We start from the raw sequence: 465363 nt of genomic DNA, 5'->3' as shown, positions 1-465363 counted from the left end.
AACACTGGAAGAGTACTGCTGTCCTTAGGAGTCAATTTTATTTTTTTTTTTAAGTAGTCATGTCAAATGAGCAAGTATTTCTTCACCGGATGCCACAGAATAAAAATGAGATGGGATTAAGTGAATGGTGAGGGGAGAGGGGTTGATGCAGACCCTGCTGGCCAGTTTGGTGACATGAAAAGCCACGAGGACCATGAGAAGGTGCAAGAGGAGGTAGAGAAGACTGAATCTTGACAGCAACATTTAAGCAGCAGCCATTAAGAATCGAAGAAGGAAGCACAAGAGATCCTTCAGTCGTCCTTAGGAAAGATTCAAGACAAGAGAAAACAAGACCTGTGTCATGATCCTGTTTTTGGAAGAAGCTTTCACCATCACACACTGGAGAGAGATAGCAAGTCATTGTAACCAATTCTTTCTAGTGTTCCTTCTTCCTGCTATGAAACAATACTTGCTCAAACAAAAGTAAATGGAGCAGTTAAATATCTATGGAAAATGGGGAAATCCCCCACCCCCCACCCCACAGTCCTCATCTCCTTCCAGATATTTCAGTGCAGACTCAAGGCTGTGGACAGGACATACGGTATCTCACATCTTTCTCCCGAAACCTCAGTAAAATTATAGCAATGGGATCAAAATGGCTTAAATCAACAATAAAGAGAATGATCAAAGAAATGAGAGATCCAAAGAAATTTCTGGAAAGTGGGAAGCAAATGAAGAAGTTGTAACTGATGAAGAAGGTTGGAGAAGCCACAGTATAGGAGAGTAAAAGCAGATGGGAAGGGGGGGAAGAAAAAGCAGATGGGGCAATAGCCAAAGTGGAAGCCAAGATGCCCTGAGAAAAATTTGAATACTAATGAGCACAGGAGAGAAGCATGGTACTGAAAATGGGGAGTAACTGAAAAACACATAGGTGGAATAACAAACCCCATCCCCTCCTTCCACCCATGAGCGCAACTCCTGGAAGTCTGGCTTAACCTCCCAGGCTTTGCAGAGTTAGTCTCCAGCATAACAGCCAGTGTCCTACAGACTCACCAGAAAGCCAACCTCTCTGGCCCACAAACTCCACCCATATAACCAGAATTCCTAAATACCTTTTTATGATGTCATTCTTAAATATGAAAAGACTGTCCAAGGACTACCATATATTTGATTAAATTCAGCAGCATGAAAGAAAAAGATAAAAAATTGCAGGAAAAATTGACCTCATGAAGAAAACACAATCTAGAAGCCACGATCTAGAAGCATCCATTCAATGGATGAATGGATAAATAGTATGTGGTATGTATACACAGTGGAATACTACTCAGCCATAAAGAATGTAATCCTGCCATTTGTGACAACACAGATAGATCTTGAGGGTATTATACTAAGTGAAGTCAGACTGAGAAAGACAAATATCATACAGATTTCATTCTTATGTGGAATCTAAAAAAACAAAATGAACCAGCAAAACAATACAAAACAAACTCAAAAAAAAAAAAGAAAACAAGAAAAAGAAAAAAGAAGCCCAAAAGACAAATGGAGTTTAAGGGAATCCATAAAGAATACCCATCATTCCCACTTGAATTTGGAACCAATTGAAAAATGGATCAGGGAGGTGGATTGATAGAATAAAAATGTCTGTTGCTCTGCTGAAAAAAAGCTGCACTAGGGGATGGAGCTTTAAAGCTTAGAAATACTTCCTAGCACTCCACCCCTGAAATGGACAGACTTACTCACCCTGTCACAGGCTGCCCGCTGGAGCCCCTGCAGGGATCCTCTTGCTGGAGGGCAGGAACTGATCATAACTCATCTTCTCCACAGGCTGGCAGATACCCAATTAGCAGCAACTCAGGCACACAATCCCTGTCCTTCCTCTAAACCCACCAAATGGACAAGTTACTACTCCCTTGGAGAGAAATCAGTAAGGGAATGGAGAGAGCCAGGAGTGTTGCTTTAATGGAATTTCTTTCTCAAGAAGCCAGAAAGTATTAAAAATATAAGAGAGAAAATATAAGGCATAACAGATTAACTCAGAAAGCTCAGCAGCTGACTAATTAGAATGTCATAAAGAAACTCAAAAGATTTGAGGGGAGGAAAATATTAAGAGAAAGTCTCAGTGCTGAAGGACATGAGTTTCCAGAGTGAAAAGGCCCACTAAGAGCTGAGCAGGATTAATTTTTTTTCAAATCCTAAACACCATGGTGATATTTCAGAACACCCAGGATAAAGGAAAGTATCTGGAGACTTCCGTGTAGAAAAAAATACAAAGTGAAATGAAAACAAAAGTCACTTGCCAAAGAATCAGCCAGACATCAGACTTCCCATCTGCACCACTAGATGCCAGAGCCCATGGAGCAATACTTTCACAGTTTTGAGGGAAAATTATTTTCAATCCAGAATTCTATACCCAGCCAAACTCTTAGTCTAGTAAGAAAGCTGAATAAAGACGTTTTAGACACACAAGAGTTCAGACAACATATTCCCCCATGCACCCTGAAGGAGTTACTCAAGAAGTTGCTGCAAAGAGAAGGAATAAACCAAAAAAGAGTGAATGTGGCATCAGCAAGGTAGTGTGTCCAGACTGGGAAGGCATGATGTTGGGTCTCAGCTGTGTAACCAGTCCAGGTTGGAAGATGATGGAAGATTGCAAAGACCCCAGGAAATGAGAGAAGTGGTAGGAAAGATGGAAGGACTGTGAGAGGGCAAAACAAATGAAATTGGTAGCAAGTAAAATGGGAAAACCACAAACTTCACCCCAGTAACATTCTTTGGCACAGAGGCTGTGATACTGGACTAGACATTATGACCTGCTGTGCTGGCATGGTCCTTGGATGCGTGGTCAACAGTATCATCTAAATGTTGACTGTTTTCAATTTTTAGAATCAACGTCTAGACACACTGTGGGAGACAAGCAGAGTCACAGAACAGGACTTTACTGCTCTCATCTTTGTCCCTATAAAAGGACGGGCAATGCTGATGGAGACTGGGAAGCAGAAGGGGAGGAGGGAAGAGGGACTGCACTATCCTCAGATAAGACAGCACCTTTTGGAACAAGAACAGGTGTAAGTTTGCTCCTTGAAGTTGCCAAGATCACCAGAACTGCGATACAACCATGTTGAGGGGTGAGGTGAGGCAAGTGAGGACTAGGCTAAGTTCCCAACCACTGTAAGAAGTCTCTTAGGACTGACCATGTTAGTCAGTAGGTTCACAGTCACACACGGGGCTGCCACATTCAGTTGTGCCAACACTGCACTGCACCCCTCCAGAGGGCTCTGTTCATCTCGTGGTTACTGTAGATTTGTTTCGTTATTATGACAATTTTCTGGCAGATGTCTATCAAATGTCTTGAAGATGGGATGCCTGTTTTGATTTCTCCCTAAGTCAGGGGTCTGCTCACAGAGAACTGTTTGTATAAGCATTTAGGTAAACACCAGAAGGCTAAGCACAGAATTCATTTCGAATGACCATCTCTGGGGTTGGGCTGGGCTGTCAGAAAAAGTGGGAGTGAGGAGAAGGGTACAACAGAAGGTTTCTGCTGCTTTACCCCCTGATCTTTCCTGGACTATCTGACATTTTTAAATCATGTGCCCATATTTCTTTAAGTAAAAATTCTGAAAGTCATAATTTAAAAGCAAACAAACACAAAAAGCCCAGACGGTCTGGCAGCCCCTGGGATGTCTCCAGGTCCCCTGCTTTGCCTACTCCCTCCTTTACCACACAGGTAAGTCTGCAGCTGCTCTTCTCCTGAGGGCCCTGTGGGGAGCCCACCAGCCCCTCCCCCCTCACCTCACCAGCATGTCCCCTCAGGCAGGCTCCTCCACTGCCACATGGTCCTCTAAAAGCACTTGGCTTTTACTCCACCCCCATCTTTGATTCCCTCCAAAATAGCATGAGCACAAATTGTTTCCTGTGGCCATTTCTTCCCGGAGACTAGAATGCTTTGGAGACAGGTTAGGACACAAATCCTAATTCAATAGTCAGCTCTGCCTGTTCCTAGAAATATAATGTGGCTCTCTGCCACGGGAGTGTCTCACCTGCTCCGGCCCTCGGTGGGCCCCGGGACGCTGGGGCAGTGCTGCTTCTTCCCTCCTCCAGGACATTCCTGGCTTGGACGTGATTTGGGATTCACAGTTCTCCACCGTGGCCTCACATTAGAAGCACCTGAGACCCTTGTAACCTCGGGGCTGGGGGCCCACCCCCCGCCTAGGTTCTGTTTTATTCTGCCCAGGGAGGGGCCGGTCTGGGCTCCGGAAGCCATCCCCAGGTGATTTTAATGCCTAGCCACAATGAGAAGCACTGCTCTGCTCTCTCCAGATGCCAGGGAGCAATCCCCAGATTCCTGTTGTTTTACTCTGCAGACTTCAGTACAGAGCTTGACCCCCCTTTTATTTAAGTTAAAGTATAATTAACACACAATGTTATATCAGTTTCAAGTGTACAACATATTGATGCAACAATTCTATACATTACTCAATGCTCACTGTTAGTGTGGTCAGCACCTGTCACCATACAACGTTATTACGATATTATTGATTATACTCCCCATGCTATACTTTTCACTTCCATGACTTATAACTGGAAGTTGTACCTCTTAACCCCCTTTACCTATCAAAGAGTTTGACTCTGTTTTTCCCTCTCTTTCCAGACCATGCAACCCCTCAGACTGCAGCCAGATTGTAAAAGAACATGTGTTCCCTTCTTTCTCTGTGTATGCATCCATATGCAGGACTTTAAAAAGTGGATCATACCACATATGCAATTATTTCTGCAATTTATTTTTGTCACTTGGCTTCCTTTCATTCTGTAATACTGATCTGCCTCATTATTCAAAGACCACATAATATTCCATTATTAAGCATATACCATAATTTGCTTAACCATTTTCCTGTTGATGTCATTTGGGCTTTTTTCCTAATATTTTGCTATTGCTGAGTATGCTGCAATGAACATCCATATGGGTATGTATCCTTTAAAGTTTGCGCAAATATTTTCAGAGTGGAATCACGGAGGTCAAAGGATACATAAATTTAAAATTTTGACAGGTGTTGCAAAAATGCTTTCCATTTATGAATTTACTCTTCCACCAACAGTTTGTTAAGGCATTTCCTCCTGGAACTCTTACGAATACCAAATATTACCAAGTTTTGTACTATTTGTTAATCTGATGGGCAAAAAAAGTATTGCCTTCTTTTAGTTTGCATTTCTCTGATGCTGGTGAAGTTGAACATCATATGTATTTTTCTTGGGACTTTCTATTTTTTCTTTGGATTGCCTGTCAAATAGATTTTTGATGACTATTAGTTTGGAAGATGCAATATAATACCTCCTACTTAATCTCTCTACCTCCTTTTTCTCCATTATGCAGATAATCTTATCTAGCCAATTCTTAACTTATTCAAAAGAATGGAGGGAAACAGTATGCATAATGCAACATTTGAGAAAAGAACAATGCAAGTTATATAGGATTTTAAATGTTTTTAGAAAGAGTGCAGATCTGGGAATGAGACATTGACTCACCCCCTAGTTCTGCCTCTGTCTATCTGGGTAACTCTGGGGATTTTACTTTCCTCAATGAGCCCTGGTTTTCATAATTATAGAATGGGAATAATAACCTATTTTGCCTAATTGTGGTAATTAGATAAGATAATGTGTGTGAACCACCTGTCACAGATCCTGGCCTATAAAACAGTAGGGGAATAAGTGGCTATTGTTACAGTGTTATTGTAACAACATTTGATTATGGGAATTCTTTTAAACTAGGAAGTACCTGAACTCACTGAGTTTCTCAGTCCCATTCCTTATTCTTACATCAGCTACTCTATAAATCAGGCCACCTAGGCTTAGCTCCCCTTCCCTCTGCCTCTCTGATTGAGCAGAGTGTTGTCCTCTTCAAAGTTAAGAGTTTGAATTTCAAGTCTGCAAACCCAGAGGTGGAGGTGGCCCTGAACTGTGACTGAGCCCTGAACAGGCTGTGTGTTAAGAGTGGGGCCTGGAGGTATGAGCAAACCCAGCATCAGAGAAGGTCTCACTTCCCCCAAGGTTAACTGGAGCCTGTGATTCATACACAGTCGAGAACTGACCATGGTTCCAGTTGAAATACTTTCAGTTGTAAGTAACAGCCCCTGGCGGCACAAACTTAATATCTTGGATCACAAGAAGGACAGAGACAGGGCAGGGCCAAGGTGGGTTCATTAAAGCAGCTCAGCGACATCTTCCACACCCAGTTCTTCCCACCATCTTTCAATACCACCACCACCAGCTTGTTGCTGGTCCTGTGTTGGCTGCATCGTGTCTCAAAGGGACTGCTGCAGAAAACTGCATCTGGAGACAGAGAAAAGCAGCTTCTCCTCCTGTGTCTCTTTTAAAGAGTAAAGAAATCTTTCTCACAAGTCTGCCTACAGATTCCTCCTAACATCATACTGGCCCAAACTGAATCAGTAACAACACAATGAAATTACTATTACTGATTTGGGCCGCTCTGGGTCAGAGAGAGGCCTGGCCGGTTCTGAAGCACGTGGCTGCCCAACACTTGAACAAAACTTATGATGGAAGAGGGGAATGTCTATTGCACATGATGATGATGATCAACACTGTGTACCACTGCCGTGTTATTTTTAAGGATTCATAAGATGTGTAAAATCCAACTTTCAATTAATATGCAAATGCTTCAGTTAATCATCTAAAATAATAACTTCAAAGTTTGTAACCTGGAAGTTTATCAGTACAAAGGAAGGGCAGTAATAGTTCCTGTCATTTTTAGAGCTAAGAGTGTTATTTATGAGTAAATAACACAGTTTTAAAAGGAATAAGCTTTGAAGAATGAACATTCAATTCCCAAGCACTTGGCACGGAGTGAGTGTTATGTGGCAATACTGAGATAGTGGGTCTCACGCTTGGACAGGTGAGACCCAAATGGGGCAGTCAGGGGCCAAGGTGACCCTCGTAGGGTTGTGTCAGTGGTGGAGGCCTGCTGTCCAGGTCACCCAGTGAACCACATACCAAACACCTGGAATATAGATACAAGGGTAGGGAGGCACATGGTGGGAGTGTAGTTCCAGAAAAGGAGTTCATTCTATGACATCCCTTAAATACCCCCGGATCCCTGTGACCCAGAGGGCCAAACTGATGACACTCCCCCTGCTCACTTCTCTGTCTTTGCCCTTCAAGGCCAGCTCATGCTGAAGAGGACAGGTTTCAAATGTAACAGGGCACTTTCCACCATCAGGGGCAAAGCGGGAAACATAGGATGCTGAGGACCCAACTGGGAAGGGTGTGAGTGAAGTCACAACCATAGAGCCACCATGATGTCTTGGCTCCTTCAGCTCTAGAATGCTTTTTGGGACTGACTTTCTTGAATGAAGAACCTTTCTGCACACGTGGTTAGAAAAGAAACAATCTGTGAAAGAGGCAAAACCAGGTTGGGCAAAGTTACCCAGGTGAGACCCTGGAGAGGCAGCCTGGAATGCTGTTGTCTGCGTGTGTGTTTGGGGTGGGGAAGGGTCAGCAAGTGTACTGCAGGGAGCTCCCCCTGGGATGTGTGCTGGAGCCACCAACCCACATCCCACACCCAGACCGATTATACCGGAATCTCGGGAAGTAGGCAGGACAGGACTGAAACTACCACATCCAAGTTCTTGGAAATATTTCTCTCAGTGTGTTACCCTTAGAATTTTGTTCATAGTACCACCTTGGATAATGTCATCAAGGGGGTTCACTGCCCCCTCTGCCTATGCCTTCCACCCCGAGATGCTGTCTTGGGGATGCAAATAAGAGAGGATGGGAGCCCTCAGTTGGCTGGTTTCTCCCTCTCTGCTCCAAGACTGAGCCAAGGACCAACCACATGGTTTTAGTGAGACCTCTAAGGCTGGCCACCCACACTGCCCTTCTGTGTATCATGTTGTTTTGGGTATCTGATGGGGGAAGCCCCTACTCATCAGTCATGATCTCCCATGAGCAACAAAATGCTCTCTCAATATAATAATAATTTGGAAAAGTGATTGATTGAACAAGAGATTAGTTCTGTAAGGGGGGGAATGACAATGGTTAAAGTAGTGAATCATAAGAAAAAGGGAACACAGGAAGGTTTTTAGTCAGAAAACATACTCTGAGAAAATATTTTGGGGAAATCCATTCATTTGTACGTCCAGAGTCTGGGTTTGCACCTGCCATTCCACACCCAGGCCTAGCAATGTGGGCCAGTCATCTTACTTCCCTGATCCCTAGTTTCCTCACTTGTGAAATGGGAACAGTGGTAGCTCAGGATGGCTCTGAGGACCATGGGTGCTCATGACCTTCTTCACTCAGCTGAGCCAAGGAGAGATGTGCCAGGGCCACCTAACACTCACAAAATTGCATTGGGGCTGGCACAGGTCTGCTGGCTAATCCCAAGACCAAAACAGAAATGTCCCTGGGTGGTTCCAGGGTCCACCAGAGCCCTTCCCTGTCCACAGGCTTACAACCTATTCATGGAGGCCATCCAGGCCATCCAAGCCAGCTTGAGACAGGCTTGTCCCATGTGCCTTTGTTTCCCTTCTAAAAAAAAAAAAAAAAAACAAAAAACCAAAAAACAAACAAACAAAACAGAGCAAGCTCAGCCCTGTCATCTAAGCTGAATACTTTGGCCAGACTTGAGTGATACTCTCCCAAATTTAATGGCATTCTCAGGGCCACTGGCTGGATTTCCAGTGTACCCTGGCTCTGTCCTATACCAGCTGTGGAACTTTGGGCAGGTGCTTTGATGTCCCTCATATTTACTCTTCCATCATCTGCAAAATAAATATGGTAGCATGGGATTGTGTGAAGGTTCAGGTCACTGAGATAGAGTGGAGAAAGCATTTAGCGCAATGCCTGGAACATGGATAGGACCCTGCAAATGGTAACAGTCACTACTATTGGCTTACTGAAAGAAGCAGGCTTAGCAATTACTGAGTAGTACTATATATTTTTAATATAATAAAGCCATATTTATTTAGAAAAGAACTCTAATTCATTCTCTCACTTGTCAAACTGGCCCTGTACCCTATAAAATTCAAACTGGTGAGGTTCTTGTTATACCGATAGCCAAATAGGGTTCACAGTCAGGCAAGCCCCCTGCCCCGATTCTCCCCAGTACCCCACCTACCATAGTCAGGGGGTGTGGCTGAAGCGACCACCATCTCCCAGTCCTGAGCCCCAGGATCCTGTGTCATCAGAGTCACTTCTGCATTGCTCCGAGGTAAGGAGTTTGTAGCTTGTGTCAGGAGCTTGAGTCTGCCTGCACTGAACTTGCCCATCTCTTCCGGCAGGCGGTAAAGCGGTTCTTGAAACAAGAATGCAAGTGTCACGGAGTGAGTGGCTCGTGTACTCTGAGGACGTGCTGGCTGGCCATGGCTGACTTCAGAAAAACGGGCGATTACCTCTGGAGGAAGTACAACGGGGCCATCCAGGTCGTCATGAACCAGGATGGCACTGGTTTCACTGTGGCTAACAAGAGGTTTAAGAAGCCAACAAAAAATGACCTCGTGTATTTTGAGAATTCTCCAGACTATTGTATCAGGGACCGAGATGCAGGTAAGTTCAACGCACATTATTCACAGTACCTAATTCTTTCACAATCAATACTCCACAATTTAAATGCAGTTCTGTATTTCAGCCTGACAGTTCTGTAAGTGCAGCTTGATGCCTTCAGATTCAAAGTTCGTATTCTTATAAGTCATATTTAAAGTGCACAGAGAGCTTTCCTAAGCAGCGGGAGAAATGGGTTGATAATGTGCAGGTTCTGGAGGAATGTGAACCCAAGAAAGTACATGGCAAAGAGTCAAAATATGTAGATTAGCAAGATTCTTCAGCCTTGACAAAACTCTAACTGGTCGACTAACGACCCTGTACAGCAACCCAGCATCCTTCCTGTGATCTGGGAGCCAAGAAGAGTAGAGCTATGTAAGGTACCTTCTCCCTCACAAATACCACCTCTGTGACTCTGAAAGAGGGGTCCAGGGCTTTAAAGCTAGCCTGCTTTGGGGGCACCTGGGTGGCTCAGTCGGTTGATCATCTAACTCTTGATTTTGGCTCAGCCCATGATCTCACGGTTGTGAGATCGAGCCTCGCTTTGAGCTCCACACTGGGTACAAGCCTGCTTAAGATTCTCTCTCCTTTCCCTCTGCCCCTCCACTGCTTGCACTCACATGCTTGAGATCTCTCTCTCTCTCTCTCTCTCTCTGAAAAAAAAAATTAAATAAATTAAATAAAGTTAGCCTGTTTTGAAATCTGCCATACTTCTCACTCTCTCACTCTTTCCAATATGCTGAGAAGTTGCCAAATACTAGAAAGCAAAAATTCATCCCACTGGCCTGGCTGTCAGTGGACAGTGGAAGAGAGCTGTGTAAGAGGCATTTTATTCATTTAAGCCACACCCTTCCCTTGCAGAGGGCACCTTCTCTGTCTTGAACTCATTCAAAGAGCAGCTCCATCAACCTCAACATAGCTGTTCCCACCATTGTGGTTTTATGCGCCTGCTGGTCTCTGCCTTTCACTTCTCCGGGGCAACACTGAGCTCCAGGCTTAGAACAGTCTTTGCAAAGACTCTGATACAAAATAAGAATGAGTACAAGTCTCAGTGGATAGGAGGAGATAGAAGCCCACAGCCAACTCTGGCTCAAGCCAAATTCTCAGACTTAGTAGAAAGCAAGGGAATTCATTATCAGGAAAAACATCCTTGAATTTAAATTCTGAGTTTGTTTTTGAATCCAAAGCAATTGCAAAGGAACCAGTAAAACAGTGTAGATGGCAGCCAGCTCCTAACAGTAGAGTGACCAAGAGGCACAATTACCAGGGAATGTCACAGGAAGTACAGAACTTCTCCTTTGTCCCTGAGTGGCTGAATTTCTTCCTGGTTTGATGAGCACGTTCTTTACAGCATTTGGGCGGGTTTGTACATGCAGCCTATGGATTAACAAGTACCTAGCGCAAGGACCAGATGCTGTGCCCTGCTGCATTCCTGACATGCTTTGGGACCTTTAACAAGTCAGCCTACCTGTCAGGCTAAAGTTTCAGCCAAATCATCACAAAATGTATACTTTGATACTGGATTGTCCCAGAGGTCTGGCTCCCCTCTGCCAGTAACTAGCTGTTTAACCTCAGGCTCCTCGGACAGGACATGGGGATGATGACATCTTGATCACTTTAGGAATTACAATGGATTGACTCCCGTGTGCCAGGTACTGGGCTAAGATCATTGCACACATGGTCTTATTTAATCCTTAGAGCCGCCCTATGACATCAGTGCATTGGAACCAGTTACTGAGAAAAAAAAAAAGAGGGTGGCTCCTGGTTGATCAACACTAACCAAGAACCAAATTCACATCTTAGCTTTTGAAACCAGATAAGCAGCCTTGAATATCATTGTCCCAATTGTACTGATGAGAAAAGTGAATGACTAGCTCAAGATCTCACTGGTCTTGGAGGGGATGGATGTCTGGCTGTCTGACCCCATGGCCTGTACACCTGACCCTGACATCACAACTCGTCACTAACTATCTCTATAAAGGTGCTACAAAGCAGAACCCTCATTTCAAATGTATGAAGACCTGCTTCCCCAAGAAATCTTTTCTGGGTTTTTGGATTGAAGTAGTTTGCACAGTGAAGCAAACGGTTATTATGCTTGATGACCACTTAACTGTCTCATGGATATTATGAAATAAAGACCTTACTTTGTCTTCCCCACAGAGGAGATTCTGAATCTATTCCCTGATGCCTCTGCAGGATACTGTTATTCTTCCACACTTTGCTTTTTCTGCTCCCAGTATTAGAACACTATTGTTTCTTGATCCTAAATAGCAAACTCATCTGTAGTACCGGCCATTCATTAGCACTTGATCTGCATTCTATCATTGATTCTCACAAAGAATCTATAAGTGGGTATGTTATTATCCCATTTTATAGGAGAAAAAACTGAAGCTGTGACAGACAGGTTATGGAATTTGCTCAAAAACTCTTGGTTGGTCAAGAAGCAGAGCAGGGGCTTGAATCAGAGTCTATCCATCCTTTTAACCATTTCACTCTGCCTCCAGATGCATCAGCCACAAGGCAGCCCATGGCAGGTGCTGACTTTCTTAAGGGAAGTTTTATAATTTACTCACTCTCAATTTATTTCTATTCTATTTTAGGCTCATTTGAGCTTATCTCATTTTTATCTTAAAAAGTTGTGAATTTGGTTCTTGTTGGTGTTGATTAACCAGGAGTCACCCTAGTTGTTGTTGTGTTGTTGTTGTTGTTGTTCTTCTTCTTCTTCTTCTTCTTAAGTAGCCAGTTTCAATGTATCAGATTGGATCAGATTTCCATTAAGATCCCTAGATTTGGGGCATCTGGGTGGCTCAGTCAGTTAAGTGTCCAACTCTTGGTTTTGGTTCAGGTCATGATCTCCCAGTTGGTGAGATCAAGCCCTGCATTGGGCTCTGTGCTGACAGCATGAAGCCTGCTTGGGATTCTGTCTCTCCCTCTCTCTCTGCCCCTCCCCCACATGCATTCTCTCTCTCTCTCTCTCAAAATATATAAAATAAACTTCAAAAAAGCTTTCAAATATTCTTTCCTTTGAAAAAAGAAAGATTCCTTGAGCTATACTTGATGCCCTTTTATAACTGAACCTAAGAAAATGCCAAAGTTATCCATATAAACTTTGCCATATTTCTTTTTAATTCTGTTGACCATCAGGTGGCTGTTTTAATAAAAAGACCATTCTGGTGTTGGCCATCACGTAGACAAAAGTTCTGACTGAAAGAGTATAGTTTTCATTGTTCATACTTGAATTCACATATGAATAGCCACCTGTATGAGATGCAGATTTTTCCTGAGAAAGTCTGCTTCAACTCACACAGCTGCTGGGAGTCTTGTCCTTGCCTGTGTAACCTATGGCTTTCTAAAAATTAAGCTTTATCCTGGCCATTTTCTCCTAGAAACTCACATAGTATACACTCTAGAAAATCAGTCAAAACAGTTGTCAAAGTGTGTGGTACAGAATCGTTCTGGAACGGCCTCTAACCTCTGCCCACAGAGGCAGGGAGATGTGATAGAGCTGAGACCTACTAGAAGGGGGAGATTCCTGCCTGTACCTCACAGTGGCATTCCTTCTCTGAGCTGTGCTCCCTTGTCTTGAAAGGAAGGTGTTGGGGGTTACAGGGCTAACATCCTGTCAGTCTATATTAAAGAAGCCCCCAGAATGTGCCACATTGCTGAGTGAGCACATCACTAAGGAACTCTCTTCCCTTCGCTAGAATCATTCCACCTAAGAAAGAACCTGTTTTCTGGTAAATGGAACTCCCACATGTTTGAAATGGGTTTCCTTTACATGTATCCAGGCTCTCAAATACATCAGAATTTGCAGTAAAATTTAAAGCAAATAATTTTTTTCATTTCTCTACTAAGATTAGCATTAACCTTTCCCTAGATTACATCTCATACCACTCAGTCTGCTTTGTTGTGGCCATATTGTTTTATTTTGCTTTTTTAAAATATCATACACATTTAATATTTAACTTATTGGGCACCTTCCACTTCTCAGCACTGGAAAACCCATGGTGGTAAGCACATTGAATATTGCCAAGTAATAGATGCCTGTAACTGACTGACTTCACTCCTGCCAACCAGCGCCTGCTTCCTGTTCAGATCAACTCATGTGACTGACATGAGCCACTTCTTCTGTCAGTTTGGTTTTGTGGAATGGATGAAGTCTATAGGCACTATTTTCCAAAGTGAGGGTCTCTTCAGAAAACTATTAAATCGGAATCTCAGGGGACTGCTGCTGAGATTCTATATGCATTTCAAACTTAAGCACATTAAAATGGGAAGTCCATGTTTTAGGCAGTCCATGATTCCTTATTTTTTCATAAGTATGAGGTAAGAAGAAATCCCGGGAGACATTATATTCTTTGGAATACCTACTCTCTTACAAAGGAAAAAAATTCCTTATTTAAGGAGCTCTAGATAAGTGTCACACAAAAATATCTCTGGCCTGGGCTTGCCCAGTACAAGAGGGTGTTTGTTCTTCCACATGGAGGCCCTGCATTTTCAGGAAACTGCTTTCACTGTGAGTAAGCACATTAAAATGATTTCAGCCATCTAAGCTTTCATAGAAATTAGCTGGACAGAAATGACCAAGTAGGCCCTTTAGTGAAGTCCTAAAAGAATGATACCAAGCCTAGTGAATTTCGATGAGAAATGCAGAAGGTGAGTCAAGACCCCGGGGTACTCCTGGGTGAGGACAGACCCAGACCCCAGGGGGAGAAGGGTGATGGGAACATGAGTTCCTATGAGAGTCAGGTCTGTGCTACACACCTTCTGGGCATTTTCTCTGAATCTTCAGGGCAGTTACCCCAATTTATGGAGAAGGGAATTAAGGCTCAGAAAAGCTACTTAACTTGCCCAAGACTGTGTGAACTGTAAGCAGTAAAGAAAACAAAATAAATAAAAATCAAAAGTCCATACTTTTCTCATTATATCTACACTTTACTTCCTGAAATTTGGGGAGGAGATGTAGCAGAGAAGGGAGACCTGTGTACTAAAGAGGCAGTGTGAGGAAACCTAATGGGACAAGGGGCCATTGTAGAGAGGTAGACAGGAGTCAGACTGAAGCTTCCCTTGTGTTTGGCTCAGGTTGCCTCGAGGTCCCTTCCAATCACAAGCCCTTCAAGTTTCCAAGAGTGTTAAATGTCCTTAATTGTTCGCCCCCCAAAATGATAAGCTCAAAAACCGATTAAGGAAGATATTCTTAGGACAACAACAACAAAAGACATTTTCCCCTAGCCTTCAGCTGAACAAAGGGAGCGCTCTGATGTTTGACTGGAAAGACTGCTCAGATTCCAGGAGTACGTACAACGGTGTGATACGGTGCATATGACATTATGCAGGCCACGTTGGAGGTGAGATCTAGGAAGCGGGGCTTTCGGGGATGGCTGTTCTAGCGGTTGTGTGGTTATCTGCTCTGGTTATTGCCCCAGGCGTCTGCAAATCAAAGGAGTCCTCAAGTTAGAGATAGTCCATCTCTGAGGAATGCCGTTGTCCTCTCCAGAGAAGCGGTTGCACCTAATCACAGGCCACTTTCACCCGTTATGACGTAAAAACCCTGACCTGGGCCAGAGGTCACCCTGAGGTCTCCTGTCCGACTGTAGGAAACAAGCAACCCTCCACCTCTCCTCAAGTTCAAAAAACAGAGTTCAACGGTTGTATAACCTGTTGTCCACGGAAAGCCCGATAGCTGGCTGACAGCTGCAGGCCTGGAGTGGTGCAAATGCTAAGGTATCACTGTTTTTTTCTGCACAAATCATATTTGGCAAACAGCTTGCAACCCATGGGAACACAATCCCAACCACGGTTTACAGAGATTCACCGATCCAGACATGCCCTGTGGTGGGGCCTGGTTTGCTGAACCTCTGAGATTGTGACCTGACTGAAAACAAGGGAACAGCGTGTCAGCCGGTAGGAATGCATGGACCTTATTTTGATATTAAATGCACAATTCCTACAGGACCTCCTAGGTCCCTCATTGCTTCATGGATCAAATATGTATTGAGCCCCTTCTGTACGCCAGACACTATGATAAGCCTTTGGAATGCGAAGACGAGGAAGCCAGACTCGGTGCTTGGCCTCACAGGCCTTCACAGGCCCCCTGGTCTCTGTAGATGAGCCAGGTGGTGGGCACACAATAGGACGCAGGCCAGGTGTGGGGGTCCTCAAGCCCGGACAGGAAGGTGGCGCTTTCTTGGTTTCTGTCCACACTCCGTTGCTCTATTACTAGGACTTACTGTACATTTGTAATTTGGAAAATTAAAGAATGGGTTATTTATCCCTTTCAGCAGTGAGATTTCATTTAGAAATTCATGAATTGATATCTGAAAAGTGCTAAGACAACTAAACCAGGAGAGAATGAAATGAACAATGTATTGGTGAGGCTTATGAGTCACCATGTTCATAGGCAATTATTGATTATGTTGTATGATTAATATTAATTACCATCCAGAGGGCCATCCTTTCAAATTCTTAGTGGCATATAACACAATTAGCCTGCCCCCCCTTCCCGAAACACAGTCTCCCGATTTTCCTCCTGCCCCAAGAGCTGGTCTCCCCAATTTCAGTTGCTAGTGTCTCTTCTACTTGTAAATTTGGAAGGATTTTGGAAGGAGATCTTCAGGACCCAGGCAGGCCCTCTTCACTTCTCCATCTGCACTTTGTCCCTGAGCGGCCTCCTCTTTTACAATGGCTTTAACTGCATCTCAGGCCTCATCTGGGTCCTACCCCCTGCTCAACAGCACCTCTCAGGTTGCCCACATTGCTAGCAACCTGATTCTATTAAGTGAACGCTTGATTTTTCCCACTCCCAAAACCTATTTTCCTCAAGCTTCCTCTTCTCAGAAAATAGCAGAGCCATCCACTCCATTGGTCAAGCCATAACCTGCAAGTCATTTGCTACCCTACTTTCTCACTTGCATAGTGGCCCATCACCAGGTCCTCCTCAAATGTATCGAGGATCTGTCTCAGAAAGCCTTGTTCCTTCTTTTAAAAAAATTTTAACGTTTATTTATTTATTTTGAGAGAGAAAGAGCGAGTGGGGGAGGGGGAGAGAGAGAGAGGGAGAGAATACCAAGCAGATTCCACACTGTCAGCATGGAGCCTGATGTGGGGCTCGAACCCACGACCTGCAAAATCATGACCTGAGCTGAAACCAAGAGTTGGACACTTAGCTGACTGAGTCACCCAGGTGCCCCAGAAAGCCTTGTTCCTTGACTCATAGCATATACCAGGAGTTTTAGTTAATTTATTTAAATATTTGTTTGCTATCTGTCTGTCCCACTGGACTCTGATTCCATGATGGCAGGAACTATGTCTGTTCACCACTGGATCCTCAGCACACAGCATATAAACATGTGTTGAACTGAATTGAATGGCAAGTTATAAACAACTTAAAATATGCTCATCATGAGCTGAAATGAAGTCTTAGTTATGTTGGTGCAGCGTCATAGCTTAAATGACAGGTAAGTCCTAAGCATTATAATTACCCATCACTGATTATAACACATGGCCTATGAAAATTCCCACTTAAACTGAACTGTTAAATGTTCTCCTCAAGTTCAAGTGCATTAGGGCACCATTTACAGAGCTCAAAATGTTGGCTGCCCATTTCCCTGGTGACATAAAAGTCTCAAATGCAGCAGTAGCCTGTATCGATTGCTTTTAGTTGCCACCAAATACTCTGTGTGGGGCCTTTTGCATTTACTACTATCAGTGGGATTACTCGTTAGTTTATCTGATTTAGTTGTTAATGTAGGCAAAAATACTTTTTACATCCAATATTTACTTTATGTTACAGGAATGATCTGTAAATCTGCACTACCGTTCAGAATATAGATGTGCTAGAATTATTAAACTTTTAGGATGCACTGAAAACGGGCCCGTATGTGAATTAACTGACAGTGGCAATCAGATTGAATTTGTGAAAACTGAAAAACAAAGCAGCAAACTTTTTTCAGAAAAAAAGAAAATTTCAGAAAAAAAACCCACAAAAAATTTCATTTTCTATTTTGAAGTCTTCGACATAATTTGCACTAACAAAACATTTGTCAAATAGACGTCCTTTTTTGTAATAGAACAAAAATCATCGCCAATTACCGTGTTAATATGCGACAAACAAAAGAGTGAAGTTAAAGTATTTTTAAATAATATATTTGCTTCCATCATGTAAACTTTCCCCATGAGACCTATTTTGTACTGGTGTGATCAATCCGTTCTTTAAATCTATGTAAATCCCATATTTCTAAGGAAAAATCCTGGCGTTACACATCAGCAGACTTTCGTGCCACCTGTTGCCATTTTTACTGATTACTGACTGGGTAGTGGTGGGCAAATTAACTTCTTCAAGTTTCCTAAGACATGCAGTTCACCCAGAAACTCCCGAGGGTCCTATGATTCCATAAATGAATGAGTGAATTATTAATTAATTTCACTCTAAGGTTGCAGTAACAGAACTTGAACTTGATGCCACAGACTCCCTTAGGTTGTCATTTCGAATCTGTGAGATCTTTTAAAACGTTGTGATATTTTTTTGCGTGTTTTCTCTATATGCCAAGTGAGAACATGAGAGTGGAAAGCAGGCTGTTAGCTAGCTTACTCTTCCCATAGTGCCGGAGGGCTTGGTGACTGCTCCCTGGAGAAGTGTGCCCTCCTTCAGCAAGGAAAAGCTGATCTTAATTTCTCAGAAATTGTTTTTAATTTAATATTTAATGAATTGGGAATCTGTATGTGGATGGCTGAGTGTTATGCCGTGTACAGAAGAAATATAAGGTCTAACCTCTGTCCTGGGGGAGACAAGATGCATGAGAAATCATGAAATATTTCAAAACAGCATATGAGCCCTATTGTGTGACATGCAGTATGAGGGCTTCAGAAGGGGGCCAGGAAGGAGGGAGCAGAAGTAGGGAGAACTCTGTGGAAGGTGCCGAAGTAGGCTTGAATCTCGAAGGATGGGAGGACCTCCCATCTAATGGAGTGAGGACAGGCCCGGACAGCAGATGAGAGTACCTCCTGTGAGGAAACAGTGTACACAGCTGTGACATCAGAAAGTCACTTCAATGGGACAGTGAGGAGGTGGCCTGATTACCAGGGGTCCAGGTAGGGGTAGGTGGGAAATAAACTTGGGTAGACTAGGTAGTGCCAGACATAGAAAGCCTTGAAGAGTCTGACCTTAACTTTAATTCCATGATAGGATTTGCTAATTTCATGGAACATGCTTTTTTTGCGCCAGTTAACCTTTTCCTGCTTACTATACAAACGTTAAATAAAATCATCTGAGATAAGTGGAGATATTGTCTTTCCTAGTTTTAGTTTTGCAATTTTTACTGTGCGAGGGGCAAGCCGTGCATGTAGATGAAATGTGCGGTCTCCAACATTTGCTCTAACATTCTTTTCTTCCCTCGATAAATCTGTGTCATTAATGACAACATGTAAGTCAACCAGAGGAGAAACAGCCGATTGGATGACGGGCTTAAGTGGATCTTGCTTTATGTCCTAATGGTCAACATATGGGCTTCTGTCAGCCTGGAGTGGCAGGAATTTCCAAAGACACAGGCCCATCCACAGAGAAAGAGCGCTCGAGAAAGCGCTCTTTCTCCGGGTCCCAGAGGTGCAGGTCTGGGAACTATTAGCAAAAGCTCTGCGTCCTCCTCTGCTGTCAGGAAGATGCATGTCGGTGGAGACAGAAATGTTTTTGCACTGGGAACCCTGACTCCATTATTAATTTTATAGCTCTAGGGATGGGATGCTCGATTCTGTAATGTTCCCCTCGCATTGCCCCACTAAAAGTGAGTTCTCTGGTCCCAAACTTATGTGATTTAGAAACTCTGATTCTTTATCATCCTTTTCCCCCAATACATATGTGAGCTCTGTGCAGGGTGAGGACAATACCAGGGAGGAGAAAGGCTGGAACTCCCACCTTCCCATGGCATAGACGTTACAGACTGCCCGGATCTTATGGACACTGAGTCTAGGCAGATGATCTAACAGTGTGGGTGAAGGTGGCGGAAGAAGGTTGGGCTCGCTGAGCCTGAGTCTGCCATACCGTCTGGGAACTAGGATCTGTACCCAGGCGGGCCATACATCTGAGCACATTTCACAAACTTAGACCTAAGGGAGCCAGGGAAAAAAGCTTCCCACCTGCAACTTATCTTAAGGAAACTGAGGAAATCAAAGTGCAATAAGAGATAACATTACAAAGCAATATGAATGATTTTTAAAATAAATGTGAAGCATCTAAAAATGTATTTATCCTCTTAACATATCAATTTGGGAAACTAATGATGGAGCCATTACTCAAAAGAGTTTTTAAAATTTCCTTTGAAGTATTTGTAGAGCCAGCCATACATACTTTTGTACATGCTGTATGATGCAAACATTTGACCTATAAAGATCAATTTGGCTTTTGGAAATGTCTCAGTGAATCTTAAAGTCAGGGGAGAGTTATGTGAGTGATCAGGCTAAGATATGCCATTTGAGGTGAGATGCAAATTGATGCTATTGGCCTACCTTAACCAGTAAAAGTTCTACTTAGCAAGAGTTGTTCTCAGTGTTTGCAGCCACGGCCCCATCAGTGACATATATTAAAGCCACCTTAAGGACACATACATGTTTTGGAGATGTGCATGTTGGCATTGCAAAGAAATCAGTCTCATCTCTCAAAAAGGTGACAGGAATTCCACAGGAATATCAGTGCAGGAAAAACGCAGTGTCAGCTGCTAACCCCGTGTTAATTAACTAGCCATTTTCATTCTCGTGTAACTGTAGGAGTCTTAATTGTCTATGGCATATCACATGCTGGAGAAGAAGTCCCTTCCCAAAAGGTTACATGTCAGGACCTTTGCAAGTCCTTCATTTGATAAAATAATGAAGGTAGAGAGCAGGAAGGGTGCTAACACTCTGCTCTTGCACTTCTGCCCGGGGGGCCTGCTTCCTGGGATCTGGCAGGGCTCGGGGATGGAGCTCTCTGCCAGATGTCACTGTCTCTGCCAGTTAAGAGCTTAAGCTCTGGAGTCACACAAGCCTGGCTTCAAATCCTGACCTGCCACCTGATAGCTGTGTGACCACGGGCCAGTTACTTACCCTTCTCCTTTTCCTCATTTCCAAAATGGTGATAACAGTACCTACTTTATAAGCTTATAAGAATTAAATGAGATAATACAGGCAAAATGCTTATCACAGGGACTAGCCCATGTCAGTGCTCCATAAGTATTGGCTCCAATTATGAACAAAAAGAAGAGAAAGAAGATGAAAAAGAAGGCAGAAGGGAAGGGCGAAAGAAGAAGAATGAGGAGAAGAGAGGAAAAAGGAAAGGATGCATGGGCTTCAGGCTTACAGGTGTAGCTGACTTTCTTAACCCAGGGGTTCCTGTTGTGGCCCAGGCAGGGATAAGTCACTCATTAGTTAATGAACTGGTATATTGTTTGCAGAAAAAAATGGTCTAAAAGTGTGTATCTCAAGTATTTAGAACTAAACAAGCAGGAAGATTATAAAACTCGGAGGGTCTCTTTCATAAAGAGCACACACATTTACAGCCTTGATTTTTGTCTTTTACGGTAAGAATAATGGTGATCTGTTTTGGAAAAGATAATGGGAGGTCCCTAAGACAGTATAGCACTATTGCTATCAATAATAACGGGGCTTTGTTATAATTCCAATAAAAGAAAGCAATGCCAGCAAATTTTGTATAGATTCTGCAGTCTAGAAATGTGCTTTTCAGGGCTCTGATGACATGGCTCTATATTCTGCTCAAATGACAGCAAGTGTCAACATTGCCCTTCTGCCCTACAGTCCGTCATTAAGTCTAATTAGATCCAAACCCCAAAGCGGGGCCAATTTGTGGTCCATCATCCTGTAGCTTCGTCCTCTCCCCAGACGACAGAGCCTGCCCTGTACCTCTCAGCTGGCACATTCCTGGGGGCCACGGGTACCTTGCAGGGGCCATCACTCCTCCAGGCTGTGACCTCACCACTGTTCTCACATCAGTGGCTCTCAACCTTCAAAAACCCCTCTCATCTTCCTTCTTCTGGGCCCTCATTACACCCTGTTTGGGCGACCAGTGGTATTAATTCAGATTAATGGTGTTTTCCAGCATTCTGTAACTGAACACTGAACTACTGAGATCTCAATGCCAGGTCTTTGTTTCCTTTACTGAAACCACTTGTGAGTCAAACTCTTGTCAGTGGCCATCACTTTGACTGCTTCTCCCAGAGTTTTCATGGTGTTGGAGTCCCTTCACTGAGCAATCCTTCTGTTCAGACAGGGTCAGGTTCAGTTTTGTGCATCTGGGGGACCATCACTGAAGCTGAGTCAGATCACAGCTCAAGACCTCCTTAGGCTTCAGCCCACTGGGAAAATGTCACCAAGTTCGATGTCAGTAAAAAGCCCTCAGTCTGATTCAGGACTGAGACACTTCACCTCCCTGTCCTAGCACCCCGCCCCCACCCCCGTACCTCAAAGCATCAAGCGGGGAGAGAAAATTCCAGTTGCATGAATTCCTATTTTGATGACAGCATGTTGGCGGAAGCAAAGAATGCTTATTGGTGTGCAGGGCTTACCGACAAAACACAAAAAGGTGAAAGAAACTTCAGAGTCGCCTCTGAGGGTGGGGCAAGTGAGAGGGCTCCGCACACCCACTGGGGGTCTCATTTACACCGTGGCTTCAGCTGCCACCTCTGAGGTAAAGACTTCCTAGTCTGAATGTCCATCCTGACCTCTCTGCCGAGTCCCGGAGGGTATTTCCCTTGAACATTTCTACCTGGATGACCCACTGTCACCCCAAACTCGATGTGTTGAAAACAAAACTCCATATCTTAGCTCAAAGCCTGCCCCTCCCCAGGTGCTCCTACCCCAGGGAAGGTCAGCAGCATAAAACCAGTCACTCAAGCCAGAAGCCTGGGAATACTGCTGACCCTCATCCTCCGTATGTCCCGTCAGTCCTGCCTCCTTGATATCCCCCCCCGAGCCCATAACCTCTTCCACCCCTCCCCACCCCTGCCACTGTCCTTGTCCAGCCACCTTGTGCCCTGACCAGGGCACTTCACTGCTCTCTAACTTGGCTCCTTGACTTCACCCCGGCCCCCCAGCACCCACAGTGAGCCTTCTGAAACATAAATCCACCATGTCCCCCTATTGTGTAAAAACTCTCAATCACATTCCGCTGCCCTTATGTTAAAAGTTTTAACACCTTGGGGCACCTAGGTGGCTCAGTCAGTTAAGCGTCCGATTTCAGCTCAGGTCATAATCTCACCGTGAGTTCAAGCCCTGCCTTGGACTCTGCTGACAGCTCAGAGCCTGGAGCCTGCTTCAGATTCTGTGTCTTGCTCTCTCTCTGCCCTTCCCCCACTCATGCTCTGTCTCTCTCTCTCTCTCTCTCTCAACAGTAAATAAACATTAAATTTTTTTTTTTTTTTAAGTTTTAACACCTTAGGGCGCCTGGGTGCCTCAGTCAGCTAAGCATCCAACTCTCGATTTCAGCTCAGGTCATGATCTCAGAGTCATGCGATCAAAGCCTGCATAGGGCTCTGCACTGAGTGTGGAGCCTGCTTGGGATTCTCTCTCTCCCTCTGCCCCTCCCCCGCTCACATGCACATGCACTCACGCTCTCTCTCTTTCTCTCTCTCTCCCCATGACACAAGGCCTTCCATGTCTCGGCTTCTACCTGCCCCTGCAGCCTCACCTCTTGCCACTCTCCCCTTGGAATGCTGAGTTCCAGCCACGTTAAACACCTTTCAGAGCTTTGCTGGGTTTCCTGGTTTTGCATATGTGGCCTCCTCCCTCTTCTTCTTGTTACTGGAACATAAAAGACATACAGAAAACACACATGTCACGTGTACAGCTCAGGGAATTGTCTCAAATGAACATAGCCATATAATCTAAGCTCAGAGTAAGACCTGAAGAAGACTGATATTCTAGAAGCCTTCTTCACGCCCCTTTTCACTATTCCCCAAGGAAAAGTACCACCCTGGCTTCTAATAGCATAGACTGGTTCTTCCCACTTTGTGCTTGATGTAAACAAAAACTACCAAATTGGGTCAGCTGTCTACTACTGCATAACAAACCCACAAACTTCACGGCCTAAAATAACCTTAAAGTCCCACCTTGGGCCTCATCGCTCCTTGCAGCCATGTTCTTCTGTCTTCTTTGTCACCAAGCTTCTTGAAAACTCCCCACCCCACACTCGGTGTCCGTCTGCCCATTCACTCCACGATCCACCGCTCCATCGTGTCATTCTGCTGAAGCACCTCTCAGCAGAGGACCCCAGTTATCTCCTTCATGCTGAGCCAAATGAACAACTGTCAGTCTTTTCCAACGTGACCTCCTCCCAACTCGGTGAGTCACCAAGTCCTAGTGATTCTCCCTCTTTAACCCATCTCGCATTTGTCCTACCTCTGTCCCCGGTCATTATCTCCTGCCCGGACTAATCCCACTGCATGAAGGATACCTCCCCGCTCCAAGAAGCTGTTTCAGACTTCTCATTCCCACATGTTTTCTGTGGATTAAAAATCTGGACAGACTCACCACTCACCATGGAATAAAACCCACACCGCTGCCAGACAGGAAGGCTCTAAACCTGTGCCCCAACTCCATTTCCACGCTCTTTGCCTAACTCACACCTGTGCCGCAGCCGTGCTGGCTCTGCACGGGCTCGTGAGTGTGCCGCAGAGGCTGCTGGGAGGCTCTCTCCTACCTGGAATGCCTTCTGTCCCATGTTCTCTCCAGAGCTTCTACTTATCCTCCTCTACATCCTATCTCTGATGCCACCTCTTAAAACTGTGCTGTTAACAGCTCCTTTTCTGATCCTGTGTGCTATTGATATTAATAACAATAATTATCATTATGACATGTTTGGCTCACTCCCTCTAGAACGTAAGCTCCTCAGGGCAGGATCTTCATTTTGTTCCCTGATAGATCTAAGCTCCCACAGCTGTGCCTACCACAAGGTAGACACTCCGCAAACACTTGCTAAGTGAATAGAAGATTAGCATTAGTTGAGCATTTATTATGCCAGGTGCTTTCATGCATGATCTCATTCCCTCCTGACCACAGCCCTATGAGGAAGGAACTGTCTTTATTCCAGTTTTTCAAGGAAAGAAACGGAAGCTTGATAAGATTGCATAACTTGCCCAAGGTCACCCAGCTGATAGATGCCAAAGCTGGAACTTAAACTCTGATATGTCCCAGCTCTAAATAACCTCATTCTACCATCCTGAGCTTTGTTTACAGTGGTGTATTGCACAAAACCCTACTGTGGGTTTTTTTTTTTACTGGAATTCTTCAGCAAATGGAATATTTGAAGTAGTGGAGAGATCTCTTTACATATTTATCTCTTCATTATATTAGGAATTCCCAGAATATAGGAATAGGAAGTGAATTCTAATTATTTTATTTCCCCACCACCACCACCCAAAACTCTACACAGCCCGCACAGTGTCTTACACGTCTGTGTTCATTAAATGTTTGCTGAATTAAATGACGGGTGTGCTGCAAAGCAGGACTTGGCAGTGAGTCCCTTCTGCACAGGCAGTGGTTTTGAGCACTGTCCTGAATCCAGCCCCAGCTGCCGCCTCTTCTAACTCTGTGCTTCTTCAGCATGATAGAGGCTCACGGCCATCCTTGGCTGACCCCGTCTTCCACCCTGACCCCGGCCCTTTGCCATCCTTCCTGTCATCATGAAATCCCCTGCCTGTCTTCCTGCTGTCAGAGGCGTGATCACGCACAGCAAGTTGTGCCCACCCCTCTCCTCTGCTCGACCCCACGCCCTGCCTGGACCTGGCTGCTTCCCGGGTCGTTCGTGACAGGCAGGGCAACATGACATTTCTGTAGATATTTGGAGCACAGCTTGGACTGTGATAAACAGAGAGAGAGTCACGAGACACTGCAAGAATTATGAAGTGGGAGGAATTCCATGTTAAATGATGGAGGAACTGAAAATGAATGAAGTCACTGTCTTTCATTCCAATGTACTTTTTTTTTTTTTAAATGAAGAGTTTAGCTTCTCTAGGTTTGTCAATTGTTTAGGATTGTTGATTGCAAGCAACAGAAATTGGAGTGGTTTAAGCTGAAAGGGGAAGTTTATTAAAAGAATGCAGAATCTCTAGGAACCCAAAGGTTAGAATGCAGCCAGGCTTCAGGGACAAATGGAAGCACCTCTGGAAAAATAGTCCAGGATCTGGGTAGCATCCGCTTTCCACGTCTTGTCTTGCTGTCTGTACATCTGCCTCTTTCTTATCTCTCTGTAGACCTCCACTGGTCCACACACTTCATCATAGTACATGGCTGCCAATGGCTACTGAGTCCATATTAGGCAAGACTGCCTGCCTATCTCCAACAAACCTGCAAATCCCTGGGGAAATCTAACAGATTTCCCCAGAACAAGTCAGGTCCCCAGCTCTGGTCTGATCACCTGCCACCAGCTGAGCCGGGTCGTGTTGTTCAACATGGCTGCCAAGTGCCCGTTTCTGTGCCCAAGAAAGAAGCAGGAAGGATCATCATAGGTGGAGCAAACTACACAAATGTCCACTGCACTTTGTTCTGCTCTATTGTCCAATAATGCTCTTGTAAAAGACTTCTGGGTGCTTCTCCAGGAATAGAACAGATTAAGAGGCTTTCTATCTTTAAGAGTCTTTTTCAGAAACAAATTCATAAAGACGAATTGCCATTTAGGAAACCTCACCCTAATTAACTAAGACAACAACATTCCGGTGGTAATTCCTAACAGGTCTTTATGCCAGTTTTATTCACTGAAGGCTTAGAATCCTGGCTTCAACAAGAAGCCTCACACACATCTAGATGGCCCCCTGGATGGCAGCGCGAACGGTAAACCAGACCAGGCGTTGCTCCCTCCTCAAGGTCTTACACAAATGATGCCCACACCTCCCCTTCGGCAACGAGCATTCTCTTCTCTTTCTAAAAAGGCAGTGTGGTCAGGCCTGGGTAGGCGGAATCCTCTCCCTTTGAGGGTTCCATGCCCTGACAAATGTGGAGAGCACTAACCTGGGTCACTGCTTCCTTGATGTGGTTTGAGGTCAGGAGAGAGGGAGATATGCTAGATCCTTCTTTCCATCTGATCTGGCCTTGCCCATGCAGTGACCCATCAATCCTAGGCTGGGTAAAGAAAAACTGAAAGGTTTATCCAGCTCAGAAGTGGGATCACGAGAGTTAAAGTTGCCCATGGTAGGTCCAAAGTTTTGTGTCCATCTTTCCTGCACTTGGTCCTCTGGGCTCCACTACACATGCCACAGCTGGCCCCTGGGGAGGACAGATGCTGCCTGGGCCACAGAACAGGTGGTACACAGCCCCAGGTTGGGGTGGGGGGGCGCAGGGCCCGCTCCCGGAGGGTGGATTCTCCTCCTCCCAAGGCATATTGTATTCTGGCCACAGCTTTGCGGTGACACCTCCCTCGCTTGTCTTCCAGGCTCTCTGGGTACAGCAGGCCGTGTATGCAACCTGACTTCCCGGGGCATGGACAGCTGCGAGGTCATGTGCTGCGGGAGAGGCTATGACACCTCCCACGTCACCCGGATGACCAAGTGCGAGTGTAAGTTCCACTGGTGCTGTGCCGTGCGCTGTCAGGACTGTCTGGAGGCCCTGGACGTGCACACATGCAAGGCCCCTAAAAGCGTTGACTGGGCGGCTCCCACATGACCCCAGAGGAGGTTGCCATCACCTTCTCTCCTGCAAGGACTCCATTGGATCTGCAAGGACACTGGGCCTTTGGGTTTTCTCGGGGAGATATTTCCTAAGGCATGTGACTTTGCCTCAACAGAAGTCCTTCCTCTCCCACCCAGGGGGCCCCAGAACTGGGGCCACATGTTGCACACAAAGCATGCCTTATTCCCTCTGCCTTCGAGCATTCTGGGCCACATCTCTTCCTGGTCAGGACAGACTGCTAGGAGGGGAGGGGCCGGCCACATCACTGTCTCCACCCACCTAGACGTTTCCTCTTTCTAGAGCGGCTGGCCAGAGGGGAAAAGAGTGTCCCAAAGGAGCTTTCTCTGTGTCTCCCAATAAATGATCATAGTTCAGAAATCCCATACTGCTCTCAGGAGGGTAAAGACAGCAGGACCAACTGCCACCGAATTAACTGTAAATCCTGAAAAGACCAAGCAAGGCTTTTGCCTGATCAAGTGATTTTCGCAGCCACCGCGTCCAGGGGTAATTGGTAACTGCCTGGAGAAAGATGGCTTTCAAAGAACTTCAGGTTTAAAACGCATATTTTTCAAAGCACTTATTGCCATATTGAAATTTGACGTAACAAGACGGGACTGTTGTCCTTTGGTACAGTTTTGGAATCTTTACAATAGCAAGAGCCTCAGAAAGTCATTGCTTTGCATTGACTTAATATAAAGCAACTTTCTATATAAAGTCCCCTTAATATAAAGCAACTTTAGGGATCTCACTTAAGATCTGAAGGGAATTTAAAAGAAAGATTGATGATCTGGCAGTATTCTGACCTATTGGGGGAGGATGGAGGAGAATAACCGCGAGTAAAATATCAGAAAATGTGTCTGTACAGATAAGGAGAAAAAGGGGAATAAAATTTCTGTCTGGTATGATGCATGTGACCCATGGAATTTTGTAGTTGAAATGGCCTTCAGAATGATAACTTTTGGGACGGCAAGACTAGGGAACCAACGTGCTGACAGAGAGGTTTCCAGAGGTAAGTCATGCCTACACGGCCTGCACCGTGAGCAGATGCCCAAAAGAGGTCCGCCATTTGTGCCAAGGAGCATCAGCATATACCCATCACCCTCCAAGCACATTTTAAAGACCTGCCATATTTAATTGTGTTCATCTGAGGCTGACAAGATGTCAAGATATCATAGCCTCAAGCAAATGACACATAGCCTTGCTTGTAAGGTTGGTAACCCTAGTATATTATATGGCAAACAGATTGTAATTTAGAGACTCTATTTAAGGGACCCAGCTGTAATTATGGGAACATCAGTGTGCAGATTGTGGCTGGCTTCTGTCATGATCCAAAAGATGACGTCCAGGGAAAATGGAGAGGCTGCCACCCCATTTTGTACATTAAGTGAAAGAAAGGCGAAATATCTGAAGTTACTTCTCATCCGCTTGGTACAATTAGGTTCTGGTTCTAAATATGGTCTCTTTGCTGAGCTACATTTATTAACAGGATGTTCCATTCTATGCATCTGGTGTCACACTGATGTTTGCTCATTCGTCCATAGCCTGGCCTTCAGTTTCTCCATCCTTGCTCTGCAGCAGGACGTTTAGACTGAGCCTCACAGACATCAACCTGCTGAGGTACTTTGTCATAATTGACACTTGCCTCCTCACCCTCATAAAAACAACAGAATTTATCTCCTTTCTCTCGCTCTCTAGAGTTAGTCATCTGATTTTTCCAAAGTGGTTCTTTCCTCTTTTTATTCTATGGATTCAGAGGCAGGAAGGGGGAGCATGACAGAATTGCTCAGAGCTCAGTGTGGGCCTTCGGCAGGGTGTGGGAAAGCCAGGCAGGTGGGCTCGGTCTTAGTTACACTGAAGCTGTGAATGCCTTCCTGGGGGGATGAGGGGACTTTCATGGTGGTCCCACAGCCATCAGCCCTTCTGCCTGCTGGATGAATTATGAAATCATAAATCCATAGGTGTGTTGAGAAATGGAAAGGATCTAAGTAGACATCTCAGCTCCCTTCAGTTTGTATCTGGGGAAACTGAGACTGCGAGAGGTGAAGATCTCTGTGCAAATTATCTGCCACTGCTCTCAAGCCCCATCACAGACAGGACCACATGTTCAGAGCAGTCAGGAAAGCCAAGCACTTTATCTAGTTTGTCTCAGAATTAATGCAAATGGAGTCTAAATAATTTTAGCATCCAAAAGGGATAGTCATTATCTCTTTTAATTCTTGGGATGCTTTCTTTTAAAAAATATTTTTAATGTTTATCTACTTTTTGAGGGAGGGGGAGGGGCAGAGAGAGAGAGAGAGAGAGAGAGATACACACACAGAATCTGAAGCAGCCTCCAGGCTTTGCACTGTCAACACAGAGTCCTGATGCAGGGCTCGAACTCACGAATAGCAAGATCATGACCTGAGCTGAAGTCAGACGCTTAACTGACTGAGCCACCCAGGCGCCCCATAACCCCTAGGATATTTTTATCTGACTTTGTTTTTTTGCTGAGATGCATCCTACTTGATAAGGAGCAAGGGAACAAGGTGTACCCATGCAGGAACTTGCATAAATTTCCCTAATCTGTAAGGGAGACTCTGGCAGCCATCTGAAATGCCAGTAGGTATGGCCACTAGGGAGGGTATAACAAGAGAGTGAAAGATTTTTATCTGTTTTCAAATAGAGGAAATCTCCACTATGGAAAAAAAATTAAAAACAGGTGAAGATAATTTCAAACTCATTTTCTTTAGGGCTTGGTTGAGGCTCCATAGTCCACGATTCTAAACTATACTAAAGTCTTGATTACCTGAGGCTTTTAAGGCAAGGTATGGCACAAATTACCCAAAACAAAATGAGAGACTCCATTCAGTTCAGATCCCCTTAAAAATTCCCTCCCAATAAAAATCTTATTACAAAACAAAGTTTTCTAGGCCCACGATGATGCCAATTAATGTTCTGCAACATCTTTAAAAGTTCTAACAGAATAGGAGATCTTGACTAATTCAGTGGAGTTTTCTATAATAAAGATGTAATCTGCACATGACTCTGAGTCTTAGCAAATTTGTTGTCCTCAATAAATTTGCTTCCCTAAATTGGTCTGTATTGGACTGATCTTTGTATTCTGTGAGCACCTTTGTCAAGGTGCATCTTCTAAGTATAAGAGACTTAATTAAAAACTAAGAACAAACTGAGGGTTGATGGGGGGTGGGAGGGAGCGGAGGGTAGGTGATGGGTATTGAAGAGGGCATCTTTTGGGATGAGCACTTAGTGTTATATGGAAACCAATGTGACAATAAATTTCATATATTAAAAAAAAAAGGTGCAATCTAGTTACAACATCTTGGATAGCCTCTCACGTTTAGCTCCAGCACAAAAGCCCCAAGTGCCAGGACCACACTCAGCAGTGGGTCTTTGCCCCTCCAGGACGGAGGCCCTGGCATATTACTGGACCACAGATGCTCAGAAGTGGGAGAATCATAGGGCACCCCAGAATACTGATCATCTGCTCTCCCTTATATGGATGTCACCAGACTGAAAGGAACATCCCAGAAGAATCTACTGAATGGCAATTTATTCTGTATGGGGCTGGATAATGGGAGAAGGATTAAGAGGGAAAGAGCCAGGTGGCTGCTATTAAGTGACAGGCTGAGTGAGCGTGGTGATGGTGAAGAGTGGCTTTTTCAGCTCTTGGGAGTAACCTCCACCCTTCCTGCTGTCGTTGCTTCCCTGTCCCCTCCCAGCACCTACTTCCCAAGGCGTCAGGAGGCCCAGAAGTGCAGGGCCTCAAGCCACTGCTCACATTCTCCATACCTGTTGTGTAGCTCTGCTCAAGCCTGTCAAGGTTAATTTCAAGAGATGTTCTCAATTGTCACAGCTGTATTCTTTTTTATTGGAGTTATTACAAAGCTTGAAAAACATCAGGTCTCACATTTCTTTTTCAAAGAAAGTAGCTTTAAAGTGAGAAAATCTAGCTTCACGTTGACATTTCTCAGCTTTATTAATTTATTAAGGAATCTTACATCAACTCTGCAAAACCTAAAGCGGGGCTCCCTTAGAAGCAGCCAACATGACTGTACACGCACTTGTCCTTGATGGCAGTTTTAAGCCAACGTATTGTGATTACTTCTCATTTATTAAAGGCTGGCCTGGAGCTGGTATTGTCTCACTCAGCTGAAGAACATTCATCTCCCCTCTTGCCTGCTCTCAAAATAAAGGCTCAGAGAGGTGTCCAATAGACCAGAACCATTCTTTTGTGTCTATTTACTGTACTTCAACCCATGTTTCCTTATCTTAAGAGCAAGAAGTGTACTCTTAACAAATAAACCTCACCAGTTCCAAAGCTGGTAAATTGCTTTTGTCAGGTCTCTGCTGACCTTCTGAAAAACAATCTGCTGGTGTAAGCTGACAAAGGCCTGCTTATTTTGACCTTCTCCTTACCTAGGCAGAGAAAATTTTCTGTCACTCATCCATGAGAATGTTCTTTACATTTTTCAGGGGATCAGCAAGGTGACAGGTGGTTTGCAAAGCCCGACATGATTATTATTTTTCTAAATCATAGTTGTTCCAACTTCAGTTTTTTTTCCCCTGATATTCACATGATTCCTGTTTAACCAAACCTCCCACATCCATGAGCTAATAAAAGTGTCACGCAGATTGTTACAAAGAACTATTGTTATTTACAAGTCTACATTTTCTGTGAAATCAAAACATAATAAAGTGAATTTTCAGTGTTGACTTTGTTATTTTAAACTTGTGATAGTCTTGCCAAACCCTCTGGTGAAAAGAAATCCCTGCAGGTTATGGGAATTATTCCCTTGCCTTTTCTCAGGACTACACGCAACACAAGTTGATCAAGAGGTGTCTTTTAAGTTTGTAAAGATTTTCAGGGAGGACAATTGGCTTACCTTACTGGTAAATACTCTTGTAAGTTCATGGTTAAGACTCCCATTCCTGATTAGAAAATTATTCCACATTTTCACCCTGTGTTCTCCCATGGCTGCCACAGGAGTGCTTACCCTCTCTAGGAGTCAGCATGCTTTGGCTGTGTTTGTAACCTCAGTGTCTCTCCACGGCAGCTAGACCTACCCTCCACTGACTTTTCTTAATTATTACTTTCCATGTAAATGCTTGCTTTTGGCCTACATGGTATTTTTTCAGCTTGATTAGAAACATACAGGATCCCTTGCCCCTTTCTTGAGATCTGTGTATCCTGATTTTGTGTGCTACTTATACACAAGTATCAAAAGCCCAGAAAATGAAAATAAACTCCCCTCCAGCAAAGAAAATCCACCTAACATTTGCTCTTCCCCAATGAACTGTTTTGGGGTGATCTAACTAAGCAAACTGTTGACTCTGCACCTCACCCCAAGGTGGCCCCATAGTCAGAGTCATTGTCCCTTTCAGAAACTCTCATGCTTAGATGATCTGCAGAGGAGGTGGTGATACAAGTGTCCATGTGTGTTTTCCAATGAACATTTTCCCCCCAATATTTTTGCCCAAACATCAATGAAGTTTCCCTATTAGCTAACCCTTTGGGTGAGAGGACTGTCCTACACATTGTAAGATCTTTAAAGCAACCCTCGTCTCTCCAGACTAGATGCCAGAGGTACTCTCCTGCTTCCCAGCTGTGACAACACAACTAACAATGTCCTCAGACACTGTTAGGTGTTCCCCGTGAGCGGATAAGGAAGCAAAGTGTAAGACAAAACCGTTCCCAGTTGAGAGCCACTGATATAACACTTTGGGTCAAGTCCTCTATTGAAATGCAAGCCATATACATTTCTGCCATTTTCATTTAGGAACACTTCACTGGGAGTGATGGCTTAATGGGATTAATTCTCGGTATTAATGCATGAGACTAACTGGGAAGGAATCTCTTGGAATGGATGTAGTCATAGAACCCCCTCAGCAGCATCGGGCAGAACAAGACAGGCTGAGACTTGAACTTCACTGTGTGTCCTGGGAGGGTGAAAAAGCATGAGGCTCCTGGGTTTCTGAGGATGGGAATCAAAGGAAGGATGGAAGCTTAGCGAGGAGAAACAATAATACGGTATTAGAAGCTGAAGGCAAAAATCTTCACAGGAATGCCTCAGTTTCATGACACTCACTGGGAAAGAAACCCCCAAAATAAGGCCTGGAAGGTGGAAGAGTGAGAATGTTATAACTCTGCATAAAATAGTTGTAATTTTGAGTTTCTCAGGACAGAGAGGAGGGTGATAGTAAAGAGGGGGCACTGAAAAATGGAGAAATACTGAGTTTCAAGCGAAAGACTAGAATCTCCAGTTGAAGACCATGGTGGGTATCATTTGCGGGTTGATCACTGAACACCTGCCCCTACACACACACACACAGATACAGACACACCACAAGTTGTCACTATTGCAGGTAATCCTAGCCTTGTCTGGCTGGTATTTTAGGAGCACGAAAAACTCAAAGTGCTCTCTCACATGTGCCAGCAAAGAGTGAGAAAGGGAGTTCATGCTGGATGCAACACAGGGCAGAGTGGAGAAAGAAACAGGCCTGGATGACAGACCAAATAAAGGATAACCCCAGCTGCACAGAGGATGTGGGGCAAATGACAACTGGCTAAAAGAAGGAACTAGAAAGCCAGTCTTCTTCTACTTGACAATTTCCCATGGGCCAAACTGAATTTATGTCTTAGGCTGCCCATGGAAATAAAAACCAGACAGAAACACTTAGATGAACAAATAACTCTTCATCTGTTCCCTCATGCTATTACCTAGTTCTAGATAATACAGCATGATTAAAATCTGATCATGATCAATTTACCATTTACACTATTTTTGGACTCTTAACTTGATTTTGTAATTTCCGAGTAGTGACTGACCCTGTGAAAGCCCCTGTAATTGAATCATAGGCTCTGGATTTCCCCAGGCAGTCCACCCAATCATATTTTAATAGCATTGCAGGCCTTCCTAAGTTCCACAGATGAGAGGAGTCATATTACTGCCCGTAAACCCAGTTCAAATAATTAAATGACGAAGATGCATCCAGTATCCAGTCAACCAGATTGGTCACATTGGTTGCTTCAGCAGAGGCTGGGGAGCTTGGCAAACCCATCTGTGAATGTTTAGGGGCTTCATGTTACAGGTGGAGGTCACACACTAGCCAAACAAATAGCAGGACATACAGAAAACGAAATCTGAATTGGAGTCTCCAAAAGTCTACCCACCCAAATAAACTTTGGCATCTGCCCCTTGATCATTATTCTCCAATAGTGATGATGACTTTGTGAAAGGCCTTGAACTCTGAGTTGTCATTGTGGATTCATGCTTAATCAAGACAAATATTCCCAGCCTAAGAGTACAACTAGAAGAAGGGAGTACTGGTTTGATTTTCTTATATATTGCTGTAACTATAAACAAGGCCTTATCTTCTCAGCAACTCTCAGGAAATAATAAGCACTAGTGTTTTGTGGGTATTTACACCAGCCCTTGGAGATTTTATTAGAATCATGATTCACAGATGAGAAATTTTCCTCTTCTACAGGGTTTAGTAACTGGAGTAAGAATTACTCAGTACACTGTACAGACAAACGGATTTGAATACTTCTGGCTATTAACCATTCATTCACTGGTGGTTTTCTTTCTTTCTGAACTGACCGAATGATTGGGTCAGGATGATCTCATTATCCCATTATTGTAGACATATACTTAAATGGTGTCTGAGAACTATGTTGTTCTGTCATACGGATATGAGACTTCAACAGAGCAATGAGGTTACAAGACACTTCCAAGATTCTGAGACTGAGGAATCATGGAATCACAGAATGTCACATTTGGAAGGAACAATGCCTGTAATTTATTCTAACCTCCACATGCTATTCCTGGGAAAACACGAGAAATTTCATGGTTCAGACTGTGATATAAGCAAGACACTCTGAATCATCTTTAGGGAAGAAGTGTTATTATTGAAGAAGTGTTATTATTCATTCAATCAGTTTGTAGTGAGCATCTCCTGTGAGTCAACGGCTGTGCTACAGTACTGGAAATGCAGCAGTGACTAAGACAACGTGCCCCTGCTCAGAGCCTTCGCTCAGAGCCTTCTGGGAGGGCTAACACAGAACACGTGTACTTCACTTCTTTTTTAATTTTTTTTTTCAACGTTTTTTATTTATTTTTGGGACAGAGAGAGACAGAGCATGAGCCGGGGAGGGTCAGAGAGAGAGGGAGACACAGAATCGGAAACAGGCTCCAGGCTCCGAGCCATCAGCCCAGAGCCTGACGCGGGGCTCGAACTCACGGACCGCGAGATCGTGACCTGGCTGAAGTCGGACGCTTAACCGACTGCGCCACCCAGGCGCCCCGAACACGTGTACTTCACTTCTTACCTTACAAGCACTTCCACGCGCATTGTTGGATTTAGTCCTTACAACCACCTTTAGATATAGATATGATTAGCCTGTTTTTAAAGACGATGCAAATTTCAGAGAGATTTGGTAATCAGCCCAAGATCACAAAGACTTATAAGAGGCAGGGCCTGGACTCAAATATTTGTCTTCTAACTTTCATTCCAGTGTCCTTTCCAGTATATCAGAGCACCCTCTGATTAAAACTCAGTCAGAAGTATTCTGTCCAATGGGCTATTGAAAATGACTTGAGGGGCGCCTGGGTGGCTCAGTCGGTTAAGTGTCTGACTTTGGCTCAGGTCATGATCTCAAGGTTCATGAGTTCGAGCCCTGTATCCAGCTCTGTGCTGACAGCTCGGAGCCTGGAGCCTGCTTTGGATTCTGTGTCTCCCTCTCTATCTACCCCCACCCCCCGCTCACGCTCTCTCTCTCAAAAATAAATAAACATTGAGAGAAAATGACTTGATTGGTTCAATGACCACATTTTCCAAACAAAAATTAGGATGTGTGGACTGCAAATTTTTTTGATGATTTCTGGTTAAATTTATATGCAATCTGGAGAACAAATCATATGGAGATACCCATTTAAAAAAGTTCTACTAGAATGTAAGTGACTTTTAGTTCTACATTTAACAAAGCACTTTTATTTCAATTAAAATGGCTTTTGAATTCCCCTAGAAAATCAGAGATTTCTAGTCATAAGAAATCTACTTTCCTTATCATATGGAGATTCAATCCACAGTTGAAGATGGTTAAAAATATCATGGACCATTTCAAACATGGTATAAATCATGATTTATTGAAGTTTTCCTCAACCCCCTACCTAATGCTTGATTACTCAGGTTGAATTAATATATAAATAATTTTTATAAATAGCTTTCACAATAGTCTTGCCCTCTTACACACTGAGGAAGAGAGACAGTTAAAATTTCCTTAACAACAATGCCCAAGAAAAAATTTTCAAAATTGTATTAAATGTAACAATGTATTCTAAAATAATTTTAAAGGTACAAAGTACATATAAATATGATATTAGCATCTATTAGGAATAATAATATTTTCACCTCATTTAACATAAAGTATAAGTGGTCTTTTTCTCCATAAAGCATATTGGGACAATTTGTATAATCCTAGATTATTAGATACTGTTTCTAGAAACAACAGGTGATCTTTCCTCTACCTTCTAATATAGAAACAATCCAGCAGGGCTGGGATATTACATGTTGCTGGCACTGACCTCCAATTGGTTTCAAATCAACTCATCACTTAATCCAACCTTATGTTTGGGATTTTTTTCTGGTAGGGGCCAAATTAGCAAAAGAAACGTCTCTTCAGAATGTAAGAGAACCAGTGACAAGTCCTTATACGAATATCTGAGGAGTGTAGGAGAGGGAGAAAGAATCTTTGTCTAAATGGAATCTCAAATGGATGGGTCAGGGGAGAGGGTGGAGCATTTGTCACAATTATTCGAAAAGTGTATGGAATAGATTTACATGCATGTTTATTCATGGTGAAAAAAAAAACTGTCCCCAGATATGAATTTTAATTTGTGAGAAGGCTGCTAAGAAATGTGAGATCATGGAGAAGATGGTCCTTAAACTAAATAAATAAATAAATAAAATCTAGGGAGTGTAATCCCGCCTAGAATGTGATTCATTCTTTTGGAGCAATAAATAGAGTGAGATGGTGTCCAAAAGCAATTTTCCTATTTCTTGGACACGGAAGCACTTTTCCTTATAACAACTATAGCAGAATCAGATCCCCATGTAGATTACATTGACAACCATGAGGGGAAACAACTCAGCCCCAAATGTTTTCCTTTCATCGACCTTGAGTTGGGCCTAAAATTCTCACCCTTACCAATGTTGCCTGGGGGTTAAGAACCTATCTTTAAAATTTTTCTTTCAAAATGTATAAATGTTATTCAGCTTTCTTCCTTAATTCAACAATTACTTATTCAACAAGTATCTGGCAAAAAATATTTTCCCCAGTGTTGGGGAAACAGTACTGAGTAAAGTAAATGAAATAAATGAGACTTCTATTTCTGATAATATGGCAGACTAAATAAGACTTCTGATGCAAAATGCTTAGAATTTGACATAAGGTAAAAGAAGCATGCTTTAAAATATATAAGTAAATTCTCCCCATTCCAACCTCCAAATACATGATAGTTCCAGAGGCCAAAAATGAAGGGGACACTGAAAACTCAAGCATTGGTGCCCCCAGTGGAGGTTTATTAATCTCCCTCTCTAGAAGATTGGGTTTTAAATTAAAGTCCAGGGCAGGGAAGGAAACAAGATTTTGCACCTTCTTGAAATAAGGAGTTAGAATTAGGATACGGCATCCCATCCCTTACCACATGAAGTCAGAACCTTTCAAAGGGCTATGCATTCAAAAAAGCAAAAATCTGACCACCAGCACAGGGAATAGACTGGGAACTAGTTTCCTGTGTAATGGCATGAGTGTAGGAAAATAATTAATTAATTAAAATAAATTTATAGCCCTGACTATTTACAGCTACCAGCCTTTCTTCATTTAGTTTGATGTTAGAATAAATATAATTTGTATACTTCAGGAATTGCCTAGCCAATAAATTAGCCTAAAACAAACAAACAAAATCATTCTAGATTGAGGTGCCTAGCAGATACAAAAACAAATCCTCTTTGAGGGTCACATTTTCAACCAGGCTGCAGAGAATTCTCACATATAAAACTTCACTGAATCTGAGCTGATAATTTAAAATTACAAAACATACCACAAAATAAGCCACCATGATTGAGAGTCACAGAAAAAACAAACCATACACTCAGATCTCCAAGAATATCAGATAATAAAATTATGATACACAGGCTATAAAACAAATCTGTTTAGGAATGATTTTTAAAAGAAAAATGAATAATAAATATGAATAATATACATAACACTTAAAGGAAAAAGATTAAGCTAAAAATATTTGAAAAAGAACTAAAAGGAACACCCAGTAATTAAAAATATACCCTGACATATAGCTATGGCTATTAAAACAGTGATTTTCTGCCACAGCTGAGGAAGCATTCTTCAACTCTTTCCTCCTGCCTCCATCATGTATAAATCAGAGTTTCTCGAGGAGCCCTAAGAACTGTAGAAGCTCTTCATTAAAGGTTTGAACTTTCAAATAACCAGTAGAAGACTGCAAAGCCATGAATAACACTCACAGATTGTGTGGTAATGAAAGACCCAAATACCAGACACTCTAGAAACTTTGGGCTTGTCACATATGCCATTGTGGTACAAGTATATGCAGTCATGAATGCAAGGCCACACAAGATGAATGTAAGAGTCATAGAACCAAAGAGAGTTGTCTTGAAAGAAGGTGTTTCAATACGAAGTGCACAGTTACCTATGAAAAAGACCTTTGTTAGTAGCATTAAAGATGGCCCTGAACAGCATGTAAGAGATTATTTTGAGCAATATAGGAAGACTGAGGTGATTGAAATCATTACTGAGTAGGATAGTAACAAGAAAAGAGGTTTTCCTTTTGTAACCTTTGGTGACCATAACTCCATGGATAAGACTATCATTCAGAAATACCATACTGTGAATAGCTATAACTGTGAAGTAATGGGAGCCCTGCTTAAGCAAGAGATGGCCAGTGTCTCATCTAAGTCAAAGCAGTTCTGAAAACGTTGGCAGTGGTTGTGGAGGTTATGTTAGAGGTAATGACAACTTTGGTCAGGGAAGAAACTTCAAAGTTGTTATGGCTTTGGTGATGGTGGATATGATGGCATTAATTGATTTGGTAATAATGGAAGTAGTTTTGGAGGTGGTAGAAGTTACAATAATTTTGGGAATTACAGCAATCAATCTTCAAGTTCTAGATCCATAAAGGAAGGAAACTTTTCTAGTTTTTTCAGTGGTGAAAGCCAGTACTTTGCCAAACCACAAAACCAAGGTGGTTATGAGTGTCTAAGAAACACCAGTAGTTATGGCAGTGGCAGAAGATTTTAATTACTGCCAAGAAAAAAAAAAAACTTAGCAGAAGAGGAGAGCCTGGGAAGTGACAGAAAAGCTATGGGTTACTATAGGTTTATAAACCCAGCCCAACCATACCGGCAGAGCCTAACTGCTACAAGAAAAAAAAAAACTTATATAACAAATATTTTGGTGTCTTTTTTTTTGATATATGAAATTTATTGTCAAACTGGTTTCCATACAACACCCAGTGCTCATCCCAAAAGATGCCCTCCTTAATACCCATCACCCACCTCCCCTCCCTCCCACCCCCCATCAACCCTCAGTTTCTTCTCAGTTTTAAAGAGTCTCTTATGCTTTGGCTCTCTTCCACTCTAACCTCTTTTTTTTTTTTTCCCCTTCCCCTCCCCCATGGGTTTCTGTTAAGTTTCTCAGGATCCACATAAGAGTGAAACCATATGGTATCTGTCTTTCTCTGTATGGCTTATTTCACTTAGCATAACACTTTCCAGTTCTGTCCACGTTGCTACAAAGGGCCATATTTCATTCTTTCTCATTGCCACGTAGTACTCCATTGTGTATATAAACCACAATTTCTTTATCCATTCATCAGTTGATGGACATTTAGGCTCTTTACATAATTTGGCTATTGTTGAGAGTGCTGTTAGTAACATTGGGGTACAAGTGCCCCTATGCATCAGTACTCCTGTATCCCTTGGGTAAATTCCTAGCAGTGCTACTGCTGGGTCATAGGGTAGGTTTATTTTTAATTTTTTGAGGAACCTCCACACTGTTTTCCAGAGCAGCTGCACCAGTTTGCATTCCCACCAACAGTGCAAGAGGGTTCCTATTTCTCCACATCCTCGCCAGCATCTATAGTCTCCTGATTTGTCCATTTTGGCCACTCTGACTGGTGTGAGGTGATATCTGAGTGTGGTTTTGATTTGTATTTCCCTGATGAGGAGTGACGTTGACCATCTTTTCATGTGCCTGTTGGCCATCCGGATGTCTTCTTTAGAGAAGTGTCTATTCATGTCTTCTGCCCATTTCTTCACTGGATTATTTGTTTTTCAGGTATGGAGTTTGGTGAGCTCTTTATAGATTTTGGATACTAGTGCTTTGTCCGATATGTCATTTGCAAATATCTTTTCCCATTCCGTTGGTTGCCTTTTAATTTTGTTGATTGTTTCCTTTGCTGTGCAGAAGCTTTTTGTCTTCATGAGGTCCCAGTAGTTCATTTTTGCTTTTAATTCCCTTGCCTTTGGGGATGTGTCAAGTAAGAAATTGGTACGGCTGAGGTCAGAGAGGTGTTTTCCTCCTTTCTCCTCTGGGGTTTTGATGCTTTCCTGTCTCACATTCAGGTCCTTTATCCATTTTGAGTTTATTTTTGTGAATGGTGTGAGAAAGTGGTCTAGTTTCAACCTTCTGCATGTTGCTGTCCAGTTCTCCCAGCACCATTTGTTAAAGAGACTGTCTTTTTTCCATTGGATGTTCTTTCCTGCTTTGTCAAAGATTAGTTGGCCATACGTTTGTGGGTCTAGTTCTGGGGTTTCTATTCTCTTCCATCGGTGCATGTGTCTGTTTTTGTGCCAATACCATGCTGTCTTGATGATTACAGCTTTGTAGTAGAGGCTAAAGTCTGGGATTGTGATGCCTCCTGCTTTGGTCTTCTTCAAAATTACTTTGGCTATTCAGGGCCTTTTGTGGTTCCATATGAATTTTAGGATTGCTTCTTCTAGCTTCAAGAAGAATGCTGGTGCAATTTTGATTGGGATCGCATTGAATGTGTAGATAGCTTTGGGTAGTATTGACATTTTGACAATATTTATTCTTCCAATCCATGAGCATGGAATGGTTTTCCATTTCTTTAAATCTTCTTCAATTTCCTTCATCAGCTTTCTATAGTTTTCAGCATACAGATCTTTTACATCTTTGGTTAGATTTATTCCTAGGTATTTTATGCTTCTTGGTGCAATTGTGAATGGGATCAGTTTCTTTATTTGTCTTTCTGTTGCTTCATTGTTAGTGTATAAGAATGCAACTGATTTCTCTACATTGATTTTGTATCCTGCAACTTTGCTAAATTCATGGATCAGTTCTAGCAGACTTTTGGTGGAGTCTATCAGATTTTTCATGTATAATATCACGTCACCTGCAAAAAGTGAAAGCTTAACTTCATATTTGCCAATGTTGATGTCTTTGATTTCCTTTTGTTGTCTGATTGCTGATGCTAGAACTTCCAACACTATGTTCAACAACAGTGGTGAGAGTGGACATCCCTGTCGTGTTCCTGATCTCAGGGAAAAGCTCTCAGTTTTTCCCCATTGAGGATGATGTTAGCTATGGGCTTTTCATAAATGGCTTTTATGATGTTTAAGTATGTTCCTTTTATCCCGACTTTCTCGAGGGTTTTAATTAAGAAAGGATGCTGAATTTTGTCAAATGCTTTTTCTGCATCGATTGACAGGATCATATGGTTCTTATCTTTTCTTTTATTTACTTATTTTTTTAATTTTTTTTAACATTTACTTATTTTTGAGACAGAGAGAGACAGAGCATGAACGGGGGAGGGGCAGAGAGAGAGGGAGACACAGAATCGGAAGCAGGCTCCAGGCTCTGAGCCATCAGCCCAGACACTGACGCAGGGCTCGAACTCACGGACTGCGAGATCATGACCTGAGCCGAAGTCGGAAGCTCAACCGACTGAGCCACCCAGGCGCCCCTTATCTTTTCTTTTATTAATGTGATGCATCATGTTGATTGATTTGTGAATGTTGAACCTGTCCTGCATCCCAGGAATGAATCCCACTTGATCATGGTGAATAATTCTTTTTATATGCTGTTGAATTCGATTTGCTAGTATCTTATTGAGAATTTTTGCATCCGTATTCATCAGGGATATTGGCCTGTAGTTCTCTTTTTTTATTGGGTCTCTGTCTGGTTTAGGAATCAAAGTCATACTGGCTCCATAGAATGAGTCTGGAAGTTTTCCTTCCCTTTCTCTTTTGGAACAGCTTGAGAAGGATAGGTATTATCTCTGCTTTAAATGTCTGGTAGAATTCCCCTGGGAAGGCATCTGGTCCTGGACTCATATTTGTTGGGAGATTTTTGATAACTGATTCAATTTATTCGCTGGTTATGGGTCTGTTCAAGCTTTCTATTTCCTCCTGATTGAGTTTTGGAAGTGTGTGGGTGTTTAGGAATTTGTCCATTGCTTCCAGGTTGTCCAGTTTGTTGGCATATAATTTTTCATAGTATTCCCTGATAATTGCTTGTATCTCTGAGGGATTGGTTGTAATCATTCCATTTTCATTCATGATTTTATCTATTTGGGTCATCTCCCTTTTCTTTTTGAGAAGCCTGGCTAGAGGTTTATCAATTTTGTTTATTTTTTCAAAAAACCAACTCTTGGTTTCGTTGATCTGCTCTACCGTTTTTTTAAATTCTATATTGTTTATTTCTGCTCTGATCTTTATGATTTCTCTTCTTCTGCTGGGTTTAGGCTGTCTTTGCTGTTCTGCTTCTATTTCCTTTGGGTGTGCTGTTAGATTTTGTATTTGGGATTTTTCTTGTTTCTTGAGATAGGCCTGGATTGCAATGTATTTTCCTCTCAGGACTGCCTTCGCTGCATCCCAAAGCGTTTGGATTGTTGTATTTTCATTTTCGTTTGTTTCCATATATTTTTTAATTTCTTCTCTAATTGCCTGGTTGGCCCACTCATTCTTTAGTAGGGTGTTCTTTAACCTCCATGCTTTTGGAGGTTTTCCAGACTTTTTCCTGTGGTTGATTTCAAGCTTCATAGCATTGTGGTCTGAAAGTATGCATGGTATGATCTCAATTCTTCTATACTTATGAAGGGCTGTTTTGTGACCCAGTATATGATCTATCTTGGAGAATGTTCCATGTGCACTCGAGAAGAAAGTATATTCTGTTGCTTTGGGATACAGAGTTCTAAATATATCTGTCAAGTCCATCTGATCCAATGTATCATTCAGGGCCCTTGTTTCTTTATTGATCCTGTGTCTAGATGATCTATCCATTGTTGTAAGTGGAGTGTTAAAGTCCCCTGCAATTACCACATTCTTATCAATAAGGTTTCTTATGTTTGTAATTGTTTTATATATTTGGGGGCTCCGGTATTTGGCGCATAGACATTTATAATTGTTAGCTCTTCCTGATGAATAGACCCTGTAATTGTTATATAATGCCGTTCTTCATCTCTTGTTACAGACTTTAATTTAAAGTCTAGTTTGTCTGATCTAAATATGGGTATTCCAGCTTTCTTTTGAGTTCCAGTAGCATGATAGATAGTTCTCCATCCCCTCACTTTCAATCTGAAGGTGTCCTCAGGTCTAAAATGAGTCTCTTGTAGACAGCAAATAGATGGGTCTTGTTTTTTTATCCATTCTGATACCCTATGTCTTTTGGTTGGCGCACTTAGTCCATTTATGTTCAGTGTTATTATAAAAAGATATGGGTTTAGAGTCATTGTGATGTCTGTAGGTTTCATGCTTGAAGTGATGTCTCTGGTGTTTTGTCTCACAGGATCCCCCTTAGGATCTCTTGTAGGGCTGGTTTAGTGGTGATGAATTCCTTCAGTTTTTGTTTGTTTGGGAAGACCTTTATTTTTCCATCTATTCTGAATGACACACTTGCTGGATAAAGGAATGTTGGCTGCATATTTTTTCTGTTCATTACATTGAAGATTTCCTGCCACTCCTTCCTGGCCTGCCAGGTTTCATTAGAGAGATCTGTCATGAGTCTTATCGGTCTCCCTTTATATGTTAGAGCATGTTTATCCCTAGCTGCTTTCAGAATTTTCTCTTTAATCCTTGTATTTTGCCAGCTTCACTATGATATGTCGTGCAGAAGATCGTTTCTAGTTACGTCTGAAGGGAGTTCTCTGTGCCTCTTGGATTTCAATGCCTTTTTCCTTCCCCAGATCAGGGAAGTTCTCAGCTATGATTTCTTCAAGTACACCTTCAGCACCTTTCCCTCTCTTCCTCCTCTGGAATACCAATCATGCATAGATTATTTCTCTTTAGTGCATCACTTAGTTCTCTAATTTTCCCCCCATACTCCTGGATTTTTTTATCTCTCTTTTTCTCAGCTTCTTCTTTTTCCATAATTTTATCTTCTAGTTCACCTATTCTCTCCTCTGCCTCTTCAATCCGAGCTGTGGTCATCTCCATTTTATTTTGCAGCTCATTAATAGCATTTTTTAGCTCCTCCTGGCTGTTCCTTAGTCCCTTGATCTCTGTAGCAGTAGATTCTCTGCTGTCCTGTATACTGTTTTCAAGCCCAGCGATTAATTTTATGACTATTATTCTAAATTCACTTTCTGTTATATTGTTTAAATCGTTTTTGATCGGTTCGTTAGCTCTTGCTATTTCCTAGAGATTCTTTTGAGGGGAATTCTTCCATTTCATCATTTTGGATAGTCCCTGGAGTGGTGCGAAACTGCAGGGCACTTCCCCTGTGCTGTCTTGAATAACTTGCATTGGTGGGCGGGGCCACAGTCAGATCTGATGTCTGCCCCCAGCCCACTGCTGGGGCCACAGTCAGACTGGTGTGTACCTTCTCTTCCCCTCTCCTAGGGGCGGGATTCACTGTGGGGTGGCTGGCCTGTCTGGGCTACTTGCACACTGCCAGGCTTGTGGTGCTGGGGATCTGGCGTATTAGCTGGGGTGGATTGGCAGTGTGCACAGGGGTGGGTGGGGCAGGCTTGGCTTGCTTTTCCTTTGGTGGTCTGCTTTGGGAGGGGCCCTGCAGCACCCGGAGGGAGTCAGACCCGCTGCCGGAGGGATGGATCCACAGAAGCACAGCATTGGGTGTTTGCGCGGTGCAAGCAAGTTCCCTGACAGGAACTGGTTCCCTTTGGGATTTTGGCTGGGGGGTGGGCAAGAGAGATGGTGCTGGCGAGCGCCTTTGTTCCCCGACAAGCTGTGCTCTGTCATCCGGGGCTCAACAACTCTCCCTCCCATTGTCCTGCAGCCCTCCCGCTCTCCGAGCAGAGCTGTCAACTTATAACCTTCTAGATGTTAAGTCCTGCTTGCTGTCAGAACACACTCTGTCCGGCCCCTCCGCTTTTGCAAGCCAGACTTGGGGGCTCTGCTTTGCCGGCAGGCTGCCCCTCCGCCCTGGCTCCCTCCCTCCAGTCCGTGTAGTGCGCACTGCCTTACCACCCTTCCTACCCTCTTCTGTGGGCCTCTCATCTACACTTGGCTCTGGAGAATCCATTCTGCTAGTCTTCTGGCAGTTTTCTGGGTTATTTAGGCAGGTGTGGGTGGAACCTAAGCGATCAGCAGGACGAGGTGAGCCCAGCATCCTCCTACGCCACCATCTTCCCAAATATTTTAATTTCTGTTCTCTGAAAAGTGAAAAGCACTCCAACAAAAGGTTTTAATGTAGTTTTTTTGTTGTCACTCACATGTTAATTGATAAATATAACAGTCTGATCATGATGCTGATTAAATGTGTCTTTAAAAAAAAACTCAGTAGATGTGGTAAACAGAAAACTAGATACACCTAAAAAGAGAGTTAGTGAAGTAGAAGACAGATCTAAGGAAATTAGCCCCAAATCTCTGCTCTACTGCCCTGTCCTTTCCAAAGAAATGTGCTCATAATGGGGTGATCTAATAACATTGCAATGGAACCCACTCTTAGCCACTCAGTGCACCAGGTTTCTTAATAGACCCAACAGCCTTGAGTTTTGGGAAGAAATATCCCAGGGCTGAGGAGGTGGCTGGGCACTTGGGGAAATAGGAAAAAACACAGCCCTGAGATTTCTGCCTGGGTCTTTGTTTCAGCACCCCAGGCCGTGGATGAAATGTTAACAACTTTTTATTTGTGTTGATGGAGAGGCTCTGAACCTAATAGTAAATATATATATTACAGTCTTAAAAGGAGTAATAATATACTAGGATGAGTGGCTTTTGGTTTTGAAGAAATGGAAAATATGAAAGGAGCTGAGAGACAGGGAAAGTAGAATTAATAGGCCCATCATATGTCTTAAAACAGGAATTCTAGAAAGAAAAAAGACAGGAAGTGAGAAAGACGAGCAATTTCCAGAATGGAAGAAAGATGTAAGTTTTCAATGTCAAGAAGCAGAGGTTCCAAGTAGTTCCAAAACTAAATAAAATAGATTGTTGCAAAAGTGCAGAGAGCAGAGGAAAAAGCGATTTCAAAAACTATTAGAGAGGGGTGCCTGGGTGGCTCAGTTCGTTAAGCATCTGACTGCAGCTCAGGTTATGATCCCACAGTTCCAGAGTTGGAGCCCCACATGAGTTTGAACCCCAGGTCAGGCTCTGTGCTGACAGCTCAGAGCCTGGAGCCTGCTTCAGATTTTGTGTCTCCCTCTCTCTCTCTGTACCCCCCCCTTTCATAAATAAACATTGAAAAAAAAAACTTTAAAAAAAACTACCAGAGAGAAAAGAGAAGTTATCTGCAAAAAAGATTAGACCAAAGGGAGACTTTTGTAGAGCAATGATGGAAGCAAGAAGGCACTGGAATCATATTTTCAAAATCCTGAGGAAAAAAAATCAATCTACAACTTTATATCCAGCTAAACTATCATTAAAGAGCAAGAGTAAAGAGATTTTCAGACAAACAAAATATACCAAGAGCAGATCCTATCTATAGGAAATTGAAAAAACATTTTCCAATGAAATGCAAGAGGAAAAGTTGAGCAAATAAATTTGTATACATGCAGTGAAATTTACAACAATGAACATATGAAAATAACTAGGAATTACTCATTTCTGGTAACAGAGCAAGGTGAAATATAGTGTTGGCAACAATATCAGGATGGAAAGGGAGGGACCAAAATTAAGCATTTTAAGTTTTTTATATTGTTGAGAAGGAGAGAAGAAATAATCTTGAGGCATTGTTAGGTAGCCACGTTAAAATTTTAAGGATAACCATTAAAACAAAAATGTGTAATTTCTTGTTTAGTAGTGAGATAAAAATAATTTTCAAAACTCTCAATCTAAAAGGAGGATAGATTTGTAGGTGTGGATGTGGCAGGACTTAGACTGTAATGAAAATTGTGTAAGGACTTTGAATTGTAGAAAGTAGGGAAACTGGTTGGGAATCTGTTGTTCATAATAGCAATATAAAATCTGTGTATAAACAATAATGACTGTGCATAATTAAAGAAAAAAACACTAAAAACTTTAGTAATGGAAATAAGGGATACTTTGAATGGAGAGATTTTGATAGAAAGACCCAATATTGTAAAATGTCAACTTTTTATGAAAATTAATCTAGAAAGCTACAAGATCTGCCAACGCTCTCTCCCTTACACCCTCTCGTTCCCTTCACCAATCCCCCTTTCACTTCTCTTGATTCAACTAGAGAGCACAATGCATGTAGCAAATATTCAATAAATCAATATTCTTTTAAACAGAAGAATAAATGACTCATTTATCTGTTCTGAAAGCAATTTCTGATTTACATTTTCAAAAAAAAATCCCATCAAGCATAGTACACAGTACTCATCCAGATAATATCTAACTTTGAATCTCTGCATAAGTAAGCAAGCCCACCCTTGCCAAGGATGTTTTGTGAATTGATTACAGCTGTTAAATTACTGTAGAGGTTTTCCTGAGAGACACAAATAGATGATAATATTGACTTCTTAGTGTTAACCTGATGAAAATAACCCACAATAATTAAAATATAAGACCATTACTCATTACTTCCTAAATACTTCTTAAAATCAACAAAACTCTGATTTTATATAGTAATTTCTATAGCTCCCTAAATATCGTGTGGCTTAGGAAGTGTGTTCATTTTATATATATACTTTATATATATATATATTTGTAAAATATATATATTTGATATTTATTTATATGTGTGTGTATGTGTATATATATATATATATATATAGAGAGAGAGAGAGAGAGAGAGAGAGAGTAACCCACTCATGAAAGCATCAGAAATTCAGATTCTGATTAATTTCCTATAAAGGATCAAAAAGATCCCAAATGCCTAATGGTTCCTGACAGCTGGTTGTCTTGAAACACATAAATATTAACATGTTACTAAGAACTGTATTTCCCCACATCTTTGTCCCTATTCCAAATGAATAACTGGAGCTTAAAAACTAGTATAACTGGTGTAATCCTCTTTATCAGCTTTACACATTTCCCCCATTTATTGCTCAGTTATTCCTAATTAGCAGAAATCCAGGAGCTCTCTTGGGATTCCTACTTCAAAGTGTCCAAGAATCCCAGGAATTCACTGAGACCAGGTGGGTCAGTACTTTCAAACAGCATAACTGGAAAGTCTCTGGTCTATAGGCACTCTTGCTTCTGTGACTTTTCCAAGTACCATGTCATCACAGAACACAAATCCTGTAGAGTTACAAGGACTCTGGCTCAAGGATCAGGTGATACCCTTGCTGGGCCAAATCCCTGCACAACCCAAAGCTTATGCTTGGAATCTGAGTTTATAGCTTTTTGCGTTTTCACTCACATATTCAGCCATTGCTCTGAAAGAGTGGCAAAACACCTTAGCGGCTAGGTCCAGACATTCTTCAGTCTCACCTGTGTGTTTTGCTGGAACTCTTTGTTTTTCTCCAGCCTGTATCACCAGCAGATCCTCTCATAAGGAATCCCCTGTTGGGGTTTCTGGAGTCCTCTCATGTCAGCAGACGTTTGTTAATGCCACACTCTTAAAAAGCAGATTTCTCTAATTTCAACTCTCAGGAAGAAGAGCATGAGGTTTTGCATTCATTCCCTACCAGAAGCCTCCGGGTCTCTTTTTGCAAACTGATAAGCCACAGAAAATTTTTAAAATTCTGTTACATCTTTTCTGTATGCAAGGAGAGTCTAGTGTCTTTACATTAACATAACTAAGACTCACCACACAAATGATTCCTCTCATAGTGAGATCTGCTCCAGACGTTCCTGCGGGTATTATTCTAGCAACGCTTCTTCCTGCAACAGCAGCTTGTCCGTTTGCAGGTTTTCCTTACACCCCAGAACAAGCTTCATTGAGGCGCTAAGAGACACCAGCACCACCTGGGCAGGACCCCTGATTCAGCTCTTCTCCAAGCTTCCAATTTCTAACCCAGCCTTTCCTCTTTGTCCTTCTACCCTTGTGGGCAGTGGCCGTTTCCTGCATTTCCTGTCTCTAAATACATCAGAGTGTCCTTTATGTCCTCCAGAACCCAGTTACTAATTCTTCATATTAAATTGCCTCTGTTAATATAACTGGTACGGTATGTATTTCCTCATGGGCCCCTTCCCAACATTTCCCCCCTCCAAGTTGAATACACACCTCATTGCCAGAGGCCTCCACTCCATCCCATGAACTCTCACAAATCCCCAGGAGAGATGGGATGACCTTGGAAATAAATTTCTGATATGACTCTCTCGTCTTGCTATCAAAGCAGCTGAGATTCAAAAGTTAAAAAGGCAGAACCTTCACCTGGTTTTCTTGCCTGCTTTCTACCACAAATGGCCCACATGGACCATTCACTTAGCAATAAATCATTTCAGGCCCTGAAGCCTCTTTTGAATTACTGACCTAGTATATCATTTAACTGAGACCAGTTAACTTAGCCTTAGGCATCTTTATAAAGGAACACTCCTGTGTGAGTCACTGGGCTCCAAATAGTACTTAGCTCTGTATTAGGCACTGTATATATGTGTGGGCACGTAGGGCAGACTCTGAATAAAGTTCAGTGAATGAATTGTTTAATTGGTCCAATCCTTTGAGCATAAGTGACGTCTAGATCTCTCACGTGTTCTAGATTACTGCTAGCAATGATCAACATCTGAATCCAAAACATCTGAGAAGAGTAGTTTCATGGCCTTTATAGATGCTGAAAGGTCTTCTGTTGTTTGCTTCTTAGATGCAGCAGAACAGAAGCTTTAATAGGATTTTATAAGAATGTATATCCTACTAATTAGATAGGAAGTACACATAAATTCACAGCACAGTTTTATTGGGTGATGTTTCCTCACTGGTGGAATTTAATACTAAAAGTTATAGATAAGTCTTAAATGGGACAAAACATTTTAAAGGATAGTTTTCAAAAATTTTTCCATCAATTTTTGTGTGATAAATTGTGCAAAGAGAATAGTAATTTCAGTGTGGGCAGTGGCTAACCCAATGAGATTTTTTTCCCAGCAATTTCTGGGGCAGTGCATGGTTGTTACAGCCTGCCACAGAACAGCACGAGGACTCAGAGAGTGTGACCTGATCGTTGCCATGGTCCACACCTTCTATACATGCTTCCCCTGCCATGTGCCAACTTCTCTTCCAAAGAAGGTAGGCTCTGCCTTGGGATCAGTCTGTGGAGACAAGTCATGGCAACATGCAGCTTCTGAGTGATGAAAAAGGGGAAGGGCGGGAGGGTGTCCAGGAGGCCACGTCTCTTTGTCAAAGAAAGGCAACTGAAGAGCAATGAGTTTAAACAACTTTGGCCTGACGTCTGGGTGGCTTAGTCAGTTAAATGTCTGACTTCAGCTCAGGTCATGATCTTGCAGTTCATGCGTTCGAGCCCCCACATCAGGCTCTGTGCTGACAGCTCAGAGCCTGGAGCCTGCTTCAGATTCTGTGTCTCCCTCTCTCTCTGTCCCTCCCCGACTTGCACTCTGTGTATCTCTCTCTCAAAAATAAATAAACATTAAAAAATAAAATTAAAACAACTTTGGTTTGTGCTTCCTAATTTCTTTATATTGATTTGGGAAATTTCATTGGAAATGAATTTGGGGCTCATGTTAGCCAGATAACTAATTTCTTTCTCTACTTGTTTTTGCTTTTGAATTTTTGCCAACCTTAGAATTTGGGGATAAAATGTCCAGCAGGACAGAAAAGCATTTGGAGCAAATATTTAGGGCAAATATATATTAAACACACTGTGTGCTGGCCTCCAGGGAAGCACTGAATAACCTAGGGAGGTGCTTCCCAGACTTTGCTGAATATTAGAATTACCCAGGCAACTAGAAAAATAAAACCACACACCCTGATCCCTGGGTTGCGCTCCACACCAATTCAATTGGAATGTCTGGGTCAATGAATAGTGCTGAAAGATTCTTCAGGTGATTTCCATGCACCATGAAGATTGGGAATAATTGGTGTAGGGGAACGAGGCTGAGCTTTGGGGTAAACCAGCCCTGGGTTCATGTTCTGGTTCTTCACTTGCCAGCTGTATGACCTCAAGAAGAAGTGTAACATCTTTGAGCCCCAGTTTCCTCTTTGGCACAGGGAGATACCAATACCACTTCAAAGAGCTGTGGTAAATATTAAATGGCATGATAAGAACAAAGAGCACAACTCTTACCCAATAGGCACTTGTTAAAGAACTCACAGACAGAATGGGTGCCGAGGTGGCTCAGTCAGTTAAGCATCCAACTTGGGCTTAGGCCAGGACCTCATGGCTCACCGGTTTGAGCCCTGTGTCAGGCTCTGTGCTGACGGCTCAGAGCCTGGAGCCTACTTCGGATTGTGTCTCACTCTCTCAGCCCCTCCCCTGCTCATGCTCTCTCTCTCTCTCTCTCTCAAAAAATAAACATTACAAAATTAAAAAAAAAAGAACTCACAGACAGAAATAACATTTGAATGTTACAAATTCAAAGCATAGTCACCTAAGTGCTAGAAGTAACACACAAGGGAAGACAATAGAAGGGGCTACTGTCCAAGGAGAATCAAAGAAATCTTTATAGAAAAGACGACCATTGACCTGAGGTTTGACTGATGGGACCATTTGGGTTGGCGGAAAAAGAAGAGAAATATCTTCCTGACAGAAGGAATAGCAAGTGGAGGCATGGGATAAAGAACAGCGGGTTCAGGGAACAGCGGGGAGGCCCATGTGGCAGGAGCGAGGGGCACCGAGAGTGTGGTGGGAAATGTGCCAGGGATACCATAGAGGGCCTCAAATGCCTTCCCAGGAGTCTGAGCCTTTCCCCGTTCACAATGAGGAATCAGTGCTATCTCTGAGGTGGAAATAGGATAATTAAACCTCTGTTTTTAAGCTTGAGAAGAGAGGAGTTTGGAGGTGGGTGAACCAGGCAGATGGTGGTGGCAGTTGAGCAGGAGGAGGGAGTTAGGGCCTGAATTACAGACTGCACACAAACTGCATGGCTGCCGGGCAGCATGAGCTACTCATTCACTATGGGAAGTCACTCTCCAAGGTTTCTATGTACATGTCTGGTTGGTGGTGTCATCTACACATGATGGGCGACTTAGGGTAAAGACATTGAATTTGGTTGGAGACATGCCAGGTTTGAAGTGAGATATACTGGTGGCAGTTGGAAATGTAGGTCAAGAGCTCAGAAGAGATGGGGTGGAGTCCAAGTGGGTGGGGAAAGTGACCAGCATGTGGGTGAAGCTATGGGAGAGAATGAGATGGCTCTGGGAGGGAAGCAAAGCAAGAGAAGGCCTTCTAGGACCAAGCAAGATGAGATCTTTGGGAGAGGCCCACATTTAAAGAGTGACAAAGGAAAACATGGATAAGAGAGTTTCAAGGAGAATCTGGAGAAAGAGTGTCATGAAGGCTAAAAGAAGAGATTTCCCAGGGCTTTGTGGTCAAATTGGAATTAGGAACTTGGGCAGTCATTGTTTTCCATTGAAAAGGCAGGTTCTGTTGGAACAGAGTTTGGAGGGTTGAAGAAGCAATGTGTGAAGAGATACCCAAGACAGAAGTTGAGTATAAGCTCTAAAGAAGGGGGTGAGAAGGTAGTGATGGTAGCTTCAGGGAGATCAAGATAGAAGTAGGGTTAACTTCTGTAGAAATATCTCACCATTCTTTTAAATCAATGGGAAGGGGATCTGACAAGAGAGACAGTAGAGAAAGAGGAAAAATGGATGTGGTCGTACCCTGAAGGAGACTGGAGCAAGGTGAGTAAGAGTTCAGATAGGAGAATTGGGACAAAGAAGAAAATAGAGATTGGCAGTTAATGGTGAATTAATAAAATCATTTTCAATGGCATTTAAATGAGAAAGAGAGAGGGAGAGGGAGAGAGGATGGAGAGAATGACATGCCTGAGTGATATGGGGCTGAGCTGCAAGAGCAGGTGTTGGGGACAAGCAAGATAGACAGGGTGAGGGAAATAGAGATCTGCTGGGCGTGAATGAATTTGGTACCAGCTTACTGCAGTGTTTTAGTGGCCAAGTATGGGATGCTGGTGGGGTGGGGAAGAAACCAAAGGGAGCTGGGAGTTTATGAGATTAGGGAAGAGTAAAGACCGAGGGTCTGATGAATCCTAAAAGATGGTTCACTGAGAGAAACTAAGGGGAAATCATATGAGCCCAAGAGGTTTTCTTCACTAAAGGAGAACAAAGACATCCAGGTCTTGGAAATGAGGCATGTGTAAGGGGATGAGTCTATGGTATGGCTTTGGGAGCCTAGTTCAAAAATCAAAACAGAATGAAGTTGTGTCTGGGAAAGTATTTCCTAAGCTATAGGATATGTGCTATTTTTTATATATTGTTTTCATTATTTTTGGAATGGATAGGGTGAGGAAATATAAGGATAACCTAGTGTATGAATCATCCATGTTGACACTGAAGTTGTCCAGGATAATGGTAAGGGAAGGAAGGAGAAGAGAACTTTCTACATTTATTAGGGAACATTGAAAAGTGTCTAGATATCAGTGGATGACAGCGAAGAGGATGGTACATCCTCATGCTGGACATGGACCTAAAAAGAAAGACAGTTGTTTTAAAAAGTGTTGCAGAAACATCTGGGAGGCAGCACTGTGGGGTGAGAGGAACAGTGACCCTTTCCCCAGGGCATGGGACAACAGTCTCCAATTGACAGAAATTGAAGACAATGCAGCCATCAAGAGTGTTCAAAAAAGGCTCTTTTTACGGCAACAAACAAATGAAATCACAGTAGCACAAACAAGGGTAGCTTAGTCTTAGAATATAGAGATCTAACAGAATCCCTGGACAGGAAGCAAAGTGCAGCTGGGCTTTGAATGAACTCACGGTTATTTCTAGAAAGCCATTGGAGAACAAGGTAGCTTACTCTCCACTTTTCATTCACGTGATGGCCTCTCTTCTCTCTGTAGTTCAGCTTCCTCTTCCTCTTTCTTAGTCTCTTTCCTCACTTGTTTAAAATTTCACATGGCCCAACATGACTGTTGGCCCCAGCTCCTCATCATGACCTTGCACTTCCCATTCTGTCTCTCCCTCTCTGTCCTACTTCAGTGAAAGAAAGAAACTAAGCCCTCTCACCAGGCATATCAAGGGCTTCTTGCTGGTCTCTGGGTTAGCTGTCCAGAGGTCAGGGGTCTCCCCTCCTAGGTAGCTACATAGGGTTCAAGTCCACTTAGGAGGTGCTGGAGTAAGGGAAAGAAATGTTGGTCATGTGGAGCTCAAAAGAGAAGTCAAGACTTCATTAAAATCTTGGAGGGAGTGTGGGAAGTCACACTTTAAAAGTCCACAGCAAAAAGGACTTAGAAGGAGGTTGACAGAGGACAGAGAGCCCAAGGAAGGTGATAAAAGTATCCAAATGGCAGGGGTTACATCTTGGTTTCCTTGGCAGATCAAGCAGGCAGGAGCTGGGATACAGACTGGAAGGCCTGGGTGCTGTGTGCATGAGCACCCTGTGGGAGTCTAGCTTGTGTTAGCCCCTGGGCTCCATTCACAAGCCTAAGGTAACCAGAGGGCCCCACCCCATGGGCTAGTCTGGCTGAAAGTCCTCACCCTGAGCAGAAGCAAGGATGGCTGGATTACTCAGGCCTTTCAGATTTTCCTTCTCAGAGGAGAAAGGATTCCAGGTAGGGAAGACCTGGTAACAGCTCTCAAAATTCAAAGAGTTTAGGAAATCAGTCCTGGGAAAAGCTGAACTAGGAGGCAGAACAAGAAGTCAGTTGTCCTCACAGTGTAAAAGGGTAAGTCAGCCATTGGTGCTTGGGGATGACTCACACATATTCAGAAGTCTAAGCTCACTGAGGTCATGTATCCAAAAGTCCTGGAGCCAGATTTCCTCAATGATGGCCAGTCAGTTGTCCAGCATGCCTGCCAATAACAGGCCAACCTTTCTCAGGACAGGGGGCTGCCACTGTGTGGCTTGCTCCCCACAGTTAGTGCTTCCAAATATTAACATAGAAGCAGTATGGGCTGTGTGGAGGCGGAGCAAGGAGAGGGAGGGAGAGGCGCGCTGGTGGTAAAGCCACGGCATGTGGAAGGAATGAGGAGAGAAGCAGCAGAGAGAAACTGTCACAACAACATTCTGGAAAATGCACAGGAGCAAATACATTCGTTCTCAAAACATGTTCCATTTTCCACTAAAAGAAACCCAGAGCTCCTTTTAGGGGCAAAGAAAGTACAAAACAAGCTTAGAATGTCTTGTTGTGCCAGAAAGCCAGGAAGTGACCAAAGAATGATGGGGACATGTGAAAAAGACACAGATGGCATGGACTCCTTCTAGCCAAATGTGGCACAATTTGAACATCAAAATAGTGATCATAATAGTTTATAACCTATTGATAAAAAAGGAATTCACCAGTCCTTTAGATACAAATAAACCCACGAATAAAATAAAAGTTGGTGAATGATAGGATCTTTACATAGTACCAAAGTCCTCCCCACAAAATACTTATTAATTAATTTATAAGGGGTGGGGGGGATGGGGAAGGGTCACCTGGCAGATACACCTTAATCAAGTGATCGACATCTTCATTGCCAGTAATTGTACAAATGGAAAACATGTTTCCTGATGCAATGAGAACACAGCATTACTCTGGAGCAGCCCTGAGAAAGCCAATCGTGGGGAAATGTCAGACAAGACTTCAGACAAACTGAAGGACATTCTACCAAATAACTGGCCCTCAATCTTCAAAAGTGTTAAGGATTTGAAACTCAAAGAAAGTCTGAGGATCTGTTGCAGACTGAAGAAAACTACAGGGACAACTAAATGCTGTGTATGAATCTGAAGTAGATCTGTTTGCTATAAAAAAAGGAAAAAAACAAGGGTGCCTGGGTGGCTCAGTCAGATGAGCGTCTGATTTCGGCTCAGGTCATAATCTCATGGCTTGTAAATTCGAGCCCTGTGTCAGGCTCTGTGCTGACAGCTTGGAGCCTGGAGCCTGCTTCAGATTCTGTATCTCCCTCTCTCCTTGCCCCTCCCCTGCTTGCGCAGTCTCTCTCTCTCTCTCTCTCTCTCTCTCTCTCTCTTAAAAATAAATAAACATTAAAAAACTTTTAAAAATCCGTATTAGGACAACTGGAGGAACTTGAATGGATCGTTGATGTGGAGAGTGATGAACTGGGTCAACGTCAGTTTTCTGTTTTGATAGTTGCATTGTGGTTAAGTACAGGAATGTCCTTGTTTGCAGGAAATGCACACTGAAGTATTTGAGGGTGATGGGGCATCATGAGAGCAACTAAATCTCCAAAAAAAAAAAAAAAAAAGCTTTTGGACCACATTCCCAACTTTGACGTAAATTTTTGTTTCAAATGCTTAAAAAACATAAACTATTAAAAAAAACCAACTGGTGTTTAAAAAAAGGAGCTTTGCTTTAGAGTATGTAATGGGTTGAACAGGGGCCCAACGGAGAGCATCCACATCCCAGAACCTGTATGTGTGACCTTATTTAGAAAAAGGGTCTTTGCAGATGCAATTAAGTTAATGATCTGGAGATGACAGCATCCTGGATTATCTGAGTGGGCCCTGAATCCAATAACAAGCGTCTCTTTAAGAGACACACAGGGAAGAGATGCACAGAGGAGAGGCTATGTGAAGATGGAGGTACAGACTCGAGTGATACAACCACAAGCCAAGGAATACCAGAGCCACTCTTCCCCGGAAGGGAAAAGGCGAGGAAGGATTCTCCCCCAGAACCTCAAGAGGCAGCGTGGCCCTGCTGACACCTTGGTTTCAGACTTCTGGCCTCCAGAACCAGAGAAAATAAATTTCTATCATTTTAAGCTGCCCAGTTGGTAGTAATTTGTTACATCAGCCCTAGGAAACTAACACAGAGTACTTTTCTCCTTTATTTGTTGGAAATAGAAAACTAGCACATCAAAGCAAGATGTGCTTTGGATGTCTCCACCAGTTTAGGCTAGAAGCCAGATGGAGGACATTCATCTTCTCAAAGGGGAACACCACATTCCTGAGAAAAAAGGACTTTCCAGGTCACAACACCACCAATACTGCATCTGGCATTCACCATTTGCACGTCGAGTGCCAAGTTCTAGCTTGGTGGGATTCTTCCTGTGGCAATGGTTCTCAAGCAGGAGTGATTTTGGCCTCCAGGGGACATATGACAATTTCTGGACACATTTTTGGTTATCATAACTGTGGGATGGGGGTTGCTACAGGCATCCAGTGGGTAGAGGCTGGGGATGTTGCTAAATATTTTATAATGCACAGGACAGTCCCTCACCACAAAGGGATTCCTTTTTTTTTCTACGAAGAATACTCACACTTCTCTGTCAGGATAAGAACAGAAGGAAGGAGGAGGCATTCCACAAATACTTCTGGACTATGTTTTTCATTGTGGTAAGAAAAGATAACATGAAATCTACTCTCGACAAATTTTTTGATGTACTGTACAGTATTGCTAACTATAAGCACTATGTTGTACAGCAGATCTCTAGAATGTATTCATCTTGCCTAACTGAAAACTTATACCCTTTTAAAAACAGCAACTCCCCATTTCCCCCTTTCCCTATCCCTTGACAACTACCATTTTACTTTCTGCTTCTATGAGTTTGACTGTTTTAGATATCTCATATAATGGAAACGTGCTATGACCAGTTTACTTCACTTAGAATAATGTCCTCAAGGTTCATCCACATTGTCACATAAGCCAAGATTTATCTCTTATGTAAGGCTGAACATAATTTCATTATATACATGTATAGACCACATTTTCTTTATCCATTCATCTGTTGATAGACATTTAGGCTGTCTCCACCTCTAGTTCTTTGTGGAAAAGGCCACTATGAACCTGAGAGTATAGATATCTCTCCAAGATCCTGATTTTAATTCTTTTGAATAAATACTCAGAAGTGGGATTCCTAGGTCATATGGTAATACCATTTTTAATTTTTTGTGGAGCCTCCATACTGTTTTCCATAGTAGCTACAGCACTTTACATTACCACTAACAGTGTACAAGGTTCTGATTTCTCTACATCCTCACCAACACTTTTTATCATTTGGGTTTTTTTGATAATAGCCATCCTAACAGGTGTGAGATAATATTTCTGTGGGGTTTTTATTTTGTTTTGTTTTTGTCTCATTGATTTTGAATTGCATTTCCCTGATGATTAGTAATACTGAACATCTTTTCATATATCTGTTGGCCATTTGTATGTCTTCTTAGAGAAATGTCTATTCAAGTTCTTTGCTCATCTTTAAATCAAGTTATTTTTTCTTTTGCTGTTGACTTATGTGAATTCTTTATATTTTTTGGATAAAGGGATAAATCGATAAAAGTATTTTCTCTCAGTTGGTAGGCTATCTGTTCACTTTGTTGATTGTTTCCTTTATAGACGGGAAGCTTTTCAGTTTGATATCATCCTACTTGTCTATTTTTGCATCTGTTGCTTATGTTTTTGGTGTCATATCCAAGAAATCATTGCTAAGACCAATGTCATGAAGCTTTCCTTTCATGTTTTCTTCTAGGAGTTTTACAGTTTCAAGTCTTTTAAGTCTTCGATTCATCTTGAGTTGGTTATTGGGTATGGTCTAAGATAAGGGTCCAATTTTTTTCATTTGTACGTATGCACATACAGTTTTCTCAACACCATTCATTGAAGAAACTGTCCTTTTTCCATTGTGTATTCTTGGCACCCAGTAGAAGATCAGTTGACTATATATGCATGCATTGATTTCTGGGCTCTTTATTCAGTTTAATTGATCTATATTTCTGTCTTTATTCTAATACCATGCTGTTTTAATTACTGTGGCTTTGTAATATATTTTGATACCAGGAAGTGTGATGCTTCCAACTTTGTTCTTCTTTCTCAAAGTCGTGTTTGGTATTTGGGTCCTTTGTTGTTCCATATGAATTTCAGGATTGTTTTTTTCTATTTCTGTAAAAAGAAAATGCCATTGGTGTTTTGATAGGGATTGCACTCTGGGTAGTATGGACATTTTAACAATATTAAGTCTTCCAATTTATAAACATGGGATGTCTTTCCATTTAGTTGTATCTTCTTTAATCTTTTTCATCAATGATTTGTATTTTGAAGTCACAGTCTTTAATCTCCTTGGTTAAGTTTAGTCTTAAATATTTTATTATTTTTGGTAAATGAGATTTTCTTAATTTCTTTTTTAATCGTTCATTGTTAGCCTTCCAGACTATTTCTGTCTTCTCATTCCAGAAGTCTGTGGTTTACAGTAGGATATGGGCTATGAATGAGGTGTGGGGAACAAGCAGAAGATCTGGGATTTCTCAGGAGTCCCAGCCTCACACCTTTCTGTAGACTGGTCTTGAACTTAAACTCTCACACATGAAAAGAAATTTCAAGTGACTACTGTAAATTGGCTCTGAACACAACCAAAGAAAAATTTCAGTTTCGACTACCAAACTGCATTGTACAAAGAGTGCCAGTGTCCAAGCCATGAACCCAAAGAGCTTAAGTTCTCATGTGATACACCTTGAGAGGAAAATACTTCTAGGACTCTATCCACTTCTCTCTCCCTCCCTTCTCCTTCTTTCTGCTCAGCATTTACTGACCACAAACAATGGAAACAATATGCTAAATATTGGGAACAAAAAGATAAAGAAATTAGTAATTTACTAGGTTAGAGAGAGAAATTAAAATATGAAGTTCTGAGTGCTGTCATAATGGTATCAACAGAAGGAGAATTTTTTTTAAAGCTTTCTATACATGATAGGGAAAATCAAATTAGGATTCAGATATGTCATAGGAGATATGAAGAAAACCTCCTGGAGACATAAAATTGAAACAAATATCTCAAAGCTTGGTGCAGTCCTTTCTGTGGAAGAAAATTTGCTGTGGGATATGTGGAGCTCCCAATTTTTGGAAGTCCAATGTGCTTTCTAAGTTCTGGTGAGACATTTCCAAACCAAAGAATCTAGAGATATTTTTAAAGGCAAATATATATTTGAATCTTGCAAGTCTACATGTATAAAAGGCTTCTTGCTGAAATTCAAATGTAACTTGTGAGTCTTGCTATAGATGCTATAGGGCCCCTTGAGTGTCAGGCTGTCAGTAGACATAATTGCAACGGAGCAAGACAGAGAAATTAGGACCTGGGGCAGCTTTCATGATTCACATTCTCTGCTCTTATTTGGATCATGTAGGAAAAGCAGGTAGATTACCTGAATGACCCCTTTAAGACATGTCTTTGGCTATGGTGACAAATGATCGTTGGGCAATCTCATTTGACACTTTGATTAAGCAGGTGATTAAAACAGTTACTTGCCTATAGTTTGGCTACTTTTAGATTCTAACATTTTCTGGAATCCAAAACCCTGAGAAAATATGGGCAAATATGCTCAAAGGAGTTGAATACAGAAAAGGGGGCTCTTTGTAGCTCTTGCATATGAAATTGCAATTGCAGTGCCATTTGAATAGCTGATACCCTTCCTGGTGACAGCTATAGGTTCATAAGAGCTGGTCCAGCGACTGCTCGGCTAATTGAAGTGCCCTGTAGGTTCTCTTTGCCCTCGAGAACCTTTCTGATAAATAGCTCTTGACCAGCTCCTTATATGGCTGTAGGCTGCCCCAAGAGATTGAGATGTATTTTGGACACAATCTGATCCTCATTTCTCAAGGGTCTCAGGCCCTCATCTTTGCAGCTGAGGGAGATGGCCGTGGGCTCCAGAGGCTCTCGTGCCCTGGCCCCATGGCAGTCACTTTTCCTCTGAAGATTCCCCCTTATCTTGAAGAAGAGAGGTGCCTGGCGCTTGTCACACTGTGTTGGGCAGTGACCAAGATAGTTGAAAGAAGGCATGTGGGGAAATCAGAACTGGCAAAGTTGTATAGGAGAAAAGTGGCTCTTGACTTGTTCACCTTTTGAGAGCCTTTGGGGCCCACTAAGACTAATTTCATAAGCCTGGGCATGATATTCTAGCTGTCCAATTTTGTTTGTTTAACACTCAGAGGAGCCACACCAGAGGGAAGAGTTGCAGGTGTTACCTGGCATCAGGTGCCATGTGAGAACCCCATCCCAAGGACTGCATATGAGGACATTTTCCCCAGCAGACTGTGGCCCTTGCCACAGGCCACAAGCATGAGCACATTGAATTTTTGCTCATTGACGGAACTCAATGCATAATATATATTTGAATAAATGAATGAAGCAAAGAAAGGAGATGGTGGCTCATTAAAATTTGGTGCTTGGATCCTGAAGCAAACTGAAACAAAAATAGGTCATCATTGTGAATTTTACTGCAGTGACTAAAAGGATTATACCCTGTGAAATCTCTAAAGCTATCTATTAATGATGCTACAACAGATGCTTAAGAGCATGCTAGCCATAGAAGAGAAAAACCCAATGGCTGAAGTGGACAAAAACTCATTTTGATATTCTTAATGCAGAAGGAAAAATGTTGTGGCTTTTTGTCAATGGTCTTGATGAATTCTGACACCCTCATCTCCTACCTCCTATAATCGCTGTGGTCCCTCACTGCCCAAACTGATTCTGACCTCCCCAGCAGGAACCAAGCACTCTGTCACAAATAGCTGCTTTTCTAAATAGGATGTTTTCTAACCTCCTTTCCAGAAAACTCTAGAGAAATATACTTTCCACCTCCTCCAGGTAGACCTTTCTTATTGGAGGGCACATCTTCCCTGAGGAGTATAATATAGAGAGGGAAGAAAACTTACAGGTAAAAGAAGGAGCCAAAAATGAACAGACAACTCTCTCAGGCTCTACTCGTGGCAGCCCATATTTAATGTGGAACTGTAACTGTGGAGTGAGAGCTATTCAGAAATGTATACCCAGGAGTGTAACGAGCTATAATATATGAACTGACTTTGGAGTAACATGTAATATGCTTAACATAACACTGCAACCAGGGGAACCATTTTTTAAGAATAAAACAACGAGGGAGAATAAATATCATTAATACAGAATGAGTGACGGGGGAGTTCCCAGTGAACAGGGGATTTTCTCACTCTGACATCAGATTCTAACTGCAGAGGGACCATCTTAGTTGTCACTAACCAGCTTTAAAATAAAAACAAAGTAAAATATAATTTGTTAGATATAAGGCCCATAGGCCTTAGGGTTGATGAAAAACCCCACTTGGTGGGGCCCCCAGGAGAGTGATAGTTACTGACTGGTCACCATGGCCAAAAAAACAGCTCTTAACAGCCTCTCTCAGGTACTGTCACTGGGTTTTTCTTGGATGACTGAAGAGAGAATAGAATACTTGAATTATGACTGCTGCCCCAAACCTTAACCTCTCTGCTTTGTTCACCTGTGTTGGCATCAACGGACAGTTAAAAGACCCCAGGGCCCTCCTGGGGGGCCATGGCCAACATTCATGGCCAGTACCAAGGGGGATTGAGGAGAGGCCGCAGAGCACACGCTGCCCAATTAGGGAGCACAGCAGCACCTCATGGCTTCACGCAGCCTGGTTCCTCTTCATATTCTGTCTGGCAGGCTCTTACCTGGTAAGGATGGATGAAATACTCAGAAGAACCTCATGCCTTGTTCATGGGATCCTCCTTTTGATTTGACTAGTCTTGTCCACCGTTTTCCAAAGTAAATGTAGGTATTCTTTATAAAAGGAGAGGAGAAGTACTGGGTTAAGCAGACTTCATCATTATGGGATGTCTCAGGACTTCTGAATTTGTGAATTTCTAAGAGAATGGTAAAGGTTGCAGGATATTCCAAAAAAGCGTTTTACTGGACTAAGATTTCTGAAAACCCGTTATGGGAAACACTAATCTGTATTTATTACAGACAATTACTTCCTATTCCAAGTCCATACACAGCATTCTTGTTTTTATGCTTATATCCTCTAATCCAGGAATATTAGTTCCCTATCTCCTATCATAACACATATGGCTGGAATGTGAAGAAAAATGTGAAGTCTGCCTTGTCCTCTGGGATCTGCTCAGGATCTTTGGGGAGTATTTGTGAGGCAGTGTTCTCTAGTGAACTTCCCAGAGGCCTGAAGGTCAGCTGATGAGTGGTCTGCGTCCAGCTCACGGAGACAGGGTAGGCAGGGAGTTAGAGGCATGTCATGTGCATGCTGCATTGGGGTCACTGCCCAGGTGCTAAGGAGTTCAAACCCAACTCCGTGACTTGGTAGTTGCTATGGTGGGGTTGAAATTGGTACCTACTTCACAGAGCGATTTGGAGAATTCAAGGAGGTCACGCAGATCAAGTACCTGGCATGGTACCTGGTACACAATAAATATAAACAATGGTCACTTGAGGAACACGGGATAAGAAGAAATCACACGTCCCAAATAAAATGATAATTTGGCAAAGTTTTCACAAAAGTTCCTCGTTAAGCTGCTGTTCCAACAATGGAATAAATATATCTTATTTCACTTTTAATAAATTTTTCCCCTGGACTTCAATAAAATGATGCTCACTTCTGGTCTCGCATCATCCTCTCCTTCACCCTGTCTTTCCTACCTTCCTGCCAACATTTATTGAGCTTTTATACTCTAGGACATAGAATACAGAACTTCTAGTTCTAGATAACGTTAAGTGTACAAATACTTCAGAGTGAAAATGCAGCAATGCAAGGTGCAATTGGGAGAACATGACAGTAACCCCAGCACACAGTAGGTTCTCAATAAATGTCAGTTGCCTCAAGGAATGAGTGAACAAAGGGATGTAATTTATACTGGATGTGAATGAGGTTATCTCTGTTTTGTTTCTATGTGTGAGAGAGAGTGTATTTGAGCATCAGAGAGGGGAAGAGAGAGAAAGAGAGAGAATCCCAAGCAGGCTCCACCCTCAGCATGGAGTTTGATGCAGGGCTTGGTCCCACGACCATGGGATCATGACCTGAGCTGAAACCAAGAGTTGGATGCTCAACTGACTTGAGCCACCCAGGTGCTCCTTTTTTCCTTTTGTTGTTGTTGTTGTTGTTGTTGTTGTTGCTGTTGAGAGAGCATAAGTGTGCATGCACCAGGAGAAGGGGCAGAGGGACTGGGAGAGAGAGAATGTTAAGCAGGCTCCATACAGGCATGGAGCCTAACTCAGATCTCCCGACTGTAAGGTCATGACCTGAGCTGAAACCAAGAGTCTGATGTTTAACTGACTGAGTCACCTATGTGCCACAAAGGAGGTTATCTTTGATTTGAGGGGCAATATAACTTTGAGATGTTAACTTCTATTTCCTCCCTGAATTCTCCCTTTTTGTTATTTCAAGTCCAGATCTTGTAGTTATTTGCCACAGAAAACTACCAGAGAAGCATTCTGAAAGAGGCTGTGTTTGGAGGGGCATGCTCCCTCCTGCAGAGACTGTCCTGGGTACCCAAGAGGGAGAGTGCAGGAGCTGAGACTCATAAAGGGGTGGTCTGTGGGCCCAGGAGCAGAAGGCGCAGCAGGGAGATGCATGTGGGGAGCCTGGTGTGGGGTGTGGTCTCAGGTCCTGCACTTCGCATGTGCCACCAGACTTAAGGGACACTGTGGGCTTGGATAATGATGCTGTCAGAGACACCAGGACACAGGTTTGGAAGGCAGATTTTGTGGTAAGGGGGCTCAGAGCCAGAAGTAGGTGGTTTAAAACAAAGTTTTTTGCTTTTTTTAAAATTATACTCATTCCATACCCTCTCACACTGTAACCCATTCCCACCCCTTCCCTGAAACAACATGCCAACTTGAGGTTTGCTTGCCTTTAGATGAAGGTCAGTTGAGGTTTTCCGTTCCAAGGTTTTCTTCCTAAGGTTAGTCACACACAAGCTTCAAGGCTGAGGACCCAAGGGAGTAGGAAATCGACTTGAGCTGGATACAACAGAAGACAAGCTGGAGAAAGCAGGCAAGAGAACCTGCTTCCTTTCTGTCCCCTTCGTGCCTGCCGGAGAATTACAGATGGCATTCTGCAGCAGATACAGATACCACCAGAAGGCCATCTGTCCTCTGAGCTCCTGCAGCTCTCCAGAGCATTCCTGATAGAGGGCCATACCTCTGCTGGACATTTTTTTTTTTTGTAGCCAATTCCTGCCTCTTCAGCCTACCATCTTTGACCCTCAAAAGCCAGAACAGCCCCCTCCCCCTTTTAAATTTCAAGTTGTCTAGTGACTCAGCGCACAGATTTGTTTTAGCTTGGTGAAATGCATAGTCGCAGAGCCAGGAGAAGAACAATATGAACCAGTGGAAGGAACATAAGCATATCTTAAACATTTTAACATAGGCCCTGAAGTTTCACATTGAAGAAAGATGTAATTAAAAAAATAATACTAATGGAAAGAAAGATCACAAGTTTACTTAATAATCCATGGGTGTAAGGTATTAGGGTTTACATGGGTAAAGGTATTGGGAACACATGGTTGAGTATCTTTGATGTTTTCATTAGATATTGCAGGATAACATTAAAAATAAATTCATTTAAGGCCATAACGGAGAACCAATTATTAGGGACTGCCCAAATATGATCACTCCTGAACAAGGAGGAACCAAAACAGAAATTTCTAGAAAAGAATGAAGAACCCTTCATAGCAAAATCTAAGGGACAAGAAAGCTCCACTTAGAGAAAAATGTATAGCCTTATAAACCTCTTCCTTAAAATAAAATAAAAATTAACCAATTATTTGTCAAAGGAAATTTAAAAAATTACAATTCTTCTGAACAAGAGAAATCAAGAAGAGCAAATAAACCTAAAAGCTTAAAATATTAAAAGACAAGGCAAGGGGTGCCTGGGTGGCTCAGTTGGTTAAATGTCAGACTTAGGCTCAGGTCATGATCTCATAGTTTGTGAGTTCAAGCTCTGCATTGGGCACTCTGCTGTCAGCACAGAGCCTGCTTTGGATTCTCTGTCTCCCTCTCTCTCTGCCCCTCCCCTGCTCTCTCTCTTTCTCTCAAAAATAAATAAACATTAAAAAATTTTTTTAATTAAAAAAAAGACAAGGCAAAAAATATGGTCGAATGTACCCACAAATCCAAAACTTGTTTCTTTGAAAGATTAGATCAACTTTGTGAAGCTGATTAAAGGGGGAAAAAAGGAAGAGAGCAAAGATATATAAAATTAGGAATGAGAAAAGAGAAATAACCACAGATACAGAAGATATTAAATGAATAATATATAATTAAATAATATATAGATCATTCCCATTTGGTCATATTGTATTATTTCCTATATACACTGCTAGATTCCAATAGGAAGGATCTTCATAGAGGAAAGCCCATCAGAATGGATTCTCATATAGAAATAAAAGAAGGCAGGAATGCAACTTGGATTCCAGTGGCCATTTCAACAAGAAGACAGGAACCATGGACCTTGAGCAAAAACTGTCAAGAACCATGTAAAAGTGATCATCTTAAAAACTGCTCTGTCATATTCGTCGCTCTGGCTCTGCCTCTCCACAGGTTTGCATGGAACCCTTGACAAGGCCTGAATGCTTGTCCTCAGGGGCAGCTAAACAAAGATAACAACCGGCCTGGCATCCAGGCCTGGGGAGATCAGAATGGCAAGAGTGAGTCATGGTTGCTCTTAAGAGTTGAGCACAGTAGTTGAAGACCGAGGCGGAGGAAATGGAGCACAGCTTCGGACTGAAGAGTGACTGGGTTATAAGGTGAAAGGTCTAATAATTTGGCTCAGATTTAGAGAAGCCTCCCTCCTCCTCAGGTGATTAGCTCCTCTCATGGACCATGCACTCATTTCCTTCAGCGATCTCTGTTAACCTTGTGTCTTCATTCTGTCCCCATCTTTTCTCCACCTTTATCTCTCCCGTTCACTCCTTTTCCCCCTCAAAGTCTAACTTTTGCCTCCCCTCTCCATGAAACTGCTTTAAAGTCCTAGTTTAAAATTCTTGTGTTACATTTCTTTGCTGTATCTTCTGCAACTGGGGTTTCTCACAATTCACACTGGGCCATTTCCACTTGCTATTGCCTACGGGCTCTGGGAAGTTTATCACTTAAAGCTTATCACTTAAAGCTAGAGTCCCAACTCAGATCAAAATCTCTTTGGACTTTGGTTTACCCATCTGTTAAGTCAAATAATTGTGTTAGATAATTACTACATTTTCTTCCAGCAAAATTTATATAAGCCTCCTTAGTCCTTCTCTGCTGGAACCAACTCCTTTCCTCTGTGAATAAAATTTTATTTGTATCATGAATTGCATCAATTTATTCAACACATCATTTGAGCATCCACTTCAGGTCAAGATTTAAGTCAGAGGAAGAAGAAGCAAAGAGGCAAACAAGGCAGGCACAGCCACTGCCCCTCAAGAGTAGCACTATTGGTGTGGATACAGGGGATCAGCCTCTTCTGAAACAATTCCCTCAGAGCAGGAGCCAGCGCCTCTCCCCATCAGGGCTTTGCACAAAGGCAGTAGAAATACAGACTTGCCCAAAGCGTGAGAAGCCCTTGTGCACTGAACCATTGCCTGCCCACTTACTTTGCTCGTGGAGGAAGGCCAGGAGCCGGCAGCAAGTCCAGCTGGGAAGGAGAGAAGGTGGTGGTGCTTTCCCTGCACGCTGCCTGTTTTAATGCGCCTGGGAAAAGTTTCAGGATTCTAAATAAAATGGAAAACAAACTATGTAAAGGACAGTCCTTTTTTTTTTAAGCACTCAATTGAGATTTCAAATAGCAGTACTTTCACTTCAGATAGAGGATTCAACGTTATTTATTTTTCTTCTTTTGTTTAAGTAAAGCCAGATGTTCAGCAGGTGTGAATCGGAGGCTTTCAAAGGTGGTGAGGACAAATGACCATTTTGGTTCAGATCGCTAAAATGATCAAAGAACACTTACATTTAAGCATCAAGAATGCAAAAATGATAAAAAAAAAATAATAAAGTGCCCTTATGAGAAAACATTGTAAAAATGGCAACATTGAAAAGTAGTCAGGTTCTACAACAGACTGTTAGGTCTGTAGCTTCTCATAGAAAGTTTTTTTCTCACAACAAATTTTCATAAAGCAAAATGATTCCTAGAGCTAGAGTGCTGAATTCTATTCAATGAGTAGAGTCTCTGACTAGAACAACTTGTCATGGCACATGTGTCTCATTTCATTCACGCTGCCCGTCAGTCATTGTGGAAGCTGGTTTTGTGCATGTGACCTACGAGGAACGACAGTTTGGGGCTGAAAAAGATGGTACATTTTTGCCGAAGACATTCCATTTTCCAAACCACCGACTGTATGTAGGAGTACTAAGGGCCTCCCGGGATGAGTTCCATTAGCAAAGAAAACCATTGTGGGACATTCAGAAGATCTGGGTCCTTAGTAAATGAAATGTAAACACATAAGTTTATTTGGGACACCAACACTTTTAAGGTTGGAAGACACCGGAAGACACAACTGGTTGCTGCAATACACAAAAGTTTATTTTTGATTTTTTTTTCTTTTCTGAAGGCAAAATATAATAGAACTGAACATCAATGAATTTTGTACAACAAAAACAGCTTTTAATATGGAACAGACAGTCCATGAATGATTTAAAATCTCGGAATGGCTTCCCTTTTTCAAAGTCATGCTTTCTTGCGGTCCACGAGGAGTTGGCACAAAGAGACAGTGGCAGCCCGCTGGGTGAGGTGAGGGGAAGGACGGGTGGGCTTCCCTAGATCCGCGTCAGCTGGTGCCACAGGCTGGATGGGAGGATGCTTTCCACTTTCTCCATGACAAAGTTTAGGGGGGCAAACAAAGTGCTGAGGAACTGCAAAGAAACCAGAAAGGCAGAGAGTCAGGAGAGATCTCGTTCAAGGCTATAAAATGAACCTCTCCAACCTACACTTGCATCTTCAGTCTCGGTATCATGTAAGTCTCAAAGGCTACAATTTTATCTTTATGTTTATGGGAAACATAGTTGATGACCACACCTGAGTTCCAGCCCCCACCCCCAGCTCTGATAGGTAAGGAGGAGAAGGGTCTGCTGCTGCCCCCTTCACTCCTGACAGCAGACCCACAGTCCCCAGTCCTTGCAATTCGTCTTCAGGATCTGCGCTGCCCCTACAGGTGCCATTAAAAGGGACTGACAGTTGGGTGACAAGTAGGCTGAGGAGTTAAAAGATGGTGACATCTTAGATCACCTGCCTGCCTAGCTGGGTACAGAACCCACTTTAAGTGGACAAGGCAATTTCAAAAAGGTAAGTTTGATACATGGCCGTAAATTGCTTTGGGATCCTATTGTCTCCGAAACACCTCTGTAGCCCATGCTCATTTCTGAACTACCTGCTTAGTGGAGTGCATCATGGGAGCCTGGGGGAGGGCAGCAAACTGGCCAGTCCATGGATGACATGTCCTTGTTGAAGAAGTGCTGTCTGAGGAGATGTTTGGGAGCTCTCTCATTTGGTTTCTAAACTCCTTTCTGCTTTTCATGTAGAGAATAATGCTCATTAACAGTGCCTTTTAAGAAAGCCAAGTGCCTTGCCTGAGACTCATTTAACATAACCTCAAATTTGTTCTGATTATGTTCTTGTGAAGAATCAGCTTCATTCTGCAAACCATTCAGCATCTGGCAGAAGAGGTCCCCTAACAGAGCCCCATATGAGACAGAGGTGTCTGGGTGGTTTCCATGCTCTCCATCTGTTTAGAACCAAGGTATTATCTCGTTAGGGTTCAATACCTGGTTCTTACACTGTGGTGTTCTTTGTCCTAATCCCTTATCCTCAGCAGAGCACAGTCTACACCACCAAGGGTAGTATGTAAATACACATGCAGAGGGGGAACATGGTTCTGAGGTCAAAGTAGTAGTATATTTAATGAAGTAAAACAGGCTCCTCCACTGGCCATATGTTCTATGATTTCAGATCTTCAATAAGGGGTATGGCAGGCAAGTTTCCAAAATTCACTTGACCTCAGAATCTTTCCTTTTTTCTAGTTGTTTTTAAGAAGCAGTAGAATACTACTTGGGAAGGTCTGTGACACATTATAGCTGGACCGTTAAGTGTGACATTAGAGTGAGGAAACTCAAGATAGTGTAAGATTTGGAATCTTTCCCCATGCTGTGTCTTTTACATCAATTAGATGTATTTACTCAGTAAGGCACCTAAGTGCTGGATGAAATATAAAGGAGTCTGGGCACAAACTCCCATTATCAGGGAGCTCAAAGCCTAGGGTCGTGGGGGAGGGATAGGTGGCCACAGAGATCTTTACACAACAAAGTAATAGTACCAGATAGACCATCATAGAATGGAAGATGGAAGATAAAAGCATCAAGAGGGTTCAGAAAAGGGAGAGAATCCATTCGGATTGAAAGAATCAGGAAAAACTTAAAATGGAGCAACTGAAATAGACCACAACGGATGGCTGGGATGTCAGAGATGCAGATGGGGCAAGGATGGCAAGGAGAGAAATACAAGCAGGTGATGCCTCCAGGTTCAATGAGCAGCTGGAACAGAAATGGGAAAGTAACTGGTATGCTCAGAAGAGGATAAATAATTCAGCTTAGCTCAATAGTGCAGAGTTTAAAAGTGACCAGAAGAACTCTGGGGAGGGCCTTGAATGCCACCTTGGGTTTGGAGTTAAGAAATAGGCAGCCATGTTAGCACTTGAGCAAATGTGGATGGCTCTTTCATCAAGTGGGTCTTAGATATATGGCAATTTCTGGTAACCTTCTGAAACTGTCCTTTGTTACATGCACAGAACCATGTGGGATGCTCTCCCTGTGGCCCAGGAATGAGTAATTACTACCCAAGCTGCTGATGACAGAGTTTGTAAAATCCTAGTAATGAGAAGATTGTTTGTTTATTAAAATCCTAGTTTTGAGATTTTGTTTGTTTGTAATCTGAGACCACTAAGGCTCCATAAAACACAGCATCTGCCTATAATCCTAGTTCCATAAAGAGGAGCCAGGTGCTGACGTAGTCTGGGTAAACCAGAGATGCTGACAGGGGTTGTTAGTTGGGGCTCACCAAACAAGTGATATTGCTGGTGAAGTTATCATCTCCTAAAGACTTGACCTAAAAAAGATTTAGAACCACCGAAGTTGTGATGGAGTGGGTAAGGAACTACTGAATACTAGCATGAGCTACTGTGGTTAGATGAAAGGCATCGCTCATGGTCTGTATTCTGGGCAATTTCACGCACTAAATGTGGGACACCAAGGAGCCTCGGCTTGGGTAGCGGAGCAAATGAAGAGGTCGTTACAAAGTTGCTTCAAAATAAGGCCTGTTTGTTTGCTTTGTTTTGGGCGCTGACCTGACTTGCATAAAAAGAACAAAAGTGGGGCCTCTGGAAATCAAGAGGGGAATCTCCCACTCTGTTTGATGTCTGTAACTGCCCCTCTTCCCACACTGCACAGTAAAGACACAGTGGGCCCTGACTCCTTGAACTTCACCTGCACTTCTCAATAAGGTTCCGCAAGAGAAATGAAGTCCTACCACCTCCAGTATATGTGATGATTTACTGCTCTCCCTCATATCTAGAGTGGTCTGTTCTTGGGAGAATTGAGAAAAGAATCCCCAGAACCTTTTCATAAAGATCCTAATTCTCTCGCAGCACCCAAGTGGGGATGTGCACCTTTTATTACTAAGCTACCTCCCTCCTCAGCACCCCTCCCTGCATCCTCTACCCCATCCCTCTCCCACAGGGAAGAAGCATACAAGGTAATGAGGCGTCTGAAGCTGATAAGCCCTCTCATTCAGTAACCAGATAAAGGTTAGTGGCTTTCATCAGGAGGTATAAAAAACAAGTTTGGGGGAACATGCCTTGCTTTGGATGTTCATTTATACTTGTTTGCATGTTTGAAAATCAGACAATACTTTTTGGCCAGAGACTCAACCAATGCATGGAGAAACGGCAGTTTCACTTACAGACTCGGGAAATTTATGGCCTGAAAAGTTTAGTCTGAATGAGCAACACCAGGCACCCCTGGAACAGCTCGTCTATCTCAACATCCAAAACTTCTGTCCAGAGGGCAGAGATACATGGTCCAAAACGCACTGTGATTCAATCAGTGTCTTATGGTGAGAAAAGGCAACTGAACTAATAAAAAAGAGAGAGTGACACTTCAATCGCCTGATCCTCCTTTTCCCAAAACACCATTATTTAGAAGAAGGTCATGGCTCCCAACATGCTTCGTTAACATTCAAAATGCCTCTGCTTATCTGAATAAGTTCCAGGTGCCCTATGCAATCAGACAATTGACATTTCACTGTAATCAATATCAGACTTCAAAGAGGTCAAGGCCTATAAGTGAAGATGAGAGTCAGAAGTCAGGGGGCTCAGTCTCAGTGAAGGAGAGAGATCAGAGGAGGAAAGACAGAGCCCTTCAAAGCAGACAGGGTCAAAATGCTGACCTTCCCACATTCTATGAGGGGCTGGGTTTGGAACGATAACTTATTTATATGAGCAACCTTATCTTAGTAACCAAACATTCTAGGAAGAGTTAGTCTTAAGTCATTGAGGTAGATTAGATTAGGGGGGAAAGCCAGTTGAAGCCGTTCGTTTTACTATTTTCCAGTGGCTCCCACTTTGCTGTGGGCTTCTTTACTGGCTGCATATCAACATATAAACACACTGGAGAGTTCCCAAGCTGCATGTAGCCTGGGGGGTGCCAGTGCAATCTCTCTGCATCTACTAAAAGTCATTATCCCAGGGATATTATCTCAGGCGAGGGCTGAGAAAGTCATTTTCACAAGCTGCAAATGGTTGTGGGAAGCCTATAGGGCGACTGCGATAACGTGCAGGGGGCTTCATGAGAGGCCTGCAGCAGTGAGGAGGGTGAAAACATGGGGGAAGACTCTGGGGACAAGGTCGGGGGAGAGGGACGGTGCCTGTCTCCTTCAGGCCATCCATCTTCCTTCCCCACAAAGTCTCTCTAAACATTTTGGAAACTGTTAAACCTTCAGGAAGGGCAAGATGAATGTGATCTTCCAGGCAGAGGTTTAAAAGCAAATTTATCTAAACTATATTTGGTTATTATGAGTAGCCGACCAAACTACTGCACCTCGGTAGAGTATAAAATAGGAGGACCATAAGGCAAAATGATATTTTATTCAATCATCTGATCTAGACTCAAAACCAGAGCTTTGGAAACATTAAATGATCCATAATGAATACATCACTGATATTCTGGAGCCGGTAGAGCCTTTTCTAGGGACACTTAGTTGTATTCTATTTACTATCCTCCACTCCCCCAGACCCTTCCCTGGTTAATGCAGTTTCAGGCCATTAGTCATTTCATTCAATATGGTGGTCTCGGCCCTGGCTGCACACCTGAATCGCCTGGGAAGCATCTGAAAACTTAAGATGCCCATGCTGCACCCCAGGCCAGTGAAGTCAGGAGGCAGGCATTAGTCACTTGTAAGCTCCCCAGGTGATTCCAAGGTACAGCCAGGGCGAAACATCTGTCACCTTCGAAAGCTTTCCCCCCAGTGGCACTGGCACAGCACCACGTACTTGTGAGTGGCTGCTCAGATGTTCAGCTTGCTAGAGACCAGTGTTCCTAGAAGCAGGTATGGTGCTCAACACCTCACTCAGAATCTGCTGGAATCCTTGTTAAAACCACAGATTTCTGGGTGCTAGCACTCAATATTCTGAGTTTCTGGTGGTGGGGCCAAGTGAATTTTTTTTCACACTAGAGGGTGAAAATCTCTATTCTGATCCAAAATCCCACCAACTGCTATTTGTTTACTGAAAAATACTGGGACAATGACATATTTTTACAAAAATGCTCTAAAAAATGTTTAAGAGAGGAACATAAAAGGAGGAAATATAACTGTCTACTATTGTAAATATATTCCTATTTTAAATTTTGCTAAGTTAAACTCTAGTCTATTCAGAATTTTGGCAACTATTTTTACTCAGAGGTTGGCTTGGGAGTATAATAATGAATAGTGGAGGTCCATAAACTAGGGAACATCCAACATGGGGCGTTCTGGGTTTAAAAATCATGTTATATACAGAAGACTTAAGGAAATTTGTGATGTTTTACCAAGAGTCAGAGGTCAGAGGTCGCCACGAATGTATTAGCTGTCATAAGAATTTGCAAGAAGGAGACTTGTTGAGTATAGTTTTGGAGGGTAGATAGGAACAACAGGTGGATATTAGAGGAAGGCATATTTTATATAAAGAAGACTTCTGAGTGATCCAACAATGAAATGGGCTTTGATGTTAAGTAGGCAAGTTCCCCATCACTGAGAGCATTCAAGAAGAGTCTAAATGACCTCCATCCCATTACTCTTGAAGGCAGTTTAAGGTCCCTTTCAACTCTAAGAGTCCATGATTATAATTACAAAAGAAGAGGAGAAATGCTAAACTGTATCTGATTTTTACAGTGATTCTTTCTGCAGAAACCACTACCATTTATTTATTTAATAATCATTTATTGAAAACCTACTACGTGCAAGGCACTGTGCAAAGCTTTGGGGATACAGAGATGAGGAAGACACAGTCCTGCTCTCAAGGAGCTCACATTCTAAAAGGGGGACGGACAAGTTTTTAACAATTATAGTACAATAAGTGTGATAATATAGGTATTCATAGAATACTGTGGGATCACGGAGGAAAGACCTCTAACTCAGCTTGGGAGAAACTTAGAAAGAAAGCTGAGTGTAAAAGAGTGAAGAGGAGTTAGTACAGTGGACAAGCCAAGGTGGTGATGGGGAAGGGCATTCCATGCAGAGCAAAAGGCACGTGCAAAGGCACTGAGGTGTACAAGAGCCTGTGCATCTGGGAGTGGTGAGTCACTATGGTCTAACAGCAATGTCTATGCAAGAGGTGGGAGAGATGAGGCCGAAGAGGCAAGCAAGGCATGACTGTAAAGGACCTTGCATGCCTTGCTAAAGATCTGGGACTTATTCTGAAGTTGGTGGGAAACCTTTGGAGAAATTCAAGCAGGGAAGTGACATGCTCAGACTTGCAATTTAGAAAGATCATTCTTGTGTCAGTACGAGAGAAGGACTGGCAGGGGATGGAACCGGAAGCAAGGAGACCAGTTAAGACTCTGGCAGAGGAGTCCAAGCAAGAAATAACAAGACCTAAACTGAGAGAGATGCTATGGGGAGAGAAGGGGCTAAGAAGGGATGAATTACATTTACTGAACGCCTAGTAGCATTGGAGGTTAGATCCGACAGACTGGGAGCTGAGACAGGTAGGGTGTGGAGAGTGAGAGAGGAGCCTGGGAGGGCTGCTGCGCTTCTGGCTTGAGTAACTGGGTGGATGGCAGAGGCAATGGCAGAGGTCAGGAATACAGGAGGAGGGGTGGTTTTGGTGGTGGGGGAAGAGGGTGATGAGTTCAGTTTTGGAAATGTTGAGATTGAGGTGCCGGTGGAATTTCCAGTTCATCTTCAACACGCATGAAAATGCTCTTGCAATTCCAGTCCCTGAACTCTGCCGAGCAGAAAATGTCAATCATCTGGAAAGGGATTAAATCACCCAGCCAAGTTAGAAATCATCCTTTCTGACTCCACTCGCCTTGAAATCAGAATGGAGTTCCAGGAAAAAGCATTGATACTCTTTTCCTTATTCCTTCTGTTTGAAACCCATCTGTGGCAAAATCCTTACACTTATCCTCACTGCATGTGAAGGTTAAAATGGTTGGTTTTCGGGGAGCCTTCGTGGCTCCGGTTAAACAGCCGGCTTCGGCTTAGGTCACGATCTCACGGTTTGTGAGTTCGAGCCCCGCTGACAGCTCAGAACCTGGAGCCTGCTTCGGATTCTGTCTCCCTCTCTCTCTGCCCCTCCCCCGCTTGCACTCTGTGTCTCTCTCTCTCTCTCAAAAATAAACGTTAAAAAAATGGTTGGTTTTCAACAAGGAAACAATGGCTCTTGATTGTCAATGCAGATGGATTTTCTTATTATTAAAGCTCCTCTCCACAGTCCTACTTAAAGACTCTTACTGGATTTCCATATTCTAAATGTCGCATCTGTATATTTCTTAATACAAGTTCTTAATATACTTTTTAATTACGAGCCCTTCACACGTTCTCAGCTCATTCCCCCAACAGGCCAACAGTTTGTACCCATTAAAATATTTATTGAAATCATCTTTGAAAATGTAAATCTCATGTTTATTGAAGGAAAGACTCACAATATCTAAAGATTAGATATAATGTCATTCAACTTATGTAAAACTGAGTAATTTCCCATACATTTTCTCATTTACTAGGATTCCCTTAATTATTTATTTAATCCTTTTAGGCTTCATGCTTTTTTTGAAATCTGGTAATTTTTTTGTGAAATGAGGCAAGGCATGCATTTACAAACAACCTACACTTTTCTCATTTGACCCTCAACCTTTTGATTCTACTGATGAAGATGAAAATTAAACAATGAGCAAAAAATCAATACAGGTAAATCCATTTCTACACAACCCTCCTTCATGTCTCTTCTCCTTCCCTTGGCTTCCCTTGGCTTCCCATGTCCCTTCCCTCAGGCCCCCCTCTTGGCAAATACTCACAGCTTTTGCAAAGACCCCCATGAGTTCCGGGAACTGATGTGTCAAGAGGGCCAGCATGGCTGTGAAGGAACACAATCCGGCAGTGAAGAGGATGAAGAAGGGAAGCTCCTTCTTTGGGTAAACTGAGACTTCATGGAAAGCTGTGGAGAAATGCAGACAGAAACATGAGTGCCATAGTGAAATGCATCCTCAGGGAATTTCTGTACGTGGGACTGACTCTTCAGAGCTGTGGCTGAAGCCTCTTGGAAATGAAAAGGGCAGGGTACTTGAATGAACCAGAGCCAACATCTGAGCCAGCCTCTGGCTTGCCTATCTGCTTCTCCCAAGTCCATGTTCAACCTTGAGCGCTCTACTTGGGAGGCATGATAGGGCTAATTTGAGGATGTTACATATTTTGGGGCAGGAACAGTAACACACTCTACACCTAATACATAGTATTACTTTCTCAAAAGGAAACACAAATAAAACAAAACCTTATTCACATTATAAAATACATGTTCATTGGACAAAACCCGGAAAACCCAAAACTAAGTCTACTGGGAAAAAAAAAAAATCTCTCTAGATTTTGACCTTCCTGTAATATTTTAGTCATTATAATGAGGCGATATTAGTTTATCTTGTATTTTTTCCTGGCACACTCTAAGTCTGTCGGTGGAGGGAGCCACCCTGATAGACATTCAGCAAAGACCTCACATGGTGGCCAATTCAATCTGCAAAGGTTGGAAATCAAGGCTGCAGGGGTCATCCGGCACAATCGTAGGAGAACCGTAATGATAAATACACTTCCAACAATCACCAAAAAAAACCCCAAACCAAAACAAAACAAAAACAAAAACAAAAAAACAACCAAACAACCAAAAAACAAAAACAAAACAAAACAAAACAAAACAAACTGGTGCTCTTTAGAGCCCCTTCCATAACTTCAAAGTTTCAAATGTTGGGTTTGGGAAAACCAAAGAACAGGTGGTGCCAATGCCAAGGGAACGGACCCCCTGCTTTCTGCTCACCATGTGGCTGTGAGCAGCCTGGGCGCTGGGGGTGCCCTCCAGGGGAGGTAAGGCTGGCCTGTGCAGAAAGAGGGGCCCCAGCTGCAGGCGCCCTGGCTGAGGGGGCTGTAAAACTGCCTGTGAGCAGTACTGCCACTGGAACCGAGACGGTCCAAGTGCTCCACGTTCTTCAGGAAATCCAAGATCTGAAGGCCTTTCTGCGACTGTTCAGCTCTCATTACTTACAGCCCTAAACTATAACCCGCTTGGCCTGAAAGTGAGGGTGGAGACAGCAGGGAGGGACAGGGCACAAAGAAGTGTGCACACCTGAATCCGGGCCATCTACCTGCTGGGATTCGAAAGAAGGTACAAGCACGTTTGGGGCCTAATGTCCAACAAGGGTACTTTTAAAGTGCAAAACGTGGGTAGCATTTAAAACAATCGGCCCTCTTTGTATCCACACCATCCTTGCTGTCAACACCCAACCCCCGAAAGATTTTGAGGGGAGATCAGATTTTGGGCAACTGCATTCAGTTCAAGAAATGAGAGTCATAACTTTCTATTTCAGGTTCATAAAGATTACTCCTATGAAGTTTCTTTTAAGAGCTATAATCTCGTTCTAATAGTGAATCTAGTCCCATGGAAACTTAATTGGATTCAAAGAAAACATTTTAAAACTGTGCTTTTCAGAAAACTGCCATTCTTACTAGAAATGGAAATTTTAACAAGGGTCTCCCTGAAGGACAGTCCAAAGGTAAAGTGTGGGCACACATAACAGAAATTTCTGAAATAGAATCTAATGTAGTGTGAGGCATTTTCACAATAAAACTCGGGCAAGGAGCAACGCATCACTGAACTTTCCCGGCTCCATAAGGAACAAACATGACATTGCCTCGGGCCAGCAAGGAAACAGGTGAGCCACCTCTCGCTGCTTCAGTCTAAGAGACCAATTCGTTTTGCACCCAGACCCCACCATGTTGGGGATTTATGATAGGCTCAATAACATTGGCATTGCACAATTTATTATTGGAGCACCTAGGGCTCCAAACTTACACTACTCCCCTGGGCTCTGAGATAGGCTATAACTGGGGTGGGTCAAAGAGAGGCAGTGGTAGGAGAGGACAAGGGAGAGAGAATAGCCAAAATTTGGAGCTTATTATCTGAGGGAGGAAAATATGTCCTAAGTCAGGGCCACACGAAGAGCCTGGACAGGATCCCCAAATACAGTATGATTTGATAATAGCTATTTAGCAGGACTTGTCAAAACAATGTCGTATTACAGTAAACCAAATCATTCTTCCCACGTGCGGTGTGGACCAAGAGACTGCCAGCTTGTAAGGTTCTTGAGGGCAGGGTTCCCCCTCTTCTTGCTGCATACAGTGCTGAGGCTGCACGTGTGCTCTGCACATGTCATGCCAACCCACTACGTGCATCCACGAGCTGCTCATGGGAAATCCCTCTGGCCAAGAGCATTGCATCACCACAGACAGCATGCCCGCCCTGCCCCACGACTCTGCCTCTGGCAATGATGCCAGCGTCCTGGCGCTGCCCACTCATCCGTGACTCATGTGCAGCACCCTCTGAAGTCAGTGCTTCCTCTTCAAACTCCACTCTGTGCAGACTGCATTTGACCAGCTGGGCCACGCAAGGGGGCACCAGGCACAGTGGACCAGCCTGTGCACATCAGCCTGGAACTAGGGGTCTCTGTGCTCAGGCCAACTGGTACATGATAGCTCTTCATTTAAATTTAAGTCCTTGGAGGTCTTTCCCTTTGATGAATCTGGAGGGACTTGGAGGAGCAGGATGCCAAACCCACACACATAACTCATTTTAATGCATATGCTATCCAGTAAGGACAGGGCTTGGGAGAAGAGTAATAAAAGACAAGGAACACTGTAAACATTTATCATTCCCACCTCTTCCCATCCCCACATTCGTGCACACCACCCTCACTGGCTGAGGAGAGGAATACAGAAGTGAGACTTACATGGAAGCAGCTCTCGATCTGCTGTTTCTGTACAGATTGGGTAAGGATAAAACAGATGTCCCTTTTCCAAGGGATAAGGGATCATCCGAAAAGCTGAAAATGAGAGACAATATGTTAGAGGTTCAATATTTGTCTCATAACTTCTCGATTTCAAAAAGGGGCTTTTCAAGCATTTTTATAATGGTAAACAGTTCTACAAGTAACTCCCAGAAAGGATGCAAGAGTTACCCAAACTCTGAGTTATATGCCAGATAAGCTGTCAGAGATGCATTATGATGTATGACTCACACATTTATCTCACACTATATATTCTGGGCAAACCTCACAAAACTGGGTGGGGATAGGGTGCAGGGGAGTAGGGAAGCCATCAGCTCAATGCCCAGGATTTCCTCATCTACAAAGTATTATTAAAATGTCACAAGCACTAATTCAATATAGCTCAACTGATGGTAATAACACAAACCTGGATTGAAATGCTTCCCCAAGAAGCAAATGTGGATTGACTAGCTGAAGCTTGTTATAGATGTACAAATATGAAAGGCATTCTACCATGTCTATTTAAAAAACATGTCTAGGTGGATGAGAATTCCAACCAAGATGGACAAAAGTGCAAACCTAAAATTGCATGACTTGGGAGGTATTTCTAAACTTTAAATGAAACTTTTCAATCTTCAATACCATGTGGGGGGAAAAATGGATCTGGAGAGATTGATTATCTGTGTTTTGATGATGTCAGGCCACCTAAATTCTGCTCTTGTGGCTTCAGATAACATGAGGTCTCACACTGAATTATGGCTTTCCAATCAATCCATCCCTTTCCATTATCACGTGTGTTACTCTCCCTGTTACGATGTCATCAGCATGTTAGTCTCACTGTTGCTATGAACTTAGTGCTCACAGAGTAATTTTTCTTCAACAGATGTCCTTTAACTACAGCATGCTGTACATGTAAAGTATAAAAACGACACCCTACATTGGCAAGGTCACATAACAATCCTTGCTTTCATGTGTATCAAAGAGGAGTAGGTAGGGGCAACACAACAATCTTTTTAGTCTTAAATGCTGCATTTCAAGGAATCGTAGCTACATCCTCAGCTGTGTAATTACCTCCACCTTCTCAAAATGCCATCAATGTACGTATTTATCTTTTGCATACTTATTTCAAATGGGAATCAGAAACAAAGAATGTTCTCCCTCACAAGAAATGACAAGGTTCCATTGTAACCAGCATCAGTGCACATATGGTATTTATTCTGGTGTCTGAATATTATTTAAAAGTAAAAACATTATGTATGTGATTCCAGCATTTGGAATGCAGTCAATCTACACCACAGTGGTATCACTCTGAGGTTACAGCACATTGCCATGGAGAATATAAATCACTAGAAACGTGGGATTAGAGCAGAGCCAGTGTGCTGGCAGTTTGCTGAGGTAAAAATGTTATCAATTTTCCTCTTGTAACAGAAACCTCTTAAACGGAGATTAAAACATTAAAAACACCCCAGACTTTAACTCTTCTTAAAATGAAAGGCTCACCCTAGTTCAATCAGACTTCTCTTTCACACAAAGATGGCTTCTGCTCATTGCAACTAACAAGAGGCACTCCCTGCACAGGTTGTTAGCACGCAGACATCACTCAGAGGAACCAGTATGTCTCATTAGGTTTGCAAGATGAGGAAAAAAAGTACAAAACAAAACCAGTGCCTTAACAGGACGCTAAAATCTCTTCTGGGAAGCAGTATGTTTAAATTTAAACTGCAGTATGGCAGGATTTTAATACCGTTTCCCATAAATGAAGGCTGCTATGAAAGCATCCCAAAAATGTGGAAAAACCTACGTGGAATTTTTTTTTACCCCAGATTCTCTATGCACGACAGGGCTGCTGTAATTATGAATCTGTTCAGGTTCACATGATGTAAATAAACCCTCACTTTTCAAAGCGGCTATAAATTTGAATGCTAAATTTTACTCAAAATTGAAGTCAGTCTGCACTTCAGGGAGCAATTTTTTAAGTGAAATATAGGAGTGCAAGATCTTGAGAGTGTTCAACCATAGAAATCAAATGGTTGGTTGGTGTCTTTTCAGTCAGATGCCAGATCTTTTTTTCTGCAGTGTTTGGCGTGCATACAGGATTCTGTGCATCAAGTTAGTCTTTTCCTTCTAATCAGTTCTGGTCTTTTTGGAGAGGGTGGAGAGAGTGGTTACATACAACTTACACACACACACACACACACACACACACACACACACACAGAGTCGTCCTGCACTGTTCTCCCCACCTCGCCCCCTCCCACGGCTCCCTCCCTCGCAACCTCCACGACTGAAAGATGTTTGGGGCGCTCTAAAAATTTCGTTCTCATGTCAGTTGTCATTTACATCGAGTTCAGAAAATAAGATTAAGCTTTTTGGCTTCACTAAACAAAAGCAAATACAATTTCTGTTTGCAATTCTATCCCTCAGCCACCCTGCTGTGCAGGGTCCAGGAGAGTGTGAGATAAGCAGTGGAGGTCTGGGGAGAGCAGCAAGAGGCACTACAGAAGCCCCACAAGCCTCACCTCCCACCTCCGGATCCCCTCACTGAGAAGACAAGAACCTCGTGGTTTTAGCTGAATGTCCAGAAATTTTGCAAGTGCAAGTAGTTACATGCTGATCTGATGGTGGAAAGAGGAATTAAAAAAAAAAAAGGGCATCTATTTTATTAATTTTATCTATTTCCTAAGTGACTACAAAGCTCCTAAAAATCTTTGTCTGGAAAAACACATGTTTCAGAGGAATTAAAAATGTACATGTATTTGGTTAAAAACAAAACAAAAAAGCTGGGCCACTCCAGGTTAATGCATAATACACGAACGGCATTTCATGTCTGCATTTTCTTCTATGTGCTGTCACCTCTCCTACCTTGACTTCTGTTGCGCCATTGAGGAAGAGACAAAATGAAATGGGGAGCCAGTTAATGAACACATAGGACCCCCACAGCAAAGTCTGAGGCATTACACTGCTGTCTTTTCTCCCTGACCAGACTCGTTTTCTAAGCCCCATGCCTTTCAGTGTTGTGCTCACCAGAGACCCTATACTAATCCTGGAGAAAAAAATTAACAGAACCAAAGAGGGGACAGAAGGATAGATGCATGAACAAACTAATTCCGAATTTTCCCATTGATTTCCAGTGACCTCTCATCTTACCCACTATATGGATAAGGATAGAAGATAACGTGGGATATTTTGTCTATGTTGGCCTTTTTCAAAGAGGATCTCAGAGAACTTTATATAGACAGATTACTTGTAGTAGTGAGAAGTGAGTTTGAATCCTAGCTCCACCCTATTAAAATGTGAGTGCTTCCTCATGCGCCAGGGATAGAAAGGTGAGCCACACACTGTCCCTGCATTGATGGAGCTCACTGCCTGCGGCGGGAAACAGATGATCCAATAATCATGAAAATCAACGTGGAAGTTTCCCTGTGATGGTGCCCCCATGCTGTGCATATCTAATAAAGGAGTCGTGGAGGTGACAGGTAAGGATGAGCTAAACTTGACCAAGCTAACAACTGTATGAGACTGGGTGGGTCATTAGTCTGTGTCCAGTCTCTCTGTCTGTAAACATGAGAATACTACAGACTCTGAGAGGCTTCAAGAAACTAAGTGTCTCGGGGCGCCTGGGTGGCTCAGTCGGTTGAGTGGCCGACTTCGGCTCAGGTCATGATCTCGCGGTCCGTGAGGGCTGTGAGTTCAAGCCCCGCGTCGGGCTCTGTGCTGACAGCTCAGAGCCTGGAGCCTGTTTCAGATTCTGTGTCTCCCTCTCTCTGACCCTCCCCTGTTCATGCTCTGTCTCTGTCTCAAAAATAAATAAATAAATTAATTAAAAAAAAAAAAAAAAGAAACTAAGTGTCTCAACATGGGGTCCGATGGCCCAATAAAGGTTAGGTTTCTCTTCACATTCTCTTTCTACTAAACCCAAAGTTCCTACTTTCTCTATCAGGTCATACTCTTGCTAATAAGTAAAAATGCTGCTTGTTTATAAACAACTAGAAGTGCAAATGACAGAGCAGAAAACTATCATCAAAATACAAATTTTACATTGTCACCTTTGAATGTAAAGTAGGTAACTGGCTATAAAGGCTAGCTGTCTTTTATGAGACATTTGGGCACAATAATAAAGAGTTCTAAAGTCAAAAAGCCTGGGTTCTGATCCACATTCTTTCACTAGTTATGTGGTCTTGGGAAAATCACCCTCCCTTGATTAAATGATGTACCGGTCCAATTCTGAAGAGAAATTCTGGAATTTTATAGGAGATTCACTAACTTGCTGGCGACCCTCAACACCTGAACACTCTGTTCCTACTTCCATGACAGTACTGCCTGTGTGCACACTGTATGTTATATGTGTGTGTGTGTGTTTCTAGATGTATATGTGACTATATAGGAGCAGACGCATATGTGTATTCACACACACACATATTAATGTTTCTCTCAAAGCATTTAAGAGTCTTATGTATCCTGGTCTCTCCAACACAACGCCTGGCACAAAGGAGGCGCTCAATAAATGTTCAATGAATAAAGGAATAAGTGAACTAATGCACAATCAGGAAGAGACACAGTTTTCCTTTTAAAATCTCAGGCGGATTGAAATTACGGCCCATCGCCAAGATAGAATAAATGAAAGGGACAAGCTGGTCTTACTGGGCAGTAGGTGACGAGGCACTGCATGACATCTGGAGACTGGCTATGAGAGTAAGTTAACTACGACCAGAAACTTTAGCAGACCATCACTTTCTCCCCAAATTATAAAATTTAGCATTGGCTCTATGGGCTGAGTGGTGGGGAAATCTCTCTTTAGCAGTCCAAAAGGTGCCAGCCTTTTGGAGGAAAGGTTTGGTTAGAGGAAATGCCCCAAGGACCACATCTTACAGCAAGCAGCATTTACTATCAGGTTCAAAGAGAATAAATTAGAATCAGAATTTCATCCTATGCTTCAACAATGGGCCATTTTCTCCTCTCAAAGGAAATATTCTGCCTTAGTCCCCCTCAAAAACACCACCTTCAAATCTTATACATTATTTAGTGAATTCTTTGGGGAGAAAAAAATCTCCAAAAAGAAAATAAAGAGTCTTACTTGGTCAAGTGGAAAAAACGGAAACAAAGAAAGGCTAAGTGATTTACCCCATGGCATACTTGTCTTCTGATATATAGAACTAAGAAAGTTAAATCTTGAAGTTCGTAGTTGCGGTCAGCAGACTACCCTGCTTTGTAAAATAAATACAGCTAAAATGAGCCTTGTAAAGATCGAGGTAGGAAGGAGATAAGGCCACATCAGTATTTAATATAGGTAAAACATAGATGTGCCATTTAAAATAGGGCCCCATAAGGCGCAATACTGTTGTAAATAAGACCCAGTTCAAATGAGATCCCTCATTTATATACGTTTTGTATATTCAACTCAGACTTGCAGAAATGTGTGTGTGTGTGTGTGTGTGCGCGCGCGCGTGTATGTGTGTGTGTGTTTGTGTGTGAGGATAACCAGAACCTACAGTGTTTAAAATAAGTGTAATTCAGATAAGGTGGCAGCTGTGTAATGACCTAAGAAACATATTTTTAAATCTTGTAAATTAAAGCTTTTCCCCTTTCTTGATTATCTTGACTTTGAGGAACATATTGTGCAATTTCAGGGGCTGGGATAGTGATGAATCAAACATTTTAGAAACCTTTGAAATGCTGATGTATTTGTGGTTGAGGACTCAGGTTTTTTTTTAACCACCATATGTTTCAAACCCAAACAATCTCTGCCATGCATCAGCTGGACTTTGGGGTTTTATCAAAAATGTGAGTTATTTCAGCCTGATTGGTGGGAAATTCACTTAATTCCACAAGATGACTAACGCTCATAATAAACTCATTAAAGCGCAAAGCAAAATATAATCTCCATCCCTACTCCTAAACCAACACTTTTGACAGAAGAATGTTTTTTAATCTCCAAAAGATCAACTGACTAAAAGAATACTCATTCTTAACATGGGAACTGGTGAAATTAGGTACTGTTACCTTCCTCCCTGAATTCCCTTTCTAATGAAAGGGGAAGTTGAAAGGGAGTTGGGGAATGGCCTTAAATTTCAGAATGAACTAGAAAAGATGTAAAGGACAAAACCTAAACTAGGAGGCTGGTGATGTCAAAAGGCGCCACCACGTGGTGCACTGGAGGAAGTGCAGCCTCCTGCACTCGGGCACAGGCGGTCTGAGGGACCTCTGAGGGAGACGGAGCGGTTCACCTACTGTAGTTGCCCCAGAGCAACTGCCTTGAAGCCCAACACCCTGGGGTGGGGAGAGGGCAATCGATATCATCTGTGATTCACAGTTTTGAGAAACTGGGTGTGTTAAGTAAATACCACTACAGGTAGCCACGTTGGAATTGTAATTCAAGTCCTCTGATTTAAAGTCCAAACTCTGATGCCTCCATTTAATTTAACTCAGAATGGACACAGGTCAGGAAGCACTGTCAAAAGACTGCACATGACTGTCCGAAGTTAAAGTGGTAATTCTTCTAAATTCCATGAGAGATTTAGAGGTTTGTTCATAAAAAAAAAAAAAAACCTAGAACTTTGCAGTGAAACATACATATATGTGCTTGTAGAAAAATACATATGCATGTTGAGAAGACTGGAAAAATACAAATATGAAGGAAAAAATCTCTTAAAGTCCACTTAAAGATGCATTTATTTCCAGTCTCTTTCCTTTGTTTATATGTAGAATTTATTTTTTATAAAATTGGGCTCGTTCTACATTTAAAATATTTAAGTCAACATTCCACAACAAAAATACAATTTTATCTAGAATGATTAACTTTCTAAACACTAGAAGAGGAGTAAGTACTCCCGAGCCTATAAGTTGTGGTGTAAATTGAAGCTTCCAAGCAAATGTCTCAGAGATAACTGATCCTCTTATGCTTAATCTATTCAGGCAAAAGCTACATAGCTGGTATTATAGAAAAGAAGCCTGAAGAGAAAGTGGACCTGGGTTTACATCCTAGCTCCACCAACAGGGGCTGCGAGACTTACAATAAGCCACTCCTCTCGGGGGCCGTGGTCCTCTCTTACACAACTGAGGTGGCCACCTCTCTCTCTCTCCGGTCTAACTCAGAACGTTGTCAGGAAGAGTACATGAAATGATGGACATGAAACTCTTGGTAAATTACCCAGCTGTACGCCCACTCTTGAAGGTGGCTGGTATTCTCCAAGACACCTGTGCCTAGGAAGCACTCACACAGTTCCCATCTAGAACTGCATGGTAGGACTCTCTTTTCAAAAACTTAATAGTAAGTAGTGTAACTTCCTTGGAGTGGTTTCTATTTATCCGTAAGGATCAAATGCAGAATTTCTCTTTCTTTGAGGTCCCTGACTGCCTTGCTATCCTGGTTTATGTCTAAATATTCATCTCCTCTCTTCATTCCAATAAAATCTGAGGTAATTACATTCCCCTAACATTCCCACTCTGCTAGATTTTGGAGCTCACCAGGTTACTGCATATTTCTTCAGATCTCATTGTCCTTCCCAGTTGATTCAGAGAATCTCCCCATTGTTATCTGATTATATGGGTAACTCATTTCCAAACAAAATTTCCAGTTATTCCTGAGGGGATTTTTTTTTATGGTTATGCCATTCCTAACACCATGTCTCTATCATTTCTTGCCTCCCTGTTTTGATCCTTTCGATACAACTGTAACTTTCTTATCAATTTTGCTATGTTTCCCAAATGCTAATCTATGACTATATCTTTATTTGGTTAGCCAATCAATCCACTTAATTTTTCCACAGCTAACCCTAGTTGAGGCCTCTAATGTTCAATCTTGCTAGGCTTTTTCTCTCTCTTTCTTGTGTTTAAACAAAAATTCCTTTTGTCCTTTTTGGGCAGAACACCTTAAATGCAGTAATAAACCAAACCCAGTGGGGACTGTACACACGCCTACACATGCCCTCAGTGGAGTGAGCTGTCTTAACATAGGACCGGGACACCTGAAGTGTGTTATTACACTTATTTGGGGGGGGGGGGGGGGGAGGAAGCATCAACCAAGTCAACATCACTCAAGTTATAAATAGCAAATTATTTAAGTAAACTCACTATCAATTCTCTAAAGAAGTATTTTCAAAACTAAGCAAAAAACTTTCAGTCAACATGAGTCCCATCTCTGTCAACTTACTTTTACCCCATTCCCTGTGGCTGCCCACCCCCCCAACCCCGCCCCCTTCCTGCATCAATTTGGATTCCTGTTGGATTCGGGTGGGGCAGGAAAAGGGAAGAGCAGAAGATTATCAAAATAAAAATGGAAGCAGCAAAGATAAACAGAGTGAAAGGGATTAAAAAGACATTCCTTTGTGAGGCTGATCAGAGTAGGAGTGAACTAAGAAAAAATTATCAAAAGATTAATACTTGTTTTGTTTCCCTATGAGAGGGGAAAAAAAAAAAAAAACACCCCATGCTACATGTTGCATTTGTTTTGCTTAAACTAATAACAGTCTGTCAATGCACATATCGTCCAATAATCTGTAGTCTTGGGCCTTTCCTCTCAATTTGCATTCTTCCAAACAGCCCTGCCACTTAGCACAGTGTCCTTGCTTATGACACTGTCCTAGTTCTTCAAGGCTTGGTTCAAATTCCATATGACCTATAAGGTTACCCATGACTCCTCCACCCCACAGACCTCTCCCTTCTGAAAAGATCACTGGGCAGCTGCTGTCTGCTGGTTACTCCTCCCAACTAGATGAGACGCTCCTCCAGGACAGGGAGCGTTGTCTCACCTACAATTAAAGCCTCTTCTCCTTCACAGAACGGTTATGCCTGCCACATACTCAGACCGATTTATCCCTACATCTAGCCGATAGGCATTATCCATTAACACACCAATGCTCCACTTGCCACCAAACACGAGGGTCCTGTGGCCACTGCTCTTGTTCTGAAGCATAACTGCAGACCCAGCTCCACTGGAGGATAACTGTGGCTCTTTAGTCAATCCTTCTAGAAAAGCCATCCAGAAGTGGTAGTCAGAGCCCAGCCCGAGGCCTAACCCCAAGCCAAAGATTCCCCTGAAGCTGAGGGGGTGTCCGGGTCTCCAAAGAGGGTTTTCCAGTTATAGAATGCTCCTCTGCCAGAACAGTCCAGATTCATCCCATCTATTGTAAAACTTGCTTTTTTAAGGTTTAAGGATGGCATCGCCTCAGTAACACCTACCACTGCTGGGGAACTGAAGAGCCTCATTAACCATCCTCTCTCAGTGATAGAACATTGCAGAGAAGAAGAGCTATAGATATGCAAATCGTCATTATTCATCACGAACATTCAGGGTAAAAACAGTTTGGCATCTTTTCATGCTCTTAAAAAAATGTTTCAAAGAAAGAAAATTACTTACTGCCTTCCCACGTACAATGCAAAAGATTCAAAGCCCCTTCCACCCTCTTCCAGTGCGCCAGATGAAAGAACGCATATGCTATTGCTTCACTGTCCCCTCGCTTCAGGATATGTTCTGGGGGTAGAATTAAGCTTTTCATTTCTAGTAGGTACTGAAATAAAAAAGGCAGGAGACAGATGCATTAATACATTAGTAGCGTGGAATTCAATACTGAGAATAGAGGTTGATTTCTCTAAAGCCACCACTCATAAGCATTTCATCAAACCTGCATCCTTGTTAGTACATTTGAAGGCAATTATGAAATCATCCAGCAACCCAAAGTTTGCTAACAGATAGTTAGCCTTGTACTAGTTTCCTACAGTGAAGATCAGAGGCTTTGAGGGTAAGATACTCTAATCAAAGAAATATATGGAGACTCAAACGGCAAAAAGGAAAATTTAGAAGACACAACAAGTTGATATAATTTTGTAACCAGAATGAAAATACGTAAAATGGACACATGAAGGTTAAGTCATATGACTGAACTGACTGTACTAGAGAGACTGACTAGCACTGCCCATTAACTTTTCTGTACAGACTTACCAAGGAGAAGGACCTAGTCCTGTGAAAAGAGCCACGCATCGTTGTTCACATGCAGAGGGAGGAGGTGTGGCAGCCCGAGCCCAGGAAGACCCCAGGGAGGGGAACGGCACAGACCCCAAATTATACTGTTCTTTTAGATCTTTCCCAAAGTCTGAAGGGCCCTCAGCTTATGCCTCCTCATTCCTCTCTTCCACAAAGGAGATGGGAGCACAGGGCCAGAATGAATTCTTTGGTGTTTACAACAGAATAGAAAGGGAAGCAAATTTAGGGTGGTGTTTTATACTTGCGAATGTTAACTTCTTTTTGCTGGCTGCCTCTTCCCTGGGCTTCACTCCTCACACACACATACACACACACCACCACCATCACAACAATCCATGCATCTCCTTCAGAATGGACATCAGCAGATGATGGAGGGATGTGTTTAATGAAAATGGGACAAACACAGTAAAAGGAAGTGCTAGGAGAAGAGATGTTCAACAACTTTAATGTCGGAAACAACTGCCTATGGATTTATCTGTCAGTGGAATTTACGACAGAGGGTGAAGAATGGAAGAATCCCGGTATACAAGATGGAGGTTATGATACACCTATCAGTGCTCTGTTATCATCTCACTGGGGATCTATGTGCTTTGGGCACTCTGAGTGTAGTTGCCTCTAAGCTTCCTCTCCTGTTGGTGCACCCAGTATTGGGATGCACTGCCTGGCAGGAGCCAGGAGGACACTTCTGCCCTCCTGGTTCAGCAAGTGAAACTTTCCTCACTCTGGGTCTGTTCTGTGAAGAGATGTCTAAGCTCAGGCCTCATATCAGGCAGGGCAAAAAAGTGAGACTGCCTGCCCAGAGTGTAGCAGAGAAGAGCGGTGCAGCCATCTCACTTGGTTGGGCGTGCATAAATGGCCCTCCTTCGACAGAAAGACCCCCCATAGGAAGACCTCTTCCCAGACTGGTCCATGAAAGGTGTTTATTGTTTTAATGGGAACTTCTCAAGTATGAGTTCCAAAAGAACTTTTTGGTCATATGGCTTTTTAAATTCTACAAGTCACTGTCTTCCTCCATCTTGTTTTCAAACAGTGCAGAACAAAAGTCCTTTGGGGAAAATTACAATTTTGAGTTACCTAGTAATCCAACCAGTACTACATTTATAATGAATAGCAACCATAATATAAATATCAGGGTGAATTTTATGTTCAGAGATACTTGGCTATCCTCTCATGATCTTGTTACCTCAAACGAAGCTATTACACTGTATGTTGTCACTGCTCATGATGTTCTTAAAAGAATCCAAGGCAATGAGTCATGAGAAAGATATAGAACGGGTAAAGTGCTATTAATTAATTGTATTAATTAATTGTTTCAGAGTAAGAGAAGAAAAATCATTTGGTTACTCTTCATAACCATCGGAACAAAGGAAAGGGTGGGGCGCCTGGGTGGCTCAGTTGGTTAAGCGTCCGACTTCAGCTCAGGTCATGATCTCACGGTTTGTGGGTTCAAGACCCGCATTGGGCTGTGTGCTGACAGCTCTGAGCCTGGAGCCTGCTTCAGATTCTGTGTCTCCTCTCAATCTGCCCCTCCCCTGCTGGCTCGCTCTCTCTCTCTCTCTCTCTCTCTCAAAAATAAACATTAAAAAAAAAAAAGAACAAAGGAAAGGGAAATTTTCTTGCCTAAGATGAGCCCTAGGATAAGATTTTATTTCTGAGTTTCTAATAATTATTTAATTATTAATTATTATTTAATTATTTAATTAATTATAGCCACGCTGCCTACCAAACAGTCAATTTTTAAAGAAAGAACATGTTGTATGAACTCCGAAACAAACTAAATATGAAAACCATTAGTGCATGTGGCCCAGTTATACAGAAACTTCTTCAAGTCTCTGAGAGTCAGATGGTGGCTGAAAGAAAAGTGTAAACTACCATTCTTTTTATGTCTATGATTAGGAAAGCCTTTTAAAGTGATTGCATTAAGCATCTACAAGAGAACTCTTCTCTTGACCTAATGAACTGTCAGGAATAGGGGCCCCTGAGAAGAAGTAGGCCTGGTAGCCACCCACATTTGTGGGTAGACATTGAAACAAAGTCAGGTATCTCACCGCTGTGTCGGTGCAGGTAGGGGATTGAGCTCGAGCTAGCTCGAATACAGGCTCTTTGCTTTTGCATCGGACTCAGCTCCCTGGTGGTCTTTGGAGATCATGAATTCTGGGCATAACATTTGGTCAGGGCGGGGTAAAGAAAACCTGTGTGTGTGTAGAGGAGTAGAAAGTTACCTATAAAAGGATATAATAGATCTGCATTACCCAATATGGTAGCATCTCCCACATGTGACTATTTAAATTTAAATTGATTAAAATCAAATAAAATTAAAAATTCATTTCCTCAGTCCCACTAGCCATATTCCAAGTCCTCAAGGGCAGCATATAGTTAAAGACTACCATATTGGACAATGCAGAGACATTTCTATTAACATAGAAGGTTCTACTGCACAGCACTGTTGTAGACAATGAGAGTTTCCAATCTTCAAGTAACTAAAACAACTTTTAACATAAAAAACTTTATAGACACCCATGATAGGAATTATAAGTAGAGTATCTATCGATTGAAAATACACAATATGGCAAAAAGCTACAATAAATGTAATAAAGCAAGAATTCATTTAAAAGCATTGCTGGCCACCAGGGCATCTAAATATACTTGGAAAATAGTACACATGTGTGTGAGACAGATGGTTTACTCAGCTTGCAGGCTGAATGTGGTACATATGGCTTCAAGGACATCATTGTCCATAGCCCAAAATCGGGTCATGAGGTAATGCTCTGTTTTTCCTCTAAGCTGCATCTGATCTTTGTGTATGTGTACTTTTCACACATTGCCTTAAATTCGTTATCTATGTGCCTTTCCCCTCAGCTGAATCATTAGATCCTCAAGAGCATGAATCTCACTTCCTAACGAGTCTCTCAAAGTGGGCATCCTTGCTCTAATCAGCCTCATGAGGCTAACCAGAGCAACTCACCAAGGACACTTAGTTATCTTCTCATCGAATCTACTTTATGGCAGAAATAGGTTATGCCTATAAAGGAGATTTATACTCCAGTATAGTTCCAAACAAAATGTTGGCTCTAACCAGATGATGAAGGCTAATAACAACAATGTGTTATGTTTTTGGCCAGGCTTAAAAATGGCTGGCAAGATCGGTTCTCAACATGTGCAACGTTTAAATTAGAAAGGCATGGAACAACATTTCACATCTTACTTGTCAAGAGAAAAATAAATGGAAGAGGGCAGATCCCTATCCACAAATATGCAGAAATCAATTAGAATAGCTGTAGCTCGCAAATCAGAGAACACTCTCTGCCTGTCTGTAATAATTATTTGGCTCCTATTAGCTAAGCCAGCATTCCGTGCTATCTTGCCACCACCCTGCCTCTAACTTCCTTCCCAGATTCTCAAATCACATTGATCTTGAAGTTCAGGCTTCTAGAGTTTTCGGAAGCAACTTTCAAAACCTATTTGTCAGAGTATGATTCCTTATGTCCATAGGAACATATAAAGTCAGAACATATAAAGAGGAGCTGATTAGTGCCTTTTTATGGAGGGATGTAAGCAGAGACAGCTCACCTGTCAGGAGATCTGGCCCATCAGAGGCCACCCCAGGTGACTGCTCAGTTCTCTTGTGTTAAGGTTCTAAAATTCTATAACAATTTGAGTGAAAATGATCCCAAGGTTACACTTCACCATAGATATTAATGTCAAGGAATTAATTTATACCCCACCCCGTTTTGTTTTGTTTTTGGGTTTTTTTGGATTTTAAATACCAACAACAGAAGTCATATGAAAATCATTAGAAAAAAAACGGAAACAAACAAAATGAGAAAGTATAGATTAATTTTAGCACATTTAGCTAAACTTAGGTAAATTCAATACATTTAGGTAAATTTTAGCACATTTAGATGATGGTTACCAGGCTGCTCCCAAAAATCAGCTCGTGGAAGAATACTAGCATGAGAAAATGTTCATGATATATTGCCAAATGAAAAAAATAAGTGTTTCATACAGATTATGATTTTGGTAATTAAAAATGTATATGTGGGTATTAAAACTTTGGAAAGTTACAGATTGAATGTTAATGGTGGTTAAATATTTGATTTTATGGGAGATTAATTTCTTTTTGTGCTTTTTTGGTGCTTTCTAAGTTTTCTGTAATAAGTCATTTTTATTTCTCTCTTTCTCTCTCTCTATATACGTACATATGTGTGTATGTACATATGTAATACAAACCTCTTTTCTAAACTTGCAGTGAAAACATAAAAAACAAGCCATACAAACAAACAAACAAACAAAAAGATAACCAGGGACAGTAATTTTTGTATTATTACAGTGCTTTGGTACAACTAAACCTGAGAGAGGCTAAAAGCCCAGAAAAGATGCTTTAAAAATACCAGTAAAGAGTTCAGAGAATAAAACTAGTGCTATTTGGAAGACATGCTATATATTTTGAGTTTCAATGTTGCCTACTCCCTGGACTCAGTAAGACCCACATTGGAACAGGACAAAAATACCACAAGTACCCATGGCTCTCTTGGGTCATGCTGTGATGGGGAATGAGACGCACAGCACCATGCCCCCTGCCCGCTGACACTTTGACCCACCGTTTGAATCCCGGCTCTATTGTCCCATTCTGAGACCGTGGACAAGTTATCTTATTTCTTTCAACCTCAGCCTGCTCATCTGTTAGAATAATGAAAATACACATCTTTCCAGTTTTAACTTTTGAAGATTATGTAGGATAATATATGTAAAGTATTGACACAGTACCTGGCACCTAAGCGTTCACTAAATAGTAGCTACTTTTGCCAACAAAAAAAATGAAATGTTCATATTACTGTGGAGGTAAGTTATGTTTCTTTGTGTGTGTGTGTGTGTGTGTCCCATAAACTACGGAGTCTGTTTTTAGGTTAAATACTTCAGCAATTTTACAGTAGTGGCAGGTCAGCTGAAAAGAACTGGTTACTGGGGTCCCTAACTAACCAATCTGGAAACAAGCACAATGCCAAGCTGAATTGCCAAATCACCACTCAGGGGCCCTCTTCACAAGGTAGCTGCTTCTTGCTGGCTCACTTACCTATTCATCAGTTACTCTGCTACATTCAAAAGATACAGGAATGTCCACAGCGCATCACAAGGAAAGATATGGGAGTTCCCACAGGGTACTCTAATGACACACCTATGGGAGCACCTACAGCACACCTCAAAGGCACCTAAAGGGCATGGGCATGAATTGGTCAGGTCCCTAGATGGATGATCCCTAATCTTTGTAGGAGTGTGTGTGTGTCTGTGTGTGTGTAAAGACAAAGAAACAATAAAATTCAACACGATGACCGCCTTAATAAGAGGTACGTACAGCTGACACTTGCACAATATGGGTATGAACTGTGTGGGTCAACTTACATGTGGATTTTTTTCAATAAATGCATTATAGTACTGTAAATATGTTTTCCTTATGATTTTCTTTTCTCTAGCTTAGTTTATTCTAAGAATATAGTATACAGTACATACAACATACAAGATATGTTATTGGTAAGGCTTCTAGTCAATAGTAGTAGGTTCCTAGTAGTTAAGTTTTTAGAGAGTCAAAAGTTATATGTGGATTTTCAACTGCATGGGGAGTTGTCACCCTTCACCCCTGCCTTGTTTAAGGGTCAACTTGACTTAGTACTGGTAGCAAATGAGAGGCGTTGTGTCTGAGAAGGTTTCACAGAAGAAGGAAAGTATGAGTCAGTCTTACTAAACAAATTAGTTTACCTCCAACAACGGCGGGGGTTGGGGAGGGGGGCAGAAGTCCCTGCAAGGCTGGGCAGAGGCACCAAAGCATGAAGGGGCATAATATGCTTGTAATCATGAGGACCTTAAGTACTGACATGGCAGTCACTGCCGACACTGACGAAGCACTAACAAGAATCAAGTGTTACCTCAGGTACGCCTTACAAAAGCTCTGCGACGCAAATAATATGATTCCCGGTTTATACATGGGAAAATGAAGGCACTGGGAAGTTAAGTAGCTCGAGCAGGGCTGCACAAATGGTCACTGGAACTCAGGTTTTATGCTACTCTCCAAGGGAAGCAGGAAAAGTAGATTGTAAACAGGTCTTCCATGATATGCTCCAGAGTGTGACCTTCACTCAGAGTTTATTCCATGGTTTTCAAACTTTGAGAAACAGAAAAAATTTGGTCAAAAGAAAAAGAGAAACATGACAGAGAGTATGTGAAACTGATGTAAAACAAAGCTGTGGGGAGCCCTGGGGGAAGGACCCAAGGGAGGTCCGAGGGATTCTTATGGCTCCTAGGAAGACAGTTTGAAAACTGCTGCAGTGGGCAATTGAGAAATGAGTTGGTACAGTTTGTGGCTTTGAAAGAAATGGGCAAGTCACGTGTAGAACCACTGGACAGGAATGAGATTGAAATTAGCAAAGTCTTGAAAGCTTCTGTCATGGTTTGGGTGAGGGGGTGACAAAACTGAGGCAGACTTCCCCAGGACTTGGTGCCAGGCTGAATCTGAAGGCAAGAAAAGGCATTCAGGGTGACTGTGAAATTTCTAGTTTAGGATACCAGAATAATGTGAGATAGTTAGCTGAGATAAAGACACAAAAGGACAGTTGGAGTTCCTGGAGTGACAGCCTAAAGGCAGTGGGGGTGTGCAGGTCTCGAGCCTGGAAGAGAAGCTGGAGACAGGGATTTGGGTGTGCAGGGAGAGGCGGGTGATGGAGCAGCAGGAGCGCCTAGATCTCCCAGGAGAGCTTCAAGAAAGAAAAGGATGGGTAGTGAATGATGCTCCCAGAGAACCAACCTGAGGGACGGGCAGGGGAGGAAGTGATGTAGGAGGAGAGGGCCCAGAAATGCAGAGAAAGCCAGAGAGAAGGCAGTATGGAGCTAACCAATACAGCTTGTGGTAGAAAAAGTGGTCAGTGGGGCAGAACGCTGAGGAGACATGATGTAGGATAAGGTTTGACAAGAGACCAAAGGATCTGGTGACCAAGGAAGAGGTAACCTTGATGGCAGTGGCCTTAGTGGGAGCAGCAACAGTGCTTTTTGTTAGAGAAAGAGACCTTTTAAAAACTGTCTATTCCTGAGAAACGTAGCTAAAAACTGGTTTCTGCTCACTTTCCTCTAGGTCATATTTCCACAATACATTCTCCTTTCTCTAATCCAAAAAAGCTTTGGAACAAAATATGACTCAATTCAAAGAAACTTATATTGAAATAATATTTCTGAAATGTACCATTGATATACAATATCACAGACAATCTGCCAGAGTATTTTGAGTTTCTGCTTCCACGCTTCAAGCATTTTTAAATGTTAAAACCCACTACACGTTTTGTTTCCTAAATTGGATTAAAAAGCAATTTTATACTCTGTCAATCAGCTTTACCAAGACATGAAGGGAGGACTGCATTAGTGTTTGCATGAAATAGAATTTCCATCACTCTAACAAGGTCCTGTGGATACTCCATTAGCATATACAATTACCAGGATGTTTTCCCCACAAGCCTCTTAAAATCCCCATGAAATAAGAATTTCTAGATTAACATTAGATGAGGTTTTTTTTAATGTAAATTTTTACCAGGAATGCATTTCTGTCATAACATTTTCATTCTTTCCTCTCTGCTTTTTCATGACTTCCCACACTCTGAGACTTATAATTTAAAAACTACATACCTAGTAGGCTGGACCCTCACATCAATATTTTGTCAAGCCGGGGCTGTCCTGCTAGTAAAATGAGCTTCAGGAGCATGACAAGCCCTCTTCCCCCAGCATGGTCAGGGACTGCCCCCTTGCACACCCAGCTGCCCCCAGGGTGGGACCAGTAGGAAGAGCCCATAGCATACTTTAGGCAAGATGAAGATAAAAGCTTTCCCTTCATTGGTGCTGGTGATTTTTCTGCATTTCTCTCCCTCAACAGCTCCACGCATAGCACCCAGGCATCTCAAGCAGCTGGGACTTCCTCAGCCCCCCGCTGCTCCTCTGAATGCGTGTGGAGCCTCCAGTTCTAGGTGTGAGACCTCACAAGCTTGGGGTTTTCCTGTGGTGGTAGTGATCGGCCACGGGCTTCTGTTATTTTCTAAACTGTATATGCAAAGGTGCCTTGGGGTTGCTGGGCTACCTGTTTTCTCATCCCAGTTTCAATCACAACAGTTCTACTTTTACTTGCTTTGTTCATTAAGGCTTCATGTAAGATTGTATTAGGAGGAAAAGTTTATTGCTTTAAAAAATCATTATTAGTTATGTGTCATTGTTGCTTTGGTGGCAAAGAGCAGGGATGGCTATTCCAGAAAAAAAGGAGACAGAGGTTGGAAATGGGCAACTCTTAATCAGCCACAAGCAAAGGACTTACCAATGGTTGCAAACAGGGAATTCCAGAAGGCATTAGCTGTAGCCAGAACATGCTAGAGCCTCCTCTCAAATCTCTAGGCCTACAGGGACCTCGTGGGTACTCAAGGTCAGGGGCATTGCAATGCCACTGTTACACTCTCTAGTTGTCCTTCACACTAGATGTTTCAAGAAGTACTTGTTACTGCATTTTTCTAGGCAGCATCTATGGTAGCCCAGCCAGCCAATGCAGAAATAGAGCTAAAAAGTACCAGGGAAAAGGTGATGAAAGCCCAACACATGTACTGGATGGGTTACACAATGTAATTCCATTTACTTTTCATCAGACCTATGAAGCCTTTATTTTTATCCCCATTTTATCAAAAAGGAAACAGGCAGGGAGCTAATCAACTCCCTCTTCCCAAGGTTCCCTTCGGACCATGGACAGGAAGTAGTGAGAGTCCTTGTTTCAAATACTTTTGGACCCTTTCAATGACACTTCATAGGTCTGCCTACCTTTATGTTGCTACTCTTCGCTCTATCATTATACTAATATGTTCTCTTGGTAACAACAGGAAGTCTGCATAATGGGCCTGACAATTCAGAAAAGAATAAAAGTAGATGGCTAACAATGTTCCATCTTACTAGTAGTGGCAAAGAAATGCAAATTAAAAGTACAGAACTCTATTTGTACCTAATAAAATCATAAATGTTTGTTTTCTTTGTTTTCTCTGTCTTAAGCAAACTGCTCACTGCTGGTAAGGGTGTGACAAAATGGTAAAGAAGGGGTTACCTGCTGATTGGGGACGGGGGCTGTAAACTACCACAATCTTTTTAGGTAAGCAATTTGGCAATAAATATTAAGAGCCCTGATGTGTTTCAATAAGTTATGTAGTATTTCTCATTTTGCATATCTATCCTAAGGAAATAACATAAAGACCCAAATATTTTTATGCCCAAAAGATTTGCTATTGGACTTGACCACCTGATGTCTGCAATAGAGAACACAAGAATTAAATCATTCTCTTCAACAAATAATGCTGGGAAAACTGGATTCCACATGCATGAGAATGAAATTGGACCTTTATCTTATACCATACACAAAAATCAACTTGAAATACATTTAAGATTTAAATGTAAGACCTGAAACTATAAAACCCCTAGTGATAAACATAGGGAGAAACTTCATAACATTGGTCTTGGCAATGATTTTTTGGATATGACACCAAAAGCACAGGCGACATAAGTAAAAATAGACAAGTGGGACTATATCAAAGTAAAGAGCCTTTGTGCAGCAAAGGAAACAATCAACAGAGTGAAAAAGCAACATATGAAACGGAAGCAAATATTTGCAACTGTACATCTGATAAGGGGTTAATATCCCCAATACACAGGAAACTCCTACAATTGGATAGCAAAAAACCAAACCAAACAAAATAACTTGATTAAAAAAATGGGTAAGAGACTTAAATAGCCATTTCTCCAAAGAAGACATACAGATGGCCAACAGGTACACAAAAAGATGCTCAAAATCACAAATTATCAGGGAAGTATAAATCAAAACCACAATGAGCTATCACCTCATACAAGTTAGGATGTATGAGGCCATTGTCAAAAAAAAAAAAAAAAAAAAAGACTGTAACAAGTGTTAGTGAGAAAGGGAAGAAATTAGAACCCTTGTGCACTGTTAGTAGGAATGCAAAATGGTACAGCCACTATGGAAAACAGTGTGGAGCTTCCTCAAAAGATTAAAAATAGAACTACCATATGATCCAGTGATCCTACTCTGGGTATTCATCTAAAAGAACTGAAAACAGGGTCTTGAAGAGATATTTGCACTCCGGTGTTCATTGCATCATTATTCGCAATAGCAAAAAAGTAGAAGCAACCTAAATTTCCATCAACAGATGGATGGATAAAGAAAATGTAATACACACACACAATGTAATACTATTCAGCCTTAAAGAAGATGGGAATCCTGTCCTGTGCTGGGACATAGAAGAGCCTAGAGGACATTATGCTAGGTGAGACAAGTCACGGGACAAACACTGCATGATTCCACTTGGATGAGGTATCTAAAGTAGTCAAACTCAGAAGCAGGAAATACAATGGTGGTTACCCGGGGCTGGGAGGAGGGAGGAATGGAGAGGTGCTGGTCCAGTGGGCATGGGGTTTTAGTCGTCCTAAAGATCCGTGTTACAACAATGTGCATGCAGTTAACAATACTACACTGTACACTTAAACATTTGTTAAGAAGGTAGATTTCATGATATGTGTTTTTTGACAAAAAGTAAGGAAGTAAATCATTCAGAAAACAGTTACTAAGAAAATTTTAAAGTGTTTGATGGCACATGGCTAACAGATTTGGACGTTAATGGTAAGTTAGAAGATAGCCTTTTTAAGGTCAAAGAACTATGAAAATCTATGCTCCTCCTCCAAAAAGAATAAATATAACCCACAATTCCCAACCATAAAGTACAAGTTTAGAGCCCCATGTTAATGTTTTTAAATATGTATATGCTATGTGATTATGATTCCTAAGTATTAAAAATGCACGGGGAAATAAAGCTAGAAGGAAATAGTCTTAGATATGACAAGATGATAGCACTATGAATAACTTCCTTATATTTTTTTTCTAAAGTAATAAGAAACTTATTTTTATAACACCACTACAGAGGTGAAAAAAAATCTAACACTGCTTGTAACAAACCAGTACGTTACTCTTGTTTTGGAAAGTTGCCAGAAAATGAAAATTTATCTTTAGCACCCTGGAGTTAACAAAATATTCTCTAAACCAAAAAGGTGTCTCTTTGCAGGGAAATACTTGCAATGTGGTTGCAGCATATTAAGGGTACGTAGCATTAGTAAAAACGCAGGTTTGTGTAGAGTGATGAATCACTGGCAGAAAAGCATCACCCTCCTGGGTAAATCTTGACATGGTTAATGATTCCTTGGATATGACACCAAAAGCATAGGCAACAAAGTCAAAATAAACAAGTGGGACTACATCAAAATAAAAAGCTTCTGTGCAGTAAAGGAAACAAAATAGAGCAGGGTGGGTGGGGAAACATATCTGCAGGGAAAGCGGAAGAAAAAGCTAAAACTAAAAATCCAATAAACTATAACAATATATAGATGAAGGTACAGAAGCAAGATGTGCATGGCCTCTCATTTGTCCAGCATCATGAGTGAAATTTTCTTTAAAAAATGAAGAATATTCCCTGTCAATTCAAAGCTCTTATTTTGAATTAAATTAAGTAAATTTAATTAAATAATTCCCATTAAATGGGAAACACCCTCTAATGGTGTAGGGATTTCTTCATCTTTTTGAACTGTGTACCCAGTTCTTAAAAAATGAGCAGCATCATTAAGATCCTAATACCACTGGTCATCCTCAAAAGGGGGTAAACATTAATTTCATAGTCAATGCACTGTCGTGAGAGACCACAGAGGGGAGAGACTGATTCTGGCATGAGGGAGGTACAGGCTTCCTGGTGGTGACTTTTAATGGTGGGGGTGAAGGATGAGTAGGATTTCCTCAGAGGAAGCAAAGGGGGAAGGAGAAGAGAATGTTTCTGGAACAATGAACAGACTGTTAGAAGGAGCTGGAAGAAATGAAAAACAAGCAGGGTCAGATTATGAAGGGTCCTGAAGAACCATTCAAGGAGTTTCTATCTTCCTCTGTAGGGCTGGGGACACAGCTGCAATTCCTAGGAAGGGGAGTAACACAATTTAGTTTGGATGGGCTGCTTCCTCCTTATACTTTGCTGCAATCCAAAGCTTCAGAAATACTTGACCACTTAAGAGGCCCCCCTTTAAAATAGAGACATAGCTTTTTACTGTTTTTATTTACTTCCTGGTCCTGGGGTGTGTTTAGGAGATACCCTCCCTACTCTGCATGTTTTCAGGTGAAGACTGTTCTGAAGAGTAACCCTCCTGAAGTAAATAACCGACATTTTTCATTGGATACTGAAATATCAAGTATGCGCCTCTGCTTATTAGAATACCAGATAGACCTAAATTGGACATTCATGGGAAGCAGTTCTCAGCTATTACATCTAGTATTTTTTCTCCTTCCAACAGACTATAATTGAATAAAACAGCATGCAGTTGCTGAAAATTTCTGTGGTAGGCCACTGAAGACTTCCTGTCATAGAGCAAATGAAACCATGGAAGTATTTAAGATATAATAATATCTTCACGAAATATGAATTGTCCACAAGTACCTTGGGAAGTGATATGCCTGCCATCATTTGAAGGCTTCAAGTCTAGGCTAGTCTGCAACTTGGTAGGATGGTGGGGGGGCAGTGGAGGGTGATGTGTGAGGGTTAGAGAACCCAGAATCAGTCCAGGCTCTGTCATTTACTAGCTATGTGACTGAGCAGGCAACCTAACCTCTCCAAACCTGCAGCACCCTCATCTGAATAGCAGGGCTAATAACATGATGCACCTCACGGTGTTGTTATGAAAAATAAATAAGATGTTCACTTAGTACTGTGTTTGGCACACAGTAAACATTCAATACAAAGCAGTATTAAAAACAATCATCATAATATCATTATGAGGAGACATTCAAACTGAGGATGGGAAGGTGTCCTAGATGATCTCTAAGGCCGCTTCTTATACCAGGAGTCTAAGAGTTTTAACAGTTTATATCATTCATTGATGTCTCATTAGAATTAAGGCTATTTTCTGCCTGAAAAGTCATCGACGTGTGTATGTGTGTGCGTGTGCGTGTGTGTGTTTACCTGAAGTATTAGCAAACAGTCCAGTAAACAATGTATCACGTAATAAAAGATGTCTGTAACAGCCTGTATATAGTACACACGCATCAAAGGTTTGTGGTTAATTCTGAACTAATTCTGAACATTGACTCACAGGTCCTTTTCCTCATGAAAATGTCAACAGACAAAGAGGCTCTGGAAACAAGTTTCCCCTTGGCACAATCACCAACAAAGCAAAGTGGTAGAGAATCAGTTTACCTACGTACCCTATCTTTTCTCCAGTTAATAATTAAAAAGTAAAGTGAATTCAAATATTTCAAATGTTCCCACTTAAAACAATTCTGTTTTGCAGGTACAGTGCTAGCTGACTAAGTTAAATTTTTCCAAGGTAGACTTAAACTATTTCTTAGGGCTTTTAATACTCTTCTAGAGGTGCAATCAACCATTTCAGACCATCACAGAATTACACTACGGCTTCAACTAAAATATCTAACCAACAAGTATTGTACCAGTTTTCTATCTCGTGTGCTAGGATCACAAAGGTCTGGCTGGTACAGCCGGAAGCGGTAAGACCCAGTTCCCAAAGCAATCCTAAAATTTGTATGGACCACAAAAGACCCCAAATAGCCAAAGTAATACTGAAGAAGACCAAAGTGGGAGGCATCACAATCCCAGACTTCAGCCTCCACTACAAAGCTGTAACCATCAAGACAGTATGGTATTGGCACAAAAACAGACACATAGACCAATGGAAGAGAACAGAGACTCCAGAATTGGACCCACAAAAGTATGGCCAACTAATCTTTGACAAAGCAGGAAAGAATATCCAATGGAAAAAAGACAGTCTCTTTAACAAATGGTGCTGGGAGAACTGGACAGCAACATGCAGAAGGTTGAAACTAGACCACTTTCTCACACCATTCACAAAAATAAACTCAAAATGGATAAAGGACCTGAATGTGAGACAGGAAACCATCAAAACCCTAGAGGAGAAAGCAGGAAAACACCTCTCAGACCTCAGCCGCAGCAAGTTCTTACTTGACACATCCCCAAAGGCAAGGGAATTAAAAGCAAAAGTGAACTATTGGGACCTCATGAAGATAAAAAGCTTCTGTACTGCAAAGGAAACAATCAACAAAACCAAAAGGCAACCAACGGAATGGGAAAAGATATTTGCAAATGACATATCAGATAAAGGGCTAGTATCCAAAATCTATAAAGAACTCACCAAACTCCACACCCAAAAAACAAATAATCCAGTGAAGAAATGGGCAGAAGACATGAATAGACACTTCTGTAAAGAAGCCATCCGGATGGCCAATAGGCACATGAAAAGATGCTCAATGTCGCTCCTCATCAGGGAAATACAAATCAAAACCACACTGAGACATCACCTCACGCAGGTCAGAGTGGCTAAAATGAACAAATCAGGAGACTATAGATGCTGGCGAGGATGTGGAGAAACGGGAACCCTCTTGCACTGTTGGTGGGAATGCAAACTGGTGCAGCTGCTCTGGAAAACAGTGTGGAGGTTCCTCAAAAAATTAAAAATAGATCTACCCTATGACCCCGCAAGAGCACTGCTAGGAATTTACCCAAGGGATAAATGGAGTGCTGATGCATAGGGGCACTTGTACCCCAATGTTTATAGCAGCCCTTTCAACAATAGCCAAATTATGGAAAGAGCCTAAATGTCCATCCACTGATGAATAGATAAAGAAATTGTGGTTTATATACACAATGGAATACTACGTGGCAATGAGAAAGAATGAAATATGGCCCTTTGTAGCAACGTGGATGGAACTGGAGAGTGTTATGCTAAGTGAAATAAGTCCTACAGAGAAAGACAGATACCGTATGTTTTCACTCTTACGTGGATCCTGAGAAACTTGACAGAAGACATGGGGGAGGGGAAGGGGGAAAAGAAAAAGTTAAAGAGGGAGGCAGGCAAACCATAAGAGACTCTTAAAAACTGAGAACAAACTGAGGGTTGATGGGGGGTGGGAGGGAGGGGAGGGTGGGTGATGGGTATTGAGGAGGGCACCTTTTGGGATGAGCACTGGGTGTTGTATGGAAACCAATTTGACAATAAATTTCATATTATAAAAAAAAGACCCAGTTCCCAGATTTCAGGGGTCTCCAACAAGTCAAATGTCAATAATTTTAAGACTTTTTGAAAATACAGTGTTCAAGTATTTTCAAAGAACTCTGAATATATTATCCCACTTGGTCTTTGTCACAAAAGACAGGTAAGGCTTATACTTTTATCTTCATTTGAAAAATGAGGGAAAACATTGAGTTCAGAGATGCTAAGCCCCAAGCTCCCCCCAAGGCTCATAAATGACAGAGCCAGAACTAAACCCAAGTTTTAGTCTCAGAAACTAGGACTCTATTGCTCAATACTACTTCTAAAAGGGCCTATACATGCTCACAGAACAACTCTGTAGTTAGAGAACAGCATTCAATAAATATTAATTGATGACCTAAGTTGACTGTAGTTCAGGACAATATTTTCATGATTAGCTTTAACTTTTAATCAAATTTGAATGAACACTTTTAACATAGCTGAAAAGATACCAAATAAAGAGAGATATTTTATGCCACTCTATATACAGTGCCTAAGTCTACAAATATTATGATGGTCATTATCCACTGGAACTAGAGTAGATAAATATATCCTTCACTGACTGTGGTACTGTGCACCATTCTTCAGTTTCCTGTTTTGTGAGAAAATGAGCATGACCTGAATAAAAGCTCAGAAAAGATGTTAGGTCCCTTATCACTGTCACTCTGAACAAAATAGATTAAAGTAGGTAACTCCATAAATCATCACATACACACATACACGGACATACGTACCACCTTTTGCACAGTATTTCAAGAAAACAAAATAGCCTTCTTTTGTCATTTTTCACCAGTGAAAGCCTTCATTAGACATTTTGCCAAGAAAAGTATGCCTTGTAGTACCTGAGGTAAATTGTATGAAGTTTCCCAGAGGTCAAAATGCACTTTATAATATCGAGAAACTGAAAATAGCCCTCAGCAATGTGCCTATCACATAGCAGGTACTCAAATATAGGTAAATAATAAATACACACCCATCTCCCAAACAAAAGATTATAGAAATATCTTCTACCATGATCTGACTCCCTTAAAACCAAATTCAGGAAAAAAAATATATGGGAAATATTGGGTATTTATAAATTGGTCAATCATGTGGTTAACAATTAAGACAAACCTCTCCTACTACTTATACATACTAAAATGGCATTCACAAGTCAAAAGAAAAACACTTTTTCATACTTTGAGGTTCTCCCTATTATCTTCTTGCCATTACTGATTAAGTATCATTTATTTGTAGAGACCTAGAACATCACATTTATCAGTATTTTTTTTCACCACTTATATTCACAACAAGGTTCATTTCCCAAGTTGGGTCTAAGTTAAGACTATAACTGGTGTGAAATTCCTATCAAATGCATCAACACTCTTGGGATCTCCATATTTTGCCAATTTCAGACTTCCTGGCCTGACCCGCCTAAGCTAAGTCTATCAATTTACCCTAATTATATGAAATCCAAAAATCGGCCCAAAGCCTCCTGAATGTAGCTTTTGCTTAAAAATGAAGCTGATAACCATAGACTATATAGGGCCTCAGCATTCATTGGCTGCAATTCATTTTTTTACACTGGGTGTATTCGAGACATGACATTGTGGTCACTGAATGCTTTCTCTGCTATCATAACGAGTTCCTGTGGGGATTCCACAGACTCACTTTTGGCACGTGAGGGTTGAATTCCACAGCTCTATGAATGGCCTCTACTGCGTTCATCTCTGCTGTGCTCAGCCCCCGCCGAGATGCAGCCTCGGGAGAGAATCTGAAAAGCAGGAAGACAAACACCATCCAGTTGGGACCACTGCTTGGGCATCAACCCGGAAAGGCATCTACGCGTCAAGGGCCCATAAAACCACAGCGAGCCAATGGCATGAGCTCTCCAAACCTCCACTATATGGAACCTCTGAGTGACCCCTCAGACCGAGGCCAACAAAAACCCCAGCAGAAGCAGAAAGCGTGCTTGCGTCTAATCTCGGCAGGAATGAAATTCGGCTGTCAAGTCTCTCTCTGTCTAAATAGCTAATCTAAATCTTCTATGAGGTACCTGCTCAGGTCAGGGGAGGGGGTAGGACTGACGAGGGCAGACAGTGTGGGAAAAAGAGAAAACCAGGTTACAGAAGAGCGCACTTGGTTAAAAACAGAACTAGGGAGAATTTTAAAGGAGGCTCCCAACCCAATGTCAGTGCTGCGATGCAGCCTCCTCCGCAGGCAAGCCTGCTTGGGGCCGTTCCGGCAGGGGGTGTGCGTGCCCGAACTGCGGGCCAGACACCTGCCCGAGTGAATGAAAAAAACCAGACCATGCAATCTCTTTCTCACCTCACACCCAGGGCTAACTCCAGAGCTGTGCTTGGCAGGCAGACACCACAGGGGAAGCTGTGACAACCCTGGCCCTGCCCTCCCAAGCTGGAGTCGCTGTGTAGGGAGAAAAGATGTTGCAGTAGGTACTGGCGATCTACAGGATAAAAAAGAATGAAAGAAAATTACTTCGGTCTTGAAGTGCACACACACTTAACAGCAAACCTGTCTGACATAGCAGAGGCTGTTTTCTTTTTCTGTTATCTGCTTTTCAGCTCTTCAGAGGGATTGTATCGGGGAAATGGAAGCGTTTATTATGAACTCAAACAGTTAAGCCAACTGTTCTCTTTCACCTGCCAGTCATCTTGGACATTTATGAAAATTCTCTATGTCATAGTCACCTGCCTGAATAAAACGGGCGAATGTCCCACCGAGATGGCAACTCAAAGCAAACGGACCCTGGGTGGGGAGTTAGTTTGGATCTGATGAGTCAAAGAATGGGAGATGATCATCCCCTCTGCCATCTTACATGTTTGTTATGACTACTACCCAGTCTTGGACTGCTGACGGAAGAGGAACACGCAAAAAAATGAGTAAAAGGAAGGCATTTTGTGTGTAAGTCCCAAGCAGGCCTTTTGGTATCTACTGTCTGGCAAAAAAAAAAAAAAAAAAAAAGTCACCTCAGAGGTATGGAATTTCACATAAATCCCTCTTTAGGGACCCATACACCCTTGAAGTACCTGGGGTTATGTACTCTCTCCTTCTAGTAGTGAAAGAAAAGATCAGCAGATTTTAGAAAACGCATGCTCATAAGCGGGGGGTTTCATAGACTAAGAGAAACTTCCAGAGAAAGCCCTCAGAGGCAACACATCTCCTTAAGTCAGGTCAGGCATTTAGTACCACACAAGTTATTATTCACTTACTTGTCAGAGACAGCTCTTGCTTTGAGCAAGGCAGCTGTATAGCAAATTGTTGCCGACTTTGGTAAGCTTATATCTGTTAGAGAAAAAGAAAGCAGAAATTCTTATAAGTTTTCAGGAATAAAGAGCAATGATTTTTAATCCACAAGCATTTTAATCATGTAAGTCTAATAAAGTGTAAATTAAGAATATTTTAATGCATACAGTACACAGCTATTTCTTATGTATAAAGGTGGTATGTAAAACTATGGGTAATTCATATTTTTGTGAATAATATATGTTTAAAATCCACCAGACTGACTCTTCGGCAATCTTTTCTTTAAGATATGGATTCTCATATATTGAATTTAATTAAGCAGAGAATAGCTATAAATATATGCATTTAAATATTACAGGAATGCCCTTGATATCATAAAAGGCAAATAGGACCTCTGTGTCACTTGTAAAAAAATTCTCAACAGGTGTATGAAATACCAATGTGAAGAAAAAATATCACCTGGATCTTTTTTTAAAAACACACCTAAATAGGGGCGCCTGGGTGGCTCAGTTGGTTAAGCATCTGATTCTTGATTTCGGCACAGGTCGTGATCTCATGGTTGTGAGATTGAGCTCTGTGTCAGGCTCTGCACTGACAGCATGGAGCTGGCTTGGGATTCTCTCTCTCCCTCTCCCACTGCTTCTCTTTCCTTCTCTCTCTCTCTCTCTCTCTCTCCCCCCTCCTCAAAATAAATAAACTTAAAAAAAACACCTAAATAAATTATTTTTTAGTGGTCAGATTTAAACCAGATTTCTTTTGCATTAAATTTCAAGAAGTTCATATTCAGTTTTTTGTTAAAAAAGCAATACATTTATTATAACATATACGAAAAATCTTTATATATAAGGATATATATGTGAAATATTTAGAAATCTATATAATTTTTGTTCATTCAAACCCAAAGGAAATCCCCTTTCATATGAAGCCTCATTTGTTTCTCCAAGAAACAGTTCGTCTCAGTTTGTATAGAAAATTTCACATGGAGAAGAGGGAGCCGGTAACAGATTCAGATGATGAGTTTAAAGGGAAACAAAAGTAAAAGATACAGCTGAGAATAGATAAACTCAAAAACGTAGTCCCTTTTGGGGAAAAATTTGTGTTTAAATTATGACTCTATTTCTTACCAGAATAGTATTTCTTTAACACTGAACCACATTTATACTATGACAGAGAAATATCATCTTAATTCAGGCCAGGTAAAAATACACCATTCCCAGTGCTGCAAAACTCACTCTATGTTAGAGAAACTCTTATCACCTGGAATTCTCTGCCAGCTTCTTCACAGAGCTGTTTTCAACTTCAAAAGAATTACATTACAGTGGATAAAATCCAAAAGGGGCAAAGGGAAGAGAGAAAGAGAGAGAGAGAAAGGGGGGGGGGGGAGAGAGAGAGAGAGAAAGAGAGAGGAACCAAGAAACAGACTCTTTAAGTATAAAGAACCAACTGATGGTTACCAGAGGGGAGGCGGGTTGGGGGGGGATGGGTTAAATAGGTGATAGGGATTAAGGAGTGCACTTGTGCTGAGCACTGAGTGATGTACAGAGTATTGAATCACTATATTATACACCTGAAGTCAATATAACACTGTATATAACACTGTATGCTAACTGAAATTTAAATAAAAACTTAAAAAAAAGAATTACATTATAGTAAGAATGAAAAGCAAGTCCCATGACCAGCCCCATAACAGACAGCCACAGAAGAAAATAAGTTCATAAAAGAATAACAATCCCTAATCCAGTAGTAAGTATTTACCACCAATCTCAGCATGAGGAATTTCTCTGAGGGAAATTTCAATGCCATTGATAAAAAATAAATAAATAGTCATAGAAAATTCCAACAAAGAACTGAAAGGAAAAGGAGTCTTTGTAATCCTGATCTCATAAATTATGTTCAAACAAAATTTCACCACTATATGCATAGTGTAAAATGATGCGCTTATGACTAAGAAGGAGAAAAAAGAAGAATGCCAAACACTTATGGATCTGTCTTGTTGCTTTTCCAACGTCTAAACATTTAACTGCTTCCTAGTGTAGGAAATCAATCCCAGAATCAAATATCTTGTTTATTAGGGTCCATTCATTGACCCTAATTGGAAGGTAATAAAACTGTAGATAATACACATTCTACTTAAAAGTTCAGACCTTTTTTTTTTTTTTAAGTTCAGACTTTTTATATAAAAAGTATCCAAATTTCGGGGCGCCTGGGTGGCTCAGTCAGTTAAGCGTCCGACTTCAGCTCAGGTCACGATCTCGCGGTCCGTGATTTCGAGCCCCGAGTCAGGCTCTGGGCTGATGGCTCAGAGCCTGGAGCCTGCTTCCGATTCTGTGTCTCCCTCTCTCTCTGTCCCTCCCCCGTTCATGCTCTGTCTCTCTCTGTCTCAAAAATAAAATAAAAACATTAAAAAAAAAAAAAGTATCCAAATCTTGTTTCCATCCTTCCTGGCATGATCTGTGTTCCTTCTGTGTTGAGCATCTTCCCATGAAGAAGGGACTAATGAAAAGTCCAAGAAACGAGTTGAGGCTGAAAACAATGGTCATAATTATCTGGAGGTGGCAGCATAACAGGGAGCCTCACTTGATAAACTAGAGAAAACCTGTTGTTAAGGATTTAGCTTCACAATGAGAAGGGTCAGATTGTTTTGATGGTTACCTAAACAAGCAAAGTGACATATTCACCCACTTAGAAAAACATGCAACTGAGGTATACCAGCAAAATACAGGTGCCCAATCAATGATGATCTTTAATCCAGAACCAGACCTCTTCATGCTCACGAACAGGACATTCACAACTAGAAAAATGTGACAAAATTCTGCAACATTACAACTACTGTAGTGCATTTTTCCCATAAATTTTTTTACCCATACTCCTTCACTGTATGTAAAGCTGGTGGTATATGTGCACAGTCATAATGCTTAAAAAGTAAATAACCAAAAACATGTTTTAATCAGTATCAAATGGGAAGAGGGGGAAATGTAAATACTCCATTCCTCACTAGTGGCATGTGATTCCATTTGTTTTCTTCTTATTTGAATAAATTACTTTTACTCTCATTGCTTAACAAAAATAAAAGAATAGCAAAAAATTCTTGCATAACTTGTTTATTCAGATAGTTTCAATGTTTTTCTTCTAAGTCAGTCAAAGCAATTATCCTATTTGGTAATGGCAGTTGTCTCTAAGAAGTGAGAAATCATTCTAAAGAAACTGATCCTAAGTTTCCCTGTAGGTACAGCAATCTTATTCAATTAAGGTTTTCTTTATAACATATTTTTTTAATATGAAATTTATTGTCAAATCAGTTTCCATACAACACCCAGTGCTCATCCCAACAGGTGCCCTCCTCAATATCCCTCACCCACCCTCCCCTCCCTCCCACCCCCCATCAACCCTCAGTTTATTCTCAGTTTTTAAGATCTCTTAAGGTTTGCCTCCCTCCCTCTCTTTTTTTTTTTTCCCTTCCCCTCCCCCATGTCTTCTGTCAAGTTTCTCAGGATCCACATAAGAGTGAAAACATACGGTATCTGTCTTTCTCTGTAGGACTTATTTCACTTAGCATAACATTCTCCAGTTCCATCCACGTTGCTACAAAAGGCCATATTTCATTCTTTCTCATTGCCACGTAGTATTCCGTTGTGTATATAAACCATAATTTCTTTATCTATTCATCAGTGGATGGACATTTAGGCTCTTTCCATAATTTGGCTATTGTTGAAAGGGCTGTTATAAACATTGGGGTACAAGTGCCCCTACGCATCAGCACTCCATTTATCCCTTGGGTAAATTCCTAGCAGTGCTCTTGCGGGGTCATAGGGTAGATCTATTTTTAATTTTTTGAGGAACCTCCACACTGTTTTCCAGAGCGGCTGCACCAGTTTACATTCCCACCAACAGTGCAAGAGGGTTCTCGTTTCTCCACATCCTCACCAGCATCTAGAGTCTCCTGATTTGTTCATTTTAGCCACTCTGACCTGCGTGAGGTGATGTCTGAGTGTGGTTTTGATTTGTGTTTCCTTGGTGAGGAGTGACATTGAGCATCTTTTCATGTGCCTGTTGGCCATCTGGATGTCTTCTTTAGAGAAGTGTCTATTCGTACAACATATTTTTTAAAATGATGCTTATCTTTCACAATAAAAAGCAAAAGCTTTGACATTTTGCCTACCCCAGCAATTCCACTTCTGAGACTCTTTCCTAAGAGAAAAAGTCATGTGTATTAAAAATGAGCCTTAAGGATGCTGATGACAATACTGTTTCTAATGGTGGAAAACTGGAAACAGCCTAAATGGCCAATAACAGAAGATTAGTTAAGGTGCTGTACATCCACAGGGTGCAATTCTATGTGGTCATTAAATCATGTGTTGGAAAAGTAATGATCTGGGAAAATGGTGCATTGTTATAAGTACGTCAATAAGTAAAATAAGTTTATAAAATTATGATTTCATATGTTTTTAAAAAGCATTTATATGCACAGGGATAATAAAACTGGAACTATACATACAAAATATCAACAGTATTTATTTTTGAGTGGTGGGATTATAGGGAATTTTTTTTTATCTGTATTTCCAAAGCTTCCTGTGAGTACATGTAAATAAGTGAATTTTTAAAAGATAACAATAATGCTATAAAAAGAATTCTGTTCTACAAATTGTTGGAAGCAAGTTCATAAGCAAATACATTGGTGGAACCAGACAGAGACAGCATAGACAGACAAAGGTAGAACTTACATGAAGTGAAGTCAGACCAGAGATCTACTGCATATACTTACATACTTCATGAAAGTTAGCGTGATCCTTTTGCAGTGTGCACTGATTAACCATATTTTAATCTAATCACTGCCTAACATCTAAATCAGAGACCAGAACTGCATGTCTTGGCTCACTTTTAAGAAACACCATATACACTACCTTAGGAGAAAGCTTGTTATTATGGGCTGCTTACTCGAGAGTGCTACCTCTTTCATTTCTTTAAAAATAATGCTGAGACTTGGTTGTTGTTGCCTGTTATAAGTTTGAAACTTATAGACTCACAGAAAGTTTGAAATAATTATAGGCTCACAGAAGGATGTGTAAATAGTACCCTGTACTGTGAATGCTTTTCTCAGCTTCCCCCAATGGTGACATCTTACATAACTGTAGTATAATATCAAAACCAAGAAACTGACATTGGTACAGTACTATTAAGGAAATTACAGTCCTTGTTCAATTTTCACCTTTTTTTTACATGCATTCATGTGTGTGTGTGTAGTTCTATGAAATTTTATCCCATGGCTAGATTCATCTAACTACCACCACCATCAAAATACACAAAGTTCCAAAGGAACTCTCTTGTGTTACCCCTTTATTTGTACCCTTCCTACCCATACCTGTCCCCTGGTGACCACTAATCTATTCTCTGCCTCTGTAATTTTGTCTGTCTGCCATGATTTCATGCTTTTACCACTAGGGAAATGGATAAAATGATAAGGGAAACAGAATAGCTAATAGTAGTGATGAAAACAAGTAGTATCACAAGTTTTGAGCAGGAATAACAAAAAAAAAAAGCTGCCTTCCAATATTGCTTATAATTTATTCGGAAATTTTATTTTGAGGAAGAAACTTCAAAACCACTCTATGCAGTGCCTGTCTTTTGTACGTGCATGTACCTACCATAATTACCAAAAGTCCTTCTAAGAATTAGAATCCAGACAGTCTCTTCAATAAATGGTGTTGGGAAAACTGAACAGCTACATGCAAAACAATGAAACTGGACCACTTATTTACACTATACACAAACATAAACTCAAAATGGATTAAGGACTTAAATGTGAAAGCTAAAATCATAGAAACCCTAATAGAGAGCATAGGCAGTAATTTCTCAGACATAGGCCATAGCAGTATTTTTCTAGATATGCCTCCTCAGGCAAGGGAAACAAAAGCAAAAATAAACTATTGGGACTACATCAAAATAAAAAACTTCTGTACAGCAAAGGAAACAATAAAAAACTAAAGTGCAACTTCCTGAATGGGAGATGATATTTGAAAATGACATATCAAATAAAGGGTTAGCATCCAAAACATGTAAAGAACTTATACAACTCAACAAACACACACGCGAATAATCCAATCAAAAATGGGCAGAAGACATGAACAGATATTTCTCCAAAGAAGACATCCAGATGGCCAACAGACACATGAAACAATGCTCAACATCATCAGGTAAATGCAAATCACTCCTATTAGAATGGCTAAAACCAAAAACATAAGAAACAAGTGTTGGCAAGGATGTGGTGAAAAAGGAACCCTCCTGCACTGTTGGTGGGAATGCAAACTGGTGCAGCCACTCTGGAAAACAGTATGGAGATTCCTCAAAAAATTAAAAATAGAATTACCATATGATCCAGTAGTTCCACTACTGGGCACTTACCCAAAGAATATGAAAACACTAATTTGAAAAGATATATGCACCTCTATGTTTATTGCAGCATTATTTACAATAGCCAAATTATGGAAGCAAGTCAGGTGTCCACTGATTGATGAATAGATAAAGAAGATGTGGTGTAGACATACAATGGAATATTACTCAGCCATAAAAAATACTGAAATATTGCCATTTGCAACAAATGGATGGATCTAGAGAATATAATGCTAAGTGAAATAAGTCACTCAGAAAAAGACAAATACCATATGATTTCACTCATACGTGGAATTTAAAAAACAGATGAACAAAGGAAAAAGAAACAAACCAAAAAACAAACTCTTAACTATAGAGAACAAACTGATGGTTACCACAGGGGAGGTGGGGGGGGATGGGTGAAAAGGTGAAAGGGATTAAGATTATACTTATCATGATGAGTACTGAGTAATGTATAAAATTATTGAATCACTATACTGTACAGTTGAAACTAATATAACACAGCCTATTAACTGTACTGGAATTAAAACATTTTTTAATAAAAGAAAGAATCCAAGAAGGAGAAAAATGTTAGCTACAAAAATTAATGCTCTTAAAAAGGAATATGTTCAGAGAAGTCATCATAATAACAGCTATGAAACTTGCCTAGAGATCGACTGGACCATACTGGAGACGGAGGTTAGAGTGCTCTAATAAGAGTGGTTTAAAAAAGAAAGTAGATGTCATGTAACACACAGTATGATTAAGATAATAAATAATCTTGGTAATGACACAGATATTTGCTGTTATAAAAGAAGGGGAAAAAAATAAAAAGAAACTTCAGGAAGAATAAAAACAAATCCAAACAAACAATTAGAATCCAAAAAGGACATGAAAAGAAACAAAATAATGAGATATCGCATAATTGCAGACACAAGGAATGCTAAATAAATGTTTCTCACTTAAGCAAAGCTGAACTCCCGGCTTTAGTTTAATTTTCCTTCTACTTCTTGGCCATCTTTTGTTTTATACAGGTCCTTTTCTGAAAGGCAAAGAACTTTCTCCAACTGTCTTAGGTTTTCAAAATCAAATTGTCATGAAAGTCTTTCATTGGAACCATAGAATATGTTCTCTTTCGCGTCTGGTTTCTTCCACTCAGCATGTTTCTGAGATTCATCCATGTGGAGCATGTATCAGTACTTTATTCTTTTCTATTGCTGAGTAGTACTTCATTGTGTGGATATACCACAACATGTTTATTTTCTAATAGCTATTTATTTAGATTGTTTCCCAGGTTTGGGCTATTATGAATAAAGCTGTTGTGACCATTCCCGTGTAAGGTTTTCGGGGGGGAAAAAAAAGTAAAACTCATTTCTCTTAGATAGGTAATTAGAAATGAAATTGCTGAGTCAGAAAACAGACACATGTTTAAACCATTAAACAGTGCTCCAAAGTGGTTGTGTGAAAGTTTGCAAAACTAGTATATGGTGACAGAGATCAGAAAAAAATGATTACTTCTGGGCTGGAGAGAAGTTATTGGCCAGAAGAGGGCATGAGGCAACCTTCTGAGATGATGGAAAGTTCTATGATCCTGGATGGTGATAACACAGGTGTATATAAAAATGAAAAGTTATCCCGCTCTACACTTCAGATTTGTGCATGTTACTATAGGTAATTTATGCCTCAATAAAAACAATTTTTAAAAAACAAACCTATAATCCTGGGCCATGTGAAGCTGTCTTCTCTTACTTCAATCTAACTTCCATAACATTTCAGTTGCCTTTTATCATTCTGCTCCCCCCGCCAATTCTCTCTACAAATCCTTATCCAAAGTTACTTAGTAGTTTTGCCTTCCATTAACATAAAAGAATCTGATCATTTCTCAAGTCAGCCTTCCAAATATTAAAATGGTTTAAATGTCTCCTCTAAACCTAATCTTTTCCAGAATAAATACTTCTAATTCCTCAACTGATATATTCTTCAGAACTTCTCATTTATTTTTGTTATGGAGTCATGAGTGATTTCAAAATATGCGAATTAGAAGTGGAAATAATCCCCTAAATCCCTGAAACCTGACCAGTACAGAGTTCTAGGGAAATGTACAGTTTGAGGAAGTACAGCCATAACACCTCTCTGAATAACAGCTAGGATGACCCTGGTGTGGGACAGCTGGAAGTCCTCATTTGTTCCTGTGATTGTGTAGTCAACAAAACCATCCAGGTTCTATCAAATTAATTTCAGCCAAAGCCAAATCTTTTCTCTTTTACTGAAACCATGAAAATTTATGAACCTATAAGGATTTCATATTTGATTCCATTACATTTTAAATCCTAAAATGAAATCTAAACCATTGACTTTTAATTAATAGTTTCAGAATGTCATTCCAGCCTATTAGTCATCATTCTGACTCAAGCTACCAACCACAGCTTTGTGCCATACAATCCATAGGCATACCTTCCTCCCCATATGATTGTTATCATCATCAAAATTGCTGCTAACATTTATCAACGGCCTATTAAATGCCAGGTGCTGGTGTTAGTCACTTATACACATTATTCTGCCTAATCCTCAGAGCAACCCTCTGAGATAGGACTTAACTGCTAGCCCTCTTTTACAGATGGGAAAAGCGAGACATATAATGGTTAAGAAATATGCCAGTATCACATAGTTAAAACAAATATGAGCTGTCCCCACAGCACATGATTTTGAACTGTGCCACGTTGTCTACGAGGTCTGATTTATAAAAATACTGACCATGGCAATACCAAGGAAAGGATCCAGGAATGACATTCTAGAGATCACCCTAAATCTGCAATGGTCTGCAATGATGAATGTACAACCATTTATTAATGGTAATAATAGGTATTATATATGCCACTTAAACCATTAAATCATACCATTTATTAATGGCTATAATAGATATTATATATACCACTTATACCATTAAATCATACCATTTCTTAAAGATACAATAGGTATTGGGGTGCCTGGGTGGCTCAGTCAGTTAAGTGTCTGACTTAGGCTCGGGTCATGATCTCACGATCCGTGAGTTCAAGTCCCGCATCGGGCTCTATGCTGACAGCTCAGAGCCTGGAGCCTGCTTCAGATTCTGTGTCTCCCTCTCTCTTTTTGCCCCTCCCCCATTCATGCTCTGTCTCTGTCTCAAAAATAAACATTAAAGATACAATAGCTATTATGACTACATTGCTCCACATTACCTAAAAAGGTAGCATTCAAAACATTATCAAATGTTTTAATTAAATAAGGATATGTCTATGGCATTCTTCTAATTCAGAAATATGTAGAAAATGGCCATTTAAATTAATAAGAAACATTTAAATGTTACTGTATAGACCACAAATATTTTCACATCCACTATCTTGTCTGTTTTTATTTAGCACAACTTCCTTCGTAATTCCATGTTAGATCTTCAATCACCTCTTTCTTTCCTAAATGTTAATAAACCACATATAGTCATCTCCTAGAATTTTACTGGTATTGACTTATTTGCTGAAATTCTAAAAAAACAAAAAGAGAATCACAATTATTGAGGACAAACAGAATATAGGAGTGAATAAAGGCATATTCTCATCAACTTATAAACACATTACTGTCTTCTCCAAATAGGAGAACTACAGGATAGATCAAAGAATTGGACAACAGCACACAACTGTGAAGGTCAATAAAATCTTTTATTTTACAGATGAAGAAATACAGGACCAGAGAAGCTAAGTGAAATGCTTATGAGCTTACTTACTAATTAGTAACAGACTGGTCTCTCAATAGCAGGTTCTTGTCACCACCCCATACTGTCCCTGTGATGCTTGCGTGTACTCCCCTTACAATCCTTATACTTTCTGCATCATTATGCTCAGAAAACAGCCTCACAAAGAAAGTCTTGAGACTTTTGCCTCCTCTGAACTTTAGCCACCTTTAATACCTGCTTACAAGCTCTACCCCACTTTAACTATTTGTCATTCTGACCTTTCATATACTTTAATCATTTGTTTTCCTTTACATTTTCTTCCAGTTGGGAATATCTCCCATCCTTCTTGAACCACTCTCCACTTAAAACTCTCTGTGTCTTCCTTTGCCAAATGGTGTCAGCACAAAGTTGTTTATTGAGTCTCAAGTTAGGGGTTTATATTTATCTTTCCTCTAACTTAAAAAAGGGCATAGCTTTTGGCTTTTGTTGCTACTTGTTTGTTTTTAGATTCAGGAAATCTGTCTAATGCTCCCTACTTTTACGACTGTGAGCTATAAGAAGACAACATGATCTCCTTCTCTTAAGGTTCTTCCATTTTGGTAAAAATTAAATTCAGCATATTAATTACTCTTAGGCTTTGACCACTTTAGTACTAACTGAAGTGTCAGCAAAGCACGGATTTATAGGATGCTCTGCTTTTGGCAAATGAGACTTGTAGATCCACACACACAGGCATTCACATCCTGTACTGCACTCTCTAAATTCACAACCTTTAAGGACTAGGTGGACACTCACACCTGTTCCCCATTCCACATTTTTTCTCCCCGTGTCATTGTTATGACTCAGCAGAAGTTACCTGATGTTAATGGGCTGCATGAGTCTTGGCAGGCTCTAACTGTGTCTTAGTTACACCCCCCTAACAGATTATCTAAGGTATATGCTAGGTCTACATAGGCCTCAATTTCCTGTAGTTAAGAGATCACCAGAAAGCAAATTAAATTATATGGTTATAGCTTAAAATAATAAGTTTTAATAACCCAGGAAATAAAAAAGTTTCTGTACTGGGATTCCCATTAGTTGTTTAAAGATTAAAAACCAAACTCTAATAAACTCTTTTACACTGATTGGTTGAAAAACTGAGCAAATATCTCCCTGATAGAATCCTGCTTCTTTGCAGCATCTGAAACCACCTCACCGGTGCTCTTCAGTGGCTTTTTACTCCCTGATGTCTTCTAACACCATGTGTTTCCACTCCCTCTAGTGCTTCTAACATCATGTGCTCATCCCTCAACCACCTCAAGTCAAAAAAATAGTATGAATCCACTGTGCCACTCTCTCCACTTTGAGGTCAGACTGGAGACCATCTCTGCTGAGATTGCCTCATGCATGGTCTCTCTCCAGGGCCTATAGAATTAGGTCCAAAGCTCTGTGAGATCTGGTCCCTACCTAACTTGCCCAAAGCGTATTCAGCCCTTTGCTGTAGCCTTCCACCATCCCTCTGCTTTATAGGATACATGGAGTACTCCATGCAGGCTGGGTCAATCTTGCTCCTGAACCTTTCCATGAGCTCTTTGTCTCTAGTATTTGCACTGTCTGGCTCAATTCAGACGCCACCTCCACCAGGAAGGCTTCCCTTGCAGTCTTTACAGCAATTGTTTTCTTACTCCCCTCTCCTACTTACATGGTGAGTTTCAGGAATAAAACTGTTTCTTCATCACTTTGTACCCACAATCCAAAACACTGCCTAAAACATAGCTGGTGGTTCTGTGTTTGCTGAATGAAATCTTAGGTTAATATACTAACATCTCAAATCACCTGATATTAGCTCCCTTTGATATGTAAACATTTAGACCTAATTTAGCTTCTGGAAGCCAAAAGTGTCAGTACTGATGGGTGTTTAAGGAGGGCGCCAGAAACTTGTTATTTCTCAACATGTGTACTGCATTTATCACTGCTTCTGCAGTTTTAGCAAAATGGGTGAAACGGTACTGGTGTTCTAAATCTAGATGTCTATTTGAAACAGCAGTGGAATTAAAAAGTGAGGCAGGAAGAAAGCAAGAGTACAAGCTGACAAAGTTGAAGGAAAGTAGAAGGGTTTTTGGCCAAAAACAGGGAAGGCAAACCACACCTCTTCTGGCTCCCTAGGACCCTGTACGGGAATGAGGCCACTGAAAGAAAAGGTCATCTCAGGGAGAATGACTCTTAAGTTTTCAAAAGTCATAAATGCTCATAATATCAAACTTGAAATTCAGTGTAATAATCTTGAGGGAAATTTATGTAATTATGAGTAAAACTGTCAATCTGACGTGTCTCAGAAAACCCATGGGGCAAAACTTTAGATAGAACAGTTTTTTCAGTGATCATCTTTTTGACCTAATTTCCTTTTGTTCATCTACAATAATAATAAGATGTAATTTTAAAAGGATCACTCCTGTTCCTATGCATGAGCTAGGTCAGTGGAGGGTCAATTTCATATCTATAATTCTAAAACAATGTTTTCAAGGGTAGCAGACAGCATAAGTAAGTCCCACAGCACCTCACAAATGAGGACACTACGTCATAGGGCATCTCCAGCTAACAAGTCATTCGTTCACTACAGCTGTTCTGAATGTCTACCCTCACACACGAGTGTCTGGGAAGAGAACACGGGGCTTACTCTCAAAGGGTTTCTTTCTCTGTACCTCTACAGCATGTTTCAAACAGATTTACTGAGCACTGATACGTCTCACCTCAATTTACTGTGGTTGGTTTTGGTTTGGGTTTCTTTACATCTTTCTCCACCAGACTGAAAGCTTCTTGGCAACACAGAATAGGTTATACTCATCTCTGAATCTGAAAGCACCTAAAAATTAATATTTTCAATATAAGGACCTGATGCAGCCTTGCTGAATTAATTTGAAAAAAAAAAAAACCCTAATTACTCTCTATAGTCATTTAAGATTATGGAATATAAAGTATCCCTGGGGTACCTGGGTGGCTTAGTCGGTTAAGCGTCCAACTTTGGCTCAGGTAATGATCTCATGGTTCATGGGGTCAAGCCCCGTGTTGGGTTCTGAGCTGACAGTGCGGAGCCTGCATGGAATTCTCTCTCCCTCACTCTCTGCCTGTCCCCCACTCACTTTTACTCTCTCTCTCTCAAAATAAATAAAATAAACAAACAACAACAACAACAACCCTTTTCTTGGTCAGGCAACATATTGATACACTGGAAGTTTACATTAATCCACACATTTGGTCCTGACAGACACTTTTGGAGCCATAAACTGAATGACCAAACAAACAAAAATTAAAAACAAATAAAAATGCAGCCCATTTCCCTTTCCTAACCTATTTTTGGATGAGATGTATTATGACTATCCCATTATGTGATGCTGTCCTTCATGTGGCTTTCTTCAGTAAAATTTCTGAGTTTACTTCTATACATGATATGATACAAAGAAAAGAACAGAAATGTGGAATTCTGTCCTTAGTTTTTTGTTTTGTTTTGGTTTGGTTTGGCTTAAGACAGTCTGAGGTCTTTTTGTCCCACCTTTAAAAAGCCAATCCAAGGTCCCCTTTCAACCAAAGGGAAAAGCTTCACTGAAAAAATAAAAAGGATTCCTATACCAGAACCTCAAAAAGAAATGCCACCTGGGAGTTCAATGATTCAATCGGGGAAATACTACATGACCTTAGTAATTTGGGGCAGGGGGAGGGGCAGGCAACACAGACTCAACTACACCCAGAAAAATTCATCTCATGCTATAAAGTCAAACACCAGATGTTATTTGCAACTTTTGGATTGGATTACCCCAGAAGGTCTGTGTCAGAGAGCCCTTCTGTGGCTAGTGCCCTGGAGTCCAGCACGGCAGTTTATGGGATGGTAACGGCCGGCTGGGGAGGGATGTTACCTTGGTAAATTACGATAACGAGGCAATAGGGTTATGAAAGCCAATATAAATTTAGAGGGTTTGTTTGAGTGCCAACTATGTGAATTACATACGTATGCATTCATAAAAAATCTTCCATCATCAGAGACAATAGAAATTTCTCATGCATACAGTCTTTATTGAAATAATACCTATCATTAGAACTCCTGCTCATTGCATATAATATGACAATCATTTGCTAACTTCAAAGGCCTAGTCCACTTGACAGATCTACCTTTTGGTTTCCAAGTCAGCAGGACACCCCGTACAAAGCTATAAAAGGCCATCATTTCTCAGTGATTCATTCTTACCAGCCTGAAACCATAGCCCATGGTATCAGTGCTGAGATAGATAGATATATATAGATATATTGTGGTTTTTTTTTCCCCTCCAATGAAGCAGCTATGTGATTCATTTGCCCATCTTTTACACAAGGATGCTCTTCAACACTTGCCTTGGTATCTTGACCTTTTCCATAAGAGCCAGCCCAGGAAAGGGAGCCAGACTGGGCTTACAGTCTGTCACTAGGGACTGAATACATTTCAAACCTTCTTTCCTGAATACAGTTTAATTTTGTAGTAGATACATCTCAGAAGCTGTTGTGCCTATGGCATCAAAACTCACAACTATACACTTGACTGAAAAGCACTGTTTTGGAGGTCTGGACTGCCTGACGTTCAAAGCCTGACACTGATGGCCTAAATACAGATTTTACTGACTGGTCTTCCTGGCATCTCAAATCCCTCTTATTCTTGCCCATTCCTTAAACATAAATGGAAGATAGCCTCATGCAAAGAGAGAGTATCCAGTGACTACTTCAAAGGAACTGTTATGATAGTTGAGTAGCTTGTGTTAGTTGTAAGGCCTTGGGCAATGAACAAAGTTTACGAAATTTTTGCTTATAACTACATGCTGACTCTGCAAAACAGTATCAGCAAAAAGCTTAATCTCTGAATAGTCTCAACATAGAGTAATTCCCCAGTGCTTTCTTTAGAACCTCTGTTTTCAATCTACTGAGATGAAAGTATTTCCCCCAGTGTTAGAAACATGTCCTGTTCTTAAAAGTATACCCTCTGCACATTACCAGATAGCAGATAATAGTGCTAATTTAGGATGGGCTCGATGGCACCAGTAAAAATGGTCTTGACACAGTTGTTGCATTTATATAACATTCATGACTATATAAAAGACCAGTTGTCCCTCACAGGGAAATTTCTGTCCCCAAATTTAGGGCAATCACTGAATGATCTAATGGAGTAAATATCCAGAAGAACTTGGATTTGTATTTCCATTGGTGCAAATTGCCCCAAGGCTGAAACAATTTGTCTTTTGATCAGAGTGAAATTCCTGGCACTTTTTTTTATCGGCTTTCCAAAAGCTTAAGGATTATCTGTAGATAAAACTAAACATTTCCATTCTTATCAAATATCTATCTACCTACCTGTCCTACTAGATCCATAATTAATTTTAATAGTAGGCCACACAATGCCTTTTTGGGGGGCACAAGACGGGGCTCTTATTCCCTCATTTTAACTAACATTTTATATATGGTTCTCCTTTTGAACAAAACTGATGGAGAACAGTGGTGAAGTTCAGGAGTGGTGATCCTGGCTCTTTACAATGGTTAAGAATTATTGAATACTTAATGTGTACCCCACACTGTTCTAAACATTTAACATGGTTTAACTATTTTAATCTTCACAACAAATTCCCAGCTGTGTGATCTTGAGCAAGTTACTCAGCCTTTCTAAGCCTTGATTCCATTTCCAGAGAAGGAAACCAAGGCTTAGAAGACTAAGTAATTTGCTGAAGTTCACTCAGCTAGTGAAAGGCAGAGCTAGGGCTTGATCTCAGCAGGCTGGCACCGGGCAAGTTCTCTTCATCATCATCTGTGACTGCCTTTTGTGTCCCCAAGGACCGCTGACTAGAGACAAACAAAACTAGACACTCCCAAAGGTATCTTATAGCACTCAAGTTCACATTCAGTTGTTCTATAAGATTCTTCTAAAATTGAAATGCACAAGTGATAATGAATAAAAAATGCATGAATTCTTTTCTACATCGCCACCCTAATCTTTGAGACTTAGGTTTTCAACATAGGTGGTCTATAAGCACCTTTGAAAGGCAACCCAAAGCTTGTAACAACTTTCTCAATTGTTCTAAAAGAAGTTCTGATGACTTAATGATCTTAAAAACATTCCTGTGTTTATAGCTAATGTATGACTAAAAAAAAAAAAAAGTTGATAAATCTCCAATTAAATGAACGCCATACATCAAATCTTTGTGACTAAAGAAATCAGGCACAAGGTGACTGAAAATAGAAAGCCAGATTTTGAAGAGAATTTCAGAAAGACAAGCAAATAGAGATATACCACGTTCTTAAAGAATCTTAAAAGACACTTTGGCATCACTGAAATTCTGCACCATGGCTCCAGCCCGCTTAATTCATGCCTTTCTAAAAGTAGTGAGAGGAGCAGAGCAAGTCATTTCAGCAAAGCTTACATTTATGAAAAACACATGGGCTTTTAGAGCCAGAGAGACCTGGATTTGAATTCCAGTTCTGCAGTTTTCAAAGAATGTGATCTTGAAAGTTACTTAAATCCACAAGCCTCAGTTTCTGCATCTGCTAACATGGAATAACTACCTCCTTGCAGGTTATTGAGGGCTATAGGTAATGTGCATGATGTTATAGGTAACATTATTATTATATTAGAGGAACGTGTATAATGTGCTTGGCACATTGTAAGTTCTCAGTAAACTATAGCTAATAATAACAATAATAAGAGTGGTGTTAATAAAAAATAAAAATAAAAAATACTGCCAACAGCAGAGACAGTGGAAGCAAGATGGCTAAGACCAAGGGCCTAGAGTCAGACCACCTCTTTTTATCCTGGATTTCCTTTCTTCATGAAATTCATATCTTACTGAACAAAGACTGACCTTAGTTTATCTCTTTTCTCTCACCATATATCATCTCCATGGCTTTACTTTAACGTCTTGGGCTCTGCATCTGAACAAGTTACTTAACTTCTCTCTGTTCCAGTTACCACAGCTATAAAATGGGGCTAATAATAGTATCTACCTCCTATGCTTGTGGTAAGAATAAATGAGTTTATCTGCATAGGGCTTAGAATCATGTCTGACCCTGACACAATGTAAGAACTCAATAAATACTAGCTGTTGCCACAGTTATTTTAGTCATTGTATGAAGGACTCTAAGAGCAGGATCAACCACCTGGATAAAAACTGCCCACCCATAATGTGAGTTAGCAAATTGAAAAGAGTACGAAAACTCCTAAGGATAGCAAGACAGCACTTCAGACTAATGGCTGGAATAACATAACATGAGAAGATATCTAAAGGGCAGAATCAAAATTAGACGGCAGATTACAGAGAGGTATGACCAAGTAACCGGTAATCCTCCGAGGGATCCATGTGCTTCACTGCAAATGGAGTTTGTGAATGTCACTTTTAAAACTCAGAGGCAAAAAAAATTGTTTTAAAGATGAAGAACAAAAAGACTGAAGCAAAGGGATACACGTTACCTTTCTCCTTTCTTCGAACGTGTTGGTTTCCCCTCGCACCTTGCCATACTTCTAAATCCTTTCGCAAAGGTCAGAACAGCAGTACAAACCCCACTATGTCATAACTTCCCAACGCACTCTTTAAAAAATTCGGCCACTGAGCAAAAGTAATAAAGAAGGACTGTACCCATAAACCATCCAAGAAACAACTACCCAACAAGAGCATTCCAACTTGCAAAGATAACATATAATCCTATTGCTCTGGGTGTGGCTCTGTGAACAGGCATGGAGAGGCTGGGATTCAAAGTGCTGTCTCCAGCATCTCATAGATTAGACTGATGACATCTGAACCAGGGCAAAGAACAGGGCGCCCCTAACTGCTGTCTGTACTCCAAGCCCTCTAAAGCACCCACACCTTGTACAGGGCCAGAAAATGAGGCAACAATTCAGTCAAGATCCTCTGGGTCTCCTGGAAAAGCAGGAGGGATGAACTTGAAACAGCCCATTTTATGGTATGGGGTGAGGAACAAGAGGCATGTTTTTTAAAAGTCTTGTGTGGTTGCGGCTCGTTCTACAAGAACAGTAACTTCAGCAGCCACTTCATTATATTTCTACTGTAAATGACTGAGGCCTGAGCCAAGTCCGCACCAAAACACCCTCCAGAATTCAGTCGGGGTTAGGTCATCTGCAGTCTATTGACAACTGCTGAACTCAAAACCCCTAACAAGGCATCTCAGCAACAGTATGTGTCCTGCCACTAATGAGGCTCTTTTTCCATGAATAATGAATAAGAACATCATGTCTGTTGCCAGGTACACAACATAAACAAAGCTCAACACAAGGGCCCTGGTATGGTGAGTTTGTCCATTTGCAACAAAGGAATTTTGCAAAGCGTGAGCCAAGTTTTAGTGGAGGGTGGGACGGGCTGTTGTAACAAATAATGTGAACATATGTTATCAGAATCTAATAAATCAGCATTTGGTTGGTGTGGAACAGAGGCTGTGCAACGGGATAGACAGAGATGACAGAAAGCTCCAAATGAGTTCATTTCTCTATTTTACAATCGGTCTTATAACACAAAGCTGATGATTTCTGTAACGAACTGAGATCGTCATGAAAGGAGCCTTATGGGATTTGAGATATCAAAGGCTTTACCAGTTACATCTTTTTTTTCTTAAGCCTTGGTGTACCAGGTTGAGCACAGGTCAGCACTAGGGATGAGAGCACTGAACCCTTGCTATGGCATTGATGGCTACAGGGTAGGATCTAAAAAAGGTGCATGGCCACATGAACCCAGTGCATGGTACTGGGTTCCTTTTATACCGAAAGACCCTCAATGTATGAGCATTTTGCCTATAAGCTAGTCTTATGGCTTAGATTCCCAAGGTCAGACAAATAGTGAGATTCCAGCAAATAAACAGAGAACAAAAGTGAGCTGACATGAAGGCCAAACAGTTTTTATTTTGTTTACTATAAAGTATGCCACAAATACTTTTCTGTCTTTCTAAAATCAGTTCCATACTAGGTAGCATGTATCTTGTTACACAGGGTGCTTATGTTCACACAGGCCAAGTAATGCCATCACTGGCTGAGGGCTTATAGTTTCCATTGATTTGAGCAAGAATTAACAACAAAACAAAACTAAAACAGTCTCCCAATGCTCAGTTTCCCCAACTGTAGGAGAGGACAACTCCAACCTACTTCAGAGATTCCTTATGAAGAACTGTATTAAAATAAAATGGCTTGTTCTATTTGTTTGAGGAGTTCCTGGGAAGTTAGATTTGAATGGTTCTTTAAATGCACTGAAGATGCTTTACTAAGGAAAAGAATATTTCATAAAGCAAAAAATTAGTTTGTGACAAAAGTAATCACTCCCTAATGTCCATTTTATAAGCAAACATGTTTATTTTGGGGAGAGAGTTAATTAAATAAGGTAGAATGGCATAAAATTCCGCAGAGATTCCAGTAGCTAGGTCATGGCAGGTAATTATGTGGGTAATTCTTTTGCAATTAATCAATTAGTGAATTCACAGACAATGGCAATATTAACACAAGAGTTTGGAAATCTTTGAGATGTGTCAGTTTATTAATAACAGGCAAAATGGAATAACCTCACGGGTAAGTAACCTAGACGGTGAAGGGATTTCAAAGCCCTTCACGTGAAGAGATGGGGGGTATTCTGCTAATGAGGAGAAGACCTGGGATGAAGGGCACATTATTTTATCTTTAAATATTTACTAAGCTATCATAAGGGCTGCAGTAAGGGCCACTAGCTGTTCTATATTGCTTCAAAGGATCAACATGACCAACAGGTAGTGGTCACAGTCACCTGATGTGGGGTCGCAGCAAGGACTCGAACAGTCAGGGCTGTCCTAACAGGATCTGTGTTGCCTGCAGAGATTCTGAGTGATTCCTGACCATGGAGGCAATAAAGCAGAGCATGCATAGCTCTTGTTGATGGGAAGAGTACAAGGGGAACCTACTGGGAGGGAAGGAGAGGAATGTAGCACAGGCCACATGACATTTCTGGCCCCCACTAAAAACCAACCATTAAACTCTAAGATTTTTAAAAATGCCATCATAAAACTGTAGGTGAAAACTCTGTAAGTGGATAGTTATCAAAGTGCTGTACTATTTGAAATGGTCTTTCCAATCCAATCATTGAAATACATCAAGAAAAGAAAAATCCTCAAGTAGATGAAAATAACCAAGGACTCACCATCATACTTTGCTAAGACTGCCTGAACATCAGCATATGCTTGTAGCTCCAGAAGTGCTTCTAGAAGGTTTTCATGGATGTTGAACATGCTCAGCAAGGGGAACTCCTTCATCAACTAGGAAAGAAGAAATCAAGGATGATTAATATAGATTTCCTATTTTCTAAAAGTACAATGAGTACCAAATTGTAATATATTTAGGATAAAAAAATATAATTTTAGAAGTATAGGTAATACTGAATTATAAGTATTCATACCAATTATTATTTTGTAAAGCATTAGATGCTCAAATCTTTTCCTGCTATTTTAGGAAAATGGCAGCTTTGAATTGGTAAGAACCCTAAGGTGGAAGAGAATCCATAAGTGAGGGGGTCTCATAAAAATGGAGGAAGACGCTTAGCAGTGGTGCTCAGTAATGTTAGAATATGATAGATGCAAATTAGGCAAAGATTGAACACTATCTCATGGGCATTAATAGGTTAACTTTGGTAAGAGAAGTTTGGATGAAAACCAGAGAACAGAAGGGTAAGCAAGCAAGCACTATTCCCTGGAGCAGCCTGGTGACAAAGTTAAGGAGAAAAAGCAGGAAAATAACTAGAAGGCGATACGGGTTGAGAAAATGTGCAGGTAGTTGTAGAGAGTAGCAGAAAGGATTGCTGTTCAGGAGTTCCTGCTGGTGGCCTCAAGAAAACAGGAGTCAAGATCATTTTCCAAAACTGAGGGAATAGTTTTGGCAGGGAGGAAATTTGAAGATGGGGGTGACAGTGTAGAACAGCCAGAAAGGGATTTGTAGGATTGCTCAGGCCATCTCAAGGGCTTAACAAATTGGGGACCATGAATTCACAACTACAACTGGCATCCTTGTCAAGTTTTAGTTAACAGTGCTCACCAGCCCAGGTACAATAGCAAAGATGTCAAATAGTGAGGTTGAGGCTGGGCAGAATGGACTAGATTCAGTAAAAAGTCACAGAGCAAGAAGAGTTGTCTAGAATTAGGAAAGAATGATTAACGCAGTGGCCTAAAGGTTCTAGACAGGATGGGGAGGAAGAGTGGTCCAAAGGGAGGCAAGGGATATAATAATGAACTTCACTAGAAAGCAAACAAAGAAGAAAGGGCCAAGAATTTCAGATAAAATCTTATCTTACAGAAAGATAACCAGGTTCTTTATACAGCAAAATCATATGCATATATGGTATGTGTATGTACATATGCACTGATGTATATGTACATGTATATATCCTTTATTTAATATTTTATATGGATAACTGTTTTCTATTATAAAACAATGCCCTCTTTTCTTGATGCCAACATCTTTAAAGCAATTGTGCTGAGAGAAATAATACTCAAAAAATGGCTAACTCACTGTTAAGAAACCAGTGGATACGTTGCCTTGACTATCCACTTCTTCCTATATTAGAAACATTTGCCATATTTTGTTTTTTAGAGCCAAGAATCATTTAGCATATCTATAAAAATAAATAATTTTCTGCAGTCCCAAAGAGCATCATATTACCAATGAAAAACACCTATCAAAATGATTATGTGTTCGGTAAGACTATCTGAACCCCCTAGAGACAGCCTGCAGTATTTTCACTGCAAGTAAAGGAAGTGAATAAGACTATACCACACATCGTCAATGTTCTGTAACCAATAAAAGTATTTCTTGTTCTGGTTCACTTTGATTCTGGTTGACATCACTCTTTGATTCCCCCCCCCCCTTTCTAATTAGGGCTCGTTAGAATTAAAGCTCTCTGTCATTCAGCGTTTGGCAACACAATAAAGACATTCTCTGAACTGCAACATTTAAACATTTGTCATTTTTGACCAATTCTTCAGGTAAGGTCAAACTTCAAGGACTTAAGTCTTATTCTGTAATTTTAAAACCGTAGCAGCAAATAGTAGCACGCTGCAGCTTAGAAACTGAGAGGGAGTCTCGCCAAGACACAGTGAGACCATGTGAGCAAACACAGGAGTCTCAGCCTGTTTCAACAGAACTTGAAGCAGGACACTAGGCGTCTGGGCAGCAGCACTTTCACGGCAAGCTTCGACATGGTACACAACATCCAAAAAAATAATCACCAATAACAGATTTTAAACATGGCAAATGGCAAACATTGGAGAAGTAATCAAAGTCATATGACAATTTGGATTCTAGCTTTCCTTGTTTAACATAAACAAGGAAAAGTGAGCCTTCCGCTGGCTCCACCTCTCTGCAGCTATCACCTTGCTGTCCCCAGCCCCTCACAAGAAGGTCTCTTAGAAAAAAGCCATGCACGCTCTGCTTCCTCGGCTCCCTTCTTTCCTCACTGCATAGCTGCACTCTGGCTTCCACCCCACAGCTCCTCGGACTCTGCTCACCCCACATCTACAGGTGACCCACACTGCTCCTGTGGATACTCCCCAGTCTCTTTCCTTGCTTGACCTTGGCAACGTTTGACAGTTTGATGACTTTTCCCTTAGAACTCTTTTCTCTCTTGGCTTCCTCAACACCATTCTCTTCTGGATTTCTCCATACTTATCCCCTCACTCTTTCTCTAGTTTCCCCCTTGCCTCCTACATAGGAGTAAGTAGTCTCCCCAGTTATATCCAGTACTCTTCTCATAAACACCCTGATCTCCAGGATTGCTCTTGTGTCCAATAGAGCAATCCTGTGTCCAATGTCTCGTGTCCAATGTCTTGTGTCCAATGTCTCTGTCTCAACACAGGCACTATTGTGAAGATGGCTCCCACATTCTCACATCCTGCTCTGACCTCCTCCTAAGCTATTAAATCCATTCATAAACTATCTCCCTAACAGTTTTGCCTGACGTATCTAACACTGTGCTCATAAATTCTTCTTCCCCAAACCAACCCTTCAAACCTATTCTCTCTTCAATAGGTATTCCTCTCTCAGAGAAAAGAACCATTAACTCCTGTTACTCTCTTTGCCCTACCAACTACAGCCATCTTAGAGGTCCCTAAACCCATGAACTACTATGTACAAAATGCTGATAGCTTTCATCAAGTTCCTAGAAAGTTGTTATACAACCAGCAAACAAGCAAACACCTTAAGAATCTTACCATGTGCTCTTTTCTCTGACCTTGTTGCCAATAACTTAGTTTATACTCTTATATTATATATGGGCTAAATTGCTCAAATAGCATCTTTTTTGTTCTTGCCTCTCTGGATCACCTCTTTCCAATCCACCCTTCACACTGCTGTCATAATGGCTTTTCAAATATACACACTTAAGTCCACCACACTCCTGTTTTGAAGAGGCAAACCACTGACATGGCCCCAAGGAACTAGGCAGATGTGAATACATATTTACAAACAAGGCTATTTATCACAACATCATTTATAATACTGAAAAATGCAAGCAACTTAATTTAACCCGTTGTGAGGCATTCAAGTATAAAAAGACACAGTCATCTTTTATGCTATTAAGTATCAACATTGGAGGTTAAATTCTCAAATAATTTTTAATGACATGGCCTAGGAAATGCTGACACACAATGTTACAATTTAAAAAGTGGATACAAACTATATTTTGCAATAAGATCATGCTTTTCTTCTCTATCTATGCATGCACAGAACCACACTTGGTTAGAAATACACCAAAATGTTTTAACAATTGTTATTTATTATTAGTGAGATTAAAGATGATTTTTATTTCTTCCTTCATATTTTCCATATGTTCTAATATATTTAAAAGGAGTATATGTATGTTCTATAAATTAGGGAGGAAAAATTATTATTTTTAAAAATATTTCCACTTATTTTTTTTTAATTTTTTTAAAACATTTATTTATTTTTGAGACAGAGAGAGACAGAGCTTGAATGGGGGAGGGTCAGAGAGAGAGGGAGACACAGGATCTGAAACAGGCTCCGGGCTCCAAGCCCTCAGCACAGAGCCCAACGTGGGGCTCGAACCCACGGACGGCGAGATCATGACCTGAGCTGAAGTCGGACGCTTAACCAACTGAGCCACCCAGGCGCCCCATTTCCACTTATTTTTTTAAAAATTTTTTTTAACGTTTATTTATTTTTGAGACAGAGAGAGACAGAGCATGAACGGGGGAGGGTCAGAGAGAGAGGGAGACAGAGAATCGGAAGCAGGCTCCAGGCTCTGAGCTGTCAGCACAGAGCCCGATGCGGGGCTTGAACTCACGGACCACGAGATCATGACCTGAGCCAGAGTCGGACGCTCAGCCGCCTGAGCCACCCAGGCGCCCCTCATTTCCACTTATTTTTGAGAGAGCACAAGAAGGGGAGAGGCAGAGAAGTGGGATGGAGGATCTGAAGTGGGCTCTGTGCTAACAGCAGTGAGCCTGATGTGGGGCTTGAACTCACAAATCGTGAGATAATGACCTAAGCTGAATTCAGACGCTCAACCAAGCCACCCAGGTGTCCCCAGGAAAAATTATTTCTAAGAGTACCTACTTCTCTGTTAAAAAAAAATGAAATCTTGCCATTTGCAACAACATGGCTGTATCTACAGAATATAACGTTAAGTGAAGTAAGTCAGAGAAAAACAAATACCATATGATTTCACTCATATCTCGAATTTAAGAAACAAAACAAATGAACAACGGAAAAAAAGAGACAAACCAAATATAGACTCTTAACTACAGAGAACAAATTGATGGTTACCAGAGGGAAGGTGATGAGGGGAATGGGTGAAATAGATGAAAGTATTTGGGATGAACCCTGGGTGTCATATGTAAGAAGTGAATCACTGGGTTCTACTCCTGAAGCCATGACAACACTGTATGTTAACTAACTTGAATTTAAATTTAAAAATAAGAGTACACTTATCATGATGAGCACTGCGTAATGTACAGAATTGTTGAATCCCTATATTGTACACCTGAAAATAATATAAAACTGTATGTTAATTATACTGGAATTAAAATTTCAAATATAAATTAGAGAAGAAAATGCAAAAAAAGAATACTGACTTCTAATATAAAAAAAATGAAAAAACAAGTAATTCACTCTGAAAATGAGCAGAGAACACGAACATAAATTGTCCAACGGAGACATACAGAGAGCCAACAGGCACAAGGAAAAGATGCTCAACATCACTAATCATCAGGGAAATATAAATCAAGACCAGCATGAGATATCACCTCATATCTATCAGATTAGCTATTATCAAAAAGACAAAAACCAACATGTTTTGGCGAAGGTGTGGAAAAAATGGAACCCTTGTGTTCTGTTGGTGGAAATATAAATTGGTGCAACCACTGTGGAAAAACACAGTATGGAAAAAACTAAAAATAGACCTACCATTCCATCCAGCAATTCTACTTCTGGGTATTTATCTGAAGAAGATGAAAATACCAACCCAAAGTTCATTGCAGCATTATTTATAATAGCTAAGATATGGAAGCAACCCAGTGTACATCATTAAATGAATGGAAAAAGAAGATGTGTTAGAGGCACCTGGGTGGCTCAGTCCATTGAGTGTCCGACTTAAGCTCAGGTCATGATCTCACCGTTCGTGGGTTTGAGCTCTGTGTCGGGCTCTGTACTGACAGTGGAGTACAATGCCCTTCCTCCACTAGCACGCTCTCTCGCTCTCTCTCTCTCTCTCTCTCTCAAAATAAATAAATGCACCTAAAAAATTGTGGTATTATATGCAATGGAATATTACTCAGCCACAAAAAGAATGAAATCCTACCATTTGCAATAACGTGGATGGACTTAGAGAATGTTATGCTAAGTGAAATAAGTGAATCAGAGAAAGACAAATATTCTATGATCTCACTTACATGTGGAATCTAAAAAACAAAACAAATGAACAAACAAAACAAAACAGAAACAGACTCACAGATACAGGAAACAATCTGTTGGTTACCAGAGCAGGGAAAGGTTGGGGGTGGGAGGAAAAGGGGCAGGGGATTAAGAGGTACAAACGTCCAGTTATAAAATAAATAAGTCATGGGGGTGTAATGTGAGGCACAGGCAGCAGAGTCAATAACATTGTGATAACTCTGATGACAGAGGGTAACTAGACTTACCATGGGGATTACTTCATTCAGTATAAAAAGACTGAATCACTATAATATACACCTGAGATTAACAGGGTATTATATGTCATTTATACTGCAATTAAAAATATATTGGTTTCTCATCAAATTCAGAATATAAAATCCCTAGCATGGCACACACAGCTCCTCATGACCAGTCTCTGTCCACTGTGCCAGCTTGCCACGAACAGCTTTTAGTTCCTTAAATAGGTCACATTTATTCTCATTTCTATCTCCATGCTCACCCTGTGTGAAGTGCTCTCCGTTCTGCCTCCTTGATCAATCTGGACAGCTCCTCAACTTCCAGGAACCCTTACCTGCCCTTTGACTCCTTACCTCTTATCTGCCTGGTGAAGCACCCCTGCCCCCAAATTCCAGAGTCCTTGTCACAATGATCTATATCTTCCCCATGAGCCAGGAAAGAGTGTGAGAGTAGAAATTTTGGCTTATCACTAGATTCCTGGTTACTGACTGGCCCATCGTAGGTGTTCCACGCATATTTCATGAATGGAATGCTTTCTAAAGGCTTTTAAAAGTTATCTCTACCTTTGGTGTATATATTATACGTGTGCTGCAACAGGCCTACTTCAGGCCCTCAGGTTATATATCCCTGAACATGTTCCTCTACCATCAAAAATCTTCCAATGATTTTATCTACACCTTAGAAAAAGTATAGTTAGAACCCATAAGCTTTGACTCAATGTAATGAAAACCTGTCTTAGAGTATGAAAATGTATGAAAATGGAACAGATGGCCTAGAGAAGTCTTCATCACTGGAGCTGTTCATACACAGAGGCCAGTCACTGGACAGAGATGCTCAAGAAAAGACACAAGACCTTTCAAATCTTGTAATTTGTAAAAGTTACAGAAGTTACAAAAGTTACTTGTTAAAGTCCCCAGCTCCTAAGCATAACTTTCAGACCCTCCCTCAGCTCAGTGCCAGATGTATCTTGCCTCTTCTGTCTTGTACAGGATTAAACTCTAGCCTTGTCAGACCAGACTATTATACACCATTCCCAGCATTCTTTCTACAGTTACTAGCCACTGTGTTTTTGCTCAAACTGTTCTCACCACCTGGAATACCTTTTCCCATCATTTACAAGGCAGCCTGTCAAAATCACCCCACCCTCCAAAGCCCAGATCAAATGCCACCTCCTAAAGTCACAGCATCATAGAAAGTGAGAGCCAGAAGAGCCCATGGAGATCATCCAAACACCCTCCTCAGTTTACAGATGAGTTCCCTCCCACCCCCGCCCCACCAAAAAACAATGAAGGCTGCAAATTTAAGTGATTCAGCCAAACTTAGTGCTGGGACTATGATTCAAACCCAGTCATCAGTACTGATTCCAAATTTCAACACATCAGAACCCTAGTCTCTGGCCTGCCAAGCCCAGGACAACTACACCATTTTGCTTAGGCTTCTCTGCTACAACACTTACCTACCTGCTTTGTTCTGTGCTTACATGCATGTATGAAGACAGCTGTATTACAGAGGAAAGAGCCCCATATGTGGAGTTGTTCCTGAATTTAAAACTCACTCTTTTCTATTACTTACTACCCAAGTGACATTGCACAAACTACTTACCCTCTCTGAGCCTTGGTTTCCTCATCGCCTGGGTCTAGGCTCATATGGCATCTTCTCAGACGTTCTCTACCACTCTATCTAATGTCCTCATCCCACTCACATCACCTTTTTCCACTGATTCTATCACAGTCTAAAATCATCTTACTTATTTGTTTATGTGGCTGAATATTAAATCACTTAAAAAGCCAAACAAAAAAGTAAATAGATTGATAATAGGTAATACTATTATTACAGGGGTCAGTAGATTTTTTTTTTTCTGTGAAAAGCCAAAGAGTAAATATCTTCGGCTTTGTGAGCCGTATTGTCTCTTGCAACTCTCAATTCTGACACTGTAGCGTGAAAGCAGCAGTAAGCAGTTACTTACAAAACCAGGCAGGAGACCAGATCTGGCCCTCAGGCTCTAATTTGCGAACTCCTGGTTAACGGGAATAAATTAGAAAAAGTAAAAGGTCTTCATAAGAAGAGTTTCATAGTGATATTACATTTGAAAAACGTAACATCTCTTACAGACAACTGATTTGGCAGACTGTAATAAAATAAAAAAATAAGAAAGGCCTACCCTATAACCCAATTCTTATGCTTCCATCTCTGTTTCCTAAAAATCATTCACATGAGTTTCTGCACAGTTACATTCTGTGATATTCACACAGGATGGGGAGCACTGTCATAAACAGCGGAATGGACAGATCAAGTGGGGTATCTACATATGACAGAATGCTTTCGGCAGGCAAAAGGAGTGAATTAAGCCTAATATATCTCAATGTAGAAAAATATCAAGCAATTTTAAGAAATACTCTGTAGAGAAATACGCTGTAGAATATAGCATCTAATTAAATATTTAAATGCATACAATTCTACATATCATTTATATGGGTATGCATTATGGAGATGTAAGGAAAGCAAACTGGAAAAGTTGCTGGTGCCTCAGGGGAGGTAAATGGTGTGAGTGGTGGTCACATGGGGGCTACAGCTTTATACTGTTTTATTTCTTTCAGAAAGGAAGGAGAACAAAGACGACAGATTTTTTTTTAATGTTTATTTATTTATTTTTGAGGGGGTGGGGAAGAGAGAGAGGAGACAGAGGATCTGAAGCAGACTCTGTACTGACAGCAGAACCGGGAGATCATGACCTGAGCCTAAGTCAGACATTTAACCTACTAAGCCACCCAAGCGCCTCAAAGATGACAGAATTTTTAATTAATGTATTACTATTTACTATTACTTAAAATTAATTCAGGGCAGTGATACTGTTTTTATTATTGTGTGTGTGTGTGTGTGTGTGTGTGTGTGTGTGTATGCACACATATATTTTAAAGTTGCTTCCTCAAACACAGGAAATTCATTAGCTGTCCTTTTCATTTGTAATTCCTCAAGTCAGGAACAGTTCAATTTTCATCAGTTAGACTTTGTTTTCTATTTTCAAACTGTCTTTGAAGCACAATTACTTCTTCCCGTTGGGGGTGACTCTGTAGTTCCTTAAGGTATTGATGTCTGAATAAACAACATTTGGAGAATCTCCTCAAAAAATAATGTGATCTAATAGATTTTAATACACTGTACTTGAGTCCTATAATGATATCAAGATAATAATCCAACTTCAGATAAACCACAGTTTAGAATCCCACTTCTGAAATCTCCTCCACCTGAATTGCAAAGTAGGTCCACTGACAGATGTGGTGTGAAGAATATTATTTCACCTTGAAGGATGCTTCAGAATTAAACCGACTGTAAGGTAAGTTACTTGCCTCTCTAACCCTTAGCATTGGAGGAGGGGGTGGGCTTAGACTTAGATGAGACTACTTTGTAAGAGAACTCTTCTGTCATAAAAGTTCCTCTTGCTTCTTCTCCAGAGCCACAAAGGCTCCCATGGCACTTGTATTCAAAATAAAAGAGAAGGCACTGGATAAGCAGTGGGGCTGCTGGAAAGGGTTCATCACGGGAGAGGTAGCACATTACATAAGTTAAGAGCACCACCGCCTTTGGAATCAGGTCTGGGTTCCCATCCAGGGACAGTGGGGCTTCTGAGCACCAAGTGAGCTGATTTTTCTCACCTGCAAGAGCAGGATAACACCTGGCTCACAGTGCACCCAGACACAATATGGGAGCTTGACAAATGAGAGCCATTATCCTTAAATAATGTTTATCCAGGTATACTGAATTTTCAAAGTGCTGTTTGTTTTGCTATGAATGACTAGTTTTGTTCTTGGTTTTAGCTGTCCAATACAGCATATCTCAATTTATTTCATTTTAAAATACCGTACAAAAAGTGTTTTGGTGGTATAATTAGCCTTTATATTAAGAAACTTGAAGAATGAAGATATATGATAAATACAAGGCCTGTTTTCTATAAGCTAAGTCATTCTAAATAAATCTTTAAACTCACTCACTATCTAGCATAGCTCTGTTTATTTACTGCCAGCTATCTTCTCCATGCTGGTAATTGCTTTCTCCTGGCAGTCAGAAATTTATATGCCCTGTTTTGCCCAAATATTGCAGTTCACGTGCAGTGAAAACACTAACTCTCCTATGAGTCTTCTAATACCTATGGGGAAGAACATGGGATGGGCCAAGGATAGAATTTCAGTTTCAATTTTACATCATCTGGCTATTGTCAGTTCAAGTTTATTTCAGTGGAAGAATCTGAGGCACTTCTGAGGTTAACATTTATGAGCTCAAATAGGAAAAAAAAGGAGAGTTAATTCACTGGATTTGAAATACTCTATGGACATAATTTAGAACTACAGTCTGTATGCTTTTTCTCAGCTGACTTACAGGATGAAAACAACAGTTTAAACCTTTCAAGTTTGATTTGTATCTATTTAAACATTTTATTAGTTTAGCTATCCATGCATTGTTCTACTAGTGAAAAAAGCAATGTGAAAATTCTTACATATTTTAAGACAGGGGTAATTAAAAGAGATCCTCAACCAGATTCCTACTGAGGTCAATGCAAGCTTGGCTTAATTAAAGTTTATAGAATTTGGCCTGTATTATATTCAAACAGCAGATACTATTTTGTTATATTTGCAAGTTTGACATTATTTAATTATAGTTTCAAATAAAGGCATAAACATAAAATAGAAAAGACACTCTGTATTGCATGGTTATTATTTTGTCAGTGATTTTTACTGATACTAAGGGCCATGAAAAGAAAGATGGAATTGTTTACCAGAGTCCTGGGAGATTCATGAGCGTTCCATTTACACAGACCACTATAAAATGCAATGGTCTGAGGCTTAAACATACATTAATAAGAAAATGTCATTTTCAGAGCTAATCTAAAGGAAAATATTAAGCTGTATCTATTGAAAAATGACATGATCAATACATGACCTGTCTGGACAATTAAATCACCAGTTAACTAGTTCTTCATGGAACTGAGCACATGATGTAAAATATACCCATCATCACTGATACCTGAAGAGAGAAATACCAGTGGTAGGCATGATGGCAAATCATCTGATGACAGTTCTATAATGATTCAAAGGGCTGGAAGGTTACCTAAATAATTACCTTTCTCATCAAAATTGCACTCCACACATTCCCGAAAGTGAAATCTTCCTTAAATTTTCTAGTGACTAAGACAAGCTTTACGTTTATGCAGATCCTAACAAAAATATTTTCAGTATAAAATGCCCTCTTCTATTTGTTCCTCAATCAAATAAGGATAAAACAAGCATGGTCAGAATTTAGAAATCTTCTTCAAGAAGATTCTCTTCTTGGGACGCTTGGGTGGCTCAGTGGCTCAGTTGCTTAAGCATCTGACTTCGGCTCAGGTCATGATCTCATGGTGTGTGAGTTCTAGTCCTACATTGGGTGAGAATGAGCCCCGCTTCAGGTGAGCTCAAGTCCCGTGACCAGTGAATGTGAGCCTCTCTTCGGGTGAGACCTACTTCTCTCTCCCCCTTCTCTCTCGCCCTCCCACCCCACCCCTCCTGGGATTCTCTCTCTCTCTCTGCCCCTTGCTCACTTGTGCCCCCCCCTCAAAAAGTAAATAATACATAAAAGCAAGGGTCTGATAGTACCATTGTATTATCTATGTCATCATGTGTGTGTAAAATTTCCCTACTCTAAACTCATAGTAAACTGTAGTTTCAAGAACAGCAAGGGTGAAGTTGGAGACAAGGGCAGGGAAGAAGTCAGCCCCATCCTGTTTTAGGGAAAAGAATAATTTGTACGCTCCTCAAAACTGACAGGTAACACTTTGAGTAAAACATTTTCTTTATCATCTTAAACAGCTTCAAATAGGGCTTTGCCCTGGCCTTGAGATCATGAACAAATCCGAACAATGTGATGCATATTTCAAATGGCTTGGAAGCAGGCCCAGTAACGGAAAACAGGATGATAAGCATCCTTCCCTCTGTGATGACATGGCATTGCTCTCCTGTTCCAGGAGTGGCCTCAACGAACAACTAAACATACCGGCCAACAATTACTGCCAGAAAGGCCTTTTTATGCCAAAACCACAATAACTGTGTTTGGCACACACCCTTCCACGTTCACAGGGGTAATGGTAAATAACTCTATTCAGGAGATTAACTCATTTGGTTATCTGGGGCACAGCTAACAAATACTCGCCCGAGCAGGCATCTCATGACATGGTCATGCTGAAAGTTAAGAATTAGGAAAGATTCTTTTATAAAGCAACAGGCGGGAGGTCAGCACCTCAACCTTTGACATAAACCCCCACACTGCTCTGTCATCACTTTGCCTTCCAGTGTTCCTTTTCCTCCCAGGTCTTTCCACTCTACCCTGCTGGAGCCTGAGGCCATGATATACAAATTCCCCGATGTACCCATGAACCATTTACACAACACGAGCCTGAGCTCACTGTTCCTGTTTCAGCTGTTAATTTGACCCACAAAACTTGTGTCTAGCAGGAAGGATGTAAGACTGGCTTCTCCTCGTTCCCCAAAGCACATCTAACCATTACTGCTCAGCCCTGCCCTTGGGAAGCAGTTCCTGCTCCTCCGAAGCTCATGCCATGATGTTCCAGCACTTGCCGCCATCCTTCAATCCTGTTTTCTACCAGGCAACAGACCCTCAGACACTGAAGATTTGGGCACCTGACTGCATATTCTTACTTTTAACCTCAAGCCCTAGCCTCAGTGGAGATTATTACAGTCCATGTAAAAATCCCATGTACTATCCTAGACTCTCAATTATTTTACTATCTGAAAGCAAAAGACTATCCCTCCACTGCATTAGGTATCTAACCCAAGGCTACCTAGCCAAACTCTAGACCTTGACATCTAGATGTCCATGTCTCATATAAAATATGCAACTCTGACCATAACATACTGATCTCCAGTTATGTTATAGCACTGCTCACACCAACCTTCCTCTTTAATGTTACTAAGACCACCAGTGTCTTATCCTTTTCACTTACTGTCTGTGCTTGTCTGTCTCAGGCCACACCTATTACTCTTAAATTTTGTTCTTCTTTTAGCTTCCATGACATCACACTCCCCTGGTTTTCCTCCTCCCTTTCTTAGTGCTCCATTGGATGTTTCTCCTCTACCTAGCCTGTCAGTGTTAAAAGACCCTGAAGGTCACTTCTTAGCCTTCCTTCTTCTCTGTCTACATCTCTACATACATGATCTCACTCAATACCGTGGCTTTAAATCCTATACATATGTTGAGAATTCCCAAACTCCTCACCTCTGAGTTCCAGACACATATCCAATTGACTTCATGATATTTCCACCTGGAGGTAAATTTAACATGCCAAAACAGACCTCTAACATCTGTTATTCCTCTAGTCGTCTTCCTCTCTGACCATCATCAAGCTGCTCAGGCTAATAACCCATGGACTCATACGTATCACATTTTTTGAGAATACAATTTCTTTCTTTCCACATCCAGTCTGTTCAGCAATTCATTTTTCAGGTAACTACTGAGAAGCTACTATGCACCAGGCACTATTCTATTGGGATACAGTAGTAAACAGATACAAAATTTTTACTTTCCTGAAAGTGACCCTCTAGTGGAGATAGAAATTAAGCAAAAAATAAATAGAGAGAAATGATACATGTGGCAATATATATCACCATAAGGTAGTAATAGGTTCTAAGGAGATAAACAAGGCAGGGAAGGGGGCTAGAGAATGCTGGCATGGCAAGAAGAAGTAATTTTAAATACACATATCACGGAAGGCAGGGCAAGAAAGGTAGGAAGGTAACAGTTAATAAGAAAGTGAAACAGGTGAGGGAGCAAGTCATGAGAGTGTCTGGAAAAGGAGCATTCCTGGGGAAGATTCCAGCAAGCGTGAAGATCCTGAGGTGAGAATGAGTCAGGCATGTTCAACAAACAGCAAGAAGCCAATGTGGCTGGAGCACAGTGAATCCAGAACAGAAACAAGGGCTAAATTATGTAGGGCCTTGTAGGTCACTTTAGAGTTTAAATTCTGACATAAGAGACTAATGAAAGGTTTGAAGCCAAAGAATGACATGATCTAATTTATGCCTTACTGGCTCATTCTAGCTGCTCTGTGGAGAGTAGATGCAAGGAGACAAGAGTGAAATCAGGAAGCCAGTTATAAGGTTAATATAGTCCAAGTGTGAGATAATGATGGTTTAGACTAGGGATGGCTGTGGACACAGTAAGAAGTGGTAGGATTCTAAATATATTTTAAAGGTAGAGCCAAAAAATTGGCCATTAGTCAAATCCTGTGGGTTTTGTCCAAATATATCTCAAAATCATCCACTTCTCCATGGCCACCCCTAATTCTAAGCCCTCCCTCATCAGTTCTTTCCTGGACTGCTATTATAACTTACCTGGACTCCCTGCTCCCACCCTCGCCCTCCATTTTCAGCAATGTACCCAATAATTTAATAAAAACATCAGTGAGATTATATCCCTCCTCTGTTTCACATATGCTAATGTATTCCCACTGCACTTTATTTCCTGAAAAGCCCTGAAGGACAAAGCTGCCTGCCTTTTCAAGTTCATCTCATTCCAACCTTCCCTTCATTCACCCTGGATTCCTTTTCTTTCTTCTTCTTCTTCTCTTTTTAAATATGTATGTATATATGTATGTATGTATGATTTTGAGAGCGAGAGATAGAGAGCAAGTGAAGGAGGGGCAGAGATAGAAGGGAGAGAAAGAATCCCAAGCAGGCTGTCAGTGCAGAGCCCGACGTGGGAGTCAATCTCATGAACTGTGAGATCATGACCTGAGCTGAAATCAAGAGCTGGATGCTAAACCTACTAAGCCACCCAGACACCCCAACTCCTTTCCATTATTATCCAATTCTTTCCAAACCCAGGGTCTCTGAATTAGCTCTTCCTCTGTAACATCTTCCTCTGCAGCCCCTCCCAGTTACCCTCTTTCATAGCAGACTTTCTAACACTCACCTCAGTCTGTAATTGTCTTTGTCAACCATGTCCCCTCTCCATTATAACTGTTCCATTACAGCTGTAATTGTTGGCTGTCTCGTTCTCCACTATGTACTTAGTGCTTAGAACTGGGTCTAGCACCTTGCAGGCCCTCCATAGGCACTTTTTTAGAAACAATGAATCCATCATCCCTTCTTACCTTCCTTCCCTCCCTCCCCTCTCCCACCTAGAACCCATGGCTCATCATCTTACCACCTCCTTGACAATCCCTCAAGTTCCTGACTTCCTTGTCTGTCCATTTCACTTACCCAGCAATACCTGACATTGAATCAAACCAGACGATTACCAATTCTGTCCCAACATTCAGGCCAAAGAACACAACTGTAAGGTTTGGAGGAACAACTGAAATATAATAATCTCCAACTTCTGAGGGGCTGAAACTGCTCAGTGAACCTCTAGTAAATTTCCCTGGTGACTTCTCTCCCCCATTCTACCACTCTCTCCATGCTCTTAACCCATATCATCCCAATTCACTCTCAGAAGAACATCTTGTCATCTAACTTAATCAAGAAAACAAGAGTCAAAAGGAAGGACCCCCTTCCATTCTTCGGCCCTATCTCTCTACTACAATCCCCATCTGCATCCAGATCTATCTGTGTATCCCTGCCAGCCATGCATGGAATCCCTTCCCTCCTGTTCTCCGGAATTCATCACTGCACACTCCTCAGAACTTCATTCTATCAATGATGCCCTCTCTTTTTATAGATGTTCAATTTCTCCCTTTCTTCTCAGTATTTTCCATCAACATATGAATGTGCTCTGGTCTTCTACTGCTTACATGTTCCATTCTAGGTACAATCTCCTCTTTCTTTTCCTTTTATTTATAAGCTTATTGACAGGGTCATCTCAAGTAGAACATTACCTCACAACGAGGAGACAACGTAATGCAATCTATTATAAACCTTTATATCCCACTGATCTTGCTGTAGCCAAATTACCAACCACCTTTTAAAAGTAAAACATAACAAATATTTTCTCCATGATAAATATTTATTGAATATGTAATGTGTGACAAGCACTGCGCTAAGAATTGTTCTGATCTCATATTCATTTTCCTTTCTTTCTATAGTTTTCGTAATACAATATTCTCCTAGATTTTCTATCTACTTCACTCATCACTTCTTTTCAAGTCTCCTTTGATCAACCTATTATGCATTTCCCTTCAATTTTTTGTTTGTTTGTTTTCCTTTAAACTTTATTCACTCTTCCCTGGATGACCTCATCCTCATTTACCATTTTAATCACCTTCCATGCTGATCATTCCCAGAACATCCTCCAGTCAAAGTTTCTCTCTGGTGCTCAAGGCCTGTATATCTTACCACCTACTAGATATTCCCATTTCGATGACCCACAGGCACTGTAAAAGTAGCATATCTAAATTCTTCCTGTCCTCCCCACCTCTTTCCCAAACCAGGTACTTATATTATAATCTCAATCCCCATAATGGCGCCATTGTCTCCCCAGTTTCCTAAGCTAGAAGTTCAGAAGTCATCCATGATTTCTCTTGCATGTTCTCTCCCTCACACAACAACCAATGCCCTGAAAGTAAAAACAAAAACAAGAGAAATTTATCCAATAAATCTCCAATTTCTTTCAACTCTACCTCTTTAATCTCTCAAATTGGACCTATAATCCACTGAGGTTGTTCTACCAAGACTCATTAAATTAAAATCAGAGCATTTGGATGTGTGTGTGTCTCTGTTACTGAAGAGAAGGCAAGACTGAAAAAAGAAATCATACCACACAGGATAGCGTTTCTATCTTTGCGAAAGGGACATATATTCAGATGCAGCAGCATAAATTGAACTCTCACTCTTTAGAAAAAGGCCTAAATAAATTTCCGTTTTTGAAATCAGAGCATATTTATTAATACATCAACTCCAAGGCTACTCAAAAAGCCTTTCTGCATCCCACATCACTGTAGTAAAAGAACTCAGGCAAAGAACTTAACCAATTGAGATGAAAAACTAAACAAATATGTCTACCTCCTCTTCCTCCCACAAACCTATTAAAATGACAGGAAAGTGGCACAAAAGGAGACAAATCTATACTTGGATGAAAACAGCAAGGGGGACAGGAGGAATGGCTGGCAGAGCCACCAAACAAGCAATTTTAACAAATTTCTCTAAGACAAACTACAAACAGGACTTGATTCAACCACAGGAGAGAAAGCTAAGGAAGCTGCAGCTCTTCTTCAGAGAGGCTCCCAATTTATAGAGAAGGCAGGGACAGAGAGCAAGAGTGGGTTCCCAGGCAGTAACCGTACATAACTAAACACTTGACCACAGAACAGCTGGGCTGAACAACTCTTCTCACACCTAAGAGTTGAATAGAGATGAAATGCCTGCCTACTCTATAATTAAACATTTGCTAAAGGAACTTAAGGTTTATTCAGGATGGAAAAGAGCTTCTAAGGTAGGAGTTGTAAATTCTCAGTCCTCGTACTTTTGCATTTGGTGGGATGTGCTGTGGGAAGTACTCCTATCTATTCCCACCCAGCCATCTAGTCATCCATCCATTCATTCAACAAAATCAACTGAGAAGCTATCATGTACCAGAGAACAAAATGAAGTTCCTGCCCTTGTGGAGTTTACTTTCCAGTGGAGGTAGGCAATGTAGACAATAAACAAGTAAACAAGTAAATGAGACTTCAAAAGTGAAAGGGCAATAAAACAATAAGACAGTAATATGATTGAGAATGACAATGTGTGTAACATAACAGTATGAAAACGTGTGTGTGTGTGTGTGAGAGAGAGAGAGAGAGAGAGAGAGAGAGAGAGAGACAGGCAGTATGCACAGCGCTCCTACAGCTGGGTATCCCTGAAAGCTCCCCTAAGGTGACATTCTAGCTGAGCCTAAATGACCAGAAGGAGCCAGCCGAGTAGGGATCTGGAGCAGAGTATTCCAGGCAAAGAGAAGGGTCTGTACAAAGTCCCTGAGGAAGGAACAAGCAAACTTGGCATACTCAAAAAGAATCCAATGTGGCTACGGCCTAGTGAGTAAGGAAAAACAGTAGCATAAGCTGAGTTTGGAAGAGTAAGCAGGGAGCAGATCATATAGGACTTTACAAGCTTTGTAAAGAGTTTGCATTTTATTTTAAATGCAACAGTAAATCACCGAAGGCTTTTATGCAAGCAACAACTTCTGATCTGAGTTTTACAATACATCTCACTATGTTCTGCAGAAGGGACTCTACCAGGGCAAGAGCAGAAGCTTGGAGATCAACTGCATAGTTTGGATGAAAGACAATGGTGACCTGAGTGAGGATCACAGCAGTGCAACTGTACCACTGTGTGCACATTTTGGCAGAAAAGCCTACAAGACCTGTACACATTAACTGAATGTGAAAGGTGACACAAAGTGAGGAGTCTAGGGTATCTGGGAACTCTTTCTTACTCTACCTAAGCAGTAAAAATTTCACTGGTGGGAGAGTATAGCAGGGTGCCCTACTAGAGACTAAGCTCATATTTAAAGGGCTCAATGAGACTCAGGTCTCAGAAAGTGCTGTTGTGCATCAATGGACTCTTGAGTCACAAAAGTAGTGTCTCCTGGCCCATGTTGAGGGAGAAAGCCATCAGGGTATATGCTCTTAATAAGTAGGACAGACAACTGTCCAGGAAGGAGATATATTTAATATTTTTTTAATCGATTATTAAAAAGGGAAACCCAGGAAGCCTCTCTGATCATCACACACACTCCTGGCTTTGTTGCCTCTATGGTTTCTGTTCCTGCTATCCCAGATCAGCCAATATTGTCTGTTTCCAGTGATTATCTCTCTGTTCACCCTAGAATTCAACAGCTTCACAGGCTCCTGGTCCAACCAAACCAAAGGAGACTCAGATATCAGTGCTTCCTGTACATCTCACAGAACAAAGAGCTGCATACGAATTTCCTTGGTTGCTATGTGAGTCTACAGAGGGGACAGTCATAGGCTCAGTTAAGTGTATCACTGGGAAGAAAATAATAGATATTGGTAAGCTTAATAACTAATCAAGAAACATAAATATAAGTATGGATCTTAGTTAGTAGAGACCACAAAAAGAAAGAAATAAAATTTTTAAATGGTTAGCCAGCAGATCAGTTCAGTGGAAGAAAGGAAGAAAGTATGACAGATAAAAAACATGAAAAACAGCAAAAATGACTCTAAACAAAATAATGACAATGAACTCAAATAGGAAAAATATACCAACCAAAAGTACAAAACTCTACAACTGATAAAGACAATATGTGGCAAAAATTTTATAGATCCCATTGGCCTATCAAAAAGTCACAGAAAATTTAATTATAAAATTTGGAACTAAATATATCAAGCAAATATGAATCCATATAAGCTAGAGCATTCCATTTTAATACAAGTTAAGAGAAAATCTGGGCAGGAGAAAAAAAAGATACAAAGGAAGGGCACTATATACTTTTAATGATGTATCAGTAAGACAGAATAATCAACAACATAAATGCATCTAACAACAGTCTCAAAATATATAGAGCAACAATTAACTAAGCATGGGGAGAAAAAGCAAATAAATTTTAAAAGCTGGTGAATATTCTATCATATTCCTCTCTGAAACTCATAGAGCAAGCAGAAAAAATAAGCTAAGATACATAAGATTTGAATAACATGGTTAATAAGATCAAATTAGTAAACACATAGACTTTTATAAACAATGGAGAACATATTCCCTTCAAACACAGATATAACAATTATAAAAATGGACTATGTACTAGGCCTTAAAGCAAACATCCATAAATTCTCCCCAAATCAGTATCATATGATCTATGTTCTCTAAGCATAACATAAAAAAATTATAAATCAATGACAAGGACTAAAAACATACAATATGGGATAAGATGAAATAATAAGGGAATTCAGGAATACTTAGAATTAATGGAGTTAAGTGTTCAACTTTAGAAAATTTGTAAAAAGGCAATGAACACAGAGATGAAGGAGGGAAGAAAAAGAAAAGAAACAAAATAATACAAATATGGGCAGAAAAAACTGGAATAAAGATAAAAAAAAGTTGAGAGGCACCTGGGTGGCTCCATTGGTTAAGCACGCAACTCTTACTTTTGGCTCCGGTCATGATTTCACAGTTCATGGGTTCAAGCCCTGTGTCAGGCTCTGTGCTGACAGTGAGGAGTCTGCTTGGGATTCTCTGTCCCCACCTCTCTCTGCCCCTCCCCCACACATGCTGTCTCTGTCTCTCTCAAAATAAATAAACTTTAAAAATATATATTTAAAAAAACATTAAAAAGTTGAGAAAATAAATAAAACCAAATCCTAGTTCTTTGAAAAGATTAATAAAATTGAAACATCTCTGTCAAAACTAATCAGGGAAAATAAAAGTAAAAAGAAGCAAATGAACAGAATACAAAATGAGGAGGGAGAAAAAATGACATAGTATTCTCTTTAATTATGAAATAACATTATGACTAGTTATGTTCAATAAATTTGAAATATATAACATATATACAGTGTTTAAAACAGCCTAATATTGAGATATAAGGGCAGAGTCATGTATTACGGATGAGAATTTAAACAGTCACAGTCAGCCATTCTGGAGAATGCACTAGCAGGGCATACTGAAATCAAACGTGCAGATGCTGTAACATCCAGCAATCCCACTCCTGGGTAAAAGCTTCCCACGTGTTTATATGGATGTTCATGCAGCACTGCTGGGATAATGGAAGGTTGGAGGTAACCTAGAAGTCCTGCACTAGGGGAAAAGTTTAGTAAAATGAGTAAGAACATAATATAGAATATGATGCAGCAATTAGAAACTACAAACTACATACTAGAGGTACATAGAACAAAAACGGATAGACCTGAAAAATAGTATTAAGTGAAAATGATAAGAAATAGACATGTAAATTAAACATGCACATGCCACTATATTGCATATTTTACAAGACTGTTATGGTCCTGGTTTCTCTGTAAACAATTAAGTTTTACCTTTGCTGGCATTTTTAAATGAGTGGTATTATAATGGGAGTTCCTCGCCAACTATAATTTAGAAGAGATTCCATCAAACACAGATGACCCATTACTTATTGTCTTTTTAATGGTTTCCTCACTTCAGCAAAGCAAAAATTTGCTATGGTCCACAACAAGATCAAGAAGCCATTATTTAAGATGAAAATGAGTATGTGCTCTCTGAAACATGACATGTTCAAAACTAACCTTCCTAACCTTCCCTGCTACCAAAAAAAAAAAAAAAAAAAAAAAAAAAAGTTCTATATGAAGACTTCCACATCTTAACTGATAAAAACTCTTTTTCTTCTAAGACAAAATCCTTAGAACCATCCTTGAATTTTCTCACGATGCATATTAGTTGATTAGCAAATACTGCTGGTCCTACATTCAAAATATATCTAAAATCTGACCACTTCTCACCACCTACTCTGCTACTGCTCTGTCTCTCACCAGGATGAAATACAAGAGCCTTGTGATTAACTTCCCTGCTTCTCCTTGCCACACAGCAGCCTGTAAAAAATTAAAAATGGCCATGTCATTCCTCTGCTCAAAACCTTGCAAAGCTTCCCATTTCAGCCAGGGTAAAAGCTGAAATCTTTACTACACTCCACAAACCCTATGTGGCCTGTAATCCTCCCCCCTCCCTACTCTACTCCATCCACACAGGACTCTTTTGCATACTCCTGCCTCACAGCCCTTGAGCATATATCACATGACTAAATTCTGCACCTCCTTCAGTCTTTGGTAAAACAACATCTTTTTAAATAGGATGATCAACATGTGCTTTCAGGTCTGTTTGGACCAGAAGGACAAGAAAGATCTATAAATCAGTTCTCTAGGGAGGTGCCAGATAGATAGAGAACACTCCAGATTCTTTACGGACTGCCGTCCTATCACAAGAATAAGTTAAAGACTGAGTTACCAAGCTTTTATAAGTCAGAAGATTGGCTTAAACTTTTCCATGATTTTACGGTTTGCACAGTGTACTCATATAATGCTTGATCATGGGGCAAGAAGCCTGAGAACTTATAAAATCAAGGCTGTCAGATGTTTGTGACAAAAAAAAATAACATTAAAAATAAAACTGAGTTCTGATGTTATTTCAAAACTGATTCTCTGGATAAAAGTTAACTAAAGGCAACCAAAAAGTGGAATAGAAAATACCAGAATGATCTTTTTGTGCTTCAACTTCTTTAAATCTTCATCTAAACAGGAGGCTGTCTTACTGTTGTTCTAAAACTCCAGTTCAACAAGTATTTGAGTTGCCAAAATATGCAGGGATCATAATAAATAAATAAATAAATAAATAAATAAATAAATAAATAAGATGATCAGGTGTGTAAAATGACAAAGACTGATTATGGGATTAAAACTGTGACTTCTGTGGCCTTCCCACTCTCTGTCCCTTAGCTTTCCTAATCCTCCTTATCCTGCTCTACTTTGTTTTCCACTAGTATCTATCAATTTTTAATATATTACAAAAATACATACTTACTGTGTTTATTATTTTTTCATCTCTTCTTTCTAGAATGTAACTGTATAAGGTCAGGGATGTTTGTTTTTTCACTGATTACACCTGGCATGAAATGGAGGTTCAATACACTTTCACTGAATGAATGAATGGGGTGAATGACTAATTGGTTTAGTGTAATCTGGGCATATAGCAAGACTAAAATCAAGGCTGTAGGGTAAAAAAAGAGAGAGAGAAGATGTGGAACCAGATAAATAGTGGGTATGAATGGAGCCACTGAATAAAACCAGGATCGAGTCCTGGGAAGGTGAAATGCAGAAGAGCAGGAATCCAAGAGAAGAACTCATTGTAGACATAGTTAAGAAGCAGAAGCAGAAGGTCAATACCTGGGAAAGTAGGTCAAGGAGTTTGGAAGAGGGAAGCTAAATCAATCTCCCAGATGACAGGCACTGACATGTCTAGAACTGCTCACAGGCCAGCCATATATATTGAAGGCTTTACTCAGCCGTAGATATTACTCACCACCCTGAAAAATGTGGGCCCAGCATATGAAAAATTCTGATAGTGACACTTATCTTCATGTATTTATTATGCCCAAGTAAGACTTTCATGTAAATGATAATAGCTAATAGTAAATTAAAAACACCACTTCTAGGCAAGTTCTCATCCTCCTTAGGGACTATTTACCAGCTGCTCTTTGTATAGTGAATACACAGTACAATGCTGATTAAACCATGGTTCATCCTTACTGACACAAAAAGAGAAATCAGTAATTAATAAATCTATTATTTGCTCTTATTAAACACCTTCCCTTTCTATGTAAATCACTAATTGCCAATAATTTACTAAATAAGTTAACTTAAACAACATTTCAGGCAAATCCAAAAAAAAAAAAATCATGATAAAAAGCAAGGGTTCATGTAAAGTCTAATTCTGAAGAACAGTGAGTTACTATTTACGGCATTTGCTTCCAAGATTCACTTTTTCTTTATTTCTAAGTATAGCAAAGACAGAATCTAGAAATAGGCCAACAATTACCATAGGAACACTTCCTAGAAATGAACACGTTTCACTGTAGACTTTGTCTTTAGCTCAATGATACATCTAGTTATCTTAAGAGCTTGAAAGCAACTATGCTCCAGTGATACTTGGTTACCTGAAGGTATTAAAATACTCCTCTTCCCATGCCCCAAGTCTGCATAATGTTACTGTACTTCTTCTAACAATCAACTGAACATCTTCTAAATTTATTCATCAACCAAGTTATCCATAATAATCCATGATGATTTTAAGGGAAAAAAAAGAGGGATATTGATAAAAGGTAAATAATGTAACTTGTGGAATAGAAAGGCAAAAGAAAGGAACAAAACTAGAGAATTTAAGAATGAGAAAAAAAGATAAAAGGGAGTAGAAATGAACTCCCAAAATATTCACTTAAAGTTTTCCTCCTAGATTTTTTTTTTTACCAATGCAATAAAAACAGATTTTCTGTTGCAGAACATTCCCTAAAATGAAATTTTAAAACAGCTTGGGAACAGCATACTAGATCTCTTTTACAGATCATTGACTTAATGAAGATTTTTCTTCATGAGCATAAGTGGGCAAAAATGCAAATCAACAGTCCTTAATGCTCCAAAGGCTTTGATTAGTCCCAGAGGTGTGTATTTTCTAAAGCATGCTTTCAAAGAAGAGCTACTCTTCACAAATCATCTAAAGGGCATCCTCTTACTATTAATGCTGTTAAATTAATTCTCAAAGGTCAATTGCTCACACCGTGGGATACCTCTAATGACCTAAAAGGGATGAACAACTACAATAATTTTCTAAATAGAACTCATTTTAATCTACATTAATTTAAAAACAAATGTTACCACTTCCCCAGGAAATAAACAAGCCACAGCTTTGTTTAAAGCTCAAATTTTAGGTGGGTAGATTTTTTTCTTTGATATCCACATTTCCCAGTATGTACCCCATTTTTAGGGAGAATAAAAGTATACACAGAGTACTGTACCCATATTTTGCTTTTACGGATGACTGGGTATTGTGGATTGAACAATGTCCTCCAAAAAGAAATTCTGAAGTTCTAACCCCTGACTCCTGTGAATGTTTTGGAAATCGGGTCTTTGTGGATGTAATCAAGTTAAGATGAGGTCATAAATCCAGTTCTAAATCCAACATGATTGGTGTCCTTTACAAAAAGATGGAAATTTGACTGCAAAGACATACACAGGGAGAAAGAATGTTACGTGAAGGCAGAGGCAGAGATTGGAGTGATGGCCAGCAAGAAAGAACTCTTTCCTAGAGCCTTCAGAGGGAGTATGGCCCTACCCACACCTGGATTTCAGACTTCTGGTCTCCACAACTGTAACAGAATACATTTCTGTTGTTTAAGCCACTTAGCTTGTGATACTTTCTTACAGACTGTGACATTTTAGAACTAAGAAAGCATGGTCTCCTAAAATCAAGTAAATAAAATGTTTCAAGGAAGTTGTGATGACCTGTGTCAAGAGAAAGACCAGGATATTGAAAGAGGTAGTGTTCAGAGAGAAAGAGTGAAACTAGAATGAAGGAGAATGATGTGAAGGTCTGCAGAAAACTACAAAAAAGAGGGGAAACAGGTGATAAAGTCTGCGAGCATATGGTCAACTTTCAAAGGAGCTGTAGGTTTTAGGGCAGAGAGGCAGACAGTGATCTGGAAGCATGCACAAGGACCAAGGAAGACCACTGCCCCACATCAGGACTTCACATTCTCCTCTCTTTCTCATCACTCCAACCAAGACCCCACCAAAACCTTCAAGTTCATTTAGTTTTCATGTCCCAGGGTATCTCTTCAGGGAATCCCATATAAGACAAACAACCTCCCAAATCAGCTTGGTCCAAGGAACTGATCAACTCTGGGGATGCCACAGAGCACTGTGCTCACAGTAGTGGAAGCTCAGACTACTAACAAGACCGAATAAATATTCAATGTCTACCCCAAAACAGATCTACTCTCTTTAGGATTCTTCAGGCCAATGGTTCTTAGTGAGGAATGATTTTGTCCCCCAGGAGATATCTAGAAACATTTTTGGTTGTCACACTGGGGAGCAACAAAGGGACAGGTTGCTACTGGTATCTGTGGGTAGAGGGCAGGGATGCTATTAAGTATCCTACAAAGCATAGGCCACCCACTACAAAGACTTACATGGCCCAAAATGTCAACTGTACTGAGACTGAGAGACTCGAGTCTAGACCAAATGACCTGGGGCAAGAGGAGCTCTTGGGTTCTTTCATATGGGCAAGGAATCCCATCCATACCAGTTTATCTACAACAGTTCTGACAGGGTATGGCTACAGGGCCAAACCAAACAGTTAGCCTTATGACTTCTATTCCAAATCTACTCAAATAGGGCCAGGAAAAGCTAGGAAAAAAAAAATCCTTGAGGTTAACTAAATGGTAAAAGTTAAAAAGAAAAAACTGTGGACTATATCAGATGTTAGAGAAGCAATTTTAAAATGAGAACAAGCAAAAAGGCTTTTCTTTAAATTTAAGAAAGCAGAAAATGTAACCCTTTTCATTTTGGATAAATAATACCATATAGTAAAATTCAAAAGTCAGCATGCTTTCTTAGTTCTACCCACTGCAAAGCATTCCTTCAATAAGATGTTTCCATATTCTTGACTATAAAAGGAAGCTAATTAAAGTGAGTTTTTTGAGACTATATCCTAGGAATTCAAAATAATTGATGTGTTGCTTTTTAAATGAGAAGCCAAGAATCTTCACATTAAGGAGCTTACGTGTTCGTACCTCATCGATATTTCACTTATAGTATCAGTATTTTACTAGATCCATAATCATCCACAGTTGTCCTTCCCGGAATTCCCATTCTTTTTTTAGGCTATCTCATCAATTAACAGTTTTTCCTTCCTTTAAGGGGTTTCCAGAGAATTGTTTTGAAGTGTCTACTTTCTACATGGAAAGCATTCTGACTCTACCATTTCTATTTCCATTTTAAAATCTGCTCTAAGAAAGTTTCAACCAACATATATGGGGTAGGAATGCTGTGTATTCGTAAGAAATTAGATCCTCCTGCCTCAGTGTTTTATCAGCAGGCTGCCTAGAATCCAGTGTGCTGTTTTATCAGAGGAACTTTTGCAGCAAGATGGTTTATGTGCATGTTGTTAAAGGAGTAAACCCTTCAGTGAGGTTCCCATTTATATATGACCCTGACCTGAGAGGAGTCAGGTCTGACCATCAACTGTTCCCACAAGGCTGAGGCCAGCTGCAGCTTTAACAAACACAGGGGTCCTCAACCTCCATCCTCCATTTGGGTGCCAGGAGTTTGTGAAGGAAAGAGCACTATGAATATTTCTCTTCAAAACACATCTCCACAATGTCTGACAGTGTCCCTCACAGGACTGTTACAAGAGTAGGGCCCATATCTACTAGAGGCTCTATATACACAGTCAAAAGGTAACCGTATTGGTATTCCAATAATAAAACAGAATTCTTTAAGGAAAGTAACCCAAAAAACACATGTATACATTCAGATACACACACATATATATCTGCGTGTGTGTGTGTGTGTGTGTGTGTGTGTGTGTGTGTGTGTGTACATATGTAATAGGAAAGATTGCTTGACTTACTAACTGATTCATTTAAGAAAAAAAAAAAAACACATCAGAAATGTCTCAAAATGTCCATCAGGGGAATGGTCAAGCAAATTATATCATACTTGCATAATAGAGAAAAAATGGGGGAAAAAATGTGACCGTGTCTACCATATGCCAGGTGTTTTTATATTATCTTATTTCATTCTCCCCAGTGCTCCATCAATTACCCTTTTAGGTAAGAATCACTAACCACAATTTACAGAAGACAAATGAAAAGCCCATAAAGAAAGTTGCCCTGGGTCACAGAGCTAGTGAAGAGCAAAGCTGACATTCACATCTAGGTTTTCTTACTCTCTGCCCAGCATTCATTCCACTGCATTCCAGATTTTCCCCCAAGATCTACATTTGGACTAAGTCAATAAATGGAATTGTAAATATGAAATAAAGTTAAGCAAAAGTCAAACCATAGCATGAATGTATTGGTTTCAATCATACGAAACTGTATACGCATATACTAAAACTGATGATAATCAGAATGAAACTGACAGAAAAAAATGGAATTGAAATTACCCCCCGTTTGTTTTTCCTATGAAGTTGCTAAGCACATAATAAAGAAAATCACCCAAATCTGCTCCTCCATACATGCCTGTTCTGGCCCACCTAAGGTTAAGAAAAGGCAATAAATTTAAAACACCTTGTTAAAGGCTGAATGTGGCTGGGCCAGTTTAAGATAAATATCCCATCCTTCATAAAATTCTCAGCTCTTTCAGAGACAAAGGGACTGGCAGAGTTTCTTCACTGTATCAAAAGATGGAATTTCTGCAAGTTAAAAAGCTTAGAGAGCAAGTTCATGTCTCTACAGAACTTTCCTTTTGTAAAAATTAGCACTTACACTGTATGACAAACATTCTTTAAATTCTCCCCTCAACCAAAAGAATTTAATCCTGGGACATCCCCTTTACAGTGGCTTTGCCCACAGAGCATCTATCACCTTGAGCCAAATAGAATTATCTTGGAATCCCCCTCCTCTTGTCCTCTCCTCAGATCTGGGAGCTATACCACTGTTTAATTGAGTAGCCGGACCCAAACACGGATCTCACCTTTACATTAGGCTGTAACTTGCAGAAATAATTAGGGGTGGGCCTGGATGGAGTGCAGGCCCTGAATAACAGAGTAACTGGGAATTTGTATGAATAACTGCCCTTCCAAAGATAAACTGAGAAGTGGCTCACTAGAGGTTTACACAGTCCTGTTCCCAAACCCGAAAGCTGAGAACCAGGCAAGATGTCACTTTAATCTTGCCCCTTGGTTCTTTCATTTTTATAATGGGCAGTTACCTATGTCTCTTGATTCAGGAAAACAGTACATGCATGAAGTGTTGGCAAAGGTTTTCTGAAATTGTTTTAAAAAAAAAATGGTTTATAAATACAATTCACATTGGTGTCAGCTTCTTTATGAAAAAGTATTTCTTAATTAAAAAAAAATATGGAAGTAAAAGTTCCTCTACTGATTTCCCTTAAAACTACTGTTTTGATTTAAAGTTACATATTAATAGTCTCTCTTGGTTCTCTCTTGTTTTAAAACTCTCACCTACTTCCTCTTTTGTTATGTTGACTACTAGTGATAAAATATCCTGATGCAAGAATCTAGGAGAATGCTTGAAATGACTACAATCAGATTAGATCATAATATTATTAAATTCAAGGGTAGCAATTAATTAGACCCATAGTTTTTCAAATCTTCCTGACTGTCCACACACACAAAAAAAGTCAGTTAGCTAAACTAACTGATCTCATTCTTGGTTTCTGGCTACAGCTCCACAGGTTTAATAATAAGCTCACCTACTGAAATTTCCTTAAGATGACAGTCACTCTACTGAAAGCTTTGCATGTTTTATCTCACTTAATCTTCACAATAATCCTTAGTAGTAATTTTTTTTTGTTATTAGTATTGTTAAAGTTCTTGTTATCTATCCCCATTTCACAGATGAGGAAACAGGCACACAGCAGTAGACTCACTGGCCCAAGATCATTCACCTAATACACTGGGAGCCAGAGCCAACTCCCAGACTGGCTGGCTCCAGCAACCATGGGACCACCGCGCCATCACTGCTGCTCTCTGCAGCCATGCAGGTGGCTCCTCTGGCCATTCAGGTGGCTCCTCCTTCTTTAAGTCAGGTACATTGCTACTGTTCCCAAACACAAATTTAAACTCACATCTCTCATCATTTTCACTGCTTCCCTGGTCCTCCCGAGTCTTCTGGCACACATTGCTAGCCTTCTTTTGATGTAGACCAAGACGTTGGTATCTCGTCCTGAAAAAGGAAATATGAAACACCAAAATTTAAAAATACAAAAGCTTTCAGCTGAGCAGCAAGAAAAAAATACAGAGGCTCCTTTGCCATACCCTTAAAGGAAAACCTCAGAGAGAACAGAGTGCTCCTTTGGCTTTTTCTTACTGCCAGGAGCACTGACGAGTTTGCTAATAGTAAAATGCATACAGTGTAGTCAAAGCACTTAGACTTCCAAAGGTCAAATCATGTGACTGATTACCTAATCCATACTTTTGAGTTAGGATGTTGAATATTTGATAAATAAAATCATCTGCCACAAAGTGCTGGGGAAATGAGCATACCCATATTGAATGTGGTTTACAAGCAAGCATTCCATATTCTTCAGTTTGCATGCTTTTGCTGAACATGCAAAGAGGTGAATCTCAGGTTGCATCTTGATCAACTTTTTTTTTTTTCCTGCTTGACATTAAGTCTGGAGAAGCCTCATCTTGAACTTCTGTTTTATATTATTCCTTCCCTAATACTAGTGACATCATAATCATCTCCAGGTCCCCAAAGCAGTCTATTTTAGATGGCAATATAACACATTCCAGATATGACAATAGAGTATGTAACAAAATGAAAAACTACCCTAGTGTTAGAGAAAGCATTGACAAGCTAACTAGTTACAATAATAGTCACTAAAATGGCACTAAAAAGTACATTAACAACTTCTCATCTTAATCTTTTAATTATATGTCTTTTTGGATATGTTTCTGAACCAGTGAGAACATGCATTCATTTAATCCTCAATAAAATTACCATGTTTTAGAAAAATATGACACACCTGTTATAGATTAAGTACATGTATAATATGCAGCTATTAAAAGATGTTAAGACCAAAGTCCTAACATTTCAAGTTTTAAAACAATGAGAACAAGATGTGTGCTGAAAATTTGCCAAGTGCCTACAAATTATTTTAAAGATGTGATTATATTTTTTGGATAGATGTAGGCAACAGGTTGAAAGGATTTAATTTACAGAAAAAAAGGAATAAAGAAAATTTCTTAAGTTATATTATAGTTTATGTAATGTTATGTGTTAATTCTCATTTAGTTCAGAAAATAGACATTACTATACACATGTCTTCAAAATTCATTCTTATAAATTTTTTAAAAAGCAAGATACAGATGTGATTAGAAACTTGATTAACATATATACCTACTGCTTATAAATAAATATACTTACTGAATATGAAAAAAAAACCTGTGTATTATTGTGTTGTGTGGACATATTCATGTATACACACAAAAATCAAAGATCTCGCTGTAACTTAGTTATAAAGACTAATGCACTCAGTGTCTGTGTCAAATACAAGTTTAGCACTAAAATTTAATTCTATAATCTCAAATATGAAGGCAATGCAATCCTACTCCCCAAGATGCAGGAGGGAGAAATTCCACCTTAATGAAACAACCTGAAGTCTGAATGGACAATGAAAGGATTGCTACATTTCTACTTAAACAACCAACAAACTGACAAGTCAAGTGGCTCAAGGAATTCCAGAAACAATTTTGTTGTCTTGTTTTTTTATACCATCCCCCCAAAATATCACTGACCCTCTGTTTAGTGCACTAAAGTAAACGGTCTCATTTTAAAGAGTTATCTTAAACAAAAGCAGCCACTATTTTTAATATAAGAAAGAGAAATAATTATGAACCCATGGCTTTTTCTCTCTGAAAGCCAATACCAAAGGGCTAAATACTGAGATAATCACCAATAACGGTGATACTCTTAGTTGTCCTATTTCCACCCATGCTGTAGAAGACTCCTAAGAGAAAACCTTTGATTACATTAACATGAATTTAAGTCCTGTTTCCCAACTAGAACTTAAGTTATGGGGCAGAGAAACAACTAATAAACAGAGAAATACATAAGAATTCTTGGGAGAAAGTTATCATTAAAGGTTATTACCATTTATTTCTGGAGTTAAGGATCTTAAGAGCAGGAAAGAGAATCTGAACATTAAGTGAACAGCAATAAAGCTATAATTATGTACTGTGCTCTTATGGAAAGGAAAAAAATTATTAAGAAGAAAGGCAAAGGGGCACCTGGGTGGCTCAGTCAGTTAAGCGTCCAACTTCAGCTCAGGTCATGATCTCACAATTTGTGGGTTCTGAGCCCCGCATCAGGCTCTGTGCTGACAGCTTAGAGCCAGGAGCCTGCTTCGGATTCAGTGTCTCCCTCTCTCTCTGCCCCTCTCCTGCTCATGCTCCGTCTCAAAAGTAAATTAACATTAAAAAAAATTTTTTTAAAGAAGGCAAAAATTAATATTTATTCTCATCTATGAGAATCCTGTTTTGAACTGGCCTGAAAGTTTGTTCCGATTAATCGTGTTACAGTTCTGATCTCCCATCATGTCAACCTGGAGAAAACCTTACTATGTTGGGCTTCATACTGGGATCCGTGATGCTGTAGCTGCTGAGAACGCCGGTAACAGCCATCTCCAGCCTTCAGGGCCTGCTTAAACAGCTTTTCTGCTTCAGCAATGGTTGTTGCTTCCTCTTCAGCCAAGAGAATATAAGCAGTTGCACACCTGTCCATTCAGATAATAGCCACCATCAATTACAAATCCAAAGACACTGGAATAGCTGTAGGAGTACATGCAGAAGGGCAAGGAGTTATGCCAAAAACATGCAGAGTGGCCAACTGGTTCATGCACCCCTGGTCTGTAGTTGTTGACACAAAATAATGGCACAAAAGAAATGTCTGTATTTTAGCTTGAAAGGTAGGATGTGTAGTGTTAGGATCTGGGGCTCACGTATGGACTCTGCCCCTTATTAGTATGTCACTTTGGGCAAGTTATTACTCTGCCTCCCTGATGGAGAACAACATGGAATCTATTTGTTCACACTGTTGTTGTGAAGGTTAAGTAAGGTGATGCATGTAAAGTGCTCAGTACAGTAGCCAGCATGTGGTACATAATCAATGTCAACTGACAGTGGCAATGATACTAGCTATTGTGAAATATCTCCTCCCAGCTCTCAAAGTTAGAGATCCTATATATAAGTTTACTGCTATTTACTAAACACCGATTCTCTTTAATATAAGGGTTTCTTCAGAATGAGAAATTCATTAAATCGGATAAATTACTGATTAAGACAACAGCGCTTCAACATCTCATTACAGTTAGCACTGATGTTCTGCCAGAGAACACTGGAAGAACCTACAGGTAGTGTTGTTTCTGAAGAGCTCAAAATCTGAGTCAGCCTCAGTAGTGAACAAGAGTTAAATCTCACGCCTTTAGCAATAATAGCTACCACCTGTTGCTTAGTATACATTAAGCACTGTACCAGGCACTTAACATATATCGTCTCATTTAATCCTTTCAACAACCTCTAAGCTAGGAAGCCAGAAAGGATAAGCAGTTAACTAACAAACACGGGAACTCTTGGAAATTTAAACCTTCCCAATCATGTAAGAACAACCCAACTGCCAAAGAAAGGGAATGTAATTAGGAAATGGTGACGCCAGAGCAGACCGTACAGGTCCCGATCTGCACCGATCCCTTTGTTTTCCTTCTTCTCCACTGCCCCTCTTGTGGTCATTTCCCTACTTATCAGAACCTCCATCAGACCACAGGAGAGAAAATAAACAGAAAATGAAACCAAATGTTGCTTTTACCATTCATAAACTGCAACAGCCAGCTAGGAAAAGGAGGCTGAACTTACAGCTAATGGGAGGTTTGGGGTTACTGGTTAATCTTAGCCTTGAGGAGAGGTCTTATAAATTCTTTAGCCAATCCCTTTAATTTCATGCAGGACTAATCAATGGGGCTTTAGGCAGAATGTGGTGTACGAGGGAGAAAAATGCCCAGAAAAAATGCTGTAAAAACCAATTACTATGGAGGGCAGCCGATACATAACTTGGAAAGAACAATAATGATCCTGAAACTGCCCAGTGATTCACTACAGAAACTAATGGGGATAGGCATCAGGAAGCAACACTTAAGGCTTCAGATGCTGGCATATAAATATGGGTCAAGGGTAATGAAGTGAAAACTGAGATTATAATACTGAGTGGCAGATATAGTATCAGAGGAGTTAGCTCTAAGGTTATAGTTGGTGGGCTGGGAATTCAAGATAGGTTGGGGCAAGTTGCTTGCTTTATATACATTTCAAATAGTATTCTTAGGAGAGGCAGAGTAGCACTACTAGCCAAGAAAACATGTATCTATGTGGAAAGTCATGAGTCTGGGGTAGAAACATGCTAAGAGCTTGTGAGTGAAGGAGAAAGAGCAATAGAAGTGCTAATGGTTGGGGAGTACAGAACGACTGCTCAGCTCAATGGAAGATATCGATGATGCATCCTTGTCACAACACAATACACATACAGAAGCAAGAAAGTATGGTGATGGGGGTGTCAACCATCCAGATATCTGCTAGAAGAAGTCTCGTTTGGTTAGAAGTAGGGCACCCGACAGGTTCTTGACTTACTTTGGTAACAATTTTATCTCCCAGATGGTAGAGGAAGCAATTAGGGGAACTTCAACTCTGGACCTAATTCTGACCAAGAAGAAAAAAATAGTTGGTGAAATGAAAATTGATAGGAACATTCAGAGAGAGTTACTATGTCATTTTGGAGTTCAGGGGTAATCAAAGAGGGTAAGGTGGACTTCAAAAACTTCAAAGAAAAGAGATATGATTCAATGGCATGAGACTCCGAAGGAAAAAAATGGTTTAAGAGGGTTGGGCAGCTTCCAAATGTCCACCTGTAACCGTAGTCACAAATGAACCTCTCAGGAAGAAAAGAGAGGTGACAATTAAGTAATCAATATGGCTGCACAGAGATCTCTCACAAGGTCAGATGTTTAAAGGACATGTAAAAAAAGATGGAAAGAGGGCATGTAATGAAGGACTACAAGAGAGTGGAATGAAATTATAAGAATAATGTCAGGAGAGCTAAAACTCCAAAAATTACCTGAAGCTTGCAAAGCAAAATAAAGACAAAACAAAATGCTGAAGACAACCATCTATTCCCTGTTTTAAAATTATGTTTAAAACCCTATTACCACCCCCATTTCTCTAAAACCATCGCAAAAATAAATAAGCAAAAAAGACAAACAACACAACAACCACATCAAAACAAGAAAAGTTTATAGTTAGTAGCAGCAGATAATAAAGAGAATGCAAAACTCTCTGACTTCTATTTTGTTCCTGGCTTCTCCATCAAGGAGCATGATTGTCAGGCTGAGAAGGGGAGAAGAAATTAAACTCTCATGGGGGTAAAAAAGAGGTAAGATTGCAAATAACTGATCAATTCTAAGTGAATTACTGTACTGGGATGGGTAAATCCCAGGAAGCCAACAGACCCTGTAGTCAGGCCATGGAAGTGCTCTCTGTGAATAGGTAAGGAATCACAAAGAATGGACAGGTGCTAGAAGATGAGATGACAAATGTAGTAAAAATGTTCAAAAGGGGAAGAAGGCAGACTTCCCAAACTACAGAACAGTGATTTGGAAAGATATTCTAATGGATTATTAAAGGGATGGTCTCCAAGCATTTTTAAAAGAAAGTGGTGAACACTTAAATCCACTAGGAACACCTAAATCAGGTTGTGCTATCTTAATTTACTTTAAAGGATTTACTATACATTAAAGATTCATAGCTACAACTGGTACTTTTAAGATCAAAATGCAGAAACGTGAGCTGAATCACAGTGTTAACTGGGTGGCCTAGTGAATTGGTTGACTGATACCAAAGGATGATGACTCATGAAGACATGAACCTGAAGGACAGTTTCTATATGCCATGTCACAAGGTTCCACCCCTGAGCCTGACATTTCTATCAGAAACATGGATGACACACAGAAGGCAGGCATATCAAATTTGTAGATGACAAGAAACTGGAAAATAAATATGCTGTATGGCAGAATCAGAAACCAAACAGATCAACAGGTTACAATGGCAGGATTTCCAATTCTCAAGTGAATCTTTTTTCTAAGACCTCCAAAGAAGAATCTGTAACCTTCTTCAAAAAAAATCATAAAATAGTTTAACAATGACCACTTGGCAGGGAGAATGTCGAGGTGATTCAAGCACCAGATGGGTGGTTGAGCTAAATGACCTTTAAGGTCTCTGCCAACCCTGAGATTTTATGACTTCAATTTTAAGAATCTTTCTCATTTTCTAAGATCTCCAGAATATTTCCCAGCCTTCCTTGGTAACCCACAGAATGTTTAACAACACTAATGACAGCATTTCCTCTTATCTTTGTCTTGATCTTGAAATACTTCAAAAGTGTAATTTTTTCACCTTATGTTTTTGTTATCTTTTCCCCACAAGCAGAAGATCTACCTAAAAAATGTGATGGCACAGATGAGCATTCTACATCTGAAAAAATTTCCCCATGTTATAGTTATGTAAAGAACTGTTTTTATTTTATGTCCTTGCAATATCCCACAGATAGTCCTTGAAGGGCTAAATAGCCCTTGGAAGCTATTTAAGTTAGGGTCATAGCAAAGCCACTGAATTGCTCTCTAAAATGACTAAGACCACCATCACATGGATGTCCTTTGCAAAAAAATTTTTTTTACAAATTAATAACCCCTAAAACAATCCTCAAGTTCAAATGCATAATTTAATATAAGTATACCATTAATGAAAACTGAATACATTCAGCCAAGGATGAGATTTCCTTTTTAAAAGCAAGATTTGTCCCCCACTTACTCATTTATCTCTAAGGCTTCATGAGCTGCAGAAATCCTAGCTTGGGGGTTTCTCTCTCTCCAGGCTTTCTGCATTACTGTTTTACAAAAAGAGGAAAAAAGCATGTCCATCAATACACATAATTAGAAGACTCACCACAGGACAATAGTTAAATTAATAGCTTTCAGCTTGAATACAAGAGAATATTTCACTTACTAAAGAGGTGAGCCCAAATCTCCAAAATCACACAAATACACTCTAAAGTGCTATTCCATTGTCCTTCCTTCGATGAGAGCAAACCTTTCTTGTGCTCTTAATACTACAGGTCTAAATCTTATAGATTAACCCATGGTCTATAATCTTAGAGGTTTAATCTTGATTAAGATTTCTTTTTTTTTTACTGAAGTATTAGTTGACACGCAATGTTACAGTAGTTTCAAGTGGATAACAATGATTTGCCAAGTCTACACGTTATGCTATGCTCACCACACTGGTTAGGGTTCCTTAATCAAGAAAGGAAAAGACATTCTAAAAGAGATTTAATATTTCTTTTGCTCATTAATGTTATTTGTCATTAAGAAACATATTTTACACATTTTGATATGAGATTGTTACTAATCTCTTCCTTCTACTTAGGCACAACATAATTTCTATTGTTCATTTTCCCAAACACTATAGGCTCTGGGTATTAGGACTTTGTAAAACCATATGAAGAATTATGAGTTGGATCAGAAAAAAAAGTGGTTTGGTCTTTTGCTTAATATGTGTATCTGTTCCCAAAGTTTGCTGCAAACACGGTTTCTAGATACCAGAGCAGTTTGTGTAAATACTGTGCAAAGCTCAATGCCTGGTATATTTATTGGACTATGATATTCTACCATGATAAACAGTACCTTTTTAAAAAGAACAACAATCTCCATACTTGTTTTATCAATATGTATCTTTGAAGTTAGCTTTTCAGGTGCATGTACATATTCCTCTTTTTAAAGATTTTTTTTTCACCTATTTAAGTTTGGCAATATAAAAAATGTCAGTAGGATTATTTAGATCTCAAACCACGTGAAATGCATACCAAACAAAGCCCTTTCCAGGTTGATAAACAAATATGGATTCCAAAAGCTAAGGCCATGCCCTCATTCACTGCTAGTGAACCTATAAATAGGCATACAAATCACTACAATATATTCATTTATCATTTGGATTCACTAAATCTCAATTTCTAACTACAATATCATCGAAGAGACATGACCCTTCATTCTACCTCAATCAAGGATTTAATTAGCTTCATATAAGATTTATGGGCATTGAAGAGAACATTTAGGGATGAGCACTGGGCATTGTATGGAAACCAATCTGACAATAAATTATATTTAATATTTAAAAAATAAAAAAAGAAATATGTAAATCCAATGTTACTATATATTTTTTAAATAGTATTTTATTTTATTTTTTTTTCAATATATGAAATTTATTGTCAAATTGGTTTCCATACAACACCCAGTGCTCATCCCAAAAGGTGCCCTCCTCAATACCCATCACCCACCCTCCCCTCCCTCCCACCCCCCATCAACCCTCAGTTTGTTCTCAGTTTTAAATAGTATTTTAAATCATAACAAGAAGACTCATTTCTACATTGATACTTCATCATGATAAATCCTTTAATTAAGTACCAGAATTCTGGGTTCTGCCAGCCAATCTCCAATTTAATAATTTATTCACTGGGGGGGGGGGGGGCTGTAGAGCAGATATTCTAAAAGCAATAACCTTAGTACTTAAATCAAAAGCCCTCCCACTCAGCAACTATCTAAAGGAGTGTCCATACTTGCATCTGCAGGACGCAGGTGGTCTGAGTCACAAGTAAAGAACGTCTGGTGGTCCTGGGCAGAGAGATTCATGTCATAGTAAGTCAGAGGCTCTCGTCCTGTCACCCAAGTGTACCTGGTAAAGGGGAAATAGATGGTCAGACACTTGGAAAGCAAGACCTACAAAATTTTAAGCTGCATAGGAAACTGAACTATAAAACATTAACTGGGTACAAAACAGTTTTGCCAATGAATGAAAAAAAGTTTTTTTAATCATCCTGTTCTCCCTTAAGGAGGTCTATCAGCAGGAAACAAGTAAACATTTTCCCTTATATTTTTCTCTAAAAATTTTACTAGCACTAGCTAATGAAAACTTTCCCTCATTACTCTTATGAATAGGCATTTCCCAAAAGCCATGAAAATTCTGATATGCCTAATTACTTTGCAAAATTAAATTCCAACAAAATTTCTATGACATCTTTATAACCATGCTCTAGGTAAGCTTCAAAATATTTTGATTGTATAATGCATAATGAAAATAATAAGTGTAATAGAAAATTTCTAAAAACTACACATTTTTGTACATCATCCCAATTCTAATCCCCAAATAACTATAAAACAGAAAAATCAAAACATTTGAGGACTGTATCAAAAAATAGAAGCACTACACAGACTGTTACAATGACCCCTAAATGAACCAGCAAAAACATTTGCTGCTGTCTTTACTCTCTGAACTAGACCCATTTGTTTCCCAAGCTGTCAAAACACTTACCGATTATATTCAGCGCCCCTAAATAAATTTAGTGGATTTCGCCATACTTTGCATTCTGCAACAAAGAGAAATATGAAAATGTTACACAGAGTCCAGACACACTACAAGCTAATTAATTCAGCAAAACACCCTTCCTGGCCATTTGATAAGATAATTTTATTCTCCATCCTCTACATGGGAAGCAACGTGGAAAAACTCTGAGTGGTTGATCAGGAAACAAAGCTCAGGAACCAGGACTTTGGAAAAGTTCTCCCTAATCTCTCTGGGCCAAAGTTTCCTCATTTGCTAAATCAAGGTATATGCCAGCATCAGCTAGTTCATAACTTCAATAGTCATTTCACAAGGTCTACACAGATTCTATAAATTTACTTCTGAAATTATAGGTACAAGGTATATTTGTAAGCTAAACTTAAGTTCTAGAGTATAATATGGAGTTATTTAATTAGGGTCTATGTTAATACTGATTTGTGACAAAGCACCAGATTACTTTTTACACTGCCATAAAAGAGATAAGAAAATGAATAAAGTTATTATTTTAGAGAGAAATGCTATGAAAATAAATTGTTTTAAAGCAATAACACTGTTTACTTTTACAGATACATGGATTAATTATAGTAATATTATAATTCTAGCATATACTAATAGATTATACATCTTTCTTCCACAAAAACCACAGAAATTTAGAACCACAGGACTTGGTTCAATCATTAGTTTTTAAGACTGTCTTATAAGTGTGTGACTAATAAGCTATAATTCTTTTTAAACAGCCTATGATTAAGACTTTCTACTGATTCAGAATACTACATTTCTTTGAGTGAATAATGTTTTATTAGAAAATAAAATAAGTTAAGAGTACTTAAAACATCTCTGTGTGCGTAATCGGCCAAAAAACACACCCAAAGACATAGACACACAAAAGTGAGCAATTATTGCAGAAATCAAAAGAGCATTAAAGGGTGATTCATTAAGATTCTATCCTCATGCCTGTTATATGCAACATCCATCCTTCCACACCCACTCACTCATCCATCTATCCATCCATCCATCCAATGAGCATTGAGCATTCAATGGGGAAAACAAACAAGTAAACCATCTATTACAATACAGCATGAAAATGAAGAAGATAAAACACTATAGCAACACTGTGTCTAATCTCAATATATTTTTGTTAAAATAGTGAATGAAGGGTGTACATATAACAGAAAGATATGTTTTTATTTAAAGAAGATAAATTTATCTTTAAATTAGGGCTGGAGCCTGCCTAAAATTTGCACAATGTTTATAAACTATAGCCCTAAATTTTCTGACACTTAGCTTAACTCACCATTTAGGAAATGATCTTTGCTCAATTAATTCAGCATCTTTGAATTTTGTTCCTGAGAAACTGAAATTCTATAGCTGTCACTTCATATGGCACTAACTAGAAAATTATGTTTTTCTTAAATAATTACTTTTCTTACAGATGTAAAGACCCTGGGAGGGGTCACTAATGAACTCCAGATTATGGCTCAAATCACAGAATCACACCGGGGAGCCAAACAACCATGATATGATCTCTGCCCTTAAGGCTATTTTAACTTTTAGGTCCTCATCACTCCCACCCTTTCCTCAAAGGATGTCTTTCAAGATCCAAAGCGGTCCAATTAAAGCTTCATGAATATTGCAAGGTTTGTATTTAGCATATAACAAACATGTACACAGATAGTACAGAGGTTGCCCATGGTGACATTTTTTGCAATAAAACAGGAACATTCGGGGAGATGCCTCTCCCCCACTGAATGTCATCTGAAATATTAGTAAAAAGGTTACGGGCAAATAATTGTTCTCCAGTGAATACATTATTATATTGGCATAGAAGGACAAGCGTTGTTCAAATACTCATTTGAAAAATTTTAAACCAAAATACCTTCAATTAAAATTTCAACACTATTATATATTGGATACAAATGAAATTATTTCTAAATAAAAATAACTGCAAAGAGACATGGTGTATATACCTAAAGTATTTTTGAGCAAAACTAAAGATGCAATCTTCGTTTAGGAAGTGCCACAATATAGCCAGCAGGGGGTGCTACATCATTTTGAAATGTTTTCATGGATTCTATTCCAGAACTGAATTTCTTAAAGAGTCACTGTTACCATTAAGTGTCACACATACAGTCTATTGTTTCTTCAAGTATCCCTGAAACTTAGAAATGAGGATCTAAGTAACTAACAGATGTAAAATATTTCGAGAAAAAATATGTGATACAGAACTACCTAAGAAATGTCTTCATTAGTTTTATCCTTCATTAGCTATGTCTCCTTCAAATTGGTGTAAAACAGGTATAATTTTTTTAAAGAAATATGCGATCTAGAGGTCAAATATGAACACATGTCAAAGTTTTCCCTGGAATTAGGTCATAGCTATGTTAATTTCTTCTTCGCTACTCTGTTTCATAATCTTATCACTACTACAAAAACTCTCTCAGCCTAGAATCACTATAGAGCACATACCCCATAAATATCAGACTGCTTCATGGTTTCGTGATACTGACAAAAGTTGCAAATGCCAACTGTATTAGAATGTGAAGATTTAAGTCAAGAGTTAAACTCAGATCCAGAGGGTAAAGGTTTTTCCACATGAGGTCCTGTTTCTTATCTTATTCATGTCTTTGGGAAATAAATTCTTTATTTAAATCAGAATTAAAATTTTACCTCCAAAAGGAATGTTGCATTCTCCATTAATGCCAACAATTTCAGTGCCCTTTAGAAGACCTAGAAGTTGACAGAGACCCCATCAAGGGCTTGCTGATATTACCAGTTCAGTTAGAAATATGCCCCAGTACAATAAACATACTCCCTATGGTTCCATCTGTAGCAGTACAGAAGAGTCTCTATCCACAAATGCAGACAGAAATGTTCAGACCTCAGCATGCATGCAAGAATGCAGTTCAAGAGGAAGAGAAGCAATATATATTGGAATAGTACTTGTTTAGTTCCCAAGTCTGCACAATAGATTCCCCCCCTTTGTGATAATGGGATGGTTATGTAAGTTTTTATGTGGGAGACAAAGAACACAGAAAGTAATGCTTACTGCCATCAAGGACTTCTAAAATCAAGCTGCAATCTTTTCTTCAGTCTTCCTTCTCACAATTCCCTACTAAAACTTTCCATCTCAGTGATCGTTACTTCATGGCTTTTGTACTCAGTTACCCCTGTAGAGTGCTCACCCCATCACTCAAAAGACTGTGTGGTTTAAACATAAATAGAATGGCTATGATGCACTAGTCCCTTTGCCAGGTCCTTGGTTACAGAACAAGAGGAGCTTATGGCCTTGGGAGAAAAATAAAAAGGGCATACAGCTAAAGAAACTCTACAGAAAGAACAATGTACTGACAGAACCACAGACTTTCCCTTTGTCACAGTCCTCAAAGAAAAAGAGCACTTAATTCTCAGAAAAACCAAGAGGCTCTGAAGTCATGGGGCTTTTATTCACATGGAAGAAAATATTACTCTACATCCAACTTATTTAACTCTGAAAATCTTTATTTCCTAAAAGTTAAAAAAAAAAAAAGATATAGAATCCCCACTCCCAGGGCCTTCAAATATATAAATTATTAATTCATAGCCTAGGAAGATTTATTATACTAAAAACCACCTCTTCCCAGAATCTAAAATCTAATGATGGTAATATTATTATTATTATAAACAGTAGCAACAGCAACTTCTGTCATAGCTATAAGCTTGATTTTCATTGAGCCTTTCTTTTTTTTTTTTTAATTTTTTTTTTTAACATTTATTTATTTTTGAGACAGAGAGAGACAGAGCATGAACGGGAGAGGGTCAGAGAGAGGGAGACACAGAATCCGAAACAGGCTCCAGGCTCTGAGCTGTCAGCATAGAGCCCGACACGGGGCTCGAACTCACGGACCGCGAGATCATGACCTGAGCTGAAGTCGGCCCCTTAACCGACTGAGCCACCCAGGCGCCCCTCATCGAGCCTTTCTATAAGAGGTTTTAAAGCTCAAGTCATCTATATTCCTTACAATTGTTAGTGGCGTGTAGTAGGCCCTTTTTACAGAAGAGTAAAGCATAGAAAAGCTATATAATTTCCCCATGGCTCATAGCAAATTAGATTAAGGGCCGGTGTCCAGACTGTCCAACAACCACCCACTACATGCAACAGACTTGTTACCCTGCAACATCATATTTCAAAAATCCTATGACTTCATCAATTAAATTTTCCACTAGCAAAACAGTTTTGAAAACTCCTCTGGGGAAATGTTAAGCACTTTTTAGCAATACTTTTAAACATTTTAGTTTCCAAAGTACAACAGAAAAAGGCTCTAGATAAAGTTTAATAAGATGTATTATGGCAATCAAGATTAATCCCAAGCTGATATATGATTCTGCCATGTATTTATTAGCTTCTATATCTCAGAAATGAATACCCAGATTTCTACATCACACAGGCTAATCTTAATCCTTAACAGTAACAATATCCATTTGCTTAAGTAATTAAGCTTTATTTTCATAAGTTTTAAAATAATTATTTTGAAAAAATTAATATAAAGGCACAAAGTAACATGTAGGTAGCTTTCAACTCAACAAATATGTTATTGTCTCTAATTCTATGGAATCAGAAATGGTATAAATAATGTTGAGTTTCAAGGCCATTTTTATTGATCTGCTCTATTCAAGATAGTGTACTATTTTCTTCAAGTATTGCTAAAATGGTTAAATCTTTATTGTATCTTCATACATTTCTCATTGATCATTTTTGACTTAAGCCAATCAACTTGACCAAATAATGTGGAAATTGTGAAATAAATTTATTAAATAAATGTTCACCACAGACTAAAACTGTTTTAGGCATTTTCACCATTCAAATAGAGATCAAATCTATACTACAACACAAATTTGAGTGGCAAAAGATTTTAAAAGATATAATAAGCGTTGGCTAAGAGAATCATTTTCAACACCTGAATAGACATGGCAAGGACAAACTGAGTTTTCTCTAATTGAGACGACTAAAGAGCAATGCCAAAGGTCCTGGACGTGGCAATTTGCGATTTTGCCAGGGATATATTTGAAATGCAAGCACTGAAAGGCCTGGGCATAAAAGTGAGTCACTGAGCTAAGGAGTAAACCTCACTGAACCCATATCTCCAGGGACTGAGCCATCTTCCCCATCATATTCATAGATGGGGAATTCATCATTCATATTCAGTTCATCTGGAGGACACTGACAGATGGCTGTCCTCTGACTTGTTATTTCTACATGACCTCATTGACTCCTCAAACTACTTTGTGAAGTAGATACTGTTGTTATTCCCACACATGCAAATTGAGATACCAAGGAAGGTTAAGTAACTTGCCCAAGGTCACATACTGTAAGTGATGGAGCTGAGATGAGGGCCACATCTGTCTGACCCCAGAGCCTGAGCTCTCAACCATCAGCAATCCTGCCACTGAGATGTTTCTAAGTAAATCTGGCTAATGTCACTTCTGAAATCATGTCATGTACCACAGTACAGGTTTTTAATGAATTTATTTATTTTAATACTTCAGTAATTACATTAGTATTGACTTTATAGACCTCACAGAGGATCCAGACTGAATTTTTTAGCTAAGTGCTTCAGACTTTGGACTGTGAAGTGAGACCACCTAGGTTGCCAGCCCTGTGACCTTGGGCAGATGACTTAACTTGCCTGTATGTCAGCTTCTTCAACCATAAAATGGAGATAATAATAGTATCTGCCTCACAGGGCTATAGTGAGGATTGAGTGAGATAATAATGTAAAGTGGAAAGTAGGCACTAAGAGTGGAGGTATTATTATTAGAATTATATGGCTTTCTATAAGGAGAATTATTTGCTCTGGTGTTACGAAAATTTGAAGATCTATGAAGGTCTCAGGATATCTTTGCACTCTACCTGAGTTTCTTCATCTCCATTGTTTTTCTTTAATTTATTACCTGGATTTAATCATTGCTTGAACTGCCTCTAGCAATGTAATGAATTTTAATTTAGAATTCCAAGTAAAATCTTATAAAAAGTTTTACATAAAAGATACATATATGACACATACATGTTATGTACATATATAAGATATATATTAAGATTAAATGAGATTAAAATGAAATGATTTTAGACAGGAAGGCAAGCAACTATAACCAGAGTTTGTCTAAAGATCCAGCTCTGTGCAAGAGGATACTAAAGCCCCTCAGAGAATTTAAACTTGACTTTGGCAAGGATACTTCTCATGTGATGAAGCACCTTGAACTTTTCTAAATATCTTGAAGGTGAATGCTGCAAACTTTGTCTTTATGGCACCATACTCAAGAACAGGGAAAATTATCAAACAGATGTTCCTATGAACCTAAATTCAAAATGTTACCAGTCCCTGAGAACCTACACCCCTTAAGACAGGGAGAAGTTAGCCACATTTTTAAGTCCTTACCTATCATCAGATCATAAGCTGAGTTGAATTAAGAAATGGCAGTGAGAAACATAGTGATGTGGGAAATACATCAGCAGGGTTTATCAAGAAAAATGGCAGGTTAGCTCCCAAATAAAGAGAAATAAGTGAAATATTCATAAATGTTAACCTAAGCCAAACAACCTAAAATTTGGCTACATTAAGAAGTTATATAATTAACCACATTTTTTCTCTGACCCACAGATAAAGATAACTACAAATTTTAAAAGAGTCTGCACTCAGGCCACTTTGTACAAAGTTAAATAAGATATAAATAGCCTGCCCTGTAACAATCATAACCCTCTCACCCTCCCCCCCCCCCCCACACCTCTCCCACTCCAAACCATTCTTAAGTAGGCCAGGTCTTTCAGCTTTTAACCAAAACAAACGATTCTTTAAGAAAAGAGCTACACTATGAGTCTTAATATAGACCAATGTTTATCACTGGTATTTTCAGTTTATTTTTAGCTTTTACAATGATTTTTCTCAAATAAGCAATTAAACTGCCTTTGCCAATATCCATGGGACTTTGTCAGCCATATTGTATTTCTTGTAAGATTCAGCAAAGAGTTGTCTTGTCATGATCCAATAAAATCAAAAGATTCACCTATTCATTATTAAGGCAACAGCCATTTTGTTGTTATTAAGGGATAGGAATTTTTAAACAAATTCCTTATTTTAAGAAAATGTATTATTGATTACCCTCTGTTTGGACTTTCTTTTTCCTTTACTTAGTTGAAACCAGACTATGAAATAGAAAGTGATTAAGAGTAGAGATAAACACAGACAATGTACTTTAATATTTCTTATCCAAAAATAAAAATCACCAGAGGAAAAGAGAACTGGAAAATAGTATCAGTCCCACTATATCTGATACTTCCATACCAGCATGCATGTTTGTTGAGCTGAGTTAGCCAAATTTTAGCTAAAATGTCAAGGAGAAGTGGGCAGACAGAGCCCAAATATACTTAGGCAAAGTAATTTCCACTTTTCTAAATGTAACTATTTAAACATTGTTATGAGATCAGATCATAAATGCTGTATCTATTATACAGGAAATGAATAGAAATATTGCATGCATGGTAGATATTCAGCAAATACTACTGGAATTGAATTAAAAATAGTCAAAAACTCAATCTTAGCCACGTAAAAACACAGTACAAATAAAACTGAGAATTTCCATGATTTAAAAAAAATGTTTTTTAATGTTTGTTTATTTTTGAGACAGAGAGAGAGGCAGAGTGTGAGTGGGGAGGGACAGAGAGACATGGAGACATAGAACTCAAAGCAAGCTCCAGGCTGGGCTGTCAGCAGAGAGCCTGACATGGGGCTCGAATTCACGACCTGTGAGATCATGACCTGAGCTGAAGTCGGATGCTTAACCGACTGAGCCATTCAGGCGCCCCATCATGATTATTATTTTTAAATATATTTTTATAAAGGGCTTAGGTGCTTCCTCTAAAAACTGCTATGAAAGCACTAAGAATACCATCAAGACTTATATAATACATAAGGCTTACTTCAAGGCATCCACAGAGAGACAGCAAAATAATAGTGACAGTAAGAAGAGTGTAAACTCTAAGAAATGATGCCAAGAAACTTAAATTGGGGAGAGAGAGAATTTTAACGAAAATAAAAATGTACTCACAATGAAGAATGGCTTCAAACGAGGCTGCTTTCCACTTCCAATCTGTTAATTTGCTACGTTTTGTACCATTCCAAGACTATAGTAACTCTAATCAGACCAGAGCACATTTAATCTGTTGGGTTCTCACGGCAGATGCAAAGTGACGGCAGTTATCCACAACTGTTGATGTGATGATGACTAAGTGACCAAGACCCTCCATTAAAATAATGCACCACACTTGTTACAGTGGTGGTTACCGTTTCACTTGGCTCAGCTCTCTTTCTGTTTCTTTCTCAAAGTAGGTACGTTGACAAAGTCCCAGACAATTTTGCTACCTGAGTGGTGCCATCTCTCACACATGTACCCTTTAGGATGAAATCAACGTGTACCTGGTGGTGCCCACTGCCACTCACAGCTGGCTGGCAAAGGGTCTATTGAAAGGGCACTGGATCAACACCAGATATAAAATATATGTGCAATGTTCCTTGATGATTATCACCTGGCTAGACAGGTGGACTGAGTTATGAAATGTGGACTGAGTTACTCTAGGAGAATGAAAAAAAAAAAAAAAGATCCAAACTAGTTCTTTAATTTCTTCCTCTTCATCCTTCAAGTATCAGAACTGGTGCGCTCCCCTTCAAAAAGCAAACTTCTTCTCCCAGTTTTGGTCAGGAACCCCTCTTTTTTTCTCCACAGCATTGTATGCTCCCCTCATGTAATCAGAGCACTTACCACTGTGTCTCCTTCAGTAGACAAGAGTTCCATGAAGGCAAGAACTTTGGCTTTTTTAAAAATCACTAATACTCATCAGAACCTATACAAGGCCAGGTTCATATTAGGGACTTAGGAAATGTTTACTAAGCTAATAAAGAGACCAAGCTAGGAAATCCTATTCTTCCTTCTTCTTTTATGAATGGAGAAATTACAGGCCTTGATTGTACTCATTTGTTCATTCACTGAGTTTCAGTGATGGAGCAGGCACTGTGCAAAGTGCTAAAAAATCTGCAATAAAGCAGTAAGCTAAAACATTATAGTGCAATTTGATAAATTTTGCTAAAGATAAAAATATTACAAGTCAGTGAAGGTGGAGAGATATTGTACAACCCGTCAGAGAAGGCTTCCCAGGAGGTAACACTGGAGCTGGGTTACAAAAGTCAGGCAAACACGTGAGAGAGGGAGATAGACTTTTAGGGAAAGAGTCATGAGAAAACATGGCATGTTCCAGAAATGAAAAGGAGGGGCACCTAAGTGGCTCAACTGGTTAAGGGTCGGACTCTTGATAACGGCTTGGGTCACGATCTCATGGTTGTGAGATCAAGCCCCATGTTAAACCCCATGTCGGGCTCCGTGCTGAGAGTGGAGTCTGCTTGGGATTCTCTCTCTCCATCTCTCTCTCTCCTTCCCCTGTTCATGATCTCTCTCTGTCTCTTTCAAAATAAATAAATTAATTAAAAAAAAAAAAGAAAGAAAGAAAATGAGAGGGACAGGATTGTGACTGAAGCCAGTGCTGGCAAGACAGGTTGAAAGCAGCTTATGCTATTTATGCTATGCTAAGGAATCTGGAATCTGGGCTTTCTCCTCAGTATAATGGGAACTGAGGAAGCCTTTTAAGCAAAGGAGTGATGTGATCACATCTAAGTAGGCATAAGCTGCAATTAGCATGGAACAGAATGGACACATTCAGTAAGGGTTGAGAAACTAGGGACAAGGGGCTGGAGACCCAGGCTGGGAACACTGACCTAAATGAATGATCCTTAGCTAAATCAAACTGGAGAAAAGGTAAAGCTAAACAAAATAAATATTTCCTTTCCCTGTGATGCTTATATTCTACTTCTCTGGTAGATGCTGTCAACTCTTTGGGAAAATAAACTGCATTTTTCTCTAGAGTCTCATATTTAAATAACAGCATTATACTGTCTTATAGTCATAATAATTTAGTAAAAATAGGCAAATAATGTTCAAACCGAAGGACTTTCCATACCTGAGACACTTTGCCTGTTGGAATCTGAGTCCCCATTACTGGAGTTAGAATTGTTGGAGGAGTTGTTGTCAACCCCTCCCAGGAGGGGGCGCAAGTGGCTTACTGACACTTGTTCAATGAATGATGTTCCATACTTGCGAAAATACCACCATTCAAATATCTAGAATAGAAAAATAATAAACGTGATTATGGTCCTTGTTACTGTCCATGATTTCTGAACACATATTTGCTGTATTTACAAATTACATCCACCTTAAATACTTAATTTTTTATCCCAAGAATTTTGCTTAATTTATTCTAAACATTAAAGTTTAATAAAATTAAAACACCAATTACATTTTAAATTCTCAATGTAGTTTTCTCCGCTTAATAATGGCTTTCAAGGAAAATCTATAACTACAATCATGGATAAAAGAACACTGTTAAGAGCTGCTCAATATTATTTTCCTCCAAATTTACAGAATATTCTAATAACAAAATCATCATAGCTAAAGACAACTCCAGAAATGTATACAAATAAGCAAGTTTTAGAAATATGGTTTATGAAATATTCCAATTCTTGGCACCTTACATTCTGATAAAGCCATACCTGCATAAAAATTTTGATAGCAAAACTCTATTTGTATTTTAAAAATAAGTATTTCCTTAGAGAAATGCTGGTTTTACAGAAGGAATGAAAGGCATCCCATTTCTTGTATGGATGGTACTCAATTACTGAGATACTCTGCAATGTCCCACTTGCTAAGAAGTGCTTTACAAGCACAAGCATCTGTTGAACACTATTAATGTTTCCTAGTTCACCAGCTTACCAATTATTATGTACCATGAATTGCAAAGGAGAAAAGAAATAATTTTCATTAATAAAAGGAAAGAAGCAATAACACTCATCTGACTAGGCTGCAATCAGGACTTGTAAGCACTGGGAAAGCAAACGACACCCCCCAAGCCTGCTTCCCTGCCCCTTGGTCCCTCCAGTGAACACTCCCACCATGATTAAAGCTGCTCTCTCCCACATCTTTTCCTCTCCTCCCTGTCTGATTTGGGATTTGTGCCTTAAGCAGCCGCAAATCATCACACAGAAGAAATTTAAGAATCAGCTATATCCCAGAGTCTCACAGGGTTAACTATACCATATTCTTATAATACAGAATGTGGAACTAACATAGAATTAATCACCTTTATCCTTACTTATTTCATAAGAACAAGATTTTGTTATCGACTCTGGAATGGGCTTTGGGCTATTATTTAAAAATCAATGTTGTCTTTTGTTTGCTCTACTAAACACACACACACACACACACACACACACACACACACACACACTCTTTTAAGGCAGAAAAAATACCTACGAATTATCAGAAGGAGCTATCAGTCAAACCAAATGTTTCTAATTCTAGAACATGAGTTTAATTTAATTCCAAAAATTTACCCATCTGACTATGTGAATTTTCACATGTAAAGACATTCAAGTAATTTCACCTGGCAGACAGGGGAGACTATGATATAAAAACTAAGAAGGGACAGGACTAGTCTGTAACACTTGGAATGCTAGCAATAAGAGATCTTGCTTAACGAAGGAAGAAAGTTCAAGAATAGTAAATTTACAAACCATGAGTCCAGGGAGTTTGTAACCTTAGGCAAGTTATTTTATCTATTTGAACATCAGTTTCTTCTATTATAAAGTGGAAATCATATTCATTATTCATTCTCAAGGTTCCTCAATTTTTACACCCAGGTGAAACACCTAGTTTCAAACCCCATGTAAAAGAAACTAGCTCAGCGCCCATTGCATGTGTGGTTCTCAAAAGTAATAGCAAAGCTACCATTTATTATATTGATGATGTACATGCCTCCCACACACAGCATACCTGACATGCTGATGCACTCCTCTTTCACTTATCTGTGATTCAGGCTAGTACAGCATCTTCTTGTCTGTTGCTAAGTTGTTGGCTGAAAGCCCTAGAAATCATTGTGAAAAAGGGTACTGTTCACCATTCAGTCCTGACCCCCAGACAAAGCCCTCAAGAGATTCGTGGCTTTGCCTTTATTAGAAGAGAAGACAAGCTCCAAAGGACCCAGAACACTGGGCACAGAACTGGCAATGGCTCTCAGTCACTGTGGGGGAGAGCTTTCGTTGCCCTAAGCCTTTGCTCTGCTTTCTATATTATGCTGCCTGGGCACCTGCCAGGCCTTAGTTCATTGATTCAGTCACATAGCAGGAAGTGCTCCACACCAGGCACAGGCTGTGCTCCAGGGTTACATAATGCAGATGTGGCCCCTGATACTACCAGTCCATGCCACAGATCACAATGCTTCTCACAGGTTGCTCCTGACATAGCCCATACCCATCACAAAAACAAGACAAAAAAAAAAAAAATACCTTGGAACTCTAGATTTCTCAGTTTCTCCAGGAGAATCACAGAATGTCAGCACTAAAAGGGACCCTAAAGGATCACGTACAGTCTCTACTTACAGATGAAGAATGAGGAATGACCAAAGTCACACAGCAAATTAAGGAGCTGTTTAGACTGAAGCCCCAGCTCTGTACCCCTAATCTCACCAGGGGCCTGTAACAAGACACCTTTTTCTAACTCTAGTGCGCATTGAAACACAGATGTAGCCTAATCATTTCCCTTTCCAAATCTTAATTTCCCAATGCCTCTGACTTTGCTACTGTCCCTTTGCTTTCTTAGCTATTAGAATCAATACAGAAGTAGTCTATCAAACAGGACATTCATCCTAAGGTATAAGTGATTCATATTGGTGAGGTATTTCCATTATAATAGGAGACAGACCTTCCACCCAGTATTTCTAATGCAGGAATAACAGATCTCAGTAAAGACTGGGTTATTCATGCAGCTGTTTGGAGAGAAAAAGAGGGTCTGCTCAGGTCTGTTGTATCACAGCAGTAGATGGCTTCTTACCTATCACGATCTTTCTTTATACCATATTAGAGTGCCTAGTACCCTAGGGCAGAGACTCTAATATGTATTCGAGGAACAACTAGTAAAAAGAAGTAGGAAAGGACTTGCAGCCATGAACTTCAAACCAAGTCTTCTAATCTGGGGCTAGCATAATAATCTGCCCCTTATCCCAAAACATGACAGGCTTTGGGCCAGCACCCCACAGTATTTTTAAATAGCTGCACAGATCCAAATGGGCAGATGGTGTTATTTAACACACACATATCTGGTGTCACTTTGAATACTTCTCTCTGGTGCATAACCTACAATGTAAACAGCAGAGCCCTTATAAACAAATTTAGATTGTAAAACTAGTGGGCTTAAGCTTAAGCTTAGTGGGCTTGTCACAGTGGAATAAAACTGGTTTTAATCTGACAACTATAAAATTAAAATATAAATTTACCATTTCATAGTCTCAAAAATATAATCCCTCTAGTGCTTTTTCCCAACTCATGCTTCACCCCAAAGATTTTACAGATCAAGTAAGATGAGAACTAAAAAGCATCAACTGAATTGGGCATTTAAATCAAAAGTAGCCCTCCCATCTAGCTGAAAGTTCAAAACGTAAATACACTTCATGATGGCAAGTTATGTGACTTTGTTTGGTTCTCTTGATTCTCTGGGGCTCAGTTATCTAATGTGTATAATAAGGTCACAGTAAGCACTCAGTTAATGTTGGATGGATACACAGATAAATGTTCACTGGATGGATGAATGGACAGGTGGACACTTAAATGGATGGATGACAAGGGCTCACCTGGTGATTTAATGAGAGAGAGTCTAAATCAACAGCAAGACCAATGAAAGTTTTTGTGTTCTTTTTGTTTGTTATAAAAAAGATAGACTTATCCATATTTGCGGAAGAGTAAAGAATCTAGTGAAAAGAGAGACACTAAAAGATGCAAAAGAGTACAAATGACCAAAAGGCATGATGCCAGGAGCCCAGAAAGCACATACACCCTGCCTTCAAAAGGCAACCTATCATTTCTTGCTCTGAGACAGGAAGAAAAGGAAAGATGAATGCATAGAGGGGAACATTCTATTTTGAAAAGTAGGGTGTGATGTGAGCTGTTTCACCTGTCAGAAGGTAACAAAGGGATAAAGTGGGTGACACTGATCTCACTGCAGATGCAGGTAAGGTTTGTCTTCTGAGAATAAGGAAGGCGGATGCCACTGTGAATGTGAGAGTGGTCTCAGGGGCTTGGATCCAAACTCTGCAGGACAGAAGTGCCAAAAGCTATACTTGGGACCCAGATCATATTTAAAATAAAGACCCATTTGTGAAGGACCCAGTTACCAATGTCTTGTGGCCTCCTCCTTACTGTTTGGCAGAAGCAGAGAGGATGACCAAAAAGCACTGGGACTAGGGCTGGAGATTCCAGTTTGGCGCTGACCTATGGTACAAACTTGTTGCATTTTCTCCCACAGGGAAGCAACAAAAATCTGGCACAAGGACAATCAAACAAGACCCTTCTGTCTATCTTGCAAACCTAAAAAGCTGAGTGTTTTCTGAAGATGCCTAGGTTCTTCGGAGCCAATAAGCTGTCTTCTTGAACTGCACGCTCTCTATATAAAATACTTCTCCTTGTGAATCAGGGACTTCCCTATACCCTACATCACACTTAAAAATGCTTCAAGATTCCCATAGAGCAGCACCTTAGTAATTCCACACCAATTCCATTAACCCCACGGGAAATATAATGATGTCTCAGGCTGAAATTGGCTAAGTGCTTCTTAAGGATTAAAGTAGGTAATGATATCACAGGAGAATAGATACAGAGATGATGGAGATTAAAGAGGAAATCTGAAACTTTCCCGCAGCCTACTCCCAAATGGAAAGACTGCAAAATTGACACCTGCTGTAAGTGTTCAGAAACATATCTGATGGTGAACAGTTTTTTGGCAAAGGGGGATCTTCAGGGCTTAAACAAGATAAATCAAGGCAGTGGGCATGGATTATATAATATACATAATCTTTTCGTTTCTCAAATATATCCTTTTCTCTGTACCCACTAACCCTTTCAGAGTACCCCTCATTTCCACATGACAGACTTTTTTTCCCCTTTTGGCTCCTGTTATGTTCTGTTATGTTACTTGGTCTCCTGTGGAAAAGCATTAATTTTTATGGTGACCCCAAGAATCTGTAATCTGATAAAGCTGAATGAGCCTCAGTTTTCTCCCATTATCTGCAGACTTGGCTATGATATGGCCCCACAGCATCTCTCATTCTTTATACTACAGCCAAGGGACAACTTTCTTCATAATTAACACGGCCTGACATTTATATATAGTTTCCCACATCCCAAGAGCCCTTCCAATCAAGTTTCCCCAAGTCTTTTTTTTACTCTTAGCTTTGGAATCACCATCATTTGGGTGATTCATATGCCTGTCAATTAAAATGCTATCTCAAGTGCAGGTCAAGTTCTTTAGACAAGGAAAAGTTGAAAGCCATAACTATCTCCTAGTCCCACTCCCTCACTTTTGAGGATGGAGGACAGTGTCAGAGAGATCAGGATTCAAATTTTATCATTTGTCTGCTACAAAACCTTGGTCAAATTATTTAACATTTGTGTCTGCTTATACTCAACAGCATAAAGCCACTGTTATATCTACCACTTAGAATTTCAATGAGAATTAAATGAAGTAATATATGCAAAGTGCTTAATACCGGGCATAGAGGGATAACTCAATAAATGGATCTTTGATATAATTTATTCCTACCTAATTATCATCTCTTCTATACTTTCCCAAAAACATAGTTTTTTTACATGTAATCTATGAGCTAAGTCTTTTATTTACTATTCTAATTTCCTCCCCTGTTAGTTCTTGATTCTCACTTTTTAAAATTATGCCCTGGATGGCCTCTTTTTATAGCTGTTTAATATATATGTGTAGAATGTAGGTATAAGAGCGTGTCTATATTCATGTTAATGGGGACAGAGGGATCTACGTATAAATGTCAATACAACATAGAGAATTTTCTCCATTCTACCAACATTTTAAGAAAATTAAAGGAAGCATTTTCTCCACATAACCATCTTACCACTCTGAAAAACAAAAATAAAACCCAGAAATTTTCTCCATTGAAATAAACATTGCCCAGAGAGGCTACTTCAAGCAGACTGGGCATGTCCTTGCGAGAACAACTAAAAGACTAAACTGGTGGGCTTGGACTGTGACGACAGGTGCAGTTCCTGTGGCTGGAACTGGACTGAGATGGGAAGGCTTGTGCCAAGAAGGCAGAGAGGCCGCTTGGAGTTCAGCAAGGGAGAGAGCTGGCCGGATGGGTATGTGGGCAAGAGACCAGAAGGGAAGAGTGAGAGGTAGGTGGCATAACAAACTCATTGCGGGCTTTCAACCTGCGAAATTAAGAACTAGCAGTGATACCTAGAAAAATACACACTGATTAGTCCTCATTTATTTTTTAAACACATTAGTGTAAAAGGCAGCAGCATTTGCCAAACACATTTTATTTTTGTGTATATCTGTTCAGTTAGATGACTTTTTCAGGGTATTTTTGTTTGTATTTACCCCTCTCCTCCTAAGACATCACACTGCATGACAGTTTCAGTCTCCAGCATAGAAATCCTGAGGTCCCCAAACAACCATGTCCCCAGGGGCATACCTGTACTTTCAGCATTCACTGCCTGGCTCTCCTTCCATTGTTCAGGGGAAAGTCATTAGGTAATTGTCTCTCCTTGCCAGGAAACAAACCGCTAAGCACCTGATCCTTTACCTCAATGCTGCCTCTCCATGAACACACTTGGCAGAAAATAGTGGTTGAATAGGAACCTCAACCCTGGGTACATTTCAAGGACTAGCAAAGCTGAGTCCCCAAAGGCAGGATAACACTGATGCCAATAATCTCTAAAGCAGGAGCCTAAAGCTATCAAGAGCTATTTCCACATTGTAGTGACTTTGCCCTCAGGACAGACAAACATTTTTGAGAAAGGCCTTTCAAAATCTTCAAACATCAGAGGTTTCCAGTGCTCAAAGTTTCACATCAGTCGGACATATCCTGTGCCTCCTGAGAATGCTGCAAGACAAATATACCCTGAGATGGTGCAGCAGTGGTTGTCAGGTTTCAGCAGCTGCGCTCCACACACCGGGAGAAAGCCTCGCCAGCCTGGACCTGCAAAGGTGGTCACAGTCTACAGAAATCCCTTTACTTGTAAAAGTAAGCTGACGGGACTTCACCTCCCGGAGTTAAAAAGTTTGACTGCTTAGGCCCTGCTTACCAGAGTGAAAGGGGATAGCCCACACTCTGGCAATCAGTTTGTAGCCCAATCCAGACCTGCTGTTTGTTCAGCGAGCTAGAAAAACAGCTGAGAACCTAACCAGAAGGTGGTGAAATGAGTGACAGACTGCCTGGGCTGAAATCCTGTTCTTCACTATTTGCCAGCGATGTGACCTAAGGCAGGTTGCTGACTTGCCTGTTCTACCTCTTTGGCCTACACATTAGTAAAATGGAAACAACAGGAGCAATCTCCTCCTCATACAGTTGCGAAGAGCAAATGAATTAGCACGTATGTGCTTAGATCAGTGCCTGGCACACAGGAAGCACCACCTAAGTGGGTAACATTCTTAAGCAAACATCCCTGGGAGAGGAATACACAAACAAAAACCTACTTTGTGCATCAGAGTGAATTATTGGTTTCAGCATGAAACTGCTCTTCAAACTGTATCTAAAAGTTCACGTTTTTCTGTTTAAACAAAAAATACTTCAAAGCTATTTTAGAAAGAAAATATTAAAATATTATTTTAAATGTAAATAATTGTTAGATGAAGACTTATAATACCTTCTCCTCTCCCCCCAAGAGCTTAGATACAGCTCTTCAAACTGTGTCTAAAAGTTGACGCTTTTCTGTTTAACCAAAAAATACTTCAAAGCTATTTTAGAAAGAAAATATTAAAATATTATTTTAAATGTAAATAATTGTTAGATGAAGACTTATAATACCTTCTCCTCTCCCCCCAAAAATATACATGATAAAAAGTTGCCATGTTTTCAGCACATACTTATTAATCATTTATCAAGCATTTTCCAAGTTTGACGTTTCTTCGGTCCATTAAGAACATCAAGGTGGGAATCTGAGGACACAGTTTCTAGACCTGGCTTTGCCACAAACTAACATGAGTTAAGTAAATCACCTTACAGCTTTATGAACAATTCTCTAGAGTGTCTGTTTTTCTCATGTCCCCAAGGAACAGAGAAGACCTCAGAGACACAGATAGGTGTGCAGACCTGCATTTAAGAGGTAATAGGGTACAAATTACTATTCACACCTTATTTCAAACCAGTTCGAAGAGAAGTTTTAATATGCCTCCCTTCACCTTGGCTTGCTTGCTCTCTGCAGTCAGCACTGGGCTTTCTGTGTGGACTTCCACTTATATAACCATGTTGGAGCAGCAACTGCTGGTGTCCTTCACATTCCTGGTCCAGTAATATCAACTTGAAGCATCTCATCCCTCGAGTCCAGACAACCCATGTGATACAGCAGAGCAAGAGTAACCTGAATATGCTCTGATCACAAAAAAATGCCCCCCACACCACCACCATCTCTTTAAGCTCTTGGCAGTTTTCTGCCCTGCATATATTGCTCTACCTTTTTACTCTGGCTCCCTGTAAGCTCAAGCTTCTGAAACCTTCTACTGTTCTAGGTTCGCCTATGCATTTGTTCCACATTTTTGTGCCCTTCTCTCCTAAAACTTTTGTTTTTTTAGTGATCTTAACATCCACACTGTAGTATCTTTCTTGTTCTTGTCTCCATAAAAATTAGTAATCACAGCATTATATGTAGACAAAAAAAATTCTAAAACCTCTTTTTCCTTAAAGATCATTTAATTATATTAGCATGACTACAGTGAGTTAGATGGCCCTATTTAAGTCCACTGAAATTAAAAAAAAAACTACTTCAGGGGCGCCTGGGTGGCTTAGTCGGTTAAGCGTCCGACTTCAGCTCAGGTCATGATCTCGCGGTCCATGAGTTCAAGTCCCGCGTCAGGCTCTGTGCTGACAGCTCAGAGCCTGGAGCCTGTTTCAGATTCTGTGTCTCCCTCTCTCTGACCCTCCCCCATTCATGGCTGTGTCTCTCTCTGTCTCAAAAATAAATAAACGTTAAAAAAAATTAAAAAAAAAAAAAAACTACTTCAGGTGTTATAACATCACATTTGTAACTATTTAGAGTATAAACTAATGGCACCAAAGAAATGATTATCATTGCTTTTGCCTACTGGAATTTTTGAAAGGAAGAAATAGGGAAATGTAACTTTTGATAAAGGGGGGAAAAAAGCTTATAACTGCCACATCTACTTCAATCCATTTTTTAAAAAACTGGGCTCTATTTGTACTGATTTTGAGTATGGCCAATAATCCATTTTGAAAAGAATGATGAAAAACATTGTTCATTGAACTGAGTCACGTGTATTTTATAGTATCTCAGATACTAGAATTTGACACAGAATTGTCTTCCTTTAATTTCCATTATATTTATATTTTGTTTTTGCCCTCCAACAAAAGCAATACAGGACTATTAAAATTTTCTTTTAAATATTTTAGAAATATGTAATATGGGTAGTAAAAGGCCTCTATAAGTCCAACTACACAACATAAACACACATACAAGATAATCACTGTAAGTTGCAGGTATGTATTCTTCCAGAATTTTTGCCTGTACATATACTAACATACAAGTAATCAGCATGCTTTTAAATAGGAAGGATTCTACTACTTACCAAAATGAGCCCTGATATTAGTGAGGAAGTGCCTGTCAGGGCCACGTAGAACTTCGGTGTTAATGTGTTCAAAAACATGCTCACTAAAAAAAAAAAAAAAAAAAAAGAGGGAAAAAAATAAGGAATGCATAAGTATGTCAATAAAACAGACTTCCATTTTTCTTTTGTGGTGAAATCATTTGTTTCTGATGACAAAAATTCTTAGAATCATAACAAAGTCCCATTAAAATGGTTCAGCATTACAAAGGCCAGAATGCTAGGTGTCAAGGTATAGTTCCTGAAAGAAAAAAGCTACATACAAGAGAAAAGAGCAGCTTTTTAGTTTCTGCCTCCCAAAACTATCCTTGGGAATGGTTTCATGGATTCATAACCACTGAGGAGTCAAATCAAAGCTGGTTACTAGGGGGCGCCTGAGGGGCTCAGTCAGTTAAGCGTCTAACTCTTGATTTTGGCTCAGGTCGTGATCTCACAGTTTTTGAGATCGGGCTCTGTGCGGCTAGTGTACAGCCTGCTTGGGATTCTCTTTCTCTTTCCCTCTCTCTCTCTCTCGGGATTCTCTTTCTCTTTCCCTCTCTCTCTCTCTCTCTCTGCCCCTCCCCAGCTCGTGCATGCTCTCTCCCTCAAAATAAATAAATAAACATATAAAAAAAAAAGTTGGTTACTAGACTGTCAGTCAGAAAAAAAAGATCCTTATATGTTTCATGAGACCCACACATTAGAGTTCTTGATGAACTAACAAGGAATATTTCAACCTAGAACAAATGGAAAATAAATACAGTTGATCCTTGACTGATATGGGGTCTTAGGGGCACAAACCCCCTACACAATTAAAAATCTGAATATAACTTTTGACTACCCCCAAAACTCTACCAATAGTCTACTACTGACCAAAGCCTTAGCAATAACATGCACAATTAACACACATTTTGTAGGTCATATGTATTATATACTGTGTTCTTAAAATAAGCTAGAGAAAAGGAAATGTTAAGAAAACCATAAGGAAAAAAATTACATTTACAGTGCTATACATATTTATCAGAAAAAATCCACATGTAAGTAGACCTGGGAGGTTCAACCCCATGTTGTTCAAGGGTCAACAGTATATTGGCAGTTATTAAAGATTTTAAGACTATTGTTACTCCTAAGAAGGAAGGACAAATTGACAAAGTTAGCATGAATTAGCAAAACTTTTTTCACCTAACTTAAAAAGGCTGTTAGACTGCTCATCAAAGTAATTGGATCAATAAAAAGAAAGACAAAAAATAAGTCACTAAAAATGTGTAGTCGGGTACCTTCCTGACCAATTTCTGCCACTCTGTTCATATGAAGTATATTGTTGATCTGGCTGCCGACTTAATAAGGTTCACTTCCACATTTCATTATCATTTCTATTGAGATATTGCATGAAACTTTGATTATTACCAAAACAACAACTGACCTAAAGAGCTTTTTGCATGCATATTCACATTCTTTACTGAACCTATTGTTGAAGGGGATAGCATTGGCCTGATTTTAGAACGAAGGATATTAGAAATAGGACTTTGATATCATTAGGGGAAAAGGCTTTGGCATTTGCCAACAAGGCCCACATTTGCCCACAAGGCAAAGTCACCAACATGAACACGATCCCATGTTCACTCATTCAACAAATACTTCTCTCTGTTTATGAATGAAACTACGGACAAGGAATGGAAGCATGAATGAGATACATTTCTGACCCTCTAGAAGGCCACAGTCTAGGTGAGAAACGAACAAGTAACCAAGCAATTACCAAGTACACAGTCAAATCCTGAGCACAAGATGTTATGAAAACAGAAAAGGGATGCACTTTGCGCTGGGGTTTGGAAAGGTTGTGCAGGAGAATAATCGGGAGTTAACTAGACCAGAGCAGGAAGGAGGAGGGATAGAAGGGCAATGTCAGCAGAGGAAGGGACTTGCTTGGAGGTGCTGAGAAAATATCACAGCCTTTCCAAATGGTTGCACAGGCTGAGGAAGTTAGGAGCTTGAACTCTCAACCCTTTACAGAGAAACAGATGTAGAAGGATGCACCAATTCCATCCTTCTTGACTACCAACCATCCTTCCCGGTGCTTCCTCTTACATGAATTTTTTTGTTTGACTTGTGGGCTGTCAGTTGTAATCTCAAGCATCTGAACTAACATAATGTGCTCAGTTGATAGTCACAATTTGACTAAGAGGATTCTTTTGGAGAAATAGAGAAAGGCACAGAAGAAGCAATCAGTCTGGGGCTGTAGGGGTACAGCTGAGTTAAGGGTGGGTTTGCTTGGCCATTAAAAAACCCAAAGACATAGTGATTTGTCCCTTCCTAAGCACATTAGTGGAAAAAGGAAGATTTTTTAAAAGAAAAAAATTAAACCAGGTCGAATTCTGAAGTGTCTAAAATTCTCAAAATGTCCATCCTTACACTATAAATGACCCCACATTCCCATCCATTTACTCATTCATTCATTCATTCATTCATTCAGAGAATGTGCACACATGAGAGAGGGGCAAACAGAAAGAAAGCGAATCTTGAGCAGGCTCTAAACTCAGCATAGAGCCTGACGCAAGGCTCAATCCCATGACCCTGAGATCATGACCTGAGCCAAAATCAAGAGTCAGACACTCAACCAACTGAACCACCCAGGCAGCCCCTCCCCATTATTTGTTAAAAAGTCACCAAAACATAGTATTTGCTTTATTTTATAGCGATGAACTCTCATATCTCCATGATATACTTTTCAGTAGGTTTCAGGGACAAAGTGAGTATAAAATTCTATGAAATCCATTTCTTCAAGAAAGAGAAAAGATGTTCCTGAATTAGAAGTGCTTTAGTAGCCTTGTTGTAAAGATTTTCTACTGAAAACACTGAATTCACTGTGGGCAAAAGACTCAATAGCTAACTGATCAGTGTAAAAAAAAAACAATACGTGAGTTTTCTAAAGAGATTAAACTAAACACTGTCCCCATTTGGTTTTACTTAAGATTATATAGCAGCACTGATTAATAATTAAAAGGTACTTCTCTGTTATATCCAGTTGTAGAAAGCTACTAGAGTAGGGAAAGATAATGAAGTCATTAAAAGGAAGAGACACACATAGAGAAGTGAGAGAAGGAGAAAACACTTAAGAGAGCGAGAGGTGCTCATTTAAGAATCTATTAACCTCATAGTCTTATTGAACATCCTCGCTCAAATCACTAAGACCTGGCACTTGGCAATTCTGGGCACAAATATCAACACTTTTTAAAGTTAATAACAAAGCACTTTCACATATTAGAGAGTTTAATTCTCATTTCAGCTCCATGAGGTCAATATTCTTATTCATGTTACTTCACAGCTGGATACGAGGAAAGCCCTGAACACCAGCAGTCCTGCCTCCCAAGCTCTGACTCGCGGCATCACAGGGGCAGGCAGATATTGCTGACAAGCATGAAAGAACAAAAGAGCAAATGGAAAGCCTTTCATTGTAAAAGGAGAAGAACTCTAAATAAATGATACTAAAAGATGGATGCTTTTAATACTGTATTTATTTTTACCTCTGACCTTTAAAGATAAGTTCCCTGTAATCTTATTACTGGTGTTTGCAGCACCAGGGGGGGAAGGCAGGTAGGCACACAGAGAGGAGAGTCTAGTTGAAGATTCCCTCGTTAATCTAGAAGGGCTGCACGCTGCAGACCAGACCACCTTAAAACAAGGAATATCTTGCCTAGTTTCATCAGCAATGATGGCCACTAGCAATTATTTTTTAAGACGTATGAGGGCCTGATAAAGTACCTAAAAACTGGAGCAGAAAACTGTGGAGTTTATTCTTTGAAACGTAAATGGGATTCTCCTGAAATTTACAGACACATCACTGTCTCCTCCATACCAGCTGGGGCTAAGCAAAACAAATTCAAAAACAAACAGACTTCTAGCTTTGTGAAGAATAGATTCATATAATTTCAGTAATGTCTTATTTCAACCCAGAGACAACAATTAATAAATCAGAAGACTTTTCATCTGATCCAGCAGAACACTCCCAACAGGTCACTGCTCAGAAACACCACATGAGTTACTCAGGGGCAGCACCTCAGGGACTGAATCGTGGAGCGTTCTGATGATGCTGAACTTCAACTCAGTACGGTCTTCTTATTTAATTAATGAGCAAATGGGAAGGAATGAAGCATGCCCCTGAGAAGAAACAAGGTAGAAAGGATGGGTACATGGATTGAAAATTAAATGACCTAGGGGCGCCTGGCTGGCTCAGTGGGTAGAGCATGAGACTCTTGATCTCCAGGTTGTGAGTTTGAGCCCCACATCGAGCAAAGATATTACTTAATTAAAAAAAAATTGGGGTGCCTGGGAGCTCAGTTGATTAACCGTTCAACTTCAGCTAAGGTCATGATCTCATGGCTCATGAGTTTGAGCCCCATATCTGTGCTGACAGGTCGGAGCCTGGAGCCTGCTTCAGATTCTGTGTCTCCCTCTCTTTCTGCCCCTCCCCTACGCGCACGTTCTGTCTCTCAAAAATAAATAAATGTTAAAAAAATCTTAAAAAAACCTTTTTTTAAAGAAAATTAAATGACCTCTCTGGATCACAGAAGAGAAGAGATAATAGGTCAACTATGGGAAGCAAAGGATCACTCCTGTGAGCAGCGCTTACTCGGGAATCCTGTGGAATGGAGCCAACCACATTTCTGTCTCTCGAGACATTAATAGCCTTTCCTGAGATTCTTCAGAGCATGAGCAATCCCCAAACCACGCTCCTGGAAAAGACCTTCTGCAAAACAGAGTGAACACACAACCCTATGTTTGTCTCCTCAGACATACTTCACCTCACGCAGAGAAGCCCAGGCAGGAGTGAAAAGGCTAAGGCAGCATCAAAGACTTGGAGGTACTGACTAGAAAGAACTGAATAAGCAGTGTGATAAAGTCTGTAACACCCAAAATTCTGGGTCTGTTTTGTCCTGTGTCCCTTTTACTGCCTTTCTAAAATATGGCAACTGAAATAGAAAAACTTGGAAAAGTTATAAAATAACAATCACAAACCACTGAAAATGTTAGAAATAAAATCCCTCGGAAGAAAAGCTAAAGAAACGAAGTTTACTTAGGCTGGATGAAAAAAAATTGAAGAGATTTTAGGTAAAACCATTATCCTTGGGAAAGACACCAGGGTTAGGAGACTTGGTCTGTAAATGTGAAATCCACTGTGATGTGGTGGCCCTCGGAAGGTCCCACACCCTCCCAGGGCTGCTCTGAGGCTCTGATGAAATGTGCATTCCGTCCTAACTTCAGCACAGACTCACTGGATGCCTTCCCGGGGCCAGATGCTGGGGAGCACTGCCCCTGCCGCCAATGGGCTCACAATCCAATGGGTGAAGGAGGCAAGGAAATGGATACACAAATATCAAAGAAATGAGAAATGGATACACAAACATCAGATTAGAAAAGGGGTTAAGAGATCAAGAAAAATTTCTGCCAAGAAAAATATTCCTGTCTGAGACTTGTAAGATAAATCAGGAGTTATCCATATGTTGCCTGTGGCTGCAGGGGTGAAGAGACAGTGAGAGGTAGAGCTGTAGGGCATTCTGCATGGAGTACTGCAGCTCAGGGGCTGGCAGGTGCATGCCCCTGGAAGGACAGGGAAAGGCAGCACAGGAGCCACAGACTTGCACATGTCTGCTGAGGCACCAGTGGGGAATTCCTGCTAAATGTGTGAAACTACTTTCTATAGTGCCTGCCATACAAGTACACAGAATACTGACTGATGGATAGCAAATGGCTATTCTCAGAGAAGACAAATTAGAATGGGTCCAAATTGTATTTCTCAAACGTAAGGGTGTGCACTGCCATGTGGTCTCCAAAATTATTTAGGGAGGACTTCTCACTAACAAATGTATGCAATGAGTAGATGTACAATACAGCCTAACTAAAAGGATACTTATGGAATAGGAGACTCTGGTTTGCTCACTTTTCTTAGTAAATAAAGGAACATTTATCTCAACGCAAGCACAAATCTTTACTTTTGAGGCTGTTTCATTGTCCATACAATAAGAATAATATCTAGCTTGTTACAGGGTTGTTGTGAGGATTAAATGTGTTAGTCTAGATAAAGTGCCTAACACAGCAAACCTCAGCAGATAATATGTATTGTTGTTGTTGTTAGTTATGTCTTATGTTACTCTTCCTTTTGTGATGTGACGCCTTATACCGGTCCAGTTGTAGAAAGCAGAGGAAACTCAGTGGAACATATTTGTGTGAAAGTAGTGCTGGCAGCAGTTCACCAGCACTTACTGTGCACCCCCTTCTATGTGCCGACCACTGGGGTACAGACCACAGCCCAGGAAGTAAATCACCTGCACTGTGATTTTGTCCTATGAGACACGTGGATGCCCTACAAAATAAATGAAGAACCAAGTAATGAAGGGTCCTTTCAACTGGTTTAGTTGCTGGAAGTGGTAATAAACTGGAGGGTGAGTTTGAAGGCAGCCATTTTGAAGGCAAAGAAATTATTGAATCCCCCAAGTCTACCATGTGACCCTAAATCTCTGATCTCTGCCTTTGTAGGTGCCGTGGGAACAATCAATTCGCCATAGGCCACATGGAAACCTGCAATCTTGTTCCTTAGTTTCCTTCAAGTCCCCTTGTGGCTTAGTACATAAACTACGTTAAAGCCTAACCTATAACCCAAGCATGATAGTTTACAAATGTTTTAAATACAAAGAACAAATCATCAAGGCCACAATACCTTCCAAGCCCTGAGACAGGAACATCAAAATAAACTAGAAAATTGGCCATTTCATGCAAAGCAACATTTCTGAAACAGATTTTTCTTTTTAAGTAGGCTTCTCACCCAGCTCACTTGAATTCACAACCCTGAGATCAAGACCTGAGCTGAGATCAAGAGTGAGACACTTAACAGAATGAGCCACCCAGGCACCCTGCATAGCAACATTTCTGATTTAATTACAGAAAATACAATGTCCCATGTCTACATAAAGTGCATTAAGGTACATGCTAGTCTTTCAGAAGGCTTCTATCAAACTGTTTTCTCAGACCTCATACCTTACTCAGTGGGTTAGGGAACACACTGGAATAGTTTAATCTATTGCTTGGATTTTTCTGTGTGAGAATAGGGTATATTCTCTTCTTTCATTTTATTGTTCTTTCAACCCTGCTAACCCCTCTCTTCCCTCCTGTCAGATTCCATTAAGTAGAATTGCAACTTCACTTCTTTTCCTCATTTACCAAAGGACAAGAGTATGAAAAATGTAAACTTTAATAATCTAACCTGCACATATGCTAATTTTGAACAGATTTCCAGATCGCACAGCTTTTAAATTTAAAAAAAAACTTGCCCTTTTTCTCAGAATGACACTGTGATAGACAAACTCTAAAGCGACCCACAATGACCCCTACCTCCTGATGTTCATGTAACTCCCTTCCCCTGAATGTGGGTGGACATATGACTTGCTTCTAGCAAACAGATATGTAAGATGCTCTCTCAGTATCTCCTTGCCAGTGTAATGAAGAAAGTGGCCATGTTGAGAAGCCTATGTGGCAATGGACTATAAGCAGCCTCTAGGGGCTGAGGCCAACAGCCAATATGAAACTGAAGACCTCAGATCTACAACAGTGATTTCTGCCAATATCCTGAATTAACTCAGAAGTAGATTCTTCCTCAGCTGAGTTTGCAGATAAGATCACACCCTAACTGACACCTTGATAATAGCCTTGTAAGACCCAGCACAAAAACAAACAACCAAACAAACAAAGGATCCAGCACAAAAGTCCCAGCTAAGCTGTGCCTGTATTTCTGACCCACAGAAAGCATGTGATAATAAATGTATATTGTTTTAAGCTGCTATATTTGTCATAATTTGTTAGGAAGCAGTATAAGACAGATAGAATCAAGTATAATTCATGAAAGTGGGGGTGCCTGGGTGGCTCAGGTGGTTAAGTGTCCAACTCTTGATTTCAGCTCAGGTCATGATCTCATGACTTGTGAGTTCAAGCCCTGCATCAGGCTCTGCACTGAGAACACAAAGCCTGCTTGGGATTCTCTCCCTCCCTCTCTCTGCCCCTCCCCCACTTGTACTCTTTCACTCTCAAAATAAAATAAACTCTAAAAGAATAATAATAATACTAGAGGCACCTGGGTGGCTCAGTCAGTTAAGCGTCCAACTTCCGCTCAGGTCATGATCTCACTATTGGTGGGTTCGAGCCCTGCGCTGACAGCTCAGAGCCTGGAGCCTGCTTTAGATTCTGTCCCCCTCTCTCTCTGCACCTCCCCCCTCGCACTATGTCTGTCTCTTGAAAATAAATAAATGCTTAAAAAATAAAAAATAAAATAATAATAATAATAGTAGTAGTCCATGAAAGTGAAAATCAGTGTGGACATCTGATAACTGGGGCTAACTGCGGTATGCCCAGAAAGGGTGTTAAACATATGCCAATTCTATCTACCCAAGAGCTTCTTTCTCAACCGTTCATAAATAAAATACAACTTCAACCTCTGTTGCCATGACAACATGTTATTCCACATGCTGATCTGTAATTGTCTTTGTAAATCCACTAGTATTAAAGTCGAAGCTGAGAGAATTTTTTTTAATATGGAAATCAAGCCTCTCCATTTTACCCCAGTAAATGGACTTTCCTTTTTCTAGGCACACTTTAAATACACAACATTTTCATGTTCCCAAGAAATCTGTTTTACATCTGGGCACAGCATCAGTTCAAGAGAAGACTAAACACACCGTGAGCACTTTTCCTCATTTGTTGCTTTTGCTGCTCCTCTCCTTGTCCTTCACCCCAGTCTCCTTGGGCTCTGATAACATCTCAAGTTTTTATGCATTATAATTCCCTTGATAAATTCTGTGGAATTCATCCTTGTGAGAAAAAGATATGGAAGTATAATTTTAGGCCCATTCCAATGGCAAGAAATTCTCATAAATCATTCTGTCTACTCTTCTCTATACCCTTGACGTTGCCTTGGCAACTTCACAGGTATACTATTTCTGCTTTACTGGGCATTTGGCTCTACTGAGGAAGTAGAGACGAGCACATTCCTTCTTTCTTTTCTCAGCCATGATCTGGGAAACTATATCAGAGTGTTCAGTCTTCATGGCTCCTGGTCCTTGCTTCTGTCAAGTCATGAAGGACTGTCCAAAGCGCAGTCGCATATAAACCTCAGTAGCCCTCAAGGGCGAGTGAAGCAAGATCTGATTATCTGTTTGCTTTTATTTACAAATAGGCTAATAATGAGGAACTATACACTGGTCAGGAACAGGAGAGTGGCTAGTTATAAGTCTTATAACTTTAGCCATTTAAAATATGTTTTAATTTAGGTTGAAGATCATCTTATGAACCTTGCTGTTTCTTTTTTTTTTCTTTAATGTTTATTTATTTTTGAGAGACAGAGAGCGCAGTGGGAGAGGGGTACAGAAAGAGATTTGAACACAGAATCTGAAGGAGGTTCCAGGCTCTGAGCTGCCAGCACAAAGCCCGATGCTCAAACCCACGAACCGCGAGACCATGACCTGCACCAAAGTCAGATGCTCTACCGACTGAGCCCCCCCAGGCGTCCTGAATCTTTCTGTTTCTTATAAAGTATTTACCATAAGGAAGAAAAAAGATATCTGTCTCTAGGGGAGCAACACTTGCTCAGTTATACTTCAAAAGACAGAAGCCCTGCAGAGACATGGCTCTCCAGGCCCCGGGCACCTCTAATCGGGAAGCATTCACTGTGCATTCTCAATCCACCCCCCCATCCACCCCTCCCCCCAGGGCAACCGCCACAGAGCCTGGTCCGTGGAGGTATAATCGCCTATATTCTTGCTCAGCAAGTGCTCTGTATTAATACCAGCTAGGCCATTAATTTATCCAAAATGTAATTAACTTACAAAAAGTGCAAGACATTGAACCAGACACTGGAGTTGGTAAATGAAATGATATAATGAAACTGATGCTCCCCTTGAGAAGGTAAAATAAGATGCCCACACAAATAACACAGGACGGAATATGAAACGTCAGAAGAGAGGTACAGATAAAATCTAGAGGAAGAAAATATTACTTCTAGTCAGAAGGATCAGAGAAACTTAATAAATGAGATGTCCTTCCTTCTGGGCTTTGCAAGAAGAATAAGCTTTTATCATGAGATTGGAGAGAAGTAAAGAGACAGTACAGATGCCACATGGATATGAGAGTGTACACAAAAGAACTGGGTTGGAATAGTATAGGTAGGACAAAGAGCGGCAGTGGGAGATTATGCTGGCTCAACTGCCAGGTCGAGAAAATCAACCTTTCGATAGAGACAGTGCGAAAATAGTCACTGAACAGCCATGTGAATAAGACACATGTAGAAATCATGAAGTGACGTGGGAAATGTACAGCTCAGACACTAACCTTAGAGGGGAGCTCCTGCGATACCACCAGGGTGAGAGGTTGGGCATATCAGATTTGCAGAGGTAAATTCAACAGTATGTGGGTCTTAACAATGTGACATAAAGGGCGAGACTCTGGAGAATGTCGGCAAAGTGGGGCCAAAGTCAAACTGCAAGTGATTAAAGACAGTGAGTGGTAAGGAATTATGGCAGCAAGCACAGGCTACTTCTACAGGAAGTCTGGCAGGAAAGAGAAGAAAAGAATGTATCATTAAGTGTGACTTAAATTAAAAGAAAATATAAAGGGCGTCTGGGTGGCTCAGGCAGTTAAGCCTCCCCCTCTAGATTTTGCCTCAGGTTGTGATCTTAGGTTCGTGAGATGGAGCCCCATGTGGTGCTCCACACTGACCGTGCAGAGCCTGCTTGGGATTGTCTGTCTCTCTCTTTGTCCCTTCTCCACTTGAGCCTGCACATGCTCTCTCTCTCAAAATAAATAAACATTGAAAAAAGAAAGAAAATATAAATAGCACTGTACAAGCTAGTAAGTGAATTAGGAATAACATTTAAGCCTTTATTCCACTGCAACAAGATCCACCCTAAGAAATCCAATACTGGCTCATTCTTATACCTCACTTTTAAAGACGTAAGATTACTCTTTGGAAATGTGTTTACTTTCCCAGAGATTCTTCTTTTTATGCAGATATTAAAGAATAATTAGAGGGAATTATGGCACCTTAAGTGACATCATTTTGAACCTGACAGTTTAAGAATACGTATATTCCTGTTTTATCAGGTGAGATTAAATACAAAATAAAAATAAATCTATTTTCTATTCTATTGACTCTGATTTTTGCACTTTCTGTTAATTTACTTGCTTTGTTTTGAAACCTTCTGCTAACATATAGCTGAAGAGTTTGCCTCAACGGAAGCCAATAGTTTGAGTCAAAGAAGCAACTCTAAGCCATGGGGCAGTAAAATTCAAATCTGACTTTAAGTTAGGTTTTTATTTTCATGACAGTCTCCAAAAGTTTAATGACTAATTTACTTCTCTTTTGAGTGAAAAGCTGTCCCACAACAGATGGTCTGCTGGAAGCTGTATTAAGGCTGTCTCTTTCTAGGTGAGGATGCCTAACCAACAGAGATAAGAAGCCACAGGGGAAACCATTAGACAGACCAATACTTTAAGTATTCAGCTGCTCCAACGCCCTGATTGTTCAAAGGCTGGCTTCATTACTTTCAGTTCCAGTAGCTAGACTTGGCTTTGCATTTGCATCAAATGACTGGTTACTATTCCAGAGGGCACCTAAAATTATCTCCCCAGGTCCAGGACTGGCAGCAAATTATAAGTGGTAAATCACAAATGCACCCAGCTCTAACTAAGGTCTATAGGTGACAGTAAATAGAAACTGACAGTAAATAGAAATAAGAAATTTTCTTATAATGTATGAAAAGATGCATCTAACTTCCAGATGCCCTGTGTCATCCCTAATACAAATGCTCCCAAACCCTTAAAATGGCCTTTCTCTCCCTTTTGAATCTATTCTTACTATCTCAAATAGTTTTCAGACATTGTCACCACTCACTGTGAATGACCCATTCATATGTAATTTTTTTTTTTTTAATTAGCAAATGTCTAATGCACAGATCCTTAGAGCAGTTTATCTCCAGTTGGATCATACCAAGGTTAATGAGGTCAATGTTCTGGGTCTGATCTGAGTCAGTCAACCTCATACCAAGAAATCCTGTCCACAAACTCAGAAGGCACCTCTGACTAGCTGTATTACAAACGGTATTACCACTCAAAGGCCAACCATCGTGATACCATAAAAACACATACATTTTAAAAGAAAAAAGTAGATTAATTTTCAAGGTTGTTTTCCCATAACATTCTAAAAAATATAGAAAAAAAAATTTTAAATGCCACGCCCCCAACCCAGCACTGACAAAAGGAAACAAAAAGAAAAACTAGCACACGCAGCACACTGCTAATGAAAACAGCAAAGGCAGTTTCTCTTGGGAATAATTTGCTAAGATAAAATAATGCTAATTGACAGATGTAGAGACTACAGCATAAAAAAATACATAACATGACTATTCAGTAAGAAAGTACAGTAAGTGATTTGCAAAAGCACCACCTTCAATATCATTTAGATCATTATCTGCAAAATGTCCAACATCATCATTATAGGGACAAAAAAAAGTCTTATCAAGCCATACTTTTAAACACTTGTTTCAGTTCAACAAATACTGTGGAGAGGGCTACTACATGTCAGGCACTAGTCTGGGTGTTTAGTGCATATTTGTATTTTTATTTATTTTTAATGTTTATTTATGAGAGAGAGAGCAAGAGTGAAGGAAGGGCAGAGAGAGAGGGAGACACAGAATCCAAAGTAGGTTCTAGGCTCTGAGCTGTCAGCACAGAGCCTGATGCGGGGCTGGAACTAATGAACCATAAGATCATGACCTGAGCCAAAGCTGGACCCTTAACTGACCGAACCACCCAGGAGCCCCTAATGCATGTTTTTAATCATTTGATTCCCACCACAGCCCTGCAAAGTTGACTACCCTCATTTTATACAGATGAAACTGAAGCTTATTGAGGTTAAATGATTCACCTAAGGACACACCCCTATTAACGGCTGAACCTTAATTTGAACACAATTCTACCTGATCCCAAAGCCTATGCTCTTTCTCCTTGGGGACATACCATTCTTTTAGATAACTGACCCTACGTTTGGGGAGACAAACCAAAGAGAAATGTCTACACTTCAGATTTGCTTTTTGAGATTTCCAGAGTTCACTGCCTCTTCTGAAATGGCAATCTGGTGCTGGCTTCAAAGCCAGGCCTTATGGCTGGACTTAGGGAGACCTCTGGGATCTGAGAGCAAGAGGCTGCCCCAAACCACAGCCTCAGTCTAGGGCATGCAGGCCTAGCAATGACTTCCTCCTGAGTTGAGGGTGAGGGGAGGATGGTGGCTGATTGCTGAGCCATTCATTACCACACAAACCTCATGTTAAATAACTGACTCTCCCTCAAGGCTATTATTAGCAATGAAGGATGATGTCTGCACATTCTGATGCATTCTATTCAGTATTCTATTTTATTCTGTATCTTGTTCCTTTATCTTACTATGGGTCAAGATAAAATCAGGGCCAGATATTTTACACAGAAAGAGACAGCACTGTCTAATGTCTAAAATCAAAGTATTCAGGCCTACCATACATATACTATTATCCTAGCCTTAGTGAGGATTAATTGGAGTGGCAGGCTCCTAGGGCTGTGTTGGACACCAAATAACAGCTTTTCATACAGTAGTTATTACAGTTAATGTATCTACAAAACTTTGGTTCTATTCTAATAATATAATTACTGTTTTAATCAACACTTGAAGTAGTATCCTTTCATATTTTCAACTTATAATTATTTTTTCTTTCACTTTGAAACAAAATAACTAATATATTTTCTCCTCCTACAGTCAGGTCTGCTAAAACAAAAAAGAAATTTAAAGCATCCTAAAGTCACCATACCCTTTGTTATACTTGTAACTAAGCATCCCATAAATCCTGTGTTTGGCTCTTTTTCACTTTAAATTTATTTGGTGTGATATACACAGTCCTAAACATTCAATGGATATAAAACCCAGGGACATAAAGAAGAATGTATTAAAACATATACCATAGTCTTCCCTTGCACAAATGTGGTGATTATACATTTAACTACAGGATTTGAACACGAAAACCCAGAATGATTAAATCTAGAAGATTATCTATATAAATTAAAAGCCTTAAATTTCCTGGAATTTTCTAACTGACTTGCTAACATCATCCTAAAACTATGATGAAACCTGTGCATTCACTTGTCCATTCTAGAAGGTTTATACATGTGAATTTAGCACATTTCTGTTATTTTTAAATCACCACACATCTAGGAACTTATCCTAAGGAGATAAAAATGGATTTTTATATATATTTATTCTTCAGGATATTTGGCAAATTATATTTATAAATATATTATTTTAAAAGCAAAAACCCCAAAACACTAAATATCTAAGAAAATGGTTAAATACTATATGCCATTATGAAAGAACAGTATGCAGCCATTAAAAATCACACTATAGGGGGGCACCTGGGTGGCTCAGTCAGTTGAGCATCCAACTTTGGCTCAGGTCACAATCTCATGGTTTGTGAGTTTGAGTCCTGCGTTGGACTCTGTGCTGATGGCTCGGGCCTGGAGCCTGCTTTGGATTCTGAGTCTCCCTCTCTCTGCCCCTCCCCTGCTCATGCTCTGTCTCTCTCTCTCAAAAATAAATAAATAAATAAACAAACAAACAAACAAACATTTTTTTTCTTTTGGTTTATTTTTTTATTTTTTATTTATTTTTTTAATCTTTATTTTTTTTTTCAGTATATGAAATTTATTGTCAAATTGGTTTCTATACAACACCCAGTGCTCATCCCAAAAGGTGCCCTCCTCAATACCCATCACCCACCCTCCCCTCCCTCCCACCCCCCATCAACCCTCAGTTTGTTCTCAGTTTTTAACAGTCTCTTATGTTTTGGCTCTCTCCCACTCTAACCTCTTTTTTTTTTTTTTCCTTCCCCCCCTCCATGGGTTTCTGTTAAGTTTCTCAGGATCCACATAAGAGTGAAAGCATATGGTATCTGTCTTTCTCTGTATGGCTTATTTCACTTAGCATCACACTCTCCAGTTCCATCCACGTTGCTACAAAGGGCCACATTTCATTCTTTCTCATTGCCACGTAGTACTCCATTGTGTATATAAACCACAATTTCTTTATCCATTCATCAGTGGATGGACATTTAGGCTCTTATTCCATGATTTGGCTATTGTTGAGAGTGCTGCTATAAACATTGGGGTACAAGTGCCCCTATGCATCAGTACTACTGTATCCCTTGGGTAAATTCCTAGCAGTGCTATTGCTGGGTCATAGGGTAGGTCTATTTTTAATTTTCTGAGGAACCTCCACACTGTTTTCCAGAGTGGCTGCACCAATTTGCATTCCCACCAACAGTGCAAGAGGGTTCCCGTTTCTCCACATCCTTGCCAGCATCTATAGTCTCCTGATTTGTTCATTTTGGCCACTCTGACTGGCGTGAGGTGGTATCTGAGTGTGGTTTTGATTTGTATTTCCCTGATAAGGAGCGACGTTGAGCATCTTCTCATGTGCCTGTTGGCCATCCGGATGGCTTCTTTAGAGAAGTGTCTATTCATGTCTTCTGCCCATTTCTTCACTGGGTTATTTGTTTTTTGGGTGTGGAGTTTGGTGAGCTCTTTATAGATTTTGGATACTAGTCCTTTGTCTGATATGTCACTTGCAAATATCTTTTCCCATTCCGTTGGTTGCCTTTTAGTTTTGTTGGTTGTTTCCTTTGCTGTGCAGAAGCTTTTTATCTTCATAAGGTCCCAGTAGTTCATTGTTGCTTTTAATTCCCTTGCCTTTGGGGATGTGTCGAGTAAGAAATTGCTATGGCTGAGGTCAGAGAGGTGTTTTCCTGCTTTCTCCTCTAGGATTTTGATGGTTTCCTGTCTCACATTCAGGTCCTTTATCCATTTTGAGTTTATTTTTGTGAATGGTGTGAGAAAGTGGTCTAGTTTCAACCTTCTGCATGTTGCTGTCCAGTTCTCCCAGCACCATTTGTTAAAGAGACTGTCTTTTTTCCATTGGATGTTCTTTCCTGCTTTGTCAAAGATGAGTTGGCCATACGTTTGTGGGTCTAGTTCTGGGGTTTCTATTCTATTCCATTGGTCTATGTGTCTGTTTTTGTGCCAATACCATGCTGTCTTGATGATGACAGCTTTGTAGTAGAGGCTAAAGTCTGGGATTGTGATGCCTCCTGCTTTGGTCTTCTTCTTCAAAATTACTTTGGCTATTCGGGGCCTTTTGTGGTTCCATATGAATTTTAGGATTGCTTGTTCTAGTTTCGAGAAGAATGCTGGTGCAATTTTGATTGGGATCACATTGAATGTGTAGATAGCTTTGGGTAGTATTGACATTTTGACAATATTTAGTCTTCCAATCCATGAGCAGGGAATGTCTTTCCATTTCTTTATATCTTCTTCAATTACCTTCACAAGCTTTCTATAGTTTTCAGCATACAGATCTGTTACATCTTTGGTTAGGTTTATTCCTAGGTATTTTATGCTTCTTGGTGCAATTGTGAATGGGATCAGTGTCTTTATTTGTCTTTCTGTTGCTTCATTGTTAGTGTATAAGAATGCAACTGACTTCTGTACATTGATTTTGTATCCTGCAACTTTGCTGAATTCATGTATCAGTTCTAGCAGACTTGGTGGAGTCTATCAGATTTTCCATGTATAGTATCATGTCATCTGCAAAAAGTGAAAGCTTGACTTCATCTTTGCCAATTTTGATGCCTTTGATTTCCTTTTGTTGTCTGATTGCTGATGCTAGAACTTCCAACACTATGTTAAACAACAGCGGTGAGAGTGGGCATCCCTCTCGTGTTCCTGATCTCAGGGAAAAAGCTCTCAGTTTTTCCCCATTGAGGATGATGTTAGCTGTGGGCTTTTCATAAATGGCTTTTATGATGTTTACGTATGTTCCTTCTATCCTGACTTTCTCAAGGTTTTTATTTATTTTTTTTTTAATTTTTTTTTTTCAACGTTTTTTATTTATTTTTGGGACAGACAGAGAGAGACAGAGCATGAACGGGGGAGGGGCAGAGAGAGAGGGAGACACAGAATCGGAAACAGGCTCCAGGCTCCGAGCCATCAGCCCAGAGCCTGACGCGGGGCTCGAACTCACGGACCGCGAGATTGTGACCTGGCTGAAGTCGGATGCTTAACCGACTGCGCCACCCAGGCGCCCCTCAAGGTTTTTATTAAGAAAGGGTGCTGAATTTTGTCAAAGGCCTTTTCTGCATCGATTGACAGGATCATATGGTTCTTATCTTTTCTTTTATTCATGTGATGTATCACGTTGATTGATTTGCAAATGTTGAACCAGCCCTGCATCCCAGGAATGAATCCCACTTGATCATGGTGAATAATTCTTTTTATATGCTGTTGAATTCGATTTGCTAGTATCTTGTTGAGAATTTTTGCATCCATATTCATCAGGGATATTGGCTTGTAGTTCTCTGTTTTTACTGGGTCTCTGTCTGGTTTAGGAATCAAAGTAATACTGGCTTCATAGAATGAGTCTGAAAGTTTTCCTTCCCTTTCTATTTCTTGGAATAGCTTGAAAAGGATAGGTATTATTTCTGCTTTAAACATCTGGCAGAACTCCCCTGGGAAGCCATCTGGTCCTGGACTCTTATTTGTTGGGAGATTTTTGATAACCGATTCAATTTCTTCGCTGGTTATGGGTCTGTTCAAGCTTTCTATTTCCTCCTGATTGAGTTTTGGAAGCGTGTGGGTGTTTAGGAATTTGTCCATTTCTTCCAGGTTGTCCAATTTGTTGGCATATAATTTTTCATAGTATTCCCTGATAATTGTTTGTATCTCTGAGGGATTGGTTGTAATAATTCCATTTTCATTCATGATTTTATCTATTTGGGTCATCTCCCTTTTCTTTTTGAGAAGCCTGGCTAGAGGTTTGTCAGTTTTGTTTATTTTTTCAAAAAACCAACTCTTGGTTTCGTTGATCTGCTCTACAGTTTTTTTAGATTCTATATTGTTTATTTCTGCTCTGATCTTTATTATTTCTCTTTTTCTGCTGGGTTTAGGCTGTCTTTGCTGTTCTGCTTCTATTTCCTTTAGGTGTGCTGTTAGATTTTGTATTTGGGATTTTTCTTGTTTCTTGAGATAGGCCTGGATTGCAATGTATTTTCCTCTCAGGGCTGCCTTCACTGCATCCCAAAGTGTTTGGATTAATAATAATAATAAATAATAATAATAATAAATGATTTAAATAAATTTAAATAATAAATTTAAATAATAAATCAAATAAATTTAAATAAAATTAAATAAATTTAAATAATAATAATAAATAAATAAACAAACAAACAAACATTTTTTAAAAAATTTAAAAAAAAATACCACCATAGGGGCATCTGGGGTGCTCAGGTTGAACATCTGACTCTCGATTTGGGCTCAGGTCATGATCCCAGGGTCAGGGGATCAAGCACCATATTGGGCTCTGTGCTGAGTATGGAGCCTGCTTAAGATTCTCTTTCTCTCCCTCTGCCCCTCTCCCTTACTCATTCTCTCTCTAAAATAAAAAAATAAAAATCACATTATAATGACACAAAAAATGATCATCACATTTTAGTATAAGAAGCAGATTATGTAACTATTAATAGTTTGACACCTTTTATTAAAAAATTCATAGATTACATATTTACTATCTATGTAGGTACTGTTTCTAAACACAGAAAGAAACGTGGAGGATACAAAGCAAACATTCCAATAGTGCTCACCTTTGAATGGGAGAATTACAGGTGGTTTGTTTTTTTTTTTGGCTTCACTGTAGACTTGAAATTTTCTACTAATTTTTTTTTAAGTTCCTTTATTTTGAGAGAGAGAGCACAAGCAGGGGAGAGGCAGAGAGAGAAGGAGAAAGAGAGAATCACAAGCAGGCAGCATCAGCACAGAGCCCAACATGGGGCTCAAAATCATGAACTGCAAGATCATGCCTTGAGATAAAATCAAGAGTTGGATGCTTAACTGACTGAACCACTGAGGTGCCCCTGCAATGTCATATTTTTAATCATGGGGGAGAAAATATTTTCAAAGCATGATATAAAACTAGAAATCATAAAATAATAATCTTTGAAGGTGGGATTACATGGAACTTTCATTTTACACTTTTTACATTCTCTACAGTCTGAAATCTTTTACACATCTGAGTATTATTCTGGTAACCAATCAACATATATACAGATTTAAAAACAGGGTGCTTGTGTGGCTCAAGTCAGTTAAGCATCTGACCTCAGCTCAGGTCATGCATGATCTTAAGGTTCCAGAATTGGAGCCCCACATCGGGCTCTGTGCGGACAGCTCAGAGCCTGTAGCCTGCTTCGGATTCTGTGTCTCCTTCTCTCTGTCCTTTCCCGGCTTGCACTCGGTCTCTCTCTCAAAAGTAAATAAACATTAAAATACATTTTAAAAACAACCAATACATCTATTTTTTATTTCAAAGAATGAGACATTTTCTAAAGCAGCAATTTAGGGGAATTTTTAGAAGAATATTTCAATTTATTTTGGTTTAAAATGAGATATTTAAGGATAAGTTGACAGATTAATTGCAACAAGAGCAACAAAACTCTCTTATCTTTAAGAAGTTTTCTAGGAAAAATAAACAGGAAAAGTTACATATGTTTATATGTATCTGAATTCCAGTTTCAGAAAGATGGTATATGAGGACAATGATTTCTTTTCAAATTTGTATTTAAATTCTAGTTAGTCAATTCATAATGTAATATTGTTTTCAGAAGTAGAATTTAGTGATTCATCACTTACATATAACACCCAGTGCTCATCACAGATTTCTAACGTTTACAATGCTACAGTCTTACTACAGTCAAAATCTTGTATGGAATTACTTATTTCAGTACATTTATGACTGTATATGGATAACACTCAGATTAACTTAAAAGACTGTTCCTAAGCCTAAGAAGGAGAGCCATTTAAGAAGCTAGCAACTTTGGGGGCACCTGGGTGGCTCAGTCGGTTAAGTGTCTGACTTCAGCTCAGGTCATGACCTCACAGTTGGTGAGTTCGAGCCCCATGTTGGGCTCTGTGCTGACAGCTTGGAGCCTGGACCCTGCTTCGGATTCTGTCTCCCTCTCTCTCTGCCCCTCCCCTGCTCATGCTCTGTCTCTCTCTCTCTCTCTCTCTCTCTCTCTCTCTCTCTCTCTCTCAAAAATAAATAAACCTAAAAAAAAAGGCCAGCAAGTCTGATTTACTATGCACAGTCTGCATGGAGCTGTGCCACCCACCCAAGCACTATCACCATCCTTCAGTATCACAGTGGGCTGGTGACATGATTTAATTGCTGAGCTACAGCTAATTATAAGGCAAATGAAACACTAAGAAAGAATTCACCCCAACCAATTAACTAACAGAATGGACATTAATTGTCTTAGAATACCCTGCATATGCTAATTCAAACTTTATCACCCATAAAGGCATTCATACAACCATGACCCTTTGTTGTTACAGTCTTTTCCATGCTTTATAACAGTAGGAATGACCCTGATGCAGAGCATCCTTCTTGGCATTCAGCTTTTCCAGATGGGCATGAATTTCAGTGCTTCACCATGGGCTTTAAGCAGCATTGTTTAAATAATGTGAATTACTGCATGGTAGTAAGTTGATAATAGCATAATTCCATTAGAAAGAATAAAAGTAATATGATGACTTGTATTCACAATGCTTATATAATAACCCAATAAGTGCAATTAATCTGTGTCACCAGATGGCTAGATTAATTAACACATCTAATCAGCAATGCTCCTAAAACTAAGGTTGTAAAAAGAATGATTACAGTTCTTGAAATTCTTGTTTTTTCTACTCTACCTTTAAATTGTTGAAATGCCAAGTTGTACCTTCTCAACATCAAGGAGCTACAAACTATGCTTGGATTCTATGTCAGTGTTGTATAAAACCATTACATAAACATACTGCAACTAAAAGTTCTTCCTTCTGTCCCTCCATTCCTTATAGCTAAAGTGGAACACTTCTTCCTAGAAAAGATCTGGAGATCAGATTTGCTCTCTCTTGAGCCAAAAGCTTAATGTCTCTCTGAGCTAATTCTTCTCATCAATAAATTGAAGCATTTGGACCCTAAGGGTCATTTTCAATTCTAAGACAAATGACAAATCTTTAATGACAAATCCAGCAAACAGTTTAAGCTATAAACTACAAACTTTGCAACACATATCCCAAAGGACTCATTTCACTAATAAAGAGTTCCCAGAACTTCTGCCATGGAGCAAAGTAAAATTGTCACCATGATGAGTTCAATGGACATTACAAAGTATATTCAAAAAAAAAATTATAAACCTTTAAACTATGGGTTCTTATATCCTTAAGAAACATGAAGGATACGAGTCAGTATAATTTTTTTGAATAGAATGTATTTGAATAGATTTGCAATGTGTTTTACAGTAATTATCTTCATCTTTATTTTTCATGAAAATCCTTAAGAAGAGGTAAGAATTATTTTCACCAGCGTGCCTGGGTGGCTCAGTCGGGTAAGTATCCAACTCTTGGTTTTGGCTCAGGTCATGATCTCATGGTTCATGAGATTGAGCCCGTGTTGGGCTCTGCACTGACAGCGCAGAGCCTGCTTGGGATTCTCTCCCCGACCCTCCCCTGCTCATGCTCTCTCTCTCTCTCTCAATATAAATAAATAAACTTAAAGAAAAAAAAAAAAAAGAACTATTTTCACCATATGAGCATACCACTGGTATCACCTTCACCAAGAAATAATTTTTAAGTGTTCAGTTTCTTGGAATTAAACTAGAAAGAATGAAATAACTGTACTTAAAATTATTAAATTCATTCAATAACCCAAAATGTGATATCATCTCATAGTTCCGCTGCAATGCTAATTAACCTGAAATCATTCTATGAAATTATACATCTGTACCAAAAGAGTACAAGTACAAAAAGAGCATTACTCACCACAGAATCACTACTTACCAACAAACAAACGTGTCAGCTAAGTATAGCTCACTATGTCAGGAGAAGCCAAATTTCCAAATTTTGCAGGGACTCTAACTAGAACACCATTGTTTATTTATTATCTAGTGCTGTTTTCCTTAACTTTACCTGATGGCATTACAAAGATCTAGGCCTCTCAAGGCCTTATTACAACAAAAGCCTAACACTCTACTTCATTATTTGAAGTCAGCAGGGTATCTAATGACTTTTCTTTTCCATGTACCTATCAGGGCTGGCTATTCACAAGGTGCAAACTGCATTATCTTCTGTCAGACCAGCTCATGGTGTGGGTGTGGCAGGAGCCCAGAAATAGTTTTTGTGTGGTTTAATTTTTCCTAACTGTGAAAGCACTATCCATGAGGGAATGAAGACTAGCCATCCAAAAGAGATACTAGATTAACTGTATATAAGACATCATGCTAACAATACTCACCAAACCATTAGAGGACAAATGCATAAAACATCCAGCTTAAAGTAACTAGTGTGATTTTTCCCCCTTAATTTCAGAAGGATTAAGGTAAAAAAATCCAATCAGTGATCTAACAAGAATTTTAAATATATTTTTTCAATACTGCATGAAACAGTACTTTTAAAAGAAAACTTTAATGCCCTAAGAGAAAGACATTTACAAAAAATAGAAAAGTCTGAGGTTTGCTCCTGACTGATTCCTAGAAGTGGACAAAAAGATGTGTTTTATTTGCTCAACGAACATTTGTATGGAGCCTATTTTGAACCAGATACTGCCATATGTATTTTACAATATTTTCCAATCCTTATAACTACTGTGTGAAAAAAGTACTATTGTTCCCCTTTGACAGAGGGTAGAACAAGCACAGAAAAGTTAACTGATTTACTCAAACAAGTAGTCAGTGGTAGAAGCAGGATTTAAACCCAGTTTGTGCCCCTAACCACTTACACACTACCCTGCATGATACTCTGCCTCTCTTCTGGAGTACCAACGACATTTGGCGACTTTAGGCAGTTATTATTCAATAACTGTAGACATTCTTAGGGAGACAGAAGAATGAAAACAAAAGGCAAACAACGTATCTGTCTCCATAAAGTATGCCTGAGGTGTCTGTATCATTCATCTGAATAGAGTTCTACTTTACCACGTCCCAAGGTTCCTTTCACTGTGATAGTATATTTTTCCCCAGAAAAAGACCTGTTATATAATATACTATAATTTTCATTGTCACTTAATATCTTGTACAGTTTTCTATTTCAGAACATCCAGACCTACATCATTCATTTAAAATGCTACACTAGGCTGTGTGGAGGCCTAGCAATATAGTTAAATAGCCGATTGATTTCTCCCAGTGTTTATTACTGAATTTCTTCTGCTTTTCTCCCCAGGTCTCATTCCAGTAACCTGCTAATTTTCCATCCCACTTTAGTCCTAGTTTTCAACAACTGAAGGCCAGTCTCAGTGCTCCCTGGTGGGTGCCAGCACAGCCTGCCTTGACTTCTGAGAATCATTAGCCTATGATTTTTAGTTACTATGCTCTCCCTTTCTTAGTCTGAAGCTCACTTCTGCAATAGCCTACCATGTGCCTTAGTGCCTGAGCACCTCTCTGGACTCTGGACTTGATGTGACACATTTCATTGCCTTCATCCACCCCATAAGCTGGACCAATTACAGTGGCTGCATCTCTTTCCCAATTCTGGCTCCTACCCATGTATCTTGCTTTGCCAGAAGGAATTAGCTCTGCCTGCCCAGGTCTCAAGAAGTGCAAAATCGGGGCGCCTGGGTGGCTCAGTAGGTTGAGCATCCAACTTTGGCTAACACTTCATGAGTTAGAGCTCTGTGTCAGGCTCTGTGCTGACAGCTGAGAGCCTGGAGCCTGCTTTAGATTCTGTGTCTCCCTCTCTGTCTGCCCCTCCCCTGCTCGTGCTCTGTCTCTGTCTCTCTGTCTCTCTCTCTGTCTCTCTGTCTCTCTCTCGAAAATAAACATTAAAAAATTAAAAATTAAAAAAAAAAGAAGTGTAAAATCAAACTCAGCCAATAGGTAGTAATTAAACTTCTGCCTCCAAAGCCCAGAAGAGGTTGTCAATGGGATTTCACAGTAGACCCCTGCCTCTAAATATGGATGCAATTTTATGTTTAGTTTTAAAACTTGAACCAACAGGATTCTTAGAAAAATAGTAAAGAGTGAATAAAGGCAAAAATAAGAGTTACTCTAAGGGGAAAATGTGCAAAGATAATCTGGAGAAGATCTGGCATTTCTGAAATCAAAACATCTATTACTGAGTAGATCATGACTAATCTTTGTTTCAGGTGAGCTGAAGAGAAACACTAAATGAATAATGATGTAGGCCATTTTCAAATCTAACCTGTTCTCTTAGTTTTCTTCCTTCAGGCTAAAATTTTTAAGTAAGCCATTCAGAAGATATAATATTGTAGAATAACAGCAACTGAGGGGAATAGGGTAGAGGGTGAGGCCTGAGGATGACTTCAGTTAAGAGGTCTTAATGTGAAGTATTGCTTTCACTTACTGAAAGCACCAGGGCACCTGGGTGGCTCTACACCATATTTAAGAACGCACTGGGGTGCCTGGGTGGCTCAGTCAGTTGAGCATCCAGCTCTTGATTTCAGTTCAGGGTCATGGGATCGAGCCCACCACAGTTGATCTCTGTGCTGAGCGTGGAAGCTACTTAAGATTCATATTCTCTCTCTCTCTCTCTCTCTGCCCTCTCCCCTACTCTCATACTCTCTCAAAAAAAAAAAAAAAAAAAAAGAGTGCACTGATATGAATATGATTTTCTTCCCCATATCCAATCCATATAATTATCCCAGATAATTCTTCTAGGAAATATGAGGTTGAAAAAAATGTTTTCCCATTAATAAAAACTATTCTGCTCATAACATTAGTACATATGCTCTCACTTTAAAAATAAGTGACTGATGAATTAGTCACTTAAGTGTATTAAGTAAACTGTGGATGAGTATTATCCTGCCAGAAAATTCTTATCCTCACTCTCACACCACTGGAGATTTCCAGTTAGGTCTAAAGGCCAGTAATAACCATAGATCAAGAGAGTTTCTGGTTTACCTAAAGTGGAAACTGTTGCCAAGGAAAAAGCAAATGGAACTTAGTTTAGTATGTTTTTTTAAGGAAAATCAAATGGAACATAACTTAGTATATTTTGCCTTTAATACCTCTTTCACAAACTGAACATGACATCTGAAGAACAAGACATTTCATGTTCAATGTTAACTTTTTACAGATCTCATTACCAGATCTTTATCCAACTGGTATGCTGATTAGGTTAACTCCCAGCTCTGAGCCACCTTATCTGTTTAGCCCACTGTGTTACTTGAGTATTATTACTTTCTATGCCTGCCATGATGCGGAAAAGGTTGGGAAGCCCTGAGTTAATCTTTATCAATTGTGCTATCTAGGCCTTACTTTGAATAGCCCATATTATCATATGACATCTTTGAAGAATGGCAACACGTCTGACCTAGAAAAGACCTCAGATTACCTCTTCCTAAATGGGGCTCTTCCAAATGTAAGTTTCATAAGATATTAAGAGATGTTAGTTTAATTGGGGTAGGGGTAATTTGAGAAATACTGGGTTTAAGTTAAACAGATTTTTTTTTAGTACAGCGTTTCTCAGAAGCTTCTACATGCTGAATACACTGTGACTCTCCAGGAAAGGAATTTAATATATTTATGCTTATTTAAGGGTAGATAGAGCTCTTGGAATACTTTTTTTTCAACTGTGGTAAAATATATATAGCAAAAATTTATTATCTTAACCATTTTTAAGTGTATAGTTCAGTAGCTTTAAGTATGTTCACACTGTTGTGCAACAAACCTCCAGAACTTTTCATCTTGCGAAACTGAAACTCTAAAGCTACATTAAACCACAACTCCCCATTTTCCCCTCTTCCCAGCCCCTGACAACCACCATTAAAATATCTTTAGAAAGTAATAATCCACAAAACATATTTTGGAAAACGCTTCTTTATCTCTTATGATTCATCCCCTCATTTTATTGATGAGAAAATGGGCCTATCCAATGTCACAAGTTAATAGTGAGTCAAATCTAGAACTCAGACTTCTGGACTTTCAGTCTGACCTCTATTCACAACACTGTGAACTGGACAGGTGAAGTAAGTTAATAATTATCCAAATTCTACCACCACATCCTCTGAAAATACTTGGTATCTACCAGGTCCACTTCAAATAAAGGACTAAGAATTAGGTAAAAAAATTTTCCGAAGTCACACTAAGTCCACAATTCTCCAAACTGGGGTGCATGAAACATCAGGAAGCACCAATTTAAGCATGCCATACCATCCTAGGACATCAATTTCATTTGATGATTAAATGACAATTAAATATTTTGATACTAAAATAATCTGGATATACTAAAAGGTGGGATGCAAAATTGACCTCAAAGGACTTCACTGTTGCAGCAGTGAGCTGCTTTGGCCTGTGGCCCCACCTGCCTAGGGCATCCATTCCCATATCTGTCTCTAGGGTTTCAGACAAAGAAAATGAGAAACACTTCACAGAGGGGAAGAATCTAAAATCTATAGCAAGACAACAGCTCAGGAGGGGCACCCTGAAAACCCAGAGCCAAACTCTACTTCCTCATACACCTAGGGGGTTCATGTCAATTCTGACGCTCTCATAGACTTGTGTCTCTCAGTGAGCATCCAAAGATTCCAGAGAAAGAACAAGTTGGGGAGTCTTTCAATAATAATAATGAATCAAAAGAATACAAAAATAAGTAGTATTGTCTATTGCTAGACATCAAGTTTAGGATGAAATGGGCAAGCTGGTAGTGGAAGAGAAGGGTTTAATTACACAAAAGTGTTTACTTGGAAGGTCCACTGTGTGATGACATTTAAATTCCAGTAGGTACTTCTTTCTATGTTTCTAAATCCACAAAACTTTAGGGGTACCTGGTTGGCTCGGTTGGAGGAGGATTCGACTCTGGACCTCCAGGTCGTGGGTTCGAGTCCCACACTGGGTGTAGAGGTTACTTAAAAGTAAAATATTTAAAAATAAATAAATCCACAAAACATTACATAGCTATACTGCCCATTCACTTTTGCAATGTACTTAACTAAGATTCAATTATATCTAACCACATTTCACAAAAGTGAAAATGAAAAATTTTTTTCCTTTTTTCCTGAAAAGTACCCAAAGAGAGAAGTTAAAAACTTTTAAAAATAATTCTGGGGGTGCCTGGGTGGCTCAGTCGATTAAGTGCCCAACTTCAGCTCAGGTCATGATCTCGCAGTTTGTGAGTTCAAGCCCCACGTCGGGCTCTGCGCTGACAGCTCAGAGCCTGGAGCCTGCTTCGGATTCTGTGTCTCCCTCTCTCTCTCTGCCCCTGCCCTGCTTGCACTCTGTCTCTCTCTCTCAAAAATAAACAAACATTAAAAAAAAAATTCTGCAAAAACTAGAAGAATAAGCTATTTTCTTTTAGATCTTGAAGGTATTAGCTTTCATCCCTATGCTACTGCCAACATTCTAAACTTCAGAAATAGCTGTCAGATTCTCAAATATAAAATGTATAGTGAAAATTTCCTTGCCTTTATTTTAGCTGTGCCTAAGCAGCTGGCTTGAGGCAGCTGGCAACCAGAGAACAAAATGTAGCAGCACAGCGAAGCCAAGCACCTCCTTGATTAATATCACGTGCCAGGGCAAGGTCGGCGTCAGCTCCACTTGGCATTTCCTTTTAACCTGTCTCAAAAGCTCCCTTCTCAGAATATCTACATCAGTATGTTAATCCTGGCACTGGGTTCTGGGTATTCATTCTCCCCTCAGCTGCTCCCTGCTTTACATCCTCTAAAATCTACCCCATGCCAAAGTGAAAGGCAAAATGGTACATTAGTCAAAGACACAGAGAATGAGTGTCACATAAGGTGAGAGGCATGTGCCATGAATATTAATGCAACCCAAGCAATTATAATTATTACAATGGGAGCTGGCACAGCTTAGTTACTCACCACACAGAAAAGGCTGCAGTTAACCAGGGTGAAGTTTAGGAAGCTGTGCTGGAGTCACTCAGAGAAGGCCTTCAGTTTTCTGAGTCATAACTCTGGGTTCCCAACTCCCCAGTACAGCCAATTACTTTCAGGAGCACGGCTAAATTCTCAGAATAAATTTGAATATGCACTAATTGAAGATAACGTGACATGATATAGACGGGTGGTAGTAAAGCAGAAAAAACATAGGATGAAACAATTTATAAGAAAGTTAAAATGATTCTTAGCAATTGCTGGTTCATTCATAAAGAACCTACTCTAAGACTGTTGCATTAAGTGGAATAAATTAATATTAGTAATAAAAACAATTTAGTACTGAATCAGAGCCATCACCCACCCTGAGGCATAGAAAGAAAATGCTTTTTATAAAAGGGAAGAATAGTAAAAAAGGAAAAGGAAGAAATAAAAGATACTCATCATGCTTAAAATGTGCATTTATGGTGGGAACAGTAATTTACTTAAATGAGACGAGTGTCCTAAACTGTGAATCCTATAATAATATATGGTGTTGCCTTTCACTCTTTATAGCATAAATGAGATTTCCAAACAGACCTAAACTATCAGACTTGCTAAATCTTCCCATATAGATCTAAAAACAAAATAAAGATTATATTTGGAAGCACAAAATAGAAAACTAAGCAGCTTAACCAGCTTCAAGAAAATACTCCATACACTGTATCCCAGCTCAGCCAACAGCGTGCCAATAAATATCTGTTGGATCCAGAATGAAATATCACTGCGTAGAATTTAAGGGAATTTAAGAGAATTTATTGGAAGCCTCCTTGCTAATACAGTTGGGGAAAAGCACTAGAAAGGTAATATATGAATTATTGGTTAAGGGTCTGACAAGTTTCTCTTCGACCAAACTTTAATCAGGCTCTTCTGAATCCTCTTCCCAACTGGGCCTTGACTTCTGGACTTGCATGTCTCTCTTTGCATTGCCCAATTGTAGCAAGAATCCTGTTAAGTAGGTTTAGCCAGAATCCCCCACCCTTGATATCTGATCGTCCTCAATATGTGACCCAATTCCTCATCCTCCACCATCCCCCAAGTAGTATCACTCTGGCCTGCCTTCAGCAAGAATTCTCTTAGGTCAGTTTAGCAACGATAACCTACCCTCTTAGTAAGTTTCCACCCATCCATTCCCTTCTACCGCTATCCTGCTCCTTAGCTATAAATCCCCACTTTTCTTTGTTGTACTCAGAACTGAGCTCAGTTCTGGGCGCTTTGATGCTTCAGTCAATTAAGCATCTGACTCTTGATTTCAGCTCAGGTAATAATCTCACAGTTTGTGGGATGGAGCCCCAAGTCAGGCTCTGCACTGAACCTGGAGCCTGCGTAAGATATTCTCCCTCTCTCTCTCTCTCTCTCCCTCCCTCCCTCCTCCCTCTCCTTCTGTGCCCTCTCTCCCTCCCTTAAAATAAATAAATAAACATTAAAAAAAAAAAGAATTGAACTCAGTTGTATACTGAGGTCTCTTTCCCTTATCACAATAGTCCTGAAAAAAAGTTTGTTTTTACTCCTTAAACAGCTATCAAGCTCTAGTTCTCTTTGACATGTCTTAGTCACTGTGTCACTCTAGAAAATAGCTTCTCAGTTCTTCAAAATGTTAAACATAGTTACTACATGACCCAGCAATTCCACTCCTAAGTATATACTCATGAGAACTGAAAACAAAGATCCCCACAAAAATTTGTACACAAATGTTCACAGCAGTATTAATCATAAAGCCAAAAAGTAGAAACAACTCAAATCCCCATCAAATGATGAATGGATAAATAATAAGCAGTATATCCATATAAGAGAATCATATTCAGCAATAATAAAGAATGGAGCACAGACACATGCCACAACACGGGTGGACCTTGAAAACATTATGCTAAATGAAAAAAGCCATCCACAAAAGGCCATATGTTGTATGATTCTATTTACATGAAATTTCCAGAATAAGAAAATCCATTGAGACAGAAAGCAGATTAGTGGTTTCCAGGGAATGGGGAAGGGGGAAATGAGAAGTGACTGTTAATGGGTACAGGGTTTCTTTCAGGAATGATGCAAACATTCTAAAATTAGATAGTGGTGATGGTTGCACAACTCTGGAAATACTAAAAACCACTGAATTGCATACTTTAAAAGGGTAGATTTTATGTATGCTAACTACATTTCAATAATGCTCTTATGAAAACAAGTCCTTGCCAGGATTCATTTGTTCAACTGCTGAGGGCCTTCTATAATCCAGGCACTGGGAATATAGCAAACAGACATGATTCTTGCCCTCCTAGAATTTACAGCCTTACGAACAAAGTCTGGATTTAAATCCTGGCTCACTACTTACTATAATCTGGGAAAGTATCTTACTTCTTTCATCTACCAACAAGGCTAAAGGTAGTACTCAGTGATTGGCACACTGCAAGGGCTCTACAAATGTTACTTATTAAGTGAATATAAAGGCTGATTATAAATGCCAAGAGAAAGAAAGAAAATGAATAAAATGGGAGGGCTTAGATCAGGAGGTTAGAAAAGGTATCTCTTCAGGAAATGACACTTGGGCTAAACACTGAAGGATCAATCAGTTGAAAGTAGAAAGAACCTACAGACAAAAGTGTGACAAGGTCTTAAGGCAAGGAACAGCTTGAAGCATTCCAGAAAATGTGTATGGTTAGAGGACACTAAACAAGTGAAGAAAAAATAAGCAGGAGCCAGAATATGCTGTGTCTTATAGACCAAAATAAGTATTTTAGATTTTATTTTAAGTACAATGGAAAATCACTGAAGGCTTTCAGCAGAAGGGTGACATGACCCAAATTATATTTCAGAAGGATCCCTGGCTGCTGTGAGGGGACATGCAGTCAGAAGGCTACTGCTGCATTCCAGAGGAAAAATAATGGTGACTTAGATTACACTGTGGTAGAAATCCCACTAATTTTGACTGGGCTGAGGCACACAGAAAAGAAAACAAGGATTTTCAGCAGAATTCCTTCTCTTCTGTTCTACATATGCAGCCTGCACTGGATAGAACACCAAAAGGAAGAGTGAACACAGTACAGAAGCATAACCAGGGGCATCTGGGTGGCTCAGTCGGTTAAGCATCTGACTTCAGCTCAGGTCATGATCTCACGGTTTGTGAGTTCAAGCCCGCGTCGTGCTCTGTGCTGACAGCTCTGAGCCTGAAGCCTGCTTTAGATTCTGTGTCTCTGTCTCTCTGTCCCTCCCCCAATTATACTCTGTATCAAAAATAAATAAAATGCAAAAAAATAATAATTAAAAAAAATAGAAGTGTAGCCAACCAACTAGAATGAAAAGGCCCTCAAATTCCTAGTTCTACTCCCAACCAGCTATGGAATCTTGGCAAAAACTACCCCTTGAACTTGGGTTCCTTATTAGTATACCTCACAAGGTTACTCTAACACTTAACTAACAATACATGTGAGAATGCCTCTGGAGTATCAATCAGGAAGTATGCTCTATAGGTGCTAGTCAATTTAAGAGACTGAAAACAAAAACAAAATACAGATTGTGATTACTCATTTGTTCTTCCTTAAGGTCCAGTTGTGTTTTGTTTTGTTTTGCTTTGCTTTCATGAACATGTGTTAAGCTTCTTCAATATACTCTAGCCTGTAAAGTACATATAGCAGGGACCCATCTACTTCTGTTCCATGGCACTTATATGCAAGGAAACCCTTAGAGTTGTTGCAGATAAAAGTCCTCTCCCATAAACGTATCTCTGGGGAGCAAATGTTACTTAAAGAAATCTTTTCCCTAAAGAAGCCTGGGCCAAGGAATATACTCACCTTATGAAGCAACCAATACAAGGATTGATTTTAGGAGATACCCTGGCAAAGTTCATGATGAAACTATCCTGTTTATATGCTTAAACTTCTGCTGAAATTAATAAATTATACCCAAATTGCACCTGAAAAACATAGCATTTTGGTCTTGCCACTGGTGAAGACACTCCTGTACATATTTAGAGCCACCACCTTTTGTGAAACATATTTGTATTAAGGGTACACTTGGGACTTTTCTCAAGTTAATTAAATAGCTGTGAAAAAAAAAGCAAATTCTTCTGAGACCTTTCTGTAAGCCCCTGACAGAAGCCTATAGGAAAGTAGTTTTTTAATTACCTTGATATTTCATTAATGTTTTTGCTGACTTTTTATGATAATTATATCACATTTCTTGTTAAAAATGTTCTAAGAAAGTGTTAACTAGGAAAAGCAAAGGGATATGTGTTTATTTACCAGTATGTTGAGGCAGATAATGAAAAAGAAAAAAAAAACCTTTTGCATGTACACTGTCCCATAAACTTTTATCTTCAATAGAACTAAATAAATTTTGTTTTACAGTTTAGTAAAATACCATATTAAAAAGCCAAGGTAGGGGCACCTGGATGGCTCAGTCGGTTGCGTCTGACTTCAGCTCAGATCGTGATCTCACAGTTTGTGGGTTCAAGCCCTACATCTGACTCTGTGCTGACAGCTCAGAGCCTGGAGCCTGCTTCCAATTCTGTGTCTCCTTCTCAATCTGCCCTCCCCTGTTCATGCTATATTTCTCTCTCAAAAATGAATAAGCACTAAAAATTTTTTTTAATAAAAAAAGTTTAAAAACCCAAGATAACAAAACAAAAAACATCTTTAATGTTATATTATGTTGTCATAGCTATGTTAATTACTAAATAAATATGAGGAAATCTATTTCCCTGAATAGGGATTTTAATGTTCTGCAAATTAGTATACTTCAAATCTTACACACAGTGATAGAAACTGTTATAAATAATACCTATTGGAAATTGCTGTAAATGGCACACACAGGTATAAAATTATGTCCCATGGGTGAAGGAGACACCAAAGGATAACAGTTTTACAAGTATTTTCTGAGTTATACTGTGTAGTAAACTAGGCCTCTGTAGAAAAAAGAAACCATGAAAGCAACAGATGTAATTATTTCACACAAATGTAAAATTAAATATCTTCCTCTACTACCTCTCAACTGAATGAAACACAGTGAATGGAAACACAAGCTTTATCATTCTGAAAACTTTTTATCTTTGTCCTGGGCTTAAAGCAAAAAAAAAAAAAAAAAAAAAAATTAAAAAAAAATTAAAAAAAAGAAAAGAAAAGAAAGGAAAGGAAAAGAAAAGAAAAGAAAAGAGAAGAAATTGGAGCTGTATTTTATCATTTATATAAAATCATCACTGACATTATAAAAATAACCTTATTGCCCACATTTTCTTTCTTACTTAATTCTGCCTAGAACTTTAAAAGAGAACTGAGTGAAATTAAAAACAAAAACAAACACTTAAGATTCTACATTCAGTTATTTTTTATTTTGATTGAGATATTTTTCCATTTACAGGACAATGCCCCTATCAGAGTATGCTAAAAAAAAAAAAAAATCAGTATTTTAAAATATCATTAGATATAGATTCATTAGAGAGTCTCAGCAAAGTTAAAGCCAAATAATTTCTTAACTTTTTCTTTTCTTCCTCTTGAAAGATGTTAAAAACTAAAAGAAAGTTCCCAGCATTTTGTGCTCCACCCTATCTGACTGTCTGTGTGGAAGATTAAGGCACCAAGATCTCTAACTGAAGTGACTGAACTAACCCATTACTTTGGCACAGAAAAATCAAACTAGCTTGGTTACAGGGAGTGCTGGCTAAACTCAGGATATTCCATTTCTTCCTTTGTCTCTTGTCCTGACGCCTATTCAATGTATACAGAATACAAAATTACATTCACTTTGTCCCTACAAAGAATCTGAACTTAATTTACCTATGACAAACTATTATAATTATATCTTTTGAGGAGATCTCAAAAATTTATCATATCCTAGAAAATTTAGCACATATAAAATATGTTAATGCTCTAGAAGAGGAAAAGAGAATAATTAAACACATAAACTGAACTGCTATTGTTGCTTGGCATTCTAATAGAAGGCTAACTCATTGAAATAAATCCCATAGATTACTATGAAAATGTGACTGAATTTCATATCACAATGAGCAAACCATTAACAAGCTACCAGCTTTAATGAACCAATACTGATTCTGATCTCCATGGCAGTACATGTATAATTAGAATGAGCTCCCTGCTTGAAGGCTAAGCAAGAGTAAGATAGGGTCACTGTTGGCAAGATTACTTACCATCTGCTATGGACTGAACTGCCGCCCCCCCCCACCCCGAAATTCATATGTTGAAGCCCTTACCCTCAATGTGAAAGTATTTAAAGATGGGGCTTTGGGGGTAATTAGGTTTAGATGAGGTCCTAAGAATGGAGTCTTCATGATGGGATTAGTGCCCTTAGAAAAAGAGACATCAGGCAGCTTTCTCTCTCCCTCTCTCAACCTCTCTCCCTCCTTCCTTCCCTCTCCCTCTCTCTCTCTGTCACGTGAAGAGACAGCAAGAAGGCCGTTGTCTGAAAACCAGGAAGAGAGCCCTCACCGTGGAAGTGAATGGCCCAGTATGTTGAGCTTGGAATTCCCAAACTCCATACTGTGAGAAAAAATTTCTGCTGTTTAGGCCACTCAGTCTATGATGGCAGCCTGAGATGACTAATACTCCAACAAATCAGTGACAAACAAGGCACCCTTTTGAATAGAAAACAAACTTAGGAATACAATCTGAAAAGAGGCCTAAATTCTTTTTTTTAATGTTTACTTATTTGAGAACATGCATACATGCACAAGCAGGGGAGGGGCAGAGAGAGGGAAAGACAGAATCCCAAGCAGGCTCCACATTGTCAATGCAGAGCCCTAAGTGGGGCTCAGTCCCACAAACTGTGAGATCATGACCTCAACTGGAATCAAGAGTCAGTCAGTTAAGTATTGAGCCACCGACGTACCCTGAAATTTGCCTACATTCTTAAGCTTTATCCTGCATATCAATTTTCCAAAAGACAACCAATGTGAATATTATTTATTTTCTTTTTTTGTAATAGCAATGGCTACATGTTTCCTTTTAACATCAGTATTGCCTTTCAGTACCATTTATACATAATCCTCCATCTTTGTTATGCCTATGGATCCAGACCTGTCATTTACAGTACTACCTCGACTTAAAATCCTCCTCTGTACCTTTGCAGAAGTAAAATTCAATCTCACTGAGTGATATTTTCTGGAAAGTAGAGCATTTACATGTAACTTTCTCTTATCACTAAATCTGGGATTCAAATCATTTATGTAAGTTGTTCTCTGGGTATCTAATTAATTTACATGAAAAATCATTTCCATCAAACTACTTGCAAAAGCATCCCAAGTTATTTCTACTCCCCTCACTTGTCCCTCTCGGCCAGCAACACACACACACACACACACACACACACACACACACACACACACACATTATAGAAAGTAAAATTCAAATAAATTTCATCAAGCAGGCCAGTAAAAAAGCTGGGCTAATGAGCTTGAATCTTGTGAAACCTGCCCTCCCTGTTTCCCCTGTTAGTGAAGGAGTCTTTAGAACTGAATTGCGTGACTGGGACTGTAGGAAAAAAGCCAAATTCCCTACCACCCACTCACCGCAGGGACCTGAGACTCCATGTCCTGGAATTTCAATTCCATGATGTTTGTAATTAGCTTCACAAGGACAGGAATTAGATTCCTTTCCCTACTTGTTTATGGGAAAGGCAATATTACCTTAAACATTATTGTAATTATTTTAAAATATACTGTAAACTATCATTTTAATGGAATTACTTTCATTATTACCTATTTAGCTTTCACACACACTTATATCCTGTCTTGAAATCATATTGTGGATTCTATTCAACATTACACCCTAGATGTATTTCTTAAGTATTTAGTCTATACTTTTTGTTGAAATGACTTGATGAAATTTTACTATGTTGTGGTAGCATCATAATATACCAGTTCCTTTTCTTTTTTTTTTTTTAATTTTTTTTTTTAACGTTTATTTATTTTTGAGACAGAGAAAGACAGAGCATGAACGAGGGAGGGTCACAGAGAGAGGGAGACACAGAATCTGAAACAGGCTCCAGGCTCTGAGCTGTCAGCACAGAGCCCGATGCGGGGCTCGAACCCACGGACCGTGAGATCATGACCTGAGCCGAAGTCGGACGCTTAACCGACCGAGCCACCCAGGCGCCCCTACCAGTTCCTTTTCTATAAACATTGAGGTTAATTCCAATCATTTTGCTATTATGGAAAACAACAGGATCTGATCGTGATATATACACATATCTCCTTGGGATAGATTCCTAGAGATGGAATTACTAAGCCAAAGGGTTTGAGCAATTTTTCCACTTCTCCTATGGCTTGATTTTTGTTTCCAAAAAGGGCTGTGCAAATTTTACTGAAAATCTGCCAACAGAAGATGTTCTCTTTGTGATGGGAGGAGCGACTACTTCAGTAATTATAAAATATCTATGTGCTATAAACTTGAGTGAGATCTTTGATCATGAATTATGATAAACATTTTCTCATGTTCACTTTATGAATTGTATTTCCCTCTGTGTAAGCTGTTTTGTCCATTCATCTATAAAAGTCTCAGTGTTTGGGGGATAAAAATGAACAAGCACTTTATAGATGTTCTTTTTCAGTCACATTGGCACAAATCAACCTTCCACTTTGCTACTGTCCTATTAAAAATCTGTTATCACTGAGCATATATTTTAAATATTGTTCAAATCTATCTTTTTCTTTACTTCTATTCTTTTAAAACTACAAAAAAAATCCTTTCACAATTCTATTATATATTCTGTTCTATTTTCTTTTGGTCTTTTTAGAACATTATTTTTTTTTGTTAATTTCACTACTTCATCAAGTTCACTAATTTATTTCAAATTTATATTGTGTAACAGTAAAAGATGATATAACTACTTTTTTAAAAACTGCTATCAGCTTCCCAACACCACTGTAATCCTTCCTTTTTTGGAGAAAACATATTTTATTATAGTTTATATATTGTTGAATCTATTTCTAAACTCAACTATTGTTCCACAGATCTGGGTTCACACTTTTTAATCATTATTACTCATTGCTCTTCTTTTTGGAAAGTTTCTTGGGAAGCTCCCATGTTTATTTTTCCATTAGATCATCCTTTCAAGTTCCCCCCAAAATCCCAGAATGATTTTGGCTGAAGTGGTATTACATGCATAAATTAGCTTTGAAAGGTCAGGGGTTGGATTTACAAATTAAAATGCTGCACACAGATAGAAAAAATGCTTTGGCTTTCTAATATTTGTTTTTAGTTTCTCTCAGGGTGAAGAAGTTTCATGTTCATTTTTGAGACTTCTGTTGTCTATAACAAGTTCTCTACAATTCTATTTTCATGTCCTGCCTTTACTTACTTCAGAACATACTTGAAGGCCCACCATCTCTTCTAGCTACAAAACCCCTGGAAACAGGCAAGGTCTCCCACTCAACTGGAATCATGAAAGAGGTAGAGGGAAATTAGCTCCAGCACTGTAATTAGAAACCTTTCCTTTATTACACTGGTGTTGGAGTCATGAGCTACCTGATATCCTGCTTGCCTTGTCTGCATTTCTTGCTTCAACTGATTCCATAGCCTCCAGACTCATTTTGTCCTCCATTACCCATATGGTCTTCTTTAACTAGCCAGTATCTAGCCCCACCTATGATCTGTCTGCACTGGATCCAGCCTACCCTGTCCAGGTTGCTTGCCACCCCCAGCCCTTCACACCAAATGATTCCATTGTGCACGCATCAACTGGTTACACTGGTCAAATGGATGTGAAATATAAAAACTAAATTCTAATACTTAATCAAACAAATGCTTAAAATTTGTAGAAGCCTAAGGCCCACAGTCAGAAATAAATTAAAATATAACTAACAATTAGTTTTCATTGAATATCAAGAGTACAATCCATGGTACTTCTGACCAAAGGCACTACACCTCCATGAAATGAAGAGTATGAGGGATGACATAATTCTCAATTCCATAATAAATCTAGATCCATATGTCTAAAATTAGCAGGAAATTTCACATACATACCAGAAATACTACACACATAAACATACATACACACACATATGAAACTTTACCATGTTTTGTGTTCATTCTAGCACTTGTTAAGCAAAAAAAACATGTTTTAACTTAAACACTCTTTTTCTTTTCCATTTAAATAATAATCTATTCAAGAGCAGGAATTATATGTGATATTGCTTTGAGGCCTCAACAGCAGTTGCATAAATATGGCCAATCAATTGACTTAGAACCTGGGTTAAAATTTTTCTGTATTGTAATTTCTCATAAGATACAGGTTAGATATGAAAATTTTATAATTCTTACGCAATTTTGGTACTTAGCTTCCTCTTAAGAATTATGATATTCAATTTCGCCACAATGAATCAAGAAATCAAAGCAAATTTAGCCTTCAAATAATAAGAACAATGTGTCTTCATGAAAAGGAGGTTAACAACCAACAGAAAAGATGTATAACAAACTGATATTAAATAAAACATATTTTAAGTTTTTCACATTAACTACTTCTTATGCAAATCGATTTCATTAATTTCTGAAGATAGATAAAGCTAAAGAAAACTGAATGCTTACGTTTTGCCAGGAAATAAAAACAAAAAATACATCATGCAAACTTTATGGGAAATAACTGCTCTTCTACAAAAACAAAATGTGTTACTGATTTCCTTGTCTTATTTAGATAGATAACCTGACTGGCTAAAGAATAATCTATTCTCAAAAAGCAAAAGCAGATGTGTTTCCAACGACTCACTCACACAAGTTAGTCAACACTCCTGATACTCTTGATACCCACTTGCAAATGTAACATTAAGAATTAAAAAATAAAAACTTATGAAAAATGAGCTTGCTTTCCAATGACAGCTTGTAGAAATCCTGAATCTGTGGCTCCCACACAAGAAACAGCTGTTATCCTAAGTCAGCGTACTCGAGGCACTGCCTCAAACCAACTGGGATTCTGCAAAACATCCCACTTTGATAGGATTACTATAGCTGCCAGACTCTACAGATGGGAACAGGACTTGAAAAAGAATCAGAAGGGATCTTGATTTTTAACCCTCTTACTTTATATTTATAGCACAAATTGTTGGTCCCAACAAGTTAAAGTGACAGGCCCATGTTCACATACTACATAGTGACAAAACTCAGGTACCTTGACTCACATCACTGTCTTTTTTCAAAGCTTCCTGTTAAGAGGAAAAAGTAAGTCTGAATAAAACAGGCTCTTGTACTATATTCAAATTCATGATTTAGTACAGGTCTGAAATAACTAGTTGATGTTAGAGGTCTTTAACAGGGCTTTCATTTGCTATGTTTAGGCATTTGAAGCCAACTAATCAAGTACAGACATGTTAGTACATAACTCAATCAAACAATCTCCTATTAGGAGAAGCCCTAACTCAAAGCATGTAAACAAACATCTCACAATTCCCTAAGGCTTAGTTTTTAACTTTAAGAAATTCACATCAAATCAACACTATGGAAAAAAGCATCAATTATATCCAAAACATAATGTTGAGTTCTATATGAAAAACAGATAAGAAACAAACAAACAGAAACAGTCCTTAGCCTAACAAATCTGAAATTTTAGTTTTAGTTTTGTCCTGGGCCATTTATTATTCATACATAGGGCATAAGAAAGACATATTAAGAGTGAATGTACATATAGCATATCATTACACTGTATACCTAAATCGAATACAATGTCATATGTCAGTTATACATCAATTTTTAAAAAGAATGAATGAATACATAATAATATAAATTAGTGTAATACTGCACTAAGCATATTTACGAAAAACTTTACACTGGGCACAATTTAAAATCATTATATCTTAAATAGTCTACTTTTCAAATAATTAGAGAAAATAAAAGGAATCAATGAAAACTAAATTTACAGCCTTACATGATCCACAAGCCAATGATAAGCATCCCCTCTATTTATTTCATCCCAGATACTGACACAATGTTGAAATGGACAGGACTGAAGTTAGGACCCCGCCACATACCACCAGAATCCTCCCACACGGTGACTGTGATGTAAAAGAATCCCTTATATATACAAAGCTCCTTCCAACTTACACTTTATTCTATTTTATCTCGCTTAATCTCACGTAACTCACAACTCTGAGCAAGAAACGTACTCTTCAGTAATGCACTGAAACCCTTTTTTCACTTGACACAAATCGACATTCTCATCTCACCTGGCTCATTAAACTGCAACAAAAAGTCAAACTGCCATTTGAAAAGAAGGAGGAGTACCAGAAAGGTGGGGACCTGGAACTGACTGAAACATGAACACCAACAGGACCTAATATTTTATCAGGTAAATAAATTCCCACTACCCCACTGAGGGAACTGGGACTTAGGTAGTTAGGTATAGCATAGGGGTTGGAGTATGGGTTACCTAAACAACAATGATCTGAGTGGAAAGCCCAGATCCAGCAATGGCAAATTGTGTGATCTGGGATTCCTCATTCAATTTCTCTGCACCTCAGTTTTTTCACATACAAATTAGGGAATAATAATAGTACCTACATCACACAGAGGGTTAAATCAATCAAATCTATTCCTTAGTATAGTGAATTACTTTTTAGTAATTGAACAGTTACTAGGTAACTGTGAACCACTATTTTTTTTTAAGTTTATTTATTTGAGAGAGAGAACATAAACAGAGGAGGGGCAGAGAGAGAGGGAGAAAGATGATGGATCCCAAGCAGCCTCCATGCTGTTAGTACACAGCCTGACATGGGGTTTGATCTCAAGAATTGTGAGATCATGACCTGAGCCAAAATCAAGAGTCTGACACCTAACCAAATGAACCACCCAGACGTACCGTGAACCACTATTATATATAACTATGATTATTATTATTAAGCTGTCCAAGGCCACATGACTAATAAGAGATGAAGTAAAAATGTCAACTAAGAGCCAATGAATGTGTGTCAGAGGGTTCTTGTACCACATCATCCCTAAGCACAATGGCTAATGTTCCTAATTCATCTGCTTTTCCTTATTCCTAGCCCACGTCTTCCATCTTTGCAAAGGAATATCATGAGATGGATGTATTGCTAAAATCCAAATTTATTTGTCTGCTGCACCTCCCTGATATGCCCAGCAGAGAATTCCATAGCAGTTACATCCATCAAAAATACCAGTTGTTTTTTTTAAACAAATAAAATAAAATAAGATAAAATAAAAATTAATATGTCAGGAAACTGCTCACATAGAACTCAGCAGGTGAAACTGTTCTGTTCCTCACCCACAAATATGTACTTGACAAATTACCAAATAAACCAAAGCAAACAAAAAAAACACAACATGGCACCCTGCCCTCAAGCCCAGCACATTTATAGTATAGACCCAGTGTGATAAAGGAATAACCAGAGAAAGGCAAAAATCACTTATACTCTGTGTTCATGGTGTACTTTTAAGAACAGAAGAGAAGCACACCAAGAATAAATGTCACCTTCCAGGCACACTAATAGCCCAGGTCTACCCACCTCCACCTGTAGCATGAGCATGCATCCTGCTATAAGCACAGCAGAGAAGAGGAGTTCCTGAACCCCAGAGGACTGTTATAACAGGCTTGCACTGCAGCATCTGAGGATATAGCCTGACAATTCCAAAAATGCAGAAGGTCAGCAGAGATGCATTACCAAGCAATGCCTCTGCTCCACTGACGGTATTCTTGTTTTATGGCTTTGGTATGCTGCTCACACCTAAAGGGATGCATGTACAGGTTTTAAAATACAAAATGTAGTGAGTGCTTGGTGTGCACGGGAAAGCTAGGTAAGGTCAGAACTATCTAGAAAACTGTTTTGGTACATCACTCTCCCAAAAACCACACACGGCAATCTCTACTCTCTCCCATGTAGCTACTTCCCACCAAGCTTAAACTATGGAAACAACTTTCTCTTTCTTACCACCATATCTGCAACATCTAGCCTAACTCCTGGAACTTGATAGGTGCTCAGTGAACAGTTGTTAAGTAATGGATGGCTAGAAGAAGACAACCCACTGAGACCGGAGGGAATCCACAAAGGAAGACTGGACTGGGGATGAAGCAGTGCAAATCTGGTGGCCTACAACCAGATTTGGTTGGTAAGAAAGAGGCTTGTGGCTATCTCTCCCTAATTTCAGCCAGTGCTCGAAGGCAAGACGCAGAAGCACTACATACAAACGGAAATACAGAGAGGCGTCAAAGGACCAGGGCAAAGATCCCAGTGAGTAATGGTGCTGAGAAGCTTAGCAAAGGGAATCCATGTTTAGCTCCAGCACCTCCCAGGACACAGAAAAGCCTGTGTCCACTGCCAGAGCTGAGAGCCCAGCAGACTAGGGCTGTTACTGCTATTGTTCAGATGCCCCAATCATTCTTCCAAAGCTTCCTGGAGAAGACCCTGGCTTTACCAATTATTTTGGTTTGAGTAGATGATTGTTTCTTTTGTTAAAACACTGTGTTTCGTACAAACTGTCTGACTTTCTTCCTTTAATTAAAATTTCCCTATGAAAAACAGCTAAAAACCTAAATGCTCAACAATAGGAAAATGATTAAATGCTCCATGCCATAAAATAGAACATAGCCATTTAAAATGTCATCTTTGAATAACAGTTAATAAGATACAGAAAAGAGTCATAACAAAATGTTAAGTGAAAAAATGGAGGATACAAAACTGCACAAAGAGTGTGAAGCATCTCACTGATTAGACAAAAAAAAAACCAAAAACTGGAAAAAAATTACTTCTCAGTATGGGACTACTAATGATCATATAACTTTCTGTACTTTCCAAACTATCTACAATGAAGACGGTTTATTTATAACATAAAAAGTTATTTATTATTAAAAGAAAAAGAACAGATAAGAATACTTACTTTCCTCAAAAACTAACTGTCAATGTCAGCTGGAAGGTTACAAAGCTATACCTCCAAAAGCCTTTCTGGTAGTTATGGAAAAAAATCGGCTGAAAGCAAAACATACCACTCAACCCATTTAGTCTCCTGCAGATAGGGTTGCAGACATTAGCACAACAGGTCCTGGGAGAACAATAACCTTTATAGTGAAATTACACACCTACCAGAAGGAGAGTGACCCTGGAGAAAATTTAATGATGGCCCTTTAACTGCACCATACTAATAAATGATGCCATTTTGTTTTTGTTTTTGTTGTTAAATCTTCCCTTTCATATCTGCCCTGTGAAATATTCTGGGAAACCAGAATCACAAGGCCTTGGACACTAACGCTTTTACTTGAGAACTCTGCATAAATTATTGATGACACAGAGACTGCACTGTGTTCAAAGAGTCTGCAGCAGATGAAAAGCTTTTATTTTGGTAAAAAGCAAGAGAATGGGAATAAAAACATGTGGGTGGCTAGACTCTACTAAGGGTTGCCAACCTTCATATTTCCTTTGGCCTTTGTTGTGTGCTCTTCTCCATTTCCTTCAGATAATTTCCTACATTGGTTAACAGCACTCCCATCCATTCAGTTCCTCATGCTAGAAACTTGGGAGCATCCTTGATTTCTCCATCTATCTCACTCCTCTTGCCCAACTCAACAAGCTCACTAGTTCTACTCTGCAAATACATCCTGAACACATCATCCTCCCCCCGCCTACCACTCCCACCCTGATCCATGACCCCATCACCTCCCATCTTACACAACAGGTGTCAGGCTTCCACTCCCACTCCACCATCATAGCCCTACTGGCCTCTCTCCTGCACTGGGAGGACTCATGCTCTTTTCCCGCTCAGAGCTCTGGCATATGCCGAGCCTCTGCCTGAAAGGCTCTTTCTTCATAAGGCTGACTTTCTAGAATCCCGCACCTTAACTCTCAAGTTCTCAGGAAGGTTTTTTCTGACTACCTTATCTGTAGTCAGAGCCCAACTATCCTCCACCTCAGCACCCTGTTTGATAAATATGGATGTGTTATGTATTTGCTTCATGTCTGCCCTATCCATGAAACTATAAACTCCATGAGGGTAGGGACCATCTTCTTCTTGTTCACTGTGGTATCTCTACTAGTGAAATGCAATATATTTTAATGAATTGAAGACTGCTTTGTTTTATCCATAACTGTGTTACTTCTATATCTATATTAGAGTGGGACAGAGAAAATAAATCCCTCACTTCCAAGCCAATTTCTTAAGTCATCGTTTACTTCTGCATTTGTATCCAAAGCATGCTTTACCAGGCCAATTTCTGGAATAAAAATTTGGCATGAAAACTTATAACCATGAAAAACATCCCCAGTCTCCAAACACCTGGTATTAAGCTGGCTAACCTACTCTCAGATGTCACAAACTTCACATTACATCTATTTAATCCAAATCCTTTAATTATTGCCAGCCTGGGAAGTTTTCTGACAATGCACAGGGAGTATAAAGTGCCAGACATTAACTCAATGTAAAATCAAATGTGGACATGCACATTTGCATGATTTTAAAATTTTCATAGAACACTCTAAACATAATTCTATCCTATATCATACCATACCTATACCATATCACAAGGCCCACCTAAACAGATTCTGGGAGAGCTTCATTTCTTGCAATCACACACTCTACTTGGTAAAAGTTCTCCTTAACTCATCTCATAAATAACACTAAGATTACCATATGCCTGTAATTAAATTGTTCTGATGAAACACATAACTCTCAGGTTCCAACTGTTTCCTCTGTGATAATGACCATTTCTAAATCCCCTTCATTTAAAAAAAAATTTTTTTTAACGTTTATTTATTTTTGAGACAGAGAGAGACAGAGCATGAACAGGGGAGGGGCAGAGAGAGAGGGAGACACAGAATCTGAAACAGGCTCCAGGCTCTGAGCTGTCAGCAAAGAGCCCGATGCGGGGCTCGAACTCACGGACCGTGAGATCATGACCTGAGCCGAAGTCGGACGCTTAACCGACCAAGCCACCCAGGCGCCCCAATCCCCAATCCCCTTCATTTAAAATGCGGGGGGGGAGGTATTATTTTTTAAAATTCTTATCCACTTTATGTAAACTAAAAAAAAAAAAAACAGTTCACCCTTTTCTATTTAAATGTTTGAAATGTTCAATTTACCACTTCAAACAGAGCTCTATTGTAGAAAAAAGATGAGTATCAGAAATAATTCTAATGAACCCACAAGGTAACAAAAAAAACCCACGCTATTTTTTAATGATTGATGTCCTTAGTTTAGTATTTTGCTCAATCATTCAATGCAATTTAAATCTAAGACCATCTAGTGAAAACATTAACTCCTCCAGAAAGCTTTATTGTTTTTATATTAGTGCTATATATGACAGTCCTTTTATATACATTGCATTAAATCCTCCCAGCAATACTAATAGGTAGGCACCAATGTTATCCCCCATTTCATAGATCAGGTGGAAGTTCAGAGAAATAAGTAACTTGGCGAGATTAAGCCTGAAGTAAGCGACAGAGCTGGGTATTAAGTCCATGTACTTAATAACTACCCTAAAGCAATGAATACATGAATGAATGCCTCATCCACAGAGCATTTTTGAGGATCTTCTACACTTTTCTCAGATTATAACTACTGTTCTTCTGTTTTTTAACTCAAAATCCCTACGTGTTTTCATTACCCATTATAGCTCAAATCACCATTAAGTGAGTGAAGAAACATTCACTTAGTATATGGCATATACTAGGCCCTGTCCCAGGTATCAGTAAAGCAAAGAATAGAAGAAAGCTCCATTCCTGGGGACTAACTAGAACACAGTGGAAAGGATAAGTAATTACTGCATGATGGGTGGCATTCTGAGAAGCTGTGTGCAGTGACCGACTACCTCCCCAACAGAAGCTTAAAACGGGCTTCATAGAGGAAGTAACACATGAACTGGGATTCTAATGATAAGCTTAGATTCCTCAGGCAGAAAAGGGAAGAAAAAACATTTCAGTTAGTGGAAAAACATTTGCAGCAGTGTGAAACTGTAAGCATATGATCTACTAGGTAAAAAGCAAGACGTTAATGAGAAGCTGGAGTTGACAGTGTCCTGAAGAGAGAAAAACTGGCTCGTCAGACGGGCTGAATGCAGACTGAAAGGGTCTTCCGTGCCACGCTTAGGAAATAGGGCTCATCCCGTAGGTGATGGTGCGCCATCAGAGAGGCAGCGCGGCAGAGCTGGGAAAGCACAGACAGACAGACGTGGATTTGAGTTTACAGTAGAAGGCATATCTCCACGCCATTTCCTGCAGAATGCAGCCAGCACATTCCTCGTGGAGCTGGTGTAAGGTGTAAATGGATGCATTCTATCTCTCTACATGAAACATCTGATACAAAGCAACTGCTGAACACAGGCTGCTTCCTCTCACCACTGGGAATTACAACCTCCCTAGAACTTGATTTCCCTTTAACTGACAGGTAGAGATTCCCAAAGGAGTGTAATCAATTAAAAGCTTGGGAGCCAGGGAAGGTCCCTGTATTCCTTACTCTCAGCACAGAGCTTAATCCATGTTTCTGAATAAACGTATTCATTCCACAGATTTTATTGATCATCAACAACGTGCCAGGCCTTGACATAATTGCTAGGCACATAAAATGAACCGTGCACACTCCACTTCACCCGCAAAATTTCTGCCTTTATGGATTTTTCATCTGGGAGGAGATCAGAGGGTAGGGGAAATAGACAATACACAGTAATAAATAAATTATATAATCTATTAGAAGGTGATAAGTGCAGTGGAAGAAATTTAAACAGGGTACAGATGCCAGCAAGAGGAGTGTTCAGGGTAGGCCTCCCTGAGAAGGTACCATTTGCTCAAAGACTTAAAGGAAAAGAGGGAGTGAACCATGCAGATATCTGGAGTGAAAGCATTCCAGAAAGAAGAAATATCAGTTGCAAAAACCCCAAGGCAGCTGTGTGCCTGGTATGTTAAAGGGACAGTGAAAAGTCCTGGGGGCCAGCTAGAAGAAATCTAATAGAAGATAAGAGCAGAGGTAATGGGACCAAATCCCATAAGGCTTTTACTCTGAGGGTGAGGAAACTGGGGGGGGGGGGGGGGGGGGGAGGGGGGGGGGCAGGCAGGCTGAGCAGGACAGAAGTCTGACTGTTATTTGAAAAGATTCTCTTGAGCTGATGTGTTTAGAATAGACTTGGGAAGCAAGGGTAAAAGCAAGGTAACCAGCCAGAAAACCTTTTCAGTAATCCAGGCAGAAAATGGCATTAGAAATTGTGAAGGTAAAGCCAAAAAGACTTCTTGACAGAGTACATGTGAAGAGTAAGAAATAGAGAGGTCATGGATGACTTCAAGGAATTTTTGTCCTGAGCAACTGAAAGGATGGAGCAGTTATGCTATAAGAAGGAAACAAATGGGTGGGTAAGTAGGTGGAAGAGGCCCTAGAAATCAGGAGTTTGGCATGTATTGAGTTTGATGTATATATGTGCCATCCCAGTGGAGATGCTGTGTAAGCCGCTGGATGAACAGGTCTGGAGTTCAGAGAAGTCTAGATTAGACTAGAGAGATCCAGACTAAGGCTAGAGATCTAGAGATAAAATTTAGGAGATACCTGCATATAAATGATATTTAGAAATAGAAGAAATAGATGGATAAACAAACAGTAACTTTGGAGTCATAGAGTTCTTTGATTCTTGGCCCTGACACTGTGTGACCTTAGATAAGCTTGTTCAAAATGAATTCATTTCCTTCTGTGTGAAATGGGATAATAAAACCTACCTTTAGGATTAAATGAATTAAGAACACAAAGCACCTAAGTGTTGCCTGTTACAACAGCTCTCAGATGGTATTGGGTTTATCAGTTTTCAAGCAAACAAGTGATTTTATCCAATTTGTTTCGTTAGAAAGAGAAGTTCCTTTATCCTGTTTCCCTTTCTTTCACCTTCTTCCTGTCTGCTTATCCCTTCCCCTAAAATGAAAAGTTCTATCAGACACATAAATCAAAATTGCAACAATCCCCGCTTCCTTACAAAGCCGAGGAAAGAAGACATCTAAGAAAGAAGGAAAGAGGAAAGGTAGGCACTGGCACCCATCTCAGGGCTGTGCACTCTGAAAGAACAATAGATGTTGAAACTAAACAACAAGAAGCAGGGGTGGTCTAGAGACAAGAGTATTACACATATTTTCTTCAGAGTTGAAGACCTCGCTGATAAGACCATGGTTTGCTCTTGCCCTCTCAAAGCCACTTTGAGAAACATAAACATAATTAAGCAAAACTGGCTAGAAACTTAAGAAACACAGAGCTGGCATCTTCCAGGCAAAACAGAACTAATGCTCCCAATACTGGAATCTCTGCCAATCTCTGGAAATAACATTTGCTATATCACAGGGGTGTGTTGGTGCTACTTGCAAGATTTGGACTTAAAAAAAAAATTGCATTAATATTAAATCTGAAGAACTAAAATAATATTTGCAGAATATTCTGAGTGACTTCAATAAATAGCAAATATATGTATCATGACTGTGTATGATCACTTCCTCATCTCAGAGGTGCAATCGGGCTCCCTTTAGAACCCACTCATGACAAGCCTTCATTGACTAAAGGCAATTAAACACAGGAAACTTGCTTGCCTCCTCTGAGAGGTCCTGTTGACCTGGGAATACAAGGCAGTTATCACAGAAGTAATATACAATTAATCAAGAAAATATTTCTTGACCTAAAAATTTAATTTGTCTTAAACATATGACTTCTTCAACTAGATAGAATTTTGTTAGGCCACAACAAAAAAACTGAAAAGGAAAAGTCTCAAACACCCTAGCAATGCATACCAATGCTTGCTTCATTAGTCACTATTTCTATCAACACCAATTTCAAACAACAACTCTAAAACTATAAAGCATAAAAAATTCATCTTTATTTCCCCCACTGGGAAGCTTAAATCCAAATAAAAAATTACTAAGACTGAATACATTTCTCCCCCAATTTGATATAATCAGACATGAGGAAGTAGAGAGAGATAACAGCAAGGTGTTCCAAATATTAATTATTAACAGCATGTGTTTTGTGATGCTTCGAAGATTACTCATTCTTGAATGCCTACTTTTCTATGGATTACTATGATAATTCTAAAACAAAAAGGTAAAATGTTTTGTGTGTTGCAATGATGGTTCAAACATTATTTATCCCACCCTTAACACTTACATTGAAAAATTAAAAACCAAAAAAAGAATTATTATTAATTATATCATTCGTGAAAGAGTGTATACTGAGTGGAACTACCATGCTAAAATATATACTCAAGGGGCGCCTGCGTGGCTCAGTTGCTTGGGCATCCAGCTCTTGATTTCAGCTCAGGTCATAATCTCACAGTCCGTGGGCTTGAGCCCTGTGTCAGGCTCCACACTGACAGTGTAGAGCCTGTTTGGGATTCTCTCTCCTCTCCCTCTGCCCCTTCCCTGATCATGCACACTCTCTCTCTCTCAAAATAAATAAATAAACATTTAAAAAATAAAATAAAATATATATTCAACATAAAGGCCCTATAGATTATGCCAAATCATGTTTTAATATTTATTACATTAACTTTTCCTTGAAAAGAGAAAAAACTCTATTATTAGATCAAAGATTCAAAAGTAAAGAAGTATAAAAATCCTAGGAGAAAATATGGGAGGTTTTAATAATTTGTATTAATCTTGGAGAAGGGAAGGCCTTTGTAGTCAAGATACAACAAGACCCCCCCCAAAAAAAAGTTGTATGCGTCAATTAAAAACCAATTTTATATATATTTAACAATGTTTAACCTCATTCATAATTAAAGAAGCACAGTTAGATGAGATATTCTTTTTACCCATCAGGTTGACAAAGATAATTATATAAAATGATTATGGCTCCTCTGAACTATTACCCTCATTTTATAGGTAAGAAAACCAAATAAGGGAAAACAGACAGTTGGACGCCACCCTGCCTTCCCTCCCTGCTGTTATGAGTTGTACAGTCACACCATGCACTAAGCCGCAGGACATGGGCACTCCGACTTCTGTCCCGCTCTCACTACTGCTGAAGGAATTGCATTGGCTCTAAGACCCAGATCATTTGCACAACTGAAGCCTGGCCATCAGAAAACAATGTTTGACACTGTATTTAATAGGGAATAAAGAGAATGATATTCCATCTGATCTGTGTCTCTTAGTATCTTGAACTATCCACTTTACCATGACTAAAAATCAAGGTACCATCTAGCCCAGACAGAAGCTACCAAACAGAATATACATTGGATGAATTATTTGGAGAATAATTTAGAAACTATCAATAAAATTTTAAATTCATGAACTTATCCATCCATACCACTTTTTGCAATTTATGCTGCAAATAGATTTATGCATATTCACAAAGACTTTTGCCATACTGAATGTTGGTGTCCCCTCTACCAAAATTCATAGTGTTGAATCTTAACCCCCAAGATTATGGTGTTTGGAGGTAGGGCCTTCGGGAAGTGATTAGTTGATGAGGGCACAACCCTCATGAATAGGATTAAAGCCCTTATATAAGAGACCACAGAGTGCCTGGGTAGCTCAGTCAGTTGAGTATCTGGCTCTTGGTTTTGGCTCAGGTCATGATCTCACAGTTCGTGAGTTCAAACCCCATGTCAGGCTCCTCACTGACAGTGCAGAACCTGCTTGGAATTCTCTCTCTCCTGCTCTCTCTCTCCTTTCCCCGAGCTCCCTCATGTGCTCTCGCTCTCTCTCTCTCTCTCTCTCTCAAAATAAATAAACTTAGAGAGAGAGACCCCAAAGAGCTCCCTTGCCCTTCTGCCATGTAAGGACACAGCAGGAAGATGGCATCTATAAACAAGGAAGCCTGTCCTCACCAAAACCCAACCATGCTAGTGCCTTGATCTTGGACTTTTCAGCCTCCAGAATGGTGAGGAACAAATTTCTGTTGTTTATAAGCCACCCAGGCCTATGATATTTTGATACAGCAACCTAAATGGATTAAGACAACTTATAATGGCCAAACCTGAAGACAACTTAATAGTGCATCAATAGAGAACTGTGTAAATTGTGGAACAATCATATAAAGGAATTTTTTTAAAAGCTGTTTTTAAAACACAATTCCGTCGATATAAATGGTAAATCTTTACATCTGTTTTCAACAGTTGATTAAAAAAGCAATAACTCAAGGAATATAAAAGCATGGATTAAAAGTTCCCATTTGTGTAAAATGAAAAGAAGAGAAAATATATACAGCATTTATTATGCAAGAATATTTCTGAAAGGGTACATGTGGCCACCCACGTTCCTTGGCTCATAGCCCTCATCCTCCAACGACAAAGGCAGCACCAGCAGGTTGAGCTCTTCTCACACTGCATTGTTCTGGCCTCTTCTGCCTTCCTCTTCCACATTTAAGGACCTTTGTGACTATACTGGGCCCCCTAGATAATCCAGGATAATCTCTATGTTTTAAAGTCACCTCATTAGCAACCTTAATTCCATCTAATACCTTAACTTCCTATTGCCATTTAAAGTACCATATCCACAGGTTCCAGAGGTCAGGACCTAGACATCTTCAGAGGTCATCATTCTGCTTACCACAGGCAAAGGCATGCAGCTTAGGGAAAAGGACCTTCTTATTTTTAAGACAAAATACACTTCACTGAAATAGCCTATCCAGCTATTTTAGGAAAATAGGAATATACGTATGTATGCAGGCAGAAGGAGCAGTTATGGGTGAGAAAGGGGAGCTTTTTAAAAGACAATATACATGGAGAGAGTAAGTAATAATGCAATGAGAAACAATGTATAGGAAACTGTATGGAAAAGAGGGGAACATTCTAGTTAGCACCAAGCATTAATCAAATTCTCCCAGTAGCAACTGTTTTGTGGACCTTCATTCTTTGCTAATATTAATTATTTTAAAGTATCTATACTATTGTTTCATAGCTCTGGCTAATTTAGTGCCTGTAACATGAATTCTTGGCACATAAACATCTCTAAGCTTTACTGGAGGAGAAAAGCAGAACACTCCAGCAATAGCAGAATTTGCCATGAATAACCAATCTGCTTCCTCACCTATTAAAATTACATTCATCCTCAATGTAGAAATAGATGAATGTGCATTAAAAATTCAGTCCTGTATTCAGGATGACACAGTTTTAAGCCCTTTAAATGTCACTAATACATCTGCAAACACATCACCCAGGCCTTCTTGCTCATGTTCAGGGGCTTCACACCATAAGGCAGATACGGCCCTTGAAAACTTAACCAACAAAATCCTGAATATTCCAGAAAGCATCTTCTACTACTCTTCAATCCAGAGAAAAGGGAGTAGATGGTACAGGAAGGAAAGAAGAAGAGAGGAGGGAAAAAAGATGAATAATAAGGTTTGATAGGGTGTGTGTGTAATTCCATGAACTAAGTTTTAGAGAATGAAATTAGAGAAAAATATTCTCCAGATTAATACAGAGTTAACTGCAGATCATTTTGACAACTATATTGTTGCACAGGCTCTATTAAATGCAAATATGAAAGGATAGATAGATAGATAGATAGATAGATAGAGAGACCAGCAACATTTTCTACCAGTGATGATTTCCCAAAAGGTAACAGCACTCTATAGTGACAAACCCAGACCCACTGGTAAAGAAATGAACTGGATCAGCAGATTAAGGTTCCAATCTTTAAAAGAAAGTTCCCTGGGAATGCAAACTGGTACAGCCGCTCTGGAAAACAGTGTGGAGGTTCCTCAAAAAATTAAAAATAGACCTACCCTATGACCCAGCAGTAGCACTGCTAGGAATTTACCCAAAGGATATAGGAGTGCTAATGCATAGGGGCACATGTACCCCAATGTTTATAGCAGCATTTTCAAATCATGGAGAGAGCCTAAATGTCCATCGACTGATGAACGGATAAAGAAGATGTGGTTTACATATACAAGGGAATACTACTTGGCAATGAGAAAGAATGAAATCATGCTATTTGCAGCAACATGGATGGAACAGGATGGTATTATGCTGAGTGAAATAAGTGAGAGAAGGACAGATAGCATATGTTTTCACTCATATGTGGATCTTTAGAAATTTAACAGAAGACCATGGGGGAAGAGAGGGGGAAAAATAGATATAAACAGAGAGGGAGGGAGGCAGACCACATGAGACTCTTAAATACAGAGAACAAACTGAAGGAGGCCGGGGCGTGGGGGAGAGGGAAAATGGATGATATGCATTGAGGAAGGCACTTGCTGGGATGAGCACTGGGTGTCGTATGTTAAGCCAATTTGACAATAAATTTTATTAAAAAAAATAAATTAAATAAAATAAAGTTCCCTATAGCCATTGCCTAGAGACTTATAGTGAAGCAACCCGCTCAGATGGAATGTGCCATGCAGAGAGGGGATCTTCTGTGTAGAGTACACACACACTTACTCACCAACTGAATTTCTTACAATGAACTGTTCTCCTTGTGCAGGCGTGTGACTGACGGAACTTCCTGGGCTCTTCTGGCTCCCATGGCAGATTACTTTCCTTAGGATCACCATCCAAACTTTGCAGAATGATTTGCAGGGCTAGCCAGTGTGGTCTAGGACTATAAAGAGGTGGGCCAATTGGCCCACTGAACTCAAGCCAGACTCACTAGGATCACAACCTAACCAAGGGTCCCAACCACCTCCTGGCACCTGCACAGGTATGGAATTTGGGCAGGGGGGAGATTCATTTAAGTCACTTTTCTTTTACACATACAAAAAAAAACATTAATTTTAAAAAATAAAATTAAAAGTTCTCTTTTTCATATTCAAAAGAGAGAAAGTGAATGATATTGCATTTTTCCATGACCTTATAACTTCTGAATATACACAAAGATATTTTTAAATATATACCAAAGAAAAGCATAAACTCCCAAGATAATCTGATAATAGGAACCATGTATTTTAAACTTTTGATGTCTTTTGTCCTCCAATTCTATTTCTAGGAATTCATCCTAAGGTAAAAAGCATGGCTATGTGCAAAGATTTAACTACAAGAATGTTTACCACATCTGTTTATAGGAGAAAAAATGAAGAAAAAAACACTAAAGAACCATTACTAAAAGCTTAGTTTAAAAATATGTTTTAACCTACAACAAAATAATCTGTGGCTGTGGGGTGCCTGGGTGACTCAGTCGACTGAGCGTCCAACTATTGATTTTGGCTCAGGTCATCGTCCCACGGTCATGGGATCGAGCCCTGTGTCAGGCTCTCAGCTGAGTGTGGAGCCGGCTTAAGATTCTCTCTTTCTCCCTCTGCCCCTCTCCCACCTCATGCTCAGCCTCTCTCTCTCTCTCTCTCAAAAAAAAAAAAAAAAATCTGTGGCTGTTAAATTTGGTATTGTGGCAAAAAGGGATTAAAATGCTGTGGCAAAATAATATATTGCTAAATGGAAAAAACAGATTGCAATACACATATCACTCAAAGACTATTTTGTGTTAAAACAGATTGAGAAGTTATCACTAAGTGGAAAGATGAGATCTTATTAAAGACATCTGCCTTAAAGACAGAGATGGAGATGTTCATTAGATTTTTACACACACACACACACACACACCCCTATATATCCATGCTACATATATATCTATGTATAGTTAAATCTCTCAGTATATTGCCCTATAAGCGCTCAACCAATACATGTTTATTTGTATTTATACTTACATTACTACCCATTCAACACTTAGTATAACTGTGTTAAGACATTTACGTCTGCCCTTTCAGCATGGGCTACATGTTGTCCTCAACTGAAAGATTTTAAATTTACTAAAGACTATTTGCCCAGTAAAAGGCAGAATAAAGATTCAATCCCAAGTCTATCTGACTCCAAAACTTAGAGCCTCTTTTTCTTCTCCCTCCCTTTTTTCACTATTTGTATTATTTAAAACGTCTACAATGAAAATGAACTCTGGTGTGTTATGAAAACAAGATGTTATTTTTAGATGTAAAAAGATTAAAATAAGGGCGCCTGGGTGGCTCAGTTGGTTAAACCTCCAACTTCGGCTCACGTCATGATCTCATGGTTAGTGGGTTCAAGCCCTGTGTCAGGCTCTGTGCTGACAGCTCAGAGCCTGGAGCCTGCTTCAGATTCTGTGTCTCCCTCTCTCTCCATCCCTCCCTCCGCTCATGCTCTGTGTGTGTGTCTCTCTCTCTCAAAAATAAATTAACATTAAAAAAATTTTTTTACAGATTAAAATGGTTTCATGTTTTTTTCAATATATGAAATTTATTGTCAAATAAAATGGTTTCATGTTTTAAAAACAGGTCTCACTCTAACTTTGAGAAATAAAAATGTCAGTAGGTATCAACCAATACTCACTAGGGAAAATTTTATTTATAAGGAAGATTAAAACTGGCCAGCAAAGATTAATACAGGAACCAAAGTGAGCAAGTCTCTTTCAGCAATAACAACTGCCAAATCCTACCATCTGCTGTGGTCCTCTCTAGTTAGTATACTAGAACTCTTTTCCAATTAGCTTAGGAATGATCATTAGCAATAAAGAGGACTGCAAGTAAATTACAGAAAAGTAATTAGATCTGTCTTTTTAGCACCTAGCATCTATCAAGTATTTTCCACTAAAGGCCATAGTGAAAGAAAGTCCAGACTCTTCTCTCCTACCATCATCCCTCCTTGAAGATCATAGGGTACTAAGTATTTTTATCAAAAACATCTCCCCTCAAAATCTCCACATACTGAGCACAAGTATTTGAACAACTATTTTGATGCAGTCTAGGGTCACTCTTGTTCCTATATAGACTAACACTAATGTCACCCAGAATCTTTCTGTAGTAAAGTATTTCCCAAAGCATCCATTTGCCATCAGCTGGGCAACTTAAATGTTGGGCAGTGATGAGCTAAACTCTACTGTCGAATATTGGAGTCAGCTCTATCTAGAAATAATGTCATGAAATTCAAAATTATGCTACTTGCCATATAATTGAAAGTCTCACATGATCCCTCCCCTCACACATTCAGAAGCAGAGGTTAGCAGTAAAAACTCTTAGGGAGCAAGAACAATTTAAAAAAAAATCTTTAAGTTCAACACAGTGTGCAAAACATATAATAGGTAATTTTAACAGTTTCATGAAAATTGAATAAAATATTCCTTCCATTTCTAATAGGAGAATTTGAAAAGACTATATAGCACTCAATTATCTTGATTTCTGAAAGAGATTGTCTATTAGTATTAGTCAATGCAAGAGGTGATGGTCAGACACTAGGATTAACTTTTTTGAATCAGTCTTTTACCATGGGCTTGTCTGTTTCCCACCCATCCCTGCTCAGTTTAAATGGCATCATAAAATCTTTTCCTCTTTATCTTAAAATTGGCTCTCCTCAGGAAGCTTTTGTGGTAGTACTGAACATTAAGGGTATAACATAAAAAGGCAATGCTGTGTATTTTCATACAAAATACAAGGTCAAGGGACCTTGCTCCCAAATGCCAAATTCTTCTAATCACCAGCATAAAATAGCAATGTTAGAGGGTAGGCTGCCTCATAAAACATGGCACAGGCAATTGCTCTGGCTGCCCATGCGGCTTCCATGGCAGCTGTTCAGGGCAGGACTGCTCTCTCCACTTTGTATTGCCAGCGTTCCTAAAGCCAGAGTGCTGGATCCAACCAACAGCTTTTAAATCTGGTTAGAAGGAGGGAGAAAGTTCACACAAAACAACCTGCTGGATTTTATAAGAGTATAAAGAGGGCCTTTAGGCTGAAGTGCTAAACACTGACATGAAAAAAAAGTCTGACACTGTCATCACATCCGTTCCTACCCATAGAAAAGGATTTGAAATTGAAATTGGATTGGAAGATTCAAGCATTTGGGGTTTTCCCACCAAATGCAGGGCATTTAATTATTATGCAACTACTGTTTCAAAATACAAAATGGGCATCCGAACCCAAAAGTGTATGAATGTGACACATGGTTGCCAGAGGAAAAAGACATAACTGCCACCTAAAGGCTCCTGGCCCCACTTCCTTTTTCTGTTTCAACAGGATTCTCGGAAAAGGCAGCTTAAATGATTATCTCATTTTCACAGAGGCTGGGAAGGAAACTATGTACAAAACGTACCGCAGCTGCTACTTCAGCCTGATTTCTACTACCAATTTCCAAAAGCAAAAAAAGAAAGTGCAGTCAGCTAAATGAGTAAAATACCCAGTAATTTCCCATCCAGATGCTACTGATTCGGGATAAATATCACACTGTCCCTCATGCAAGACATGATGTTTTTGGGGGCCTCACACAATACAAATGATAAAATATGCTGCATCATTTGGGCTGACATCCAATCACCGATAATGGTGACCTGACCGCGCGGAGTGCTGTTCACTATTAGGGAGGCGGCTCAGTGCATGAAGGCAAAACGGAAATTTTAGTGCTTCAGGAGTAAGGAGGTCTAATAAAACACAGGAAAGTCAAGCCTTAATGTGTGGAATGAGCTTCCCAAACCATAATAAACAATTCCCAGAGAGATTTCTTAAATAGCAAGTAACTATTTTACTTGTCGGCATGGGACCTCCACAAATGCAGTCCAGGTCAGAAAAAGAAAAACCAGTATCTCAGGCTTTTAGTGCTAATATTCTAAGAAACCTCCAGAATGATTTATGAAATAAGCATGAGGCTATATATTTCTTTGTATGTATCTCAAGAACTCCCAATCATCTGCTTCTTCATATTAGATCCTGAACTAATAAATAAAGCCTTTGAGGATTGTTTATTCTACAAAGACTAACCCTACATTTTTTGAATCTACAAATTAGAGTACATTAAATGCCAAAGGAAAGGAAAAATTAACTTTATAAACACAGTCCAGTTTTATCCTGCTTAAAATTGTCAAGTAGAGAAAATCCTGAAAATATTTATGAAAAAGCCTATTCTCATGCTGGCAGCAGTGGTTAGAATGGAGGTATTTCCTTTATTAAAAAGAAAAAGCCTAAAAAAATAACTTCACATAATCAAACTGCTGTGAAGTGAAAGAGTTTGAAAATGATGAAACTGAAAGGCAGTTACAATTTCTACTATACGTATGTGTTTTACTTTAAGCAAATTAGATGTACTGAATAAAATATGAATTTGTAGCTGAATGATTTGCTCTTTAAAGAAGTCCCCCCCACCACACACACACACACACACAAAACCCAAATATAGAAACTGTTGCTTTCATTCATTTGAAATATTCTGACAAAAGAAATCAATGCACAATTTCAGGAAACAAAGGCGAGGCATACACCTCATCCCTGACTTATTGTTCCATTCTCACACCACACAGCTGGTGTTATGCGGACTCCAACTTCCTCAACAAGAGAGCCTGGAAAAGGTCAACTTAATATTAAAAACAAATGGACTATATAGTCAGGTGTGCAGCTGGTGATTACCCAGCAGATGAAGACCCAAGGACTCAGAGACCTGGGTATTTTGTATCTAAAAAACCCAACTTTCCAAACCTCTGCATGGAACCCAATGTAGGCACAGTCTTTGCTTAGTGAACGCTTGAAGGAAAACTAGGCATGCTGCAACAACACAGGAATAGTCTTTCACGATATGGACAATGTTGGGTATAGGGGGAATGCCTATTCCCCTTACAGAGCCAAACAAAAAACATCTCTTAAACATGCTCGTTTAAAACCTAAAAGAAACAAACCCAAAAGTAAACTTATAGGTCTTTTATTTCCCTAGTATTCCTCCTTAAATAGTGATCATTCTGTGCACCCTACTTGAGAATCAAGAAGAGTTTGTCAAATGCCATTTAATCCATTTGAATAGAGATTAAATAAAGTATAGCATGCTGCAGCATCTAATCAAAATATAAAGCTTTAAAAAAAGCTTAAAAAATGCGTGACTTCAAGCATATCTAACAGACAAAAACACACACATCAGATAAACTGGGGGATATTATTTGTATTTAAAAGATTCTCCTTAAACATCAAGCTCAAGATAAGTTAAAATATGGTACCACTAACTAAAGAGGTATGAATTTCATTCACATTTTCCTCAATAAAGAGATGGATATTGACATTATTATATTTAATAAGACACTGAAAAATGAGATTAAGCACAGGTATTAGGTGAAGAAAGCATAAAACCCAGAACCACCAATGTTCCGTCTTTAAATAACTCTTCCCAACACATCATAGACTTTTGTATAGAAAATTATTAAATGGAAAAATTACTTTTAATATTTAGTTTGGTAGCCACAAAGTGAGTAAATTTCCCAAGTCATAGGGAAAATTCAATGCATTTGGAAGGATAAGGCAATAACATAAAAGACTCTAATATAATAATACCTAATAAGACGTAACATTCATTGAGACTTTACTAGGTAATAAACATTTTATATGGCATTTAAAACTCAAAACAGTCCCCAGGACATAGTACTATACATATGCTCATTTTAGAGAAGAAGCTGAGGTGAAGAGTAGTTAACCTACTTAAGGTCACAAGGCTGCTGGAGTGAGGATTCCAGCCCAGAAAGTCACACTCCAAAGCATACAAACCAAGAACCTGCACCTTGCATTATAAAGTGCAACAAAGTGGGGCACCTTGCGGGCTCAGTCAGTAGAGGATACAACTCTTGATCTCTGGATTGTGAGTTCAAGCTCCACATTGGGTGTAGAGATTACTTAAAAATAACATCTTTAGGGGCGCCTGGGTGGCTCAGTGGGTCAAGCGTCCAACTTCGGCTCAGGTCATGGTTTCACAGTTCCTGAGTTCGAGCCCCGCGTTGGGCTCTCTGCTGTCAGCACAGAGTCCACTTCGGATCCTCTGTCCCCCTCACTCTCTGTCCCTCCCCAACTTGTGCTTGCTCTCTCTCTCTCTCTCAAAAATAAATAAACATAATAAAATAAAACAAAATCTTAAAAAAAAAAAGTAAAGTGCAACAAGGTATTCAAAAATGTGAGATGCTTTCCCACAGTAATTACAAGAGTGGAACTGGAGTGGGGCAACAGAGGAATGACGACTTTGGAAAAGGAGTTGAGAAGAATTGTTCATGTCTATGATAATGATCAAGGGATAATTTTTTTTTAAGTGGCTGAGAATCACATTAGGAGAAACAGGAAAATTCATGGAGTAACTGGAACCTGAGATGACTATCAAAGAGTGAACGAGTGGTTAAGATTTGAACAGCTGGAAAGAAGGAAAAGATCCAAAAAGAAGGCCTTGATAAGAAAAGGCAGTCAGGAAAAAGCAAATAATACATGTAGGGTAGTAGTGGAAGGCAAGTTGGGAAAGGAAAATAGGGACCACGTGGTGGCTAGCTTTGAACACCTGGGCAAAACGTTTATCTTTAGTTCAAAAAGCAATGAAGAGCTCTTGAGAATGTTTTGAACAGGTGTTGGGTATTGAAAAGCTAGCTGGCATAAAGGAATACAAATGACATAATTCCATACATATTAGTCCAAAGTAGAACTAACCTTAAATTCTAAAAATCAGAAAATGATTGCGTAGTGAGGAAGGAAACTGGAAGGGGCACAAGGGAACGTTCTGAAGTGACAGAAGTGCTCTATATCTTACATGGGCGGTGCTTACAGGAGTGTGTGAAATTGTCAAAACTCATGAAATGGAACACTTAATATCCATATATTTTCTTGTATGGTGGTGAGATTTCAATTTTTTTTAAAAGGCAAAAATTTCACCTTGTAGAATAGACCTAGGTATAAAATAAGGGGAGCTAGGAAGATAAGTTAAGATGACTCTTACAGAAACCCAAGAGAATAATACTAGAAGTGAGGAGACCAGATGTAAAGAGAAGCAAGAAGAGGGCTGTTCATATGTAAATGTGCATGTGTAAAAACATTTATACAAATCAATATCAATGTAAATAAAGTATATGTGCATGAATTATAATTTCATTCATCTTATCCCCTCAGAATGTAGACTGCCAGATGGCAGGGACCGAGCTTAAAAGTTTTTCCATTTAAAATAATTTTTCTCACTATTTTCAATTTGTATGCATTTGATGCTATCATTTATATTCTCAATTCTCTGTCTTATATCAAATATACACATAGTGCATAGTGTTTCTGGTTTGTAAACTTTTAAAATAATTAAACTATCGGTTGCTTATTATGTACAGTTAGGGGCTTGTCATCCTACCTACCTATTTCATATGAGCAATAACAGCAATCCCATGTGTTGATCTATCAATCCCATTTTAAGATGAATAAACTGAGGCTGAGAAATAAGATGCTCAAGGTAACAGTAAAACTGTGTTTTTGTCTGTCTTATCTCAAAGCCCGGGTTCTTAAGCATCGTGCTATATACTTACACCAATAATAACAAAGTAGGGCTACCTGGGAGCAACACAGAAAAAGGGTGAGAAAGTCAGTACATATGAATTCATAACCCATTAAGTATATTCATTCCCACAGCTTTCCACAGATTAGTGAACTGGAGGCTATTATAGGACTGCTGTTTTATAAGCCATCTAAAATGGGGGTGGGGGAGGGAATTGATGTTAGTTGCTTTATATATCAGATAAATGTTTATAGATTCATATTTATAATACATATATATATATATATATATATGCTATTTCAAGTCAGTTCAATCTCTATCAAATCTGGCTTTATGAAGTTTAAAGACTTTGGAAATGATCACAACTCATGTTAATTAGAAAAATTCTTAAATAAAGTCAATTCCAGTTCAATTAATTTTTAAAGGTGACAAATGCCAACCTGAAAGGCTAGTTTTAAATCTTTTGAATTCATAAGGATCCATAGATTTATCAGATTCTTAAAAAGGCTGGTAACTCAACGGGGATAAGAAGGGGATTTATAAGAAGGGGATTTATAAGAAGGGGATCCTGTTTCCAAATATAAAAAGTCATAAGTTCAGATCCCTCTAACTAAAGAAATGTGAATATTTAGGCAAAAACTGAAGTGAAGTTACTTTTAAAATATAATAAAATGTTTTCCTAAGCAATAAAAAACAAGAGGTAGAAAGACATAGTTTATATCTTGTTGTGAGAGCAAATGTTTCAAAAGGGCCATAAAAGCATTTTACATGAACATAATTTTAAGTGTTCTAGGTACAAACCATTCTTACCAACTTGTTAAAACATACCCCCAAAAGACTTCATGGCAACATTTGTTCAGTGAAGTCTCATTTTTCAGGCTATTCAAGATGTTTTCAGAAATTCAACAAGTTCTCCAAATTCAAATAAATGACGTTTTACAAATACCACCACTTTTTTTAATTTTTATTTTTTATTTTTTTACTTTACGTCCAAGTTAGTTAGCATATAGTGCAATAATGATTTCAGGAGTAGATTCCAGTGATTCATCCCCTGGAATATATAACCCCCAGTGTTCATCCCAACAGGTGTCTTCCTTAATGCCCCTTACCCACTTAGCCCATCTCCCCATCCACAACCCCTCCAGGACCCTCAATTTCTTCTCTATATTTAAGATTCTCTTATGTTTTGTCCCCCTCCCTATTTTTATATTATTTTTGCTACCCTTCCCTTACGATCATCTGTTTTGTATCTTAAATTCCACATATGAGTGAAGTCATATATTTGTCTTTCTCTAATTTCGCTTAGCATAATACCCTCTGCTTCTATCCACATTGTTGCAAATGGCAAGATTTCATTCTTTTTGGTTGCTGAGTAATACTCCACTGTGTGTGTGTATACATATACGTGTGTGTGTGTGTGTGTGTGTGTGTGTGTGTGTGTGTGTGTGTGTGTGTATACACATACATACACACCACATCTTCTTTAACCATTCATCTGTCAATGGACATTTGGGCTCTTTCCATACTTTGGCTATTGTTGATAGTGCTGCTATAAACATTGGGGTGCATTTGCCCCTTCAAAACAGCACACCTATATCCCTTGGATAAATACCTAGTAGTGCAATTGCTGAGTCATAGGGTAGTTCTGTTTTTAATTTTTTTGAGGAACCTTCACACTGCTTTCCAGAGTGGCTGTACAGTTTGCATTCCCACCAGCAGTGCAAAAGAGATCCTCTTTCTCTGCATCCTCGCCTACATTTTACTCTACTGAGGAACTTATATTCAGTAGGTGAGATAAGATAAGCATTCTTTTATCAATGAAAAAAACCCATTCTTTTAATTTCATAACTCATTTTAACATTGCTGGGAGAAATAAAACTAAATAAAAGGACAGATATACCATGTTTATAAATTGAAAAACCCAATATTGTTAAAATGTCAATTCTTCCCAAATTGCTTTATACATTAAACACACTTTCAATCAAAATCCCAGCAGGAATTTTTTTTTTTTTTTTTTTTTTAGAAATTGACAAGCAAATTTTAAAGTTTCTATGGATATGAAAGGATCAAATATAACCAAAGCAATTTTGATAAAGAACAGACCTGTAGGGCTTACACTACCTGATTTCAAAAGCCATCATAAAGCTATTGCAATCAAGACAATGGCATTGTCCTAAGAATAAACACACAGATATCTGGAATAAAATAGAGAGACAAGAAATATAGATAGGGTCAACTAATTTTTGATAAAGTTGCCAATTCAACGGGGAAAGGATTATCTTTTAAGAAATGGTGCTAGAACTGAATTTTGCTGAAAACAATGAATGTCCACCTTTACTTCACACTGTATATAAAACTTTACTCAAGATGGTTCATAACACACATAGAAGCAAAACATGTAAAATATTTGGAAGAAAATAGAAGGAAAAAATCTTTACAACCTTAGGGTAGGCAAAAATTTCTTACATGTGACTCAAGAAATTGATAACCTGGACTTTTATCAAAATTAAGAACCTAACATCATTAATAAAACTAAAAGCTACAAACTATAAGGAAATATTGTCAATATATATATTTAACAAAGGATTTGTATCAAAATATATAAAGAATGCTCAAAACTCAGTAAGGCAAACACGTGATTTTTAAAATGGGCAAAGTATATGAACAGACACTTCATCAATAAAGATATACTAATGGCCAACAAGCACATGAAAAGATGTTCAACATCTTTAATAATGAGGGACATGCAAATTAAAATTGTATCACAAAATCGTATCACTACACATCTACCAAATTAGCTAAAATTTAAAACAGACTGACAATACCAAGTGTTGACAAGGATATAAAGCAACTAAACCCCCATACATTACTGATGGGAATGTAAAAACTATAATCATTTTGGAGAACATTTTGGAAGTTTCTCAACACTTGCATTTCTAGGTCTTTACCCAAGAGAAATGAAAATATATGTCCACTGCTATAAAACTATAGCAGCTTTATTCAATAAGAAACCAAAACAGGTAACAACTCAGTATCAGTAGGCATATGGCTGAGCCAATGATGTTATTTCTTTTTTTTTAAATGTTTATTTATTTTGAGAGAGAGAGAGAGAGAGAGAGAGAGAGAGAAAGAGAGCACAAGCAGGGGAGGGGCAGAGAGAGAGGGAGAGAGAGACTCCCAAGCAGGCTCTGCACTGTTAGCACAGAGCCTGACACAGGGCTCGCACTCACGAACCATGAGATCATGACCTGAGCTGAAACCAAGAGTCGGACACTTAACCACCTGAGCCACCCAGGCACCTCCCCCCCCCACAATTATGTTCAGTAATAAAAAGAAACAAACTACCAACCCCCACAAACACACCTGAAAACATTATGCTGAACAAAAGAAGTTGTACACAAAGGTAGTATATATTGTATGTTCCCATTTATATGAAATTCTAGAGATTTTGTTTTCTTATTTTTTTTTTAATTTTTTTTTAACGTTTATTTATTTTTGAGACAGAGAGAGACAGAGCATGAACGGGGGAGGGTCAGATAGAGAGGGAGACGCAGAATCTGAAATAGGCTCCAGGCTCTGAGCTGCCAGCATAGAGCCCGACGCGGGGCTTGAACTCAGAGACCGTGAGATCATGACCTGAGCCGAAGTCGGACGCTTAACGACTGAGCCACCCAGGCGCCCCGAAATTCTAGAGATTTTGAAATTGACTGCAAAGTGGCAGAAAGGAACTTTTTAGGGTGACAGAAATGTTCTCTATCTTGATTGCAGTGATAAGGGTGGTTACAGACATGTATATATTTGCCAAAATTCATCAAACTGGTAACGTTAAATGGATACATTTTATCATACATAAATTGTTCCTCAATAAAATTATTTAAAGAAAAAACTATTTTCCTTTGTCATATTCATATCATGCAATGCCAATTCCAATGAGAAATAATTTTTGTCTTTGATTCATGGGTACTGGTATCAAAAATAATCTCATCTACACTGTTTTAACTGAATGAGAAACATAATTTTAGTATTTATTAACCTCTCTGCTCTCCCTCTCTCACTGCCTCACCCCTCATATCCAGTTGAACTTTAAATTTCTTGAAAGCTTTTTGCTCTCTTATTTCTTATCACATACTACTCCTCTGCATTCAATAAATATTTGTGAAACTGAATCACAGATGGTCTTTGTATCCTGTATTACTTTCGTCACCTAGTGTTATTCTGGTAAGAGACTAAAATTAAAGCCTTCACATGTCATAGGATTTTGTCTATTTTATTTTTTCTCTCACTCATTTTTAACAATCTTTTTTCAATCAAAATAGTATTCAAGAGCCCGATATGTAAAATAGACTACATTTATAAGCTCAAATTTATAACATTTAATAATATAATCAACCATGAGTTGATGAACCATAAGTTCATCTATCAGTAGTACCCAACAGTCAAAAGTAGTTTTTTTTAATATGTGAATATATCTTTTTATTTTAGTTTTTCAGTTATTAAAAAGGAAACTCAGATCAAATATTAAGAGCAGGAGTCATCAAATTAAGGCCCAAGGGCCAAAGCCTGCTCACAACCTGGTTTTGTACAGCCCTTGATCTAACAATGTTGTGGGTTGTTTTTTTGTTTTTGTTTTTGTTTTTGTTTTACATGTTTAAATGGTTGGGGAGGAAAGAACATTTATTGATATGTGAAAATTATATGAAGTTCAAATTTCTGTGTTCATAAGTAAAGTTTTACTGGAACACAGTCACACTCATCTGTCTATGGCTACTTATTTGCTAAAATGGCTGAGATGAGTAGTTGCAAAAAAGACTATATGGTCCACAAGTCTAAAATATTCATTATCTGGCCCATTACAGAAAAAAAGTAGCAGACTCCTGACAGAGAATTCCAGGAGGACCTGTGGAAAACCAACTTCATGGAGTAGAGTTTAGAAACTACATGGAGCAAATTATATTTTCCAAAGATGGCCACTGCAATATTTTTCCATCCTATTTGCTCTTCTACAATGTGACTTTCTACTCTCTCAGCAAGAGAAGAAGTCTAATTTTCTACCCTTTGAATATGGTCTTGTCCTGGTGACTTTCTTGGCCAAGATAATATGGTGGAAGGGACTCCCGAGACTTCCAAGACTAGGTCATAAGAAACCTTGCAGCTTCCTCCTAGGATTCTTGGAATGCTCCATCATGGGATGCTTCTTCTGAAAACCATGCTGCGAGAAACTTGAACTTCAAGGAGGATGCAAGTATAGGCATACGTGCCTACATCCCCAGCTGAGCCCCAAGTCAACAGCCAGCTTCAACTTATATCCATATGGGAGAGCTATCCTGGACCTCCAGCTCAGGTAAGACTTTAGATGACTGCTGCCCCAACAGACATCTGACTGCAACTGCATTAGAGCCCCTATCAGAGAACCACCCCTGGGTACAGTCAACCCATATAACTGTGAAATACAATAATAAATGCTTCATATCAAGCCACTATGTTTTGGGGTACTTTGTTATAAAGCAACAGATAACTGAAACATCATTATACTAAAACAAATCTAGGAAAGTTTCAGATGAGAAATTCCAGACTTCTGATTCATGCCCATGCATATCACCAATTCAAACCCTACCAAAGCCTCTTGCTAACCCTAGGTGTTCTAGAAGTAGTTAGGGATAAAGGAAGTAAGTGGTAAATAATACTCTAATGGAGTCACTGTGATTTCTTAATCTATATATATGCATTCCAATTAGGCTCAGTATTCCCCCAAAATTCTGCCAATAAGCCTGAATCTTAACAGTCTGAAACTCTCAAAAAGAAATGAAAAACAATTTTGCCAATTCCTAAAATTATATCAGGATGGGTAGAGAGACAACTGTTACTTTTCATGCTATAAGTGAATTGGTAATTATAATATTCATTATTTTTTACCTGATAATCTAAAAAATGATAAGTGAACTTAGATGAAATGTACTCAATTATCAATATATACCTAAGTATCAGTATATGGCAGTTTACCTATAAAAAATATGGACTTAATAATAAAAATCCATATGCTATTCTAATTGTGTCACCTGCTCCTGCTCCAAAGGGTGACAAGAGTTATTCACTCATATGTTTCTGATATATGTCACTTAAATATAATATACTCCTTAGCCTAGAAAATTTAATTAAACTCAATATTAACATCTTATAAAACCCACAAAGCATATTTTCAATAATACTACCTTAAGCTTTTCAATAATATTACCTTAAGATTCAAATTTTAAAGAATAAGTACAAAGTATATGTTAGGTACCCTACCACACTCTGGGGATATATCTTTAATTGGTGTAAATTTCATTCAAAGAGATCAGTGGTGGCTCTGAATCATTAACCCTTTGACATTTCTGAGAACCATAATGCATTACAGAATGGTGTGTTTATTTTATATCTAAAGGGATATTACCAGAACTCTTAGGATTACTAATTTTTTAATTCAGTAATTATTTCCAAGATTAAATATTTATTTATGTGACTATGATTCACACTAATATAGAAAACAGTTGAACAGATAAAGTGTCTTAAGAGGAAAACATTCCAAACTTTAGTGGCTTCAGCCAATCTTACAAGAGTGCTTGACCAGTTAGTGATGCCTACCACAGGGGGTGACCAGTAGTGAGAAATACCTGGGCATTTGCCAACTCTGACCAGTTTCATGCAGTCTCCTCTCATCAGATCTCCCGCTAAGTCCCTTCAGAGACTCCCACGATAGGGGCTCCTGGGTGGCTCAATCAGTTAAACATCTGACTCTTGGTTTTGGCTCAGGTCATGATCTCACAGTTTATGGGATGGAGCCACATGCTGTCAGGACAAAAGCCTGCTTGGGATTCTCTCTCTCTGTCTCTCTCTGCCCCTCCCCTGCTCGTACTTGCTCCCTCTCTCTCAAAATAAATTAAAAAAAAAAAAAAAAAGACACCCATGATAGGACTTCCACCCAGTCTTAGAAAGTGACTCTTCCCTTTCATTAGCCAGTCTTTCCCACTGCTGGAGTCTACTCTCCACAGATAACCTTTGACAAGCCCCACCCTGGTATAAATGTCCTGGCCCAAAAAAGGATATACCCCTAACATCAAGAATTCATTGGATAAGCCATATTTTGAGACAGAAGAGCTTAGATGACAGGTGACCAAACCTTGGTAGAACACAGGAGAGCCAAGATTTGAAACTAGACAATCGAGCACCATAGTATCTACACTTAATCACTGAATCTGGCACATGTTTGCTGCCATTTCCACAACATGTGCTAAACTGTATCTTCCGTCTTTTAGTTCACAATTATGAGAATTCATTATTAATAAAAGCAAAATCTCCATACAGGAAATATTATAATTTACTATTTTTTAAAATTTTTTTAAATGTTTTTATTTTTTTTTGAAGGAGAGAGACAGAGCATGAGTGGGGGAGGAGCAGAGAGAGAGGGAGACACAGAATTTGAAGCAGGCTCCAGGCTCTAAGCTGTCAGCACAGAGCCCGATGCGGGGCTCAAACCCACAAACTGTGAGATTATGACCTGAGCCGAAGCCGGACACTCAACCGACTGAGCCACCCAGGCGCCCCTACAATTTACTATTCTAGCCTAGCAATTACGACATCACAGAACCTTTCATTAAAAATTTGTGCATTTCCTAATTGACACATCAATAAACATATTAATAAAAGCTTTATATTTATTAGGGAAAAATGGTGGGATAGCAATACTCTGAAAAACAATTTTGAAAATGACAATTCATATTCCTGTGCTCCATATAGTCTTATAATAAAAATTTAATAGTATTTGAACATAATTTAATGGAATGACTATTATTAATGTTAAAAATACACACTAGCAGTGACTTTTCCAACTCAGAATCCATAACAACAATGAATCCCATTCACATCCTGTGTAACTCCATGGGGATTCTATGGGGAAAGTTTCCATATATGGTCATTTATCCCCATAGACTCCCCATGGTTTATACAGGATATGAATCTGGTCTATTGTGACAATGAAAACAACAGATCACTGAAAACTCATGTGTAATTTCTGCTGAACAAACTATAGACTAACAATTAGGGAAACCAATATTCGAGTGAAAATAAGTAATATGAGAATTTAAAAATAACCACTGAGTATTTTTATTCCATTTCTGTATTAGCAGAATAAGCACATAAATAATCAGAAGGAAAAAAATTCAATCCTAAGTTTAAAATATTTTCTTGATACTAAAAATTAAAATATCAACTATTAACAGGCAAGAAACCCAGAAGAAAAAATCACATCAGAACTTATATTGTCAGAAGGAAAGAAAAGATAATATAGTAAAACAAGTCAAATGTTACATGAGCTTTATTTAGTTTCCCAGGCTCCTGTATGACCATGCCCTAACATAAACCTCAGTTATCTATAATTATTTTCCCATATTTGTGACATTAGCATCTGTGGCATTCTACTTATCTAAAGTTATGTAGAATAATATTTTTCTTTTACACTCACTGCTTGAGTGCTGACTGAGAGGTAAGTTTTTGTGTGTATACTTAAGTATTTGTACTTTTGCTTTAAATAAGATGAAAGCATCTAAAATCCAATACAACTAAACACTAACAGCCAGATTAAAGCCGTAGGAAAGGGAAATGGCTGTATACCTAAATTATCTTGTTCAATATGACAGAAACTAAAAAGATAAAAACAAAATATAGTACTAGAATGTCAAACATACTAACAGCAAAAACAGCAGTATCTGACACAATTATTTCATAAGAACTAGGACTTACATTGAAAAATGGTCCAGTTGTGAATAGCCATTTTAGAATGAACACGGTAACTATTAACATCTCAACTGATTCACAAAAATTACACCAAAACAATAGACCCAAGTTCAATCTCATGTATGAGTAGCTGTCAAAAATGGCCTGAAATGCATGTTTAAAAAAAAAAAAAAAAAAAAGGAGTGTGACTCATTTGTTTCTCTATCAAAGAAATGACTGTTTAATTATATAGCTTTTTGGTGACCTAATATTGCTAGAGTATATTCATTTGACTATCTCCCACACAATGGCTCAAAACTTGAGATAATTACATTATTCTTAAAAACACGGTACCACACTCACTACTAAAATTGAGAAGCTGTCAGTCCCAACTTAATGCCTTTATCAGTAATGAAAACAAAAGGCAACAGCTGAACTTTGGGTGTCCTTCAAAGACAAATCACATGGGACATCACAAATCCTTTCCAGCATCTATCTACCTACCTAAGGTGATGTAGACATCCACAAAATGGCAGGGCCAGCCACACCAAAGCTAAAGAGAACTGACTTCCTGACATACACAGCCACCATTTCCTCACCACCACTAAGCTCACAAAATCCTACCACTTTATTGGGACGTTAGTGATTTCTTTTTCCCTTTACAGATGTCCTAGATGTTCTTTTCAATGTATTATGACTATAACAAAATTTGGGGAGGAGGGATTAAATGATACTATTTGCCCAGAGGCATGCTGTTTCTCAAAAGGAAAGATATTGCTCTCTTCACTGGACTAATGAGGCAGGTTCTTTGGAAGACATATTAATGTGTTAAACCAGGGTACAATTCCCACCAAAGTACACCTTAAATGGTACCCTTGAGGACTGAAAAAGATACAAATGTGGGAGGGGAGGCAGGAGGAGGACTGAGCCAGGTAAATGTTAATTGAATAAATGTTCACTGTACTGTAAGTATTTACACTTTGGAGAATAACTGGCTTTATCAAGAAGAACGTAACCAAATGACAGCAGTATAAAACCAGTTTTCTTTATTCCATAAAGAGAAAAGATGAAAAATTTCTGCCCCTTTATAAAATTTTAAAAGTAAAATTGTCAAAATTTTGTGGAATTTAATTTATTGATCTTAAAATGTCATTAAATCAAATTTAGTACCAAAAATACGCATTTTTAAGGACTATTCTCCTCAACAAAACTTTACTGATAGTGCTTTTTTTTCTTAAACTTAAATTATTCTGGCCACAGAAACTAAAATTGCATTTCCTTAAAGCAGATAGAGATGACATACTATTCCCATTTTTAGACATGGGAAATTACAGTAAAGGAAAAGCTCAGTGAAATACTTCAAGATGGTAACAGAGCCACAGAAGCTACACTTCCTGCTTTGTAAGGATTAATCCACATATAACATAGAACACTTCCATTTTTTCCAGTGGGCCCAAAACAGACTGTGCCCAATCTACAAAACTATGGAGATTCAGATCCACTAAGTCAGAAAAACTGACACTGGGATTGTTAAAGGTATTCACTAGAATGCTAACAGAAGACATTCATTAAAACAATGGGAGACAGGGGCGCCTGGGTGGCTCAGTCGGTTAAGCGGCTGACTTCAGCTCAGGTCACGATCTCATACTCCATGAGTTCGAGCCCCGCATCGGGCTCTGGGCTGATGGCTCAGAGCCTGGAGCCTGCTTCCGATTCTGTGTCTCCCTCTCTCTCTGACCCTCCCCCGTTCATGCTCCGTCTCGAAAATAAATAAACATTAAAAAAAAATTTTTTTTTAAACAATGGAAGACAAAGCATTTATTAATTCCGATGCCATGGTTATTTAAGTTTTCATATTTGAAGAACAAGAGTCTACTCTTCCAGGTAAATTTTTTTGTCATTTTTAAGGCTTTTGTATGAGTATGTTGGAGGGGAGGGGTCTTTTTGGTATTTATACATCAAACAATACTATTTTAGTGAGACAGAACATGTTATAACGTGATACCAGCTACTGCAAATTCCTGACTACAAAGGTCTGAAACATAAAATCAACTTACTCTAGTACTTGAAAATGAGGACATCGACATTTCCTTCTCTTATAGGCAAAGAGCAAGGGAAAGAGAAAATTTACAAGAGCCATTACACGTGACTCTACAAGCAACAGAAGTCAGAAGTGATTTCCTTTTGACTGGGAAAGGTCATCACAAGGGAACTTTCTGAAGTAATAGAAATATTCTGTATCATAATCTGGGGCGTGGTTCCATGGGTGTAAGCATAGGCAAAAATTTACAGAGCTTTGACTTACAAAGCTGACAGACACTTTGAGTTACACATTTTATCCTTTGTAAACCATCCTTCGATTTTAAAAGTAAGATCATCCGATACAAGCAAAGTAGTACAATCAGAAATCAAAAATAAGAATAATGAAATCAGAATATGTTAGAAAATAATGACCTTTCCAGGATCTAGCACAGCATTGTACACAGGGTAGATAAACAAGTATTTATTACAAAAATTTAGTGAGAATGTCTTAGTTGGTCTTGAAGATCCCTTCTGAACTAATGAGAACTTCAAATGTGGCTTATTTTTCTGAATATTCTAAATATGGACAGTTTCAGCCTATAAGGCCTCCAAATGGCAAAAATTAAAGGTCTAGAAAGCTAATCTCAAAACATTAGTTGTCATAACTCTGAGTATAGATTTAGGGCATCTCCTTATCAAAAGAAGGCAGTCCATTCTCAACACTTAATGACCACTGACAGTACAAACCTATCTATGGTCTTGTAGTGATAAACAAGAAGCAAAACTTAATACTCAATTAGGTTTAAAAAAATGCAAACATCTGCATGATGGTGTTCTGTCTTCTGAATGGTATTCTGTCTGTTCAGTAATCCAGTAGCTCCAGAAACCAAAAGCAACCAGCAGTTTTCAAACATATCACATAGCACATGGGTGACATTATTAAAAGATCAAGTTTGATAACCAGGCAAGGCTGTGTCTGCTAAGTAAATCTGGCCAGACAATGTTAGAGTCCCTAGTCCAAGAGCCCAAAGACTCCCACATGAGCTTCAACTTCTATTTTCACCTAAAAAAAGTATTAAGACTAATTTCCCTTTAGTAAATCTCTCTGTCCATACCTAAGTTCCTACATAAACAAAATTCCATGACTAAAATGAAACTGTAGAAGGTCTTTTCCACTTAATAATCTGTTCCTACTTGTTGGGTGACAATAATTCTAATTGTACCATTAAGTGAAAATTCAAAAAATATTTTTTAATTTTTAGAAAATAATATTGTCATATGCCGAATGCAACATTGTCTCACTGTTATTCTTTCTTGACCTTGATTAGTCAGTGTGGTTAATTTCAGCAATGAGAAGCTTCCATGTGAAACAACAAAAATAATCCTTTAAAAAGCCAATCAAGAAACAAAAAAACCCTGAGGATTATAAGCTCTCCTGAAATACAACTATTCTAGAATAACCATCAGTTGCACACAAATAGATGCAGTGATCACCTAAGATCAGAAAGAAAATGTTGGATTATAAATTCTTAAGAAATGCATTTCTTAAATTGCTGCCCTAATCTTCTTCTCCCCACAAAGGTAATATCTTGTCAATTTTTAATGTTCTGGGCTAGCAGGTTGAGTCTCTTCAGAAATACTTAACTGTCACCTTTCCTTATGGATAATGACAAAATATTCTGCAAAGCCTGAATAACTGCATGGACAAGTTATATTATTCTATATCCAACATTAAATAATCCTCAAATTAGTTAGGCTAATACCAGTTATAGCTGTCTACAAGTGCTGTCCAGCCCAGCCCATTGTGCAGGGCCTGCTCTGCACCACAGCAATTTCATTGTATAAGTTTTAAGACAGATACGATGCTGCTAGACTGTGACGTTAGCCAGCATATCAACATTGAAACCATTGTGTAAAAAAAAAAAAAAAAAAAAAAAAAAAAAAATCTTTACAATAAAACTTACTTCTTATTCTTTAAATCTGCATATAATATCTACTCCTATGCTTCTGTAAAAATATGGAGGAAGAGGATATAATGACACCTTTTTGTCCTTTTAAATAAAAACTGTAAACCCTTTTTCCCTTTCTAATAAACACTATCATTTCAGATCCTCCCAGTTTCTACTTTAGGGTTTAAGGACTATTATAGAACCCACAACAATAGATCGGTGACAGACTTGATCCCATCAATTAACACGTTCTGGGGAGACTGCCTGGATTCCTGTCTTCCTTCCTCCCTCTTGAAGGCCTGGTTTTGGCCACACTGACATCCCTGGCCTTAAGGATGAATAACCCAGTTAAGGAGGAGTCCCTTCCCTGAGACCAATTCCTTTGTAATTAGAGCCAAAATACAAAGTCCTATGGCAATGTGATATGAAGTCCAAGCCAACGAAACCATGACAGCAAACAGATTTCTGAATAGCAAAGAAGTGGGATCCATTTACTTACATGAAGATTCAGTGCCAAACATGGCTGGCTCCAGAGGCTGCTTTAAAAAAATCAGAAGAAAGAAAAAAAAAGGGAAGGAAATAAAATCGAGGAGAGTGTACGCGGGAGAGTGAAAAGATGAGCCACTACACAGCAGGGGTCATGAAGACACACAATGCAGTCCAAGCTGTGTCCAGCTGCCAGATTCTCCTCTTACAAGCTTCAGTGTTCTCCCGTGTGATTGAAAAGCAAGGTCTCCTACAGCACAAAAACCCGAAGAGCTGCTTGTGAAAATCCAATAGGGGAAGGCAAGCCAACGTGGCTCTTCTGGGATGCAGTGAGGCAGGACTAGGTAGCAGCAGGGGCACGACTGGAAGCAGCAGCAACAGCGGCTACTGCAATCCCCAGCCCTGCCGTAGCAGTAAGACAATAGCAGGGCTTATGCATACACCGATGACGTCAGAGAAACTGCACAGACGGACTGCGCTGCTTGAGCCAGAGGCTCCAGGGGCTTCAGGGGAGCAGGCGATTCAAAGGGGAATTCCTTTGTCACAACATGGACAAGACCAAGAGCCACATATATATTCACCTTCCTGACAAGATCTTCAACCTGTAATACCAAGCACTAACAAGGACCTCAAAGAAATCTAAATATTGGCTTTACAGCAACTAACCACAAAGATATCATGAAGATCAAGATTCTTGGTTTTATGCAGCAATTAAACTTTTCAAGGGAATTAAGAATATCAGAAATGAGAAAAATAAACTACCTTTAAAAATAACTACAGAACTCGTTTTTTCTCTACACTTATGGTAAACTGACAGATCAGAGGTTGTAAACTCAATCACAATTAGGTGAAAATATGTATACTATTGCATACACATTCTGGGCATATTAATACACCCACAAGTATACCCATTTATTAACAGTAAAATAACAGTGCAAGTGCTTAAAACACTGCATGGCACACAGTGAACTCACAAACATCAGCAATTACATTATTAGTTATGTTGCAACTGTTATTCATATGTGAAAACCACAGCTCTAGGAATATATTATCTACATATATTTCACTTATCCCATTCCTTTGGCCTTATTTTTATTTTGCCTTCCTGTCCTTTTCTAGAGTGACTCAGTCATTTTAAGGCTGTGTGCACACAGGCTGTACACACCTGTGTGTCAGTGGGCACATATGACCAACAAACACATTTCTTTTTACTCTATTCTTACAAGGAAATAATTGAAGATATTGTTATTTTGTCACTTGATAAATAAAACTCTTCCTGCATTACCTTTACTCTTAGAAATCTGTTTTTGAAACTAGAATTCTATAGACTATCCAACAGAAGCAAAGAAAGAAATTTTGTTTTAATGTTTTAAAAACACTGAAATGCACAAAAAGTGTGTGTGTGTGTGTGTGTGTGTGTGTGTGTATTCCCATAATCCCACACTTTTAAAATCATATAAAATAGGAGATTCAAGAGCTCAAGTTTCCTCTCTATCCATTCATCCAAGGTATGTATCCAGTATTTTCTTAAGATTTACAAAGACGTGTCTTCATATAATATAGTTTTTAAACATTAAATTCTGATAGGAATGTGAAACTGTAAGTTACCATCTAAAAACATCATTAATAGCTTTTCTGGTCAGTATATGTGGATCCATCTCATCTTTTTAATAGTTGCCTAATATTCCATTGTGTGGTTATAGAATAATTTATTCAAGGTAACTTGACCTTTGCTTACTGAAATGCTAAACCAGTGCCATGATGTTACATAAGATAATGAACAAATATTTTGTTGTAGGAAAGAATAACAATAACTAATATTTACTGAATATTCACTACGTGCCAGGTACTATTCTGGGAAGTTTACATGAATTAACTTATTGAATCTTTGTAACAATCCTACAATGTAGATACCATTAATTTCCACATTTGATAAATGGTGAAATAATTTTCCAAGGTCACACAGGTACTGAACATAAGCTGGGATTCAAATCTAGGTAGGTTCCAAAGCATTTGCTCTTAACTGCTCTTCCATAATACTTCTTGAGAATTAACAAATACTTAAAATTATATTTTAAGTATTCAACTAAAACAAAAGGAAAATAGATATCAACTGAAAATGTGGACAAAAATATTCTTAAAAGAGAAAGGTCACCAGAGAAAGCTAAAAATGACAGAAAGAACTATGCCAAAAATTGCAGGAATTAAGAAAAATGCATCCTCCCAAATTATCAGTCATGTTAACAACTAGTGGAGAATATCAATAATGGCATTAAGATATAACTGTAGGGAAGTACAAAAGGCAATACCCTTCAAAAGGGTTGAAGCCAGAATATTATCTTACGTAAGATCTATTTTAAATTGCATACCAGATGTTGTACATGAATAGTCACACAAACGGTGGATGGATGTGGCCAGAAGAAAGGCAAGAGGAAAAGTAGAATGAGACGATGATCTTGGGTAAGAGATATTTTCCACCAGAGGCCACAGTCTATAGGCAATAACTGCTTTGCCAAGTCATTGATGTAGCTCCTCTCAGCTCATACGTGAAGGTGTACATATGCATATGTAAATGCACTTTTCTGAGTGCCTGTATTTATTTCTTGGCACTGACTTCTGAGAGTAAGTTAAAGGCTGCAATATTTTGCAAGAAGTCAACTTTTTAGATAACTATACCAGGGTCAGTATGTTAAAACAATAGATATCTCACTTGCCAGCAAAACTGTACCCAAATGACAGCCTCTGACTCCTATTAAGGTTTCTATAACCTCTGGAGGCCTGAGGTATTTCTAAGTACTTTAGTATGTTGGAATCCATATCACTGAAGGCCCATCTTTGACAAAACAGATTCCAAAAATTTAGTTTACTATTTTTCTCACTTCTAGGCACCTGGCATGAGCTCACAAAATGAAGACAAATTTTAATGTGTTGCCTAAAGAAAATATAATGAAATAAAACTGATCTGATGTCTTCCCCACCCCTCAAAAAAAATCACATAATACATTCCAAGACCAAAATTAACTCTGAACTATCAATTCTGTCTAATTATGTCTATTTGCCTGTAACCTTGCCCTTTTTATTAGCAAAGAGAATACTGTTAATTTTAGTATAAAATTAGCAATGAAAGGAAAGATCAATATTCAAAATGATTTAGTAGCCAAAATAATCATTGTTAAATCAGAACACTGTTGATAAACAAAGACAGTAGTGAAAATCTTAAACTAAGTCAATAGTCACTTTTAGAGGAAACCCCATTCATAAATCACTCAACAACTTACTGTTGGGAGCTTACTGTTCTGCACTCTAGGGGTACAGCCAAGCACAAACTCCCTCCTCTATGGAGATTACAGTCTAGTGGGTGAGACAAGCAAATATGTAATATGTCAGATGGCAGCATGTGTTACAAAAAAAGGTAAGAGGAACCCAAGGCTGAGGAATGACTGAATGTGAGGGTTATTAGTTCAGATAAAACTGTCAGGCAATGCCACCCTTAAAAGATGACATTTCAACAGAGACCTGAAAAAAAATGAAAGGAAACCACATGGATAACATGGAAACCCCGTGGGAGAAAGAGCATTCCAAGAAAAAAAAAAAAAAAGATAAATCTATTCTTGAATCATCAAGAACCATTTTCTATTGGATGACAACCCCTTCAGTGCCATGATGATGTCATTAAGTGCAATATGGTTACGCTTCATGAACTGTGCTGACAGTAAAATAAATTCTCTTTTCCAAATCCAAAAGAATTCATTCTCCCATGAACTGAAAACATATGCGTTCTTCACTTCACAGTTTACTAAATATACCTATATTTGCAAATATGTAAATGTTTATAAAAATCACCATAGGTGACAACATCCAAAATAGCTTCCTACCTCATCAACTAATTTAATTAGTTTATCTATTAATGTGATAAGAACTTAAGCCACACATTCTCTCTAGAGTACATACATAAACTAATTTTGAAGGTGTCATATCTTGAATTTCTCTGGAGCCATCTCCTTTGCTCACACTAAAGTTTTCTTAGTATTCCTCTTTTCTTAATTTTTGTAAAATGTTTATTTATTTTGAGAGAGCATGCACGTGAGTGTGGGGGAGGGGCAGAGAGAGGGAGAGAGAGAAGCCCGAGCAGATTCTGTGCTGTCAGTGCAGAGCCCAATGCAGGGCCGATCTCAGGAATCATGAGATCATGATCTGAGCCAAAATCAGGAATCACATACAACCAACTGCGCCACTCAGGTGATCCTCTTAGTACTCCTCTTGATGTCTAAGTAGCGTGTTAAAGTTGTGTGTCTTTTGGAATACCATCTATACGTTTATAAAGTATTATCTGAAAACAGAGAAATGTTTTAGTGGCAATATATGAACTATAGAAAAATGAAACAATCAATGGTTCTGTTCTTTGGGAAAAAGGTACAAATTTATCATTGAAAACATACTCATTGTAAAACTCCCTGATAAGATTTTAGAAATTTCACTTCTTTGCATATGGCTATAAAATGTGTTTCTTCCTACTTCCACACAGTACCACACATACAGTGAGCCTTCTGAAAGTTGTCTATTTTATTTCTGAACCGTGGAACAAAAATTCTGGCACACTTAACTTATGAGAAAAAAAATTCAAAATACACACACACACCACCACCACCACCGCACACACAATCGCACACGCTATTATATTGGCTTTATAGAAACTCTAAAATAGAAAAATATGGATTTACAGAAAAAACAGACTTGGGGCAAATAGTTACTTTAAAATGTCTTATTTTCAAAAAAATATTTACCACAGAACTCCTTTACATAGTGAGCTCCTAAAAGTTACATTTTAAATTGTCAATTTCACCAAAAAATCACAATTTGATACCATATTGTCAAGGATCCACACATACATCAACAGAGATCATTTATAGAGAATGTAAGAAACGCTTAATCTAAAAGCACACTTATATTGTCATTCCACTGGGTATGGAAGGTGGGCCTCCGCCCTGGTGGAAAAGCTTCCAAAAGGCTTTATTCTTTAGTTTAAAAGGAATCTGTCAGAAAACAGTGCCACCATTACCCAAAAGTTCAAAAATGTAAGGTAATATAATTTTGAATTAAGGTAATTAATTTTGAATTTGCTCACAAATTTTGGCAAAGGCTCACGGCCATTCCTCCGTATCATCACCTCACCTCCTCATCCCGCCTTCACCCCCTCCAATCTAAGGGAATCCTCCACTTACTCATCAAGCAACCAGTACCCATGGTTAGTCTAACCTTAACTTTATTTCCAAACCTGTCCCAATTTACCATTCAGAAACTAGACTTTGGGAATAAGGTTATGCAGCTTAAAAAGGAAGAGGCTATTTATCCATCCAAAAATTCTAGACACATTAATACTCAGAAAATTTGGGATAAAAACTGAAATTCTGTAACTCACTTCATTACGTCAACTCTATGTGAAAGACACACTGCACGAAAGAACTACCACAAAACCAAAAATGTTTTACGGAAACCAGAAGCTCTCTGTAGACCATGTGTATATTTATTCTCTGTGTGGCATAATCTGAACTCAGATGTTTGGACTCTAAACTTTCTGGCCCAGAGGGGAGACATGAGAATTAATTATGGTTTGCATTTGAGCATGACCCAAAGTGAAATAGAAAAAACAACAAACTCATGCCTGACAAATTCCTTTAAGTGTATATACTAAATTAATCAAAATTCATATACAACAAATTCATACATGATATCTTTAAAAAAACAAGCACAATCAACATAATTTTTATATATGAATTCAAAATACTTTAAGTAATTCTATATGACTAGAAAATATTTTAAATTTAATTTTACCTGTATAATCCATAATGAAGCAATAGGCAGGGAACCGGGTTATTTTCCAAAGTACAGCTCTATCAGACACAAAATGAAAGGGCTCCCTGGGCCGGCAAACTATTCTGGGGAAAGCCTCCTGCCATGTGACATTAAGCACACACACACTTCTGCTTATCTCGAACTCAAGCCACAACTGATGTGGCTCTGCTCCCCTTCGCCTGTTCTTTTAAAGTCATCTTAGAAAAGTCTCTGTTAGAAAAGAACCGTTATTTCTTCCCATTTCAATCCTGTATTGTTAGTTAAAACTAGGGCGAAAAATTCTTTCTCTAAGTGAAAAGAAGAACACGTAGGTGTCTATACTTCATCCTAGTACTCAATGTTACAAACCCATTTAACCTGAAAGGAGTAATCATCCAAATTTTTATAGTTTTGTCATGATGTCCATTCATTTGATAGTATGCACACTTGATCCATTTGAAACACATTTGATTAATTTGTAACCAAACCTAATAAAGGTGATGAAAGAACAATCCTCTAAAGCAGATCTAAAACCCTGAAGTCATTTGTCTGAGTCCTGAAACAGACATCAGATGGAAAGGACATATGGTCATTCCTGAGACAGACTCTATCTGATACAATCTTTAATGTCACATTGCAAAGACCCTGAGCCACCTTCTCCTTTATTGCCAATTGTTTTGATCTTGAGCGTGTCCTGGCTGAAACTTTAAGTAAACTTTAACAGTGGCTACTTCATCTTGATATAATTCTTAACATTGCTCAGAAACAAGATATAAATAAATAAACTTTAAAAAATTATCAGTTTCTTTTTGTTTGTTTTTTGAGCAACTTGAGTGGCTGGACAATTTTCCAATTTAGAGATATATTAAATACTCCCCTAAATTGCAGCTGTTTTGCGAAAGATAAGGTATTGGTTGTTTAGAGAGGTTTTGTTTTGCTTTTATTTTGCTACCTTGAATAAGTTTCTCAGTAAGATAATTACAAAGTTTACAGCACTATAAAATATGATTGCTAATTTCAGCTCAACATCAAAAGTATGTATCCTACAGAAATCTAAAAATTCTGGGCTCAAGATCATCATTTAACAGATCTCCTCAATAATTTTATAAAATAAATGAGAAAGCATCATTTCACACAGCCATCCAGTCAATGCCTCATTACCATAAGCAGATCCCATTACACCACCAGTCTGCTAACAGTCAAAAGCTGTTAATTCTCATCAACCTCACCTGCCACTGCTGCTAAGCAGCCCTGTCTCACTTCTCAGGCCTTAATTCTCTTTATCTTAATCTAGAGTAGAGATTAGAAAGCTTTCCATGAGCTACAAAAATTTGATACAGTTTCTTCCTGGTAATTAAGATGTGCAAATGGTTAAAACAGTAATGTCATAATTGTTTTAAATGCTAACCTGAAATGCCTAATAATAACTGTCTTAATGTCCACAAAACTTACAAGTGTGTGGAAACACTGATAGCCATTATCAGATGTCACATGAAATGACATTTTATGTCTTTCACAATTTAGTACTGTTAGCGTTGCTTTTTAAACTTCTTATCTAATTATTTGAGTGGCATTATTTTAAGAGCAATTGTTTTATCTTATCCTTCTTAGTATTTTATAATTCTTGTTTAAATCACAGATGTTTTAAGGAAATGCCTTTTATTGACAAAATGAGAACATAATGAAAAATCCAAATGAGAAGAGACAAGATAGATGGATAGATGGGTAAACAGATATAAAACCTGTACTATACAGGCTACACTCAAAAAGACAAGAAATAAGTGTTGAGGATGTGGAGAAAAAGGAACCCTCATGCACTGTTGGTGGGAATGTAAATTGGTGCTGCCACTGTGGAAAACAGTATGGAAGTTCCTCAAAAATTAAAAATAGAAATACCAAATGATCCAATAATTACAATTACTGAATACTTACCCAAAGAAAATAAAAATACTAATTGAAAAAGATATATGCACCGCTCTGTTTATTCCAGCATTATTTACAACAGTCAAGATACAGAAGCAACCTAAGTATACTTTCATAGATGAATGGATAAAGATGTGGTATTGCATGTATGTGTATAAGACATATACACATATACATAATGGAATATTACACAGCCTTAAAAAGGATAAGATTGTGCCACTTTCAACAACATGGATGGACCTAGAGGATATTATGTCAAGTAAAATAGTCAAGACAAATACCATATGATTTCACTTGTATGTGGAATATAAAAAACAGAACAAATGAATGAACAAAAACAAAATGCAGAATCAGACCTGTAAATATGGAGAACAAACTGAGGATTTGCAAGGTGGGGTAATGTGGGGGGAGATAGGCAAAATGGGGGAAAGGGAGTGGGAGATACTGAACACCTGAAACTAATTGTACCATTGTTGTGTCAACTATACTCAAATAAAAAAAAACGTTTTTTAATTTTTAAAAAGCCTACAATCTACAGTTAAGTGATTTGCCACAGCTCAGAAAGCCAGCAGGGTAGTTAAGAGTCAGGCTTTGAATCAGACAGAGAAGGTACAAGTCACACGTTAGCCACTTATTAGCTGGATAATCTTAAGTTTTTAAATCTCTCTGAGCCTCTGGTGGCTCATAAATTGACAAAGGACTTACCGTCAATGCCTGGGACATGATAATAGCTAATAGGTAAATAAAGAGCTAAAGTGTAAGTAGTGCTTAATGTGTACCAGGCATTGTCTTACATCATGTATTAACTTATTTAAACCTCACAACAGCCTTGTAAGATATTGTCCTCATTTATAGATGAGGAAATTGAGGCATGGAGGGTAAATCAGTCACTTAACTAAACATAGCAGAGCCAGGATTCAACCGAAGCCCATCTCAGAGTCCTATATAACACTGCCTTTATTTATTTATTTTTTTAATATATGAAATTTATTGTCAAATTGGTTTCTATACAACACCCAGTGCTCATCCCAAAAGGTGCCCTCCTCAATACCCATCACCCACCCTCCCCTCCCTCCCACCCCCCATCAACCCTCAGTTTGTTCTCAGTTTTTAACAGTCTCTTATGCTTTGGCTCTCTCCCACTCTAACCTCTTTTTTTTTTTTTCCTTCCCCTCCCCCATGGGTTTCTGTTAAGTTTCTCAGGATCCACATAAGAGTGAAAACATATGGTATCTGTCTTTCTCTGTATGGCTTATTTCACTTAGCATCACACTCTCCAGTTCCATCCACGTTGCTACAAAAGGCCATATTTCATTCTTTCTCATTGCCACGTAGTACTCCATTGTGTATATAAACCACAATTTCTTTATCCATTCATCAGTTGATGGACATTTAGGCTCTTTCCATAATTTGGCTATTGCTGAGAGTGCTGCTATAAACATTGGGGTACAAGTGCCCCTATGCATCAGTACTCCTGTATCCCTTGGATAAATTCCTAGCAGTAACACTGCCTTTACAGAGTAGGTGATCAACAAATGGAAGCAAAACAACAACAACAACAAAAACATTTCCAAAAACTTAGTTCATTCTTTCCAATAAAACCTGCAATTTCCCAAATATTTCAGTTCAGAGTTTATAAAACTTCTCTTATATAGTCTATGTTCAATTCCAACATATGGAAAGATTAAACAAAGAAACAGAATGAAAGAGATAATGTCCTAAGTCATTTTGATAGTTAAAATGAGAGTTGCATTCACCAGTTAGGCAGAAATAAGCAGTCAAGAGCAGAAAGCTATAACCATAAAAGGACCAGAACTATTCCCCACACTCCCAGCAGCCACCAAGTCCATCCCTCTCTACTTTTCAGTTCTCCAAATGTCACAGTATATACTACTTTCCTGACCTCTAAAGGGTTTAGGCAAGTTCCTCTAACTACACAGGTCACTCAGGAGGAGGGCCTTCAACTACTTCTCCCTTACCTTCCTCCCCAAGAAACTTCTCTATCCCCATTTCACTCTCAGCAAAGGAGACTCTCTGGTACGTCCAGAGGCAGCCCCCCCCCACACACACACACACACCATCCCCGGCAACAATTACATCACAGTCCTCTCCAACAAGTAGCAATAAGTCGTCAGAGGCACAGGGACCACTCTCCTAACACCAACTTACTGACTTAGCAGCACCCCGCATTACACCCTGGAACCCCATTTCAGATTCCTGCTACAATTCAGCCTTTCATGTTTCAGGCTGGAAGAAGCATAGTTAATGAATCAAGATACCTGAGGCCTAGCCTCAACATTGCCACTCATTTCCTAAGTCCTGGAACCTCTGTAGGTGTCCATTCCCTTGCTGGCAAAATGAGGAGGCTGAACTAGATGATCCTTAAAATCTAGTCCAAATCCAACGATCTAGGATTCTAGTGTAAACCAATTACACCTGGAAAAGAAAACTCAAGTAACTCCTGCAGGTAACTGTTCCTCCTCTAGTCCACATGATCCCCTCTTCCATCCTGCTGGAGCCTTGAGAATAGCCCCACCTCAAGGGTGGGGAGCCAGGGAGCCAGGTGTATCATCCAAATCCAGTGCATTTACACACTGGATGGCTCTGAGGGAGCCTCCAACAGTTTCCAGGTACACTGTTTCTCTCAGCCTGGGGTTAGTAGATGAATACAAACACACACAAAACACACAAGAAATAAATGTTGGGAAGTCTACCAACTGGTTCATGGTAAAGGTCACCCCTCTTAAGACAACAAGGCCTGGATGTCAGCAAGAAAGCTTCTGAAAGAGACCCCTACTTCCAGGACATGCCTGAGATGGCCTGGACAGGGAGTGCCAAGTTTGTAGGTGACAGCACAGGGGCTGAGACAAATCTGTCCTCTCTCTCCGGAGTAGTTCCTAAAATGTGAGTCCACAGCCCTTTTCTCTCCCCAGAGAAGGAGAAAGAGCATGACTCCCACTTCACTCTTCCCTCTTAAATCTGAAAACCATGACCTTATCATAATATTTACATCATATTTCCAACCCATTCAATAACTCACTTCATTGCACATTTTAAAACCCCAGAGGTGGATTATAAATGCTCACCCTGCTTTTCCACGTTACAGAAATAATAGCATGGGGCTTCCCCTCTGGTCTCTATTCTCACCCTCCTCACCAACGACTCAGAGTTGAGTCAAAATGCCTTAATGTTATGCCTCATCCCGACTTCCCCTTAATTGGAACAAACTTTACCTAAGATGTTGCTGCTCTCCCGAGCTTCTTACCACCCACGCCAGCCTGCATCTGCTTCGGCAACTCCTTTTCATATTCTGTCATTCTTCATTGGCTTTGCTTATCGAGCCCCAAGACTACCTCATGGCTTACCCCACAACATAAGAGCACTCCACTACAAAAAGGGTTCTCTGAAGATTCCAACAGATGAAACCAACTCCTCCCATGAGTGTGCTGCCTCCATATCTCAAAATTTTTAAGTAAGCTAAGACAGATGACCATCAAGCACCAACCAGGTAACAAAACAAGTACCCACCCCAGACACACCCCTCTATAGAAAGCTTCTTTAGGCAAAACACAGACTTTACTGTGTGATTTTGGTCTGTTCATCTGGCTGGCAAAAGGAATCGCTGCAAAATAAGTAAAGATAGTTATGAAAAATAGTCATGAATGGACTACTGTGGGTTGTCCCAGAGGCAAAACAAAACAAAACAAAACAAAAAAAAACAATGGAGAAGTTCTTCAAGAAATACGGTAGTATTCAGCACAAGTTTTTGGTAAGCAAAGAAAGTCACGAATTATCCATGGTACTCCAAAACATAAATCATTCTGGTTGTTTTATAAGGGTCAGCACATTCTTTCTATAAAGGACCAAATAGTAAATATTGTAGATTTTGTGGGACCTTCCAGTCTCTGTCACAACTCCTCACTTTGCCATTTTATTGCAAAAGTAACTATACACGACACATATACAAACGAGAACAGCTGTGTTCCAATAAAACTTAATTTATAGACTGTGAAACTGAATTTCTTAAATTTTCATGTATCATAAAGTATTTTTCTTGTTCTGAATTGATTTCAATCATTGAAAAATAGTTTTTCTAGCAACACTTAACTTGCAAGCCATACAAATACAGGTGGCCCTCGGATTACAGTTTGCCAACCTCTGTTCTGTAATCTTTACTATAGTTGATTTGACCTTTCTCTGAAAGAGCTCTGATCTTCAATTAGGTCTCTGCCGTTAACAAGACTCATAAAGGTAATGGGATTCCATCAATAACTGCTTGCTGGATCAGGGCTGGGAACTCAAGAAAACTTTCACCCCCGTCCCCTTCGCTTATAGTGATACCATGAGTATTGATAGCCCACACTGCCTTGTTTATTCCCTATGCCTTAGAACTAGTGGTAATTGCTGAATCAATTGTAAGAAATCAACTTTCAAGGGCAACAAAAACATTTACAACCCACATTCATCTCTAACCCTCAAAAATTCTATAAAAAAATGGAAACCATTAGTAAAGATTTCCAAATCTCCTCAGTTATACTATAAGCCAGGAAACTTATATGAAGTACACTCATAGTATAAAAAGTAATAGCAAGTTTGGTATGAGAACATCTGGCACTGCTCACCAACAGAAGCTGAAAGAGAATTCTTGAGAAACAAGAAACTTAGGTTTCAAATCCTAACTGGACAGTTTAATGCTTTGGTTGGCCTTCTCATGGCAGTATCTCATTTATGAAATTAAGAATTAAGTTTAGATTATTTCTGTGGTCTTTTCCAGCTCTAAAATGCTTGTAATGAGATACACTAGTCATGATATCTGACTTAGGCCACTGAGAATTTCAGCATTTTTCACTTTTCACTATCCTTCAGATAACAGGCAGATAATTTCCTCTCTGCTGTTTTATCTCTGGCTTTTTGAGAGGCCGTTGAAAATATATTTCTGATCAGGACTTGCAGCCATCTCAGAAACAATCCAGTCTTAGCACAGATATGAGTGAACCAAGAGAAAATACAACACTTGGAAGAAATTTTTAGAGACAGACATTTGTGCCTTCTGCAATCATAAAATCCAAGTTGTATGCCTCCCACAACAAAAGCATACAATCAAGTCCTTCAGCACCACAGAAATTTGTCTTCAAAACTGCTTCATTTTCTCATAATAATCACATCCTTGATATAGAGGTACCATGCTGCAGTCTGACTCCAGAATCAAGCAGATCTGGATTAGTCTCTACTAATCTCTAGACTACTACCTTGTAAACTGAAAGTTATTCACCTCCAAGCCTCACTTTCCCCATCTGTAGAACACGGATGCTATTCTTGGTAGCCATGGAAATGACATATACATACTGGTGTGTAAATACCGATGTTTTCAGAAAGGCATCTTCAACATTGTCAGGTGTGAAAAAATAACATACAAAGCAGTAGGAATAATACAGCATTTTGAAGTTTTTTGGAAAAGCATACAGTGGAAAAATGGAAGGAAATTCTGACACTTGCTACAACGGCTGAACCTTGAAGACATTATGCTAGTGAAATAAACCAGTCACAGAAAGACAAATAGCATGTGATTCCACTTTTAAATGGTACTAGAGTACTCAAATTCAGAGACAGAAAGTGGAAGGATAGTTGCAAGAGGCTGCAGGAAGCAGAAAAGGAGAATTGTTTAATGGGTATAGCACTCCAGCAAGATAAAAAAAGTTCTAAAGGTTGGCAGCATAACTACTGAGCTAGTTAAGTGGTAAATTTTATGTTATGTATATTTTGTCACAATTTAAATTTTTTTGAATAGGGACACCTGGGTGGCTCAGTCAGTTTTGCATCTGACTCTCGGTTTCATCTCACGTCATGATCCCAGAGTACTGGGATAGAGTCCTGCATCAGGCTCCATGCTTAGCCTTAAGATTCTCTCTTTCTGTCTCTCCCTCTCTCTCTCTCTCTCTCTCTCTGCCCCTCTCCCCATACTTGTGCATGCTCTCTCTCTCAAGCAAATAAATAAATACACATACATACATAAATAATACACCTTTTTGAATAAACTTTTCAAATAAAATTTAAAATACTTAAAAAAAACCCATACAGTGGATATATCTAGCAATAGAATTACTGATGGTTTTCACTTTGTCACAGTTGCAAAAGTAGAATGAGCTCTCTATGAAAAGTATTCACTCCATAAAAAGAAAAGGCATTTCATTTTATACGTGAAGTAAGTCTAAAAGCCTGAAAGCTATGAAATCTACCAGCTAAGAATCAGTCTTAAGATAAAATACTGTAACCAAGAACTACACATATAATTAGGGCCAGAATGACTGGCCAAGAGAAGGATAAAGGATTGGTAACAATGCAGTGTATTTCTGTTCGTAAATTTGTAGAGAAATATTAACTTTAAATGGCATTTATGCAAAGATTAAATTTTAATTATGAGTTAAAAGGCTTTCTAAAAAATAAAAATTTCAGTAATTCTAGTGCCTAGCAATGTTTGTTGAGTGAATAAATGGACATGCTTAAGCAAAATCCTTGAATCTCAGAAAATGTACAAACTATTCAGAATACATGACCATATTACACTGCTACTAACTGGCAGCAGCAACCCTAAAGCACAAGGACAATAACTTGCAAAGGAGAGAGTTCATTGCTGAAACTTTAAAAAATTTAAGAGAATGACAAACTTGAAACAACTTTTCTCCTTTGAAAGCTTTATTATTTCCAACAAAATATGGACAATGCCCTTTAAAAAAGCACATTGACTCTACCATAAATCAACTCTGAAAATGGTAGAAGATGGGAAAATTGCTGGAATTAAAGCAAGATCCACTTTTTAATCCTGCTTTAGGCAACACTGTACCTCAGTTTTCTCAGACATGAAATATGTGAATCTGTCAGCAACGTATTACCCTTATTTCATGTCTGAGAACACCTTGTAAATGGTGAAATATCAGGAATTAGTATTATTAAATTACTCTTACTTTTTCACCTAAACAACAAAATATCTCTAAAACATTTCTATTTATGATCTATATATACGTAAGTTTAACAAACAAAATGCATCAACTTTTGAATACATTAAATGCCAAGTTAAAGATAAAAGTATAACAAATATCTGTCCTTTGAGTCACTTATATGGAACACTATCTTCTCAATCCAACTCAGACTTTTTCCCAGGACTTTTTTTTTTAGCAGAAACATGCCCTACATACTTTTCATGAGCATAATTTATTTTTAAATTAATGTCTGGGAATTCAGCATACCGTATCTTGAAACAGTGATCCATGTTAGCCATTGTTTCCACAGTCCACCAGCACTTGGGCAGGAAGTGTGATATGCAAAGAAGGAACTAAATCTCATGGGGTCTTATCAGTAATCCTTTAGCATTTCATAAAAATCTGATACACATATCTAATCATGAAAACTGGAAATGGTTTATATTAATGATAATGACCAATGTAAAGACAGAGGAAAAACAGGGACCATTTATGACTCTTTATCATAGGAGATAACTAAAGGTGAAGTGAGTTGAAACTGGGGCTAGACTTAGGATCAACAGCTATTAGATTTCCGTGTTCTTTACAAATGTTAAAGTAGTATTAGATTTTATATTTACATAACATGAATTACTATTATTGAGATTCAGTTCTCGCAATAAAACATGAGTAAATAATGATCAAACAAAATGGAGAAAAAATTTTAAGTTATTTTGTCAATACTATAATGTATTAATAAATACATTCTACTTCAGTGAAATTAGATTCAAGGACTTATGTCTTAGTATTTCATTGAGAATGTAAAAGATTCCAGGAATGTGTGTTTAAGGAAAAGAAAAGCATACACTGAGGACAGATGATATGACAATGAACAAAATACAGAGGCCATTGAACTTCCAGGCATTATACAGCAGCAAAACACTTAAACACAGCCATGTTACAAAAATATCTCAGGAAATAAAAAGATAAAACATGTTAGGTGTCCTTACCTACCTACCTAAAATACTCCAAAATACATTTGAATCAAGTCTTTATAGAAATACAGATTAGGGGCGCCTGGGTGGCGCAGTTGGTTAAGCGTCCGACTTCAGCCAGGTCACGATCTCGCGGTCCATGAGTTCGAGCCCCGCGTCAGGCTCTGGGCTGATGGCTCGGAGCCTGGAGCCTGTTTCCGATTCTGTGTCTCCCTCTCTCTGCCCCTCCCCCGTTCATGCTCTGTCTCTCTCTGTCCCAAAAATAAATAAAAAACGTTGGAAAAAAAAAAAAAAAAGAAATACAGATTAAAGTACTGTAAATATTTTCTTTTACCCAAAATAGCCCTTGAAAGATAAGTCATCTTTTTAATTGTTTACTGTAACTTCTATATTTTCTTAATTTGGGTACTTTTTTAAAGTCATACTAATGCATTTATCTCTAAAACATCACAAGATAATAATAAAGGCTCACAGACATTCCTTAACATTTGACATAAAGTATAAGTGCACTAAATGTAAAAAATAAAATAACTATTAAAAAAGAAAATAAATGTTTTATTTCTATAATCAAGAGTTTATTTTCAGATACTCATCATCGAGAATCAATGTCTATTCAGAGATAGCTTTCTTTTTTTAATTTTTATTTTTTACATTTATTTTTGAGAGAGAGAGAGAGAGAGAGAGAGGAGAGAGAGAGAGACAGAGCGCAAGTGTTGGAGGGTGGGGGGCAGAGAGAGAGGGAGACACAGAATCCGAAGCAGGCCCCAGGCTCCGAGCCATCAGCACAGAGCCCAACGCAGGGCTAGAACCCATGAACTGTGAGATGACCTGAGCTGAAGTTGGTCCCCTAACCAACTGAGCCACCCAGGCGACCCAGGAGATAGCTTTCTTAATGGTAAATAGATTCTTTAAGTCATTTGGGAGACAGTCCAATGGTAGCTGCTACATTTTCTCCCTGAGCACAGGACAAGAACACGGTTGCACATGTCCCCTCAATCCACTCAAAGAATTAGGGAAAAGTATGTGGGAGGCAGAAAGCTTCTGTACTTGGAGTCAATGCCTGGGGACTGAGCCATTCTTTTTTTGGTGGTTCATTCACTATGGTATAAATGTCTTTATATGAATTGACAAAAAATATATAACTGTAGAAATTATATAATATTATTCTAGGAATACTTGTTTAACACTTTCAACAAAAGAAAAAGACAAGAACTAATACCATTTATTGCATTCTTTAGGATATATTAGAGATACTAGAACACTGACAGAAACCTTCATATATTACATGGTTACAATCATTTTCTCCATCTTTGCCATGAAATCTTGATGGATTCTATGTTAAAAGGCATAAAAAAAGTCAGTCAAGAACTCCAAATTATTAAAATGCCTCTTTCCAGAGTTAAAATAAATTTCTACAGACTGTTCATTTCTTTTTTTTTTTAATTTTTTTTTAATGTTTATTTATTTTTGAGGCAGAGAGAGACAGAGCATGAACAGGGGAGGGTCAGAGAGAGAGGGAGACACAGAATCTGAAGCAGGCTCCAGGCTCTGAGCTGTCAGCACAGAGCCCGATGCGGGGCTCAAACTCACGGACCGTGAGATCATGACCTGAGCCGAAGTCGGATGCTTAACCGACTGAGCCACCCAGGCGCCCCTGTTCATTTCTTTTCCATATACACAACATATTTCTGAATTGAGAGAGTCAACAAGCTGAATAGCTTATTGTGTTTCTCCAGACACCATGGGCAACATGGTGAAATGGTAAAATTCTGAGCCAAATGTTTAATACAAAAATAAGATCAAAGAACTCTGTAGCTGTCTCCCTAGACCTCTAATTATAATTGCCTGAGAAATCATCGTCAGGACATTGAGTTCTTCCCTCCTTAATTAAATCATTTTATTGCTATATATCCAAAAGGAAATCATCTTCCATCTGGATCCAGTTATTCTACCAAAAATATAGTATCCATACTATTTAATATTCATCCATATAAATATGTAAAGAAACAGAAAGAATGAAGGAAGGAATGGAGGAAGGACGTAAATAGAATTTATAATGAGATATCGTAAAAGTCATTCTTCTCAATACTAAAAAGTAGACAATACACAATGACCATATCATCTTAAGACACCCTGACCTCAGATTTATAGACAACTGAAAATGGGAGATCTCTAAACAGAGTGCTGTCATCCTGCAAAGACACTCTCCACATGTTATGAATCAAATAAGTAACAATTATGACCTACAGACAACCCATTTAGAACTCCTTTCTAAGAAACATTAAAAATAAAATAAAAAATAATTTTTAAAGAAGTTCTCCAGTAAACCACAGTGGGGGAAAAATCACATTCTAGAAAACTAATTCAGTAAATGCATCTGGCATTGTAGAAAAAAAGAATGTATTTTGTGTTATTATTGATTTGTGCAATTTTTTCATTTAGTGGTTCATAATGAGGGGATTCTGCCTTTAAAACACACATGTAAGCATAAGTGCATACATGCACATGTGCGCGTGCACATGCGCGCACACACAAACACACACACACACACACTGCAACACTTAGGGAGCTAGCAGAGATTTTACATACTTAATGCATTTGAAATAGATTACATTAAACATATATCATGCTATTAACTGAAAGTAATTAACATAGCTTATAAACTGTATAAAAACAATATTGTATTAGAAACTTGAAATCCTCCTCCCAAAATAGATATTCTTACTTGATCTCCAGCTAAAATTAGATAAACTTCAATGTTTAAGAAAACATGTTTCATAGAACATCTTTTCAGATTTCCATATATTATATTTTGTCTTTAGGCAAAACAGAGACATCAGATTATATTTTTATTAGAAGAAGATAAGGACCATTACTATAGCACTGAGGGGGAAAAATAAGAAAAATTGCTCATCTTTTCCTTTTTTTAACATACCCCCTATATTGACATTAATGCAATAATCAATCACCCATAATTACAAAAGAAAAAAAAGCATAATAACACCAGATTGTATCAAAAATGGTCCCAAGTGACTATGACAGTTACACAAGAAGTATCTTCTTCCAAGCGTGGCCCAGGAACAATCTTAAAGGCTTGCAGGCTCTGTCAACAACCCACATGGATTGCCTTTGAAAGTGTCATTACCTGACATCTGCAATTTTATCACCTTTACTGACTACTAGTCCTTTCTGTAACTCACGCAGATATAAAACCTTCTGTTCCAGCCCATTTATCAAGTGAAAGTTTCCTTTCCAGGAAAACAGATCTGTGCTCCAGGGACCATAACAGAAAACAGCAGTAAAACCATTCACCTGCACTTAACATTGGTAGTTTCATTTATACTTTGTTCTTTCAGGAAGAAAAGTGCCTTTAAGTTTGGAAATATATTCTATAAATACATGCATTCTTCTATACAATACCAGTAGTTTGACCAATCTGTCTTTTAAAGCGAGAAAAGTGAATACTGTGTGGGTAGGGTTCAGCTGACCACAATTAGAGCTCCTGTTTTCTTCCATTCATTTGCAGCAGAACGGTTTTTCAATCATCCCCATGGATTTTTACACACACTAGATAAGGTGCCAGTTTCACTGCTTTGGCTCTAAACAAACATTAAATAGCTCCTTCAGCGTTTTCCAACATCATTTCCAACATTCAAATGTTCTTTGAATCGTTTGGTGCTGAAAAGAAATCCTAGACTCAGAACACCATAAGCTACAGAACAGAAAAACCTTATAGCCAGACCTTTGGAGAATGTGTTCCAGATGTCTGTTTTTCAGAGGAGATAAACCAAAGGGTTGCTAGGATTCCTAAATCTAATATAACTCTTACCATCAAAAAGATCCAACAGTATCTCTCAATGAAGGTACTATGGGCATTTTAAGCAGGATAATAATGCAGTTAACATTCCTGGCCTCCAGGCATTCAAGGCCAGTAACACTGACCAGTCACCGTGACAACACAAAGCCCACACACACATTTCCATATGGTGTTGTGGGACAATACCACCCTCACAACCTTAACAATGTATTTCTCTACCATCTTAAATAAGTCACACAAAGCTCCAAAGAAGCTGTTCCCAATAACTCAATTATTTTATTGGACATAAAACTAAAATGATGTAAGATATAGAACAAACCCCTAAAGGAATACACTGCTTGAAAAAAATCCCAAAGATCACTTTTCCTTTTTGCTCCACTTGTTTCTCCCTCATAAAAATGTTAAAGTTACCTCTAAGCCTGTGCTGTCCAATATGGTAGCCACAACTATGTATGGCTATTTACATTTAACTTAAAAATTCAGGGGCACCTGGGTGGCTCAGTCAGTTGAGCATCGGATTGTTCATTTCAGCTCAGAAAGTGATCCTAGGATCATGGGATTGAGCCCTGCATCAGGCTGTGTGCTGAGCTGGGAGCCTGCTTAAGATTCTCTCTCTCTCTCTCTCTCTCTCTCTCTCTCTCTCTCTCTCTCTCTCTCTCTCTCTCTCTCTGTCTCTCTCTGGGGCGCCTGGGCGGCTCAGTCAGTTAAGCGTCTGACTTCAGCTCAGGTCACGATCTCATGGTTCGTGGGTTTGAGCCCCGCGTCGGGCTCTGTGCTGACAGCTTGGAGCCTAGAGCCTGCTTCGGATTCTGGGTCTTCCTCTCTCTATGCCTTTCCCCTGCTCTCTCTCTCTCTCTCTCTCTCTCTCTCAAAAATAAATAAACATTAAAAAAAATAAAAAGCACTAAAACATTAAAAAAACAAAAAAGATTCTCTCTCTCTCTCTCTCTCTCTCTCTCTCCCTCTGCCCCTCCCCCACTTGTGGTCATGCTCGCTCTATCTCTCTCTTTCCCACTCTCTCTCAAAAATAAAAAATAAAAAATAATTCAGTTCCTCAGCTGCACCAGCCACATATGCTCAATAGACACTATATTATAGAACATTTCCATTATCAGAGAAAGTTCTATTGGATAGCACTGCTCTAAGTCTTCCAAGCATATGGCAAGGCATGACATTGCCATTTTGAGGGCAGTTCACAGCAAAAGCATAGAATTCTTTGGTAGCAATAACAGAAAGTACTTATGCATCTCCAAACTCTTTTTAACACTTGGCTTTGAAACAAAATTCCAGACATGAGCAACATTAAAAACAGAAACTTTAATATTAGATCAGGTTGATTCGTATCTACAGAATGGATCAGCTCTCTTATAATATCTCATAAACAAACTGTTCTAAGAGATAATGTTGATCAGTGAAATAATACTTGGAAAGTACCTAATCTTTCTTTCTTCTCCACATATCATGTACTAAGGGTCAAACTTTGTTTTAGTAACAGGAGAACTATCCAGTGGCTATGTGCCCTCCACAAGGTTCTTTGTAGCCCTTTGGGGGCCACAGAGATATAGATATGTTCCTATATGCTATTTGCTCCTCCCAAATTCAGAGCTGGTCCATTCTCTCTCTCATCTGTCACTGGGTACTCTTCCTCACAGGGTTTGTAGTTTGTACACTTACCACACTTTGAACCCGTGCCCAAGAAGAGGTCCAGAAGGCTGGATCCCAAGTATCTATGTTTAGTATGTAAACTCTTGAAAAAAACATTTGATAACACTGCAAAAAGTATTTTTCTCCTCTCTACTATTTAAAACTCTAAGACCAGGGCAGTAATTCTGTCATAATTCCTTGCAGATCAGATCAGAGTTTTCCAAAACTTTGAGTGTGCTAAAGTTTATTAATAGGCCTACTATTTAAAAGTGGGGCAGGGGGGAGGTGACCTTGAGTGGCTCAGTTGGTTAAGCGTCCTACTCTTGAGTTCAGCTCAGGTCCTGATCTCAAGGTTGTGGGATCAAGCCTGCGTCCTCACTGAGCATGGAGCCTGCTTAAGATTCTCTCTTTTCTTCTCTCTCACTGTCCCTCCTCCCTCCCACCCCCGAATAAATAAACATTAAAATATAATAATAATGAAATAAAAAATACAAGGGGGAAGGATTTCAACCTCATGTTCTCACATAATTTGGAAGGCAGTATAGCACAACATGCCTGAGTTCTATCCCTGTTCCATCATGAATTGACAGGCTCTGAGACCTTAGGCAGATTGCATGGTAAGCCAAGGTTCCATTTGTAAAATAGACAAGAGATTACCGAGCAAAGTGCTCATTAGTACAGAGGAGGGGCACAAAGTATTTTGCTAATGTTACACTTGCCCTTGCTGTTCCTTCTGCCTGGAATACTTTTCCCTTGGTAGCTAACAGAACCAATTCTCTCTCATTCTTTAGACCTCATTTTAAATGTCACCTTCTCAGGGAGACCCTATTACCCATTCAAGTTCAGCATATGCCCATGTTATTCTCCATCATAGCCACCAGTTTAGCTCTTTCCTGGCACTTCTCACAAACTATGAGGAATTTATATGTTAGTTTAGTTCTTCATTACCAGTTTTTCTCACCATAACATAAGTTCCATGAGGATAGTATATCCTGGGAGAATAACACATGCCTGGCACATAGCAGACTCTCAACAAATACTTGGCAGAGAAATGAATAAATATTTGGATTAAACAAAATTAACTGTTTCCTTCCTACAGGACTTCTTATACTTTCCCAAGCAAATATGCAATGTGACTCTTTTACGGGGCCATATGGTATGTAGTATTTCTCCAACTTACTCACCACAGAACCCTTTTCTTATAGAGCATCTTCCTATCTCCCAAAGTAACGTTCTAGAGGATACAAACTGCAAAGAAAAAAACATCAGTTTTGGATACCCATTCAGCTATGTACAGAAAGTGTAAATAGTATCCAATTGTCATCTAGGAATTTTATCACCTAGCTTGACCAAAGAGGGTTAGTCACTCATTTTGCACCATGAGAAAACACTGAAATAACTGAATCATACCAGCTGATATTCTGATCTCTGCAGATTGATAAAGAATAATGGATCTACTCAGAAAATGACAACTAACAGACTAGACCAAAAAAAATAATAATAAAGATTTTATAGATGCCTGGTTAAGAAGAGACTGTATCTGCATAAACAAGCATGATACGATAAGTAGCAATAACAAGTTCCCATCATCGATCACCAGATCAACTTCTGTAGGAGATGGAAGCATTTTTAAATTCAATTTCCCAGACAGTTTTTTTTTTCTAAGATGTATTACCGCACATTTGGAGATGTTAAGTGTCAAAGATAAAGAATTAGGAACAATTAGGAAGACACATCAGCCTACTATGGAAGTAGGAAGGGGTAAGAACTCCAGACTAATTCCAGAATATCACTAGGAAATCCAAGATGGCCACATATCAGAGACCAAAAACTGGCAGTCCCAAGGTAATACCTAGCCCATAGATGTGTTTTATTGAGTCCAAAGAGTACTTAAAACTTTTTGAACTAGTTGCTGATATTTGTAAATTGGGAGACTTTCCATAAAAGTAGCATTTCTAACTTCCTTTGAGAAGTTAGAAAGTATAGTGCACTGATGACCCATACTCCCATATGGCAACAACAGACTAAATGTATAACTCACTGCCTTCTTTAATTTACCTACCTGACCTCTGTGAGAAGCATCTGAGTGTACAACCCTTGGATGTACTCAGTTATATTCTATATCAGGAGCTAAATACTGGGAATTGAGGAAGAAGCAAGCACAGTCAAAGGAACACTAGGAGTTTATAGTCTGCCACATGGTCCACCCCAATCTGTAAAACAGCTTCCCCCTTACTTGGGACTGCTTTCCATGGGCTCCTAATCAAGTAGCAGCCCTTGCTGCTTAAGGCTTACATGTCACCTTCCTGCCAATTTATATCATCTCACCAGGAAGGATTTATTCCCTTCACTTGACGTTCGATACTGGTCATGTACGTAACAGCAACACCTTTCATGTATGGCAACTTGTTTTTCAAAAAGTTTGCAGGTAAGTAAGTAAATAAATAAATATGTATTTTTTTGTACGTACATTTCACACAAAACCACAAAACTACCTCAAAATGGGGTGGGTTAATATTACTATTTCTAACTTGTCAAAGGGTAAAGACACAAAGAGATTATAGTCTATCCCAAGTAAAGGCAGATCCAAGACTAATATCCAGGTCTCCTGAATTGTGGTGCTCGCTTCGGCAGCACATATACTAAAAAACAGGTCTCCTGAATTGTGGTTCTTTCCTCTCTTCCAACTAATCACTAGACTTTTTATGTGTATTAGTCAGGGTCTTAGCAGGAAGCAGATATCACACCCAAATTGAAGTACTTTGAGGAGAGTTTAAGAAAGGAATTATTTACAGTGATGTGGAAAGAGTATAAGATATTCACAAAGGATAGTACGGTGCCCGAGGACCATTACCATCCCCAAGATGAAAAGAGCAAGAGGGTTTCCAGACCAGGAAAGTGAAAAACATATAGAGAGTAAAAAAACATATGGAAATACTATGGCCATGGTGGAAGGGAAGAGCCAGATGATTTACTCTCTCTAGGTCTTCCAATCTCCAGCAAGCCTTCTTCCCATTGGCTAAATCCAACCAGAAGACAGAAGACAAGACATCTGACTGAAAAAGTCCATATTAGTTACCTCCCAGGGTAGAATGTAAGGGTATGGGAGGGTAAAAGTGAAGCCAAAGGAGAAAACAGAAGATGGTTTCATATATTATGCTATCTCCAATCACTTATTTAAAAAGGGGAAAGAAGATTACATATATTCCCAGCATCAATTTCCCTACAGAGAAACCACTGTTCGTACATCATGTTCAAGAATACATATTTATTTCCCTTTTTGATTGTGGTCTCTAAGACAGATCTCTTCCATGTCAAAGTATACCCTCTAATGTCTTAATGAATTCATGCTTAGTAGTCTTTGGTATAAAAAGTACCACCAAAGGTTTTCTCTTAATCTAAAAACATTGTGCCCTTTGGTTTTTTTCTTCTCAGATACATCTAGTATATTCTATTATAAAAATCAGGCTATATTCCCCCAAAGAATTACACTTGCTTCCTTGGTCAATGATTCCATTACTTATTAATATACAAAACTCACTGGTCAGTTAGACATTATATATTTTGGAAAATATATGTCCTTAAGTTTCTTTGATACTTCTAGAAAGATGTCTTTGAATCCCAGAAAGTTAAGCACATTTACTAATCAAGACCAAAACGTCTTCCTATTTGTTTGCTTCAAATGAAAATTTAGAACCTTGAAGACATTATGCTCAGCAAACTAAATCACAAAAGGAGATATATTGTATGATCCCTTTTATATTAGGTTCCTACAGTAGTCAAATTCACAGAGACAGAAAGTAGAAAGGTAGTCTCCAGGGGTCAGCAGTAAGAGGAACAGAAATCTTTAGTGTTTAATGGGTATGGAGTTTCAGTTGGGGAATATGAAAAAGTCCTGGAGATGGATGGTGTTGATCATTGCACAACAATGTTAATGTACTTAAATGCCACAGAACTGTACAATGATTAAAATGGTAAATTTTATATATATCACCCCAATAAAAAAGAAAATTCGGAAATTAGGACATCTGCCTTAACTAAGACAAAAATTCATTTAATATCTCTGCTACTTGCTTTTCATATCTAAAAGATATCTTTTATAATATAATCAAAGGGTATCACCGATTTCTTAACCAAATTTCTATCTTCAGTGCATTTAGAATTCCTCCTATTATTGGACTTAACGCTTCTACACGGTAGGGCTCAATTTCATCCTCGATCCTTCTAAACAAACTCTACTCCCCCAACCCTACTATCCATTCTGAGAATAAAAGCTCATGTAATCCCTCAGAAGCAGTCTTTAGATTACCATGTACATGGCCCATGCAAGGTACTAAAGTTTTAAAGATGATTAAGTCAAGATTACTGCTGTGAGCAGCTCAGTTAGTGGAGGATGTAAATATGACTGGATAGTATTTCCTCTTCCCCAAATTCAAGCAGGTAGTCAATCATGCTTATTGCCTCAGAGGAAGCATGTATTAGAGTGGAAAAAGGAGTAGCCTAGGAAGCTTTTAGGCTTTGCCAAAATAAAACACAAACTACCTATAACAGCTCCAAATGGAAACCACCAAATCATACCAACAATAAAATGGATAAATAAATTGTGGTCATACAATCCACTGGGAGTACTACACAGCAATGAGAATGAACAAACTGTTGATGTAGCATATAGATGAAACTCACAAATATAATGTTGGCGGTGGGGGGAAATCCAGACAGGAGTATGTACTCTGTGATTCAGTTTATATAAAATTTAAAGCAGGTAAAACTATAGCTCAGGGTTAGCGATATAAAAGAGCATGAGGAAGGCTTCTGGAGTGCTGGATAGTGCTCTACTTCTTAATTTGGGAGACAGTAACACAGATGTGTACCATGTCATAAAAATTCACTGAGCTGTAAACTTATGGTTTCTGCTCTGTCATATACATGAATGTTACGGTCAGTTAAAATTTTACTTTAAATTTTTCTGCTCTCATTTTCAGGGGAGATAGAGTAAAGTATACAGCATGTCAGATGGTGAAAAGGGTTACAAAGGAAAAAATAAAGCAAGGATAGGGAATAGAGACTGCCAGAGTATGCAGCCGGGTATGGAAAGGGGTTTACAATTTTCAAGGTCAAAGAAGGCTGACCTGAGAAAGTGACATTTGACTAGAAACCTGAAAAGTGAGAGTGTGAGCCATGTAACTTTCTAGGGGGCAGTGCATAAAACAGTTCAACCTATGTTTCTACACTGCAATTTATATAACACAGAGAGAACTGCTCACCTGTTTTCTACCTTCCTTTCTTACTCAGTGCAATTGTAACAATCTGGACCATTATAACAATTTTTTAAAAAGGTTGTTCCCAGGACGCCTGGGTGGCTCAGTCGATTAAGTGTCTGACTCAGTTCCAGCTCAGGTCATGATCTCAGTGTTTCGTGAGTTTGAGTCCCATGTTGGGCTCTATGCTGACAGTGCAGAGCTTGCTTGGGATTTTCTGTCTCCCTCTCTCTGTCCCTTCCCCGCCCCTCCCTCTCAAAAAGAAATAAAAAATTGAACTTATAAATGTTTTTAAAAAGGTCGTTTCCCTATATATATACACAACAGAACAAAACAAAACAAGAGGAAGAGGATGCTTAAGCACAGATAAAGCTAGCATGCTAAACAAAAGTCAAAGAGGGGCGCCTGGGTGGCTCAGTCGGTTAAGCGTGCGACTTCAGCTCAGGTCACAATCTCACACTCCGTGAGTTCGAGCCCCGCGTTGGGCTCTGGGCTGATGGCTCAGAGCCTGGAGCCTGCTTCCGATTCTGTGTCTCCCTCTCCCTCTGCCCCTCCCCCGTTCATGCTCTGTCTCTCTCTGTCTTAAAAATAAATAAAACGTTTAAAAAAAAAAAATTAAAAAAAAAAAAAGTCAAAGAGATGAGTTTTCCCAGACTAGAAAGAAACTGATCCAAAATGAAGAAAGTTGAAAGAGAAATTATTCATTTTTGCTTGTTCACTCACAGTAAAGACAAAGGTTAAACAATCAACGACCTCCCCACACCTGAAGATCCCCCCCCCTCCACACACACACACACGTCTTTTCAGTTTTCTATTGGTCAAGAATCACCAGACACATGAGGAAAATTTCTAACAAAACAGTGACAGAAACAACAGACTTTACAAAAAAAGCACTTGGAAGAAATAGAGACAATAAAAATAAAAAAGGTATTTTAAAATCTATATTCTTGGGGCGCCTGGGTGGCGCAGTCGGTTAAGCGTCCGACTTCAGCCAGGTCACGATCTCGCGGTCCGTGAGTTCGAGCCCCGCGTCAGGCTCTGGGCTGATGGCTCGGAGCCTGGAGCCTGTTTCCGATTCTGTGTCTCTCTCTCTCTCTCTGCCCCTCCCCTGTTCATGCTCTGTCTCTCTCTGTCCCAAAAATAAATAAAAAACGTTGAAAAAATAAAATAAAATAAAAATAAAATCTATATTCTTGGAGTGATGAAATGATTTTAGATACTTGGGCAAGAATAGATGTTATTTTTAAAAAGGAGGTGACAGAGCTGTACACTTACAATGGGTGAATTTCTCAATAAAGATGGTGCAGCCATGACCTAAATCCCCAGGATGCTGTCTGATGAGCATGCTGAGGAGAGCCACAGAAAGCTAGCCACTAGCTACATGTGTCTACTGAGCACCTGAGATGTGGCCATTCTAAGTTGAGATGTGCTAAGAGAATATACACTGAATTTCTTAGTACAAAAAAATATACTGTAATGACCTCAGTAATAATTTTTTATATTCAGTACATGTTGAAATGACAGTATTTTAGATATATTGGGTTACATAAATATATTAACAAAATTAATTTCATCTGTTTCTTTTTACTTTTTTAACATGTTTTCAGAAAGTTTTAAATTTCATATGTGGCTCAAGCATGGCTTGTATATTATATTTCTATTGGATAGTACTACACTAGACTACACATTCAATGAAGACACAGATTGCATCTAAGTAATTTTTGTGTCCTCCAGGGAGCCTAAAGCATAGTAGACGCTCAGTAAGTATTTGCTAAATAAATAAACAATATTTTCAAAGCACTAGTTTCCAACTTCATCATTTTGAGAGTGTATTTTGGAAGTGCATCCATCCTGAGGCAAGGTAGACAGTCCATTCAAGTAACTGTTCTATTATCTTCTGTTGATTATTTAGAAGTATTTTTGCTATACATTACAGATCACGACTTACCCCTCTCATAGATTATTTTAACCAACAATCATTTTAATCACTAGCCTCAATTATTTCAATAGATGTAATCACAGAGATTGCTAAAACTAAGAAATGAAATCTACTGCCTTGTCTTTTAAAGCCTGCCCTCTAGTGCTCTTAATATTATTAAAATACAGTTGTCCACAAAAATCAATTTGCTTTACAATAAAATTTAAAATAAATTTAATTATGAAATCTGCATATAATATGTTACAAGACTTAGAAAACCATAGTAAAAAACCAAATGTTACAGGGGTGCCTGGGTGACTCAACTAAGTCAGTGTCTGACTTCAGCTCAGGTCATGATCTCATAGTTCATAGGTTCAAGCCCCATGTTGGGCTTTGTGCTGACAGCTTAGACACTGGAGCCTGCTTCAGATTCTGTGTCTCCCTCTCAAACTGCCCCTCCTCCATTCATTCTCTCTTTCTCTCTCTCTCTCTCTCTCTCTCTCTCTCAAAAATAAGTAAACATTGGGGCACCTGGGTGGCTCAGTCGGTTGAGCGCCGACTTCGGCTCAGGTCACGATCTCGCAGTCCGTGAGTTCGAGCCCCGCATCAGGTCCCTGTGCTGACAGCTCAGAGCCCGGAGCCTGTTTCAGATTCTGTGTCTCCCTCTCTCTGACCCTCCCCCATTCATGCTCTGTCTCTCTCTGTCTCAAAAATAAATAAATGTTAAAAAAAAAAATTTAAAAAATAAGTAAACATTAAAAATATATATATTCAAATAAAAACACCAAATGTTGCAGGGCTAAAATACTGGCCTCAAGTGAATCAGTTTAATGAAAGAAAGTTAAAGAGTCATTTTTTAATATCAATAAATATTCCTTTTTATTAAAATGGAAAAACTTACAACCTAATTTCCCACCAGTATCATTCCAAATATACCCAAATAAACACTCTACCAGATTGATCAAAGCAATTCATAAAGCTGGAATATGGACTGATTCAAGAAAATACTTATGACTCCTCCTATAGAATTATAAAAGTGTTTCAAGCACTTTGGATTTTCATAGGTCAGTACAGGGGTTAAATAGCCAGTACCACTGAAAGAGCAGAGAGGGAAAATAATGAGTAGTATTAGGACTGGCTAGGAAATTTTTGGAAAATAAGAAAAGAGGAGTGTGGTCGTGGTAGGTGACTCCTGGTACCAGACAGAGGCAGACTCCTGAAGTGGAGAGAAGAGAAGCCCCTGGGTGACAGGCTTCCTACGAGTTCTGTCTAAACAAGTAGTAATGAAACTGCAGAACTGGGTGCCAAGAGCAATCTTATGGGAAACAATATGTATGAAGTTCAAAGGCATGTGCAGAGTGAAAAGAACCCAAAGCAGGGGTCAGTTTTCAGTGACAAGAACAGAACCTGCAAGGAGAGCAGTTTCTTTTGCCGTGGCCGTGAACATCCAGGCCAGCGATGCCACAGCAACCCAAAGGCCGGAGGAGATTGCATTACAGGATGCGTGTTCCCAGTGAGTCACTCTTGTCAATGGCCTCCTACCCCTCAACTATATCTCGGCTTCATGGAGACTCCCCCAGAACCCAGTTAGATGCCCAGGGATGAAAAATATCCAAAAATACCAAACCCATTTAGATGGCTGTACATAACATGCAGCCGCTCATTTATAGCTTATAGCCCTTCACTGGGGTGACTATGAGGATAATGAAGGAGAATTCTTCAGGAGAGCTGAACACCAAATAACCCATTTGTTCACTTTGCAAGAAGAGAAGGCCTAGACTCAGAATCTATATAAATTCCCGGGCAGCAGCTAATGTCCTGCTGGATAATCAATCAAGGACTTGAACGGAGTAATACTAAAGCATTGGTGGCTAGGAACTTTAAAGACTGGGGAACGTGGGTGGGCTGACCACTTGACAGGGCTCAGAGGATGAGAATGCACACACAAATTCTCAGTAAAAGGCCCAACTCCAGAAGAAGCTGTTAATCATCCTCAGTCTCCTCTGCTGGTTTCTCCTCTTAGTCCCAACCTCTTTGACTCAGAAAGCCCCAGAACTCAATCTAGAGCTTCTTCTCTTCTCTATCTGTAATCTTATCTAATCTTGTGGCTTTTAATACCACCTATAAACTCTGTCCAAAAGCTAACTCTATCTACCGACTCAAATATCCAACTACCTGACATCTCCATTTGAATGTCTGAATATCTTTAACTTAACATATCCAAAACTAGTCTTCCCCCAAAACCAGCTCCTCCCTGCCCTTAAACTGGCCTTCCTCATCTCATTTGATGTCAACCGGGATGGATACATGGATTTTCTCTCCAAAGAATCTGATATTTGGCAATAATTAAAAAAAAAACAAAAACAAAAACTGAAGTAGCTAGAATTCATTCACTCTGACAGTGGTATCTGAGAAAACTATCTATTAGTTCCTGCTACCTAGATCCCTGGAGATGCTCTATATTTTATCCTTTCTGTAATCTAATTCACCTTTTTATTAGATTCTGAAATTTTCACTTTTCTTTAAATTGGCTAGGGTTAGTTTCTGTTGCTTATAAGTAAAATCCCTTACTCCATATAACCACTAACTCTCAGCTCACTGACTTGTCACCACCAACTCCCGATTTGCCACCAAACTCTGTCCTTTATCCTCCTTTCCACTTACACTTAGGATGCAGAAGCAGCCCATTATAATAGACTCTAATCATACATGCCCAGAAACGTTCTGTATGTTATCTGAGAAATTCTAAAGATTAAAATTATCTTTCACCAAAGTATTTGTTCCCAAATTGGCTATGTTCAGCTATTCACAGAGAACACAATGGGTAGGAAATCTGTCAGAGGGTGTTCCCTGCAGCTCATCTAAAACAGTCTTATACCACAAATTCTGATAATCCCTTCCTTTGATCCCACACAATCTCCATTATAGCAGCTAACCTCAGTCAAACACAATTAATTATTCGTGACTTCATGAAAGGAAGGGACGAGGTCTTCTCATCTCTGTACCTCATGTGAGGCAGGCTTGATAAATGTTTGTTGAATTTTATCAGAAAGTAGTACAGAAATGCTTCACATTTTTTAAACAATCACCATACTTTCAAAAGATATGCACTCTTGAGTTGAACATGATGTTGATTATCTACTACTAATATATCTGAGCATGAACTATCAGCTAAGTCTTTCTAATCATATTAAAAAATAAAAAGGGAATTATACATGAGCCTACAAAGCACTTTATTATATTGATATTTCTAACTAATTCATTAATTATCTTAGGTCAAATTTTGTGTACATCTCAAAAATAAGAATACCATGTTTACTCACATTCCTCCCATCACATTGTTTTGGAATAAATGTCTTCTGTCAGGGCACCTGGGTGGCTCTGTCAGTTAAGCATCCGATTCTTAATTTCAGCTCAGGTCATGATCTCATGGTTTGTGAGATCAAGCCCCACTTGGGATTCTTTCCCTCCAACTCTCTTTCAAAATAAAATAAAAGTGAACTTAAAAAAAAATAAAAAATAAATGCCTCGGGGAGCCTGGGTGGCTCAGTCGGTTAAGCGTCCAACTTCGGCTCAGGTCATGATCTCACGGTCCATGAGTTCGAGCCCCGCGTTGGGCTCTGTGCTTACAGCTCAGAGCCTGGAGCCTGTTTCAGATTCTGTGTCTCCCTCTCTCTCTGCCCCTCCCCTGTTCATGCTCTGTCTCTCTCTGTCTCAAAAATAAATGTTAAAAAATAAAAAATAAAAAATGCCTTACATTTAAACTTGAGAATTACATGAATAAACAGAATGATCTAAAAGAACTTCCCAGTAATTTCTGCCCCTACCCTCCAGTTTAATCTTTTATCTAACCAACATATTGAGCATAAATATCAACACCACATATGTAAGTCTCAAAGGTAAGTCTCAAAGGTAACAAGATGGGTTTTCCTCTAAAAACTCTACCTTTATAAAAGAAAGCCACACAAATGTGTAGACAAGCACCATCTAGTGGCAAAAAGAAGTACTCCAGATAAACAGTTAACACTGACAGATACAAATTAAGTTACATACCAAAATCTAAATCATGGACATTTGTTGTCCAGAACTCAATTTTGTAAAAATGTTTTAATAACCGTGTGATTAAAAGTAAGCCAGTTTTAAGATAAATGTTAAGACTAAATGTCATTAGGACAGTGTAGGTTCAGCTGTTTTTTAACATTCTTGAAAACCTCCTCACCTTGAAGTGGAAAGAAGTGAACTGACACCTGTATTGAACACCTGCTGTGCCATGCATTGGGCACATTTACATATGCTAATCTCATTTAACCCCCACAACAACTCAGTAAAGAAGTTATTAAAATTCCCATTGTAGGGGCTCCTGGATGGCTTAGTCAATTAAGCAGTTAAGCATCCAACTCTTTTTTTTTTTTTTTTTTTTTTTAATTTTTTCCATGTTTATTTATTTCTTTTGAGAGAGTGACAGAGAGCTTGAGTGGAGGAGGGACAGAGAGAGAGACACAGAACGCAAAGCAGGCTCCAGGCTCTGAGCTGTCAGCACAGAGCCCAACGCGGGACTCGAACCCACCAACGGTGGGATCATGACCTGAGCCGAAGTCAGACGCTTAACCGACTGAGCCACCCAGGCGCCCCTAAGCATCCAACTCTTGATTTCCCCTCAGGTCATGATCTCATGGTTCCCTGATAGCCTGTTTAGGATTCTCTCTCTCTCTCTCTCTCTCTCTCTCTCTCTCTCTCTCTGTGCCCCTCACCCACTCACACGTGTGTGTGCTCTCTTTCTCTCTCTCAAAATAAATAAACTTAAAAAATTCCCATTGTACAAATAAGGAAACTGAACCTCAGATACTAAATAATTTAAATCATACGAACATTAGGTGATGGAGTCACCTCCCCATCTACTGCGCATCTATTACTGGGTCCTTGCAGAAGAATAAAGTACTACAATAGGCAAAGTGTATACAAACTGAGCACTTACTTTAGGTCATACATAACTGACTCCAACATGGACAAGAGATAATGTGCTGTTCGGTAACAGATAATTCCTCACACTTTGGGATTAATCAGACTGTTGGCTAAAAGGGGACAAAGCCCATCTTAGCCCTGAACATACCAAAGTGTATTAGAAAGATCACAGACTTTGGTATCAGGCCTAAGGACAAACCAGTATTAGCAAACTAGGGCCTCCTGTGCAACAGCAGAGCACAGTGCTGGGGCTGGGACACAAAGGTGTCCATGGGAGAAATGACTGGCTCTCACAGAGTCTACAGTCCTGCTCTTGAATAAGTCAGTCTAGTGAAAAAGAAGACAGACTAGTGGATCCTTTGGGCATACAGGGAGAGACTACCTAATCCATAACCTGATTAGGTTAAGACTAAATGTCATTAGTCCAAAAGTCATTAGTCCAACTCCAAAAAGGAGGAGTTTCTTAGAAAATTTTTAACTGGGTAAAGAAAGTCCTCTTCACAGAGAGGCCTTTACAAATTACTCATCTCAGCTTTCAAAATATTATTATTGGTCTCTCTCTCTCTCTCTCCCTCCCTCTCCCTCTCTCTCTCTCTCTCTCTCACACACACACACACACACGCACACACACACACTCACTCACTCACTCACACATGCACACATACATGCAGCTAAAATGAATATGTGCAAACTGGGGTGTATATTCAAACTTCTACTTTCCAGAAGACATGCCTTTTTTAACAGGGTTCAATTCTTCAAGTCCTCAGATCTTCACGGATGTAGAGCACTATCATTTTAAGAATTGAAGGATTTAACAAATAGATGATGGTATAATGTAATGAAAGAGGGCAAGACTTTGAAGCCAGGCCTATTGAAATTCCAGGTCTGTAATAATTGATTAACAGATTATTTGGTTTTTTGTTTTGTTTTGTTTTTAGTAAGAAGGGTGGAGAGGGGACAATCTTAAAGGTAAGTCCACCTCTTCTCTTTCTCTTTCTAAATAATTCATTTCTAAACTCATAGGGAGGGCCAAGCAAGGTAGATAATGAGATGGTAAGACACACAGTAAGGGCGGCAGCAGAGGCCCAGCACAAGGTAAAGGAGCATCTATGCAAAAGAGCAGCCCCACCTGAGGTGTCAGAGCCCAAGCAGGGTAAGAAGGGTGTAAGAACAGGTAGTGGCCCCATGTGCAGTGTCAGAGCTGAGTAGCGTGAGGAAGACCTCTCCTGGCAGAAGTGGGAAGGGATGCAGAGTTGCTGGTGTTGAAGCCCAGACAGGATGAACAGGGCCTCTGCAGAGGACTGCTCAGAATGTGGTTTCAACATCCAACTGTGTCAAAGCCACAGTGAGGTTAGAAGGGATATTAAGAGACACTGGTTACACACAGATATGTTGAGTAAAGAGTAAACATATTAAGAATAAAGGGACCCAGGTTTCTCACTGTCAGTGAAGCAATGAATGTGGAAAGGAGGAAAATTGAAATGAATCCTGGATTAGATTGGAATATGAGGCATCAAAGTGAACACATGATTTCAAGAGAGGTACATAAGGAATAAGTAGATATAAAGAAATATACATGCATATAACAAATATACATATATATGCATATAAAGACATATATCACATACCCACACACACATATATATATACCCTTGCTCTGTCCTCTTGAGCAGACTGGGAACAGCAACACTCTAATAAGCAAATAGCATAATGCCCAGATGTTGGCTTCTAAATATTTTTCTCCACTAAAAGAAAAAGATTCTTAGAGAAATCACTGATTCCAAGGCTGTAGCAGGTAAAGCACAAGTTGTAACTGGACACCTTAGAAAGTAATGAAGCCCTCAACGAATGACAGGGACATGTCAAAAGAATATAGAAGCCAGCTTGAATGGGCTCACATAGGCCAAATCTAGAACGGTTTGAGCATCAAAATAATAATAGTAACAAATTATAGCCCACTGAACAAAACCAGAAACCAGGAATCCATACTGGTAGAAAGAAAGAAATTAATACATTAAAAGTCAGATAAAGAACTCCCATGGTTTCAAAGCACTTCTCCACAAAATACTAACTACGAAACAACTAAGAATAACTTTACAGTACTGAAACCTTGCAGACACCACCTTAGTCAAGTGACCAAAATAACCATCATCAGTAATGGGACAAATAAAAATCATGTACCACCTGAGAGGATGCAATGAGAAAAACACAGCATCACTACTGTGTTATTCCAGCCAAAGACACATACATAGCCTGAACTTAGTCATGAAGAACCATTGGGCAAATCCAAGTTGAAGGTCATACTACAAAATAATAGGCATGTGTTCATCAAAAGCATCCAGGTTATGAAAATCAAGGAAAGACTGAAGAACTATTCTAAAGAAGCCAAGAGAGACACAGCAACTAAATGCAATGCATGATTGCAAACTGCATCCTTTTGCTATAAAACACATTATAGGTACCACTGGAAAGACTTGAATAGGGTCTGATAACTACATAGTTACTGGTTATTGTTAATTGGTACTGTACCAATTTCTAATTAAACTGATTAATAATCAAAATCAATTAGGGGTGCCTGAGTGGCTCAGTCGGTTAAGCGTCTGACTTCTTCAGCTCAGGTCATGATCTCGTGGTTTGTGAGTTCGAGCCCTGCATCCAGCTCTGTGCTGATGGCTCAGAGCCTGGAGCCTGCTTTGGATTCTGTGTCTCTCCCTCTCTCCGCCCCTCCCATGCTCATGCTCTGTCTCTCTCTGTCTCTCAGTAATAAATAAACATTAAAAAAAATTTTTTTAATAATAATAATCAAAATCAATTAATTTTGATGGTCTTACTCTGGTTATGTAGGAGAATACCCTTGTTTGTAGGAAATGCTAAAGTAAAGTAAAGTAAAGGGAATTACATCAGCAATGTACTCTCCAACAATTCTAGAAGGGGAAACAAACAAACAAGTAATGGCTCCCTGGTGCTTGTAGCAGCATTATATTTTCAATTTATCTGTAAGTTTGAGATTATTTTTAAGTAAAAATTTTAGTTAAAAAAAACTGAATGAGGACTGTCAGAGGGGGCTCCATGTAGACCACCAGTTGTTCCTTGTGACCAACATCATCAAATAGAAGGGCTCGGCTTACAGATGACCATGTACTGAATGGGAGAAGACCTAGGACCCGGAGAGTCCAGGGGCTGACAGGCCTGGATGAACCATAATGTGGGAGTAAGACTGGCAGAAAAGGTCCAGCTCCTCAGAAAACATAGGACAAGGAGTTTACGGAGTCAATAGAATATATTGGTTATATGAGGCACTTTAGAATTTGGGTCATTTGGAACCACTTGGACTCAGGTAAACTAGAGGTATCCAACTTGCAGATGAGTCATCTGGCCTCCACGATCAGAAAAATGAGGAATTTTTAAGATAATTAAGAACATGAATAGGGGTACCTGGGTAGTTCAGTCGGTTGAGCATCCGGCTCTTGACTTCGGCTCAGGTCATGATCTCATGGCTTGTGAGTTCAAGCCCCATGTCAGGCTCTGTGATGGCAGTTATAAATTTATAAACTTCATTAAAAAAAGAATATGAGCATGGAAATGATGTTACATGAAGTAAAGTACACTCTGAGTACAGCATAGAATCAAGCTAGAAAGGTTCATTGGAGTTAATGGAAAAGGACCTAGAATATTAGGCTTAGATGTCTCTATTTTATTTGCTAGGCAACAGAAAAACATTAAAGGATTTGAAAGCAAAATTCCAGTATGCAGAATAGATTAGGAGAGATTAGAGGCAGGAAGATCAACTGGGAGATTACTGTAATAAGATTATAAAGGCTGAAATACAGGTAGAGGTAGAAATCGAAGAGAGATTCATGAGGCATTACAAATCTGACAGGATTTGCCAACTACCACATATAAAGGAAAAGATAGATAAAGATTATTATGTCTCTTGAAAATGGTGGAATCCTTAAGAAAAATGGAGCTCTGCTAGCAAGAAAAGAGAAAGAGCTAGTGATCTGTATCTCAATGAAAATATCTAATAGGCTGTTAAGAATGCAAACCCGGAAGTTGGGAGAGTCAGAAAAGAAATATACAGTTAACTCTCATCTAACGTAAAATCACCAAAGGGTACAGCCTAAGAAAAGAAAATTGTTGAAAACAGAACCTTGAGATAGACCTTTAAAAAAAAATGGTTCAAGGAGTCAGAGAAAAATGCCTTATGTTAGATATTTTTCCTTTGCTCCCCTCCATGTCTACTTCCTGTCTTTCCCACTCGGCCCTCTGGCTTCTGGTTGGATCAGCCAATAACAGACCCTTACAAGGGATTAAGAGAGTGAAAGGAGACTAGAGACAGGCATTTTTCCTAGTTGTCTGAGAATCATCTCAGGGTCACAAACTGGCCCTGTCTCTCTACTAAAGACCATGGCCCTTCTACAACTATCTCTCCAGGTTCCAGGAACTGCTGTTTCCCCTTGTCCCTTCAGACCTACATATGGTTATGGCTCCCTGCTACTTAGCACCAGTGTATTGCACTATTTTTTATTATTAATAAAATATCCTTTATTATTATCCTGCCCACATCTTCATAAATAATCCCTTAATTAAATTCTTCTCAATTAACAATTTGAGTGTCTGATCTGTTTCCTGCTAGGACCTTCACTGGCATAGTAACCTTATCTTCGCCAGCAATAATTATCTCCATAATATATATCAAAGCATTTAATTTCCCCCATTCAAAACTGCTTACACAAAGTTCTAGTCAACAGCCTTTTTTCTAGGATCCACTGGTCCATTCTACCTTTGGTCTCCTCTGTTGCCTTTCAAGATGCTGGATTCTAAGACATCAGAACTGGGATTCATCCTCACTAATCCTGTGGAAGCTGGTGCCTCCAGGGAAAAGGAGATCTGAAGACATCAGAAAAGCATGCACTGCAGACCAGGAAGCAGCCTCTCCCTTCCCTGGCAAGAGACACATTGTTCCACATATACTGGCCCAGCCTTTGTGACCTATTGTTTCTCTCTTTGAAGACTGCCAATGGCCAGAAAGCCTACCTGTTTTACCAAAGGATGTGAGGCTGGCCAGAAGGAGCCAAGGAATGACTCAGCTAAGCTCTTGGCACCTTTCCCTGCTTACCTGATGGGATAAAATTTACTGATGCTGAAGAATGTAGCAAGTTGCCAACCACTAGCCTGTTAAAGAGAATCCTGGAATTGCCCAACCATCTACTGAAAGTGTGGCTTCAAGATTAAAGCCCCATTACTATTCAGGGTTTGGTGCCCCAGTCAGCTGCACTCCAGATTAAAATCACCTCTGTAAGACCAAGCCAAGCAGGCATGCTGGGCCTGACTTAGTAGCAGTGAAGACAATGGCACAAAGGAGTTTGGGGAAGGCGGGAAGAGAGATTCACTAAAACTAAGCCACTGAAAAGTAAAAGAATCACACAGAAAAGACCTGAACTTCTGAGTATTAAGTCATATAAGAATGTATTATTCCAGCAGGAAGAGATGTACCAAACCTGATGAGGTGGCTTTTCTCCCACCTGTAAAAGAAAGCTATTTCATATACTGTTGTAGAACAGACCCACTCTGGCAATACTAAGCCCTATCCAGTTCACAGAAACCAGCAATGTCTCAATGACTGCTAAATAGGCATATACAATTGGAAATGGACATTAAAATAACAGTATATCACTTGGTACCTGTCAAACTAGCAAAAATATTGAAGTCGGTAACCTCAAGATTTGGTGACAATGTTGAAAAACAGAAGCTTGCACACAGGACTGGTAGAGTATATAATGGAATAACCAATGTGGTAAATTAATCATTGATCATAATTCTTCACATCCTCCTTGTTTTGAAATTATGATCCACATCTTTGCCAGATGACTTTGTAGTATCACCCACTAGAATTAGCAGAGTATATTTCCCCTCCCGCAGAGATGTTGGGCTTGGCCATGTGCCTTGCTCTGGCCAACAGAAAACGAACAGAAGTGGCAATGAGCCAGTTCTAGGTATCGTCCACATGAGGTTTCACATACTTCTACTTGTCTTTCTTTTGCTCTTGCCAGTTCCCATGAGAATGGGTAGCTGTTTGTATAAAAGTCTGAGAAAAATGGAACAGATCTGAACCCAACCTTAACCCAACCTGCAGCCAACAGACTAGAGCCCAGAGTCTGGAATCAGGAATCTGGCCTCACTCATTGCAGTTGCAACACTCACAAATCAATGGGGAAAAATAATTACTATTCCAAACCATTAAGTTTTAAAGTATTTGTCTGTTTGTTTCTATTTTGTTTTATGTAGCATTACTGCAGCAATCTCTGACTGCTACAACCATCTATAAAGTGATATGGCAATATCCAATAAAGTTAGAGATGTTCACATGGCTGAGAAATAGATGCTTCCGAGTATACGCCCTAAAGCAGAGGTTCTCAGCCCAATTATATTTAACATCTCCTTTTTATAAACAAATAATGTTAAACACCCTTTTTCTACCCCATAAGAAACCTAGCTGAAGCTGTGCTTGCAGGACTCTGGGAGTGAATATCTCCTTAAATTCTTCACCTACGCACCTCATTTGCCTCATCCCAGGCCCAACCCTATTTTAAATAGTCCAATTGTATTCAGAATGCAAAGTTTTCATGACTTCAGTAGAAGATTTAATGAAATAGACAGATATTTGTACTCTTACAAAGTATCACCAAGAACGCAAAATCTACTGATACAGGCTGATGCAAATGTGTTGTATTAGTAACTCAGACACTACAGACAATATTGCTACTGGAGTTATGAGTTTCCAAAATGATGAACAATTCTTGGTGAAGCTCTGAACAAAGTAGTCTTTAGTCTATTTACATGGTAATTTGAATTCTTAAAATCAATAGCATATACTATACCTATTAAAAAGTATTTTAGGATGACATCTGGAATGAACAGATAATTATAAACAGATTTTTTGCCTGTATGAATACCTGTGGGATATATTTAAAAATTATGTAGGATACAGGAAAACATATACATTGTGGGTCACCAAGAATCCTTGTCCTCATCCTTTCAATGCCAATCATTGTGATAACTAAAATTGTCCCCCACAAATTTCTACACTTTCCCTACTGGGTACTATTACCATTGATAATCCCTTCCCTGGGGAAATCAGACACAAGTGCAAAGAGGTTTATGCAGCATTCACTGTCCATTTGTAATGAAATGTAGATGCCACAGTACATTCACACAATGGAATACTACACAATTAAAATAAATGAACTATGGCTACAACATGTAAAACTTTCACCAGCATATGTCAAATAACAGAAACAAGTTACTGAAAGGTATGTGCTGTACCCTTATTACTACCTTATTACTACTTTATTCATGTCAATATTTTAAACTTGCAAAAAATTACTATGTATTGTTTATGAATACATTAAATAAAAGGAAATAATACCAACTTCAGGAATATGTTTACCAATAGAGAGGAAAGGGGGGGTAAGGGATATGGTACAGCTTTACCTGTACAGGTAAGCGTTAATTTAAAAAGAGAGAGAGAGAGAGAGAGAGAGAGAGAGAGAGAGAGAGAGAGAGAGATGGGGCAGGAAATATACGAGATGAGCCAGGAGCATCTTGCAGCACTATAAAGTAAGGAAGTGCTTAAAAAGAAAAACCATAATGGAGGCACCTGAGTGGCTCAGTTGGTTAAGCGTCAGACTTCAGCTCAGGTCATGTCTTGCATTTCAAGCCATGCATTGGACTCTGTGCTGGAGCCTGCTTCAGATTCTGTATCTCCTTCTCTCTGCCCCTCCCCCGCTCACATTCTTGTCTCTCTGTCAAAAATAAATACACAGTAAAAAAATAAATAAAAATTTTTAAAAAATTTTAAAAACCATAATGAAGAATGTATGTCAAAGGGACCCAGGAGTCATCTGAAAGAGCTCCCAGGGCACCTGGGTGGTTCAGTCAGTTAAACATCTGACTCTTGGTTTCAGCTCAGGTCATGATTTCATGGCTTTGTGGGTTTGAGCCCTGCTTTAGGCTCTGTGCTGACAGCTCAGGGCCTGGAGCCTGCTTCAGATTCTGTGTCTCCCTCTCTCTCTGCCCCTCTCCCGCTCATGCTCTCTCTCTGTCAAAAATAAATAAACATTAAAAAAGTTTATATATATACGTATATATATATGTATGAGCCCATACTAATGAAATAAACAGGAACAGATAAATCTCCTATGAGAACCATTCCAACTCTGCGTGTAAATACTCTACCCTCAAGGTGGGTAAGAGATTGATTATACAAACAGGCAGTGACCAGACCACATATAAAAATGGAACTCTGATCCAGAACTCACAACACCAGTCCTGAAAGCCAAACCACAACTTCTGTAGTAATCAGCCCAGTCAGGACTTAACCAATAAATGACAGTTTCTCTAATTTTTTGTCCCCATTTCAAATTTAGGATCAACCTGAAAAAAACCTAAATATGCTCCCCTAAACCAACAACAGAGTATGTTCTGCTTAGAGTTAGCCTTCTTCAGCTTCCCCGTCCCAAAAGCCTCCAGTTAGGGCCTACCTGAAGCCTTCCTTTTTTTTCTGCCGCAAAGCTTTCTTACTTAGTTGCTTGCCTTCCAGTCCCTGCCAAAAGCAAGTGAGGGTGGCTGTAGCAAGCTCTGAAGTAATAGCCTTTACTTGTTCTCATTTGTATGGTCCTTGTTTATTTCCATAAGGGGAAGCAAAACTCTTCAATCTTTAATTGTGGGCTGCGCAAAGTGACTTCCATTCTAAGAGGACAGTATTTGGGGATGGAGGTGGGCGGGAGGGAGACTCACTTTACAGTGTAGAACTTGACAAACACTACCTCAGCCAGCTGATCAAGGTCAACATCAACACTGATAAGTCAAACTGATAGTATGTACCCTTGATATGTATAAAAATGGCACTATACGTCTGTGGTCTTCCTCCCCAAAACCCATAATACCAGAAAGATCATGAGAAAAATACCAAAAAATTTCAACTAATGGATAGTCTACAAAACACCTAACCAGTACCCTCAAAACTGTCAAGGTCATCGAAAACAATAAAAGTATGAAAAATTGTCACAGCCAAGAGGAGTCTAAAGAGACAGGACTGCCAAATGTAGTAAGTATGGTATTCTGAATGGGATCCTGGACCATAAAAGGACATTTGGTAAAAACTAAGGAAATGTGAATAAACTCTGCACTTCAGTTAATAAGGATATATCAAGATTGTTCATTAATTGCTACAAATGTACCACACTAATGTACATTAACAATAGAAACTGGGTGTGAGGTATATAGGAAGTCTCTACACAAAGTAATTTTTCTTGTAAATCTAAAAGTGTTCCATAAAATACAGTTTATATAGTTTATACTAAAAAGAGAAAGGAAAAGCAATATGAATACTTATGGCAAAATGTTCCTATCCTTTTCCATACAGGTAAAATGCATCAGAATCAGAACTTTTTCAATTTTTTTAATTCTTCACAATGAACTCCAATTTAACCTCAACAGATTCTCACTCTTCCTTTTTCATCCTTCAGCCACATTTGCAGTGTCCTGAAGGCACCAAGTTCTGAAGGCACTTTGTTAATGCAGTTCCATTAGCCTCAGGGATTCCTAGAGCAAGGTCTAACTCAGTAACTTCCACCATGAATTTAAAGCTTTCTCATCCCTTGGTGTTTGGTATTGATTTGCTCCTTTGGGCTCTGCACATTTTACTTTGGATTACAGTTGATTGTATGCCTGTTTCTCTTTCCCTCTCTGCACCAAGGACCTTGAAGACAGGAACCATGTCTTATTCACATTTCTATTCTCCACACCTACCCCACTCTTCAATCTTCTTGTTGGCTAGTCAATGACAAAAAGAGATTCCTATAAAGCTAAGTATTAATGGAATTCACATATCAAGAGCATATTTTGAGTGAAATATAATATTTTATTGAGATAAATGCAACAAAGTAATGTAATCCACCAATAAGGTACTGTCTTAATGTCTAAATGTTTTTATATCTCCTTTTGTTTTTGCAGGTATTCTAAACATAAGAATATACATTAAAAAGGCATTTATGTTCTACTTCTAAGTCATGTTTATTCCTAGAGAGTAAGCTAGACATGAAACAATGGGTGGTCATAATGTTCAAGACACAGTAGGGAAAAGCCCATCTGATACCCTCACTGTTACACAACTCTGTTTCCCTGGTTAGTCCCAGTCTGCTAATCACTACACATACTAGTATCATTTAAGTTTTCCCTTTAGACTGGGCCATAATAAATCTCTGTTCTCTCTTAACAGTTTCGATGCAAGCTTTGAATTTAGATCCCCTCCCACTTAAACAGTAACATGTTGTTTGCCTTATATTTTTTAAGTATCTTACTTGTTTTCTCCATCACATATATTCCCATGGTTAAAACTAAAAGTGCTCATTTTAAGATTCACAGTTCTTTTAACTGTCTTTTAAAATCCAGCAGAAATAGTTACAGTATTTTCTGTAGCTAAGCAAAAAACAAAAACAAAAACAAAAAAAACCCAAAATACACAACCTGTAAAAACTGAACATTTTTATGAATACTTCTATAACCAAAACTAATATCTGTATATCTTTGTTGAAACTTAATTGTCAGTGCTTCTGTACTTCCCTCTAAGAATTTAATTGTTCCAATAATGTAAAGAAAGAAAAAGTTTATTTTTAGGATAATGCCTTTCTCCAACAAATTAGATTTTCTATAAAATTGTATATATTACATTTTCACAGTTTTACTGAGTGATAATGATGATGCATATATAACTTTTGGCTTAGATAAAAAATAATTGAGAAGCAAGTTTCTAATATTTAAATATTATAATTTAGCTTCTTGCACTTCATCTCTCAAATGTAAGGGTGCAGTTTAAAATATTCTCTTTGTTAGCAGAGCCAAATAAGCTAAGAAAAACTTTCTCTAAACCACAATCTCAAGTATTCTATTTAAGCCTGAACTGAGAAAAGTATAATTTATTTTTGTTTTATTTTTTCTTTGTCTTGTTTTATTTTAAATAAAAGATACCAATGACAGAGGATGGGAATTGCCCACCAGCACAAACCAGATCACACCAGTTCTTAGTATGTGCCATTATAGGAATATAAATGTATATCCTGGAAAGGACACCAATGGAGTCAAGTGAATATAATAAACACCCCAAGAGCATCATTTTATTAGTTCTATTAGTAATGCTCAATAAACAGTACCTAGCAAATAAAGGAAAAGATCAATTTGGTAGAAAAGTAAATTTCATTCTCTCATTCTCTTAAAGAGACTACAAACTGGAAAAGCTTAACAGAGAGAACTATACTCTACCTATTGCAAAACAAATAACAATTTACAATGGTATTACAACAGACTTCTTAACAAAACAAAAAATCCTCTAACTGTAGATCACACATAAATCTAGACCCAAACTGCTTATAGAGCTACTTCTTTTTTTAAGACTTTTATGCCTCGGAGTGTTTCAAATGTTTGTGTTATTTTAAATTGTTAAGCGTTTTATACAAAAAAATAACAAATAGTGCTTGCTCACTGACCTAAGAGATCCTTTAAAGCCCTCTACAGTTTTCTCAAATGTTCAAAAAGGTTGACCTTAACCAACATCCTTTGTTAGATCTGTTAAGTCAATTTACGAAACAAAGTTAGGGTACTCCATAAAGTATGCCCATAGCTAGCACACTTTCAGTTTCCTAAAATTCAGAGAAAAAAATTCTTTCTCAGATAAATGTTGCCTTATTTTGCTGAGAAATTTAGTAGCGGGAATTTAACAGTGATTCCTCTGACCACAGCCACAGCTAATATGAAACACTGCTGGGGCTAATGGAGCCTGTCAGTTTCTTATTTTAGCACAATAGGTACTGCAGGAATGTCCGCTATATTTGAATGACTGGTAACAGTAACACAGGAGCAACTAAGCTACTCCACTGTAACATCAAAAAATAATTTCATTACATATTCTCTCTCTTCTGGGAAAGTAAAAACCTTTTATAGATATCTTTACAATGACATCTCAAATACAATGAGGATGCTAGAAGATATTGCTTCATATTTACAACAAACAGATGTTCAGTCCTGTGTAGTTAAAAACAACCCAATAGGGGCGCCTGGGTGCTCAGTCAGTTGAGCGTCCAACTTCGGCTCAGGTCATGATCTCGCAGTCTCTGAGTTCGAGCCCTGCGTCGGGCTCTGTGCTGACAGCTCAGAGCCTGGAGCCTGCTTCAGATTCTGTGTCTCCCTCTCTCTCTCTGCCCCTCCCCTGCTCATGCTCTGTTTCTCTCTTTGTCAAAAATAAATAAACACCAAAAAAATTTTAAAAAAAAACAACAATAAACCATTACCCTGCTTAGTGCAATTCTTAGACATTCTTTACAGGAATAAATGACCAGGATAAATGAGATCCCATTATATATTTTAACCTGCCATTTCCCTGTGAGAGACAAAGCCTATAGAATACAAACTTCTAGAGAAACAACCTACTACAATGCCTTGGATTTAAATAGTTTAAAGTCTACAAAGCATTTTCTCATTCAATTAATTTATCATCTCATATGAAGTTGCACTCCAGTCAAGGAACCAATTCCATCACAAGACTGGTAAACCAAAGGCGAATAATCTCAGCCATAGAGACTCATGCCATGATCTCAGCCATGACCCATATTCATACAATGCCCAGACTACTAGAGTCTATTTAGCAAGTACAAATACTCCTTAAGTTGTACTACTTGTCCAGTTCTACACTTGCTGTCAATCCCATTCCAGCCCCATGTCCAGTCACTGAGCATCATCTGACTAGTCACGTTTACACCAGACTATTTCTCCTTCTCCGTAGTGTTTTCCAGCTCTGAATTTGCCCATTAGTTCCACCTAGGGCAAACACCTCCTCTGATTCACAAGAACACTCTTTTTTCCTCCCTTGTCTTTGAGCTTTTGCCCCAGTTATCTCAGCAGAATCCCCTATCTCTCTGAGTTTCAGTTATGAGCTAAATAATAAACCCAGCCTTGAATGGTGAGTGTCAGCAACAGCCCTCTGAACCAAGGGAAAGAAAAACCTTATGTGGTGAAGTGAAATAAGAAAAGTACCACCACTGCCATTAATCTTGGGAAGCCTTAAAAATACTCATGCATTCACCTTTTCACATATTATCACTGAGTGATGACCATGTGATGGAAATACAAAGATGAAAAAGTCATAACCCCTGCTCTCAGAAGAACCCAGTAAAGGTTAATTCCTCATCCCTTCCTAGTTCACATCAATAGATTCACATTCAATCCTATTTTTAAGATGTGACTTTACCATGCATGGCCCTTGCTCATAAGGAGCAAAATATACCTGGAAGCATTAGTGAACCTGGCAATATATTAGAGGACGATAATTGTTCAGCACAGAAAACAAGTGCAGAAACTGGGAGGAATATAACTGACATGAGATCATAGATCCAAATAATAACTGACAGGAATAATACTTCAATCTACAGGCACCTGCCTCTCCTCTCCAAATGAATGAGTAAACAAACCAGTGGATGAATGAATTAACTAATGAATAAACACAGTCAGAGTCCACAAAATGGACTAACAACCAGGTATACAACATATGGTTGCTAATATTATTTATGCTCAGGGCTCAGTGCTAAAGGTTATCTCATTTAGAGTTCAAAATAAATCTAAGAAATAGAGATTATCCTCCTCATCTTGTAAATGAGAAGAGTCTTAATTTGACCAATGATACCCAGCAGATGGCAAACTGGGATTTGAACTCAAATCTTCTAAATTCAATGCTCCTTTCATCTCATCATAGCTGGCATTTCTTTCTTTCATCAGATAGTACTTTACAGAGAAAAAAATATTACAATGAAATTGGCAATAAAGCACATTTCTTAAATGCTAAAACTATTTTCATTCTGGCTTCTCATATAAACTTAGAAATGCTTCTATAGTTAGTGGGAAGAATATGCAAATACATGAATTAAAACTTGTGCTTAAGTATTTCTAATCACTTCAAATTCTGCTTCTGTGTGTTTCATAATGCCTGACAATAATGCTATGAAAGCCTTCCCAACCAAATCTTTCTTCTTTTACCCTGCCCTTCCCTATATATAAGAACTTTTTCCATGTTAGTAGAATCCCAAGCTCCTTCCTTACAGATAATATGAGGTACCTAACTCTGCAAATCCCATGTTTGAAGTTTCAGGTCATATTAGGCAAACTGGCTCCCAATGCGATCAATTTTTTTACTCTTAATATTCTTTATATTAAACTTACTTTACAATATGGACCAAAAGGATAGCTTTCCTTATAGTCTACCCCTAAAGAATGGATCAAAACATATAAATATTTTGGAACATCAGTCAAAATTTCAGGGTAGACTTTATCACTTAGAGTCAGTAAACACAATTCTCAATCTCATAAGAAATGACTAAATGATAATCTTATGATTATTATTCTAAATTCTTCATCAGATATATTGTTTATATCTGTTTTGAGCAATTCTTTAGCTGTCATTTCTTTCTGGAATTTCTTTTGAGAAGAATTCTCCCGTTTCATCATTTTGTCTAGTTTTCCGTCCCTTATGTGTTTTCATAGCTTGTTATGTGTCCTGCACCTGCAAGCACTACTATATTAAAGAAGGGTCATACACTGTCCAGGGCCTGGCCCTTCAGGAGGTGTTTTTTGGAGTGTGTTACATGCTTTCTGTTGTTGTGACTCTGGTTGCTTTATCTCCCTACTCGTAGTGGTGGTTTGGACCCTCCACCAGGTGTGCTTTGATTTGTTCGTTGAAGTAACTCAGGAAAAAATGAAATAAAATTTAAAAAAAGAAAGAAATGAATACTGACAGATTTGAAAGCCATTCCCAAAAAACAGTGCTACTGCTGAGTCACCACAACCAAATGACATAGTTTTCCATTCAACAAAACATACTAAGCCCTAGGCCCTAAACAGTCACTGTTCAAGATCCTGGGGATAGGCAGTAAGACAAAATAAGACCCTTACTCCCATGGTGTTTACAGTCACTTGCGGGACAACAATGAGAAGGCAAAAAAAAAAGAATACAAAGGACGGGGCACCTGGGTGGCTCAGTTGGTTAAGCAACTGACTCCGGCTCAGGTCATGATCTCACGGTTCATGGGTTTGAGCCCCGCGTCAGGCTCTGTACTGACAGGTCGGAGCCTGGAGCCTGCTTCGGATTCTGTGTCTCCTTCTCTCTCTGTTCCTCCCCTGCTTCTTCTCTGTCTCTCAAAATAAATAAACGTTTAAAAAAAAAAGAAAAAAGAATACAAAGGACCAGAGAACATCACCAGAAACATCAACTCTACAGGTAACTCAATGGCACTAAATTCGTATCTTTCAATAATCACTCTGAATGTGAATGGACTAAATGCTCCAATCAAAAGATACCGGGTATCAGAATGGATAAAAAACAAGATCCATCTATTTGCTGCCTTTTAGAGACTAATTTTAGATACTAGCAAACTGAATTCAACAGTACCTTAAAAGAATTATTCACTATGATCAAGTGGGATTTATTTCTGGGCTGCAGGGATTGTTCAACATTTGCAAATCAATCAATGTGATACACCACATTAATAAAGGAAAGGATAATCATATGATCCTTTCAATAGATGCAGAAAAAACATTTAACAAAATACTCCATACTTTCTTGATAAAAACCCTCAAGAAAGTATGGATAGAAGGAATATACCTCAATATCATAAAAGCCATGTAGGAAAGGCCCACAGCTAACATCATCCTCAATGGGGAAAAACTGAAAGCTTTCCCCCTAAGGTCAGGAACACAACAGGGATGTCCAGTCTCACCACTGTTGTTCAATATAGTACTAGGAAGTCCTAGCCTCAGCAATCAGACAACAGAAAGAAATAGACATGATATTCTACATGGAAAACCTGAAAGACTCCACCAAAATACTGCTAGAACTGATATGTGAATACAGCAAAGGTGCAGGATATAAAATCAACGTACAGAAATCAATTGCATTTCTATACACAAATAATGAAAGAGCAGAAAGAGAAATCAAGGAACTGATCCCACTTACAACTGCACCAAAAACCATAAGATACCTAATAATAAACCTAAGCAAAAAGGTAAAAGATCTGTATGCTGAAAACTACAGAAAGCTTATGAAAGAAACTGAAGAAGACACAAAGAAATGGAAAAATATTCCATGCCCATGGATTGGAAGAACAAATATTGTTAACATGTCTATATTATCCAAAGCAACCTACACATTCAATGCAATCCCTATCAAAATAACACCAACATTCTTCACAGAGCTAGAATAAACAATCCTAAAAATGGAACCAGAAAAGACCCTGAATAGCCAAAGTAACACTGAACAAGAAAACCAAAGCTGGAAGCATCACAATTCCAGACTTTAAACTGTATTACAAAGCCGTAATCACCAAGACAGTATGGTACTGGCACAAAAACAGATACATAGATCAATGGAACAGAATACAGAACCCAGAAATGGACCCACAAATGCATGGCCAACTAATCTTCAACAAAGCAGGAAAAGAGTACCCAATGGAAAAAAGACAGTTTTTTTCGGCAAATGGTGCTGAGAAAACTGGACAACGACATGCAGAAGAATGAACCTGGACCACTTTCTTACATCATACACAAAAAGAAACCCAAAATGGATGAAAGACATAAATGTGAGACAGGAAACCATCAAAATCCTACAGGAGAAAACAGGAAACAACCTCTTTGACCTCAGCCACAGCAACTTCTTACTAGACATGTCTCTGGAGGCAAGAAAAATAAAAACAAAAATGAACTATTGGGACTTCATCAAGACAAAAAGCTCCTGCACAGCAAAGAAAACAATCAACAAAACTAAAAGGCAACTGATGGAATGTGAGAAGATATTTGCAAACGACATATTAGATAAAGGGTTAGTATCCAAAATCTATAAAGAACTTATCAAATTCAACACCCAAAAAAACAATAATCCAGTGAATAAATGGGCAAAAAACATGAATAGGGACTTTTCCAAAGAAGAGATCCAGATGGCTAACAGACACATGAAAAGATGTTCAACATCACTCACCATCAGGGAAATACAAATCAAAACCACAATGAGATACCACCTCACACTTGTCAGAATGGCTAACATTAACAACTTAGGAAACAACAGATGTTGGCAAGGATGCAGAGAAAGGGGAACCCTTTTGCACTGTTGGTGGGAAAGCAAACCGGTACAGCCACTCTGGAAAACAGTATGGAGGTTCCTCGAAAAGTTAAAAAATAGAACTACCCTATGACCCAGCAATTGCACTACTAGGTATTTATCCAAAGGATACAAAAATGCTGATTCAAAGGGGCACATGCCCCTCAATGTTTATAGCAAAGCTAATCAATAATAACCAAATTACAGAATGAGCCCTAATGTCCATTGACTGATGAATGGATAAAGAAGATGTGGTATATATATGCAGAATACTACCCAGCAATCAAAAACAATGAAATCTTGCCATTTGCAACAACATGGATGGAACTAGAGTGTATTATGTTAAGTGAAATAAGTCAGTCAGAGGAAAATAAATATATGATTTCACTCATGTGTAATTTAAGAAACACAACAGATGAACTTAGGGGAAGGGAATAAAAAATAGGATAAAAATGGAGGCAAACCATAAGAGACTCTTAAATACAGAGAACAGAGGGTTGATGGAAGGGAGGTGGTGGCGGGGGGGATGAGCATTAAGGAGGGCATTTATTGGGATGAGCACTGGGTGTTACATGTAAGTGATGAATCACTGGGTTCTACTCTTGAAACCAATACTACACTGTATGTTAACTAACTTGAATTTAAATAATTTTTTAAAAGAATGCATAAATAAACAGATAAGAACTATAGCGAACAGTGCTAACTGCTATGCAGAGAATTCAAATACAGTGATATGACAGTAACTGGATGGTCATTTTAGATTGGGTCATCAGGAAAACCTCTCAAAAGAAGTGAATTTTAGCAGAGATGTGAATAGTTAAGACTATTGTACAAAAATCAAGTAGGAAAGCATTCTGGGGGGGAGGGCACAGCTAGTGCAAAAGCCATAAGGCAGGAATAAGCAAGTATGCTGAAGAATAAAGAAAAAAAATCACAACATGTCTTAGAAGGGAGTGATCTCAAGAAAGAGTGGTAGAAGTTCAGAAAGGAAGAGTAGGAACGGGTCAGATCATCCAACTTTGTAAGCCGGCAGAATATATTTGGACTTTACTTTCAGTGAGATGGAAAGCCTTTGAAGGAAGCTGCATAGTATCTGAAGTTGTATACAGCAGGATTTAGAGTTCAAACCAGAAAAAATATATTCACTAAATATATATGTTCACATATATTAAGTCCATGTATTTGCTTGTTTCTACACTCTACACTCAATGAAATTTATCCCAAGACACTGCAAAAGAATCCTAGAGCTAGAAAGAATCTTAAAGAATATAAAACTATCACTTAAAGAATATAAAAACATTTGTTCAACCAATGGCTCGGTTGCTTAAGCATCCGAATCTTGATTTCAGCTCAGGTCATGATGTCACAATTTGTGAGATCAAGCCCTGAGTCAGGCTCTGCACCGACAGTGTGAGCCTGCTTGGGATTCTCTCTCTCTCCCTCTTTCTGCCCCTTACCCCCTCTCTCTCTGTCTCAAAATAAATAAAAAACATTTTAAAAAATCTTTTTTTTTTTTAATGTTTTTATTTATTTTTGAGACAGAGAGAGACCGAGCATGAGCAGGGGAGGGGCAGAGAGAGGGGGAGACACAGAATCTGAAGCGGGCTCCAGGCTCCGAGCCGTCAGCACAGAGCCAGACGCGGGGCTCGAACTCAAGAAGTGTGAGATCATGACCTGAGCTGAAGTCAGACGCCCAACCGACTGAGCCACCCAGGCGCCCCTAAAAAATCTTTTTAAAATAAGTATCATTTATATTTCTTCATTAATGGCTGAGAGAAATGTCTCCAAAATAAGTAAGGACAACTAAAATGTCTGGGATATATCCTAAACTCAAAGCTGACATTAATTAGAAAATTATCCTTTCATGTGTTCATGAACTGGACCACCATGAATCACACACATATGACCAATCACAGAATTTAAGTTTTTGTGTCAACCTCTGACCTGGATCTGAAGCTAAAAATTTAAGTAAGGCACATACCCACTAACGTGTTTAATCAATTTAATCATTCCAATCCCAACCCACTGGGTACACCACAACCTGGAAATTCATTCATCCAATGAATGGTAAGGAACTACTCCTATGTGCAAGAAATTATACTGGAAAACAAAGAATTAGAATCCCAAAACAATAATTCATGCAAGGTAAAATCTGCCAACATGCCTCTCAGATAACAGCACTTCAGCTGAAAGGATCATCTGGCAGCAGGCAAGCTGGTCCTGAAGGATGAGTAGGATTTACAGATGAGGAGAACATTTTAGACAACAGGCACAGTAGGGGTAAAAGACCTACATTAACTGCAAGCAGCCTTTGAGACCAGAAATCTAGAGTATTAATTACATTTAGAGCAACTATTTCCAATATGAAAATACTCAAAACTGAGTTATACCTACATGATATTTATGTTTCATCTCAGCTCAGTAATACAAGAGTTTTGCATCTGTATTTACCACCTTAATTAACACCAAAAAAAAAAAAAAGTGTTATAATATAAACAAACTTAAGCCTAGGTCAGACTATTACATTTGTTTTCTAAAAGGAATTAAATAGGATTTCAAAAGCCTTTGAAAATTTGCTTTTCAGGAAACATAAAAAGAAATGGAAAATCACGTATGCTGCCTGGTGCAAAACTTGCAAAGGTGCCCTTTTTAAGAAACGATGTTAACATGCAAAGTGTTTTAAATTCAGCATCCAAAATTTCAGAACACAGAGTAGATGAGAAAGTGCTATCAACATTGCAGTATAAAGTTGTGCTACTTTTTAAAGACTAATCTATTCCACTGTTTCTCTTGAACAATACCCTACATGACTGCTCCTATCAACAATTAATTTTCTGCCCTTTTGGAAAAACCATTATGTTAATATATTAATTCACCTGAAAACTGACAAGCAATAACATAATTTGGAGTTTTTAAAAATCATGTTAAAAGTTCATTCTATTTTCAGTAAATCATAGGAAACTGTTTTAACATTCTCCTAGCCAACTCAAGGGCAGAGCATCAAAAAAAATCAATTATCAAAGCTAACCAATGTGTGCTATTTCTAATATGTTTGTATTCTCCCTTATCTTTCTTAAAATTCATTTTTCATTGCAAGATCTCATTGCCAATGTGATGTTTTCCCTATGTGGAATTCTCTGAACTTTATCCTTAAATGGCACAGGTAGGCTCAATGCAGTGAAGGTCAAGTAAACCCACATGGTAGTAGTAAGGAAGTAGAACAATGGAACTCGGGCACACCATAAAAAGAACCTTAAAGGTATTTTTACTTGGAAAACCATACATGATAGAAGAGCAACAAAGGTATCAGTGTTCATTAAAGTCTTTTTCTTTCATTGTTTTAAATTCCACATGATTCACAGCTGAATCTGACCTTGGAAGGACTACTTTCTGCATCCCCAACTCAGAACCACAGAATTCTCTTCATGCTCCAAAGTTCAGTCCAAGAAAAGCTCCCACTGCCTTGCCATGCTTCACTTTGCATTACGGAAAGTTTTTCCCATGTGGGAAACTGCTAATTTTGCCTGAGTTTTACAAACTTGTAGATCTTCCCCATGATAGCACCTGTCACAATGTCCTATGCACTGGAGGCATTCAAGAAATTTTTTTAAAGAGCAAATCAGACAAAGCACATTTATCAAAAAACAGATCAAATGAGGTCAGAAATATTAAAGTTGTCATTGGTAATCAATCTATTAAGAACATGCCAAGCAGATATCCAAAACAACTCCGGAACATTTTTACCAGATTCCACAAAGTACAGAGTTGGGGCTGTGTCATGGAAGCCCTGGGCTCCTGGCTGCCTCACCAGTCTGCCCAACTGGGATGATGTCTTCACCATCCCTGAGGAAGGAAGCCTGTGCTACCCACAGCTCCCTAAAGGCAGCTCTAGCCTCAGTGGCAACCGCAGGGATACTCGCCTTCACCGCCACAGGAAGAGCAAGCACCAGGACTTAGGAACAGAAAAATGAGTCCCATTAGAATCCACTAGCTCTCCCTGCAAGGACAATGTCCCCATTTTCCTCATCTTCTCACAAAAATAGCAGAGAGGTAGTTGTCTCTATATGCTTCTCCTTTTACCTTCCTTTATGACTAAAATGTGCATAAAACCACACTGAAAACAGAAGTCCAGCATCACTACAGAAAACAGCCTCAGGCTCCCTCCATCATATATCTGATGAGATCCAGCCCTGAAGGCCTGTACGTCTTCACATTTTCTATCGCTTACAAGCCCAAAAGAGCAACAACCCTTTACAAATTACCAAAGGTATTTGTAGACATGCCAGATTTACAGTTGCTGGGAGAAGATCTAACTACAGTATTTTCTCCCTTAAAAACTACATCGTTTCCCAATAGGTATTCTGCTTCTTGCCTGTTCTGCACAGAGGATTGATAAATGGCACTTATGGGCACATGCACACAAATACACACACGGATGATTATTTAATCTACTTTTTAAAAAATGTGGTATGCAAATGTGTGTTCCAAAACACAAATCTTAAAGTTGTATTAAATAGGAAATGTTCACATTTTTTTAAATCCTGCAATAAATTTCTGGGAAGACAAAAAATCAAATTTATCAAGAAATACAGGATTTCCTTACCACATATATTCAAATAACTTCTCAAAATTACAGGGCTTTGGGACTAGAGGTATCCTGGAGATATATTCGCCTAAAACAAGGAAGATGTATTGTGACAATCAGCAACTCTAAATGAAAAATAGCCAGAAAGCCATGGTCTTTGAGATGACTAAATCCAAAGGCTGAGCAAAAGTTATTAAAAACGGCAGGATGATTCTAGGGTGCAGGATCCTGTCTCCCAGGGTCACTATGAAACAAATGTAAGTATGAACATGAGTTCATGTTACAGTTATCAAAGTGCCTGAGGTTTAGAATTTAAAAGCACAAGTATCTAACAAAATGAGTAGATTATCTCAAACGTTCTAAAAACTGTTTCAGTGCAGTTAACAACACACAGGAAAATGCATTACCAGACCTGGACTCCAACAGTATGTAAATATATCCATTACATACATATTCTGGGCTGTAAGGATTCTCCAAAGTACTGTGAAACGAAACTAAACCAAACTAACTAAATAATAAAAACCTATCTATCTTTAGTCCCACAACTATTTCCAGACTTCGAAAAGGACCGTAACCCTTCCTTCAAAATATATTTTGTGTTTCTGAATTGTCCCTGGAGTGTTTCTGTCGGTGTGGATTTTCTTTGTGGCTGTTTTTTAAGGATTCAGTCGGCTGGCTGCCAATTTATTAAGGTCCTGTTCTAATCACCTTCACTTACGACCGTGGGTATGAGACATGCGGGACTCACTTCCTTAGCATGCGGAGCTGGATCAAAGATTCGGGACAGGCTAGTTACCAGAGCCTAAGGCAGGCGGGGAGAGGGTACAGAGAAGGGTAGAGAGCACTTAAAACCATCACGAATTCGATTTCCCGTCTCTCCTTGTCCCTCTGACATTCCGTTTGTTAACCCGACACGTCATCCATACCCCTAACAAGGTATCCCTCTCCCCTTCTAAGTCACAGCGACCCCGCCCCGCCCCTCAACGCCGGGGGCTCAAATTCGGACCCCCAAGGGCGCAGCCCGGACAGTCGAGCCCCCGGGTCCCGGCTCGGCTCCTGCTGAGGGCCTTCAGAGCTGGGCACCCCCGGCAGCACCCCCACGGAGGCGCCCTCCGCCGGCCGAGTGCCGGCGCCTGGGGAGAGACGCCCGGCGCGACTACACTTCGGGTGTTCGGCACCCTCGGCAGAGAGAGGCAGTGAGGAAAGGCACGGTCTAACTCCGAGGGGAACCTCGGGGTCCGCGCGCAGACACCCGAGGGGGCGTCCGCGGGAACGCCCTCGCTCCCGACTCCCATCCTCTCTGTCGCCTGCAGACGAGCACCCGGCAGGGCGGCCGGATCAGGTCGCGGTGCCGACGCCGCCTGCCGGGCCCGCCTCGCGGCGTGTGCGCGGCGCGGCTCCACCTCCGCGGGGCCGGAAAGGCCGCCGGCCGCCCCCTCACGCTCCTCGGACCCCGCCGCCGGGCCCGGCCACCTGAGGCGCCGCGTCCTCGGCGGGTGGCCGCGGGCGTCCGGTGCGCGGGCCCCGGCGCGTCCCCGAGCGCGCGCCCGGCCTCCCGCCCCCGCCAGCCGCGGCCCCGCGCGAGTTGCACTAACTTTCCGGGGCGGGGGAGGGGCGAGCGCCGCGGGCCCGACTGCCCCGGCCTTACCTGTGCTCAAGTTGTCGTTGATTTTCAAGGGCACACGCAGGATGTAGACCAGGAAGAGCACGATGAAGAACCACACGGTCCAGAGATAAGTCCAAGACCAAACTATGCAGGACTTGAGCTGCTCCAGAAAGCCCGTGCCCGCTTCAGCCATTTTTCAGCGCTGCTCTCTGCTGCCGCGGCTCTCGGTGTCTGCCGGGATGATTCACCGGCCCGGAGGCGCCGCTCGCGCCGCCGCCGCTGCCGCCGCCGCCGCCGCCGTGGCCCGGCGCCCCCGGAGCCCGCCCGCCGCCCGGGACGCGGGCGCGGCGGGAAATCGCGCGGGCCACGGACGCGCCTACCTTTCCTTTTCCAGCCTTATTGCTAACTCTCTGAAGGCCCCTACATGTGGCTTTCGTGGAGGGATCACGTGGCCCCTGCCCCCTCACGTTCTGATGCCATTTATATTTATTGTGCTAATATTTAGAAAGACAGGCCAACTGGGGCGCGGAGGGGAACTCTTAATAATGATAACTCACATATGTTGAGGGTTTACTATATGACAGGCACTGTTCCAAGCTCTGTAGGATCTCATTTAACCCCTTCAACAGTCCCCATTCTGTAGACAGGGAAACCGAGGCACAAAGCGATCTAGTAGTTTACCCTAAACTCGAGCCAAAATTAAGTTGCAGTGTGATGAATGCCACACATCGACCCATAGAGGTCTTAAACTCTACACTCCACTCCTTGTTTTCAAAATTCAGACTCAGAGGGATGAATAAACTCAGGGCAGTTGGGAAAAGATAGATGTGCTCCCGTCACTGGTTAGTAGGCTGGAAAATAAATCACGCTGTTAAGCAAGATTTCCGTTGCACACGCTATTTACCTTTGTTTTGTCTTCCTTGGAGCAGCACAGGGGTTTTCCAAAGAAATCTTAACAAGAAGAATGTTTATCCTCTAATTGGGGGGGGGGGGGGGGGGGAGGTTCACAGTTCAAACAACTCTCAGCCTGTTTTTAATATAAACAATTTTCTGGGATAATTTTGGCTTGTTCTAAATGGGCTAGTTTGAGTAAGATTATTATAAATGTTTTTGTCTGGACTGAATAAAATGTTGCCTTTACCAAATGAAAGTTGAAAGTCTATTTCTGTCCATAAATAATTTCAGTTTCTGTGCATTAGATAGTAATAGAGTAATTGCAGGTTATCCAATCTACAGCCAAGACATGTTTAGAATTCTGAGTATTCAGCAGAATATTTTATGATAAATTTTGCTTTGCCTAGTTGTAGTTTTCTCTATAATAAAACAAGCTTCTTTAACTTCTTGCATACAGGATGTATTTATGGCATAATACATAATAGAACTACTCTCACATTTTCACTAATTCCAGTAGAAATAAGCAACATGAGTACATGAACCACCTATTTTATGTTATGAGAAGTAACCACCAGATTCTCTACAGAATTGCCTACTTGCTTTAAATGAGCGTCCTGGGGCCTTGCTTTTTGCTGTCAGTGAACCTCAAGGAAAGGATATAAATATGACTCAGATGAGCCACAGTTTTCTGATGAGCCACAGTTTTCTGATTATCTACTAGGCCCTCCTGAAGGATCAGCCTGTCTTATTCATTATTGCCTCTCCCTAGTGTTCAGCCAGGAATGGGGGTTGGAGTTGGAGACATGTCTTTGTGCTTGGACACAAGAGTAAGACAGCACGATCCCTTGGGAAGTGTGGCTGCTTCAGTGTGGCTGAAATGCAGGCTCTCCATGGAACGGTGTAGAGAGAGAAAGTTGAAGAAGATCTGATTTTGCAGAGCCTTGTAGAAACACAAAGGTGTTTACTGTCATTTGGCATCACACACACCCACAAATCCAAATGATCAATTCAGAGATGTATGTAGGTGTACATTAAAGAACTATTTAAGACAGCAGAATTGACAGGCCTTGGTGACTGGTAGGATAGGCAGGATAACAATAAAGGTAAAGGGTGGCTCTTTTGAGCAGAACCATTCACGAAATAACAACAACCCAGATGTGTCTAGCCTCCTCTTGACTATCTCCCAGTGGAATGGCTCACAGTCACCCCAAGCTTATCACATCCAAACTCACCTCCAACTGCTCCTCCTTCTAGAGTTTTGTCACAGAATGAGCACCACCCTTCCAGCTCCCCAATTCAGAAATTTGAGGATCACCCCCAACCCCAGAAGGCACGGGAGTCCCTCTCACCTCCTTTCCTCTCCACATTTAATTGGGCATCAAGGGCTGTCCCCGATCTGTCACTTCTCTCTATTCCCCCGCAATAGCCTTTAGTCTCATAACCTGATCATCCCTCACAGAGAAAAATGTGTGGGCTTCCTGCCACTGGTTTCTCCACAAGCAACACTAGCACCACCATCACAACCACCACCGCCATGCCTCATCCCGGCTCATTCCGCCTCCTTCCACACTTCTCAGCCAGAGTTACCTTTAAAAGTACAATTCTGAAAACTCATTCCCTGCTTAAAATGCTTCATGGCCCTATCTACTCCACTCCTACTCCTACTCCAATGCCCACCTCAAGGATAAAATCTAGATGGCACTCAAGGTTTGCAGGGCACTCCTCCCAACCTACACAGTCTCATCTCCCATCCTGGGCACACACTCTTCATACCACCAAAGTTTTGGCATACACGCTCTTCTCTTTCATGCCTTTCAACCTCCTGCTCCACAGGACCAGCTTGTAGTATACTTTTCTGTGATGTTCTTCCCACCAACCTTCTTTCCTGCCCAAACTGCCTGATGACAGCTTATTTAGAGATGCACTTAAAATATCACCTCCTTTGTGACACCAGCTCCCTCCTGCCTCCTAGAGTTCACTGTCTCTTTCCTGAGATGCAACACCAGGAAGCTTACGGTAGGCTGTTAAAGCATAGGATTGGAGCCAGACAATGATGGGCTCTATTCTTGGTCCTGCTATTCACTACCTGGGTGCTCTTTACAGGTCACTGAGTTTCCCTGAGCCAGTTTAGTTTCATCATCTGTTCAATGGATTACACTTGTACCTATTACATGGGGCTTTTGGAAAGGTTTGATGAGATGACTACTGAAAATGCTTAGCACAATGCCTAGTTAGTATCTTTCCTCTCTAGTAATAAATTGAGGCCTCTAATATTAGGTAATATGTTATTATTGTTTATTTTAGTCCTCTTATCTCCTAATACAAATAGCGCTAATGTTTGGCACATAGTACATGGTCAGTAAATGCTTATGAGTGTTGTATAAAGGAATGAAAATCAATCATATGAAAAGAAATTTCAAATCTTATATTTTATAAAGCCACCTGGGTAGCTCAGTCGGTTGAGCAGCCGACTCTTGATGTCGGCTGGGGTCATGATGCTGGTGTTGCGGTATCGAGCCCCACCTCCCTCAGGCTCTGTGCCACGCATGAAGCCTGCTTCAGATTCTCCCTCTGCCCCACTCCCCCACTCGCACCCTTTCTCTCTCTCTCTAAAATTAAAAAAAAAAAAAAGTTAGAATAGTAAATTAAAAAAAAAGAATACTAATCTTAGATTTAATTCAGGGGTAAAACTTAAGATTTGGTCTTCCACCAGGTGTAACTACCCATAGTTGTATGATAGGAGTTAAATGACCATTAATTTCTGGGGATTATGTAAAAACAACACACTCCTAAATTCCTCATAAATCAGTTTATACATTTGGTTAAAATGTGTATCTTAGTCTGATAAAATATCTGAGCTGAATAAGAAAAAAGTTCTTTAAAATCATTTCTCTATTGTCTTTTGTTTGTAAGTGGTGTTTACAAGTGTATATGCATATATTGGCTGTTATAGTCTTTAGGTTTATACTTTTTTATAAGTTTAAGAATCTATTTTTGGAAGTGATTTTCAGAGTTCATCTGGGATTACAATGCAAGAAATCACTGTTCCTGATCCAGCAATCCCACTTCTGGGTATTTATTTGAAGAAAATGAAAACACCAATCCAAAGAAACACAAGCACAAAGAAATACACGAACAATACAATTGTTCACTGCAGCATTATTTACAATAGTCAAGATATGGAAGCAACCTAAGTGTCCATCTATAGATGAATGGATCAAAACGATGTTCATATATGTAATCCATATATATATATATATATATATATATATATATATGTATATATCCATGTATACAATGGATATTATCCAGCCATAAAAAAGAATGAAATCTTGCCATTTGCAACAACATGGATGGACCTAGAGGGTATTATGCTAAGTGAAATAATTCAGCAAAAAAAGACAAATACCTAATGATTTCACCCATATGTGGAATCTAAAAAACAAAATAAATGAACAAACAAAACAGAAAGAGACTCATAAATACAGGAAACAACTTGTTGGTTATCAGAGCGGGGAGGGGTTGGAGGTAGATGAAATAGGTGAACAGGTCCAAGAGGTACAAACCTCCAGTTATAAAATAAATAAATCATTGGGATGTTATGTACAGTGTAGGGAATATAGTCAATAATAGCATAATAACTTTGGTGACAGAGGATAACTAGACTTAGTATGGGATCATTTCATAATGTATAAAAATACTGAATCATTATGATGTACACTTGAAACTAATAGGATATTGTATGTCAATATACCTCAGAAATAAACACAAAACAATAAAACAGTTAAAACTTTTTTAAAAAAGAAATAACTGTTCTGACTCCAGTTTCTGGTTAAAATAAACAAAAATTCACCCACGCTCATTGGTTGAATTTATGAATTAGTCAATACCCTACATTCATGAATAACACCCTAACTAACTGGTTACCCTTATTTAGTGACTTCTTTAGAACTGAATAAGTGCAACTCCAATCTAGTTTAGTGTTGAAAACCAGTAGGGCAGACAAATAGGCTTGGAAGGGAATTTTCCATTTCTAACTTCTTCAAGACAACATACTCTCTCATAGAGATATCGAAAGGATGGAATTTTAACTATCCATATATAGTTGGAAAGATGAGTTAGATATCAAAAGACTTAGGGAGAATGACCCCAAGATGTAATATTGTATGTATAAAGAATACATGCACACACATTGTCATCTTACAGTGAAAGACTGACAAATGACTAGGTTTAGAAATTGTATGATTGAGTATAATCATACTTACTTTCGTTCCCCTATTCCTTAAAAAATATATCTTAGTTTCTATATAAAGCCTTTCACAGACATGTCAATACTTAGTGGCATCCCTAATCTGTTTTAAAAAACCAATATTATTTTAAAAAGACAAGGTTTCTTGATACAGAGAATAATCCTGATAGCAAGAATGCAAAATAGAATGATCAGGGCCTTGTAAAAAGAATCTGTTCTCTCTCTCTCTCTCTCTCTCTCTCTCTCTCACACACACACACACACACACACACACAAATAAATAAATAAATAAACTTAAAAAAAAAAAGAATCTGAAGGCAACCTAACCCTATCTTCACCCTAAAATCCTGCTCTAGCCAGTGGAGACAGTACTTCATTTTCAAAGAAAAAATAATATTCCTTTGGAAATTTTTACAGTCTTCTTTACACTGCTGAAATACACTCAGGAGAGAAAACTAGAAGATGAGTGAGATTAAAAAGAAAAAATATGAGAGATAGCAGAGAGATCACATATATTCAAAAAAACAAGACCAGAAATATATATCTTAAGAAACCTTCTAAAGTTCTTTCTGATCCTTTGTTTCCTAGGCTAACCAATCATGTGAGGTAACAGTATTACTCACTCTCTTTATTTATTCTATTTATTCCTTACTATTATAATCAATATCTTTACTCTTGGGAAGGTAGTCTAAGATGGGCTGGTTTTTCAGTTATAGGTTAAATAGTGTAGAAATGATAATAGTATACACTCCTTTCATTCTTGATACTCAAACTAAAATTTAAAAAAATAGCACTTTTAATCAAACTAAAAATCCATTGTCCAAAATTTACTGTGTGTGTAAAACACCATCAGTTATCCCAATTTTATTATTTAATTTTAAAACTGCGCATTTTTGGCCCATGACTGTCTAGAATTTCAGGATCCAGAGTCACATCTAGACACCTCTTTGCTAAAAATTATAAGATTTCAATAATACCCAGCACTAGTAATAACCATCATATAAAATAGTTCTGAGTACAAAAATAGTATGCTGTCTACTTACTTGCTGTGTGCATAGCATGTTCTTCTGTGATTTTGGCTTCATATTTCAAGTTCATGCACACAAACCTCCAAAGCACCTGACAAATTTAGACATATTAATTAAACAAAGAATCTGTTGCACTGAAAAAAAAAATCCAGAAATCAGGTTACACTCATGTTATAGAATTATTGGCAGAATTAAGAAAAATCTGATAGTCATTATATAAGCTTAGTTTTTTCTTTGTTACTGATACAGAGCATTTATTCTCAAATGTCTGAGAATTTGACAATCGAAGTGACTGAGAATTAACCATGATGTATTCACTTACATTTTATTGGTTACATTCCATTTTGTTCCCATTTCTAATGTGCAAGACTATACTTAGGCATGCAAATTAAAGTGGAAATTTCACTATCATCTGGTATATTTGGCCCATGTAGAAACTTAATCTAAAAAATGGAAAGAAAAAAAAAGATTGTTTTCATCTTAAAGTACATTTCAGGCTAGTGTTAAGTAATGTGCTTGCCCACCCCAGCCAAATTAATTGTATTTCTAATATCAATTCTAATTCCTCTTCTTTATTTTGCCTTGCAAAAATCATTCCAAATTTCCCTTTTATTTTGCATTTCAATGCTATTGCACAGCTGCTAAATTTGGCACCTTATGCACATTTAACTATAATGGGTCTTATCTCCTTGTTAATAATGACAGTGAATATGGATTATAATTGAAGCTGTGGCTTCCCTTGAGTCTTTCCTGACTCTAAATTATCTTTATAGTACTATTTTTACAGTACATTTTTTTCCTTTGATCAAAGTTCGTCATTCTACCTGAGAGCTGAAGATGTCCACATACTCAATCAAGCCGATTTGAATTAACTTGTCAAGTCTGATTGAATAAACTGTAGCAAATAACGTGCTATGGCCTAGATTTAATTAGCTGCTCTTCTATTTCTTATATGCATTGCATATTTATACACACTTTTATTCCAAAAAAGACACTTAACTTGGACTCCCATATTTAGACATATTTGTCAATGTGTCTAACATATCACTTTACAGATTTGTTCATTGGTCCATGTCTTTTTATTAGATCCCCTCCTGGGTCTGGCACAGGCCTTGTATGCTGAATTGAAATGAAATCACGATGTTAAATCGTGATTTAACACGAATAAGGGAGATAGGGTTGTTTGATTTTTTTTTTTTACCTCTCATAAAGTTGATTTTCTCAATTTATAAAACTGGAGACCTATGTGTTTTGCATTACAAGAAAGGAACAATGCATGTAAATGACAGGGGAAAATATTTCAGTTTGAGGAGGCAGCCTCTAACAGACCCATTAACTAGCTTTCCATCACAGAGTATTCTGACAGAGATTCGGCTGACCACTAGCCTCATCTGGAAACTGGAAATAGCAATAGCCTATGTTTGTCATGTAGGAGGGGGGCCTTACAGAAGGTGGGAGGTTGCATGAGGTTTTCTGGGACTTTCCCAGTTTGAAAACTGCAAGTCCCATATCCCGGGAACCCCCTCAGTCCCAGTTGGGCTAAATGACCTCTAACTTTTCTTTCATTTCCTCAGACTTTACGATACAGGGCTTCTCCCAGGCACACTGGGAAGTAGGATGCAGTTTGTTTTCCACACTTCCTAGTGGGACTTCTCTCTTCCTCAGCTGTCTAGGGCCTTTACTTCCTCCCCTTGTCGACTCTCAAAATCTGCTCTCGCAACTAACAATTTATTTGTGCATAAACAAAATTTATGTCAGCTCAAAAAGCTACTCTTCCTAGTGCTATTGACACATGCCAGATAGCAAAGCCATAAAAGAAAATAATGTTCTCAAGTGTTTTAAGACATCAGTAAATTTCAGGTGTCAGGGGGCCCTTACTCAACCTTACCATGCTAAGTGTAATTCAATAATACAAGGCAAGAATAGATAGATGAATATATTATATACCTGCAATAAAACAAATCATAGCTAAGAGCATGTAACCATTAAAAAAACAGACAAGCTAAAAAACCTATACTGTTTCTTTTATAACTAATTTACTATTTACTCACCTATTTTATTGTTTATGAGGACTCTAGAAAACAAATGATAGCCATTGGCAAAGGTTTAACAACAATGTATGGGAAAGAAATTTAACTTTGAGAAAACTATTCTTTTTCCCAAAACTTAAGATTGCCATTTAAAAAAAAAATTTAATGTTTATTTTTGACAGAGAGAGAGAGACAGACTGTGAGAGGTGGAGGGGCAGAGAGAGAGAGAGACACACAGAATCCGAAGCAGTCTCCAGGGTCTGAGCTATCAGCACAGAGCCTGACTGGGCTTGAACCCACAAACCGGGAGATCATGACCTGAGCCAAAGTTAGACGCTCAACCAACTGAGCCACCCAAGTGCCCCAAGATAGCCATTTTAATCTAGTTCATATAAAGGTCTGAGTTCCAAGAAATTATAGATGGAGAAAATAGAGGTAAGCAAATGAAACTGCAAATTCATATACTAATCAGCTGCCGTGGGATTTGAATCATGAGGTAGTAGAAACAATCTGGAATTTAGTAAATGAATATGTAGGCTTAGAGAAATGGTCTTCTTACTTTGGCTGGCAGAAACACACACACACACACACACACACACACACACACAGTTAAACTCATTCCCAAAGTGTGTATATCTATTTATTTATACATTAAATTTATACATTAATATGTTCCACAATACCAATATACTATGTACACAATAAAAATAAATATTAGGCATTTCAAAGGCGAGTTGAATATAAAAGTTTTAGCATTTCCTGCCTAAACCCTAAAAGATTATCTATGTATTTCTGGACTGACTGTACCCCCTTTATTTTTTTTTATTTGTTTTTTATGTTTGTTTATTTTTGAGAAAGAGAGAGAGGCAGAGTGTGGGCAGGGAGGGGCAGAGAGAGAGGGAGACACAGAATCCGAAGCAGGATCCAGGCTCTCAGCTGTCAGCACAGAGCCCAAGCCCGGGCTGGAACTCACCAACTGTGAGATCATGACCTGAGCTGAAGTCAGAGGCTCAACCCACCAAGCCAGCCAGGCGCTCCTCTGTACCTGCCTTTAAAGATCAGTGGTTTGGAAATCTATATTGACTACGATTTCATTTTTGCCAAGTTCCCTTGAATCACAAGGTTGCTGCCTATTGCAGCTAATTCTAAAATAAGTTTGAATGGAGACCCCATTTTGCTGGCTCAGCTGAGCCCCCTGAGCAGTACTACTGGCATCCAAGCCTCCTCCTACAGGAGCACAGCGCTTTCAGCGACTTCAGTCAGCGATATATGACTGCGTATGTCCCGACTTTCATAGCGGCTGCAAGTTTCCAGAGTCTCCTTAGTGTGGGTATAAATGGTTGACTAAATCAGGAGTCAGGGAGACTGTATCCTAGCTCTACAAAAGTGTTACCTTTTTAATCTCAGCTCACATTCAGCAGAAATTTTTTTTTTCATACAACAGTTACGATCATGGTAATTGACTTTGGTTTTAGAAGCTTTTTTTTTTTTATTTTTTGGTTTAAATTCCAATTCTTTGAAAGTATAAGAAATCCTTTTTTTTTTTTTAATCTCTACCTTTTTCTCAATTTTCCTGAACATATTAATCATAGTTATTTTTAAAGCCTATATCTGTTAACTTCAATATTTGGATCACCTATGGATCTATTGCTATTGTTTATTTGTGAGTTTTTTCCTTCCTCTCTTGGCTTTATGTCTAAAGATATGTCTAAGAAATTTTTAAGGAATGTTTAACCTTGATTATAAAAAGAATTATAGAGGCTTCTCCAGATGGCATCTTCTACTAGAGAGGGTTTACCTCTTCCTCTGCTAGAGAGAGTGGATGTGTTAAAAATGAGTTTTTATTTATGGAACTAGTGGCCATCAAGATATGAAATTGGCTAAAATAATTTGAGGATACACTACCCAGGATGTCAAAAAAAAAAAAAAAAAAAGGTGAAAAAAAGTGCAAAAAGCCCGATTCCTAAACAGTTCTGGGACCAGTTAATAACTGGGAGTTTTCTGGTTACCTCATGTCAACTGTATACTTCAATAACTATATGGTTAATTGAATCCTGTTTCTTTCAGGTATATTTTTCATATAAAGGTGGTAGAGCACCTAAAATTGCAGAAAGTAAGGACTTCATCCAACTTACAGAACAAATCGTATACTCTTTTAATGTCTGTTTCTAATAAATGCTTGAATGGATGTCAGAATTTGGTCTGACACTTGCTTTCATTTTAAGATACTACCTAGGTAGCTAGGATGTTGAGGCTATATGGAGGAGAGAGGAGGAGGCCTATAGCCAAATATAAATAGTCATAGCTATTGATATTAACCCCCCAAAAAAGAAAAGCAGTGCTTGCATATGATCAAATTGGCTTTGTTCAGTTTGTAACTTGAGCCAAAACAATCCTAATATTTAAAAAATGAAGAAAATTGGATAAAAATAGTGAAGAACCATAACCTGTACACCTTCTGTTAGTTGACGTTTTAGTATATTTGCCCCCTATCTCTTTTTCCATACACAATTTTTACATTGTTTTAATCATTCTCTAAGTTCATTTTTTCAGCCTGCTCTTACATATTATTTTAAAAGACTTGTCCAGGTTAGTATACAGTCTTCAAAAGCACCATATCTAATGATTGCATGATATTCCAAACAACATAGAATTTTTAAATGATTCCACAATTACACTTACTAAGTTTTTGCTAGCTTAAGTAATTCCATAATGAATATCATTCCATTCATAGCTTTTTATTTTTAAATGTAGGGTTATTTTACTGGGATAGATATGCCCAAGTGGATTTGCTGGTCAAAGTCAAGAACATTTTCAAATTCCTTAACATATGCTCCCTCTTTGTTCTTCAAAAGTAATTCTTGAAAACACCACTCATCCTGACTATATAACAAAAACCACAACTTAACGTTATATCATAGTTGAAAATTATTGTGCAACATGCATTGTGAGTTTTACCCTGTGATTAGGCTAAATCAGCTCTGTGGCACATGTAGTCCTGCTGATCAGATTGGTAGTTGCCTACTTTTCATTGTAATTAATTCCCTTTTCCATTCATTTACTCAAAGCTTTGTAATAGGCATTTGGGGCAAAAAATGGAGAAATCTGTGTGCTTGATAAGAAGGAAGTATCCATTCTGGGGCACCTGGATGGCTGAGTCGGTTGAGTGTCCAACTTCGGCTCAGGTCATGGTCTTGTGGTTTGTGGGTTCAAGCCCTACGTCGGGCTCTGTGCTGACAGCTCGAAGCCTAGAGCCTGCTTCAGATTCTGTGTCTCCCTCTCTCTCTCTGCCCCTCCTCCGCTCGTGTTCTGTCCCCCTCTCTCTCAAAAATGAATAAACTTAAAAAAGACTAAAAGAAAAAAAGAGGAAAGTTTCCATCCTAAGTTTCTCATAAACCATAATAGACAATAATTTAATCCCCAGAGAACAACAGCCATCATCTATCAATCTATTAGAAAAATTCCAGGATTTGCAAACTTAAATCGCTCTCCACCTCAGGCAACAATTAACTCTATATCATCAAAATGACATATCCTCCCCCTTAGAAATTATATTTTACTGTCAAGAGTCTTCATCTATTGTTTGGCTCGGAAAGATTCTGTGAAAATTTGCTCTGAGGAGCCACCCTTCACAGAAACAAGTTTTTCTGGTTAAACCCTATCTGTCTTAATTTTCTAGGACTGCCATCACGAGTGACCACGCACTTGGTGGATTACGACAGCACAGATTTATTCTCTCAGAGTTCTGGAGGCCAGAGTGAAATGAAGATGACATAGGGCTGTGCTCCCTCGGGAGGCTCTAGGGGAGAATCTGCCTCGCCTCTTCCAGTCTGGTGCCTCATCCTGGGTTTGTGGTAGCTCACCTCCACTCTCTGCTTCTCTGCTGTGTCCCCTCCTCATTTGTCTGCCAACCACCCCCCCGCCTTTCTCTTATAAAGATACTTGTCATTGGATTTAGGGCCTGCTCGGATAATCCAGGATGATCTCGTTTCAAGATCCTTAACCTAATTACATCTGCGAAGACTGTTTTCCAAATAAATTAATATTCACAGGTCCCAGGGATTGAATGTGGACATATCTCTCCGGGGGAGGGGGGGCACCATTCAACCCACTATACCATCCACCTCCATTTAATGAGCAATACATCACATTCACCTTGTAGACTCTTATTCTCTCGTTCTGAACCATGAACAACAACCTCAAAATGCGGGATCTGTTTATAATAGATATTATTGGTTTAGTCTATGGCTGCTAAATAAATTAGGTTATTATAACCAAAAAGCAGTTTAGATTTTTTTCTTTGGTTCTTTAAAAAGGTCTTCAGATCTTCAGCAACTGTACCTAGCTCATTTCAAATTAACAGAGAAATATGATGCAATACTATTTACTGTTTAATTATTTTCATTCTATTAATCCTGATATCTCCTTTGAGATTTCATTTGAAGTATAACTGAGAATTTAAGACTTCAAAAACTCTTTTTTCTTATCTTAAATATAACTTTCCTTGTGGTATTATTTACTTAAGTTAGGAAAACTTTCTTTGTGATAGTACTTACTTAAGTTGCAAAGAAATATGTATGTTTCGGTATGTGTATAAAATTTGAGAATTTTTAAACATCTTATGCATATTTTCATTTTTTTCTTTAAAAAAATTTTTTTAACATTTATTCATTTTTGAGAGACAGAGAGAGACAGAGCGCAGGTGGGGGTGGGGCAGAGAGGGAGACACAGAATCCGAAGCAGGTTCTGAGCTCTGAGCTGTCAACACATGGCCTGACGTGGGACTCGAACTCACGAACCATGAGATCATGAGCTGAGCTAAGCTGAAGTTGAATGCTCAACCGACTGAGCCACCCACGTGTGCCTCATTTTTTTCTTTATGGATGAGCAAAATAAAACACATTTGAGGTAATTACACATGATCGACTTTGAAATAAAATTGAGAATATCTCACTTTAAAATGCTGCCTTTGGTTTTTATCTCATGTGAAAGGTCCAGGAATTGTTTAAGTAGAAGTCTGAAGTTATCCACTGTGTGATTTTGGACATGATACTTTACTTTTCCAAATCTCCATTTCTTCATCTGTCCAGTTTGAATAATGTGACACTCACAGGATTAAGTGAGTTTCCCTATGTAAAGCTTCTAGCAGTGGGTGAATGTTCGTTTTTCTCTTCCTTCCTGAAGAGTTGGTTAAATTGGTCATTATTAGTTGACTACTACCTTTCTTTAATAGCTTCTTCCTGCTGTTTTTCATATTTTCACGGTTTCAAATTGTGATTTTGCCAAGGGCACCAGTAATGCCATTTAGGCTAAGGATAAACAGCAGAGGGCGCCTCAGCGGCTCAGTCGGTTGTCTGACTCTTGATTTCAGTCATGATCCCAGGGTGGTGGGATTGAGCCCCAAGTCTGGCTCTGCACTGAGTGTGGAGCCTGCTTGGGATTCTCTCTCTCTCTCTCTCTCTCTCTCTCTCTCTCTCTCTCTCTCTGTCCCTCTCTCCCACTTGTGCTCTCTCTCTAAAATAAAAAATAAATAAAAAGGATAAATAGCCCACCCAGTAAGCAAATAGGGGTGTCCACTTGGCTCAGAGCAATGAAGTGATTTCCAGAAGCGATTCCTCTCATCCATGCGAAGCCATCTCTCAGCAAGATAGCTCTTTCTTCCCTCCAATCACTCGTCAGGAAGGCAAACAGGAACTAAGCGATCTCATCTGCAAAGACAAATTCATTGTATATTAGACTATAATGCATTACATAATCCTAAAAGATTAATAATTAGGATGCTGTCATAAAGGGATTATATTCTAAGTCTAATAGGAAAGATAACGCAGGTATAAAAGTAACTATAAAAGTATTAGAATAGTATATTTTTCTCCTCTCAGTCTTTATGCTATTGATGTCATATATTTTACTTTATACATGTTATAAGTCTGCTATAACCCTTTATACTACATTGATACTAGTTTTGTTTACACAGTCAGTTATCTTTTAAAGAGATTTAAATAATAAGACAGAACACATTGATCAGTGTAGCTACCCTTTCTGGTGCCCTTCGTACCTTTGTGTAGATCTATATTTTCAATGGTATCATTTTCCTTCTGCCTGAAAAAAGTCCTTTGCCATTTCTTGTAGTGCAGGCTTGCTGGTAATGAATTCCTTCAGCTTTTTATGCCTGAAAAAAAATCTTTTTTTTTTTTTTTTTACTTTCTATAATTTATTTTTTATAATTTACATCCAAGTTAGTTAGCACATGGTGCAACAATGATTTCAAAAGTAGATTCCTTAAGCCCTTTGCCCATTTAGCCCATCCCCCTCCCACAGCCCCTCCAGCAACCCTCTGTTTATTCTTTATATTTAAGTCTCTTATGTTTTGTCCCCATCCCTGTTTTTATATTATTTTTGCTTCCCTCCCCTTATGTTCACCTGTTTTGTATCTTCAAGTCCTCATATGAGTGAAGTCATATGACATTTGTCTTTCTCTGACTAATTTCGCTTAGCATAATACCCTCCAGTTCCATCCACGTAGTTGCAAATGGCAAGATTTCATTCTTTTTAATTGCCGCGTGATACTCTGTTGTATATATATACCATATCTTCTTTATCCATTCATCCATTGATGGATATTTGGGCTCTTTCCATACTTTGGCTATTGTTGATAGTGCTGCTATAAACTTTGGGGTGCATGTGCCCCTTTGAAACAGCACACCTGTATCCCGTGAGTAAATGCCTAGTAGTGAAATTGCTGGGTTGTAGGGTAGTTCTATTTTTAGTTTTTTGGGGAACCTCCATACTGTTTTCCAGAGTGGCTGCACCAGCTTGCATTCCCAGAAAAAATTCTTATTTCATCTTCATTTTTGAAAGATGTTTGCACGGGATACAGGATTTTAGGTTGCCAGATTTTTCTTTCGGTGTTTTATTGATGTTTCTCTGCTGACTTCTCATGTCATTTCCAACAAGAAATCTGAAGTCATCCTTATCTTGGTTTAACATTGTTTACGGTTAACATTAAACATTAACACTTAACCTTGTTTTTTTTTTTTTCCTTCAGCTGCTTTTAAGACTTTCTCTTTCTCTCTGGTTTTGAACGATTTGGTTATGATCTGTCTTGGTATGATTTTCTTCATGTTTCTTGGGCTTGGGGTTCATTGAGATACTTGGCACCAATGGTTTATTGTTTTCATCAGATTTGGAAAATATCTGATCATTATCTCCTCAGATATTGTTTCTGTTTCCCTCTCTCTTCCTTCCTTTGGCCACTTGAAGTTGTCCCATAGCCTAATGAGGAGGCACTGTTAAATTTTTTCCACTTGAGTTCCAAGTGGAAACCTTTGGATATTTTCTATTGCTAGATCTTCAAAACCACTGATCCTATCCAGTGTATTTTTCACTATAGACATTGTAATTTTCATCTCTAGAAATTTGATTTGGCTCTTTATCAAATCTTCCATGTCTTTAATCTTTGCAGCATGTGGAGTACAGTTATAACAATTGTTTTCAAGTCCTTCTTTGCTCTTCTAACATATGGGTCAGTTTCAGGTCTTCTTTATTGATTGATTTTAATCTTCATTATGGGTCACATTTTTCTGTTTCTCTGCATGCCTGGTAAGTTTTTATAGGATGTCAGAAACAATTTTACCTTATTAGGTGCTGGATATTTTTGCATTCTTGAGCTTTGTTCTTGGATACAGTTAAGCTACCCAAAAACAGTTTAATCCTCCTGGGTCTTGCTTTTAAGATTTGTTAAAAGGGATCAGAGCTGTGCTTAGTTAAGGGCTAATTATTTCCTGCTACTGGGGAAAGGCTCTTCTGAGTAACCTACTCAATGTTCTGTGAATTGTGAGATCTTTCAGTTTGGCTGAGGGGAACAGGTAATATTCTAGCCCCTGTGTAAGCACTGGGTACTTGTTTCTCTAACCCTTAGTTTAGGGTGGTCATCTGTCCAGCACTGAGTAGTTTACTGGTCAGTCCTCTGCTGAATATTGATGGGGGCACTTCTGTACATCTCCAGGATTCTGTCTGTGTAGCTCTGTCTTTCCCAGCGCTCTGTCTCATGAACTTGAGTGGTCTTGATCTCAGACTCTCAGCAATGTCTCATCAGTTTAGGATGTCTGTCAGGCTCTGCCTCAGTCTCCCCTCCATGTACTATGGCCAGAAAACTCTCTGAAGACAGTAGGCTGGGACGATAGTAGGGTTCGTTTCATTTGTTTCTCAACCCTTAGGGTCACTATCCTCCCCTGCCTGATGGCCTGGGTATTGAAAATTGTCCCATATGTTCTGTCCATTTTCTTGTTCAAGTGTGAGAGTGAATAGATTCACAGTCTATTAAAAGTCCTCAGCTCATGCCTGGGGAGGGGGGCTAACCGCCTGCATCTGTGTCTATGTCTGCATTTGCTTGTGCCCCAGCTCCTGGGGGCATTGCATCCAAGGACACCTCAACCTCCTCAACCTCCTTGACCTCCACAGTGGGGTCATCCGGGATGCCTGGGTCTGAAAAGCTAAGCCTGAGCTGTAGTAGCGTCTGAGTGCCTGGCAGCCACCCTCCTGTGCCACCCATGGTTCTGGAGGCACTGCAGGCTGGAGAACAGAGCCAGGGCACCTCGGTGGTGGCCATCAAGGTAATTAAAAAATAATACATACATGTATACATACATACATGCATATACCTAAAATAACTGTAATAAGATTTATAATAGGATGAGTCTTTTAAGAGAAATACAAATCAAGCATTTGAAGGATTCAAAAGAGAGAAACAAGTTTGCAGAAGGCTTTTCTGGAAGGGATAACTCTAGATTAGGGGAGGAGCCAATATGGCAGAGCAGCATGGAAGCTTTTTGTGTCTCTTGTCCCTGAAATGCATCTAGATTGACAACAAACCATCTTGCACACCTAGAAAATTGATCTAAGTTTGAACCACAGAACTTGGCAGGTATGCAGGGCAGAGAGGTGAACTGCACTAGAGAGAAGCCAAGGAGATAGGGAGCTGTTTTTGCTTGTGGAAGGGATAGCCCTGGGGTCAGGCCTCTAGGTATGGGTAGAACTTGCATGTGCAGAAAGAGCATACAGGTAGAAGGAAGAGAATGAAGGAAGAGAAATGAAGAGAGGCAATTCAGCAAAGGGATAAGTATGGGAGAAAGTAAGTAAGTCCTACAGTATAGACAGTTTCGTGAAAATGTTTCCAGGAATAATTTTATGTATTTCATAACTTAGAAAGTATTCTTCTTTTATGGTTGGAATGATCTCTTCTTACGCTTTAAACAATGATCCTTTACAGACTGCGGACTCTACACCATGCAATCAAGCTGCCTGGGGCTCTAGTTTTTTCCTTCATTATGAAGGGTTTATTGAGTGCTAGTCAATGTTCCAGGAGCAGGGGCTATATTAGTGAACAAAACAAAGACCTCAGGCCTCGTGGAGCTTACATCAAGGACGGGTGGGCTGCAGAAGGCCGAAAGCAAATGGGGACAATAAACAATAATCATAAGGGGCACCTGGGTGGCTCAGTCGGTTAAGCATCAGACTTTGGCTCAGGTCATGATCTCACGGCTCCTGAGTTGGAGCCTCGCATCAAGCTGTGTGCTGACAGCTCAGAGCCTGGAGCCTGCTTCAGATTCTGTATCCCTCTCTCACTCTGACTCTCCCCTGCTCATGCACTCTCTCTTTCTATCTCTCTCGAATAAATAAACATTAACAAAAATTAAAAAAAAACACACAATAATCATGATACAGAGTCTTTCCACACACCTTAGTCATTAAAAAAAACCAAATGCCCACATTTCTTTCATTCAACTCCATAAGGTTAATGGTTTAACTTGCTGGATGGCAAACTTCTTGTACATATTCATAAGTGCCCTGGGGGGGGGGGGGGGAGGGGTGGAGAGAGTTGCTTTTAAAAAGTACCTAATAAAAATAAACTACACTTGTAGGCCAAGGTTAGAATTCAAAAAGAGTTTCATGTTTACTGTCGATGAATAGGGCTTTATGAGTGAAAAAAAAATAGGTTGTGCTAATTGGTAGGTACCCTATGGCTGAAAGAAGAGTGTAGTTCCGTCCTGTATCTTAAACTGTGCTGGCTTCTAACTTGGAAGTTGCTGAACATTTAGTAAGGAGAGACACATGTAGGCATTTTTTTTTCTTTATGAGCTAATGGAGGTGAATGTGCTCTGTAGACTGTTGAGAACCGTATGAAATTATAGTTTGACATGTTACAGTAAGGACCTGTTCAAGGTCATACAGAGAAAAAGCAGAAAAGCTGTATATTTGTTCACTCATTCATTCACTTATTCATTCACTCATTCATCCAATAAACATTATCAACCCTATCCAATGTCCCAGAACAAGGCATTCATAATCTAAAATAAAAACATAATATGCACAGTCAACTATAAGAGAAGGCATATTACTCTATGTTGCTTAAGAAGAATGTGCAAAAAGGTGGATTCTCTCTGGTGGTCCATTCTACAAATGGTTGTTGAGAACCCTTCTACAGTAGCCCCATTTTAGGAGCTGAGGATTCAGGTTTGTTTTCATTGTGTTCGGTTTATATAATAGCAAATCTAAATAACCAAACAGGGGGTTTCTTTTTCTCACATAAAAAGTGTGATCACAAAATGTCAGCTCTACTCCACACCTGCTGACATGTCTCTTGCTCTCTAAATGCACAGTCTAAACTTCTTTCTTCTTTCCAGCTGCAAAGCTTGGAGCTGAAGCAGCCATTTTGTGGACATGAGAAGACCAAACAATAAAAATACGACATGCTACAAACAGTGGAGGAAAAAAATGAGAAAAGAAAAGAAAAAGATGGAGTCCTTGATGACATCACTGAGTTGCTGAACTAACCCTGGAATCACCTACACCTGGACTTCTTAATTAGCAATAAATGTCTCTCTGGTATAAACCAGGGTTCTTCAAATATTTAAAAAAAAAAAAAACAAATAGTGGGGCGTCTGGGTGGCTCAGTCAGTTGAGCGTACGACTTCGGCTCAGGTCATGATCTCGCGGTTTGTGAGTTCGAGCCCCGCATTGGGCTCTGGGCTGACAGCTCAGAGCCTGGAGCCTGCTTCGGATTCTGTGTCTCCCTCTCTCTCTGCCCCTCCCCCACTCATGCTCTGTCTCTTGCTCTCTGTCAAAAATAAATAAACATTAAAAAAACAACAACAAATAGTAAATATCTTAGGCTTTCCAGGAAAAGACATAAACTAGAAGGTATTTTACAAGTATATATGAAGAAAGAAAACAAATTTCCACATTTTTTTTGCAGACAAAATACAAAATATAATAAATGAAATAATAATAAATGAAATTCTTTTGGGGGAGGTAGATAACATTTACTTAATTAGGGTTAAAATTAGTCTTCACTGGCATCCTTATAGAAACATAATCTCACTGGCCTACAAAGCCTTCCCTTGTTTCTCTGAAACACAGTGAACTTCCTTCCCTAGAACTCACCAGAATGTGTTGTCCACATTTTTGCCACTTATATACTACCTTCACTGTGCTGGATCTTTTCATATGGGGAAGCAAGTTAAGAGCATAGGCTCTGGGTTAAGACTCCCTGGATTTGAATCTCAGCTGAATTATAACTAGGTGTTTGATATTTCACTACTTCCTTAAACCAAAAGGAAGCTTCAATTTCTTCATTTATAAGCTGACTAACAATACCTACTTCATAGGGTTGTTTTAACTAAATGAATTGTTTATAGCAGTGTATGGCATACTTTAAAGCATTTGATATGTGTATTATTTATCTTTTGATTTTTCCCAACCATTTAATAATGTCAAAAGTCTTCTTAGCTGTCCAGCTGTACAAGAACAGGTGATAGTCTGAATTTGGCCCATGGGCCAGTTTGTGGATCCCTGTTTTGAGCCACTGTTAGGTGACTTGAGGCTGACAGCAATACTGACTATACAAGAGTAAGGGACAGGACCCACCACATAGCATTGAACTCTCTTATTTACAGTTCTCTACCTCTACCACTGTGCCCTCAACAATATTCCCCTTTACACACACACACACACACACACACACGGTTTACAGGTCTTATTTAGTATCAAGGGTAGAAAGAAAATATGGTTCAGTCAATATTCTTTTAGTACATTTGTTGTTGTCTTACAACTCTCAGATCCAGGGGTGCCTGGGTGCCTGAGTCAGTTAAGTGCCTGACTTCAGCTCAGGTCAGGATCTTGCGGTTTGTGGGTTAGAGCCTGCACTGGGCTCTGTGCTGGCAGCAGGAGCTTGCTTTGGATTCTGTGTCTCCCTCTCTCTCTACCCCTCTCCCACTCATACTCTCTCTCTCTCTCAAAAATGAATAAACTTTAAAAAAGAAAAACCTCTGAGTTCCAGGTCTATTTTTTAAGTTTTAAAGTTAAAAACAGGCAGCATGAGTGGGGAAGGGGCAGAGCGAGAGGGAAAGAGAGAATTCCAAGCAAGCTCCAAGCTGCCAGTACAGAGCCTGACACAGGGCTTGAACTAATAAAACCATGAAATCTTGACCTGAGCTGAAACCTTGACCTGAGCTGAAACCAAGAGTCAGGTGCTCAACCCACTGAGTTACCCAGGCACCCCCAGGCTTTGGATGTAAAATTCAAGACTTTATACACCCTCGTTCCCAGTTTCCTCTCTCTTTCCCCTTAGAGAGTGTAGTTTTGTGTCTTCTGGTCTGAATAAGATTTGGGGAAGGAAGGGGAAGGAACATGAAGAAACAAAGTAATCAATACTTCAAGTAATCAATACTCCCCACCATGAAAGAAACAAGTTAGTGAGAGATTGTCATGGGAGTATGAACAGAACAAGGTGCTTGGCTAGGAAGTAAGTTGGTGGGGATGGGCGGGGAAGACTACTTTAGAAAAGTCATTTGGGAAAGACCTCTCTGAGGAGGAGTTATTTGACCTGAGACCTGAAAAACAGAAAATGCAAGCCACATAAAGGGTGAACCTGGGGAAATGGGGGTGAGAGGAGCACAGGGGAGAAGCAGCAGCATGTAAAATGGCCCAGAGGTAGAGAGAGCACTTAATGCACTCCAGAAACAGAAAGGAGGCCAATGCAGAGGGGCCAGGAAGGAAGAGTGTGGGACAATGTGTGACTGAGGAGGCAGGCAGTGGCCTTGAGAATAGGGGGTGTTGAAGACTTTCAAGCAGGGAGGAAAATGACAAGGTTTGCATTACAAAAGGATCACTTTGCTGTGGCTCCAGAGGAAATGGACTGGAGAGAAATAAGAGTAGAAGCAGAATACCAGTTAGATTGTTTGCACAGTCTGCGTGGTTTGTATTAGGGCAAGGGCACTGAGAACAGCAGTAGACTTACTTAGATATATTTTATCAGTAAAACTGACAGGGCTTGTTGTCAACTGGATGTGAGGATGAGAGAAAGGGGAGGACTGAAGAGAATGCTAATTAATAGCTCTACCAATCTGGCCAAGTTCATTCCCACTCAGGGGCTTTTGCAGGAGCCGTGTCCTTATTAGGAATACTCACACCTGAGTTTTTTGACGTCTCCTTTCCTATCTTACTTTATGTGCCATGTCTTCAGAAAGGCCTTTCCCATTTTGTTTTCTTTATGCACTTGCACTATCTGGCATTTTCTTGTCTACTTGCTTAGTGCCTGTTTCTCTGCCAATGAGCGAGGACATTTACAGTCTACTTTGCTCCTGCATTGCCAAGTACCTGCCACAGTGTCTGGCACTGGGAAGATGTGGAGAAAGTTTGTTGAATAAATGAGTTATGATTTTAAAAAATAATTTAACCCCAACAGTGGGTTCTGCAAAACTGTTTTTTTTCCTATAAAAGATGTAGGAACATTACCTGGGTCAGGAAACACTAGATTATAGAGGCCATGAACTCCTTTAAATTATATGAAGTATGTGTATGTTGACAGAAAGGAAAGAGACGAATGAACAAACATGCATTTTTCTAAGAAGGATCATAGTTTTCTTCAAATTTTCAAATGAGTCCTTGACTTCAAAAGGCAGTTAAGAAATGCTGTACTGGGCTTGAGGTTTTGAGTAACTTTTCTAGAAGCATTAGTGGGCAATACCCTAATTTACTGCTCAATATTTCCACATCATAAGGGCCTTTTCCTCAAATACTAACTGAAAAGTCTCTTCCCAAGAACCAGCAGTGTCCTTCCGCTGAGTAACAGCCAACTCACGACAAGTCCACGTGGTCAGAAACAGCAGCACAAGGTGGCCTCATTCTGCCTTTCCCATCTTCTGGAACTACCATTGGCCTAAAACGAGAACAGTGACACCTGCTGGTTTCTCTCAGGAACTGCCACTTTAACCACTTCACTGGTGAAAATTCAAGAAACATTCAAAACGTAAGCTTAGAAACAGAAACTGCTTTCCCTTTCCAACAGAATTTTGAAATGATCAGTGAGACACATAGTGATAGTATTTCTGACCACAAAAGATGCAACATGAAATTAAAGTGGTCAAAAATGTTAAATCTTTTGGAAGGAGAAATCTATCAGTCTTCTTTATGACTTCTTACTTTTGTCTGTTTTTTGTTTTTGCTTTGGTGTTTTTTGTTGTTTGTTTGTTTTTGTTTTTGCGTTTAGAAAGGCTTTCTCTAATTTAAGATTATCAGTTCCCAAACATTCGTCATTTGGTTTGGCTAAATCTTTAACCCATCTGAAACTGCATTATTATTGTTACTATTATCATTATTTAATATCAGATGGGATGGGGATGGAGCTCCATTTTCTTAGGGTTATGTGTTGCAGGTGACAAGAAACAAACTAGCAGTGGCTTAAAACAGATATTTATTTCCCAGGTAAAAATCCAAATAGATGGTCCAAGCTCATATAGTTCTCATATATGTGTGCCTGACCCTGATGACCCAAGATAGTGGCATCCAAGTTTCAGGCAACCGGAAGAGGAAAACAAGAAGGATGCATATAGGTTCAAATCTCTAGGAAAGTTCCCAGAAGTTACCCTACAACAATTTTGCTTATCTAATTAGCCACAATTTAGTTACATAGCTCTAAAGGAAGCTGGGAAATGTAGTCTTTATTCTGCAAGAACAGATGAACAGCTAAAAATGGATACTGGGGGCAGCTAGCAATTTTGTCAGATTATCCCTTTGACCTGTGTAAATGCACCCTTCTTAGCACACAGGGTAGTTTCCCACCCCTCCCTAAGGAGATACCCCAAATACCTACCCTCTGACTGCAGTCACCTCAAAGTCCAAGACCTCTGGGTATGTAGGTTTCCTCATCAGGAACAAATGCATCTCCTCAGTGTCCAGCAACCATAAATTAAAAGATGCTATCCACCCCAAAACACCCACTATAAAGTGGAGTTGTAGGAAAAGAATAATCACGATTCAAAAATGGAACAAAGTGGAAATCACCTATCATAGTTGCTTATCAAATACCACTCTGCAGTTATTTCAAGGTCCTCCTAGTCAGGCAATAAAGTGAGTTCCTTGGTTAGCCCATGGAGCAGCCCTGATTCTGCTCTTTGGGAAAAACTCCTTGTCCATTCTTCCCAGGAAGATTTCTCATTTTCTTTAAAAAAAAAAAAAAAAAAAAAAAAAAAAAATCTTCTATTTGTTTCTGAGACAGCAAGCGTGTGCAGGGGAGGAAAAGAGAGAGAGGGAGACACAGAATCCGAAGCAGGGTCCAGGCACGGGGCTCGAACCCACGGAACTGTGAGATCATGACCTGGGCTGAAGTCAGACCTTCACCGACTGAGTCACCCAGGCGCCCCAGTTTCTCATTTTCCATTACCATTCCTGGTTACAACTGGGACTGTTTGATTAGGGAGGCCACACAGTTTGCCTAGAATCGTACCTGTTTACACCTATTATCCGTGCAATTATTAAAGCTCCCCTTGCTCTCTCAAAAGTACCCAGGTTTGGGTAATAAATTACATAATCATCCCATTCCTACATTCAGTTCATAAGGAACTGAATTCTGCCAACCACAAGAGCTTGGAAGGAAACCCCGTCACAGGTGAGATTGCAGTCTACGACATCACTTTGATTTCGGCTAGGTGAGACCCTGAACAGAGGATCCAGCTAAGAGGTGACTGGACTCCTGACCCATGGAAACTGTAAGATAGATAATGAATCTGCCTTGTTTTTAGATGTCATCTTTGTTATAATCTGGTACACAGCAATAAAAAACTAACACACCTTCTGAAACAAAGGGGTTTAAATGGGAAGGTAATATCCTTATTCTCATCCTTGCCTTCAATGTTGTCCAGCTTATGTTATCACTTTGGAACTGCAGTCTAAACATTACAAGTGGAGAATGATCAATCCTGGCAGTTTCAGGAAATCAATAATTAGTGCATGCAATCTACTAATCAATAATTAGTACATGCAATCTTTGAAAGATCCAATGTTGCAAGAAACCCAACTGGGTTCCTCTCCTCAAAACATCCCAGACACAGGAGGGATTAAGTTCAAGCTGTTAACCCTTTCCTTCCATCTCAGCTGGGAGATTATCTTTAGCCTGAGGGCACAGTGGGTCACCATTCTGAATCTTCTGCCATCTTCCCCATTCTACTTTCCAAGGCATTTGAGGCAAGAATTTGTTTTGTCAGGGCCTAACAAGGGCCACTGGCTTTCTAGCTTAGCTTTCTAGCTTGCAATATCCGTGTCCTGAATCCTCCAACCAATGGAACAATATTCCTTTCCTCTAGGGGGCTGTTCTTGATTGTTACAAGGATTAGGTGTCATTGGCCTTTGGGGCAGAGGTGATAAATGCACCAGAGTGCAGGGTTTGCACATTGCACTGTATTCAAATGTCAGTAGACCCATTGACAGACATTGCCTTTAGCCAATGCCACCACCTTTTAGGTTTTGTTACCTGTAGGACCCCACTTCTGGTACCAAATTGTATGTAGAATGAGACAGAAGTAATTTTTAAAAACAGCAGTGGCTTAAATAAGGTACAAATTTGTTTACTTTTCTAAGTCCAATCAGGCAGTCCAATATAGGTAAGTCTTTCTATAGTGTCATGGGACTCCAGCTTCATAGGATCTGGTTTTCAACTACCTATTAGACTCTTAATTATTGTTTTGTGGGTGCTTATTAGACATAAGGAAAATTAACCACTTGTCAAAAAAGTGGCAAACAAGTTTTCTGTGGGTGGTTTTTCTTTCAACTTTGCTTAGAGTATTTTAAGCCATACACAAAACCTTGATTTTTATGAAGTCAAATATATTTATTGTATGGATTGTCAGCTTTGTCTTACAAAGGTCTTCTAATACTCTTTTGAAATTACTTGAAAGTTGTTACCATGATTTCTTCAAGAACTTTTATAATTTATACCATTAGATCTTTGATCCAATTTCAACTTGGTATGAAGTGTGAGGTATGGATCCAAATTTATTTAGTTTTTCCAGCTGGCTATTCTATTGTCCCAACACCACTTACAGAGTCATTCATCTTTACCCCATTGATCTGAGATCCTGCCTCTAAAATCAGTACTGATACAAAATTTTATAAAATATTTCACTGAGAGGATTCTGTGTTTCTTTCCTTTACTCTGCTAATGCAATGAGTTACATTACTAGATTTGTTTACAAGGAATAATCATTGCATTCCACTGATAAATCTTATTCGGTCATGAAGTAACATGCTTTGATTATCAGTACAGTAGTAGATTTGGACAGTAGTTCCTTTAACTTTACAGAGAAGATTCATCAATAGTTTTTTGGTGCTTTAAGGTTATGTATGCCAGGTTCATTAAATGTATTTCCATCTTTTTCTGACATCCAGGAAGTCTAGAGCACAGAAATGATCTGCATATGGAAAGTCTGATAAAGTTCACTATAAAACAATATGGGTCTAATGACTTTTTAAAGAGGTATTAGTAAATTTCCTCCTCAATTTATTCTATGGTTATGACCATCATTTTTACTACCTTCATTTGGGTCAATTGTGTGTGTTTGTGTGTGTGTATATCCTCTCATACAGAGTTCCAAATGTGTTGGCCTAAGTTATATTTGTTACAAAATATCAGACATAAAAAAATTGAGATTATTGTAACAAACATCTGCTTACCCATCACCTAGTTTACAAAATAAATTCTTACAGATACAATTGATTTCTCCATACTGTTCCCCAATCCCGTTCCCATATGTTCCTCCCCAAAATACACTATTCTGTTTGACTCCACTCCTTGTCTTATACATATGCTGTACATAAAAGTCTCGGAAGTTTTAAAATTTACACTCAAAACTGTACTTACCTTTCTGCAACTTGCGTTTTTCTCTCAATATGTATACTATGTTGCTATATGAAACTCTAGCTGAGGAGTTTTTAACAGCTGTATGCTACCCCAGCGTTAACAAACCACAGTATCTGTATTCATCTGTGTTGCTGGATATTTAGACCGGCTTAAGGTTTTCCCAATATAAGTCTCTGGCATTTCCTTTTTATTTTTTTCTCCTTTGTGACGCTCCAAAATAAGGGGGAAATGACTGCACATGAGAATTTTTTTCTACATTTGAGATATTTTCAGTTTCCTGGAACAATGATCTCCTATATTTTCCTGGGCATTCTGAAAGTAAAGTCTTCCTTAAGGGTCTAATTTATACCTAAGAGATCCGTGGCTCCTTGGTATTTCTCTTTAGCCTTCCTTTGGGAAGCAAGATGCAACCCCTCGTTTTCAAGTATAAGTCTGGAAGAGATGTGCATCAGTGTTCATTCAGATTCTGCTAACCTAGCAGAACAAAACTTGAAGGCAATGAGGAAGACAGTGACTTTTACTGTTCAGTCATGACTTCCAGAGGTATCCTTTTAAGAGAACTCCTTTGATATTTATTTGGTTTAAAAGCTGGGCATTTCACAAATTTCCCCAAGAAATTATCTTCTGAGACATACCAACCAACTTTGTTTCCTTAATGGTCTTCTATTAATCAGAGAACTTTAACTTCGTGTTAGTGAAGGTTTGTTATGAGAATGAGTGGCTGATTTGACATCTGTGATATATGTATTCTCTAGCCAGTTTAAGTAAAAAAAAAAAAAAAAAAAAAAATTATTCTGTTACAGTCCTAGTACACAAGAATAAAAGGAAAAAAAACCACTGTCTGTTAAAAATGACATTAAACTAAGCAGTTTTCTTAGATTATACCAAAACTAGGGATAACATGTTCTAGTTATCTTATTAGCCATACTCTCTAGTTTTATAAGAACACTTACTTTCATTTTATCCTTTCTGTTGATTTAATTTATACTGAGGTATGTATAAAAGCAAAGTCACATTTAGTTTTCAACTGGATAATGCTGTCTGACCCATGACATACCAGGGAGCCAGCTACACTAGAAACCCATTAGCTGTATTCTGATACTCCATTAAGGTACAAGAGGATTTCCTGCCTAAGTTGCATACATACTTACAAAATATATGAGTGTGCATTCCAGGAAAACTTCCTCAGCTGGCCATTTCTTTACACACTACCTTAGGGGATGCCTGGATAGCTCAGTCGGTTAAGCATCTGACTCTTGATTTCAGCTCAAGTCATGGTCTCAAGGGTCCTGAGATCAAGCCCTGAGCTGGGCTCTGCGCTGACAGCCTGGAGTCTGCTTGGGATTTTCTCTCTCTCCCTCTTTCTCTGCCCCTCTCCCACTCTCTCTCAAAATAAATAAACTCAAAAAAAAAAAAAAAAAAGCTACCTTGTTAACTTAGGTTTGAAGTTTATCTTGTAAATACTCTTATTTTGTTACCCATAGCACACCTTCCAAAATAGAAACAGTCTCAAGGTGTACTAAGATACGAGTACCCTCAACCCTTAGAACAGGTGGCAAACAGCCTAATCCATTTTTCCCAGATATGCCTTAAAAATATCATCACTTTCTTTTAAAAAATATTTATTTATTTTGAGAGAAAGAGCACACCCAAGTAGAGGAGGGGCAGAGAAAGGAGAGAGAAAATCTCAAGCAGGCTCCAGCATTGTCAGTGCACAGCCAGATGTGGGGCTCAAACCCACAAACTGTGAGATCATGACCCAAGCCAAGATCAAGACCCGGACACTCACCCGACTGAGCCACCCAGGCGCCCCCATCACTTTCTATATATGTTGTGATGTGAAAAAGTTTAAAGGACACTGCCATAGACTCATCACTACTTTATAGATTCCTTCAGGAAACAATTTCATATTTTGAGTCTACAATGCCTAGAATGGCTGGTTCTCTGAACACAGTGTGGTTAATCTTAAATGATCTGACATTAGTTTCTAATACCAATTAGGCCTTAAAAGTTTTACTGGTTCTTTTAATTTTAATTGAATATTTTGAATATTCTTCAATAGCCAGCTAGCACTACTGGCCAATCCTACAATAAAGCTTTTGTGTAACACTCAGAATATCAAATTTGAAGATGTCTGTACAAAGTCATGCCTTTAAAAAATTTTCAGTTTCAAGGACAAAAATACTACAACTTAGGAATACCAAGTACATTGTGCTGTTGCTTTTAAATAATCTATCCTAGAGAACTGAAAAGAAATACATATCCTTCTCAGGATGTTTCACAGCACACACGTAACTACAAAATACCTGTGTTAACTGTTGCCAAAACATGCCTTTATGTTTTACACCCACTATCTGGCAAAGGCACAAACTGATTATCAGCATGGAAGGTCTTCTCAAAGGATCTTACACCATTCCAAAGTTCTTGGTGTGAATTCAGTAAAAAATGATTTTAACAACAGAAAGGGCCATCCAAACGCTGTGGCATTTATCTATAGTTGTTTTCACTTTCCTAAGAATTTCACTTTTCAAGAACACTCTTAATGAACCAGAACTTCCAGGACACCTTTTTAAAAATGTTCCTGGTTCCCATTTTAGTTTCCAAAATCCCAAATGAAGAAAGCCTCATGAATATCTGTACCATATATTTACCTAACTTATACAAATGTATTATAAATGTGTATTTAGGAACAGTCCTGAAAAACAGCACTGATGTCAGAATACTTACTTATACCCACAGCAACCCCAGGCTTCACAGCTGCTTGAACTTCTGTCCCCTCCTACTTTAGCCAGTAACTCTCTTGATCATATTGTTATGACTAATAAGTGTTAACTCCTCAAAATCTCAATTTTAAACACATCACCCTAACCACTGCTTCCTGCATTTCCGGGTCATTCCCTTCTAGTACCCCAACTCTAACCATATATAATCCACTGATTGTACCCCATTCTCACTATCCCTCCCTTCCTTTCTTGGCCTCATTTCCCCCGCTTACCTACCTTAAATTCCACAGGTGATCATTACAACCCTGCCCCCCTCTTCCTGTGGTTAGTCAGGCTTTCTTGGCAAAACCACAACTTTGGTTAAATTCAGTTCATCTACTCTATGCCTGCACCCATGCAGCTTTATGCGCTTAAGAGAGCCATACTCACTGGTCTCACTTTAAATCATCACTAACCTTGAGTCAGCCTTCACTTTGCCTGGCTACCAAACCCTGTTGCCCAGGCCCATTCACTCCCCCATTCTTCCAGCCAGGAGTACCCCTCTACCTCCTGTCTCCAATATCTAACTGCTACATGGTATTTCCCCTTGAAATCTAAAACCAAGCTCCTGACCAGCCCTTCCCCTCAAATCTCCAATTTCTCAACCCCAAAATGTCTCTGACATTTCTCTTTATCTCACATTCTGCAATTAAACTTTGGGCAAATCTTCTTGATTTCACCTTTAACATATACCCAAAACTTACCACCTCTGTAGCCGATAGCTACCACCTCAGACCAAGTCAGCATTTGCTCTCAACTTAGGTCAGCCTCCTAAGTGTTCCCCTAATTTTGCCCTAGCCTTCATACTTCAGCCTTAAGGCATCACCTTCAAGACAACTGCATGTATTTTCAAGACAACACTCTAGACCATAAAATAGCCAAAGTAATTGACCTTCAGGGGATACACACCATGACAGTCTAACTGATATGACTGAGCTAGCCTATTAAGATTCATCTAGTACTTAGCTCAGAATTATCATAAGACTTTTGAAAATGTCTTTTTAAAAAGGGAAGAGATAAAATAACATTGCTAATTCATTTTCTTCAGAAATCCCAATATGGCAAAACTTATATTTTAAAGTTAGAGAAAACAATTTAACCAAAACCATCAAATTTCATATTAAATTCTCAATGTTTTCAATGCCCAACACTGATTTTTAAAAAGGAATTAAATAACATGCTTTCACTGAGAAATTTTTAAATTCTATACAATTCAAGCTAATGAAATATTTTATTGTACATAATAAAAGTGGTGTTTAAAAAAAAACACTTCCAGGCCCAGACATCTGCAGGAGTATGTGAGGAAGGGATTCCACTGGAGTATAATAAGCAATACTCGATTGAATGAAACCATAAATCCACCCCACTCTCTATAGTAAATACTAACATTCACCACAGGTTTGAAATCCTGTAGCATCAGTACATGTATATTTTAAAATATTACAAACATGCTTATGATGCATAGGAAGACGGAAAAATTTAGACTGTAATGCACACCATATGTACTCCCAGCTTTTCTAATTTACAACCAGTTAAGAATCACAATATCCAAAGAAAGTATTTTAAAATAGTATGTGACTCACTGATAAGTGATATTCTACTCAAATAAATAGGAAAATTTTCATTTTAATGTCACACTGAATTTCAGTACTTTTCAATCCAAGAAAAGAAATAAACTGAGACATGGTCATGAGTTCAGGATTATATATATTACAATTTGCCTTGTTATAATACATTTGTGGCTTTATGATAAAAATAACTCAGGGACATATGGAATTCAAGCTAATTTGCGTAACTGTCACAAGAAAAGAAGCATTAAATGCATTTCTGAAATAAGTATTTTCATTTAATTTCAGAATCTCAAAACAGCATTAGACCTTGGCCTCGTTTAAAAAAAGTTTAGTTAAACACTAAGCTAGCTAAATAACCTTCTTGAAAGGTTCAAACACAATTGATATAGAAAATGCTTTCCCTCTAATCTCAATCTTACATAAATGGAAGAGGTGAGGGGGAAAAGGTAGACAATTTCTTTAGCAGCATATATGGCTAAATCCATCAACCACCTTAAACTAGAATGTCCACTATTGACCCCATTAAAAAGAACTGGGCAAATATCAAAAGTTACCCACTTCATAAACCAAAAGACAATAATTTTAGGGTTACGATAAGTAAAATATTTTTGAAAACTTCAAAAACTTTTAACATTAAACTAGAGGAATCATCTCTTAATTGTAAGAAAGATAGGTATAACAGAAAGTAAAAGACATTTAAACTTAACTGATTTTCAATCCTCTGTGAACAAAAGAAATGAGAAAAATAATGGTTGATTAGCTAAGCTTTGTGCTCTAACCAAACTAATTAATTACAGTGATTTTAAATGGCAACAGCCCACCTGACTGGGTAGCTTGACAGTTCTGAATACTTTTGCAATGATTTTTTTTAAAACGCAAAGACACTAAAATGATCCGGTCATGCAGTGTTCATCTTATGCATTCTGCATCTCTTTGCCAATCTTGTAGCTAAGGATCTTGTTCCAATCGATCTTAGTGCGTGTAACTGGCAACTGTCGACGTAAGGCTTTGAAAGTAGTGTCCGACATTGTCTGATAATTCTCACTGATGGCGGTCTATGAAAAATAGTAGTTAAAGTTTAAAAAACCATCGGAACAGAACAATTTATAAAATACAAGAGATGTTTTAGGAAAAATCTTTATTTAAGCAGCCTCTTTCACTGTTTTTAAAAAGTAGGAAAAAAAAAGTAAAATAAAAACCCCAATGTGGTTTTAAATGCTATTTAAAAGCAGCTAAGAACAAGCTTATTATTTTTTTAAGTAAGTTCTATACCCAACATGGGGCTTGAACTCACAACTCTTGAGATCAAGAGTTGCTCTTGTGCTCTACTGGTTTAGCCAGCCTGGTGCCCCTAAAAGAAGTCTCTGATCATTATGAATAATTAAATTTAATGAAATGAACTTGCAAATTAGATTTGATATTTGTGTGTCCTCATTGTGAATCTATTTTACTATTTCACTCAGAACAATTTTATAAATTACTGTTTGCAAGGACCAGAAATGTGCCCAATCCACAAATTAAATGCCTAAGTTCAAGAGTGTAGTTTAGAAGCTGATAAATAATGTAAAAAGTAGAGTATAAAATGAAATAAGAGCTAAGAAAATTATACATAATCTAATTGCTTTGGGAAATACTGCATAAATTAAAAATTTCAATCAGAAATAAAATAAACATTTAAAATCTTAGCATACTGTGACCAATACTCAGAAATTACAGTTGGCTACAACAGTTTTGGCTACATTTTTGTAAGTTTGCCACTGAAACAAAAGAAACAAAAAACCCAAAACACTGTATTTTATTATAGTGAAACAATGAAAAAAAGTCAGGCTTATGACTGAAATTAAAATTTCAGTGCCATAATTTACCAGCAAATATAAATCATGTAATAGTTTTGAAAATCATACCTGGTATTCATTTTCTGCAGCTTCTACAATCTTTATAAATTCTTTTGCTGTCTGCACCTCATTCTGAATAAAAAACAAAACCAAAAGTAAATAGTAATTTAAAACTACACTATTTCAGTTTTCCAATTTTTTTGACTATAGTTGACACACAATGTTACAGTAGTTTCAGCTGTACAACATAGTGATTCAACAAGTTTATACATTATGCTGTGCTCACAAGTGTAGTTACCATCTGTCATCATACAACACTACTATAGCATTATCGATTATATTTCTTATTCTGTGCCTTTTATTCCCATGACTTTATTCCATAACTAGAAGCCCGTATTTCCCACTCCTCTCCACCATCTTGCCCATCCCTCACCTCAACTCCCTCTGGCAATCATCAGTTTGTTCTCTGTATTTATATCTGCTTTTTGGTTATTCATATATATTTTTTTTTAGATTCCACATGAGTGAAATCCTATGGTATTTGACTCTCTCAGTTTGACTTATTTCACTTAGTATAATACCCTGCAGGTCCATCCATGTTGTTGCAACTAGCACAATCTCATCCTTTTTAATGGATATGTAATATTCCGTTATCTGTGTGTATAACTGTATATACATAATTGTGTGTGTACACATACACACATCTCCCACATCTTCCTTATCCATTCATCTATTGATGGGTACTTAGGTTGCTTCCATATTTTGTAAGTAAGGTTGCAATAAAAATAAGGGGTGCTTGCACAATTAGTGTTTTCATTTTCTTTGGGTAAATATCCATTAGTGGAATTATTAAATCATATGGTATTTCTATTTTTAATTTTTTGAGGAACCTCCATACTGTTCTCCACAGTGGCTACACTAGTTTGCATTCCCACCAACAGTGCATGAAGGTTCCTTTTCCTTTATATGCTTGCCAATACTTATTGTTTCTTATCTTTTTGATTTTAGCCATTCTGATAGGCGTAAGGTGATATCTCATTGTGGTTTTGATTTGCATTTCCTGATGATTAATGATGTTGAGCATCTCTTTATCTGTCTGTTGTCCATCTGTATGTCCTCTGGAAAATGTCTGTTCAGGTCTTCTGCCCATTTTTTCCCCCTCTGCCCATTTTTAATCAAACTGTTTTTTTGGGTGTTGAGTTGTGTAACTTCTTTATATATTTTGGATATTAACTAACCCCTTATCAGATACATCACTTGCAAGTATCTTGTCATTCGGTAGGTTCCCTTTCTGTTTTGTTGATGGTTTCCTTCACTGTGCAAAAGCTTTTTACTTGATGTAGCCCCAGTAGTTAATTTTTGCTTTTATTTCCCATGTCTTAGGATACGTACTTTGAAAAATGATCCTAATAGCAAGATCAAAAAAAAAAAAAAAAAAAAATCACTGCCTGTGTTCTCTTCTAGGATTTTTATGGTTTTAGGTTTCACATTTAGGTCTTTAATCCATTTTGAGTTTATTTTTGTGTGCACCAGTATTATTTTTAAATAAGTGTGTCAATGTATGTATGGTTAATGGTTTACTATAATTTAATAAATAACACAGATGAAAATTATGACAAAGGGAAAAAACTATAAGATCAATTATCCTAAGTCCAAGGGGAACTAGGCAAAAATATTTTAAAAGTCTACAGAATGAGCCTGGTTTCACTGCTTAAGGAAAGTGAAGTCTTAACACATATTGATGGCGCCTTGGTGGCTCAGTTGGTTAAGCATCTGACTTCAGCCCTGGTCATTACCTAGTGGTTTCTGTGTTTGAGCCCCAGGTTGGGCTCTGTGCTGACAGCTCAGAGCCTGGAGCCTGCTTCAGATTCTGTGTCTCCCTCTCTCTCTGCCCCTGCCCCACTCATGCTCTTTCTCTCTCTCTCTCAAATATATAAATAAACATTAAAAAAATATATTGATAAAAACTTCAGTTATAACACTTAACATGAATCTGACAATCTTATAGGTAAGTAGTCACAGATTTCTAATTAATGACTATCTAAATATTATTAAATAGGTACTGAACAATATTTACCACCATAAAAATACATTTTAAAAATATTAGGAAAAGCCTAAAGCTAAAGGTGAGGGGCACATGGGTGGCTCTGTCGGTTGGGTGTCTGACTTCAGCTCAGGTCATGATCTTGTGGTTCATGGGTTCAGATCCCATATTGGGCTTCATGCTAGCAGCATAGGGCCTGCTTGGGATTCTCTCCCTCACCCTTTCTCCCTGCCCCTCCCCAACTCCCTCTCAAAATAAATAAACTTTTAAAAATAAAGTTTAATGTGAATTTACTGTAGTGTTTAAATATGTTCTGGAATATATGGCTTTCTTTACTTTTTCCTAACAGTAAAAAAGTTAATAAAAATCTAGACTTTTTCATATATCAGTAGTAATGTAAAATTCTCTAATATCTTATTTTATGTATCATACATATTTGCATATATATATTTACATTTCCATAACATGTGCATTTTTTGTCCAAAAATAGTGGAAGGAAGGAAGGGAGGAAGAAAGAAAGAATGAAAGAAAGAAAGAAAATAAATCCTGTGTAAGGTAAAGTGAAAAATGCATTTCTAAATAGCAGCACAAAAGGCGTGTAAGTCAAGTTTAATTACTATGGCTGTCTCTCACAACTCCAGTCTATAATTTTGTAGACAGCTGTCTAGTAGGAAAAATCTTTGCTCAGTGTCAAACTCCCTAAAGAAGAGAGTACCAAGTACCCTGTTATGCAAATAATGTTACATGTATGCATATGATATAGAACAATACCAAATACAGTCTCATGGAAAACCAGACATTAGTTTCTTTTACTGGCAAATTTTACAAGTAGAGTACCATTTAGCAAAAGGCAGAAATCATCTAAGTGTTAATGAAACATTTTTTTAAATACCAGCTCTCATCCCTTCTCAGGTAGCATCTGGCCTTACACATTGACACATTTCTTAATGTTAAATCAAACACTTTCTTATATTAAAAATTAACTCTTTATATTTTAGGTTAGCTAATTTTGTATATTAGTAGTTGATGTTTATAATATATTGGTACTTTTAGGTGTACCTAAAGTATTTATGGGAAAATGTAAAATTTGACTATTAATGTTATATTATTAATATCAGTGGGACAAAAAAATTCCACAAATAAATAGCTGCATATGTAATGGAAAGAGAAAACTCTGTGGGGAAATAAAAGCAAGTTCAAAGTTTCTTGAATTTGAAAGCTGAACTTCAGAAAAACTTCATTAAATCATAATCCAGATAGAGGAGAAAAAAATAGTTTAAAAGTTAAGTACACAATCAAAGACCTAAATTTAAGAGGTAAAACTACAATTTTCTCAGAAAAAAATACTGGGGTAAATCTTCATGACCTTGGGTTAGGCAAAGGTTTCTATTAATATACCAAAAATACAAGTAACAAGAACAAAAAAATAAATTAGACTACATCCAAACTAAAATCTTTTGTTCTGCAAATGATACAATCAAGACACATGGAACAGGAGAAAATATTGGCAAATCCTGTATCTGATACAGGACTCCTACCCAGAATATATAAGCAACAATCACAACTCAACAATAAAAACACAAATAACCAATTAAGAAATAGACAAAGGATCTAAACAGACATTTTCCCAAAGAAGACATATAAATAACAATACATGAAAAGATGCTCAGTATCATTTTCCATCAGGAAAATAAATAAAAATCACAGTAAGATTCATCATTCATTCATCATCTGAATTCAAGATTCATTCATATCAACTAGGATTGTTATAATCAAAATGACAGCCATAACTTTTGGTGAAGATGTGGAGAAATTGGAGCCCTCATAGGCAACTGACAGAAATGTAAAATGGTGAAGCCACTTTGGAAAAAGTCTGGCAAAAGTTCTTCAAATGTTAAACATAGAACGACCGTACGACCCAGCAATTCCACTACCGCCAAAGAAAAATTAAAACAAATTAAAACAAGAAAGAGTACACAAGGTTCACAGCAGCAAAAAGTAAAAAACAACACAAATGTCCATCCAACTGATAAATGCAATGTGGTATATGGAATATTATTTGGGAATAAAAAAAGTATTTAGTACTGATATATGTTCCAACATGGACACACATTAAAAACACTAGGTTAAATGAAAAAAGTCACAAAAGACCACATATTGTAGGATCCCATTTACGTGAAATGTCCAGAATAAGCAAGTCCATAGAGTTAAAAAATAAATTCACAGTTGCCTATGGGCTAAGAGAGGTTTGGGGAAAGGGCTGGTGGGGGGATGGGGAGTGACTGCTAAAGGGTACTGGGTTTTTAGAAGACAAGTTCTAAATTAGATTCTGGTGATTATTGTACAATCTTGCTTATATACTAAAAAACATGGAATTTTGTACTTTAAATGAGTAAATTGAATGGTATGTGAATTATATCTCAGTAAAGCTGCCAAAAAAGTCAGGTACAGATTTCTAGTTACTTACCATCTTTAATCTACCTAAAAACACTTCAATCAGAAGCAGAAATATTACTTAAAACATTAATTCCAAAACTGTTCTGGTTTTATAGAAGCATTAGGTTGTTGAAATTTTATTTTGGAATTAATTACTTACAGACACTGTTAGGGAATCTTGTATATCTTTATGACTCACTAACTGAACATTACCATCTTCATAATAATGAACCTATTAGAAAAAGAAATTATAGAGACCACATTACAGGAATCATCAAGATCTTCATAGCTTCAACAATCACATCAGTGCAAATGACTATCAATTTCCACTCTAAACCTAGACTTTTCTGCTGAGCTCCTGACCTTTCAAACCCCAGTGAAACTTTCTGCTCTCAGTCTAGTGAGGAAACAAATTTGCAGTTCATGTATTTACTCAGGCAAGCCCTCCACCAACCTGACTACTGGACGTTTTTACCTCATAGATATTCTACTGGTATCTAAACTCAAGATATCCAAAACTGAGCTCACAATATTCCCTCCCAAATGTTGCTCCTCTTTTGTGCGTTTCCACCAACCATTTAATTCCTCGAATTCAGACACGAATTTATTCAATAAACATTAACTGAGTGATTACTATATATGCCTGCTACTACAGAAAGTTCTAGGGACGCACAGCTTTTAAAAAAAAGAGTCCCTGGCCTTATATTCGAACACAACACAGTAAGAGTTATGTACAAAGTCTTGAGACTATGAGATTTAAAGAAGGATTTCAAAAAAGAGGCAACAATACTTGTATTTAGCAATATGAGTATGACAACAATTAAACCAGGGAAGGTAAGGCAACTGAACTTAGAGAACAGCATTCTTTAGAAAGGCTTGGAGATACTTATAGCTGGCGTTGTGTGTGAGATTGGAGAGGGAGAAGAGTGGCTAGAGAAATAAATAGATAAAGACAAGTCAACTTTGGGCCTTGCATGCCATGCAAATATGTCTGGACTATCTAGTAGGTTAGAGTGGTCTTAAGTAAGAAAGTAATATATCTAGATTTACATTTTTAAAAATTATCTTTGCGATGGTGGCAATGTGAAAAATAGATGAGGGGATGGAAAAGGGTCCAGTAACTCAACAAAATAACAATTATATGCTAGGCAACATGCTAACTGATGAAGATAGAACTGTGAGCTAGACAATTCCAGCTCTCAACAAGCTTTGGCTCAACAGAGGCTTAGAGGCTTCATTTTAGAAATTATCCAGGTGAAAGCTACTGAGGCCTAACTATCGGCCTCATTGGTCATCATTTATCAAGAATTTCATGTCTGGCTCTGTTCTAACCATTTTGCCCGTATCAACTAATCTTCAGACAATCATCTGAGCTTTCTATTGCTGTTTTCGTTTTTTGACTCATGAGGAAACAAGCAAAAATGGCTAAATTAAATGACTTCCTGTTGTCACACAACTAAGCGAACAGTGCTGGGATTCAAACCCAGGCAGTCTGCTTTCAAAATCCATGCTCTTAGCCTCTATTGTCTTGCCCTTAATGGACAGTTATACTGAGACATAAAAGCAATAGGATAAAGGTAAGAAATGTATAGTGGAGTCAAATGATAGAAGAGCAGTATCTGATTCATCTTTATTCCTTTATGGCTTTTAGCACAACACCTTTCATGGTAGTTAACAAATGTACTGAATAAGTAACTGAACCAAGACAGAAAAAGTCATTTCCTTTAACTTGTTTAGTAATATTTATATTCAAATACTTGGCCTTAGTTATTAAAGGTTTTTCTATATAAACATTTGAGTTTACATTAAGAGTCAAAAAATTCAATTATGGTGGATTTCTTATAAGAAACCAAATAGGAGTACAGAAGATACTTAAAGGATATATGTCATATGTACATATATTAATATATACATATAATAAATAGGTATTTATAGTCCAGTACACATCCAAATACTAATATTAAACTTCACAATTCCACCTAATTCAGAAGACAGAACAGCACAACTCAAATTCAGAGGATGCTTGGATGAACAAACTGTATGATGAGAAGACCAAATGGTAGCATCTAATTTTAGCTGTGTTTTGAGAATCTGTAAGCTATCCTTGCAGATTTTTGATGAGTGCAAGGTTATTTGAAAGATGAAATCAGCACTACTTGTTTTTCCCATTACCTCAAAACAAGGATCTGGAAAAGAAATGGTGATTGTGTACTAAGAAAATGTAAACTTATGAATTAGTTGTTTCTCTGTTCAGAATCATCTCAAGATCAGTAAACAAATACTTTTTATATCATACCTGAATTTTCAAGATGCCAACCACTTGAGTGGTTGAAGGAGTGATTGTAAACTTCCACTCTGACCTCCAACGACCATTCCTTAAAAATAAAAACAGCAGCTGTAAATAAGGTAGGGAAAATAATTTGAATAAATTTTAAGTTCCAGATTTAAATGTAGTGCTACAGCATGAGAGTAAGTGGGAAGGACACTGGATATTCATTTTTTAATCACTGAAATATTTAAAAGAATCAAAGGGTTAAGTTCAGTTATGAGCTATATTTAATCTTAAACCTATTGATAAAAAAGGGCCTATATAATGGATGGAACTGAAGAATTCTAAAGCTAAGGCTTAAAATACAGTTCAAAACTAAATAATATAAACTACTTTTGGAGAAAATCTTAAGCTACTTCTTCACAACCGACACACTTGCGCTTTAATTAAGAATAAACTGAGTAAATAGGTGAAAGGGAATAGGAGATACAGGCTTCCAGTTATGAAATTAATAAGTAAAGAGGATAAAAAGATAGGAAGAGGGAATATAGTCAAAAGTATTGTAATAAGGTATGGTGACAGATGGCAGTTTTACTTTTGGTGAGCACAGCATAACTATAAACTCGTTGAATCATTACATTGTATACCTTAAACTAATGTGACCTTGTGTGTCAAGTATACTTCAATTAGAAAAAAAAAAAGAATAAACTGAATAAATGTTCAGATCATCAGGGGTCTTCACAAATACAGTCAATGCAGTCTGACATTCAGTGAACCAAATAATTTTAAAAAAGAATGGACAGAAAAATACAACATTTCAAGGTTCTGATATTTAGATTATATAAGGAATTGTACGAGTCAATTTTTTTTTTCTTTTCCCGTTTTAGGATTAAATTTCCACATAAAAGGTATAACCTCTTCTCACTTCTCAAAGGGACTTTTCGGGGGCATCTAGTGGCTCAGTCAGTTGAGCATCTGACTTTGGCTCAAGTCATGACCTCGCAGTTCATGAATTTGAGCCCCATGTCTGGCTCTCTGCTGTCAGTCTGTCAGCATGGAGCCTTGGCTTTGGATGCTGTGTCTCCCTCTCTCTGCTCCTCCCCCACTTGCGCTCTCCCAAAAATAAATAAATATTTAAAAAAACACAACTTTTGGCATACAAATTAACAACTTTAATGGTAGGAAACTGTGACATCACAAACAAGCAACGAGTATACTGTTAACTCATTTTTGTCTCCCAGATAATGAATTTTATCCTGTTTTTTTCTGCCTTTTCGCAGCAACCCTTCCTTCTACCTCTATTTGCTTTTTGAATACTAAAGACATATTATGAAATGCAAACTGATACCTGTTAGGTTTTTCTGAACAGTACCATGTATTTCTAAAATAGCCATAGAGCTAATGGATTCACTATACTGGCTTTGCTATAAAATTACTTCTGGCATCCTTACAGTATTCTTGCAGTCTACCCAATCATGAAAATCCATAGAATGAGAGTACTCTCATAGCTACAGTTAACACTTAACATCTGAAAAGTGCTATTATTAGAACAATGTTTCTGATCTACAAAACAAAAGAGAATTTTATACCATGTCTTGATGTTGAATGATATCCAAAATTATCTATAAGTAGCTCATTTGGAAAAAGAACCTAGGTCTATTTATTTTTTATTTCATGATTCCAAAAGAAGTTACAGTATTCCTTTTATTTGGGTATTAGTACTGAGTAGTAGTGAGTTCTAAGCACATACATTTCAGATTTATTATGCCCACATGCATATATCAACACTGACTGCAAAAAGAAAAAAGTAATTCCGAATCAGGTAATGGTAACAATTTAAGAACTATTTCAAAAGATCCTTCCACAGGCATTACTACCATATAGTAATGGTAAATGATGCTCAGTAGATGGTACCCTTTTATCAATGGAGTACATACTTGAGATGTCCTAGACTTTATATTCTTCCCTTCTCTTTTATTAACACTGTAATTAATAAATGTGTTTTTATTCAACAAACATTTATTAGGCCTCCAAAAAACTGCTAACCATTAGGGAAACAGTAGAGACCAAGAAGAGAATGTACTAGTGAAATCTAAGAAACGCCCATGATTAATACCTTTCAAGTTTTATTCCATCTGTATTTTAGGCAAACTGAAGTATATTTCTTTGTAACAAACTATTTAAGATTGTACTGAGATTATTGTGGTATGTCATGTTTAACACTTTGGAATGTCATTTAAAATTTATCTTTTCTAAAAAGTGGAAGTAAGTTTTAACTTCAATGATACAATGTTCATAGTGGTAGTATGGGAGAAAAATTCACATTTTTGTGAAGCAAATTCGTGAGAATAGAAAAGTCAAGAACAAACATCATCTTCATTTTACAGATGCTAACGCTCAAGTAAGTTCTATTTTTGAAAACTGATTAGTAAATTCACTATAACATCTCCAATACATTTTAAAGTAAAACTTAGTAATAAGAATTTTCCTTTAATAGTTCAACCTCAGTAAGATTGATTTTTGGATATATATCTTAGCACAAATACAATAAATTAATAATGATTTTGTGAAGATTTATTTCTTTAGGATATTGGTAGGTTACTGCTACAAGTTTTTATGCCTAAAATGGAGACACTACATTTATATTAAGTTCATAAAAGTAACTTTGTACACCAGAATCTTTAGGGAACTGCAGCTTGTCATAAAGGCATATGTTTACAGATGGAATTGATTTTCCTTCAGTGATAATGGATCTGCATTCCTCCAAATGTTCTTGGTTAACCTTGTAGCCTTGCATTTATTTCTAAGATGGTTAAACAGTGGAGCAATCTTGGGCCATGGACCAAATCAGTCCATAGGGGTTATTGATACCTCTTACTCTACCCTCAAGAGCACAACCAACTTAGGTAACAAGTCAAATATTATGACTATACTTACTCTGATGATCTTAGCATGTATTAACAAAACAGGAGATTAAAGGTAAACACTTCACTCAATTCTGAGTTTATGAAGTCTTGCTGAGCCTCAGAATTTTATTAAAAGAGGTATCTCAGAAACAGTCTTGTCCAAAAAATAAAAAAGCCCAACAACATGTCAAAGGTCCAAGATTAATAGGGAAAGTCATTGCTTTAGGGAACTGGGCTTTTATAAGAATTAATCAACAATATAATTTGATCACAAAATTATAATCTAGTTAAAATGAAATTATGATTATAATCTGCCTCATTGTATAAAACATGTCATCACTTCCTTACATTGGCCCACCAAGCACACTAAGCAATCTACATGAAAACATCTACTTCAGAGCCCCCAAAGTTCACCAGAAAAATCACTGTTCTTTCCTTTATGATCACCTCTGTCTTCCTCTCCCATATAAGTCTCACTCAGGAACAATCCCTTCTCAGAATGAGCATATGGGCTTGCCAACTGGTCTGCTCACAGCCACAAATGTTCTCTGAGGATGCTGCTTGCAAGTCTCTAAAAACACTCAATGTAATCCCACGCTCTTTTCACAGAGTGTCAATGGATTTACTGCTACCTTTAAATAAGTATGCAGATTATGAAGCAAATACCTTTCTTATATGAAAAGGCTGAAGTTTCATGTTTAGACTGCACTTAGTCAATTATAAACAAATAAGGTATAGGTCCAACTAATAAAGCAAGGACTACAAAGGATATAAACAATGTCAAAATTCCCAAAACACAGAATTGTCACTTACCAAAAGTTTTTTGCTTGGAACTGATGGCTTTCTATGCATGCAATAATGGTTTGCTGTCCATCTATTTTTTTACCATATACCTTAATGGCAAAAATAAAATAAAATAAAATAAAATAAAATAAAATAAAATAAAATAAAATAAAATAAAAAGAAGAGTGAATTCAGGGCCACAGAATGTTCAACTTTAAACATCTATAAAAAAAAAAATTGTGTATCACTTTGATAGGAACATATAAAAGAATACCAAGTAGGTCATTATTTCAATATAGTTGCTAGAAAAACAAGTACTCTAACACATACACCTATAATCACAAATTCTTAGTGAATCATGAAAGAGCTCAAAATTTATTTATTTACATTAAATATTTATTCTGAGACAGAGTGCAAGTGTGGGAGGGGCAGAGAGAGGGGGGACAGGGGATCTGAAGTGGGCTCTGCATCAACAGCAGCGAGCCCAATGTGGAGCCTGAACTCACAAATCATGACATTATGACCTGAGCTGAAGTTGGATGCTTAATCGACTGAGCCACCCAAGTGTCCCAAGAGCTCAAAATTTATGAAATAGGGTTGCCGGGCGGCTCAGTCGGTTAAGCATCCAACTTCGGCTCAGGTCATGATCTCGCAGTCCATGAGTTCGAGCCCCGTGTCGGGCCCTGTGCTGACAGGTCAGAGCCTGGAGCCCGCTTCAGATTCTGTGTCTCCCTCTCTTTGTCCCTATCCTGCTCATGCTCTGTCTCTCTCTGTCTCAAAAATAAATAAACATTTAAAAAAAATTTTTTTTTAATTATGAAATAAAACTCATTATTACACTCTAAAATATTCACAAACATCCTAGACATAGCAAACTTTTCATTCCAAAAACAGGTATCACATGGACAGTTTACTTTAAATGTATAGATACCAATTTGGCTGTTTACACACAAATAAAAAATTGGATCTACATTGTGATTATCATCTTTGTTTCCTTTACGATCTTAGGGGTTGCCATTTCTTTAGTCATTTTACAAAGTATGAGGACAGAGCTGAGAAAGTTCATTTACGTAGAGATGAGAAAGGTCATTAATAGAATGCCTGTGATAATATGATGACGTCATTTCACCTCTTGCTTACTGCCTCAAAAGTAATGGATACTTTTGTGTCTTTCAATCCTCCTGGAACAAGTAAGATTGTCATACTCAACCTAGCGATCTATTCTTGAGTTATTCCTCCAAAATAATTCTAATCAACAAGATTATAATTCAAAGAATTTGTAAAGTATTTTTGGTTATGTTGCAATTTTTCCTCAAGTAATTACTGAGAGCTAGATACTTAATGGGACCATATGAATTTCTGTCCTACCCAGAAAACTTCTGAGAGTGAAATGGGATACTACTGGTAATATTAATAATTATGTTGGGAAAACAAGTATAAACAAGGATGTATGGTAACCTTAGGTTCCAGAGGTAGGCAGAGGCCAGGTCCACAGGGCTACAAAAGTTTGGACTCTGTTCAGAAGCCTGGATTCTATCTTAAGTGTAACTAACGGAAAAACCTTTGAATGATTTCAAGCATGGGATTTTCATGATCTGATCTGGATTTCAAAAGATCATTCAGGCTATGGAAAGGATCAAAGAAACACAAACTGTGGGGACATGAAAAGACTATTTGGATACAATCTTATGAGAAAAAGAAAAGAAAAAGCATTCCTAGATACTATCATAGTTTATCCTGAAAATATAAAAATAGGTTAAACCTATGAAAGAACAACATTAAAAAAAAAAAACTTGATTATAAAACATGCAGGGACATGACTCCACTTCCAAATAATTTTATTTGTTCTAAGAGCTTATAACTTAATGAAAAAAAAGTCAGATGTAAAGTTAGTGAGATGAGTTGTGAACAAGAGATTAAAGAATCTTATCAAGCTCTAATCAATGCAGGACAATTCTTACATGGATTTAATTCAAGGTACAACCATTTTTCCATTTTAGGCAATCATAATATATTTACTATTTAGAGTTTCTTGAAAAAATATTCTTAGAAATATTTACTTCAAGGAAAAAAATGGCAAGTTATAAAATACCAGTTCTGTAAACTATTAAAGATTTCAGGAGACCATAAAAACATTGTCATATTTACATAAGTAGAAGAAAAAATATGCGTATCGATGACTTACAGTGCAGACCCCATTTGGATAATGTTCTTTTACATAAGCTCGCAGAGCAGTTTCTACTGAAGTTCTCCATGATTCAACTGCATTTTCTGCTTCATATGGTCTTGGATCAGTCGCTTCCTTTCTTAAGTGATCAAATTTGAAACAGATTCTGTTTTTGGGATCCAAAAACTTTCCATTTCCCAAGTCGCCATGTTCTGTTATCAATACCTTTAATGATGCAATGAATTTTGGAAAAAAAAGTATTTAAAACAGCATTTAAGTACTAATATACATTAATATACATTCACTTAAACTTTGTCCTTAACATGGTAAAATAATTCTACTCCAAGCAACAGATTTCACTATATGGCACAACTATAGTAATTCAAATGAGGCTATTCTCATTCAGCTTAGATTAGTGGATCTGACTTTCTCCCAGTATAACTTCTGGCTACCTGGTGAAAATAATGCATCTTTTAATAAACTACTGGAGTTTTGTGGGTTTTTTTGAGAACTATAAACAGTTTATTATTTCTGTACTCAGTTTCCAGTCCACAAAACTAGAAAAATGGTAATAACCTCCAATGAGAATGGTTACAAGAATAGCTTTAACGCTGACATAATACTCTTCAGTGTGTCCTATATTGTTCCTGGGCCCCAAATCTCATCTACTGTGAAGTGCCTGCTTATTTTTATAATCTATTCATTGACAGCTGTTTTCAACAGACTTCCAAATTTTTAAACATGTAACTTATTCATTTATGTATATTTAAATTGTACATGCATAAATCTGATATTCTGTGCTTTATTTTAAAAGTTTCCCTCTTTTTCTTCCCTCCCAACTCTCCCAATCTTTGATTCCTTACCTATGTCAGGACTTCCCCCTCCCTCTGATAACAAATCATGTAAACATAGGATGTATCCTTCTAAATTTTTTTCAGTTCTATAATCCTACATAGATAAAATACACATCTATTTATACATACACACATATACAGGGTTTTTTGGGGTCACTGTTTCACAAGAATGGAATGAAAATGTGCACATGCACACACATTTTTCTGCATCTGGCTTTTTTCATCATCAACATTATACTTAGAGAAATCCTTCAAAGTCAACTGGTAAACCTCTTATTCTTTTTAATGGCTGCATAAATGTCCCATAATGTAAATATAACATAATTTATTCTGCCATTCCTTTACTGATGGAAAATCTCTTTATTTTCTGGCTGTTTTTCTTTTTGGGGGGGAGGAATAGGTACATTAAAAATTTTAAGTATTTTTGTACATAAATTTTAACATACTAATGTTTTTATTTCCATTAAAGGCTTCTACATCTCTTAAATAGATTTCCAGCAGTGGAGACAGTAGGTAAAGGGTCTATATGTTTTTAATTCTTCCAAAAACTGGTTGTGACAATCCACATTTTTATGAACAGTATATAAGATGTACTTCCTTTCACATTACCATCATCAATAGGCATACAATTCTTTCTTTGGTCTAACAGGTATAAAATTTCTCATTACTTTAACTGTATTTCTCTGACTACTCATAGATCTAAATTTCTTTTCATGTGTGGGCCATTTGCTCTTCTGTGAACAAATATTCTTTAATATTTTTCATCTGAGTTGTTTTTTGTCTTATAAATTTACGAGTCCTTTGTTTAAGGTATCTGTTTCATTTTATGGTTAAAATAATTATTATGTAGCAAAATGTCCATCTTTTCTTCTATAGTTTCTGGGTTTCCAGACTTTAAGACAGTCTTCCCTGCCTTAATATTGTAGAAGTAGACTCTTTTCTCTTAAAATTTTAATCATTTTACAAATTTTTAATCTACCTGAAATTTATTTCTGTATATTGTGAGACAGAGGTTCAACTTAACTTTCTTCTTGACAGAAACCAGTTGTGTCAATTTTTTACTTTTTGTCTGTCTAAATTATGATCTTGTCATGTAACAAAATTTTCATATATTCTGGGACTAAATTCTGGTTCTATATGCTGCTGTATTGATCTGTTTATCTACTTTATACAATACCATTCTGATTTGACTTTACATTGGTTATAAAGCATCTTCTGCTATCTAGAAATTCTCTTATCTATTCTTATTGTTCTTACACGTTCCTTGTTTTTTTCCCAAGCATGTATTTTTTTCGCATAAATCATGAACATTTTGACCAATTAAAAAAACTATTAGGATTCTAATCAAATTACATTAAATTCACATTTTAATTTTTAAGTAATTTAACTTTCTATTTCAAAATGGAATGTGGTGTTGCCTTCCCATTGTTCATCACAACCTGTTTTGTGTTTTGTTTTGTTTTTTAAATTTTTTCTTTAATGTTTTTATTTATTTTTGAGACAGAGAGAGACAGAGTATGTATGAGCAGGGGAGGAGCAGAGAGAGAGGGAGACACAGAATCAGAAGCAGGCTCCAGGCTCTGAGCTGTCAGCACAGAGCCTGACGCAGGGCTCGAACCCACAGACTGTGAGATCATGACCTGAGCCGAAGTCGGACACTCAACCGACTGAGCCACCCAGGCGCCCCCTCACCTGTTTTGTGTTTTAAGAAGATAACCACGATTGTCTTCACAATCTTTTGCCTTTCATATTAAAATTATTCCTAGGTTAATGCACAGTTTTACCATTTAAAACAGAATTCCTCCCCCTCCAACCATTTCTAGTGTAAAGTACTCATTTGGCACAATAGAGAACAGCTAATGAGTTTTGTATACTTACCTTAAATTCAGCCATCCCACAAAATTTTTTTAAGTCTAGCAGTTTCTTTTGATTGGGAGGTTAGTTATATAAATCATGCCACCTAAGAGTTTTCTTTTCCTCCCTAAAGCTTTAAAAGCTCTCATTCTCCTGTCTTATTTGCCATACCTCCATTTATGTTAGATAATAGTGATAAGCAAACCTGGCAAATTATCTATTTTAACTAAAATTATTTTATTGTTTGTAGTCTATGATATTTACTGTGATTTTTGTTAAAAAGTCTACTCTATTTAAGAGGTTTTATTCTATCCCCAGGTAACTTAGGGTTTTTGTAATGAGAACTAGCAAATTCCTTTTCACTGTCTAGTGATACATCATAAAATTTTTTTCTTTGATTTGTTTGTTAATAGAGAAGACCAATATATTGTCTTACATGGAACCACTCATGCATTTTTGTAATAAATTCTATTTAGTCTTCATATTTCATTCTTTTTAATATATTTCTGAAGTCTATTTGTTAATATCTATTTAAAGTTTTTAAATCTAGGATCATATGTGAGATTAGTGTAGTTTGCTTTTTTTGTTTTACCTTTACTAGGTTTAAGTATTAATAGTACGCTAAGTTCATAAATGAGTTTGGGAGCTATCCAACATTTTAAAAAGGTGGATTCCCTGGACCCAGCAAATATTCTTCTAGGGATTTATCTTAAGAAAATAATGGTCAATGTGCCCAGAGGCACAAAGATGTACAATAACTTTGTTTACCATTGAAGAAAAAGAAAGAAAAAAAAAAAACAAAACAAACCCAAAAACCCAACATTTCCCAAGGGAAAAGCAAATTTAGGAGATTCATAAAATGAAACACTACACAGCTTCATATATGTGCATACACGTGTATGTGTACACACATATGTGTACACACATACCTGCCTATACACATATGCTTGTTTTCTGTGCAGTTATAAGTCATCTTCTGTCTACACTTTCCCTGTAAATACAAGACTACATACTACATAATGAATAACGCCAAAAGCAAGCTTTGACATAACGAGCCACTTAGAATTGTTACAACTCTCATGTTCTACCTACCAGTTCCTTCTGTATATTGTTTTACATAAATTGTGCTTCACAAAAGCACAATATGAATTAATACAATCATTGTTCGATTATTTATAACTCTAAACCAAAAAAACCCCAAAAAACAAAAAACAAAACTAGTGACCTTTGGTAGCTTTTCTTAGCAATTCTAGCTTTCACTTTGGAAAGAAAAGATTTAATAATTACTAAATGCTAAGTTACTCACATGAAGAACTGTAGAATTCCAGAGCAACCAAAATATGATATAAATCTTACTAATATATATTCTAGATTTTGGATTAATATAGGATTGATTTTTTTTCCTATAAAAAACAAGAAAGTAGATTTAAAGCAATTATTTTCTAAAATCTCAAAAGAATTACATTTGAACACTTCTAAAAGGGACTTTCTGCTAATAGTATTATTGGTCTCAACAAAAGAAACCAAATTTTCAATTACTTTGCCCATAAGTGGCTATGATTAAAACGAACACTTTTTAATCTTTACACATACCATTTCACAATTCTTATGGAATACATTAACCATTATAAATGAAACAAAGAATAGTCAGATCCTGTGTTCATATGAAACATACCTGATCTTCATAACCTTCAATTTTTACTGGAGTAAACTGGTCCAAATTATACTGTGCAAATGCACTAAAAAAGAAAAAGGCCAATTATTCAAAGTTACAAACTTACCACTCTTAAAATATCATGAACAATTCACTTGTCAATAAATCTCCTGCACTACATATGGCAAGTTAAATAAAATTATAATTCTCCATTATTGATCTTATATTAACTAAAATTATTATACAGATATGGCTACTTTTAAAACTGATGAATAATACCCAACCTTCAATGTTTAGCAAAAGAAAATTAAATCAGTAAATATAATTTGACTTTTCACTCAAAACCTTGAAAGTAAAGGTTAGCCATCTACATATCTAATTATTCAAGTATATATTTAGTACAAAATATACCAGGAAACAGAGCAGGTGCTAGGAGAGATGCAAAGAGTAATCAGACAGATCCTATGATCAAAGGACTTACAGTTGAATAAGAGATAATAGATAAACATAACCATAACACAAAGTAGAAAGTACTATAAGACAATGGCCAATAAAGAAGCATCAAGGAGAATTATTTATTTTAATTTAATTTAAATTTAAATTTAAGTTTTATTTACGAGAGAGAGAAAGAGAAGGTGCAAGTGAGCGAGGGGCAGAGAGAATCCCACGCAGGCTCCACACTGAGAATGGGGCTGGAGCTCACGCGTTTGCAGGGCTCCAACTAACGAACTGTGAAATCATGACCTGAGCTGAAATCAGCCTCTTAACCAACTGAGCCACTGAATACATATTTTTATTTTTTCAACGTTTTTTATTTTATTTTTGGGACAGAGAGAGACAGAGCATGAACGGGGGAGGGGCAGAGAGACAGGAAGACACAAAATCGGAAACAGGCTCCAGGCTACGAGCCATCAGCCCAGAGCCTGACGCGGGGCTCGAACTCACGGACCGCGAGATCGTGACCTGGCTGAAGTCGGACGCTTAACCGACTGCGCCACCCAGGCGCCCCGAGAATACATATTTTTAAAAACTATATTCCATGAAGGCAAGAATAAGAAGAGAAGTAGGGGTGATTTCATTAGAAATCTGACAATGAGAAATGGCCTTGAAATAATGGGTAGAGTATTCCATTTAGAGAGACCAGGATAAACAAAACACATGAGAAGATAGGTTAGGTTCACACCATAGGAAGCACCAAGCTCAAGGCCTGACACATAGCATTCTGTTCAATTATTTACTAAATTAAACTGAAAGGCCCTGGTTGATAGAATAATTACTTCATTTGGGAGGCAAAGCAGAATCACAGAAACTTTTTGAGAAGGAAGAACCTAACTACCTCTAGAGAAGATTAATCTGGTAGCAGTGTGGATGACAACTGGACAGTGGAGCAACTAGAGCCAAAAAAAAAAAAAAAAAAGGAGTTAGGTTGTTATTAGGCAAATGTCCATGTTAGAACTGCTGAAGAGTCTGAACTAGGAAATGATGATAAGTTGGATTTGAGAATAAAACCTCTCTATTCTATGAGTAATACTAAATTACATATTTATGTAATATATTTATAGGAAAGCTTTTCATAGTACAAAAAATTATCTAGAAAATAAGTAAGGATCATATATATAACCTGGGATTTTTTTCTCCACTTAACAGAAAAGATATTGAGTATTCTAAAATTTGGAAAGACATCTCTAAACCTATTCTACCTGGAAGATTTTCTAGATGGCAAGACATCCACTGAACTTTGAGGTATTAGCTACTGAGTCTCCTCTAGAAAGGAATGTTTGGTTGAGCAAAGCACTACTGATAAATTAGCAGACTAGCAAATGCAAAATCTAGCAAAGTAGAATTAAATTACTAGCTGTCAAATTCCTGACACTGAATGTTCAAAAAAGATGGCGGGGGGGGGGGGGCGGTGTACACATAGAAATGCATGATGTGGGAGCGGGGAGGAAGGGTAGTACTCACTTCTGATCTTCTTAATTCATTAAAACTATAATTTTCCTAAGAATAGCTTCAACATAGCCAGGCAGTTACTACCCTTTAAGTGAATTGATCTCAAAAGTATGTTTGAGACGAAAAAAATAAAAAAAGTTTCTAGATCACTTAGATATTAGGATTCACTTTCCAGTGAAAGACATATTTAAATAATATATGTAGATAGTAATTTGATTCTAGGCCCTTTACTGCCCATAATACCAAACCCCATCCATACATCACTTGGGAGTGAGGAATAAAGAGGAAATCTGAAAAGGAGACTATGAGTTTAAAATAGGTAAATTTTTTTCTTAAATGCTCAAAGCAAATTAAATAGGTGACAGTTATATGGTATTGTGGGAAAGGTACTCACTAACCCAGGACTCAGAATACATAATACCTAGGTTTTGTCCAAACCCTGTTATTAGCTAGCATGGGGCCCACTTACCTTATCTATAAAAAGAAGGGTTTGGACTAGATGACTTCTAGAGTCCCTTCCAATTCAGAAAACTTACTCCATCCACCCAGTCATCATATACTCACCCACCCCTCCACCCAGGCAAATATCTACATGTTAAACCCTCTATTAGATACAATAAAAACGTGATTTCTCTGCTCTTATAGAGTTCTGTAGCCCAATCACCCATTTCTAAATACTTGTTCCTGTATTTAGATTTTTACACCCATTAATGTTAGTCCTGCACCAGTCACACATTATACTTTTCACCAGGTGTCTCTCTCAGTTTAGCCACTTTATTTCCCTATTTACTATTCAAACCCTGTATATCATTTAAATTCAGCTCAAAGCCACTTCTAAATAGAAATTAAAAGTTCCTTCCTTTGGGCTCCAAAAGCTTTCGATACACCCCTATTATGATAATATTTTATTTCATTTGGCCTGATACTAAACATTTCTGACTCCCCATTAGAAAATCCCTAAGAGGCTTATTTATCTCATTATCACAGTGAAGTCTGGCATTCATAGGTCAGTTGAATAAAAGGCTCTTTCTGGACACTTAAAAGTTAGACTTGAGAGTACCAACTCTCTGGTATGTCTACTTTTCCATCCTATGAAACATACTGAATTTGTGCCCACAGTAAAAATATCCCATTAAAACCACTCAAGAATAATAGCCATGTTTTTCCCCTTACAAAAAGATAGGAAGAAGGGGAAAAAAGATTAAAAGAGTTAAAGCAGCAGGGAAAAGGTGAAAGAAAAAAGAAGTACATATATGTATGAAAGAGAAGTACCTGAACAAAAGAAATTCAATATCAAAGATCACAAGTTGCAAGAAATGCGACTACAGCTATGCACTTAACTCTGGTGAAACTGCCACCAGCACACGCTCTAAATGTTTTTACCATGCCTTGCAAGTTTTGGTTACATAGTTCTGGACAGCCTCAATGATCGGTGATAAAGTTTCTTCAGAAATTTGGAGGTATCGTAAAAGTAATTCAGAACCAAGTTTAGTGAATAATGAGAATAATACTATTTTGGCTTGAAAATTATTTCCTATAGAGGACATGACCAATGATTTAAGGTATATTTCTCATTTCACAAATACCCTCAGATGTCTACCAAATGAACTCAAATGAATAGTTTTGAGAAATTTAGTATGAAGAATACTACTGAAGTCAACAACAAAAAAAAACCACAATATTTTCTCTAAGTGTTTACCTAGCTAGTAATCACTTAATAGTATAACTACATACAAGACAATTTGAACTTTCTCCTTAAGGTTTTGATGCCTTTTCTTGGTATCGTAACATAAACATCTTATTTTATCATTAGTTACTAATTTCTTCAGACTCGTTTCCTTAGAATATCAGAATATCAGGTATTTCCATGTATACACATCATGAAACGTGGACTACAACTGTCCCCAAAATGTGTTTCATAATAAAAGAGATATGCAGCTCACATTCTAATTTCTTTTTAGAACAAGTATAATTTATTTAATTTAAATGTAAAAACATCATCAGATAAGTACTTCTTTGGACAAATACAATTTCAATACTGTTCATCATTGAGTCAAATGTGACTATTTCATACCACTTATATAATTATGAATATTTCTTTGACCTTCATTAAACTTTAGGGAAAAACTCTTGTTCTTTCAACAAATCAAGTTTGTTTTCTTAACTAAAAACAAAACAAAATCCACTAATTCTTGCACCTACATGAAATAACCCACATATTTATTTACCACAGAGAACTCAGAGGAATAGTTTACTTTGAAAGTATTGCTGTTAGAAGTTATAAATGCCGTACATTTTCTTTACTTCCATAAGATTTTTGTCAACATGGCACATGTGACTATAAAGAAAATTCATTTTATTTAAATATACAAATAATTTAAATAGGGTTTAAAAAACTTAGGAATGAGCAGCCATTCACTCAGAAGCTAATAACTAAAGTCAAAGATATAGAGTAAATCGATTTCTATAAAGCACTTTAAATATAATAATTAAGAGGAGTGGAAACAATCCAAATGTCCATTGACAGATGAATAGATAAACAAGATGTGGTTTATAAACTCACCATTAAAAAGAAAAATTCTGACATGTGCTACAACATGGAAGAACCCTGAAGACATTATGCTTAGTACACTAAACCTGCTACAAAACAACAAATAATGTATGATTCCACTTCTATGGGGTACCTAGTGAGGTCAAATTCATAGAGACAGAAAACAGAATGGTGGTTGTCAGGGGACTGAGGGAAGGAGAGAATGAGAAATTATTGCTTAATGGGTATGGACTTTTAGTTTGGGAAAATTTAAAAAGTTCTGGAGATGGACAGATGGTGACAATTACACAATGTGAATGCAATCAGTGCCAAAGACCCACATTCCTAAAAATCATCAAAATGGCAAACTTTATATTATGTACATTTTCTCAGAATAAAAAGTAATAAATACGGTGAAATAGGTAAAGAGGATTAAGAACACACTTATTGTATGGCACAAAAACAGACACTCAGATCAATGGAACAGAATAGAGAACCCAGAAATGGACGAATGGCCAACTAATCTTTGACAAAGCAGGAAAGAATATCCAATAGAATAAAGACAGCCTCTTCAGCAAGTGGTGCTGGGAAACCTGGACAGTGACATGCAGAAAAATGAACCTGGACCACTTTCTTACACCATACACAAAAATAAACTCAAAATGGATGAAAAACCTAAATGTAAGACAGATAGTCATCAAAATCCTGAGGGGAAAGCAGGCAAAAACCTCTTTGATCTTGGCCGCAGCAACCTCTTAATACATCTCCAAAGGCAAGGGAAACAAAAGCAAAAATGAACTATTGGGACCTCATAAAAATAAAAACTTCTGCACAGAGAAGGAAACAATCAGCAGAATTAAAAGGCAACTGACAGAATGGGAGAAGATATCTGCAAACCACATATCAGATAAAGGGTTAGTATCCAAAATCTATAAAGAACTTATCAAACTCAACACCCAAAAAACCAATAATCCAGTGAAGAAATGGGCAAAAGACATGAATAGGCACTTCTCTAAAGAAGACATCCAGATGGCCAACTGTCACATCAAAAAATGCTCAACATCACTCATCATCAAGGAAATATAAATCAAAACCAAATGAGATAACCACCTCACACCTTTCAGAATGGCTAACATTAACAACTCAGGCAACAACAGATGTTGCTGAGGGTGCAGAGACAGAGGATCTCTTTTGCACTGCTGGTGGGAATGCAAGCTGGTACAGCTGCTCTGGAAAACCGTATGGAGGTTCCTGAAAAAATTAAAAACAGAACTATCCTATGACCCAGCACTACTAGGTATTTATCTAAGGGACACAGGTACGCTGTTTTGAAGGGGCACATGCACCCCAACGTTTATAGCAGCACTATCAACAATAGCCAAAGTATGGAAAGAGCCCAAATGTCCATTGATGGTTGAATGGATAAAGATGTGGTATATATATACAATGGAGTATTACTTGGCAATCAAAAAGAATGAAATCTTGCCATTTACAACTATGCTTACGCTAAGCGAAATTAGTCAGAGAGGAACAAATATCATATGACTTCACTCATATGAGGACTTTAAGACAGATGAACACAAGGGAAGGGAAGCAAAAATAATATAAAGACAGGGAGGGGGACAAAACATGAGAGACTCTTAAATATAGAGAACAGAGGATTGCTGGAGGGAGGGGTTGTGAGGGGGGGATGGGCTGGATGGGTAAGGGGCATTAAGGAATCTACTCCTGAAATCATTGTTGCACTATATGCTAACTAATTTGGATGTAAATTAAAAAAATAAAAAATAAATTAAAAAAAAAGAATACACTTACTGTAATGAGTACTAAGTAATTTACAGAATTGCTGAATCCTATATTGGACACCTAAAACTAATGTAATACTGTATGTTCATTATATTGGGATTAAAAACAGATAAATAAACGTTGCTATTAAAAAAAACAGGAAATTAAATCAAAAGCAAAATCAGATATGCCTAGAAGTCTGTTGAACCTCCACCTTCATTAGGGTTAACTGTAAAGGACAGATTATCGATAAAGCTTTGAAACATTACAAAAACAGAATAAGAGCAAATTCCCCCCACTGGTAAATATTTCACCATACTGGGTAGAACACCAGGATTAAAAAAGGTGCCTGAGTGGACACTGAACACTCTTTGTATGGCACCTAAAAATCCATTTAATTTTATCATTTTCCAATGAATTATGGAGTTAGTGAGCCTAACATAGGAGATGGAGATGGGAATAGAGAAGAGAATCAATTATTTCTCTGAAATCCCAAGACAGTTGTGGCAAGTCATGATTGTGGGCACTGGTCCAAAGATTATGTACTAGGATTTAAACTGCCTAGTTATTTGAATTACTCACAAATTTAGTAAATATTTATTTACTTAATATGTGTCATGTACTACATTAGGTTATTTATGGATAAAATAAATTCCTAATTCTCAAAAATCCATTAGGGTCAAACACATAGTAAAACCTGCATAAAAAAGCAATCACAATTTCAAAAATCTAAGTTTCTAAAATAATTTTATCCATTCTTGCAAATGCCAAAATGTAGTATATATGTAGAAGTATTTAAGCCACTACCAAACACTCAATGAATAGAAAATTTTATGTTATAATTGTGTCCCTATGTCCCTCTGCGATCAAAAATATTTCTCTTTTAGCTGAGTACACACATATAATACATGTGTATATTTAAACTTTATGTACAAATATGTATTTCAGGAATTAGTGCTTAAAAACCACCTTTAAAACATTTTTTCTCATCATGTCACTTAGTTATGTTAATATGTAATACTTACTGAGCTGCTCCTTCCCTGAGAAGATTATCATTATTAAGCAGTAACCGAACATCTGCAAAACAAGTATTATGTATTATATTATTGTTTCCATATGTTTGAAATTTCTATATAATGAATGCAGATTACTTTAGTCATGTATCAACACTCCCCACTCTTCTCTTACCCCTAACATGTAAGCAAGATCAAAACTTCACTCTGATGACCAAAATAACCATAAAAACATACCATCATATTATTTTTTAAAAGATACTGGTTAGGAATAAGATAATTAAATAAAAATACAGATTTCCAGGGATGCCTGGATGGCTTGGTTGGGTAAGTGTCCAAATGCTGATCTCAGCTCAGGTCTTGATCTCATAGTTGTGAGTTCAAGTCCTGTGTTGGGTTTTGCACTGGGCGTGAAGCCTACTTAAAATTAAAAAAAAAAAAAAAAAAAAAAAAAAAAATACAGATTTCCCCTATCTGAAAGTTCACTCTGAGCCACTTGGCTTTTAACTGTTTTTACTAACTGAATGGAATCCAAGGAGGATTTTCATTTTTACCAAATTGTAATTGTCTCTCCACTTTACGCCATTTCAGTTTACGAAAGATTTCACATAATGCTCTACTTTCAGATAGCAGGTGAAACCTGTACATGTTATTTTATACCTTTAATAGCCAATGTAGGCACACTGTAATTTCCAAAGAAAGTGGAGATAAGCTCCACCAAAAAGATGGTCTGGTAAGATCTGCAGAAAATACACGCATCTCAGTTTGATAACACCAGCATGAGTTTCAAATGAATCTGCTCCACAGAAAAGGGGATTAAGCAAGAAACAGCTTGTGAACAGAACACAGATGTAGACATTTCTGTCCTAAGACAGCTCATATTCAAACAACAGATGAAAGCATTTAGTTCAATATGGATAACTGCTTTATTTGATTTAGCAATCTTTTTTTTTAATTTTATTTTTTATTTTTTAAAATTTACATCCAAATTAGCATATAGTGAAGCAATCTCACTTTGGTTATTGATTCTTAATTCTGTTCTAATTTTAGACTCAATTATTATGTAGACATTTGCCCACTCATCATTAAAACATAACTTTAAAAATAATACTTTTATTGGAAAATCCAAGCACTTTGTAAAATAATAAGGAAAAAAATCACATAATCTCACCAAAAAAAACCCCAAAAAACAAAAAACAAAAAAAATCTATTCTAATCTTGTTATATTTTCTTTATTTCCCTACACACTTGGCTATTTCACACAGTTGCTATCATAAAGTACATACCACAATGTTACCCTAATCTTTTCATTAAATGAAAATAACACAACTAACCTAAGTATCTTCCATTAAGTAACTGGTTAAATATAATATAAGCACACTATATAGTTCTTATAAACAGTGTAAAATTGAGCAGCCATTAAAAATAATGTAGATGTGAAAAAAATGTAGATGTGTATTTATCAACATGAAATACATCCATAACATGATAAACAGGAAGGGGAAAATTCAGCATGTATAGTATTATCTTATTAATGTAATGTTATATATCTGTGTCTACACTAAGTGATATTAAGTATTTCATTCAAATGCTGGAGAATGAGAGGGTAGAATTCTGGGTCATTTTTAGGTTCATTTTTATATTTTGGACATTTTAGAATGTCTATGGATCATTTTTACATAAATCATAAAGCTAATCCAAAAGAAAAAATACTGACTATTCATATGCCTCTTTTCAGTAGCAGGCCCTCATTTAAAAAAAAAAAGAATCTCTTTCACTAACCACTAAAATAATACTAATTTGATTTCTAAGTTAACTTATTTTAAACAATAGAAGCTACTGCCTAAAAATTATTTTAAAAAATACAGACATTTAAAATTATAGTTACTTCTGTCTCACAAAGCAAACTGAGGACTTCTATTTGATAAATATGATGCTTTCATGTTCAATACTGAAAACATAATTATTAACAGTGGTACTGCATGGTAGTATATCTTTTCCAGTTCTAAATGTGAAAAAAAATTTTAAAGCAACATCTATTTGATCCAGTTAGCTTTACACTGGAAAAAAAAGTCCTGCTTTTATCATAAGGAAAGTACAGAAGAAAAAATAGAAAAAATTGAATAAAATCTACTCTTACAGAAAGGATTAGGCTGTGGTTCCAAGCCAGGCAACACACTGGACCCATGAAGTGGTGAGTACGAGGCTTAAAAAAAAAAAGAGCACCAGCCCAGATCTACCAAATCAGCATCTGACAATGAAGAAATTTATGTTTCAATGATTTTAGCAACACCAGACTAAGAAATAGTATTTGGTAGCCACTAAACTAACAAGATTTTATGACTTGGCAATTCTAAAATTTGTCACTTCTCTTGGAATTATCATACTGGTGTTATCAAAAAAAAATAGCAATGAAAATAATCAAATTCATGACATTTTTCCCTCAAATATTTAATTCCTTTTTAATTCTAAAATACTCCTTATTTAAAACCTCTATAATATACTATGTCCTACTTTTATTCCATAGCTCACTCTCCACCCCAAGCCTACTGAATGGTTTATCCTTAATGCCCAAATTTACGGTACCTCAACACAAAACTTACCAACGTCAATTTCCAATGAGACTTAGAAAAGCAATTTCTAGGACTCATACATTCTTTTAGGACCTTTCTGATTAACAAATCTGTAGGGCATTTATTCAAGGTAAGAAGATTAAGTGAAAAACTTTCTATGAATTGTACAAGAGAATGGGGGCCACTGACTTTAGTGTAGTTTCACCATTAACAATTTAAGTTATATGCCAACTTTTGAACCTAAGGAAAGTAGAGGCTAACATCTTAAAACAGAAGTTAAACCCTACAGGAAGCAGAAATATTTCTGAATTCTCTCCCAAGTTCCCAATCCACTACTTGAGATTTTAGTTATCTTAAAAAGAATACAGAATACAGTATAGACTTGCCATTCTTTCTCTAAGTGTAGCTCAGTGGTTAAATTTTTAAGTGCATAAAAATTACCATATGTAATTGTATGCATTAAATTATGTATTATTATAGTTTTTGGATGATTTAAGGGATTTTCAATTTTTACCTCATTTTTTGACTTTCAAACCTGATCTTTTTTGAGGTGAGATTCCATTATATCTTATACTGTGAATGAAAATTAGTGATTAAACTTCTTTAAAAACATGTTTACATAGTTTACTCTGGAATAGAATGTTTTTAAATTAAAATTAAGAATCCTGGGCAAATTAGTTTAATTTAAGACAGTGAAGTCCAAATATATTTAAATACATATGGTAACTTATTCTTTTTTTTTTTTTTTTTTTTTTTTTTTAGTTTATTTATTTATTTATTTATTTTTGGGACAGAGAGAGACAGAGCATGAACGGGGGAGGGGCAGAGAGAGAGGGAGACACAGAATTGGAAACAGGCTCCAGGCTCCGAGCCATCAGCCCAGAGCCTGACGCGGGGCTCGAACTCACGGACCGCGAGATCGTGACCTGGCTGAAGTCGGACGCTTAACCGACTGCGCCACCCAGGCGCCCCGGTAACTTATTCTTAAAATTGCTTAAGAAAAGTTTTGTAAGATCACTACAGGCCATTTTCCTGGTGACTTTTTCAACCATGTCATTCTTATTGTTAAAAAGGAGCTATTGTTACAGTTTTAATAGTAACCAGGACTGTTTAACAGTTTAAACTTCTGCTATGGGTGTATAATCATAAAAATGTTTGCCACTGTGGTTTAAAGAAGGGCATGCTAGGGGCGCCTGGGTGGCGCAGTCGGTTAAGTGTCCGACTTCAGCCAGGTCACGATCTCGCGGTCCGTGAGTTTGAGCCCCGCATCAGGCTCTGGGCTGATGGCTCGGAGCCTGGAGCCTGTTTCCGATTCTGTGTCTCCCTCTCTCTCTGCCCCTCCCCCGTTCATGCTCTGTCTCTCTCTGTCCCAAAAATAAATAAAAAACGTTGAAAAAAAAAAATTTTTTTTTAAATAAAAAAAAAAAAAAAAGAAGGGCATGCTGTGAACTAATTTACAAGATATAAATTAAATAGTTTTTACATGTGCTCTCATCTTCTGAACATGGTAAAACGATGCTTTTTTCCTCTGTTTGTTCTGGCTGTTCATATTATTCTAGTAGGTTTTTAATTTTTTTTTTTTGATGTTATTTATTTTTGAGAGAAAGAGAGACAGAGCACAAGCGGGGGAAGGTCAGAGAGAGAGGGAGACACAGAATCTGAAGCAGGCTCCAGGTTCTGAGCTGCCAGCACAGAGTCCGATGCAGGGCTCAAACCCATGAACTGCAAGATCATGACCTGAGCAGAAGTCAGATGCTCAACTGAGCCAGCCAGGCGCCCCAGTTTTTCTTTAAAAGAAATACAAAACTGCATTTCACAATTTCAAAAAAGTAGTTAAAATTTTGTCTTTTTAAAAAATTAATATTACTCTCTTAAGGTTAACTTACTCAAACATAATTATCATATATATCATAAGTATATTCTAACCATTATGAAATCCAGATTGACAAAAATTTTCATTGTAATTCAGAAAGCACATATTTTTCTACATACCCCACCCCACACACACCAGTTTTGTTATTTTGGTTATACAATTTATTCTTAAAAAAAAAAAAAAAGAGTGCTTGATATATCAAGCCTTAGTGTTATGAATTAAACACTCACCATTAAACACCTCATTAAATTCTCCAGGAGGGGCATGAATAATGAATTTTGCTGCTATACGCACCTAAAATAGAAATGAAGATATAAGTGGTCCATGGCATAGGCCTCTGCTAAAATAACCAAAAAACACACACACACACACAAAATTATACTATTTCAAAGTTCTACTGAAAATGGCTTAAAAATTTTTTTTAGATAGTGACTCTTCTTCAAACAAACTTTATTATTGTTTCAATTATTTAATATAATCACAATGTACAGGCTAAATGCAGATAAAATACATATTTAACGCATTTAAGGATTCAAAGCTACCTACCATATAAACATTTTCTTATAAGCAAATTCTTCTTTTAAAATAAAATGGAAAAAAGTATCAATCAAGAAAAGTTGTATGTGTGAAGAAATAAGATGCATTTAGGTACAATAAAGAAAATAGATATACTATATTTATGTTTCTGTAAAATCACAAATTAGTAAAAAATATATAAAAGAAGAGGGGAAGAAAGGTCTAAATTCAAAATGTTTTTAACAGACCTGACTGAAGACATTTCATAAATAAAGCAAAACTTTGTATTTGCAATAAACATGATTATTTAAAATAAAAAACCCTGAAGAATCTAAAACAATAATAATTTACATGTAAATTTAACAAAACATCTGCAGGACTAGTGTACTGAACACTACACAAAATACTAATGACAGAAATGAAAGAAGAGCTAAATAAATGGAGAGATATGTTCATGGATTGGAAGACCCAATAATGTGAAGATTACAATTTTTCCCAAACTAGTCTATAGATTCAATGGAGGCCCAATCAAAATCAAATCAGGATTTTTCTCTTCTTTTTAATGTTTTTTTTTTTTTTTTTTGAGAGAGAGAGAGAGAGAGAGAGAGAGAGAGAACAAGTGGGGGAGGGGCAGAGAGAGGGAGACAGAATCTGAAGCAGGCTCCAGGCTCCCAGCTGTCAGCACAGAGTCTGATGCGGGCCTCAAACTCGCGAACTGCGAGATCATGACCTGAGCCAAAGTTGGATGCTTAATGGACTGAGCCACCCAAATGCCCCAAAGCAGGATTTTTCTGCTACATATCAACAAGCTGATTCTAACACTGATATGTTTTATGTATTATTACTTTTCTATGCATAAAGAATGTAATGAATGCCAATTTTGGCCATGTATTAAGACACCCCTCTCCAAATGCAAGAAAAATTAAAAAAAGCCACTGTGATGTCCAAAATAACCACAAACACATACACATGGTATTAAAAATAGATTTTGGCTAAGAAATGAGAGGATAGGGGCACCTGGGTGGCTCAGTCAGTTAAGCATCTGACTTCAGCTCAGGTCATGATATCCCTCCCGGTTTGTGAGTTTGACCCCTGCGTCAGGCAGGCTCTGTGCTGACAGCTCAGAGCCTGGAGCCTGCTTTGGATTCTGTGTCTCCCTCTGGCCCTCCCTCCCCCCCCCCCCCCCCCCCGCCGGCTTGTGCTGTTTGTTTCTCTCTCAAAAATAAACATTAAAATAAATAAATAAATAAATAAAAGGATAAAATGTTATTTCACACCCTTAATAGTAAATGCAAAGTAGTAAAGACAAATGAACTAGAACAGCCAAAATAACTTTGAAAAAGGAACAAAGTTGGAGAATGCACACTACCTGATTTCAAGACTTACCAATGGATCTGAACTAAGAGTCCAAAAATACATACATACATATATACATATATGTGTATATATATATATATATATATATATGTGTGTATATATATATACACGTGTATATATATATATATATATGTGTATATATATATATACACGTGTATATATATATATATATGTATGTTATATGTATGACCAAACAACTGTGATAAAGGTGCAAAGACAATTCAATCAAGAAAGAATTTGTTTTCAACAAATGGTATTTAAATAATTAGATACCCGTGAGCAAAAACATGAACGTCAACCTAAACTTCACACCTTATAAAAAAATTACATCAAAATGGATCACAGCTCTAAATGTTAAACATGGAATTAAAAAAAAATAAAAGAAACAGAAGATCTTCATGACCTAGGGTTAGGCAAAACATTCTTAGACATGATACTGAAACCATGATCCATTAAAAAAAAAAGACTGATAAAGTGGACTCCACCGAAATTAAACCTTTTGATCAGTTAGAGACACTGTTAAGAGAAGGAAAAGACAAGCTACAAACCGGAGAAAATATTAGCAAATCACATATCTGACAAAGGACCTGTATCCAGAATATAAGTTCTCAAAACTCAACAGAAAGAAAATAGTAAGCAAAAGACTTGGGCACTTCACTGCATAAGATATACAGAAGACAAATAAATGCACAAAAGGATGTGTAACATCCTAAGTCATTAGGGAAACGAATACTGGAATCATGAAACACTACTACATACCTAACAGAATGGCTAAAATAAAAAAGACTGCTTATACCAAGTACTGGTGAGCATGCAGAGCTAGAACTCTAATACATGGTTGTGGCAATGCGAAATTTTACCAAGCAGCCTGGAAATCAGTTCGGCAATTTCTTATAAAGCACACACCACAAAACAATCTCACTTCCAGGTGAGAAATGCAAACCTATGTCCATACAAAAATCTACTCACAAATGCTCAAAACCAAAACCCAAAAGTCCACAAATGAGTGAATGTATAAACACAATGGAATACTACTATGTTTTGTGTTTTCAAAATTATTTTCTTCTAAATGTTTAAAATTACTATTAAAATCAAATGCCAAAATATAAAAAATAATTTTAAAACAGGCAGTGCATGCTAAACATACATTGAAATCTATTATGTTTATGTAAATGTCTTAACTTCTTAATTTTCTTCATTGTATAGCTGCTCTGCACCCGCCGCCCCCTCCACTAAGATAAGGAGCTGTTAGCATTAAAAACGAAGTCTTAATCATTACTAAAGGCAACAAATAAAAATTGTGGTAACTTGCTGATGAACTTATCAATATTTTTCAAAAACATTTAGAATTTTGAGGTAATTGTTTTTCACAGCCCTAATGACTTATAAAACTGGCAAAATTAAAGTACTAATAGCAAGCAGTATACATATAGCATATTTACTAATTGCTAAGTTGTTGAGCTTTAAAATTTTAAGTTGTTTCAAAAAAAGGCATATACCATTCAGAGTTTTAATCAGTTCTACTTAGAGTTTTTACCAAGAAAGCAAAAATGATCTAAATTTTTTTTCCCTACAGACTTATTTGCCTTTGTCATTGCACTAAATGTATGCACTTAGTACACAGTGACCAAAAAGTTAACAACTGCTCACAATACCTAAAGTGAATGGTGGATTAAAAGAAGTACCATTAAGGGTTGGAAGGTCATAGGAGCTGTCTGAGAACCCAAAACACAACTTGGATTATACCAGCTATGCCTGGAGTTTTGTAATCTGGTCTTTGTGAATTTCACCAACTAAGAAGAATGTGATTTTTTGGATTTCTCAGGTGATAAAGGAAAGGAAATACATCCGCCACGGTAAATGCTTAATTGTCTTCTAAAAAATTGTTCAATCATCAAGGTATCTTTTAAGCACAGTTATAGACTCAACATGTCCTTACATCCATCTTTCTTAGCTGACATTTTTTTTAATTTTTAAAACTATTCTAGACCACTTCTAAATCCAAGAAAAGAAAAAAGGTCATACAAGAGTTCTCAAGAGTAGAATGAATTCCTGAAAATAATAAAAAACATATTTCCTCAAAGGTTTTCTAATACATATGGAGCTATACTCTATTTACCCCTGGGAATATTATAGCTTTCCTGGAAGAGCCCAGTAAATTATTAGATACATTCCCAGGCCCTCTGCTAAATCTTCTGCATTACCCACCATCTTCTTCCATGTATTATTTGAAATCAAGTCCTTCTAAATTGGAGTCGGATGCAATAAAGAGTTATTTCATTGTATTTCTAAACTGCAATTCTAGATTGGTAGGGGTGGGGGTTTGGGAGGCTTTTTTGGGGAGGAAGGTTTGGCTAGATGGAAGATTAACTCTTATCTGTGTTAGTCACTGGCATCTGACAGGCATACTTCGTAACAACTGTACCAAGAAGGATAGTTTTAAAAAGTTAACCCTACTAATGTAGAGCTTAATGCATTAACCTGAGCTAAAAGCTGAAACTGCTATAATTTTCCTTTTCTTGCTCTTGGATCCAAATAATATTTTGTGTAAAATGTATACAAAAAGATAAACATAACATAGAAAGTATATTCCATTCCTTTGTGCTTCTGGTAAAAGAACAGATAACAACATATGACTATAAAGTTACTTATATAGAAAATAGTGTATTCAATATAATATCCAAAATGTCAGAATACATTTGTCCTGCAAAAAAAAAAAAAATAAAATAAAATAACTTCTGCCCATCAACTGTCTGAGATAATACAAAAGTATTACTGTCAAAAATTTTTTTGTACGTTGTTTTTCTTATGAGCTTTCTTTCTTCCTTTAAAAGAAATTCCACAATTCAAACAACAAATTAAGTAATGATAGTAATGGGTAGTAACTCACAGAATAAAATAGGAATCTATGAGTCTACACTGACACAAAGAAATGAATGAACAAGGGAAAGCTCCTCATTACAACAGATTTCAACTAATGAATGTAGAAGGAATGACTGAATTATAAAAATCACCTTGGATGACCACTGCAATAACTGTTGCATGCAAAAATCAATAGATGCTAAAATTTGTGGGTAAAAGTATGATAAAATGACAACAGGACATTTACATGGTCTGAAAAGTATCTTTCCAAATACTTAATTATATACTTACATTGAGGAAACCTGCCACACACCACCTTTACCAAATGATCACAGTTATAGGTAAGAGGAAAAACTGGTATCATGTGCCTCCTAATAGCATATACTGAGGACATAATATCTCTTACAGCCAAAAATTCATAGGCTGAATCTAATCATGAGGAAACAAACCAAAATTGAGGTGCGGTCTACAAAACAGTCTGTACTCTTCAAGTGTGAAGGTCACAGAAGACAGATAATGCTGAGAAATTGTTCCAAATTAAAGAGACATTACAGTAAAATTCAATGTGATCTTAGATTGGATCCTGGATCAGCAACTGGTGAAATATAAATAGGGTCTGTAGATTAGAAAATAGTATTGTATCAATGTTTAATTTCTTGATTTTGATAACTGCACTGTAGTTATATAAGAGAAAGCCCTAAACAGTCAAGTACTTAGTGGGAAAAAAATTTCTCCTCTACTCTGAGGTTGTGGGGATTTCCTCCCATATATATATTTTTTTACTTTAAAATTTTGCTCTTTGCATTTAGGTCTTGACTCCACTGGGGACTGATTTTTGTGTATGATATGGGATGGAGATCCATTTTTTTTTTATTACACTGTCATATGGATAAATAAAACAACCTAATGTTATTTGTTAAAATGTACATCTTTTCCCCAGTGAAGCAACACAAAAGAAGAAGAAAGTATCTTACATATGCACCATATTTTAAAAATATGGGTTCCTCCCTTATTTCAGTCACAGATATGAAAAACTTGTCACATGCTTTAATAAATTCCAAGTACTTCTAAAATGTGTCTGATAAATTTAGGAGTCATTATTCAGGTAGTAATTACAAAAATATAATTTCCTCAAGGAATTTCTGAATATTCAATAATATCAGAAGGCAATAGTAAGAGATGCTGTCCTGTTATTATGGAGACACTGGTTAACAGTAAGAAAATATCACATAAGTGATGTAAAATTAAATTAAAATCCCATTTCTTCTCACAAAGAACTTGTTTTTAAAGAGTTCCAGTGGTTGTCTCTGGAAGTAATGAATAATTCATTTTTATACATAAAAATTCTAGCATGGTTGTTTAGACGTTGCTGTAATTCACAATGAGCCACTGTGTCCTAAGTTAAACAAATTTGGGTTAGAGGATTCTAATAACCTGAGTTCTAATTAAGATATGACCCTATCTACCATTTTTGTTTACAATAATTTAAAACAACTCATGATTCCGGAGACTCAAAAACAATTTGTTATAGCTTAGACCTTATAAAAACAAGGTGAATGGGTACTTGTTTGATGTTTCACCTATGGCTGAACGTATTTAATTTCACTTCAAATTTTCATTAAACATCTACACAAATTTTGTTTGAGGAGGGCTCTAATTGTTTAACACAGATTTTCAAATGACAAAAAACTTGTTGTATAACCCATCAAAATGACTTACCTTCAGGAGTTTTCTCTTGTGACCCAGCAATCTCATAAGGTATTTACACAAGAGAAATGAATGCATATGTCCACAAAAAGACCGGAATGTTCATAGCAGCCTTATTCATAATAATCCCAAATGCCCATCAAGAGGAAAATGGATAAATAAACCGGGGTACTAATGCAAGCAACACCATGAATAAATCTCAAAATCAAGTTAAGTGGAAACAAGCCAGATACACACAAAAAATACACACTGTGTGATTCCATTTTCATGACATCCAAAATCGGGGAAAACTAATCTTTGGTGACAAAAGTTAAAGCATGGTTGGGCAAAGGGTGCAGGGATTGATTAGAAAGAAGCATGAGTGAACTTTTTTGGTGATGGAAAATATTCTTTAAGTGAATGGTGGTTGCATATAAATTGTGAAAATTTGGGGCACCTGGGTGGCTCAGTCTGTTAAACTCACTCTTGATTTTGGCTGTCATGATCTCATGGTTTGTGAGATCCAACACCATGTCAGGCACTGCGCTGACAGCATGGAGCCTCCTTGCTATTCTCTCTCACCCCCTCTGCATCACCCACATGCATGTGTGCGCTCCCTCTCAAAAACATACAAATAAACTTTTTAAAAAACTGAAAATTTCTGAAGCGAACATTTAAGACTTGTACATTTTATGGCAGGTAAGCTATATCTCAACTAAAAAAATTTTAAATTTCTTATACATATGGTAGTATTATCTTATTTTTTTAATGTATGTATAAAATGTTAACGTTAAAACTTAGTAACCAGACATAAAGATGGCCAACAGACACATGAAAAGATTCTCATCGTTACTTGTCCTCAAGGAATGCAAATCAAAACTACAATGAGATATTACTTCACACCTGTTAGAATAGCTAAAATCAACAAGACAAGAAACAACAGGTATTGATGAGGATATGGAGAAAAAGGAACTCTCCTGCAGTGCTGGAGGGAATGCAAACTGGTACAGCCACTGTGGAAAGAAAGCAGCACAGAGGTTTCTCAAAAAGTTAAAAATAGAAGTACCCTATGAACCAGCAATCGCACTACTGGGTATTTACCCAAGGAATCCAAAACCATTAATTCAAAGGGATGCGTGCACCCCTATGTTTAAAGCAGCATTATTTACAATAACCAAGATATGAAAGCGGCCCAAGTGTCCATCAAACAATGAATGGATAAACAAGATGTGGCATATATATATAATGGAATATAAAAAAGAATGAAATCTTGCCATTTGCAGCAACATGGACACAGCTAGAGAGTATCACACTAAGTGAAATAAGTCAAGTCAGAGAAAGACAAATACCATGAGTGCATTCATATGTGGACTTTAAGAAACAAAACAAACGAACAAAGGGATTAAAAAAAAAAAAGAGTACGAGACAAACCAAAAAAACAGACTCTTAACTATAAAGAACAAACTGATGGTTACCAGTGTGGAGGGGTGTAAAACAGGTGATGGAGATTAAGGAGCACACATGTCATGACCTTCACCGGGTGATTAAAATAAAAACTTAGGGGCAACTGGCTGGCTAGGTCAATGGAGCGTGTGACTCTTGATCCTGGAGTTGTGGGGTTCAAGCCCCACGTTGGGTATAGAGATTACTTAAAAAATAAATAAGATCTAAAAAAAAAAAAAAAAAAACATGTAAAAACACTCTTAGTAACCATGATAATACTATTTGCTTACTTTCTAATTAAGAGTCAAACACTGAACATTGATTTTTATTGCTACAGTACACAAAATCCAACATTTTGTTTGCTTTATCTGAAGTAGGCTCCACACCCAACATGGGGTTTGAGCTCAAGTCCCCTAGACCAAGAGTTGCATGCTCAACTGACTAAGCCAGCCAGGTGCCCCTAACATTTTGCTTTTTTAATAGAAAATACAGTAAAAAAAAAAAAAAAAAGAAGGTAAAATTTTAAAGAAACAAAAGTTAAGAACCTTAGGCTTTCATTCTGAATTACAGAGTCTAATATGTTGGCATTAATCTATACCACCTAGGGAATCTGTCTCCATCTCCTTAAAAAATACTGGGACATTCTCGCTTAAATTGATGGTCAGATAATGTCTTTAGTCATTTCCTTTATCAGTGCACAATTCATAAGCAGGTAATCTCAATGCTCATACTGAATAAACTGAAGTCATCTTTCTAAGAAATTCCACAGTAATGAAATGTCTACATTTGAACTCTACATAGATTTCATCAACTAGCTTCTGTTTGCAGGGAAGACTCAAATGATAAGGATTGTTGAAGTAGGACATCTTAGGGAAGAGGGTAGACCAAGTAAACAATACAGGGTAAAATAAGCCAAAATCTTAACACTTCAGTTCTAAGTCACTGCACCAAACTATACAAATGTTATAGCTGTATCTGACATCTCACAGGCAAATATGTTAGAATTTATTCTCAAAAAATCCTATTAAAATCTCCTATTGAACTTACTTAAAAAAAAAAAAAAAAGCTAACTTTCCATCTCTTATGCTTCCAAAACCCTCACTGTTTAGCACTGATTTCGTTTGGAAGAAAAAAAAATTCAGAGGGAAAAGAAAAAGAAAATCAGAGAGGGAATACTGTATCTGAGTGCTTAGAATGAATGGTGCCTGGCAGATAGCAGGCTCTCAAATATTTGTTGAATCACCAAACATTCAATCTCCTTTCAAGGCAGGATTCCTGCTGCCTCTGCCCTATACTCTGCACTCAGTAGATAGTTGAACAAATGTATAAGCAAGAATAAACTCTCATTTACTGAGAACAGTCAGGAAATACAGTATTTCAATAAGACAAAAATTTTAAGTTATCACTAGTACAATTCTACAGAGACTTAATTTTCAAATAAATTACAGTGAAAACCACAAAAACTTATGCTAATATAAAGAAGCTGTATAGTGTATCTCTCTGGAGCCAGACTAACCAGGCTGGATTTTCATCTCCACTACTCATTAGCTATGTAAACTTGGGTAAATAAGTAATATTAGCTATCATTCACAGTAACAGTAGTAGACAATAAGTATACTTGTATTAGTATAACTCTAGGTTTTTTAAATTATTATTCATTTTTTGAGAGAGAGAGTGTGTGTGCAAACAGTGGAGGGGCAGAGAGAGGGGGACAGAGGATCCAAAGCAGAGAGCCTGATGCTGGGCTCGAACTCATGAACCGCGCGATCATGACCTGAGTCGAAGTCAGACGCTTAACCAAATGAGCCACTTAGGCACCTTGATATAGCTCTAGTTTTCTTAAAAATAGCCCTGGAACACAGACATTTTCATGTTACATGTTAGTTTCTTTGTGCCCTACAGTGATACAAAGGTGGCATATGCCCAGGCATTTCTGTGTTCTTTGTAATGCATTCACTTCCACACACTGACATCCTTTCTCCTCACTTGGAAATCATTCTTTCCCTATTTGACTCTGCTCATCCCAAAAACCAGGAGAAAAAGCTGGTTTCCTAGCTGCATGGTGGGAATGTGAAAGATCTAGACTTTTATCTAAGACAAATGATCTGTACACAAGTTTTTTTTTAACTTCTATAAACTCCCACTTTTTAAAAAGTTCATTTATTTTGAGGGGAGGAGGGGCAGAGAGAGGGAGAGAGAGAGGGAAATCCCAAGCAGGCTTCCTGCTGTCAGCACAGAGCTGGACACTGACAAAGGGGCTTGACGTGGGGCTCAATTTAACGAACCATGAGATCATGACCTGAACCTAAAACCAAGAGACAAACTAACCAATTGAGCCACCCAGGTGCCCCTCTAAACTTCCATTTTTTACAGGGAAATCAAGGGGATGAAATATACCATTATTTCTTAACCTGTTGAAACTCCTACCTCTGTTAGGTAAAATAAAATGATATCTACAATTACTCTCTGAGACTGCTGTTACTACTTTTAATTTATGAAAGAAAACAGAGGTCCAGAATTGGGATGTGAACGAAGTTTTGAAATACACTCCAAGGCTTTTCACAGAGCTACCTCCCAGAACAGCATCACTTTTCTATGATGGTTCTGAAGACAGGCTGGGAACAAAAGAAAACTCTGGGCAATCTCACTTATGTCCAATACTTCCCTTATCACCACACAACAACAGCTCTCAGATCTATACATCCAACTCGTTTGTCAAGATCAAGATGCATTTTTCTAAGTATAACTTATTTACTAGAAATCTTCATTAAAATGTCTCAAAGATACTTCAGACCAGCTCACCCTAACCTACTCCTTGCTATTCTTTTAAAATTACTAGCACCACCTAGAAATCATTCCATTTTTCCCTCTCCCTCAGTCACATGAATAGTGTCTATCTCTCTTGCTCAAATCTTTGTTCAGCATTGCTACAACAACAGTCCTGCCTCTAATCTCATATTCTTCTTCAATATTCATTTCCCATTCTACCATCAGACTGATACTTTTTTCTTTTTTTGTCTTTAATATTTATTTATTTTGAGAGAGGAGGGGAGGGGCAGAGACAGAGGGAGAGAGACAATCTCAAGCAGGCCCTATAATCTCAGCACTGTCAGAGCAGGCCTGATGTGGGGCAAGATCTCACAATGTGGGGGATCATGACCTGATCCAAAATCAAGTCAGGACACTTAACCGATCGAGGTACCCAGGTCAGGTACCAGTCAGGTACCAGTCAGGTGCCCCAGACTGATATTTTTCAATGCAAATTCTCATCATGTTTCTTCCTAAATCTAACGGCTCCCCAACTGCCAACAAAATAAAGTCCAAAGTCCTTAACATGACATATAAAGCTTCTCCATTATCTGAAGGCTATAAAATATAACTGTTAACAGCATAAATGCTAAAATCAGACTGTATGGACTTAAGACTACAGCTCTACTGCCTTCTACCTGTATGACTATAAGCAAATTAAATTCAGTTGTCTTATTTGCAGTAAATGAGATTAACACACTTAGAAAAGTGCTTGGCACAGAGTAAGCACTCAAATAATAGCTACTACCTTTTTTTACTCTGCCACTTTCTAGCTCCTACAGTCTATCCATTCTTTTTCTCATCCCACATACACACAGTACTGGAGCCCCAGCACTCCATTCAGTCTTTCGAACAGAACTCTCGGCTTTCATGCCTCTATATCACTGCATACATACGATTTGGCCATCTTTTATCTACTGTAATAAAATTGCACATAACAGAATACCTTAAACTTTGTAAAATATTAGAAGATCACCAAAAAAGGTAAACTGAAAGATCAAATTATACTATTACAATTTTTTGATATATTATTTAGCACAGCATAGTAAATCCTTTTTTTTCCCCCTAATTTGAGAGAGCGTGCACTTGCAAGTGGGGGAGAGGGGCAGAGGGAGAGAGACAGAGAATCTTAAGCAGGCTCCACACTCAGCGGGGAGCCCAACATGGGACTTGATTCCATGACCCTGGGATCATGACCTGAGCTGAAACGAAGAGTCAGACGCTCAAACTGAGCCACTCAGGAGCCCCAGTAAATACTTCTGATAAAGGGTTACTACTATTAAGATCTGTGGTATAAGGCCTAAAGTTAAGGACCGATATTATGTGTGTCTTGACATCTAGGGAAAACCAGGAGGGCGGTGAATGGCCTAAGTGCAAATTCTCATCCTCTGCTCCTGCTAGTAAGGTCCCTTAGCCAGACAACCCTATTTACCACAGGGGACAGACACAGTTCCTGCTTATCCCTGCTTCAGTTCCCGGCCAGCCTGGGCAATTATTCAAACAAGTTGATCACATCCTCCTGTGGGAACCAGGGATCACTCCACCCTCTTGATACTACAAAACTTGCATCCCATGGCTTTTGCTTGTTCACTCTGTTCCCAAGTGCAACTTCCAAGTGGACCTACATTGTGTGTGGTGTCCCCTTCTCCTGGGCTGTTGAGTATACAGGATTAATACACTGCTGTTCATCTCATCTGTCCAGCGTCAAGTGTTGTGTGTTCAGCCATCCACATAACCCTAAGGCAGGAATCCCTCCCTCACAAACAGAATGAAGAATGGGGGACTTAAACAAGATTTCACTGAACTGGGAAGCTGAAATTAAGATATATAACTGGGGGCTAAGAAGCAGGAAACTCAGTTATTTAAAATATATTTTAAGCAAGCAAGTAAGCCGATATATATAGTCCAAACATTAGAAGGGCATGAGAGAGATTCTTCAAAGATCCTTACTTTTATTTCAGACATAAATCTACAAGTGTGGTACCTAGTTTCCTATCCTCTAATGGAAGGGAAGACTGAAAGGTTGACAGTTATACTTACATTAAAAGAAGGGAAAACGTCTGAGCCATCCTGACAAAGGCTGCAGATAACAAAGTGCTGTTACAGGCAACAAAAAATTTACAAATAAAGTCCTGAAATTCAGGAGCTAACCAAGTGTCTTGAAAAGAGAGCTCTAAAATTCTTAGTACTCAATTTTTATTTAAGAATAACTATATACTTATAGATGAAAGCTGAAAATAATGATGTAGATTAAACATCTTCTGCAACTCTACTGAGTGATCAAGTAATTGGGATAAGTCTTGTGGATGTGGCCAGTGGAATGGAAGATGAATTAGAAACTCTGCCACAACTTTAAGGTAATATTCCTCCACTCTTTTACTGCGTGGCCTATGAAGAACTCTTTGCTAGTATCCTTATTAAATCAGTTCACTAAATAGGGAGAAATGTTCTTTGATAAAGCAAATTAGAAGACCTGAAAGTCAAATGGACTTTCTCAAAAATGAACACTAGGCCAACCTGGTACTCTTTTTTTTTTTAATTTATTTTATTGTGTTTTGAATATTTATTTATTTTTGAGAAAGAGAGAGAGACAGACAGAGAGGGAGACACAGAATGTGAAGCAGACTCCAGGCTCTGAGCTGTCAGCACAGCTGTGAGATCATGACCTGCGAGATCATGACCTGAGCCAAGTCGGATGCTTACCCAACTGAGCCACTCAGGCACCCCATCAACCTGGTACTCTTTTGAGACTGTTCAACCTTCTCTGGGTCAGAATCCTCACAAATGTCTGAAGAAAGTGGACAGAATTCAGTTTTAAATGATTAAACTGTTCAGACAAGGGAAAAACAAGGATATTCATCTTTTTTTTTTTTTTTAACGTTTATTTATTTTTGAAACAGAGAGAGACAAAGCATGAACAGGGGAGGGGCAGAGAGAGAGGGAGACACAGAATCTGAAACGGCTCCAGGCTCTGAGCTGTCAGCACAGAGCCCGACGCGGGGCTCGAACTCACGGACCGTGACATCGTGACCTGGGCCAAAGTCGGACGCTTAACCGACTGAGCCACCCAGGCGCCCCAAGGATATTCATCTTTCAGTATCAAAGGAAGTTGATTCCACTATTCTGAAAGAGAATTCTCCAAGAAGCAACTGGGCGGCTCACTAGGTTAAGCGACTCACTCTTGATTTCAGCGCAGGCCATGATATCATGGTGGTAGGTTTGAGCCACGATTTTGGCTTTGCACTGATAGGATGAAGCCTGCTTGGAATTCTCTCTGCCCCACCCCCACAGGCACTCACATGCTCTCTCTTTCTCTCTCTCTCTCTCTCTCTCAAAAATAAATAAATAAACTTAAAAAAAAAAGAGAGAATTCTCCAAATCCTTTACCTAATAAAGGAAAGAATACCATCTTCTTCACTGACTAAAGCTAAGATTCATTTTGATAAACTCATAGAAAACTATCTCTTGCTTTCTACCCGGCACCACTCTCTCTTTGTGAATGTTGGCAGGTACTCATTTAGGATCAGAGCTATCTCAGATTGCAGACAGTTAAAGAAGTATTTCGTTAATGCTGGGATGCTGCCTGCCACAAACTGTTCCTCAGGTGCTGCAGGCAAGAGGGGAGTTGATGCCCTTTATATTGTGTAAAACATGCCTACACTCTGATCCTACAGACAGAAATCAGCGTCTCCACACACTCTTCAATTTGATAAAGAGGCCAGATGATAAGCAAAGCAAATAATACTGATGAGTTATGTGGCATCTGCACATCATACTGGACTACTATGTGTAGAAGCCAAGCATCACCACAGTGATGGAAAGAGATTAGTCACAATATCCAGAAAGATGACTACCTGTGGCTCAATTCTATGAAGCAGCGGTGCCTTACCATCTTATGCTTCCTGGACTACAGAATATTGAAGTGTGCAATCTTATCTGATATCTACACTGCCGAAGAGGACCGAAAACCTTCTTCAGGAAGGAGAACAAAGCGGGAAGGGCTAGCTGCACATAAACTCCATGTGTCCTCAGCAAAGCAGCTTTAAGAGTAAGCTGACAACAAATTTAAATTTTTGAAAAAGACTTGAGCAACAGGGGGAAGGAGATGGAAGTATAAAAAGCAGACGATGCAAGTGCATGGAAGCACATATACACACACACCACACAAATAGCTATCTGTTACCATTAAATTTAGAAGCAAACAGTACTGCACAGTAGCTGCATGGGAAAGATCTACACTAAAAATTATTTGTTGTTTATCTTAAACAATGAGGATAAATGTTCCTCAATGGATAATGTGCCTCCTTAATGAGGCATCTTATAGTTTACCTGAGAACCCTGCCAATATCCCCTTTAATTCCCATATGTTGGACATTATGACACATAGTTATCTCTTCCCTGATCAAGTCAGGAGACATTAGAGTTAAGATTTCCCAAGTCTAGATGCCTGTTAAATTTGCTTGGAAAGCTTTTGAAAAAAATAGAGGATCTCATGTTCTATTCCAGATCTACTGAATCCATCTCTAGAGTACTGAGACCCGGAAGCCTGTATTTCACAAAATCTCCCCAGGTGATCCTGATGGGTGGCCAGTTATTATACCCACTGCCCTAGAAGGCATTGTATATGCAAAATTTACATATCCTCTTCTGAAAAAAGGAATCCAAGGAATCAAGTTTCGCCTGATTCTCAAGGAATGTGATACCAAAAAGGTTCACTGCCTTAGAGACTAATAGTAAAGTTAAAAAGAACTTATGGGCATTTTCCCATTTCAACTACAAAATTACTTGACACTGTTTCCTACAACTGTAAAAAATTTCCATGTTTTTTTGAGAGTTACGAGTAAAATGAGAATAGAAAACACTTTTTTGGGGGGGGCACCTGGGTGACTCAGTTGGTTAAGTGACTGACTGACTTCAGCTCAAGTCATGATCTCACAGTTCGTGGGTTCAAGCCCTGCGTCGGGCTCTGTGCTGGCAGCTCAGAGCCTGGAGCCTGCTTCAGATTCCGTGTCTCCCTCTCTCTCTGCCCCTACCCCACCCCTGTCAAAAATAAACATTAAAAAATTAAAAAAAAAAAAAAAGAAAACACTTTTTTGAACTCTATCATATTTAAATAGTTTATGATGAAGTGATCACTATTGTAGGCTGTGTTATAGCCAACCTTTTTTTGAATATACTTAAAAGTGATAATTTGACAAGTTTTCCTCAAGAATTTTTTCCTGTATAACTATCATTTTGAGTGAGTCCCTATCAATCTAAAACTAGATCATCTACTGAGTTAAAAGCAATTTTTCTTTAAACATGTGTTTACCATTTATTTACAAAATGGGGTGCCTGGATGGCTCAGTCAGTTAAGCATCTGACTCTTGGTTTTGGCTCAGGTGATGATCTCACAGTTCATGAGTTCGAGCCCCATATCAGGCTCTGCGCAGACAGCATGGAGCCTGCTTGGGATTCTTTCTCCCTCTCTCTCTCTCTCTCTCAAAATAAATAAATAAACCTTAAAATAAAATAAAATAAAAATAAAATAAAATACTAAAAAACCCATGAGTCCAAAGTAGGCATTATCATTAACTGAAAAAGAAGTTATGTATAAACTATTACTTATCTTAAATTTTCAATTTCTTTATCTCCTCTGAATCATCCCCCTTAGTCCATGAACATTCCTAAATTTTTTCTATCTTAAAAAAAATAAAGTATTCCTAAATTAAAGAGTAGGAAAAAATGAAGTAGTAATGCCTATCCTTTCTCTTTTGTTTCATTATCATATTTTTTCAAAAATAGTTTATACTTATTGTTGCCACTTCTTACCTTTCTTTAGTTAACATTTATGGAGCATCTAATACAGTGACATTCAACCCCATGGCACATTCAAATCATCTGGGAAGCTTTTTTTTGTTTGTTTTACAAGGGTACAAAGGCTCGAGGCCTCACCTTAAGTGAAGCCTGTGCATCCAAGTTTGTTTATAAACTCTCCAATTGATTCTAATGTGCAGCTAGAGTTGAAAACCAATGATCTAATGTATGCCAGGCACTCTACTGGAATTACAAAGATTAGTAAAACACAAGGCCTGCCCTTGAAGAACAAAGGAATTAGGAAAATCGGGTAAATCTATTTAAAAAATTGGTAAATGTTATAACAAAGGTATATACAAATTTCTAAGGGAGCATAGATAGGCCAGGATATAAAAGTCATGAGGGAAGTTTTTGGTCTGGTTACCGAAGGATTGTTTACAATGCAAGACATGAACGAAAGGCCATTTCTGGAAGAAGAAAAGCATATACACACCTTTTAGACTTGGGTAATCTGGCTTTTCTCTACCTGCTCCCTGCTGCAGGGCTCTAATAAAATTGCTCTCTTAAAGGCAACCAGTGGAAGGAAATAATAAAGATTAGAGCAGAAATAAATGATAGAGAAAACTAAAAAAAAAAAAAAAAAAAAAAAATCAATAGAACAGAGCAATGAAATCAAGAGCTGGTTCTTTGAAAAAATAAAATTGATAAACCTCTTGCCAAACTTATCAAAAAGAGAAAGGACCGAAATAAGTAAAATCACAAATGAGAGAGGAGAAATAACCAACATCACAGAAATACAAACACTTATATGAGATTATGCCAACAAACTGGACAGAAGAAATGGATAAATTCCTACAAACATACAAATTAACAAAACTGAAACAGGAAGAAATAGAAAACTTGAACAGACTGATAACCAACAACGAAATTGAATAAGTAATCAAAAACTCCTAACAAACAAAATTTCAGGACCAGATGGCTTCACAGGTGAATTCTACCAAACATTTAAAGAGTTTATACCTATTCTTCTCAAACTATTCTATATAAAATAGAAAATGATGGAAAACTTCCAAATTCTTTCCATGAGGCCAGCATTACCCTGATACCAAAACCAGATGAAGACACCACAAAGAAAGAGAGCTACAGACCAATATCTCTGATGAACATAGATACTAGCAAAATACTAGCAAACCAAATCCAACAATGCATTAAAAAAAAATCATTCACCACAATCAAGTGGGATTTATTCCTGGGTTGCAAGGGTGGTTCAATATTCGCAAATCAATTAATGTGATATATCATATTAGAAGAAAGGATAAGAACCATATGATCATTTCAATAGCTACAGAAAAAGCATCTGACAAAGCACAACTTCCATTCATAATAAAAAACCTGAACAAGTAGGTTTAGATGAAACACACCTCAACATAATAAAGGCCATCTATGAAAAACCCCCAGCTAATATCATCCTCAAAGGGGACAAACTGACAGCCTTTCTTCTATGGTCATGAACAAGATAGGGATGTCCACTCTCACCACTTTCATTTAATATAGTACTGGAAGTCCTAGCCATCAGACAGAAAGAAATAGAAAGCATCCAAATTGGTAAGGAAGAAGTAAAACTTTCACTAGTCACAAATGACATGATACACTCTATATAGAAACCCCAAAAGACTCCACCAAAAAACTGCCAGAACTGTTAAATGAATTCAGTAAAGTTTCAGGATACAAAATCAAAGTACAGAAATTTGTTGCATTTCTATATGCCAATAATGAAGCAGCAGAGAGAAAGCAAGGAATCAATCCCATTTACAACTGCACCCAAAACAATTAAGATACCTAGAAATAAACCTAACCAAAGAGGTGAAAGACCTGTACTCTGAAAACTATAAAACACTGATGACAGAAACTGGAAGAAATGAAAAGACATCCCATGCTCATGGATTGGAAGAATACTGTTAAAATGTCTATACTACCCAAAGCAATCTACACATTTAATGCAATCCCTATCAAAATACGAATAGCATTTTTCACAGAGCTAGAGCAAACAATCTTAAAATTTGTTTGGAGCCACAACTGACCCCGAATAGTCAAAGCAATCTTGGAAAAAAAAAAAAAAATGCTGAAGACATCACAATTCTGGACTTTAAGTTATATTGCAAAACTGCAGTAATCAAAACAGTATGGTACTGGAACAAAAACAGACACACAGATCAAAAGGACAGAATAGAAAACTCACAAATGTTTTCTATTTTCTATTTGTGACCACAATTACGGTCAATTAATCTTTGACAACGCAAGAAAGAGGGAAAAAGTCTCTTCAACAAATGGTGTTGGGAAAACTGGACAGCAACATGCAAAAGAATGAAACTGGACCACTTTCTTTTACCATACATGAAAATAAACTCAAAATGTATGAGAAACCTAAATATGAGACAGGAAACCATAAAAATCCTACAAGAAAACGTCAGCAGTAACTTCTTTGATATTGGTTGTAGCAACCTCTTTCTAGATAGGACTCCTGAGGAAAGGGAAACAAAAGCAAAAGATAAACTTTTGGGAATATACCAACATAAAAAGCATCTACACAGTATAGGAAACAATCAAGAAAATTAAAAGGCAACCTACAAGGGGCACCTGGGTGGCTCAGTTGGTTAAATGGCCAACTCTTGACCTCAGCTCAGGTCTTGATCGCAGGGTTGTGAATTCAAGCCCCATACTGGGCTCTGCGCTGGGTATGAAGCCCACTTATAAATAAATAAATAAATAAATAAATAAATAAATAAATAAATAAATAAATAAATAAATGGCAACCTATGAAATGGGAGATGATATTTACAAATAACATACCTGATAAAAGGCTAGTATCAAAATAAAGAACTTTTAAAACTCAACATCTCAAAAATGAATCCAAATTAAAAATGGTCAGAAGACATGAACAGACATTTTTCCAAAGAAGACATACAGACGGCCAACAGATGCATGAAAAGATGCTCAATATCATTCATCATTAGGGAAATGCAAATCAAAACTACAATGAGGTATCACCTCACACCCGTCAGAATGGCTAAAATCAAGAACACAAGAAATGACAGGTGTTGGCAAGGATGTGGAGAAACAGGAACCTTCTGGCATTGTTGGTGGGAATGCAAACTGATACAGATGTGGCAAATACATAAATGGAATATTACCCAAGCATAAAAAAGAATGAAATACTGCCATTGCAAGGACATAGACAGAGCTAGAAACTATTATGCTAAGCAAAGTAGTTAGCCAGAGAAAGCCAAATATCACATGATTTCACTCATATGTGGAATTTAAGAAACAAAACAAATGAGCAAAGGGAAAGAGAGAGAGAGAGAGAGAGAGAGAAAGGGGCAAACCAAGAAACAGATTCTTAACTATAGAGAACTAACTCATGGTTACCAGAAGGGAGGTGGGCAGGGGGGATGGGTGAAATAGATGATGGGGATTAAGGAATGCATATGTTGTGATGAGCACTGGATGATGTATGGGAGCGTTGAACCACTACATTGTACACCTGAAACTACTATTACACTGTACGTTAACTAACTGGAATTTAAATAAAAACTTAAAAAAAAAAAAGGCCACCAGTGATCTCTAGTCCACTGCTTAAATAGCCTTATCTGTGCTAGTTTTCCCCCTATAAAACAGGTATAACAACAAAATTACTCTGACAACTGAGAGATTAATGTAGTATAGATAGTGGCATACCATAGATAAAATGTTTCTCATCCCTTTATCTTAAATATAAAGGCTTTTCTCAAACCTATATTCCTTCTTAATCTCTGAAACGCTGTTATTGCTCCTTCTAGAAATTCTCTTCAAGTTCTGTGACATTAGCACCTACTCTGTACTACAACACAGATTTCTACTTCAAGGATCATCCCTCACCTTTTTGTTTCTCTCCTTCTTATATTTTCTAAATAAGTGTATATGCAAAAGTATATGCTCTCTGACCTCTCCTCTTTGCTATGTCTAAGCTTGTTCTTTTAACAGTTTCATTCCATCTTGTGGCCACAAAAGAGAAATTTCCAAATCTGTATAAAATATCTGGGACTGTATTTTCCAAGTTCCATTTCTGTTTCCCTATCTTCTAGGCATGTTCAAACAGACATTCTGCTAGCATTTCAGTATAACCTGAGTCAAACTCACCATTACTCCTCCCAGCTGTCCATCCTCTTCCTGAGTTCCCTAGTTAATGGTGGTACCACTTCCTAGTTATCCAGATTTTAATGTTCAGTTATCCCTGATTCTCCCATTTCCACTACATTCACTCACCAAGTCCTGTTGATTCCAACTCTGAAATCTGTTAGCAATGGTTTTTTTCTTCATGTCTTGTGAAACTACTTTAAGTCACGTCTTAACACTTAACTCAAGTTCCCACTGTTCTTACTAGCTCCTATAGTATGTCTAGAGCCAAGGTGCTCAACCAGGGACAATTTTGTCCTATAGAGAACAATCTGATTATCATGCCAGGGGGAGGGGAGGGAGGTGTTATTGGCACCATGTGAGCCAAGGATGCTATTAAACATCTTACAGTGCATAGGACAGCCCTTGCAATGTTTTCTGACCCCCAAGTGTCAATAATGCTGAGGCTGAGAAAACCCTGTGCTATTCAGTAGCACAGTTCATCTTTGCATCTCTTAACTTGCAAAACACCTAATATAACTCATACTCTCTGTTCATTCCCAGTTTCCTATTTTTACTTCCTTTGTTGTGCACTGAAGCATGAGCCTGCACCCCAACTGATGTCTACCATCCTCCTAGGCAGAAGTAATTTTTCTGTCTTCTGAATTTCCATGAACTTATTACTTTTTGATGCTATACTATGTATACATCCATATATATATATATATATAGATATAGATATATATGTATATATATATATATATATATGTGTGTGTGTGTGTGTGTGTGTATAATTTATCTTTGAATCTATAATATTTCATCTACCAAACAGGTGATCAAATCACCAAACTTCAGTGAGTCTGAAACCTAATACATGGTGTCATTACTGCTAGTCACAAATGCTACAATTCTCTTTTACTCCCCTGACCCTTCTGAAATTAGGTTTATAGATATAACTTGCTTTAGTTAACTAAAACCTGAGCAGTAGTGTAATGATCTCTAAGTGCATGTGTGGTGAGGGAGGGGCAACTTTAAAAATCAGGTGCCTGGGTGGCGCAGATGGTTAAGCATCCAACTCTTGATTTCAGCTCAGGTCATGATCTCACAGTCGTGAGATTGAGCCCCACACGGGCCTCTGGGCTGACAGCACAGAGTCTGCCTGGGATTCTCTCTCACCCTCTCTCTCTGCCCCCACCCCCTCTCACGCTCTTGCTATAAACTTAAAAAAAAAAAGTGTACAGCATGTTACTTTGATACATTTATATATTCTTAATGACTGCCATTGAAGCAATATTTATCATTACTATTTTATATTATACACACTTTATATATTATTGTCTATATTCACTATACTGTATATCACATCTCTATGGCTTATTTACAACTCATTACAAGTTTGTACTCTTAAACACTATCAGTCTTATCCCCCCAACCGCCATCCCCTGGTAACCACCATTTTGCTCTGGTGGGCTCGACTTTTTTATATTTCACATTTTAAGGGATATCGTACAGTACTTGTCTTTCTTTGACTTATCTCACTTAGCATAATGTGCTCAAGGTCCTTCTATGTTGTCATAAATGGCAAGATATTATTCTTGCTCATGGCTGAATAATATTCCATTATATACACATACCACATCAAAAAGCCCAAGTTTACACTGAAATCCTCCAACAGCCTGAAACTCTACATGCCTTCACTGAGCAGGGCCCTTCTGCTGCTGATCCACATTAGACATATTAAATAGAATGTGTAAGGAGATGCCATATAAAGCTCCCTTCCCCAAGCCCCTCATGCCAAGATTTTGGGTTGTTAGTGGTCGCATTATATCTTTGCTTACTTTGATTCACAATCAATGTAAGAGGCATAATTTAATGTACCACTAAAAAAGAAAAACCGCTACTGATTAATATCATAAGCTGTTGATTGCACAATGGAACCTGATTCCAGAGATCTTTTTCTTTTTTCTTTCTTTTTTTTTTTTTTTTTGAGAGAGAGAGAGAATCACACACCCAAGTGGAAGAGAGGGGCAAAGGAAGAGAGACAGGATCTTAAGTAGCCTGCACACTCAGCATGACACAGGGCTCAATCCCATGACTGCGAGATCACAACCTGAGCCGAAATCAAGAGTTTGAACGCTCAACCAACTGAGGCACCCAGGCATATTTAAAATATGGAAAATTATGAGTACTGGAATCAATGAAGTATGGTATATTTGGTAAATGAATAAACGTGGAGGCAGTTTTCAAAAATTATTTCCATTCACAGTCAATACAAACATCATGAACTAAAATGTGTAAGGAAAAGTTCTCAGACATTAGGTTCAAAGTGAAATGCTTAAATGCTGTAAGAGAAAGAATGTAAAGAGAATACATCTAACCTTCAAAACAAAATTTGTGAAATTCTCCTTTTTTGACAACTATAGATGGTTTTATGGAACCCCTAGTTTTTTTTCTGACATGCACAAATCTTTTGCAGTAAGTTACTGCTTCAGGCAATCAGGCTTTTAGGTCAGAGCACAGAACGATAGGTCAAGTTTTCCAAGTCATGCTTTTCAACTTTAAACATTACTTTGCACTCTCTGCTCTGTTTTTACATCCTATGTTTTTACACTAAGACACAACGTTCTATGTATCTAACTATCCTTATTTTATGTAGAAATGGCTCCCAAAAGCACTGAAAAAAGTACTACCAACTTGTTTTAATGTGCAAAGTCTAAAAAACTCCACTAATGGGGCGCCTGGGTGGCTCAGTCAGTTAAACGTCTGACTTCAGCTCAGGTCACGATCTCTCGGTCTGTGAGTTTGAGCCCCGCGTCGGGCTCTGGGCTGATGGCTCAGAGCCTGGAGCCTGCTTCGGATTCTGTGTCTCCCTCTCTCTCTGCCCCTCCCCCATTCATGCTCTGTCTCTCTCTGTCTCAAAAATAAATAAACGTTAAAAAAAAATTAAAAAAAAAAAAAAAACTCCATTAATGATACAGCAGCTATAAAGTTTCTGCTTGCTACAGGAAGTTTTACATTCTGTTCATCCAATGACAGAATCATTCGTCTACAGAATGAAATTAGGAATGAATATTTTCTACATTAATAGCTTACTGGTTTAGTTTACTTTTTGGTTAATAAGAACACTGTAAATTTTACATTAATTATGATTGCAACTTACATTGCTTTCAAATACAAACAAAACTTAAAAAAAAATTTTTTTTTAATGTTTACTTATTATTGAGAGACAGAGAGACACAGAGCATGAGCAGGGGAGGGGCCGAGAGATGGAGAGACACAGAATCTGAAGCAGGCTCTAGGCTCCGAGCTGTCAGCACATAGCCCGACGCGGGGCTCGAACCCACGAACTGTGAGATCATGACCTGGGCCGAAGTTGGACGTTTAACCGACTGAGCCACCCAGGGGCCCCCTAACAAAACTTCTGAAACCAAATTATGATTATATAGTGAGGGAGAACTATATAAACTACTTATAAAGAATATTTAGCATGTGTGAATGATTTAAACCATAGCCAATATGGAGCTGTACCTGTACCTTGAGCACCAAGAATTTCATTTGATTATCTAAATCTTTAAAATCTATAGCATTATTTAGAAATGAAAAATTCATGTACCCTAAATTTTCCCTCAAAAACTTGACTTTATATGTTACTTCTACTTTTCATAAAACTGTTTTAACTTTGTGAATTCACAATTCCTTTTTCATTCACTCATTGAACCCTTCTACTCACCATATGCAGCATAATGACAGATGCTAAGAATATTATTTCTGTACTTAGGAATTCCAGAACAAGAGGAAAAAGACAGTTAAGCACATAACTGTTATGCAAAATTGTATTTAATACTAATGATAGAGTTCAGAAGAGTTATTAAACCAGTCATGTGATCTGAGATAAATCTTGAGGAATGAGTAAGATTTTCATCTTTCAAAAAAAGAAAAAAAAAGGACAGATCAGGGAGCAGTACCAACACTCAAAGTGGATAAGAAGTCATCTGCAGATAAAAATAACTATAATGTATTGTGTGTTTACTACATGCCAGGTACCATTTACACTTATCCTCACATTTTAGAGGAAACTGAGGCTGAGAGGCTAAATAATTTACCCAAGGTGCTAGACATGGACTAGCATGTAGGTCTCTGAATTCACAGTATGATTAAATAACAGTACACATATTGGAGTCAGACCTATTTAGGTTAGAATGGAACACAAGGCCATGAATATGATTTTTAAGAGTTGAGCTTCCTAGTAAAGGCAATGGAGGATTCAGCAACTAAAAGTTTGGGAATATATAAACATATTAAAACATGGCTTGGATACAAGAAGCTGGAGGCATTAGTCTAGAAAGTTTACAATAAAAGCCTAGCAGTGGCAAATACAACAGAAGGTAAAGACCAGCTATGACATTCTTCTAACCCTACTTTTCTTCCCCTGCCTTTATTTCTTTATTTCCTTAACTGTGTAGTCTCAGAGCAGCTACAATCAATTTGCATTCCGTTCATACAGTAAAATTTTATTACTAAACAAGAGTAGTTAATAACATAAGTAACAACAGTTAATAGTCTGGTCAACTGAGAAGTAATAAACTAAATATTAATATCAATGAATTACCTTTTTAAGCATAAGAAACATTTTGATGATAGAAGTGACAAGATTTGGAAACAGATTGTAAGGTACAGAGCTCAAGGAGACAAAAGTTAAAGCTGAAGTTAAAAACCTGGATGACCAGAATAATGGGAATAGAGAAGGAGAAAAATGAGTAAGAGGAGATAGATTTCTGCCCCACTTTGTGTAGGGGGAAAGGGGAGGGGACTTCATGTATTTACTTGTAGGAAGGTTCCATTTAAACACATCTTATTAACTATCTCCTGTAAAAAGGACCAACAATAAAAATGTGCGACCAGTGCTCAGAAGAGAAGTTAGGGCCGAGCTATATACTCAAGACACATTTACAAAGATATAAAAGTTGCAACTATGGAAGTGGACCGCTAATCACTGGGGAAAGGTGAGAGGGATTATGCAGGGTGGAGGAAGGGGGGGAGGGGAGCCGGATCCTTTCCAACAAATAACTGTCTTCCTTCTGGAGCTTAGGAGTGACTTCCCACTGTACAGAGGGGTGTGAAGCGAATAATTCTCCTGCTTTGAGCCTTATACCATAATTTCATATAATTTCAAATTCACAAAAATGCTTTGCTGTACAATGCAGCTGACCCCAGAAGTGGAAAACATGAATTATTTTTGGCCTAGAGTTTCTAAACTATGAAAAAAGATCAGTCAGATACACTACAACAAATGAAACTTTAAAGAACTTCACTGCGCTTCTTCAGATAATTTTATTCCCTATTAACCCAGGGGCCAAAGGTGAAAGATTATTAAATTTCATAGTGGTATCCTCACAAAGCAATTGTACATGATTTTAAAAAGCAAAGATGTTATTCTAGATTAATTTCTAAAATGCTTCCTATCAGATATGAAACTATACCAGTAGCGTAAAATTTTTAAACGTGTTAAACAGTAATAAACTTTGCTCTAAAATGATCAAACACAACTTAAATTTAGAACCCAACATTATTTAATGTTTGGTATTTACAATTTTTATTACAAACAAAAAGAACTATGTTTGTTTTTTCAACATTAGCCATCAACAAATTAAACACAAAAATAAACCCAGAAGAGGGTCCTATCATCATTTACTAAGGAAACATAATGCCACAAGAGCATCAACTTTGGTTTCAGACAAACAGGTTTAAATACCACCTCTGTCACTTTTTACTTAGGTGTCCTTGGGAGAATTACTTAAAGCTTCTGACGTATCTGTAAAATGGTATTACATGAAATGGTAACAATAAAACCTACCTCAAACTTACAACAAATTAATGAATCTAGCGTCTAACTGAGCCATGCATATACAAAGTATGAGTATTATGTAAGTTAATAGCTTGCCTTCTTCAGATCTGCAATCAATAATGGAAATTCCAACAACCTAAAAATTTTAAAAGCTTATTTTTGAAAATTACAAACAAGGTGGCAGAAAAAGTAACACGATTTAAATATTAGTTTAAAAATACCACCTTTTAAAATTCTACTTCTGATTCTTTTTTTTTTTTTTTAATTTTTTTTTTCAACGTTTTTTATTTATTTTTGGGACAGAGAGAGACAGAGCATGAACTGGGGAGGGGCAGAGAGAGAGGGAGACACAGAATCGGAAACAGGCTCCAGGCTCCGAGCCATCAGCCCAGAGCCTGACGCGGGGCTCGAACTCACAGACCGCGAGATCGTGACCTGGCTGAAGCCGGACGCCCAACCGACTGCGCCACCCAGGCGCCCCTCTACTTCTGATTCTATACCCAGCTGGCCTACTCCCAAAAGATTAAAAAAACATTTAGATAACTGAAATGACAAAAGTGTTAGAATTTCACTTAACTAGTTACTTGAATTTAACCCAGAAGTTTGGTCAGCTGTCTTCTTAATCACTAAATATATCAATGAAATCTATATGAAAATATCTTCAGAATAATCTTACAAAACTCGAAATAAAAACAAAAACACCAAATTCCTTCAAATTAGAATTTTCATTCATTTACTCTTAAACCATTGTGTTGCAGCCTGGAGAATAAGACACCCTACCCCTCCGCCTTTATGGAGCTTAGTGCCCTGAGAATGCCCAGATAATGAGGAACCTTGTCATCTCGTTTTGAAAAAACTTTGCTATTTTAGGCCTTTACAACACATGACAGGACTATATTAACTCCCACACTGAATACTCAATCCTCAGCCAGATTCTAGCCACTTGAACTACTCATCAGTACTTAAGAACGGTAGAATAAAAACATGAGAATTCCTTTAAAAACTTTTCAGCACTTTAATATGTGTGTGCCCGGTTGCATAAATTTTCAGATGACAACTCCTGGTTATTTATCAATGTAACACATGTGAATATGGCACAGCAACTTTTATGTACACAGGGATCTGCTTGGTTCTCCCCATCTTGTCCTTTTATTATCACTTTCACCGAAGAGCACAAGAGAAAGAAAAAGACTTCCGAAATTGAAGATGAGGCCGACTTCTGCATATTCACATCGGGAAGGAGACAGAACATTACATTTCGGTGCAAGTTTATATTACAGGATATAAAAACACTTGGGGCAGGGAGTTCCAACTGAAAACATCCTTAGGCTTACATGAGGATTTCTTAAACATCATGAGGTGTGTGTGTTTCATACACCGCGGTTCTGCTTCGGGAAGTTAAAAAAAAAAAAAAAAAAAAAAAAGAACACTGTGAAATTAAGAGTGGACACTTGGAAAACTGTATTCACAGGTTATGTCAGTCACTTCTGAGTTTGAGAAACGTCCAAGTCCTTCCCAGAAAAATACTCAAAATTAGTAGAGCCCCCCCTCTTCACCAGGGAATGAGCCTTCACAGTAGCCAAAGGAAACGGCGAACAAGAGAGACTATTTCAATGATCAGATTTCTTATTTTAAATGCCTGAGAATTTAAATCGTTCATCTGGTTCCAATGTTGTCATAGCATCTAAGGTAAAGCAAAAGGAGCTGCACAATCTCCCCTCTTCAGAAGTCCTAGCAGGACGGTGGAGCGCCACCAAATCGCCCCCCAGAGGGGCTAGTGCCAACCGGGGCAGAAAACAACCATGGGGAGGGGGGTCTTTTTGTGAACCACTCCGCTGCTTCAGGGAACACGGAAGCTGCAAGCCTAATGCTAAAGCCGAAAAAAGAAAAGGGGGGAAAAAAGGAGAGGGGGAGGGAGACTTCCACGGGGAAAGGAAAAAAAGCGTAGAGAACCAGAAAAGGAAGCATTTTGTTTCTGGGAGGAGGGAGAAGGGAGAAGCGAAGGTCTTCTTCCTAAGCGATTTTTTTTTCCTTTACCCCTCACCCGGGCTACAGTCTTCGGCCAGGCCATCGGGCAGAGCACCGCCCTTGGGCCGCTCCCAGGCCGGGACACGGACCCGTCTGCAGTCCCCAGACCCCGCGCAGGGCCCCGCGACAGAGGAGGAACGAGAGGGTTCCCAGCGGCCGCCGCCCTCTGCGCCCCCCGCGCCCCCCGCCTCCGCGCCAGGCGCCGCCGCCCGGCTCCTACTTCCTATTTTCGGAGCACACACCCTACAAGGAGCGGAGCGGAGCGAGCAGGCCTGCCAGAGACCTGCCCCCGCGCGGGGCCTCGGGTGACTGACAGGGGCAGGCACTAGGGTGCAGCGAGGAGAGGAGGAGGAAGGGCAGCCGAGGGCACAAACCAGTGCCCTTCCCCGGCGGCCAGAATCCGGGCTGACACGCCAGGGTTCTACTGACTCCCCGATGACGGACTCCGCCACCTCCGCGGCACTTACCTTCTCCTCATCAGACAACTGTTCCTCCAGATCCGCCATTTTCCTTCTGGCGACAAACCGCGGCGGCGGCGGCGGCGGCAGCGGCCACCTGACTTCCCCCTTTCCGTGCGGTCCTCCGCGCCGCGCGCCTCCGCCAAGGGAGGGGCCCGCAGCCCAGGTCGCCGCGCACGCGCCCCGGAGCCCCGCCTCTCTCCAGCCGGCCCGCGGGGGGTCTGCACGAGGCTGTGCGCGTGCGCAGGAGGCTGGAAGGCCTGGGAGGGAGGAGGAGTCGCCTACCGCCGCCTGCTGCAGACTTGTCAGCATCATGAGTATAGGATCCTTTCTCCACTAGTGACCATATGGACCCAGTCTGCGACGAGTACATTCTGAGCCCTTGATTGTGTTCCCATCAAGCCCTCAACTGTGCTAGCTCAAATGTGATAAAGTGTACGAATAGAAGCTTTTTAAACAATCTTTTTAAAAATTACCAGAAAAATACTGTTTTTATGGAAATATGTACACATAACCCAGCCCATAATTAGAACATTGTTCTTGATATATCCATGTATTCATTTAAGAAATATTTATTGGTTCTTTATTGTGTGGCGGGTACTATGTTAGTCCCTGGGAATATACAACATTAAATAAAATCCAGAGAAACCCCTGTTCTCAAGAGGCTCAGTGTCTATTCCTTAAACATTGAGCAGTTAGGGAAAGCACTGTACTATTGCAGGGGAATACAAAGTTATGTTAGACATAGATCCTACTCTTTTGAATTTAATTGCTAGATTAAATACAGAGAACCCAGTAAAATTTGAATTTCAGATAAACAATAAATATATATTTTAAGCATAAGTATGTCCCATGAAGCATTTGAGCTATATTAAAAAAGTATTCATTGTTTTCAAATTGTATTTGGAATCTATTACTTTTATTTGAAAAATCTGGGAACCTCACTTGTGACCACTTCAAGTTTAGCAAGACAGTGGAGTTATAGTAAAAGCTGTATATATGAATTGGCTCGGAATTTTGTTAAAATGCAGTTACTGATTCAGTAGGTCCATTGGGGCTGGAGACTCTGCATTTCCAACAAGCTCCCAGGTGATGCCAATGCTGCTGGTTTGGAGACCACACTTGTTAGCAAGGTTTTAGAATATAGACAGGAGTTAGGACTTTAATCATTCTGTTGTACACCTAAAACTAAATCAATGTTATATTTCAATTATCTCTCGGTTTTAAAAATACTTTTTAAAATTTCATTCAGTAGAAAATGAGAAGTTGTTGACAACTGTTGAACAGTGACGTGGCGTCAGAAACATATCTAGCAAGATGAATCTGACAACTGCAAGGTGTAAATAACACATCTGAAAGTACCTTAACAAGTTCAAATCATGACACATACATAAAATACTGTTATTAAGTAATTTACTGCGTGTTCGTAGATGCAAATCATTGTTTCTTGTGGATGGAAAACAAACAAAAACCGTGCTACTGAAAAGTTCATAGTCCATTCAGAGAGAACAGGAAGGGGATGCTTGCTGACACATGCAGGAAAAAGCAGGTGTGCTGTTGAGGATAAATGGTGCAGAGAAGACATGATAGAGAAAAAAAACTGCACCGTTTGGCCAGGGACCTCACTGGATGTAAATAAATAGCATGCTCACTCTTTTACAGTGTACAGGTCATTGCTTCATGTATTTCTCACTGCAATGTCATGAAGTAAGGTATTAGTCAGCATTATTATACCCATTTTACAGGAGAAAAAAACTGAGGCTAAATAATTTTTCAAGTTTGCACCTAAGTGACTAAACTGATATTAGAACCCAGGCATCTTATTCTGTATCCAATGTTGTTTCCACTTGCTTTCTTCCTCTCTAAAGCCTAGGCACTCTCTACCAAACAAAACTTAACGAAGGCGATTGATTACTCTTCCATTCCTTCGGTTTTAGTCACCACCACTTGCTGCATCAACTCTACTTCTGGTTTTGTTTTGTTTTGTTTTCCCTTCTGGTTTTTTTTTTTTTTTTTTTGGTTTCTGTTTACTTAGCAACACCTATATTAATGTGTACACAGTGGGTACTCAGTAGATGATTGCTTCACTAATCAGATGCTCCCTTCCTCTAGAAACCTCACCCAAATTTGGTAATGCTCTGCAATAATTTGAGTCAGACTATCTTCATAACCCTGGTGATACTTTATATATGGCTTCCATAGTGACACGACCAGTAGTTACGTATAATTTCTGATAGCCCTTTCAAAAATCTCCCAATACCATCCTCTTAATACGGCTAAAAGAAATTATAGAATTCATGTACCCTAAGAATTCTGGGAAGATATCAAACTGTCACACAAAATAGGTATAAATATGGAGTAACCACTATATGACTGCAAGTAGAAATATACTAGTATTTAAAAAAAATTTTTTTTCTTAACGTTTACTTGTTTTTGAGACAGAGGGAGACAGAGCATGAATGGGGGAGGGTCAGAGAGAGGGAGACACAGACTCTAAAACAGGCTCCAGGCTTTGAGCTGTCAGCACAGAGCCGGACGCGGGGCTCGAACTCACAGACCATGAGATCATGACCTGAGCCAAAGTCGGAGGTTTAACCGACTGAGCCACCCAGGCGCCCCAAAAATATACTAGTATTCTTGATAATCAGTTATTTTATGATGAAGAGAAAAGAAACAAAAAATTCCTTCCCCACACTATTCTACCTAGTAAGAATTTCTATCCTCTTCTGACTGTTTCTAAGCTCACCTTTATTCTACTTACTAGTGGTGTAATCTTTGCCTTCGAAATTAACTGAACCAGAGCATGATTTTTAAAAATTTTTATACAATATTTTTAAAGATATTTATTTATTTTTTTTTGAGAAGGAGAGAGAGTGTGTGCAAGCATAGGAGGGACAGAGAGAGAGGAGGACAGAGGATCTGAAGCAGGCTCCACACTGACAGCACAGAGCCTGATGTGGGTCTTGAACTCACAAACTGTGAGATTATGGCCTGAGCCAAAGTCTGATGCTTAACTGACTGAGCCACCCAGGCACCCCCAGAACCTGATTTTTTTTTTTTATTCTTCATTTTGTAGTGTTTGTTGTTAAGTTCCTTGTGTGCTTAAGTTTTTTTCCTGTGGCTATGCTCTGTGTCCTGAACTAATTTTAAATTTATCAAGGTCAAAAGTTCCCTAATTTCATAGAATCACAATCTTAGATTCTGCAAGCCTCTCATTTTACAGGTAAGTTGAGTCTTAGATAAATTAAATGACTTGATAAAAATTGCACATTGAGCGATATCGTTTTAATTTTTTTGAGAGAGAGCCACATGCACGTGTGCGCACAAGCAGGGAAGGAGCAAAGAGAGAGGAAGAGAGAATCTTTTTTAAAGCTTATTTATTTATTTTTGAGAGACAGAGAGAGAGAGAGAGAGCGAGCAGGGGAGGGGCAGAGAGAGAGGGAAAGAAAGAATCCCAACTAGGCTCCGCAGTGTTAGCACAAAGCCCAATGTGGGGCTTGAACTCACCAACTGTGAGACCATGAGATCATGACCCGAGCTGAAACCAAGAGTTGGACGCTTAACTGACTGAGCCACCCAGGTGCCCCATGGAAGAGAGAGAATTTTAAGCAGGCTTCACGTCCAGCACAGAGCCCAACGGGGGGCTTGACCTCATAACCCTAAGGTCACGACCTGAGCTGAAATCAAGAGTCAGGCGCTTAACCCACTGAGCCACCCATGTACCTCTCTAACTGATATCATTTTAGAAGCTAAAGTCCTTATAGTCAGACTCATGTTCTTAATACTATTACATATACATATGCATACACACATTATATATACATAGTCATATATAAAATATATATAAATATAGCTTGATCATATAATGTATAATAAGGTGATAAATATTACTAAGTGTGAAATGGTTGCATTGGATATAGATGTCTATAACACCATATTATGTAATCTTGGTACTGGAAAACTAATGTCTATAATTTAAAAGTATGGCTTACCTCACTTCTGAGAAAAACTACCAGTGTTAGACAACTAATATTTGCCTGTTCGTTACTCTCATGATCAATGAACACAACTGGTCTCAAATAATGTCCTTTATGGCAGTAGAAAAGTGTCAAAAATCATGTATATTTTAAAAGATATTGTCTTGGGGCACCTGAGTGGCTCAGTTAGCGTCTGACTCTTGATTTCAGCTCAGATCCTGATCTCGTGGTCGTGAGGTCAAGTCCCATGTTGAGCTCTGCATTGGGCATGGGGCCTGCTTGAGATTCTGTCTCTCTCCCTCTGCCCCTCTCCCCTGCACGTGCTCTCTCTCTCTCTCTCTCTCAAAAAGAAAAAAGAAAAAAAAAGTAATTGTCTTTGTAAATCAAGTAATTGCCTAAACTATTGATTACTTGCAGTTAAATGTGTCCTACCTATAATTCATTTCTTCAGCTATATTTGAAAAGGCCCACACAAGTGGCACGCTTGGAGAAGCCTGGTATAGATAATTGTAGACATATCAAGGAATTATTGAAGAAGCTCATCTTTAAATTCTTCCTCTCTCCTGAATATGCCATCCTTCATCATTTGGTTCTTCCCAACTTCAATAAACCCACCTCTGCCACTGCCCCCAGTGCATGTCATTGAAACACAGAAAGTTATTCATTTAGGCATCACACCCTCTCAGGCTTTTGTTGAAGCACTTTCTGGAATGTTCTTTGCTACCTATCCTTTAAAGTTCAGTTATCCCTTTTTCCCATGAAACTCACATTGAATCCTCTAGCTAAAGCTAGTAATTTCTTATTCTAGATTCTCACAAAGTTTTCCATAAATTTTTGTCATGTATTCAAGTGGTGACTCACTGTGGAATTTGGTTTCTCCGTCTAGGCATTCAAGATAGTAATGGTGCCTCCCTTATATGGCTGTTGTGAGGATTTACTGAGATAGTACGGCCAAAGTGCTTAGCACTGGGAACAGGCATTAGCAAAGTTCTCAATAAAACATTAGCTATAATTATCATATTATAATACCAATCTCTCCCTGAGAACCTAGACTATTTCTTTTTTTTAATCTTTTTTTTAATGTTTATTATTTATTTTGAGAGAGAGAGAGAGAGAGAGAACATGAGCTAGTGAGGGGCAGAGAGAGAGAGAGAGGAGAGAGAGAATCCCAAGCAGGCTCCGTGCTATCAGCACAGAGAACCTGATGTGAACTGTGAGATCATGACCTGAGCTGAAATCAAGAGTTGAACTCTTACCCAACTGAGCCACCTAGGCCCCCCCCTCCAAAGACTATTTCTTAATTAGCTGTCTGACAAACACAGAGTCTGGCACATAAGTGGTTTAAAAAAAAATCTTTATTAGAATGCATATTGATTGAATGACTCTTTCATTTCACATCTTTAAACGGGAGCTGAAGAACTGAGCTAGCCACACTTATGTGGTTTAGAGATTCCCCCAAAATGTGGCCCTAAGACTCCAGACAAGGAGAGCAAACATTTTCTCCAGCAATCCTCAAACCATACAAATACTCCTGTTTTTCACTACCACATATTCAGTCATCAGTGAAATATCTAATTAATTTCCAGCTCTTCAATTTCTCTGTCACTGTAAGCTCAAGCCTTCAGCATCTTTACGCAATGTCCCAAAGGAGGCACAAGGTATGGGGAGTGCCCAAGGTAATGGTGAGGCAAGGAAATACTACAGCTTGTAATTGTTCCCATGTACTTATTTGAATCATTATTACAAAATATTTCAGATATACAAAAAACTCTAAAACAAACAAACATGGTCTACCCCTTTCATATCTAATTCCTTTTCCTTCTTCCCATGGATAACCACTAATCTGAAACTGATGTTCATCATTCCATGTATGTTTGTTCTTATTCAATATAAGACTGTTTCTTTTTCATCTTTTTTACCCACTTAATCTGTTACCTAATTCACAAAGTATTTATGGAATAAATTAATGAGTATGATTCCTTTGTATACTCTTAAAAACAGCATAGAAAGTATTAGACTAATTTATCACTTTAAAAATCTCCCTGTAGGGATGCCTGGGCTCAGTCAGAAGAGCATTCCACTCTTGATCTCGGGGTCATGAGTTCAAGCCCCACATTGAATGTAGAGATTACTAAAACAATTAAACTTTTAAAAAATAACAAAAAAATTAAAAATCCCCTATATGGCCAACATAAATTTCAGGGGATGGGTGAAAAATTAAGTCAGACTTGACTTGGAAAGGTGAAGCAAAACAATGAACAGATTTGCTGGTAGTAAGTGGAAGATAGATTTAATATCTTCGATTTTTTACCCTTAATGTCTAATAATACTTTTAACTCTTATTTGGACTCCATGATAGAATAGCAATAGAGCAGAAAGATAAGTTTGTCATTAGTGTTTCCCCAGGCCATACCAGCCTACAATAAAATTGTATTTCTCTACCTCAGGTGAAGCCAAAGAATCGCAGGAGTACCTGCTCAAATTCCCTCTTCTTGGTTCTTTGAAAGTGCCATGGTGATTCACGTACATTTAGAAGTACTTACACTGCCATCTTCCTCTGCCTTTTGACATTGGCCTTTATCACCTCTGCTGCTGCCTGCCTCATCAGACCTTTCCCAATGTTATAGCTCTGGAGTCTTTCCTCCTCATGTGGTTCTCCCCTCATGGGACATACATCTTAGTGTTCATGTCACTTCATCTTCTTCTGGTGACTTTAGCTGCATCTTTTGCAGGTAGGTGCTGGCTGATCTCCAGCCACTGTCCCAGGCTGTGTGGTAGGGTGCTCACTTCTCTCCAGTCTCCTCCTGTGAGCCTCTTCTGATGGATAGGGCTGTAGCAGACACACCTGCTCTGACCAGATCCCTTTGGATCACTTTGACTATTTCTGGGCTTCTGTGCTTTTTTGCCTATGCTTCACAGAACCTGCAATTATTCTTTGGAAGACTGCTCCTGCACTGCTGAGGCTGTCCTGCCAGCAAGCATAGAGCCGGGAGTTTAGGTCCAATGAAGCAGCTCTTAACCAATGGCTGTCAAATGATGAGTACAAAACCCAAGCTCCCTAGCCCCAGATCAGAACAACTCTGAGGTGTAACTTATATTCCAGATTTCCCCTGAGGGATAGAGCCAATCTCAACTTGCCTTTTCCCCTCTCTTGGGAGTGACTGAGGTATTCTGAAAAGTAATCAGATTAGGAACATAAGAACAGCAATAAAATAGAAAGTAGGTTTTGCACATGAGGGCACTTGGGGCTCCAGATTGGAGCTGGGAGGCCAGTTGTCAAGCTTGGAGCACCTCATCAGAGTTAGAATAGCCTTGAGGATGAGCCCCAAAATATTGATTTGAATAGACTTTAATCTACTCTTGCCTCAGTAAGATTAGCCCTGGGAATAGTGTAGGGCTAATTTTGTAGGTGATTTGCAACGTGGAGAGAAATAGAGCAAAGCAAAGCCAGGAGCTCGCCTGAATGGGGTTTGACACTATGCAAAGCAGAGAGGTGGAGTAGAGAGAATGCTAAACCACAGGATATGACCCATGTCCTAAAATAACTTATATTCTGGTTATAAGATAAGCCTGCAAGGCAATACGTGATAAGTGCAAAATAAATGGCACAAATGAGAAATGTTTTCTTTATGAGATTGGATGTAAAACATATTGCAATAATGGATGGAAGGAGGAAATATAGGCTTTTAAATTCTACTCTTTTGTATTTCCTAATCTGCTACACTGCCTATTTCATGACTAAAGTGTGAATTTAAGGCATACTACAATGTTAAATTATTCAAACCTAAATCTTAATACTTTTAGAGAAAAATCTAGATTCCAAAGATAAGGGTATGTGATTACTTCTATGGATTTACATACCAACTGCTTCTTTGATTAATTGGCTCATTTTAGAAAAACAGTTTCATAACTCCACAACATTTGACACAGTAAACCAAAGTGAGAGATTGATGTATAGGAGCACATATTAGAGTAGACCGTTTTGAGTGATGTTAAAGAAAGGGATGTCTACATCTTGGGAAAGTAATTTTCTTTTGTAAAAAAGCACCATATTTCAGTCAAACATTTCTGTATTTTAACTTATGGGAGAAATAGCTTATGATTTCTGCCAATTAGTGAAATCATCCTGGGCCTCAATTACATCATCCATTAAAAGGGAAACAAGGGGCGCCTGGGTGGCTCAGTCGGTTAAGCGTCCGACTTCAACTCAGGTCACGATCTCGCGGTCCGTGAGTTCCAGCCCCGCGTCAGGCTCTGGGCTGACAGCTCAGAGCCTGGAGCCTGCTTCAGATTCTGTGTCTCCCTCTCTCTCTGACCCTCCCTCGTTCATGCTCTGTCTCTCTCTGTCTCAAAAATAAATAAATGTTAAAAACAATTTTTAAAGGGAAACAAAAGTAGTACCAATATCACTGTGTTTTATGAGGATAAAGTAATATATAAATGTTGCATACTTTATAAATATGTAAAGCATTACTGTTTGTAACTCAGAGTCTGAGAAAATTGAAATCTATTTATTCATCTTCACTGTCGTAACCATAATGGATATACAAAATATTTCCACCAACTTTTCATTTAAATGAAACATTAAAAAGATGTTTTGATACTGTCTTACCTTGTAGTTGTCATGGATAAAAAAACCTTATGGAATATAGGAAAGAGTATTGGCCTAGAATATGCAGATTTCAGCTCTGTTTTTATCACTTAAAAAGTCCATTGAGGGTGAAGCAGGTGAAGGGGATTAAGAGTGCACTCATCATGATGAGCACTGAGCAATGTATAGAATTGATGAATCACTATATTATGCACCTGAAACTAATATAAAACTGTATACAAAGTCTAATAGTCTTGGATAAGTCTCTTAACGTGTTGATTCAATTCAAAGACTTACTGTGAAACTTGGATGAAATAATGTACAAAAGGGGCTTTGTAAAAGAGAAAGTGCTGGATGAATGTAAAGAATTTATCATTAGGGGGTGCCTGGGTGACTTGGTCAGTTAAGCAACTGACTTTGGCTCAGGTCATGATCTCAAGGTTCATGGGTTTGAGCCCCATGTCGGGTTCTGTGCTGGCAGCTCAGAGCCTGGAGCCTGCTTCAGATTCTGTGTCTTCCTCTCTGTCTCTGCCCCTCCCCCACTTGTTCTCTCTCTCTCTCTCTCTCTCAAAAAAAATAAATATTAAAAAAAGAATTTAAGAATTTATCATTAAAGTACATTATGACTTGTGACATCAGTAACCTGTCATTCATCTTTCTTTTGGTTGGGTCTCTAGTGTACTCAAGTCTACTAATGCATGAGCAGTTGTTCATTTATTGTGCTTCTCTTATATGCCAGCACTCTACTAGTTGGAGATGCAGCAATGAACAAAGCAGACATGGCGCCTGCCTAGCTACTTATTTAAAGGAGAGACAGATAGTAAACAAATAATCACTCAAATAACTATGGAATTACAATTGTGATAAGTGCAATGAAGGAAACGTACAGAGTGATTTGAGTGTATAGGTTGGGAGGTAATTCCCAATGGGTCTTCATGTTTTGGCACATCTTGCAAGCAGACTGACTACCCTTTGTTCTGGACTATCTTTCTAAAGGAAGTTTGCATAGCAAACAATCTTGGAGGATAATATCTTCCTCCAGAGCAACGCATAGGCATGCTTACTTCCCACTCTAAGATGTTTGGGTTCCCTAAGCTCAAGGTTCTTCTCCCGTAATGCACCCGATTACACATGCAGGCTTCCATCTGGACCCATCTCTGTTGCCAGATGAGACTTGGGCATCAGAGAAAACTAATGCAAATATGCTGATGTTCTTGGTGCTTGGTGTGCCATGAGTAATAAAACACTTTGCCTCTGAGCAAGAGGTCTCGTATTTTCTTCCAGCATCTATGAAACTGTAGCAGGCTAATGTGTTGCTTGAAAGCAGGGCAGGATTACAGACTCATTATAAAAAAGGATTGACATGTAAGCCTCTAGTCTAACCTCCCTCCAATTCATTTTAATGCATTTAAGAATATAGATTAGTATACTAAACACCTGTATATTCACAGCCCAGCTTTTTCAAATGCTAACTAGCATTGTTTCGTATTTGCTTCAGCTCTGGTGTTTATGAATAAAGCATTACTTACACAGTTGAGGTTCCCTGTGTCTTCCTCCCTCATCTCATTCTCCTCTGTCCCTCCCTCACTATCATGAATTCAATGTGGATCATTGTGTGCCACTTATTTTCTCCTTATAATATCTACTATTTTAACAACAGTTTGTATGTAAATGAATGTACAAGGTGATAAAGAACTTTGATGTTCAAGCACATATTTCACTGTATAAGGACAGGGCAATATTGCCAATGATAGACGAAGTCTTCCTGGAGAAGATCATCTGAATCATCTCAGGATTATAGTCCGGCTTCAGCTTTCTGTGAGTTTACAAATGCTCTCTTTGGGGAAGTCAGGGGGCAAGGGCATGACAGAGTCCCAGGAAACACTGAGCCACCACAGTTGGTACTGGAATGTGGACAGGTTTGAGACATCTGAGGAATAAATAAGGGGAGTGGGTAGGTTTCTTTGTGTGTTCGGGTCCTGAGCTCACAATGGCCAACCTCCTGCTCTCAGGATTAGGTTGAAGCAGTGTACTTCTGTGGGATGAGATGGATGTTCTCAAATGGTCCAAGCAGATGGTCTTTGGCCTGGCATGGAGGAGACAGCAGGAACTTCTGCACATGGTCAAAGCAAGCCAAGTACAGACACAGATCTGATCCAGGCTTACCTCGGCATTCAGCCCTCAGATTACAGCAGGCATTTTTATCCTGAAGGCATTTAACCTGTCCTATTTCTCGAGGTATATGGTTCTCCAATCTGGACATGCCCCCTCTTTGCCAAGTTTATAGGTATCATCTCGGTGTCTTCTTTTCTCATTCTCTTGGCGATTCCTTTAGTACTCTGTGTTGAATCTATTTGAGATCTATTTTGTGTCAGATCTCCTATTTTCTGTATCCAACGACTTCCTCTTTTTTTCATTTACTCTTATGTTTATAGAACTTAGAGTCCAGATGCCTCCTGAGAAAAGGTATCTAAGAGGTAAATTTTTGCAACTGTACATATCTGAAAACATCATTATTTGACTGTTATGCTTGATTCATAGTTGGATGTATCTAGAATTCTAAATTGGAATTCATTTTCATTCAGAATTTTGAAGGCATTTTTCCATTGTCTCTAGATTTGTGTGTGTATGTCTGTGTATGTGACCTTCTCTTTGTCTCAGTGTTCTGAAATGACACAAGTGACTTTTGCGGGTCTATTTTCATCAATTTTAGTGGGTCCTGTGGGTTCTTCCAATCTGGAAAATCATGTCCTTCAGTTCTGAGAAATTACATAAATTATTTCATTGATAATTTTCATTTTCCACCTTCCCTGTACTTTCTTTCTGCAATTCCAGTTATTTGTACATTCTACCTCCTAGGTTCCTGCTCCATTTTTATTATTTATTTATTTATTTTTCATCTTTAAAAAAAAAAGTTATTCTTGAGAGAGAGACAGGGTGTGAGCAGGGGAGGAGCATAGAGAGAGGGAGACACAGAATCCAAAGCAGGCTCCAGGCTCTGAGCTATCAGCACAGAGCCTGACGCGGGGATCAAACCCACGAACAGCGAGATCATGACCTGAGCCAAAGTTGTACGCTCAACTGACTGAGCCACCCAGGCACCCTGGTGCTCCATTTTTAAAAGTCTTTTCTTTCCTATATTTACATATCTTTTCATTTCTTTACTATTTTTCAAATAACAGCCCTGACTTACTTGACTACTGAGTTTTTCATTTTATTTGTTACCGGCTCATGTTTATGAGTGTTTGGCTAACTAGTTGAGTTTTATTTTAGGAATATCTGACTGGGCCATTTTATGATTCTCCTCTTGTTTTGGTCAGAATCCCCACAGCAGACTCTTCTTCTAATCTCCGGAATTAGAAGAGAGAAGGCCTAGCTAATAGCATTTGAGAAGTTCAGTCAAAGAAGGCTGGATGTCTCATCATTCACCATCCAGATGTTCCTTTAATTACTGGATGATATTGTCACCTTCACCCATGCTTGGTATCCCCCAGCCCAGAATCCCTTTATTTTACCCTTACCAGAGAATAAAATTCCAGACTTCTGGTAGACTGGGGATGGCTCAGCAGTACAGAGTAGGGGAGAGCATCTAAGGATCTATCTGTCTCTCAAACAGCCTTTATCTGGTCCCTATAATTTGGGGCCTCATTTCACCCCATTTCCAAAGGTATTTTGTGCTATCAAGTCATGGACCCTTGAGTATTCCGTGGGTACAAATGAGATTGATTCTTGGGTTTTGCCACCAGTTTAGCTTCTTGAGGTCCTCAAGACTACTGCCATCATCCTCTAGTCTCAAAATTTTCTAGTCTCAAAATTTCTGGCACTGTTGTATCCTTTCCTCTTCCCCCACATTGTTGTGTGTTCATTAATTTTAAAAAGGTCCTTTTATTGGGGTCTTGTGATGGGGGGGAAAAGTATGTGTTCACTTTACCAACTTTATGTAGAACCTCCAATCCATCTACTATCATGCTGTAGCTGGGAGGGACATCCTGTGTTGGTTTTGTGGGTGGTGGGTGCAATCTTATCATGTGAGGATATTATACACAATTTGGTTTTGTTTTCTTTTTTAGTTTTCCCAAACACTGCATTTTTCAAAATACAAATCTGTTAGCATAGCTCTCCCCATGTGACTTCTGTTTCAGCAGCTTCCTACATAGCTATTAGATCAAGACAAAATTCTTAAGCATGATTTTTTCAAGATCATATCAGCGGGGACAAATTTACAGTGAAACATATATATATATATATATATATATATATATATATATATATATAGCAGCACAGTGTTGTTTTATTTCAAACTCAGATGGAATGTGAGTGCCTGGAGGCAAGATCTAGATCTCCATTTTACCATAGGTCTTGCCTCTCCCTCTTGTCATTTCACACATTGTCTGCCCAATCCCTGAGTATTAGAGTCACTTACCAGGCTTTTCATGTTTTGGCTTCTCTAGCTTATGCTCTCACCACATGCCTCTCATTTTCTCAGCTTCACCACAATGGCTTTCTTTTGGTTCTTTGTAAGCCCTGTGATGCCTCTTCTTCTGGGCCTCTGAATATGCAATTTACTGCACTTGTGACCCTTTTTGTTTCTTTAATGCTGTCCTCCTTCAGATAGATATCTTGTTTCTTGGGTCATCTGGCCTTCCTGGTGAGGCCAAATCCCCCATCATAGGCCTTCCTGGCACCATGGAGCTATTTTACATTTTTTTTGTATGTTATTTGGTTGATGTCCACTTTCCTCAACTAAATTATAAGCTTCATGGGACAGGATCTAGGTCTGATTTGCCTTCTGCTGCATTCACAGTGCCTAGCACAGAATTTGGCTCAGGGTAGGTACTTAATAACTATTTATTAAATGAAGGAATAAAGCTGATATCTTAAGGATAAATAGGAATTATAAGATGAGGACTGAGGAAAGATCTCTAGGCCAAGAAAACATATGAGAATGAGCTTGGTGGATTTGAGGAACTGAAAGACAAGGGCTGTGACCAGAGCCATGTGAACCAGGGGAAGTGGTGCTGAATGAAGCTTGAGGCACCAGCCGGGGCCAGATCACAGGGCGCCTTCTAAGCAATGATAAAACTTGCAAACTTTTCTAAGGGCAATGAAAATTTTAGTAGGGGAGTTACATACCCCAGATGCTATGAGAAGAAGGGGTTAGAAATGGCAAAAGTGGATGAGGAGAGGCTAGTTAAAAGGTTTTGGTCCTAATCAAGGCAAAGCCTACTGGGTTAGACAGGAAAAAAAGGTAGCAAAAATGGACAGAAGTACCAAAGAATATTTTAGAGGTCACACAATTGGATGATGGATTGGAGATGGGAAGTGAAAAAAAAAAAGAATTGTCCAAAAGTGACACTCAGGTTTCTGGTCTGACCAACTGGCAAACATGGGTACTATTTATTAAGCTGGGGAGCAGAGTTTGGGAGAAAGAAAAGAAGATCACTTTTTGAATGCTTTGTTTGAGATGTCTATGAGGTGTCTGAGAAGACATGTTGAGAACACAGTTGAACCTATGAGTCTGGAGGTAAGAAAAGAGGTCCAGACTGGAGGTATAAATTTGGGGGGTGTTGGCATATAGTTGTATTTAAGCCATGGTGGTAGATGAGCTTATCCAGATAGAGGGTAGAATGGGAAGATAAGAGGCCTGAATATAAGCAACCTAAAGAAGAAGCAAATCTAGTAGGAATATTGTGGTCTCACAATGATGTCTACATTAGTGATTTTGATGTGGGAGCAGAAGTAGGTAAAATGTAAGGTGGGTGTGCTTTAATGAGCTAGATTGGAGAAGCTCACTTGGGGTTGGGTTAATCAGGTGAGAGGCCAAGATACTGAATGTCCGCCTTGTAGGTTAGGTTAACGAGAAGAGTTGGCGGGCGAAGAGGGGGAGAGACTGAGAGGTGCAGATACTACAGACTTCAGGAAATGAAAAGGAATGACCAAGTCAGTGGATAAGGGTAATGAGAACGGGGAGGGGCATATGACTGAGTAAGCCAGGTTAAAGTACTTTCTGCTTTTCAGGCAGCAATAAAGTATTTTCATTACTTGAGTGTTACAAGTAAAACCTAAAACCAACAACCACGAAACTAAGAAAACAAACTAAACTAAAAAAAAAAAAAAAGTTTATTGCAATTATTTGCCTGGTTTCTTTGTTTAAGCATTCAGCCTTTTTGTTAGAGGATAGCAACAACAAGCAAACATCAAATGCTCCAAAAAAGTCATATAGTAAAACACAGTAATATAAGAATATGAAAATACTTGCTCCTCAAACACTTTGCCATTTAGACTTAGTACACCTGAAAACTCTGAAAAATAAAAACAGAAAATAGAAATGTTGGGGGCATATATAAATGGAAGTTTTATTTGGGATGATGAGGCTGCTTCCCTTTGGTGATAAATATTTAAGATTTTGCAACATTGTAATTAAGCGTTATAGTGTCCTTAATAGATTTGATACCTTAAATTTATAGATCACCTATTCAATTGCCAAACATGAAAGGAAATATTCATTTGTTTTTATATACTGGTAGTCACCCTCAACAAGATAAAGTCGCTAAATTATAGGTTAAATCACATTACTTATTAGTATTATAATTCCATTATATTACATAAACCTAAGATATATGAGAACTTTGATTCATAGAATGATCATTCTTGAAACAATTCATACACACACATACACACACAGGATTATCACGGACCTATTAGTACAAGTAACAAATTTAGCTACATGAAAGTAGTTTCTGTAACCAGTTAGGTAAAATTTTATGTAGTACAAACATTTGGAAATTTAACAGGTTACATTTTAATGTTGGAGATTCCTAAGAAGGTCTCATATGGCTAACCGTATCCTGCTAAGAAAGACTACACTTATTGTACTGGTGATTAGGAGAGAAAGTAGGTTTTCTGTATTTTACATTTGTACCACCTAAAACAGAGTGGTTTTCTTAAAAAAAAAAAAAAGCATGAAAAATCATCTAGAATGCTAAGTGTTTTTTGTTTGTTTTCATGGCTGATAAATATTCACCATGACAAAAACTCAATTTAGCTTCTGTTCTCATTATAATTTTTACTTTTAAATAGGGATGGGATGACTGGGTGACTCAGTCGGTTGAGCATTTGACTTTTGATTTTGGCTGAGGTCATGATCTCATGGTTCCTGGGATTGAGACCCCTGGCTCCACACTGACAGCAAGGGGTCTGCTTGGGATTCTCTCTCTCCCTCTCTCTCTGCCCCTCCCCTGCTCATGCTCTCTAAACAAGAAAACAGACATTAAAAAGCAAAGAATAGGGACAAAGTGGAGTTAACCTTGAGTGTGAGGAATTTATTACAAGGAAGCTGGGTAATTTAAAAAGACGGGGATTTCAGCCAGGTGATGAGGCCTCAAGAATGTGATCTCCCAGTTCTAACTAGAAAAATTGGAACCTACGTGCATTTCAGCCTCCTGTAGACCAGACTACCGCAAGACCTGGAAGACCATTCCAGACTGGAGCAAGGCAGCTCTGGCATCCATTCCTCCTCTGTGCTCAGCCATTAATGTGATTCAACTACTTTCTGCTCCTGCTGTTACCACTTCCACAGTTATAAATAAATCAATTCACTCCTACTCTCCCCCACTCCCATTCTCAGTTGTCCAAAAAAGCAAAAATAAATTAAAAAGGTAAGCCAGAAGGGATGTGGTTGGGGGAAGGTGTCATTCAATTGGTCTCTTCCACCTCCTGGAGGGATTTCTGGTTGCTCAAGGACTTTGTTTCCTCAAGATCCTACTGGTTAATGACTCCGTGTCTCTAGTTCAAGTAAGAAGGAGAATGTGATTGGTAGTACCTCTTATCTCTGCTGGGAAAAGATCTCATTTCATAATGGCCTCATTGTCCACTCTCAGATGACTTTCTCTGGCCAGATAGTTGGTAAAACTTTACTTCTGGGTGTGTCTATGAAGTACCTCTGGAAGAGACCAGCATATGAACCAGTAGATTGAGTAAAGAAGATCTCCCTTGCCAATGCAGGAGGATATTACTCAATCCATTGAGGGCTTGAATAGAACAAAAATTCAGAGGAAGGGCAAAGACACTCTCTCTGACTGAATAGAGGCATTCCTCTACTTCCGCCCTTGGACATTGGTGTTCTTGATTCTTGGGTGTCCAGACTCAGAGACTTACACACTGCTCATCTCCTCTTTTCCAGGGGTTTGTACTTAACACCACCAGCTTTCCTGTTAGTAGCTTGCATATGGCAGATCAGCAGATCATGGGCCTTTTCAGCCTCCATAACTACATGAGCCAAGTTATATCTAAATGGCCTCTTATATATATCTTATGGAGAATCCTAATACAGCAATATGTAAAATCTTCCTTTCATTTGTAAGTGGTAACAGTGATTTCATCTTGGGTAATAATCAATTATACAGAGACTTTGTCTATTTTTTTTAATCACAGACGAGGCCTATTTTCAAAATGTAAGTCTAGTAATTCTTTTGTTTTCTCTTACAATTCTCTTAAAGTAATTCATAGGATGATGAGCCTCCTGACTAAATCCAGTGCTCATGGGTGGTAAAGATAGCCCAAAGAAATGTATGAAATTGTAAAGCACATTTTAATCAAGCTTAATCTTATCTTGCTCCTAGCCATCCTTTCCTAGAGCCACAGAGAACTCTTAGGAAAAAAAATAAAATAAAGAGAACTCTTGATTTTCACTTTTACTTCTCTTGAAGAGGTGGTAATGAGTACAAAATAAAGAAAAAAGTACTTGAATACTTATATAATTTAAGATGTGCCAACCCTGGAATGTTCCAATCTTAAGCAAAATATAAAATTTATTTTTGTTAATTTTAGTAAAAAAAAATAAGAAAGAATATATTTAAAAGTTACGTAACTCATACTGAAGCCAGACTAAACACTGTAAATCAAGGCAATGGCTCTACTGAAGTGAAGTATGTTGCAGTTTGGGTGTGTCATAGGACTGATCTGGGTACCAAGGCAGTGGTTCCTGGGTACCAAGCCCGGGTACCAAGCCAGGACCAGCTCAGAAGAATTTACTGTAACTCATGTTTGTATGCAAATCAAGCAGGCAACCCAAGAGAGCTGAGATGGGAACAAAAGATTGTGTTTCTACCCTTACAAATCACAGAGGATCTTCCAGATCATAAGAATTATCCTGTATTTTACTGTGCTTATCTTCACATATAAAATCCTACTAGGAGATAAACAGAGAATTTAGAGGAAGGTAAGATCTGTATATTTAGGAATCTTTCCCATATATATTTTTTAATGTTTATTTATTTTTGAGAGACAGAGTGTGAGCAGGGAAGGGGCAAAGAGAGAGGGAGACACAAAATCTGAAGCAGGCTCCAGGCTCCAAGCTGTCAGCACAGAGTCCATCACGGGGCTTGAACCCATGAACTGTGAGATCATGACCTAGGCCGAAGTCAGACGCTTAATCAACTGAGCCACCCAGGCACCCCGTTTTCCCATATTTTTTGACTGCAAATTCGCAATTGTTTTCACCAGAGTCCAGAGCCTACTAGGGGCCAAGAGGCTTTCCTTGGCTGGAGAAGTGTGGGTGGAGCAGGGTAGAGGCTAGAGTGGAGTGGGGCACTAGGGGAGTAAAGGGAAAAGAAGAGTGAGTGGAAAGAGGAAATGGCAGAGATTTCTCCCTCTCTCTGAGGTTCACATAAAAAGGAAACTGGAAAAGCGAGTGAAACTGCAGGGCAATCAGAGTTTCCATGGTTAGGGCAAGCCCAGTGCCAGCAGAAGTGCCCGAAAAGGTCTTTAACCCCAGAATCCTAGAGACCTGGAATCCCATAACCTGAATCCTAGAGACCTGGAATCCCATGCCCCAACTCTGGGAGAAGCGTCTGTACACAAATGCAAGACGCACAGGGAAGGGTGGTGGGGCTCTGGAAGCAAGAGAGAATGACTAAAATGAAGAGCTGGTCAAACATTGGAGAGAAGACCCAGTTGTATTTTAGAATTTATCTTTAAAAAGAGTTCTTATGTTATCTTTAATTTATCTTTAACTTAATTTAAATTTAATTTATCTTTTAATTTATCTTTGAAAAGGGCACCTGGATGGCTCTGTCGGGGAAGCGTCAGACTCTTGATTTCGGCTTGGTTCGTGATCCTGTATCAGGCTAGGTGCTGACCGTAGGAAGCCTACAGGAGATTCTTGCTCTCCTCTCTCTCTGCCTCCCTCCCCGCCTCTCAAAATAAATAAACATTTTAAAAAATAAAAGTGCAAAAAAAGGAAATAAACAGGAGAATGAGATGATACGTAGGGGATACCACTCAGCATGGCTAGGGAAGGTTTCTCTGAGGAATGAGGCATTGGAACTGAAGCCTGATGTGTGAAAATGAGGCAGCCCAGTGATGGGGCTGAGAAGCAGGAAGCAGGAAAGAAATGGAAAGGGAGGAGAAGGGTCAGGTTCCAGTTTGCTCTCTGAGAGTACTGAGGAACTGTCCCTCACAGATTACTGTACAAGTGGAAGGAGGTACAGCTAGAAGAGTGTTATGTGTTGGAGAAATGGGTGGAATTCTGTTCACATGGACCAGAACATGCAATAAAGTCATCTGTGACCTTGTCTTAGTCGACATGCAGGGATGTTTTCTGATGCCTCATCTTGCTGGATTTCTACTAAACCCATTGCTGACAACTTTCTTTTTTCTTCCAAATTCTCCTTCTCCAAACACTTTGTTTTCTCTTATAAGGGGCCTTAGAAATGGTGTAGACTAGCTATTTTCCAAACCTGAGTGCAATACAGAATTACTTGGGTGATCTTGTCAAAAACAGATTTTTCAGGTCTTGGGTGGGGTGCAGACATCTGCACTTTGAAACTTTCCATGAGATTCTGATGCAGCAGGTTTACTACCCTAGTCTTTCTTGATCAGTAATTTCCAAATTATTCAGCAAAACATTGGTTCCAGGAGATGTTGTCAGTCCTCCAAGAATAAAAGGATCTCTTATCAAATGAGCTGGAGCAACAGATTCTCCTCTTAGCATTTCACAAAGCACCCTAGGATAAAGGCTCTGAGATATACTGTGTCTAACAGCTAAACAAACAATAGAATCATACTAGATATTTTTTCTTAACTTCACCCAGAATAGTTTTCCCCAAACAACAGTATGAAAAACACTAATCTAGAAAAACAGCCTTTTTAAAATTTTCACAAATATGTATGTGTATTTTTAAATTATTATATTATAAATTCTATTAAGTGTAACTGGGCATGATACTCTTTCGGTTAAGAAAGCAGCCCCAGGGTGCCTAGGTGGCTCAGTTAAGCTTCCAACTTTGGCTCAGGTCAATGCTCTCACAGCTCATGAATTCTAGCCTCGCGTCGGGTTGTGTGCTGACAGCTCAGAGCCTAGAGCCTGCTTCCAATTCTGTGTCTCCCTTTATCTCTGCTCCTCCCCTGCTCGCACTCTGTCTCTCTATCTCAAAAATAAATAAGCATTTAAAAAATTAAAAAAATAAAGGAAGAAAGAAAGAAAGAAAAAAAGAGCAAGAAAGAAGTCTCAAAGAAGGCATCTAGTCCTAGTTGCTAGTAAAGCTCTGACCAGCCCCACAGCTGGTTCTGAAGGAGCACCTCCCCATGATTCTGCTCTTGTCCTTTCTCTAGTTTCCAAAACCTCTATGCTGTCTTTCAAATTTACAACTCTAGGATCAGCCTGTCCCACATTCCACCTGTTTATAAAACATCTCCATCTAGATGTCCCAGGGTTACTCTCCATAATTCTGACACCAGTTCAATGTTTAGGCTATTTTCCCCACAGCACCAAGCAATTCTCTGGCACCATATGGGCATCCCAAAATTCAACACAATTCCGACACAATCTACCCAGAGATGGCATCAGATTCCACAGGTTAAAGACTCAGTCCTACAACACTGCCTCCCCCCCCCCCCCCCCAAACACACACTTGGAGGCCAGTCACAAGTCCAGATTGTCATCTGGGCTTCAGACCCACTGCCTATAAATCAGAGGTCCCCATGACGTCTCTGCTTAGATTAATTTGCTAGAGAAGCTCATGGAATTCAGGAAATCAATTTACTCACTAGATTACTGGTTTATTACAAAGGATATTAAAAGATACAAATCAACAGCCAGATGGGTGCATAGGGTGAGGTCCTGAACGAAGGAACTTCTGTCTCTGTGGAGTTTAGAGCCCTGGCACAGTACTGGTGATTGTGTTCCGGTTAAGCTCTTTGAACCTTGTCCTTTTGGGTTTTTATGGAGGCTTCAATACTTAGGCACGATTGATTAAATCACCAACCATTGGTGATTGTGCTCTGTCTCCAGCCCCTCTCCCCTCCTTAGGGATGGGGTTGAAAGTTCCAACCCTCCAGTTGCAAGGCTGGTTACCCTGGCAATAAGCCCTAGTCTTATGGTTACCTAGGGGCTTTCCAAAAGTCACCTCAGTAATGGAACAGAAAACACCTTTTGTGGGGAATAAGCTTAGGAATACCCTGAGCTTGCACCCATGGGTTTACAAGGCATAAAGAATTAGAAAGCCACAGGATGAACACACCCAAATTTGGGCAAACAAGATTGGGTAAACAGGGCAAAGGCCCCCGTATAGGACAAAGATATAGGAATAGAAACGCCTCAGGATGAAAGCATCAAAAATGAGGTAAACAAGATTAGGTGTTCAGGGCAGAAATGCCCCCCCCCCCCCAACTTAGTACAATAGCAGAAAGCTGCTTTCACAGGATGGAAGGACTAAAATAGGTAAATAGGTAAATAGGGCTATGGACCACAGCAGGGTGAAATTGCTAGGAGTAGAGCTAATTAGCAAAAGAAAGGGGCCTTGTTGACCCAGAGGTAGCATGCTCTGTCTTTTTTGTCCCCTAGGCCAGTTTAGGTAAACAGAGGTTACGCCTCATGTCTGCTGTAAACAACCTTCTGCCCAGCATCAGAATTTTGTTTTGTATTGACCCACACCCCTTACACTGCATATCTTCAAAACCCCTTTCTCCCATGCCCATGAGTTAATGTTCACAGTTTCGTTGTCTCTTTGTGCAGGTCGATCACTCTTATAAGTCTTCTGATCCTAATAAAAACGGAGCAAGGACGCTTACTCGGGGCTCTTGTCTCCTCCCAGACATTAGCCTCTCTTGCCTTTCAATCCTGTGTCTGCTCTCTTGCTGGACAAGAGAGAACTCCAGACCCAGAGTCTACAACAACCTTTATTGCTCTTTTAGGAAATTCCAAGGGTGTTAGGAGCTCTGGGCCTCGAACAGGGATGAAGCCCAAATATATCTTTCTTATTATAAATCACAATATCACACTCTCCAAAATAAAAAACAAAATTCATATTTCCTTCCACTTTCTCTTCTGACTTCCCCAGTTGTGTCAGTGATTGGTACTGTACTAGTGATGCAAATCTCAAAATCTTGTAGTAACCTTTGCTTCCTCATTCCATTGGAAATTCAAATTCTGTTGCCAACTATCCTTGAGTCCCTCAGTGTCATCTCTTCCTTCCCATTTTTTACTGTTAGTGACTGCACTTTTTGTCCTCCTTACTTTATGCATAGATGATTTCAATTACCTCTTCTTGGAATCTTCACTGCACATTGTCTCTCTTCCCCCTATTTTACCTTACTCCTCTGCCAGGTTACTAGGAATCTACAATGTTTTCTTACGATCTATTGGATTAAGAGAGAAAAATTTTAAATAAAATCCCCTAATAACTAGTTCCACTTGCTAAACAAGTTTCTCATCACCTTTCTCCAAGCTACACTCTGTTCATGTTATACCTGACTTGCTTTGTGACATTGTTATGTTTTCTTCCATTTCTCTGAAAGCCCTTCTCCACTCTCAAGTGAAACCTCTTAGACCAGTCATTCTCACATTTTAGTGCTTCTCAGAATTACCTGGAGGTCTTGTTAAAACACAGATCACCAGTCTCTATCCCCATAGTTTCTGCTTCAGAAGTCACTAATTTGCATTTCTCACAAGTACACAGGTGATGCTGATGCTGCCAATCAGGGACCATGCTTCGAGAATCACTGACTTAGACCAATAGCTCTCAGTCCTGGGTCCACATTAGAATCACCTGGTGTAGTGGGCTGCTGTGATGCTTTGCCCAAATCTTCCTCCCAGGATTAAGACCTTTATTTCCCCCAGATGCTGGGGATGTTGGTTGCTGATGGTTCACAACTGTATTCCTCTCTGAGAATTGCCCTTGCACATACTCTTTGTAACTACCAACCCAGATCAGGATTAACACACACACACACACACACACACACACACACACACACACACACACACACCACATCTCTAAGTACCTAGAAAGTTCTGCTGTGCTCCTTCTCAGTCAAGTCATCAAAAGATAACTTGGATTGCCATGATTAGATTTACCTGTTGAAATTTTAATAATTATTCAATATATACTCTTCTGTCTCTGGCTTCTTCCACTAGTAAAATTTGAGATTCACCCATTTTGTTCTGTGTGTAGGTAGTTTCTCTTTTATTGTGTGTAGTATTGTATCAGTGTACCACAATTTATTTACCTATTCTCCTATTGAGGGACATTTGTATTGTTTCCAGTTCTTGAATATATTCATTGCTAATATATATCTTCATCCAGTCTGTGGTTTGTATTTTAACTCTTTAATGATTGTAAAATCTTGACTTCATTGAAGTCCAAATTTTTTATGGTTATCTTTTTTGTCTTCTTTATGAACTCTTTGCCTATACCTGAGGTTTAAAAAGATAATGATACCCAGAATCTACTCCAGATAAATTAAATCAAGATTATATGTATTTTTAAAAATCTCCTCAGATGATTCTAATGCACAGCTACATTTGCAAGCCACTGACTCAGGCCATGAGCTTCCAAAACTTAGAGATAGTGACTTACTTATCTCTGTTTATAGAGCCCAGCACCCACTGCCTTACGTGATGGTGCTTGATAACCCCTCATATTTGATGAACTTACTCCGTCTTTCCCAGGTCATCTCAAATTTTATCTTCTCTATGAAATTCTTCCCTCTATATGACTCCCAATGACATTGTCTTTCTCAGACTATTTTGCTCTATTAGTATTTCTCAATTGTTTAAGTATTTGTATCTTCTGTCTGTAAACAGTTTGCAAAGCTGTTAGTAAAGAGAACATTCAGGGGGAACCTTGTTCTCTCTCCCTCCTGTTTCTCTGGGGGAGATTAGCCTCCAATCTCTGGAAGAAACTGTTTTGGAGCATTATCTCCACTTCCTTTCTCCATCCTCTCGTTTCTGCTCTCTCCGGGGTTCTCTCCCACAAGAAGTAACCAATGTGCTTGGTGAAATGGAGAGAGTCCAATGGACATCCCAATCCAAGGAGAGTTGGACATTGAAACCCAGGATTTTTCTATTCATTTTCTTCCCCTAGCTGCTGCAAACATTAGTAAGAATGTCAGGGCTCTCTCATGGCCTCTTTCTCTATGTAACTAGTCAACTAAACTTCTCCATCTGCAACTGATTAAGGAAGTTATATTCATACAGAGCCCTGGGTTCAGGCTGTCAAAGGATGATGTGACCCTCACCCAATACATGAACTAAAACAATAAAACTGAACTGATTGCTGATCGTAGTAAAGAAAGCACATAGTAAAGGAAGTACTGGAGGGTACTTTTGGTTTAGAGTTTTCTGACATTTAAAAACAACGTAACCATGTCCTTAATATGAAGAAAACTTAAATGAAACCTTACTGTAACCTAAGAGCTAGCAGCAATCCCCCTCCTTTGGTCTAGGACACAGTGGGAGAGCAGATGTTTCCGTTTTACATTCTTGTTCAGGTGGTTAACTGGAAGCTGCTCTTTGCTGTCCCTGATCTCCTGCATTGATTCTGGTGATGCCTTGCACCACAGTTCTGTTTGCCACCGGTCACCTGGTCACAGCTCAGGGCACAGGCCCTGGTGGGATGTGATGCCCTTGACTGGGCCCAGGTTGGGGAGGAGAACGGGTGACAGTAAGTGTTTATTCCACTGCACTGTTCCTTTAGCTTCTGGAGCACCAGCATGCCGGTGGTCACATGTTCAGGCTTTGAGCAGATAGAAGTTAACCTTTTCCAAAAAAAAAAAAAAAAAAAAAAAAAAAAAAAAGGAGGTTAGAGTGGAAGAGAGCCAAAGCATAAGAGACTCTTAAAAACTGAGAACAAACTGAGGGTTGATGGGGGGTGGGAGGGAGGGGGGGGTGGGTGATGGGTATTGAGGAGGGCACCTTTTGGGATGAGCACTCGGTGTTGTATGGAAACCAATTTGACAATAAACTTCATATATTGAAAAAAAAAAAAAAAGAAATGCTCTAATGGAAAAAAAAAAAAAGAAGAAGTTAACCTTTTCCAGAGTCCAAAGGGAAAAGCACAGTAAAGGCAAAATCTCTCTGCCGGCTTCCCTTGAATTCTATTCTAGCTTCCTTTTTGGCTCCCCTGCCCTCACATTACTCCTGTTTACCTGTGCTTCCACTGTCTTTTTAAGGAGATCCCTCAGTCACCCTCAGGCATTAACCTGGTGCCAGGGTCAGCCTCTCTCTCTCTCTCTCTCTCTCTCTCTCTCTCTCTCCAGTCCTCAGTTCCTGACGTCTGAATCAGCTGGTTCAGGTCCAGACCGTCACAAATTTCAATGTGCTTATAACTCACTCAGAATCTTGTGAAAAGGCAGCTTCTAATTCATGAAGTCTTGGGAGGGGTTTGAAAGTTTGTAACAAGTCCCTGCTGATGCTCTCACCCGGTTGACCTGCCACCACGGTTTGAATAGGGAAGTTCTTGTAACACAGTAGGGAAGGGTTCATGAGGACAAACAGGGAAGGCAGATGACATGATTAAATTCCAAGACACATCATGCGGATTTGGCACTTAAAGTGGAGTGGGCGCTGGGCTTGGGCCCTGCACACCACGTCCCCTTTGTGACCTCATCTGTGCGCTGCAGGCTTCAGGGCTGCTTTATGATTTTAGTGGGCTACAGACATGTTTGCCTTTGTGGATTCCTTCTTCCATAAAAAAAAAAAAAGTTAGAAATTATATTTTATGATTGTGCTGGTACAAAGATGAATTAATCCAGGCTGAATTCATTATTGTATATAGTAATCTATATATATTTTCTTATATTTAAAGAAATGAAAATTAAAACTTTTCTGTGGGGCCCTAAAAGTATCATGGGCCTTAAGCACTGTGCCTACTATGTCTAACAAAGAAGCCAACCCCGGTGGGCCTGCCTGACAGACATCTGCCATGAGAAAAGTACTTCTTAGAGACAGAGCCGTTTAAATGTTAAGGGATAAAAATATTTTCTAACTGTCTTAAATTTGCAAAGCATCACCTTTCTGTGGCACTACATTAATATTCAGGACAAGAATTAATTCAATTTGTTCATTCCCCTCCCTGCTGCTTTCCAGATTGTGCTCATTTGGATTTGTCATGAATTAAAGAAAAGGATATAATATTTTAATGGCTATGGCCTTAATTACAAAAAGAGGAGCTTTGAGACTCTTACTCCAGGAAGAACTTGATTACATTTTTAGTCAAGGGCCTGTAGTTCCGCTCTGTCTCCACCTACAGGTATTTTGTTCTTACAGTTCTGAAAATACATAAAACAGAGGCAATGGGAGCCACACTGGTTGAAGTGGGAGGCCTGGGGCCCTGCTGGCACATCTTCTCCTCCATCCCTCCTGGGGAGCCTACAGCTCTGCACAAGCCAGTTTAGAGCCGGACAACTGAATCCCCTCCCACACCCACCCCCCACCTTACACATAAGGAACCAGAGAGCCAGAGAGTGTGATTGTGTCCTCTGTTTTTTAAATCATAAACTTTGATGTGTTTCCAGGTATTAGAACTAGCCTGCCTATTCTAGAATTAGAAAAGAACTAGCCTGCCTATTAGCTTGGAATACTTGGCCTTCCTTCCAGACTGAATAGTTAGTCACTTTGCTACTCTGAATGGTTTTGATCCCAGAACCACACCCTGATTTCCTGGAGAAAAAAAGAAAGGCCGGAATAGAATTGTCAAGGCAAACAATGTCCTACTACCCAGGAAGAGATAATAATAGCACACAGGTACTTAGAACAACGTGGGTCAGGCCTGGTTCTAAACACTTGACACATGTTAACTCTACATGATTTTACACGGCAGTGCTATGAGGCGAGTGCCATCTTGTCCATGTCCAAGGGAGATCTTCTGCATCTTGTACAGAGTCCCTGGCTTTTCAGATGGAGTTAGGCCATGGTCCCAGTCAGTCTGCCTCCAGAGTCTGTCTTTTAACCACTGTGCTATGGAGAGAGTCCTAAAAGTTCCCATCCCAGTATTGACATTTTTTATTTTAGAAAACACTTATTTCCTTAATTTTTCATTTGGCTTTTCCATTCTCCAAGAATTGAGAATTTTTTTTTTTTGAGTGTGGGGGGGCACAAGTGAGTGAGGGGCAGAGAGAGAGAGAGAATCCCAGGAGGAGCAAAGAAAGAGAGGAGAAGGAGAGAGAGAGAGAGAGAGAGAGAGAGAGAGAGAGAGAGAAGTGGGGCTCATGCTTACCCTATGCAGGGTCCTTGCTCACCCGAAGCGGGGCTTGAGCTTACTAACCATGACATCATGACCTGAGCTGAAGTCAGATGCTTAACGACCAAGCCACCCACATGCCCTAGAATTGAGGAATTTTTAACATCCTTCCATGGCTAGTGATATTGCTCACCTATTAGCTCAAAATCCATCTGCAGACAAGAACTTCAGATCATGATCTTATTCCTCAGTTTTGTGCTTATGGGGAGCAACTGTGATATAGAACAGTCTTGGGGGCTCAGGGAGAAGCTCCTGCCAGCTGCTGTGAGTTCAGAGAGTGAACCAGGGTAAAGCTGGGTCCTCAGAGCTCTTGCTGTCTGTCACCCCACAGCCTTCCCCCCCCAGGCACACTTTCCATGCCTGGATGCTATGTCTGCATCTCAGCAGTTGGACCAATTAGTCAAGCCTCATCCCTGCCCAGGTAGCTGTGCAATACACAGAGCTCCTGTCACCACTGAGATTGACAGTTTCCTAGCTGGGAAGCAGTTGAGTGTTCAGAAAATAGTTTCTGGAGCCAAGCTGCTTAAATTCAATGCTCATCCTATTACTTACTAGCTTGGAGGTGTTGAAGAAGTGGTTTAATTCATCTGTGCCTCAGTTTTCTTATCAACAAAATGGAAATAATTATAGTACCTACCATTTAGCTGTTGTGAAGAAATCAATGAGATAATACATGTAAAGCATGTAAAACAGTGCCTGCTTCATAGTAAATAACTAATAAATAATAACATTTGTTACGATGAAATGGTTGGCAGCAGGAGAGAAGATAAAGCGACTTTGTATTGTCATTTGAACATATCTTAAGACTAAAATTCTCGAGGTATCTGTCACCACTCTAGTGGACCCCCCCTTTCATTCTATCGTCAAATGAACAGGATTTCTCAGACTCAGAATAAAAGCCCTGATCCACACATGTCCCTTACAGTCAGGTGGGGACAAAGCAGGGCCGAATATGCAACACAAACGTCCTGGGAGTCGTCAAACTCACTCATGCCCCATGAGGCCAACTCATCTATGTCTGTTAATCATAATAGTCTGGGTTATATTGCCAAATCACCTCTGATTCACTGGTTTCACCTCTAACCAGTAGAAAACCTGTGTTCAACTCCATGAACAGACACTCCTCCTTCTTGGCTTAGTTTATCCCTCATCTTAGCTTGTTGTTTTCGGTTCCTGACTTTGTCCTGTCTTGTCTGAGATTCTGTACCACTCCTAAACAATTTCCTTTCACATCTTGGCCTCCCTGTCTTACTTTCTTTTCTTGCAAACAATTTTTATTGTGGAAAATACCACACATAAAACGATACTGTGAACACTGTGCTATGCCTCTCAGTCCCATTCACAAATGAAAGACTTAGTCCCAGTTGCTAGGAGCTCGGCCAGCAAGAAGTCCTCAGCTGTGAGCCTCCTGTGCAGATGGCCATGGCTGAAGAGAGCTGCTTTGCTCACGGTCAAGACCTTTTCCCAAGGGTGGCTTATATCCAATGACTGTAGGTATACAAAAACCAGACCCATCACCAAATCAGGACAACTCAGAAGGGCCATTCCAGCTTCAAAACTCTCTATGTGGTTGCTTGTGACCTTCACTGAGACCCAGTCTGGTCCTGCTTTCTTCAGTTCCCTTCCATAGGTGTGCTGATTCTAAGAACACTCCCAAATAAACCTCTTACATGGTAATCTCCCATCTCAGAGGCTGCTTCCCCGGGATCTCAACTTGTGACAGATATACACAACATTCATATAGTTTAAAGAACAATAAAATAGGCGTTCATGTACCCTCCATCCAGCTAAAGATAAAGAATATTTTACCAGTACTTTGAAGCCCACTGTGTACCCCCTGCACTCTAATCCTAGGTAATTACCATCCTGATTCTGGGGGCAAAAATTAAGAAGAGCCGCAAAAACTTGACACAGAAGAGTTTCGAGAGCAAAGCTGGGCTGGGGTGAGTTGTGAATGGACAAGTGTCATTGAACAATATTACTAACTGCAAGCAGGTGGGAGAACTCGGAAGCCTACCTTTGTGCGGATGCTGGGGCAGTGGAAGTTGGCAAGTGAGGAGAGCTAATTCACACTCAGAAGGGAACTCATTTGGGAGAGGAGCTGGAGGTCAAAACCAGGAGACCTGAGGCAAGGTGCTGAGGGTGGGACTTTGCATAGATTGGATGTCTCCTCCATCCTCTTCCTATCCACGTAAACATGTTTAATTAATCACAGCAGCATCTACACATCCTTGAAAAACAGTGATATAAAGAACATACAAACATATGTTTATAGTATACATCTGTCCTTAAGCAAGATTGTTTTGTGCCTGTCAATGCTTCCCAAACTTTTATGCAGAAGGAAGTATATATTACTTTGAAATTTAAATTATATTTTTTACCCACCCCATAACTAGTGTTCCAGTAAAATTGCCATGTGGCTTCATTTACCTGCCTGTGCATTGCTACTGACCCTAAGGGTTATACACATACTGTGTGAGAAATAGAGGCATATGAATTAGGGGGGCTCTTACCATTATTTAGGGCCTTCTGAGGAGGATTCTACAAACCACAAATTGGGATCACTGTGGGGTAATCAGATTAGGGAAATAATATATGAAATGAAACTATGCTAATGTGTCATTTTTCCCAGCTTATACTAATTTTCAAATTAATATTTCAAAAAGATTCTGAGTAATATAATGGCCAGGCCAAATCAGAAGGGGAGATGCTTAGGTGGATAGACTTTTATTTAAAGAATAAGCTTTTAATTTTAGAATAGTTTTAGATTTACAGAAAGATTACCAAGAAAGTACAGAGCTCCCACATACCCCATACCAAGTTTCCCATGTTATTAACATCTTACATTATTAGTATATGTGTGACAACTAATAAACCAACATTGATTTATTATTTTTAAGTAAAGCCTATGCTTTATTCAGATTTTCTGAAAAAAATTTTTTAAGAAAGAGAGAGTGAGAGAGTGTGTGTGTGTGTGGGGGGGGGGCGTAAAGGGGGAGGGGCAGAGGGAGAAAGAGAGAGACTCTTAGGCAGGTTCCATGCTCAGTGTGGAGCCCGCTGTGAAGCTTGATCCCATGACCCTCTGACCCACCCAGGTGCCCCTGGATTTCCTCAATTTTTATCTGATATTCTTTTTCTGTTCTAAGATCTCACCTTAGAACAACAAGTAAATTATGTTTACTCAATCCCTATCTTCCTACAAATCAAACCACTCAACAAACTGCACAGACTAATGGGACGAATCATTTCTAGGGTGGCAAAGTTCTATGATGATCCTCAGGAGCATTGTGATAAAGGCCAGAAAGGTGACTAACAGTTAATTGTGAGGAGAGTAGAACCTTTGGGGGAATAACGGACAGTTTCATTACAGTGATGTTTCCTTTGAAAGTTTTGGCTTTCTATTAAATAGTTGATATCAAAATGAAGAGCGTTACTAATTCAAGAAGGGAATCTATCCTTGAGGAAGAACATGAAGAACAAAAGCTTTTCAGAGACTTTCTATATGTGTAAAAATCTGTATGTATCTGTCCTAAAGCATTCTGTTATATACTATGATCTTCAAAGACCTTTGAAGACTCTTGGCTATGGTAAACGACTCATACTGCCTGGATTCAGATATTTGGCTCCATCACCTATTTGGGGCAAGTTCCTTAATCTCTGTGAGACTTAGTTTATTCATCTGTAAGATGGGATAATAAGAGTAGGCTAAAATACAAAATTGTCCTTCTGATAGGTTATGAACAGTCAATTATGAGCAATTTCCTACATTAAATCTGACAATTTCTACTTCAAAAGGTTCTTGAGAGGATTACTTGAGATAATGACAGGCTTAGAACATACTTGGGACTCAGTGGAGACTCAATATACACGAGCCATGATTAACATATACTATTTTCTTCTTCTCTGCAAGTTTTGAATATGTAACATGACAATTTAGAAAAACTACGCTCATCATGATTAAACCCATGGATGGTAGGCCCACTTCTTGCTATAGTCAAATATACAATGAGTTTAACTTAGTCCTGCCTGAAGTCAAGGGAGCAGATCAAATCAGGGCCTGGAAAGGAGAGAGAGTGGCACAGTGCTTCGTGGCACAATTTGAGGAGCACTAAAAGATTTCTCTCACCCAAAACATTTCCCGGCATATCCTGACCATCTGAACATCTTCAACATTTGTTCTCTTATACTTAGCATTGCATCTGCTAGTGTCCACTTAAGCAATCCAGATAGCTTACTTATATAAACGTATGCACATAACAAGACACTGGGGGGAGAAATTCACCACAGAACAGATTGGGTGAGGTGAAGATGAGCAGTGTAAAGACCCAAGTCAAAGTTTTCACTTGTGAAGACTGCATCAAGACAGCTTTGGGCAAGGCTATTCTCAAGAGGTCCTCCATCTTATGGTACTTTGAATTCGTTGTATAAATACATTTTGTGGAATAGGAAGGAAGAAAGAAGAAAGGACAAACTGGTTTACATGCTTCTCTGGCTCCTACATGCCGTTGTTCACTTCCTGAAGTGAGAACAGAGGACAGCTTTCCTCTTCTCTCCTCCCCTTTCCTTTCAGTTTTCTCTAGCAAGAATATTCCTATTATTTTAACCTTAGTATTTCTCTTTTCCCTCTTTCTCCACCTTCCTACTAATTATTATGTATTGGTTCACGCATGACATTTTTGGTATAATTAAGTACCTAAATTATTCCTTAGAAGTAAAGTGAAGTAAGAACAAAGAAGAAAAAGCACATCTAATTAGGCAAAGAGCAAGCTGGAGTTGTCTGGAGAAGGAGCGCGTTCTCAGAGCGCCATTTGAGGTCACTCATTTTTCTTCCTCTCCCCACTTACTTCTGCCTAAGCACTGCTTCCCTACTGAAATAGGAGTTTACTAACTACTTTATAACCTGTAGCCAATACCACACTACTGGTCTTTTCTTCTTATACATATGACTTTTCTTTGCAACACGGGCCCCGGCTACCAGCTGCAAGTGCGTCAAGTTAGGCAACAGGCTCCTGGAGTCCTGTGTCCTCAAGCAGATAAAGCTTCCTCAGACACCATGAAGTCCTGTGCTCTGCCACTTGGCAGCTGTGTGACCTTGGGCAAGTTACTTAATGTCCTTGTACCTCAGTTTTCCTTATGCATATATGTTAAATCGGGGTAATAAAGTACCTCCTTTATGGGGGATTTTAATGAGAAAATAACTGTCAAGCACTCAATAAATGTTAACAATGACTGGGATGATTATGATAATGATGATGATGAAGGAAATATTCACGGGGCCACTTACACAAATTTTGTGTATGTGTCTTAATTTGTCTGGTTCCCCAGAGTGTCAGTGGAAAGAATTTGCCTCATGGCCATATTTGGTGTTCAGTCATATAGAGAAATATTTGATGTATTCACAGGAGGATGGGTTTAGGGAAGCCAGATTAAAGAAAGGGCAATGGGCCATCTGAAATAAAATTCCTCATCAAGAAGTAGAGAGTCTGTTACATTTAGAGTACTTAGGTCAAAGTCCGAGTTAGAAGGTAGAAAGAGGTTCCAAATACAGTGTGTGGCTGCATGTGAACCCACCCTGACTCAGTGTCAACCTTGCCAGGCTGCAAAGTAAGAAAGAATTATATCTTTGGGAATCCAAAAAATTCTGCTGTAGGAACTCCTCTAAAGAGCTTGACAGGAAAAAAGGGCAGGAAGCATTAATCAGTCATTGCCTCCTGGGAGCTCATAGTCAAATATAGACATACAAGAATGGGACACACAGATAGAACAAAAGAATTACAAATGTATCAAGTATTTATCCACTTACATGATGTGTTAATCAAAAGTAAAGGTACTTTAGAAATGGATCCCATAAGATTAATGCCATAAGATTACCTAGTAGATATTAGTTTTAGTTAAGGTAAAAGACAAATGTCAGCTTACATTTAAAAGTGGCAAGGTTTGTGGGATAAATTTATTTTAGATCTTGGGACAATTTTACTTTAGGTCTTGGCCTATTTTAGATTCCACTGGAGGCTGGATCAAAGGAAAGGATCTTGGTTGTTGTGGGAGTTTCATTGTGTCCCTCAAAAAGATATGTTGATGTCCTAGCACCAGCACCTGTGATTATAACTTTAATTGGAAATGAGGTCTCTGGAGATGCAATTGAGTTATGGTGGGGTCATTAGGGTAGCTCCTAAACCAGGATGATTGGTGTCCTTATAAGAAAAGGAAAATGTTATGTGAAGAAAGATACACAGGGAAACACCACATAATGATAGACACAGAGATGGAACAATGTAGCTGGAAACAAAGGACCACCAGAGGCTGGGAAGAGGCAGGAAAGGATTCTGCTTAGTCTTGGAACATATACCTGCTTACACCTTGATTTCAAACTGTAGGAAAATACATTTCTGTTTTAAGTCACTCAGTTTGTGGTACTTTATGGCAGCCCTAAAAAAGTAAATACTGAGAGATGCTGATGTAATAAGTATTGGTACCATCAATTTACTATTGTGAAGTAGTTTTCATATATATATATAATATATATATTATATATATATTATGCATCTTATATATAATTATATATAATATATATATTTGTTATGTATCATATTATATATATATATATTATTATATATGTAATTTATTATAAAGCAGGTTTTTTTCCAGGTAGCTAGTAATAGCTTTTTTAAACCTTTAATGTGCCTTTATAAATAAAAGCTTTAGTAGGTAGTTACTCTTAATAACAATATTAGAATCTATTCTGTATCTAGCAACCAGAATTTATTTAATCTAACAACTTCTTGCTGGTCAGCCCTCAATCTCTCCACTTCCTGCCTCCGACATTGCCACTTGTTTCTACCTCAGGGATGATGGGTCCTCATGGTCCTTCTAACCTACCATTCTGATCTTGTAGCATTTCCGTTGACTTCATGCTGTTCTTACTGGAGTCTGTTGGATATGGGGTCTATTCCACTCTGGTACAGTTAAAGAACTCTGTGTTTTACATTGTTTCTTACATTTCTGCTGGCAAAACATTTCAATACTGTGGTTTCCCCCCCTAATTCTGACATTTTAGTAGGAAATCTTGTTTTTTTGAGACTTTTCTCACATGTTTCATTAAAAATGCAAGTGCAGGGGCGCCTGGGTGGCGCAGTCGGTTAAGCGTCCGACTTCAGCCGGGTCGCGATCTCGCGGTCCGTGAGTTCGAGCCCCGCGTCAGGCTCTGGGCTGATGGCTCGGAGCCTGGAGCCTGTTTCCGATTCTGTGTCTCCCTCTCTCTCTGCCCCTCCCCCGTTCATGCTCTGTCTCTCTCTGTCCCAAAAATAAATTAAAAACGTTGAAAAAAAAATTAAAAAAAAAAAAATGCAAGTGCAGGGGCGTCTGGGTGGCTCAGTGGGTTGAGTGGCTGGCTTCGGCTCAGGTCATGATCTCGCGGTCCGTGAGTTCGAGCCCCGCGTCAGGCTCTGTGCTGACAGCTCAGAGCCTGGAGCCTGTTTCAGATTCTGTGTCTCCCTCTCTCTGCCCCTCCCCCATTCATGCTCTGTCTCTCTCTGTCTCAAAAATAAATAAACGTTAAAAAAATTAAAAAAAAAATTCAAGTGCAGGGTGGTCTTGTCTGGTAAGACTCACAGGAGACACTACACCTGAAGCCCGCCCCAGCTAGGAGCCTCATATAGTGCTTTTAGTCCACGATGCTTTTGTAGCTCATTAGCTCAGGAGTTCTCACTTGGTCACTGCAAGCTAAGCACAAAACAAAGACTGCTTTTCTGTGGGGACTGAGCCCCAGAGAGTCCTGAGGTTGAAGCCTAACTCTCGCCCAGTGTCCTTTAGGAAGCCTTTGCTCTGGTTCCTTCTAGTGCAACTTTAACCACCACATCATTATGCCAACACCAGGGCCTGCCTTAGTCAAAAGCAGACTGAATTTTGCTTCTAGTTCTGTCCTTCCCTTTTCGGGCTTTTCTATCAACAACTTCCTGTTTCTTATCCTTCTGACCTCTTGGGGAATGCTCTCTCTTTGAAAATCTGACAAACCAGTAGAACCAACCGAGTAATGAGAATTAATTTTTTCATGGAAGAAACCTTCCTACGTGCTTTTTAACAGGGGTTTTATAAAGATGATATGCTAATTTTAGTGGTAGGTAGGATAGGCCTTAAGAGAAAGGGAAGATTGTTTTGCTTTCTTTTGAGCAGCAGAGGCCTTATAGTACAGTTTCGATGTATATCCTATTTTAGTCTTTCACATATTTTTAGAGAATACAAGCCAAAAAAAAAAAAAAGAGGCTTATGTTTATAGTGTACTTCTACTGTTAACACTGACTGCAGTCCAACAGATCTAGCGGTTATTAGCGTTCATGGTATTTTCAGGCCCCACCAAAAGAACATCAAGCTTTTCCCTTTCTTTCAGCATCTGCTCGGTTGCTCTGTATTTCCAAGGACTATTAAAAGAACTGATTTGTATATTTGGTTCAGGAATTCCAAAATAACCTAGAGCTCTCATAATAAGCAGACTGCTGGCTTGTTTTTTTTTTTTTTAATCAAAGCAATTATAAGATGCATGACAAATATTTTGTTAACTGGCCATTTTCAAAGGGACAAATGGAGGGAAGAGGCACAGGGGTGACAAAAAGTTCTCAAAACTGTGATTTCCAAGTTTCTGAGCTTTGACCTAAATTGTTAAGCAGGGTTTCAGAATACACTTGACCTCTGAACAGTACATGTTTGAACTGTGCGGGTCCACTTATACGTGGATTTTTTATAGTATAATATTGTAAATGTATTTTCTTTTCCTTATGATTTTCCCTTTTTTAAAAATTTTTTTTAACGCTTATTCACTTTTTTGAGAGAGAGACAGAGTGTGAGCAGGGCAGGGGCAGAAAGAGAGGGAGACACAGAATCTGAAGCAGGCTCCAGGCTCTGAGCTGCCAGCACAGAGCCCGATGTGGGGTTTGAACTCACGAACTGTGAGATCATGACCTGAGTCGAAGTCGGACGCTTAACCGACTGAGCCACCCAGGTGCCCCTTCCTTATGATTTTTCTTAATAACATTTCTTTTCTCTAGCTTACTTTATTGTAAGGATACAGTATATAATAATATAACATGAAATAATGTGTGAATCCACTGTCTATGTTATCGGTAAGGCTTCCAGTCAACAGTAGACTATTAATAAACTTTTCAGGAAGTCAACTTATACATGGGTTTTCCATTGTGTAGGGGTTGGCTCTCCTAACCCCCGCCTTATTCACGGCTTAACTGTATGTAATTTTTATTCTTCTGTCATTCCTTTCTAGTAAATGCTGAAGAGTAATAGTGTACAACCTGCTTTTAAAATAATGATTTGGATATACAACTTACTGTTTATAATGCATGTTTATTAAGTGGCCGAATACATTGTCTTTAGTTTCTTTATTTTTCTTTATCAACAAATGTTTACTAATGACACTGAATTATATTCCAGGCAGAGTGCTAGAGATGCAAAGATAAAACATAGTTCCTGTTATTGAGCTGACAATATGTATCAAGCTAATAAATAATTGCCACATAGCTTGAAAAGTAACAAAAGTATGTATTTGTTAAAGGGACAGTATGGCAAAAAAAGGACCAATGTGGATTTGATAGACTGGAGAGGATCTTGCAGAAGAGGAGGTCGCTGCGTTGAGTATTGAAGGAAGATTATGATTTTAACACACAGACGGGAGTGGTAGGGGGATGGAAAGGCAGCTCTAGCAGAAGGAACAGTCTACACCAGAGCAAAGAAGTGAAAGTTGGAGAACATTTAAAAGTCATTTTGGACTGGACTGACATCTGAGGAAGTCATGAACTGTGATGCTCATGGAAGGCAGGGGGATCCAGTCCCAGGGTACCTTTCTCCATCTTACTTAGGAGTCTGTAGAAAAGGCAGAATCTCTGAAAGCTATTAACAGAAATGCGCATGTTATGAGAAGTGGATATTGGATTTAAGAATGGTGACACCAGAGGGGGTAGACCAAGTAGGAGACTATTTAGTGTTAAGGTAAAACATGATGAGAGCCTGAGGTAAGGCAGTCAACACAGGCAGGAGAAGATGAGGTAAAAATAAGAGATGTTTAAAAGAGAACATTTAATAACTAGTTGAGCCTTGGGAAATACTGACATTTGAAATGTGGGTGAAGCAGAGAATGAGAGGAGAAGGCATTTAGATAAAGTAGAAGGAATGGGCCAAGGAGCAAAAGTTGAACCAAGTAGAAGACGGTATTCCATAGCACCCAAGTCTCAGTTTGTACATAGGCAGAACAATAGTAAGTGGTGTTCATTCACTCACTCTTTGACACATATTCTTGGGTTTCTATTGTGTGTCAGGTTCTGTCTACATTCTAAGGACACAGGGATGAATAAAAGAGATCAGACTTTGCTTTCCTAGAGCCTATAATCAAATGGAGGGGAGACAGATAATACAGAAGTAAACACACAGATGAACAATAATTTGAAATAGTTATAAATCACCAAAGGAAAAGAAAGCAGGGTTATGTGACAGAGCATGACTGAGGGGATGAGTGCTATTTTAGACTAGGTGATCAGGAAAGGCCTTGCAGAACGATGATAAGGGGTCAGCCAAGAAAAGATCTGAGGCGTTCCAGGTGGAGGATATAGCTAGGGCAAGATTCTGAAGGGGAAACACGTGCAGAGGAGAGAAGGAAGCCTGGTGAGGCGGTTGGTAGTGTGCTAAAGGTGTGAGTAGAATGAGATGGGTTGGAGCAGAAGCTGAAGCTCCATCATGGAAACCTCAATGAACCATGGTAAACAACTTGGACTTTTTTCTAGATGCGATGGGAAGCTATTGGAAGATTTTAGACATGAAAGTGACATGGCCTGATTTATGTTTCTAAAAGCTCACTCTGGCTACAATGGAAGAATGGATTGTAGTGGAGTCTTGGAGACCATTTGAGCAGTAGTCCAGGTAAGAAACAACTGTGGCCTGGTCTTGGGGTTTGGCAGCACAGACGAAACAGATTGTGGATATATTTTGGAAATGGAGTCATTAGCATGTTCTGAAGGGTGATTTTGGTAGAGTACCACTGGGTGGATGATGATGCACCTTTACTAAGATGGTGGAGGCTTGAGTGGGAGAGGTCAAGAGTTCTATTTTTCATTTGTTAAACCTAAGGTGCTTATCACATGAAGATGTCAAGTGAGTAGCTGCATATGTGAATTTGGAATTCAAGGGAAGATGTAAATTTGGAATATTGTAGATGTATAGATGTATTTAAAACCACAGGACTGGATATTACTTTGGAAGGAGTGAGGCCACAAAAGAAATGGTGCTCCAGGACCGAACCTGAGATAATTGGATTTGAGCTGGGAAAAAAGATCCAACAAAGGAGACTGAGAAGGAGTTTTCTGTGACATAGATAGAACCAGGATGGTATGGTGTCACTGAAGTCACAAGAAGAAAGCTAACCACTGAGGGAGGGGTGATCACCTGGGTCAAATGCCATGAAGATGTGGTACAAAATGAGGACAGACTTAATGCCACTGGTGACTTTGATAAAAGGAGATCCAGTGGAGTGGACAGATAAGAAACTTGATTGGAGGGGCGCCTGGGTAGGTCAGTCAGTTAAGTGTCTGACTTTGGCTCTGGTCATGATCTTGCACTTCGTGAGTTCGAGCCCTGCTTCAGGCTCTGTGCTGACAGCTCGGAGCCTGGAGCCTGCTCCGGAGTCTGTGTCTCCCTCTCTCTCTGTCTCTGACCCTCCCTCACTCATGCTCGCTCTCTCTCTGTCTCTCTCTGTCTCTCAAGAATCAACATTAAAAAAAATTAAGAAAAAAAAGAAACTTGATTAGAGTGAATTGAGAAAATGAAGTGTGGACATACAGGTTGGGTCTTTTAAGATATTCTAACAGTACAAGGAAGAAGAGAAGTGTGATGTTGCTAATATTTTCTGAACACTATCTTGTGCTAGGCATTTCTGCATATAGTATTTATAATTCTCACAACAATTATACAAAGTAGGTATTTTAATTTTCACTGTTTAGATAATTAAATAGAAGGTGAGGGTGCCTGGGTGGCTCAGTCAGTTAAGTATCTGACTTTGACTCAGGTTATGATCTCACAGTTAGTGGGTTCAAGCCCTGCTTCAGGTGCTTGAGCCCTGCTTTGGGTGAACAATGCTTCTTTCCCTCTGTTTCTCTGTCTCAGCTCCTCGTGGGATTCCCTCTTCCTCTCTCTCTCTCTGCCCTTGTTCACTTGTACCCCTCCCCCCCATAAAAAAAGAAGAAGATGAAAAGTATAAGAAATGTCCTGAAAGCCACAGAGCCTCATTCCATTGCTCCATAGTTCTACCATAGTAGCAGATCACCCCACTGATGTGATTTTCCAGAGATGCCCTCTGGATTTCTGACCAGAAATAGTTTTCCTGAGGGATTAAAAAAATCCATTCTTGAAAGTTTTTCAGACTTCTCTGTTATTAATTAAAATGTCAATAACCAAGGGAAAGGTAACATCAAATAGTTCATAATGTGGATTCCTATTATTTTAAGTACTATTGATAAGCTCATTACATCCCAATTTTTCTCTTCAAAACGTTCCTTTGTGCTCTGGAATCATACTTCCAACTTGACATTTTTTTAAAAAAAAGTTTATTTATTGATTTTGATAGAGAAGGAGTGAGAGAGCACATGCAAGCATGCATGGGGAAGGGCAGAGAGAGAAAGGAATAGAGAGAATACCACGCAGGCTCCACACTGTCAGCGTGGAGGCCGATGCAGGGCTTGTTTTCAAAAATGGTGGGATCATGACCTGAGCTGAAATCAAGAGTCCGACGCCTAACCGACTGAGCCACCCAAATACCCCCAACTTGACATTTAAATGGCTTACAGGCACTTAAAAATCAACATATGCCAATATATCTTGACTCTCACAACCCCTCTTCCAATTTCCTATCCTGTCAGTTGTCTGTTGCAGAAATCTGGTAGTCATCTTCTAATTCTCTCTTTGCTTACCCCTCACATCAGATCTGTCAAGCTATGTTGGTTCTGCCTGTAAGAGAGACTTTAGATCTGTCTGCCTGTCCCCATCTTCGGCATCTTTACTGCTACCCCAATCAAAGTGGATCCCTCCCACTCATCATCTCACTATGACTCTTGGTTTCCTTCTGGCACTTAGCTCATGTTATTATCATTTGTTTAATTTTTTTGTTTGCTTACTTTCTGTTTATGCCTCCTTCTAGAATGTCAGTTCCATAAGGCAGGGGCTTTATTTTGATTACTGTTGTATCCCCAGTGTTCACCACAATTAGCACAATGTTAGGTACATGGGAGATGCTCAATAAACATATAGGTACTTGAATGAAAGGTTTAACGAGCAGGTAATTTCCCCGTGGGTGGCAGGCACTGAAGGGAAAGAAACAGCCCCCGTCTAGTGTGGCTGAAAAATAAAATGACAAAACCCGTGGTCATCAACGTCAGGCTCTCCCAGAACATGGGGGTGAGGGAATCTGAGGCACCAAGGTAACTGGGGCCGTCTCCCTGCCAGTGATATCCTTTCCTTCTCTGACTCTGGGTTAAGTTGTACATGGCAGTTCTCTGACAGGGCAATAAAACACACAATAGCTTGTTGGTTGGTAGTTTGCAAAGCACATTAGGTGTGCTACTTAGATGGCCTGTGAGACAGGGAATAGGTTTTACAGGAGGGAAGAATGAAGGATAAGCGACTATGTTGTCGAGTGGATAAGGGCTGAAACCAGTGTGGGACCTATAGCCCTGACTCTTCGCAGTCCACATGCTACACTCACATTTTCTACCAAAAGGACATCATACCTAGCTTCAAAGTGCAACAGTGTTGTAGGGTCAATGCCAGGCGACTTGCCTAAGTGTCAATCTGTCTATTAAAACAGGGACATCTACTTTAAAATTTCACTTAGAATTCATCTTTCTCATTTCTGAGAACCAGGAAAAAACCCTGAAAACTGTAATGATTTATCACTTACTGAGACTTGTGCATATAATGATCTCACTCTTCAAAATGACCTGGGGAAATAGGTAGAAGAGGTTTATTACCCTCATATTTGAGATAAGTTATCTGAGTCTTAGGAAGAAAAGGGCTCAAGGTTATCCACTTATGGAACGTTGATTAAAAGCTTGGGTTCTTAGAGGAACACCGTCTATGTTTGATTCCTGGTTTGGCTGTTTATTAGCTATGTAATCTTGGGCAAGTTCCCTAAGTCTCTGTGTCCATTTTCCTCATTTATAAAATGGGGGCAATAATAGCATGTACCTCATCAGGTTATTGTGAGAATCATATGTGTTAATCCATGGAAAGCATTTTGTAACATGTGTGGCACAAGGTAATTCCTCAATAAATGCTGGCTATTAAAAAGTGACTAAGCCAGCCCTTGGGTCCCGTTCTTCCAGCTGCGACTTGGTGGTCTTCCTATCGTTCAAGTTAGACCCAATCTTAGAAAAGCAAGTTGAAATCATTTTCTTTTGAAATGCTCTTTCAAGGAGCATCTGAGGCCAAGGATGTCTTGTTTAGATTCTTACTTAACTCATAACTGTATTGCAGAGCACAGGTCAGAACTTAATGTTGCTTCATCTTATGAAATCCCCGCAGAGAATGTTTTGGCAGAGCGTATGCTGAACATCACAGTATCAACATAAAGAGTTGCCCTTTTCCATTTTCAGTTTTTTTCTCCAGAATTTCAGACATGGGACAGATGTGGCCATGCCTTTTTGGGTTTTTTTGTTTGTTTGTTTTGTTTTGTTTTAAATTTTTTTAACGTTTATTTTTATTTTTGAGACAGAGAGACAGAGCATGAACGGGGGAGGGGCAGAGAGAGAGGGAGACACAGAATCTGAAACAGGCTCCAGGCTCTGAGCTGTCAGCACAGAGCCCGACGCGGGGCCCGAACCCACGGACCGCGAGATCGTGACCTGAGCCGAAGTCGGAGGCTTAACTGACCGAGCCACCCAGGCGCCCCTGTGGTCATGCCTTTTTGATATGACACACGCTTGGACTTATGTGTCTAAGGAGAAATCTCTCAATTTCATATGTTTAATGTAATGTGATATTAGAGGATGCATCGATTATCTATTGCTTTTTCTGTCTTTTTAGGACTGTGTCACAGAATAAAAGGCAGGTATATTAGATTACATGTATATTTTGGACAGCATGGTTTGTAATGTTAAACAAAACAAAACAGAAAACTTGAAAACAACCCTAATGCCCATGAAGAGGGGAATGATTACATGAAATTTTAAATACCCATTTTGCAGAAAATTAGGCAACAAAAAGACTGAGTTACAAGCTGGAGGAATACCTGTGACATACTGCTAAGTGAAAACAAATCCTGTCGCAGATTATGTCCTTAGCATGATCCTATCTTTATTGAAAAACCCTAAAATCAACGTAAATGTATATCTTTCTATGAGTATGAAGAGGCATGAGAATATGGGGGTGAGAGAATCTGTTGGAACACACTAGTAGTAGTGGGAGGGATTGTTAGCCTGCAAGAATGTGAGCTTTTATAAAATTACTTCGTGACATTAATCGGCACACAGGCATACGTTGCTTATGAAATAAAAAGTCTAATAAGAACAGATTTCTAAAAGTGTTTTTCTTTAGCAGTGGCCACTTCATACATTGAATCTCCCAAAACCCATTGATTTTGAGGAAGCATATTGATAAGATGTCTCGAGGCACCCAATAGCGAAGCTGTTTGTCCTGTTTAGGAATCAAACCTCTGACCTTGGTCTCAACAGCACAAAGCTCCAACCGAACTAGTCCCCCTTGCTTACTATATAATCATAGCAAACACAGAATCAGCTTACAAATTATACAGACGTTTTCTGATATAGGATCATATACCTCCTCAACAAACCATGATTTAATTATGTTAGCCTTTTAATCCATACAAATGATCATACTTGGATTTCAGTATAGTGCAAAGCTGGAATGATAAAATCTGAACACTAAAAAAATCTGAATCTCAGATATAACAAATGCAATTGCTTTTTTCCCACTGATTTACCACTTTTCTTTAAAATGTGTGTTTGATGTCATTTAAACCATATCTGCTATTGTCACAACCGCCTATAGGTTTCAGATTAGTAAAGTCTTTGAAATATGAGTCTGCTCAGCAGAAAGGAATCTGTAGCACTTGGTATAAAGATTATAATCTTTGGCCTTCCTGTGGCAAGATTTACAACTGTGACCTTAGGCTCTATTTCTTTTGGAGTGTAGTCACTTTCAGTTACCAGTGATGATAGCTTTGAGTTACTGGGTCAGCGTGAATTGCCTAATATAATGTCAGATTCGTGCTTCCCAAGGGCTGGGCAGTATTAGGGACACGAAACAAAGTGAATTTTAATGTCTACAGAAGGCAGTGCTCTGATATATGAGCCACCCCAGTAACAGGGAATTTCCACGGCAAGAGATTTTAACACCAGTTCCTAACCTCTTCCATCCTATTCATCCTTTAAGTCATGAAATGTTATGACTTCACTTTTCATTAGGTGAAATAGTCTGAAACAGTTAAAGAGATGAAAAGAGAGAATTAAAAGCTAGCTCTACTTCAGGGCCTTTTCCTAGAATGTTAAAAAGAGGGGGTTGCATCAGGGATGATGCAAAGCTGAGAATAATGTCTTCCCATTCTGTTGACTTATCACAATCTAGAAGTGGAACTGAAACCCTTCTCACAATGCAGTTTCAAAATTAATATTTTGTTTGTCTAAAATCCAGATCTATCTCCGAATGGAAAGCAGTAAAAGTAGTTTGAGAATTTGGTTGTGACTAGTCAGACGTTGACTAGTTTTCAACAGGAGAAAATTGCAAACATATAAATGCCTACCTTTCTTTGATATGCTGCATTAAAAAATGTTGTCGACACTAGATGGCACTCTAGCGTTGCTTTTCTTGTACGTTCCTCCAGGTCCAAGGTCCTTCAACATTAATTCCCTCCTTTAAAAAGAGCAAACATGCTATTTAAACAAAGGTCCCGGTAGTTGCTCTGTAGTTCTGTTTTTATATTTATAGTCATGTAATCAATATGTTGGAAGAGTAATTAATTTTTAACCTCAATCCGTAGGGAGATCAAATGTTAGTGGAGTTAATGGATGGAACAGGCTTCATTATTCTAAAGTAACACTAATGATAAGGCAGAGAAGAAAGAGAAGGGTTGTAAACAATTGTGCCATCAAATACAAGCATAAAGCAACAGTGCAACGTGACCGCAGGATGCTGACTTATTGTCACTCTCCTTCAGTACAGCTGTAGTTTCTGCTCTAGTCACCTAGACTACTTGAAATAGTCACTTCATTGAGCTTCTAAAATATGTCCTCTTCCAACCAATGCTGTTGGAGTTACTACTCCAAATAAGAGTTCTGATCTTGTTGCCCCTCTGTTTTGAAAGCCTTTTGTCCTTCCCCATTTCCCAACACCTTAAAGGCCTTTCACGATTTGAGTCCTCTACACTCCTGGAGCATGCATGCTCCTTAGCTCCGGGAGTGCCATGCAATTCTTTTATTCATGACATTTTTTTTTGCAGTGCTGTGTAGCTGACCATATGCTACGTTTTTACAAGAGAGGCAGCCGCCTTGTGCAGCATTCGTATTGCATCACATCCAGCGGCACAGAGTGTTCTGGATGGGTCACACCCAGGACAGGAGTGGGGTGGCATGACCCACGCTGAGGGACTGGAAGCCAAAAAGGACAAAGAACTCACTTTTATCCTGATTATATCCTTCCATTACCCAACCCCATCCTTGAATTTCTGAACCTACTAACCAGGGTCATGAGAAGATAAGAAAGGTAGGCAGGGGAGGCTTGCAGTTGATTGTTCGCTCAGGCTCATTATCAGTAGACACACTACTGTTTCTTCCCCAAGTATTATATTCAAATTAACCTCTCTTGTTCCTTTACCATTCGTGTACTTTCCTGGCTTCCTTGCAGACATGACTCTCTCTCTAGTGGAGTATTCCTTTCCTGTTTATCCATCTGGGCCCAACGCACGTGCATCTTCTTTCAAAACCTCCTTCAATGCCCTTCTAGCATAATGAATCTCCTTATATGCTGAATTCCCCAATTGCTTGATTTCTATGCTTATTACAATAATCTACCACAGTTAGGATTTCTGTCCTTATTTTTTTTTCTAATACAAGTGTAAATTATGGAAAGATTTGTAAATTTTTGTATCACCTACATTGCCTGACCAAGTGCCCCATCAAACAATTACAGTCCATTAATGTTGAATTTGCTGAGATTAGATGGGATAAAACTTGATCCCATGATGGATAGCCAAGTCAGGGACAGCTCATATTTTTTGGATTAATCATTAAAAAAAGAAGATTCTTTTTTTTTAACGTTTATTTATTATTGAGAGACAGAGATGGAGCGTGAGTGGGGGAGGGACAGAGAGAGAGGGAGACACAGAATCTGAAACAGGTTCCAGGCTCTGAGCTGTCAGCACAGAGCCCAATGTGGGGCTTGAACTCACAAACTGCAAGATGATGATCTGAGCTGAAGTCAGACACTTAACCGACTGAGCCACCCAGGTGACCCCAAAAAAGAATATTCTTCAGTGTTTTATTCCATAAAAAAACACTAGTTGATAGTGGTCTTGTATACATACCGTAAAAGAGATTATTAGTTGCCTATTCATATCCATTCTCCCCTTCCTTAAAAGAACCCTGGTTTTCATTTGGGCATATTGAAGCCAAAAGTAAAGGACTACATTTCCCAGTCACCCCTTGAATCTAGGGGTAGCTCTAAGACTATATTCTGGCCAAATATAGCAGTGGAAGAGTTCTGCAGGCCTTTTAGAAAGGTTCTTAAAGGATGTTGACTCAGCCTTTCCTTCTTTCAAAAACTCAGGAAGCCATCTGGACCACAAAGGTGACCATGAGGATAGAAGTCATGCACTGGGACGGCAGGCAGAAAGATGGGAGCTGGGTCCCTGATGACATTTTGTAGCCTCCACACCAGACCCAACTGTCTGACTTCCAACTTGTTTTGTGTACGAGAAAGAAGCTCTTCTCTCATTTAAGCCACAGTTGTTTTGGGGTGTTCTGAGCCCAGTCCTGATACACACACTCTAGATTAACTGTGGAGCATTTTTTTTTTCAGGAACTTGCTTGAAGTACAGTAACGATCATATAAGCTTATCATCTAAGTGAAAGCAGGAGTTAAAGTGTTCAAAGTGAGCGGGAAAACGCAGGATGAACATCTTTCCAATTTAAAATAAAAGAAGACAAGCTTGGATATAATTTGTGTTGATTTAGTAATAGAAACTTTAGAACAATTAGAATGAAATGGAATTCTTCAGAAGCATAGACGAGACTTGTCATTAGGATTACCGGTCATGATGTATAATGACTGGTTAGGGTATGATCTTTGCTTGCTTATTATATTCACTTGGGACCTAGATAAATAGAGGTGAAAGAAGTGATAGGTTTTTATTCCTTTGGGTATGCAGTAGCTCACTTCTTTTTAGAACCAGAGGTTAATCATATTTGCATGGTGGGAGTGAGCAGAAAGAAGGTTAAAAAAAAATGGAAGAAATTAACAATTGTTAAGTAGCTTTAACCAGCTAGTAGCAAAGCATACATACTTTATTTAATTTTTCCATAAGTTTGTATTTTATAATGAAGTAAGTAACTTCTCAATCTTATCTCTCTGAGCTCTAAACATGAAGTGCCCTGAAGTTCTATCCTTGGCCTCTGTAGCTTCTCCCCCTAGATGATCTTGTCTGGTTCCATGGCTTTATACAACCAAATGTTGATGGTTTTGTTCCTCTAAGCTTCAGACTTACATATTCAAATGCCTGCTTGGCATTTTCAGTTCTTTGGCTAAAAGGCATCTTAAGTTGAAATGTCTGAAGTAGAACTCTTGATCTGACTTGTGACTCTCCTAGTTTTCTCTCAATAGCTGGTGACATCCATCTATTTGTGTAAGCCAAAAATCTAAGAGTTGCCTTTGATCATTCCCTTTCCCTCCATATCCACATACAGTCCATCACATGTTCTGTTCATTTCATCTTCAAAATGCCTCTCAAATCTGTTCACTTATCTTCATCTCTGCTGCCTCCGTCCTATTTCCATCCCACCTGATACCATGATCTCAGGCCAAATACTATTAAATAGCCACCTTGCTTCTTCTCTTGCTTTGCTACAATCTATTTTCACTTGGCAGCTAGACCGATCTTTAAAAAACCCTGGTTAACACCCTCCAGTAGCTTCCCACACATTTAGAAGTCTAACTTGTTTACATTTTCAACTTTGCCTCATATCACTCTTCCCCACCCAGCTCAACATACTACTGCCATGCAGGTCTGTTTCCTGGGCCTTGAACAGGCTCCCTCCTGCCTCCAGAAACAGTCTTTGTACTTGGTGTTCTCCCTGCCTTGATGGCTCCACATCAGCCCGTCATACTGCTGGCTCATTCTTACCTGTCAGCCTCAGCTCACATTTTCCTCTCTTAGAGAGGCCTTTCCTAATCACCCTACGCCAAGTAGCCATTTTAATCTTTACCTTTTATCCTATTTATTCCTTTCACAGCACTTATAACAATTTGAAAATAACTTGTGTGTATCTATCTCTCCTGTGTATCTATCTACCTGTCTATACACCCAGCCATTATCCATCCATTTTCCTGTCTTTTCCTTCCCTTCCTCCCTCCCACCCTCCCTCCCTCCCTCCCTCCCTTCCTTCCTTCCTTCCTTCCTTCCTTTCCTTCCTTCCTTATCTTTTCCCTTGCTTTGGAGTAAGTGCTCCATGGGATCAATAGTCTTGTCTAGTATATTTCCTGGTGTATCTTTCTTCCTTAGAACAGTGCCTACCATGTAAGACTCTCAGAGATATTTTAAAATCGAATAAATGAAAATCCAGTATTTTTTTTCCTGGCAAATAGTGAGTAGTGGCAGAGCTGGGGATGGAAACCTGGCCTTTTCTTGCTTCAAACCCTTATTCTTTCATTACGAGACCTCCATATCAGTCAATCAGGACTGAATTTTTTCCTGCTATTAAAGCAAGGGCTATTTTAGCTAAATAAATTGAAGAATTACAGTAATGATTTGGTTATTTTGTGTTCCCTCTAAATGATTTTACCTGAACTCCACAGATGCTTTAAAATCATACATCTTTATTTGAGTTATTTAAATAAGTGTTGCAGCTCTCACTGTTCTTTGCTATCATTTGTTATTCTTTCTACGTATGAAAAACTATTTCCTTTTAAAAATAATGTTGTCCATACCCTTATGAACTAGTTAATTTTCTTTCCAACATTTTCTTTTGGGCCATGTAGATATGACCTAACAGTAGCTGCAATAATGCTGTTGTTTCAAAGGGTAGAGACCTTTTTTCTTATAACAAAATTGAATGTGAAAAAAAAGAAAAACTACCTCATACAGTGTGAGAATGCCTGTTTTTCTTGGTAATATTTCATTTCCTAACCAAGACTATTTTCTTCTGCTTTCCATTGTCAGCAGACAAAAAAGATACAATTAAATCAAGGAAACCTGGCAGGGCCCATTTTGGAAAATAAAATGAATTCAGTTTCTGATTTAAACAAAGAGCAATTTATTATGTTGGAAAAACACTGCCCTGATGAGATTCAAACTCAACTTGTTTCATGTTAGCTCAGGACACCACTTCAGATCTGCATTTTTGTTTATCTTTGAGAAGGGGCAGTGATTTCACCCCCAAACTTTGAACTCCAAAGAGGACAGGGAGTTGTTTAAGGGTCAGCTAGCAATGAGCATTCAGAACACCCGTGCTGAGGCCCACGGCCAGCTTCATGCCCTTCTCCAATCCTGAGCCCATTGATTCTAAGTCCAAATCTCTATAAACAACTCCAGCAATTATGCTGGAGCAAAGGAAGTGCTGGGGTTGTTAGAGCAAATTTTTATACATCAGATGAATTCTAAGCAGACTTTTGAAATAAAAAAATTTTTTTTGATGAATTGAATAACCATAATACCTATATTTGTCTAAAACCTTATTATATTATTTCATATTTATAGCTAACACTGTGAATATAATTATCCTCATACTTTATAGAGAAGAATAGTACAACTTTATTTTATTTTTTTTTTTATTTTTATTTTTTTTTAATATATGAAATTTACTGTCAAATTGGTTTCCATACAACACCCAGTGCTCATCCCAAAAGGTGCCCTCCTCAATACCCATCACCCACCCTGCCCTCCCTCCCACCCCCCATCAACCCTCAGTTTGTTCTCAGTTTTTAACAGTCTCTAATGCTTTGGCTCTCTCCCACTCTAACCTCTTTTTTTTTTTTTTTTCCTTCCCCTCCCCCATGGGTTTCTGTTATGTTTCTCAGGATCCACATAAGAGTGAAACCATATGGTATCTGTCTTTCTCTGTATGGCTTATTTCACTTAGCATCACACTCTCCAGTTCCATCCATGTTGCTACAAAAGGCCATATTTCATTTTTTCTCATTGCCACGTAGTATTCCATTGTGTATATAAACCACAATTTCTTTATCCATTCATCAGTTGATGGACATTTAGGCTCTTTCCATAATTTGGCTATTGTTGAGAGTGCCGCTATAAACATTGGGGTACAGGTGCCCCTATGCATCAGTACTCCTGTATCCCTTGGATAAATTCCTAGCAGTGCTATTGCTGGGTCATAGGGTAGGTCTATTTTTAATTTTCTGAGGAACCTCCACACTGCTTTCCAGAGCAGCTGCACCAATTTGCATTCCCACCAACAGTGCAAGAGGGTTCCTGTTTCTCCACATCCTCTCCAGCATCTATAGTCTCCTGATTTCTTCATTTTGGCCACTCTGACTGGCGTGAGGTGGTATCTGAGTGTGGTTTTGAGAGAAGAATAGTACAACTTTAAAAGATTGACACCGAGGGTCTCACTAGCAGTTAAGTCAGACTGGACGAGGGGCCGGCCCATTGTTCCTAACATCCAGGCTGGTACTACTAAAAAAGATGTTTTCATGCCTTTTACCTTCACATATTTCTGGATTGTGCCAAAACTTTGAACCTGTTTCATGGTAATTTTATTCTAGCATCTTCCACATTCAATCTTTTTGTGGAGCAAGGCAGGTTATAAATGATGATGATGATGATGATGATGATGATGATGATAAAACCAAACTCTCCAGAAATAATTACTGCCACTTATTGAGGGTTATGCATGTATTGTTCCAGTCAATCCTCATACAGTTTTATGAGGAAGTCACCATTTGCATTTCCATCTTCTAGATATGGAAACTGAGGCTTAGAAAGTTTGAGCAACTAGTCCAAAATCACACTGCTGATAAGTGGTGGAAATGATTCAAACTTAGGGTGTCCGATCCCAAAGTGTATCCACCTAGCCTCCATGCTATAGCGCTTTTATCCAGAATGAGACCAAGAGGTTGGCCTGCCAGGTCACTGGGCACTGAATTATGGCTGGATTAAGTCAGTAATATGATGTCAGCTGATTCAGGTTTCCACATGTGGCTCCTTATGTAACGGGCAAAATTAGGTTGGGTGTACTTCTGCCAAAAGGACAGTTGGAGTGAAGCAAAATAACTTGCTACAGTAAACAACCCATCTCTGTGGTGTATATTTGCCACACGTAAGTACAGTTCCAGTCAGTTAAAAGTTGTCAGTCAGCTGAAATTCTAAAAATAATCCGCCACAGAATGCTGCATATCAGGAATGGGTGATTTATTTTTATTACCTAAGTTTAAAACCCTTTATGATTTCCAAGCTGGTTTGGTTGGAATACTGCAAAACAGAATTAGAGTTTTAGAAAAGTACAATATTTTGCTAATTTTTTTTTAAGATATTGATTCTGCTTTGTTAAATGGAAATGAGTAAATCCGTTCTTAAATTTTTTTATTAAAAGAACATAATTTCAATCTTCTATTTAAATAAAAGTTGAGAAAATATTTCAAGGATAACAGTTTGAAGGGACACCCAAATTATAAGCCAATTCGTGTGCAGTTGGTAGTCCAAATAGTTTGGTCTAGCCCTGTTTATTCAGCTTATACCAAAAGGGGGATATTTTTGGTATAAATTAAAAGTCACAAAGGTAGAGAGATAATCTCTTGATTAGCAGATTATGATGAATGATAGTTTAATCAATGAAATGGAGGCTTTTGAAGGATGTCCTGAAAGTGCCTGGCTTAGTTTAGAACCAATGCAAGGTGGAAGTTTCTGGAAGAATATACAAGAAACTGTTAATGTTGTTTACCTTTAGGAAGTGAGGATAGAGGATAGAGGAAAGAGTGGTCAGACGATATTTCCTGTGCACTTTATATCTTTTTGTCTAAAAATGTTTTCCCATGAGGATACATACTTAAAAAACACAAAACATGACATAACAACATAAAGAATTCATGCAGGGACCCTCTAGGAATGGACACAGGTTTTCAAGCTGGGAAATGATGTAATCAGATATATTATATGATTTTGGCAGCTGGTTTTGGATATTAAGACAGAATCAGGAGGTCAGTTGTTAGAATAATCTTGGAAAGAGATGTTGTATAAAGACCTTTAGGCCAAGTATAATTCAGAGACAACATTCTAAAGCCCACGTGGAGGATTCACTTTCTTCACATAATAGTTTTTAAAATAAATAATTGAAAGCGATCATAATTTTAAATTTGTTATGCTTGCACTAGAGGGAGTTACATTTTCTTTAACAGATTAATTCTGTGTCAATAAAACAATCCATAAGTAAACATATCCCCGGGGTAAAAGTGGGAGACAGATGTATGAAAGAAAAAATTAAAGGATATGTACTTTTTCTGAATCACAAATGAATAAAAAAATGAATAAGAGCAGCACGTGGCACATTTTTGCATTAACTTTTTCCCCCCCTGTGAATCAACCAGGCTTGATGGTTAGCAGCCCTGATTTTTTACTTCTGTCATCTCAAACATTCATTTACTAAACAAACAGCATTTCATTAAAGCAAGACTAATTTCTGAGAGTATTACCTTAGTCCATTAGCTGCCAGACAGTCATTAATTCCTGTAACATGTCTTGGGATGAGGTCATTATTATCATCATTATTTTTATCAATTAAGTTCATTTTCAGAAGCAAATATCTATGTAGTTTTAACACTGGATATTTTCTTTCTGAAATATGTTTTTTTAGTATCTATGTGATAGTGACTTCTTGCTTTACCCATGTGTTTTCACAGACCCTTCGGCTACCACCAAAGCTCATTTAAATTCCCTATGTTTAATTCTCTTAGTCCAACAAAAAATTAGAAACAGCTTGCAAAAGTATCCTGATAGGATATTTGGGTTTCTCTGAAATTTTTCTTTATTGGGACTTCTGAAATAATATCTGAAGATCATGTGACTGACTTCAGACATTATGTGGCAGGATTTCACAAAGGCTCTGAATTTAGCATTTCTTGTTTACAAGAAGTTGCCCCTGATAAATATGGTGGTTTTTGAATACAGTTCTACAGAAGGAAAGGCCCAGCTTGACTATAATGGAAAGAACAGATGTCACCAGGATATAGGGGCAAACGTCAAAGTGATGGCTTCAGCTGGCAGAGAGCAGTGTGTCCATTACCACTTCCAATACTTTTAGAATTAGAGACAGAAAGAAAACTCACAAGACAACTGTGAAAATTATAAACAACCGAGAAAGGTGAATGAAATATGGTTCTTAAAAATTCCAGGCTGCCCAATAAAAGTAGGAACTGATATTATAGATCCCATGGACCATAATGGGGAATACAAATGGCTTGGGGAGTCAGTGAAAAACAGTTCTGACATGTTTGGATGCCAAAGATTTTTAAAGTTGATCTCTTTTGGCCTGGTAAGATTTTATGCATTTTTGTCGTTCCAACCCAGAAGTCTAAGGATTAGTGGATGTTTTTGCCAGCCTGGAACTCATGTGGTGAAAAGAATGCACGCATGTGACAGTGAAAAAGTGAATGCATAAAAACAAAGGACTTGTTTTCAAGGATAAAAATTAATTATCATTGTAGTCTGGATCTAGAGCTTCAAAATAATATCCAATTAGTACTAGTTTACTTAAATTAAAAATTCTGTTTATGCATCCAATATACATCCATTTTCATTCCAGAATTGCTTCTTTAACACTAACTAGTTTTCAGAATGCTTAACCAGGTAGGGTTTCACTGCCCAGGATAATAGGACATAAGTCCTATTCTAAATTAGTCTATCTGGGGAATTAGTTCTTCAGTAAAAAAAAGAAAAAAATAATACTAAAGGATTAGGAGCTATTTGAATGTTTGGATGCTAGTTTTATGGGGGGCTAATTAATTCATTTCAGTTTTTTTTTTTTAACCCATACTTTTTGTTGGTATGAAGGGAAACACATTTATCAGAATACCTCAGAAGCCAGCAATGGAGAAAAGGGAGAAGACAGAATCCTGTTTCCAGCATTTGTTAAATATTTGTCTTAAAGCCAACACAGTACTAGTTAGATGACAGGATAGTAAGTTCTATTAATGATGGGCTTTTCATTACTGTAGATATGCTTTTGCAATTTTCCTAGATTTCTGCTCCTGGGTCGCATGCTAAGTCAATAGTAGTTATAAACCTCTCAGCATTGTGATCAATACCTTAGGCTGACGTAATCTAGACCTCTGGGTGTAATTTATAACAAAGGACAGTTTGGGCAGGCCTCTGTTTTATTACCTTAAATTCACCACTGAAATATTTCACTGGTTTATGACTGAACTTATTTCCAATTTTTGATAGATAGGGAATTGAGATTGTCTTGAAGAAAAATGTCAAGTATGAAAAGGAAAAACATTTTATGGAATTAAAAGCAATAAGCATTTCTTACTTTGGGGCATAATGTCTGCATACCTATCTCCTGAAATTGTCTAAATTGTGTAGTTACCTGTCTAGTCATCCAGATGGATTATAATATTAATGAAGTATTCCTTATCTTCCAAACATATATCATATAACTAAAACAATACTGTATTAAGCCCACTTTTTCCTGAATCTGAATAATCATTAACCATCCATTCGAGTGAAACAAAGAACAGTAATAATTTCTAGACATGAATACTGAGAATTGTGACTCCTGTTATTGTGCCTTCGTGCAATTTTCCTGGAATTTAGACAGATTTTTTTTTCATGTCTCATGTATATTCTAGGTCTCAAGACCAAACAAGAAAAAAGGAAATTAGTCATTAGAGAGGTAATTAAAGAAATAGTAGGGAGTTTAAGGAAAGAAGAAGGGGTGGAGGTATTCTTCAGGTGTCTGGCACTGAGAGGGAAGGTGCCGCCATTTTGTCACTGTCTTGTTACCCTTCTTATGTGCTCCCCCTCCCCACCATCCACACACACTCCCACATTAATACTGAAGGAAAAGGTGAAATCACAACTCTGCTTTTAATGTATAAAGCAGGTATCAGATGAAGGAGGGAGTAAGGATTTGGATTTAAACATCTACAAGGTCCCTCTCAGGCTTAATTTTCCTTTTTAATCAACCACAGGTTACCTGGGCTCTTACTGTCCAAGATTGAAGGTAATAATAATATCACAATTTATGAGCAACTATGGTGTACCAGGTACCTTTCCATACTATTTTTTAGTCTTCAAATGACTTTGTGAAGTAAGTAGGATTAACCTATTTGAGAGAGGTTCAGTAGTTTGCCCAAAATAGGTCAGAATTTGATCTATTTGCCCAGGAGGCTTCACTTTGGAATGTTTAAATTGTGATCTTGTACTATATTACAAAGCTATAGTAATCAAAACAGTATGGTGTTGGATAAAAATAGACACACCAATCAATGGAACAGAATAGAGGGCCCAGAAATAAACCCATGCATATATGGTTAATTAATTTACAACATAGGAGCCAAGAATATACAATGGGGAAAGGACAGTTTTTTCAATACATGGTGGTGAGAAAACTGAACAGCCACATAGAAGGAAACTGCCTACTATCTTACACCATACACAAAAATTAGCTCAAAATGAATTAAGGACTTGAACATAAGACCTGAGGCCATAAAACCCCTGAAACAAAACACAGGCAGGAAACTCTCTGACACAGGCCTTGGCGATGAGTTTTTAAGTTTGGTGCCAAAAGCAAAGGCAACAAAAGCAAAAACAAATATGTGGGACTACACCAAACCAAAAAGCTTCTGCACAGCACAGGAAACCATCAACAAAACAAACAGGCAAGCTATGGAATGGGAGAAACTATTTGCCAATCATTTACTGGTAAGGGGGGTTAATACCCAAAATATATAAAGAAATCAACCATTCAACAGAAAACAAAATTAACAAATGGGCAGAGGATCTGAATAGACATTTTTCCAAAGAAGAAACATAGATGGCCAACAGACACATGAAAAGATGTTCAACATCATTAATCATCAGGGAAACACAATGATGATAAAAGCCACAATGACATATCACCTTACACATGTTAGAATGGCTACTATCAAAAAGACAAAAAATAACAAGTGTTGATAAGGATGTGGAGAAAAGGGAACCCTTGTGAACGGTTGGGTAGGAATGTCAATTGGGAAATTGTATGGAGGTTCTTCAAAAAATTAAAAATAGAACTACCATTTGATTTAGTAACTTCACTTCTAGGTATTTATCCAAAGAGGGAAAAAACCCAGCAACTCAAAAAGATATATGCATGTTCTGTGCAGTGTTATCCACAAAAGCCAAGATATGGAAACAACCTAAGTGCCACTGATGGATGAATGGATAAAGAAAATGTGATATAGATATACAGTAGAATATTATGCAGCCACTAAAAAGCAAATCTTGCCATTTGCCACAACATGGATGGACCTCGAGGGTATTATGCTAAGTGAAGTTAAATCAGATAGAGATAGACAAATACCATATGATCTCACTTATATGTGCAATTTGTAAAAACAAAAAACCCCACAAAAACAAAAGAATATCAAAACCAAGCTCATAGAAACAGAGAACAGATTCATGGTAGCCAGAAGTGGGGGATAGGATTGAAGAAATGGGTGAGGGGGATCAAAAGTTACAAACTTCAAGTTATAAACTCTGATGCTTCTTCAAGATATTTTATAGATCTAAGAAATGCATAGCTATAATATGCACTAGTTGTGTAATTTTGTCTGTCTCTTCTGTTAAATTCCTTGGGGTGGCAGGGGCTGTATTCTTAAATCTCCATTACCTAGCACATGTGGTTGACATTTGTAGCTGCTCAATAAATAGTTGAATTAAATGAAATACTTATCAATTTCTTATATATAATGCTAACTTGTTTCCTCAACCCAATTGGGTAGATTAATAATGTGAGATGTCTGCAAACATTTGATGTGCTTTTTACAGGTTGTATATTCCTGTACAATGCAGGAATCTGCAATCTGCTATGTAGGTCAGAAAGAACAAAAATACAATTGATGCTTACATTGTGAAGTGAAAAATCCAGTAATTAAAAATTCAGAGCACCAAGCAAAAGTTTGTAAAAGAAGATCCTTTTATCTTCTCTCCCCAGAAAGGTCCTCCCCTCCCCATGCCATTGCTCACCAAATATAATGGAAGCTACATAGGTAATAACTTTGTCTGTGGTGCTTTAAAGTGATTAAGGATAAGAAAATTTGGTTTCAGATCAGCAATTATTTTAGAATCTCCTAAGTGCCAGACACTAGGGATATAAAGATGACAGGTTCTTGTCCTTCAAGGGCATGGAATCTGATTGAACTTCTTTTCTTTCTTCTTTCTTTCTTTTTCTTTCTTTCTTTTCTTTCTTTCTTTCTTTCTTTCTTTCTTTCTTTCTTTCTTTCTTTCTTTCTTTCTTTCTTTCTTTCATTGAATTTCTTATAGAAAAGCATTTCTTGGCTGGGAGGGAGTTTGTGTACAAGGAATGAATTCTCTCTCATAAAGAATCAGCCCCCACTGTATTTTATAGGTACCAGTTTGATTTTGGGTCTTCTTAAAAATCATATTGCTCCAAAGTGCCACATGATTTTTTTTAGATGATGGAAATATCACCATTGAATCCCCTTGCATTACAGAGGCACCTGGGTGGCTCAGTCAGTTAAATGTCCAACTGGCTCAGATCATGACCTTGTGGTTTGTGGCTTTGAGCCCTACATCGGGCTCTGTGCTAACAGCTCAGAGCCTGGAGTCTGCTTCAGATTCTTTGTCTCCCTCCCTCTCTGCCCCTCCCCCACTCACGCTCGCTCTCTCTCTCTCTCAAAAATAAATAAACATTAAAAATTTTTTTTTTTCAATTCCTTGCA

The 465363-nt window shown here is 38.9% G+C and overlaps 3 protein-coding genes across 7 annotated transcripts in view; 1 reads left to right on the top strand and 2 right to left on the bottom strand.

The window, feature by feature from the left end:
* The window catches only part of WNT2 (Wnt family member 2), a 42721-nt gene extending 10840 nt beyond the window's left edge, over positions 1-31881 (top strand). The window contains 2 exon segments of the mRNA XM_019418040.2: positions 9267-9531; positions 26933-31881. Of these exon segments, the coding sequence (XP_019273585.2) occupies positions 9267-9531; positions 26933-27162 (495 nt within the window). The 3' untranslated portion in view covers positions 27163-31881.
* A 36961-nt stretch (positions 31882-68842) lies between these two features.
* On the bottom strand, positions 68843-318302 carry ST7 (suppression of tumorigenicity 7). Of its 5 annotated transcripts, none has more exons than XM_019418043.2 (16): positions 317925-318301; positions 186850-186932; positions 177152-177311; positions 167083-167137; positions 166331-166446; positions 164530-164605; positions 162298-162366; positions 160243-160397; positions 157746-157843; positions 128499-128613; positions 108242-108314; positions 106683-106785; positions 89244-89394; positions 79853-79945; positions 76880-77019; positions 68843-69193 (listed from the first exon to the last, which is right to left on the bottom strand). In XM_019418043.2, the coding sequence occupies exons 1-16, from the start codon at positions 318073-318075 to the stop codon at positions 69098-69100; spliced, it is 1734 nt and encodes a 577-aa protein (XP_019273588.1). In that variant the 5' UTR covers positions 318076-318301; the 3' UTR covers positions 68843-69097. The 5 variants fall into 5 exon arrangements, with proteins under 5 accessions (XP_019273588.1, XP_019273589.1, XP_053752813.1 ...); XM_053896838.1 differs by lacking the exon at positions 68843-69193 and adding an exon at positions 74784-75835 and having other exon boundaries at positions 317925-318302; XM_053896840.1 differs by lacking the exons at positions 68843-69193; positions 317925-318301 and adding exons at positions 74784-75835; positions 261206-261608.
* A 30342-nt stretch (positions 318303-348644) lies between these two features.
* CAPZA2 (capping actin protein of muscle Z-line subunit alpha 2) lies at positions 348645-408398 on the bottom strand. Its single transcript, XM_019418045.2, has 10 exons — positions 408116-408398; positions 379366-379429; positions 374702-374753; positions 367433-367496; positions 363068-363274; positions 360913-360992; positions 357221-357299; positions 355085-355156; positions 350514-350576; positions 348645-349664 (listed from the first exon to the last, which is right to left on the bottom strand). The coding sequence occupies exons 1-10, from the start codon at positions 408152-408154 to the stop codon at positions 349524-349526; spliced, it is 861 nt and encodes a 286-aa protein (XP_019273590.2). The 5' UTR covers positions 408155-408398; the 3' UTR covers positions 348645-349523.
* Between the last annotated feature and the right edge of the window lie 56965 nt (positions 408399-465363).

The sequence above is a fragment of the Panthera pardus genome, unplaced genomic scaffold (genome assembly GCF_024362965.1).
Source record: "Panthera pardus isolate Hobbes unplaced genomic scaffold, ASM2436296v1 HiC_scaffold_8, whole genome shotgun sequence".
NCBI classification, from domain to species: Eukaryota; Metazoa; Chordata; class Mammalia; order Carnivora; family Felidae; genus Panthera; species Panthera pardus.
Note: the sequence above shows the minus strand (reverse complement) of the source record. Positions and strands in the feature narration are given on the sequence as shown.

Coding starts and splice junctions, on each gene's coding strand:
- ST7 (XM_053896838.1), bottom strand. CDS start 318,075: ATGGCTGAAGCGGGCACGGGCTTTCTGGAGCAGCTCAAGTCCTGCATA. Junction 128,614..157,745: donor CAGTGAAAATGATGAGAGAT/GTGAGTTTAAAT, acceptor CTTCTTTCCTAG/TTGATGAAGGAGTTCCCCTT. Junction 106,786..108,241: donor GCAAGAGCTGTCTCTGACAA/GTAAGTGAATAA, acceptor CCTGCTTTTCAG/ATTCTCTCCCGAGGCTGCAT.
- CAPZA2 (XM_019418045.2), bottom strand. CDS start 408,154: ATGGCGGATCTGGAGGAACAGTTGTCTGATGAGGAGAAG. Junction 374,754..379,365: donor ATTTAATGAGGTGTTTAATG/GTGAGTGTTTAA, acceptor CTTGTTTTGCAG/ATGTTCGGTTACTGCTTAAT. Junction 367,497..374,701: donor CTCAGGGAAGGAGCAGCTCA/GTAAGTATTACA, acceptor TTTCTTTTTTAG/TGCATTTGCACAGTATAATT.